At 36.6% G+C, this 576,716-nt stretch overlaps 7 protein-coding genes and 4 long non-coding RNA genes across 30 annotated transcripts; 6 read left to right on the top strand and 5 right to left on the bottom strand.

The window, feature by feature from the left end:
• Positions 1-181,320: 181,320 nt before the first annotated feature.
• Ptp99A (Protein tyrosine phosphatase 99A) lies at positions 181,321-454,097 on the top strand. 8 transcript variants are annotated; one of them, XM_067762743.1, is made up of 14 exons: positions 181,345-182,023; positions 207,073-208,061; positions 307,491-307,694; positions 333,325-333,605; positions 337,978-338,094; positions 357,383-357,522; positions 445,592-445,878; positions 445,960-446,309; positions 446,364-446,530; positions 446,600-447,155; positions 447,285-447,553; positions 449,793-450,067; positions 450,269-450,673; positions 451,427-454,097. In XM_067762743.1, exons 2-14 carry the CDS (start codon positions 207,446-207,448, stop codon positions 451,465-451,467), a joined length of 3,708 nt encoding a protein of 1,235 aa, XP_067618844.1. In that variant the 5' UTR covers positions 181,345-182,023; positions 207,073-207,445; the 3' UTR covers positions 451,468-454,097. The 8 variants fall into 8 exon arrangements, with proteins under 8 accessions (XP_067618838.1, XP_067618844.1, XP_067618843.1 ...); XM_067762742.1 differs by having other exon boundaries at positions 451,424-454,097; XM_067762737.1 differs by having other exon boundaries at positions 181,321-181,437; positions 450,269-454,096.
• On the top strand, positions 394,620-397,482 carry LOC137238118 (uncharacterized). The gene is made up of 2 exons (XR_010949113.1): positions 394,620-394,679; positions 397,252-397,482. It is a non-coding gene; the product is annotated as an uncharacterized lncRNA (long non-coding RNA).
• On the bottom strand, positions 403,270-403,833 carry LOC137238117 (uncharacterized). Its single transcript, XR_010949112.1, has 2 exons — positions 403,540-403,833; positions 403,270-403,485 (listed from the first exon to the last, which is right to left on the bottom strand). It is a non-coding gene; the product is annotated as an uncharacterized lncRNA (long non-coding RNA).
• Positions 420,714-479,406, bottom strand: LOC137238116 (protein transport protein Sec24D-like). Of its 8 annotated transcripts, XM_067762745.1 has the most exons (10): positions 478,631-479,406; positions 478,157-478,569; positions 477,866-478,092; positions 477,576-477,805; positions 477,179-477,518; positions 476,629-477,125; positions 476,421-476,571; positions 423,088-423,502; positions 421,089-421,236; positions 420,714-421,022 (listed from the first exon to the last, which is right to left on the bottom strand). In XM_067762745.1, exons 3-4 carry the CDS (start codon positions 478,009-478,011, stop codon positions 477,634-477,636), a joined length of 318 nt encoding a protein of 105 aa, XP_067618846.1. In that variant the 5' UTR covers positions 478,012-478,092; positions 478,157-478,569; positions 478,631-479,406; the 3' UTR covers positions 420,714-421,022; positions 421,089-421,236; positions 423,088-423,502; positions 476,421-476,571; positions 476,629-477,125; positions 477,179-477,518; positions 477,576-477,633. The 8 variants fall into 8 exon arrangements, 2 of the variants coding, with proteins under 2 accessions (XP_067618846.1, XP_067618845.1); XR_010949106.1 differs by lacking the exons at positions 420,714-421,022; positions 421,089-421,236; positions 423,088-423,502 and adding an exon at positions 453,845-453,912 and having other exon boundaries at positions 478,631-479,402; XM_067762744.1 differs by lacking the exons at positions 420,714-421,022; positions 421,089-421,236; positions 423,088-423,502 and adding an exon at positions 453,845-454,167.
• Positions 479,407-485,120: 5,714 nt separating this feature from the next.
• Positions 485,121-489,303, bottom strand: LOC137238113 (uncharacterized). Of its 3 annotated transcripts, XR_010949103.1 has the most exons (5): positions 489,195-489,253; positions 487,658-489,090; positions 486,164-486,186; positions 485,945-486,102; positions 485,121-485,885 (listed from the first exon to the last, which is right to left on the bottom strand). It is a non-coding gene; the product is annotated as an uncharacterized lncRNA (long non-coding RNA). The 3 variants fall into 3 exon arrangements; XR_010949104.1 differs by having other exon boundaries at positions 486,164-486,623; positions 487,288-489,303; XR_010949102.1 differs by having other exon boundaries at positions 487,658-489,279.
• Positions 489,304-492,985: 3,682 nt separating this feature from the next.
• On the top strand, positions 492,986-502,313 carry LOC137238112 (uncharacterized). 2 transcript variants are annotated; one of them, XR_010949101.1, is made up of 4 exons: positions 492,986-493,154; positions 494,597-494,619; positions 494,681-494,838; positions 502,102-502,313. It is a non-coding gene; the product is annotated as an uncharacterized lncRNA (long non-coding RNA). The 2 variants fall into 2 exon arrangements; XR_010949100.1 differs by lacking the exon at positions 502,102-502,313 and adding an exon at positions 494,898-495,705 and having other exon boundaries at positions 492,991-493,154.
• On the bottom strand, positions 502,052-505,868 carry LOC137238108 (uncharacterized). 2 transcript variants are annotated; one of them, XM_067762733.1, is made up of 6 exons: positions 505,168-505,868; positions 504,332-505,113; positions 503,448-504,248; positions 502,518-502,679; positions 502,291-502,452; positions 502,052-502,219 (listed from the first exon to the last, which is right to left on the bottom strand). In XM_067762733.1, the coding sequence occupies exons 1-6, from the start codon at positions 505,313-505,315 to the stop codon at positions 502,067-502,069; spliced, it is 2,208 nt and encodes a 735-aa protein (XP_067618834.1). In that variant the 5' UTR covers positions 505,316-505,868; the 3' UTR covers positions 502,052-502,066. The 2 variants fall into 2 exon arrangements, with proteins under 2 accessions (XP_067618834.1, XP_067618833.1); XM_067762732.1 differs by having other exon boundaries at positions 504,332-505,866.
• A 16,061-nt stretch (positions 505,869-521,929) lies between these two features.
• On the top strand, positions 521,930-523,137 carry LOC137238111 (uncharacterized). The gene is made up of 2 exons (XM_067762735.1): positions 521,930-522,338; positions 522,396-523,137. The coding sequence occupies exons 1-2, from the start codon at positions 522,270-522,272 to the stop codon at positions 522,858-522,860; spliced, it is 534 nt and encodes a 177-aa protein (XP_067618836.1). The 5' UTR covers positions 521,930-522,269; the 3' UTR covers positions 522,861-523,137.
• On the bottom strand, positions 522,353-540,314 carry GatA (glutamyl-tRNA(Gln) amidotransferase subunit A, mitochondrial). 2 transcript variants are annotated; one of them, XR_010949099.1, is made up of 5 exons: positions 540,156-540,314; positions 539,854-540,101; positions 539,548-539,790; positions 523,427-524,788; positions 522,353-523,369 (listed from the first exon to the last, which is right to left on the bottom strand). XR_010949099.1 is itself a non-coding variant. In XM_067762734.1 (4 exons), the coding sequence occupies exons 1-4, from the start codon at positions 540,237-540,239 to the stop codon at positions 523,780-523,782; spliced, it is 1,584 nt and encodes a 527-aa protein (XP_067618835.1). In that variant the 5' UTR covers positions 540,240-540,314; the 3' UTR covers positions 522,353-523,779. The 2 variants fall into 2 exon arrangements, 1 of the variants encoding a protein (XP_067618835.1); XM_067762734.1 differs by having other exon boundaries at positions 522,353-524,788.
• Positions 536,931-537,595, top strand: NP15.6 (NADH dehydrogenase [ubiquinone] 1 beta subcomplex subunit NP15.6). Its single transcript, XM_067774301.1, has one exon. It carries the CDS (start codon positions 537,034-537,036, stop codon positions 537,469-537,471), a length of 438 nt encoding a protein of 145 aa, XP_067630402.1. The 5' UTR covers positions 536,931-537,033; the 3' UTR covers positions 537,472-537,595.
• A 2,818-nt stretch (positions 540,315-543,132) lies between the features above and the next one.
• On the top strand, positions 543,133-575,026 carry Rnb (R and B). Its single transcript, XM_067762731.1, has 9 exons — positions 543,133-543,527; positions 543,595-544,203; positions 544,273-544,614; positions 545,757-545,963; positions 546,032-546,170; positions 546,232-546,492; positions 546,563-546,767; positions 548,606-548,681; positions 566,986-575,026. The coding sequence occupies exons 1-9, from the start codon at positions 543,279-543,281 to the stop codon at positions 567,958-567,960; spliced, it is 3,063 nt and encodes a 1,020-aa protein (XP_067618832.1). The 5' UTR covers positions 543,133-543,278; the 3' UTR covers positions 567,961-575,026.
• The last annotated feature ends 1,690 nt before the right edge of the window (positions 575,027-576,716 follow it).

Genomic DNA, 576,716 nt, shown 5'->3' with positions numbered 1-576,716 from the left:
GATGAGTTTTCACTGAGAGCTTTTCTTGGCAGAAATACACTCGGAGTGCTGCCCCCAGCGGGTTGGGGGGTTATAATATAGATAAAGAAAATAGATTAAAAGGGTTGTGTAGCGCAACCTTATCAGGTTGCCAGCATAATATATAGCTTCTCCAAACCCAATTGTCAATCTCACATATCCGTGACGAATCCGAGGCTTTGGCGACTCCGAACTCCTCACGGATGTGATGGGTTGGAGGGCGGGATGGCCTAGAGGGTCCCATGTGGTCATAACAAATCGTTCCCTAGATAGTCGAGCTTGGTATCAAAACCTACCGGATCTGCATCCGGCAAAGGACCATCAACTCGAGAATAATCCCCAAGGCCTTCGCGGAGTGTCCTTATCGCTACAACAACAACAACAACAACTCGGAGTGCTTGAAAAACACTGCCGGGGGCGATCCCGCTTATCAACACAGAAATTAACGTGAACGAATATCTTCAAAAATATCTTCTGCTATTTCTACTTCGTCAGAATGATCCAACTATATTTTTGTCGAGCTTGGCTCCAGGAATTCACGCATCTTTTACCAAAAAAAGTTTCGAATATAACAATGTGGAAAATGTTTGCAAACACTTGACCCACCTATAGGGCCTAGGCTGTAGTCAATTGAGCGATATTGGGCTCTGATGAAATAAAAACTTTTACACATAAGGAAACCAGAAAAAATTCCAATTACAGAAGTAAAAATATAGTAGCAAAAAATATCGCTAAAAGTGGACAAAACTTGATATGGGGTATCTGCCGAAAAGTTCAATAATAAGTACAGCGACGAATAAATATAAAATTTTTCTACCTGTCATTTATATAAATATGTTTTCTATACAAATATGAAGAAAAGTGAAAAATGTAACAATAAGCACTTTACTGAAATTTGAGTAAAATGTTAGGGGCACGTTCAACCAAAAAACTGTATCAAAGCCCAGACTAGTGTTGCAAAAAACTACGTCCTCTAGGCAATTGCTGGAAGCATTCTACGACCTAAGCCGCTTGCTGCTTCTAGATCTGATAGTTGTGTCACTCCTAATAGTTGGAATCTTAGCCTTCCGAACGTAGGGCACGAGCGCAAAATATGCTCAATAGTTCCTCCTGAAATTCGAACTTTCTACATCTTTAATCACTGATAAGGCCTTATTTAAAAGCAAGTCCCGTCAGAAAGCCGTGTCCAGCCAGGAAACCCATCTTGAGTCTACATTCCTCTTTTCTTAGTGATAGTTATATTCTTTTTAGTCTAAGGTCGTAAGGACCGCACATGAAATTTGATTGTTAGCAACTCTGTGCCCGTTTCTACGCGAGAGTGACTGTAAATTTCCTAGCTCAAATGCCAGTATCAGCAAAAGCTTCATGAGATCTGGACATTCAAAGTCATTTTATTGTAACTTATGCCATTTGTAGTTTTGTCACATTTCTCTAATACTAATAAAAATTTGCTTTAATATCACACATTTCCTTTGGCATTCATTAAAAATCATAGAAATTGATTCCATTTTGTTTTTCACAGAAATATAAACTATCTAATTAACAAACAAATATGGCCCTATTAATAGCAACTTTTTATAGTAAGTTAGCTTACTACAAAACTTATTGTGAATTCTAGTTAAATTTACAAAACTTCTTCAAAATTTAATAAACGGTAGCAAAATGCTAAAGCAGCCATTATTTGGAAATTTCTAACATTTCAATTAATTCTGTAATATATATGTATGTCTGTATAAATGCATGTATTTACAGGCCCGACGAAGGGGGGGCTGAGGGTCATTACCCCGGGCCCTGGTTTCGGAGGGGCCCGGGAATCTCAAAATGCTATCCAAGCTTTTTGCTTACAGAAAATAAACAAACCACACCCTTAATCACATTTCGTAGATAGCAATCATTTTAAATTTCAACAAATTTTATAAAGTTGAATTAGTTTTCTGTTGCAGCAGAAAAATTCGGTATGATGCAAATTCTTATACAGTCATATATATGTATGTATGTATGTAAACAGCGATTTAAAGAAATTTATTTCATACAATTAATGCAATATTTAAATAAAACTCTATAAGTAACTAGCTTTACCAGGCCCACGTTGTAACGCCCGAGATCGAATGGATGTTGCGTTATTTTTTCTGTTTTGTTTGTTGATAATTTAATTCATTGTTCTGTAAATTGAATTGAATTTTGTACGCACATTTGGTGAAATTTTCTGTTAAAACATTTTATTCTTGTATCTTATTGTATCTTATTTTATATTATTGTAGTGCTTTTACCGCTGATGATTGTTGCTTTGATTACGTTCCGAAGAAGCATGACTGGTGAGCCAATTTTCCAAGTTGATATATGCGCAGGCATTCCTTTTGGTTCTAAGGAGTATAGAAATTCATTTGGATAATTCACAATTTTATCTTCATCTGTAACTGTGTCGATCGATTTATATTTCGTCACTTCACCAGGAAATTTATTTTGAAAGCGATCATTGATTTTGTTAACATGATCATTTTTGGGAGCTAAGATAGTTTTTTCGCATAGCCAAAAAACAAAAATATTTAAATTTAAAATTCTTAATTCTGAAATATGAAAAACTTTCGTCTTGATCGAAGGAACCTCGAGCCAAAATTAGGTGATGATCGACGTATAGCAAACACGTTTTCATAGGGAACACACACACAGAATTTGATTTTTATAGAATATGTATGTAGACAGCGGCAGATTACTAAACGTCCAAAAGGCATAACAGCTAAACCCAACAACGCAGTCAAACTTCAGGTTTTTAAATAACTTAAGTTTGTATGGCAGCCATAGATTTCCCCATTCCATATTTTACTGGAGGTTTTAGGACTTAACGTCACATAGCTCCTTACCAATTTTAATTATCCTACCATTACGATATCCAGATATATGCAGTGTAATATATTCCATTTGTATGGGAGGTGCCACGCCCTCTTTTTCCCAATTCCATATTTTCTTGGTGGTGTTAAGGGTTGACCTCAAATAACTCCTTACTGAATTTCAATGTTCTGGCATGTATACCTTCAAAGTTATGCAGTACCAAAGATTCCATTTGAATGGGAAGTTCCACGCCCCCTTTTTCCCAATTCCGCCTTTTCTTTGTGGTGTTAGGGATTGACCTCATATAACTCCTTACTGAATTTCAATGTTCTGTATACCTTCAAAGTTATGCAGTACCAATGAATGAGAGGTTCCACGCCCCCTTTTTCCCAACTCCGCCTTCCCTTGGTGGTGTTAGGGATTGACCTCATATAACTCCTTACTGAATTTCAATTTTCTGGTATGTATACCTTCAAAGTTATGCAATACTAAAGATTCCATTTGTATGTGAGGTGCCACGCCCCCTTTCTCCAAATTCCGCATTTTCTTGGTGGTGTTAGGGATTGACCTCATATAACTCCTCATTGAATTTCAATGTTATGGCATGTATACCTTCAAAGGTATGCAGTACCAAAGATTCCATTTGTATGGGAGGTGCCACGCCCCTTTTATATATCGAAATTATTTTTAGCCTAAAACCTTCCCGTTGATCGAAGGAACCCATAACCAAAATTTGGTGATGATTGATGTGTGGGAAATACGTTTCCATAGCGAACACACACACACACAGAATTTGATTTATATATATATATGGCTAAACCGATTTGGAATTTCAAAATCAACTAACCATCACCTCTCCTTCCTGTATCTTTCCTAAAAATTTCATGGCAATCTGTCGAGCCGTTCTCGAGTTATGGAGTGACAATCAAAATGTACACTTCTTTTTAAACGGTTTTATTTAGCTTGAGTTGTGAACGAATCTTGTAATTGAAATTTAAGTAACTTACCGATAAGCTACAGGCATGAAACTTGGAACATAGTTCAGAACCCGATGACAATGCAATAATAAGAAAAAAATCGCCGCTAGGTGGCGCATGAATCGAGATATTCGCAAAAATCGTATTTGTGGACCGATTTGGCTCATATTTGGAACACTTAATACATACAAGAATTGAAAGCGACCTATCAAAAAAAAAATGCCGCTAGGTGGCGGAAGGATCAAGGTATTCACAAAAATCATATTTGTGGTCCGATTTTGCCCATATTTGGAACACATAATACATAGATACATGAATAGAAAGCGACCTATGATGCCCGATTTGGCTCATATTTGGAACAAATATTGCATACAGTCCGGTAGAAGTGACATCAAAATATTTTTATTTATTACTCGCAGAGTCGAGTAAAGTCTTTGGAAGGATTATGTATTGAGGACTTAGGTTGTAACAAATTGTCAGGAAAGAGTCCTTGTAATAATGAGTCACTAAATGAACTAAATAGGATAAGAAATAATAGGCAACTAAATAAAGACTAAAAACTTGAAAATAAAATAATTTAAAAAAAATTTTTAAGTTAAACAGTTTTATTGAAAAAAATACTTCCATGAAATAGTAATAATACGAAAAGCTAGAAAATAATTAGATAGGTCCTAGGTACTAGTCATCACACTCCTTATCAATCTAGGGCGTTGATCAGACAATTAAAGAAAAGCGTAGGACGCATCATATTTCTACTGATAATCATAAGTAAAACTAACTGAACCTTAATCAGTCACATTTTTAGAAATTTCACGCGCCCAACGCTTTTACTTAATTGTCTGATCAACGCCCTAGATTGATAAGGAGTGTGATGACTAGTACCTAGGAACTACCTAATTATTTTCTAGCTTTTCGTATTATTATTACTTCATGTAAGTATTGTTTTCAATAAAGCGGTTTAACTTAAAAAATGTTTTTTAATTATTTTATTATATATATAGATAAAATGTACTTATTTTTTCATTAGTTTTCACACCTCACCAATTTTTAAAGTGTAATATTTCTCGCAATCAATATAATAATTTATAAAAAAATAAAAATAAATGTAAGGCGCGATAACCTCCGAAGAGATCTAAGGCCGAGCTTCTCTTCCAATTTGCGTCGTGCTCATCTTGCTTTTCCCTACAAATTGGCCGGACGGGACCTACATGTTTCATGCCGACTCCGAACGGCATCTGCACGGCAGATGAGTTTTCACTGAGAGCTTTTCATGACAGAAATACACCCGGAGCGCTTGCCAAACACTACCGAGGGGCGACCCCGCTTAGAAAATTTTTCTTCTAATTGAAAAACCTTATTTCTAAAATTTTGTTGTTGCTTTGCCCGGGGCGTGAACCCAGGGCATACGGTGTGGTAGGCGGAGCACGCTACCATAACAACACGGTGGCCGCCAATTATATTCTACAAATATATTATTATTTTATGAAGAATATGTATATTTCTATGTAAAGATATTTACTCATATGTTGTTCTGTATGAATGTGTAGATAAGAGAAGAAGAGGTAAAGTTCGTAACTATATATTCATTGAACATAATATACATGTATATACAACTGCATATAAATATGTAAAAGATTGTAATTTTGATTTTGAGAATATGTTCATTTTAGTATGGGGGCCCGTATTTTATTTGCCCCGGGCCCGAATTTTCTCTCGGCGTCCCTGTGTATTTACGAGTGTTATTTACTAAAAACATTGATGTTGACGAATTAACAAAAACAAATTTATTCAAGGGAATTTATTTATGTATTCAACTCAACTTTTTGTAGTTTATTTGATTTTCACAGTCAATGAACTTTACTAAAATTATTAAAATATTAACATTTGAAAAAACTTGTGCAAACCCAGCCGTGAAATAATTTAATAACAGTCAAAAAGTCTGGATTAGAATTAGGACTACAAAAAAAGAGCCAGATCATCCAGAACTATGGATACTACATTAGATAAAAATTGAGAATCCTGTATTTATAAATTCAATATTCGTGATAAATATATTTACTGCGGAAAGATGTCATTCTTGGAACTAAAAATACTAAAACTATTTCATAGGCGAATGAAACAAATCTGGGTTATTTCTTGTAGCATTTTTCGTTTCGAATATGGAATTCTAAGACGAAAGCGTCAGGTTTGTAGCCAAATCATTCCCGGAACTACTTTAAGTATCCTTTAATGATTGCAACGTATTCATAGTTCCACGGATATATACATAAGTATATACAAATGTATGTATGTCGCTTCATTTTATTACAAATTCAAATTCTAAAATTATTTTTTTTTCGGTTTTCTCTTCCAAATGTCGGATTGACAGCCAATGCAAAGAAGACGGGTATGGTCTTCTTTACTAAGAGGTACAAGGTTCCAGGCCTAGGTTAGGAGAAGTGACCCTGCAGGAGAAACCTTGCGCACAATATCTAGGAGTCATACCAGACAGTAAGTTGTCGTGGAAGCTCAAGGTAGAGGAGAGAGGGAAGAAGGCCTCGACGCCACTTTACGCATGTAAAAGAATGCCGGGATGTATTTGGCGTTTATCGCCTCTAACTCTTGTTGGGTGCTTAAAGCGATTAAAGCACGCGAGAATGGCGTGGACCCAAGAGCGGGGCTGCAAATTGTCGAAGATCATGAGTAGGTCTTACAACCTTAGACTTACAAAGTTACTCCTATCGTTAACAAGAGAGGACTGTAGAAACGCGATGGGTATTCTGACTGCGCACTTGTGTCACATGCCTTTAAATCAGGCTTAGCAAGTGATAACAGTTGCAGGAAGTGCAGGTTGGAGGAGCAAATGATCGAGCACATTTTGTGCTCGTGCTCTGCACTTGCAGGCTATGATATCAGCTATTATGAGTGATACAGTTGTCAGATCTCGAATAAGAAAGTGGCATAGGTCCTAAGGTCCCGGAGTTATAGGGTTTCCCAGTTTGGTCTTTAAACAAACTTCTGGTAACTCTACGGACTAATTATGTCTATGTGAGGTCTTCTTGGACCTGCTAGTTCAACCTTACCTAACCTTCCAACATGCTGTATTGATGGACATACGATTTGAAGAAAAACTAGCTATTCTATTATTTTCATAGCTTGTTTTTGTTAAAGAACTTTTTTTTCTCTTAACAGGACCTTAGTCAATGAAGATACTATTAAATCCAGGTTTCCAAGTTTACGAAAAATTAAGTTTTCAAACGCCGGTAGCGGACTTTAAATCTAAATTAATCTTAGGGCAAGGCTTTTACTTGATTCTATTTGACTTTAACTTATACTCATTTATTTCAATTTATTTACTTTTATTTGTATTGCTTTCCTAAGCTCTATTTTTTGCTTGGCATCCTTGCTTATTGCATAGTTCCCCAATTTATATTTGGTGACAAGTTTCAATTATTCCTTGCCTTCAATTATCGTCTCCTCTCACTGAGTTGTAAAATAAACTAAAATATTCGGTTTATTAAAATTTTCCTTTTTCACAGTAACAATTTTTGTAGAACTTGACAATTAAATGCATTCGCGTACTTCACTCAAAACGAGCTTAAATCAAACTGATTAGCAATATTTTAGGTATATGTGCCGCCTTAAATAACCCTCACTGTCGGGAAACTCTTCACTAATCGTTCGCTACAAGCTTCGAGGCGATCGGATAAATTCCTGATCCCAACGCTTTTAAATTTCCAAACGAACTAATTTCAGTTTATTTTGTGGTTTTCAAATTGTCCAATTTTGTATGGATGACTCCAGTTTCACAAACTTTTCACAAACAAACACTTTCGTGGTAGGCTGTGTAACATCACTAAATCTCTGTTTTTCATATTTCTTGAAGCACAACCGATTCCAGATTCTTTGTCAGAACAGAATGTTACTTCATTGGTACATCATGCCTATATAGTTTCCTCTTTTTGGTTCTTGCCCATAGTTCCGGGATTTGAGTCCTTTTGCAATGTTTTCGTAATTCCGAGATGACCCCAAATTGTACCGTTGCGTAACCTCATAAATAATATATCTTGGAACAATTATCGATTGTCGCATGTACTGACCATTCCAATCTTTCATGCACGATACAAGCTACCGGATATCTGTTGTAAACTATTCCGCTGTATTCAATATGACTTGGCGGTATCTCCTCTCAAGTTGGACGATCGGTTTGTTCGTGCATTTGCGTTACATATGCCAGATCTGCCTCTTCTTGATGACCATTCCCCCATATCCCAGTCACCCGCATACGTTATTGTCATCACCCGGACATCATTCCTGTCTTGCTGTGCTTTAGAGAATAATGTATGCATTTCAAATCACATGGTATTTGTGACACTACATCTGCGTTGCCATAGGTGCCAACTTTGCGAGGATCTATTTAAAGCTGTTTGTGTATGCCTGACTTAATTAATTTTCCATAGACTCAAAAGTTCCTCTCTGGTTTTCCAACTAACTGGCTGCAGTAGGCAACTATCTTCTCCTGTCGCATCTGTATCCAGAATAACATTTGCTCCAGGAATTGGATATGCCGACATTGGACAGTGCACAAATGCTCCTTTAATATTATATTATATGATAAATCAAAATAATTTTAAAAAAGTACAGAGCTGCATAAAAAAGCTTTGTACGTCACATTGCCGCTTTTTGTCATTCATTTTTTATTTTTGTTGTTGTCGTTGATCTTTGCTTTTGTTATTGCTTTTCATACGAAATAGTAAGATTGCGATTTTTCTTGAATCGCCTCTCAAATTTAAGTTTATCTTTTTATTATTATTTTTTTTTTTTCCTCATATGAGCATGGATCTTCTCTCTTTCTCGCTATTCAAATATTAGATTTAAATTCGCTGCATTCTGCATTATTGTTGTGGCATTAACGTACGTGAGAAATTCAACAACGAGTATTGGAAAAAAGACTCAAAACAAAATACCATCACAAGAGAAATATATAATCGCTTTTAAAAAAAATTATCGGAGTTCTTTCCCCAAGTCGCAATGTCCAACAAGCATGTCAAGAGACAATTTCCAGTGAAAATTACATATGCCAGAAATATACAGACCCTATTAGGGAAGGTACCGATAAATGGTTAATGAGTCAACAAGCAAGGATCTCTAAAATATTGGTCAGGAATGTCGAACCAAACCGAGCGTAAAACAAAGCGAAGGACGAAGAAGAGGTGTTGCAATTGTGGGGAGTAACAGACTTCGCACAGAGTTACGTCGTTGTCAGTGCAAGGCGGACGAAAAGGGTCTTTGGATAAACATATGAATGCCATTGAAACCCCCTCGGCCACCGTTAAAGAAAGAAAATCTTAAGCCTACTATTATTGAAATAAGAACAGAATAGGCAGAATATATTTCACAAAAGCTTAAAATGTTCCTATTAAATTTGAATAGTAAAGATTTAAAAACTTAAGAAAAATGTAATACTCTATAACTTTTTCGATTACAAATTGAAAACTTTGCCAAAACAACTCTATAATTTTTTGATTACAAATAGAGAGCTTTTTACTTACAAATCAACGGGTTTTATAGGTGAGGTTAGGTTGAACTGGCCGGTCAATAAAGGCCTCACATAGTATGAATGTGTCCATAACGTTTCCAGAAATTGTTTGACGACCATACGGAAAACACCACTTTGTTACAAGGACTTATGTTATTCAATAACTCCGTCGTCCTATCGAATACTAATTTTCCTAGGACCTAACTTAGAAACTAATATCGTAAATTTTGTACCCTATTAGCTGATGCCTTAATCTCGAGAGCGGAGTACACTAACACAGAACGTGCTTAACCATTTCTTTTGGACCCCGCACTTCCTAAATCTTCTGTTATTGACGGAGTTCAGCTTATAAGCATGAAACGCCAAGAGGCGTATTCCAGTTAGTATTCAAATTGTGAGCTTTAACTCTTGCCTTTTTAGATATATAAGCAACTTTGTGAGTGTAACGTCGTAGGATTTGCACATGATCCTCCAAACATCGCTAGCTCCACATATCTGTTCACACTTTTCCTGCTTGATGCGTCAAATACAACTCCCGTCACATTTTAATTTCTCGCAAATGGATTGGATCGTCTACCATCGAGTGCTGCACCCTTCTTTGGTCTCTTTGTTACCCTCAATCCTTTTATGACAGGCTTCAGCAAAGTCTCTGCAGTTATTCTCTGCATTCCAGGAATCTTCTTGATGATGTACAGTGTGAGACTATTATTTAAATTGCCTCCTGACTATCAACATTGATATATGTTGATGCAACTACAACTTAAGCACGTTTCCTTCACTTAAGCGTAACTCTTCACGGCAATAATATCAGCCTGAAAGGCACTACAGTCTTTTGACAGCCTATAGGATTTACTTTTTTCTGGATCGGAACAGTAAACGCCAGACCAGACCCCTAACATATATATACATATATACTCGTACTACACATGTTTTATCAATTGTGTACCGTTGAACCAATCCTAATGCTCTATTGTTGCCCAAATCTCAATCGAAGCTTAGGCATGGAACCATGTAGTCCGTCCAACCTATATTAGATGGTGCTGCATTGCTATGACTATAAGGCCTGCATTTAAATTTCCCCGGGATATTCGACTTGTTGCAGTTGCTATCGTTATATTTTTGACACTTAAGCCCCCATTACTGATACTTAGCATAGACTTGACTTGACTTGGCGTAAACTTGGCAACTTAGCCACGATTATACTCCACTTGGCACATACAATCTGGCATCATAATCAGCGTTGAAATTTATTTTTAAATAAATGTCAATTTATATGACAAAATGTCAAAATGAAATGGGAGCAAACAAATGGCATCTCAAAATGTAAACGTCACTTAGAACTTACATAGAAAATCAAAATTCAACAGACTTCTAAGTCAAGTTAAGTGTTCCTCAGTTTTGAGTAATCAGTAACATGCAATGTTCATTTAACAGAACTGTAAGTGACAGTTCTCAAGCCAATTCAAGTCTATGCTAAGTATCAGTAATGGGCCCTTTAGGCTTGCAGATGGAATATGCAGAATGACATGCTACACTGCTGTCGGAATAGTCGATACATTTTCGAAAATAATCGATGAGCTTATGACAATAATCGAAAACTTTTGGATACAAAAACCGACAACTTTTTATTAGAATCTCTGTAACTCATTGATGACGGCCACCGTGGTGTGATGGTAGTGTGCTCCGCCTACCACACCGTATGCCCTGTGTTCGCACCCCGGGCAAAGTAACATCAAAATTTTAGAAATAAGGTTTTTAAATTAGAAGAAAATTTTTCTAAGCGGGGTCGCCCCTCGGCAGTGTTTGGCAAGCGCTCCGGGTGTATTTCTGCCATGAAAAGCTCTCAGTGAAAACTCATTTGCCTTGCAGATGCCGTTCGGAGTCGGCATAAAACATGTAGGTCCCGTCCGGCCAATTTGTAGGGAAAATCAAGATGAGCACGACGCAAATTTGAAGAGAAGCTCGGCCTTAGATCTCTTCGGAGGTTATCGCGCCTTACATTTATTTATTTTTTAACTTATTGATGATCTTTTTATCGATATAAAATGTTTCTTTTCTTCATTTTTGTTCTTTTTCTGTAAATTCGTTTTTCATTTAACCACTTTAAATGATTAAAATTTATAAAAAAGGTGGTTTAATTTAATCCTTTCAAAGGAAAAAAATCCAATCCCACCCTCCTCGTGTTCTCCCTCAAAAGCTCTCACAATCTACAATTTCCCATTCAACTTGATTTGATAACCTCCTTCTTCTTAAAAAATATGCAAACAATTCTTAGAAGCGTTAAATTTCTGTATTTCCTTATAAGTGGAAAATGTGGTAAAAATATCATCGTAAAGCAGACCAATTGTTACATTTGAGAATCCTGCGCACATGCGTGATAAGCGTGTCGCCTACAGTTATGCTACGCTTTTATTTATTTTATTGCAACATAATAGCGTTTCGTATTTCCTGCAGCTTACTTTAATATTGTTTTTATACTCAGCGTGCTTTGCATACAGAGTATATTAACTTTGATTAGATAACGGTTGGTTGTATAGGTATAAAGGAATCGAAATAGATATAGACTTCCATATATCAAAATCATCAGTATCGAAAAAAAATTTGATTGAGCCATGTCCGTCCGTCCGTCCATCCGTTAGCACGATAACTTGATTAAATATTGAGATAACTTCACCGAATTCGGTACACTAGCTTATCTGGACGCAGAATAGATTGGTATTGAAAATGAGTGAAATCGGATGATAACCACGGCCACCTTTTATATATATAAAATTTTGTAAAACACAAAAAACCTGATAATTTAGTACATAATACACCTAGAACGCTGAAATTTGACATTGGACTGATATTGAGCCTCTTGAAAAAAATTTGGAAAAATTTTTTTAAATGGGCGTGTCTCCACCCACTTGTGATAAAATCAATTTTACAAATATGATTAATCATAAATCAAAAATTGTTAAACCTATCATAAAACAAGTAAGGAAGGCTAAGTTCGGGTGTAACCGAACATTACTTACTCAGTTGAGAGCTATGGAGACAAAATAAGGAAAATCACCATGTAGGAAAATGAACCTAGGGTAACCCTGGAATGTGGTTGTATGACATGTTTATCAAATGGAAGTTATTAAAGAGTATTTTAAGAGAGAGTAGGCCATAGTTCTATGGATTGACGCCATTTAGGGATATCGCCATAAAGGTGGACCAGGGCTGACTCTAGAATTTGTTTGTACGATATGGGTATCAAATGAAAGGTGTTAATGAGTATTTTAAAAGGGAGTGGGCCTTAGTTCTATAGGTGGACGGCTTTTCGAGATATCGCCATAAAGGTGGACCAGGGGTGACTCTAGAATGTTTGCACGATATGGGTTTCAAACGAAAGGTGTTACTGAGCATTTTAAGAGGGAGTGGGCATTAGGTCTTTAGGTGGACACCTTTTCGAGATATCGCCATTAGGGTGAGCCAGGGTGACTCTAGAATGTGTTTGTACGATATGGGTATCAAACGAAAGGTGTTACTGAGCATTTTGAGAGGGAGTGGGCATTAGGTCTTTAGGTGGACACCTTTTCGAGATATCGCCATTAGGGTGAGCCAGGGTGATTCTAGAATGTGTTTGTACGATATGGGTATCAAACGAAAGGTGTTACTGAGCATTTTAAGAGGGAGTGGACATTAGGTCTATAGGTGGACGCCTTTTCGAGATATCGCCATTAGAGTGGGTCAGGGTTGACTCTAGAATGTGTTTGTACGATATGGATATAAAATGAAAGGTGGTAATGACTATTTTAAAAGGGTGTAATCCTTAGTTCTATAGGTGGACGCCTTTTCTTGATATCGCCATAAAGGTGGACCAGGGGTGAATCTAGAATGTTTGCACGATATGGGTTTCAAACGAAAGGTGTTACTGAGCATTTTAAGAGGGAGTGGGTCTATAGGTGGACGCCTTTTCGAGATATCGCCATTAGGGTGGGCCGGGGTGACTCTAGAATGTGTTTGTACGATATGGGTATCAAATGAAAGGTATTAATGAGGGTTTTAAAAGCGAGTGGCCCTTAGATGTATATGTGAAGGCGTTTTCGCGATATCGACCAAATGTGGACCAGGGTGATCCAGAAAATCATCTGTTGTGTACTGCTAATTTATTTATATATGCAATACCACGGACAGTATTCCTGCCAAGATTCCAAGGGATGTTGTTTTCGCCTTGTAGAACTTTTTCATTTTCTTCTACTTAATATGTTAGGTGTCACACTCATTTTACAAAGTTTTTTCTAAAGTTATATTTTGCGTCAATAAACCAATCCAATTACCATGTTTCATCCCTTTTTTCGTATTTGGTATAGAATTATGGCATTTTTTTCATTTTTCGTAATTTTCGATATCGATAAAGTGAGCGTGGTTATAGTCGGATTTCGGGCATTTTTTATACCAAGATAAAATGAGTTCAGGTAAGTACGTGGACTAAGTTTAATAAAGATATAACGGTTTTTGCTCAAGTTATTGTGTTAACGGCCGAGCGGAAGGACAGACGGTGGACTGTGTATAAAAACTGGTCGTGGGTTCCACCGATTTCGTCCATTTTCACAGAAAATAGTTATCATCATAGAATCTATGCCCCTACCAAATTTAAGAAGTATTGAGAAATTTTTGTTCGACTTATGGCATTAAAAGTATTCTAGACAAACTAAATGAAAATGGGCGAAGCCAAGCCCATTTTGAAATTTTCTTTTATTTTTGTATTTTGTTGCATCATATCATTACTGGAGTTGAATTTTGACTTAATTTAATTATATACAGAAAAGATATTAAATTTTTTGTTAAAATTTGACTTTAAAAAAATTTTTTTTTGTAAAAAGTGGGCGTGTTCTTCATCCGATTTTGCTAATTTTTATTTATCACATATACAGTAATAGTAGTAACGTTCCTGCCAAATTTCATCATGATAACTTCAACGACTGCCAAATTACAGCTTGCAAAACTTTTAAATTACCTTCTTGTAAAAGTGGGCGGTGCCACGCGCATTGTCCAAAATCTTACTAATTTTCTATTCTGCGTAATAACGTCAACCCATCTACCAAGTTTCATCGCTTTATCCGTCTTTCGCAATGAATTATCGCATTTTTTCGGTTTTTCGAAATTTTCGATATCGAAAAAGTGGGCGTGGTTATAGTCCGATATCGTTCATTTTAAATAGCGATCTGATACGAGTGCCCAGGAATCTTCATGCCAAATTTCATAAAGATACCTCAAAATTTACTCAAGTTATCGTGTTAACGGACAGACGGACGGACGGACATGGCGCAATCAAATTTTTTTTCGATCCTGATGATTTTGATGTATGGAAGTCTATATCTATCTCGATTCCTTTATACCTGTACAACCAACCGTTATCCAATCAAAGTTAATATACCCTGTGAGCTCTGCTCAACTGAGTATAAAAATTCTGCAGAGAGGTTGCCTTTACTATAAGGCATGCTTTGAAGAGAAATTAACGAAATCGGTTAAGGACCACGCCCACTTTTATATTAAGGATTTTTAAAAGCGTCGTGGACGAATAAAATAAGCTATATCTTTGCAAAAAGGAGCTTTATACCAATGGTATTTCATTTCTCAAGTGAATTTATAACAATAAATAGGAAAATTTTCAAATTAAAAAAGAATGGGCGTGGCACCGCCCCTTTTATGGCTAAGCAATTTTCTTTGATTCGGGAGCCATAACTCGAAGAAAAATTAACGTATCGTAATGAAATTGTGTACAAATATTTTCCTTGTAGCAGAAAATATTTCTAGTAGAAATGGACGGGATCGGTTAAAGACCACGCCCACTTTTATATAAAATATGTTTAAAAGGGTCGTAGACTGTAATAATAAGCTATAACTTAGCAAAAAATAGTTTTGAATCAATGATATTTCACTTATCCAGTTTTATTGTAAGAGGAAATAGGGAAACATTTTTTTTTAAACGTACGGTGCCATGTGTTATGTAGAAAAGTAATTTATCTGAAATGAAATGTACAATTGAAGCTCACGCTGAGTATATAATGTTCAGTTACATACGAACTTAGCCTTCCTTACTTGTTATTATTGTTGTTGTAGCTGTTTAGATTTTCTCTTGCGCTGACAATTGGATTGAAATTTGAATATATGCGGGCGTACTTTCGTTGCCATGGCACAATGTTTTCATGCTCCTGCTGAATGTTGGTAGAACGGGTGAACAACATGAATGAATGATGGAAATACTTATGTATGCGCGTGTGTGCTTTGCACTGAAGATTTTGTGAAACGTGTGGTGTGTGGGTGTGCTTGTTTGCGGTTACCAGCTGACAAGGTGACATACAAATTTTTATTTTGTCGTGATATTTATTCGTTTATCTACCTGAAAATTTGGTTACTGATTATAAGACACTTTTATTTTATTTTATTTGATTTTATTTTATTTTTATTATTTTTTTCCATTAGACGTGATTTATATATCTAATGTTTTCGTTATTGAGACTACAGATGAGCGACATTTTTGTTTTGGCAACAGTATAATAAATTAAAATGATGGCAATTATGTATGAAGTACTGAGAATTTTTGTGTTCCTGCTTCCAATTTCTTTTGTTAGCTAATTTATTTGATTCATTAATAAGGTCTAAATCTCCGTGACTACCAAGCCTAAGTCACTGCTTGAATTTAATTGACAGGATGAAAGTGCTTTCTGTGTCATTTTTCAACTGCCAATGAGGTTTATTTGATTTGGCAGTTGTTAGAAAATGTGTATTAGAGGTTTACGCCGATCACTTTATCGGCGGCGGCGGCGTAGGCGCTATTATATACCGCCGGCGGCGGCGTAGGCCGGTGTTCTTACTTTAAAAGCTTGATTTTTCTATTTAAAAAAATAATATTTAGGAAAGGTTTTGTTTATATGTATTTAAGGAAATCAACGTGTTGGCCATTTCGGAAAGATCCGGGGTTTTTGCATCAAAATCTCGCAGACCGTTCCAAAATTTTCAGGACTAGCTCCTTGCGAAGGGATTGTCCCTCGTTCGCATGCTCCAGAGAGGCTTCGAACCTAACCCCGGTCTTTGGAATTGGTACTGCTGCGCCTGCTGAAAAGAAATAGATATACATAAAATAGTCACACTTTTGCCTGTATATCTCGTGCAAAGCGTAGTTTCACCTAGGGTTAACTCCTAATAATCGTCGCGAACACAATTTCTTTAAATCATTTGTCGCTCCTTGTCGGTCACGCATAAAGGCGACTTAGGGTTGCTATGAATGGTCTATTTATACTCATGACTATCGTGGCACAGGGCGCCTCTAGTTTTTTCGGCTGTTTTTAGAGCTAAAATTTCCGATGTGCGAACAGTAGGAATCCCTACCACCAGTCGCTACCACGCCTCCTGAGCCTCACACCATATGCCAGTACAGAAGCTATAGGACTGCGACTTCGAACTCATACCTTCGTCGGCGTCACTTTCCTAGAAGCTCTAGGTGTAGCTCCAAAGACTTTCCAACGGATGCTTTTGTCGCGCTATACTGCCGAGCTACACTTTGAAACGTTAGGGAGTGACTATTCGGCCAAAGATGCCGCCCTCGAAATCATAAGCAGTCTAAGTGGATGTCATTTCGTCATGGGTGAAAATCCATATAATCCTCGGCGCATCTACATAATTAAAATTTTACAAGGACCCTGGGTAAAATTTTTAAAATGTAGACCAAAGATTGTAGACGTTTGTGTTCACAACATTGATTTCAATAGTCTTCTTTAAATCAAAACGATATTTTAGAATGAAAGTCGACCGATTTTAAGTTGAAAGGTGTTAACTGCTGTTTTCCGGCCCTATGGCATTAGAGCTCATTATGGATGACCGCGTAGCTTCAGACAAGTTCGACTGTCCATTACATTAGGGTAGTAGCATACATAGTCATTAGTTCGACTGTCTTGGGAAGAATTTTACTTCACCACTTTGAGTGTTCTTGCGAAGGACAAAAGCTCACGTGGTAAATATATGTGCCTCGTATTCACATTTGTAAAAGGGGCCGTAACGTGCAGGTGATATTTAAACTTGGTTGATAGGCTATAATCAACGTGATTCACACCAAGGGACTAGTTTTGGATAGGGCCGCCAACTTTAGGAAAAGTCAAACCGGGAGACTTGGGTGTTGAAGGATGAAGTGTGAAAATCAAAATTAACATTTCAGATGCTTTGTATAGTTTCGCAAATAAACAACAGATGTTTGAGTGTAAGCCCAAGTGATTTTTCAAACCCTTCTCATAAGTACATATATCCTCAACTTAAGTATGAGGTAAAAATAATTTCAAAGGAGTGTTCATACCCCTAGAACCTACTAAAGGATTTTGCATCACTGATTTCGCTTATTCTTGAGGAAAGTTTAAAAACATGTTCGCCTTGGGTCATTTTATTTGAATTAATTGTTCATTACTAATTTTTTCAAAAATGCAAAGTGAGCATATAAATTTGTTATATAACTTTTCTTTTAGTATTTTGTTTTAATAACTTGGTGAATTGGGTGATGAAAAGTCCGTGTTTAGCTGACATCGAAAGCGCCTGTTATTTTAAATAACTTCGCAATTAGTTTCTTATAACTGGCGATGATGTGCATCCGTTGATACCACTTTCGACCATATCCGAACAATTTTCGACATGAACAATAAATGGTCTAAACAGTCTTAAACGAGTAGAAAATATAGTAACGCGCCGGACGCCGCGCCGATATTTTTGACATTCGGCGGCGGCGTGCGAAAAACGATCAAAATCGGCGGCGGCGGCGGCGTTTATCGGCGGCGTATATCCCTAATGTGTATGCTCATGTGTGACTTTGTGTGTTCATGAACCGCTTATCACTATATATTAAGAACAATTAATATTGTCTTTTACGGAAGGAAATTGCAGTCGACCATTCATAATATTCTTGATTTATAAGGTTAAGAGATCTTACTGAATGTTTCTTTATGGAAAAGAATTTAATTTCGGTTCCCATACTTTAAATTGCATCCATTATAAGTTAGGTTAGGTTGAAGTAGCTGCCCGAGCGTACACTTAGAACAGTGATATGAGTCCCGTTGATAGCATAAAAATGCACTATCCTCATCGAACCATTTTACCACAATCTGGCTCAGATTATCTAGAAATGGCCCTCCAAGAAAGCGTTGCCTTGCACCACCTAGCTCTGGGCATTTGTAGATAGGTTAAGCCACCGTTTCCTCTTCTTCGTCATCTTTACAACTCCTGCAGCAACAACGAAATGGCACTTCTAACCTCTCTGCATGCCTATCTGTATGGCAGTGCCCAGTTAGTCGTCCTACAAGTGTGAATATTGTATCGCCAGTCAGGTTGTAAACGTAACGCGATCTTTTATGAACCCATTTTGTCCAGGTTTCCTTCGATGTCCAACACCCCGGTGTTTGTAACCATCTTTCGTGGGCTTGCAGTGGATGTGCCCTTTAAGCATTAACTTGCATGTGGCGAGTGACATACCTAAGCATTCTTGGTCAGGACAAATCTGCTTGGTCGTACCTTGCCTAGCAAGTTAGTCTCCAATTCAGTTTTCCTCGAAGTCCCTGTGCCCTCGGTACTATGTGAGGTGTACTCGGTTCTGTTGGCCATCTCCTGAAGTGATAGGCGACAAATTAGTGTGTGTTCAGAATTGAAAAATTAAGAGAAAAAATTGACAATGAAATTAGCGATTTCTTTACCAATATTATATTTCCCGCTCCTAACTTCTGGAAAACGCTACAGTGATTGGGTAGTCTGAAGGAGAGTTGGAGGTCTAGGTCGCTTAAATAAACCCAACCTTCAACTCTGCCGTTTTGTTTAAAATGATCGGCGTATATGGAAATGTTGCCGTCAACGATAATGCGCCTATTTGAATCCGCTCAATCATCTTTACTGCATAAAAATTTTTTCCGCAACTGTTGCGGTCGCACAGCGATCCGTGCTATGAAGGGAGGCGATCTCACAGTCACTTATTTATCACTAATTTATTTCGACCTCGTTTGATCTACCATAGTTCATAGCGAAGAACGGTGTGAACATAGGCCATATCCAAGAACCTTAGATTGTAAGAGATAGAGTTTACGGACTGGAGCTGGACATCTACCGTATATAAATAACACAAGAGGGTGAAATCAGCACAAGTATTGCACCGAAAAAATTATTTACACAGCACTGCCATACTAATGACTGAATGCCTGAAAGTCATACGGTATGGCACCAGTGATTGGTTGACATCCACAGAAGAGGTGGTTAGATGGGGATTTGACAAAAATGACAGGCCGCTAGATCGGTTAACAAAGATATTCATTAACACGTTCGAACTTGGCAGTCCACTAACTAGGCCACTTATTTAGCCAGAATCAATGTGGTGAAACAATGAGTTCAGGTAACTTAAATCAGCGACAAAAAAACTGTTCAACAAAGCTAAACAAAGCTGACTCACTGCTGGAATATTTTTAGATGGAGCTTTAAGAAATACAAAACTGCATTAGGAACCCAAAAAGGAATTCACTGGAGGGATTTATGGACCTGTATATAAAAGAAACACACAAACTTCTACAACATGGACGCAGATCAACATGCACGACTAGAGGGCAAAGCGGTTGAAAAGGCCTTTTGCGAGGTTGTTGTTGCTCTAGCAGTGATTCGTTCAATCCAATAGGTTGGATCACTAACAAATGGTCATCAATTTACTCTTATGGTAGTCAAAGAAACTTGCAGTTTGCACAGAATTGGAAAAAAGAGACATGGGTGTTGATGACGTTGGTACCACATTCCAAGCTGGTTGGTGCCTTGCGTGGAATAATTACATACGGGACATATATTGCACATGTCGAGGTGGGTTCTGGACAAGTAATTGGTTAACCAATACCAGTATGTAGATTGAAGATGTGCCAGAGTGACGCATATCTCCCTGTAAGAATTGCTTTCCTCGACCGCGAGTTTCGGAGTGTGACATTGAAAACGAGGTTATTCGGGCATTTATTGGCATAGAACTTTGCCGAAACTTTATGGATTGCTTTGTGGCCCTTTTATGTTCTTTTGTTAAAACGGCTGAGCTTTTTTTGCCGGATTGTTTTGTTGTGTTTTTAGTGTTTCTTTTTCAAAACATTTTGTCATAATATTGCAAGTTTAATGTTATACGAATATTTTTGGTATAGAGCTATCACGTCTCAGTGGGTAGAGCGCAGGATTATGAACTAAAGCACTTCTGCAGGAAACCTGTGGACGGTTTGCACAAGTTTACTTGTTTCTGCCTTTTATAAAAATGAAACGGTATATTCAGTTTGCCCCGAATCTCAAAATTGTAAGTCTTTAAAGTAGAAGAGAATGACCCACCAGTAAGTATACTAAAATGATCAGGAGGACAAGCTGGGTTGAATCAGCCATATCCGTCTGTCTGTTTGAACGCAAACTTGTCCCTCAGTGTTTGAAATATCTTTACTAAATTTGTTTAGAGGACTTATTTAAGTGTCTGATTAGACATACTTCGCAACCGGCAGGACTGGCCCACTGCAGAATATATGGCAGATATATACATTCGAATATTAGCATCATTATGCTGTTAGTAAATAATCACAACAACAAAAACAGCAAGCAGAACTCTTATGTACATGTACAAATTAAGGCAAGCAACACTTACGTACATAGAAGGCGACGAAGAATAACTCACATACACATATGTAGTCATCAGTTAAGAGAAGAAGTAGTTACTCACACATAAACACGCATATAGCTAAATTACCAAGCAGGATATACAACAGCTCTAGAAGGTGAAACGTTTAGAACTTAGGACAAATATGCGGACGAGGCAACAGAGAGTATAAAAGCAGCGCAAGTTGAGGAATTACTAATCAGTTTTGATTTAAACACGCTTTTGTGAAGTACGTTTTATTGAAGTATAATTGCACTACCCCCAAAGTAGGCCAAATAAAGACCATTTTGCAATACTGAATATTGGAGTTATTTATTTGACAGTTCAGCGATTACAAAGTTGGCAGAAGGCATAATAATCAGAAATCCCCAAATCCCTATTTTCGTCAGAATTTAGAAAAGATTTTTTTAATAAGAAAAAAGTTTCTAATCGGGGTCGCCCCTCGATGTGATTTGGCAAATATTCCGCGCGCTTTTCCGTCATGAAAAGCTTTTCAGTGAAAACCTATCTGTCTGGAGTCAGTATTAAACATGTAAGTCCTGTCCCGCCATTTTGTAGGGAAAACTGAAAGGAGATAAATTGCGCCAAGTATTTAATTATTTATTTTTTATCTCAGATATGCATTATCTGCGCTACTATAATCACTGGTTTCATTTGATTTCAGTAAACGAGATTTCGAAAGAACTGTTAAAAGTGCGTTCCCAGCTTATAGCTTATGTGCGCTGAAAACCTTTCAATTATCTATAAACATGAAACTTAAACCCACACATACACATTTTACCTGCATTACATTTTCTTCAAATGTTTTACAATCATTTTTCTTTGCATTGCTTTGGCATCCATCAAATTACTTTTGATAATTACACAACGTAATACCTTAAAGGGAACACCTGTTGCATCGAGAAGCAGATGAAGTTGAAAGTGCTCTGATACTTGAAATAATTATTGGGGTATGTTTGTTGGTATTTCATACTAGTGGAAAGCAAATAAATGCAATGGAATTAATCTTACGCTTTGGATTATACCAACCAACCATTGAATGAAAACCACAAAATTAGCCAATAAAATCAAAGCTATTGCAGTTTTCGAAAAGATTGCACACTAAGCCAAAGACAAATAAATAACGAAACAAACGAACGAATACTTTAGAATCTATACATCAAAACGGTAACAAGAAACGTTACTAAGGCAAGCAGCATAAAATAATAAACAACAACAATGAGTAATCATTATCATTAGGATGTCGGTAGGAAATAAACATTGGAGTCAAGCGTAGCATACTCTAACTATAGATAGTAGAGTCAGAACACGCCAAGTGTGCCCAAAAGTTTCACACAATAACTGTTTTTTAAAATGAGTGAGTTTTCAAGAGAAGATACTTAGATAATACCTTATGATGTGAAAATAGCAGTTACATGATGTTATTTATGTTGAGAGTAAACGAAATTTTATGCAGAATGAAATTAGAAAATTAATTTTTATGAAACGGCTACATTTTAATTGAAGACTTCTTGTATATGTTTTCGCTATCTTAATAATTTGAGTAAAACGAAAATTTTTTGAAACAATCGTGGTCAAAGTCGTCTAGCGGGAGTCCAAAGAAACTTACTGCTTCAGCAGGTTTGAACCAAAGGTATGTTACTGTTAGATGCGTAGGTTCTACACAATTAAAGAGATGGCTGATGGTGACGTGTGACTACATATCGTATGTAGGGCACACATTATATATGTCACAGTTGATTGTGGGCAATTATGACTTTAACCTGTGCAGTATCATGTATGCCGTGACAGTCTGCTTCTTCTTCTTTTGCAGGGTTGGATAGTGATTATCTGTAGTTGCTCAAGCAGGGGCTGGACCACATAACAGTGTTTAAGGAGATGTTTCCTTAAACATCTTGGAAGTGGGGCCAGATCAAGCAGTTGTTTGTTGTGGTGTTCAAGTTTATGACAATTTAGCAGTTCGTTTAGCGTTTCGATATACTCTTTTAAGTTGAGCTCTTTTTCTTCATTTTGTAGATGTGAAATGGTCAGATATCTCGTGGCAGTTCTGATCGCAGCAATTCGGAAGGCCGGCAATATTTTTCATTGTATGTTTTTAGACCAGACGACTATAATTACGAACGGTATCATATAAGCGGTCCGCCAATAGCTTTGAAAGTTGTTAGCAGCATTTGGCTAACTTTTCCCCAGGTGATGCTGGCAAGCGACTTGAAGATTTTGTGGCAGATTTATACTTTAGTTAGAAATTTGGAGGCATATGCCTTGCAAGTAAGGGTGTCATCGAACGCTACACTTAAGATCGTTGGCTGATTGACGCCCAAAAATTAAGTCATCTGTTCCTTCCAAGTCGTAAAGAGAGTGGCTGTGGAAATGGTCGGTTATAGCACGAGGTCGCGAAAGGTGAAGAAAACAGAAAGGCCGGTGAGATATGGTTAGAGGGCATACCGCAGGTATACCTGTCGATAAAGGAGACTAAAATACCCAACTGATTCAAGGAGTTATGTAGCACAACCCTTTCAAGTGATCGCCAGCGAAATTCATAGCTTCTATAACCCAATTGTCCAACGCCTCTATCCGTGGCGAATTCTCGGTTTTTTGAAGGCGGGGCTCCAGTGACCCCAAGTTCTCAAGGAAGTAGAAGATGGAGGGAGGTGGATGGCCTAGACAGTTCAATGTGGTCATATGAAATCGTTCTCGAGATGGACAAGCTTATACCTTAGTGGTACTTGTTACTCTAACATACCGCATCTGTGTCCGGAAAAGGACCATCAACATCGATAAGACGCCTCAAGACCTTCGGGCAGTATCTTTAATGCTACAACAATAACAACCTTTGGGTTATTACTATTTATTTTAGAAACTAACTCCATATCCAGTTGCCATTATGGTTAACTCTTCGGCATGATAATAAATGATAGTAACTCCTTCTGGTGGGGTAGACAGCTGTGATATATAGAAATTAAACAGAAGTGCGGATAGAACACTACCTTGTGGCGCGCCCTTTTTAATTGTCTACGGTTTTGCGGTCTCATTCCTTAATTGAACCGACGCTTGCCGAAAAATTGGTGAACCTTCTTGTCCTGGAGTAGTGGGCGGTGGTTAAATATGTCAAAAGCTTTTAACAGATCTAGTGCTACAAGCACCTTCCTATGATGGGGATTTTGTTGGTTAGTCTGTAATTTATCTGAGTATTTATCGCCTTTTCGTGGTGCTATGAATTTTACGAAAGCCAAAATTAATAAGCAGGACGATTTCCAACGTCCTTTCCACTAGCGTAGGTAGTGATGACCAACAAGTTTACTGGGCGGTTGATCCTCCAATCCCAAAAACAACACCCATAGGAGGCTTATAGTTTGATCACAATTTAGTATTAAAGTTACCAAAAGAAAAAACGCAAGAAAATGCAGTGAATAAAGCAAATATGATGCTACCAGACATCAAAATATGTATAAATAAAAAACGGCTCAATGCATTTTAATCGGGCGATTTTTTATTCCAAATTTCAAATTTTTCATTCACAATTTTCTCTTTTTAAACGGTTTTATTTAGGTTGAGTTGACAGGCAGGCCGCACGGCCGTTGTGAACGAATCTTGTAATTGAAATTTAAGCAACTTCCCGATAAGCTACAAGCTTGAAACTTGGAATATAGTTCAGAACCCGATGACAATGCAATAATAAGACAAAAAATCGCCGCTAGGTGGCGCATGGATCGAGATATTAGCAAAATTCGCATTTGTGGTCCGATTTGTCTCATATTTGGAACACATAATACATGCAAGAATAGAAATCGACCTGTAAAAAAATCGCCGCTAGGTGGCGGATGGATCGAAATATTCACAAAAATCGTATTTGTGGTCCGATTTGGCTCATATTTGGAACACATAATACATGCAAGAATAGAAAGCGACCTATCAAAAAAATCGCCGCTAGGTGGCACAAGGATCGAGATATTCACAAAAATCGTATTTGTGGTCCGATTTGATTTGGTCCATATTTGGAACACATAATACATACATGAATAGAAAGCGACCTATGATGCCCGATTTGGCTCATATTTGGAACAAATATTGCATACAGTCCAGTAGAAGTGGCATTAAAATATTTTGGAGTTGGAGGAGGGACAAGCATACGTGGCGCAGAGTCGAGTAAAGTCTTTGGAAGGATTATGTATTGAGGACTTTGGTTGTAAAAAATTGTCAGGAAAGAGTCCTTGTAATAATGAGTCACTAAATGAACTAAATAGAATGAGAAATAATAGGCAATTAAATAAAGCCCAAAAACTTGAAAATAAAATAATTAAAAAGAAAATTTTAAGTTAAACGGTTTTATTGACGCGTCCAACGCTTTTATTTAATTGTCTGATCAACGCCCTAGATTGATAAGGAATGTGATGACTAGTACCTAGGACCTACCTAATTATTTTCTAGCTTTTCGTATTATTATTATTTCACGTAAGTATTGTTTTCAATAAAACCGTTTAACTTAAAATTTTTTTTTTTAATTATTTTATTTCGTGAAATAAATATACGGAGTATAATGTAAAACGTTAGTTTTCCTCGCTGGTACTATTTAAAACATTTTTCATTCGTTGGTGCTATTTAAAACATCTGGTAGCACCGAGCAAGCAGTGAATTAGATAAAAGACTGCATGCTTGTGTTCGCAGAAGGTAAACAAATAAATTATTAAATTTTACAATAATACGTCAATTTAAACAAATGAAAATAGTTGTTTGTGGTTTTATAAACATTATAGAGTGTACTTATGTATAAAATTCGTGTGAAAGTGTTCGTATGTAGATAAAAAGTGATAGTTGTACTTTCGTAGCTTTAACAACAAATTACTATGTAGTAAATTGTTAAGAACAATTAAAAATTACTCACTGTTTCTCGATGGTTCTCCCTGGGAACCTATATGCAAAATGTCAAAGGTCAAAACCTTTTGATTTACGAATAAAACCAAATAGTCCCTTAATGTCAACTCCAAAAGGTTTATAAAAATGGAACTCTCTAAACCCTTTATGTATCGTAACGTTAAAAATGTATTTAGTGCCACTTCATGGTCGCAATACAATGTTTCAAAAACGTATTGTGCATTTTTTGTATTTAATATGCTTTATGTTTGTTCCCTTTGTGTGCCACTGTACACATATATTTGCACTACAAATCTTCTATTTCCTGAAATAAATTCCAATTTTGTACGACAAGATGCATTGTTGCAATGCACCGTTACAAGAGAAATGAGAAACTGCAGAAATAGCAACAGTAAAGGACGTATTGTTCAAAAGAGGGCAGCAGTGGAGGGCTTTAGTTATTATGGCAACACTAAAATCACACCGAAAAGTGAGACCGTCGTTCAACGCTCTGTTGCTAGATTGACAATATTTGTCCGGTTACGATGCATCAGATGCATTTGGTTTTTCATTTGATCATAAAGAATTACATTCGTCCACCCACATTGTTGACTCACAAAAAACAAAAGTTTCGCTACTAAGCATTAACTCGTTTTTATTGCTCAAACTATTAAAGTAAAATGTTAGTGTGCAAATGCGTGTTGACTGAGAATTGATATTTAGCGAAAGTACATATAATACTCTTCTTTGTTCGTTAAAAAATGTTATGAAATTGACATTTGGGAGAAACGTAGCATTATATACAAAGATGCGCAGAAGCATGGGCAGAAGCATAGACCATGACAACAGCAGATGAAGCGGCTTTGTGGGTGTTCGAGAGAAAAGTTCTTCGAAAGATTTATGGACCTCTACGCTTTGGCGATGGCGAGTACCGATGAAGATTTAATGATGAGCTGTACGAGCTATACGCAGATATCCACATAGTCCAGCGAATTGAAATGCAGCGGCTGCGTTGGCTAGTCCATGTTATGCGAATGAAAGATGATGATCCGGCCAAGAAAGTTTTTCTATGGGAACCCGCCTATGGAAGCAGAGGTAGAGGGCGGCCACAGTCCGTTGGAAGGACCAGGTTGAAAATGATTTAAACTCCCTTGGTGTGACCAATTGGCGCCGATTGGCGGAGCGAAAGAGCGACTGGAGCGCCTTTTTGGACGGCCATAACCGTTTAGACGGTTAAGCGCCAATTAAGTAAGTAAGCATCTCACCAAAAAGGGTTGGAGAGGGAGTAAATAAATATGGAGAAGCGGAAAAGTTTTAATTGTCATATTCTCCATATGTACATAAGTTTCCTTTTCTACATCATACTCCATTTTATTGGTTGTTTTGTTAACTTTCATTGTTAGATCCAAATATGTAGACAAACTTTTTATCAATCTCTGCTCCATTGTGAATATGCTTTTTATGAAAACTATACGATCCCATGGCGGCCGTCGCGGCGTGTTGGTAGCGTGCTCCACCTATCATACCAAAAATTGTGTGTCAACTACCGGTCAAAGCAACATCGAAAATTTAGAAAAAGTGCTTAAAATTAGAACTGGAGGAATCGAATGACTTCCTACCAAATATGCTTATGAATGGGTATAAAAAGCTCGAACTCTGAGAAGATATAAAGGAAAAGAAAGTCCGTTTTTTGCAAGTATTTCGTTTTTTGAGGTTGTACAACGTTTTTCGCTTTTAATAAATTTATAGATCACGACGTTCTTCAAAAATTTGTCTGAAAATGTTTGCAGAGAGCCCATGGTTTGTGCAGCACAGCTCTGCAACCACAAACTCCAAAAAACGCTGATGCCAATCCCTTCTTTTCAATTACATAACAATTCAGAGCAGCTGTGAAAAGCAGATAGAGCAAGCTGGCGTGGCTCAAAGCAAACATTTTATGAGACACTTTTCAAGAGAAAAATTTTAAAACAAAAACAACCGATTTGTGGATAATTCCAATATTATACCGATTTCACACAGAAGCTTAATGAAATAATTAGGCAAGTTTTCTACATCAAAGCATTTATTTAATTTAATCTTTCATACAAAATACAAACTCCAAATTATCTCCTTATTGCTTTCTTGAGGGGCTAATGCAGTCAAAAATCTAAAAAAAATTTATTTTCGATGCAAGTGCCGTGTTCTGTGTGAAAAGGAAAACTTAATTATTTCATTAAACAAAATTGATTGGATTGAGTTTTTCTGTGAAATTGGTATTAGATTTGATTACTTTGTGAAGTATATATAATCCGCATGCTTAGTGCATCTGCGTATAAAGTGAGCTTTTTTCAAGCATGCATCAAAAAAACAAAAAAAAACACAAAAAAACGAAAAAATAATAAAAACCCCACAAAAGTACTCAAAGCTTGTGCATTGTGATATTAAAGCGAGCAATAAATCGGGTTAAATTAATTGTATAAAACTTGCATAATAAAAGCACACAACTCAAATATAATGCGTCCAAGCATCATGGTTTAATTGTACATGTTTTCTAACTTAACGCAAATTGTTTTTTTATTTAGGTGAAGTTAAAAGCTTTGGCAAGTTGGCAATAATTTTGCTTTTTTCATAATATCAAATTGAAAAAAATTTTATATTAAATTATACAAATTTATTATTATTGGACCTCACATAGACCAGAGCTGTAAAAAGATTGAATCAATTGAGTGTACATTCTCTCAGCATTCTTTTAAAAAATGTGATTTTATTGGTTGAATATTATAAATCTCCATTCTTGAATGGCTCAAAATACTTTAACTCAAAGCTGAAGTGTGCGTTTTATTGAATGGTAAAATATAATCCAATATAGAGTGGGAATGTAGGAACCATTCCCAATCTTTAATGAATGCAAACTTGAAATGAATGCACACTATTTTTCCATTCAGTACTAAATACTTTTCCCCAAGGTTATTTTTAGACTCAGTTGAGCAGAGCTCACAGAGTATATTAACATTGATTGGATAATCGTTCGGTGTACAGGTATAAAGGAATCGAGATAGATATAGACTTCCATATATCAAAATCATCAGTATCGAAAAAAAATTCGATTGGGCCATGTCCGTCCGTCCGTCTGCCCGTTAACACGATAACTTGAGTAAATTTTGAGGTATCTTGATGAAATTTGGTATGTAGGTTCCTGGGCACTCACCTCGGATCTCTATTTAAAATGAACGATATCCGACAATAACCACGCCCACTTTTTCGATATCGAAAATTTCGAAAAATCGAAAAAGTGCGATAATTCATTACCAAATACGCGATCAAACTCGGCAGGTGATTTGAACTTAAAACGCAGAATAGAAATCTAGTAAAATTTTGTAAAATGGGCGTGGCACCGCCCACTTTTAAAAGAAGGTAATTTAGAAGTTTTGCAAGCTGAAATTTGACAGTCGTTGAAGATATCATGATGAAATTTGGCAGGGACGTTACTCTTATTACTATATGTCTGCCTAATAAAAATTAGCAAAATCGGAGAACGACCACGACCACTTTTTAAAAAATTTTTTTTTTATATTCAAATTTAAAAGAAAAGTTAATATCTTAACAGTATATAAGTAAATTATATCAACATTCAAATCCATTAATGATATGGTGCAAAAAAACACAAAAATAAAAAAAAATTTCAAAATGGGCGTGGCTCCGACCTTTTTCATTAAATTTGTCTAGGATACTTTTAATGCCATAAGTCGAACAAAAATTTAACAATCCTTGTGAAATTTGGTAGAGGCTTAGAGTCTAGGACGATAACTGTTTTCTGTGAAAAAGGGCGAAATCGGCTGAATCCACGCCCAGTTTTTATACACAGTCGACCTTCTGTCCTTCCGCTCGGCCTTTAAAACCATAACTTGAGCAAAAATCGATATATCTTAACTAAACTTAGTTCACGTACTTATCTGAACTCACTTTGTATTGGCGTAAAAAATGGCCGAAATCCGACTATGACCACGCCCACTTTTTCGATATCGAAAATTACGAAAAATGAAAAAATGCCATAATTATATACCAAATACGAAAAAATGGATGAAACATAGTAGTAGTATTGGTCTATTGACGCAAAATATAACTTTAGAAAAAACTTGGTAAAACGGGTGTGACACCTACCATATTAAGTAGAAGAAAATGAAAAAGTTTTGCAGGGCGAAATCAAGAGCCCTTGGAATCTTGGAAGGAATACTGTTCGTGGTATTACATATATAAATAAATTAGCGGCACCCGACAGATGATGTTCTGGATCCCCCTGGTCCACATTTTGGTCGATATCGCGAAAACGCCTTCACATATACATCTATGGGCCACTCGTTTTTAAAACCCTCATTAATACCTTTAATTTGATATCCATATCGTACAAACTCATTCTAGAGTCACCCCTGGCCCACCCTAATGACGATATCTCGAAAAGGCGTCCACCTATAGAACTAAGGCCCACGCCCTTTTAAAATACTCATTAACACCTGTCATTTGATACCCATATCGTAAAAACACATTCCAGAGTCACCCCTGGTCCACGTTTATGGCGATATCTCGAAAAGGCATCCACCTATAGAAGTAAGGCCCACGCCCTTTTAAAATACTCATTAGCACCTTTCATTTTATACTCGTATCGTACAAACAAATTCTAGAGTCACCCCTGCTCCACGTTTATGGCGATATTCCGAAAAGGCGTCCACCCATAGAACTAAGGCCCACTCCCTTTTAGAACACTTATTAACACCTTTCGTTTGATACCCATATTGTACAAACACATGCTAGAGTCAACCCTGGTCCACTTTTATAACGATATTCCGAAAAGGCGTCCACCTATAGAACTAAGGCCCACTCCCTTTTAAAATATTCATTAACACCTTTCATTTGATACCCATATAGTACAAACAAATTCTAGAGTCACCCCTGGTCCATCTTTATGGCGATATCTCGAAAAGGCGTCCACATATAAAACTAAGGCCCACGCCCTCTTAAAATACTCATTAACACCTTTCATTTGATACCCATATCGTACAAACCAATTCTAGAGTCACCACTGGTCCATATTTATGGCGATATCTCGAAAAGGCGTCCACCTATAGAACTTAGGCCCACTTCCTCTTAAAATACTCTTTAATACCTTCCATTTGATACACATGTCATACAAACACATTCCAGGGTTACCCTAGGTTCTTTTTACAACATGGTGATTTTGCCTTACTTTGTCTCCACAGCTCTCAACTGAGTATGTAATGTTCGGTTTCACCCGAACTTAGCCTTCCTTACTTTTTTGGTATACTTACATTGCCACCAGATATGTTAAATCAATTTAGGAGTGCAAAAAAGGCGTAAAATGTATCAATAGAAACAATAGCCCCTTCTAATTATTCAAAAAGTTTAATATTTATATTGAGTTTAACACCGGCTTGTAATAATTGAATATTCAATCATTATTTTTGAAAAGAAAGAAACATTTACTGTCATACGGCGATTTTAACATTTCGAAAACCGCCACATAATCATCATCAATCAATTTCGAATGTTATTAAAGTTTTCATTGAGATTCGAACCGCGAAACACATGGTGAAACTGCAGTTGCCTTGAGTCATCGCAATATGCCTGTAAATGTTTATTTCTTTTCAGTTTCTCTTAAACTTCGCAAAGACAATCTATTGCTTTCTTTCTACATGTCAAAATGATTCTATATGTCCTACTTATTTTGCTATTGTAACAAAATGGATTTTGTAAATGAACACATTGTGCATTCACCAAATAGAGTAAATTGTGGATATTTTTTGTCGATAATATAACAAAAACAGATACTTGAGTTTAAGTCATTTAAATTTAAATACATCAAAGTACATAGCTTCCTAATTCCAAGAATTTCGATAAATATATGTCTAATTCCATGGTATCGTCCTACAGCGATTCAGGTTTTTTCTATTCACCTGAGTCACCTTCCCAGTTTTCCTTCATATGTGCCACAAAAAAAAAATGTTCATTGGGAGAAACTCTTCTGAGGTTATTAATTTTCCTTCCCACAAAGAGATTGACTGGTTCCATCGGATTACAGTTTTTACAGCTGATGTTTTGACAGTGTTTGACGGAACATAAATATAGGGCCCGAGTGATTGAGAAGGACCAGTCTCTCTGCCTCTTTGCATGGCATTTGTAGGTTGAATTCTATCTTACTTTAGCATATTTGTATTCAAAGTTAATTTTCTTTCTTTTCTAGATACAGTATTTGACCATAAACCGCTAGGAAGAATATATGAGGGAACTTAAGAGCTCTTATAATATATAACTTCAATTTTTTAATCAATAATTGAGGACGTTCAAATTTAGATTAGTACTTTTTCATGCAAGCCTTTTATATGCCACATTGGCAAAACTTATTTAGAACGATGACAATTTTCGGAACAGAGATGTTGAAATCTTTATCATTTGCTTTTTTTATTATTAAATTTTTAGGAAAATTTCAATAAGAATACTTTTCCAGTTAACTTCTTTGTGTTTTATTACTATTTAAATATCAAAAAAACTGGTCATTACGGACAATAATTAAATTTTTGTGTAGATAGTTTGAAGTGGCTTTAATTAAATGCAACCATGTGATGTTTGAGTGGGTTTTGTGCATGTACGACATTTTTCATAACTGATTGGTACTAGAAAAGTGTGTGCACACTCAGCAAATACTGCATTCATTTAAATGCTTATTCTGTGTTGAAAAATGTTTGTGTTTCATTAAATTACTTCATTCTTTCTTCGAATGAGTTCAGGAGTGCATTCTTTTTTTCCACTACTGCATGAAGAATGGGTTAACTTTGAGCAAGCATTCTCAAACCATTCATTTAAAATTTCAAATTATTGCACAGTTTTACAGCTCTGCTATAGACTAAATGGGTTCAGAGTGTTCCCAGAAGTAGGTTAACCAATCTAATTGAAAAGCGCTTTCAAAAACCAGGAACTATTTTACAAACAACTACGTCCACTTGGAAAATACCAGAACCTTTCTAAAGTGGTCAGACTTGCACATGGTCTATAACAACTTACAGCCCTGCGCTTGGTCGGTCAAGATCAACTCTCGCCAAAACTATGGCACGAAGGATCGAGTCCAGCCTACAATCGAAAGCTATGGAAACAATGCCAACTAAGTGTACTATGGACTATTTTGGTACAAATCTGTGCCAAAAAATTGAGAGATTTTTTATTCTTTATTTTCACCGTTTTATGATAAAAAAAAGTATAACTCGGCAATACCTATGTATTTGTTATGATATTTTGTTCCACATTTTCATTCAGATTAAAATCAGGGTGTCTAAATTCTGGCGTAAACGAAGATTATATACTCAGCGTGAGTTTCGCTTTTACAGTTCATTTCAGATAAATTACTTGTTCGAATTTTGTTACATGTAATCTATGTTTATTTTTTTCGGGACTCTTGAAATATTGTGTAGTGCTTGATCGGAATGGGAGCGTGTCACCGCCCATTAAAAAATGTCTGCCAAATTCCCCTTACTTGGAAAAATAAGTGAAATATCATTGATACTATACTATTTCTCCCTAAGATATAGCTATTATTCTAGGATACGACCCTTGTAGACATCCTTTACATATAAAAGTGGTCGCGGTCTTTAACCGATCCCGTACATTTTTACTAGAAATATTTACTGCTTTAAAGAAAATATGTGCACACAATCTCCATAAATTTTTCCTCGAGTTGTGGCTCCGGAAAATTCCCCAAACAAAATTGCTTGATCAAAAAAGAGGCGGTGCCACGCCCATTTTCAAAATATTGAATTTATGGCTTTTACTTGTTTTAACTTCACTTGGGAAAAAAAAATTTGTATATGTAAAGATCTTTTTTGCAAAGATATAGCTTATTTTGTTCGTCCACGACACGCTTAAAAATCTTTTATGTAAATGTGGGCGCGGTTCTTAGGTGATTTTGATTATCTTCACCCAGTCTATATAATTTGGCATGGAGTGTGTCTATATCTTTAAGGGCTTTTGATTTACGGGCTTGTTAAACTTCCAAATTTTCTTCTAAATATGGGTGGTGCCGCGCCCATACTCCAAAATTTTTTGGATTTTATGTTTTGCGTTATAAAACCAATCCACCTATTAAATTTCACTAGCTTATCGTTATTCATTTTTGAATTATCTAATTTTTTCCATTTTTCTAACTTTTCGATATCGAAAAAGTGGTTATCGTCCGATTTCGGTCATTTTCAATAACAATCTATTCTATGTACAGATAGCCTGTATACCGAATTTGGTGAAGATATCTCAATATTTGCTCAAGTTATCGTGCTAACGAAAGGACAGGTGGACGGACGGACATGGCTTAATCAATTTTTTTTTTTTGTTTTGAAACTGATAATTTTGATACATGGAAGTCTATCGCAATTTATGCGAAATCGAAATGGATTGGTGTACTGAATATCGATTCCGACCAGACTTGGTCGATTTGAAAAATTTTGCCTCTGAGCAGTCGGAATCGAAATTAATTAGCCTATTAAGCACAGATAATTACATTATTTTTCCCACAAATAAGTTTTATTAAATTATTCATTTTATTTTGGAAGATTTATAACAACTTTTTGCTGGACTATTTGTTTATTTAGTATAAGAAATCTTAATTTGAAATATTCTATCAAAAATTTTCCAAGCTAAACAAAGCGATTCTGGTCGAAAGGAAACCGACGTGTTCTCAATTTCGATCGACCGATTTTTGCGATTTTTATGCACAATTGTACGTCTTCTTGCCTCTGCATTTCCGAAAACCATTGGTGCTGACATTTTGTTCGAATTTTTGCACAATTATAATTTAACTAAAACCAAAATAAATAAAAACAGCTTTTTCGCTTGAGTATCGACTCGGAATGAAAACGATTCGAAATCGACTTCGAATCGCTTTGTTTCAATCGGAGTTGACACCAAAAAGAAATCGACTCGGAATCAGCCTCGTTTTACTTTTCAAAACGAGTCGGAATTCAGAACAGGCCTGTATATCTATCTCGATTGCTTTATACCTGTACAGCCAGCCGTTATCCAATCAAAGTTAATATACTCTGTGTAAACGGCATGCGCAATATAAAAAACTATATCAAAATTTGCATACAAATATATTCAACTAATTAAAATCAAAAATCGTGCGAAATTCTATTCCATTGTTTTATGAAAAAAAGTGATAACCTTTTATAAGTGGGATATTCACGTCCCCATGATTATGAGCGACTTGGGGTTATGCCACTTGGTGTAATGTCACGGAACCATCGTGAAAATATCAAGTATAAACGATTTGAGATCACCTGGTTCTTTCAACTAGAGCGACTAAAAAAACTGAGATAGAATATGTATTTGAAATAGAAATGAAATTACATTTCGATAGAGTATTTACATTCTCGATGTTAGCTGATAGCTCAACATATCGAAAACTAATCCGGCCATAATATTTCGGAAAATAAGAGTAGCATACTTATATAACTATTAGACTATACAATTCCATAACGATAAAAGTACTTTGCAATGCAACACCAGATAATATTTAAAGGTCTTTTAAAGGCTGAAGCAAAAATCTAAGCGGTTTACTTTACATTTTTTATTCTTTGTATTTTACCACTTCACCCTAAGCGCCACTTACCAACTTTCATTTTGCAGTACAATACGTTGGAGCACCCACGCAAATATTGTGGTAGATGATCGAATTGACGTTGCTATAAAAATGCAATGCTGACATAATCTGTGATTGGGGTATTATATATTGATATTTTCTTTATAATGAGAGCTATTAAATCTTTTATTTTTCTTTTTTTTTTGCTAACTTTCTGTGCTATTTATTAGGTTTCCTTGCTTCTGTTTGTTTACGTTGTTTTTGTAAAGCCCATTTTATTGCAACCCATTTGTAAGCTATTTCGCTGCATTGTTGCTATTTTTTATGTTTTATGTGCTGGTCAGTGCCGTACTAAATAATTTTCAAGTTAGTAATGAATATAACAGCAGCAATAGATTCTAGAGTAAAAGCTCCAGTTACTAGGGGCAGCACGGTTGGCAGTTCTTTAGGCAGCTATTTATCTAGGTTATACAAAGCTTATATTACTTGCCAAGAGGGCGGAGTTAATTTTTTTTTTTTACCTAATTTGCGTTTCTTCATTCATCACACAAGTTCTGGTTATCAAACAAAGTCTGATACACTTGGACACATTCAGTATAACTCAGATTTTTATTGACGTTCCAGTTCAAGGTCAAGGTAAACCACGAAGCTTAAAATATAGTGGGTATATCACAAAATAAAAATAATTTTTGTTTTAATGGTGTGTTCAATTTATACTTATTATTAAGAATTCATGAGCTTAAAACCGGCTTATAATAATTGAATATTCAATTATTATGTTTTTCTAAGAGAAACTGAAAAGAAAGAAAGAAACATTTACTGGAATATTGCGATGGTACCATTTCGAAAACCGAAATCACACAAAGCAACTGCAGTTTCGTCGTTATTCAACATATTCAATTATTATAAGCCGGTGATAAGCTCATGAATTCTTAATAATAAAAATAATTTTTGTTCCAACTCGAGCGAGCCATTTTCGGGATAGTGAGGTTAATTCTTTAAACATTGCCCCTTTTAAAGGGTTTGTAATATAAGGAGAACAGTAGTTTGCTTTTTTGCAAACCAAGCCCCCAGTCCTCCTATGTAAAATTTCGAATATTCGTACGTTCCTGTTAGATGCGGATACTCATGCCTACATATTTATGGGTGTTACGTTTGCTTTTACTTCACAGAGTTGCATACTGATATTCTACTTATTAATCCTGCAACGAAATAGGAGGCAAGCACATAAAGCATCAGTTTCGCACTACAGGTTTGAAGACTGCCTCTGTACTTGTGCTAATCGGATGAAGACTGGCACAGTTAGTAAGAACACTTATACATACATCGATAAAGTGGTTTCATAGGCCAGACAATGTTAAAAACGTCAGTTGAAGTGTGATCGTCTTTCAATGAGATAGTTTGGAACTAGTACGATTCGCTGCAGAGAGGAGATAGATCAAATATGTTCTTTTTTTTTTTTTGTAAATCAGGGAAATGTTCTAGAACTTTGGAAATATGTCGCTAGAGGTAGCAGATTATTGGAATAAGGCCCAAACCCGGCCATGGAAGCTGGCGGTGCAAACACAGAATCACATACATATGTTTGTATGTATTTCACCGAATGCAGGCATTACTGTTTTATTGATGTTACCATGACAGTAAAGCAATTGAAAATAAAATTAATTATCGCTTCCTAGGAAAGCTCGGTGAAGTCTGCGTTGTCCAATTCGCACAGTGGGGTATTTTATCAAATAAAAGCAATTATTATATGAGTAAAAAACATAAATTAAGAGAAAATGTATTCAGTATTAGCACTGCAGCGAATCGCACTGATCCTTAGGTGTTAGATTAATCAGGTCTGAGGCCGCACTGACAAGGTCCAATTAGTGGGCTTCAATCTTTCGGACAATACACTTGATAGGACATTGTGTGCTTTACTAATTAAACAAAAACTTTTATTAACATGTGTTAAGCTCATGAATTGTTTATAATTATACCACCACTCTTGCAAAGTCTAATCGCGCTAAATACTTTTGACAGCAGTTTATATTGACACATTGCACTGTGCGGTGGCTTCTTTGGTATTGGCAGCAGGGATTCTCTTAAAACATTTAACCAATTTAGTCGTTGAGAAAAGTTAGCCTTCAAAAGCTTTCGCTCATATCCGTTGTTATGACCCACACAATTCTCAGCTCCAAATTTTACTTCAATACGGATACTTTTTTTTTTTTTTTTTTTTTTTTTGAAGCACGCTTACAAAAATCAATTGTGTGCTTTCAGGCGAACCAAATAAGGCGTGCGCTGGCTCTTGTTGTTAGTCGCAATAAAGCGCTAATATTGATTGCAAGCTATTGTTCGATTTATAATAAAACATTCAATTTCTTCTTGGACTTAGTCCCTCCTTACGCAGCAGCAAAGCAGGTTTATATATGTAGTTTTAATGATTTTCTTGTGAAGTTGGCCATTTTTCTTCTTTTGAATTGTTTGCTTCAACGGGTTTTAGCACATCTCGTTATGAATTTTTTTTTTTTTTGTATCGGAAGTGTGAATTTTTTGGTGTTTTGTTAGCGCTAAAAGTTTTTAATATGTTCACAGCTGTCAAACAGAAGCAGAGTAAGGCGTTAGTAAAATTCCCAGCTAAAGTAATCAATAGGCGATAAAAAATTTATTTGGCATTTTGTTGCGCCGGGAAGTATGAAAGCATTACTATTTTTATAAAATATGAAATAAGAGCTTTTTTTATATAAAATTCCACTGAGTGTTAGAATATAAAATGCGCTTTTTTTGTTAATTCATTCACTTTACATAAACAGCATATTACTAGACATAGTCTTCGCGCAAATACTTTTTTAATTAAACGGTTTTATTTAGCTTGAGTTGACAGGCTGCACGGCCGTTGTGAACGAATATTGTAATTGAAATTTAAGTAACTTCCCGATAAGCTACAAGTTTGAAACTTGGAATATAGTTCAGAACCCGATGACATTACAATAATAAGAAAAAAAATCGCCGCTAGGTGATGCAAGGATCGAGATATTCGCAAAATTCGTATTTGTGGCCCGATTTGGCTCATATTTTGAACACATAATACATGTAAGAATAGAAATCGACCTGTGAAAAAAATCGCCGCTAGGTGGCGCATGGATCGAGATATTCACAAAAATCGTATTTGTGGTCCGATCTGGCTCATATTTGGAACAAATATTGCATACAGACCGGTAGAAGTGACATCAAATTATTTTGGAGTTGGAGGAGGGACAAGCATACGTGGCGAAGAGTCGAGTAAAGTCTTTGGAAGGATTATGTATTGAGGACTTAGATTGTAACAAATTGTCAGGAAAGAGTCCTTGTAATAATGAGTCACTAAATGAACTAAATAGAATGAGATATAATAGGCAATTAAATAAAGACTAAAAACTTGAAAATAAAATAATAAAAAAAAAATGTTTAAGTTAAACGATTTTATTGAAAACAATACTTACATGAAGTAATAATAATACGAAAAGCTAGAAAATAATTAGGTAGGCCCTAGGTACTAGTAATCACACTCCTTATCAATCTATGCCGTTGATTAGACAATTAAATAAAAGCATTGGCCGCGTCATACTTCTATTGATAGTCATAAGTAAAACCAACTGAACCTTAATCAGGTTATGCTACGCCTCACATTTTTAGAAATTTCACGCGCCCTACGCTTTTATTTAATTGTCTGATCAACGCCATAAATTGATAAAGTGTGTGATGACTAGTACCTAGGGCCTACCTAATTATTTTCTAGCTTTTCGTATTATTATTACTTCATGTAAGTATTGTTTTCAATAAAACCGTTTAACTTAAAACTTTTTTTTAATTATTTTATTTTTTTGAAGGCATTGGTACTGACCAAGTATTCGTGTAGCTCGATGTCTTAACAAAGAGGTGTACGTATAGGAAACTAATGTTTTCAAGTTAACGAGAGGTCGCCTATTGGCTGAAGTTAAACCACAACAGAGGTAAATTTACGAGAAACAAATAATTTATGAGAAGAGCTTCTTAGCGGTAACAAGCGGATACAGAAAAGTTAATTTTTTTACTATCGGTTTATTACTGAGAGCGAACTACTATCGTAGAGTTTTCGATATGCTATCAGCTTGCTATCGGTTTCTTATAAGCTTTGCATCGTCTTATTTTCGGTTTTTTATCGGCTTGTTGTCGAATTGTTTAACATTTGTAATCGATAACAGAAGTTTTATATATAATAAAAAAAATGTAAGGCGCGATAACCTCCGAAGAGATTTTAGGCCGAGCTTTTCTTCTATATTTGCTATATATGTAAAAACCGATAATTCATCGTAAACAAATTAATGATATGCCGATAACTAATTGGTAACACTCCTGCAAGAAATCGATAACTTCCCGTTAGAAAATCGATAAATTTTTGATAACGGAAACGATGACTTTTCGTTAACGAATTGGTAACACTTCGATACCAAATTTATATTCTTTTAATAACATATGGATAACTTTTCAGTACGTAATCGAAAACTTTTCGATAACACTCCGATAAGAAATTTGTGACAGTGCAATAACAAATCGACGTCTAATTGATAAAATATCAATAATTTTTCGATGCTATGTCCAAAACATTTCTATAACAAACGGCTAACTCGTCGATAAAAAATCGAGTAAATTTAATTTGATTTAATATAATTTAGTTTTATTTAACGCCACTTAGTTTTGTTTGATCAACTTAAATTTAATTTATTTTAGCAAGGTTTATTTAATGCCTTTTCATTACATTTAATTTTGTTTCATTCTATTTTACTTAATTTTATTTCATTTTGTTTTATTTTATTTTATTTTTATTTTTATTTTATTTTATTTTATTCTATTTTATTTTATTTGATTTGATTTTATTTTATTTTATTTTATTTTTTTTTTTTATTTTATAATATTTATACTCAGCTGAGCAGAGCTCACAAAGTATATCAATTTTGCTCACATAATGGTACCCCGTAACGGCTTAAACTAATCGAGATATGTATAGGCAACTCTATATCAAAATGATCTGAGCGAAAAAAGAAATTAATTTAGCCATGCCCGTTCGTCCGTCTGTTCGTCTGTCCGTAAACACTGTAACTTGAGTGAATTTTGAGGTATCTTAATGAAACTTGGTATGTAAATTCCTGTGTACTCATCTCAGATCGCTATTTAAAATGAACGAAATCGGACTATAACCACGCCCACTTTTTCGATATCGAAAATTTCGAAAAACCGAAAAAGTGCGATAATTAATTACCAAAGATAGATAAAGCGATGAAACTGTGTAGGTGGGTTGAACTTATGACGCAGAATAGAAAATTAGTAAAATTTTGGACAATGGGGGTGGCACCGCCCATTTCTAAAGAAGGTAATTTAAAAGTTTTGAAAGCTGTAATTTGGCAGCCTAGTAAGTAGTGTTCGGTTACACCCGAACTTAACCTTCCTGACTTAGTTATTTTATTTTTCTTCTTTCTAATACTTTATTTTATTTGATTCTATTTGATTTGTCTTTGTAAACACTTTATATAAATCAAAAGAGAAACACATACATCTCTTCGAGCACTTGCATGCATAAAAACTGTGTACAAATATGCTCAGAGAGTTTAACTTATATTTATGTGACGTATTTGCCTTCAGTTTCTATGCAACTTTGCTCAAATCAACTGTACTGCGTGCCGTGTTCACACATTATGCTCCAGTAGTGTGCAAACTTAAGCCCTCTTTCTCTATTACTCGGTAGAGCATATCACGCATTAAGGCTATAACATTACAATCTCTAGTATTCGCTACATATACCAGTTTTAAACATCAAGCCTTCATTTACACTGTACATTTATACAAGATACCACTTACAAAGACTATGATTACACTTACACCTTACCATCCAAATAGCAAAAAATTTTGTGGTTTACTAAATTGTTTAACAATGCCGGCCAATAATCAGGTTTAATTGCCAATGTGGTTAAAGCGTGTTTCCTTTGTGCAGATTATTTTCATATCTCTTCCGAGTTTGTTTTTAAAATCTAACAATAAAATAATTTGCGTAAGCAAATCCGTGTGTAAAAATTGAGATACATTTTTTCCTCTTCAAATTGATTATTTATACGCTCGTAAGAGCATCGTACAACATTGTTAAATCTAATCCTCTTTACCCAATTTACTAGCATAAATTCGACTTATCACTCATGTATTGAAAACCCTGAGGCGTTCTTTACATATAAGGGCCTTTAATACCGTGATGTAAAAACTCGGGATCCCGAAATAATTCACAATAAGGCCAATTGCAACCTATTTTCAATTACAATATTTCAATAGAAAAACATCCCGTCTCACAAAAATATCTTAGCACGTTTGGTTTATGCTGACTTTAAGGCTTTTATAATTAAATATGTGGCAATGAGAAAAAAGTATTGAAAACGGAAACCTTTTTCTATATTTAAAAATACTGCATATATGACCGATAGCAGCTTCCAGAAACAAAAGGCGAAACTTCTCTTATCTAAACAATGGTTATATATAGATTAATCACATATATCTATCATTTTAACACAACCGATCTTCATTTCTCTTTCAGCCAACAATGTTCTCTATATGTTTAAGCATCTAAAAAAATGTAACCGCGAAAATCAGAAAAATATGACGAAAAACCTTATATAATTCGCCTGCACTTTACTCTAGGGCAACTGGGAATTTAGTACTGCTGTGGAGTTAATAGCAACCTATGCCTCCTTAGTTTGCTGACCACAAGCTGGATCGACTTGGCTTCCAACCTGGTCTCACTCAGTGGATATCTTCCCATCTCTGCTGTAGAACGCAACAAGTAATTTTTAAAAATACTCTTTCAGATGTCAATAATGTTCATTCTGGCGTCCCACAGGGCAGTCATCTCGGTCCAATTCTGTTCTTGCTATTTATTAATGATATATGTACCATAATAAATAAAATAATAAAATATTCCAAAATTTTATTGTATGCTGATGATGTAAAACTTTTTAGGTCCTATGCGTCTATTGAAGAACGTACCTTGCTTCAAGCGGATTTAAACTGCTTAGTTGCTTGGTGCAACGCGAATTCAATGCCGGCGAACATCAATAAATGTAAGTCCATGTGCCTCTCTCGGAGATCTTTGCCAGCAGTCTCTTACGTAATTGATAATTTTTGTATTGTATCAGTAAATTATTTTGTTGACTTGGGAGTCACGATGGATGCTAAACTAAGTTTCAACCTTCATATTATGACTGCTGCCAATAAGGCTAGAGGTGAGCTATCATTCGTGAAGGCATGGTCTAAAGAATTTAGTGACCCTTATGTAACCAAAGCCCTTTTTACCACATTAGTTAGACTGATACTAGAATACAGATCAATAGTCTGGAATCCGCGATACCAAGTTCATGCAGATAGGCTTGAGTCAATACAGAAACAATTTTTACTTTTTTCTTGAAGGAATTTTCATTGGAACTCTGCATAGATTCACTTTTTACTATAAGGAAAACTGCCCTATCCTATCTTAACTCGTAACAAAATAAAAATAAAAAAATAAAAAAATAAAAATCTTTATATGCTAAAAGCGTTAACTTATTTAACAATTTGCTAAAATAAAAATAAAAGCAACATCAATTTGCTATATGTATAATTTTCAACTGTATTGAGCTGATAATTTGTATTCTGTAGCTGAGCAGTTTTAGATCTTGATGCTTAACAAACAAACCTCCGCCTATCAACAACTCGGCAAAAACAAAAACAAATCCGTGTGTCATGCGGATGCGCCCCTCGTGTCGGTTGGGCGGGCTTTGGAGGGTATTAATCCCTTGCAGTAGGAATACCTTCCTTTCTTATTTTAGTAGAGAAAGAAGTAAGACTTACTACAATATGACTTAAAAATATCTCCGAGCTAGAAAGCGGAAACATCATAGGGTACACCTAAGTAATAGAAAAAATGCATAGAAAATCCAATATTGCAGGGTTTTTAAGTGTTTCATTTGGGATAATGAGGTTCATATAGATACCTACCCTGACTCAGAGGTCTTGTTCAGAGATGGATACAAATTTGATGATGGAAAGACATCTTAGGGCATAGAAAATCATAGAAGCGGGATACCATCCCATAAGTTTATAGGCCGAAATCCGTGTGCGGTAGAGAATATCTATGAAGAGGCTTATCATCTAGAAGTATCCTCATTATATCAAATAGCCAGGTAGTTTCACGTGCCTTGTAGTTTTACAAAATTTCTTTAAAGGCAGTAAATGAATGCATTTGAGTCCATTGAATCCTCTGGGAGCTAAAAATCAAGTTTTGACAAACGGGTTCCTAGCCATCAAAAACATAAGGGCAATGATCAGGCATACTAACTGGTCAAGCAAGTTACCTTAGCAGTATTCTTTGGTCCAGAGCCCTTCTGTGAACTAAAAAGGGCATACACTAGTGAAACCATAAGTAAGTGGGAAGCAGAGTAGTTGAGAAGACACTGGATTAAATGCCCAAAGGCAGACCCCAGCAACGAGGGTCTGGTCAAACTCATTAATCTAAGCAAAGAAGACCTACGAACTTTCACTGGGTAATTTATGAGACACAGGAATCTATAATTTCACCTAAGTAAGTTAAATTCATCCGATATACAAATATTTCGTTTTTCTGAGCTGGAAGATGAAACGCCGATTCCCATTCTCTGCTAAAGCGTAGCTCTGGCAAAGCAAGGACTAGATGGTGATACTCCTAATTCCTTCAGGGTATGGAGTAAAATGTCTGAAGAGGTACATATAATAATAATAATACCAATATTCTAGACAACCAATTGTCTGGGATATACATTATATTATGACCGATCATGAAAGTTTTTGGTCAAAATTGGGCACATGGATTTAAGCTGAATTGATTTTTAATTTAAATATTCATTTTTATTGAACAATTTTCGACATAAAACAAGGTACAAAAAATTAAGAAACAAGACTTAATTTTAAAAAAACACTCAACTGAGTGAAACATTAACTGATTTTCGCCTTCTTAGCAAGTAATAATAATGAACATAAATTATTTATTAATAGAAAAAGTAGAACGGTAACTCATTCCAAGTTAGTACAATCTTTGCAGATATTACACATATATTTTTTACACATATATTTTTGGCAAACATCACATTTAGTTTTAACTTGTATGTCCTTTGAACGGGCACACAAAGAACACCTCATCCGTTTTTGATTGTTTTCGGAATCTGAGTTAGTATGAGACGTGTAAGCATCTAATAAACTTTTCAAATTTTTGCGTAAAGATGGCATTTCCAATCTCGACTATTGAACACTTTTTTACGCGGTTACTCGCGGGGTGCAACAGACACCCCACCCGAAATTGAGACGCTCCGTTTATCTAAACGGTAAAACTGAAACTAACCAACATGAACCTACTAATAAAGTGTATAAATATATTCAGCTATTAGAAAAATTGCGACCCTGGTACTACCAGAAAATATTTTATGACATTAATTAATAGTGTTGGGGTGTAATTTATAACCCGCGCGGGTAACGGCGGGTTAACAGTATCGAAAAATGCATACGATTTATCACGTACCAATCATGGAGGGCTCCAGGTTAATGATCCATTTTCATTCATTAAAATAAAGTAAAGTACATACGCTATGTGACAAATTTTTTTTCATTATCCTTTTTATACTCAGTTAATCAGAGCTCACAGAGTATATTAACTTTGATTGGATAACGGTTGGTTGTACAGGTATAAAGGAATCGAGATAGATATAGACTTCCATATATCAGAATTATCAGTATCGAAAAAAACTTTGATTGAGCCATGTCCGTCTGTCCGTTAACACGATAACTTGAGTAAATTTTGAGGAATTTTGATGAAATTTGATACGTAGGTTCCTGGGCACTCATCTCAGATCGCTACTTAAAATGAACGATATCGGACTATAACCACGCCCACTTTTCAGTATCGAAAATTTCGAAAAATTGAAAATGTTCGATAATTCATTACCAAAGACGGATAAAGCGATGAAACTTGGTAGGTGAGTTGAACGTATGACGCAGAATAGAAAATTTGTAAAATTTTGGAAAATGGGCGTGGCACCGCCCACTTTTAAAAGAAGGTAATTTAAAAGTTTTGCAAGCTGTAATTTGGCAGTCGTTGAAGATATCATAATGAAATTTGGCAGGTACTTTACTGCTATTTCTATATGTATGCTTAATAAAAATTAGTAAAATCGGAGAACGACCACGCCCACTTAAAAAAAAATTTTTTTTAAGTCAAATTTAAGAAAAAAGTTAACATCTTTACAGTATATAAGTAAATTATGTCAAAATTCAACTCCAGTAATGATATGGAGCAACAAAATACAAAAATAAAAGAAATTCTCAAAATAGGTGTGCCTCCGCCCTTTTTCATTTAATTTGTCTAGGATACTTTTAATGGCATAAGTCGAACAAAAATTTACCAATCCTTGTGAAATTTGTTAGGAGCTAAGATTCTAGGACGATAACGGTTTTCTGTGAAAAAGGGCGAAATCGGTTGAAGCCACGCCCAGTTTTTATGCACAGTCGTCCGTCTGTCCTTCCGCTCGGCCCTTAACACGATAACTTGAGCAAAAATCGATATATCTTTACTAAACTCAGTCCACGTAATTATCTGAACTCACTTTGTATTGGTATAAAAAATTGCCGAAATCCGACTATGACCACGCCCACTTTTTCGATATCGGAAATTACGAAAAATGAAAAAAAAATGCTATAATTCTATACCAAATACGAAAAGAGGGATAAAACATGGTAATTGGATTGGTTTATTGACGCAAAATATAACTTAAGAAAAAAACTTTGTAAAATGGGTGTGGCACCTTCCGTATTAAGTAAAATAAAATGAAAAAATTATGCAGGGCGAGATCAAAAGCCCTTGGAATCTTGGCAGGAATACTGTTCGTGGTATTACATATATAAATAAATTATCGGTACCCGACAGATGATGGTCTTGGTCACCCTGGTCCACATTTTGTTCGATATCTCGAAAACGCCTTCACATATACATCTACCACTACTCCCTTTTAAAAGTCCCATTAACACCTTTCATTTGTACAAACGCATACTAGTGTCACCCGTGGTCCACCTTTATGGCGATATCTCGAAAAGGCGTCCACCTATAGAACTAAGGCCCACTCCCTTTTAAAATACTCATTAACACCTTTCATTTGATACCCATATCGTACAAACAAATTCTAGAGTCAGCCCTGGTCCACGTTTATGGCGATATCCCTAAATGGCGTCCACCCATAGAACTATGGCCTACTCCCTCTTAAAATACTCTTTAATACCATCCATTTGATACACATGTCATACAAACACATTCCGGGGTTACCCTAGGTTAATTTTCCTACATGGTGATTTTCCCTTACTTTTTCTCCATAGCTCTCAACTGATGTAATGTTCGGTTACACACGAACTTAGCCTTCCTTACTTGTTTCTTCTTTCTTTTCCATATATACGTCAGACGCAAGTTTTTAACTCCGTTTTGGGATAACCGTTTGGCAGATTTGGCTGAATGGACTTCTTCAGTGCATTGAGGTAGTCGGTATATAGGATGGTGGCGTCCACTTACATAGACCATGAAATGAAAAATGAAATAACAACTAGTTGAGGAATTTTAAGAGAGGGTACAATTTTGATTTACATAAGTATATCTCTTGTGCCGATTTATTCATATTACTGAACTTATGAATATCGTTAATGTGAAAGTTTTAACGAAAAATAGCGTACATTAGAAGGAGGGGTGTGGCACCTCCCATGTAAATTCAAAAGCTATAGTTGACGTCAATGAGATCATTGATGATCTGAAACAATATCATAAAGCTGCTGATGTGCATCAGGGAGGTTTAAGAAACGAAAGCTCGCAGTTGACGGTATACGGTCTCAGGATTTAGCATTTATCCATGTCAACCAGGCGTTAGGGAAAGCTCATTGAGCAGTAAAAAGTGGCTGGTGTAAAAATATAAAGCGTCAGAGGTTTTACAACAACGATGTTTCAACAAATCAGAGATTGAAGCTTTACACGATGACAAAAAAAACTTTTGTTTATCAGAACTTTATTTTCAGCAGCTCTGGCTAACCCTGAGAATTTTTAGGCAAGCAGCCGTATGGTCAAACACGACCGACATGGTTCTGACTTTATATATCTTTTCACCTGCCTAACCCTCTTCCTCTCTTAATTCCTCTCCCTCTACATTTTCTAGTTTACCTTAGTCAACTCATTTGATTTCTTTATCTCTTTCGCTCTTCCATAAATCCTCACGCCTTTTCTCTTACTCTTCCTTCTTTTGCTCTTAACTAAGTCTGACTCTCACTATTTTTATTAATCTTATCTTTATTCAAAACCTTCCTGTTAACCTCTTTTTACTACTTTGTCTGAAACCATTACCCTTATTCTTACTTTTACTCTCACTCCCCATCATTCTTTTGTTATTTTTAGCACTCAAGTTCTGTCTTTTGAGCTACGTCAACTATAGCACGCTTTGGGAAATTACTGAATTTGGTCTTATTCGAATCCAAATATTTTGTGAAAGAAACACACAAACTCACGAAAGAGCAGAGAAGAACCCAGAAGTTGGCATATTGAATTGGTCGAACTTCGACCTCGGGTGTTTACTAGTAAATATAAAAAGCCAAAAATTTCAGGATTAAGTTTCTCGAGTCTCCAATTTCTAAACAATATCCTGTAATTAAATTCACTAATACTCAAATACACACAACATAGCCTGTGTACATATGAATATACATTTGATTAACTAAATTTTATTGAACAAAGTTAGTTGGAAAACATATAATCGTGGGAATATATGTACACACATAGGTACTTTCAAGTACATATATTTTTCTTTATGTACGTAAGTAATAAATGTTTCAAATTCTTTTATATGAACACATACTCAACTATTGTGAATATTTGTACTTGCCGAAGATAATTTTTGGCTTGTTTTCTGATATTTCAAAGATTATTTGATTGAAAAGTTTGGCTTGAGTACTTTGAGTGCTTTTCGTCAATTGAATTGTGAACTTACCAACTGTGTTGAATAAATACATATGTATTGAGCTTTTGGAAACGTCGAATAAAAAATAACAAAAAAAAAAAAATGTAAGCAGGCCGTAACTGACAAAAATTCTTAAGTGATAAAGGCAAGATTTTGAAATAAACGAATTTTTATTCTTGAGATAAATTTTAAAACGTATATAAAACTTTCGCTTAGTTTACTAATAACAACAAAATGCTCCAAAATTGCTTTCAAATATTCGAAAATTTCGTCGATTAAGCCTTTTTTATGGTCATCGTAAGGGATATGTGGATTTGTTCTTAACAAAAGAAGATATGTGAGCTTAAGTGTCATGCAAGTTTTAGTTATTGATTTTTCCTTTACACAATACAGGAAACGGACACTGAAATTCCCTTTTGCCTTAACGACTCTTTTGTGGCTAAGTACAAAATTTGTTACTTCGTATATGAGACTTCCGCGAATTTCTCTTAAGCTGGTGATATTGTTGAATTGGCATAAGCAAATCTGCTCAGTCAGCATAAATTGTTAAGACGTTTCAACTATGTTATCCTACAGAATTGTAGGCTAGTGAAAGCGTATGATGATAGGTTTATTATTTGGGTATATGCTTGTTTAATAAAATTTAAAATCGAACTTGATGCAGCTGTTGTTGTTGCTGTAGCAAAAAGCACATTCCCCAAGTGATATTGATGGTCCTTTGCGGAACGTTTCGATAAGAAGCACCATTAAGATATAAGCCCGACCATACCAAGAATATTTTTATATGTCCACAGTGAACATTCTAGGCCATCCCGCACCCACCACTAAGTTCCATGAGAAATTTGGGGCGCCATAGCTTTGGCTGCTCTAGAAAAGGCATTTGCCATGGGTAGGCGAGGTTGACAATTGGGTTTGAGAAGCTATAAACCCCTTGAAAGGGTTGACCTAGACAATCATTTGCGTATTTTAGTCGTCTTCAACGACAGGCGTGTCTGGCACATTATTAGAAAATTTACAATTTTTGGAAACATACATATTTTTGGTCTTTGGTTTTCAAAATGATGTGGGAATTAGTTCTGTTCCAATGTTTTATACTTGACCTTCCTATTATGAGAAGCACGCTCGTAATCGACCGAAATCTGATTAGTGACAATCGGCTGATATGAGAGCTTTGACCTCCGATTTTTCGAGAAAGTTGTATTAACTTGCGTGTGCGGAGTGCGTCGAGAAAGCATCTAAATTCAATTTTAGATCACTTTGTACACGTAAAAATTGTTTGTCGCCACAAATCTCTGCCTTAAGCGCTTCATGAAAGATATTGTTGAAACTTTATAAGTTTACTTATTATGTAATACTAACTTTTTTAAAAAATAGCTAATTTCATATTGTATGACGCATTCATAATAGTATTTAATATAACGTGTTTAAAACATACAAAGTCATAGCTTCAAAAGTGATAGCAATGATCTGGCTGTTAGATATATTAGGATATATTTCGTGATCCTTCCAGGGCCAAACCTTCATCGCTTCGGGATCACTTCGGTGTAATTCGCGATTTTATTGAAGACAATTTTGGGGTTTTACGGGAAATGAACCAAGAGATCACCCCCATAGACCAAGAATAATCCCCAAATTATTTTCGAGTGATCTTGAAAGGAACGCGGAAGTACTCCGAAACAGTCCAATCGACACGTGCTCTACTCAAAAACTAAATTTCGTGCGATTTTTGAAAATGGGCGTTGTACCGTCCACATTAAGAAGAAGTTAACAAGTAAGTAAAGTTAACAAGTAAGGAAGGCTAAGTTCGGATGTAACCGAAAAATTAAATTTGCAAAACTTTTAAATTACCTTCTTTTAAAAGTGGGCGGTGCCACGCCCATTGTCTAAAATTGTACTAATTTTCTATTCTGCGTCATAAGGTCAACTCACCTACCAAGTTTCATAGTTTTATCCAACTTTGGTAATGAAATATCGCACTTTTTCGGTTTTTCGAAATTTTCGATATCGAAAAAGTTGGTGTGGCTTTAGTCAGATTTCGTTCATTTAAAATAGTTATCTGAGACAAGTGCCCAGGAACTAACGTATTCAAATTTCATTAAGATACCTCAAAATTTGCACAAGTTATCGTGTTTACGGACAGATGGACGATCGGATGGACATGGCTGAATGAATTTCTTTTTTCGCCCAGATCATTTTGATATATAAAACTCTATATCTATCTCGATTAGTTTATGCCGTTACGGGGTACCGTTATGCGAACAAAACTAATACACTCTGTGAGCAATGCTCAGCTGAGTATAAAAATATCATGTTCAAATACGGGCGCAGAGGTACACTAAAGAAATTATCAAAAACCGGTGACGGCTATTGCCAATTAAAAAACTAAATCTTTTTAAGTCTAAAATTAACAAGAATTCAATATCTTTACTGAATTGACATATCTTTGTCATATTAAATACACGAACTTACCTGAACTCAAAATTTATTGCCATTGAAACTGTTCTAAATTGAAATATAACCATGCCCACTTATTCGATATCGAAAATTTTGCAAAATGGTAAAACTGAATGAAAATTTTCAAAAAATGTATGCTAAAGAATTCGGCATAAACTTCAAACAATTGAGTAGATCAAAAGTAAAACAAATAAAAATAAATGTAAGGCGAGATAAACTCCGAAGAGATCTAAGACCGAGCTTCTCTTCCAATGTGCGTCGTGCTCCTATTTCTTTTTTCTACAAATTGGCGGGATGGGACCTGCTTGTTTTATGCCGACTCCGAGTGGCATCTGCAAGGCAGATGAGTTTTCACTGAAAGCTTTTCATGGTAGAAATACACTCCGAGTGCTTGCCAAACACTTCCGAGGGGCGACCCAGCTTAGAAAAAGTTTCTTCTAATTGAAAAAACTTATTTCTAAAGTTTTTGATGGTGCTTTTCCCGGGTCGTGTACCCAGGATCTTCCATGTGGTAGGCGGAGCACGCTACCATCACACCACGGCGGTCGCCAAAAGTACTCAGAAGTAAGTTCAAAATGTAACCACTCAACGGTTGATCAACAGTTGTGTTCGCTGAAGGCCGCCATTATTTTCATAGATAGACAGCGAGATAGATGGTTTCGTATAAAAAATTTGCAAAAACACACAAAAGCGTTATCTATACATATAAAATAGGATGTATGTATGTATGTATGTATGTTTGTATGAGGCTTATGGACTCCGAAACTACCACGCCGATTTTATTCAAATTTTCAGGATAACTTAGTAGGTACCCGTAGAGTGTTTGTGAAATGTTTTTTTTTCGGGAAGTGGACCAGGGACCGATTTATTCTAAACTATCGTATATATGGCCCGATTTGCCTGAAATTTGGTATGTAGGTAGCGTTGTATCCAGAATAAAATGTCGGATCATTTTTCTTCCGGGAAGTGGACCAGGATACATATTGGTGACTAGGGTCTCGCGATATAGGCCAAAAAGTGGACCCGGGTACCCCTAGAATGTGTTTATGCAATATGGATATCAAACGAAGACTGTTGATGGGTGCTTTACTACAGGGCAGTTTTCATACATACTGGTGACTAGGGTCTCGAGATATAGGCCAAAACATGGACCCGTATACCCCTAGAATGTGTTTATGCAATAGGGATATCAAACGAAAACTGTTGATGGGTGCTTTACTACAGGGTAGTTTTCATACCTATTGGTGACTAGGGTCTCGAGATAGAGGCCAAAACGTGGACCCGGGCACCCCTAGAATGTGTTTATACAATATGGATACCAAATGAAAGCTGTTGATGAGTGCTTTAGTACAGGGTAGTTTTCATACCTATTGGTGACTAGGGTCTCGAGATATAGGCCAAAACGTGACCCGGGCACCCCTAGAATGTGTTTATGCAATATGGATATCAAACGAAAACTGTTGATGGGTGACTAGGGTCTCGAGATAGAGGCCAAAACGTGGACCCTGGCACCCCTAGAATGTGTTTATACAATATGGATATCAAATGAAAACTGTTGATGAGTGCTTTAGTATAGGGTAGTTTTCATACCTATTGGTGATTAGGGTCTCGAGATATAGGCCAAAACGTGGACCCGGGCACCCCTGTAATGTGTTTACACTATATGGATATCAAACGAAAACTGTTGATGGGTGCTTTACTACAGGGTAGTTTTCATACCTATTGGTGACTAGGGTCTCGAGATAGAGGCCAAAACGTGGACCCTGGCACCCCTAGAATGTGTTTATACAATATGGATACCAAATGAAAGCTGTTGATGAGTGCTTTAGTAGAGGGTAGTTTTCATGCCTATTGGTGATTAGGGTCTCGAGATATAGGCCAAAACATGGACGCGGATACCCCTAGTATGTGTGTGTATTATGGATATCAATTGAAAGCTGTTGCTGAGAGCTTTAAAGTAATTTTCGTTGTGATTTTCGATTTAGTCGCATCAACATGGCGAAACTGATAAATATGCATGCGAAGCCGAAATAATGACATGAATTAATAATACCCACATACCTGCTTACATACGTCCTATTCGATTTGCCTGAAATTTGGTATATAAATTTGTTTATATTAGTATTTACGATGCTTTTTTTCCGGGAAGTAGACCAGAGACAGACTGGGACTGGGATTAGGACTGGGACTGAGACTCGGAATGGGACTGGAACAAAGTAAATACCACCCTCTGGGACTGGCAATAAGATATGAGGAAGAATGAGAAAAACTTGAGAGAAGAGAAATGAGAGAAGGAGAAGGAGACTAAGAAAGGGATAGAATGAGACGAAAATGGAGATAGATGAAGCGAAAAATACGGAGGGAGGAGGAGTGAATACAAAAATTAGGAAAAAGTGTAGAGGGGCGAGGGCAGAGTTAGACGGAAAAAGCTTATTAAAATGTATGTAGAAATACCAAATTTAGGGCAGAACAACGTCTGCCGGGTCTGCTAGTTGCATATGAAATGAAGGCTATAATTTCCCTTTGCGTATTTGCCGCAGGACGTGAAAGTGCAACTTTTGATTTGAATTATGTTTCCGTTTTGCAGAAAATCAAATATTTCGAACTTTTAAGTGAATTTAAAAACTTTAAGCTGTCTACAGCAATAAACCAACCAAACGCAGACATAAAATGCTAATTTCAAACTGCATAAATAACGCTAATACTCTGTGAACCGAGCAGCTGTTGGTTGCATATGAATCTGTCATTCTTATGTATTGGCTAACTATTCTTTAAGTCAGTAAGGAATCGATTAAAAAAAATGAATTGAAATTAAAAGAAATTGTGGCAAATTGGAAACTTTTACCTTACTACGAATTGTTTTCAAGTCAAACTTTTTGCTGTATATTTCAAAAGTTTGCAGGCTTATCAAAAAGCCGCAAAAGCAAAAGAAAGTTTCCTTGGAAGTAAATATGTTTAGCAACAGCTGCAGGAGCATGGGTGAAGAATTAAAACACTCAAGAGAATTGGCGAATAAATTCCATTTCATAATTTAGTGGTGCAAAATAGAAAATTAATCTTAGCAACATGCAATGTGACAAACTGTTAGTGTTCTCACAGTTTTGTTGTTTTTGTTGAAAAATAAATCCACACTTTTACTCACACCTTGCAAATGTTTAGGTTGCAATCAATAATATGTTAAAAGCCCCGCATTCCGAATCGAGGGAAATTTTGGCCGTGATTCGATAAATTTATTTCTTTCATATCTCATCTAATTGTATTCACACTATATTTTTTTTGATGATACAACAATTATTTCTACGAGAGTACAAGATGAGTCGCACATACTGACTGTGGACGAGAAAAAAACAGGTTTCGCTTTACGGACATCATTTGGGATTGGGAGGTTAGAAGTTAATGAAAATGCAAAACTCAGACATAATGAATTCGGCTGAACGCTCCAATGAGAGGTGTATGGGTAAGTAGTCAGATGTTTATGGTAGCATCGTCAGTCAATTTACGCAACTTATAAGTTCTCCATCTACGACGGATATAACTAGCAAGTTATGAAAATATCCTACCACACATATGGAGGCATCTCCGTTTATTGTGCAGAAAGTCTTGTTATCTCTTCGACATACCAACATCTCACATCTGCTGTCTGCTTGCAGATCGGAATACCGCAGATGTTGTTGCTGTTATATTAACGATAGAGCAGCTTCCCGAAGGTTTTGGGGAGTGTTATCGATTTTGATGGTCCTTTGCCGGATATAGACCAGGTACTAGCTCGACCATATCGGAAACGAATAACATAACCACAGTAAACCTTCTAGACTATGCAGCCCCCACCCCCACTTCTATAAGAAGCTTGCGGTCGCCAGGTCCTAGCTTTTCAAATATGTTTATGGAACATGCATATTTTTAACAGGATTCCTCTCGCGTAGGTGAGGTTAAAAATTTGGTTCAGGAAGGTCTGAAGCTATAACGATTTGTATTGCACTTAGCAACCCCTTGAGTCCCACATATCGTGATGACCATTGAAATCGCTTAGAATAATGCGACTGTTTCTAGTGAGAAGAGCACTTATATCAGAACGATATACGCTGGGGCAGCATTTAACAGGGGATGTTGAATGTTTATGAGGTCACTGTCCCTGCGGCTGATGTCAAGCTCAAATATTTTAAATTGCATAGGGGGATGGAATGGGAACGCGAGTCCGCTTCCATGTCCTCTCGTGTGTTCTTTCCTAAGGCCGTTATAGCCGGAGCAAATTTACATAGCAGATTTTTCAGTAAGGTTCGTCTCTTGTATCACAGCCATGCCAAAGTTGCGCCGCTTCATGAAGTCAACTCTCTCCGATATCTTTCCAGCTAAAAAATACAGTTTAATTGCGTCATTCAGAACAGCGCGACGACGAAGAAGTAAGTACTTTGGCGGTTAGGGAGAGGTGGCTTTCGTGCGCTGTTGTGTCCCTGGATAGGATGCGCCAGGTTGAGTGTCGGAGTGCCCGTTTTGCGACAAAATAACCTTCGAGGGACTACCGTTGCTGAACTGTGAACATCAAAGGAAGTGGCATCGACAAACACAAGAATGACATAGGGAAGACGTCGCAAACGTACATTTTCTGTACTGGCTCATGGTACACAACGGGCTGGAAGTCTATTTCTCTAACATACAATTGTGCTGTTGCCGGATAGAAGAGATAAAGTCGTGGGCAGACGCTTAGTAGATAGAAGAGCTTACGATTTCTCGAACTTGTTCGAGAAGAGATTTCTCGCAAGTCCCGCTTATTTGCGAGATTCTCGAATCTCGAATTACTCGTAATACTCGCGAGATTCTCGAAAAAAAAAATATATCGTGAACAAAATTATATGTATAATAAATACGTTTTGAGTTAAATGTCATTGGAAAGCGATATTATCAAAAAAAATTCACAGGTAAAAAAAAAAAAAAAACAAGTGTATAAATACTGTCCATACAGCAATTAAATTTATGTATACGGATGGTTCCAAATTAATAGAATTGGTCGGGTCTGCTGGTTACTGCGTCGATCCAGAAATAAGTATATCACACAGGATGCCAGAAGGTAACGAAAAAGCCGATCAGTTGGCAAAGGAGGGTGCAACACTCTCTGAAACGATAATACGTTTGGGAGAAATTCCAAGAAGATGGTAGCTGCATAAAATCCATCAAGCAAAAAGGGCGTGGACAAAAGCGCAGGGCTTCAAACTTTCTAAGCTTATGTCCAAAGCCTACGATATTAAACTCACAAAGTGGCTCATATCTCTGAAGAGAGAAGACTTAAAGCTCATGATGGACATGTCAACTGGACACTGCCTTTAATAATCACATGCTTATAAGTTAGGAATCATAAGTAAGAGCACGTGTAGAAATTGCGAGTGCAAAAAGAAATCGTTGAACGCGTTATGTGTTCATGTCCTACGCTCGCCAAATCAAGGTTCCAGTTATTAGGAACGGTGGTTATTAGGAGCTTAGAAAACTTATAGTACTTGCCAAAAGGGCGTAGTTTTTCTATAACTTAAGTCCTGGTACCTGATTGGAGTTCTTCCGTTTGGTTGTCAAACAAACTCTGGTAACACTATGTATACATCCAGTCTATATGAGGTTTTTATTAACAACTAACCTAACCTGGAAGACCAGAAAGAACGCATCTTTGCAAGTCCCACCAAAACTAGTGGATTGCCGGTCCAGGCATCGAACATATATTGAGCTAAAATTCATCAAATATCACCAATTTATATTTACCTTTTCATGAAAACTCGAAGCTTTATGTCACAAGACAAGATTAAATTAAGAAATTCCAGGTGGCTCTCTTTTATGTCACAGTGACAATGGGATACTTCAATTTATTTTGAATTTTTGGGATTACCGCTTAAGATTTATGCATTGAATTAACGGTTAAAATTATCAAGCCATATATAAAAGTTGCCCACCAATTAAAATATAAAAATTTTTATCTACCGGTTGCTAAGCCGTTTTTTTTTTAGAACTTCAGATAAACGCGCATTACATCAAAAGTTATAGCATTTGACATGTATACAAAATGTATAACTAAATTTTTAAATTTTCGCAAGTTCTACTTATTTTTGGCACTCACTTTTCTTCGATTTGTATTTTGCCATTGTTTGCTTTTAGTTTCGATTTCTTCATTTTATATTTCCACCTACATAGCGCCTCGGTACTCCTTACTCAACATTTTTATCAGCCTCGCATGCACTTAATAGCTGCTTTTGCCTACTCAAAACTTGGCACTGTTGCTGCTGCAATTCTTAGCTCTTTTATTTTGTTTGCTTTAGTTTTCTTTATTTTTCTCACCAGTGTCCGCTTAAGTTGTTCAAATATTTACTATGCCATTGATTTGCCACTTAAATGTCGGCTCAACTTTTCGCCTGTGCTTCCTCGCTTTTTATACCTTTCATAAAAATGAAATGCTATATTAACTTTGGCACGAATTTCAAAGTTGTAAGTCCTTAAAGGAAAATAGATAGACCCACCATTAAATATACAGAAATAATCAGGATGCAGACCTGAGTTGATTTAGCCATGTCCGTCTGTCCGTATGTCTGTTTGTATGCAAACTAGTCCCTCAATTTGTGAGATATCTTGATAAAATTTGGTGAGCGGGTGTATTTATGTGTCCGATTAGACATTTGTCGGAATCGGCCGGATGGGTTCACAATAGCATATATCCTCCATACAACCTATTTTTCATAAAAAGAGGATTTACCAGATTGAAGCTTCAAACATCACCATATACTTTCAAAAATTTCACATATTGTTGTAAAAAAAAATGGATGAGATCGGTCGTATATATAGTGTATATCCCCACAACCGATTGTTCAGATAAGAAACTTTTCGTAATTACTGCCCTATTTTAAGAGCTAGAGGCTTCACATTTCAACGAATGCTTACGTATATAGCATATATTGTTGTCTGAAAAAATCATAGAGATCGTTGGTATATATATTATATACCCCATATAAACTGTCATGTTTGCCCCTTTTTTACGGCTAGAAGATTCAAATTTCAACAAATTTCATGAAATACTTACGTTTACATCTTATATTGTTGAAATACGTGATTTATAGTAATAGCTTTAACATGCAGACCACAAAAAACCTGAAACTTTGAATCCTTACACAAAGTACCTACCTATTTTTTATTTAATATTAGAAGACCTGGCAGATGTTGTCCTGCCCTAAATTTGCCCAATATGCATACATTTTAATAAGCTTTTTCCGTCTGACTCTGTCCTCCCCCCCCCCCCCCCCCCATCCTCACTTTTCCTAATCCTTTTATTCACTCTTCCGTCCGTTTTTTTCGCTTCATCTATCTCCATCTTCGTCTCATTTTATCTCTTTCTCAACCTCCTCCTCTCTTTTCTCTTATCTCAATTTCTTCTCATTCTTCTGCATCCCTTGTTGCCTGTCCCAGAAGGTGGTATGTACTTTATTCCAGTCCCAGTCCCAGTCCCACTCCGAGTCTCAGTCCCAGTCCTAGTCCTAATCTCAGTCCCAGTCCGTCTCTGGATAATATATTACTCTGTACTAAAGCACTCATCAACAGCTTTCATTTGATATACATATTCTATAAACACACTCTAGGGGTACCCGGGTCCACCTTTTGGCCTATATCTCCAGACCAGAGTCGCCCAGGGGTATGAAAATTATCCTCTACTAAAGCACTCATCAACAGCTTTCATTTGATATACATATTCTATAAACACACTCTAGGGGTACCCGGGTCCACCTTTTGGCCTATATCTCCAGACCAGAGTCGCCCAGGGGTATGAAAATTAGCCTCTACTAAAGCACTCATCAACAGCTTTCATTTGATATACATATTCTATAAACACACTCTAGGGGTACCCGGGTCCACCTTTTGGCCTATATCTCCAGACCAGAGTCGCCCAGGGGTATGAAAATTATCCTCTACTAAAGCACTCATCAACAGCTTCCATCTGATATCCATATTATATAAACACACTCTAGGGGTACCCGGGTCCACATTTTGGCCTATATCTGGAGACCCTAGTCACCCAGGTTTATGAAAATTACCCTCTACTGAAGCACTCATCAACAGCTTTCATTTTATATCCATATTCTATAAACATACTCTAGGGGTACCCGGGTCCACTTTTTGGCCTATATCTCGAGACTATAGTCACCCAGTCATCTATCCTATATTTCAAGTTAGATCAAACTACACACGGGGTGCAAAACAAATTCAAAATCGGTTCAGTAGTTTAGGAGTCCATTGGCCTCAATTGTGTGGCACGTGTTTTTATATATTAAGATTTATCTTAAAAATCGTTTAGGTATGTACATTTTTTCACTATTTATTTCTTATCTTATACATCCGATTATTTGAAGATTACGAACGGGATAAGATTATTGTTCAGCACCATTCATAAAAGGTATGAAGACTTCGTCACAGCCGAAGACAGTCCCGTCCTTACTTGTTTTTTCATTCAATTCAGTCAACATTTTTTGAATTTTTTATATATACCTTTCAAATTCTTTTTCACAAGCCTTTTTACTTTGCTTTCATTACTTTTGAGATTGTTCAAGCACTCTACCATACACTCACACGCACGCAAACATGCATGTAAGCAGTCTCATAAAGAGTGAAATAAATTGGAAAATATCGCATTTCAAACATAAATTCTAAGGCTTTTCAATGAGGTGCACACATATATTCATAAATATATACGATGGGGAAACAACTTTCCACACCAGTAAGTGTATGCGCATATATGTAGGTACATAAATTTGTATGTATTGTAACAAATTTATTTACAAGTCCCCTTATTTGCAACCTTCTGCTAAGTTCGGATCACTAAACTGTTGAATAAATAACTCCAATATTTATTAATGCAAAATGGCCTTTATTAAAGTACTTCACAATAAATAACTCTACTATTTCCCGACAGATTGCGTGCTTAATCAAAACTGAATTATTGCGTCTCGACTGTTGCTGCCTTTTATACTCTCTGATTTCCTCGTTCGCATCTTCTAGGCGCTTCCATTTACAGAATCTACTAATTGGCCATCAGCTATCAAATTTCTCACTGTAACTACAATTGCATGATTTTATAGCTTCTCTCATTGCATACTTTCGGGAGTATCTCAGATATATGCATGTGGTCGTGCGTTGCTTCTCAGCTGCGTTTACGTACATATGCGTAGACATAATGATTTATTCGTTTATGTAGATACAAGTGACTGTCTGCTTTATTGTTGTTGTGACTTCATTTACTTAGCATCAGACTAGGGATGTGAGTATCACTTAGTGTCACTCATACTCGTCACAGTATGTTCAAACAAGCAGCCCATATTTTTTCTATACACATACATTTTGTTAGAAATTCCTAAAAAGATTTGACCGTTTGAAAAATATGGTTTTCCTAATTTTTCATCAAAATGTCCTAAAAGGTTCGTATTTGCGTAAGAATGCAACTTTTCTTTCTTTCTACCCTGCAGTGAACTCCACTAATTTTAAACTGGCGCTTAGCCGTCGAATTTAAGAGACAATATTTTTTTTCAATCTGTTTCGTCGAAATATTTTCAACTGAAACTTTAAACATTGTGGTGTCATAGGAAATGGCAATTGCCCCTCTTTGTGGGAATTTTATATATATATGTGAAAAGGAGCAGGCAATAAATCCAAAAACAACGTTGAAATATTGGAATATGCATGGCAAAAATTTATCAATAAACGTGAATCAGTCTAATGCACAAGCACAAGGACATTTGTGTTATCAAGGCCTTCATATTGTATCGAAACGTCATACAATTTCAATAAGAGAAAAGCTTCTCCTCCTTTTGCTTTATGTATGCATTAAAATTGATTATTAATAAACTTTGAAAATAGGCTAAATAAATAAATAAGTAAAGTTGAGAGTAATTGTCTGGGATCGCTAGATAGATAATTAATTGAGGATCGCACGGCGACCATTGGTCTCTTTTGCCCTCAGCTGCTTCACATTACCTCATTCAACCCGACCCTAGCAGTTCACCTGGCTTGATGGATTAGATGTGAGAATGCTCTGGCCATTGTGAGCCCATAAACTTAGCCCTACGTTTTAAATTGCGTCACACTCCAGGATGATGTGGTCCGTCGTCTCTGCTGATCACAATATCGGCATGTGTTGTTCGATATTATACCCAGCTTTTTTATGTGACTGTTCAGTTTACAGTGTCCTGTAAGAGTAGCTGCTAGGATTCTTAGGTAATCTTTCGAGAGGCCTATTAATGCTCTATATCGAGTTGTGCTATAACCCCCTAATAGTAACCTAGATTGTCTCAGGCCTGGCATATTTCGCCAGTGTTCTTCTCTCTTTTCCCTTTCTTCTACTAATAGATACCCCCTAATTCCTGCGGGCTTACTGGCAGGAACGACTCGGGACTTATAGGTCGTGTCGTTGCTGTCACTCTGGCCAGGCTGTCCGCCTGCTCATTACCCTGGGGTCGCTATGGTTCTACTCTAGATGAGTAGATGAGACACACACGCCCATACAATTATACCTTAAAACCGTTTGGCATTTTTCGAGTATCAAATGTATGGTATATACGTTCCACATCTCAAGTAATTTCGGAGTTGAGGGTGTGGAAGAAGGAGTGAATAGGGCAATGAGAATTAAACTGTGAGTGGGAATGGGAGTGAGAGAACGGGTAAGTAGTGGATAAAAAAGAAATAAAGGACGGACGATTATAAGCAAGAAAATTTGAAGAAAAAATAGCAAAGTTGTAAGATATTTGATGCAGGGATGGGCATTATCAACAACTTTGAATAAGGATTGACGAAAAAATTTAAAATAATGTTTTATTCATTATTCAAAAAAAGTTTGGTGTTGAATAACAAGTATTATTTTATTCAAGCATTTCTTGAATACTGAATAGCATTTTAGCGTTATTCAAAATATTCTGATTGATGATCACCGTTCATTCTTATTTTTGAAAATTTTTAGCAAAAGGTTAAGTTATTGCTCTTTTTTTAATATGGAATAAGAATTAAATTTCAATTGCAATTCAATTATTCAAAAATATAAAAGTACACTCTCGAGATGCTTTAAAAATATACCCATATGAAGCTCTGAGGCTTCCAAGAGTAATATTAAGAGGACTTTGAGGAATATTTTGGGGACTACCTGGGATCGTTCGGGGAGCCTCCGGGGTCGTTTCGAGGACTCCCAATGTCCTCTCTGGGTCATTCTAGGATAACTTCAAGGTCATTTTGGGGATCCCCCCGTGGTCATTTGGGGGTCATTCCGTGATAGTTTTGAGAACTCCCTCGGGCTACAGCCGGAGTCATATGAGGAATATTTCAGATTGATTTTTGGGGGACTCCCGTGGATCCTCCCGGGATCATTTCGGGTTCACCTCGGGGTCATTTGGAAGTAATAACGGGATGATTTTTGAGCCGCCAAATCATATCAATTTTGTCTAAGAATTATGAGTTAATCGGGGATTGCCCGTATTGCTTTAAATGTATGAAAACATTTATGTGAAGCAACTTTTAATTTTATAATTATTTAATAATTTGGGTAAATTTAAACACCGTGACATCAGGACCGACAAGGCGACAGCTGTTTCGATTATATCTTGTAAATCTCTTAAAAATCTTTTCTCCCGGGAGTGGGATTTGAACCCGCACTCCTACGAGGGTTGAAGTGTTACAAACGCAAGGTTCACAAGGTATAATCGAAACAGCTGTCACCTTGTCCGTCTGATGTCACGTTGTTTAAATTTTTCCCAAATTATTAAATGTCTAAGAAGATTTATAATTACACCATAACTGTTTGCGCATATAAGTATATTTTCATAGCATCTCGAAGGAACCATTTTATATTATGAATAATTGAATATAAATTGAAATTTTATTGTTATTCATTTTATAGATTTAGATTTAAGTTAGGATAGACATATTTACACTGTTTTATGTTTAATAACCTAGTTGTCGTACTTCTAAAAGACTGTATCTGATCTTACCCTGTTCTACGTTGGTAAATAAATAAATAAATATAAATAAATAAATATATAATGAACTAGCCCCTTCCCCAAAACTTACAAAAATAGGAACCACCTGTTATCATTTATCAGAATATTTTGAATAATGATAAAATTTTATTCATTATAAAAAGAAATGTTTGCATAAAAATAACCTTTTATTCATCACTCAGAAATTTTAAAATGATACAAATTTTTATATTTTATTTCGATTTGTTTCTGTTCAAAATGACTCAACCTGATTGGATGTTATAGAAAATCTCAATTCGGATAACCATATCAGTGCATTTTCGATTTAAAAAATTGAATCGTTCACGGAGCGTACAACACGTTACGGGCGCAAGAATACGTCGGCCGAGTAAATTAGTTTTCTACAATATAATTAAAATAGTACGAAATACCCATCATAGATATTTAAGTTAATTGTTTACCTCTTATACAATTATAAACTTATTAATATAATGTATGTCTTTTCTTTGCAGGTAAGTTACTTCGTCATTAATTAACTCGATAATGCTAATGTACTTCACAGCAGAGTGTGCTTGACGTGTAGGTAACATTTTTTCTATACTATAAGTTGTTTATTTAGAGCCCTTATTTGCGTATAATTAGACTTGCGGATAGTCTATTTGCACAAAATTAAATACGAAACCATCAATATTCCACCGAAATAATACATTTAATGAAAATATACGGGTGATGCCACTGTAGTAGTTATCATGAGTACTAATTATGTGTTGAATTTCTATTGGTAATTTAACCATCCATTGATTGTTATTAATTTTAATACAAACATCAGCCCTATTAATTACTTTCTATATGACTTAACAGTAACATAATTTTCTAACTCTAATTAAAACAGTTAGTTTGTTTTATTTACTTTATTATGAATGCATACATGTGTGTATGTACAATGATTTAATAAAAAGCTCAAAATATTATGTACGCATACAAACTTATTTACAATTCAAATATACACGTTTGTGTTTTAAAATCACACATGCATAAACAGGGTTGTTCAATACAAATGCAGCAGCTCAATGCACAGATATAAGCGTTTTTTTTTTTTTTACACTGTGCTTGCTAAACTTTTCTAAGCCATTTGATTCTGTCAATCATGAACTACTGTGTTCAAAGCTAGTAAGATACTTTGTGTTTGGAGAATCTGCTGTGCGGCTAATGAAAAGTTATTTGGAAGACCGATACCAGCGTGTAAAAGTTGAAAAAACTGATTGATATATGACAACGATGAGATTTGCTGTTTATTTTTTCTTTATATAAATATTTATCATATAGTTAGTTAAATCTTTAATTACACACACATATATATATATATATATATATTTATCTCTTTCTAAGCGGGGTCACCCCTCGGCAGTGTTTGGCAACTGCTTCGGGCGTACTTCTGCCATGAAAAGCTCTCAGTGAAAACTCATCTGCCTTGCAGATACCGTTCGGTGAGTCGGCATAAAACATATATGTCCCGTCCGGCCAATTTGTAGGGAAAGTTAAGATGAGCACGACGCAAATTGGAAGAAAAGCTTGCCTTAGATCTCTTCGGAGGTTATCGCGCCTTACATTTTTTTAAATTTTTTTTTTTATATATAATCTCTGTTATTGTGTAGCAAATGTTAAATTTTTTACATTTTATTTCAATGTTTTACTATTACTATTAATATTTAGTTTTAAGCTTGTTCATGAGTAACTTATATATTTTTTGTATATTGAACTGTTGTGCTAGAAAAGATCATTTATCGATCTCATTGCACTAATACATTGTTTTAAATAATTGAAATTGAAATATACGTCTACGTTTTGCGCGTTAAAAAACGCTTATCCTCACTTAGATAATACTTTGGAGACCCATCTAGCAGCAACTAGCTACAAAACATGTTGTACCGAAAAGCGGAGACACAAACCTCTGTTGGTCATAGTGTATAAGCTATAGCTGAATCGGTGCGGTGAATAGTGGGCATACACCATTTATAGAGGTAATACATAGAGGTGAAACATATACACAATTTTCAGTTGCATCTGAGTATAATGCGTATTGAATTTTAGGAGTACTAATTTTCTTAGCTGCAATTTCAGAAGAGTATATAAAATTTAACGCAGTCCATTAAAAATTAGGCGAAAACGTATAAAAAAATGTAAGGCGCGACAACCTACGAAGAGATTTTTAGGCCGAGCTTCTCTTCCAATTTACGTCGTGCTCCTCTTGGTTTTTCCTACAAATTGGCCGGACGGGACCTACATGTTTAATGCCGACTCCAAACAGTAAGGCAGATGAGTTTTCACTGAGAGCTTTTCATGACAGAAATACACTCGGAGCACTTGTCAAACACTGTCGCGGGGCGACCCCGCTTAGAAAACTTTCTTCTAATTGAAAAACCTTATTTCTAAAATTTTGATGTTGCTCTGCCCGGCGTGTGAACCCAGGGCATTCGGTGGGGTAGGCGGAGCACGCTACCTTCACACCACGATGGCCGCCAAGCGAAAAAGTATAGAGATTTAAAAAAACACAGCTATAGTTTGCTATAAAAGTTATCAGGTAGAACAAAATAACGTGCAGTTTGTTGCTTTTATTTGGCAAGTCACTGTACATATGCATATAAATACTTTATTTTGTGGTTTTAATTACTAATTTGTGAAAAATGTTTACAGATCAATATTTACTTGCACACACACACACAGCACAAAAATGGCGCGCAAAAAAAATTTAATTTAATTTGTGACAAAGCCGTGTTGACACAAATGTGAATATGATAATTATATGATATACGCAGTGAGAGCGCCCGAAACGCAGCATGCAGCAAATTATTTGTATTTTATTTGAAAGGCTTAATAGTTACTCATACGCCATGGCGCACGTTCGTATAAAACCAACCACAATAAACATTTAATTAGTTATTGGAATTGAAGAGAGTTTGGAAAAAATTTGTAAATTATAATATAAATGTAAAATATGTATTGTTAAATTACCGCGTAGTAATATAGGCTTGATAAAAAAATATGAATAAAAAATGTACGCCTATGATAATTGCAATAAATATTAGCAAACAAACATGCGCACTTGAATTGAGGTTTTGAGTGGCTGATCAAATGTTACACCACAAATACCAACGAAATAACACTTCTATCAAAATATAAAGTGTAAATTTTAAGTTTTTTGGAAAAAAAAGCCGGCATAACTGAATAATTAGTATTTTAAAGGCAGTTCAGTATGTTTAAGCAGGGGAATAATAAGGGAGTCCAGAATTTTTTGCAAATGGCCTAACATCATTGAATTGCAAACTTCCGTAGCTTATTTTCACAGTACAAAATACACGGCCATGCATTTGCTACGTCATTGAAAAAAGCCAAAAACCGTAGCTTATATTTTCAATATAGAATATCAAATAATCAACTGTTGAAAGAAAGAAGTGCAAAGAAAAAAGTTACTCACGATCCGTAGCTTATAGTTGCTTTCTAAAGCAACGTTCTCAACGTCAAATCCACAAAACTCTGAACACCCTTAACAGTTATAAGTTTTATCGCATAAACATTGCTTCATACTAATTTTTAAATGAAAAGTCAAAGTTTTTTTTCCAATAAAAATTTTTTGTCAACGTTTAGTTTTAATTTTTCCTCCAATAATTATTTGTCAACGTAATATAATTTTAATAGAACTTTGCGTAGATAATTTTTTTATTTTTTAGTGCTATAGGTTCTAGTTATCTATCTAGCTATCTCTTCCTAGAAATAGCAGATACTTTTAGAATGGCACGAAAACCAAAGTGTTAATATCCCGTTTATGCCGATGCACTGGAGGCTTCCACCAGAGTGTACCAATGTGACGTATCTAGCAACGCCTTCAAACTCTCGTGCATAATTTAAGGTGAACCGGTTTATAAAAAGCTCGTTTTCGGGCTTTTACAAGTTGTTTTACAAAGATTGTACATGCTCTCAAAGATTTCGAGTATTATAAAAATGTGGCCGAATGAGTTCATTTACGGTTGTGTTTACAATTTTCAATGAAATACGCTATCTGAGATAAGGCTTACGTTATGTAAAATCATTATGCGAAGATTGATTGATATCTGACCTTAATAGCCACGTTAATGTTGCCAGACATAATTTCGATATGTTAAACGACTTTATCTGGGAACTGTGAAATGTTCGAATTAATAAGAGGAATATTTGAGTTTGAATGTCTGACAATAATTGATTTGATTGAAGAAATTCTGTCTCTTTTATACGTAATTTCTTAACAAGAAATTAATTTCTTAACCTATACATAAATAATTATGCTAACACTAACAAACTAAAAATATGTACATTTGTAATACTGGTATGCAAAGTCAGCAGATTACTTCATTGATCTATTTATGGAAACAATGTAAAATAGTTGTGTGTGAATTTTTTGGTGATTCACATTGACAAAATAACACTGACAATTAGAAATTCTGATCGGCACGTGCATTGATCGGCGTAACTAACTGAGCGAAACTGTGAAGGTGTGAAATGACATGGGTTTCGTATTCGGTATTCAATTGATGTTGACTTCTCGCTGTTTCGGGTCAATATAATTTATGTAGAACAATATTGTAATATTACTGCACTATGACTGCGTGTGGCAAGTTCATAAAAAATGCATTGGCATAGAAGTTCATAATGCATAATGCCGCAAATGTATTGCATAGGTGGGCATAACGAATAATGCTACAACTGGAATATGTGGGCAATTGAAAAATAAAGTATCTTCTCCACGATCAAAAACCAAGCTCTACAAGTCACTGTCAATATAAGATGAGAGGATCTTGTGGCATTCGGGAGAACAGTTCCATGAAAGATTAATGGAACTCTACGAATTGGCAACGATCTGTTTTCGTCCAGCTTAGGCCAGATTTGCCTCGATACAGTTGGTTACATAGCCCATCTCGGGTTAGCTTGTTTTATGAACTAGAGATCGCAGCCAATGTTTGCAGGTATTTAGAGAAGCATTTACCGAGCCAGCAGAGGTAATTTTTTGCAAGCTGGTGCCTTCTCTTGTTAGCTCATCAGTAGCTTGAAACACACATTGCAGTGGTGTGATAAACGTAGGTTCTTATATACATATATTAAGTTTCGTGAGGACATTCCACTGCTAACTCTGTTGTTCAGTTTAGTGCCGTCCATGAAGACAGATAATCTTGCTTCTCGGTTCCATGCAATTTATCCACTCGCTCCTCTTTGGGATCTTTGTTGTCCCTGCAAAGTGATAATAATATGTGGACCATTTAAAGAACCTTTGTACTAAAGATTTTTAAGAGAATGAAAGAAAAAAATGTATATCGCGGATTTCTATTCCGAATGTGCCATCGTACCAAGAAATACAAAAAAAAACTATGATTGAAAATTCTATCAGAATAAGAAGCTAACTACAAACTCATTAAGAGTCGGAAGGAAATAAGTCATATGTGGTTATTTTTGCATTACTACTCAGCCAACTACTTGTTAGTCAATTTCCATCTTAAAATAAGTTGTGATTGATAAACATTTGTTATAATAATTGCCTTTTTTGCAAACGAACTTGAAAAATCGCTTTAACTAGCTAAACAGTTTTATCAGCTAATAGGTACTTTATTTCTGCTTTGACATTATTATTTCTAGCTCAGAACGTTTTTGACGTTCATCTGGAGAATAACAGAAACAAGATATTTGGAATGCGTGTGTTTGTGTGTATGTATGTCACCCTGCCGCCACACTATAATTTTCGTTTGTCTACACTTTCGCATGTACATATCGTTCACAATAGTGTCCTTTTTTCGGTCGACTGTTGCTTAAGCGATTTCACCTTAACTCGGTTGCCAACTAGCTGACCTTGTATTGTTGCTTTGTATGCAATTCCTTAATCCACCTCGCGTTTTATTTCCGCAAGCTTGTTTTGCCACTACCCAAGACATTTTCCAAAGTTTCGGGATCCATGATTCGAATCAGAATTGAGGCATCGTAACGAAAATTGGTAACATAATTTTCTTAATATATTTCTGTTAAACATATACTATCGGTTCATAAGAAAATCATTTTGTAAGGTAAGGCAGCAATATCTCTCTACCTTAATTAACTGTTCGCGTCACATTTTTATAAAGCACTAATCAGGATAAGCGTTATGTAAAGTTAAAAACAAAATAACTGTAAGTAGGCGTGTTATCACTGGGGTTGTTTAAGACTTTTACCAATGAGGGTTTGCTAAGTTTTACAGCTGAGTATAAAATTTTCTGCCACACACGAATAAAGACTTCATCATTTATCTTATTTTTATTGTATTGATGCTTATTCGATCTGGTTAGCTATTTATGTAGCAACATATACTTACACAAACGCCATAAATAAAAATTTAATACAAATTAATTTTAATGACATAAAAGTTAATATTCTTTCAAACAAAAAGTGCACAATTATTGTTATTTATTTATTTTATTGAATGATTTTTTTTTTTTTTATTACATATGGAAATAAGTTGATTAATTTTGATAAAAAATATTCAAATATTATACCCCAAGATGATTAAAAACGTTCAAATTTAAAAGCATTTTCTGTTCGAAAATTAACGTATCGTCGGGAAAAAAATGTACCATAATTGTGATTATTCTTGAATAATCATTTATGATTCATATTTCAAAACACTTTATATTCAGCTTTTTATCATACTTAATATTACTGGAAGATTGTACTTTACTTCTTTTGGAATACAATTTGATTACTTTTCACAGTCATTTTTTGATCACATTTAAGAACAATTTTCAATCATATTATATGATGGTTTAGAATCATTTGTGAATAAGATTGTGATTCATTTTTCCATCATATTTAATACATAACTAAATACTATATAAAGATCATATTTCATCAGGGGGTGAAAGCATCTGGAAGCCCGGAAGTGAGCTTTTTGAACCACAGGTAGTAATTAACTTGACCGTTGTACACACACACGTCTACAACATCCAACATCATCTATTATCATCATCTTAGATCATGGTAATGATGTCACTTTAAAAATCACGATTTTACTATGTCTCATATCATTCTTTAAATATAACTAGATGTTTTCGACAATCATAGCTCATGGAGGATGTTGAAGCCGGTTTACCAGCGGTTAAACAGTTTACAACTTCCGTACATCGGTTCCATCCAGTATGTGTTTTCTGGGAAGCCGCATCTAGAGAAATGCTAGAAGACATCTTAGGTTAGCAGCAGCACTTTTATTACTTTTAGTCTTGAATATGTGTTGTATATTTGTAATTTTTTTGGATTTTATGATTGAAAAATTGTGTGCTAATGAAGAAAAATCAAATTTTCAATGAGAAGTATAGTTTTAACAAGTAAAAAATGCATCATTTATTCAAGAAAGGTAGTCTGCAAATATTAAGAAAGTTGATTGAAAAATGATTTTAAATTTTTGATCACCGAAGTTAAAGCAATTAAATTCAAAAATGATTCCAAATTGTGATTGAAAAATTGTTCTCAGTTATTGAACATCAAAAGCAAACAAGTTTTATTATTCTCTATGTTCATTTTTATAAAATCTTAAAATTTATTTATCAAAGTTATTCGAAAATTATTTCAAAAGGGGATAGAAAAATGAGTTTCAGTTTTTGATCATTAAAAGTAATCTTATTTTATTATTTATTTTGTTCAACTGTATGAAAACTCAGTATTTATTCGCAAGGAGTAGTCAAATTGTATTGATATGAAGGAAAGTTCAAAAATGTATCATCTAAATGCTGTGTGGGTAGTTTTTTTTTTTTTGTTTGCTTGTATTTTGGTTAGCTTTTTAATATATTTATTAGAAAACAATGAATCGTCAGCGTTTTTTAACAATCGTGCAAATTTAATCCTATATTAATACATCAGTGAGGATGAAGGTGAAGAAACATCGGTTTCTGCTAAACGAAGGAAAATTGGTAAAGTTGTTTCGAAAAAAATAACTTCTGTTGTTTACACTGACAGGGCACTGTGCCATAGGTATCCATGCGGTACGTCTCAATATACTGGAAACTGCATCCTGTTGCAGCTGTATGGAGGATGATGAGTGGAATCACCAAATCACTTTATGCTTGATTGCCCAGCTTTTGCCAGAACTCGGCGAAAGTACTTCGGTCGCGACTCACTTGGATCTCCCGAGGATTTATCTAATGTTGAGATCAGTATCATTCGACGATTCTCTAAGTAGCTAGATCTAAGTCACCGTTAATTTTGGTGTATGTGGTATCACAATGGACCTTCGTGTTGTCCAAGTGAGCTATCCTTATCACGGCAGCTACCACCCAACCTAACCTTACCTAACCTTACATTCCACCAGCAAATGTTGATACAGTGAGTGATGAAGATTGAGTTTAGTTGTATGACGGATGTATGTGGAGAGCTAGAAGTCGAGGTCGAATCAGATGTGGAAGATTTTGGGTCACAGCCACCATATTTATCTGAAACACCTGACGACGGACCATCCTGTTCTGGATAAAACATCACGCATACTTCAGAAAAAGATTTCGGTGCACCCAAATGGAAGAAAACCAAACGTATTGAATTTAATTTCGGATGGTACCATATGACAAGAAAGTAGGTTTTGGAGCATCTGTCGTGCTATCATTGCTGGAAAATGTTACAAATCCAGATCATCATGCTATTAATTTTGATAATTTCTTTTCGTCATATAATTTGTTTTGTTTATTGAACGAAAAACGTTTTAGAGCGACTGGAACTGTCCCCAAACCTCAAACCTCATGAAACATGAATTTTACTACTGTTCCGAAATAAATGAAGAGATTTTGTAGCTCGATGGCAAGATAATGCTGAAGTAACAGTAATCTCTAACTTCAGAACTGTTGATCCTATAACAGAATCACACCGTTGGTCTAAAACTGAGAAAAAAATTTTACTGTTTAAAAACATGGACTTATAATGACTATAATCAATATATGAGAGAAGTAGATCTCTATGATAATGCAGTAGCTAACTACCGTGTTGGCATTCGTGGAAAAAATGATGGTGGCCCCTATGAACCAATTCAGTGAACAGTACAACTGTAATACATGGTTAGTAAATCAGAAGGAACTCGTCCTATGTCTCAAATTGCTTTTAAAATGAAAATAGCATTATCTCTGCTTTTATATTGCGAAGAAGAAGTTTATCGAGAAAGTAGCGATCCATCAGAAGAAGCACAGAGACCACTTCATCTTGACATTACACCCAAAATGATGTGATGAATATCTTAGAAAATTGGACAGTAAGAAAAAGGTATATTAATTATAATAAGGTTAATTATTACAAAATACAAATATTTTTAACTTAATAAAATAAACTACTTCAACTAAAAACATTTTCAAAATCATTATTGACTAGACTTCCGAATTTTTTTGTTTATTTAAGTGCATCACATTTTACAGCGTTTCTCCCAACGTTGCGTTTTCGCAACAGTCTCTCCTGTAGCATCCAGGAGACCTATCAGCCTGAAAATTTGTAATAGCGTTCAGTAGTCCTATAATAGCAACCACACAAAATTTCATGCGATTTCCTTCACGGAATCTAGTATCGGGAGAAAATGGGTTAAACAACCGAATCCTTCGCATTTTTCGTAGATTTATTTTTCCTATTGAAATAAGGAAATTCTCCAAAGATTTTAAAGAAAAATCACCATTAAAGTCTAGCTTAACTATCTCGAAAAAGATTTGGCATAACCACGTTGAACTTTCTAGATTGTTCAATTCGTGAGGAACTTGGCTCGAAAGAGCTTCGCTGGCTCTTTAAATAAACAGCATTAATAACGGGTGAGTGAGAAAGGCAGTTGAGAAGTAAGAGATCTTAACTGCGCTGGAAACTCTTCGAAAGTATCTTGCAACTGATAATGTTCAAATTCGCCATAGAATCTGTTTGTAGTATCAAAAGATTTACGGAACTCCACGCGTTGGCGACGGCGAGTACTGACGAAGATTTAATACTGAGTTGTAGTAGCTTTATATACATCAACATAGTCCACCGAATTAGAACACAGCGACTACGCTTGCTAGTTTATGTTATGCGAACGAAAGATGATGCTGTAGCTAAGAATGTATCTTATCGTAACGCGCCCATTGAAGCAAAGAAAGAGAGCGCCTCCGCTGGACAGACCTGGTGCAAAACGTTTAAAATACCTTGGTGTCGCACTTTGCGCCAGCAAGCAGAGCGCATAAGCGTTTGGGCGCCTTATTGGCCAACCATAGTCGTTCAAACGGTTAAGTGTAAATTAAGTACGCTAATAATATATTCGAGTAGGAGCTCGGCCTACTGAAATTATATGCGGCGTATATTACTATTGTATGTTTCAATGATACACTTGACTTCCTGCAACTACCTTCAATTTTTCTGACGTTCAGTCCTAATAACACTAAAAACAACTATCACTCCCTTCCTTCTTATGCCCATAGCCTAGACTTCCTCTACTGCTTTCGCTGATAAAATTGGTAGTGAGTATCGATCGGTGTGTACCAATTTTATTGTTCTTGCACTTGTAAGGATATGACTTATAAAAAGAATACGGGCAGAACTATAATAGTATAATTTGTGCCTGATCTTTCTATTTATCTATATATATAAAGTTCAAATTATGCATGTATGTATGTATGTATAGATCGAATTGCGTCCTAAACGGATCGACCGATCACAACCAAATTTGCACAACCCACTAGAAACATTCCAAGGATGGTAATAGGCTATAAATAATATCGATATATAAAAGGGGCGTGGCACCTCCCATGCAAAATTAATATTTGGTACTACATAACTCTGAAGGTATTCGTGCTAGAACATTAAAATTCAGTAAGGAGTTATATGAGGTCAATCTTGAACACCCTCAAGAAAATGTGGGGTAGAGGAGAAGGGGGTGTGGCATCTCCCATATAATTGAAACTTTTCATTCTGCATATCTCTGGATGTAATGATAGGATAATGAAAATTGGTAAGGAGCTATATGAGGTTAAGTCCTAACACCTCCAGTAAAATGTGGAATTAGGAGAAGGGGGGTGGCACCTTCCCTACAATTGGGATTTTTTAGAACTATGGCTGCCGTACAAACTTAGGTTATTATAACAGCTAAAGTTTGATTATAGAGTTGTTTGGCTGTTATTCCTTTTGGATATTTACTAATCATCCGCCGTTAAAATTTTTTGTTAACTTCAGTCTATCCGCATCTTCCATCTATATATATATAAAGCTAAAATTATGAATGTTTGTATGTAGGTATAAATCGGGTTGCGTCCTAAACGGATCGGCCGATCACAACTAAATTTGAATCACCCACTAGAAACCTTCCAAAGATGGGCATATGCTAAAAATAACTTCAATATAAAAAAAGAGGGTGGCACCTACCATACAAACGGAATTTTTGATACAGCATAACTCTGGAAGTATTCATGCAAGAACATTGAAATCCATTAAAGAGTTAAATTGAATCAACCCCTAACACCACTAAGAAAATAAGGGTTGGTATTATTTTATATTATCTTTAGGGTTGATATTTTTGGATACGCATGGAGGAACCGGAAAAAAATATTACTGTTTAATTTTATATTAATTGATGTAATTTTAAGGTGTACTGATAATCCCAAAGGTGGTGCTTTCCTGTTACTTGCTAAAACAGCCGCAGTTGAAGTAAATGCGTGCTTTTTCATCTGTAGACGGTTTCACGTACAAAAATTTACTCTCTTTAGAAGTATGAGAAGGCATTTTGGCGGAAACACTTCAGCAGCAGCTTTTGCTAAACAACTTCTTGAAATAAATTATGGCAAAATTCCTATTTCTTTACTAACAGATTTGATTTCTTTTCCTGCAAGTTTTTGAGAAATTATTACTTCATCTGAAGCTTTAATATCTAATGTTTCTTCCAAATATTGAATCTATCTTTAAAAACTATAAATTGCTTTGAGAAAAGGCATTTTAGGCAACTTAAAATGAAGATGTTAATATCATTAGAATCAAGAAAACTTATCACTCTATTAACACAATCGTCGAAGAGTGCAAAGCTGTGCATATCCGATTGAGTTTATTAGATCTTTTGAGCCATCAGAAATTTCTCCTCATCGATTGATCCTTAAAAAAGGACCCGTAATATCATAATATTTATGCTTCGTTATTTCGATTCTTCACGCTTATGTAGTGGGACAAGGCTTTTCATCACAAAACTTTTACGGATATCATTGAAGCAAATTCATTTTATCGGAAAATTTTGAAAACAAAAAAGTTTAAAACCAAGGATTCCATTGATACCGATATACTTGTCTTTTCAATTTTAAATGCCTCATATTTTCAATGCCTATCAATGAAGTTCAAGGACGATCATTAGATGCGAATCAAGGGATTTATTGATGAGTGCAATACAAACCTTTATAGCTTCAGAGCTTCTGCAACTCTATTGTCAACCTCAACTACGCGAGGGGAATCCTGTTACAAATATGATTATATCATGCAACAACAGTCATTAGCTGTAGCAGAAGTCAGCCTTACCAACTCATGTTTTACCCATGGCCAGTTACGCGTATCTTGCATATTTTTATAGAAACGTGGGGTAAAACCCACGCGCATAAGCTAGTACAAAATAAAGTTCAAATTTTTACTTTTACTTTTGATACGCAAACTTTACGCCTACATAAATAACTTATCTTCGAAAAAAATGCGGCCACTCACATTCTCTATTAGGACGGCAGTAATATATTCAACTTTTATGGCCAGCTGATTTTCTGAGTGGATGCAATAATTTAGGGCTTCATTCTGTATTACGAACGATAGCTCAGACGAACGATTCGCCTCCAAATTATTTCCTCTAGCAATGGTATTCTTTATCTTTTTCGTTCGGCCTTTACGTTCATTACTTTATGTCAAACAGGAAGGCGAAATCAATAGTCAAATGATATGTTACCATCGTTTAACATAGTGCAATTACACTATCGATTCGTCTCTGAGGCGACACGAATTTTCGTTTCGTAATAGAGGATGAGGCCCTTAATTCATGGTTTTACCCCAACTGGATTCGTCTCTCATTCATATTTCAAACTTGAATTTGTTTTCACCAAATTTACAGCAACTCGTTTCATTTCATCAAAATTGCTTTGAAAAAACTTTTAATTTTATTAAAATGTATTAATTGTGTTTTATATTTAAAATTTATGTACATATAAAAAGAGAAACAGTAATCGACGTACGATATTAAGTAACCTTTTATGCATTAAATTTTTGTTTTAATATTCTAAAATATTTAAAGTTTTAATGAATTCGCCCTCATTTAATTAAAACAAAAACCCAATTATGTTTGTTGTTGTCTTGTTAATGCAAAAAATTAACTAAACAAATTTGAGTATGCATTTTTAAGTACAGCTACGCACACACATACACACAAAACAAGCGCACACGACATGGGATGGTCGATGAAGGACATCATGTCATACCTCACTAAAATTTGTTTCCGAAAGGAGGGAGAAAAATTCCACCACGTATATATGTATTTGTGAATTGGAGAAGGAGATACAAGTAGATTATAGACAAAAGGGGTATGAGATTGAAAAATGGTTTCAGTGAATGATTACAAAAATGTATGGAAGCTATCAATATAAATATATATGTATGTATGTGCATTAGGGTGTATGCAAATTATTATCAACCATTTATTTAAAAATCGTCAGAGTATCACTAAAAAATGGAGCTGTTAATATAATGACTTATACTTTAAATATTTGAAGGTAGTGATTTTTAATTTCTTTGTTCCACAAAAATTGTATGGTTTTATTTCCTTTAAGTTTAATATCTCATAACGTACCTATGAGTTACTTGATAAACAAAATCAAGATCAAGGTGTAATAAGATATGGGCTGCTTTACGAAAAGAGAAATTTTTATATTTTATAAGTCAAGCAGCTCCAAACATAATTTAGCGAATTTTAAGAGTTCTGGATTTTTGAGCATTTTTTGCTATCGTTCGAATCACTGAACTGTCGAATAAACTCAGCTGTTTGGTATATAAAATGCTCTTTAGTTACAGCACTACTATGATAGTAGATCTTCACAAATTATTCGCGTACTTCACTTATATCGTGTTAAAATCAAATTGATTGGTTAATCCCAAGCCTGCACTTTTTATATACTCTCAGTTGCTTCGTTCGCCTATTATCAGACTTTTCGCAAGCAGCCTTCTCGAATAGCTGTCTTATTTCTCATGTCTGTATCTTCTATTGGACTTGGCTGTATATGGTTTATATAATTTCATATCTATATATAACTGTGTACATGTATGTGAAATGTTATCAGCGCTCTTTGTTACTGTGTGCATGTGTGCGTAATGTCGTTGACGCTCTTAGCTGCAATTTACATGTATATGTGGTTGTTTTCTGTTTCATCAAAGAAAGACCTTTGCTGTTTAAATTGCTAATATTGGTCACAATATCAAGCCTCAAACCAAATATTGTCAACCTCAACTTCCATTACAGAATATAAATCAAAGTCTTGGAGGGGTAATCCCGAACACTTCTTGACGTATTGGGCTGCAACTTTATTTTAAAAGGTTCTTGCTCTGCTCTGCAAAGAAATATACTAACTCTTTTATTTAAACAAATGAAAGAGGCTATAAAGTTTTTAAAATGATATTTCCATGCAATTTTTGAATTATAAGAGCTATATGAAAACAATTTTTTTGGAGAACGGAAAATTATTTTTTATTATTAATTCAGGAGGGGTTAATACTTAGTTAAAAAGTTAACTCGGCGTTTTATAATGGGCCGAAGAAAGTTACAACAAAAACTACCTCATCAATTTCTGAAATTTAAGAAGGAAGTTTTAAGATTGTTTAAACTTCGCACAGCATTTGTATGAACGAACGCAAATTCAGTGCTGCAGCGGCAGGAAGTGTGATTGTGTGAGTCGTAACTCAACTGCCCCTTGTTTATTCGGCTTACGAATCGGTTGTTCATGTGAAAAACAAAGGTCAAGTTGGGGTTATCTCACATATATATGGTGAAGTTTTTAAACGTTAACCATGCAAAAACAAGCTGGTGAAATTAATATCGAGTCAGTAATTCACTTTTGTACTATGACACACTCCGCTAGATGTTTTTTTGACAGTTCTTTGGAAAAAACATTGCAGGAGATATTGTGGGAATGAAATACGTACGTGTTGTCTTTTAAAGTGAATTTTGATAGTGTTTTTCAATGTACCTGACTTTCATCCGAACATCGTGAGTATTATAAAGCAGTTCATATAGCCGTGCAGCAATTTAACAGACAAGACATTGGATTCAGGGTCGTGATGGCAGTTTGTGTAGAGTAACTATCTGAAACTCGCAGTTTTTATTACTCTTTACAACACCACTTAATGTAGAATAGAGGTGAAGATGGATATGCGATAAATATTTCAGAAGTCTATCCTTTCACCAGAGGATAAACGTTCTCACCCCTGAACAATTTTGCGTATCGTATAATGGTAAGAACACTACAGTCGGGCCTCGATTATCCGTGATCCGGTTAACCGGTAACCCCGATTAACCGTGATGGCCAAAGATCAGTCTATGGTTTTTTCTTTGCAGTGTTTTCAAATTGTTTGCTTCGATTAACCGTGATTACCTCTATTATCCTTGATGGCAGCGAAAATTGTATTTGTGTTAATAGCACGTCACTGTAGGTGAATATGTACATATGTATGTATAATAAACATGAAAACGGGGAATTCTCTTATTTGACGATGAGCCAGAAGCATTTACAAGTTATTATTGTATGCTCACTTGTTAAATAATAAAAATATTTAAAAAAAAAAAATATTATTCCATTAACCGTGAAAATCGATTATCCGTAATGCTTTTGGTCCCGACCATCACGGATAATCGAGTCGACTGTAATTTAATAGGAAGCTGAGATATTGAGATGCTTCGTAATCTTTATTTGTTTCAGGTATGAGTTTTTTAGTGGTTTTTATACACTCTTATATACATACATATACACCTATTTCAAGTTTCAATAGATATAACTTTAGGAAACCAAATCAAAGCAAAATAGCACAAGCTACTTATTTAGTCAACTCAACAATACATCTTTGTACTCAGCAAATTTGAGCTCAATTGGAAATAAACTAATATCCCTTTGTATCTTAGAAGCTGGCCCAGTGACATAGAAAGTTTAGCGTAATGCTACTTAAGTATTCATGGGAGCATGCTCGTAATTTTTCTGAGTGCGTAGCAGATTTTGGCTTACATGTTCCTGCATTCTAAGGTACATTCATATTGATAATGAACCAGCAAGCACCCATGGTTTATTTCAAAAGTGCCAAAGCCTAGAGTTAATTGGAATGAGTTGAAATATCTGAACTTAAGAGAGTGTCAGCATGAAAAGCAAGGTCCCAATATGTTAGTTGTAATGCCCTATAAGGTATCACTTTAATATTGGTTTGAGCTAAAATTGAAATATCTGCATAAAAATCTTGGCGAAAGTTGCCAAATAGCTTTTATTTACAGGCGAGTAAGAACATTTCAGTACACTTTTTTTTCTTACTCAACACATATGGAAGTTTTATCTATAGCAAAGATATAGTTATAACAAGTATGTATATATGTAAGTATATCTATATGTCTAATGAATGAGCCAGTTAAAGTCAGTTACGATGCAACTTAAACAGTATATCCCTATGTAAGTATAATCAATTATACAAGTAGTTACATATGTACATATATGTAAAAACGGTTGAGTAAATAACAGCAAAATTTTCTAACAGCAATCAATGCTGTCAACGCTAAAATTTGACTAAACTTACAAGAATTTGGCAGCTGGGCTGGAGCAGGAGCAATTATATTGTTGACAGGAACAATGACAGTTAGCAAGAAACGTTTGAAGCAACAAGAAGACGAATCTAAGTGACAGTACAAAACTAATAGGCTAAGATGGCAAAAACTATGTAACATATCTACATGTGTGTTTAGGTTGATACTAAGATTAGTTTAGGCAAGTTTTAATGGACTGGAAATTAGTCGGTCATTTTTATCCGGCTAAAGATATAAAATCGGGCATTATTTAGAAGGTCTGGTAGGCACATACTCAACACAATTTGATACTATGCATTGCTTTTTTAAATTTGTTGGCTTCGTAATAAAATAAATGCGTTAATCGGAGTTCAGTGTGCTTTATGTTTAGGATGCTAAGAGCCAATCAATTATGATAAATTCACTGAACTTATAATTGTCTTGTTATCACTTTCTTGTTTTAAACGACAAATGATTTCCTCCAGTGTTGTTATTGCAAGATATTTATACTTGCTTGAAGATTGGTAACACCAAAATCGCACAGAGGTCCTTAATGTAGTCATAATTTTTTCATTAAATAATAAATGTTTCCTTTAAATTAGAAAGATTTACCAATTATTTCTTAAACTACGCATCTGTGTGAAATTGTTTAGAAATTTTAAAATTTTATCTGAAAAAATTATTCATAATTATTAAGGCTACGACTTTTATTTATGTATACTGTACTAATATCCATTGTAATAGTAAATACAAATACACAAATATTTTTCTTGGTGAAATACTACAGGATTACTTTGCGTTGCTCACTTTCCTTAAAACGTTCTTCATTTCCCTATTTGGAAATTTTTAAATAAGACCGTCAATAAGGTTATATGCCAATTCTTCCGCGATATGAGAAAGTTCCCAAGCAGTTTTTAGAACAAATTTGAAATTATTTCGTGATAATTTTCGGAAAATATCTTTTGAGTTCGTAATTGCAATTATTAAATAATGTACTTAGTATGCAAAGGGTTAATGCGCAAGCATACCTAGCATAGGTTTGACATTTGCATTGTTTTCTTTGTTTCTTTATACTTACTTCATTCGCTTCTTATGGTGTGCATATACCGCCCGCGAAAATTAATGTTCCGTGAATAATTCATATAATAAATATATTTAATCTAAATTAAAATCGTTTGTACGCGTTACTATTTAATATTGGCATCTTTACTTGGGTAAGCTGACCATCAACAAGTTAACCAGATAGAACCGCATCAAATACAGTCCACCGCAACAAGGAAACCAGTAGCAGTCACCAAAGGGGTAAACCACAGCAACAATATCTAGACTATCCAGAAATGCTTTCAAAATCATTTAGCGATTGTGTTTGGATTCGTTTCGCTTGCGCAATAATATCGTTATTATCTTCGAAAAATTTCAACATTTTCCTCAGATTGCTTCATTTTTATACTCAGCTGAGAAGAGCGCACAGAGTATATTAATTTTGTTCGCATAACGGTACCCCGTAATGGCATAAACTAATCGAAATAAGTATAGACTTCTATATATCAAAATGATCTTGGCGAAAAAAGAAATTCATTTAGCCATGTCTGTCCGTTTGTCCGTAAACACGATAACTTGGGTAAATTTTGAGGCATCTTAATGAAATTTGGTATGTAAGTTCCTGGGCACTCATCTCAGATCGCTGTTTAAAATGACTATACCCACACCCACTTTTTCGATATCGAAAATTTCGAAAAACCGAAAAAGTGCGATAATTCATTACCAAAGACGGATAAAGCGAAGAAACTTGGTATGTGGGTTGACCTTACGACGCAGAGTAGAAAATTAGTAAAATTTTGGACAATAGGTGTGGCACCGCCCACTTTTAGAAGAAGGTAATTTAAAAGTTTTGCAAGCTGTAATTTGGCAGTCGTTGAAGATATCTTGATGAAATTTGGCTGGGACGTTACTCCTAATACTATATGTTTTCTAAATAAAAATTAGCAAAATTGGATAACGAGGAGGCCTACTTTTAAAAAAAAATGTTTAAATCAAAGTTTTACAAAAATTGCATATCAACATTCAACTCCAGTAATGATATGGTGTAACAAAATACAAAAATGAAGGAAAATTTCAAAATAGGCGTGACTCCAACCTTTTTCATTTAATTTGTCTAGAATACTTTTAATGCCGTAAGTCGAACAAAAATTTACCAGTCTTTGTGAAATTTGGTAAGGGCATAGCTTCTATGAAGAAAACTGTTTTTTGTGAAAATGGGCGAAGTCAGGCCCAGTTTTTATATACAGTCGACCGTCTGTCCTTCCGCTTGCCCATTAGCACGATAACCTGAGCAAAAATGGATATATCTTTACTAAACTTAGTTCACGTACTTATCTGAACTCACTTTGTCTTGGTATTAAAAACGGCCGAAATGTGGTGATTGGATTGGTTCTTTGACGCAAAATATAACTTTAGAAAAACCTTGTAAAATGGGTGTGACACCTACCATATTAAGTAGAAGAAAATCAAAAAGTTCTGCAGGGCGAAATCAAAAGCCCTTAAAATCATGGCAAGAATACTGTTCGTGGTATTACATATATAAATAAATTAGAGCTACCCGACAGATGATGTTCAGAGTCACCCTGGTCTCGAAAACGCCGTCACATATACAACTAAGGGTCACTCCCATTTAAAACCCTCATTAATACATTTAATTGGATACACATATCGTACAAACATATCATAGAATCACCCCTGGTCCACCTTTACGGCGATATCTCGAAAGGGCGTCCACCTATAGAACTAAGGCCCACTCCCTTTTAAAATACTCATTAGCACGTTTCATTTGATACTCATGTCATACAAACACATTCCAGTGTTACCCTATGTTCATTTTCCTACATGGTGATTTTCCTTTATTTGACAAAGGATGAAGGAAATTCGTCCCAAAAAAGGTCACCCTTGGTCTACAATTTTGAAGATATTTTCCAAACGTATGTGATATGGAATTAAAAACCACTTATAAACCATCTACGAAACCCTGCTAAACCAACGCAGCTTTTATTATACTCGGATGAGCAGAACTCACAGAATATATTAATTTGGTTAGCATTACGGTATTCCGTAACGGTATAAACTAATCGAGATAAACTCAGACTTCCATATATCAAAATTAAAAATACATTCTTGGCATACGGCTCCTAATTTCCACCTTATAGTAGTCATATATGAGTGTTTTATGATTATAGGTTTAGATTTTCTCGAGGCACATATATCTCACATATTTCGGACTCTTATCGGACTCATAATGAAGAGCATTTCGAAAATATTTCAGGGGTGATTTAGAAAAAATTATAAAAAAAATTCTTTCAAATTTAACCAAATTTTCATATTTAAAACAAATATTCAAATAAAAAGAATTGATAGCTGAGGAAATATAGCAAAGGCAAGTTATTCCACTTTTTAGTATTACCATTTGTATGTATCCTGTGAAAAAGACAATTATGTCTCCAAAGCACTCAGCTGAGTATATAATGTTCGGTTACACCCGAACTTAAATTTCCTTATATTACAAAATTAACCTAAAAATTCTTACCTGAAAATTAACTTATTAATAAAAGTAATTTCCTTTCTACCAAAAATAATGATTAAAAGCAATTTGTGTTAAAAATTTACCTTATCGATAAACCTGATCACATATATTACAGTTTAATATATGGGGTATTCCATCCCATTTCGACCAATTTTGAACCCGACACCTTTAGAATTGGCTGAAAGTATTTCTTCTTTTTCTAGCTTACGAAGAACATTTTTCAGAATTTTTTCAAATTTTTTCATCCAACTCAAAAAAAAGTTATGAATTTTTAAAAAAGCACCGTTTTTGTTTTCAAAATTCTATAACTTTTTCAAAAATTTACCGTTTGGGATCTTTTTTTTTAATTTATTTTTAAATATACTTTTCGGAAAAAATACAAAAAAAATGTTTAAAGTTTTTTTTTTAATTTTTCAGTTTTTCGAGATTTTTCGAATTTTGCCATTTTTTTTTTTTTTTTTTTTTCTCACAAAAAACTTCAATCAATTCTGCAATCATCCCCACTAATCCCGGAGTGGGGCGATTTTTTTTATATTTTTTTTTTTTATTTAATTAAAAACAAAATTTCAAAAATAAAATTTTCAAAAATAACATTTTTTTTTATCAATTTTATTTATATGACAAAAAAATGTAAGAAAATGATTTTTAAGTAAATAAGTTCATAATTTGTTACATTATTTTTAGAAAACTTACATGTTTACTGTGTCAGTCATTAATCCTGGTTATTTTAATCGTAGATTACCATAATATATAAAGAAAAGAATACTTAAAAATTATTTTCTTACATTTTTTTGTTATATAAATAAAACTGATAAAAAAAAATTTATTTTTGAAATTTTTATTTTTGAAAAAATTTTTATTTTTGAAATTTTTCTTTCAATTAAATTAAAACAAATATAAAAAAAAAATCGGCCCACTCCGGGATTAGTGGGGATGATTGCAGAATTTATTGAAGTTTTTTATGAGAAAAAAAAATGGCAAAATTCAAAAAATCTCGAAAAACTGAAAAATAAAAAAAAAAAAATTTAAATTTGTTTGTATTTTTTTCCGAAAAGTACATTTAAAAAAAAATTTAAAAAAAAAAAAGATCCCAAGCGGTCAATTTTTGAAAAAGTTATAGCATTTTGAAAACAAAAACGGCGTTTTTTTTTTTAATTCATAACTTTTTTTGAGTTGCATGAAAAAATTTGAAAAAATTCTGAAAAACGTCTTTCGTAAGCTAGAAAAAGAAGAAAAACTGTCAGCCAATTCTAAAGGGGTCGGGTTCAAAATTGGTCGAAATGGAATGGAATACCCCATATACATTATTTATTTATTCATACAAATTTGTATTTATATAATTAACAAACCACACAAATTCTATCATCAGACATGAAAATTGTACACCTTTTTACCCATAAATTACAAGACATAATGACACCTTTTTGCTATAAATAAATACATACTACCAGTAAAGAAAAAGTGATTGACAATTGCTGAGTTGCCTTAGTTCGCATTCATTATTACCTTCTAAAATAATATGCTTGTACGAGTATATGTATGTATGTATCATTTGGTCATTTAATGGTTTTGTTCATTGATTAGATAGTTTGTGTGGTTTGTTGGACAATTGTTTGAACACATACATACATGCATGAAATTGCAGACTTGAATATATATGCAATAAATTATATATATCAACAAACATGAGTTCGTATAAATTTTTGAATATAGCTCACAAATAAGATTTTGTAATAGTCGTCCATATATGTATATTGGCGTTTCCTAGAACAACAGTAAACATATTCATGAAGCCATTTCATCAACAACAAACTACAATTATTGCAATCGTAATTAAGTGGCCTACTCAGGATGTTTGTAACTGCAAATAGGCCAATCTATAATAGTTAATTGCTAAATACCATGTTTTATTAAAGCAATAAGTATTAATGCTAATTGAGATATTTGTCTGCATAAAGGAAGTTTATAATATCTGGTGTGTATGTAGTTAATGTAAACTAAAAGGAAATTAAAATTCAAAGGCTCAGATGTAATATCGTAAGCTATTACTAGTGGTCGTTGCAGATATTTTATTAGGTTCAGTAGGGTCGGGAAATCCCAGTGGACTTACTCGCAAGCGAAATGGCCGATTTGTATAACACTAAAATAAAGCGACCATCTGAAGATGCCAAAAAGGAAGGAAGGGCACTAACAATAGCTAAGTGGCAAGAATGGTGGGAGGCCTCGAGTAAAGGGCGATGGAACTTCACGTTAGATTGGGACGTAGCTCAATGGAATGAGCGGAAGCACGGCGGACTGAATGGACATGACTGTTTCAAAGAGTATTTATGGAAGCATAGGAAGGTCCTCTTTGCTTAAGGTGTACCAGGGAGTTAGCACAATGCCCCCGTTTTGACGAGGAAAGACTCACCTTGCATAGAATTTTTGGTGAGGAACCTACCACGAGAAATTTAGTATCATAAATGTGCAACAGGAAGGAAGGCTTGACTGCAGTGAGCAAAATAGCATTTATAATCATGACACGCCTGATGGACGCTGAGAGGGAGCGCAGAGAAATACAGAGGCAAAGCAGTAGCGATTAAATTGACACCCAGAGCAAATAGCTGGAACCTGGACGAAAGGAAAACAGTATACGGTTTGACAACTGGGGCTGTTTTTTAGTCTACGGGCACACGGATGCAGCAATTATGGTACATTAGGCATTTTTCCACCCTCCCGCAAAAAAAGGACTTTAGATGTTCAGTCCACATACTAGCAAAATTTGACCTATATATAAAAGACGAATTTAAGGAAAAACACTTAAAAAATAGGCGCTGTTGTGTTGACAGTGCATTTAAATGGGTGCCACCGCTCACAAATTGTCATTAAAGCCCTCTAACGGAGTCCAAGGAAACTAGCAATTTCAACAGTGGTGAACCATAGTGAATTTGGTATTATAATCGTAAGTTCCACATTACAGTTGAAAAGATTGTTAGTGTCATGTGGAGACACATCACATGCAGGACATACATTACGTGTATTGGGGTTCATTCTGGACAAATAAGAGTTTAACCAGTTACAGTATCCAGTACGAAGTTGGGCCAAGGTGACTCGTGTCTCACATAGTAGAGTGCTTTTTTTCTGCAATATTAGGATAGTGTATATTGTTAACGGGATTCAGCGGGCGCATCCTGGCAAGGATATTAACCGATTATGTGTAGATTTCACCCAGGATCTACTTAAGCTCGTCTGAATCAAACGGCTGTGTTGTCAGGTGCAGGATCTCATGCTCATAATGCTTGCGGAAATATTCCCTCAACCCTCTTTGCGGCGGAGCTAGATCAAGCCGTTATTAGCCAGGGTGTCCTGATTTGTGAGAGTCAGTTTGTTGATGCGTCATAAGGAGACATCACGCGGCAGCTACCTTTCCAGCATCTTTTTTTTTTTAAGTTCAGGCAACTAAACTGGTAACGCGTAGCACATGAGCGGGCTGCTAACTGCTTTACACGTGGTTAGCAACGTTTCTTTGTTTCCCCAAATGCTCCCGGCAAGCGACTTGCGGATTTTGTTGCGGCTTTGTACTTTATATAAAACTTCGGTGATATGCGCCTTGAAGTTGAGAATATTATTGAACGTTAATCCTAATATCTTTGGTAGCGTAACACCATAGACGCAAACGTCCAATATTTTCATAATCTGTTCCTTTCACATCGTAGACAGAGTGGTCTTGGATTTGGTCGGTGATAATGCCAAGTGGCACGAAGTGGAGAAACCTGAAAAACTGGGAAGTTAGCTATTTATTCTAGAAAATATTCCTCTATTGGAGATAGGAAGCCACTCCAAGGGGTACCTGTTAACTTCTCCCACGCTTTGAGGTTTCGTTGCTAGATTGAAGCATTCCCAAATTATTAAATAAATCAGCAATTAATGCAATCCCAGTAAATTCATACGAACCGAAGCATGCTGACCATTCAGATACTTTGCGGTCCATTTTTTAGACAAGGGGAAAGGAGTGACCCTCCTATGTTTTGGAGTGGCGTGCCGTGGTTGACTGTGTCAAAAACATTTGACGATTCGAGTCCCACGAGCAACGTCCTGTAATGGGTTTTTCCTGATTCAGTTCGTAAATCATCTGAGTGTTTACGGCGTTAACGTAGTGATAGTGCTATGCATTTTGCGGAAGCTATGCTGGCGGGTGGCTTGGCGAAGATTCGCAGTGAAATGAGGGGGCAGGAGGGTTTCCAGTGGCTTCGCTACTGTCGAAAGGAGTGATACCGGTCGATATGACTCGCCTTCTGGTTAGCTGGTTTCTCAGACTATAGTTGTGAAATTATCCTTGCACTTTTTCTTTGTTCGGAAATGACAAAGGACCTCAACGAAAGGCTGAAACGTGCATTAGGTAGTTTATTCCCTCAGCGCCAATGTGTTTTAGCATTGGCATGGCTATTTCGTCTGAGCCTATTGATTTAGAGGCCTCTAAAGGGTTGTGCCTTTTTAATAGCTTCTTTAACCTCTGTGGTGGTGAAGGTAACGGGTGACACGTCGTGGTTGTGTTTATGTACCAGTCTGTTTGAGGACGCATCGCGATGTCCGGCCTTGTTTAATGAGGATGCATCACAAATTTACAGAAAAAAACCGTTGGTGCTTTTCTTGGAGTCCGAAAAATTTATTCGTTGAAGGCGATGAATTTTATATCATTGTGTTTCGTCGGGTTAGAGTATAAAGCCGAATGATGGGGGAATTTGTTTCAGTCGAAAATATTCTTAGGAAAACGTCTGTTAGGAATAGTATAAAAAAGTAAATTAATTAATTAATTTTTATATCAAACAAAAGATATTTCACCAAATTTCAAATTTTCAAGAAATATTATTGCTTACATTTGTCTTATAACATTAATTTTTTATTTGTATAACTATACTTATTAGTTTATTTCTGTTGAGCTACAACTCCAAAAATGTATAGTTCAAAAAATTGTTTCGTCCCTGTGAATTCAAAAAATGTAGTGCGCGATAACCTCCGAAGAGGTTTTAAGCCGAGTTTCTGTTCCAATTTGCGTCGTGCTCCTTTTGATTTTCCCTACAAATTGGCCGGACGGGACCTATTTGTTTTACGCCGACCCCGAACGGCATCTGCAAGGCAGATGAGTTTTCACTGAGAGATTTTCATAGCAGAAATACACTCGGAGCGCTTGCCAAACACTGCCAAGGGCCGACCCCGCTTAGAAAAATTTTCTTCTAATTGAAAAACTTTATTTCTAAAATTTTAATGTTGCTTTGCCCGGGATGTGAGCCCAGGGTATACGGTGTGGTAGGCAGAGCAAGCTATCATCACACCACGGTGGCCATGTGAATTCATTGAAATAATAATTCATGCACTTTCTATGATGCTTTCTATAACTATCAAATTTTTGTTTGGTTTATAATACAGTTTTTTTAAAATACTTCGATTCTTCATATTTTTCAAAATAAATAATTCTGTATACTTAATATGTACATGGTCCTCATTAATTCCATAAACGATATTTTTCAGTCCCTACCGTTGGAACAGTAAATATATCAAATATAAATTTTGGTCCCGACTGCAGGCGCTTAAGAGGTGTCGCACAAGATATCTCTATGGATACTTGAAAAACTTAAAAGCGAATTTTTTGATTTCTTATACCAAAATAAATAACCCTAAAAATATTGATCTCGAGTGGTTAAAGTTCCGATTTTAGTATATTGGGTCCGTTGGGGTCATTTGAGATAGAATCGCTATATAACATGCCTTAACCATCATCAATGTTGTTGTTGTTGTAGCGATAATCGAATACTTTGGGGAGTGTTATCGATGTGATGGTCCTTTGCCGGATACAGATCCGATACGCTCCGGTAACACAGCACCAATAAGGTGCTAGCCCGACCATCTCGGGAACGATTTATATGGCCACACTAAACCTTCAGACCATCCCTCCCTCCCCACCCCCAAGTTCCATGAGGAGCTTGGGGTTGCCAGAGCCTCGTCTGTTAGTGAAACAGTATTCGCCGCGGATAGGTGAGGTTGACAATTATGTTTGGAGAAGCTATATATTGCGCTGGCAAGCCGAAGGGTTGCACTACCCAGCGCCCTGAATCTGATATTTTAGTCGCCTCTTACGACAGGCATACCTACTGAGGGTATATTCTGACCCCCTAACCCGCTGGGGGACCCATCATCAATCGGGACCAATATTTATAGGTACTATCGCCAGCAATGTTGATATTGATTTAGGTATTAGAAACCAAAAAATCAATTTTGGATAAGTGAAAACCATACCTGGTCGGAAACTATAGTCCTTTAAATCCCTTTATTACAAACATGTTCAAAAAGTATGACTTTCCAGTTGGTGTAAAGCGTTTGCGAATATTCGACTGAGACTAGGTCTTAAAAGCGAACAAAGCACTCAACCGCTGTTGAAAAAATTTGCACAGCGTGTTCCCGTGGGAGAGGTCGAGGTAGAAAAAATAGGGGAGGTAGTGGTAGTCGTAGGGGTAGTGGAAGTGGCAATGGAAATGGAAATGGTAATGGTAGTGGTGGTGGTTGGAAAAGTGAGAGGACTTTTCAAATGAAGGCAAACTAAATTTCGACAATATCTGCTGGATATGCCAGGATATCTCAACCAAAGCATGTCAGAAACATCTGATATTCTCAACTCTTTAAATTTCCCATTAGTTATGAAACAAACAGTAACGAGAAAACCCATCGAAGGGGATTGATTAACCCAGCGGGTCAGGGGGTTAGAATATACCCGCGGTAGGTATGCCTGTCGTAAGAGGCGACTAAAATACCGGATTGGCCTGAAGGTTTAATGTGGCCATATAAATCGTTCCCGAGATGGTCGGGCCAGCACCTTAATGATGCTGTGTTACCGGAGCGTACCGGATCTGTTAACGGCAAAGGACCATCACATCGATCACTCCCTAAACCTTCGGGGAGCAACCGTATCGCTACAACAACAACAACAACAAGGGGATTGATTCTCGGCCAAATCAAAACCTTCCATATGGAAATGAATTTCCATGCCCATCAGGACATTGGCCGTGCAATGAAAGCCTGCCCAAGCTCGTAGGTTTTTCAACGCATTACAATGGTTTCGGGGTCTTATTCTCAAGCTAAATAGAGCTTATTCGAGTGTATGCCGGGCTGTATAGTCTCGATACGTCCAAGATCTGTCCAAAGGGCTCTTTTGTACGTAGAAGCATACTATTCTCGTAATGACGATGGTAGGTGATTATCGCATTTTTCCATGTCATGTATACAGCCACCAATTTTTCAAATGCTGACCACCAGGATCAGGACCATAGGGTCTTTCTATGACTATATTAGGTGCCTCCGGTTTAATCCATAGTCTTGTAGATATAGGACATACAATGAATTTCACTTCAGAAAAAGTTGGCTAAAACCATACAGGATTTGCAAGAGGTTTAAATTTGTGTATTTTATATTTTCACTGGAAACTCGAAATCTTGGTTAGCCATAACCCCTATCTGGAAACCAGTATACTGCAGTTTTAGAACTAAGTTACAGAGTAAAAGAAATGACCTCTCTTCATAAGGCGCATATCTAAAATTAAGACAAAAAATTGAATTTAATATCTGTCTGCAATAGACACTCGATAAGTGTTACTGGATTGAGATCGGTACATAAATATATGACACATCTAAGTCAAGGAATGCTTTTAAAGTGAGCTATCTAATGACGATCCACTTCCCCCTTTTCTAATAAGAAGTATTTAGTTTCGCATTACAATGTCCACAAAATAATTCATATTGTGTAATAAAATAAGTAAGAGTATGCAAGCGTACTAATTTCAAGTTAGGCTACACGTAATTTGCTTAGCTGCAGGGTTGCTTCCTGAACTCCTACCCAGGCATATATATACCTATTGGTGCACAAACTATGTATCAAAATCACCAAAAGCTTTCGAAAAGCAATGGACAAATTTCTGAACTTAAATGATGCATTTCAGTCAAATCGTTAGTTTATGCAAAGAAAGCCGAGTATATGATTTGCTCTCCCTAGCACTTCAAATAGTACATACTAGTAAAACTTTATTTGGGTATGTGAGTGTGAATGATTTTACGATTTCAATGCACTTTCCTTATACTACTTACACGTAAGTCAAAAGTGCTGAAAAGAGACAAATGGTATTTTTGACGAGACTTCTATAGCCAGTTGTATATTAACGCCCGGATTTTCAGTGCGAGTTTAAGTTACACTTAAAGTTTAATAGAGTTTAACTTTGCCACTTTGTTCGGTAATATAAAATTTTGCTGTTCTTCTCCACCTAAGTGGCCGAAATGACAGTGTTGAACACTAGCCGACTTTAACTGTAGTTTAAGCTCGCACTGAAAAACCGGACGTAAAAGGTACAAAATAACCCCGCCAGAATTCATGTATCGAAGAAAATTTCTTTGTGACCAATCCAAACTACGAAAGAAACCGCCACACCCATAATTTTTAAATTGAATTTTACACCTTATCAGCTAGCATATCACGCGCTACCCACCATCGCATTTCGGCCTCACGCTTCTTCCTTTTCGTCTCTTTCCATATTAGCTTTACAATAAAGCTCACACCCCACTCGTTGCGCATTCATATGCAATTTTTTTTTAACATTCCACTTTTCTCGAGTGGAGCACCATTTCTCAGTGCACCTCTTTTTACGACCTGACTGGAATTCTAGTGTCCGTAACGCGGCACTGTATATTAAGACATGGAAGATTTGTTTCAAAGCAAGTGCGAGAAATTGGGGTCTCCTTACGTTGCTATGCAAACTTTCTTCACTGCTCCAAGAAGATTGTCCGACTAGATATTTGGAGTATCTGTAAAGCGCACATAAGTGTGATTTTGATATGTTATAAAACCAAGATCACATGTAGGTGTATTCGAAATGCGCGTTCACAAACAAAAACGAAGACAATTGACAACACAGTCTCTTTTTCATTAAGAATCCAATGCCATGGCCTTGTTTTTGTCTTGCTTCTCTTTGCATAAAGTTTTCGATAGAAAATTTCACGCAAAGTTCGAGAGGTTAAATGACTTCTTCCACCTACAGTTTCCTTAGTTTACCTTTGCTTTAGCGAAATCAACCAGCCAAGCCGAGCTATGTTTCGGTATAAGGATTGGGATTTTCCAGTTCAATACATTTTCATGTTAGCTTCATCCACCAAAATTAGATTTTTTTAAATTTTTTGGATCAAGGATTCGGAAGTGGAAAAACGGGGTTCCTTCTAAAATAACAAACACATTATGAAAATTAAGCCGTTTGCTTTTTTCTACCCTATACTTAGTCGGTTGAATAATTTGATAAAAAAGGAGTGACTACCAATTACTCGTAAAATAAGACGCAGAAATGCAGCTGTCCTCCTAGAAAACTAAATTTTTAATTTCTCTGGAGCTCGCACAGGCGTAATAGGTTAACAAAAGCGGAGGTAACTTTGCCAGACACAAAAGATTTCGGGCAACTCGAGATGAGCATCGTCGCCTTTTTACCGATAACAACGGATCTCGGCCAGTAGTTGTTTTATTATAGGCTTATCATCTAAGCTTATTATCGAAATTATCGTAGAGCTATTGATTTGTTATAGCCAATTCATGGGTTTCTTCCTGCTTTCTTATGACCTAGGTATCGACTGTTTATCATGATGAGTCATCGGGTTTACTCATAGTGAAGTTTTATTGGTATCTGTTTCATAAAAACCGAAAAAAAAATAAAATAAAATCTGTAATAATTTATAATATAACAATAACTTTTTGTTAGTGGATCGATCAAAAATGTATAAATTTTCGAAAAAAGTTCGATAATTTATCGATAACAAGCCAATATTAAATTGATAACGGTTAGTAAACAAATCGGAAATGTTTCGATAAAAGGCGATAACGTTTGATATAATATAACTTTTATATAAAAAATAGACAAATTTTTTATAATACACCAATACATTTTCGATAACAAACCGATAACTCGTCGATACATTGACATTGACTCGTCGATAAACAATTCATAGATCGACGAGTTTTATATGGTTCCGGAATTTACTTCTTTTCTTTCCTTTTTCTTTTTTCTTTTCACAATTTTTTTCACATCCGTGACTATAATCAATAGAATTGTTATTGTTGTCCACCTCATTATTGACGGCGTTTTATACTGCTCTAGTCCCTCCTCATCTTATTCTGTTTAGTTTTCTTTACGTCTACATATTTTCCTTTTTCATATCACCAACTTGGTTTTCTGCCTTTGTTAATTTCCACTAACTGATTTGCTGTCTGTGCTTCCAATTGGCACCAATTATGGAGAAACAGAGATAGCTGGCGTGAGTTGTTACGAAACGGCCAAAATCACTTAAGCAGCTAAGTGCCAATTTATGATCATGATGATATTTGCTGTGGAATTTTACTACAGTACTGTGACGAAAGTTGCTCTTATATTCTTTTTTCACCTTCAAGGCAAGAACACTTCATCGAAATTAGCAATAGAATGCACACAGATCCTAAACGAACTTGCATCGTGGTACGAGACAGCTGTTGTATGGGTCCCAGGTCACAGCCGTGTACCCGGGAACTGTGCTGCCGATGAAGTAGCAAAGAAGGCTACTGAACAGACAGAGCTAAGCCAGCTATCATCATTTTTTACCTAGAAGGCAAATTCCAGATGGACGCTGGAACCCACATGAGAGGTGTCCAAACAAACCTGGCCTAGCATAAATGAGAATCGAACTAGGTTCCTCATTAACCTCAGCCGTCTCTTCTTAGGTCCACTGTTCGGGATACTAACGGGCTCCTTCCTGCTGAGAGTACACGGCGAACGCATGGGAATTCCAACCAACGATTTCTGTCAGAGCTGCAGCGATGAAGAGGAGATAGAAAGCGTGGAGCACTTTCTCTGTAGATTCTCTGCTCTGGCTAGTATACATATGGAATATCTGAAGATGTATTTCATCGACTGTTTAACAGAACTTAGGTCAGGTTGAACTGGCCGGTCCATGAGGACCTCACATAGACTGAATTAGTCCTTAGTGTTACCAGAAGTTTGTTTTAATGACCAAATTTAAAAACCCTATCAAAAACCAGGACCTATGTTATAAAATAACTCTGTCCTCTTGGTGCTTCTAGATCTGACAGCTGTATCACTCCTAATAGCTGGAGTCTCAGCCTGGCAAGCGCAGGGCAAGAGCACAGAACGTGCTCGATCGCTTCCTCCTCCAGCCCGCACTTCCTACATCTGCTATCACTAACCAAGCCTAATTTAAAGGCATGTGACGCCAGAAGGCAGTGTCCAGTCAGAATACCCGTTATGAGTCTACAGTCCTCTGTTTTTAATGATAGAAGCAACTTTTTTAGTCTAAGGTTGTAAGAAGTTTACAGCCTCGCGCTTGAAACCACGCTTTTACTGCTTGGTTGATCATGTGCACCTCTCGCCTTCGCTTAATTTCGCCCAGTCTAATTGGGACGTCTACGGAGCAAGCTTCAAGGGATGCGCCCTTTTTAGTTAATTCATCCGCTTTTTCATTCCCATCTATTCCCATATGCCCTGGGACCCAATACAGATGTATGCTTCTCCCTGTCCCGATTCTCTCCAGGGACCGCTTACACTCTAACACGCAGTTAGATGCTGTGGTATGGGAGATTTTTGCCTTAATTGCTGCTTGACTGTCAATATAAAAGTTAACACTATTGCAGCTTGGGCTCTTTTCTTCCAGGGTTTCTACTGCTTTGGTTACGGCTACTATTTGCGCTTGGAAAGCACTACAGTAATCCGGCAGCCTGTAGGATCTGTTTATATTCGGATCAGCACAGTATACCGCAGACCCTACTCCTTCCACTACTTTGGAACCATCTGTGTACACATGTATCTTCCGCCATTTGAGCACCCTTGAGTCAACCGTCCACCTCTATTGTGGCCTTAAGATCGCCCTCGAAGTGCAGATAGGGATTCAGGTAGTCTGTTCGTCTTGTGATTGATGATGTTATACTACTATGGCCGTATTGTCGGCGTTCAAGCTGGCCCGATGCACCGAGCCTGGTTGCAGTTGTTAACGCTATGTTCTTTGCTACCAGGTCTACAGGTGGAATGTGCAGAAATCGAAAATATTCTACGCTATATCAGAAGTAAAAATTGATTCAAATTCTTATACATTTAAAGGAAGAAGGACTATAGCCCACACAGTGGTATTACAAGGGGCCAACCGGCCTAAGTGTGTCACATTGCTGAGGGGCAGCCACTTTAACTTAACCCAAACTAACCTTCTGTTTTCCCCATACAACATACCAATCAGACACACTACGCATACACTTACATTCTATATTGCCGCATATAGCAAACTACTTCAAAACACTTAGCTTAAGTTCTGGCTTCCCGCATAAGGCCACAAAAAGGACCTACTTCTAAGTTTAAACAGTTTTTTTTTTTTTGTCAAATTGCGTATTATGAAAATTGTAAACTGAGCAACATAAGCACAACTCATTTCCCAGCTTACAACAGGGTATATTAATCCATAATCATAAAAGCAAACCAATGATTAGATGTCGTTAGCAAGAGGTGCATAAAAGTCAGGCAAGAAAGTATGCATGATGGATCTTTGTAAATTTCGTAAAATGTTTCACAACTTGCCAGAATCCACAACAACAACACAAACGCAAACAGCTAAAATAACAAATATTGCTACCGTATTTTCAAAACTACACTTACATACATGCACTCTTGTACAAACTAAATCCTTCAGTCATAACCGTAAGACTCATATATCTACATATATATATCGGTTACATAGTTATCATCCCGGTTGTGGTAAAGTTGGTTAGATGCCGAATCTATTTTGCTGCTATCGTTTTCGTAGAATATTGAAAATTTTGTAAGTATATTTTCAAAGTTATATTCTCTGAAAGCAGTTCTTAATACTCGAACTGTACACTTTAGTTGATTCACACATACACACACGCATGCATATGCACACCATATTCGCATCATGCCAGCCATCGAATTTTCTATTCAAAACTTTCAGCATCAGCAGCATGTTAGTTCTTATGAGCACTTCGAATAGCACGAATGCAAATACTTTTGAAAAGTGTATGCCAAAAAAAACGTACTCAACTTTCGCAAAAAAACAGCAACTTCATGGCCGTCATGGTTTCCACGAAATAAAAAAAAATGTTTGGGATAAAAAAAAACAAATAAAATAGCGAAATTTGGTTGATATATATATTCTGTTTTTTTAGTTTTGTGGTGGGAGGGAACGCTTAAAGCACTGGCCGCGATATCTAAGCCTCACTGAGAGACTCTCACTATTTTGTAATGAAGGGCTACCAACCAAAACCAAAAGTCGCAGGGCTGGCGCAATTCCCCGTACCTGCGTTTAGCATTCCTTTGAGTACGGGTGCACGCTATGGAGCTCACGTAGGCAAGCCTACCCTTACGCTATCTATCTTCTCGTTCGATGAGAAGGATATGCCGCGCATATGTGCTGACTTTATTCCATCCATCGCTGCGGCAAGTCATGATATTGATGAAACTGCCCGGGAATAGGGCGCTAAGTAGCTCTTCTACCCTCCTTCGCTATTCTGCGAAGTGCTGGGATTGAAAGATTATTTTCCACAGTACAGGCAGTTGAGAGCTTCACTTATGCCCATTCTGTGGAGATTTCTGCGGAAACATCTGTCTCCGATTAAAATTTGAGTCAGGTAAAAGTTGACCTCTTCAAGTGTTCGTCTCAACCCAAAGTGCAGTTGTGGAATCAGTTTCCTGGTAAACCTTCTGTAGGATTCACTGGTTTTGCCAGCGTTGAAGCGATTCTTCTCACGCCTGTATGACAACAGCAGCTCTACTCGCCTCCAACCAATGAGAAAACATATCGTTATGGTTCCAGAAACAACCAGGATATCTTAAGCAGGGTCCACGGGATAAACCGGAGCTATTCGCAGAGCCCATGTGCTATCGGCAGTGATGAGGACGATTGGGATCTACCAGATTTTAATTGCGTCCGCGCAGGTTTCTGCACCGTATAAGAGTATAGAGTCTGAGGCTGATGTAAGCGGCTTCCTTGTACATTGCTTTTGGACATCTGTTTTTGCCATTATCCTACTCAAGCTCGTTTTTATGTGCGCGGCCGTTTTACAGGCTCCTCGTTTGTGTATCGCGCTTTCTTTCATTCCCCGGATTTTTTCGTTCAAGAAAATTTTATACTTACTGTTTCCCAATCGTCATCTTAATTATAGTAGGGAGACGCCTCTTCATATGGATGACGATCTCCATTTTTCCTACCAACTAGGAATGTAATTTTTGGCATGAACAGCCGAAGAAAACTATTTAAGTAGTTTTTCAAAAATCGGGTCTGCTACCAATCCCTGGCCTGCTCCACCTGATATCTTACTCTTTCTTTGACCGTTGGTGGTTTCGAACATTATTTGTTCTTGTTGTAGCGACAGGGACACTGCCGGATGCAGATCCGGTACGTTCCGGTAACAAGCACAGTTAAGGTACTACCCCGAACATCTTGGAAACGATTTAGTATGACCCCCCTAGATCCATTAGGAACTTGGGGTCGCCAAAGCCACGGCTGTTAAAGAAAGAGGATTCGCCACGAGTAGGTGAGGTTGACAATTGGGTTGAAGAAGCTATAAATTTCGCTGACAACCCCTTGAAATAGTTGTGCTACACAAACCCTTGAATCAACTCGGTAGTTTAGTCGCCTCTTACGACATGTATACCTGTCGCGGATATATTCTAAGCCCCCTAACCCGCTGGGGGGTAACGTTACGTCTCCTGGCTGAGCTAAAAGCATTATTGAAGCCTAGCGTAGCCAGCAAGGCTATCGGTCTGCGCTTGGTGGTACGCAGTTTCGGCTTTTTTGACTGCGTTTATCACTTCTGCGATGGTGTCCATTGTAGAGTGACCTCTCCAGAATTAATGCTGTCGTTGAGGACCAACTTCTATTGCTTTCTTTATCAATTTTCTTACGATGTCCAGCGTACAGAGCCTCACAAAAGCAACAGAAGTTGGTCCTCAACGACAGCATGGATAAGGCACAAATTCGAACAGAAAAATGGCAGTGAAAATGTTTAGTAATTTTCGACATAACATAAATAAACAAAACAACCAAATATATACAAAGTAGACCAGCTAACCACATACGAAGAATGTACCAATGTTTTACAAAATAAACCAAAGTGGCAACCCTGCATCCATTGATACTTTGGCAAGTACAAACATTCACACAACTGCATTGCAATTCTTACATAAGCACTCAAGCACATTTTCGTAAAGACTTCTGCATGCAAATGTATTTTTAAATGTGTTTCCAATTCAATTTCTTGTCCAAGTTCATTCAGTGTGGGGTGTTTATTTGGCATTAAAGACTTGGTTTATTAGCTGAAGAATTGGCATACGATTTAACTCCAATTTTCAATATGAGCTACAAAAACTTTAAGAAACGCATTTCTTTCAAATAACGATTTGGTACATGCAATAAACTAACGGTATGTGGTAAGAGCTCACGTACTAGATTCTCGTATGCCTGAAATTGAAGGCAATTTAAGTAAACATGCCTAAATTTGCAAGAAGTTTACTCAGCGCAAGGCCATAAAAATGCTGCAGATAAAAATTTGCATTTGCTAAAAAAGCTTACTTATAATTGACTATTTCAAGGTATTTTAGAAGGTATCTGACTTCAAGTCCTTCAAGGTTGACATGATAACCACTGCAATTGTGAACTTCTAAAACAGAAAAATTGTAGAAAATTTTTGTCTTCTCACGTCTTTCAGTTTACTTTTTTTGGTTTTTAAAAATTCCAAATAAATGTTTCGTCTTCTTTTCCTGTTCCCGTATTGTTTCCGCGATCAAAATCAATTTTTTAAGTCGCTATAGATCTAATATGGCTAATCGGATCTGAGAAATACCCTCAATAGCTCCAATAATTATTATTATTTTCGCGAATATTTTGACAGAGTCATATTTATTGTTTTAGTGAAATTCCTTTCCGATATGTGATCCGGTTCTTTGGAAATCGTAACCATTGAATCTAGCGTAGGTATTCTTAGACCTATTGAATTAAAACCTAAACATATGCTTTATTATCAAGATGTAAGTGGAATGCGTACGAAATCATCGCAATTATATAGTAATATCATTTCACATGAATATGATAGTACCAGGGCGACCAAGCTTTTCTCGGCAATCTTCGAGCATGCCGCATAACTTACTTTGTTCTACATGTCATCATTAATCAAACTATACTCTTTTTATATGCACACATATTATATATTTTTACTTACCAATATTTGATTTCCTTAAAATAGATTTCAAAAACATATCAAACACTAACCGCAAAATGAACTGGAATGAAAAATACTAGGTTCAAACACACACCAAATTGGCAATTTATACTATTTGGGCAATTTATTACGCAATTTGTTATATAATAAATTGTAATAATAAATTGCCAATTTAAAAAAAATTGCGAAATAAATTGTTTCGAACTGCAAATGCAACATTGTAAAGTATGTTTATTGAGTATACTTAAACGTCAGTTACGCATGGCTGAACTATATGGTTGGCTCATCTCATCAGCTGATTTTATGTCTTTCATTTCACTGGAGTAGGGATTTTCAAAAGAAGATGGCAAAAGCAAAATACAACCAAAACATTGAACATATTTTCATACAACACACAAAAATTTCAAAGTTTTATGTTTTCATTCCATTTCATTCGCCTAATAATGTGCGTGTTCATTTTGACAGTCTGAACAAAGGTATGTTCTTGCTGTAGCGATGAACCAACCAGCTTTCAAATTACTATTGTGTAAGCTAAATCGAGTTGTATGAACAGCACTCAATTCAAATCGAAATTTCCTCAATTCATTTTTCTGTTTGAACATATTATAAGGGATTGTTATGACAATTAGTGAAATCGATAACTAAGTTATTTAGGTCGAGTATCTTCATGCGCCGAATTATTAATTTCAAACATTTTTTAGTTATACACTATGAAAATCTCACAATTTTTTTAACATTCCAAAAACTTGTAAATTTCATGAATGACAACTATCAGTTGTGACAACTATCAGTTAGTTTAATTAAATGTCAACTTACTTCCCTAAGCGGCATCTGTTGGTAAGTAGTTAAATGATTAGATGTCGTTTTCAAATTGAACGTATACCTCTAGTGTTTAACGGTAGAAATCTACCGTGAGAAATCTTTCTAATAGTAATCTGTGAGAAATTGTAATTATTCATTTCATACTTGCCAAAAATATGCATTTAAATATATTTTGCTAGAATTTGCCACGGTGCCTTGATATTGCATTTCAATTTTATTAGAGTGTATGAAATTCAGAAAATTAAGTCGAATCATGTGTAAGATATTTTAGGAAGATTTTTAACTTTAATGTTCTCCTTTAAAGCTTTAATAGAATATGAGTTAGTAGAGTATTACCACAACCCCAAATGGTAACCCTACTCAAAAATATCCCTATTGTAATGCGGAGTGAAATACCTTTCGTTTGATACCCATATCGGCATATCTCACGCAATTTTTTTTTTAATTTCGAATAGGTGAGTACCTTGTGAAACATTCTGAGTGGCAGCACCTAGGTAGAAAGTCTTAGAAGGTGATACATTATCCCTGTGCTAAATTTCATTTAAATCGGTTGAGCCGTTCCCGAGATCGTTCGGCTATACAAACAAAGCTTTGACGGAAACGTGGTTGACTGAAAATTTTTCGTAATGATCGTTGCTCTAACGCCACCGGGCTTGAAAGGGGTGGAGGTGTCCTAATTGCGGTTAGATCTGATCTATGTAGTTGACAAATTAATATTGATTATAATAGCGGTGACGTGGAACAAATTTTTATATGCGTTACGTTTACTAGTAAAAAAAAAAATAATTTTTCTTTTGTCCTATAGTCCACCAAGTAGTGACATTGCTATGTTTTAGAAGCATATAGATAATTTAATACTATGTTCAAACAGAAAAATAAATTGAGGCAATTTCGATTTAAATTGGGTGGTGCTCATATAACTGCATTTAGCTTACACAATAGTAATTTGATAGCTGGTTGGCTCATCTCTACAGCAACAACATTCCTTTGTTCAGACTGTAAAATGTGCGTGTTGGTTTTAGGCAAATTGAATGGAATGAATGTGAGTTGCAAGAAAATGTATTCAATTTTTTGGTTTCATTTTGAGTTTGCCATCCTCTTTTGGCAATTCATACTCCAGTGAAATGAAAAAAATAATATCAGCTGATGAGATTAGCCAACCATATAATTTGAGCCATGCGTAACTGACGTTTAAATCTACTCAATAAACACACTTTAAAAGGTTGCATTTGCAGTTTGAATTGGCAATTTATTATTACAATTCATTATATGATAAATTGCGTAATACATTGCCTATATGGTATAAGTTGTCAATTTGGTGTGTTTGTACATAGTATAAGTCAAGTTGTCAATAATGCTAATCGTCTGATGAAATTATATATTTAGGCGATTTCAATTTAAGTAATATATCTTGGTCGAATTATTGTAATATTTTACCCTGAAACATTAAGTCCGACATCGATATGCTAGTTGTAAGCACCTTATTTGCATACGGTCTAAAACAATATAACTCTCAACCAAATAAGAATGGATGTTCCTAGACCTAGTTTTTGGGTCTGCTGATTTAAAAATATCATGCCTTGAGCATCCATTTCCGATTTTGGAAAATAGTTTTCACCATAATGCTTTGGCTATAAATTTCGATTTTTATGATGTTATAAAAAACTATCCTAATCAACGTTGGAATATAACTATTTCAAGGCCGATCGTATAGCGCTAAATGAGTTCTTCTCAGCTACTGATTGGAATTTTCTTAACTGCTCCGGAAATCCGGAGGCCTCTTACGAAATTTTGAGGAGGAAGCTTTCACTAGCCATTTCCAGTTTCGTATTTCTTAAACGTAAGGCCTTAAAGAATAGGCCACCCTGGTTTAATCTAAAACTAAATAGTCTTAAAAATAGAAAAAATAATGCTTTTAAAAACATAAGAAAAGCTGTAAAGAAATTGATCGACTTAACTTTATAAAACTTAAAAAGCTATTCGATTGCCTAAATAAGTCTCTATTTGAGCAACATATGCTTAAACTGGAATGAAAATTAAAGTCAAATCCGTCCAGTTTCTGGTCGGTTATTTACTCGAACAGAAAAATCAGTCGCTTTCCAACGAACATGGAGTATGATGGCGAAGTGTCCAGTAATCCACAGGATACCTGCAACCTGTTCGCGAAATCTTTCCAAAAAGTATACTCAAAGTTTAACTCTTCACCAAATGCTATATTTCACACTGGATGCCAATGCTAAATTTGTAATTTCGTTGCTACCGCAGATGACGTTCTTGTATCAATCTCTAAATTGACAAGTGGTACAAAATCAGATACTGAGGGGTTTTCTCAGATATTTTTCAAAATGTGCGCAAACTATATTTCGGAACCCTTAGCCTTTCTATTTCAAAATTGCTTGAACAGCGGAATTTTTTTGGACTCGTGGAAATTATGCTCCATAAATCCCATATTTATGTCTGGTAACCGTAATGATATTTGCAACTACAGACCTATTGTTAAACAGAGTATTCTGGAAAAAATATTCGACCACGTACTTCAACGTAAATTGTTCGATTACGTAGGCAAGGCTATAGTCGAGCGCTAGCATGGATTTTTCCAAGGTAGGTCTACCTCCACAAATTTAGCTTTAGCTACTAATCAAATAGTGGGTGCTTTAGAGAAATCTGAGCAACTGGACGTCATATACACTGACTTCTCGAAAGCATTTCAGAAGGTTGATCATATTATTCAAGTACGCAAGTTAGCCAAGTATGGAGTCAATGGAAACCTTTTGAAATTCTTCACGAGTTTTTTATCGAACAGAAAGCTCTATGCTGCAATTGGAGACGAGAAGTCATCTCTACATATTAACGCCTGGTCAGGTATTCCGCAGGGTACCCATTGGGCCCTCTGCTATTCTTAATTTTCATAAATGGTTTTCCCCAGCAATTCAAATTCGCAAAATGTTTGATGTTTGCAGACGATGTCAAACTATTTCTAACGACCCGTAATAACTCTGATCGCACTAACTTGCAATCTGATTTGGACTCTTTCCGGTTGTTGCGCAGACAATAATTTATTTTTAAATACAAACAAATGCTGCGTCGTGTCTTATTCCAAAACGATAACTGCGACATATTTTAACTACAAACTAAATGCTAAATCTCTTAATCGTTGTCAAGAGATTAAAGATTTGGGTATCATTTTTGACTCCAAACTTTCTTTTTCCAGTCATATTGACTTCATTGTTGCAAAGTCCTTTGCAATGGTTGGGTTCATTTGACGAAACACCAGTGACTTTAAGGACCCTATAAGGTTGAAGGCACTTTATATCTCTTTGGTCAGAAGTCGCCTTGAATATTGTTCTATAATATGGAATCCTTTCTATGAATCTAACTTCTATAAAATTCAGAGAGTTCAAAAATTTTTTATGAAAATTGCTTTACGTATGCTTCACTGGCCAGGTGGCCTCCCATCGTAGACCAGCAGGCGCAAATTGCTTGGTCTTCAGGCTTTACACGACAGAAGAACTTGTATCTCACTCATGCTTGCCTATAATGTAATAAACTTGAGCATAAATTGCTCCGATTTATCTAATTTGTTCATTCCATATATTCCACTGCGTGATCTTCGGCATACCAGATTATTTATCGAAATAACTAATAAAACTAGGACTATACATCTAGCAAACCGATTCAGTAGTGTTCTTAATTTTAATAACAGCTTATATAAGTTTAAGCTTGAATTTTTTTCTATTTTTAACTAGTCTGTAAGAACGCATATACTTTTAGACTGAATGAATTAAATAAATAAATAAAAAAATTATATATAATTAAATTTGACCTTGTTCTTCTTGTTGTAGCGATAATGACTCTCCCCGAAAGTCTGAGGGAGGGTTATCTATGTAGATGATCCATTTCCGGAAGCAGATACGGTACGTTCCGGTACCAAGCACCATTAAGGAAGGTACTAGCCCGACTATCTCGGGAACGATTTGGTATGACCATAAGCAATCTTCTAGGCCATACCACCCTCCCACCGCCTAGGTCCATCAGGAGTTCGGGGACGCCAGAGCCTCGGCTGTTAATGAAACAGAATTCGTCACGGGTAGGTGAAGTTGGAAATAAGGTCTTGCGCTGATAACCCCCCGAGTGCGGTGCACTACAAAACCCCTTGAATCAATTTGGTATTTAAGTCGCATCTTACCTACCGCGGGCATATTCTAAGCCCCCTATCCCGCTGGGGCTTCGTCTTCTTCTTTGATATAACATAAGAAATGTTAAGGTTGCACGAAAGTTACAAAGAATACCATTGATAGACGAGATCCCTAAGAGATGATTCGAGCGTCTGAGTAATCGTTGGTAATAGAAAATAATTCCCTAACTTCGCTTACTCTACAGACTGCTAAAAACCCCCTTTAAGAAATATCCAAGAAAGTATTCGAGACTTTACATTTTCAACTTATTTAACTGATACGCTCTACTGTTCATGTTAAATTGCATGGATGGAAGAATGACAAAGTACTGTCGAAATGTTTCTCATAGTCGTAGTCGTATTCCTATTACTTAGCTGAGGTAGCTGGAATATTATCACTATGGTGGTCATGTATGGTAACGCGTGAAATCAGACAGTATGTAATTTTTCTTCTTCTAGAGGCAAGGAGACTTCTTTCCGCTTTTGGGAAGTTTTGTCGATGTTGATGGTTATTTGCCGAATACTGATTTATCACATACCATTAAGATAAAACATAAAATCTTCTTAATCATCGAACCGCCTCCTTCCTATGGAAAATTGAGTCACCAGCGCCTCGCTAAAGAAACAGAATTCGCCATGGCAAGTTGGGGTTAATAACTGGGTCGAGGAAGCAAAAAACTGCACTGGCAACTCCTTGAAAAGGTTGCAATAAACAATCCCTTGAATCCCAGTATGCTCCTAACCTTTTCAGTCGTCACTTCAATTGGCAAACTTTTCCTTCTAAATCCAAAAAGTTTTGCTGACTCGAACTTTGAAAAGAGTGGGATATCTTTACCAGGCGTAGAATCTAGCTACGATCATAGAATATTTACTAAAATTTTTTGGTATTCGGTTTAACTACCCTAAATTCTTTTGATTATAAAGAGCACATATGTGCTTTTCCCTACACATCTAACAGCAGCGCCAAGGCAGCGGTCACAGAAAATACGCCGTCGCAACCTCATCAAAACAAGAAGGGGTAAAGAGACGAAACTTCCTTTTAGTTCACAACAAAGATGTGCAGTATAGTAGTCAATCTGTGGCCACTTTGACATGAGCATTATGTTAATTTTCCTACAGGATAAACGCTGTCTATCTCTATGCTCTTAGAAAACTAAGAACGTTTACGCTCCTTCTACATACATAAAGTGTGATTAAGGTGATTTTCTAAATTCCATATTTCACTTAGCTGTTATTGGTGCTTCCTGTATATGCTGTTTTTTTTTTTGTTCTCACGCTTATTGCTATTCTGACATAATCTCAATTGAATTTCAATAATCTCTAGGGTATCTGTATGAATAATGTATACACCTAGAGTAGTGGGTGGTTGCAAAAGCAGCAACACCTGTATACACATACATATATGGGGCATTCCATGGTTGGTACGGGACCAATCGTACGTAGTTTTTCTGTTTTCGTCGGCTCGTCAATCGTAGCGCAGTCGTAAAAAATGGCATTCCATTGTTGGTACGGGACCATTCATACGTAGTTTTCATGTCGGCTCCTCAATCATAGCGTGCGCTGACTCGCGATAATGCTTTTACTACCATTTGACCACTTACCAATACTAAGCTCGATTGATCGTTCAGCCGTATTCATAACACCAGAACACCAAAAATTTATCAGCTTAATAAAACCTGAGTATCAAGCCTCAGAGAATTATCAAAGCGCGCTCTGAATTCTGACTGACCTATCCCCGACAAATCCTGAAAAATTCAATGACAACAAATATATCTCTTCTTGCTATAAATTTAAGTCGGATCGGAAAGGGTGTACAATATCTTCGTGCCTACAATTTGTGATATGTTTTTCACAAGACAAGGTCAGACGACGAGTAGTCAAGCAAGCGCACACACATAAAAAACAATATTGCACCCATTACCACTAAAACCACAGATATTTCCGAAGCCGTCCGAAAGGTCAAAGCCACTAAACCCATGGGCCCCGATGGCAAGCTACCAATGTAAAATGACATTGGCAATGAGGTACTCTGTAAGCTCGCGTAAATTTTATACTAGTGTTTTTAGCACTCCTGAAAATGGAAACAGACTAGACTGTTCCGCTACTAAGCCTAGGAAACCATCCATCATACCTCCTTTAGCCAGTGAAGAAAAAACCTTCAACCGTCGAACTTTTGTTAAATTCCTACGAAACTCCGTCCTAAATTAATAACCCTAAAATCTTCGGTTTGGCGTTGGATATTAATTGAAGATTTCATTCGCATACTAATGCAACTGCTCCTAAATCCGACAGCCCCAACAAATAGCTTGTTGGAAGCATTTGCAAAGTAGGGAATAAAACATTGCTTCCTATTGGCTAGTCTGTCAAGTGTTATGCGGCACCAGTTTGGTAGATTTGTACGATATTCATTGAAGAAAGCCTTAGGCCCTTAGGACTTATTGCTATAATTTCTGTGCTCATTGACACAGTGACCAGAAATTTGTAAATGTTGAATAACGTAATGAAAGGCTGAATGTCACAAAGTGAGATAATCCAGACGACAGACCGTTAAGCTCAACATGGTAAATAAGGAAAAATCTGCAATGACGAGATCTTGTAAAATATAAGTCAAGAACATAGGTAGAACCGCAATCACTTTCAAACAGAGTCGGTAGATTTCTTTATCAGAACTCAATTATCCGAACTCAGTTTCCAACTATTGCAAAAGCGGAAGGTAAACTTACCTAGGAGAAGAGTGTAGATGGTGTTTCTATGTACGTTAAACAGGTTATAAATACGACTACCAAGGACATAACAGTGACCTACATAATATTTGTTCTGCATGTAAAGTGTCTCCACATGACACGAGCCATCTTTTCACTTGCATTGTGATTGCATTACACCTTCTTATAGACGGCCCAATATTTCTTTTTTCTATTTCGAAAAAAAAAAACATTCATCAACACAACTTCTTCATCCCTCTAAGTTTTGATAACTCGTACTTCGACGGTCGCTAGACGCATTTTTTGTGGATCTGCAAGCCCATAGCCATTATCGCTAAATAAAACATCCGTGATGAAATTATGAGCCGAGTCGCCTGCGGAGGGGCTAAGCCGACGAAAGTTCTTTTCTATTTACTTTGAAGTATGTAATACTGATATATTAATAAGGAGTGGGATTAAAAAATCGGCCCAAATTTTGCGATTTTTAATGGAATGCTCAATACAGAGTTTCAGTTAGCTCTTAACATATTGGCATGCATGAGACAAAACAAAATTATCGCAAAGCCTCTAACGTACTGCCTGGAGTGAAATTTGTCTTGCCCAAAAAGATGGAAGTTTTCTGGATATGCTTGCCTACCAGTTAGACTTTTTCGTGTATTCAAACAATTACTGGCAAATATTCCTGTCCAGTTTAATATGTACATAAGTACATGCACGCTCTTTAAATGATTCTTAACATCAGTTGTCTCATGTTATTACTCAAATATCTCTCTTCATTTTACCCTCAACTATGTCTGCTGTACGAGGTATACTCTACCTATATTCTTTTGCCATCGAGTTGCTAAATTTAAATAAGGAAGTCTAAGTTCGGACATATTCCAGCATTATATATCCAATGAATTTGTTTGATAACCAAACGAAAAAAACTCCAAGACTCATATTATAGAATAACACCATCCTCTTGGTAAATTCTAAAATTTTTCTACGACTTAACTTAATTGCTGTCTTAAGATCTGGCAACTCTGCCGCACCTAGTAGCTGGAAGCTTGACTACTGTTAGTAAATAATTGCAACAACAAAACACAGCAAGCAGCGACACTTATGCACAAGGCAACGAAAAGATATCTAAAACATACAGTCATCAGCCTAAGTAGTTACTCACACATACACAAGCATATGGCTAGTAGAAAAGCATAAGCTACAAATATACAAGCACATAGCTGGTAACCAAGCATGAGATACAAATGTTGTCACATTTTCGCGAAATTACTAGACCCTAGGCGAAAAGGGTGAACGAGAAAACTGAGAGTATAAAAGCAGCGCAAGCTGAGGAATCGGGAATTAGTTTGATTTAAACACGCCACTAGTTGAGAAGTGAAGTATAATTGTGAATTACCCCAAAGAATCTGAATAAAGACCAGTTTGCAATACTGAATATTGGAGTTATTTATGCGAGAATAAGTGATTCCAACGTTAGCAAAAGGTGCATATTAACCAGGATTTCCCTAAATTCGTTGCAATATATATGGGTATAGAATATTTTACCAACCCTCCGACTCAAATGTGGCCCCAGTATCTCTTTCGAAGCTAAGGCACGTGGCAATTAAGTCCGTTCGCCCTATATTAAATGCACTGAAATTTCACCGATGCCTGAAGTCTTGTTGCAGTTGCCAACAGTATATTTTAGGCCATTAGGTCTGCAGGTGGATTGTGCAGAATAATGCTGCTGTCTGGGTAGTTTTTAGGGACAAGGATTTATCTTAATTTTTGAATCAATGTGATTATTCTACGCTTTGTAACTTTAAGCGGTCAATGTTTCTGGCTTGAAAGCATTTATAAGTATCCTACAAAATAATTTTTTTATCACGATAGCAAAAGATTGCTGCCAACATATGAAAATTTGCAACTATGTACACTTATGTTTGTATGTACATAATTTAGAACATTGCTTTGCTTGGCCAATATTAAATTGTTTCAAAATTTCAATGCTTCTGCTTATTATTGTTGCTGATTTTGGAAGAGCCTCTAACTCCTTGACTGATATCATTGGTTTGTGGTTGCTTTGTTTGGGGTGATGTCGGTGAGTCTGGTGTGTACGTCGACATGTAAATTGGTTAACCGTAAATATACACATTCATAGCCACCTGCTGGTGAAATGGCCTGAAATATAAAGGAAACATCGATTGGCAACATGCATTTATTTCTATGACATCAGTTTTTTGTATATGAGTAGTGGTTCAATTTGATGAGGAGTGTCGTTTTAGGAAGAATTGGTCTGCACGTAAAGCACTCAAATAGACAGAATATGCTCAGATTGTTAGAGACATTTTACTTTGGTAAAAAGGTTGAAAATTGATATGCAAATATTGTGCATATATGTAAATGAAACGCTTTACATTTATGTCGGACTTTTGAATGCCCTCATTTACAGCAAACAAAATTTTTGGAAAAATTAATTTATTAGACAATGTCTTCTTTTTGACAAATATTCAGCAATGTGTAAAATTTTAGTACCCTGGCGCTTATACTTGCATACATGGTAGATGCTGAATTTTTTTACAAAAAAAAAAAAAAGAACTAATAATAATGATGAGGTGTGTAGTAAGGCCTCATCCGAAAATAAAGTGCACACCCCAGTTTCACGATCGATGAGTTAACAATTTTTTCCTTTAATTTTCTTCTAAAGAAAGCAATTTTATTTAAACTATTTTCTCATTCAAAGAAGGAAGCAAAAATATGAATATGCTATTTTTGGCAAAAAATTCTTACTATTTTCAATATACATTATTGACAAACTCTTATTTTAAACAACATCTGACTAGGGAACTGATTTCCAGTTCTTAAGCAAACTGCTGCGTGGTAAGGTAAGGCAATGAATAAGGCGCTCATTGATCTTAAAAATTTCCTCCAGATGGTCGAATACGTCCCGAAATAACCAATTTTACCTAGTCGTCCTCCATACAGCTGGAACTAACCAGTATATTAAAGCGCACCGCCGCGAACTTCCATAGGTTTGCTTTGAGTCATCAACGCTCCATAAACACTTCAACACATGGTAAGAGGTGGTGTCAGTTGAACGCTTGCTTAGCTAAGTCATGGTCAACCTGTTCAAAAGCAGAGTGCCCAGACAAGTCCCAAAGTCACTCTATTCTCACAATCTTTATCACAATCCTCACTAACGACAGCTATTTTAACATAGAAACATAGAGTATGAAAATAGCCCATCGAGTTGGATAATACATCAAGCTTTCATGGAGTAGACATTAACATAGTCCAGTAGAATAAAACGCAGCGGCTACGTTTGCTGGGCCATATTATGCAAATGACTAAAAAAGTATTTTTATCGTAACCCGCCTATAGAAGCAGAGAAAGCGGGTGGCCCCCACTCTGCTGGAAAATTCAGGTGGAAAAGGAAGGTTAAAACGATTTAGCCTCGCTTAGCGTGGCAGATTGGCGCCAGTTAACTCACCGAAGAAGCAACTGGCGCCCCTTTTCGGAAAGCCATAATCGTTAAAACGGTTAAGAGCCCAGTTAACTAAGTTAAGTAAGAAGTAACCCCTCATGTTTTTTTAAGCCAAGTGATCGCTCTTCACATTCCCAAGGAATTTCATATGACCTGGCACTATGGCTGTCACTGAAAAATCGTTAAGTTGATCGCCATTTTATTCTTTGAATAATTCTGTCGAACTTGAACCGCATTTAGTTTTGATGCTGTGAGCTTAATTCTGGCAAGTCTTTGGGGTATTTTGAATTTAGATTCAATGAAGTGCACTAAAATCCATACTCTTTCATTGCAATTCTTAAATTCATTTAAAGTGCTTGAAGTTTTCAAAACTTTCTGTTCAACGCTAGACTTCAAAACCTTTTTCCTGCAAGGAATATCCCCAGAGGTGAAAGGCACTTTTTATGAACAATTAGAACGCACATACGAGCACTGCCCCCCTCATGATATAAAAGTCGTGCTTGGCGACTTTAACGCCAGGGTGGGCAAAGAAGGTGTTTTTGGCCCTACAGTCGGAAAGTTCAGCCTACACAATGAAACTTCTCCTAACGGACTGAGGCTGATTGACTTTGCCGGTGCTCGAAACCTGGTCATATCAAGCACGAGGTTCATGCATAAAAAGATACATCAAGCTACATGGCTGTCTCCTGATCGAAATACTCGCAATCAGATCGATCACGTTGTGATAGACGGACGGCATGCCTCCAGTGTTTTAGATGTGCGCACGATCCGAGGACCTAACATCGATTCGGACCATTATCTCGTTGCAGCCAAAATACGCACCCGCCTCAACGCGGCTAAAAACAAGGAACAAAAAACACAAGGAAAGCTAGACGTCGAAAAGCTTCAATCACAGCAGACTGCCAATGATTTCGCAAATCGACTCTCACACCTGCTCTCTGAGGGCATAACTCATCCTGAAGGAATACAGGAGCAGTGGGAGCATATCTCCAAAGCACTTCGTACTGCCGCCGAGGAAAAAATTGGTTACCGGTGGCCACGAAAAAACAACTGGTACGATGAAGAATGCCGCGTTGCAACCGAAAGAAAAGACGCTGCCTACAGGGCTACGTTAAAAGCGAGCGCGACAAGAGGAGTGTGTGAACGCTATCGTGAGTTGAAAAGGGAAGCGAGACGCCTTTTCAGGAAGAAAAAAGCAGAAGCAGAAAGGCGTGAGTGCGAGGAGCTTGAGCTGCTAGCCACCAGGAATAACGCCCGAAAATTCTACCAAAAAATACGGCAACAGACGGAAGGTTTTAAGACCGGGGCAAACTCCTGTAGGAATGAAAACGGCGACCTTGTAACTGATGTCCAGAGAGTGCTTAGATTATGGAGGGAACACTTCTCTGCTCTCCTAAATGGAGGCAGCAATTCACCGCGCAGAGATGAAGAAGCCGATCCCGCAATGGATGATGATGGAATATATGTCCCCCCGCCCGATTATGACGAAGTTAGAATAGCAATAACCAGATTGAAAAACAACAAGGCCGTGGGCGCTGATGGATTGCCTGCGGAGCTATTCAAGTTCGGCGGCGAGGAGTTGGTAAGGCGCATGCAGCAGCTTCTTAGCAAAATATGGGCGGACGAAAGCATGCCCGACGGTTCGAATCTAAGTGTTCTTTGCCCAGTCCACAAGAAGGGGGATACTGCAAAATGCACCAACTATCGTGGAATCAGCCTTCTTAATATCGCATATAAGGTCCTTTCAAGTGTATTGTGCGAAAGATTGAAGCCCACCGTGAACCGGCTGATTGGACCTTATCAGTGCGGCTTCAGACCTGGTAAATCTACCATCGACCAGATTTTCACAATGCGCCAAATCTTGGAAAAAACCCGTGAAAAGAGAATCGACACACATCACCTCTTCGTCGACTTTAAAGCCGCCTTCGACAGCACGAAAAGGAGCTGCCTATATGCCGCTATGTCTGAATTTGGTTTCCCCGCAAAACTTATACGGCTGTGCAAAATGACGTTGAGCAACACCATCATCTCAGTCAGAATTGGGAAGGACCTCTCCGAGCCGTTCGAAACTAAACGAGGTTTCAGACAGGGTGACCCCCTATCGTGCGATTTCTTTAATTTGATGCTGGAGAAAATTATACTAGCTGCAGAACTTAACCGCATTGGAACAATATACTATAAAAGCGTGCAATTACTGGCATATGCTGATGACATTGATATCATCGGTCTAAACACCCGCGCTGTTAGTTCTGCTTACTCCAAGCTGGAAAAAGAAGCGGTAAAGATGGGTTTGATGGTGAATGAGGACAAAACGAAGTAGCTGCTGTCATCGAGCAAAGAGTCAGCGCATATGCGCCTTGGCAACCACGCTACTATTGGCAGCCATAATTTCGAAATAGTAAAAGACTTCGTTTATTTGGGAACCAGCATCCACACTAGCAACAACATCAGCACTGAAATCCAGCGAAGAATCAATCTTGCCAATAAATGCTACTTTGGACTAGGTAGGCAATTGAAAAGTAAAGTCCTCTCTCGGCGAACGAAAATCATACTCTACAAGTCACTTATCGTACCCGTCCTGCTATATGGGGCAGAAGCATGGACCATGACAACAGCAGATGAAGCGGCTTTGGGAGTGTTCGAGAGAAAAGTTCTTCGAAAGATTTATGGACCTCTACGCGTTGGCGATGGCGAGTACCGAAGAAGATTTAATGATGAGCTGTACGAGCTATACGCAGACATCAACATAGTCCAGCGAATTTAAACGCAGCGGCTGCGCTGGCTAGGCCATGTTATGCGAATGAAAGATGATGCTCCGGCCAAGAAAGTGTTTCTATCGGAACCCGCCTATGGAAGCAGAGGTAGAGGGCGGCCCCAACTCCGTTGGAAGGACAAGGTGGAAAACGATTTAAACTCCCTTGGTGTGACCAATTGGCGCCGGTTGGCGGAGCGAAGGAGCGACTGGCGCGCCTTGTTGGACGGCCATAACCGTTTAGACGGTTAAGCGCCAATTAAGTAAGTAAGTAGTAATATCCCCAGATATTTAATTTCGTATTGGATTCGAACTTTAAATACGCCGATATTCACTCTACAACAAACTAAGACAAACAGTTGCTTTATCAAAGATTTCAGGCCCCTTAAAGGATGTCAGAAGTGAATCGGTAAGCAAACTCCAGAGCAAAAGATAATATTCACCTAGCTGGTGAAAATTTAAGCACGATTTTCGTCGTTCGGTTATGATCCAAACTTGATGGTCGTGAGCTAAAGTGGTGACAAAGTTGACGGCTTTGTGCCTGTAGGTGCGGTTTTTCTGGATCTATTAAAAACTCTGCTTGTGCTAATTTATTTGCTCAGGCGCGAACTCTTAAAAATATTTTTAAAAACCTTTCTGTTATCCAGTGCTATGTTTCGCCCCTCTCAATGGGCTTCATGTTGAACATTTGGAAGGAAACACCAGAAATTTTATTCACAAAAGAAAAACTTGTTTGTATTTCCAATTCAGCCACACATACATATGTATCAACATACATACATATATACAAGCCTAGTTTATTGCTCTTTAGTCATTCATTTTACAAGAAAATTAGCAAACACAGTTCGTTGAACATTAAGTTCCATTCTGTGCAGCATCTTCATTTACATCGTCGTCACTGTGTTGCATGAAGTTGGTGTGAAGATGACGCACACAATTTGCTGTTTATGTGAAGAACTCTGCATACATACACATATGGCTAATGTGAATACAAGCTGTGCATCAACACTTCCTCGTATTGACCATTATGCTAAACGCAGTTAGTTACATTCATACATACAAACAAGCACAGCGGTGCCACTTTTGGTTAACAGCAACGTTATAAAACTGTCATTAAAAGCATGTCATAGGTGGTGCCACAGTCAGTTTACGTGATGTGTGCTGGGATGATACAGATATGCTTGCGTATGTATGCATGTGGTCTAAGATATGCTTGCGTATGTATGTGTGGTTGGCATAACTTACGCACGTTACTTAATTGCTTAAAGAACGTTTTGTCTTCATTTGTAAATATATGCACTTTCATGTGTATATGTGTGCGTGAATGTTTGGAGGTTACGCTAAAAATTAACAAATTCTTAAATCTAATTATAAAATTCTTGTGTCACGGTGCTAGAGGCTTAACTCCTCCGAAACGGCTGAACCAACTCCCATGAAATTTTGTGAGCATATTGGGTAGGTCTGAAAATGGGCCAAAAGGTAGACGTTTTTTTCGCTACGTGCCTAGGGTCTTGAGATCAAAACGTGGACCCGGGTACCCCTAGAATGTGTTTATACAATATGGATACCAAATGAAAGCTGTTGATGAGTGCTTTAGTACAGGGTAGTTTTCATACCTATTGGTGACTAGGGTCTCGAGATATAGGCCAAAACGTGGATCAGGGTAACACTAGGATGTGTTTTTACATTATGGGTATCAAATTGAAGCTGTTGATGTGTGCTTTAGTAGAGAGTAAGTTTATGCCGCTGGGTGACTAGGGTCTCGAGATATAGCCCAAAACGTGGACCCAGATACCCCTAGATTGTGTGTGGATTATGGATATCAAATGAAAGCTGTTGCTGAGAGCTCTAAAGTTCATTGTGGTATTCGATTTAGTCCCATCAACCTGGCAAAACTGATAAATATGCATGCGAAGCCGAAATAAAGACAAGAATTAATAATACCCACATTCCTATTTACATACGTCCTATTCGATTTGCCTGAAATTTCGTATATAAATTTGCCTATATTAGTATTTACGATGATTTTTTCCGAGTATACCAGAGACGGACTGGGACTGGGATTAGGACTAGGACTGGGACTGAGACTGAGACTCGGAGTGGGACTGGGACTGAGACTCGGAATGGGACTGGAACAAAATAGATACCACCCTTTGGGGCTGGCAATAAGAGATGAAGAAGAATGAGAAAAAATTGAGAGAAGAGAAAAGAGAGAAGGAGACTGAGAAAGAGATAGAATGAGACGAAGATGGAGATAGATGAAGCGAAAAAGACGGAGGGAGGAGTGGATAAAAAGATTAGGAAAAGGTGTAGAGGGGTAGTTAGACGGAAAAAGCTTATTAAATGTATGCAGATAGACCGAATTTAGGGCAGAACAATGTCTTCCGGGTCTGCTAGTTTGAACATACAAATCTTTAACTGAACCGTAAAATTTGTGAGCAGAACAAAATAATATTCGAAGTTCCTAGAAGTTGGCATCGACTGATTTTTTTGTTTTTATAAATTTTACTTATTTCAGTCATTAGGACTAGGATTAGTACTAGGACTGGGACTGAGACTGAGACTCGGAGTGGGACTGGGTCTGAGACTCGGAATGGGACTGGAACAAAATTCTGGCAATAAGTGATGAAGAAGAATGAGAAAAAATTGAGAGAAGAGAAAAGAGAGAAGGAGACTAGGAAAGAGATAGAATGAGACGAAGATGGAGATGGAAGCGAAAAAGACGGAGGGAGGAGTGGATAAAAAGATTAGGAAAAGGTAGAGGCAGAGTTAGACGGAAAAAGTTTATTAAAATGTATGCAGATAGGCCAAATTTAGGGCAGAATAACGTCTGCCGGGACTGCTAGTTTGAACATACAAATCTTTAATTGAACCGTAAAATTTGTGAGTAGAAAAAAATAATATTCGAAGTTCCTAAAAGCTGGCATCGACTGATTTTTTTGTTTTTGTAAATTTTATTTATTTCAGTCAAAAGAAACGTTGCAAAGGGATTTTGGCAACGAGGCAACAACAGCAACCACTATATTAGATGATTAATTAACTTCTAGCGTTTCTTCGTTAGAGATTTGGCAAGTGCAAGCGAGGTACCAGTCCTTGATAATATATAAAATTTAGGCACTCCGGTGCTTGATACGTATAAAGATGCGACTTAAATTCAGAGCGCAAAGGTTTGTGGGTAAAAATAAACTGGTTCCGATACAGTCGGGCTAGTACCAAAAGGTGTCAGTACCGGAGCATACCGGACTCAATTTTGCACTAGCACTATCTAGGCCTCCACGGAGTATTTTTAGTGTTAAAACAACTAATAACTTCCTGAAACTTCAATTGGGTAAGTAAATTTTGATAGGCTGCAAACTGCGTAATGAAATGATACTATAAGGATATAAAAATACTACAGTACCTGGCAAAACTTTATTCTGTCCGAAAATTGGTACGCCTACATTTCAAAAGCAAGCCTAGTTGCTCCTCCTCACTCTCTTTCCCATTTTGTATTACTTTATCTTCCATATTTCTTCTTTTTTTTGTCTATTTTTCTTATTCACTACCACACCCACTCCCACTCCGACTAACACTCCCATTCCTACTCTCACTTCCACTCTTGATCCCACTCCTTTCAAAACTATATGAAACTAACGCAGGTGCAATTTTGAAAACCGCTTTCATCTTTACACATAGGAAATAAATAGATAATTCAGGCGTTTTCCTGCCCGATATTATTCCTCTTTTGATGTATCTACTTTCTCAGTAAATATACACGTTTGTCATATTGCTGCTTCTGCAAAAAAATATAGTTATATTTTCATGCCCCCGCCTCCATCTTCCTGTTTCTATCCATCTTTGATCCTTGTTTCTCAAATGCACCTCTTTTATTTTATCGATTTTTCCCTTTTCTACTCCCACGGAATTCCTCTCCCTCAACCCGCCTCTCATATTCCCTCATCTTATTCCCTCTTCTAGGTTAATCTACTTCCTTGCATTCCCTCGTACTTTTTCCATTTATATCTCCGTTTCCTAGTTCCACTTTCTTTTCGCTCCCTCACTTTCTCTCTACATTTTCTTTCTCTCACTCTTCTCTTTTCCATTGTCTACCATCTTGTATTTTCTGTTTCTCTTTTTCAGCCAATGGTATTTCTCTCCTCCTCACTCTCCTTTTTCTTTATTTCCACATCCTATTTGATACCTATATTATGAAAACCAATTCTGCTATCACTCTGGTCCACATTATGGTCTATATTTCAAAAACAGTTCCATATATGGAAATAAATTGGAATTAAAAACCATTCGTAAATCTTTACAAAACCAAAGCAGCTAAGAGTTTTACCACTGGTTCATCCGATCTCGAGTTATGAAGTAATCATGAGAGTTTGTATTAACTTTTGTATATAAAATTTACCTATTCGAAAGGGTGCATGAATAAACAAGTAAGGAAGGCTAAGTTCGGGTTTAACCGAACATTACATACTCAGCTGCCAAAAAACAGGTTGCAAAACTTTTAAATTACCTATTACCTATACCTTTATTCAAAATTTTACTAGTTTTCACTTCTGCGTCATAAGGTCAACCCACCTACCAAGTTTCATCGCTTTATCTGCCTTTGGTAATGAACTATCGCACTTTTTCGGTTCTTAAAAATTTTCGATATCGAAAACGTGGGCGTGGTTATAGTCCGATTTCGTTCATTTTAAATAGCGATCTAAGGTCAGATCCCAGGAACTGACGTACCAAATTTTATTAAGATACCTTGCCATTTACTCAAGTTATCCTGTTCACATACAAAAGGACGGAGAGGCGAATGGGCGGACATGGCTAATCGAATTTCTTTTTTTACCCAGATCGCTTTGATATATAGAAGCCTATATCTAACTCTATTAATTTATGCCGTTACGGGGTACCTTTATGCGAACAAAATTAATATACTCTGTAAGCTCTGCTCAGCTGAGTATAAACATTTCAAATATATAGCTTCATTTTGGTTCACTTCCCAGAAAGGAAAGCTTTTCAAATATTAGCTTGGTCAAAGACGTACCCCTTACCGAATTTCAGGCAAATTGCAGCACAGATAATATATTTTTAATGGCTCTTTCATTGGTCTACTTTTAGGAGAGCAAAGTTTCCCAAAATAAGCCGGTGAAGCAAATCATATCATTAATGCGCTTTTAGTATAGGGCGGCCCTAGTTCACTTTCCAGCAAGATAAGAAAGAAAACCACCTGCGTTGTGAAACGAAAGCATCCTTAAATCCCCTTGAACACTAACAGAAAAATTCATCAAAATAGGTCCAGTCGTTTAAGAGCGTTTCAGTTAAAAACACACGTTCAGAAAAAAAATATATACATTAAGATAGCTAACAAGAAGTTTTTTTTACCAGATGAAGAGAATCAAGTTTGTTTGTATATTTACTTTTCGCAAATCATATTTGTTTGCAGATTCGAAACCGGAATTTTTTTTTAAAATCGGTTTCATTCCTTCTTAAAAACTAACCAGACTTTGTCGTTAATAATTCTTAAATTTTTTTATTTTTAAACTTTATGCTAATTTTGCACTATTGTGAAACCCTTTAGCGTCAAAATAAAGTCATTATAAAGTCATAAGCACCCAAAAGTTTTACAGAACATCCGTAACTTTTGATTTATTTTTGGTCGGTATGGTATAATAACCGAGCTGTTAAATTAAAAGTTTTCAATTGGCCCTAGCCTCCTCTAGCCGTGCGCCACAATTTATGCGTCAGCTAATTACTTTTAGCATAATTCATTAGTTTAAATATATGTATGTCTACACCAATATTTTCCCAAACCCCTCAACTCAGTATATACATATGCGCATTAGGATGTCTACTAGAGTTCTCAATTTTGAGGTTTTGTATTAAAAACATATAAATATTTTGTTATTTCAAAACTTTTACTTGTTATTTTGATGGAAGTTTTGAAAAATATTAATTATAAACAAGTAAAGGTGTCTAAGTTCGGGTGTAACGGAACATTATATACTCAGCGTGAGCTTCAATTGCACATTTCATTTCAGATAAATTACATTTCTACATAACTTCGTGGCATCGCCCGTTGAAAAAAAATGTCTCCTAATTTCCTCTTACAATAAAACTTGATAAGTGAAATAGCATTGACTCAAAACAATTTTTTGCTAAGTTATAGCTTATTATTCTTGTCTACGACCCTTTTATACTTGTTTTCAAGGGCCGAAACTGTTATTCCTTTTATAATATGATTCCTCGCAAAACTATTAATTTTGGACTTTTAATATATTTGGATCAGGATAAAAATTATTTTCGGATTTTTATTTTTTGAGTCCGATAGATGTAGTTAAACTCGGACTTTTAAATATAAAAGTCCGGAAATAAAAGTTAAAGACTTTCATTTCTTAAGGCCAAAATAATAGTCGCGCTTGATAACAAAGAAACGACTAATCGGAAACAAACATTTTTTTTAATTCGGATAAGCCGTTTCTTTGTTATCAAGCCGGACTTTTATTTTGGCCTTAAAAAATTAAAGTCCGGATTTAACTTTTATTTCCGCACTTTATATTTAAAAGTCCGAGTTTAGCTAGTTCTATCGGACTAAAAAAATAAAAATTCAGACTTTACTTTTATATGTGGACTTTTATGGAAAGTTATGGAAGTTCGAAGAATAAAAAGGATGCCTGATTCGACATGATATTGCTATAGGGATATCTAGGAACTCAAACGTTTTCACCTAGGACAATTTTTTGAGCAGGACTTTTTCGACTCCGAAAAAAAATAATTATTATTTTCCGTCCCTGCTTGTTTTATATCTAAGTTGCCGTGGTCTTTAACCGATCCCATCCATTTTTACTGTAAATATTTTCTACTATAGGGAAAATTTGTGTACCCAATTTTATTACGATCCGTTAATTTTTATTCGAGTTATGGCACCCGAAACATAGAAAATTGCCTAGTCATAAAGTGGGCGGTGCCACGCCCATTTTTTTAAATTTGAAGTTTTTCCTATTTTTTGTTACAAATCCACTTGGAAAATGAAATACCATTGATATAAATCTTTTTTTTTGCAAAGATATAGCTTACCTCATTCTTCCGCGACCCTTTTAAGAATCTTTTATATAAAAGCGGCTTAGGTCCTCATGGACCGGCCAGTTCAACCTATATAAAAGCGGGCGTGGTCCTCAACTGATTTTGTTAATTTTTCTTCAAAGCATTGCTTATGGTAAAGGCAACCCCTCTGCCGAATTTTGCTACGATAGGTTAAACTATTTATGATTAATAATATTTGTAAAATTGATTTAATCACAAGTGGGCGGTGCCACGCCCATTTTAAATAATTTTTTCAAATTTTTTTCAAGAGTCTCAATATCAGTCCACACGTCAATTTTCAACATTCTGGGTGTATTACTTACTAAATAATCAGTTTTTTGTGTTTTCGAAAATGTTATATATATAAAAAGTCGGCGTGGTTATTATCCGATTTTGCTCATTTTCAATACCAATCTATTCTGGGTCGAGATAACCTCGTGCAGCAAATTTGGTGAAGATATCTCAATATTTACTCAAGTTAAGTAACGGACAGACGGACGGACGGACTGACGGCATGGTTCAATCAAATTTTTTTTCGATCTGATATATGGAAGTCTATATCTATCTCGATTCCTTTATACACGTGCAACCAACCATTGTCCAATAAAAGTTAATATACTCTGTGTGCAAAGGAAAAAATAACTTGTATCTTGGAACGTTCTTTTCTTCTTATTTTGTGCATAATTTTAATAACTTATCTATTACTTGGAGGCATTTACCTCCAAGAAGCTTTAGGCCGAGCTTCTCCTCTGATAATTTCTACATGCTTTGAAGAATCTTCCCTTGAGCTTTGTAATAAAAAAAGTTACAGTCCATTATAGCACGCTGTTTTTCTACATTAAACTTATGCCCGAAACTTTTAAATTGATTATCTCAAAATATGGTTTATAAGGTGTAATACACGTTTTCTCAAATCCGATCGCTTTGAAATTTTGACATAGTAACATAATAACAAAGCTACGATGAAAACTTAAATAAGACTTAAGTGCATATTTTTTAGAAGAGAAAACATATATTTTTACAACGCAATTCAATGTGTATAAACGAGTTTTCGTATGACGGCCATAGCTCTGTCAGTGTTCATAAAAATCGAGTGAATTTGAAAAATGGGTGGGATTTAACTCCTCTTTATAAAACCTTTGTTATAATTTTTTTGTGAAAATTTAGCCATTCTGGAATATTCCAAGAAAAAGTTTCATAGCAAAAAAAAATAATTTCAAAAAATTTTTTCATTTTTGAGTTGAAATTTTCGTTATGTTTATTTGAATGAAAATAAGTTTTAGAGTACTAGTATACTCCTAAGGTCGATTTTAGAAGTATTTTAGCAGTATTCAAAGGGTATCCGATAAAAAAACTATCCAATTTGCATTGCAATGTCCAGGGCCAAGATCACTTACGGGCGAGAACTTTCCAAAACAATCCTAAAAAAGGTCCCGGCTGAAATATCATGTTGAACACCCTCCAGATAATGCGAAAAAATTACCTTATTTCGGCTGGATCACATTTGGAGTATGAATCCTAAACTGATTGCAAGTGTAGCCGCGACTAATTCATTTCGTTTTTTCATCATTTTCTTATATATCATCGAACCATTTCTTATATATCATTGAAGCAAAAAGGCAAATAGGTTTATCTATGAGAGTGGAGTGAGAAATTGCTTTACGTGTAAAGACACCGATATTTACATATATATAAAGACACTCCATTAATTTATTTTCTGCAAATTTAATATGAGTATGTATACTTCATGTTTGGTACCTTTAATCAAGAAGCAACGACGTACACATTTTAATAACCTTCATATTTCCTAATCGCTTTTCCTTTAACTTATAACACTTCCTATGTATGTAAGCGTTTGTTTGCCTGAGGTGACCAAGCGTTGATGTTATAACTGAGAAAATGTGCTCTTCATTGCATGCATTGTACTGCATGCACGAAACACACCCAATCATTTTCCGAAACAGACAAAAGCCGGTGTGTTTAACCCTTTGCTTATGTAAAATGCATAAATGCCTTTAACATTTTCACATGGGTATATATGCTTATGTGGGTATGTATAAATACAATGAAGAAATTCAGCAACGCTTCTTACCCTAGTTTCTGTATAAACAGCGTTTAAAGGTAACATAACTCTTTCAACAAAATGCACCATTAAATGTTCTTAAATATCAACAGTATCCTCTAGCATTACCTTGTTTTGGAGAAAAAGCTAGGTCTACTCAACCACTTACCCCCAGCGGGTTAGGGGGTTAAAATATACCCGCAGTAGGTATGCGTGTCGTAAGAGGCGACTAAAAGGGGTTGTGTAGCGTAACCCTTTCAAGGGGTTTCCAGCGCAAATGTATAGCTTTTCCAAACCCAATTGTCAACCTCGCCTATACGTGGCGAATCCTGTTTCATTAACAGCCGAGACACTGGCGAGCGCGAACTCCGTATGGATCTAGGGGGTGGGAGGGCGGTATGACCTGAAAGGTCGCATGTGGTCATACCAAATCGTTCCCGATATGTTCGGGTTTGGCACCCGAACGTACCCGATCTGCATCAGGCAAAGGACCATCAACATCGATAACACTCCCTTCGGGGACTGGCCTTATCGCTACAACAAAAACAACAACATATAATCTCCTATTCTAGGGTCTATATCCGCTTTTGGATATCACCTCAACGAGTGGCAGCTTTTCTTTAACTTCGAGTAAGCTCAATTGAATAAGTTACTTTAGCTAATATTTTCAAAACCATCTCGATATTTACGAATGGTTAGCTACTAGTTCTTTGGTGACGGGCCCCGTCATATTACCACAAAGTGTAACCTTCACTTTAAAAGGCATTGAGACTGTTATTAAAATTGTTTTTTGAAAGATGTATAAAAGTAAAGGCATGGTAAATATTCAGTCAACGGAAAATAAGGAGATAGGAGGTGATGCGCAGCAGACCACTAGGGTGTAGCCAAAGTTTGATAAACAGAGGCGTCGCTTTTTGGTTTGGGTTATATGCCAGCTTTGTATAGCGCCTTTTCATTCCATACTGTGGTGAATATTAGCATTCCGATTCATCACTATGCTGCTATTAGGTATAACAACAAAAAAGCAACCAGCCACACATATGTACACATAATCATTAAAGCAAGCAGCCACACATACATGTAAACAGCGAAGCGAACAGCAAGGATAATACCTGTAGGCAGCAGCTAAGAGCAGAATTTATCACTCACACATGCCCACGCTTATAACTATTAGACAAGACAGTAATATCAGATACATGCAGGAGAAATAAATATGCAGCTGTTCACAAAAGCAGAAATATGCGAACGAGGCAACTGAGAGTACAAAGCAACGCAAGCTGAGGAATAATCGATCAGTTTGAATTTAACAAGCTGTTAGTGAATTACGCGAGTATTGTAATTGAGAGGTATTACTGCTACATACAGTAGAGTTGTATATAAAGAAGATATTTCTATACTGAATATTTTGGTTATTTATTCGACAGTTCAGCGATTGGAATGACAGCAGAAGATGCAACATAATCAGAATTTCCCAAAATTTGTCTTTGCAAACTTATAGATGTTTTTTTTTAGCATACATGCGATAGTATTGAGTATCTATCAAATATAACATTAGTATTTCACTTCGTGTTTCAACTTAAATATTTTTGGTGTGATTGCCACCTAGGATTATCATTTTTTAATCTTATTATATTCAATCCGCTATACATTCGCCAGCACATCGGAAATGGCTTCACCTATTTGAATGAACTTCTTATTGGTTATATACAACATTATTTACTATCACACTAGGACACTGCTATTTTGGAGGTTTGACATAGATGAGTCAAACTAAATGTTTTACGTCATATATTAATAGGAATTTTTCTTAAAGGGATTACAGCCTAGGGTCTCCGCGTTACCCATTTATACTTGCTCAATTATATGTCTACTAAACACTCTAGAAACGAATTCTTCAAATGTATGATATCCCTCTCACCAACATAGGTGTTGTCGTTTCCTATGTTTTACAAGGTGGCCATATATTTGAGACTATTTAATTGAGTATTTGAACTCATTTATTAAAATCTTCACAAAAACTAGTTCACGTAGATTTTTAATAAAGATGGTTTTGGGTTAGGTTGCCACTGTGCCTCAATTATATGATTGTTTGGCCTTGCATATAGAGGTTCTGTGAATCAAACGCGCTTAGTTCGGTCACCTAGGTATTTAAAAATTTATTTGGTTTCAATTTATTATATCAAATGAAATGAATTGGGGCGCAATCCTACCATGGTGATTCCTACTCTGTCTCATACCATCGCCCAGCTGTTACCTGGGTTGTTTTTGTTGGTGTTGTAGCGATATGGTTGCTCCACGAAGGCTTTGGGGAGTGTTATCGATGTGATGGTCTTTTGCCGGATACAGATGCTGTCCGCTCTGACACCACAGCACCATTAAGGTGCTAGGCCGACCATCTCGGGAACGATTTATGTGGCCACATTAAACCTTCAGACCATCCCCTCCCTCCCCACCCCCAAGTACCATGAGGAGCTTGGCGTCGCCAGAGCCTCGTCTGTTAGTAAATTAGGATACGCCGCGGATAGGTGAGGTTGACAATTGGGTTTGGAGAAGCTATATATTGGGCTGGCAACCTGAAGGGTTGCGTTACACAGCCCCTTTAATATGGTATTTTAGTCGCCTCTTACGACAGGCATGCCTACCGCGGGTAAATTCTGACCCCCTAAGCCGATGGGGGACTGCAATCTAAATTGCTTCTAAATTGCTACTGTTACCTGGGTCGACTCCATCACTTCCTACCAATATTCCATTTAGAAGGGGGCGCCGGCACTATCCGCTCACAACTGCTTTGCCGTGTCACATACCGGTGCTAAGCCCTTCGTGTGTCACATATTTCACAGATCACACCGCTCTCGTGAAGTAGCCATTAGCAGTATCTCAAAATGAAAGTAAAACAAAAAGTGCAGATTTCCAATAACTCTGGATTTTCTGAAAAGAAAGAAAACAGTTCTGCAAAATGATGCCAAACATTCGCAGTGTTTTGAAAAGTTGAGATATTTTAAAGTGGAAAAAAAAATATTGTTCTGGTAAGCTTTTAAAAAGGCCTAAAGCTCCTTAAAAGGGGAAACAAGTTCTACGAAGTTGAAGCCAAATATTAATTTTCTCCAAACGTCAAAAAGCTTCTGAAAAGGGTAAAGAAAATTTTGCAAAATTAACGCAAATATTCACATTTCACTAAAAAATAAAGTTGTTCTGATCTTCTTCCTTGAAACGAAGAAAAAAGTTTCGGGAATTTAAGCCAAATACTCACATCTTTTTGCGAGAGTTAAAATAATTAAAAATTTGAAAAGCAGTTCGAGTAGATTTTCAATGGCTTTAAAGTTCCTGAAAAAAGAGAATAAATTTTGCAAGCTTACGCCAAATTTACAAATTTCTACAAATCAATATATTTAAAAATAAAAAAAATGTTCTGATAAGATTTTTTGTTTTTCTAGAATTTTTTAAAAATTAAAAAATTTGTCTGCAAAATTACGCATAATATTCACATTTTCCAAATATTCAAACTTCTACCTGGATTGATTGGCAGCCTTCTACAAAACCCAAATGACAAAAGAAAGACGAATTTAAGATACCCTCAAATGAATGCGTTTCTGCTGTCGTCGACTTTGCATCTCACCACCGTGTATTGGCATTAATAGCCTAATCAATCGACGCAAAATACCAAATCTTTGAGGAAACTTCGTTTAAATTTCCAAACGAATAGGGACAGCATGTAAAAATATAACTCCGCAAAAAAACTATATTGAAAACTTTGCTGAGAGTATTCAATGATGTGCAATGTTTTATGAAAATGTAATGCATTGTTAATCACATAATTCTTAAATCCATTGCGGAGGCAGGAGACCCAATTGTCTACCCCTCTACACCTATGGCAGCCACAAGAAACTTAAACAAAGCATAAACGAAGGATATTCGAACTAAATGTTATTGAAATTCCTATATAATATACCCCAGAATGCGTGCCAAAGTGAGGAGGAAAAATGAGAGAGAGAGAACGGAAGGAAAGGCGCTTGCAGGTGCATAACGGCAACGCATTCACGTATGCTGCTAGTGTGTAAGTGTATGACTCATCTGTACTACACAAATTCGCCATCAACATGCTGAGCACGGATTACACATGCATGTGCATTAGGGCGGGTCGATTTAAAAATCGCTCATTGCTCTGTGAAAATCGTATTCTAGGGATCAAAATAAGAAACTTTGCCGAAGGAACCATACCCCTAAAATGAATTCTGATGTCCCCCAATTTGGGTCTAACTTTTGGGTAGGGCCGAATTTTGAAAAATCCCACTTTGACCCATTTCGAGTGCTCCAATCGAGTCAAAATGTATGACCGACCCCCACTAACTTTGGAGGCCCGACCCACCGATGCCAGTGGCACATCCCCTGGAACCCCCCTGGGGGTTCACCATACAAACATTTCAAAAATTCGCCGGTTTTGCATTTTACATGAAAAAATCAGCGAAATGCCTATGTTTTTTCTTTTTGGAGTTTATTTTTCTCTTTAGAAATAAATTAGGCAGAACATAAGTAAATGAAAAAATTATTTTAAGTGAGTTATAGAAAAGAAACGAAAAAAAAAATTATTGTTTGAAGTCTTTTTTACTTTCAAGTCTGGGCAATTTCGCACGGCTCTCTAATGTCGTCGCCATAACAGCCTCTACGTTTTCCGGTATGGTTTGGATCATTAAACGATAGATCATCTTGATTTAAATATTCTTTCAATGTATCGTACGGAATGCTTCGCGTGAACAGTGGTTCAAATACGGTATTTATATCATTCAAATTGATCATTTCCGTATAACTTGTGCAATTAAAGTTTATATCTGGTTTTTTATAAACTCTAAGTTCCATTGGCTCGTTAACATCGATTCGATATCGTAGAATTTTCTTTATGGCACAGTCGCGCTTTTCTTTGCTATCATCAAACAACATTGATAACAAGATATTTTCCGAATGCGCATAATATGAATTATCTTTAATTACATGATTGACAATTTTGCTTAAACGAGGTTCTAGAAATCGTGGCCAACCAATTAACTTGAAAAATAATACACTGCCGTACACGACAGAGCTGTAATACTTGATATTGAAGTAGATTGGCACATAACATTTAATTATAAATTCAACCAGAATTCTTAAATTTGCATCTGGATTTTCCGTTATCACATATAATCGCAATAACCTAGCGGCCTTAGTGAGCCAGCGAGAATATACAATTTTCCCTGGTTTGATGTTAGCCAGATCCACCGGAACCACGCTGCTAGAAATTGCATGGGCCATGTCGTATAAGTACTTCGAATCGGTGGAAAATTCAATTTTTTCTGGAGCAGGGGGCATATTTTGCAACTCAATTTTCTGGAAGCCGCCCACCACCTGAAAATATAAAATAATTAAAAATGGTTGACAATTATAATAAATGAGTGATAACAATAACTTACCGGAAGAGTTTCACACGTTTCGATTTGACGGCTCAGTTTTCTGGTTGCCGATCTTGGTCCAGTGCTGGTTGATTTATCCAAAGCTTCAAACAAATGCCGAAACGGAAGTTCGTTGAAGTGTAGAAGGCAAACGAACCAATTCAATGGTCTTTTTAACAGCAATTCGAATCTTCGTATAATTCCACCGTGTGGGCCAGTGTTTGTTGGCCCACCGTCAGTGCATATTCAAATTAATGCATCCAGTTGTTTTGTATTCAGCGGTTTCATGTTCCAGTCTTACGTAACCAATCAATTCACAATTGGGTTCTCTCAAAATAACAAGATGAGGTTCTTTTACCATCCTAGTATGATACTTCTCATCAATTTTATCTATCGTTAAAGTATCATCTTTTCTGCCATCAAATGAAAACGCTAACAAATTGGTATCATCTAACTGTTTGCGAAGCACTTCTTGTCTGCATTTATCTTTTTCTCTGCGAACTTTCGATTTATCCATGATGAGAAGTTTCCCATACTTATCTTTAATTTTAAAATCTTGCAAAAGAGTGGTTCCCAATGCTGATGCTACTCTGTCAGGCACACCAAATCTGTCACATACCAAGGCAAAGTTAAAACAATCGTATCTCTCTGTGTATTGTGCTTCTATCCATATCTTCTTGAATCGGTGGCGATGCGTATGTTGAATCATCGGGATCTTGGTATGTTGGCATTGATGACATAGACGTTGCTCCTTGCTCTTCAGTTTCCATCATAAATGCATCCATTGTTAGTCCCCTCTGATTATGTTGATCGTGCATGAACTCTTTGAGGCGTTCGGGAACCCAGCCGCATGAGAGATTTTACATACTCTGTAAATTGTTGGGTGTTGTTTCTTCTCTTGATTTGCTCTTGATACTTGTCATGCAATTTATACAATTTATTAAATACACTTTTTTCAGCATTATTTCCATACCAAGTTTTTCCCAAATTCCAATCAGCTTATCTTGTACTTGAATAGTGAATGATTTATGGGAAAACTTTTTTTGTTCTGTTTTAGCACGTTCGCTTAAGTAAAAATAATATCTCAAGATATCCAGATGGGTTGGTAAATTAAGATCAGTTAAATCAGTAGACACACGAAAAACAGTAACATTATGCTTGGGTATATGACTCATTGGGTTTTCGATAGTTGTTGATGTAGTTGCTTCATCTTGCGGTGTAGAGGATGGTGGATTCATTGTAATATTTTTGATTTGGAATGGTCACTTTACTTATTTTTTTTTTTTTGAAATATTTTTTATCTGAAATTAGCACTTCCACTTTGACTTCTTCACAACGACTTAATGCATTCACAAAAACTGTTGCGTTATACATGGTCTACGAGATGAAATAATAAGAATGAAATGGTAATTTCAATTCTACCTGCTGTGTCTTGTGGTGGCTTAAAAAAAAAACAACACAAGCAATTTTACGATCTGCAATTGTGTCACCTTCATTTTTTAAAACGGTTGAATAAAAACCCCACACAACTATGTTTACGACATGCAAATGCATCACAGTGATGCCTTGGTTTTAAAACGGTTGGAAAAACGCAAATTTCTAACATTTTTTTTTTTATTTCTTTTCTATTACTAAGTTAAATTCATTTTTTGATTTACATATGTTCTGACTAAATAAATTTCTAAAGAGAAAAATAAACTCCAAAAAGAAAAAACATAGGCACTTCGCTGATTTTTTTCATGTAAAGTGCAAAACCGGCGATTTTTTTAAAATTTTTGTATGGTGAACCCCCAGGGGGTTCCAGGGGGTATGCAACTGGCATCGGTGGGTCGGGCCTTCAAAGTTAGTTTGGGTCGGTCATACATTTGGACTCGATTGGAGCACTCTAAATGGGTCAAAGTGGGATTTTTCAAAATTTGGCCCTACCCTAAAGTTCGATCCAAATTGAGGGACATCAGAATTCGTTTTAGAGGTATGATTCCTTCGGCAAAGTTTCTTATTTTGATCCCTAGAATATGATGTTCATACAGCAATGGGCGATTTTTTTGCCTCTCCACAAATCGACCCGGCCTAATGTGCATGTATGTAGTAATTTGAATATACAAGTATTTCCTTGAATGTGCTTATAAGTACTTACTTATTTAAACTGTTGTTATTATCATTGTTATTATTTTCTTAAAAAAGCGAGACAAACACTTCTCATACATACACACATACTACTTTGCGCGTCAATTTCAAGTCGATCCTTGCTCTAGTTTACACCCCTCGGCAAACCAAAACGGATATCCGCCTTCCGGCAACGTCTGCCTCTTCTCCGTTTAACTGTGGTCAACGCAGTAGGGGCCGTGTTTTGTAAATGAAAATGTGCAATTATGTGGGTACGTAAATGTGTTTGCGTTAGAGCTCTACAAACCGCTTAGAAAGCTGAAACCAAGGCAGAGTAATAGAAAATTTAAATGAATTAAATTTAATGTAGTAAAAAGTAAGCAAGAGCAAACTTAAGAAAATGTGAAGTGTGTTGGCAAGCAGTGCTAAAACGATTAAGAAAATGTTTAGAAAAAAATAGCAGTAGGTATATAGAAAAGTAAGATAAAACAAGTAAGGAAGGCTAAGTTCGGGTGTAACCGAACATTACACACTCAGTTGAGAGCTATGGTGACAACATAAGGGAAAATAACCATGTAGAAAAATGAACCGAGGGAAACCCTGGACTGTGTTTGTATGACATGCGTATCAAATGAAAGGCATTAAAGAGTATTTTATGAGGGAGTCGGCCATAGTTCTATAGGTGGACGCCATTTAGGGATATAGCCATAAAGGTGGATCAGGGTTGACTCTAGAATGCGTTTGTACGATATGGGTATCAAATGAAAGGTATTAATGAGTATTTTAAAAGGGCGTGGACCTAAGTTCTATAGATGGACGCCTTTTCGAGATATCGCCGTAAAGATGGACCAGGGGTGACTCTAGAATGCGTTTATACGATATGGGTATCAAATGAAAGGTGTGAATGAGCATTTTAAAAGGGAGTAATCCTTAGTTCTATAGGTGGACGCCGTTTCGAGATATCGCCATAAAGGTGGACCAGGGGTGACCCTAGAATTTGTTTGCACAATATGGGCATCAAACGAAAGGTATTAATGAGTATTTTAAAAGTGAGTGGGCCTTAGTTCTATAGGTGGACGCCGTTTCGAGATATCGCCATAAAGGTGGACCAGGGGTGACCCTAGAATTTGTTTGCACAATATGGGCATCAAACGAAAGGTATTAATGAGTATTTTAAAAGGGAGTGGGCCTTAGTTCTATAGGTGGACGCCGTTTCGAGATATCGCCATAAAGGTGGGCCAGGGGTGACTCTAGAATGTTTGTACGATATGGGTATCAAACGAAAGGTGTTACTGAGCATTTTAAGAGGGAGTGGGCATTAGGTCTATAGGTGGACGCCTTTTCGAGATATCGCTATTAGGGTGGGCCAGGGGTGACTCTTGAATGTGTTTGTACGATATGGATATCAAATTAAAGGTATTAATGAAGGTTTAAAAAGCGAGTGCCCCTTAGATGTATATGTGAAGGCGTTCTCGCGATATCGACCAAAATGTGGACCAGGTGATCCAGAAAATCATCTGTCGGGTACTGCTTATTTATTTATATATGCAATACCACTAACAGTATTCCTGCCAAGAATCCAAGGGCTGTTGATTTCGCCTTGTAGAACTTTTTCATTTTCTTCTACTTAATATGGTAGGTGTGACACCAATTTTACAAAGTTTTTTCCAAAGTTATATTTTGCGTCAATAAACCAATCCAGTTACCATGTTTCATCCCTTTTTTCGTATATGGTATAGAATTATGGCATTTTTTTCATTTTTTGTAATTTTCGATATCGATAAAGTGGGCGTGGTTATGGTCGGATTTCGGCCATTTTTTATACCAAGATAAAGTGAGTTCAGGTAAGTACGTGGGCTAAGTTTAGTAAAGATATATCGGTTTTTGCTCAAGTTATTGTGTTAACGGCCGAGCGGAAGGACAGACGGTGGACTGTGTATAAAAACTGGGCATGGCTTCCACCGATTTCGCCCATTTTCACAGAGAACAGTTACCGTCATAGAATCTATGCCCCTACCAAATTTGAGAAGGATTGGTAAATTTTTGTTCGACTTATGGCATTAAAAGTATTCTAGACAAACTAAATGAAAATGGGCGGAGCCACGCCCATTTTGAAATTTTCTTTTATTTTTGTATTTTGTTGCTACATATCATTACTGGAGTTGAATTTTGACTTAATTTACTTATATACAGTAAAGATATTAAATTTTTGTTAAAATTTGAAATTTAAAAATTTTTTTTTAAAAAGTGGGCGTGTTCTTCATCCAATTTCGCTAATTTTTATTTAGCACATATATAGTAATAGTAGTAACGTTCCTGCCAAATTTCATCATGATATCTTCAACGACTGCCAAATTACAGCTTGCAAAACTTTTAAATTACCTTCTTGTAAAAGTGGGCGGTGCCACGCCCATTGTCCAAAATCTTACTAATTTTCTATTCTGCGTCATAACGTCAACCCATTTACCAAGTTTCATCGCTTTAACCGCCTTTTGCAATGAACTATCGCATTTTTTCGGTTTTTCGAAATTTTCGATATCGAAAAAGTGGGCGTGGTTATAGTCCAATGAAAGATTTTTAAATAGCGATCTGAGATGAGTGCCCAGTAATCTACATACCAAATTTCATCAAGATACCTCAAAATTTACTCAAGTTATCGTGTTAACGGACAGACGGACGGACGGACGGACGGACATGGCTCAATCAAATTTTTTTTCTATCCTGATGATTTTGATATATGGAAGTCTATATCTATCTCGATTCCTTTATACCTGTACAACCAACCGTTATCCAATCAAAGTTAACATACTCTGTGAGCCCTGCTCAACTGAGTATAAAAAAATAGCAAACAAGAAAAAATGTCAAGGATTAACAAAGAAAGAGCAATCAAAGAAATTAGGGCAAATATAATCATTGTCGTGTCTCAGTTTGGTTTTACCGTTGCTCACACAAAAGTCACTTAGAAACGTCATTGTTCGTGTTGTTTCTTTTGGTGTGCATGATGCCGTTAAAGGTTATGCAAATTTTCAATATCTGCCTATCCCGGGACGTGGTGGTGTTGTGATGGCTTAATGTGCTCAAAAGTGCATCAGGCCTGAATTGGCATTAGCACACGTTTAGCGAGGTCAGCTCAGCTAAATATTACAGTATCAGAGAAAAATGTACGTAATGCGCAACGAAATGGAATATCAAACAATACTCGACTGTGTATTTAATAATCAAAATAAATATTACTAGTAACCTTCTTTACTTTTTTCGGTTTCACGACCGTAACGCAAGATTTTGTTTAAAACCAATATATTTCAGTTACTCAACCGTTACCGTCTTCAGGGCGAAATTTATTTACACTTCTGCATTGTGTAACGTTGAGCTCCATACTGCGACCCGAAATATATTGATTTAAAACAAAACCTCGCGTTGTAGTAAAGGTCACCAAAACTATAATTGTAATAGTAATAATAATATTCCGTCTTAGTATATATTCAAGTAGACTTAAGCCGGGGTTCTCTTAAAATCTCTGGTTCACTGCTTTTTTACTTTTCCTAAAATTTGGGGGCCTACATCTTTTATGCTTTCTCTTAACGGCACCTCCTATGGCAGATCAACTTCATTGAGAAACTTTTCATAGCAGAAATGAATTCGAAAGGCCTATCAAATCTCTGGAGAGAAGCAGCCCTGTTTTAGGGAATCAATTAGCGCCCTTGCATTTGTACAATAATGTAACTCAAAACTAAATGTTTACATATATATTTGTTGCGTGTTTTTGCCATATGTGAACAATTTTATTTATGGTTGGATTTGTTTGAAATTCAGTACCTCTCTAACTAGCCAGTTATATGATAAGGAGGATCAGAGATCGACTTATTCTTAAAATTGAGTTTATGGTGTGATTTGCTTGAAACCTGGTGCAAGGGAAGTGGGACAGACTTATTCTAAAAAGTTTTCTTTTGGTTGCGATATGCTCGAAATTCAGTACGGAAATCGTGCGGATTTCTCTTTCTATGCGTCTCTTTCTCCCTCTCCCTGTTTTCCCTCACTTCTTTTCCGCTCTATCCATCCCTATCTCTCTTTCTTCGCCTCAATCTATCTCTTTCTCAGTCTCTTTATCCTTCCCTCTTTTCAATTATCGCTTATTCTTCTTATCCTTTTTCATCATTTATTCGCAGTTCCACTCTCCGTTACAGTCCCACCCCACGTCCAAGTCCCAGTCACCACTCAATCTAATCCAAAATGTATATGTGTATGTAACGATTTCCAATTCAAAGTAAGTTTGCTCGCACAGTTCATAGCGAACAAACCCACTGATTTTTTTGGAAAAGAATTCCGCTTTTGTTTTAACAAAACATCTTACTCTGCCCCACCCCCCCCCCCAGTCTACCCCTTTGTCCTAATCCTCTTATTCACTCCTCCCTCTTCATTTTATTTCTATGCATATCTTTCTCCCTCCCCGTATTTTCCCTCACTTCTTTTCCGCTACATCTATCCCTATCTCTATGTCTTTGTCTCACTCTCTCTCTTTCTCTGTATATTTATCCTTGCCTATTTTCTATTCTCTCTAGTTCTTCTTATTTTTCTTGGTCCTTTATTCCCAGTCCCAGTTCCACTTCCAGTTGCATTCCAAGTCCCAGTCCCAGTCATCATTCGATATAATTCCACATGTATGTATGTATGTGACGCTGTCTCACTCAAAGCAGGTTTGCTCGAACAGTTCACAGCGAACAAACACACACATTACGTTTTTTGGAAAAAGGCTACTTTTTTTAAATTTTGCTCTCATATCAGAAAGGAATCAAGAGTTTTTTTTTCTTTTTTAATGCAGAACGAAGGTAAATGTTTCAAAGTTTTAGTGCAAAGAAAATACCTCAATTTTTATAGCTGTGTAAGCAAAAATTTTATGATTTTTTACTATACTTTGGCAATTTGGCACGTCCCTATAACATATACCTTCAAACTTTATTAAAAATATACATCTCAAGTGGCTAATCTATAAAATGCAAAAAACCGTTTTACAATCGGAGCATTCTGTGTGAAGTTATAGGCGCACAACGATATTGAGTGGCTTTATTTTATAAGATTTATAGATTGTAGATTTTTCCAGAGCGGTTAGTATAATTTAATCCAAATTCTAATTAAAGAAATCCCACGATAGGGGTCACCCTGTCTGAAACCTCATTTAGTTTTAAAGGGCTCTGAGAAGTCCTGCCCAATTCTGACTGAGCTTATGGTGCTGCTCTACATCATTTTGCGCAGCTGTATAAGTTTTGCGGGGAAATCAATGGTAATTAATTATTGCATTTCAATTCTCCACATCGAAATAGTGTGCACGTGCACTTCGTCCATTTCCAATATCAACCTTTTATGGAACCATGTAAGCCAGTTTACAAAATTTACCAAAATGTTTGCTTAAGTTATCGTTTAACGGATGAACGGACATGGTTCAATCAAAATATTTTTCGGTTCTGAATATTTTGTTATAAGCAAGTCCATATCAATGCCGATCCCTTTATAACTTTACAAACACACCGATATCAGTACATGCTGGAAGTAATAACACAAAGCAACACGCATAATATTCGCAGTGTCTGTACGCGGTACGCTTTCCTTTTCTTCGCCTTCTTAAGCTGCTTTGTATATCACCGTTTTCTAGCAAATACAACTGCATGCAAATTTTATTGCTTAAGCTGTCTTCACTTTCATCCTTGTGCTCCTTAAAGTTGAGGTTAATGTGATTTTCACGACGTTGGTCAAATGTTTGCATATTTATAAAATAATGCAAAAATGCAGAAATGTGTTCTCGTCTTTTAGAAGTCTGCCTTTTTGCATCACTCTTTTTACGTACAAAAAGTTTAGGGTGCTAGCTTAATTTGTTTTCATTATATTGTTTGGATTATTAAGGAGAACAGTTTTGTTTCCATCTGGATTTCTGACTTAAGCCAAGCGTTTCCAAATTTTCCTCTTATCAGTCCGCTTACAGGTTATTAAAAATTCCGACGCTCTTCCGCATTACTTCATGGTGTTGTTCCATATATCTCGTTTGTTAAGAGCCTTCTGTAGTTTCTGCGATCAGTTAGGTACCTCCTTTTTCATCTAACTATTGTCTCTACGCAGTTGCTGATTTGTTGCCACTCTTCTGGGCCACTCAGCATTTTTTTTTGTAATATTACTGATAGTGATTTGGTCAACTCTATGTTCGATCATTGATTGGTTCTCCATTGCGAGATTTCAAAGAAGGTGTGTTCACAATCGTCCTCGTATGCATTGTCGTAAATGCGATTAGCATCCTCGAACTTTTTTACGTCCTGGTAACAACTACCATTAAGGTAAAAGCCTAACTCGGGAACGATTTAATATGACCACATTGAACATTCTAGGCCATCCCGCCCACATCCCCTAGCTTACTGAGAATCTTGGGTTCGGTGGCGATTATTCCGGTAATCACTTGTGCAGCTAGTCAGAATGCAGTGATATAAGCGGATGCTACTCTCATAGCTGAAGTTCAATCTACAGATATTAGAAGCTTACAACGGTTCTTCTTTCGAAGTGTGTATACCCAGATAGGTTGACTTCCATTAGCAGCTTCCTTTTTTTTCTGCAGGTCTTCCATTCCCTGCTTTCGAAATGCTTTTCGGGCCGGAGATTTGTCTGGAGTGGTGTTGATCTAACAGCAATGAGCGTATGCAAATACGTCTATCGAGACCTGTGACAAAAGTAGGAGAACGTTGTCCTTACATTGCCAGGTTCAAAAATATCGAGCTCAGTTGATAATTTGAGTGGATTTTTGAGAAACAGGATCTGTTACTTACAAGTTCCTCAAGTTTTGGGGATAACGTACTTGAACAGTCGTACGTCCTTGTAATGCCTCCACATATATGTAGGTAAAAGAAAAATCCTAGACCTGAAGGAGATATGGATCAAGGATGAATCCTTACATCTTAGTAGATGTTCTGTTGTTCTTCAAAATTGGGGGCGGCAGGCAAAGAGATTGGGCCACACCAACACTGCAAGTTACTAGCGCAGATCAAAAGGCTGTCAGTAGAGCCTCGTTATTTCCTAAACTCGCAAACAATGGAATATATCCTAAAAGGGATACACTGCCATAGTCAGTAAGCTTCAGTATCTAGACTAGACTCCGACTAAATTCTCAAATACTCACCACCTTCCTACCTTACTCGTTTTCATCTTTAAACTAACTCTCCACAAGAGCAGCAAATACAAATCTTACTTAACCAAATGAGCGGTAAACAACCATCTGGAATTTATTTAATTAGTTGAAGATCATATGTATAAGAATTGCATTTCGCGGCTGACTTAACGAACTTGCTACACACCTACGAGTATAAAGGCTTTAAAATAAGTTATTACAACTTGAGAATCTCATAAAAGCGTAACAAGGGTTTTATTGTGTACCTAAAGGTATTTTAAAGCGTAAGCATGTGCAGAGCAACACAGTTTTCACAGCCCACAAAGAGAATCCATATCCTCACTTATGAGCCATATTTACTTACTTACTTACTTACTTACTTAATTGGCGCTTAACCGTCTAAACGGTTATGGCCGTCCAACAAGGCGCGCCAGTCGCTCCTTCGCTCCGCCAACCGGCGCCAATTGGTCACACCAAGGGAGTTTAAATCGTTTTCCACCTGGTCCTTCCAACGGAGTGGGGGCCGCCCTCTACCTCTGCTTCCATAGGCGGGTTCCGATAGAAACACTTTCTTGGCCGGAGCATCATCTTTCATTCGCATAACATGGCCTAGCCAGCGCAGCCGCTGCGTTTGAATTCGCTGGACTATGTTGATGTCTGCGTATAGCTCGTATAGCTCATCATTAAATCTTCTTCGGTACTCGCCATCGCCAACGCGTAGAGGTCCATAAATCTTTCGAAGAACTTTTCTCTCGAACACTCCCAAAGCCGCTTCATCTGCTGTTGTCATGGTCCATGCTTCTGCCCCATATAGCAGGACGGGTACGATAAGTGACTTGTAGAGTATGATTTTCGTTCGCCGAGAGAGGACTTTACTTTTCAATTGCCTACCTAGTCCAAAGTAGCATTTATTGGCAAGATTGATTCTTCGCTGGATTTCAGTGCTGATGTTGTTGCTAATGTTGATGCTGGTTCCCAAATAAACGAAGTCTTTTACTATTTCGAAATTATGGCTGCCAACAGTAGCGTGGTTGCCAAGGCGCATATGCGCTGACTCTTTGCTCGATGACAGCAGGTACTTCGTTTTGTCCTCATTCACCATCAAACCCATCTTTACCGCTTCTTTTTCCTTTTTCTTTACTTACATGCATACATATCTATGTGCGTATGTTTATGCATAACGCAAGGTATGAATATACATAAATTTATGTGTTAATATCTTTTTTTTTTGTTAATTTAGTTACACATCGGTTCTAACGCGCATTGTTACATTAGGGTGTGCCTTATTGCAGCTTGCAGCTATTTATCAGTACTTAAAAATACTTGGCAGGGTATAAAAACATGCTCAGCGCATGAAAAAAATAACCTTTTTCAATTATGAACTAAAACCGCATAATTGATGAAAAGATGTTAAAATATAGCACAGAGAAAAAGGAGCATGGAAAAAGGGGTCTTGAGAACTTTATATTTGCAGTTGTTTGCAAGCAGATATTAATTATGTCGAATTATAATCGCACTTAAGCCAGATCCTCCACAACCACACAATTTTTCTAAAACACATACATTCATTTCTGGGCCAGCTTACTGTATCCATATTCGTATAACTTCGACCGCATATACTTGAGTGCCTCTTTGTTTGGTGTACTACACGTTTAATTTGTATTTACCTGGCATTGCACCACTAAGCCATGAACCATAAATTTCAAAATGAAAATTAAACCGGCAGAGCATTTTCCGTTGTATGTGAATCTTAGTGCATCATGCATGAAGCGGAGTAATGAAGTATAGGCACGAGGCACAGCGTACAATTTTCTATTGTCGAGGAACAAAAAAATAAATAAATTTGTAAATGATTTTTCTGTTCTTTTGATGTGAGTGGGAAGTGCTCTCACAAAAATGATTCCTGGACTAATAGTCATCTTAATTGTAAAAACGCTCAAACACGACTTTTGTGCGATCGAGCCGATCAGTTCAAAACCTAAGGTAAAAAACAAACAGGATTTGGTCACCGTTGACATTAAAATATTTGGCTCAATATCCCCAGTCGTTGCCTGAATTATGTACAACATAATACTCGTAATACTTAACAAGTAAGGAAGGCTAAGTTCGGGTGTAACCGAACATTTCATACTCAGCTTCCAAATTACAGCTAGAAAAACTTCTAAATTACCCTCTTCTAAAAGTAGGCGGTGCCACGCCCATTGTCCACAGATTTACTAATTTTCTATTCTATGTTATAAGATCAACCCACCTACCAAGTTTCATCGCTTTATCCATCTTTGGTAATGAATTATCGCACTTTTTCAGTTTTCCGAAATATTCGATATAGACAAATTGGATGTGGTTATAATCCGATTTCGTTCATTTTAAATAGCGATCTGGGATGAGTTCCCAGGAACTTACGTACCAAATTTCATTAGGATACCTCAAAGTTTACTCAAGCTATCGTGTTTACGGACAGACGGATGGACGGACGGACATGGCTAAATGAATTTCTTTTTCCGCCCAGATAATTTTGATATATATAAGCCTATAACTATCTCGATTATTTTATGCCATTACAGGGTACCGTTATGCGAACAAGATTAATATACTCTGTGAGCTCTGCTCAGCTGTGTATAAATAAAAAAAAATTTTAAAAATTTTAAGCACTTCCTTTATATAAATGGACAAAAATCAGCAAAAATTTCCTCCTTATATAAAGAAATATTCTTGCTAAACTTTGATTTTTAAATTTTGACATAGAAATTGCAAAAAAAATGTATGAGAAGTAAAAATATAAAAGTGGAGCACACATTTCTTGGCTTGGAAAGTTGGTAGGGAAGGAGATATTATTAGTCAATGAATTGCGCTCCACCTTTATATTTTTACTTCTCATAAATATTTTTTCCATTTCTATGTCAAAATTTAAAATATATAGTTTAGCAAGAATATGTCTTTATATAAGGAGACATTTTCCGCTGTTTTTTGTAGATTTATATAAAGGAATTCTTAAAATTTTTTAATTTTATTTTTTTCTCCTTTTCTTACATTTTCTCGGTGTCTTAACCTATCTGTTAAGTTTGACGCTTGTAGCTAAATGAGAACTTACATAAAAATCAATCCCAAAATTCCTTCCGTTCCGTTTGATTTTTCTAAATACTTTAGTCCGTGCGCCCCCTAGCGAAACTTTTTGTATTGTGTCATCGGCTGTCATCGACCTCTGAATTAAGCTCTAAATTTTTAGCCTCTAGCTCATCGACAAATTACTTAAAACGCGGTTTCAAATTTCCAAATTATTATCTAATTTTTTCAGTCCGTGCGCCACTTAACGAAATTCTTTTCTCCCTTTGTTCCTTTGTCACGGTGTGCCTGTTTCTGAGGTTTCATGTTTGTAGCTCAATGACAAGTTACTTTAAAATCGATCTCAAAACACCAAATTTCCAAACTCTTATCTAAATATATCGATCCGTACACTTTTTTATACTCATCGTGCTTTCCACACAGAGTATATTAACTTTGATTGGATAACGGTTGATTGTACAGCATAAAGGAATCGAGATAGATCCATATATCAAAATCATCAGTATCGAAAAAAAATTTTATTGAGCCATGTCCGTCCGTCCGCCTGTACGTCTGTCCGTCTGACCGTTAACACGATAACTTGAGTAAATATTCAGATATCTTCACCAAATTTAGTACACGAGCTTATCTGGACCCAGAATATATTGGTATTGAAAATGAGCGAAATCGGATGATAACCACACCCACATTTTATATATATAATATTTTGGAAAACACAAAAAACCTGATTATTTAGTAAATAGTACACCTAGAATGTTGGAATTTGACGTGTGGACTGATATTGAGACTCTTGATAAAAATATGAAAAAAATGGGCTTGGCGCCGCCCACTTGTGATAAAATCAATTTTACAAATACTATTAATCATAAATCGAACGTCGTTAAATCTGTCGTAACAAAATTCGGCAGAGAGGTTTCCCTTACTATAAGGAATTACTTACTTACTTACTTACTTACTTACTTACTTACTTACTTACTTAATTGGCGCTTAACCGTCTAAACGGTTATGGCCGTCCAACAAGGCGCGCCAGTCGCTCCTTCGCTCCGCCAACCGGCGCCAATTGGTCACACCAAGGGAGTTTAAATCGTTTTCCACCTGGTCCTTCCAACGGAGTGGGGGCCGCCCTCTACCTCTGCTTCCATAGGCGGGTTCTGATAGAAACACTTTCTTGGCCGGAGCATCATCTTTCATTCGCATAACATGGCCTAGACAGCGCAGCCGCTGCATTTTAATTCGCTGGACTATGTTGATGTCCGCGTATAGCTCGTACAGCTCATCATTAAATCTTCTTCGGTACTCGCAATCGCCACCGCGTAGAGGTCCATAAATCTTTCGAAGAACTTTTCTCTCGAACACTCCCAAAGCCGCTTCATCTGCTGTTGTCATGGTCCATGCTTCTGCCCCATATAACAGGACGGGTACGATAAGTGACTTGTAGAGTATGATTTTCGTTCGCCGAGAGAGGACTTTACTTTTCAATTCCCTACCTAGTCCAAAGTAGCATTTGTTGGCAAGATTGGTTCTTCGCTGGCTTTCAGTGCTGATGTTGTGCTAGTGTTGATGCTGGTTCCCAAATAAACGAAGTGTTTTACTATTTCGGAATTATGGCTGCCAACAGTAGCGTGGTTGCCAAGGCGCATATGCGCTGACTCTTTGCTCGATGACAGCAGGTACTTCGTTTTGTCCTCATTCACCATCAAACCCATCTTTACCGCTTCTTTTTCCAGTTTGGAGTAAGCAGAACTAACATCGCGGGTGTTTAGGCCGATGATATCAATGTCATCAGCATATGCCAGTAATTGCATGTATATTGTTCCAGTGCCGTTAAGTTCTGCAGCTAGTATAATTTTCTCCAGCATCAAATTAAAGAAATCGCACGATAGGGCGTCACCCTGTCTGAAACTTCGTTTAGTTTCAAACGGCTCGGAGAGGTCCTTCCCAATTCTGACTGAGCTGATAGTGTTGCTTAACGTCATTTTGCACAGCCGTATAAGTTTTGCGGGGAAACAAAATTCAGAAATAGCGGCATATAGGCAGCTCCTTTTCGTGCTGTCGAAGGCGGCTTTAAAGTCGACGAAGAGGTGATGTGTGTCGATTCTCTTTTCACGGGATTTTTCCAAGATTTGGCGCATTGTGAAAATCTGGTCGATGGTAGATTTACCAGGTCTGAAGCCGCACTGATAAGGTCCAATCAGCCGATTCACGGTGGGCTTCAATCTTTCGCACAATACACTTGAAAGGACTTTATATGCGATATTAACAGGGCTGATTCCAAGATAGTTGGTGCATTTTGCAGTATCCCCCTTCTTGTGGACTGGGCAAAAAACACTTAGATTCCAACCGTCGGGCATGCACTCGTCCGCCCATATTTTTCTAAGAAGCTGCTGCATGCGCCTTACCAACTCCTCGCCTCCGTACTTGAGTAGCTCCGCAGGAAATCCATCAGCACCCACGGCCTTGTTGTTTTTCAATATGGTTATTGCTATTCTAACTTCGTCATAATCGGGAGGGGTGACATATATTCCATCATGATCGATTGCGGGATATGGTTCTTCATCTCTGCGCGGTGAATTGCTGCCTCCATTTAGGAGAGCAGAGAAGTATTCCCTCCATAATCTAAGCACTCTCTGTACGTCAGTTACAAGGTCTACGTTTTCATTCCTACAGGAGTTTGCCCCGGTCTTAAAACCTTCCGGTTGTCGCAGTATTTTTTGGTAGAATTTCCGGGTGTTATTCCTGGTGGCTAGCAGCTCAAGCTCCTTGCACTCACGCCTTTCTGCTTCTGCTTTTTTCTTCCTGAAAAGGCGTCTCGCTTCCCTTTTCAACTCACGATAGCGTTCACACATTTTCTTGTCGCGCTCGCTTTTAACGTAGCCCTGTAGGCAGTGTCTTTTCTTTCGGTTGCAACGCGGCATTCTTCATCGTACCAGTTGTTTTTTCGTGGCCGCCGGTAACCAATTTTTTCCTCGGCGGCAGTACGAAGTGCTTTGGAGATATGCTCCCACTGCTCCTGTATTCCTTCAGGATGAGTTGTGCTCTCAGAGAGCAGGTGTGAGAGTCGAGTTGCAAAATCATTGGCAGTCTGATGTGATTGAAGCTTTTCGACGTCTAGCTTTCCTTGTGGTTTTTGTTCCTTGGTTTTAGCCGCGTTGAGGCGGGTGCGTATTTTGGCTGCAGCGAGATAATGGTCCGAGTCGATGTTAGGTCCTCGGATCGTGCGCACATCTAAAACACTGGAGGCATGCCGTCCGCCTATCACAACGTGATCGATCTGATTGCGAGTATTTCGATCAGGAGACAGCCACGTAGCTTGATGTATCTTTTTATGCATGAACCTCGTGCTAGATATGATCATGTTTCGAGCACCGGCAAAGTCAATCAGCCTTATTCCGTTAGGAGAAGTTTCATTGTGTAGGCTGAACTTTCCGACTGTAGGGCCAAAAACACCTTCTTTGCCCACCTTGGCGTTAAATTCGCCAAGCACGACTTTTATATCATGAGAGGGGCAGCGCTCGTATATGCGTTCTAATTGTTCATAAAAAGTGTCTTTCACCTCATCGTCTTTCTCCTCTGTCGGCGCATGGGCGCAGATGAATGATATATTAAAAAATTTTGCTTTTATTCGGATAGCGGCAAGACGCTCGTCCACAGGCGTGAACGCCAGCACTTGGCGTCAAAGTCTCTCTCCCACCACGAATCCGACGCCGAAACTGCGCTTATTCGTATGGCCACTCCAATAGATGTCACAATTTTTGATCTTCTTTCTTCCTTGCTTCGTCCAACGCATTTCTTGGATGGCGGTGATGTCAGATTTTGCTTTGACGAGGACATCAACCAGCCGGGAATCTGCACCAATCCCATTCAGGGAGCGGACGTTCCCGGTGCATGCCCTCAATTCATTGTCCTTCAAACGTTTGCCATGGTAGTCATCAAAAGAGCGTGTATTTATCCGAGGCTTGTTGTTATATTTCATTGGAGTATGGTTTTACGTGGCGGGTCCCAAGCCGAGCGAACAACCCGCTCAGTGGGTGTGAAAATATTACTTGCACGTTTATATAGCGATCCTCCAAGACAGACGCCCGCTTGCAGCCTCACCTAGAGGTGTACAGACGCTGCCGATGAGATCTCCCCCGGCTAGCCCTTAAACCGATTATGTCAGAGTGGTCTAGCCAGGTTGTCGCCTTCTCACATTAGCTCACCGCTAAACGGTTGTTTAGCGGCTACCCAGAGGATACTTGGTCGCAAGCTACCGGCAGTAATGAGCTGCTTGAACCGCATGCAAAAGAATCGCTCTGGCCATTCCCAGGTGAATGGCGGTCAGAAGCTTTCCCCACTTTCGTGGACTTCTACACACCGCTCCACCCTCCCTCCTATAAGGAATGTTTTGAAGAAAAAATAACGAAATAGGTTAAGGACCATGCCCACTTTTATATAAAAGACGGATAATGGACGAATAAAATAAGCTATATTTTTGCAAAAAGAGCTTTATATCAATGGTATTTCATTTCCCAAGTGGATTTATAACAATAAATAGGAAAACCTTCAAATTTTAAAAAATGGGCGTGGCACCGCCCTTTTTATGACTAAGCAATTTTCTATGTTTCGGGAGCCATAACTCGAAGAAAAATTAACGGATCGTAATAAAATTGGGTACACAAATTTTCCCTATAGCAGGAAATATTTCTAGAAAAAGGGGACAAGATCCCTTAAAACCCACGCCCACTTTTATATAAAAGATTTTTAAAATGTTCATAGACGAAAATAGTAAGCTATAGCTTAGCGAAAAAGAGCTTTGTATTAATTTAATTTTACCTTCTAAATTGAATTGTAATACTAAATAGGAAAATACTAAAATATTTGAAAATGGGTGTGGCACCGCCCCTTTTATGACTAAGCAATTTTCTATGGCGGCCACCGTGGTGTGATGGTAGCGTATGCCCTGGGTTCACACCCCCGGGCAAAGCAACATCAAAATTTTAGAAATAAGGTTTTTCAATTAGAAGAAAATTTTTCTAAGCGGGGTCGCCCCTCGTCAGTGTTTGGCAAGCGCTCCGGGTGTATTTCTTCATGAAAATCTCTCAGTGAAAACTCATCTGCCTTGCAGATGCCGTTCGAAGTCGACATAAAACATGTAGATCCCGTCCGGCCAGGGAAAAGCAAGAGGAGCACGACGCAAATTGGAAGAGAAGCTCGGCCTTAGATCTCTTCGGAGGTTATCGCGCCTTACGTTTATTTTTTTTATTTTAATTTTCTATGTTTCGGGAGCCATAACTCGAAGAAAAATTAACATATCGTAATGAAATTGTGTACACAAATTTTCCCTATAGCAGAAAATATTTCTAGTAATAATGGGCGGGATCGGTTTAAGACCACGGCAACTTAGATATAAAACAAGTTTAAAGGTTTAAAAGGGTCGTAGACTAGGATAATGAGCTATAACTAAGCAAAAAAGTAGTTTTGAATAAAAGATATTTTACTTATCAAGTTTTATTGTATGAGGAAATGTGGAGACATTTTTTATAAATGGGCGATGCCACGTATTATTTAGAAAAGTAATTTATCTGAAATGAAATGTACAATTGAGCTCACGCTGGGTATATAATGTTCGGTTACACCTGAACTTAGACACCTTTACTTGTTTCTCCTTTTCTTAAATTTTCTCAGAGTCTTATCCTATCTGTGCCCTCACCAGGGTAGGCACCTTGTCGTTGGTGTGAGGGCTTAGCCGAACTCCATAGCGCCCGACTATGAGGCGGAGCTGGTTAGGACTGACATCTACGCCGTTTCGCCTCATACGAGGGCGGCGGGATGTCGGTGACCAAGAACTGCCAACCCCCTAATCCAGGGTGTTATGCGGACCGTGCCTATTGGACGATTTGCAGCCAGGGGATAAATTCGGCTGTACTCGAACGGAGCCTTCCCGATACCGGGCCACCTCGGAAAATATTAATGGCCTTACCACAGCAAGGGGCGCTGCTGTGGCGGACTGTTCTGGACCGCTGAGCCCGCCTTGTCGGGCAGGTGGTCGTACGACCAAGATGAACGACTCATTAACTGACTGTAATAAGGACGATGTAAAGAGGAGGACTGAGTCGCAATACAAGGACGACAAATACGAATTAAGCGATGCGTCGGACTCGGGGAGCGAGAGTAGTGCTGATTCAATGAGCTCCGTGTTGGAGAAGCACACAAATGAAAACGGTGTAGAAGAGTGGAGAAGGGTACGGAGCAGAGGAAGTAAAAGAGCTCTCTCGCAGTACCGTGTAGCACTAAGAATTGTTCAACGCTTGGGAGCAGTGGTCGACCCAACAGAAGTGGAGATCGAGCGCTTGGAATGGGCCCATGAAACGGTAGAAGTAGGTCGAAGGTAGTTCAAAAGGTTTGCTGCGAGAAACCCTCGGTTCTGCAATCGGTGCGAGGAGGAAGAAGCGTCGAATGGCAGAATGAAGAGGCAGCGTTCGGCGAAAGGCGATAAGCCTGCTTTCAAGAGGCAGAAAGGACCCAGTCCTAGAGCCGCGAGGCAGGGCAGTCGCATAGACAAGACAAGTAGGCCCAAAGCTGTAAGACAGATGGGCTCCAATAGCGAGGTAGCAACTACCTCGAAAGCTGCGAGTCAGAGGGAAGTTCCAATTAAGGAAGTAGGAGATAAGCCAAAGGGAGATAACGCTAAGACTCCGGCTTTCTCGGAGGCGCTAAAGGGAGTTAACGCTAAGACTCCGGCTTTCTCGGAGGTGCCAAAGGGAGATAACACTAAGACTCCTGCTTTTCCCGAGAAGATGAGTGATGTGGCAAAGCAGTCACTGACTGTGGCGCTGGTTGATCGTAGCAGTCCTTTCGGACAAATGACTACTGAAAGGTGGAGATCTGTGGAAAGGGAGCTTATTATCTTAATGCTTAAGATGATGCGGGAACAACCAAGTAAGCCCCTTCCAAAATTTGATTCGGGGGGATGGTATAACGGTGTGAAGATGATAGCGTGCGACAACATCGCGAGCTTGCAGTGCCTGGAGGAAGTGGTTCCAAACCTCCAAAGGCAAGGCACGAACGCGCGGTTTGAGGTGGTGGATAAAGCGCAAATCCCCACGGTACCAAAATTTAAGGTATGGATACCATGCGTGATGAAGTCGGAGGATACACTGCGAATTCTGCAGAATCAGAATCCGAACATACCGACACAGGATTGGAAGATACTTACTGTATCTCGGCCTACCGAGGATGGTCAGTTCTACATCTTCCAAATAAACAAGCAGGCGGAGGATATTTTGTACACGCAGCTTGGTAAAATGTCCTTTGGCACTGGCAAAATTTACATGCGACTCAGGAAAGGAAGTCCCGAGGATAAAAACCCTAACACGCTAGAGGTGGGCGAAGTCGAAAGGACCTCAAAAGCCTAAGGGAAAAAAGACAGATGGAGGTCCCCGATGTCACCACGAATGTGCTAGAAGAGGACCAACCGCTAAATGGTGCTGTGACTCGCACAGAGGAACACCCTGCACAACAGTCACGAGAGGCTGAAGGGGGCCTCGAATACTCTAAATCAAAAGGGCAAGGGGAGGACGACGACGTCAAGACAAAGGTGCTGGAGGGGGACAAACAGCCCAATGGTGCTGCGAGTCCTACAGATAAACCTCCAACACAGTAAAGTGGCGTCGAGCGAACTCCTCCTAACCCTTGAGGAGGGTTCGTTTGACGTGGGGCTGATCCAGGAGCCGTGGCTCTCATCGGGAGGAATGGTTTCTGGACTTAGCGCGCGCGGGTTTGGCGTTTACTACGCGCAAACGGAAGGACGAGTGCGAGCTGTAGTAATGGTAAGGAAACAGCTGCATTCATATTTGCTGCCTAATTACACCACTGAGGATCTCGTAGCTGTGGCCGTTGAGCAAAAGAATAAGCAGGCATTTATCCTGGCGTCCTGCTACATGGCCCATGCTGCGGAGGTCCCACCGATGGAGTGCAAAAGGCTAGTACAGGAGGAAGGGCGCAAAGGGCGGTTGGTCATAGGCGCAGATGCAAATGCGTACCACAATGCGTGGGGAAGAGCAGATACGAACGAGAGAGGCGAATCTCTGTTTTGTTACATCCTGCAAACCAATTTGCAGATAGCCAACAGGGGAAGTGTCCATACATACATTGGTCCAACATCCAGCAATGTTCTGGATATTACATTGAGCTCCGAGCGTGATATATCAAGGTATGATTGGATGGTTCTTGATAGACCATCCTTCTCCGACCATGCGTATATCAGCTTCAACATCCCCCTAAAGAGGGTAGAGAAGGGAGGAACCTTTAGAAACCCTAGGTCAACGAACTGGACTAAATTCCAGAAACATGTAGAAACAAAACTGGGACAACCCAAAGAGGTTGCTAATGTAGAGGAACTGGAAGAGTCGAATGAATTCCTAACAAGAACGCTTATGACTGCGTATAACAAAGCTTGCCCTCTAAGAAGATTCAGAGGAAAAGCAAAGCCGCCATGGTGGAGCAATGAGCTGAGTCTTCTAAGAAGACAGGTTAAAGAAATGTTTAAGCTCGCAAAGACCGCGGAAAGCGAAGCGTGTCGGGACGAGTACAGGGATCTACTGAGGATCTACAAGCGTGAAATTACCAGGGCGAAGAGAAACTCATGGAAAAGTTTATGTACGGACATAGAGTGCTCCAGCGAAACAGCACGGTTGAAAAAAGTCCTAGCAAAGGGAAACATAGTCCAGGGACTAATAAAGAAAGGGAACGGGGAATGGTCACGTAATAGTGAGCAATCCCTTGAGGTGCTTCTCGATACACATTTCCCATCGGTAGACGGTTTAGAGGAGCCAGCAGACATCACTCGCACTCCGATCACGGAGCTAGTAGTGCCGGGCTTGGTGACCGATACCAAGATCGAGTGGGCAGTGAAGAAGTTTTCTAAGTTTAAATCGCCGGGCCCAGATAGTATATTCCCGGCCATGCTACAAGTCTCAAGTAGGGCGGTCGTGGAATGGCTTAAAATAATATTCGATGGGTGCATACGACTGAATCATGTACCGCACTCTTGGAGAACTGCTCGTGTAGCTTTTCTACCAAAGGCGGGGAAGATCGGTCACATGTATTCCAAGGACTATAGACCCATTAGCTTAACATCATTTCTGCTCAAAACCTTTGAGAGGGTGATAGATGTGTACATAAAGTCCAACGTGGATGAAAAGCTGCTCTCCACAACACAGCATGCGTACACCAAAGGCAAGTCGGTAGACACCGCATTGCATAGGGTGGTAATAAGCATAGAGAAATCCCTTGAATATAAGGAGTATGCTCTAGGAGTATTCTTGGACATTGCCGGGGCTTTCAATAATGTTGCAAAATGGGCGATTATGGATGATCTTAATTACATTAAAGTACATCCTGCCTTAATCAGATGGATCGGCTGCATGTTAAATTGCAGAAAGATTACATCACAATGGGGATTGTACGAGGCCACGAAATCAGTGGACAGGGGCACGCCGCAGGGAGGGGTGCTATCACCTCTGCTGTGGACGCTGGCCATCAACCAACTGCTCAGGCAATTCGATGAGGGACCCGTAAAACTTACGGCTTACGCAGATGACGTTGCTATTGTCATAAGTGGAAAGTGCCTTCCAACGATTAGTTCTTTGATGGATCGGGCGCTTCGCGATATTCATACCTGGGCATCTAATGTCGGGTTGAAAGTCAATGCGGAGAAGACGGATATGGTCTTGTTTACAAAGAGGTACAAGGTCCCAAATTGGACCAGGCCTAAGTTAGGAGGGGTGACCTTAGAGGAGAAACCTTGCACAAAATATTTAGGAATCAGCCTAGAGCTGTCATGGAAGCTCAACGTGGAGGAGAGGGTCAAGAAGGCCTCAACGGCACTCTACGCATGTAAAAGAATGCTGGGGTTTACGTGGGGCCTATCGCCCCCTCTTTCTCATTGGGTTTTTACAGCGATTGTAAGCCCTATTCTATACTATGGAGTTCTTGTTTGGTGGAAAGCCACACAAAAAACAACATACCTCAAAAATTAGAGGGGGTATGCAGACTATCGATGCTTAGCATTATGGGAGCCCTGAAAATAACCCTGACGGCTGCACTGTATGCCATTTTGCACATCCCACCTGTAGACCTGGTAGCAAAGAACAAAGCGTTAACGACCGGAACCAGGCTCGGTGCTTCGGGCAGCTTGAGCGCCGACCATATGGCCATAGTAGTATAGCGTCATCAATCACAAGACGAACAGACTACATGATTCCCTATCTGCGCTTCGAGGGAGATCTTAAGGCCACAATAGAGGTGGGCGGTTGGCGCAAGGGTGCGCAAATGGCGGACGAGGCGATACATGTGTACACCGAAGGTTCCAAAGTAGTGGAAGGAGTAGGGTCTGCGGTATACTGCGCTGATCCGGAAATAAGCAGATCCTACAGGCTGCCGGATTACTGTAGCGTTTTCCAAGCGGAAATATTAGCCGTAACCAAAGCAGTAGAAACCCTGGAAGAGAATAGCTTAAGCTGCAACCGTGTTAACTTTTATATTGACAGTCAAGCAGCAATTAAGGCAATAATCTCGCATAGCACAACATCTAAATGCGTGTTAGAGTGTAAGCAGTCTCTGGAGAGAATCGGGACAGGGAGAAGAATACATCTATATTGGGTCCCAGGGCATATGGGAATAGATGGGAATGAAAAAGCGGATGAACTAGCTAAAAAGGGCGCATCCCTTGAAGCTTGCTCCGCAGATATCCCAATTAGATTGGGCGAGATTAAGCGAAGGCGAGAGGTGCACATGATCGACCAAGCGGGAAAGGCGTGGGTTCAAGCGCGGGGCTGTAAAGTGTCGAAGATTATGTGTAGGTCTTACATCCTTAGACTAACACAGTTGCTCCTATCATTAAAAAGAGAAGACTGTAGACTCATGACGGGTATTCTGACTGGACACTGCCTTCTGGCGTCACATGCCTTTAAACTAGGCTTGGTTAGTGATAGCAGATGTAGGAAGTGCGGGTTGGAGGAGGAAACGATCGAGCACGTTCTGTGCTCGTGCCCTGCACTTGCCAGGCTAAGACTCCAGCTATTAGGAGTGATACAGCTGTCAGATCTAGAAGCAGCAAGTGGCTTAAGTCCTAGGAAGCTTCTAGTATTTGCTAAGAGGACGGGGTTATTTTATAACATATGTCCTGATTTTTGATAGGGTTTTTCAGTTTGGTCGTTAAAACAAACTTCTGGTAACACTACGGACTCAATCAGTCTATGTGAGGTCCTCATGGACCGGCCAGTTCAACCTACCTACCTATCCTATCTGTGAAGTTTTACGCTTGTAGCTCAATGAGAACTTACATAAAAATCAATCCCAAAAGTCCCTCCGTTTCGTATGATTTTTCTAAATATCTCATCCCGTGCGCCTCTAGCGAATCTTTTTGTATCGTGTCATCGACCTCTGAATTAAGTTTGAAATTTCAAGTGTCTAGCTCATCGAGAAGTTACTTAAAAGCTGTTTTGAAAATTTTCAAATTCTTATCTAATTATTTCGATCCGTGCGCCACCTAACGAATTTTTTCCTTTTGTTGCATTGTCACGGTGTTCTAACCTATGTGTAAATTTTCACGTTTGTAGATCAGTGAGAAGTTACTTAAAAATCGACCGGGCTTGACTTAGCTGAGGTATTTACTGGTTCTGCGTGGATTTTCTTAGGGTCTCCTTATGTTTATCTGTGTCAAAAGGCTGCGTAAACAGGTGCCGAATCTCTTCATAGTGCCTGCGGAGATGTTTTATTATCCCTCTTGGAAACGGGGCTAGATCAAGGAGTTGTTTTCTATGGTGTCCAAGTAAGGCAAGTCTAATAGTAAGCTGTATAAGCTTTAGGCATATATGAAGATTGTAAACGAATGGAAGCCAGCCGTATTTTAACGCAGGTGGAGACGTCCACTGAGTTGGGACAGGCAGGTTAGAGATGACATGGTCTCCCTTTTTACTCCCAATTGGCGTCAGTTATTACACAACAGAGATAGTTGGCGTGACATCCTAAATGTTCCAGGCAGTTAAGCGTCAATTAATGATAACGATGAGCGTGGTCGCCGGCTGGTTTTTTTCAGATATACATATAATATCAAGAGCCATACCACCGCTTTTAAATAACGGCTTGCAAAACTTAAAAATTTTCTTCTGCAAATTGTAGACAGTGACACGCCCATTTTCCAAAGTTAAAAAAGAACTTAATTTTGCAAATTTAGGTTATTCCACTCACCATATTTCACTATGTCATCAGTAATTGATGATACATTATCGCACTTTTGCGATTTTAATAACTTTTCGATATCGAAAAAGTGGGCGTAATGATAGTTTAAGTTCAATACTGATATACCGTGACCCAATATAAGCTCGCGTACTAAGTTTGTAAGAGATTTTTGCCCAAGTTATTGTTACGGACGGAAGGACAGACGTACCGTTGAGGATAAAAAGTAGGCGCGGCTTCCTATAGATTTTGCCCATGTTTATCAGCAAACAGTTACTGTCATAAATTGTCTTACCAAAGCTCATAAGAATTGGCATGTACCGGTATTCTAGAAGTCAAAACGCAGTGACGTGTTAGGGAACTTATAATATAAACGGTAAGGCACGACTGTCTTGGGAGGCGACTAAAATTCACAAGCTTAAAGTTTTCATAAACAATATTGTCCCTAAGGAGTGTTTGGCGAACACACAAAGTGTATTTCTGCAACGAAAGCATTCTTCGAATATTGCGTGAACTTTTGCGAGTTTTCCACCACGATCTTTTATACACATTGACGTTATTCTGCGAACTTTAGCATTGGTGTAGGAACTTCTCAGAAGGAGAAGGAGATCCCCACTGTATAATGAACATCAAGTAGGCAGTCGCCTAGCTTACCTTGTAGTTAGCAGTTGGAATGACCGGCTGACTTGATGTTTAAGACATAGTAAACATCGTTCAATGTCTCCACCAAAACAACCCACTGTGCGCAGGCCCAACGTTACGTTTTCCCAGTGGTAGTAAAGAACACCCGTAATACCAACAAACGCACGAACTTCTTTAAGGGGAAACCCAAAGTAGAATGGAGCAACATATCCTGCAGAAGTTTTCAAATGCATATACAATTATGTATGTATCTGCGTGCATGAACAGATACATATGTAAACTAGAGCTTAGCTTCAAGCAAAAGCCAACTGCGGATCGGAAAACACCCGCTGAAGCACTCTACTTTTGAGCAACAACAATGAAATATTTGTAGAGGTAACAGTGTATTTATGTGTGTTTGTGTCTATGTGTGTGTATTAAGCTGGGTCGATTTATTAACCTATATTGCGCCATCGATTTTTCGATAGGTTTGGGGCTCAGGAAAAAAAGTTCCACTAAGCATACCCAAAAAAATAATTTTGGAGCCTGCAAAATTTAAGTTTTTTTACTTTTTATACTCAGTTGAGCAGAGCTCACAGAGTATATTAACTTTGATTGGATAACGGTTGGTTGTACAGGTATAAAGGAATCGAGATAGATATAGACTTCCATATATCAAAATCATCAGTATCGAAAAAAATTCGATTGAGCCATGTCCGTCCGTCCGTCCGTCCGTCTGTCCGTTTACACGATAACTTAAGTAAATTTTGAGGTATCTTGATGAAATTTGGTATGTAGGTTCCTGGGCACTCATCTCAGATCGCTATTTAAAATGAACGATATCGGACAATAACCACGCCCACTTTTTCGATATCGAAAATTTCGAAAAATCGAAAAAGTGCGATAATTCATTATCAAATACGGATTAAGCGATAAAATTTGGAAGGTGAGTTGAACTTATGATGCAGAATATAAAACTAGTAAAATTTTGGACAACGGGCATGGCACCGCCCACTTTTAAAAGAAGGTAATTTAGAAGTTTTGCAAGCTGTCATTTGGCAGTCGTTGAAGATATCATGATGAGATTTGGTATGAACGTTACTCTTATTATTATATGTCTGCTTAATAAAAATTAGCAAAATCGGAGAACAACCACGCCCACTTTTTAAAAAAAAATTTTTTTAATTCAAATTTTAAAAGAAAAGTTAATATCTTTACCGTATATAAGTCAATTATGTCAACATTCAACTCCAGTAATGATATGGTGCAACAAAATACAAACACAAAAGGAAATTTCAAAATGGGCGTGGCTCCGCCCTTTTTCATTTAATTTGTCTAGGACTTTTTTAATGCCATAAGTCAAACAAAAATTTACCAATCCTTGTGAAATTTGGTAGAGGCTTAGATTCTAGGACGATAACTGTTTTCTGCGAAAAAGGGCGAAATCGGTTGAAGCCACGCCCAGTTTTTATACACAGTCGACCGCCCGTCCTTCCGCCCGGCCGTTAACACGAAAACTTGAGCAAAAATCGATATATCTTTACTAAACTCAGTTCACATACTTATATGAACTCACTTTGTATTGGTGTAAAAAATGGCCGAAATCCGACTATGACCACGCCCACTTTTTCGATATCGAAAATTACGAAAAATGAAAAAAATGTCATAATTATATACCAGCTACGAAAAAAGGGATGAAACATGGTAATTGTATTGGTCTATTGACGCAAAATATAACTTCAGAAAAAAACTTTGTAAAATGGGTGTGACACCTGCCATATTAAGTAGAAGAAAATGAAAAAGTTTTGCAGGGCGAAATCAAAAGCCCTTGGAATCTTGGAAGAAATACTGTTCGTGTCGGTGCCCGACAGATGATTTTCTGGATCACCCTGGTCCACATTTTGGTCGATATCTCGAAAACGCCTTCACATATACAACCAAGGGACACTCCCTCTTAAAACCCTCATTAATACTTTTAATTTGATATCCATATCATACAAACACATTCTAGAGTTACCCCTGGTCCACGTTTATGGCGATATCTCGAAAAGGCGTCAACATATAGAACTAAGGCCCACTCCCTTTTAAAATACTCATTAACACCTTTCATTTGATACCCATATCGTACAAACAAATTCTAGGATCACCCCTGGTCCACCTTTATGGCGATATCTCGAAACGGCGTCCACCTATGGAACTAAGGATTACTCCCTTTTAAAATACTCATTAACAACTTTCATTTGATACCCATATCGTACAAACAAATTCTAGAGTCAACCCTGATCCACCTTTATGGCGATATCCCTAAATGGCGTCCACCTACAGAACTATGGCCCACTCCCTCATAAAATACTCTTTAATACCTTCCATTTGACACACATGTCATACAAACACATTCCAGGATTACCCTCGGTTCATTTTCCTACATGGTTATTTTCCTTTATGTTGTCACCATAGCTCTGAACTGAGTATGTAATGTTCGGTTACACCCGAACTTAACCTTCCTTACTTGTTTTCTTTGATTTTTAAGGTTTTTTTCATGACCTACTTAAAAAAGTTTCATTTGATTTTCAAATTTTCATGTATACCCTGTCCGACTCAAAATTGTCCGCTAAAAACTTTGGCGATAACAGTTTTTTTGAAAAAAAAAAATATTTTTTGGGTTTTGAGGAGTGTTTTGGTGAAAAAATTTATTTTTTCGCCATTTTTTTAAGGATTTCTTCAGAAACGTGCAAAAGTGTTGCCGAAGAAAACGAATTTCTCTCATAGTTCCTATCCCACTTAAAATTATGCGATAAAAACGTTGGCATTAACTGAAAAAATCGTCTAAATCGGACTAAAAATCGATTTCGACAAAAAAGGTGAAAATCCTCTTACCTGAAATCTTGCTTACCAAATTTCATCAAGATGTCTCAAAAATTGAGGGACTAGTTTTCGTTCAAACAAACGGACAAACGGACATGGCTAAATCAACTCAGCTCGTCCCCTGATCATTTTGGTATAATTATTATTATGAAAAAAATCGATTTCCACCAAAACAAGTCCCAAAAACCAAAAAAATATATTTTTTTTTAAAACTGTTAATGCCAACGTTTTTATCGCATAATATTAAATGGGATAGGTACTATGAGAGAAATTCGTTTTCTTCGGCAACACTTTTGCACGTTTCTGAACAAACCCTTAAAAAAAAATGGCGAAAAAATAAATTTTTTCACCAAAACACTCTTCAAAACCCAAAAAATATATATATATATTTTTTTTTTTTTTTTTTCAAAAAAATGTTATCGCCAAAGTTTTTAGCGGACAATTTTGAGACGGACAGGGTATACATGAAAATTTTAAAATCAAATGAAACTTTTTTAAGTAGGTCATGAAAAAAACCTTAAAAATCAAAGAAAAAAAGTCAAAAAACTCAAATTTTGCAGGCTCGAAAATTATTTTTTTGGGTATGCTTGGTGGAACTTTTTTTCCTGAGCCCAAAGCCTATCCAAAAATCGATGCAAATCATTCATGCACAAATCCAGCTTAGTGTGTATGCATACGAGCATCCTTTTACATTGTTACTAATGTTCCCATTGCATTTAGAAAATGTGTATGTAATTTGCAGCATTCGGTCGATGCGAAGGTATGTGTTACTTGCAATAGCACCCGTTAGTCAGAGGTAATAATACCCTATGTAACATACTCGTACCTGTAACTTTAATTGTTTTTGTAACTCTAGTAGTGGTAGGTATGCACCAAGTTTTTGTGCGGTCACAAAGCAATGCCACAAAAACATAGACCACAAAGCTTGTGGGGAGCAAGTATGTGTTGCATGAATTCGCAGTACATATTTGCAACTTAGCGCATGGTTTACAGTTGAAACGAATGGTGTGCTGCGCTAAGAATAGCCAAAGCTGCGCATAGTACTGAAACGCGGCACGGGTTATATTCTGTTGGATTAATGACAAAACGTAAATCAAAAGTCAGTTTGGAACCAAACTTTCTACCGTATTTATACATACACACACTGTGTTACAAAAATGTCCATCAGCGTTAACTCCCTTTAGTGTTTTAGTGTGCGCGAGTTTTTACTGTTTGCTGGCGTTTTTATGCTTTTTTCTAGTTCGGTTCGAAAAAGACTCCTCATGGCGCAATGGCGCTGCACTTACTATTTAAGAGAACATACAACACAACCCTTCTTAGAGCCAGTATTTATAACGTTGTTGGCAACAGACATATGCTGTGATCAGTGTTGCCACAAGTTAAGTCTGATAAATTGGCAAAGGTAGTGCAACACTCGCTGAAATAAGTTTGGGAAAATACAAAGGAGACAGAGTTTGCATATGATCTATCAAGCTGGAAGGACGTTGAAAAAAGCGCGGTGTTGCAAAATTTCTAAGATCGTGTGCAAAGCCTACTACGTTAGACAAGGTGGCTCATATCTCATATCTCTGGCTCACGATGGGCATTCTAACTGGACACTGCCTTCTGGCGGCACATGCTTCTAAGTAAGGCCTCCTCAGTACCAGCAGGTGTAGGAAGTGCGAGGTGTTGGAAGAAATGGTTGAGCACATTCTGTGTTCGGGTCCTGCGCTCACCAGGTCAATGCTCCAAATATTAGGGGCGGCAGAGTTGCAAGATCACGACAAATTAGCAAGGCCCGAGAATACATCTAGTATTTGCAAAGAGGATGGATTTATTCTACAGCAAAAGTCCTGGTACCTGATTTGGGATCCTCCGTTTGGGCGTCAAACAAATTCTGGTAGCAAGCACTATATACATAATCAGTATATGTGAGGATTTTATTAACCGAACATTATTCAGCCTAACCTGGATATAAAGTACCAGGAACTAAAGAAAAAATAAAGCAGAGAGGCACAAATTCACCACCTAGAACATTGCCATGCTAAATTATCCAGTTGAAAGAATGTAAAGGAGATTTAAAGCGAACTAGGTATGGTCCCGCGTGCACTTCATATGCACCAGTTCAGCACCAGATATTTTACCAACAGGGCTGCTAGACACATATGTGAAATCTGGACAAGCACTTCATCGACTGTATAGCGGAGGTTGGCACACCTGCAATCGAAGGAGTCCTGCTGTTAAAAAACGGAGAGCTCGTGAGATAACATCACAGCGTTAAAATATATTCCCCATGGCAATGCCCCAGACCGGCAGAAACTGGAAAGGACTGTCCCATGCTGCAAAAAGCTCTTTTACATTACACTCTGATGAGTTTCTGGTCACGTAGTGAGGGCTATAAATAAACATTAATGATTTACCTATGAGAGAGGCAGAGTGCCTTATCACCCAATACGCTTCAAACTTGGGGCAGCTATAGACTGCAGGCAAGATAACCCATAAATAGTGAGTTCATGGAACGAACTAAACGGTATAAACTTTGCCACCTTCACCTATCCGTGGCGAATCCTATTTCATTAACAGCCAAGGCTCTGGCGACCCCGAAATCCTCATGGATTTAGGGGGTGGGAGGGCGGTATGGCCTAGAAGGTCACATCGTTTCTGAGATGGTCCGGCTTGGTACCGGAACGTACCGGATCTGCATCCGGCAAAGAGCCATCAATATCGATACCACTCCCCTGGGCCTTCGGGGAGTCTCCTTATCGCTACAACAACAACAACATGGGTCTAAGGCAAAAAGCATCGAAATATTAATTCATAATTCAGATAGAACAGTTGAGATTCTAAGGCCTACTTGCAGAATGGTAAGTTATTTTAAAAAAAAAAAAAAAATGAATGTAAAGCGCGGTAACCTCCAAAGAGATCTAAGGCCGAGCTTCTCTTCCAATTTGCGTCGTGCTCCTCTTGATTTTCCCTACAAATTGGCCGGACGGGACCTACATGTTTTATGCCGACTCCGAACGGCATCTGCAAGGCAGATGAGTTTTCACTGAGAGCTTTTCATGGCAGAAATACACCCGGAGCGCTTGCCAAACACTGCCGAGGGGCGACCCCGCTTAGAAAAATTTTCTTCTAATTGAAAAACCTTATTTCTAAAATCTTGATGTTGCTTTGTCCGGGGTGTGAACCCAGGGCATACGGTGTGGTAGGCGGAGCACGCTACCATCACACCACGGTGGCCGCCGCTCAGGGTTAATTTGAAAAAATGTGTCAAACATGTATGAGTTTAGATACCCATGTCAGGTTTACTTTGATTTACTTGCCGTTCCGCAGGGCCTCACAGAACTTCGATGTAAGTTTTTTCAATTACTTTCTCCTGATTTAAGGGACAAGACAAAAAGTAATATTACCCAATATCAATGGGCGATGAATATTTTAATTTTATATCTTTTTTCTGAGCCGCCACCATAAAAGTGATTTTGCATTTGTTATTAAATAGCCAAACTTCAAATGTGACAGCCCTTTAATTTGACCCAAATACTCCAGCCACTATATTTTTGCGGTCACCCGAGATTACACCCAATAAGAAAGTAATAAAAATTGTAAATATAATAGCACTGACTGTGCTGACATTGGCACATTACGCAAACCGATTGCTTTATTTGCTCACACAGATAGACCAGTCGCTGTAGCTGGAGGTGAAAATTTCGTTTTATGTTCTATAAGATTTTTATGTATTCACTTTTATTTTAACGTTTTACACTGCATCCAAATAAACATAAAAATTTTGGTGGAACCTATAAAGGCACACATTGACAATATGTTTTAGCGTAGACATACATACATGTACTTAGAGATTCGAATCCTCTCGACCTTTGCGTTTGCGGGATTTCGTACATATATGGAACAAGTAGGGAAGGCGAAGTTTGGATGTAACCGAATATTACATACTCAGCTGATAGCTTTGGAGACAAAATAAGGAAAAATCACCACGTAGGAAAATGAATTTAGGGTAAACCTGGAATGTGTTTGTATGACATGGGTAACAAATGGAAGGTATTACAGAGTATTTTAAAAGGGAGTGGGTCATAGTTCTATGGGTGGATGCCATTTAAAAGGTAGTGATCCTTAGTTCTGTAGGTGGACGCCTTTTCGAGATACCGCCATAAAGGTGGACCAGGGGTGACTCTATAATGTGTTTGTGCGATATGGGTATCAAATTAATCGTATTAATGAGGGTTTTAAAAGGGAGTGGTGGTAGTTGTATATGTGAAAGCGTTTTCGAGATATCGACCAAAATGTGGACCAGGGTGACCCAGAACATCATCTGTAGGGTACCGATAATTATGTATATATATAATACCAAGAACAGTATTCCTGCCAAGATTCCAAGGGCGTTTGATTTCGCCCTGCAGAACTTTTGTCATTTTCTTCTACTTAATATGGTAGGTGTCACATCCAATTTAGAAAGTTTTTTCTAAGGTATATTTTGCGTCAATAAACCAATCCAATTACCATGTTTTAACCCTTTTTCGTATTCGGTAAAGAATTATGGCATTTTTTTAATTTTTCGTAATTTTCAATATCGAAAAAGTGGGCTTGGTTATAGTCGGATTTCGGCCATTTTTTACGCCAAGATAAAGTGAGTTCAGATAAGTATGTGAACTAAGTTTAGTAAAGATATATCGATTTTTGCTCAGGTTATCATGTTAACGGCCAAGCGGAAGGACAGACGGTCGATTGAGTATAAAAACGGGGCGTGGCTTCAACCGATTTCGCCCATTTTCACAGAAAACAGTTATCATCATAGAATCTATGCCCCTACAAAATTTCACAAGGATTGGTAAATTTTTGTTCGACTTATGGCATTAAAAGTGTTCTAGAAATATTAAATGAAAAAGGGCGGAGCCACGCTCATTTTGAAATTTCCTTTTGTGTTTGTATTTTGTTGCACCATATCATTACTGGAATTGATTATTGACATAATTTACTTATATACTCTAAAATTATTCAATTTTTTGTTAAAATTTGACTTTTAAATAATTTTTTTTAAAGAGCTCGTGTTCTTCATCCGTTTTTGCTAATTTTTATTTAGCACATATATAGTAATAGTGGTAACTTTCCCGCCAAATTTCATCTTGATATCTTCAACCACTGCCAAATGACAGCTTGTAAAGCTTTTAAATTGCTTTCTTTTAAAAGTGTGCGGTGCCACGCTCATTGTCCAAAATTTTACTAATTTCCTATTCTGTGTCATAAGGTCAACCCACCTATCAAGTTTCATCGCTTTATCCGTCTTTGGTAATGAATTATCGCATTTTTTCGGTTTTTCGAATTTTCGATATCGAAAAAGTGGGCGTGGTTATAGTCCGATATCGTTCATTTTAAACAGCGATCTGAGATGAGTGCCCAGGAACCTACAGGCCAAATTTCATCAAGATACTTCAAAATTTACTCAAGTTATCGTGTTAACGGACGGACGGACGGACGGACATGGCTCAATCAAATTTTTTTTCGATACTGATGATTTTGATATACGGAAGTCTATATCTATCTCGATTCTTTTATACCTGTACAACGAACCGTTATCCAATCAAAGTTAATATACTCTATGTGCAAAGCACGCTGAGTATAAAAACACAGTGTAAGAGCGAGATCCTTACAGGATTGGCATCGCTGGTATGTGCATATGAAACTTTGCTTTCATTTGGCCATAAAAAAAGTGCATATTCCATATTTGTGCGCGATAAAATTTTGGTGCCACGTATTGAATACGCCGTTATTCAATAAATGGGTCGTTAAGTGCACGAGGAGGGTTATGCTGGAGTAATCGAAAACGAAATGTGTGCACTAAATATGATAAAATTATTCACGTTAATATCATATTTCGAAAGAGTTCTCATTCATTTTGTTTTTTTGCTGCATTTATATGTGTGCGTTGTTTCGTGATGAATATGTACATATGTACATATATGACTCGTGCGTGCAAGATTTTATGAACAATGAAGTTGGTTTCATTAAGGAAAATATTAGTAACGACATATTATTAATGTCTGTTATTTTATTATTATTGGCAGTGGACTTTTACGAAAAAAAAATAATAATTTTTTGTGATAGTCGGATAATCAGCCTTGAAAATGTCAAGGACTTTTTTGAAAGGCTAAATTTAACAAAGATTATCCTGCATTTTAGCTATATGAAGTCAGAAGGAACAATGTTAGCGGTAAAATGAAACTATATATTTTAAAGCAGCGAGAAATTTTTTTTCTTACTGCTAAGTAGCGGGACATTCGCTGTAAGTAATACCTCTTTATAAGTCTAGTCCCGTATTGAAAATATCAAAAAATGTGTCTAAATGTGTCTTTCGTTCATATTTGATTGCATTTTAGTAAATGAAAATATGTTTAAAGACTCTCGGTACAGCAAAGCTTGTATTAAGATTATAACGAGGTTGCCAGATTAACTGAATTTTTTTAACTTATTTCTAAAACCTCAAGTCTAGGAAATATAATAATAAACGAGAATTATATGACCGCACAGCCACAGCCTTCTTGGAATTTTAATGGCGAGTTAAAACAGAGTTGACGTAACTGTCCTGCAACCTAATCAATTTCTGAAGTCCTTTGAGATTTTGTACCCCGCTTTTGGGCTATAAGGTATAAGGTATCGATGGAAGATAAACGAGGTAATGGAAGTGTAAGTAGTAGACATGGCTAAATAAATTTCTTTTTTCGCCCAGATCATTTTGATATATGGAAGTCTATATCTCTTTTAGTTTATGTCGTTACGGGGTACCGTTATGGGAGCAAAATTAATATGCTCTGTTAGCTTTGCTTAGCTGAGTATAAAAACATTTAGAAGGTGAAACCGTTCTCTCTCCTGGTTGAGCTTGAACTCAAATCTCTTCAGAGTTTATCACGCCTTACATTTATTTACATTTATGCATGTTAAATTTTTAACTAAATCGAATGAGTGGTTGTGGAGTCCGTGGGCGCGATGGACATACATATGTGTATATAGAAGACAAATAGATAGATAGAAATATATGTACATGCCTTCTTAATCCGTTTTGTTGCATCATCTCCTGGCTAGACGCGTGTATGAAATGAAAATAAAACAGACTTGCTTGCGTTTTCCTTAAATTGCAATAATTGCTCTTATTCAACATGACTGTTATGTTGAGAAGTGCTCTCGCCGAACGCTTGCTTAAACGTTTGGTTCGCAGCAAACACACACACTTAAACTAAAAAGATGCGTTCGAATGCGTGACGATAACCGTAGATACATCATTCAGTATGTGTGAGATCTTTATAGGCTGACCAGCTTAACTTTAACCTAATCCGCTTTACGTGTCTTGATTTAACAACACATACACCGCAAAGAAGCATGTTCGAAGCAATTATGGTGTTCTTAAATCTCCTGATTCTTGTACTTATCTCTATTTCGATTTTATGATGATATCCCGGCATCAACTCCTGCGTGCGCACCTCATCTCAGCTGTGGTTTATCCACATTTCTATTTCTTAATTAAATTTAATTATATTTAAATAATTTAGATCTGTTGCGTTAGGCGTTTTGTTTGTTCGTGTGGCTGTTGTGGTTTTGATGTTCAGTTATTTTTATTAGTTACTTATTTTTGTCATTGCATGTTTTGTCAAATTTTTTTTTTAATATCTGCATGCATTTTAAATTCATTAGGCAACTTGACTTTTTTCAATTATGGTTTAATGTATGGCGATTGTTTTTTCTTGTTTGGAAGGTATCGAATACTTTTGAGTCTCGAATATCTTCTTCTTCACAGGATCTTAATAGGTTAAATCAGTGTGGCTGCTTACGAGAATTTACAGAGCACAGTTTCAAGAACTACCATACATATTGCTGTGCAGTATCGTCTCTTAAACCTGACGGGGGCATTCAAACTTGACTTAAAAGTGATACATAGACATTTCCGAACAAATTGATAAAATGCTAAACTACGACGCCTCAATTGGCTTAGTATATCATTCCTTATTATCGCATTACATCTTCTTTCGATGGAAAGGGGAGTGAGTTCAATATATCAGAATGTCGAACGTCCGTCATATTAGATGAAACTTTTGCAATATCTTAAAGTTTTTGACGACCTTTGTTGTATATAATTTGCTGTTGTTCTGCTGCCTCGAAGTCTTAATAAATCGCAATTGTTTTTTATACCAATATATTTCGGTATAAAAAACATTTGCGTTTTATTAAGACCTCGAGCCAGCAGGACAACAGCAAATTTTGCAATATTATCATAACTGCTGTGACTCTTATTTTTAAGAACAAGATTAACATTCGAAACTTGTCTATACATTAACATAGACGCCGCAACTTTACAAATGTTATGCGGTGAGAAATCTCAGAATACTATATGCGACCTCTGTATCAGATTCCTCTATACTATAATTTAAATATTGGCAGACTAACACACAAGGAACGAATAGGACGAAGATTTGAAGGCCTGCAACTTCTATTGAGGTGTGATCAAAGGTGAATGTTCTGTTCAAGCATACTAAATAGCAACGAAAAGATGTCCATGGTAATCAACAAATCAAAAGAGAACTATACGGCCCAGATCTCTCCTGAAGTAGCACTTAAGACTGACCACGCAAAAATCTATAGGAATTATAACATTGTCATTAGATCAGAATGAGATGCTCTTATATAAACCATGTTTGTTGTTGTTGTGATAACAGTGCCTAATGCCATACAACAGGTCATCGAAGTCCCTAAGGAAACTAGCAGTTCCAACAGAGTTTGACCATGGGGATATTACTATTAGAGACAAAGGTTCCACATTAATATTGAAAAGATGGCTGATGATGGTAGAACCACATCGCATTCAAGATATACATAACTTATGTCTTGGTTGATTCTGGACAAGTACAGTTGGGCCATAGTGACGCTTGGATCCCCTAACAGTACATTTTCTTCTTTTCTAAGGGTTGGATAGTGTATTTTGATAACGGGGTTCAGCGGGAGCGACCTAGTAAAAATGTTCACCGATTCTGTAAGGATTGGGCCTCCTTAAGATTTTTTACATCCAGTGGCTTCATGAGAAGGTGCCGAATTCCATCGGATTGCTTTGGGATATGTTTCCTTAGCGCCCTCTGCTGCAAGGCAAGATCGAGCAGTTGTTTGCTGGGGTGTACAAGTATGTGACAATTAATAAAATCATGGTCCAAGAAAAAAGTAATCGGCGAATTCGCATCTTCGCAGCCACACAACTGTTGTGGATATACATACATTCGAGGCGAAGTATTTCATCTGTTTGGGAGGAAAAACAAAATAAGCCTAGAAATCAAACGGAAAAGCTCTTGCTAGCAAGTTCTGTTTTGGGCAGAGTAGGAAATTTAAAAGTAAAGTCCCCTCTCGACGAACCGAAGTCTCGCCATACAAGTCGATCATCTTACCTGTCCTGATGTTCTCCGAAAGATTTATGGTCCTGTCTGCAATGCCGATTGTGAGTATCGAACGAGGCATAATTATGAGCTGCATGAGCTTACGCAGATATGACGATAGTGCAGCTAATAAAAACCCAAAGCTTCAATGGCTAGGTCATGTTATGGAATGGACGAAGGCGCTCCGTCCAAGAAAGTATTTTATTACCACAGCGCAGCTTAAAAAAATAGGAGAGGAATGATCTCCGCTGAGTTGAGAGAGGCAGGTGGAGGAAGACTTGACCTCCACTCGCCAAACAGAGTGACTGGAGTGACTTGTAACGAATCTGGCAAAATCGCTTAAACCAACTAATCACCAGGGCACTTGGGACTCTTAAAGGAGCTTCCTTTGGGACTTGTGGGAAATAATCTAATTGAAGGACAAAAGCATGAAAAGTAACACTGGCCTACAAATTTTGAAGAAAGTCCAAAGTCATGTGGTCATAATATATCATTCCCGAAATGGCTGGGCTGGTACCTTAATGGTGCTTGTTACCTGAACGTACCGGATCTGCATCCGGCAAAGAACCACCAACATCCATAACACTCCCTACAACCTTCGAGGAGTGTCCTCATCGCTACAATAACAACAACAATAGGAAATACTTACGATTTTAAATTTTAGGTCTTACGACGCTGCAAACAAAAGCTATATTTGTAGCATACTTTGAAGCAGTAGTCAATATAAGTCGCTTCAACTAAGATGTATCTTGTTTATTGTTATTCAATTTTATTTCAAATATGCATTGTTTTTTGAGCCCAACTATATCCATGCTAATCTTAAGAGGCTAAGTGCTTTAAATTAGAACTCAAACAAAACAATTAAAGGTGTCTAAGGTCGGGTGTAACCGAACATTATATACTCAGCGTGAGCTTCAATTGTACATTTCCTTTCAGATAACTTACTTTTCTACATAACACGTGCCCATTTAAAAAAAATTTCTCCCCATTTCCTCTTACAATAAAACTTGATAAGTTAAATATCATTGATTCAAAACTATTTTTTGCTAAGTTATAGCTTATTTTTCTAGTCTACGACCCTTCTAAACCTTTTAAACTTGTTTTATATCTAAGTTTCCGTAGTCTTTAACCGATCCCGCCCATTTTTACTAGAAATATTTGCTGCTATAAGGAAAATATGTCTATACAATTTCATTACGACATGTCAGTTTTTCTTCGAGTTATGGCTCTCGAGACATAGAAAATTGTTTAGTCATAAAAGAGGCGGTGCCACACCCATTTTCAAGAATTTTAGTGTTTTCCACTTTAATGTTATAATGCAATTTAGAAAGTAAAATTCTATTGATACAAAGCTCTTTTTCGCTAAGATATAGCTTATTATTTTCGCCTACGACCCTTTTAAAAATCTTTAATATAAAAGTGGGCGTGGTCTTCAACCGACCTCGACCATTTTTTCTAGAAATATTTCCTGCTATAGGGAAAATTTTTGTACCCAAACTTATTACGATCCGTTAATTTTTCTTCGAGTTATGGCTCCTGAAACATAGTAAATTGCTTAGTCATAAATGGGGCGGTGCCACGCCCATTTTTTAAAATTTGAAGTCTTCAATATTTATTCTTATAAATCCACAAGGGAAATGAAATACCATTGATATAAAGCTCTATTTGGCAAAGATATAGCTTATTTTATTCGTCCACGACCCTTTTAGAAATCTTTTATATAAAAGTGGGCGTGGTCCTTAACCGATTTCGTTAATTTTCGTTCACAGCATTCTTATAGTAAAATCAACCTCTTTGCCGAATTCTGTTATGATAGGCTTAACGATTTTTGATTAATAACATTTGCAAAATTGATTTTATCACAAATGGACGGTGCCACGCACATTTTCAAAACTTTTTTCAAATTTTTATCAAGAGTCTCAATATCAGTCCACGTGTCCAGTTTCAACATTCTAGGTGTATTATTTACTAAATAATCAGGGTTTTTGTGTTTTCCAAAATGTTATATATGTATATAAAAAGTGGGCGTGGTTATCATCCGATTTCGCTCATTTTCAATACCAATCTATTCTGGGTCCAGGTAAGCTCGTGTACAAAATTTGGTGAAGATATCTCAGTATTTATTCAAGTTATCGTGATAACGGACGGACGGACGGACAGACATGGCTCAATCAAATTTTTTTCGATACTGATGAGTTTGATATATGGAAGCCTATATCTATATCGATTCCTTTATACCTGTACAATTAAACATTATCCAATCAAAGTTAATATACTCTGTGTGCAAAACACGCTGAGTATAAAAAATATGTTGGATACAGCAAACCTAACACAGTTATCTCAAGTCGCAAAAGTTTTGTTATATTTAAAAAGAAGTTTTCGTGACGCAAAAGTGCAGGAAATATAGCCCAAAAACGTGCGTTCAGCGCTTTTAGGCAGGGACGGAAAATAATGATAATTTTTTCTTTTTCGGAGTCGAAAAAGTTCTAATCAAAAAATTGACCTAGGTTAAACTGTTTGGGTTCCCAGGTATCCCTATAGCAATATCATGTCGAATAATGCATCCTTTTTACTTTTCGAACTTTTTCCATAAAATTCCACATATCGAAGTAAAATCTGTATTTTTATTTTTTGAGTCCGATGGAACTACTTAAACTCGGGCGTTTAAAAATAAAAGTCGGGAAATAAAAGTTAAATCAGGCCTTTTATATTTTAAGGCCAAAATAAAAGTCCGGCTTGATAACAAAGAAATGACTTATAAGAATTAAAAAAATGTTTTAAAAGTCCGAGCTTAACTAGTTCTATCGGACTCAGGTAATAAAAATCTGAAAATAATTTTTATCTTGATCCAAATATATTAAACGTCCAAAATTAATAGTTTTGCAAGGAATTATATTATAAAAGGAATAACAGTTTCCGCCCCTGCTTCTCGAAAACCAGAACCAATTAAAAAATGTTGACGCCGGATTCAAATTTAATGTACTAAAGCCCTAGAGAAAAGTATTGGCTAATTTTCGTGTTGTGAGCTTCAATAAAAACTACTCATCACCCCAATTTTAAGGCGTTGAGATAACATTACGAAAATACGAGATTCAGTTCGTAACGATTAATAGCCCTACAAAAATCGTGCCGTTAATACCTGAAGAGATTGATCTCCGATTGATCCCTTTTGTCTAAATTTGGGCATAATTGATCCACTTTAGTACCTTTTGGGTACATTTGGGTTAGTTTGAAATCTATGTAGCCCATCATAAGAAATATTAAAAAAACACGGCAACGAAATTAGTAAAATAAAAAGATTACAGGTGATTGAATCGAATTATTTAAGAAAAATGCGGAGCCCTATATCGAACTTAATTGCTAGGATTTAACGACTGAATTTTTTAGCTTGCTTACTTCAATATAAACCGGAAATGAAACTAAAACAATTTTATTTATTGTTTTATTTTAAAATGGATTACATCAGTGAGCATCATTCTACTACCATTGGGGTCAAAAATACGACTGGCCCCTATTTGAGCCCTTATTGGATGGAAAAAGGACTATCCGTCATATGTTCCCATATGAGTACAAAAGGGACTGGTCCTATCGGTCCCTTTCGGGTATAAATATGTACAATTAGTCTTTTCATAGGACATTCTCAAACAAAAGGGAACAGTTCAACTCATACAAAGATATCAAAACTGGTATTGGTCGCATACTCCTGTGCGACTCATCCCGGATTAATCCTATACTAATCGCATTCGCGACCGCCGTGGTGTGATGATAGCGTGCTCCACCTACCACACCTAAGATCCTGAGTTCACAACCCGAGCAAAGCGATATCAATATTTTAGAAACAAGTTTTTTAAATTATAAGAAAATTTTTCTAAGCGTGGTCGCCCCTCGGCAGAGTTTGAAATTCTAGGCATACGACTCTCGCACCGGCAATGAGAGCAAATATCAGAATTTAGTTTCTTCATTAAACTTTGTAAGTAAATTCAATATTAAACTTTTCCAATTTTTATAATTAAACACAAATTTAGCTAATATGTACCGTTTTAGTTGGCAGGACAAAGGCCATTCAACGTTCATTTTCAAGTTAATTATAGGTATGTCGGTACCTACATATGCAAGCCCCAATAAAAAAGACACTTGTTAAACTTCGTCATGTTAAGTTGCAATTATCTCTGCATATCGGCAACTGTTCGCTATCCCATCATTAGAAACTAATAAATGTGACACAGCGACTATTTCGAGCAATTTGTTCGGTTAATATATTTATGTAGGTATCGTACATATGTATATAGGAAACAAGTAAGGACGGGACTGTCTTCGGCTGTGCCGAAGACTTCATACCTTTCATGAATGGGGCTGAACAATAATCTTATGCCGTTCGTAATCTCCAATAATCGGATGTATAAGAAAAGAAATATATAATGAACAGATCTACATACCTAAACGATTTTTAAGATAAATATAAAATAAAAAATAGGTAGGTACTTTGTGTGAGGATGCAAAGTTTTAGGTTTTTTGTGGTCTGCGTGTAAAAACTATGACTACGAATCACGTATTTCAACAATATATGACGTAAACGTAACTATTTGATGAAACTTGATGAATTTTGCAGCTTCTAGCCGTAAAAAAGGGGCAAAAAAATACAGTTTATATGGGGTATATAATATATATACCACCGATCTCTATGATTTTTTCAGATAACAATATATGCTATATACGTAAGCAATCGGTGAAATTTGAAACTTATAGCTGTTAAAATGGGGTAGAAATTGCGAAAAGTTTCTTATCTGAACAATCGGTTGTATGAGATATATACTATATATACAACCGATCTCTATGATTTTTTCAGACAACAATATATGCTATATACGTAAGTATTCGGTAAAATTTGAAGCTTCTAGCTGTTAAAATGGGGCTAAAATTTGCGAAAAAAAATATATATATATACTATATATATATACTATATATACCACCATATATATACTATATATACCACCGATCTTTATGATTTTTTCAGACAACAATATATGCTATATACGTAAGCATTCGTTGAAATTTGAAGCCTCTAGCTCTTAAAATAGGGCAGTAATTACGAAAAGTTCCTTATCTGAACAATCGGTTGTGGGGGATATATACTATATATACGACCGAACTCATCAATTTTTTCAGGCAACAATATGTGCAATATACGAAAGTATATGGTGAAGTTTGAAGCTTCAATCTGTTAAATTGGGTAAGATATTACAAAAATCCTCTTTTTCTGAAAAATCGGTTGTATGGAGGATATATGCTATAGTGGTCCGATCTGGTTGGTTCCGACAAATGTCTAATCGGACACCCAAATACACCCGCTCACCAAATTTTATCAAGATATCTCAAAAATTGAGGGACTAGTTTGAATACAAACAGACAGACGGACAGACGGACATGGCTAAATCAACTCAGCTCTTCAACCTGATTATTTCGGTATACTTAATGGTGGGTCTATCTATTTTCCTTTAAGGACTTACAATTTTCTGTTTCGTGACGGAATTAATATACCATTTCATTTTCATGAAAGGTATAACTATTTAAACATATTTATGTTTGCATCTCGTGTAAATATCCAATATAACGTTAAACGTTTTTGCACGCATTTAGGTACCTACAAGTACATGTGAGCAATGTGTGTATTCTGAGCCACACTCTATCGTCATATCGCCCTTTGATCCATGACCGGGCTGCATTAGACAAAATGACTAATGAATTTTCTAAGTAATTTTTTTTTTAATAATCACCAACGGGTAGCCAACATCACTTCATTTATGATAGCAATCAATAATCCAGCAAAAGCTCCAAATACATATGAATATATGTCCATATTTCTAAGTTATGAGCAGGAAAGTGCGCGCAGCTCTGATATCATGTCCACACGGCACTTTTTATTCATAGTTCATTGCCTCTTTCGTTTTTCGGTCTAGAATTGCGTGCTAAACCACGTCAAATTCTCTACAAAATTTCGAAAGGGATCCCTCGAACTGATTATTTACTTAATGTTTATCGGAAATTTTTTAAAGTCTGATAAATATTAAAAAAAAAAAAGAAAGGAAGCGAACATTACGGAGTTCGGCCTAGGTTCTAAGTGGATATCATTGCCTAACTCATAGGCCTTGGTGCATCTACATACATAATTTAAACTTTACAAGGACCGTAGAAAAAATTTTAAAATGTAGACCAAAATTTCCAGACGTTTGTCTTTTAAACATTGAATTCAACAGTCTTCGTTTCGAAAGAACAGGTCGCGTGAACTATCTCGTGCCTCAATAAGGTGCCGTGTGAACATTATATAACGCCAATATCAAAAATACAATACCATTTGGATATATTTCCTTCTATACTCAGTTGAGCAGAGCTCACAGAGTATATTAACTTTGATTGGATAACGGTTGGTTGTACAGGTATAAAGGAATCAAGATAGATATTGACTTCCTTATATCAAAATCATCAGGATCGAAAAAAAAATTGATTGAGCCACGTCCGTCCGTCCGTCCGTCTGCCCGTTAACACGATAACTTGAGTAAATTTTGAGGTATCTTGATGAAAGTTGGTATGTAGGTTCCTGAGCACGCATCTCAGATCGCTATTTAAAATGAATGAATGAATGAAATGAAATCGGATTACAACCACACCCACTTTTTCGATATCGAAAATTTCGAAAAACAGAAAAAGTGCGATAATTCCTTACCACGGAAGGATAAAGCGATGAAACTTGGTAGGTGGATTCATCTTATGGCGCAAAATAGAAAATTAGTGAAATTTTGGACAATGGGCGTGGCACCGCCCACTTTTAAAAGAAGGTAATTTAAAAGTTTTGGAAGCTGTAATTTGGCAGTCGTTGAAGATATCTTGATGAAATTTGGTAGGAACGTTACTCCTATTACTATATGTGAGGCAAATAAAAATTAGCAAAATCGGATCACGAACACGCCCACTTTTTAAAAAAAAAATTTTTAAAGTCAAATTCTAACAAAAAATGTTTAATCTTTACAGTATATAAGTAAATTATGTCAAAATTTAACTCCAGTAATGACGCGGTGCAACAAAATACAAAAATAAAAGAAAATTTCAAAACGGGTGTGGCTCCGCCCTTTTTCATTTAATTTGTCTAGAATACTTTTAATGCCATAAGTCGAACAAAAATTTACCAATCTTTGTAGGGACATAGATTCTATGACGATAACTATTTTCTGTGAAAATGGGCGAAATCGGTTGAAGCCACGCCCAGTTTTTATACACAGTCGGCTGTCTGTCCTTCCGCTAGGCCGTTAACACGATAACTTGAGCAAAAATCGATATATCTTTACTAAACTTAATTCACGTACTTATCTAGACTCACTTTATCTTGGTATAAAAAATGGCCGAAATCCGACTATGACCAAGCCTACTTTTTCGATATCGAAAATTACGAAAAATTTAAAAAAATGCCATAATACTATACCAAATATGAAAATAGGGATGAAGCATGGTAATTGGATTGGTTTATTAACGCAAAATATAACTTTAGAAAAAACTTTGTAAAATGGGTGTGACACCAAAACGAAATTAAAAGCCCTTGGGATCTTGGCAGAAATACTGTTCGTGGTATTAGGTACATATATAAATAAATTAGCGGTACCCGACAGATGATGTTTTGGGTCACCATGGTCCACATTTTGATAGATATCTCGAAAACGCCTTCAAATATACAACTAAGTGCCACTCCCTCTTAAAACCCTCATTAATACCTTTAATTTGATACCCATGTCATACAAGCACATTCCAGGGTTACCCTAGGTTAATTTTCCTACATGGTGATTTTCCCTTATTTTGTCTCCAAAGCTCTCAGCTAAGTATGTAATGTTCGGTTACACCCGAACTTAGTCTTCCTTACTTGTTATTATATGACAATGTCAAAATATTATATAGCAAGCAAATTTATCTGGAAAAATACCCAACATGAATGGACACGCATACATATATACAATCAAACATTTAATATCGATACTGCTATGGCGATATGGAATTAATTGTTACAGCACAAAGGGCAATATGATAAGAAATTAATTACGCAATATAGTAAAGTGGTTCGATATAGATTCATAGAGTAGGACTTATTGTGATCAATGCATACACGGTAAAAAGTTACAGTCTAAATCAGAAACTTTTTTGCTACATATCGCACACCTAGATCAAGACAGCGACGAGCTAAAAAAATGTCAATGTTCAGAAAATACGAGAAATTGACTGCTTTTCCCATATGCGCCATTGCAATTTTACATTTTTACAGAGTCTTTTATCGCTGATCAGTAAGTCCAGATAAGTCCAGTATACAGTGCGATAAATATTGAACTGGGAAGTTTGGGGATACTCATCGCTTCGAAATTTCAGATTGATCTAGGTGTGCGATAATTTATTATTCGTTTCCCCTTTTACGTGACAATTATTATTATGCTGAAATATTTAACCTTCCCGTGTTTAGTTCTCTGCATTTTAGAGATTTTGCGGGAATGGGAAAAGTTAAAAAAATCCACTCAAACTACTTTTTTTTTTCAAAAAAAGGAATGATTTTTTGTCATAAGTATTTTTCTCTAAAAGCAGCGAAATATCTCTTAGAGTCATGTAAACTTTTTTTATTATTAAAAAATTAAATTTGTAAATTAAGTTGAGGAAGAAATTTCTACGGTGAAAAATTTAGCTCATTTCCCATTTACTGAGTTTTTTTTTTTTTTTTTTTTTGAGTAAAGCTTTCCACATTTCAATTCCAACACACAAGAAGGGCGATTAAGTATTCATACACCTGAAACTTTCAGCAGAATCACCATCCTTCCTTCGCTCCCGAATTCGGCACTCGATAGGAAATCTTTCGGAGCGGCAGTATTTATATCTGCATACAGCACTTATACTTACCTTTTTTTCAAGGCCATATGAGGTAAACCATTCGCCGCATTTGTAAAGACAAATGATTTTAATATTATCACCATTCGCAATCTATAATTTTATAATAAATTGTACCATTGCGATTAAAATTTACTGCTATTATAATAAACGCGTGGCATACTCCTCTTCGCTACCGTGTTTGAATACTTCTGAGGACGATTCATAGTGCCCGGTTATGGTCATGGATTGCAGCTTGTGTAACAAGTCAGCCCACGTATCTATTTTACTCATACATGTCACCAATTTGTAGCACGAGGGGAGATCAAGTATGCTTCAACTTCTCTCTCAACCTAGTGGAGGCACTCCCCTTTCTCTGCTTACAAATGTGGCTATCCACAGAAATGCTTTCTAAGCCGGAGCGTCTTCGTCTTTTCACATAATTTCAGCTAGCAGGCACGTTGCGCTATTTCGTATGCACGCAAAACGCACACAGCCCATTAACCTATCTCGTTATTCATCATCGTTATCTCGTTTAGAACCATAAATCATTTGGAGAACTTTTCATCCAAACACATCCCATAATCTCACAACACAGTCCTTGTTTCTGAGCTATATATCTGGACTAATACGATGAAAGACTTATAAAGGGTCAATGTTGTTCATATAGAGAACACTTAACTTTTTCACGGCCCGTTCAGTTCGAAGTAACCAGTGCCAACAATATCTGTTCTCTATTAGATGACTTTAAAAAGAACAGGTAAGGAAGGTTATTGGCCGTTGTCCAAAATTTTACTCATTTTCTATTCTGCGTCATAAGGCAAACCCACCTACCAAGTCTCATTGCTTTATCCGTCTTTGGATATCGAAAAAGTAGGCGTGGTTACAGTACGCTTTCGCTTATTTTAAATAGCGATCTGAGATGAGTGCCCAGGAATTTACATACCAAATTTCAATAAGATACCTTAAAATTTATTCAAGCGATCGTGTTTGCGGACAGACGAAAGGACGGGCGGACGTGGCTAAATTAATTTCTTTTTTCGCCCAGATCATTTTGATATATAGAAGTCGATATCTATCTTCATTAATTTATGCCGTTACGGGGTACCGTTATGTGAACAAAATTAATATCTGTGAGCTCTGCTCAGCTGAGTACAAAAATACTTGGCTGACCAACTTGCGATACATTTGGGTTCAAGAACACGGATTAGCCGAAAGCTAGACAAACGTCTATTAATGGAAAACTGTCTTTGAGGAGAGCGCATAGAAATGTGTTGTATTCTTTTACAAAGACGATTCCTGCATGATTAGAAATTTGAGCGTAAATTTAAAACTATGCACCGGCTTAACAATTTTTAAAACTTGTTTCACCTAAATTAAAACTCTTGAATTTACTTATCTGTTTCATATGTTTATTTGGCTTTAATTTTAATTTTTATTGAGCAATACGTTCATATTTCAGAAACATCTAAAACAAAACCAAAAAGTTTCAAAAATTGGAAACTGCTTACATACCTCGTTTTATTACAAAATCCAAGAGTCTTAAGGAGAAAAGTAGAGAAGTGGGTCTTAAGGAGAAAAGTACTTGCTGTCATGCAAGAAAGAATCGGCGCATTAGCGCCTTGGCAGCCACGTCACTGTTGCCGGATATAAATTCGAAACTGTGAAGGATCTCGTCTCCTTGAGAACCAGCACTAACAGCAAAAACAATTTCAACTTGGAAACCCAAGGGATAGAAACTCTTGCCAACAAGTGCTACTCTGGACTGAGTAGGCAATTAAAAGTAAAGTCTTCTATTGACGAACAAAAATTACGCTGTACGAGTCGCTCATCTTTCCCGTCATACATCAGGCTAGGAATCATGGATTGCGTCAAGATAAGATGAAATGGTTCTTGGAGTGTTCGTTAGAAAAGTTCTCCATAAGATTTGTTATCATGTACGTGATGCCGACAGTGAGTATCGAAGAATAGTGTTGAGCTGTATAAGCTGTAAGCAGATATGACGATAGTGCAGCGAATAAAAACCTTCGCTGGCTAGGACATGCTATGTGAATGGACGAACAAGCTCCGCCCAAGAAAGTATTGTAGTCGACACCAAAGTTTGGAAGCAGAGGAAGGGAGAGACTTCCACTATGTTGGGAGAGGTGGGTGGAGGAAGAATTGACTTGCTGTTGTTGTAACAGTGATTCTTCACTTTCCTTGTTGCTCTCAATCAGCGCTATATATATATCTCTAAATAGGAATAAACAGCGTGATTTGTTCCGAAAAGGCCAAAATCGTTTAGGCGGTCAAACGCCAATTAATGATGATGACGAAATTCTGCGATTTCAAGCAAACAACTATGATCTAAATTTTAAACAAATTTTGGTGAAGTCGTATATGTAGGTAGTTTAAAAAAGTTTCAAATTCATCAAACCTTTAATGTTGGAAATAACCGGTTTTTCGGTTTACCTGTGGTACTGGTTGGCGGCATAATAAAGGTACTTGTTTACATAAATAATAATTATTTTAAACAAACTTTTAAAAATAATTATTTAATTTTTTTTTTTTTAAATAATTGTAGTTATAGAACATAGCATTATTATTTATATTTGAGTACACACAAGTTTGTATAACAAATTTAAGGTAATAAAATCAAGAATTCAAATAAAAGAATACAATTTCAATCCGAATAAAAAATGTTTCCGTTTTAGACCCGGTTTATCAGAGCAAGTTCAACTCAATTTGTATTTTAAACTAGCAGACCCGGCAGACGTTGCTCTGCCCTAAATTTGGTATATCTGCATAAATTTTAATAAGCTTTTTCCGTCTAACTCTGCCCTCCCCCTCTACACTTTTTCCTAATCTTTGTACTCACTCCTCCCTCCGTATTTTTCGCTTCATCTATCTCCAACTTCGTCTCATTCTATCCTTTTTTCAGTCTCCTTCTCTCCTTTCTCTTCTCTAAAGTTTTCCTCATTCTTCTTCATATCTTATTGCCAGTCCAGAGGGTGGTATGTATTTTGTTACAGTCCCATTCCGAGCCTCAGTCTCTGTCCCAGTCCCAGTCCGTCTCTGGTCTACTTCCCGGAAAAAAGCATCGTAAATACTAATATAGGCAAATTTATATACCAAATTTCAGGCAAATCGAATAGGACGTATGTAAATAGGTATGTGGGTATTATTAATTCATGTCATTATTTCGGCTTCGCATTCATATTTATCAGTTTTGCCAGGTTGATGCGACTAAATCGAAAATCACAACGAAAATTACTTTAAAGCTCTCAGCAGCAGCTTTCATTTGATATCCATCTTGTAAAAACACATTCTAGGGGTGCCCGGGTCCACGTTTTGGCCTATATCTCGAGACCCTAGTCACCAATATGTATCCTGGTCCACTTCCCGGAAGAAAAATTATCCGACATTTTATTTTAGATATATCGCTACCTACATACATGGCAAATCGAGCCACATATACGATAGTTTAGAATAAATCGAGCCCTGGTCCACTTCCCGGAAAAAACCACACAAACACTCTCCGGGTTCCTACTAAGTTATTCTGAAAATTTGAATAAGATCAGCGTGGTAGTTTCGGAGTCCATAAGCCTCATACAAACATACAAACATACATACATCCTATTTTATATATGTATATAGACTACACTTAGGTCCGGGTTTTCAGTACAAGTACAACTTATCAGTTAAACTACGTTTAAACTTATTCTGCAGTTCTTCAGTCTACTTCAGCAGAAGTTTAAGCTAAGCTTGTTAAACTCTAATTAACCTATCGGTGATTTGCTTTCGTTGGAAATGGCGTCGAATATACCCAACAAGCATTTGGGCTTGAGTACCATTACAGCTCATGTTGATAACTAGCATACCTCTAAAATCTCAAGAGTTTTTAAGAAACATTGGCTCAACTTGAGAATCATAGTGTACTCAGCAAAAGAGGGAATTTTTTATAAAGCGAAAAATTCTATTACTTAAGTTGAAAAATTATAGTTCCCAACTTGTGGTTCTTTGACTGGACTCAAGTGTGAATTTCTATAACTGCAGCATTTTCACGAAAATAAAATATATATAACTAGCTTAACCAGGCGTACGTTGTAACGCCCGAGATAGAATGAATGTTGCGTTATTTTTTCTGTTTTGTTTTCTGATGATTTAATTTATTGTTCTGTAAATTGAATTGAATTTTGTACGCATATTTGGTGAAATTTTCGTTTAAAACATTTTATTATTGTATCTTATTGTAATGCACAATAGTAAGCGATTGTCCTTGTGCTTGCAAAAGCAAGGCGTACAGGAAACTGTAAGCGCTTAAAATTGAATGGCAAATCTGTAGGAATGATTGGGATCCGTGGTATGATCACACCTTCACCTTTGCTTTTACCGCTGATAATTGTTGCTTCGGTTAAATTCGGTATTAATTTCTAAACGCAAAGTCCATTTGTACAATTTTGGTCGGTTTAAATTCCGAAGCATGATTGGTGAGCCAATTTTCAAAGTTGATATATGCGCAGGCATTCCAGGTGGTTCTAAAGAGTTTAGAAATTCAATTGGATAATTCACAATTTTATATTCATCTGTAACTGTGTCGATCGATTTATATTTCGTCGCATCACCAGGAAATTGGTTTTGAATGCGATCATTGATTTTGTTAACATGATCATTTTTTGGAGCGAAGATAGTTCGTTCGCATAGCCAAAAAACAAAAACATTTAAATTTAAAATTCTTAATTCTGAAATATGAAAAACTTTCGTCTTGATCGAAGGAACCTACAGCCAAAATTTTGTGATGATTGATGTATGGGAAACACGTTTTCATAGGGAACACACACACAGAATTTGATTTTTATATATATAGATAGATGTAGATAGACTGAAGCTAACAAATTTGTTTAACGGCGGCAGATTACTAAACGTCCAAAAGGCATAACAGCCAAACTCAACAATGCAGTCAAACTTTAGGTGTTAAAATAACTTAAGTTTGTACGGCAGCCATAGTTCTGAAAAACCCCATTTGTAGGGAAGGTGCCACGCCCCTTTTTCCCAATTTCACATTTTGCTGGAGGTGTTAGGACTTAACGTCATATAGCTCCTTACCACTTTTCATTATCCTACCATTACTACATCAAGAGATATGCAGTATGATATATTCCATTTGTATGGGAGGTGCCACGCCCCGTTTTCCCAATCCCACATTTTATTGGAGGTGTTAGGGATTGACCTCATATAAATCCTTACTGAATTTCAATGTTCTGGCATGTATACCTTCAAAGTTATGCAGTACCAAAGATACCATTTGTTTGGGAGGTGCCATGCCCCTTTTATATATCGAAATTATTTTTAGCCTAAAACCTTCCCGTTGATCGAAAGAACCTATAACCAAAATTTGGTGATGATTGAAGTGTGGGAAATACGTTTTCATAACGAACATACACACATACACAGAATTTGATTTTTATATTCTTATGGCTAAACCTATTTGGGATTTCAAAATCAACTAACCATCATCTCTCCTTCCTGTATCTATCCTAAAAATTTCGTGGCAATAGCCGTGTTTTTTAACACGCGTATATCCGTTTACGCTTAAACTTTATATTGACTGCTAAGAGACAAACTATAAATACACCTCTGAAATTGCTGCGCATAAATTTTGTCCTACTAAATTTCAATACGCATTATACTCAGATGTAACTGAAATATGTGTCTTTGTTTCACCCTGTACACTAATTCTATGTATTATATGTGTGTCCACAATTCATCGCAACTGATTCAGCTATATGTTATACCCTATGGCCATCAGAGCGTTGCGTCTCCGCTTTTCGGTACACCCTGTTGCTGTAGCTAGTTGTTTTACCACAGCCGCTAGATGGGTCTCCTAAGCATTATCTAAGCGAAGATAGGCGTTTTTTAACACGCGCAAACGAAACGTATACGCGCGTGTTAAAAAACACGGCTAATATTTCTATCAGTTCTCGAGTTATGGAGTGACAATCAAAATGTACCCTTCTTTTTATATATATAGATTTATTTTTGATAAATTACGCTTCATTACTGCTATCAATCAGGTGTTTACTTCTCACAACAAATAGCTGTTGGCTTTGGGTGTACCACCTGTGAGATTTATTTTTTCAACTACACCGCAACGCGATATCCAAGGTAGGATATCAACTGGAGAAACGTGTTGAATATTCATTTGAGAGCTGTACAAAATCTCCAAAAGGTTGAATAATAATTTGAAAATGCTAATGACGTTGAAGATCAACTCGAAAACTATAAATTTTACAAAATTTCTCAAAGGTTGGATAGTCGTTGGGGAATGAAGTTGATTATATCAACTTGAGAACTATCTGGTTTAAGAATAATGAGATAATGATGTTGGCTATCACCTCCGGAACTATATATATTTCGCTGAAGAAATATCTTTTAAATGTTTGTTGGGTAAGCAAGAGCCAGCTGTTGTGGTATCTACAAAATATCTAGATAATAAAAAACCAACGTTGCCGTACAAACAAACCTACACCTTCCTTAAACTGTGACTGAAAAGCTGCTCAGTAGTTTAACTGGAGTCTGAATTTGACTAGAGTTTAGGCAAACTTAGTTCAGGCTTAGCTTAACCAACTACTGAATAATCGGGCCTTACTAAAATAATCATTCAGGTTTTTATGAAACACAGCTTTGACAGCCCAAGTAACTTCGCCTTGTTTCGTTAAGTTTGTAAATAAATTTATACGACGAATATGTTGTTATCAATTCAACAATCAACAGACGGGAGAGTATACGGCGAGAGCGAACCTGATAGGCGGCAAGAAATCAACAGTTTTTGTTTTAGCGCATTATTCGTAGCTCTCTAACATAACACACAAGTCAAAGAGTACAAGCAAACAAAGCCGACAACAAAAGACAAACAAGCATTTCATCAAAACACAGCGAATTAATCTCTCAGTTTAATTCGCCGCATATGTACATAAGTATTACCTGCCACCACCGCTCAACAGTATACGAGCTACGTTCGCCGCTGAGTATCTTATTTTATTAGCGGCTAACTTGTACTGCGCAGACGGCGCATTGTATATGTAGAATAATGAAATGAAGAAGCAGAGAGAAGCATACAATTTGATGTATTTGATGTTGTATGAAAATGTAAAATTTGTGGAGGATTGGATTGAGTGTGCCAAGTATAGATTTAGTGGATGATTTCTACCCAAAAATAAACGAATTTTGCATAGTGCACAAAATTGGAAATTAATAAGTAGATACATGTGAGAAAAATTGCTAATTTGTGCAAAGAAAAGCAAAATTAATTCTAATGTTAGTTTAAAGAAAAATGTGTATAAAAAGTTGAAGTGAAAAAGTGTATACAGAAGTGTATTGTGAAGAAAACAACAAATTGTATGTGGTTGTTGCTGGATTATAGACCCCGAGACAGCAGGAGGTGCAGTCGACTTTTTTCAGGAGGCTGAAGTGCACACACAAACAAACACATACATATGCACATAAACACTCATCCTCCCCAGTGCAACACCAACGCTTATGCTGTTTATTGTGCTTGTATGTGTGAGCTTATAAATGACAATTCGAAGTTTTAAAGCGTACACATTGCAAGAAGACAAAAGTGAAAAAGATTTTTTTACAAAAGTTCTAAAAATTATAAATTGTATATAAATTGAAAAAAGTTAGCTGCAAAAGAGTGAAATAGTCAATTCAATTTTGTAAAGGGTAAAAATCTTAACTGCTTTACATGAGCTGCTGCTCTTGATGCTGTCTATTCTCGAATTCAATCAAAAATTTTGTGTACAAAATATGTCTAAAAGAACCTTAAAAAAAACTTATAAAATAAATAAAAGAATTCCTTATGAAAATTCCTAACTAGTAACTAAAACGTCGTATGTATAAAACACGCTATGTGGAATATTTGTGTTTTCATTTGTTTTTGTGCCGACAACTAAATACGCCCAGATGGCGCTTGGTAACCAGAATTATTCTGTTTATCTCAACTCTGGGCTTGTGTGCATTTTGGGCTTAACAACTGGAAAGCGATTTTTTTTTGGTGTTGGTGTATTGTAATAAAACCTGGTTCCCTGCCTGCCTGCCTTTCTTTTTTTTCGGCATATATTTGTATATATGTATGTATGCCATATGTATTTCGATTGCTTTTTTTTTGTGTACCTTTGTATAAATCAATAAAAAGAACTGTCAACTCCCGTGCGAAAGTACCAGTTTGGCACCAAAGCATACTGCAAACAAAAAATACTTCACTACTTTTTCATATCATAATTAAAGTTCGCATTGTTAGCTTGCTCTAGCGTTTATTTCAGCTGTGCCAGGCGTTTTGCACGTGTTATACTGTTATCTCTCTCTTTGTTGCTCTATTCGGACGCTCGCATAGAGTTATTAAATTCATTCTCCATGCGAGGTAACCAAGTTGTTGGTACAGCGGTGTGCGTTGAAATGGAAACGGAATAATAGATTTGTTGTTATTTGGTGTAACAAATAACAGAAACAACATTATATCAACCACGTTAAAGTGTGTAGTCAGGAAAAAGATCTGCATCATCAATAGTTGAAGTTAAACCGCCTCAACGATTTTAGCCGCCTCGTAGAAAGTCACGATAACTCCAATTCAGAGCAGCAAGGGAGATCAAGCCTTCCTCTACCTTACTCTCCAATATCAGTGGAGCGGAATACGTCCTTTGCTCCCAAATACGGGTGTCGATTGAAATACTTCCTTTTCCATTCGCACAAAGTGAGCTAGCCTGCGAAGCATGTGGCCTTTATTTGCTTCATTTGTTCACCTTTCCCTCGTCATACCATGTAAAGTATTATAAATCTTACGGAGAGCCTCATGAACAATCCAAGGGATGGCTCTTCCTAATCAGGAAAGCTATGTAACTTGTAGAGTGGGATTTTTGCTCGGCGAGTAGGAATAAAGTAAAAAGTATTTGTTACGTGGCTTCCGAAGCGCTAATGCTAACATGAGTTAGATCTTCTTCTAGAATTATCTTCAGCAGTAGCAGATTAAAGAAGCGCGAAGGGATAAAGCATCGTTTGGTTTCGAATGTCTTAAAGAGGGGCTTCTCAAACCCTACGGAGCTTGTGAAGTTGTAAAGTCATTAGGAAAGGCTTAATAAACTTAAACTGGAAGATATATATTGACATACACGGCATACGATCAATTATTTTTTCGCGCTGGTAAAATTTGTTTTGAAGTCTAAAAACAGATGGTAACTGCCGATTTTCTTTTCGTGATTAATAGCGAGTTTTGGGCGAATTGTGAAGATCTGGTCGATAGTAGACTTACCATGTCTATCCTGTCCAATCAGTACGTTCACACTGGGCTCGAGTCTTTCGCACAATATGGTAGATAGCATCTTATATGCGAAATTAAGCAGGCTGATTACGCAGTAATAAGAGCGATTGCGGGATCATGTTCTTGTGGGGCTCGGCAGAGCACACCTAATCTATAATCGGGAATCATATTTTCCATAGCAGTGGCTGCATGCTCTTAATCAGCTAGGCTAGTAGATACTCATTACCCAACGCTTAAATATTCATAAGACATTGGGTGTCGGTTTCGTAGCCACTATCTTACAATGAAGAGAAGTGATTATTAAACCAAAAAATTTATTTCAGGGTTGTTTTTAAGGAACACTGCAAAGAAGCGTTAATTAAATTGAAATTTCTCGTGTTAATTTTTAGGTAGGATTTTACTTTGCGTACATTCGAAATGTTGTGGAGCTTAAACTTCTCTCTAATAGATATCCACTACTGACCTTAGAACTACATAGTCAAGCATTATGTCACAGTATATGAAAACTTTATGTGAACATACTCCATATGTAATGATTATTGTGTACCAAAATGTAAGCGAGAGAGTAAACTCTTACTTTGACAACGGCCCAAAAATGTCGTCAAAATCTGTATCGTAGAAACTATGCTGACTTAGGGTTCTCTCTGCATAATAAATCTGCATTCTCCTCTGCACATTAAATATGCATTCTCATAAATTAAAAAAAAAACCTCAAAATGTGGATGGAATGTTCAAAACCTCTTTCCAAAAACACCCCTGCAGATTTATTATGCAGAGAGAACCCTAAGTCAGCATAGTTTCTGTGACACAGAGTGCGCTTCAATGGAGGACATAAAAACACATATAAGTTAAACCATGAATAACTGGTAAACTAAACTTTTTAGGATGACATACTTGAACAAAGATACGCTAACTTCTTATAATAAATAAAATAAATGCAATAACCTCCTTATAATAAATAAAACAACATCCGAAGATATTTTATAATAAGCTTTTCGTCCAATTTGCGTCGAGCTCCTTTTAATTTTTCCTACAAATTGGCGGAGTGGGACCTACGTGTTTTACTCACACTCCGAAGGGTATCTGCAATGCAGATGAGTTTTCACTGAACACATTTTCGTGCAGAAATATACTCGCAGTATTTGCCAAATCACTGATAAGGACCGACCCCTCTTATAAGAACTTTTTTATAATTGAAAAAACTTACTTCAAAATTTTTGATGTTGCTTTGCTAGGCGGAGCACGCTACCACCACACCACGGCGGCCGCTTTTGTATTAGAATCAAAAATGGTAACAACCAAACTCGTTAACTTCGGCATATAGGGGCAACAACTTCCCACGTGTTTTAAAGTGTGTGTGCCGTTCAATATAATTTCTTCGGATTTTATAAAGTAGTTGCAATCAAATGACTTCCAGCTTTCCAAATACTGTGCTTTATTGCCTTCCGAGATGTTGGCGAAACAGTAACTATTAACTAGTCTGCCACAAATAATCTTAAATTTATTCTCATAAGCATGAAATTGATAAATAAGGAAAATGTTGACAATCGTACAATTTATCGTATATTTTTCATTGCTTTCTCGAAAATAAATTAAAAAATGTAGCCTTTGTCTAAACTTTGAAAAGGATCCCAAAGTCCAGATTTTTGTATTCCAATTTAATTTTATGTTGGTTTTGAATTTACTAAAAAGTTCATATATTCGTAGCTTGCATATCTTTGTCATGCATAAGTTGCACGTATTGTCTCTATTTAATTGCACACCACTGTACATACAATTGATTGCTCTGTACTTTTGTTTACAATTGCTTCGTCTTAAAAATATATTCGCTTGATTTTAATTTTAGAGTTTCTTTTCCGCTTCTGCTTCTTCTTGTGTACTGTATCTACCCAGTTTTCTTTGTTATTTCTTTCGCTTTCTTCTTTTTATTGTTTACTTCATTGTTCCTCTATTGAATTTTCTGATTGGCAATTCATTCTTGTTGGTGTATTGTTATTGTTTTCAGCTGTCTTTAACTGAAGAAAATCGGTTATTAGCATTAATCGCGTATAAAAAAACGGAATGTAAATACATAATTAAGCTCAACTCAGACGTTCAAAAAAAGCAAAACTTCATTCAAAGTAGAGTATGTCAATTATGTGACATAAATTATGAGTAGATGGTCAGTGAATGTTAATATAAAGCAAAATGCAATAAAATAGCTGTTGTAAAAATAATTAATAAACTACAATATAAATTTATGATTTTTGAAATTCCGACACATATATATGTTTGTATGTACATTAGGGTGTATGTTGTAAGAAAATATATGAAAAGGTTTTCTGCGTTGAGATGGTACCGAAAGATTCATGTTTTGTATCCGTCTAGTATAAGCTTACAGCCCGAGTTAAAGTTGACACAGTCATACGCATATTTTTACTTATCCATATCAAATTGGCATCAGTCATTGGTGCCTTAACCTAAAAATCTTGAAAATTTCATAAAAATGAAGAAAACGCAAAAAAATTACCAACATATACTGCAAAAAATGAGTCTCTTAGACAAAACGTATCCAAAACAATAAATAAAATCTACAAAAAGTTAATAAATTCTCCAACTCAAATATTTTTAGGTTATGGATATGGCGAAAAACCAAAAACCAATTGGTTGGCTATGATATGGGTATGGCTTTATGGGATGGCACCATTAATCGATTACATTGATTTCCATAATGTTGGTTCGATCAGCTGTTTTATCTGGTTATGGTTAAGTCGCCATTAACTGGCCCTCAAGTTGTGTTTTATTGAGATGTGGTTTTGCGACATTCGATTGTTTTAATTGTTTTTTGATTTGTTTTTCTTTTCGATAAGATAGTGGTAAACTGTCACTGAAGTTGGCACAACACTGAAACAGAGATTTAGCTGAAAAGATTTGACAAGGAATGGTGCTTGATTGATGCCATAAATATTTGCAAAAACCTGTAAAGACGTGACATTTGGACAGACAAGGCTACAACTGTTTCGAATATAATTTTTAAATTCCTTCAGAGCCCTTTCTGATGTCATTTGAAGCACTGCAGAGCTCTTTTTTTTATATTTTGCCCTCAACATTAAGGCGCTATAACACTGTTGGTAGTCAAAACCATGTGAAGCGAATTCAGAGCTCAAAACGCTATTAGAAGGAAATGTAGAGATTCGCAGGATCAAAATAATGACTTATCAATTTCAGAACTTGGTTGTCAAATACCAAAGTTAGAAAATACTAAATTTAGACTATTTTTAAAAGAAGAAAATATATATTAAAATTCCGAAACCCTCTCAACCAATCTTCCAATTCAGCTGCGGTGTTTGGTAAAACATGTTTTCGGTACAGTCTATTGAACAGATTCGTTATGTATGTATATCTATCATTTGCTTCAATAGTGTCATAACTCAAAAAACATAATTTTCCAGGAGAGCCATTCAAAGATTTTAACTGCCATATGTTGCCCATATAAAGGCATATTTTCATTTGAATAGCACGTGGTAAATTTGTAACGGATCAAAAGGATTTTTTTATACAACATAGATCATGTTATTGGGTACGTTTATATGTTATTACCTCAAAGTCATGTTTTTTGAGTTGTGACACTATTGAAGTAAATGTGCGATATGGATTTCAAAAAAATAAAATTCACCTTGATTTCTTACAACAATATATCATTAATACAAAATAATAGCGAATAAAAAAAATATTGGCAAAAAACCACGCCTTAGTTTGAAATACTTGATAACAGAATGCTCAAACCCATGGAGAACATTTTCATTTATTTATATGCTACCCCCTAATGTATGTATGGTTTAGTATTAACTTCAAAGAATAGCAGATGCATTTGAAAGCGAATAATTATGCAAATACACACATACATAAAAGTCTTTTTCATGTATGTATATTCAATATATTTTTGTATGCACACAGGTAGCTATTTTTGTCAGCAAGCAAAAGGGCAAACGCCTTAATTTTTGACATTTCAGTTAGTCATTGATTGCATGCTCTGTTCGCCGTGCATCTCTTTTGCTTTCTCTCGGAATATGAGCGAAACTCTCTTTATGTTCACTCACTTTCGAATTTCGTATCCTTGTTATGTATCCTTTGTGTCATCGCTTCATTCTGCCCACACTTATTACAGTATGTTACCCATTTGATTGTGTTTTCCGCATTGCTATAGAGGGAACTTGCATGCGAATCCAAACCATCTCACTTAGCAACTAAAGGACTGCAGACATATGTACCTACATACATTATACATAGACATAATGCATGCATAAGTTAGTATGCGCACAATAGCTACTCAAGAGTTGCATGACCTTTGACATATTTTCCGGCTATGACGACCTTTCCAGCAGACACAATAATACCCGTGGCAGCTTATACTTATGCGATTTGTCTCGAGCATTATTATAAACTACTTGCATTGGAAATAAGTATAGTTAATATCATCATAGACCTTATTTTGGAAACATTCGTCCTAAAACACTTTTAACTTATCGCGAAAAGGAAAGTAATTAGAAAGGAATCCAGTAAACGTTGGAAAGGCGGTCCTAAATGCTAATATGCTAAAGCAAATGAACGCTCAGAATCTTACGAGATCTCGCTAGAGCCCAATTCTGAATCTAGAGCATAGGTATCCGTTTGCTTGCCTGGAGTGGAGGAGGCGACCGTCAACAACAATCAAGTATTAACACTGAACAGATGTACACTTTTTATTACTGCGGGTAAGGTTAGGTTAGAGTTGCCACCGGTGCGAGCACCAGTGCACTTAGTCCCACAAAGGTCCCATTGTTATACCACGTGGATCAATCCCCTACTCAAACCAACAAGTCGATTCAGCAAATTTCAGCAATTTCTTAGGTTCCAACTTAGCCAGATACCAAAAATTGTCAAAAAAGGGAGATCCCAGAGATTTCTTCCTCTTCGGCCAAAGCGCAGGACAATCGCACAGAAAATACTTGACCGTTTCTATCTCCTCTTCGTCTTTGCAGCTCCTGCAATAATCATTATAGGGAGCACCCAGCCGTTGTGCATGCTTCCCGAATTCTATGTGACCGGGTTTAAGTCCAACCACCAGAGATATGTCTCCCCTTCCAAGAAGAAGGAGACTTCTTGTGCGTCTCGTGTCCCATCCAGGCCACACGAGCTTATTGTGGTAGCATGATTCGAGATTGCTCCATCTAACACCCAGACGTTGTGCATGCTTCCCGATTGCTATGTGGCCGGTTATTAGTCCAACCACCAGAGTTATGTCTCCCCTTCAAAGAAGAAGGATACTTTTTGTGCGTCTCGCGTCCCATTCAGGGCACATGAGCTTAGTGTGGTAGCAGGATTCGAGATTGCTCCATCTCACACCCGTTTCCCTAAGAAAAATTCCTTTCAAAGTGAGCTTACAGTGAGCGAGCGACATGCTCAATCCCTTCTGCAATGACGAAAGCAGAACGGATGTGCCCCTCTTGCAAGTTCGTCAGCCATATCATTGCCATATCATGTGACCGATATAAACGCTTTTAGTGCAGCCTGGCTGTCAGAGTAAATAAAAGTTTTATTAAAGCCGCATTTCTCTGGTGATCAACGGCCTCATTTATAGTAGCCACCTCCACCTGAAAGACGCTGCAATGATAGGCTAGGCTAAAGGACAGATTCCACCCTAGTTGAGGTGCAAAGACCCCGCTATCCACCCTTTTATCCAGTTTGGAGCTGTGAATATATACTCCGGGTTAGCGAGCTTAGAATAAGCACGCCGTATGCCTGTTGTAAAAGAAGACATAAATATAAATCACATACCTGGATTATGTGCGGGCCTATTTCGGCCGGTAGATGTCAAAGAAGGTGAAATCCGACATCACCGCCATTCAGGAAGGGCAATAGAGGGAGCAAGACAGAATTACAATAAAGCCAACGTCTACTACAGTGACGACATGTGCAGTGGCCACAAGAACACTACATAGAAGCATAATAAAGACCCAAGGGTTAGGGCTTCTTCTATTTGAAACTGGAAAAGACACAAGACTTCTGCCCCCATCCTGTTTCAAAAATCATACTTAACATTGATCTTACACAAGGTAAATTTTGCTGACATAATATAACATCTCTCAATGGGTTTAGGCTGAGCGACCACGCCGCGGAATGAATCGTCATCCGTGATAACATGTTTCAGCATTAAAAGAAACACTTAACTATGGACTATCTTCTAATCTAAGATCTCGAAACAAAATCGATAACCTCGTTATCGACACAAAGAAAATATCCAGTGTCCTAGGGGTAATCGCCCTTCAAAATCCAAATATCAACTTGCGGCAATTGCACGCAGTAACACAAGAAAATGTGGACATCGGCCAGCAACTCAGCTCATGAAACAAACATCATAAATACTAAACTCAGCTCCTCCACCTGTTCGCAGACAGCAAAGTTTGCCTGTATAGCCTAGCAGTGGGGCCTCAAGGCCTTAGCAGATGCCTGTAAGAATGTTAATGGCTACCTGGTGACTGATGAACAGAGTGTGATTAGGTTGTGGTTGAGCACGTCTTCTTATTGCTAGATAGAGATGGCAACGAGAACCCGATACTTTAATCGCTGTTGGCGGTATATGCGTTCCGCAACAAGACGACGACGGAGTGGCATGGCACTAAGCTAGCTAGGGAATAAAAAGGCAACGAGTTACGATGAAGTAACCGCTGGGTTGTTCAAATACGGAAGCGAAAAGTTGGTAAAGAGCATCCACAATTTCCTATGCAAAATATGGCTGGACTAGCGCATGCCTCCAGGTTTGAATATAAGTGTGTTCTACCCAATCCACAAGAAAAGCGCTAGCTGCTGGGGAATCAGCTTGCTCAATAACGTATGTTGGTTACTTTTGCAGCGAAAGACTTAAACCCAACCTCAGATTAGCTATTGAGGATTTATTGTAGACGAGCCGGTCTCGTGCGCATCTTGCGCAACAAATAAAAAAGTATCATTTCAAATGTATATCAATCAAATATTTATAAACTTACATGCGCTTGCGCGGCCATTTGACGTATGTTAGCAACTGCCCGTAATGCAGTGTTAGTTCTAATCAAATATTCACAATGGTGCCATAGTACAAATATATTTCTCTGTGTGCTCAGAATCGTTTATTTTTAACAAATTATTTTGATTGATTTATTTTTAACAAATTATTTATATTGCTAAACAAAAGCACTACGACTAATAATGCCCAAAGCTCGCTAATAGCACGAATCCCCATCTTTACAACCAAAACCACATTTATAGATTTGGATTCCAAATAAGAGCGAAAAGGGGACCTGTACATAAAAACAGATATTAGAAATAATATATAAGATTAGTGCATGTGTAAACGTGGTCTAAGTTATTATCTTCGTACAAGATTTGCAATTTAGTTGCTTTGAGTTAGTTTTGGGTAAAATTTCAATATTTGGCGCATATTCAGTACCAATTTATTCTGAGAACCAATGGAAATCTACAACTTTTTCGATACGTTCAAGTCACGTTAGTCTATCAAAGTGTTAATTCAATTTGTGACAAGCGCTAATTGGTATAACAAACAAAAGTGTTAATAACAAAAGTAGCTAAACAAATAAATAGCACAACAAAATTGGTTGTTGTTTATGCACACTTTTCGTAAATAACTATGTATATATAACTATACACAAAAAAAAAAACGATGAAATGTCTATAGTGTCAATGAAATTAAGTTATAAGCTAGCGCAATAAAAAAATAACTCATATCGACAATAATAGGGCAAATATTTTCATTAAAACGTAAAAACAAATAAAATTACTATTGACTTTTGAACTTTTCTACATATCTCTAGAGCAAGTATTACGATTGCAGCGAAATATTTTTATTAATTTGCATTTTGTTTTATGCAATGTTAAGCAATAAGTTGGAGAGCGAGTAGTTAAACGATTGATGTAAAATTTAATTTTTATACTCAGCTGAGCAGAGCTCACTAATCGAGATAGATATAGACTTCTATATATCAAAATAATTTGAGCGAAAAAAGAAATTCATTTAGCCATGTCCGTCTGTCCGCCTGTCTGTAAACACGATACAATTTTGAGTTATCTTAATGAAATTAGGTATATAAGTTCCTGGGCACTTATCTCAGATCGCTACTTAAAACGAGCGAAATCGGACTATAACCACGTACACTTTTTGATATCGAAAATTTCGAAAAACCGAAAAAGTGCGATAATTCATTACCAAAGATTTGGTAGGTGGGTTGACTTTATGACGCAGAATAGAAAATTAGTAAAATTTTGGACAATGGGCGAGGCACCACCCACTTTTAAAAGAAGTAAAATTTTAACAAAAAATTTAATACCTTTACAGTATATATGAAAATTATTTCAACATTCAACTCCAGTAATCATATGGTGCAACAAAATACAAATATAACGAAAAATTTCAAAATGGCCGTGGCTCCGCCCTTTTTCATATAATTTGTTTAGAATACTTTTAATCCCATAAGTCGAACAAAACTTCAAAAACTTCCAATCCTTGTGAAATTTGGTAAGGGCATAGATTCTATGACGATAACTGTCTATCTATGAAAATGGGCGAAACCGGTTTAAGCCAGCCCAGTTTTTATACACAGACGACCGTCTGTCCTTCCGCTCGGCCATTAACACGATAACTTGAGCAAAAATTGATATATCTTTACTAAACTTAGTTCACGTACTTATCTGAACTCACTGTATCTTGGTATTAAAAATGAGCGAAATCCGACTATGACATATGATGAAATATGACTATGATGAAAAGGAATGAAAAATGGTGATTGGTATGGTTTTCTGACGGAAAATGTAAATAACTTAAAAAACTTTGTAAAATGGGTGTGACATCTACCGTATTAAGTAGAAGAAAATGAAAAATTTATGCAGGGCCCTTCGAGTCATGGCAGGAATACAGTTCGTGGTATTACATATATAAATAAATTAGCGGTATCCGACAGATGATGTTCGGGGTCAGCCTGGTCCACATTTTGGTCGATATCCCGAAAACGGCTTCACATATACAACTAAGGGCCACTCCCTTTTTAAACCCTCATTAATACCTTCAATTTGATACACATTATAGAGTCACCCTTGGTCCACCTTTATGGCGACATTTCGCAAAGGCGAACTAAGGCCCACTCCCTTTTAAAATACTCATTACCACCTTCCATTTGATACCCATGACATACAAATACATTCCAGGGTTACCCTCGCTTAATTTTCCTACATTATGATTTTCCCTTATTTTGTCTCCAAAGCTTTCAGCTAAGTATGGAAAGTTCGGTTACACCCGAACTTAGCCTTCCTTACTTGTTTTAAATATTGTTGTTAAACTTTGAGCTGGCTGACACTGATGACATCTCAAAATATATACACTGGAATAAATGAAGCTAGTGAAATCAGCAAATCCGGTTTGTTGTTCCTCAATTAACAGTAATTCAGTAAATTGAGCGCATTATGGCTAATTCAATGAAGATTTTTTATGAGGAAAAACTTGTACTGTCATTTCAATAGAAGAGAAACTGTTGGTGTCAACTTAACAATAACAATTAATCTAACAGATTTTTCTGTTAAAAGAACTGGTTTCATTGGTAATATTAACAAAAACGAACTGTTAATATATTAAGCAAATGTATCAGCTAATTTTTAAGAGAAATTTGAAAGTTTTGGGTAGTATTATTGATGTCCATATTCATTTGCCAACCGCTACGTTTCGATAACAATCACCATTTAGGAACAAGCCCGACCATCACGGAAACTATTTATTATGACCACATTGAAGCTTCTAGGCTATCCCTCTCACCACCCCTTATTTCAATGGAACGCCGCCAGAGGCTCAGTATTCGCCACAGGTAGGCTTGATTGACAAGTTGGTTGGAGAAGCTATAAATTGCGCTGGAAACTTTATAGTTTTTTCAGTATGAAAGGCAAAACGCGAAATAAAATTATAATTGATACAGTGTAAGTTTACATATTAGGTTTAATAAATTTTAACAGTTAAAGCTTTAAATGGAGATATGTATATGTATTATTAGGGTAATACAAATAACTGTAAGTTAACACACCAGCGCTAGGCGGCCAACGTGTTGTGATGGTAGTATAATCTGTGATCGTGGCGTTGACTGTTTAAACGATTAAGTCAGCATCAACAATTTGTGCCAAGTTGATTCAACCGCTACTTTGCGATGGGTAAAATTTGACAGAAATATCGGTTGAATTGGCGGGGTCGCCACTGTGTAGTGTATGGAAAGCACTCCGAATGTATATCTGTCATGAAAAGCTTCTCAATAAAAACTCGTCTGCCTTACAGATGCCGTTCGGGGTAAGCGTAAAGCAATTGGGACCTGCATTTTGTAGTAAAAATTAAAATGAGCATGACACAAATTTTAAAAGAAGCGTGGCTTAAAATCTCTAAGGAGGTTAACGCGCCTTGCATTTTTTTTATTATATTTTTTTTTTTTTTTTGAATTTGCCCGTAATAAGAGTTTCCCGATAAGAGTAACTTTTCGTAGTCGATGACCTGGTACAAGTACGTATCGTAATGCTCTCATCGTTAGTAGATGTACCAGGTCTGAAGCCACACTGATAGAGACTTAACAAGTTCTGTGACTTGGCGTTTCAGTATTTCTCTTAAAGCAGTGCTATCTAAAAAAAATTATAGATTTTGAAAGTATTGTGCGCCGCTCATAATCTAGCTGACACACAAAAAATCTAAGTCCATTTAAATTAGTTACACCGTCAAACAAAAACAAAGTAGTCTGTTCATTTAACAAGACTCACATATTTAAACTAAAAGTAGAAAACTGCTGCACAAGTTTATGCGGCGTCCTAAATATGGACCAATTTTTTTTGCTCAGGTATTCAAAAACGCGTAAATAAGCCAATGCACATAAACTTTTATTTGCGAGGCTTTGATAAAAAACTCACTAAATTTTGATGTATATTGGAACGATTTTCCGTCATCCCTTGTCAAACTTGGATTTGAGACAAACCGGTTTCGGCGTTGTGCCATCATCAGTGTCGATTTTCGTTCTCAAATTTGGCAAGGGATGGCGGAAAATCGTTCCAATATACATCATTTATGCACCCTGTCGGAAAATCAAAAAAACAAAATAAGTCACTAAATTTCATTAGTCGTACTCATTAACGATACGAGTAAGTAGCGAGTACTTTCGCTCTATACCTATTTTGGTATAGATTATTGTTCTTCGTTCTTTTATATGAGTACCAACACGTATCAAGTACAAGGTAGTATCGGAACAACGGTACCCGGAATTCAGTTGATTTTACCAGTTTTCTTTTTTCAGTGTATTTGTAACTATGTAAAAAACCAAAAATATATAAATAGATTTGATTTTATTTTAAGCAATTCATTTGCATATTCTGGTTGCATATTTTTGCACTCATATACATACATACATATACATATACATAAATCAATGAAGCTGAATATTCAAAATTAATTTGAATAGTCAATCATTCTCGTTATTTCTTTTAATTTAATTGTCAACCATAGTAATTTCGTTTAGCAAAACACAATCATTTAAATTGCATTTGAAAAACATAAATTGTTATTTTTTTTAATCTCTCTTTTTTACATAAATAAACCGCAAGCGTGCAATAAACAAACGCATATATTTATTGAAATAATTCATCAATTTCACTGTCGTTTACAATAAGGCAATTTTGGCTAACGTGGAAATTTAATTTATCCAATTTGGTTTTTTAAGCAAATAATTGCCAATATTGATAGACGTTGCCGAGTGCACATACACACATACTATAAATATATATATATGTATGTAACTCTTCAGTGTCAAATTCATGCATCATGCAAATTGCAAATCATTTTATATAAATCTGTCAGCCACTCTAAATATTCATGTCAATCAGTTAATAAATGCTAATCGTCCAATACTCAACACTTTAATTTTTATTGCTTATATTTCAAATTTAACTGTCAAACTACAGAACTACCTATTTCGTTTAGCATTTACTTATATAGATACTTATACACATATCATTCAATGTTGTCCCTTACGATTAAAGCCTGTCCACACTGCAGGGCTCGAAATATATAATTCACCACAATGTTTTGCGAAGTGCTCTGATTACACACGCTTCTTAATTCATCCGCCATTCGTTAGCGTTATTCACGATGAAGCGCTGAGGTGACTAAAATCCAAAGCGACGTAAAAACTCCCGCCAATAAAAAACTAACTACCGAAGATCCGGGCAAACACCATCAAAAGTGTAAAAAAAACTATTTCGGGCCGCGGCAGTCATTTGCCAAATACTCCGAGTGTACTTCTGCCATGAGGAGCATGTCAGTGAAAACGTATCTGTCTTGCAGCTGTCATTCGGGTCAGCATAAAACATAGAGGGGACCTGCCTCATCAATTTATATGAAAAAGAAGATGAAGCACGACGTAAATTGAAATATACGCTCGGCCTAAGTTTCCTCGGCAGTAAATCGCGCCAAGTATTTCTTTTTAACAACAAGCCTCTGCTGATATCTCCTCTTTCTGATAAACACCTCGGTCCTTGTTAGAACACGCATATAGTTGGTCGGTTGATGCTTTCGAGAAGGCAAAGGCTGTTATCACCTTCTATTACGAAGCACGATAGAAAGTCAAGGCTTAACGACTATAGGGCTTTGCTACATATTTCGCTGGAGCCACGATAAATGAGCGCCTTTTCACGATGCGGAGCAAGATGCTATTTTTCAATCTAAAATTTATTTTCGCCTAGATACCAATAGATGATGATTTGTAAAAATTAGAAAACACATACCATGACTGCCCCCGCCATGATACCAAAATCATTCTTGGTAGCTTTAACGCTAGGGTGGCAAGGAAAGCGTTTTTGACCCTATAGCCGAAATATTTTCTCCACGGGTAGAGGTTGATTGACTTCGCTGCGGGCAAAATATGGTAATCCCCAGTACCATCTTGCAGAATAAAAATATACACCAGGCTGGTTTGCTGTTTCTTGATCATGGAGTGATTTGTTAGTCAACGGCCAAAATCGCCTATATAATTCCGACAATGCGTTGCAAAGGACGCCAGTCATTCCTACTTAGTGATAACTGACGCCACTTGGGGATTGAATGGAGCTTATATCACCTGTTTTTCTTAACACAATGAAATTCTTCTTAATACCCTGCTCCCGAATTCGAATTCGGTAGGAATTCTTGTTCTAAACAAATTCTGGTAACACTATAGACACACTCGGTCTATGTGAGGTCTTTATTGACTGGCCAGCTCAACTTTACAAGCTAACTTATTTTAAGCCCCATTTAAAATCGACTGGCTCAAAGAACTCTTTCCGATTCTTACGTAGCTCTGTTACTTTGTCGTGTCGTATTGTCTATAAGATATTCACTTTGCAGAGACTGGGAGCGTTTGTTCCCAATCCAGGTAACGTTGCTGGTCTAACAAAATCGTTTGTGTTTACAAAAACTGACTTACCAAATGTAAAGATTCTCTTTTCACGCGTCTTGTCCAAGTCAAGGCGTAGTGATAAAACTTATTTATAAAAATTAAAAAATTAAAATGACTAAAATCTGGAGTCTTCCCAAACCACATTTTTGATTTTACGTAATTTTTGGAAATTCAATTGGCTGAGGAAAAGAATGTACTTTTAAAGCAATGAACTTGCAACGGATTACTCAGATTATTGCGATGATGCCAATTTTGTATAGGGTATTGACGAGCTTCCTTCACAAACTAACTTCTATGCAGTGGTAGTACTTCAAGGAGCCTTCGCAGGATATTGGGCTCTTTCGCTTGCCGTAATTACCATGGTTAGGAATCGGTTCCCCACTTTCGCTACTTTTTTTCCAGGAAAATTACCGATATTTCTAAACACACGTTTTTCAGTTGTATAGCGAAGGTGAGGGGCGTAGACCGTTGCACCAAGTTAAGTACTTCTGGGAAAGTAAATTGATTGGTAGAGATTGAGGGAATGGATTAGCAAATATCTGGTTGGCCGAATATGTCCTTCGTTTAACTAACCCTCAGCACGTGCAAAATTTACAAAAATATCCCGGAATAAAAGTTTTCTTAATCTGACCCCAAATAATAACGGCGACCACCGTGGTATGGTGGTAGCGTGCTCCGCCTACCACACCGTATGCCTTGGGTACACACCCCGAGCAAAGCAACATCAAAATTTTAGAAATAACGTTTTTCAATTAGAAGAAAATTTTTCTAAGCGGGGTCGCCCCTCGGCAGTGTTTGGCAAGCGCTTCGGGTGTATTTCTGCGATGAAAAGCTCGCAGTGAAAACTCATCTGCCTTGCAGATGCCGTTCGAAGTCGACATAAAACATGTAGGTCCCGTCCGGCCAATTTGTAGGGAAAATCAAGAGGAGCACGACGAAAATTTGGAAGAAAAGCTCGGCCTTAAATCTTTTCGGAGGTTGTCGCGCCTTATATTTATTTTTTTTTTTTAATAACAAAAACTTTAGAAGCTAATTATATATTTTGTTTAATCAATTCTTTAATATGCAATAAAAACATTTCCCTACTTACCTGTCTCTACTTACTGAGCCATATTACAGCCACTGTGACAGCATCTGCATATTAGCTCATCTGGTTTTGGCGCATGCGCCACTTAGATACTTATATAATCATATAGAGATATAAATATAGTCAACAAACAATTATTGCAAAGTTACAACTAGTTTGCCTTACATGTGTCTATTTTATAAATATCTCAATTTCAAAGACGTTTTAAATACTAACTTATAGCCTTGATATACAAAACGTTAATACGAAATTAGTTTACTTAATCGGGTTCGGCGTATATAGTTCACAAGACTTAATGTTTTAAAGAGAATTTTTGATGACAATACAAATGCTGAGCACTGGGAAGTACCTCAGAGACTCGAAATCTTATCAACTCGGAGCCGAAGCGGGTAAATGACCTGAGGCCTCCAAAAAATAGATGTTTTGGGGGAACATATGGCAAACTTTCGTTACCCTGTTTGGATGTCTTTAGTCTGCACTAGGTCCAGATCCTTGCTTGATTAAGTCTTAAATCATTTCTTAGGTGTCGTTTGTGGATTCTCCATAATCTGCCGTTCTTTAGTTCTTCATTCATTCATTCACCACCGCCTTGAGTGGAACCTTCTCGTCACTGTGACTGAAGCTGTCAGCAACCAGTGGCAGAGATGGTTAAGTTTTAGGCCATAGTGTGACGTTACCAAATTTTAAATTGTTTCAGCTCACATCGGATCAAGCTATTATTACTTCCACTACCATTAAATTCTGGCTATGGATTTAACCAATCCTTAGTCCTTGAGGGCCATTCATCATTTTTGGAATACCCCACCGGAATGAAACGACGTTCTATATCCACATCTGAGTCAACCTTCAGTCTAGCATACACTCACGAAGTCAGCATTTGGGGCGATATCATTTGTCCCCTTCGGTAGTAGCAATTCTATAGCGTCCTTATCAATAGCTCCTATCCAAAACAACCTTGTTGGAATTAAGTCGTTAGTTAGTTTGGATTACGTCGCGCTATGTGTCAACGCCTTTACAAACCTTCTGGCAAAAACGCTACTAGTTAGCAGTGAGTTACTATCAACACATACACAAGTCTCCAGAGTGCATAACAGGTTTTGCTGTGATGCGCTTGTTCTGTAATTCTCTAAAAAATGAGAATAGGCGAAAGCGTTGTAGTTCGAGCAAGCAAATTTTTATTGCTGATATCGTTAGCTTAATGTGAAAATGGTCTAAGTCACTTTTTTTGAATAATTGTATTTTAATGCAGTTTTAAAACTGAATTCAAAATACATCGATCACAAAAAAAAATATTTAAGTTTTTTATTTTTACGTGCTGTGCGCAATGATGTGTAAATGTGCTAAGTCGTCAGCTGTTAAAAAAATGTGCTAATTCAACCTGTCAATAGTAGCAATCTGAATTACTAGTAATTTCTTTGTGCGCGCATTTTATTTATTTATTTAATTCATTCAGTCTAAAAGTACATGCTTTGTTGTTGTTGTTGTATTAACGATAAAGACACTTCCCGAAGGCTTTGGGGAGTGTTACCGATGTTGATGATCCTTTGCCGGATACAGATCCGGTACGTTCCGGTAACAAAGCACTATTAAGGTGATACTAGCTCGACCATTTCGGGAACGATTTAGATGACCACATTAAACCTTCTAGGCCGTTCCGCACTCCAACAGGACTCGCCACGGTTAGGTGAGTTGACAATTGAGTTGGAGAAGCTATACATTGTGCTGGCGACCCCTTGAGGGGGTTGCGAACACAACCCCTTGAAATTGGCTTTACCCAATTAATACATGCCCTTGGTGTATGATAAATGCTTTGCGCTGACCATAATCTACTTCAATTCTTACATGTCGATAACTACATGCTTTCTTACAGACTAGTTAAAAATAGAAAATAATTCAAGCTTAAACTTATATAAGCTGTTATTAAAATTAATCACTACTGAATCGATGTGCTAGATGTATAGTCCTAGTTATAGGTTCATTCATAGCATAATTCGTTTTATAACTTATTTCGATAAATAATCTATTATGCCGAAGATCACGCAGTGGAATATATGGAATGAACAAATTAGATAAATCAGAGCAATTGGTGCTAAAGTTTATTACATTATAGGCAAGCATGAGTGAGATACAAGTTCTTCTGTAATGCAAAGCCTGAAGACCAAGCAATTTGTAACTGCTGGTATATGATGGGAGGTCGTCTGGCCTGCTTCACCGGCCACGTAAAGCAATTTTGTAAAAAATGTTGGAACTTTCTCAATTTCATAGGAGTTAGATTCATAGAAAGGATTCCATATTATTAAGCAATATTCAATACCCCTTCTGACCAAGGATATATAAAGTGCCTTCAACCTCATAGGGTCCTTAAAGTCACTGGTGTTACGTCTACTGAACCCAACCATTGCAACAAATTTTGAAACAACGAAATCAATGTGACTAGAAAAAGAGAGTTTGGAATCAAAAATTACACCCAAGTCTTTACTCTCTTGACAACGATTAAGAGATTTATTTTATGATAAAGTATGTGGCAGTTGTCTTTATGGTATAAGACACAACACAGCATTTCTTTGAATTTAAAAATAAGTTATTGTCTGCGCACCATCCGGCTAAAGAGTCCAGATCATAACCGTTAGAAATAAAATAAATAAATAAATGTAAGGCGCGATAACCTTCGAAGAGATTTTAGGTCCAGCTTCTCTTCCAATTTACGTCGTGCTCCTTTTTTTTAATTTTTCCTACAAATTGGCGGGGAGGTAGGCCCCCTACTTGTTTTATGCCTACTCCGAACGGCATCTGCGAGGTAGATGAGTTTTCACTGAAAGCTTTTCATGGCAGAAATACATACGGAGTGCTTGCCAAACACTGCCGAGGGCGACCCCGCTTAGAAACATTTTCTTCTAATTGAAAAACCTTATTTCTAAAATTTTGATGTTGTTTTGCCCGGGGTGTGAACTCAGGGCATTCGGTGTGGTAGGCGGAGCACGCTACCATCACACCACGGTGGCCTCCAATAGTTAGAAATAGTTTGACAAATAAATAGTATTTTTGTGAAATATATAGTTTTAGTGTTATATCTCAATCATTAAAGGGGAGGAGTGATGGGGAAACATATTGAGTAAAAAGTGCTAAGTAAGGAGAAAAAATTTGTTTTTATAAGACTCGTTGATTGAGGAAATTGTGCTAAGTCATAAGAAAGCTGCGGGGTTAGCATACATGATTTTTATTTATCTTTTTCAAAGCTTCTACACTCAAAAGTATTGCAACTAAGGTATCCTCATTCACAGTTTTGAAAAAAAAGGTTATTTCAAAAATTATTCAGTTTTTTTCGTATCCTGTAAAATTCGTAAAAAGTGACTTAGCACATTTTCACATTAAGCTAACGATATTCACTATGAGATCAAAATACTTATAGAGCAGCATTTCTTTTATTATCCAACAACATATTTACAACAAAGTACTGGACCTCACACAAATGAAATCTCTAATTGCCCGTTATGCGTAATAGGCTGTTTACAAGTAATTTAGTACGCCTTTTATTTACGGTAATTTTTCATAACTCTGTAACGAATTGCCAAAAAATTAGTAGAGCTGCTAGCAAATCATTAACAATTAATTAGGTTATAGTTAAAGTAAAAGCGAAATAATTACATATATTTAATTATAGCAAAAAAAAAATAATAATAATAATATTTAGCGACCAACCTTGACAGGCAGTTCATGAGCATTTATTATGTGATGTGTAAACAAAATAAATATTGCATTTTGTTAGGCTGACAACAGAGTGTTTGCATAAGCTAAGCAAGGCGCGAAGCAGCGTAAAGCTGTAGGCATTAGTGCCGTTTGTCGTATGCCTAACGTAATCAGCTGTTTACCGTTACGACGGTAAACCAAAAACCAATTGGTTGGCTACGATACGATTACGACTTTAGCGGCAACAATAATCGATTGCATTGGTTCTGATAAGATTGGTCGAATCAGCTGTTATAAGGTTACCGATACGGTTACCGATAAAGCACCAATGTCTGCAGCTTAAACCTTAAGAAATAGCGCAACTAACAGCTGATCGCTCAAAATTAACACCTACACACAAACATTACTTCCGTGCATGTTACGTAAATATTTAAGAAAATTCAAGTTAAATTTTTAAACAGACATAAACTAAGACAATTTTGGAATATATAGTATTTCGGATACCTTATTTTCAGTAACTAAGAGAAACTGTTTTTTATATCAAGTATGCAGATATTTTCTCTATATTTATCTGTAATATTGATATATTGATGCGATGCAATTCTGCTTTCCTGCTGTTCCCCATTCAAATATTTTCTTTTCCGGCCTTCCACTCAGTTCGCTTCATAACCTCAATTTGAGCTGCCAAAATATATAGTAAACAATGGCGAGAAGCAATTTTTTATTTTCATATGTTTTTGCAAATTTCAAACGTTTCTCGCACTTTGACATCTCTTACAATTTTCCATAAAAAAAATTTCATAACTATTTATATTTATATTATAGCAATCTGTCGTAAGCCTTATTTGTTGCGGGAGAAATTTGTTTTCATTTTTTATAGTTATATCTTTGCCTTTAAATCTGCATTCTCCTTTTTTATTTTTATTCAAATATTTGCTGAATTTCAATAAGAAAAAAGGAAAAAAATGTTTGATAAGGGATCCCGAATGCAACTTGTCCCGCTCTTTTACAGCAATCCGATTTATTGTTTACTCTTCCCTTCATGACACCATTGACAAAACATGTAAAAGTACTGAAGATCTGAGCTGCCGCTAGATGGACGGAAAATTACTAAATATAGCATCGAACAAAGAAATGTCGCGCGACGAGTGCTTTCCAACCTACCATTTGCATTACTCCTGAAAAATATATCTTCGGAGCGAAAACTGCGGTGTATTCTGATCCTCTTCTAAAATATTGCTATAATTATTATACATTATGAGTTCCTTCCAATTTTCCAAAGATATTGATTTATCCTTTTCGAGCTGCCAGTTAATGCGTTATTCGTAATTGATTCTATTCAGGCCGTATGTATAATAAAAGCAAGGTAGTACGGGGAACACATTATTTTCGAGCTCCCAATAAGTTGACTTCTCTGTAGATTTGAGTATAAAACCTTTTCTTGGTTGATTACATTGTATGGAAAATTTTTATAAATTGGCAGTTTTATTCACATACTTTAACCCATTTTTCAGTCCGTTTACTCATTTTTTTTGTAAATCAATGAGGCGGTGAGAGTTGGGGCTAGCACATATTGGCGGTGCCAGGCTAACGGCGTGGATCAGCAACGCTAATATAAATTCCAAAGTTTCTGAAACTGAATTCACGGCAAAGAAAAAGGCGGCGCAGTCCAAGGTGAGATGTTCATTCCTGGGATATCTAAAGCGTTGCTAATCTTTTTTGGCCTTGAGAGTAGAGTCGATGATCTGGGATCGGTCGCGTGGCTTGTGTATTACGCTAGTGAAACATGTACTAGGGTCAGCAGAATCATCAAAAACAAAATAATATATAAAAAACGGCAAACATTTTTATTTTCAGCTGAACAAAGTTCCCAGAGTATAGTAGACTTCTTTATATCAAAATGAGCAGGGTTAAAAATAAGTTCATTCATGGGTTTGTTGGACTCATCTGCCACCGCTTTCTAAAACAAGCGACATCTGACGATAACCATGCCTACTTTTTATATATATTTATTAAACTATCGAAAACACCTGGTACAACTTACTGAAATTTTCAAACTAAGTTTGTCAAATATTGGTCATAAAAAATATTGTCTCCTTTTAATTTCTCCCAAACGCATTAGGATATATATCGTCGTTTGTCGGCCTTTTCGTTACCTTCTCTCCCTTTACGACCAGGAAACTAGTATAGATGTATGGGCCGGCCAAGCGAAGTTTTCCAATGCTTCTTTGCATTCCAGAACACTTCTTGATAAAGCACTGTGTAAGATTATTGCCCTTCGCGCCGCCTGACTATCAATATAGTTATATATTGATGTGACTGCAGCTTAAGCACGCTTCCTCCAGAATTTCTGCTGCTTTCTTCACGGCTATAAATTTCGCCTGAAAGACGCTTCAGTAATCTGGCAGCTTGTAGGATCTACTTATTTCTGGATCGCATTTTTCGATAGCCCTGTCGTGAACGCCGTGTTTACATCCATTTCGAAAGTTTTCCTGGGAATCCCATCAGCATATTCCCATCCGTCTGGAAAACACCTCATATGTTTCGAATAAGGCCTATCGCACAAGGCCCAGTACTCTCTAGACCCTCCGCCCATTCCTTACTTGAACAATACCTTGGATTCTTTACCCGAAAATTAACCACTACTCTCACATAGTCCTTATCGGATGTTAATTTAATTTTGCTACACCTCTTTCCAGGGCATCCAATATCGTTGCTTGTAAAGGATCTGCTATGTGCTGACCACGATGTAATTTTTACCGCTAATTTCAGACTTTCGACGTTCCTTTCTACCTGCACGGCATTTTGTGTTATATGGTTATTTGTAAGACTGGTAGCACAGTTGAACTATTTAGTCTCCTCCCCATTGCCCCAGCGCTATGGGATTTTGCTGCTGTTTCAGGTTCTCGAGGTCTCTTTCTAACTCTTCTGCGTTTACCGCATTGTGATTTATGTCTTTAAAACTTCTCTTTCTAAGGCTCATCCTCTGGCAGTGCCCAGAACTTTCTCACAAGCTCTGAATCTAACACATCCTCCAATTCCTTGTTTATTTAGAGGATGTAGTGGTGGGCAGCCTCCGTGTTAGCACTTTTGTGTTCTGTAGCTACAACATGCTGGGCGCGTCCTCTAGCTTCTCCACACTTTGAAACCGCTTTGGAACCATCGCGAGCAGTGTTTTTTCCAACGCCTTAAGTCGTGTATATTCTGGCCTGAAGAAGTCTATAGCAAATCACTTTGTTCTAGGGCAGCAATTTATTTGGTTCATCATACATCATGTCGATCATGATAATTATCACCTCTTTTTCTACAGATGTCTACCTTTCAGTGTACATCTGCCCAGTGAGGCTGCTGAAATCTATAAGTTCCAAAGTTACTTACTGCTTCGCAACTCCGTTGGTCTTTACTCTGGGTGCAACCCGGAGTCGCAACGCTAGCCCTCTCTATTATCTACGAGTAACATTACTGACCTTCTCTTCCTTCTACATTATTTTCCGATACTAAGAATATCTATGCACTCTGCTTTGCAGATCTAAACGTATGTCTCCCGTCATTGCGGCTTGCATGCCCGTGGTTCTGGGCTGGGGCGTCCGTCCTTTCCTGCCGCCCCAAAAGGTAAGCCTGTCGCCTTCAGCCGATCTTCCTTCTGTCTCGTTTTCGAACTCGGTACTTTTTCCTCCTCAGTACGGTTGCAGAAGCGAGATTGCGCTCACGTTTGCTTTCGGTTTGTCCACTACCAGCCGTGAAATGCTTCATTTGCGAATATCGAAATTTTCGATACTTAGGCCCACTTGCAGAATGGCAAGTTAAATTTTTAAATCAGAGTTAAACTGGGATGAGGGTTTAAACTCATACATTTTTGACAAATTTTTTTAATTAAAGGATCCATTACTGATACTTAGCATAGACTTGACTTGGCTTGCGAACTGTCACTTACAGTTCTGTTAAATTAACATTGCATGTTACTGATTACTCAAAACTTAACTTGACTTAGAAATCTGTTGAATTTTGATTTTCTATGTAAGTTCTAAGTGACGTTTACATTTTGAGATGCCATTTGTTTGTTTCCATTTCATTTTGACATTTTGTCATACAAATTGACATTTATTTAAAAATAAATTTCAACGCTGATTATGATGCCAGATTTTATGCGCCAAGTGGAGTATAATCGTGGCTAAGTTGCCAAGTTTACGCCAAGTCAAGTCAAGTCTATGCTAAGTATCAGTAATGGGGGCTTAACTCTGAGTTAAAAAAAATAGCCTGCCATTCTGCTTCTGCAGGTGGGCCTTAGGCTGTATAAGAAACATATGTTTTGTCACGATACGTGGCACACGGCCATCGAAGAAGTATACATCTGGAGCACATGTGTGCCAAATTTAGCGTAAATCATTATGGGTACTCATAAATAGTTGTGTATTTTCAAGAGCTTTGAAATGTAACAGATGACACGCATCATTGGCCAATGTCGATGATCGACAGTGCCATTGAACTTAACAAATTCTAAGGCGAAATTTATAAAAGTAATACAAATTTTATCTCGAAGCCAAAGTAAATAAAAATAATATTCTCACAAATAAAGGCAAAGTATTTATGTATAAATAAAACCTTAAAATAAACGCGGCAATACCAGACAGCATCAAGAGTTTCATGAAGCCCGACCGTCCGCCGCAGATAAAGAGCATAAAACGCAAAAATGATACGAACATAAATATGAATATAATAATGTTGAAAAAAGTATAAAGCAATTGATGTTACTTAATGCGACCGCGCCAGAATACTCGTAAAAACGGCAATTAAGCAAGTGAGTCACGCGCACTGGGTACGCAGCGAACAGCAGCCGCGCTTCGTCCGCCGCAACGCGCGACGGTGTGGCAAGTGTGCGCTCACGTTTGCCATCGTAAGCACGATTAACCAATACCAATGGAAAATGTGCCTATGTATGCCGAAGAGTGAGTGCTGTACAATAAACGATGCGGTTATTGAGCTTCAGTCACTGACGCGCTGAGACGCCGGGCACGCGAATGTAAAAAGTGTATGTCGAATTGTGTAAAAAAAAGTGTCACGGATACGCGGTTTTTCGTTTTTCGCTATTTTGCTTCTTTCTTGTTTGTTTGTTTTATCGTATTAAAAACTAACAAAAGCTTCCGGTTGACGTCTCTTATTTGTTTTTATTTGCTTTATGAAAATTATCATGAGCGTGATATTTATTTATTTGTGTTTACCCAAATTACAGTTGCATTTTGATATAATCATAAACACCAAGTTAAGAAATAAAAGCATACAAGTGAATTGATAAAAATAATTCTTAGAAATAACAGTATAACTTTAGAAAATAACTCAAGTGCAAAATGATACGTTATTAAAATTTTAAATTACTTGCAAGCAAGCGAGCGCTAATAACGAGCAGTGTTTTTGCGCGCACACTGCAGCGTTAAACACGCACACATTTACCCATACGCAAGCGCACACCTCCTTAACAAGCAACGAACGCACAAAATTCAGACGAATTCTCCCCCAAAAGGGCATCCAATAAGTCAAACAATATCTTCTTCAAGCTCCCACACATACACACACAAATTACCAAAAATAAATTTAAGCTGTCCAATATGCCACGCCTACGCTTTGTTATGCACTTGCGCCTACTACTAAATTTGCTGCTTTTCGCCGCTATCATCGGCGAACATCGCGGCGCTACTGCCGATATTTTCATCGACCCTGAACTCTCATCACCTTCACCATTTACCATCGCATCAACGGCAGCTACATCAACCACACCAACTGCCATAGGCGCCGAAAAAGCTGACGACGTGAGCAATAATGATTTTATTGGCATTAGTAGCAGCGCGCCACCTATGGGCAGCAATGCGTTAGATGTGAATGCATACGAAATAAATGGTGTAAGCGTGAATAATAAAAGTATTGTTGACAGCACTGCCTCGTCCGACGCTTCCGGCGCTTCCACTGATGGCAAACCCATTCAAACTGATTATCAACTTCCAGTCGTTGCACCTACGGCTCCCGCTTCGGTAGAACAGCAAGATCAACCGCTAGTACCACCTACTACACTTTCGTTTGCAAATATTGCACCGGCTGGCGGTAGGGGTGGCGACTCATTTAACGGCGGCAGTATGGGTGGTTATGAAATGAGCGAAGCGGTTGGAGGGACTGCAACAACCGCTGATGATGGCACTCCACCATATGCAGCTGTGGATGATAAATATGGTAAATATATTTATAAATGAACGTAGTAATTTTTCAATTTAGTTAATATTTACATAAGTATGTACGTACATATCTAGTAAGTGTAATTAATTGAAACCCTGTAGGCAATACCAGTGCATATAAATTAGTTATAAGCTCAGAATTTCCACCTAGTCACACTTTAGACTGAAGACAAACATTAGTCTGCTTTAAACTATCTACAAAAGTGATGCTCCAAAATTGACATTTCGTAAGCTAATTCATATTTTTCTTTAATCACAATCTAATTTGCCTTTGATAGCAATTAAACAAGTGAGTCGCGCGCATATTTCTCAAACATGACCGGAACAAAACGAAATTGAAACCAATTACACCCAGAACCGGAATTTGCTGATTTCTTAATACTGTTTTCACACAGACGGCTTATTGAATAATAAAGGCAGTTTTCTACATTAAGACGCTTATTGAGCTCAATCTTCCCTACAAATTTCGAATCTATAATTATTTCATTAGTAGCTAATCGAATACCTAATGAAGTCAAAAGCACAATGCAACTCTGTTGGCAGCGCTCCGCTTCTTAGTTTTTGTGTGTTCAGTACTTAAAAATGGCATTTGTCAAAGTAAATGTCATTGTCTGCATGGCGGAACGATACGTGGTGGCCGCCGCCATTATAACCTTTTTTTTATTTGATTTGATACATCAACTTCCGTCGCAGTACGATTTTGACATTTGTCCATCGAATTTACAAAAACAAAGTACATGGAATTATTATCTATGTATGTAGGTATTTCACCATGCTGCCACCTTGTATCGTTCCGCCATGATTGTCTGTCATATAGCATTGTCATTTTATTCACTTGACATTTCATCATTCATACTAATCGAGCAGTTACTTCTGTGTGAAAGCAAACAATTTACGATTTCATTAGAAGGTGAAATGAGATCATTAAGTTTCTGTGTGAAAACAGTATAAGGCCCAAACACATTCGACTTTTGCGTCATTTTGGCGCTCGTGTCTCTTTAAAATTATGCCTGCCACAATGAAGGCAAGAAAACTCAAATTTTGATTTATTTTCATTGATTACTTTTTAAAAATACCAATTTTTTCAATGAATATGGAACAACTTTTCAAAATACAGTTTAGGGGTTTGAAATAAGGGATTGACAGCGCATGAAAAAAATGCAAGTTTTTGAACCCTTTTGCTGTTGCTTTGACGTTCCCGTTGCATTGCCTGTGGGTTGAGAACATAGAAATAAAGACAAGTACGAGTAAGTTCAAAGTCAGCTGTTGGCGCAACGTAAACGGCAAAACGACGGAAATGTCGAACGTGTTTGAGCCTTCACACATTTTTTTATGGTACTGCACTCATCAAGCCTATAAAACAAGCTATCCATATTTCATCATGAGGCAATAACAGCAGACAAGTGGTATCAACTGTATAACAACAAAAAAAATTAAGGCCCACATAATCCGGTCATGATTTTGAAAGTAAGTAGTAGGAAGGGAATATGCTTGGTACTGTTTTGCTACCTTAACAATTTAATATGCGAAAAATAATAAAAGTCTATACATCTTCACACTGGCAACGGGAACATGAAAGAAAAAAGAAGAGTAAACGGAGGAAATGGGAAGAAAAAGTAGAAGAAGTAAAGCATCTACTTTCACTCAGTTCAATAATTATACTCAGCTGAGTAGAGCTCACAGAGTATATTAACTTTGTTCGCATAACGGTACCCCGTAACGGCATAAACTAATCGAGATAGATATAGACTTCTATATATCAAAATGATCTGGGCGAAAAAAGGAATTCATTTAGCAATGTCCGTCCGCCCGTCCGTCCGTCTTTCCGTAAACACAATAACTTGAGTAAATTTTGAGGTATCTTAATGAAATTTGGTATGCAGGTTCATGGGCACTCATCTCAAATCGCTATTTAAAATGAACGAAATCGGACTATAACCACGCCCACTTTTTCGATATCGAATTTTTCGAAAAACCGAAGGTGAGATAATTTTTTTTTTTTTTTTTTTTTTTTTTTTTTTGAATTTTGAATTGAATATTTATTGAATACAACATATATATAAGATCGACAAGTTTTTAAATATAACCCGCGAAGCTACAGTGCTTGTCTGCAGGTTTATATTATAGATTTTATGATTAAAACTAGCAATTGCATAATATACAATGTGCACAAATGACATAACAAAATTACAAAAACATTTTTATTTTATGTATTTTTACAATAAGTTCAATTATGGATAGCGTTACACTCTGATTTACTAAAAAAGCAACTGAATTAAAATAAGGTACGGTTTACAGTAATTGTGCAAGTTTTGCGGTTTGAGAATTCATTTACAATAAACTTTTAATATGATTTTTGATTAAATTTTTTCTTTTGACTGTGTTCGGTAGATTTGTAAGCTCTTTTGGTAGTTCATTGAAAAATGATGGAAGCAGTACAGATAGGGTGTTTTTACCATAATTATTTGAAAACTTAGGCACTACGAGGCGATTTTCTAACCGCCTTCGCGTTCCATGATCGTGGGAGATAGGAATTTTGAATGTGCATTCATCGTAAAACTCGTTGAGTATCGTTAATTTAAAAATGGGCTTTACGTCTAGTAATTTTAAGGCTGTATTTAATTCAAGATTTAGGGTATATATATTTTTCTTCTTGGCAAGTATTTTCAAATTATAATATTGACTTTGTTGAAGTATCCTACAATATGTTGACGATCCCCAAGCGGCGATTCCGTGTCTTAAGTAAGACTCCGACAGGGCTAAATATGCCTGGAGCAACACGTCGTAACTTGTACAGAAACTTAGATGGCTTAAGACGTACGACGTCGACCTTAGTTTTCTTTGGAGATGGGAAATGTGTGCATTCCACTTAAAATTTTCATCGAGAATAACACCGAGGTATTTGTATGATGGAACGGTTTCTATATTCTCGTTGCAGTTACAGGATGTCTGATTTTTATGTAAGCAATCATGGTTATGGAATATTAGCCGAATTGTTGATTGGGAAATATGCGGGGGTCTTATGTGCATTAGTTTGGTTTTCGTTACGTTTATTGCCAGACCACTATCGTGCGCCCATTTGGTTACTACATCTAACTTTCTCTGCAGGATGCTTATTGCAGTACAGAGATCCCTGTGTGGCACTACTATAGCTGTGTCATCTGCGTATGCAAAGGCTTCGCAGTTGTTGAGTGCTCTAAGCCTGCTATTGCGTATATTATATACAGAATCGGCCCTAGTTTTGAACCCTGCGGGACTCCGCACGACAAACTTATTTGGTTACTGTATTCATTTTGTATTTTAACACTGTAACTTCGCAATTCTAGGTAGCTTGAAAACCATTTAAGACAACCCCCCCTTATCCCGGCGTTATATAGCGCCTCGAGCAATTTTTCATGTGATAAGGTGTCAAATGCTTTGCTGAAATCTATAAATAGGGCAAGGACGTGATGATTTTTTCCCAAGTTTTCATTGATTTTGGACGAGAGTTTACCCAGCAGCTGGTTTATGTTTTTGTTTTTTTGGAAACCGTACTGTCTGGAGTCGATAACTTTATATTTTTCTATAAACTCTATCAACCTATTGACAATAACTTCTTCCATTATTTTCTCAATAACCGGTAATATATCAGATTTCACTCCGGCTTTATATATAGGTTTTACCACAGATATCTTTAGAGCTACGGGTACTTCGCATTGGGTTATGCTAAGGTTAATTAGTTTCACTATTATCGGGACCAGAATATGTGATAATTTTTTTATATCTTTTGGTCGAATACCGTCATATCCTGGGCCCTTCCTTTCATCGAGTGTTTTTACAATTGCCAATATCTCGGTATCAGTAATTTCTTTTATAAATATGGAGTTGGGTATGGGACATTGTGGCGCGTTCAAAGACCTGATATCACAGTGATGAATTACCCTTTTTACGCCCTCAGAAAATGTTGTTGCAAAATTATCACAGATAGTTTTTGTGCTCATTACCAAAGACGGATAAAGCGATGAAACTTGGTAGGTGGGTTGACCTTATCACGCAGAATAGAAAATTGGTAAAATTTTGGACAACGGGCGTGGCACCGCCCACTTTTACAAGAAGGTGATTTAAAAGTTTTCCAAGATTTAATTTGGCACTCGTGGAAGATATCGTGATGAAGTTTGGCAGACACGTTACTCATATTACTATAGGTGTGCTACAGAGAAATGAGCAAAATCGAATGACGAACACGCCCACTTTTTAATAAAAGAATTTTTTAAGTTAAATTTTAACAAAAAAATTTAATATCTTTACATTATATAAGTAAATTATGTCAACATTCAACTCCGGTAATGGGTAATGATATGATGCAACAAAATACAAAAATAAAAGAAAATTGCAAAATGGGCGTGGCACCGCCCTTTTTCATTTAATTTGTCTAGAACACTTTCAATGCCATAAGTCGCACAAAAATTTACCACATCTTGTGAAATTTACTAAGGGCATAGCTTCTATGACGATAACTGTTTTCTGTGGAAATGGGCGAAATCGGTTGAAGCCACGCCCAGTTTTTATACACAGTCGAAAGTCTGTCCTTCCGCTTGGCCGTTAACACGATAACTTCAGCAAAATTCGATATATCTTTATTAAACTTAGTTCGCGTACTTATCTGAACTCACTTTATCTTGGTAATAAGAATGGGCAAAATCCGACTATGACCACGCCCACTTTTTCCATATCGAAAATTTCGAAAAAGGAAAAAAATGCCATAATTCTATACCAAATACGAAACAAGTAAGGAAGGCCAAGTTCGGGTGTACCCGAACATTACATACTCAGTTGAGAGCTGTGGAGACAAAGTAAGGGAAAATCACCATGTTGTAAAAAGAACCTAGGATAACCCTGTAGGTGGACGCCTTTTCGAGATATCGCCATAAAGATGGACCAGGGGTGACTCTAGGATTTATTTTGTACGATATGGGTATCAAATGAAAGGTGTTAATGAGTATTTTGAAAGCTAGTGGGCCTTAGTTCTATAGGTGGACGCCTTTTCGGAATATCGTTATAAAAGTGGACCAGGGTTGACTCTAGAATGCGTTTGTACAATATGGGTATCAAATGAAAGGTGTTAATGAGTGTTTTGAAAGGGAGTGGGCCTTAGTTCTATAGGTGGATGCCTTTTCGAGATATCGCCATAAACGTGGACCAGGGGTGACTCTAGAATTTGTTTGTACGACATGAGTACAAAATGAAAGGTGTTAATGAGTATTTTGAAAGGGCGTGGGCCTTAGTTCTATAGGTGGACGCCTTTTCGAAATATCGCCATAGAGGTGGACCAGGGGTGACTCTAGAATTTGTTTGTACTATATGGGTATCAAATGAAAGGTGTTAATGAGTATTTTAAAAGGGTCTGGGCCTTAGTTCTATAGGTGGACGCCTTTTCGAGATATCGCCATAAACGTGGACCAGGGGTGACTCTAGAATTTGTTTGTACCATATGGGTATAAAATGAAAGGTGTTAATGAGTATTTTTAAAAGGGTGTGGGCCTTAGTTCTATAGGTGGACGCCTTTTCGAAATATCGCCATAGAGGTGGACCAGGGGTGACTCTAGAATTTTTTTGAACGATATGGGTATCAAATGAAAGGTGTTAATGAGTATTTTAAAAGGGTCTGGGCCTTAGTTCTATAGGTGGACGCCTTTTTGAGATATCGCCATAAACGTGGACCAGGGGTAACTCTAGAATGTGTTTGTATGATATGGGTATCAAATTAAAAGTATTAATGAGGGTTTTAAGAGGGAATGTCCCTTGGTTGTATATGTGAAGGCGTTTTCGAGATATCGACCAAAATGTGGACCAGGGTGATCCAGAACATCATCTGTCGGGCACCGACACGAACAGTATTCCTTCCAAGATTCCAAGGGCTTTTGATTTCGCCCTGCAAAACTTTTTCATTTTCTTCTACTTAATATTGTTGGTGTCACACCCATTTTACAAAGTTTTTTTCTAAAGTTATATTTTGCGACAATAGACCAATACAATTACCATGTTTCATCCCTTTTTTCGTATTTGGTATATAATTATGACATTTTTTTCATTTTTCGTAATTTTCGATATCGAAAAAGTGGGAGTGGTCATAGTCAGATTTCGGCCATTTTTTACACCAATACAAAGTGAGTTCAGATAAGTACGTGAACTGAGTTTAGTAAAGATACATCGATTTTTGCTCAAGTTATCGTGTTAACGGCCGAGCGGAAGGACAGACGGTCGACTGGGTATAAAAACTGGGCGTGGCTTCAACCGATTTCGCCCTTTTTCACAGAGAAAAGTCATCGTCCTAGAATCTAAGCCTCTACCAAATTTCACAAGGATTGGTAAATTTTTGTTCGACTTATGGCATTAAAAGTATCCTAGACAAATTAAATGAAAAAGGGCGGAGCCACGCCCATTTTGAAATTTTCTTTAATTTTTGTATTTTGTTGCACCATATCATTACTAGAGTTGAATGTTGACTTAATTTACTTATATACTGTAAAGATATTAACTTTTCTTTTAAAATTTGAATTAAAAAAAAAATTTTTTTTAAAAAGTGGGCGTGGTCGTTCTCCGATTTTGCTAATTTTTATTAAGCAGACATATAGTAATAAGGGTAACGTTCCTGCCAAATTTCATCATGATATCTTCAACGACTGCCAAATTACAACTTGCAAAACTTCTAAATTACCTTCTTTTAAAAGTGGACGGTGCCATGCCCCTTGTCCAAAATTTTACTAGTTTTCTATTCTGCGTCATAAGTTCAACCCACATGCCAAGTTTCATCACTTAATCCACATTTGGTAATGAATTATCGCACTTTTTCAATTTTTCGAAATTTTCGATATCGAAAAAGTGGGCGTAGTTATTGTCCGATATCGTTCATTTTAAATAGCGATCTGAGATTAGCGCCCAGGAACCTACATACCAAATTTCATCAATATACCTCAAAATTTACTCAAGTTATCGTGTGAACGGACAGACGGACGGACGGACGGACATGGCTCAATCGAATTTTTTTTCGATACTTATGATTTTGATATATGGAAGTCTATATCTATCTCGATCCCTTTATACCTGTACAACCAACCGTTATACAATCAAAGTTAATATACTCTGTGAGCTCTGCTCAACTGAGTATAAAAACGGATGAAAAATGGTGATTGGAATAGTTTTTTGACGCAAAATGTACATAACTTTAGAAAAAACTTTGTAAAATGGGTGTGACACCTACCATATTAAGGAGAAGCAAATGAAAAAGTTCTGCAGGACGAAATCAAAAGCCATGGAATCATGGCAGGAATACTGTTCGTGGTATTACATATATAAATAAATTAGCAGTACCCGACAGATGATGTTCTGGGTCACCCTGTGGTCCACATTTTGGTCGATATCTCGAAAACGCCTTCACATATAAAACTTAGGCCTACTCCCTTTTAAAACACTCATTAACACCTCTCATTTGATACCCACATCGTACAAACACATTATAGAGTCACCCCTGGTCCACCTTTATGGCGATATTTCGAAAAGGCGTCCACCAATAGAACGATGGCTCACTGCCTTTTAAATGCTCTTTAATACCTCCCATTTTATACCCATGTCATATAAACACATTCCAGGGTTACCCTAGGTTCATTTTCCTACATGGTGATTTTGTCTCCAAAGCTTTCAGCTGAGTATATAATATTCGGTTACACCCGAACTTAGCCTTCCTTACTTGTTGAATTTAAGTCCGGAATACTTATAATGACTTGATATGAATCACCAAGGGGCTTGAAATATACTTAATATTGAAACACATTTTTGTGGCAAAGCTCATTTAAACCATTTAGTGATTCGTATACCGATTAATGCGATAAGCAACTCAAAGCAATAAAATTAATGAACTTACAAAATGTGTTCTATTCATTACGACAAATCTTAATGTTAATCTATCCTTTTAATTTCGTATGAACATACATATTTAGAGTAATTTGTATATACTTACATTCATGCAGATATACAAAAGTAGAAAATGTGATTTCATTTACTAATTTCATTTGATTTGCGTGCGTGCTTAGAGTAATCTCTCGATTGCTGGTACAAATCGTTTAGACCTTAAGTGAGCAATATCAATTGTGTTTTTTGAAAACATATCGCCACAGTGCGTAAAAATACAGATACGCTTTAATGTAATTAGAAAAATATATAAAGCAATTTAACTTAATTATATGCATACATACTAAAAGTTTCTTATTGGGTGTTATGATTCGACCAGCTAAGTAGAAAACAATCTAGATACGTCATATCCCAACATTATTTCTGCTAGCCTTACTTTACTTTCTTCCCACAAAATGTAGTTTTTCAGCCGAGTCTAAACGATATCTGCGAAATCGAATGAGTTGTTACGGAGAACGATTTCGCGGCAAAAATTGAAGGGTAAACTTAACCACTACCAAGGTGTGACAATATTTTGAAGAAGCTTCCACTACTACATTTTGCTTTTTAATTCCCAATTAATTGAAACTTTGGACACCCGCATATTAGGCAAGCACACTTCCCTCATTCCACGGCTGCCTCAGGAACAACTTTAACTTATTTAAGTTATTGGATTGGTAATATTTTTTTATTGCTGATAGGAACTTTCAATTAAATGCTGAAAGTCTCCATATGCAATCATGTCCCATGGAAGAGTAGAACGTTTCATTATCTACTTAGGAAACTAGCACGATCAATAAAACTAAACTATGCTTGACTTAGCCGAAAATGCAAGATTAGTTTTCTACTCGAATATTGAAAAGTGTAAGAGTGCATTCATATTAGAGCTACGATACTGACATAGAGCTGTAATTCAAGGTGTTAATTAAGCGAAGGACGATGTGTGGTGTTCTATACTCTTTCTCCCTGCAAGATACTCGTAGCTTGTAAATATCGCAGATCCAATGTGAACGCACCCTTAGGCTTAAATGGGAATTCGAAAAGTGCTAGTTTTCGTTAAAAACGGGGAAATGGTAACTCTGACTAATCGTCAAAATGAGCTAATTTTTATACTCAGTTGAGCAGAGCTCACAGAGTATATTAACTTTGATTGGATAGCGGTTGGTTGTACAGGTATAAAGGAATCGAGATAGATATAGATTTCCATATATCAAGTTCATCCGTATAGAAAAAAAATTTGATTGGGCTATGTCCGTCCGTCTGTCCGTTAACACGATAACTTGAGTAAATTTTGAGGTATATTGATGAAATTTGGTGTGTAAGTTCCTGGGGACTCACCTCAGATCGCTATTTAAAATGAAAGATATCGGACTATAACCACGCCCACTTTTTCGATATCGAAAATTTCGAAAAACAGAAAAAGTGCGATAATTCATTACCAAAGTCGGATAATGCGATGAAACTTGGTAGGTGAGTTGAACTTATGACGAAGGATACAAACTTAGTAAAATTTTGGACAATGGACGTGGCACCGCCCACTTTTAAAAGAAGGTAATTTAAAAGTTTTGAAAGCTGTAATTTGGCAGTCATTGAAGATATCATGATGAAATTTGGCAGGAACGTTACTCCTATTACTATATATATGCTGAATAAAAATGAGCAAAATCGGATGATGAGCACGCCCACTTTAAAAAAAAAATTTTTTTTAATCAAAAATTCTAACAAAAAATTTAATATCTTTACAGTATATAAGTAAACTATGTCAAAATTTGAATCCAGGAATGATATGGTGCAATAAAATACAAAAATAAAAGAAAATTTCAAAATGGGCGTGGCTCCGCCCTTTTTCATTTAATTTGTCTGGTATACTTTTAATGCCATAAGTCGAACAAGAATTTACCAATCCTTGTGAAACTTGGTAGGGCCTTAGATTCTAGGACGATAACTGTTTTCTGTGAAAATGGTCGAAATCGGTTGAAGCCACGCCCAGTTTTTATACACAGTCGACCGTCTGTCCTTCCGCTCGGCCGTTAACACGATAACTTGAGCAAAAATCGACATATCTTTACTAAACTTAGTTCACGTACTATTGGTTTAAAAAATGGCGGAATCCGACTATGACCACGCCCACTTTCTCGATATCGAAAGTTACGAAAAATTAAAAAAATGCCATAATTCTATACCAAATACGAAAAAAGGGATGAAACTTGGTAATTGGATTGGTTTATTGACGCAAAATATAACTTTAGAAAAAAACTTTGCAAAATGGGTGTGACACCTACCATATTAAGCAGAAGAAAATGAAAAAGTTCTGCATGGCGAAATCAAAAGCCCTTGGAATCTTGGCAGGAATACTGTTCGTGGTATTACATATATAAATAAATTAGCGGTACTCGACAGATGATGTTGTGGGTCACCCTCGTCCACATTTTGTCAATACCTCGAAAACGCCTTCACATATACAACCAAGCGCCACTCCCTTTTAAAACCCACGTTTATAACTTTAATTTGATACCCATATCATACAAACACATTTTAGAGTCACCCCTGGTCCACCTTTATTGCGATATCTCGAAAAGGCGTCCACCCGTAGAACTAAGGCCCACTCCCTTTTAAAATACTCATTAACACCTTTCATTTGATACCCATTCGTACAAACAAATTCTAGAGTCACCCCTGGTCCACCTTTATGGCGATATTACGAAAAGGCGTCCACCTATAGAACTAAGGCCCACTCCCTTTTAAAAAACTCACTAACACTTTTCATTTGATACCCATATCGTACAAACAAATTCTAGAGTCACCCATATAGAAAACGCGGCCACCTATAAAACTAAGCCCACGCACTTTTAAAATACTCATTAACACCTTTCATTTCATAGCAATATCGTACAAACAAATTCTCCCACCTTTATGGCGATATCCCTAAATGGTGTCCACCCATAGAACTATGGCCTGCTCCCTCTTAAAATACTCTTTAATACCTTCCATTTGACACCCATGTCATACAAACACAATCCAGGGTTACCCTAGGTTCATTTCCCTACATTTTTCCTTATTTTGTCTCCGTAGGTCTCAGCTGAGTATGTAATGTTCGGTTACACCCAAACTTAGCCTTCCTTAATTGTTTCTTTTTCTTTAAAGATGAGCTATACGAGCTCTACGCAGACATCAATTTAGTCCAGCGAATTAAAATGCAGCGGCTGCGCTGGCTTGGCCATGTTATGCGAATGAAAGAAGAGGCTCCAGCCACGAAATTGTTTCTATCGGAACCCGACTATGTAAACAGAGGTAGGGGCGGCCCCCACTCCACTGGAATCACCAGGTGGAAAACGATTATACTCCCTTTGTGTGACCAATTGGCGCCGGTTGGAGGAGAAAAGAAGCGAATGACGCATCTTTTTGGACGGCCATAACCGTCTAAATTGTTAAGCGCCAATTAAGTAAAAAGGTTATAATTCAAATAAACGATGTTTCCGTATCACTCTTTGAGATGGTTGCGACACAAAAACTAAAATAAATGTTTTCATTATTAATACCCAAAATCAATAATATTATAGTAAGTTGACGATATGTCACATAAATTTTGGTCCCGATTGGAAACTCAAATTACCCTATGAAGAATAAGTATAGTGAAATCTGAATTTTAACCGCGATGCGACACCCCTTGACCGTTTCCAGCCAAAACTAATATGTGCTATCGCCAACTACAATGTTATCGATTTTGGGTACTAAAGATCAAAAAATTCAATTTTAACTTTTTGAAGCTCCATAGAGTAATCTTAAGTTTGAACGCTGTGATACACCCCTTAACCATCTGAAATCGTGATCGGAATTTTATGTGATATTTTTCACCTCGACTTTGGGGAGTGGGACTGGAAAAATCATTTACTTTGTTTATAAAAGCCACCCTAATGTACATACACACTATACGATAGGGCACTCAATAACGTAATAAATTACTAAAGCCCGACTACGTAAGGTAGCGTTGAACCACAGATCACTTATTGTAATAAAAACCCTTTGCATAACAACATCGATTCCCTTCCTAATTTCGAAGTTACACAGTTTCTGCTTCTGTATGAATTATATTTTCAAAGCTTTAGATTTTTACTTTACTTACTATAACCGTGGGGGCTCAAGCGTGATTGAGCAAAATATGCTCCTAATATATTTAAATGGGTTTGCCTACATATAAAAAATGGTCCTCCCTTTCCGCTATCCACGATCCTATAATAATAAGAGTACATATGCTAAAATATCAATAGTTTGAGTCAAAAAAAGTGGGACTATCGAGAAAATTAAATTTAAATTGCTCCGGGGCATGTCGCTGCTCAATTTTTCCGAAATAGATATAGAAATACCGAGTGACCGTAAGAAACTGCTTTAAAAATTTCGTCTAGCATGGTTGAGAACTTTCGAATCCCTTCCGATACGCACTCACACATCACAAGACTCCGCCTATTTTGAAAGAGTTTTCCTGATTTCTCGATACGTGCGCTACAAAGAATTTTTTCCCTCAAATATTGCATTGTCATCGTGTTTTGTAGTATCGTCTGATTTTAAAGTTTTTAGCTTGAATGAAATTTCTTTCAAAATCTCATTTTATAATTGTTTCATTCCATGTGTATATTTTTTCTTTCAAACATATTTCATTTGAACACTTTTCGAATTCCGAAATAGAGGTATTTTAAAATCTTTCGAAATTGAATGCGCTAATTAATAGTTTTAACACATTTAGTTCAGCCGTACACACATACGAGTACAGCGTAAGAATTGAAGCAAGTAGAATCAACAAATCAGATTTGTCGGTCTTAAATTAACAGATATTGACTCAAATTGATCGCATTATGGTTAATTTAGCCGAGTTTTTTATATCAAGAATACAATTTTTAGTTACTTCAAGAGAAGAAAAACGTTGACCTTAATTCTTTGTTGATCAATATTCTGCAAAAATGTAGGATTCTCAATCAATCTTAACGATTTTTCTGTTAAAATAACTGATTTCAGTAGTCATTTCAACAGCGAACAACTGACAATGTTATAGAAATGTACCACTTAGTTTAAAAGAGAAACTTACGCTCATGGCGCTCACTTCTTTGTTCTTTTGACCATAGTGCCACAGAAATCCCTGTCATATCAACAACTTCAGCCATTATTATAGTAATATTTTTAATGGCTTTCTTAGGACTGTTTTCTCATGTGAACTTTACAATTTGTCTGCCTTATAAAAACAAATTTTGCTCACAGAAAATATTTTTATTGGAGACCTTAGAGTTTACTAGAGAAGACGGCCCCTAGTATTAATGTTACTGTTAGTTAAGAGAGCAGAGTAAGACGGTCACCGTAGTGTGATAATTGAGAAACTACGTATTTAGGTTCAAGGTCGCTTTCTCCTTTTTTTATTGTAAATATATCTAAGTCATAGCTTTGAAGAAAACAATAAAGAAGAACTAATCATGACACCATGTAGATTATGACCTTCGTTCATTTAATTGTTTCTGTGTTTTAATATCTCACATTATAAGAGATGTCGCAATTGTGAATGCGAATTCTAGTGACTATGTCAAGTAATTTTCAAAATTAACAGTTTAGGCCCTCTTTATTTTTTTCTTCAGCTTTAACAATGAACAAATAATATATATGTACTTATTCAGTCTTTTTAATGTCTTTATGGGTCGGTCAACCTAAACAACTATAAAAACCTGCCCTATATATCTTCTTATATATCCAAAATTTCTTATCACATCACGAGTCGAACATTAAAAGTAACGAGATAGCATCACGTTTGCATATATTCGCAACATCCGTAATAAACAAGTGTTAGAACAGTCTAGGAATTTATCTATGCACTTACCTCAACTATCTGTTCTTCGTCGTCTTTGATCTGTTACGTGCACTTGCCTGACAGTTGCAGTTTTTGTATAAGTAAATTGTTCTATAATTCATTTATTGGTTGTTTGTTGTTTAATGCATTTACAATTTGCATAAATATACCCATATTTGTAAGCCTTGTACATCCGCCGCTCTTTGAATCATTTGCTATTTCCATAGCATGTGTGGGGATCAACAAAAGTGCGAAAAAAATTAGTTATTTCAATTAAACAGTCGATTACTTGCCTAATCTATCTGGGGGCAGGTAACATCAATAAAACATATTTGCCGTGAAAAGCCGTCCACCCAAAGTTGTTTATCTGTCGGTGCTCGGAGCCAGCATTCAACGCTTAGGCCCACCAAATTGTGGTTAAAATTTAAGGGTGCCACAAAGCGAATTGGAGAAGAAATATATCACTGCAGAAGTACACCGCACAAGTTATTACAACAGTTATTACTTTAAACATTCATGTCACAAATCTGATTAATTGACATTTGCGCTAGCATACAGTTTTAATATGATAGATAGATTAATTTTTCCCTTATTTTCATGCTGTGAAGAAATGTGAAGTTTTTACCTGTTAACCCACTCTTTGTATATTATTGTAACACGTGTTCTAACTGGTTAAGGTGCAAGAGCTCCAAGTTTATACAAAGTGTATTAAATGTATCGCAAAGGTAGAACAAAGACGCTCTGTAAATTCATGGTCTACGAAATGGTTGTAACCTCACCAGTTCCTTATTCAGCGGTCATTAATCCGCTAAGATCTGTTTAATCCGCTACGTTGCATTTATATGCGTGAATATAGAACACTTCAATATCACCACTTTTAGAATTCCGACAAGACAAAAGCCCGACAATTGTCAGAAATGCCGACCAAACACAATCCTGGCAAAATATGGCATATAAAAATCCAGATAGTACAACACCTCGATATAAAAAATTCCTAGTACTACAATTCCCGAAAATAGAGGCATGGCTGACTTATTTAGAGCAAACAAACTTTTCCTGTTGGTAGAGATTTTTACCGTAATGTTGTGTTCAGCCTTTGTCTTTTGCCAAAAAAGAAACATACGCCACTAAATCAATACCTTAGTCATTCGATACAAATTTTTCTTCTACCTACATGTGTCAAGATGTTTTAAGGCCAAAAGCCTAGAAAAGCCTTGGTACATAATCGACTTGGCGGAAGACAATACTCTGAAGGCCAATTTACCTTATGACCTTTTTAAAAATTGGGTTTGTGGACATTTATCAAAATTTTGTTTGACCATTTGTTTGAATCCGCTTTTCCACTGTAATAAAATCAATTTTTTTTTTTCAATCTACCTATACATGCATTATTGCTTTGTTCAATCAATTCAGCAAACATGTGACGAAATAAATTAAAGTATTATGACAAAATGTCGGTGCTGGTGATATTATAGCCCATGATGAAATGAATATTCAGGTTCTCTCATCCCGTTGACGTTTTCCTTTATTCAGACAAGCTCGGCATGCATATTTTAGAGGGTTGTCTATCATACAGAACTGCCTTGAGTTCTGCTATGATCGGAGTAGATTATACTATACGTTTAGAACTATTATAACTATCTATTATCTACTTATTATTTCAAACTTAAGTCATTGATATCTTTGCATGGCTTGCCCACGCCGCATGAAGCGATGAAGTCGACAGCGAATTTTTAGAGCATGTGCCTTTTGATCTATGTTTACATTTAGTTCTCATTTTCCTGGCCATTCGAGCTCTGGCAAGCTTCGAAGTTGAAAAGTCCGTAACAAACTTTAACAGGTTAACATCGAACGAAAACGGAGAAATTACTTTTTACTTATGGCTTGATATTTCCTAAGAATTTGGCTTCGTCGAATACACCCACGGATGCTGTAGCGTGTTTTTTTATCAATTCCAAAATGTACTTCTTCATTGGATTTTTTCAAAATGCCATAAGATATTAAAACCCTGCCGAACATTTTTTAGTCTTTCTACAATAACTTTATCAAGTGACGCACAATTTTCTCAAGTGCTTTCAATTACACTCGCGTTTGTATTCTGCATAAATGTATCCACTTATAAGATCTGTAAAAATATATAGCTAAGGGAACTGCTGCTTATGCATACGAGATGTGTTCAAGAAGTATCGCGAATTTGTGTTTTTCAAAACTTATTTATTTATTCATGAATATCTATTTTGTCCCCTTCAAAATAGTCCCCATGAGATATTATACACTTGTGCCAACGGGTTTTTTAATCTTCGAAGCACTTCAAACAATCATTTTTTTTTTAACTTGTTCAGTTCTTCCTTCAATGTCGTCTTTATCTCGTAAACCGTAGCGTTTCGTCGTGCTTTCATGGGCCTCCTCAGTTTAGGGAACAAAAAAAGTCACAGGGAGCCAGATCTGGGGAATACGGTGGCTGCGGTATCAGTAGAGTGTTGTTTTTGGCCAAAAAGTCGCGTCGAAATTGAGCAATTTGCTATAAATTTCGCGGTGACCCGTCTCATGCCCAAATCATTTATAAAAATCGAGCCAATCGATATGTCTAGGTCCTCAGCAACTTCTCTAACGGTGATTCCACGATCGGCCAATACCATTTTCTTCACGTCATCAATTTTTTCGTCTGTTGTTGAGTGCTTGGGCGTCGGGCACGCTCTTCATCGTTCACATCTTCTCGGCTTTCTGAGAACATTTTGTACCACCAATAAACGTTGCTTCTCCGTATGCCACAGTCAACATTCGGAATGCATCCGTGCACTTAATTTCGTTTTTCACACAAAATTTGATAGAGGTTCTTTGATCCATTTTTTTTTTATTTTTTTTTTTTTTATAATAAGTAAAAATCGACGATAAGCCCAAACACGTGCAAGCAAAGCAGCTGCCAACAATTAAGTGAACATTCAAAATAGCTGAGCTTGTCGGCATAAGTGAGAGACATGAGTACCAACATAAAGACATAAAAAAATCGAAATTCGAATATATGTAACCCGAGAAAATTCAAAATTCGCGATGCTTTTTGAACACACCTCGTATTTACACACGACGTTACGTACACATGTATGCAAATAAGGCTATATTAATATTTTTGTTTTGCATATTTTTAGCACTTTCAATAGTAAATAATTTTGTTTAACTATTTATTGCAAGATTATTCGTTACTCTAATCGTTAATACTTAAATGTCTAAAAAATATTTTATCTGTTTTGTTTGTTTTTGTTTTCTTTTTATTCATTTCACATCTTAACTAATTTGCATAATATTTTTGCGCATTTTTGCTTTTTTTTTTCGTTCCGCACTCTTTATGCATACTTCATAAAGGCGTGCCTACCTCATTATCTGCGTACTCTGCGCCCATTATTGTATTCCGACACCGGCAATTTCTTTATTTGTTTACACTGAGTTTTTGTTTGTCTTTTATAGTTAAGTTTGCTTATAAGGAATTGCTTCCGTTTTAAAGTTATGTTTATCGTTTCATAAGATTTGTTTTTGTTGTTCTTTTACATTTTTTGTTTTGATTGCAACTGCCTAACTTGGATTTTATATGATGTTTGGGTATAACCTCCGAGTTGTGTTTTTTTTTTATACTCAGCGTGCTTTGCACTACTTACTTACTTAATTGGCGCTTAACCGTCTAAACGGTTATGGCTGTCCAACAAGGCGCGCCAGTCGCACCTTCGCTCCGCCAACCAGCGCCAATTGGTCACACCAAGGGAGTTTAAATCGGTTTACACCTGGTCCTTCCAACAGAGTGGGGGCCGGCCTCTACCTCTGCTTCCATACGCGGGTTCCGATAGAAACACTTTCTTGGCCGGAGCATCATCTTTCATTCGCATAACATGGCCTAGCCAGCACAGCCGCTGCGTTTTAATTCGCTGGAATAAATTGATGTCCTCGTATAGCTCGTAAAGCTCATCATTAAATCATCTTCGGTACTCGCGCTTTGCACACAGAGTATATTAACTTTGATTGGATAACGGTTGGTTGTACAGGTATAAAGGAATCGAGATAGATATAGACTTTCATATATCAAAATCAGTCCGTCCGTCTGTCGGTCTATCTGTTAACACGATAACTTGAGTAAATTTTGAGGTATCTTGATGAAATTTGGTATGTAGGCACTATTTAAAATGAACGATATCGGACTATAACCACGCCCATTCTTTCGATATCGAAAATTTCGAAAAACCGATAAAATGCGATAATTCATTGCCAAAGACATATAAAGCGATGAAATTTGGTAGGTTGGTTGACCTTATGACTCATAATCGAAAATTAGTAAAATTTTGGACAATGGGCATAGCACCGCCCACTTTTAAAAGAAAGTAATTTAAAAGTTTTGCAAGCTGTAATTTGGCAGTCGTTGAAGATATCGTGATGAAATTTGGCAGGAACGTTACTACTATTACTATATATATGCTAATAAAAGTTGGCAAAATCGGATGAAGAACAGGCCCACTTTAAAAAAAAACTTTTTTAAGTCAAATTTTAACAAAAAATTTAATATCTTTACTGTATATAAGTAAATTATGTCAACATTCAACTCCAGTAATGATATGGTGGAACAAAATACAAAAATAAAAGAAAATTTCAAAATGGCCGTGGCTCCGCCCTTTTTCATTTAATTTGTCTAGGATACTTTTAATCCCACAAGTCGAACAAAAATTTACCAATCCCTCTGAAATTTGGTAATGGCATAGATTCTATGACGATAACTGTTTTCTGTGAAAATGGGCAAAATCGGTTGAAGCCACGCCCAGTTTTTATACACAGTCGACCGTCTGTCCTTCCGCTCGGCCGTTAACACGTTAACTTAAGCAAACCCCTATATATCTTTACTAAACTTAGCGCACATACTTATATGAAGCCACTTTATCTTGGTATAAAAAATGGCCGAAATCCGACTATAACCACGCGCACTTTTTCGAAATCGAAAATTACGAAAAATGAAAAAATGCCTTAATTATATACCAAATACGAAAAAAGGGATGAAACATGGTAATTTGGTTGGTTTATTGACGCAAAATATAACTTTAGAAAAAACTTTGTAAAATGGGCGTGACCCCTAACATATTAAGCAGAAGAAAATGAAAAAGTTCTGCAGGGCAAAAATTAAAAGCCCTTGGAATCTTGGCAGGAATACTGTTCCTGGTATTGCTTATATAAACAAAATAGCGGTACCCAACAGATGATGTTCTGGGTCACCCTGGTCCACATTTTGATCGATATTTCGAAAACGCCTTAACATATACAACTAAGGGCCACTCCCTTTTAAAATCCACATTAATACCTTTAATTTGATACCCGTGTCATACAAACACATTATAAAGTCACCCCTGGTCCACCTTTATGGCGTTATCTCGAAAAGGCGTCTATAGAACTAAGGCTCGCCCCTTTTTAAAATACTCATTAACACCTTTCATTTGATTCCCATATCGTACAACCACATTCTAGAGTCTAAGGCCTACTCCCTTTTAAAATACTCATTAACACCTTTCATTTGATACCCATATCGTACAAACACATTCTAGAGTCACCCCTGGCCCACCTTTATGGCGATGCCTCGAAAAAGCGTCCACCTATAGACCTAAGGCCCAATCCCTTTTAAAATGCTTACTACCTTTGATTTGACACCCATATCGTACTAACACATTCCAGGGTTACCCTAGGTTTATTTTCCTACATGGTGATTTTCCCTTATTTTGATTCCAAAGCTCTCAGCTGAGTATGTAATGTTCGGTTGCCTCCGAACTTAGCCTTCCTTACTTGTTAATTTTTGAGCTTATCTTTTTATTTGAAGTGCTTTGCTTTTCTTTTTCCAAAAGCATTCAATCACAACTTTTGAATAACCTAGATTCATATTCGCCTAAGAAAGATTTCTACGTCACTCCTTAAATGGTTCGAGCCTTTACTTTGTTCAAAGTGCGTCACAGATTTACCTATCACATCGACTTACATAGTGGAGCTAAAATATCAGTTCTCATCACAAAATAAATAAATGTTAAGATCATCACCCTTCTCTGAAACAGTATATTTAGTTTAAGCCCCGTCACATAAGCAGTTTTCCATATAGACGCGTTTAACTCAATCTTATGCAATATGAGTATATTGCACGTATTTTTATGCAGAGCGGTATATTGAGCGACACAGGCGCCATCTGATATGAAAAAGTAGCCAACTTGCAACTTTTGTGCTTGCACACTTTACAATTGAAATTATTTTTTCCACGCGTTGGTAACTTTTCTAACATTTTTCTCAATTAAAAACTACAATATAAGAAATGAATGCAACACAAAATATGTTGGCAAGTATTTTTGTTGTATAGGGAGAATGTTTATAACAGTGCTTCGCAAAATTTTGTATGTGAATGGGCAAGGCGAAATAAACTTTAATTGCCAAGTCTGAAGTTCCTTCATATTTACAAACGCAACATCTTAGTTGATTGTGGCGAAACATAAGCTTGTATTAAACGCATCTTAATGAAAAATTTCATTGTGCCGCGGGCTTTTGTCACAAATCTCAAAATTGTAAGTTCTCAAATTAGAAGAGATAGACCCACCAATAAGTATACCGAAATGATAACGGATGACGATCTGAGTTGATTAGGCCATGCCCCTCTGTCTGTGAAATGCAATTTTTTCGATATTTTGATGAAATTTAGTCAGCCAATATAATTTCGTGTCGATTAGACATTTAACGGAGACGGCCGGATCGGCCCACTATAGCATACATATGTATATCCCCCATAAAACTGGTTTCTCAGAAAACATATTTGTTTGCCATATATTCCTCAGTTTATCATATTAAATCTTCAAATCTCACACAATTCAAACAAAAAATTCGTTAAGATCGGTCGTATATACAGCAAATATCCAACACAACCGATTGTTGAGATATAAGCTTTTCATAATTTCTATCTAACAGATGCTTAAACTTTCACCAAATACTATATATATGGCACATATTACTGTCTAAAAAAATTGTAGAGATCGGTCAGAGCCGTCCTCACAGAAGTCCCATCCTAACTCGTTTCCTTTTATCTTTGATATTTGATTTCTATTGTGGCTTAGCCAAAAATTTGCAATAATACTATTTCTCTCCCGTTGCGACTCCTCCTTTTCGAATAATTTTGGGGGACCTGAAGGAAGCTATCACGTACTTCTATGGCGTATTTACAACTCCCATATCAACGGCGATGGGGCACCCCTAGCTTTCCTGCATGCCCCATTACTTCATCCCTATTTAGGAATTAAACGTAGCGGGATCTTGAATGTTTTTCCCTACTTTGAATGTTTTTGCATGAAGTTTCTGTTCACAACTGTTGCCATCGCTCGGTGGTGTGTGCTGGGAAGAAGAAAATTCTGACCATTTAGTCTGCTAGAGCGTACTGTAATTCTTGTAGCGCAACACCTTAAAAGCTTGGCTTGGCGTTGTTCAAAGAACATCACTTATGATAATCAGACTAAATCAAACAGCATTTCCTTACAAATTTAGGTTTGACGCCATTTAGTTATATAGAGAGAAAAATTGCGGTTGCATACAGGTTAAGGCGAATTCCAGTTAGTTACGGTCCGTCTATTTAACAAGAGAAGATCCGCTTTATCCGAATTTATGCTGATATCGTGAGGCCGACAACAAAATTTCTCGCAGTGCTAGTTTGAGGGAATTTTACTCCATAAACAATAGCTAGGTGATCAGCATATGCCACAAACTCTCCTACCCCTTCCATCACATTGTATCTACCAACAGCGTTTTTACGGCTAGGTTCCACAGGAGCGGCGAGAGAGCACCAACTTGAGGTGTGACAGCTATGTCAGACTTCTCCAACGATGAATGGTTTTGCCTTTCCGCTAAAAGTGAATAAATCACACATGGGACTTATTTCTACCCGGATCCGTTAGAAGGTCCATGAAAATAACCCTTTTGGACCAAGAATGTCTTTATAGTACAAAAGAGGCTGCGAAGAGGTGTTGCCGTAAATTTACCTTAGGTGAGCTTAGTAAGTTACATCATACATCAAGAGGATTTAATGCTAACCCAAACAAGACAAAACTGAAACTTTTCAGTAAAAAAACCAAAATAATTAAATTTTGACGGATCCATAAATGGCGTGATGGAGAGGTGGCCGCCGTGTTGTGGCTGTAGCGTGCAACACCTACCACGCCCAAGGTCCTGGGATCAAGACCCCGGAAAAACAACAAAAAATTATTTCTACTTGAAAAAAAAACTCTTCAAGAGGTGTCACCCCACGACAATGGTTTGGCAAAGACTCCGATTGCATTTTTGCCATGAAAAGCTTCACACCGAAATTTCATTTGCTTTCAGTTGCCGTTTGGAGTCGTAATAAAACAATTAGGTCCGCAAATTGGAAAAGGAGATTAGCTGAATTCTCCTCGGAGGTGAGTCGAGCCGAGTTAATATTATTACTTTTATAGTGAGGTTGAACCTCTCTTCCAAATTAAACTTCCCACTTTCAATTTTAAAATGTACTGTCATAAAACGTTGCGTTTGCCAAATTTCTGTACGGATTGCTAGGTTTTTATTGAATTGGTAGCATTAATAGTTTTATAGAAGGATGAACAAAAAAGAGGCGGCAGATGTACTGTTTTCCGTTATACGATAAACCTTTTTTTTTTTGTCCATAATGAAGTCATAATCCAGCCAGTTTAACATTTTACTCTAATTATAATTAATTTCACAGCAAATATTTTGGCGCATTTTATATGCAAGCCGACTTTTTTGATAAAAATAGTGTACATGAAAACATTAGGAAACTTTTTGTGTAAACTTTCCTGAGTCGCGTTTCAAATTTACACCAAGCAAACAAAAAATGTTCACGAATCAAGCAGAAAGTTTCGACAAACCAGAAACTAACCAAACGTGCAACTCTGAAAACTAAACAATTATTATGCTTTAGTTAAATTCATACAAAAAATACATAAATCCCACAAATAAGCCACAAACTTAGAGGTAAACAAACAAGCAGCCATGCACAGAAAAACAGAGGTACCTACATACATATGTGTGTGTAAGAAAATCTGAAAATAGCGGCATAAGCTAATGAAAAACAAAAAACAAAATTTTGTAAAATAAACAAACGTAAATGGTACTACGTTTGCTTATGCAACATTTACACATAGTTAAACAAACTATAACATAATTTTAGGCTTGTTAACAACTTTTCGTAAAATTTTGTTTTGTGTGTGTGTGTGGGTGTTGGCAAGTGTGCGTGTTCATGTTGGCAACGCCTCTATATTGTTGATTTTCCGCTATAAAGTTTTTGTTTGTTCTAAATATAATGTATGTTATATCGCAATTACCTTGTACAGGTACGCATACATATGCATACAAGATTTAGCGAGAACAAGCATATACATATGTGACCCAGCCTATGAAAAGGTGGCTTATGACTCAAAAAAAAAAAGGAAACTGAAAAAATACATTGTTTATCTTTAACAGCTGCTTCTCGCAATTTCTGTTTTGAGTCATAAGCCACCTTTTCATAGGCCGTGTCACATATATACATACATTCACACATCCCAGTTAACCTAATGCGTCATATACATACACCACGCATCGAAAACATACTCATACATATTTGTGAGTCCAGACTTTTTACCTATGATGAATTCCTTAGAAGCAATCAAAAGCATTACAGGTAAAAACACACTTTGGCCTTCTTTAACAGATATACCTTGTAACCCTTTAACCCTCAAAGACGTTTTAAATACAACTGAGATATGATTCGCATATCATTCCATGCGAAAAAAATTTTTTTAAAACACTTTCAAAGATCTTAAAAAAAATTGCCAAAAATCAATTTACTGTTTTCAATTTAATCAAGAGTGCTATAAACTGCAACTAGAAATATTTTACGAGCATTCCTCTGATGGTATGGGACAAATCGTATTCCTTTTTACAGTGTTCATCGCTAACTAAACACAATCCATACATTTATAAGTTAAAGGATTAAGTGTATTGATGAGTTAGAACAAAAGCTAAAACCATAAATAAATAAATGTAAGGCGCGATAAACTCCGCAAATATTTTAGGCCGAAATTCTCCTCCAATTTGCGTCGTGCTCCTTTTTTAATTTTTCCTACAAATTGGCGGGACGGGACCTATTTGTTTTATGCCGACTCCGAACGGCAGATGAGTTTTCACTGAGAGCTTTTCATGGTAGAAATACACTCGGAGTGCTTGCCAAACACTGCCGAGAGGCGACCTTACAAAAAATTTCTTCTAATTGAAAAACCTTATTTCTAAAATTTTTATGTTGCTTTGTCCGTGGTGTGAATCCAGGGCATTCGGTGTGGTAGGCGGAGCATGCTACCATCACACCACGATGGCCGCCGCTGAAACCTGCTTTTGAAATATTTGTGAAAAATACAAAATAAGCATGAGTTTTTACGAGACAACAAAAATTCACCGAAGTTTCCAATATATAATTTTTATTAAAATTGCAATTAACATCACTTTTATAACTTTTCGATAACAAATCGATAGCCTTTTAACAGCAGTTCGATAAATTTTTTTAAACTCATGTATATTTTTTTCTGTATTTAATTAGCGAGCTTTGCTCATATTGCTTTATACAATGGTTTTTGTAATTGATATTAGAGAAAAATTGTAAGTTTAAAAACGGCGATGGTTACTAGGACATGTTCCTGAATTTCACTTCTTCATCAGCTAGCTTTTCGGGAGCTGAGCGTTGAACTCGAATCTCCAACATTCATATCAGTCAGTGCAAGCCTTTAGCTGCTAAGCCATATGAATGTCCCGTTGTTCGCTGTACAATTGGTCTCTAAGAGTTGCCTTTTTTTTATATTCCTTTTGATCACCATGTAGGCACAAACACTCTGTATGTAGTTTATTCCTAATGGTGTGGATATGATTTTTAGGCGCGCTTTTTATTTTTTTTTTTGATAACAAAGCGATAAGGATTCAATATCCAAACAATAACTTTTGATAACATATCGTTTAAAAGTCGATACGTGTTCGTTAACAAAACGTATATTCAATAACATATCGAAGAATTTTCGATAACAGCTGATAACTTTTCGATAATAAATCGATAATAAACCGATAACTAGTCGATAAAGAATCGGTAGCTCATAAACCACCTATGTTAACACTTCGATAACAAATACTCGTCTATCACATCGATAACAAAAACATCTATCGTTTATACGGTGACGATTACACACAGATAATAAATCGATAACACGTCGTTAAGTAATGGATACCACGCCTATTGCCTAAAAGCAACCGCTGACACATCTAGAGCAAACCCTTAACACCCTGATAACAAATTGATAACAGGCTGTCAGGTTTTGGTTCCGGCCTCGGTTTCGATTTTAATCTTTTCTTTTTTTATTTTCCTTTCCGTTGCTTTACTTTGAAGTTTGTATGAGCCATAAGTACGCATAAAATAAAAATAACATTCTCCAAATAAAATTTTACTGCCAAATTCCTATAGGTCAATGAAATTCTGCATGGTTTGCGTGAAAACTTTTTATTTTTGTGTAAACTTCACCGCGAAAAAACGTTGTAAACGCCAGTTGCCATTTGCAAAATATTTTCATGCATACCAAATCACATATAAATTGTGTTTCATTCATCAAACAGACGGATGCAAGTAATTGTTTACTCGAATCCCCTTTATCCCTTAAAGCAACTTTTTTGCAATACCGAGAGCTGCTTACAAGCTTCAAACAGATGTACATTCGCTGTTTTCTAGAATAGTTGGAGATACCGAATATATGTAGGTTACTTTTCTCTAATTTTAATTTGACTTAACCTCTTATTTGGTTAGCTAGGATATGCTTATATATTTACGCAAACTTAGGTGAAGTGCAAATACCTCTCAGCCAACCACAACTCGAAATCAGTACACCAATACCACAACTGTTGTTGTGCACTGACTTGAAATCAGGAACAGAACATACTCCTCACCACGTCACCTCGCTCACGAATCACTTACATAATTAGCTATTTCGTATGACAAGAGGTTTACCAATTAACTACCACAAAAAGTTACATATAAATGTATGAATAATGCTTTTGGTGTACTTGTAAAACATGCATTAAACATATTTCCATGAATGATTTGACAATTTGCCTCATGCGCCACAAAGCAAAGAAGGGCAAACAAGGATTTTGTAGCATATTTGTAGGAGCAAAATATTTATAACACAAAAACATACCTCTTAACATGGCAAGCTTATCAAAATACAGAAAATTTGAAAGTTTGTAATTTGCATATAAAAAAATGTATTTACTAATGGTACTTCCTATCAACGGTATTAGGTGTCCAAGGCGCAATATTTGTTATGGCTGTCAACGGTAAAAACACCAATGTCATCATTGTATTTGTGTAATTTATTGCATAAAATTCGTTCTAGTATTTGCTTGTAATTTAAGCCTCTAATCCATGTTGACATTCATACAATGTAATTAAGAAAATGTCTAACTATTTTCATGTTTCCGAAACTGAACTGCATGTTCCTTGTTTGTAGGGAGTATATACATTAGAGTAGTTCGGTTTGTATGGACGAAAGCTAACCGATATCGCGACATCGACTTTACGATAGGCTTTGGGCTCAGGAAAAATGCGTAATTTAATTTTTTGACTTTTTTCAACTTTGATTTTTAGGGTTTTTTTCATGTACTACTAAAAAAATGTTCATATATATACCCTGTCCGGCCCAAACATTTTACAATCAAATGAAAATTTTTTAGTAGTTCATGAAAAAAACCTTAAAAATCAAAGTCGAAAAACAGCAAGAAAATGAAATTTCGCAAGCTCGAAAATAATTTTTTTGGGTATGGGTAGTGGAACTTTTTTTCCTGAGCCCAAATCCTATCAAAAAGTCGATGTCGCGATATCGGTTAATAAATCGACCCAGTCTAATATACATATACTCGTATTGTTAAAGTAGCAATTATTTTTAATAGCTTATTCACGTGCACAATTTGGAAGTATTGGAAAAAGTTGTAATTGGAGCTTAGATATAAACGCTTATTTATACAGAAAATAAAAAGTGTATTATTAGCTTGGTATTTCCAGGTGATATGAACAAAATGAAAATTAGATTTGATAATGATAGCGACCTTGGTTAACATTGACCTTTTTTACTTGGAATTACCTCCTATACTTAAATTTAGAATATTTTTAGCATATTAATATCACCTAGAGTGTATCTGAACAGACATTGACCGATCGATATTTTTCTTCAGCTAAAACCTATCATAGATCGCGATTGCTTAAGGACATGGCTTCAATAACATAGCTACCAATGCTACGTAGTTCTGTAAGTGCTACATACCTACAAGCGTACAAGACTTCGTTCCCGCGTTATTTTTATAATATGGAATGAGTACCAAGTACTTTTGAAAATTAATGTGTAAACTAACAAACAAAAAAAAAACATCTAGAAAACAAATGTTTTCAAGTTAACTAGAGCTAACACAAGGCTTGAAGTTAAATCTTACCAGAGGTAACTTTATCAGAAATCAATAATTTCGGAATTTTTGAGAATAGCTTCGCAGGATTCTTGCTCAACCGGTACCGAAAAGTTTTTGTTTTAGTATCGGCTAATTATCGCTAACGTATTATCCCGGTCGAATTATCAACTTGTTATCGCCTGTTCATCGGCTTTTTAATTTTATCAGTATATTTTTTCATAGTAAACCATCGAGTCGGCGATCATAACTTGTTGACACGCTGCTAAACAATGTGGTAATATTCCGATAAGAAATCGATAACTTTAATCGAAATTTTTTTTAATAATTGTTTTTTTTTTTTTCATCGGCCTTTTGATAAATGACTCAAGGTTCGATTCGAGCTCAAGGCCAGAACAATACATTTTTGTCTAATGATAATTATTGTTATTTTTTAATTTTTCTATAATTGAAAAATCTGCGCAGCTATAACAGGTTGTCTGAAAATTTTTCTACTTACAAGGTGGCAGCATGGTGACATACCTACAAACATAAATAAAAATTCCATGTACTTTGTTTTTGTAAATTCGATGGACAAATGTCAAAATCGTACTGCGCCAGAACTTGATGCATCAAATGAAATAAAAAAAGTTTATATTCAGCTGTCCCATGCAGCCACCTTGTATCGCCGTTCTATTCCGAAAACAAAATACAATTTTTCAATTATAAAAAAATTAAAAAATAACAATAATTATCAATAGAAAAAAAATTATTGTTCTGGCCTTGAGCTCGAATCGAACCTTGAATTCTTTTAAATAAATAAAAAGTTGATCAATAACATGCCGATAACAAATTGATAACTTTTTGATAGCATATCGATCATTGTTCGATAAATAATCTAGAACTTTTTGATAAGAAGTCGATAAATTTTCGATAACTTTTTTGTTACGATAACCTTTCAACAGCATATCGATAATTACTCATAAATTTTATATAAATAAAAAAAATAAAAATTGTAAATACTTCTTCGGTAATAAATCGATAACTTTTTGATAGCAAAGCGGTTTCAACCGCAAAAAAACCTTACGCTTGAACTCCGGCTTCCTACATACCGTGAAAAAAGATGTTAACACGTTAAAAAAAATACATAAAAAACTTTATTTAAAAGTGGTCGTAAAAAACCTGATTTAAACATATTTTAACAAAGTTCCAAAAGGTTATCTGTTCCTTCTGATCATAACTTTAACTTGAAAATTGTGCACGTTCTCAGTACTTAACTATTTACAAGTATAGCACAACATCCATGCAATGTTACATACTTATTTGATACAAATCTAATGAAATATACAACTCTTGTGTGTAATTTAGATAAAAAAAGTAAGAGCGAGACTGTCCTGCCATGAGTAAAGCTGAACAATAATGTGTTGAAATTTCTAAAATTGAAGATTTTTTCAAACAAAAACGAATTACATACATATATATAAGCATATTGTGAGATTTCAAACTTCTAGTTGTTAAAATCAGGTAATAATTGGCGGAAACCCTCTTTTTCAAAAAATCGATAGCATTCGTGACAAATGCTATAGTAGTCCGATAAAGTCGGTCCCGACAAATGATCAATCGGACACCAAAAATATTCTCGCTTACAAATTCGCATCAAGATAACTGAAAAATTTAGCGACTAATTCGTGTTCAAACGAACAGAGAGACGGACAGACGGACATGGTTAAATCAACTCAGCTCGTCCTCCTGACCATTATTGATGGGTCTATCTCTTTTCTTTTAAGTACTTACAATTTTGGGAATCGTGACAAACTTAATATACCATTTAATTGTTATGAAAGTTATAAAAATTACCACTCTCGTTCGTGAGCTCAAGCTCGTTATAGTTTACGACGAACCCATTTTGGTTGTGAATATGCAGCAGCCGGGCACAGAGTATTGTTGCCAGATAGTAGTCACTGCCGCACTTTGGAACTGCTTTGCTAAAGTAGGGTTAATCACACTAAGACCTGTATAAATCTCAGATGCTACCATCTGAAAACCCTGACATGTTGATGAAACTTTTTGTCTGTCAGGTACCTCTCGACGGTGCTGAAAAGTATGCGTCCTCATAAAGAGAATCGTTCTTCTCAAAGCTCAGCGTTTTCGACAAATATTTTCCGGATTGAGGAAAGGTTGCATCCACGGGCGGCAAGTTGGGCTGTACATTAGAACATGATCTCCACGACTGCGTTTTTCCCACGAGCTGGTATTTTGTTTGTTTCCAGAGGAAGTCGAAGCTTCTTTCACTTAACTAGCTTTTAGAAAAGCTTGAAACTTTGAAACTAAATATTTGTCCATTTTAAATTTGTTTAAATTACTTAATCCACAAACTTACGAATTTTTACGGTATGTGCTTAAATTTTAAGAAATTTCATGCTTTCCAAGGCAGCCGGTTCTATGTACCGGAGCGGCTCGGGATTTTCGCTGTTGAAACAGCAAGTTTCCTTGGACTCCCGTTAGAGGACAATGATGACAATTTGTGATTGCTCGCACCTATTGGATGGGGCGAAACATTACTACAACAACAACAACAACAACAGTGACGGGTAGGACTTCGAAATCATCCGCTATGTACATAAGTGGATGTTTCAATTTCAAATTTCCGACAAACTATAAAGATCTTTTCAAAATTTGCTGTACGATATATTTTAAAGCAAGGCTAAATTTCAATTTGTATAATTTACAAAGAAACAAATAGTAGCTGATTTAACTTCATACAACTGCATTTCCTAACATCAACAAGCACAAAATCCCCATATCCATATGCTTTGCGCTTATATAATCTTTTTGACATGACGTTAGATAAATTTTCCGACTATTTTTTCACAAACTGTTTTTGAGTGTGGCCAATTTCTTTTGCTTTGCGCATATTTTATGCTATTCACTTTTTTCTAGAAAAAATATCGATAAATACGTATACATACATACTTCAGTTTTGAAGGAGAGGAAGTGACCGCGAATAGTACAAGTATACATATAGATATATTTACGTGTATACTTCGGCAGAGTATTCTCCAAAAAAGAAGTAAATAGTTGCCGAATTCTCATTGTCGTTACTTTCTCGAGCCCTCAGTATGAATTTGACGTTTATGACACTTCAATATTGACAGCTTTTCGGTCGTTTTGGTACTTCACCACTTGAATTATTGTTTTCTTTCTGTAGCTTTGTCTTTTTTTTTTAAGTACTTGAAAAGTTACATGTTGCCGTTGCAGTTGACAGCAACATATTTGAGAAGAATACATTGGACAACTAGCGATTTGCTTGGCATTTCATGAAGTGCCTTAACGCTTGTGTCATCACGTTGCAAATGCAAAGTAAATAAATGGGTGATTTCAGCTTATCTGTTTTTAAAGTGATTAGAAAAGTATAAAATGCAATGTACAAGTGAAATGAAGATTAAGTTTACAAGTGTCACGTTAAGTAAGAAAACTTCAAATACATACGCTTGAGTAACATAAAAAAATTTGTGGGAAAAATAATTAAATATAAACATATAAATTTGCGCATTATTTTCCACTAAAATGGTGAAATCTATATATATACTAGAAGACCCGGCAGACGTTGTCCTGCCCTAAATTTGGCCTATCTGCATACATTTTAACAAGCTTTTTCCCTCTGACTCTGCCCTCCGCCCTCTTCCTATTTTCCTAATCCTTTTATTCACTCCTGCGTCCGTCTTTTTCGCTGCATCCATGTCCATCTTCGTCTCATTCTATCTCTTTCTCAATCTCCTTCTCTCTTTTCTCTTCTCTCAATTCCTTCTCATTCTTCTGCATCCCTTATTGCCTGTCCCAGAGGGTGGTATGTATTTTATTCCAGTCCCAGTCCCAGTCCCACTCCGAGTCATTTTAATATATTTAGATTTTTATTTCTCACACTTCACTATAATATTAAAACGTAATGCAGATATTCGTTGCTTTTGAAATTCAGCTTAAAAATTGCACACAGAACAACTAAAGACTCTCCTGAATTTAAAAAAATGTCTTAGTACCTCAAATCGCGGGTCCCCTCAAAACCCCGGGCCCCCTCTCACCGTACCCTGGTGATGTGCTATATATATATATATATATATATACCCTGGTGATGTGCTATATATATATATATATATATATATATATATGTCTATTATATGTATGTAAAGTTAAATAAGCACGTGCACAAATATATCCATACCAACTGAAAAGATGTGCACCACTTCGTATACGTCACATTTTATTATTATGTATAAGTAAATAAAAAAATTTGCAATTAAATAATATTGCGACTACAAACTGAGATATAGCCTATCCTATGTCTCAAGTTAGATCAAACTACACGCGGGGTGTAAAACAAATTCAAAATCGGTTCAGTAGCTTAGGAGTCCATCGCGGCCGAAAATGTTGTGACACGTGTTTTTTATATATTAAGATAGAAATAAAATGCTGTGTGTGTGTGTGCTCCCTATGGAAACGTATTTCCCACACTTCAATCATCACCAAATTTTGGCTATAGGTTCCTTCGATCAAGACGACGGGTTTTCATATTTTAAAATTAATAATTTTAAATAAAATTTTAGTTTTTCCAATTTCACGTGCGCCACTGGGTGATGCGTGAAATTTTCAATGTCAGCAAAAGTCACTAATACGCCATATACGTACTTAAGTGCAGAACTTTTGTTTGGTCATAGCATTGAATTCACAAAAAGTTAAAGCGATTGCATATATACATATATACGGATTGCTTGATATTGAGTAACGGGAAGGAATGCGTTGAAATACACCTTATTTAGATTAGTATCTGCCCAACCAAAATCAGTTTTTTAATGTTTGAACATCTTTGCACTCGGTAAGGGTAATTCAGAGTGTAAGAGTAAGCAAGGAAAGGCAAGGAAAGGAAAGGAGGGTACAGGAAAGGAAAGATCAGGAGTCAAAAGCGCAGCCATAGCCAAAGCCGAAACCGACGGTGGACGACGTGTTATCAATTTTTTATCGAAGTCTTAACGGGTTGTTATCGATGATTTGTCAGTTTCTTTTCGACGGATTATGGGCGTGTTATCTGTTTCTGATCGACGAGTTATCGGTTTGTTAAAGATGTAATAGCGATGAAGTATAGCTGAGTTATCCATTTGTGTTATAAATTTGGCATTGATAGCAAAGTTTATCCCTGACTCGTCGATTTTTTATCGCCGATTTATCGAAAAGTTATTCGTTTACTTTGAAAAACTTATCAATAATTTTTCGAAAATGTACCGTTATGTTATCAAAAATTTGCTATCGGAGTGTTATCGATTTATTTTCGAAAACTTTTCGATTTTTTGTCGAAAAATTAACGATATGCTATCGGAAATTGAAAAAAATCGATATGCTATCAAAACGTTATCGATTTTTCATTAAAAAGTTATCAAATTATGATGGGAGCGTTAAAATGCGTGAAACCCGATGACTTATCTGTAACCCGCCGATTACAAACCGACAAGAAACCAATAAAAATCCGTTGATTCGGCTATCACAAGGCGATAACAAGTAGATAGCTCGGCGATAATAATTTGTGGTCGATAATAAGACGTCAATAGAACAATATCATGTTGGTATTGGTTGTTACCGATAAAAAGCCGACGAAGCTCTTCTGGCCTGAAATTATTTGTTTATGGTAAGGTCACCTCTGTTGTGGTTTAACTGTAACGCCTGCGCGAACTCTACCCACGCCTTTTGTTAATATAAAATATTTTCGCCTTTATAAATAGCTTTCAACTTATATTAGCTATTTAAAATCGATGTCTAAATAGAAAATCACACCATCTCGGTTACCACTTCGAAAACGCCCTATCTCAGAATTTATTTGAAGAAAACACTTTGGCAGACTTTGAAATTATAAGCAGCTTCCTGTTCATCAATCAAACAGTTTTGAACAACAAACAAACTTTTATCATGAAAAGTAAAAAGCAAAAATTTATTACAAATCTTAAGTTTCGCTCAATGCCAAAAAAATATGTGCAAATTTTATGCTTAAAAAAAACAAAAAAACAAAACTTGCTGAAACTTATGCTTAATTAAAAAAATCTAAATCGGAACAAACGGCTGTTGGTAAAAGTAAAAAATGAACTACTTGAAATTCCAAGTTTCCGCTGCGGAAACTTAGAAAATTTGGCTTCTTTTAATTCGCTAGCAGTTAGTTAGCTAAAGTATGAACATGAGTGATATGTGTGAGTGTTGGTGTTTTGTGATTGCTTTTTTGAGCTTAAGACAGACAAACAAGTGGAACTTCTTAAGTCCAGTAGCCATTCTACTTAACGGTGTAAGCGCTCACATAGATATGCCAACTTTTATTTTATATATCATTCGTGACAAATTGTTGTACGTGTTAAAGTTGAATTTGTTGCAAGATGCAATAAATAGCATGCGGCAGTTGCACTTGGCATTTTGCATAACATTCATATATTTGCAAAAAGTGCACAGTGAAAGAGATGTACAAGTTTTTTTTTTTTTGCTGAAGCAGGGCACAGTGGGTTAGTGGTGAAATAAGAAAATAAAGAACTGCGTTAAGAGTCTCTGAAGTAGCCGTAGCTTAATTTTTGCCTTATAAATGTGTTCCTAAACTTCCTCACCTATCATATTCAAAGTCTAGGATTCAAGACCGCGGAAAAGCAACAACGAAATTCTTCAGAAAAAGTATTTCTAAGCGGAGTCGAGCTCGGCAGTGATTTACTACTCCAAATGTATTTGTACAATGAAAAGGTTCTCATCGAAAAGTATTTGACACCATATTTTAATAGAAATATCTTTGGTCAGGGTTGCCAGCTTACCCTTATAAATGTGTCTACGCATTTTAATGCTTTTTTACATTGATGGTATCCGTATTTAAAGCCCTTCTTCCTTCTGTTTTAAAAAGGCAGTCACCAATTTCAAAAGGTTCTCAAATTATAGATATTTCTGCCCTCACTAGGGTGGACACCTTGTCGGTAATGGAAAGCTTATCCAAACTTCATAGCGGCCGACTATGTGTCTGATCCACTAAGCAGCTTTTCCGTTCCGTATCGTAAGAAGGGCGGGATATCGATGGGCATGAGCTTGTCAACCACGCTAATCGAAGTCGTGTGGTTACAAATTGCTGAGGAATCAGGAGCAGGACTTACAACCTTAGACTAACAAAGTTATTCTTATCATTGAAAAGTGTACAGTGTAGGCTCGTGAATTGTATTCTGAGTTGACACAGGCTTCAGGCATTACATGCTTTAAAATTAGGCATTTTCGGTGATAGCAGATGTAGAAAATGTGGGTTCGAAAAGATCAAGTACGTTGTGTGCTCGTGCCATGCGCTCACCATGCTAAGGCTCCAGTTATTGGGAGTAGCACAGCTATCATGTCTGGAAGCAGCAAGTAGCATAGGGCATAGAACCTGTCTAGTATTTATCAAGAGGACGAAGTTATTTTAAAACATACGTCCTGATTTCTGATTGGTAACACTAAGAACTCATACAGTCTTTATGAGGTCTTCACAGACCGGTCAGCTCAGCTTAATCTAGCCAATACAATTATTAGTTTTAAAGTTATTTATTGTACACATATAAAAATAATGTACCACATCCTAAAGAGTCTCACTTAGGGTTACTACTAAGTGAATTCTTACAAGGTTATCATCTTTTTAAATTGAGAAAAAATTGTATGTAGGGTTTGTAGGCTTATATATCGTGATCATGTTTCCTCAAGGCAGGTTGGATTGTGATATATCCCGATCACAGCGGTGTATTTATATATGAAGCCACCTATTCTTAACACCAAAAGTTGCTCAATGAGATCAAATACCTCGCCATGCCTTCTCATACTTAGCCCACCTTCGGTGCTTCCTCGTTACGAATTATTCTCAAACTTTGTAGCCGTGGTTATACTTGCAGCCTTTTCAAAGTAAGTACAGTCAAGTACAGTTTTAAAATCTTTATAGTCGAATATATTTCTGCTCCTGTCTCTATTCTACACCACGTGTTACATAGCCTTGAGGCTTGCGAAAACCTTAACAAGGAACGCTGAATCATACTCCCCACGAGAAGGGTGAATTTTGCATACATAGTCGTCAGCAAACATCCTTTCGCATGAGCTAAAGTCTATTCTAGAGCCATCAGAATTGGAAGTAAGCCAACAGTGAGCCTTAACGTTAAAAAATCTCTGTGGCAAAGAATCCAGTGGCACTGAAAAAAATGGGTATCTATATTACAGTCCACAGCAATATCAATCTCGCCTCCATCTTTGTTGTACCAGCATCGGTTCGTTTTTATCCTGCAAGTGGTTATAAAGGCCTCCTCAGGTATAAAAGGCGAAAGACAGGATATTACCACAGGTCTGACCACGAAGGTGTAGATCAATAGGATTGCTCTAGAGGACAGACCTCATGTTACCCACTTATAGTCTGAAAGTACTTAGCTTCGGGAGACATGTGATTTGGTGTTCCCTTGGGCGTAGATAGGAGAACTCTTCCAACTTTCTGGTGCCCTATCAAGAAAACAACACTTATTGTGGCAGGGTAAACTGATAGCCCGTTCTCACTGCTGCAAAGAAAGAGTAGGCTTGAGCATGGATATCAAACCCTTAAGGATTATCAGATTTGTGTTAGTCACCTAACATCAAAGTAATGGAGAAAGTACAATGCTGGCGCAGCCCTTATTGAAAGCGGAGGTTGTTTTTTTTTTTTACCTCCCTCTGTCTGGAGTTCTGGAAGATAGTTATTTGTGAAACTTATGAAACTGGTGGGAACGTCAACTAAAGAAAAGATCAAAATTTCGGTGCTTTTAGTAAGTAGTCTAAGGTTATTTTTTACTTTTAAGAAACACAAATTGGCTTTTACTCATGCAAAGAATACAAACTCGATTTCCGCAAAAATTACAACAAAGCTCCATGATTTTCATTAATTTACACAAAATTCTTGCATATGTCTTGCAAATTTGTTACTTAAACATAAAGTGTTAAGCAAAATGTTACCGCATTTTTTTGTTTTCTGCGTATCACTGTACCTAAGCACAAGAAATCTGCTACCTTCATATAAAGGGCCAAAGCAACTGATAAACGGTAGTATGTCCTAAGCCAATTCATGCTGTCTCAAAGTTATGAAAAAGTTATGAATCGACTAGCCAACTTCTTAAATGTATCTCATTTTCATGCGCATCACTTCACACGTACATGCTGGCGCACACACAAAAGAACATACGGGTATACCCGGCAACTAAGTCGAAGCTACTTGGCAACTAATACGGTAATACAGTCCAACGAATCCGCCTTCTTATGTTTTTCTTTACTAAGAAACGGTATGTCTAACGTAGCAATAAACGAGATTATGACACTAGCACTACTTTATACCCGAGTAGTCTCATACTAGTAGCTCAAATTGACAAAAAAAAGCTAATTGTTCTCTGTAATACTGCTGTACAACACCTAGTACCCAGCTAGTAAACCAATATTTTTTAAGAGATGGAGCCATAAGCAAGACGGATTTTTTTTGTTCTTCGAAGTATCGTTCTAAGCACAGTTATGGGCTTTCTAATTTCTAACCCATTCATCACCTCTATATATAAACAAATTATGTGTGTGCCTGTTCCCTATGGAAACGTATTTCCCACACTTCAATCATCACCAACTTTTGGCTATAGGTTCATTCGATCAAAGCGAATGTTTTTCATATTTCAGAACTAAGAATTAGAAATTAAAATTTTTTTCACTTTCACGTGCGCCACTGAGTGGTGCGAAAATTTTTGTATGTCAGCAAGTGTTACTCATACGCCATGTACGTAATTAAGTGCAGAACTTTTGTTTGGTCGTAGCATCGATTTCACCAAAATTTAAAGCGTTTGCATTGAGTAATTTAAAAGTGTTTATTAAATTTAAGCAATCCATTGTAAAAATAGCTGTCTATATGAGACAATAGACAAAATTTGGCCAGCTAAAATATTTTGATTAAGTTATGAGATTTTGAGTACGAATTGTGTCTGACAAAATAAAATTTGAAAAATAAAGCAAAAGATGATAAATTAGAGGAATGAGGGATCCAATAAAAAAGAAAGGGAGAGGTAGAGGGTGTAAAAAAAGAAGAGGGAAAGATAAGGAAATTATAGAGGGTAAGAATGAGAAAAATTGGTAGATACATTTTGAAGAAGATCAATAAAATTTTATATAGTGATTGCTTGACTTTGAGTAACGGTAAGGAATGCGTTAAAATACACCTTATTTAGATTAGTATCTGCCCAACCCGAGCAACGCTGCGTACCCTGCTAGTCTGTTATATAAACCCGCAAACTTATTCGTTCCATTGGAAAGAACGGGTACCAGTGCGTATACGGTAACATTTTTAACGTTTTTTGCTGTAATATACTAATTAAAATAAAATTATGATAGACTAAATTTTCACAATCGGAAATGTAATGGTTTGGCAAGAGAAAACAGCTTGTTCAGTCTCTGAACGCACCATTGTTCTACGACAGCTGGAAATATGACTGACACGTTCGTCCTCTCTGTAACTAGTTTAGATATAGTTTTATTGAAAAGACAGTTAAAGTAGTGTACTAAGCAGTTTGTCGTTTCATAGCAGCATAGTTGTATGCATACACTTCCGACTAGTATGTATGTATGAATATATGAGCTCAAGCATTTGGTCAGCCGCTGCGCTTTTTGCTGACTTTAACAAAACATTTTGCCTTTTCTTTTAGCCTCTTAGCCACGTCATCGTTTCCTCATTTATTTCACTGTCACTTGCAGCCTTTGCTAAATCTCAAGTTTATATGCTGTTCATTATTTTAGAAGGAGACGAAACGTAAACGCAATACAAAACACAAAACACATACATACATGCGCACATATAAATTTTAAAACTTCTACAACATTTGTACCTACATTTCATCTCCTTGCCTAATCTATAAAACCAAAGTCTGCTTGTGGTTTTGGAATAAACTCAAAAACATGTCTTATCTTCACACCACAAATTTATTGGAAATTTAATTTTTGCTTAATAATGGATGACAAATGATAATGAAAAAACAGTTTTCTCGAAAAGGAAATTAACTAATTTTTTCCCAAAAACAAGGAAAAATAGAGGGCAACGGGTAATCAAGAAGGCAACGAACTATGATTTCTATCAAAATATGGATGTTGTGACTTAAAATTGTATAGATAAAAGCATCAACCAACACCACTGTTTCAATGCTTTCACGACCGATGTTGCTCAATACGACAGCTTTTTTTTACAGCCCTAGCTTATCTACATATATAAATTCATAAGTACAGCAGGGAACATGAAAAAAGCAATGCCAGCACTTTCAATCAATCAATTATCTACAATGGAATTTTGTTTAATTGTTTAAGTTTTTATTGGCCTAGGAGGTTGTCGATTCTTGTCCTATAACAATAATTCTTGTGTTAATATTATTTTTTTTTTCTTGACGATGAAGACTTAGTAACTTCGAAACGGATCTATCTGCGCAGCTATGGCAGGTGTCTGAAAATTTCTTTCTTTAAAAAAAAAAAAAAAAAAAAAAACAATTATTATCGCGAGAACGACTGCTATAGGCCTTGTGCTCGAGTTCAAATCAATACACTTTTTTTATTTACGATAATTTAAAAAAAAATTCACCAATCTTAGTGTTTTCAAAAAAAACGAAAACTCGAGAAAATTTAACGAAAATTTCTATTTTTGATTTAGAAAATTTTCATAATTTCAGCAACAAGACTCATGGAATCTTAAATTATCGAAAAAAAGAATTTAATTGGCGAAGTTTTATTAGAGCTGCCGCTTCTATTTTCGTGCTCACTGCAGTATATATGTTCATACTTGAGTGAATTGTATGGGCAAATCCTTTATTTTTTTGGATACTCGGGTTTTACACACGGGCAAAAAACTTAAGGTCAGAAAAAAGTACAAGGACATTAATTTTGACCTTTTAGCTATTCGATCTGATGATTTTAAAAATCAAGAAAGTTGATAGTAAATTTTTGCAGAACTTCGAAACGTAAAAACATCGATTTTTGCACTTTTTCAATCGACACCCTTGATTTTTTTTTTTTTTTTTAATTTTTTCGATAAAATTTTGAGGCATCGCTGAAACGCTATGACGTTAAAAAAATATATTTTTTCTACACTTTTTGACGATTGCCAATTTTTGTTTGAAATTTCGTATATTTGCCCCATGTACAAATATCAATAACTTTCCTTGCGCCGATATTCCAAGATGAGGCAATTGATGGTATACTACTGTGGTATAGAGAAAAAATTAACAAACGGGTATGAAATATTTGACGGTTACCCGGTTTCATATTTTTGCCGATATCTCTAAAACTGGGTTTAGGGTTCAACAAAATTTTACCTAAATATATACCACGTAGATATGTACATCGTGATAAAATTTCAACATAATCGGTTAAGAAGTGTTTAAATAAGTAAAAAAAAATTTAAGGTTTTCCGGGTTTATATTTTTATCAATATCTCCAAAACCGGATCTCGGGTATTAAAACTTGTTTACCTAAACATATTTCGTTCACATATCTATATCGTTTTTTTATAAAGTTTCAAAAGAATCGAAGAAAGGTATTAAAATTAATGTGTTGCAAACTTTGCAGCAAAAAATATTTGGCAGTTATTCGGTTTTATATTTTTACCGATATCTGCAAAACCGGGTCTCGTATATCAAAAAAATGTTACATAGCTAACAGCTGCATATATCTCCATATTTTGTTAAAATTTCGATATAATCGGTACAGAAGTGTTGAAATAAATATTTAACATTGCGACCTCAATTTATATATATTTTGCTCGATCTTTTGACTATATCTTTTTGAGGCATTATGTAAGACGAGTAACGGCGATGCACTATAGCTCCAATTTACCCCTCAATGTTCCTAACAAAAAGATAGTTGCTTGATACTATCTTTCAAAAAAAAAAATTTTTCTCCAAAAAAAACCAAAGTTTGGCGAATTTTCCCACATATGTATGTATGTGTCTTTTCGCATCTGCATTTCCTGTTTAGATCTACAAAAGCAGGGCATTTAATTTTTCTTTATTGTGGTTTTGGCTGCTGTTGATTTTCAATTTCATTTTTCGCGGTTTACATGATTTACATTTGAGTGTCATTAAATCATTTTTAACGAAAAAGAAACTTCACAAAAACAAATCTACACAACACGCAAATTAATTGAGCCAGAATGTCTCCATCGTGTTGTTAGTGTAGAAATGAGAAAAACTGAAATAAGCATGAAAACAAATACCAGCACGATAGCCTAGTGGTTAAGGCAACTGCAGTTTCACCGTGTGATTCGCGGTTCGAATCGCGGTGAAACCTTTGATAACATTACGAAAATGCCTGATAATGATTACGTTGGCGGTTTTCGAAATGGATCCATCGCAATATGCCAGTAAATGTTTCTTTCCTTCTTTTCAGTTTCTCTTAGAAAAGATAATAATTGAATATCCAATTATTATAAGCCGGTGTTAAGCTCATGAATTCTTAATAATTAAATGAGGTTCGATGGCTGCTATGGCGTATGAGTGACATTATTTATGTTGTATAATATACTAATTGATAAAGGGCGTCAGTTCATAAAATTCCAAATTATCTCTGACCCAAAAGCGTTTCGAATATAACAACAAAACTGCTAATCCTCAATAATGCTAAAAGCATAGATAATTTACAGTAGGCAATCTTCATAGCGGCCGCCGTGGTATAGAGGAAGGTTCATGGCGTAGCGTGCCCGATTAGTCACGGGCAACATCAAAATATTATAAAAAAAATTTCTAAAACGGCATCCCCCTCGGCACAACTCTATTTCTTCCTAGAAAATTTGCTTTTCAAAATTTCATTTGCCTTATCAAATGCTTTCGGGCTACAAAACTAAAAAAAGAAAAAACAAATTGAAAGAGAAGCACGGCCTTAACAACTTCCCTGTCCAATGAGTCACATGTGACTCACACGAGCGTATTGAAATAAGTTCACGAGTCACATGTGACTCATTTCTTTATACAACTTAAAGACGCTTTCTTGGTATGAACGTGTTGTTATATATTTGTAAATTCTATTTGAGCGTATATCAACAGACCTAAACTTTAGGAAAATGAAAGAAAATTTCGAAATTTTTTTTCTGATACCTTTTTCACATTTTCTTAAATTTTTGTATATACTTCTAACTTCAAATAAACAAAAAAGCACGCCAATGCACGCTTTTGACAATTATATATCAATTTACCGTTATTGTGATTCGAAAACTTAAATTATTTCTTATGGTGCTATATGTTCACATGTGGCTCATTGAACGTGGTAAACAAAATTGTTCTTGCTACGTTCAGGAGTCACATTTGACTCACAAAATAAAATAGCCAAAATAAAGTAAATATATGTCAAATTATTTATAAAAATAATATTTTATAATATATATTCATATTATTCAATTAAGCAATACAAAAAAATAATGGGCGTGGGGCATTCTCAAAGCGCTTTGTATGGGTACAGGGAAGTTGTTAATATGCTTGATTGTATATCGTGCTAAATTATTTGTGTGATTATTTAGTCTACCTAGTTAATTTACAAGACTTCATAGGAGCAGGTGAAGTTTTGAAGTCAATACTATATATAATGACATTCAAGGGGTCCTCTAACTTGCTAAAACAGAAATTCCCGATATATTTTGCTCAAACTTTTTTTATAAAGCATTCCAATTTTGATGTTGTTGTTATTTCAAGCGCCAAATACCGCCCTGGACCTAGGCAGAATATTACAGATTTAAACAATCCTTTGCCTGACATTGATCCGGTGCTAGAACTTTCTGTTTGACCCCAACAGCTGAACTCACTTTGATTGTCTGTTTGCCAAATCTTTTTCGAGCTAATAATGTCGCCTGACTTATATGAGAGCAGGTTATTGTAAGGCAGCATTGGAAGGTGTTATATCAGCAGACATCCAAATTATTAACCTACTTCAAATCAGGTGGAAGGATTTATGTTATAAAATATCTCAGATGTTAGAAGTTTTCTAGGACCTAGCTTAATTGATGCCTCTAGATGCTTCCCTAGTAGCTGGAGACTTGACCTGGCGAGCGCAGAACGGTATCAACCTGCAGCTCGCACTTCCTACATCCACTGTTACTGACGCGACCTAACTTATAAGCATGTGACACCAGAAGGCAGTATCCGGTTAGCATGCCCATCGTAAGTCTTAAGCCTTCACTCTTCAGAGATAAAAGCGATTTTGGGAGTCTAATATCGTAGAATTTGCACGTGATCTTAGAAATTGTGCAACTTCGCGCTTCTGTCCACGTAACTCCTGCTTCGTGGATTGTATGCAACTCCTGTCTCCTTTTGATATCGCCGAAACGGATAGGGAATTCTACCATCTATTTAACGAGCGCTGCACCCTCCTTTGCCAACTCATCGAACTTTTCGTTAGCTTCGTTCCCCTTGTGACCGGGAGTACAGATGTATGGTCCGCCCTGAGCGAAGGTTTTCCAAAATTTCTTTGCATTTCAGAACACTTCTTGATGAAGTATTGTGTGATAATGTCGCCTTAATCGCCGTCTGACTATCAATACATATATAGACGCGACTTCAGCTTCCTTTACGGCTATAATTTCCGCCCGAAAGACGCTGCAGTAATTTGGCAGCCTGCCAGGAATGCTCTTTAGTGATTAAATATCTTTTATTATATTTTAATTTCTGACCTGTATTCTATAGATTATTAACAAAGTTCCAAAATGCAGCAAGCTTTTTACACTCAGCTGAGTAGAGCTCACATAGTATATTAATTTAGTTCGCATAAGGGTACCCCGTAATGGCTTAAACTAATCGATATATATATACTTCTATATATCAAAATGATTTGGGCGAAAAAAGAAATTCATTTAGCCATGTCCGTCCGTCCGTCCGTCTGTCCGGGAACACGATAACTTGATTAAATTTTGAGGCATCTTAATGAAATTTGGTATGTAAGTTCCTGGGTACTCGTCTCAGATCGTTAATTAAAATGAAAGAATTCAGACTATAACCACACCCACTTTTTCGATATCGAAAATTTCGAAAAACCGAAAAAGTGCAATAAATAATTACCAAAGACGGATAAAGCGATGAAACGTGGTAAGTGGGTTGACCTTACGACGCAGAATAGAAAATTAGTAAAATTTTGCACTATGGGCGTGGCACCGCCCACTTTTAAAGAAGGTAATTAAAAAGTTTTGTAAGCCATAATTTAGCATCTGAGTATGTAATGTTTGGTTACACCCGAACGTAGCCTTCCTTAATTGTTGTGTGTAAACAACTTTCCTCAGGGCATGGCATAATCCATATTGTAATCGTTAGATTAGTGTGAGCATAAGCGTAGTCTTTGAATGTGGTATTTTATATGGGGGAACATTAAATTTAGACGTAGTGCATGGCAGTGTTATGCTGTATATAACGTACTTAAACGATGTACGTTAATGTGACCGAAATTTTTGAGCCACCGACTTCTTTTCACCGAGTTATCGGTTTTCTATCTAAACGATATCGATTGACTATCGAAGTGTTATGTTATCAAAAATTTATAGATTTTTTATCGATATGATATTGAAAACTTGACGATTTATTATCAAAAAGTTATAAATTTATTATCGAAGTTACCGACTGAGTGTCGAAAAATTATCGACGTGTTATCGATTTTCTTTCGAAAATGTATCGCTTTAAATTTTATTGGGATTTTGTCTCTTCTTCTGCTGCTAAAATAATGTATCCATAGGATCAACATCTGGTCCACAGTATCTCAGTCAAAGCGCATAAGTGCCCTAGCTGGCACGCTCGCTTCATTCTTCAGCTCAGCATTCGATTTCCTTTACCTCGAATGCCATACGGGTCATTCCAAGCTTTTTTTGCGTCCATTCAAAATAAATGCAAGGCCTTTAGCAAAGCTGAGGACAGATTCTTCCTTATTTGTTTCTTCTAGAATTATAGTCACCTTTCAACAACAACCAAGAAATTAGTCATGATAATAGCACAAGATTAACGAACTCACATGCTGACTTATACAAACTGTTCCTTTAAATAAATGAATATGCATTTATGTATGTATTCGAAGACCAATGCCTGTTGTCACTGTTGTTGCTGATGCTCATGTTGTGATGATGAAAAACAACACCCACATCGTCAACACTTTATACACGCCCAGCATTTGCGTGACATATCCATTACACAAAGAAACAATCTGTGACTTTTGAAAACAAATAACTTCCGCTCGAATGCCAGGACACCTAGCCACCGACCACACACACATCCATACATTTACACTTATGTATGACTATGCATATAATTTTACAAAGTAAAGGTCTGACGCACTTGTGATGCTCTAACTGAAATGTAACCATCAAAACAAACGATAGAAACAAAACTAAAGTAAACCAACAACAAAAATATGACGCGCTGAAGGCAGCAACAATAAAAGGCGCTGCTACAGAATAAAGCAAATACCATAAAAAGGGACATCAACCTCAGTTGAATGATGCGACCGGCAGCTAGCAAATATCAAATATGCGCTAGCCAAGCACAACTCGAGACTAAACAGACACCCTTTTACCACGTGTTTTACAGACTTTTGTTTTGTTGCCGCTTTTTGCATCAACGCACAAGCATAAACACCGCAAGTACACCATAGTCGAGTGTAACATAGGTGTATGTGTGTGTTTGTGTGTGTATGAAAACAAATTTGTCAATCTACTCGACATGTCGCAGTCGGCTTTTGCTGCTGTTAGAACATATTCTGTAGTAAGTGTTCTTTTTAGTAGAAATTTGTATGCTTTTTCCTTTAGAACAATTACTTCCGAGTGCGTATGTATATGTATGAGGATGTATTTATGCATTATGTAGTGCAATGTACGTGACATTGATGCAATTTAATGCTTTCAGAGATATTCATCGCATGTTCTTTACAAATACATATGCAAATGTATCTTCAAAAACAAATAAAACATATACAGCTAAGCGTCCTTGTAAGTTCACATATCATATGCTGCATTAAGTTATATATACATTAGGGCGGGTCGATTTAGAAATCGCTCATTGCTCTGTGAAAATCATTTCTAGGGATCAAAATAAGAAAATTTGCCGAAGGAACCATACCCCTAAAACGAATTCTGATGTCCCCCCTTTGGGTCTAACTTTTGGGTAGGGACAATTTCAATTCTACCTGCTGTGTCTTGTGGTGGCTTAAAAAAAACAACACAAGCAATCTTACGATCTGCAATTGTCACAGTGGTACATTCATTTTTTAAAACGGTTGAATAAAAAACCCACACAACTATGTTTACGACATTCAAATGCATTACAGTGATGCCTTGGTTTTAAAAAGGGGTTGTAAAAACGCTAATTTCTAATATTTTTTTTTTTATTTCTTTTCTATTACTAAGTTAAATTTATTTTTTCATTTACATATGTTCTGACTTAATAAATTTCTAAAGAGAAAAATAAAATCCAAAAAGAAACAAGTAAGGAAGGCTAAGTTCGGGTGTAACCGAACATAACATACTCAGTTGAGAGCTATGGAGACAAAATAAGGAAAATCAATCTGGGGTAACCCTGGAATGTGGTTGTATAACATGTGTATCAAATGAAAGGTATTAAAGAGTATTTTAAGAGAGAATAGGCCATAGTTCTATGGATGAACGCCATTTAGGGATATCGCCATAAAGGTAGACCAGGGCTGACTCTAGAATTTGTTTGTACGATATGGGTATCAAATGAAAGGTGTTACTGAGCATTTTAAGAGGCAGTAGGCCTTAGGTCTATCGGTGGACGCCTTTTCGAGATGTCCCCATTAAGGTGGACCAGGGGTGATTCTATAATGTGTTTGTACGATATGGGTATCAAATGAAAGCTGTTAATGAGTATTTTGAAAAGGAGTGATCCTTAGTTCCATAGGTGGACGCCGTTTCGAGATATCGCCATAAAGGTGGACCAGGGGTGTCTCTAGAATGTGTTTGTACGATATGGGAATCAAATGAAAGGTGTTACTGAGTATTTTAAGAGGGAGTGGGCATTAGGTCTATAGGTTGACGCCTTTTCGAGATATCGCCATTAGGGTGGGCCAGGGGTGACTCTAGAATGTTTGTACGGTATGGGTATCAAACGAAAGGTGTTACTGAGCATTTTAAGAGGGAGTGGGCATTAGGTCTATAGGTGGGCGCCTTTTCGAGATATCGCCATTAGGGTGGGCCAGGGGTGACTCTAGAATGTGTTTGTACGATATGTGCATCAAACGAAAGGTGTTACTGAGCATTTTAAGAGGGAGTGGGCATTAGGTCTATAGGTGGACGCCCTTTCAAGATATCGCCATTAGGGTGGGCCAGGGGTGACTCTAGAATGTTTGTACGATATGGGTATCAAACGAAAGGTGTTACTGAGCATTTTAAGAGGGAGTGGGCATTAGGTCTATAGGTGGACGCCTTTTCGAGATATCGCCATTAGGGTGGGCCAGGGGTGACTCTAGAATGTGTTTGTACGATATGGGTATCAAATGAAAGGTGGTAAGGAGTATTTTAAAAGGGAGTAATCCTTAGTTCTATAGGTGGACGCCTTTTTGAGATATCGCCATAAAGGTGGACCAAGGGTGACTCTAGAATGTTTGTACGATATGGGTATCAAACGAAAGGTGTTACTGAGCATTTTAAGAGGGAGTGGGCATTAGGTCTATAGGTGGACGCCTTTTCGAGATATCGCCATTAGGGTGGGCCAGGGTGACTCTAGAATGTGTTTGCACGATATGGGTATCAAATGAAAGGTGGTAATGAGTATTATAAAAGGGAGTAATCCTTAGTTCTATAGGTGGACGCCTTTTCGAGATATCGCCATAAAGCTGGACCAAGGGTGACTCTAGAATGTTTGTACGGTATGGGTATCAAACGAAAGGTGTTACTGAGCATTTTAAGAGGGAGTGGGCATTAGGTCTATAGGTGGACGCCTTTTCGAGATATCGCCATTAGGGTGGGCCAGGGTGACTCTAGAATGTGTTTGTAATATATGGGTATCAAATGAAAGGTGGTAATGAGTATTTTAAAAGGGAGTAATCCTTAGTTCTATAGGTGGACGCCTTTTCGAGATATCGCCATTAGGGTGGGCCAGGTGTGACTCTAGAATGTTTGTACGATATGGGTATCAAACGAAAGGTGTTACTGAGCATTTTAAGAGGGAGTGGGCATTAGGTCTATAGGTGGACGCCTTTTCGAGATATCGCCATTAGGGTGGGACAGGGGTGACTCTAGAATGTTTGTATGATATGGGTATCAAACGAAAGGTGTTACTGAGCATTTTAAGAGGGAGTGTACATTAGGTCTATAGGTGGACGCCTTTTCGAGATATCGCTATTAGGGTGGGCCAGGGGTGACTCTAGAATGTTTGTACGATATGGGTATCAAACGAAAGGTGTTACTGAGCATTTTAAGAGGGAGTGGACATTAGGTCTATAGGTGGACGCCTTTTCGAGATATCGCCATTAGGGTGGGCCAGGGTGACTCTAGAATGTGTTTGTACGATATGGGTATCAAATGAAAGGTGGTAATGAGTATTTTAAAAGGGAGTAATCCTTAGTTCTATAGGTGGACGCCTTTTCGAAATATCGCCATTAGGGTGGGCCAGGTGTGACTCTAGAATGTTTGTACGATATGGGTATCAAACGAAAGCTGTTACTGAGCATTTTAAGAGGGAGTGGGCATTAGGTCTATAGGTGGACGCCTTTTCGAGATATTGCCATTAGGGTGGGCCAGGGGTGACTCTAGAATGTTTGTACGATATGGGTATCAAACGAAAGGTGTTACTGAGCATTTTAAGAGGGAGTGGACACTAGGTCTATAGGTGGACGCCTTTTCGAGATATCGCCATTAGGGTGGGCCAGGGGTTACTCTAGAATGTTTGTACGATATGGGTATCAAACGAAAGGTGTTACTGAGCATTTTAAGAGAGAGGGGGCATTAGTTCTATAGGTGGACGCCTTTTCGAGATATCGCCATTAGGGTGGGACAGGGGTGACTCTGGTATGTTTTTGTACGATATGGATATCAAATTAAAGGTATTAATGAGGGTTTTAAAAGCGAGTGGCCCTTAGATGTATATGTGAAGGCGTTCTCGTGATATCCACCAAAATGTGGACCAGGTGATCCAGAAAATCATCTGTCGGGTACTGCTAATTTATTTATATATGCAATACCACTAACAGTATTCCTGCCAAGATTCCAAGGGCTGTTGATTTCGCCTTGTAGAACTTTTTCATTTTCTTCTACTTAATATGGTAGGTATCACACCCATTTTACAAAGATTTTTCCAAAGTTATATTTTGCGTCAACAAACCAATCCAGTTACCATGTTTCATCCCTTTTTTCGTATTTGGTATAGAATTATGGCATTTTTTTCATTTTTCGTCATTTTCGATATCGATAAAGTGGGCGTGGTTATGGTCAGATTTCGCCCATTTTTTATACCAAGAAAAAGTGAGCTCAGGTAAGTACGTGGGCTAAGTTTAGTAAAGATATATCGGATTTTGCTCAAGTTATTGTGTTAATGGCCGAGCGGAAGGACAGACGGTGGACTGTGTATAAAAACTGGGCGTGGCTTCCACCGATTTCGCTCATTTTCACAGAGAACAGTTACCGTCATAGAATCTATGCTCCTACCAAATTTGAGAAGGATTGGTAAATTTTTGTTCGACTTATGGCAATAAAAGTATTCTAGACAAACTAAATGAAAATGGGCGGAGCCACGCCCATTTTGAAATTTTCTTTTATTTTTGTATTTTGTTGCATCATATCATTACTGGAGTTGAATTTTGACTTAATTTACTTATATACAGTAAAGATATTAAATTTTTTGTTAAAATTTGAATTTAAAAAAATTTTTTTTTAAAAAGTGGGCGTGTTCTTAATCCAATTTTGCTAATTTTTATTTAGCACATATAGAGTAATAGTAGTAACGTTCCTGCCAAATTTCATCATGATATCTTCAACGACTGCCAAATTACAGCTTGCAAAACTTTTAAATTACCTTCTTGTAAAAGTGGGCGGGGCCAGGCCCATTGTCCAAACTCTTACTAATTTTCTATTCTGCGTCATAACATCAACCCATCTACCAAGTTTCGTCGCTTTATCTGTCTTTTGTAATGAGTTATCGCACTTTTTCGGTTTTTCGAAATTTTCGATATCGAAAAAGTGGGCGTGGTTATAGTCCGATATCGTTCATTTTAAATAGCGATCTGAGATGAGTGCTCAGGAACCTACATACCAAATTTCATCAAGATAACTCAAAATTTACTCAAGTTATCGTGTTAACGGACGGACGGACGGACGGACGGACGGACGGACATGGCTCAATCAAATTTTTTTTCGATCCTGATTATTTTGATATATGGAAGTCTATATCTATCTCGATTCCTTTATATATGTACAACCAACCGTTATCCAATCAAACTTAATATACTCTGTGAGCTCTGCTCAACTGAGTATAAAAACATAGGCATTTCAAAGTGGGATTTTTCAAAATTTGCCCCTGCGACCCAAAGGGGGGGGGGGGCATCAGAATTCGTTCTAGAGGTATGGTTCCTTCGGCAAAGTTTCTTATTTTGATCCCTAGAATATGATTTTCACAGAGCAATGGGCGATTTTTTTGCCTCCCCACAAATCGACCCCCCCTAATATACATATATTTATGTAGTAAACTTCTGTATGCAGATATCTACATATATCATTGTCTTCCGTATTTCCTTATACATTTATCTGCCCTTTTAGTGAACTTTTTATTTTGTCTTTGCCACCTAATGGAACATTTAATTTTTCAAACACCCTCCTTATTTCTTTATCCTTACACAATGTCTCCTAAAGTGCTCAACCTAAGCTGGATCTCAAACTTTGTATTTAAGTTTACTAAGATGTATTTTTTTATGTAAATGCATAGCTTAAGTGAGCGCATCTGGCCAAATTTGCAAATAAATCATGACATTTTGTACTGTGTACACAAATTTGTTGAGAGGACTTCCAACTTTAAAGAAAATCTTAGAAGTTCACAAAACGTCACAAAAACAAGTAAGGAAGGATAAGTTCGGTTGTAACCGAATATTACATACTCAGCTGAGAGCTTTGGAGATAAAATAAGGGAAAATCACCATGTAGGAAAATGAAGCTAGGGTGACCCTGGAATGTGTTTGCATCACATAGGTATCAAATGGAAGGTATTAAAGAGTATTTTAGAAGGGAGTAGTCCATAGTTCTATAGGTGGACGCCTTTTCGAGATATCGCCATGAAGGTGGACCAGGGGTGACTCTAGAATGTGTTTGTATGATATGGCTATCAAATGAAAGATGTCAATGAGTGTTTTAAAAGGAAGTGGCCCTTAGTTGTATATGCGAAGGCGTTACAGACGGCCGACTGTGTATAAAAACTGGGCGTGGCTTCAACCGATTTCGCCCATTTTCACAGAAAACAGTTACAGAGATAGAAGCTATGCCCTACAAAATTTCACAAGGATTGGTAAATTTTTGTTCGACTTATGGCATTAAAAGTATTCTAGACAAATTAAATTAAGAAGGGCGGAGCCACGCCCATTTTGAATTTCTTTTTTCGCCCAGATCATCTCGATTAGTTTATGCCGTTACGGATTACCGTTATGCGAACAAAATTAATATACTCTGTGAGCTCTGCTCAGCTGAGTATAAAAAAAAAAAACAAATGTAACCAAATACCAAAGCATATACGCAAAAGAATGCATGGTCCGTTGTGGGCAGAAAGTCAGGCGTGGATACTAGGCTAATATTTGTTCACATTTGAAGGCGGAGAAAGTCTGAAAAAAAGATATGGGACATTCCATAGTAGTAATTTCTCTTTAACTTATTTACTTAATTGCCGTTTAACCGTTCAAACGGTTATGACCGTCCAGCAAGGTATGTCATACGATTCTTCGTTAGGTTAAATGACGCCAATTGGTCACACCAAATAAATCGTTTTCCACCTGGTTCTTCCAGCAGGGTGGGTGCCGCCTTCTTCCTCTATTCCATAGACAGGTTCCAAGAAAAATACTTTCTTAGCCGGAGCATCATCTTTACTTCACGCAACATTGCCCAGACAGCGTAGTCCCTGTAGTTTAATTTGCAAGGCTATGTTGATGTCTGTGTAAAGCTCGTACAGCTCATACTTAAATCTTCTGTGGTACTCGCCATCGCCAACGCATAGAGGTATATACATTTTTCAAAGCATTTTTCTCTCCCGCAACCGCCTCATCTGATGTTGTCATGGTCCATGCCTCTGCAACATATAGTAGGATGGGTACGGTAAATGAATTGTACCTAGTCTAAAGTAGCATTTATTAGCAACAGTGATTCCTTGGTGCTATTCATATTTTACTATTTCGAAATTATGGCTGTCAACAGTGGCGTGGTTGCTAGGGCGGAAATGCACTGAATATTTGCCTGATGACAGCAGGTCCTTCTTTTTGTCCTCATTCACCATCAAATCAATTTTTCCCGCTTCTTTTTCCAGTTCGGAATAAGTAGAACTTACGGCACGGGTATTCAAGTCGACTATTTCAATGTAATTCAGTAACTTCACGCTTTTACAGAATATTGTCCCAGAGCGGTTATACTTCGCAGCTTTTCTGTCAGCACAACCGACTGAAAGGGCATTAATTCCATTATAATCGATTGCGGTATGAGGTTCGTCATCCCTCGGCGATACATCACTATCTCGATTTTCTGAATTTAAGAAAGTAGAGAGGTATTAACCCTATAATTAAAGTACTCTCTGGATATGGATTAAGGTTGCCTTTTAGATCTTGTAGGAATTTGTCCCGCACCTTCTGTGCGTTGCCCAATTTTTTGGGAAAACTTGTGGACGTTATTCCTTTGGCTAGCAGCTCAAACTTCCCGTATCTACTCCCATCTGCCTCTGCTTTTTTTCTTCCTGTAAAGGCATCTCGCATTTTGCACCTCCTGCTCACTCTGCTACCTCTCGTACCCATAGTATACGTGCTATGAACAGAAGCAAGGTCACAGGGATAAAGGATTTTGCAATGAGTCACAAAATCTGCCTCGAGAGAGAGTGATATATCAGGAGAATATATATAAAGGCAGCAAACAGAAACAACAACGATAATGGTTGCTGAAACCAACCAAACGGCTTAACGTCTAGAAGCAGTAGCTCCAAACGGTAAAACCTTTCAGTATTTAAATCAATTTGGCATTGAGAAAATTAGGCACCATACTAATAAATATCCTTTTAAGCTAGAAGCCGTTCGGCTTCCTTATTTCAACTAAAAACTTTCTTTAATAAAAACGTTGGCATGCGTTTAATGCTTCAGACACTCAAAAAAAGTGAGAGCTCAATCGAGAAAAGTCCCGTCACAGCACACTACTCCTGGCGCTGGACCTTTTAAAATGTTTTCACGCCGTCAACCATATCGCTCCACACCGAGACATAAAGAGCCATTTCCTCCCCACAAGACAACCACACATGGGTTGCTCTATTAATAGGGCATGCTTGAGAATAAAGCGTTATTGTTCTGAGATTTTCAGTTCCTTCACATCTCTTTATTTATTTATTTTTTTTTTTCATCTGATAAGTTTATGGCCATCCTATTCGCTACGTGGACGATAAGCGATAAAAAAAAATTGGACATCCACGTCGAGAGCGGCATACTGCCGGCTTTTGGCTACCCAAAACATTGAGTTGTGTTCGATAAGAGTCTCAGTTACCACGAACATACAACATATCATTGTTTATTTAATCATGCAAAATTCTCAGCATACAGGAGCATAATGGCATAAAGACAGCTTCTGCTGACTTGCCGCGAACTTGTAAACAAAATGCTACATCCCTGCTTTTCCGGCAAATAAGGATAAATCTCTGTTAACACTATGAAGAGGACGGAGTTATTTGGCCGTTAAACGAACTTCTCGTTACACTTTTAATACAATGTGAGGTCCTCACCGACCCTTCCAGTTCAACCTAAGCTAGCACTGCCTTATGCGCACATCGTCGGTAAATTCATTTCACAAGTCACTATCCATAAATCGCGATCTTAAAGCCCAACACTCAGCTTTGGGGAATTGTTTGGGCTATTTTTGTGCAGACTAAATTTAAAATAAATAAACCTTTGAGTGGGAAAGTATTCATTAATTTAAGGCACGTTTCTCAAGAGCTTTATTAATTTGAATATGAACTGACATGGAGTGAACATCAAAGTGGGACAGAAAGAAATCAAAACGGTCGTCAAATAACTGTGCTTGAAAAAAAGATGCACATACCAGCCTAATAAAAACATTTGGAAACTTTTCGGCTCTCCATCCCACAGTTGCACGCTTGGTCAAGCAGCTTAATTTGACAGAGCGCGAATACCCCATCTACGTTCCTAACTAAAATTAACGTGATGGGGAACTCATATGGCAATATTCAAAGATCTCTTAAGAATTAATTGCATATGAGAATGGGCGCCCCACGCTGGGTGCCGAAATTGTAAACTCATAATGAATTTTGCATTTCAGGGGGAAATATCGAAAAGCTCAAAGCAGACCAAGAGAATTGTATGACAAGTTTTTTTAATCATAGACAAGACCTGGATCCAGCACCTTGATCCCGATTTTGACGGCGATAGCTACGACAAGAAAATTTTTTTGAGGCTCAAAATCAAGATTTGTATTCTGATAAAATTCTTAGTTTAGAAAAGAGATGGATTAAATGTATCGACTTGTATTAAGACTGTGTATAAACTTTTATTTTTATTATATTCATTGGGCTTATTATTGACTTAAATTACTTTTGGACCCTTACTCCAAAGTAAACATATTGTAATTTTATTTTATCTCTCTGAGTAGTGAACAAACTACAAATATTCAACTTAATGTCAATGCAAAACTTTACAGTTAGAAATAAGAACAACATAATGTTAGTTATGTTAAAGAAATAATATGATTTTTAAGTTTTGCCAATTACAAAAGTAAAGATTATAATTACAATGACAAGCAATAAGTAAACATTTAAAAGAGATCGTAGCAGCACGAAAAGTGTTTGCTTTTATTGCAGCAGATATGAGTAAGTTAAGAAATTTCGGTACTAAAATAAAATTACATATTATTACTGAAGAACTTATTCACTTCAAATTAATGGTCGTCTGAAAAGTATGTAACATTTAAGCAAGCAATTATCTTGAAAAAGGATTTTTATTGTTAGTAATTCTCAAAGAATGAGCTTGACGTTTTTGACTCATATGTGTTGTTCTAATTTGCAGTGATCGTCTGGTACAACAACAATACATTTCTTCTTCAGAACACATAGAAATGTATATCATGGGTCGGTTTCCAAAACATAGTAGTGATTACATGCTCGTATATGTAATGATAGCATAATTATGCTATGGAGTTGAGACGCCTACTTTATATTATATTCAAGTTTTTCTCGAGTAAACTAAGCCATTGAAATAATCAAACATGCCCTCAAATTTCAAACGTAAAAGCCACTTTCCCCTATAAAAATTTGTAAGTTTTCAATATTCTTCGAAGGCTTACAAAGGAGTCATATTCGAGTTTTATTTTAATGACGAAAATTATCTGTTTAAAGCAGGGACCCAAAATTGTCTTATTTTGTTTTGTTGATATTCCGACAAGGTGGATAAATGATGTATATTGGAATGATTTTCCGTTATCCCTTGTCGAATTTGGTTTTGAAACAAACCGGTTTCGGCGTTGTGCCATCAGTGTCGATTTTCGTTCTGATCTGTTGTTGCCATTTGTCCTGTATTTATAGTTCGTATGTACATGAGCATGTATTGTCAAAATTGATGCTTATGTATATTTGGTTATGTGTATGTGCTGTGTGTTCATTCAGAACCTATAGTGGTTTACTAATCGATTTGTATGGCTGACTGGGGTAGGTAAAAATCCATAGTTTTAGTCGTTTGACCTTCTTTGTGGGTTTGTTGTTTTGGTGTGTTAATTGGTTTGTGTTTATTTTTTGTTGTGTGTTTGTCTGTTGTACCTGTGTGATTACTTTGTTTCTTGTAAACTAGTTTTAAAGGCTCGAGTATTGTGTCAGAAATTATGTTTATCTGTTCATTTATTATTCTACCGTCGAATGTTTTCTGTTTGTAGATTTCCATCTTTTCGAGTACGTTAAGATGTCGGCCTTTTGCTCGTATGTGAAGAACCCTAACTGTTTTATTGATGTTTGTTGGGAAACATTCATTCTCGACCATGTGATTCGCGATGTTAAACTCGGGTATAATGTTTGGATTCCGTATTTTTTGTTGTAATCTCTAATATGTTCTCTGAACCTCGTTCTTATTTGCCGTGCTGTTTGTCTTGTGTAACTATGCTGGCATCCGCAGGTAAGCTTGTATACACCGTGGCTGCTAAACGGATCCTCTGACTTAGTATTAGCTCTTAGTTTTCACCCTAGATTGTTCGATATTTTGAATGCTGTGTTATTGTTGTATTTTTTAAAGAAGTTTGCCAATTTATATGTTGCTTTTCCAGTATATGTCATAGTCGTCCAGCTATTAATTTCCTTTTCATTATTTCTTTTTGATTCTCCATTTGGCCTTCTGAGCTTATCTCCTAGTGCCCAAAATTGTCCTAGTTGGATGGTAATAGGATCGTGGATATGCTTATAGCAATTTCATGATTTGAAGATGTTATGATATGAAGATTTGAAACCTCGATGTTCATTTGAAACTTTTTGTTGGTAATACCCGAAATTTATTATCGAAAAACTAAAACTAACTCTCATAGTACTATACCTTTGATCCAATGGAGGTATTGCATTGAAATTTGATATACCGCTTTCTGGTGAAATAAGAAGGATTCTGTATGAAAAAATTCGTTTCATTTAGATGGGCTATTCCATGTTTATAGGGCTGGACTGTTATTTTGTCCTCAAGAGGTCCGTATTTAACATTTATTACGGGACTTATAAAATTTCGGATTTCGTAATATCTTTCGAACTAAAAAATTATAAGTCTGAAAATAATTTTTTCTAAAAGACTTTTATTATAAAAGAAATAACGGTTAGGTCCCTGGTGTAAAGTCTTCTTCCAGTAGTCTTTATAATCAATTTGTGTCCGTTTTACAGTACTTAATTTTATTTTCAACAAGTCTCAAAGCGTACGAGCGAATCATTTTCGATTTTAATTGCGGAAATTAAACGTCACTACAAAGGTATGACTTTAGGTTAGGCTAAGTTGAACAGGTCGGTCTTGTAGAACCTCACATATACTGAAAGAGTCTATAGTATTACCGGAAGTTTTTGAAAATTCGTATCCAAAACCAAGCCTATCTTATAAAATAACTCCCTCCTCTTGGCAAATACTAGAAGCTTTCTGGAAACTATGCCACTTGCTGTTTCTAGATCTTATAGGGGCATCACTCCTTATAGCTGGAGTCTTAGACTAGCAAGCGAAGGGCACGAGCACAAAACTTGCTTGATCGTTTCCTCCTCTCGCCGCACTTCATACATCTGCTATCACTGATTAAGCTTAATTTAAAAGCCTGTGACGGCAGAAGGCAGTCTTCAGTCAGAATATCTGGCATGGGCGTAAAGTCCTATTTCTTTAATGATAAGATTAACATGGTTGGCTTAAGCTGTAAGGCCTACACATGATCTTGGATAATTTACCCCCGCACTTGGGTTCACAATTTTCCTGCTTGTTCGATCACGCGTAACTCCCCTCTCCTCTTAATATTGAAAAATCTAATTAGGACGTCTGCGGAGCAAGCTTCGGGGTCTCCGCCCTTTTGAGCTAGCTCATCTGCTTTTCATTCCTATCTATTCCCATATTTCATGGGACTAAATACGGATGTATGCTTCTGCCAAACCCGATTCTTTTTAGGGATTGCTTACACTCAAACACACTTTTAGATGTTGTGCTATGCAAGACTGGTATGGACTATTACGGTTGGCTACTACACTTTAGTGATCTGGCAACTTGTATGATCTGTTTATTAGTACAGTTTACTTTGGAACCATCGGTGTATACGGGTATTGGCTCGCCTGCCATTTGAGCACCCTTTTGCCACCCATTCACTTCTATTGTTGCTCTAAGAGCCCCTTCAAAGCACAGGTGTGGAGTTTGGTAGTCTGTTGGTTCAGTAATTAATTACTCTATACTACTATGGCCTTATGGTCTGCGCTCAACCTGGACCGAAGCACTTAGTCTCGTTGCAGTTGTTAACGCTATGTTCTTTGCCACCATGTGGGATGTGGATAACGGTTCACAGTGCTGCCTTCGAGGTTGCTTTCAGGGCTATTGACAATCTGAATACCCCCTCAAAGCTGTTAATATCTAATGACAGAAGGAAAGGGTGAGAGATCCCATGTACAACCCAGCAGTCTTTTATTTGCATAAAGTGCCGTCGAGGCCTTCTTCAACCTCTCCTCCACGTTGAGCAACCACGACAACTTACTGTTCAGAATAATTCCTAGATATTTTTCGCAAGGTTTCTTTTGCAGGGTCGCCATTCCTAGCTTAGTCCTGGTCCAATTTGGTGCCTTCTGCCTCCCAGTGAACAAGATCAAATTCTTCAATTTATATCATATCCCAGATATGTATATTCCGAAGCGCCCGACCCATGAAAGTGCCAATTTAGTGTCACTAATCAATCCCTACAATTTGGATAAAAACATAGTGTGTAAAAAAAAAACGCAATACTTAGAGACAAATTAAAAGCTTGCAGCGGAGAGTTCATATGACTGAGTGAATAGAGGCATCTGCCTTAACACCGCTATGAATGTAGGTGTTTTCGAGTTCGAAAAACTCATCACCCGAAAAGCTAGGTGATGAAGAAGTTGAACTCAGAAACATGTTTTAAAAACCATCGCAGTGTGCAAATTTCGTAATTTTTGTCTAATATCAATAACAAAGAAGAATTATATAAATCAGTATGAGCCTGTCTCGCTAACTAAATATAATACATTTTTTTGTATTTACATTTACTGTTCTTCTTAACTGCACCAGCGATTTTCCAAACATTCCTCTTTTCTTTATTCAGGTGAAATATAATGAACGTTATAAGTGCCCTCAATTATATAGGATTTTCAATTAACTTGTACTCATTTTAATATTCCTTTGCATAATTTTATATAAATTTAAATTATAGGTTGATTGTTTAGCAAAAAATGCATCAAATTAAGCAGAAGTGCGTGAAAATTGTTGTGTAACCAACTGGGAAAAGCGTCCAACTCCGGGAAGTGGGATTCATACATACATACATATTTCACTTAAGTGACAATCAAAATAAAAGCAAAAGATACTTGTACAAGCACTAAAATAACATAATAAAAACAACAACAACTAATGGTTAGTGTTACAAGCACTTCTGTAATAAGAAAAGTTGAATGCGTTGGCTTTCAGCAGATAACAAAAATACAAGCCACGTACAAAGCGGAAATGCTAAGCTTAAGCAAACAACACTCGTGTTCAAGAAAAATGCAAATCTAATTAATTTCAGGGACAAGTGGCCTTTAACGAGATTTCACCAAACTGTCGTAATGTTTATTTTTCTCTTCAAGTATGTGTAGTATCTTCTACCGTATTTCAAATTATAGCTCTAAGCACATATAAACAAGCAAAATAATACAAGTTTGACGATAACAAAATTGTTAAAATATTTTGAGGGAATAAATAGTAATTATTTTATCTCGCTTGAAGCCAGTAAGGCCAATCAGGTTTAATGAGGGTAAAAACGTTCCTTTAAGACCAGGACCCGTTTTCAGCTACAGGCAATAGAAATATTCAAGCGAAACAAGTTGGAGGAACACCGCTATGCTTATTTTAAGGATCTTTTCTACCATATGTGTTAATCTCAATATGTACGAGTCTAAGCTCACTTAGACACTTTCGTTTGTTAAACAAACATGAGAAATAAAATTTTATTTAAACGTATATGTCACAAGATTAGACTTAAAGCTCAACTCTAACTAATTCGCATTAACAAACCGGGCCGTACATTTTACGTAAATGATTGTATAAAAAAACTGAAGTCGTTTAATAAATAAATCTGTTTATTTGCATTTAAAAAACGTAGGATTAGGCACCGTTTTTATAACGTCCAATTAACTTTTCCTATCAGTCAGAGAAAATCAAGATTCCTGCAGGTTTAAACGGACATTTTCGTTCCAATCCTATTGTCATTAGTTAGAATTCGGTTTGCGCTCTAATGATAATATAACATAACAACATGACACGACATGCCACAACATAACATAAATTAACATAGCATGACGCAGTATACGTCAAATGATAAAAAAGTGTATTAGATTGCATTTTGAGATAACATAATGGAATATAATACACACAACATATCATAAGTTATGATATACTACTGAAATCCAGCGAAGAATCAATCTTGCCAATAAATGCTACTTTCGACTAGGTAGGTAGGCAATTGAAAAGTAAAGTCCTCTCTCGGCGAACGAAAATCATACTCTACAAGTCACTTATCGTACCCGTCCTGCTATATGGGGTAGAAGCATGGATCATGACAACAGCAGATGAAGCGGCTTTGGGAGTGTTCGAGAGATAAGTTCTTCGAAAGATTTATGGACCTCTACGCGTTGGCGATGGCGAGTACCGACGAATATTTAATGCTGTACGAGATATATGCAGACATCTACATAGTCCAGCGAATTTAAACGCAGCGGCTGCGTTAGCTAGTCCATATTATGCGAATGAAAGGTGATGCTCCGGCCAAGAAAGTGTTTCTATCGGAACCCGCCTATGGAAGCAGAGGTAGAGGGCGGCCCCCACTCCATTGGAAGGACCAGGAGGAAAACGATTTAAACTCCCCTGGTGTGACCAATTGGCGCCGGTTGGCGGAGCGAAGGAGCGACTGGCGCGCCTTGTTGGACGGCCATAACCGTTTAGACGGTTAAGCGCCAATTAAGTAAGTAAGTAAGATATACTAGCTGGCCTTGGCAAACTTCGTTTTGTCCAAAATTTTGGTTAGAAATTTGTGATTGCTAATAACTTAGGTTACAGATTTATACAAAAGAATAAAGTAAGGCTGCGAAACTATTTGCGGTGTTGAGTTATTGAGTTGATACCGAGCCTGCAGTAAAGCATGCAATATTTAGTACCATGTGGTCGATAGCAAATACCACCAAAGTAATAGAAGTTAAGCTGTTATCGCTAATGACTACATGGTACTAAATATTGCATATATTTCTACGCACTTGATTTTCTTTTAGAGATTTTTAGCGATGGAATTTTAGCTTAGCGAAACTTGGAATTTGGGAGCTGGTGTCACTGAAGTTAACACACTGTTTCGTTATACCGTGGCGCAAGACGCCACTACAGACTCATCTTCGACATAACATCAATACTCAACACTTCAACGCCAGTAACGCCAATAACTCTCCTGTGCTAATTTACTTAGTACTTAGTACTGGTATTGTGATCAGGCAACATTTGTAATTCGGTAATCGGAAGTTGCTGTTAGTCAAAACTTCACCCCAATGCCGCTAATAACATTGCAGTAACACCACCTATGACTGGTAAAAATAGCGTTATGAGCGCGCGACATCTGTCATTCGGTAGTCGAAAGTTCTTGCTAGTCATTTAATGCCACCTACGAATATTATAGCATGGGCGGGCGACATCTGTAATCGAGAGTTGAATAGTACACTGGGCGTAGTACGCGAGCATGGGAGTCACCACGTGGAAAGAAATTTTTCTCATATAAAATAGCATGGATAATCCCATACCCGCGAAGTAATGGCATGAAATATTGCTTGATAGCATGTTTTGAACCTTCTTATTTCTTCTAATCACCCAGCGGTATAAAAAATACTCTTTACGTATGCCCTTATCAACAGCTTTCTTTTGATATCTATATTGTATAAACACATTCTAGTTGTACCCCGGTCCACGTTTTCGTCTCAATACCCTAGCCACCCAGCGGTATGAAATATAGCCTATAGCCTGTTCGGGTACCTAGATAATATACCTACAAAATTTTATAAAAGTCGGTCCAGTAGTTTTCAAGTTTTAAGCATCTGAACATACACTCGCCACGATTCATTTATATATAGTACATACATATATAGATTATCTTCCATTATGTTATCTTAAAACTCATATTACATAACATAACATGACATAACACAATATATCAAAACACAACAAAACAAAACATAACAAAACATAACATAAGGAAACAAAATATAAGAAAACATAACATAAAACAATAAAATATAAGAAAACATAACACAGCAAAACAATATAAGATAACGTGACATAAAAAACTTAGCTAACTAACTTAAAACGACATCACATAACAAACAAAATTAATTTGCTTTCATAAATGTCATTCGGAGGCAGCGAACAAACTTGAGGTACCACATATTTGTAAGAAAACACTAAAAAAAAGGAGCATGCGGAGAATTGGTGGAGAATCTCGGCCTTTAAAAGTAGCATACAGAAAATTGGGGTAAAATCTCGGCATCGGATATTTTGGCGTGAAGTTACTGTAATAATTATAACAAGTTTTCTTTAAGTTTCAACATATGATGAGTAGTTTCATCGCTCTTCATCTCCCTTTTCCTGAACTTCCTCTCTCTATCCTTTCATTGACTCTTCTCTCCTTTTCCTTTCTCTCTCACCGTCCCTCTCGCTTTTCCATTCCTTTTTCGTCTTTTCTCTCTTCTCCCCTCGATCCATAGCATATTTCTCTCCTTCTTCTATATCTCTCTGCTAACTTACCTCTAATTATGCCTTTTACTGCACCACCTCTCTCCATCCTTTCCCTGAATTTGGCTTCGTATTTATCTTTTGTATTACCTCTATTTCCATGTTTCTAGCTTTTTTCCTCTCTCTGCCTCCGTACGGCACCCATTGCCATTTCTTTTTCCTCTTTTATTTCCATTCCCTTGAAGCCATATCATACTTCTCTGCCTTTTCCCTATCCCTCTGCTGCCCAACCTTTTACTATTCATTTGTCTATCTTTTTCCCCGTCTATTATCTTTCCCCTTTTTTCTATGTACTTCTGTCTGTCTTCGCCCCGCTCCCTTAAAAAATCTGTCTTTCTGTTTTTTTCCTCTCCACTGATATTTGACCTGCCCTTACTTGGGCCTACTTTTTTCTCTTTCTCTCCTTCCCCCTCGTACCATCCAATTGCTCTCTCACTTCTCTTTCTCCCAACATTTTCTTCGAGTTCTCTTTTTCGCTTTCTCTAATTTTATCATCATCCCAATCCATTTCACAAATTTTCCTTCTTCTCCATCTTTCCTCCCATTTTCCTCATCACTCCTTATTTCTTTCCACTGTATTGCCCCGCCCTGTTACTCTTCTCCTCTCGCTCTCTCTTCTAACCAAAAATATGTCATTAACCCACACTACAAACATTTTTTTTTTTTTTCGAAATGGGAATGATTTTGCGTCATAGAAATTTCTTCCTCAAAACAAACAACTTTTTTTAAAACAGGAAAACTTGCCCTCAAAATTTTGAAAAACACAAATAAGTCTTTGAAATTCGCTTAACGCATTGAGTTCTATAGACACTGTGCGAAAAGGACGCTTAAATTAGAAGTGCCTTATCACCTCCACTTGCTCCGCATTTGTGTATATCCCTTTCAAGTATCCTCTTTTCTAATGAAAGCAGGACGTGAATTTCATCCATAAAACAAAAAACAAAAATATTTCGAAGTATGTTTTAAATACATTTTGCCATTTCGAAGCTCGTCATTGTAGGTTTATTTATTTGCTGTTCTTTTGTAAAGTCATAACTTCTGTCATTTGTGACAGCTTACAAAATCGTCTTTTTCTCTGCAAAAACTTTAGACACAGTTAAATTCTTACAAATATATATATTTGGATCGTACAAATGACAATTTAATAAGCCTTTAAGGTGTAACTGTCACTTCTATTACTCGTACATCAGCTGCTGACGCTCTAGGATCTTTTAGAAACTTTGTACTATCTTTCAGATTCGTTTTAACTTTATCTGTACTGCTATTTTGATCCTTACGGGCATAGTAATATATACATACATATGTACATATGTATGTAAATAAATGGCAATGTGTCACAACAGTCGTGTTTAGTCAGTGGAAAATCTGAAGATGTCACTTGCATTCATTGCAGGCAATGAACAAAGTTAACATATACATATACATACAAATATGTATGTGAATACAGTGATGACCAATAAAATAGACATACATGCATCGTCATCATCATTAATTGCTACCTATCGGCTTGGGCGGTTTTTGGTCTAAGTACAACTATAGTATTCCTCCACTTGTCACTCCAAACTTAGTGGGGGGTATTCCTTTTCTTCCGAACCGGTGTTTCGATACAAACAGTTTGCTAAGCGGGAACCGAAAACTCGAGGTTTTTACAAAAAAAGCAGAAAAGTTAGAAGAAGATGAAAGGTAAAAGGTTGTCAAAACCGATTTAGATGCAATTTGAAAACGGGTAATGCCTTACAAAATGTCAATATGGCTATGGAATCACTAATCGTTTCCGTCGTATTTAAAAAAATAATATTTGCAAGTGGTTGCGCCGCCTACCACACCCAAGATCCTGGGTTAACGCCCTGGGCAAAGCAATATCAAAAATTTTAGAAACAAGTTTTGTTCGATTAGAAGAAATATTTTCTAAGCGGGGTCGCCCCTCGGCAGTGTTTGACAAGCACTCCGAGTGTACTTCTGCCATATAAAGCTCTCAGTGAAAACTCATCTGCCTTGCAGTTGCCGGTCGGTGTCGGCATAAAACAAGTAGGTCCCGTCCCGCCAATTTGTAGGAAAAAATAATAGGAGTACCACGAAAATTGGAAGAGAAGCTCTCCCTGAATCTCTTCGGAGATTATCGCGCCTTACATTTAGAGTTTCAATAGAGATATAGGGGTGTTATAGGCGTTGGCTCCTCATATCAACTAGAAAAATGGTTGGTATCGTGGGGGGATACACTACAAGCGGGCACATATTGGCCGGCTTGATTATGGACAAGCAGGAGTTTAAACTATTACAATATCCAGATCGAAGTCTGCTTTCCACAACTGTGAGTTTAGAGTATTTTTCTTTCAGAGCGGGGTTCAAGGGGTAACGCCTGACACAGTGGTCCGACACTTTTTATTTATTTTTCTGAGGCTCATGCGCCTTTTTTTCATACTTCTGAGTTCCCAAGTGCCGAATTTCCTCATAGTACTTGCGAAGAAGAATTCTTAAGTTCCTGCGAGACGAGGTTCCTTCAATCAGATGTCTGTTAGGATGCCCAGGTTTCTGGATATTCAGCAAAAATTGTTTATTCAACATTTCGTATGTCTTAGTTTAGAAGATATTGCGTAGCATTTCTTAGTGCAGTCTTTTGATAGCCCTGAGGCTCCCTCCAGTGCATTTTTTGTAGGCTCGGCGACTTGGAGGCGCGTAGCATACAAGCGACCGGCCAATTGCTTTGCAGGATGCAATTAAGAGCGTTTCTTTATCTTTATCTAAAGCGCTACCGTCAACATACTTGAGGATTTTGTTGCGGTTCTGGACCTTGGGTACAATTTCGGCTGCATGCTCGCCAAAGTGTAGATCCTGATCGAACGTCACACCCAATATTTTTGGATGTAAGTCGGTAGCGGAATGCCATCGACGAGGATGGTCAATATGGCAATTTTATGCCATTCTACACATCCCGCTTGCAGACCTAACGGCCAAAAACATCGCGTTAGCAACTGCAACACGGCTTAAGGCCTCGTGGCAGCTTGAGTGCAGGCCTTGTGTCCACAACAGTATCTGATATCGGTCAAAAGGAATATATTCCTGAGCTTCGCAAACAATCTTGGGGCCACAATTGAGTCGGAGGGTAAGTGCCTGGGTGCAGAAATGGAAGAACATAATATACATGTGTATTCGGATGGTTTCAAATAAATGGAAGGAGTTGGGTCTGCTGTTTACTGTAGATCCTAGGGAGGCTGTCAGATTACTGCAGCGTTTTTCAGGCGAAAATTATAACAGTGAAGAAAACAGCAGAAATTCTGGAGGGAGCGCGCTTAACTTTCAGTCGCGTCAATATATATATTGATAGTCAAGCTGCGATTAAGGCAATAATCTCGCACAGTACTTCAACAAAAAGTGTTCTGGAATGCAAAGAAGCATTGGATAAACTTCGCTCAGGCTGGACCATACATTTTTTCTGTGTTCCCGGTCATAAAGGAATAAAAAGCAACGAAAAAGTCGATGAGTTGGCAAAGGTGGGTGCAACATTCGCTGAGTCGACAATAGACGTCCTAATCCATTTGGGAGAAATCAAAAAGAGACAGGAGTTGCATATGATCCATCAAGCAAGAAAGGCGTGGACAAAAGCGCAGGGCTGCAAAATTTATAAAATCATGTGCAAAGCCTACGATATGAGACTCACAAAGTGGCTTATATCTCTGAAGAGAGAAGACTTAAGGCTCACGATGGGCATACTGACCGGTCACTGCCTTCTGGCGTCACATGCTTGATAAGTTAGGCGTCGTCAGTAACAGCAAGTGCAGGAAGTGTGAACTGCAGGAAGAGTCGGTGGAGCACTTTCTATGTTGGTGTACTGCGCTCGCGAGGTCAAGGCTCCAGCTATTTGGGCAATGTTGCCAGACTTGATGTAGCAATTAAGCTGGGTCCTAGAAAACTGTTAGTATTTGCTAGAGGATGGAGTTATTCTACAACATATGTCTGGTACCTGATTGGGCTTCTTCCGTTTGGCCGTCAAACAAATTCTGGTAACACTATAGACACATACAGTCGATGTGAGGTCTTTATTGGCCGGCCAGGTCAACCCAACCTAGTTTAATTTTAACTAGAGACTAAGGGGTCAAGGCTCCAGCTATTAGGTCAAAGTTGCCAGATTTCGAGGCAGCAATTAAGCTGGGTCCTAGAAAACTAAGGGAACGGAGTTATTCTACAACATTTGTCCTGGCATCTGATTGGGCTTCTTCCCTTTGGTCGTCAAACGAATTCTGGTAACACTATGGGCATATACAGTATATGCGAAGTCTTTATTGACCGGCCAGTTACACCTAACCTAACCTAGTTTAACTTTAACTAGACATTAAACTCGCACTGAAAAACCGGGCCTCATGTATGCAAGTACCTGCTTCAGTTCGTTATATACATATAAATGTATGTTTACCTTAACTTGCTTCCTAAATAATTTTCATACATTTTTTCATTACTTAATTTGAATTCTTTTCAAATCAAAGCTTTTGCTCATTTGTCGCCTATTAAAATATTCCTACAGCTCTTTACGCTTTTATATGCCAAAGGGATTTCTGCTCATCTCTTTCGCTTCGCTGCTAATTTAATTTGTATGTATGTATGTATGTATTTATGTTGCCCTTTCTTTACAGTTCAATCTTTTTCCTACTTAAATTTATGTGATTACGATCATTCCGCTTTGCTTTTCAGACACTGTGACATTAATACTGGGGAAACACTTTAAAAACATCATCTAAAATATTATGCGTCAAGTTAACGCAAACAAAAAGAACGAATAAAATGAATAAAAAAAAGTCCTGAAAAAATTATTATGTTTATGTAAGAAGAAGCAGTTCGCTCAAAATAAAAGCCAACTTAAGCTGAGTGTGAGCTATTGAAGTGTCAGTCTTGTTGTTAGCTTGTTATCTTTGCATTTGATTATTATTTTGACGGCTTATTTTGTTTCTTATTGTTATGTAAATTGCTCTTCAACGTGTCCTAGCTAAAATTGCCCGTTCTCCGAGAGCATTGGGCATAAATAATATAATTTTGTTTAATGCATAAAAAATTGTATTTATGAGAATTCAATTTGTTATAATCAGCGTGCTTTGCACAGGGGCCCGCGATTTAGAGGTACTATGACATTTTTTTAAATTCAGGAGAGTCTTTAGTTGTTCCATGTGCAATTTTTAAACCGAATTTCAAAAGCAGCGAAAATCTGCATTTCGTTTTAGTATTATAGTGAAGTGTGAAAAATAAAAATCTATATATGGGGTATTCCATCCCATTTCCACCAATTTTGGACCCGACCCCTTTAGAACTGGCTGAAAGTTTTTCTTCTTTTTCTAGCTTACGAAAGACGTTTTTCAGAAGTTTTTCAAATTTTTTCATCCAACTCAAAAAAAGTTATGAATTTTAAAAAAAACACCGTTTTTGTTTTCAAAATGCTATAACTTTTTCAAAAATTGACGGTTTGGGATCTTTTTTTTTAAATATGTTTTTAGATGTACTTTTCGGAAAAAATTCAAAAAAATTTTTAAAGTTTTTTTTTTTTTTTTTGTAATTTTTCGAATTTCGCCCTTTTTTATACTCAGTTGAGCAGAGCTCACAGAGTATATTAACTTTGATTGGATAACGATTGGTTGTACAGGTATAAAGGAATCAAGATAGATATAGACTTCCATATATCAAAATCATCAGTATCGAAAAAAAATTCGATTGAGCCATGTCCGTCCGTCCGTCCGTCCGTTAACACGGTAACTTGAGTAAATTTTGAGGTATCTTGATGAAATTTGGTATGTAGGTTCCTGGGTACTCATCTCAGATCGCTATTTAAAATGAACGATATCGGACAATAACCACGCCCACTTTTTCGATATAAATCGAAAAAGTGCGATAATTCATTACCAAATACGGATTAAGCGATGAAACTTGGTAGGTGAGTTGAACTTATGACGCATAATAGAAAACTTGTAAAATTTTGGACAATGGGCGTGGCACCGCCCACTTTTAAAAGAAGGTAATTTAGAAGTTTTGCAAGCTGAAATTTGGCAGTTGTTGAAGATATCATGATGAGATTTGGCACGAACGTTACTCTTATTACTATATGTCTGCTTAATAAAAATTAGCAAAATCGGAGAACGACCACGCCCACTTTTTAAAAATTTTTTTTTTAATTTTAAAAGAAAAGTTAATATCTTCACAGTATAAGTCAATTATTTTAACATTCAACTCCAGTAATAATATGGTGCAACAAAATACAAAAATAAAAGAACATTTCAAAATGGGCGTGGCTCCGCCCTTTTTCATTTAATTTGTCTAGGATACTTTTAATGCCATAAGTCGAACAAAAATTTACCAATCCTTGTGAAATTTGGTAGAGGCTTAGATTCTAGGACGATAACTGTTTTCTGTGAAAAATGGCGAAATCGGTTGAAGCCACGCCCAGTTTTTATACACAGTCGACCGTCTGTCCTTCCGCTCGGCCGTTAACACGATAACTTGAGCAAAAATAGATATATCTTTACTAAACTCAGTTCACGTACTTATCTGAACTCAATTTGTATTGGTGTAAAAAATGGCCGAAATCCGACTATGACCACGCCCACTTTTTCGATATCGAAAATTACGAAAAATGAAAAAAATGCCATAATTATATACCAAATACGCAAAAAGGGATGAAACATGGTAATTGTATTGGTTTATTGACGCAAAATAAAACTTAAGAAAAAACTGTGTAAAATGGGTGTGACACCTACCATATTAAGTAGAAGAAAATTAAAAAGTTTTGCAGGGCGAAATCAAAAGCCTTTGGAATCTTGGAAGGAATACTGTTCGTGGTATTACATATATAAATAAATTAGCAGTACCCGACAGGTGATGTTTTGGATCACCCTGGTCCACATTTTGCTCGATATCTCGAAAACGCCTTCACATATACAACTAAGGGCCACTCCCTTTTAACCCCCTCATTAATACCTTTAATTTGATATCCATATCGTACAAACACATTCTAGAGTCACCCCTGGTCCACCTTTATGGCGATATCCCGAAATGGCGTCCACCTATAGAACTATGGCCCACTCCCTTTTAAAATAATCTTTAATACCATCCATAATAGCGGAAATTAACAGAAAATTGCTTTAAATCAATCAAACGATTTTTCGTACTTTTCATGGTCACTTGAAATAAATCCAGTGTAATAAACTTCAGATTACAATAGTTCGCCTTAAAAAGTGTATCGCACTCATTTCCCTGATTAAAGAAAGATATTTGAATTAAATTTCTATATAAAATAGGCGCGAGTTTATTGGATAATTTCATCTGACCCGATTTTCTTGAGAAGGAACTCTGACAGTTATTTGCTTTTGTTAAGAGAAGTAATGTCAGTGACATTAATTCCCCTATGATTTCTCGCATTAACTTTTATTTTTTTATTGGACGTTGGGGTAGCACACTACCCTCAAGCGGCCCAATGAAACCAGGTGAATCCTTTTCATGTGTTCGCACCTCGTGGCACCGCCATTAGACATAACGTCACGGAGGGAAAGGCGATTTAGTAGCCACTACTTCGTATACGCATTTTTCTGCGCTCCCTTTTAGCATGAATCAATCATCAATTGTGCCATAACTATAAAGGCCATCTTGCTCACAGCAGTCCAACAATCTATTTGTCCGCACATTCGGGGAAATTCCTAATGTAAGGCTCTAATGAATAGTTTTAGAGCAATAGGAGGATTTATAAAACAGGTAAAGAAAAGGAAAGAGATAGGTGATTAGTTGGATGCGGATAGAGCTATAGTAAATAGCTACTGCCGCATAGACTGAGGAAAAACTGATGGGAGATGCATGGAGGGAGTTTTAATATAAAATAATATAGGGGGAGGATACCAGGAGAAAATAAAGAAGATATAGAAGTCATGGAAGAGAGATAGGAAAATGAAAGAATATAGTAGGCGGGCGAGGGCTAATTATATCCCGTAATTCTGGAAGTATTAAAATGCCCAACTCAACACACATTTCCACATAATCACACTTTCATGTCCCTTATAAATGTTTTTGATGGAAATGCTTGCTAACTTTCAGGGTGATAATTTTCCGGACCTTTTGTCTGCAAAGTTTAGTAGGTTGAGAAAATCGTTTCCATCGTGTCAGCAGCGTATGGCAGATCATCATTTCCGATGCAATGTTAGAAGGTCGTCTGATTTAAATTGAAGTAGGGATTATTCCCTGCTATAGCTATTACGGTCTCATAAGTAGGTTCATAGTGCGGTAACAAAAAAGTAATTGAAGTGGGAGAAATAATGGGAAGGTGATAAAGCAAATATGAAAATGGTGTAAATAAAAACAATTTCTTCAACAAAGTTCCCATCACACTAAGGTTACAATTAGGTGACAAGACATCGATCGACCATATTTTGTGTCAGATTTGCTGCATACTTTTTACCTAGCCGCTGTCTCTTCCCTTTTAACAAGCTTTCACATTACATTACTTTGATGTCGGTATATTCCGAAATTTTTCAGTTATATTTAATCAACTTCTCTGCAAGCGAAAAATTTAAGACTTATGCATTAACCTGAGTCAATTTGTATGGACGAAAGTTAACCTATATCGCGCCATCGATTTTTGATAGGATTTGGGCTCAGGAAAAAAAGTTCCACTACGCATACCCAAAAAAATAATTTTCGAGCCTGCAAAAAAATGACAAAAGGGTAAATTTTTCGACCAAAACACTCCCCAAAACCCAAAAAATATTTTTTTTTTCTTCAAAAAACTGTTGTAAAAACGTTGGCGATAAAAGTTTTTTGAAAAAACTATTTTTGGGTTTTGGGGAGTGTTTTGGTCGAACAATTTACCTTTTTGTCATTTTTTTCCTGAGCCCAAATCGAAAAATCAATGTCGCGATATCGGTTAATAAATCGACACAGTCTTGTATACATAGTTCAAGACCTGAGGGTAATGTAATATCAAATGAAAACAAGTAAGGAAGGCTAAGTTCGAATGTAATCGAACATTACATACTCAGCTGAGAGCTTTGGAGACAAAATAAGGGCAAATCACCATTTAGCAAAATGAACCTAGGGTAACCCTGGAATGTGTTTGTATGCCATGGGTATTAAGGAGTATTTTAAAAGGGAGTGGGCCTTAGTTCTATAGGTGGACGCCATTTCGGGATATCGCCATAAAGGAGGACCAGAAGTCACTCTAGAATGTGTTTGTACGTTATGGGTATCGAATTAAAGGTTTTAATTAGGGTTTAAAAAGCTAGTGGCCCTTAGTTTTATATGTGAAGGCGTTTTCGAGATATCGACCAAATGTAGACCAGGGTGACCCAGAACATCTTCTGTCGGGTACCGCTAATTTATTTATATATGTAATACCACGAACAGTATTCCTGCCAAGATTCCAAGGGATTTTGATTTCGCCCTGCAAAACTTTTTCATTTTCTTCTACTTAATATGGTAAGTGTCACACCCATTTTACAAAGTTTTTTCTAAGGTTATATTTTGCGTCAAGAAACCAATCCAATTACCATGTTTCATCTCTTTTTCATATTTGGTACAAAATTATGGCATTTTTTTCATTTTTTGTAATTTTCGATATCGGAAAAGTGGGCGTGGTCATAGTCGGATTTCGGCCATATTTTATACCAAGATAGAATGACTTCAGATAAGTACGTGAACTAAGTTTACTTAAGATATATCGTTTTTTGCGCAAGTTATCGTGTTAACGGCCGAGCGGAAGGACAGACGGTCGACTGTATATAAAAACTGGGCGTGGCTTCAACCGATTTCGCCCATTTTCACAGAAAATAGTTATTGTCATAGAATATATGTCCCTACTAAATTTCACAAGGATTGGTAAATTTTTGTTTGACTTATGCCATTAAAAGTATTCTAGACGAATTAAATGAAAAAGGGCGGAGCTACGCCCATTTTGAAATTTTCTTTTATCTTTGTATTTTGTTGCACCATATCATTACTGGAGTCGAATGTTGACATAATTTACTTTTATACTGTAAAGATATTAAATTTTTTGTTAAAATTTGACTTAAAAATAAAATTTTTTTTAAAAGTGGGCTTGTTCGTCACTCGATTTCGCTAATTTTTATTTAGCACACATACAGTAATAGGAGTAACGTGCCTACCAAATTTCATCATGATATCTTAAATGACTGCCAAATTACAGCTTGCAAAACTTTTAAATTACCTTTTTTTAAAAGTGGGCGGTGCCACGCCCATTGTCCAAAATTTTTCTAATTTTCTATTTTGCGTCATAAGTTCAACGCACCTACCAAGTTTCATCGCTTTATCCGTAATGAATTATCGCACTTTTTCGGTTTATCGAAATTTTCGATATCGAAAAAGTGGGCGTGGTTGTAGTACGATTTCGTTCATTTTAAAAAGCGATCTGAGATGAGCGTCCAGGAACTTACGTACCAAATTTCATCAGATATCTCAAAATTTAGTCAAGTTATTGTGTTTACGGACGGACGGACGGACGGACATGGCTAAATGAATTCTCTTTCTGTGAGCTGTGCTCAGCTGAGTATAAAAATAATTTTTAAAAAAGCTTTTATCTAAGAGTAAAGCATAAGCACGTTTTATTAAAAAGCAATCACTTACACGCAAACATATACGTACCACATGAAAAGGGAGTGCGACGCACAGTGGAATTTTTTTGAATGCAGTTTTATTTTAAATGTCCACAGTATATAACAATAATTATCATTTCTTATAATTATTGTCTTTCATTGAATAAGTTTCTGTCAAACTGTGAGTGTTCAAACGTTTTTTGGTTGTTTATTTTTTACGAAATTATGAGTTTTTAATGCGTATTATTTTTTTGCTGAAAATAAATAAAACCGTGAAAAGAAAAGCCTGCCAAAATTTTGAAACACGTTGCACAACAATAATTTTTGAATTTCTACAATAACTTAATATTATTGCATATAACTCAAATCATTCTTCATCCCCGTAGGTCCCCCTATTGACATAATGACGATCACAAAGAGAGAGTTGTATGAGGTGTGGGTTGCAGAACGTGGCCAAAAGCAAAATGATAAAGCCGTTTTAGACCACGCGTGTATTGTTTTATGGAGGGAGTAAATAGAGACGAGGGATTGTATGATCAATGCTGCAGTAAAGTTCGAATTTTTATCAAACTTCATACCAAAGTTAATTTTCTTGGAAAGTTTGCTTCATGGTTCGAAGAAGATAAGAAATTTAAATATAGGTATATTTAATTGTAAACAAAAGAACAAGATGGGCTATAAGAAAGTTTTTGTTTGCGGTAAATTCAAAATTTTTGCCGAGGGTAGGGGTCCACACTGAAGGGGGGTAAGGCATACAAACATATATACTTGGTTTGAATGAAATATATTCATTTTTCAGTGAGTTATTAATTTTTCGCGTGCAAATCATGCAAAAATGCCACTGTGCGACGGGGCGTATACGTAACATTTTTAATTTATTGTGACGAATATTAGTGACACTAAGCGATACTCACATCACTAGTCTGATGCTAAGTAAATGAAGCCACAACAACAATAAAGCAGGTAGCCACTTGTATCTACATAAACGAATCAATCATTATGTCTACACATATGTACGTACACGCAGCGGAGAGATACGCGCAAACACATAAATATATCTTATCTGAGATACTCCCAAAAGTAGGCAATTATCTGTGGAAGTATCACTCACATATACACGCGCATATGAGAAGCTATAACGTGCATCTGTAGTTATGTTATAGCTGGTAGCAAATTCTAGAAATAGAAACGCCTAGAAATATGTCAACGAGAAAACCAAAAAGTATGAAAGCAGCAGCAGCTGAAGCACGACGAATCAGTTTGATTTTAGCACGCTATCTGCCGAAAAGTAGAATTGTTATTGTGAAGTACTTTAGTAAAGGCCATTTTGCATTATTGAATAGTGGAGTTATTTATTCAACAGTTTAGTGATTCCAGCGTTAGTAGAAGGTTGCAAATAAGAGGAATTGCACAAAATTCGATACATTATTATAATATTTGGTATGGCAGGACTTTGTACATACAAACATTCAAATGAAGCTATTACTATTCTTATCGTAGAATCACAATAGAAAGAGAAAACCGTTATCACTCTTAAATAGTGACTGCTGCTCTTAATTGTGACTATTTTTCACTTACTGTGTGATATATGCAATTTTTATAAATGAAAATCTTTTTTTTTTTTTTATTGCGCTCATCAAAAATATGTGTTAAAAGTTATATAAAATATAAAATTTTGTTTCATGCACTTCCATCTCAGATAAGCTGACAGTCAAATTCACGTGAGCAAGAGTTCATTAAATTTATTTTTCATTAAATGATAAAATCTTTTAGAAGGATATAAATGAAGTTGTCATTGACAATACCAATAATGGTTGATTTGAAGCGATAGAACGTGTATGTATACATATTGCAACGAATTTACTGCAAATCATCTTATTTGCAACCTTCTGCTAAGTTCGAATCACTAAACTGTTGAATAAATAAGTCTACAATTTATTAATGCAAAATGGCCTTTATTAAAGTTCTTCACAATAACACTGCTATTGCTCGCCAGATAGCGTCTTAAATGAAACTGATTGTAGGGCCTCTACGGTTACTGTTTTTATACTCTGTGATTTCCTCGTTGCATTTTCTAGGCGCTTCCAGAATTTACTTAGTTACTGCTCTAAAATATAACTACAGATGCACGTGTATAGCTTCTCATATGCGCTTGTATTTGTGAGCGACACTCACAATTATAGTTGCATACTTTTGGGAGCATCTCAGATAAGATATCTGCATATGTTTGTGCGTCTCTTCTCGGCTGCATGTACGTACATATGTGTAGACATAATGATTGATCTATTGATGTACATACAAGTCACTGCTTAGCATCGCTTAAACGTGTATATATGTAACAATAATTAACAATTTTTGTTGTTATATCGACCTACTGATTTGTAAGATTGCGAGTTTGACTCGAGCTCAAGGCCTAACAATAATTATTTATCATTATTATTGTTATAATATATTTTTTCTTAATTGAAAAAATTTTAAATTAGAATAGAAGAAAGAAAAAATTTAGACAACTGCCAAAGCTCGTTGTATAGATCCATTTCGGGAACTGCTAAATTCCTTCATCGGCAACGTTTAGGCGCCGCTGCTATAACCATTCAGCCATCACAGAGGTTTTTTGTTTGTCTTCATTATTCCTACTTCAATTCTGGTTCTTGCCAATTGATTGGTTCTTGAGAATTGAAGTAGGAATAATGAAGACAAACAAAAAACCTCTGTGATGGCTGAATGGTTATAGCAGCGGCGCCTAAACGTTGCCGATGAAGGAATTTAGCAGTTCCCGAAATGGATCTATACAACGAGCTTTGGCAGTTGTCTAAATTTTTTCTTTCTTCTATTCTAATTTAAAATTGTTTCAATTAAGAAAAAATATATTATAACAATAATAATGATAAATAATTATTGTTAGGCCTTGAGCTCGATTAAAACTCGCGATGTAACAATAATTTTAAAATAAGAAAAATACCCAGCATAAAATGTGAACCTTTTATTAGGCTATTCCATATGGCCAAAAGGTTTAAGGTATCAGGCGTTAATTCTATAAGGGATATTACTTTTATGGGGTGCTCCTTATGATACAACTTATTTTTCGGTATGTATGTAATCAGGGATATGTATTGTATGAAAGAAAACGTCATGTATAAAGCGTATACCCTATATAAAATAAAGCTTACATAAGGAACTTTTATAAGCCTTTAGGAAGAATATAATAATCATGGATCAAATCAAATAGGACTTATTATAAAGTAATGCTTGCTGTATTGGGACCTTCTTTATAAGGTTTATAACCCACTAAAAATCAGTCTCACATAAAGCGTTACAACAAGATAACACGTCGATTACAATAACTTGATTATAAGGTTTATGAACCATGTAGCATAAGGAATAAAGTATGTCAAAAGAAAAATAAAACAAAAATCCAGTTTTCTTAAAAACATTTTAAAACTTTATCGACTTGAGCTTGAATATGGGATAAGGCTTATTTGTACCGTAAATATGCCTAAAATAAGGCGTTTGATCTACGCTTTTTACCTTTTTTCTGGCATTTTTATCTATCAGGAGTGGAACCGGCATTCGATACAACCGCTTATGCTAGCTTTCTCTAGGTTTATTTATTCTGTAGATTATTGATACGAATTATATAGTACGCTAGGAGTTATTTCGTTCACACAAAACTATTGGTGCCATAAAGTAACGAAAGAGCATAGCTCACATACATACAGTGAGTGCTTCAAAAAAAGCAGCATTTAACATATCTTTTTTTGCATAACCACGACGATTACCAAAGATGCGCATATACATTGAGTTAAAAAAAAAAACACTATTATCCTCTTACTGTACACAGCCATAAAGCTACCACACATGCACATACATACAAATAAATTACATCAATGCAATACAAGGAATATACATGTCCACATACAACTATATACATATGAGGTCACTCCAACTGCAATTGAATGGCTGAATGGCCAGAAAGTAATCGTTAGCATTGCATTCGATTGGTTCTAGCATGTGGAGCAATTGAAATTAAGTTGCTCGTATATATGTTTTTAACAAAAGCTTTTTATTAAATTTTTTTATGCTCCACTTTTTATTAATAGCACTATGCTCGCTTCATTTGTCAAAGAGAAAGAAGTTGCAGGGTAGTAACTGCAGTAGTGCAAAAGGAGTTTAAAGAAAGCAAAAAACAGAAGCAAAATTTGCAAGTGCACAGGTGAGAGGAGCGCGTTGAAAAGAGAGCAAAAAGTTAAACAAATTTATGCAGCATTTGTAGCATTCAAATGTGCTTCATTTATTACTTAATTGATAATAATTTTATTTCCTTTTTTTTTACTTTTTATGTTTTACCTATGTCTTTCGATAGCTATCGTTAGTAGCAATGCCAATATTTACTAGACCATTTCACTATAAAAACTCTACAACATACATGCATACTTACATACTCCTACATACCGTTGAGTATAAAGTACACATCGTTACGATTGCTTATCGTCGCATTCATATATTTCTGCCAAGGATGTCGTTGAGTAGCTACTCGCTGACTTTCACACCAACAACAGTCGATCTAACTAATGGTAGCGCAGCGGTACTGGGCATGCTGCACACACACATACACACACACACACACACACACACAATCAAATGCAAAGAGCGACTTTACTGCAACACTTGTGCACAAACGACGCCTTTGATTCAATACCATTTCCTGTTGCTGTAATAAATTTGCACATCCGTTTCCGTGTACCATTCAAACGCAAGCGAATGAAAGAAAAATCTACATACCCAAAAACATATTCACATTCTATGTATACATGAAGTACTTCCATATGTAGTACAAAGGGTCTTGCAGAAGTTGGTTTGATTAACAAGAAAAACATGTGTTTCTGTTCATACTTAATCGTCGTCCTTTTTCATTATCTCACATGATTTTCATTGATTGCAATCTATTAATTTGACTCTGGACCGGTTTTACCAACTGAGCTTGATTCATTTAAATAAATTTGTTTAAAGAAATCACCACGGATTGAGTGATCTTTAGATACTACCCTATCCAGAGACATTCAAAGAAAAACTGTTTTTTTTCGAAATTGGAGTGATTTTCGCCTTTTCTTCCTCGAAGCAATGAAAGTTTTTAAAGACATGAAAACCTATCTTTTATACATGAGCACTTCCTTCATTAATAAATAAATTGAGGAAAAAGTGTTCATGGCGAAATATAAGACCAATTTTCCATGTACTGAAGAAACTTTGTTTTCTAGAAGTACTTTTAAATAACATCAGGTTAAAAACTTCTATACTTCTACGGTTGTGACTACCCTGGCTATTAAGATGGGACTCTCTATACATGAACTCAATAAAAAAATCTGTTGCTTAATTCGTTTGCTCACATCAACCCATAACCGCCAACCGTACTACATCGACAACATTTTAGAGTTTGCCGTAGGACTCGTTATCTTATCCTCACATTCATTAGATAGTTTATCTTTAATAAACCTCTGACAACTTATAGCTAAAGTAATTCGGTATAGATAAGGTTGAACCTGCCGGAGACCTCCCATAGACTGAGTGTGTCCATAATCTTCCCAGAATTTTTTGACTGTCAAATGGAAAAACCACAATTAGGTACCAGCACTTATGTTATAGAATAATGCCGTCCTCTTGGCAAATACTAAAAGTTTTCTCGGACCTAGCTTCATTGCTGGCACTCTACCGCCCTTTGTAGCGGCAGCGAGCGTAACACACGAACACAGAACTTGCTCAATCTGTTTTCTGCAGCTTGCTTCCTACATCTGCTGTTTCTGTCTAAGCCTAACTTATAAGCATGTGATACAAGAAAGCACTGTCCAGTAAGTATGCTCATCGTGAACCTTAAGTATCGTTTCTTTGGAGATATAAGCAATATTTTGATTAAACGCCGCACATGATCATAGAAATTTTACAGCCCTGCGCTTTTGTTCTACTTTTCTGCGTGATGACTCATATGAAACTCCTTTCCCCTTTTGACTTCTCCCAAGCTGGCTGTTATATCTACCATCGATTCATCGTGCTGTATCCTTCTAAGCCAACTCGACGGTCTTTTCATTACCTATAATCCATTTATGATCGAGAATCCAGTAAAACTGTCTAGTCCGGCCTGAGTGAAGTCTCTTCAATGCTTCTTTGTATTCCAGTACACTTCTTGATGATATAATATTTCAGATTGTTGCTTCGACCGCCGCCTATCAATATATATATTGAGGCGGCTGAAGCTTAAGCAGGCTTCCTCCAGAATTTCAGCTGTCCCTTCACCTACAATTTTCTCCTTAAAGACACTGCAGTGATATGGCAGCGTCTAGGATCTACTTATTTCTAGATCGACACAGTAAACAGCAAACCCAGCCTTCTCCCAAAGGGCCATTTGGTCTGCAGTTTGAATGTGCAAAATGCCATGCAATGCTGCTACCGGGGGTCGTTTTCAGGGCTCCAGTTATGCCAATCACTGATAATCTGCATACTTTATTTTGTGGCTGTCCACCAAACTAGAAAGTATGGACTTGGCATTCGCCCTAAGTGCCCAATGAAAGAGCTTGTGCGATAAAGAAAGCATGCTCCTGCATGCATACAGTGCCACGGATGCTTTTTTCGCTCTCTCTTCCACTTAGATTACGACGACAGCTTACTTTCTAGTATAATTCTTAGATATTTTGTCCTGTATATTTCATGTAGGGCTGCCCTCAAAACTTAGGCTTAGTCTTCATTATGAATAGTTTTGTCATGTGGCTGTTTTTATTTTGACATCTAACAAAACACTCCCCGTGGACTTTTCTCAGTTGAGTGAGATCGAAAATCCATTGCTGAAGCTGCATTTGGTATGCACGGATAGCAGCATCTTGTGGCACCAGCGCCACTGTTATGCGAATGATTTCATATGGCCACGTTGAACAATTTAAATCATCTCACTCCCATCCCTACTTTCAACTTTTCCTAAATATATATCTATGTTACTATCTGTTTCTAAATAAAAAACTTAATTTTCTATTTGCACCACAGAGGGTGATAATTTTTAATTTCAGTCAAATGCACGGGGTCGTCGGTGTAGAAGTACATTCAATTTATATATTCAGCGATATTTTACACAAGCAACGGATATGCTTTGACAGCTTTACAACGTTTTGGAATTTCACTTTATACAAAAATTTAGATCTATTGTTTTAGCACACCAACAAGCGGCGAGTTTTTTAAATCAATGGTCGGCAGACGTAAATAGCTACTGAATGTATAGAGTAGATGCATCCTGCAATCAGCCAGAGAAAAATTTGAGATCTGTATTTACATTTGCCAAAAGAGAAGTTCTGTAAGCCGTTAGATGTGTTATAGATGGAGCAAGATTTTTACACTGGTAATGCTCAGCAGAGTTTCTGATAATTTTGCCATTGCAGCTTCTGCAGTGGTCTTAATAGAAATTATTATTTTCTGCATGCACACATATAGCCTCACGATCGGGGAAACCTATTAGACCGAAGTATTCTAGTAATACTTACGTTTGACAAAAAGGCTTAACAGGAGTTATTTTAAAATTACTTTCTTGCATCTGACTTTAATTTGAAAATTTCAAACTTTTTAACACGGTCATATTTGCTTTACTTGTATGTATGTAACTCTCCTTATGTATAAGAGCTAGTACAGTACAAGTATATCCGACCACCTTAAATGTGTTTGTTGGCCGAGTCGCATACCCGCGGTTCTAAAAAGTTCTCGGTTTTTAAAAAGTAACCGGTTTCAAGAAAGAACCAGATTCTCAAGAAGTACCTGGTTTCGAAAAAGGACCACGATCCAAAAAAGTACCCATCTCTAAAAAGGATATCCGGATCCGAAAAAGTACCCGGTTCTGAAAAAGTACCCGGTTCTAAAAAAAAATAAAATGTCAAACCAAACCATGTTCAAATGCCCTTGAACATACAGTGCCCACGATAGGAAAAAAACAGATAACTAAAGGTTGGTAGAGGAAGCCAAGCTCCTTAAAGAGTTAAATGAAACTTTGCTTACCTTGAAACTAAAATGGTGAATACATAATTAGAACCATAATGGACTTAGAATCGCTTTGCCTGCATAAGGGAGATCTAAAATTGCGTTCATTTTAATTAATCTAATTTATACATAACAAAATTTTATTTCTCCACGCACAGGTGGGTGAAGTTTTCTCCAATATAAACAAATATGTCCCTGTTCACTCCAGCTGCTTGACTTAATAAAAAAAATGTATCCATTTCGTATCTATGGGCTTTCGGCTATTTATCGTGGTGTTATCATTTCGTTAACAGCAGATTATCGATTTGTGTTCAATTTGTTTTCAGAAAATGGATGAAACTGCAGCCGCGATAAACTTTTATACTAACAGCCTAGCACCAATTAACTGAATTCTCGCATTGCACAGCATCTAAAAGTGTGTATCCCCCAGCGTGTTAGGGGGTCAGAATATACCCGCGGTAGGTATGCCTGTCGTAAGAGGCGACTAAAATACCAGATTCAAGGTGTTGTGTAGCGCAACCCCTTCAGGTTGCCAACGCCATATATAGCTTCTCCAAACCCAAGTGTCAACCTCACCTATACGCGGCGAATATTGTTTCATTATCAGCCGGGGCTATGGCGACCACGTACTCCTCATGGATCTAGGGGGTGGGAGGGCGGTATGGCCAAGAAGGTCGCATGTGGTCATAACAAATCGTTCCCGAGATGGTCGGGCTTGGCATCGGAACGTACCGCATCTACATCCGGCAAAGGACCATCAACATCGATAACACTCCCCAAGGCCTTCGGGGAGTGTCCTTATCGGTACAACAACAACAACAGCAACAACAACATAAAATACTGTAAAAGTGTAGGTAACCCCTTAAAAGAAAGCGAGAATTGCTCGTTAGCGACCAAACGGGAAAGGCATGGACCCAAGCGCTGTAAAGTGTCAAAGATCATGTGTAGGTGTTACAATTCTAGGCTAACAAAGTTAATCCTATCATTAAAAAGAAAGGACTGTCGACGTAGGGCGGGTATTCACATTGGACACTGCCTTCTGGTGTCACATGCATTTTGACTAATAGCGTTTTCTTTTCTGGCAAAGGTGTTACGCTTTTTGTACGCCGCGCAAGGGTTGTGAATATATTTTGTTTTTGTTCTGCTCTGTTTACGGGGTATTTCGTTCTTTTATGAAAATTGTTGCCTGCTCGCAACACAAAAGCGTTACACTTTTACCCTGCATAAAATGGCGGTGTGGCAGTACAACTCTGATAAACTAGCTGATCGTGACAATTTATTTTCGTAATTGCACACATTTTTATGCGAAGAAAATTGAAATTAAGGAAACAATTGCTAATGCATTTTTATTATCACGGGGTAGCTATTTATGTTCTTTGCATACACTATAAATGTTCAAAATCTTCTGGGCTAGGAGTAACTCTATTAAGGCTTTATCATTTACTTAGGCAACAATTTATTTCAGAAAAGAAATTGCTATAAGCTTTCACATCCATTACAGATGTAAAGCAGATGTTGGAAGTGCGGGTTTGAAGAGCAAATAATCGAGCACGTTTTTTGGTCGTGCCCTGCGCTTGCTAGAATAAGACTACAGCTATTAGGAGCGTTAAGACTGTTAGATCTAGTAGCAGCAAGCGGCATAGGTCCTGGAAAGCTTATAGTATTTACAAAGAGGAGGGAGTTATTTTATAACATAGGTCCTGGTTTTGGATAGGGCTTTTTCAGTTTAGTCGTTAAAAAACTTCTGGTAACACTACGGACTCATTCAGTCTATGGAGGTCCTCACGGACCGGCCAGTTCAACCTTACCAAATCTGCTTCTGTTTAAATTCAACCCCTGGGTGAGGTCTGGTTTATTTAAAAGTTTTCTAGATGTACATCGGTATGGTTATGCATCGAACTTCACGAGTACTTGATACTCGCGTCATTTTTTATTTGTTTAAGAATTTACATATGCTATTAACTTTCTACTCTACATTATACACATTAGATTGGGTTGGTCCCCATACAGAAAAAAAAAAGTTGCTAATGTCCGCCCCTAAATTTGAAGATTATGTTGAGAGGGTTTCGGAAAATTTTTTTAATTTTTTTTGATCCTTCGAAATACAGCCCAAAAGGATTTTTCGTTGTAACTTGGTTATTTGACGTCCGATTTTTAAAATTGATATGACATTATTTTGGCCTTGGGAAGCTTCACATTTCCGTTTAATGTCCTTTTAATTTATTAAGTCGTTTTCACATAATTAGGTCAGCTAACAAAATGTTACCCCCTAATGTATGTTTTTTTCCTTACCAAACGAAAGTACTTAAAAATTCAAGTAAATGTTGCTTTGAAACCATATTACTAAAATAATAAACGAAGAAGTTATAGCACTTTCAATATTTATTGCAACTGTTATTTTACCTGATCCGTATTATACTTAGACCTGAAACTCTTGATATTTTTGGAGGAAAAATTGCGGGGTTTGCTTTAAAAAGTTAATAAAGATATGCCAAATATCATGAATAGGGGAAGTCAAAGTTAATAAGTGAGTCAAACCTGTTGTTTCGAATTTATAATAACAACATTTTTTTTCTGTGTATTGGACAAACCCACTTTTTCGTAGAGATTGAGGCTTAAGTTAACAAAGTACTATCTCCGTTTTTCGAACTAAGCCTCCAAAAAATAGATATCGGCTTAGGAGGTTTGAAGTTCGAAGTTCAAAATTTCGAAATTTTATTTTATTTTTTTGTTAACGCGTTCAGCAAATTGAACAAGTAAAAATGTGGGCGTGGTCCGCCTTTTTCCCTTATTATAAGGGCTGGATTCTTTTTTTTGAGATATTTAGTATAACAGCTGTTATACTAAATTTCTCAAAAAAAAGAATCCAGCCCTTATAATAAGGGAAAAAGGCGGACCACGCCCACATTTTTACTTGTTCAATTTGCTGAACGCGTTAACAAAAAAATAAAATAAAATTTCGAAATGTAGAATTTCGAACTTCAAACTTCGTAAGCCAATATCTATTTTTTGGAGGCTAAGTTCGAAAAACGGAGATAGTACTTTGTTAACTTAGGCCTCAATCTCTACGAAAAAGTGGGTTTGTCCAATACACAGAAAAAAAGTGTTATTATTATAAATACGAAACAACAGGTTTGACTCACTTATTAACTTTGACTTCCCCTATTCATGATATTTGGCATATCTTTATTAACTTTTTAAAGCAAACCCCGCAATTTTTCCTCCAAAAATATCAAGAGTTTCAGGTCTAAGTATAATACGGATCAGGTAAAATAAAAGTTGCAATAAATATTGAAAGTGCTATAACTTCTTTTTTTATTATTTTAGTAATATGGTTTCAAAGCAACATTTACTTGAATTTTTAAGTACTTTCGTTTGGTAAGGAAAAAAACATACATTAGGGGGTAAAATTTTGTTAGCTGACCTAATTATGTGAAAACGACTTCATAGCTTAAAAGGACATTAAACAGAAATGTGAAGCTTCCCAAGGCCAAAATAATGACACACCATTTTAAAAAATCGGACGTCAAATAACCAAGTTATAACTAAAAAATCCTTTTGGCTGTATTTAGAAGGATCAAAAAAAATAAAAAAAAATTGTCCGAAACCCTCTCAACATAATCTTCAAATTTAGGGGCGGACATTAGCAACTTTTTTTTTCGACCCAGTCTAATACACATACACTCAATAAACGTGGATGCTTACAATTTGGTATATATTAAAATTACATATGAATCTTACTATTCGTTTATATTCGCTATTCTTCTGTCAGCTCTTATCAATAGCAATCTTTAAGTTTGCTTTTTCACTTTGAATGTGTACATTCTTTATATGTCACTTCCGTTCAATATGTAGAAGTGAATTTTTATCCTTTACGATATTGTCCACTGATGGGCACTCTAAATACGTTTGCATGGATATGCAAGCGTCCTTTAGGTTGGCTATTGCACTAAAATATGCCAGGAATTTGGAGTACCTTGCTTGAATACTCATACGTACATATGTATATGGACATACCTACATGTATATGTATATGTACACTTATCTCGTTTCTCAAGCGTACAATAACATATTGATTAAAATTGTTTTTTGCTTTTTATTTAAGCAATACATATTTTTTTATTTGATTTAACTTCTTTGCTTGGCAGCCTTTCTTGCTTCCGCCACGTTTCTTGTTATTTGATTATTTAAGCTCGTTTGATCCTTACACAAAGAGAGTTTAATTGGCCATTTCCATATTGACTATTGCTTATATATGTATATCTATGTGTACCTATTTATTCAACGTTCTACATACGTTAACACTCTTCGTCAGCTGATGAAGTAATCCTCTTTAAATACATACCCACCAAAAAATTTCAGCTTTAATTGAATCTTTTGTAGGTGCCATTGAACATTCGGATAGCACAAATTTGGAGGAAAAGATTGCGTTAAATATGTCCAACAAGCATTTGAGATTGATTGCTGTTAGAGCTGGTGTTATAACTGGCATACTTCTAAAATTTGCTCGAAACAGTGGTTAAGTTGAAAAATAGTTCCCAACTTGTACTCAAGTGTGGTTCTCTAATTAGGCTCATATGAAAAATTCCAATTCAACAGTATTTTCACGAAAACAAAACTAACATGTATAATTATTATTTCTCACAATAAACCGCTGTTGGCGAACACTTTTTTGCAACTCTACCTTATACTTTGTTCAAACAGAAAAATAAATTGAAGCAATTTCGATTTAAATTGAGCGGTGTTCGTACAACTCAATTTAGCTTACACAATAATAATTTGATAACTGATAGGCTCATCTCTACAGCAACAGCATACCTTTGTTCAGACTGTCAAAATGTGGGTGTTGGTATTATGCGAATGGAATGGAATGAAAACATAAAACTTCGAAATTTTTGTGTGTTGTAAGAAAATGTGTTCAATGTTTTGGTTTGATTTTGAGTTTGCAATCCCTGCTCCAGTGAAATGAAAAAAATAAAATCAACTGATGAGACGAGCAAACCACGTAATTGAGCCATGCGTAACTGACGTTTAAATCTACTCAGCAAACACACTTTACATGGTTGCATTTGCAGTTCGAAACAATATATTACGCATTTTTTTTTTAAATTGGCAATTTATTATTACAATTTATTATATGTTAAATTGCATAATAAATAACCCAAATGGTATAAATTGCCAATTTGATGTGTGTTTGTACATAATATTAAATCAATATCCAATAAACTGGAGAAATATGCTGTAAACTCATTTGAGAGCTATTATCTACATAATAAAAAAATAATGTTGCCATACAAAAAAGGCGACCTGACTGAAAAACTGCTCTGTAGTTTAACTGGAGTTCGAATTATAAGTCGAGTTTAAGAAAACTTAGTTTAAGCTTAGCTTAATCAACTATTGAAAAAGCTGGTCTTAAACTGAAATTCAAACTCGGAGACTTCCGATTGATTTTTGTTATTGTACTTTTTTTTTTTTATTTAAAGAGCGAGCCATTTAACGTTTCTTTGGTCACGATATGGAGGAATGTGGACGTTAGCGTATTGTAGGCGTATGCTCAGCCTTTACTATGTAGTGTTATGCAGTATGGGGGAATACAGAATGTAACCGTAGGGTGTAGCGTAGCTAATGCGGGAACAATATACGTAGTAAAGTTGATATGAGCGAAGTTAGACGAAGACAGAGAGCAAAAAAAAAAAAAATTTACATAATAAAAATGTAGATAATGATGTGTTGATAATGACGATGCTTCTGGTTACTGCAACGTTGACGAATCCAAGGCTAGCTAAGATAACGAAAGGAAAAAGAAAAGGAGAAAAGAGGAGAGAAAAGGAAAGATTAGTAAGCAAAGCCGAAGCCAAAACCTGAAAAAGTGTTGTCAAATTGTTATTAAAGTGTCAAAGGTTCGTTTTTAGGGAGTTATCGGTTTGCTCATGGTGTTTTATCGATGAGGTATATAACAGTTATCAATTTGTCCATCGAGATGTAACAAATCTGCCGCCGATAGCAAAGGTTATCAACTAATAACTACCTTGATATCGGTTGCGGTAGCGTGTTCCGCCTACCACACCGAAGATCTGGGTTCAAGTCCCGGCAAAAAAGCATCAAAAAATTATATTAAAGTCTTTTCAAGCCGGGTCGCCCCTCACACTGATTTGGCAAACACTCCGAGTGTATTTCTGCTACTAAAAGATTCTCAATGAAAACAAATCTGCCTTGCAGATGCATTTCCAGTCGTACGTAATACGTAAAACATGTAGGTCCCGCCCTGCTAGGCTGTAGGAAAAATTGATAAGAGCATAATGGAAATTAGTAGAGAAGCTCGGCCTTGATTGTTTTTTGTTTTTAGTATGAGCCGTTATCCTAAAGCTATCGATAAATCAAAATATTATAGATAAGTTATGGATTTGTTAGCAATAAGGTATAGAAATGCAGTCTTTATCGAAAAATTGTCGACTAATAATCGTTAAGTTATCCAACAGCTATCAATTTGATATCGAAAAGATATTGATTTTTTATCGGAGTGTCACCAGTTTACATCAGCATGCTACCTACTATCACTATAAAATCGATAACATATCTGAACCAAGCCAATTACAAACCGATAACCTGACGATAAATTCGTTGCCAATATTACGTCGATAATTAAATACTCGTAACACGTTATCGGTATCGGTTGTAATAAATAAGCTCTTTTCAAAAAAACGAAATTTTTTGTTGATTATGATGATTTTAAATGTTAAGCTATCGACAGCTTTTCCCATACACATTTTTTATAAAAAAAAATAAAAGAAATGTGTGTGATTTTCACTGAATTGGGTATCTCAGTAATTTCTACTTGCATACGAACATACGTTCATGTGTATAGCGCTCAACGTCTTTTCGTGTACGCCTTTGTACTCAATAGAATTGAATAGAATTTAATTTGAAAAGTGCTTCTTTCCAGAAAAAAAAACATACACATAAGCTCAAGTTATTAAATATTTTTTATCCTCTTAACTGTGCCTACTCGTTGTTTTGTTGATAACAAAAATCATATAAAATTTTGTTCTTGTTATATTAAGTTGTATGTGCAAACCATCGGATTTCTTTAAATATACAAAAGCCTGGTTGTATTTTGATGTCTATTGGCTTTACTTTCTTTTGTCTGTTACATGGGCAATTTCATCGGATCAAACATTTATAGCTGTAGGGCAAAGCGCCTAAAAATATGCAAAGACGCTCAGTAATATTTTATTATTCCAATCACTCATCGATTGAACTCATGGACACGTAGAGAGTACATAATGTGCATGGGTATTTAAGTACTTACATATAAGCATACAATGATTCTCACATGTACATATGTTGTTACGTAAGTAAATACAGTTTTTACCTAATTTATAAAGCTTTCTTTACTGATACTTTTATGAGCTTACTTCAAAAAGTACTACGCATCGGTAAAAACTACACACTTTGTACTAAAGTTCAACACAAAACAAGTAAAGGTGCCTGAGTTCGGGTGTAACCGAAAATTATATACTCAGCGTGAGCTTCAATTGTACATTTCATTTCAGATAAATTACTTTTCTACATAACACGTGGCACCGCCCGTTTAAAAAAATTCTCCCCATTTCCTCTTACAATAAAACTTGATAAGTGAAATATCATTGGTTCAAAACAATTTTTTGCAAAGATATAACTTATTTTATTCGTCCACGACCATTTTAAAAATCTTTTATATAAAAGTGCGCGTTGTCCTTAACAGATTTCGTTAATTTTTCTTCAAAGCATTCCTTATTCTCTGCCGAATTTTGTTACGATAAGTTTAACGGTTTTTGATTTATGATTAATATTATCTTTAACATTTATTTTATCAGAAGTGGGCGGTGCTACGCCCATTTTAAAGATTTTTTCAATTTTTATCAAGAGTCTCAATATCAGCCCACATGTCAAATTTCAACATTCTAGGTGTAATATTTACTAAATTATCAGGTTTTTGTGTTTTCCAAAATTTTACATATATAAAAAGTGGGGTGGTTATCATCCGATATCGCTCATTTTCAACACCAATATATTCTGGGTCCAGATAAGCTAGTGTACCAAATTTGGTGAAGATATCTCAATATTTACTCAAGTTGTCGTGTTAACGGACGGACGGACGGACTAATCAAATTTTTTTTCGATACTGATGATTTTGATATATGGAAGTCTATATCTATCTCGATTCTTTTATACCTGTACAACCAACCGTTATCCAATCAAAGGTAATATAATCTGTGTGCAAAGCACGCTGAGTATAAAAAAAAAACAGTTTTATTTAAACCTCAAAAAGGAAAAAGTTCAATTGTTCATTTTCATTTATATGCAAAAACAGCGCCTAAAACTATGTCATGATAATTTAAAACAACGGTAGTATCGGCAAAGAGGATAAATATAATAAGAGCCACCAGTCTGCTACGAGTGGCGAGTAACTCGCTAGAAATTAAAAAAATGTATACCTAATGTTTACTATGAGGGGCATTTTTAATTGTCTCGCATTTATCCATGTCGTGTAGACACCTTATGCAAGTGTGATTTTTGGAAAGAGAATTAATTAGTTAATTAAATACAGTCGGAAAAATAAACACAAATACCCCACAAAAATGTATAAAGACACTTATGCGTATCTCGCCCAAAAAAACCTGCGATTACCCTAACCAAAACATTGTGCAAAGTAACGAGTGACGTCTCTTATTATATATATCCTCTTTGGTATCGGAAATATGTGTTTTATTTTCTTAGTTCGAAAACTTATTAAGAAGTAGCAGTCTTGTTATACTCAGCGTGCTTTGCACACAGAGTATATTAACTTTGATTGGATAACGGTTGGTTGTAAAGGTATAAAAGAATCGAGATAGGTATTGACTTCCATATATCAAAATCATCAGTATCGAAAAAAAATTTGATTAGTCCATCCGTCCGTCCGTTAACACGACAACTTGAGTAAATATTGAGATATCTTCACCAAATTTTGTACACCAGCTTACCTGGACCCAGAATAGATTGGTGTTGAAAATGAGCGATATCGGATGATAACCACCCCACTTTTTATATATGTAAAATTTTGGAAAACACAAAAAACCTGATAATTTAGTAAATAATACACCTAGAATGTTGAAATTTGACATGTGGGCTGATATTGAGACTTTTGATAAAATTTTAAAAAAAATTTTTTAAATGGGCGTGGTACCGCCCACTTGTGATAAAATCAATTTTACAAATATTATTAATCATAAATCAAAAATCGTTAAACCTATCGTAACAAGATTCGGCAGATAGGTTGCCTTTGCTATAAGGGATGCTTTGAAGAAAAATTAACGAAACCGGTTAAGGACCACGCCTACTTTTATAAAAAAGATTTATAAAAGAGTCACGGACGAATAAAATAAGCTATATCTTTGCAAAAAAGAGATTTGTGTCAATAGAACTTTACTTTCTAAATTTAATTATAGCATTAAATTGGAAAACACTAAAATTTTTGAAAATGGGTGTGGCACCGCCCCTTTTATGACTAAACAATTTTCTATGTTTCGGGAGCCATAACTCGAAGAAAAATTAACGGATCGTAATAAAATTGGGTACACAAATTTTCCTTATAGGAGAAAATATTTCTACTAAAAATGGACGGGATCGGTTAAGGACCACGGCAACTTAGATATGGAACGAGTTTAAAAGGGTCGTAGACTAGAATAATAAGCTATAACTAAGCAAAAAATAGTTTTGAATCAATGATATATCACTTATCAAGTTTTATTGTAAGATTAAATTGGGAGACATTTTTTTAAACGGGCGGTGCCACGTGTTATGTAGAAAAGTAATTTAGCTGAAATAAAATGCACAATTGAAGCTCACGCTGAGTATACAATGTTCGGTTACACCCGAACTTAGACACCTTTACTTGTTTTATAATGAAACTGCTTGCATGAGCTCTTGATTCGTGCGCATTTTTGCTTACCCTTTTCTTCGTCTCTTTAGCGTTATAATGGCGATGGGAGTTGCTCCGTTTATAATACATATATATGGCTGGTTCTGATACTGTGCGGTAAGCGGAGGCTACTTTCAAAGCTGTTGTTCGCTGTGTAAAATTTAGAAGATTATTGCAGTTCCTCGTCTTAAGTATGCTTGCCCGCTGTTCAGAGCCATAAAGTAGCGTGGATGTCAATATCTCTCTCTCTGTTTTGCCTTCACTATCCTCCCTTCGTGAATAGGGGAGAATGCGTTTACTATGTAGCACAATACGGCTTTATCTAAATCCAAAGTCTGCAAATCTGTTTTAGTACTATTTTTTTAACTCAGGCCCGAAAAGTCCCTGCCGACAGCTTCTCAAAGCTCTACCCAGTACGAATTTTTGGTACACGCGAGAATAAGAACGATATAAAAACGGCGACTAAGAACGCTATTGACACTGTTTTTCACAGCACCTTTGATAAATAAGCACAGCTGTATTTTTTTTTTTTTTAGTTTTACGTCTCTGACTACTGCTTGATATAAATTTGCCCAGTCGAGGTACCAGAGATATACATATTATACGTAGATGTAAACTCATATGAACATATTCGGAATAGGCAAGACTTTGACCATAATATGCCTGCTACAGTCGCTCCAAAGTTTATGTAAGGAGTTTATTCCCAAATAAGAATATCCACATAAAATATTAAACTGTTGAGACCATTAAATAGAAAGCATGATTTTTTTCTTGTCACTTCTAATCAAGAAAAAAATTTAAGTAGAGAAGTTTTCAAATTCTACGTTCCCATTTCGCATGAAAGTAACTGTAAGTATCACATACATATATATTTATTGACCTTGTCCCTTGGTGCCTCTTCAAAATCATCCACTTTTCTTTTCTTACCACGCCACTTTCATTCCACCACAACTTTGTTATTATTCTCTATTTGCAAATGCCTTTTTCATCTGAATTCAATGATTTTACGTTAATTTTCTACAAAAAGCAAAATTTCCAATGGGCGTGTCCCATTTAACCAGCATCACAATCATAGTAGAACAATGAGGTAAATATCAAATTGAAAACAATAGACAAAAATACTTACTACAAGTAAAGGGAATTGTTAAAATTCACTGAAAAGTTGCTGGTTCTCCAAATACGAACAAAAATTTTTAGTCACTTTACTTTTGCGCTTTGTTATCTTTGGCGCTTTATTCGTTTGCTTAAGGCTTATGGCTATTGAAAATGACTCAGCTCTGTGTGAGTGTTTGTTTGTGTGTATATCTATATGTTTGTGTATTTTTATATGAGCATTTGGTTGCCTTCTTTAGCCTTTTAACTTAATAGTCAAGTGCATTCTTATAATGTTTACAATGCCCTACAAACTCAACAACAACAAGACTCTGACCTTAAGGCGATAGCTATTGACTTTTATTGCAATGTACCATCTTACTTTTGAAGATCTTCCCCAATTTGAACAAAATACTATGGCATATACGTGGTCTTAGTTGCGTAAGAAGGGGTATGTGTTCTTTTATAATCCTTGACGTTTTGTATATCACTTGTTTAACTTATTATACTATATTTTATTGCATTTTTGGTTATCACTATTGTTGTCACTGAAAAGCTATAAAAGTTACAAAGGATTCAAAATCTGTTGACATGTTCGAGGATAGAATTCTTAGTGTTGTTAACAAGATGCGTTTTATTATATCGTCGGTTTGATTTGGGTTCAAAATTGACACGATTTTACGACCTTAAGTTATCAAAGGAAAGGAATCAAATTTATAGGAAATGTTTGCATTCTAGTTTTTACGCGTTAATTGTTTTAAATATCTCCTGCATTGTCATCATTCAGTAATAGACGCTTAACTTGCTAGGCTTTTCAACAACCAATTGGAATCGTGAAAGGGTTTCAAGTGATCCTGCACTCAATAACGCCCTGTCTTTTAAACTTCTATCATGGGGCCTGGGAATATCTTTTGAGTCTGAGCGTCTTTAATAAATTGCAATTTTACTATACTGGAAATGAAAACGGGAATAGGAATGAGAGTAGTATGGGAGTTTTAGTGGGAATGGGAGTGGGTATACGATTGGGAGTGGAAGCAGGAATGACAGTGATAATGGAAGTGAGTTCGGAAGCGATAGATAGGGAGCAAGAAGAGAACAGGAATAGACAGGATAAATGGAAAACAAAGCAGAAGAGGACTAGAATGGTAAGTGATAAGATAGGGAGAAAAGACCAATTTTCAAATGTAGGCAATCTATTCCTTGAAGACGGATTGTACCCCTTTTATGTATATGATACATATATTATGATGTCTTAGTTGTCAGAGTTCTGATTGTGTAACGTACAATAAAATAATTCAAAAAATATTTCTTTTTTCTTACCGAATATAAATCCCATCATATGGCACCCGAGTGTCATACGAACGTTTTTATTTGAACTTCGAAATTTCTAGGTTGTCTTATCTTGCTAAATTGGGCCACATAACATCTAATATATATTATAAATGGGGAAGTTTGGATGTTAAGATGTTTGGATGTTTGGATGTTTAGATGTTTGGATGTTTGGATGTTTGGATGTTTGGATGTTTGGATGTTTGTCCAGACGTTTGTCTTTGTGACTCAATAACGCAAGAACGGCTGGACCGATTTGGATGAAATTTTGCACACATATAGCCAATAGTCTAGAAGGATCTACTAGCTATATATTTTTCACAAGGGGCGTGGTCCCCGCCCCCTAGGAACAGTTATAATTTAATTATTATATTTTTTCGTCTTTGCGACTGAATCACGCCAGAATGGCTACACGGATTTTGATAAAATTTGGGACACAGAGAGTAGTCTACTAGCGAAATTTTTTTCGAACATAGAAAGAGGGGTGGGGGTCCCACGACCCTTCGAGAAATTATTTTTCATAATTTTTACACATTATAACTTTACGTATACTGGCCTTATCACAGACTCAAGGGGTCAAATAAGTCGAGGGCTTACAAATTAAGCAGTGACACCCTCCGCCCGCCCCCCTTTATCCCCCCTCTGGTGTAAAATCCATAAATTGTTATAACTCAATCTAAATTTTCTCCTAAATCAATAGTTTTTGGTATCTGGTACATACAGAACGAGATCTAGACAATTTTGGAGGAACGATCAGTGGTCCTCTCCTCTACTCCCGCCATCCGCCCTCCATCAATTGTTTTTATTAGCACGCTTTTATTAGCTTTACCTGTATGTTTCTATCTAACTTTTTATTCGCTCCAATGCGCCTGCTGCCTTATTAACATGGTTTTATAATTAGCTTCACTTTATTTGTAATCCCGTAAGGGTCATATCGAGACCCTTCCGGGATCATTTCTGGATGGTTTTCGGGATCGGTCCGGGATTACGCCGGGGTAATTTCGGGACTTTTTCGGGACTATTTCGGGATCATTTTGGGACCCTTCCGGGATCATTTCTGTATAGTTTACGGGATCCGTCCGGGATCCCGTCGGGGTTATTTTGGAAAATTTTCGGGACTATTCCGGAATCATTTCGGGACTATTTCGCGATCATTTGGGGACCCTTCAGGCATCATTTCTGGATGGTTTTCGGGATCCGTGCGGAATCTCGTCGGGGTCATATGGGGACTTTTTCGGGATCATTTGAGGGCTCTTCCGGCATCATTTCTGGATGGTTTTCGGGATCCGTCCGGGATATCGTCGGGGTCATTTGGGGACTTTTTCGGGATCATTTGGGGGCTCTTCCGGCATCATTTCTGGATGGTTTTCGGGATCCGTCCGGGATCTCGTCGGGGTCATTTGGGGACTTTTTCGAGATCATTTTGGGGCTCATCCGGCATCATTTCTGGATGGTTTTCGGGATCCATCCGGGATCCCGTCGGGGTCATTTCGGGACTTTTTCGCGACTAATACGGGATCATTTGGGAACCCTTTCGGCATCATTTCTGGATGGTTTTCGGGATCCGTCCGGGATCCCGTCGGGGTCATTTCGGGACTTTTTCGCGAGTAATACGGGATCATTTGGGAACCCTTTCGGCATCATTTCTGGATGGTTTTCGGGATCCGTCCGGGATCCCATTAGGGTAATTTCGGGACTATTAGGGGATCATTTGGGAACCTTTCCGGCATCATTTCTGGATAATTTTCGGGATCCATCCGGGATGCCGACGAGGTCATTTCGGGACTATTTCGGGATCATTTGGGATACCTACCGGTATCATTTGTGGATAGTTTTTGGGATTCGTCCGGGATCCCGTCGTGGTCCTTTCGGGACTTTTTTTCGACTAATACGGGATCATTTGCGGACCCTTTCGGCATCATTTCTGGATAGTTGTCGGGATCCCGTCACGGTCATTTCAGGACTATTAGGGGATCATTTGAGGACCTTTCCGATATCATTTCTGTATTGTTTTCGGAATCCTTTCGGGATCCCGTCAGGGTCATTTTGGGACTTTTTTGGGGCTAATACGGGATCATTTGGGGTTCCTCTAGGGGTCGTTTCGTGACTTTTTCTGTTTTATTTCGGGATCATTTGGGGACCCTTCCGGCATAATTTCTTGATGGTTTGCCGGATCCATCAGGGTCATTTCGGGACCATTTTGGGATCATTTGGGGACCCTTCCGAGATCATTTCTGGATCCGTCCGGGATGCCGTAGGAGCCATTTCGGGATTTTTTGTTACTTTTCCGGGATAGTTTTTGGACCCTTCCGGGATCATTTCTGGATATGTGCGGGATCCCATCTGGGTCATTTCCGGACTATTTCGGGATCATTTTGGGATCCTTCCGGAATCATTTCTGTATGGTTTTCGCGATCCGTCGTTGATTCCCTCGGAGCCATTTCGGAACCTTTTCTGGAGTATGTCGGGGTCATTTGGGGACTTTTTCGGGATCATTTGGGGCTCTTCCGGCATCATTTCTGGAAGGTTTTCGGGATCCGTGCGGGATCTCGTCGGGGTCATTTGGGGACTTTTTCGGGATCATTTGGGGGCTCTTCCGGCATCATTTCTGGATGGTTTTCGATATCCGTCCGGGATATCGTCGGGGTCATTTGGGGACTTTTTCGGGATCATTTGGGGGCTCTTCCGGCATCATTTCTTGATGGTTTTCGGGATCCGTCCGGGATCCCATCAGGGTAATTTCGGGACTATTAGGTGATCATTTGTGGACCTTTCCGGCATCATTACTGGATAATTTTCGGTATCCGTCCGGGATGCCGACGAGGTCATTTCGGGATTATTTCGGGATCATTTGGGATACCTACCGGCATCATTTCTGGATGGTTTTTGGGATTCGTCCGGGATCCCGTCGGGGTCATTTCGGGACTTTTTCTCGACTAATACGGGATCATTTGCGGACCCTTTCGGCATAATTTCTAGATAGTTGTCGGGATCCGTTCGGGATCCCGTCACGGTCATTTCGGAACTATTAGGGGATCATTTGAGGACCTTTCCGGCATCATTTCTGGATAGTTTTTGGAATCCTTTCGGGATCCCGTCAGGGTCATTTCGGGGCTTTTTCGGGATCATTTAAGGATGGCTTTCAGGATTCGTCCGGGAACCCGTCAGGGTAATTTCTGGACTTTTCCGAGACTATTTCGGGATCATTTTGGGACCTTCCCAAGATCATTTCTGGATGGATTTCGGGATTTGTCCGGGATGCCCTCAGGGTCATTTTGGGACTATTAGGTGAGCATTTGAGGACCGTTCCGGCATCACTTCTGGATGGTTTTCGGTATCCGTTCAGATTCCCGTCGGAATAATTGCGGGACCTTTTCGGGATCATTGGGGTCCCTTCCAAAATCATTTCTGGATGGTTTTTGGGATTCGTCCGGCACCCCGTCGGGGTCATTTCGGGACTTTTTCTCGACTAATACGGGATCATTTGCGGGCCCTTTCGGTATCATTTCTGGATAGTTGTCGGGATCCATTCGGGATCCCGTCAGGGTCTTTTCGGAACTATTGGGAGATCATTTGAGGACCTTTCCGGCATCATTTCTGATTAGCTTTCGGGATCCTTTCCGGGTCCCATCAGGGTCATTTCGGGACTTTTTCGGCATCATTTAAGATTGGTTTTCAGGATTCGTCCGGTATCCGTCAGGGTAATTTCTGGACTTTTCCCAGACTATTTCGGGATAATTTTGGGACCCTCCCAAGATCATTTCTGGATGGATTTCGGGATCTGTCCGGGATGCCGTCAGGTTCATTTTGGGACTATTAGGTGATCATTTGAGGACCTTTTCGGCATCACTTCTGGATGGTTTTCGGTATCCGCTCAGGATCCCGTCGGAATTATTGCGGGACTTTTTCGGGATCATTTGGTGTCCCTTCCGGCAGCATTTCTGGCTGGTTTTTGGGATTCGTTCGGCATCCCGTCGGGTTCATTTCGGGACTTTTTCTCGACTAATACGGGATCATTTGCGGGCCCTTTCGGCATCATTTCTAGATAGTTGTCGGGATCCGTTCGGGATCCCGTCAGGGTCTTTTCGGAACTATTAGGTGATCATTTGAGGACATTTCCGGCATCATTTCTGGATAGTTTTCGGGATCCTTTCGGGGTCCAGTCAGGGTCATTTCGGGACTTTTTCGGGATCATTTAGAGATGGCTTTCAGGATTCGTCCGGGAACCCGTCAGGGTAATTTCTGAACTTTTCCGAGACTATTTCGGGATAATTTTGGGACCTTCCCAAAATCATTTCTGGATGGATTTTGGGATAAGTCCGGGATGCCGTCAGGGTCATTTTGGTATTAGGTGATCATTTGAGGACTTTTCCGGCATCACTTCTGGATGGTTATCGGTATCCGATCAGGATCCCCTCGGAATCATTGCGGGACTTTTTCGGGATCATTTGGGGTCCCTCCCAAGATCATTTCTTGATGGATTTCGGGATCTGTCCGGGATCCCGTCAGGGTCATTTGGGGGTGCGTTCGAGATCCCGTCAGGGTCATTTCGGGACTTCTTCGGGAATATATCGGGATCATTTCTGGATGGTTTATGGGATCCGTCCATTACCCCTTAAGGGTCATTTCGGGACTATTAGGTGATCATTTGAGGACCTTTCCGGCATCACTTCTGGATGATTTTCGGTATCCGTTCGGGATCCCGTCGGAATCAATGCGGGACTTTTACGGAATCATTTGGGATTCCTTCCGGCATCATTTCTGGATAGTTTTCGGGATTTGTCCGGGATCCCGTCGGGGTTATTTCGGGACCTTTTCGGGGCTAATACGGGATCATTTGGGGATCCTCTAGGGGTCGTTTCGTGACTTTTTCTGTATTATTTCGGGATCATTTTGGGACCCTTTCGGCATAATTTCTTGATGGTTTGCCGGATCCATCAGGGTCATTTCGGGACCATTTTGGGATCATTTGGGGACCCTTCCGAGATCATTTCTGGATCCGTCCGGGATGCCGTAGGAGCCATTTCGGGATTTTTTGTTACTTTTCCGGGATAGTTTTTGCACCCTTCCGGGATCATTTCTGGATCTGTGCGGGATCCCATCTGGGTCAATTCCGGACTATTTCGGGATTATTTTGGAATCCTTCCGGAATCATTTCTGTATGGTTTTCGCGATCCATCGTGGATCCCCTCGGAGCCATTTCGGAACTTTTTCTGGAGTTAGTCGGGATAATTTAGGGACCCTTCCTGGATATTTTCTGGATGGTTTCTGAGATCCGTCCGGGAGCCCGTCAGGGTAATTTCGGAACTTTTTCGGGACTATTTCGGGATCAATTTGGTACCCTTCAGGCATCATTTCTGTGTGGTTATCTGGATAAGTCTAGAATCGTGTCGTTGTCATTTCGGGTTTTTTTGGGACTACTTCGGGAACTTTTGGAAACACTTCCGGGGCGTTTCTGGATGGTTTTCGGGATCCGTCCGCGATAGCGTCGGGGTCATTTCGTGGCTTTTTCTGGATAATTTCGTTATCATTTTGGGATCCTATCAGGTTATCAGCTCATAAAGTTCTTTTTTTTACTCAATTACAAAAATAAAATGCATTAGACAGAAAAAAATTTTAAACAGATAACTTTATAAGCAGGCTAAGGTGAATAGCCCACATATTTCATTTTCTCCTTGCGGACGGCGCCGCGGGTAAAGGCTAGTAAAGAAATATTTTGTAAAAATTGCATGTCACGAATGTCTCAGTTTGTAAAATATCATGAAGCACGTATTCAAGATAGAATTTAAGCAAAATGAAGAGAAAAGTCTAAACTCATAGAGGCGACTTTATCCTTCAGTGTTAATTGATCCACCATCAAAAAAGGCGCCATTTGTAGGTATATCAATGGATTCGGCCTAATTATTTTACTTTAGTTATTTTTAATAAATAGGTTTCTCAAGCTTTCAAGCAGATTAGTGGTAACAAATAGTCAAATATATAAAAATATATTTATAGGATTTTTTATATAATTACTAGCAGAACCGGCACGACGTTGCTCTGCCCTTGTTTTGGTCTTTCTGCAGAAAAATATTTTACCGCTTACTCTCGTTTTCTGCCCCTTTTCTTTAACCGTTTATTCAACCCTCCCCTATGACTTTTGCTTTTTCTGTGTATCTTTCTCCTTTTCCGTCTTTTCCCTCAGTTCTTTTCTCTCTACATCCCTCTCCTTCTCCCTCCCCCGCTCCATCTATCCCTATCTCTATATCTTAATCTTACTCTTTCTCCTTCCCTCATTTTACTTCTCACCAATTCTTTTTACATCTCGCAGTTCCAAAAAATTGTGTCTAAAAAAAAATTAGGGGTATGAAAAAAAGTTGTTGGCCGATTCTCAGACCTACTCAATATTCTCGCAAAATTGCATGAGAATCGGCCGACATGAAAATTGTATATATTGTACCAACTTTTAATTATTGTTAAACCTACAAAAATTGTACTTATATGCTGTGTATATGAAGATCATAACTATTTTTGAATTTCATATCTTTTTCTTTGCAGTTCCAAGCAAACCATTGAATTTAACCGTTTTGAATGTAACATCGACTAGCATCACAATGTCATGGTATCCACCGAAAAACCAAAATGGCGCAATTGCCGGCTATCACGTCTTTCATATACATGAGAATCAAACAGGTGTAGAAATTATGAAAAACTCACGCAACTCACAGGATAGCATCATCATTTTTGAATTACCAAATTTAAGTGAGTAAAAACAATTTTCGTGCACCCACCTCCATAAAACTTACTTTCAGACAATTTTCAGAATTTGCAAAAGACACAATTCTGACATAACAAAATCATGACAAGACCGCATTCAAACTAAGCAAAATCGCAACCACTCTTAATACCAAAAAGACAAAATCTTTTAGAATGTTCTCTTAAAATAAAAATTCAACCAACGTTCAAAGAGCTCTTAGTTAATTAATATTTTTGTTCCCACTTCAGAATGTTAAAATTTTGCTCATAACATTGGAATAGCCTCTCGAGACGCCTTAAATCATGTCTCAATAAACTTTTGCTGACAATTACAGTTAATTGACTTTAACTTTCAATTCCTCTTACCCGCAATTCATCGAACTGATAAATATTTTATGAATTCCTAATGACAGCAAAATGCCTAGGACCAATACTAAAAGCAGGAGTTTGCAAAGAATTGAGGAAACCTCTAGCAACGCTAAGTTCCCACCGCCATTCATATGAACGATTGCCAGCCCGTACATGACAGTTTGTTTGTTTCCAATTATGCTGATTATAATTTTACACAGCGTTTTCACCATTCCATGAAAGAATGTTTTGGTTCATTAGAATTTGGTTAGAGATAAATAAGACGCTTTGCACAAATATTCTTTTTAACGAGGGATAATATTTTTAAACGAAACCATAACTAATTGTCTGTTGTAAAGAAGCCATCAGTGGCTAGATTGTTTTATATTGGACTCATCTACATACTGAACTGGGGCCTACAGTGGGACGTTTAGACAAACTTGCATTCATGCATTAAAAAGACCTATAACTTAGCCGTCAAAACAATTTACGATATGACGCTATTAAATTTGTTTTATTCTGGATCATGGAACAACTGTAATGTATGTAAGACGCGATAACCTCCGACGAGATTTTAGGCTGAGTTTCTCTTCCAATTTTCGTCGTCCTTCATTTTTTCCTACAAATTGGCGGGACGGCGCCTACTTGTTTTATACCGACTCCGAACGGCATCAGTCAGATGATGACCCGTAGTGCTTGCCAGGGGCGACCCTGCTAAGAAAAATTAACTTCTAATTGAAAAAACTTGTTTCTAAAGTTTTGATGTTGCTTTGCTCGGGACGTGAACCCAGGACATTCGGTGTGGTAGGCGGGGCGAGTCTTAGGTTTTACTCCCGGAAAAACATCGTTAGAGGGTATTTATGCTTTTCATCAAAAATTCATATGATTTTCAGATGCCGTTCGGAGTCGGCATAAAACGTCCCGTTCTGCCAACTCACTGGAAAATTAAAAATTTGCACTGCCCAAATTGGAAAAAAGTCTCGGCCTAAATTTCATCGGAGGTAAATTGCGCTTTGTGTGTATTTTTTTAAGGGGTGACACCAAATAGGAAACCTCTGTTTTAGCTTAAAACCTTTTAGGAATGTAACTGCAGTATATTCAGATAAGAGGTAAACAGTCGTATGTACATATAACTACATTTTGAGAAATGAGCAAAACAAATAAATTATTTACCTAAATGACGAATGGGTATACACATTCTCAAATGTAAAAGTTAAGCAACAGACAATATCTAAGTAACGATAGCTTGCAAGAAGGTCAAGAAAACCTAATACCTTAACTTATAAAGATATTAACTCTATTTGAGCAAGAAAGGGAGTTACGATTGCTTATCTCTTAGCTACAGATATAATCTGACTGTATTTTTAAGTAGAAAGGTATTCAGAGAACGTAAATCGTCTTTTATTGAAAATTTATTGTATCTGAACAGTCAGCTTAATATATGGACAAACATACACTCAAACAAAATTCTTAAACATTTCTGAAAGCAAACAAAACTGATTTGATTTTGCGCCGCGTACACGCTTTCATTTATCTGTACAAAATATTTTCTCAAAAACTAAGATATTTTTTTGCTTGGTTATAGGAACATTTTCTATCAAGTACTCTTGATTTAAAAAAAATTAAGGGCCTCATTATCTGTTACGAAACGAACGTTCGTTTTGCCTCAGAGACGAATTGCTGGTGTATTTGCACTATGTTAAATGATGGCTTTCGCCTGCCTGTTGGACATATAGTAAGAAACGTAAAGGCCGAACGAAAATGATAGAGGAAACCATTGCTAGACGAAATCGTTTGAAAGCGAATAGTTCGTCTGAACTTTCGTTGTTGTTGTAGCGATAAGGACACTCCCCGAAGGCATCTGAGTTCGACTTGTAGCTCTTCAAAGGTTCTATTTTACGTAGGATTTTGTTTATGTCAACGCTCCACCTTCTTCAGTACATAGTAAATAAGAGGGAAATTTAAATGATGAATGAGTCAATGTAAGAGAGTCGTGGTAGAAACTAGAACTTTACAGCGTAAGATGGTCAACTCATTTAAATATATCTAACATTCGTGTAACTACTTACAAAAGTATCTCGATTTTTCACTTCTTCATCATCTAGCGTTTGGAAAACTATGACATGAGCGTAGATACACATTTGCGTAGATACCAGCGCCTCCTCTATACAGACACCTGACTGTTCCGTTGTGGTTTGTGTGATTTTTCTCCAATTATCATTGTTGATGGGGGATTCATGAAATCTTTGGTTAATATATTTATATGCAAAAGTATTGGGAATAACTTTATGGGCTACCTATTTAACTGTAATTTTCGTTCTCTTCTCCATCAGATTTATAATTTTTGCCTTTAATTGAAAAACTCACATTTATCTCCATATTTTAGATATATGTTACTTAGTTTCTGTCTTTTAATACTTTTTCAAATCAATTACAAATGCAACAGAAAGGAAAACTTGCATACGCCTGAAATCCCAGTCACTCACCTTCGCGCTATCGGCTTTCCCTTCTCGTTGTCTTCACGGCATTTGCCTACTCGCATGCAGCTCAAAGACAACAAAATGGCGTCTTACAACACCAGCCACCATCAGGCTTCAGCAACCATTTTAATTTACTTGCATGCGAAAGAAAAATAAAATTAATTTGCAACTGACAAATTTGCATATCCTCCTACCGCTCCCTTTACATACACACGCATACAATTTTCAGTATGTTGTTGGCCGCTTGTCAAAGCATATTTGGAGTAAAAGTGATGTTACACATCCTTTCAGGGTTCTTACATGCAGACGCTAGTAATTAATTTGCCTTGTAAGAAGATGCAAAATAAATTAAAATAAAACTACATAAAAAGATCTTGCGAAAAAAGTCACTTTGCATAGACTATTCTTACTTGGTAAACGTATGAGATAAGAACGGTCCCCACATTAGAGTGTGCGAATGCGTGTAAGTTTTGCATGCTTACTGACTGACAAAAAAGTATGCTAGGGAATGCGAGAGAAGGCAGGAGAGACAAAAAAAAATCGAACGAAATTTACGCCAAAGTAGAGAAGCGGGAACATGAAGCAGAAACGAAAGAAAGGGAAATTAATTTTAGGATGCAGCCTCCTGTGAAGGTGGCGAAGTGCAGCTATTGTCAAAAGAAAATCTTTTATGCAGTTTTTATGTAATTAAACGCAAAAAAATAGATAAATACAAATGTATGCGAATATGTGTGTACATTAAGCGCGCTGTTAATCAGTTTAGAGTTTAAACTTTATTCAGCAAGAAGGACAAAACCATTGAATTGCTATACAAGGAAACTAAAAGGTTTAATTTCGTTACCAAAAAGTTTAATTTCGCTACAAAAAAATTCAAAAATTAAATTTTAGGCCCTTCTGGTTTTAAATCAAAACTAATAAGTTTTTCCTTGCTGCTTTTAATAATAATGAGATGATGATATGTAATTAGCATGGGTAATCTATATATAAAAAGAAGTGTACATTTTGATTGTCACTCCATAACTCGAGAACGGCTCGACAGATTGCCATGAAATTTTTAGGAAAGATACAGGAAGGAGAGGTGATGGTTAGGTGATTTTGAAATCCCAAATCGGTTTAGCCATATATATATAAAAATCAAATTCTGTGTGTGTGTGTTCGCTATGGAAACGTATATCCCACACATCAATCATCACCAAATTTTGGTTATGGATTCCTTCGATCAACGGGAAGGTTTTAGGCTAAAAATAATTTCGATATATAAAAGGGGCGTGGCACCTCCCATACAAATGGAATTTTTGGTACTGCATATCTTTGAAGGTATACATGCCAGAACATTGATATTCAGTAAGGAGTTATTTGAGGTCAATCCTTATCACCACCAAGAAAATATGGAATTGGGAAAAAGGGGGCGTGGCACCTCCCATACAAATGGAATATATTATACTGCATATATCTGGATGTCGTAATGGTAGGATAATTAAAATTGTTAAGGAGCTATGTGACGTTAAGTCCTAAAACCTCCAGTAAAATGTGGAATGCGGAAAAACTATGGCTGCCGTACAAACTTAAGTTATTTTAACACCTAAAGTTTGACTGCATTGTTGAGTTTAGCTGTTATGCCTTTTGGACGTTTAGTAATCTGCTGCTGTTAAAAAAATTGTTTAGTTTCAGTCTACCTACATCTTCTATAAAAATCAAATTTTGGCTCGAGGTTCCTTCGATCAAGACGAAAGTTTTTCGTATTTCAGAATTAAGAATTTTAAATTTAAATGTTTTTTTTTTTTTTTGGCTATGGGAAAGAACTATCTTAGCTCCCAAAAATGATCATGTTAACAAAATCAATGATCGCTTTCAAAATCAATTTCCTGGTGAAGTGACGAAATAAAAGAGAAGAAATTTTTTTTTTTTATATATCCAAATGTATTTCTATACTCCTTAGAACCAAGCATATATCAACGTTGAAAATTGGCTCACCAGTCATGCTTCTTCGGAACGTAATCAAAGCAACAATCATCGGCGGTAAAAGCAATACAATAGTATAAAATAAGATACAATAAAATACAAGAATAAAATGTTTTAACATAAAATTTCACCAAATAGCGTACAAAATTCAATTCAATTTACAGAACAATAAATTAAATTATCAACAAACAAAACAGAAAAAATAACGCAACATCCATTCGATCTCGGGCGTTACAACGTGCGCTTGGTAAAGCTTGTACTTCAAGATATGTTATGCTCGCGCACTAACACTAGCGCCACGTTGTTGTTGTTGTTGTTGAAGCGAAAAGGACACTCACCGAACGCCTTGGGTAATGTTATCGATGTTGATTGTGCTTTGCCGGATGCAGATCCGATAACAAGCACTATTAAAGTACCAGCCCGACCATCTCGGGAACGATTTACTATGACCACATGAAGCCTTCTAGGCCATACCGCCCTCCCACCTACACATGAGAAACTTGCGGTCGCCAGAGCCTCGGCTGGATTCGTCACGGGTAGGTGAGGTTAACAATTGGGTTCGAGAAGCTCTATATTGCGCTTGAATCAATTTGGTATTTTAGTCGCCTCTTAAACTAGGCATACCTGCGGTGGGTATATTCTAAGCCCCCTAACCCGCCATCTGTGGTATCAGCGCCAAACTGGAGCACAATTTACCGCTAACATTTCATCGCCTTATAAAAGCTCACAGTCAGACATAATTTAGAGCAACCGAGGTCGTAGTTTCTTATACGGTTGAGAGTGGGATAAAAAAAAGATTGAATTGCACATGATCAATACGGCAAAAAATGCGTGGAATACCTGCGTTAAATTAATAAACTAATGGAAGAAGACATGGCATCATATGCTTATAAATAAGCAAAGCAACAGTTTCGCAGGTTCGCGATTCGCTGCAAGGAAGTGCTAGTTGTGGGAAAAAATGTTAAAGTACGCTTTATCCTTGAGTCCTGGGCTCGCGACATAAGTTCGTTCTTGGAACATATCTTCTGTTACTTAATAAGAATGTTCCAATAAACGTAACCTACTCGAGCAAAAATTCAAATATTTTCACGCTCTGGAGTTGATGAATAGAAATTATCTTAATCCTGCTAGTCTTATTTTGCATTCACTCAAGCAGAGTTTTGTACGCCCTCTTCCTATGCTACCATAGACGGATTCTGATAAAAACATGTGTACTTTTTTAGCCGGAGCATTATCCTTTATTCGCATACCATGGCCTAGCTAAAGTATCCGCTGTGTTTTAATTCGCTGGTCTATGTTGATGAAGCTCATACAGCTCATTATCGTCGCCTGATTATGAATATGTGTATTTACGCAACTGCGGCTTAAGCGCGCTTCCTCCAGAATTTCTGCCGCTTTCTGGCTGGAAGCCTGCAGGATCTACTAATTTCTGGGTCGATGAAGTAAACATCAGATGCGACCCACGTTTCTTTTAACATTTTCTTCGCAGTGCAGGTTTCGATGACCGCCGTTGGCAGTCTTGCTTTGTATGATGAAGTTGTAAAATAAAACGCAGTCTAATGAATATTTGGTGCCTCACGGTAGGGAGTTTGTTTACTAATCCACCGTAGCCAAGATCTTAAGTTCAATTTACGTAAAGGTAACATAAAAAATTAAAATTGTCTAAATAAAGTTGCCTCATACGCCAAGTACGTAAGCTGGTAGATTGGTTATAACCTAAAGTCTTTTGCTGCTTTAAATCTTCTCTAAACATAGTTAAAGAAAATAGAGGCCTCTTTAATTTTTAGTAAAAAGTCGAAGTATTACACCACAAAAAAGAAGAAAAGTTCGGCCTTAATCTCTTCAGAGGTATATCACACCAAATTACTATATAATTATTTTAAATGTATGTATGTATGAGTGTGTATAAGACAATATGTAAATATGTAGGTTTATGTTGGTACCAGCAGAATAAGCAAACGCTCACGCAGTTGCAATTTTGTTTAATTAATCTCTAACGAGATGTTTGTATAGGCGTCCAGACGACGCTGATTAAAAATATCTACATATCGTTAGCTTAATGTGAAAATCTCCTAAGTCACTTTTTCTGAAAAATTGGATTTCAATGTAGTTTTAAAACTGAATTCAAAATACAAAAAAACACAAAAAAAAATATTTAAATTTTTCATTTTTACGTGCTGTGGGCAATGACTTGTAAATGTACTAAGTCGTCAGCTGTTAAAAAAATGTGATAAGTCAACCTGTCAATAATATCAATCTGAATTACTAGCCATTTCTTTGTGCGCGCATTTTATTTATTTATTTAATTCATTCATCTAAAAGTACATGCTTTGTAGTTGTTGTTGTATTAACGACAAAGACACTCCCCGAAGGCTTTGGGGAGTGTTACCGCTGTTGATGGCCCTTTGCTGGATATAGATCCGGTACGTTCTGTTAACATAGCCTACTAAGGTACTAGGCTGACTATATCGGGAACGATTTATATGACCACACTAAACCTTCTAGGCCATCCTGCCCTCCCCACCCCCTAGTTCCATGAGGAACTTGGGGTCGCCAGAGCCTCGGCTGTCAAGGAAACAGTATTCGCCACGGTTAGGTGAGTTGACAATTGGGTTGGAGAAGCCATATATTGTGCTAGGAAAACCTTGAGGGGGTTGCGAACACAACCCCTTGAAATTGGCTTTACCCCCACATTATAGGCAAGCATGAGTGAGGTAAAAGTTCTTCTGTCATGCCTGAAGACCAAGCAATTGGTGCCAGTGAAGCATACGTAAAACAATTTTGTAAAAATTTTTGGAACTTTCTCAATTTTATAGGAGTTAGATTCACAGAAAAGATTCCATATTATTGAGCAATATTCAAGACGACTTCTGACCAAGGATATATAAAGTGCCTTCAACGTCATAGGCTCCTTAAAGTCACTGGTGTTACGTCTACTGAACCCAACCATTGCAACAAATTTTGAAACAACGAAATCAATGTGACTAGAAAAAGAGAATTTAGAGCCAAAAATTACACTCAAGTCTTTACTCTCTTGACAACGATTAAGAGATTTAGTTTGTAGATAAAGTATGTGGCAATTGTCTTTATCGAATAAGACACAACACAGCATTTGTTTGAATTTAAAACTAAGTTATTGTCTGCGCACCATCCGGCAAAAGAGTCCAGATCAGAACCGTTACAAGTTATATAAATAAATAAATATACCGCGCGATAACCTCCGAAGAGATTTTAGGCCGAGCTTCTCTTCCAATTTACGTCGTGCTCCTTTTTTTAATTTTTCCTACAAATTGGCGGGACGCGACCTACTTGTTTTATGCCGACTCCGAACGGCATCTGCGTGGCAGATGAGTTTTCATTGAGAGCTTTTCATGGCAGAAATACACTCGGAGTGCTTGCCAAAAAATTTTCTTCTAATTGAAAAACCTTATTTCTAAAAGTTTGATGTTGCTTTGTCCGGGGTGTAAAGCCAGGGCATTCGGAGTGGTTGGCGGAGCACGCTACCATCACACCATGGTGGCCGCCAATAGTTAGAAATAGTTTGACAAATAAATAGTATTTCTTGTGAAATATATAGCTTTTGTATTATATTTCAATCATTAAAGGGGAGGAGTGATGGGAAAACATACTGAGTAAAAAGTGTAAGTCAGGAGAAACAAGTAAGGACGGGGTTGTCTTCGGCTGGGCCGAAGGCTTCATACCTTTCATGAATGGGACTGAGCAATAATCTTATCCCGTTCGTAATATCCGAATAATCGGATGTATAAGATAAGAAATATATAGTGAACAGATCTACATACCTAAACGATTTTTAAGATAAATATAAAATAAAAAATAGGTAGGTACTTTGTGTGAGGAAACAAATTTTCAGGTTTTTTGTGGTCTGCCTGTAAAAAATATGACTACGAATCACGTATTTCAACAATATATGACGTAAACGAAATTATTTGATGAAATTTTATGAATTTTGAAGCTTCTATAAAAGGGGCAAAAATGACAGTTTATATGAAGTATATAATATATATACCACCGATCTCAATGATTTTTTCAGACATCAATGCAGGCTATACACGTAAGCATTTGGTGAAATTTGAAGCTTGTAACTGTTAAAATGGGGCCAAAATCGCAAAAAAAATATATTTATACTATATATTCCATCATATATATATTATATATATCACCGATCTCTATGATTTTTTGACACAACAACATATACTATAAACGTAAGCATTCGTTGAAATTTGAAGCCTCTAGCTCTTAAAATAGGGCAGTAATTACGAAAAGTTTCTTATCTGAACAATCGGTTGTGGGGGATATATACTATATATACGACCGATCTCATCAATTTTTTCAGGCAACAATATGTGCAATATTCGAAAGTATATGGTGAAGTTTGAAGCTTCAATCTGTTAAATTGAGTAAGATATTACAAAAATCCTCTTTTTCTGAAAAATCGGTTGTATGGATGATATATGCTATAGTGGTTCGATCCGGCCGGTTCCGACAAATGTCTAATCAGACACCCAAATACACCCGCTCACCAAATTTTATCAAGATATCTCAAAAATTGAGGGACTAGTTTGCATACAAACAGACAGACGGACATGGGTAAATCAACTCAGCTCTTCAACCTAATTATATCGTGACGAAATTAATATACCATTTCATTTTCATGAAAGGTATAAAAATTTGTTTTGAGTGAGGAAATTGTGCTAAGTCATAAAATAGCTGCGGGGTTAGCACACATTATTTTTATATATCTTTTTCAAAGCTTCTACACTCAAAAGTATTGCAACTAAGGTATCCTCATTAACAGTTTTAAAGAAAAATTTACTTCAAAAATTATTCAGTTTTTTCGTCTCCTGTAAAATTCGTAAAAAGTGACTTAGCACATTTTCACATTAAGCTAACGATATGTAACTGCATTCAAATATATATATGCATTATTATTGCTCGTTTAGCATAACATGTATGTATGTCGAAATGCAATGTAACTTTTTAATTTCATATTTTTTTTATTAAGAAAAATTCCCACATTTTTTGTTCTTTACGTAGTCAGCTTTTCAGCGTTGCCAAACTTAATTAAACTATTTTACGTATGAATGTGTGTATGCATGTTCATATGTACCAAAAATTTCATATATACTTATGTATGAATGTATATCTACGCTATCAATATGAAAATATCTTTTGCGGAAGCATTTCACAGACACTTTTTAATTATGAATTTTATGCTACAATTTTTAAATTAAAATTCTTGAAGTTATACTTTCCCATCCAATCGAATGGATTCCTATTTTGTGTTTTAATAAAATATAATTGAAAATATAGCATTTAAATTGGAATGGCATATTGCAGATTTTTAAAAAAGAAAATTACTTTTAGCTGAAACATTAACAGTGGCTTAGATCAAAGTCAACTCGTAATTGAAGCACACTAAAGAAATTTTAATTCGTCAAATATAACGTTTTTGATAATAAATCATAAATTGGCGCTTAACCGTGTCGGCGATTATTGCCTTTGCATAAAACGTTACGCCAGTTTTTCTATCTTCGCTATAACTGGCGCCAATTTGGTTCAACATCAAATTCTCCTCCACCCCTTTCTTCCAACTCATTGGAGATATCCCGCTTCTTTTACTATTGAGCTTATTTTGTAAATAATGAGTTTGCAAAATAGTCCCGACTTAAAAAATTCCGAAATACAAAATTCCAAAGAAGGTAGCCCCGAAACGAAATCCCGACAGTTTATAATCCCGACACTACCAAGTTCCGACTATTGATAATCCCAACAAGACCAAATCCCGACAATTAATAATCACGATTACGGTTAGGTCTAGGCACGAAGTCCCGTAAAAAACCTCGACAACATGCAAATTGGGAAACCCCACATAATGTCATAAAAAATACACATCTTCGATGTTGTTCTGTTATTTCAGACATCTGTGCCCAACAATACCTACCCGATCCAGCACCGGCTGCGCGATACGGCCTTTGACCGGGCCTAAAAAAATATCTCTTACTCGATCTAACGCCGGCTACACGATCCATAGTATTTTTGCACAGAACACCTTTCTGCGCAGGCGGCCTTTGGACGCGCTTCAAAACACACCCTTAGTCGAACCAACCCGGCTAGGCGATCCACTCTATTTCCACTTGGCCGCGTTTAAAAAAAACAATTCATAATAATAATGAAATTATAGTAAATTTATCTGGATTGAGTGTTGTCGCGATTTGGAAATGTAGACATTTCACCTCGTTGAAATATTATGATGTGGAGATATTATCCACTCGAATTATTGTCCAGTCGGTATTTCGTTATGTCGGGATTTTGTTATGTGCGGATTGTGTCTTATCGGGATTATGTATTTCCGGGGTTAAGAAAGTGTCTCCACCTACAATGGCGAAATTGGATGTTTGAATTTAAACTGCAAATTCTATTAGCAATTTTTATAAATATTTCAAAACGGGCGTAAATCCACCTACTTCTGGTAAAACCAATTTCACAAATATTAGCCTTCATAAGTAGAGTTGGGATTCTACCAGGTATTTACCATTTTTATGCGTAAATACCAGGAAAATACCCTTAATATTCCTTTTTTGTATCCTTTTTTGCGTATTTAAAAATCATTTGAATCGAGGCTGCTTGGAATTACAATTCAGCAATTAAATTTATACGTCATTTGAAATTAAAACAATTTCGTTTTGATTTTAAACAAACAACCCAGCAAACACTCGGAGTCAACAATTAGTCTGGATGGAGTCCAAATTTTGCACTCGTTATGAACTCATTTATGAGCCTGAAGCGAGTGCTATATGCTCATATTTTGCCCCTAACATAAGTCTTATACTGGCCTCCTTCCGATATCATATATATATATATGACCCTTAATGACTTCATATACTGCTAATTTTGAGTCTTTTAATGACACTACTTCAGGACTTTTAGGAAGAATTTTTGACATATATCCGAAGCGGAAAACATAGGGGAGAAAATTTTTGTGATAAAACTCCCTTGAGGATAAGATAGAAAGTATTAGTTGAATTAATTTTTTATTTAGAATAAATTGTCGCAGAAAAATTTCTGAGTTTTTATTCCGGAGCTGCCTAGTTTACTGATTTTAATATTTTTCGTTTGTTCATAATTTCATCAAATTGGAGTCATAAAAGGCTCGAAGGCGATAGCATTTTTGAAGCTGATATTTTTCGGGCCCATATTGAACTCCAGAACTGTAAGAAAATGTTTATAGGGTACACATATTTACCCAAACAAAGCTACCTCTCAAACATGCTCACGGCGCCCATAATTTAAGAATCCGAAATGAGTCCAAAATAAGTGGGCAATGTAGGAATCAGAAAAGCATCGAAACGCGTAGGAGGGTAAAAGAAAATTTAATTTTTGCATTTTATTTAACGGGCTACAAGCTCCTAACCTAGCATGCAAAAATTACCATTTATCAGCTATTTATGTTCGCCACAGCGAGTTTCGAACACATTTTGAAACTTTGTTTCGACAATTTTTCATTTTAATACAAAATGAATTATATTTGTACATTATTGTTACCCTTGCCATTCGTTTTTTCAACGTTTTTCCTCATGGATGCTTCTCGACATTTTTAATGTGACCGCAAAGCTGCCAATCTCTGTCCAGGTGTGTCGAACTATATATGACTCCAATAAGCGTTGACGATGCCTAATAAATAGGTCATATAAGTTTCAGATAAACAGCGTTTATTAGAGTAAAAATGACGCCGGATAGTTCCAGTAGAGTATAATATGAGCTGTTTAAACGCCTTTTAAGACTTATGTCGGACTCTTATTTAGGCCTAAATGATATAAGTTAATAGGCTCCTATAGAGCGACCATTGCGAGAAAGAAATACATTGGCTTCGGCCTCCCAAATGAGCACATACCGACTTTAAACGTTCCAATTTAGATATTTTTTCGACTCTTTTTCGACTTAAAATGTTTACTGGGTAAACTTAAATTTTTGCAACGGCATGCATTATAGGCTAAATATTTTTGAAAAACGCTTTATTACAGATTAAAACTAGTTCAACCGATAGCGTAATTGATAACTACCCACCAATATAGGACAAATTGGGTACAGTTTGGATTGAATTTGTGTGTTTGTTTCCCATATTTTCCAAAAGATTATTTTTACCCTTCTTTTGGGTAAATATTTGGGTATTTATCCATTTTTACCATATATACCCAATTTACCGGGTATTTACCATTTGGGTATTTACCCCTTTCCCATCTCTATTCATAAGTCAACTTGTTCAGGCTGTTCTAACAAAACCCAACTCACATACTATCATCATCATAATGAGTATGCCGGACAACACTATGCTAACTGGCGCAAACTAAACTGGTAACACCAAAGATATTGCAATCAGTTTCCACATATTCCTTCCAGCGAAGTGAAGGACGCTCACAGTGATGCCTTGGTTTTAAAAGGGGATTGTAAAAACGCTAATTTCTAATAATTTTTTTTAAATTTCTTTTCTATTACTAAGTTAAATTCATTTTTTCATTTACATATGTTCTGACTAAATAAATTTCTAAAGAGAAAAATAAACTCCAAAAAGAAAAAACATAGGCATTTCAAAGTGGGATTTTTCAAAATTTGCCCCCACGACCCAAAGGGGGGGACATCAGAATTCATTTTAGAGGTGTGGTTCCTTCGGCACAGTTTCTTATTTGGATCCCTAGAATATGATTTTCACAGAGCAATGTGCGATTTATTTGCCTCCCCACAAATCGACCCGGCCTACGGAGCATCTTTCATCATCTTTCATTAGCATAGCATGGCCTTGCCAGCGTAGCCGCTGCTTTTCATTTCGCTGGACTAAGTTGCTGTCTGCGTAAGGCTCGTACAGCTCATCATTAATTCTGCGATAAGTGACTTGTAGAGCATAACTTTCGTCTGCCAAGAGAGGATTATACTTTTCAAACGCCTGCAAAGTGAACATAGAATTTATTGGTAAGAGTAATTCTTCGCTGGATTTCAAAGCTGATGTTGTTTTTTTGTGTTAATGCTGGTTCCCAAGTACACGAAGTCTTTTCCTATTTCAAAATTATGGCTGCCAACAGGAGTTACCGACAGCAGGTGTTTTGTTTTGTCCTCATTCACCATCAAACCCATCTTTTCTGCCTCTTATTCAAGTTTGAGTAAGCAGAACTTACAGCGTGGGTGTTCAGGTCAATGATATCAATGTCGTCAGCATACGCCATTGATTGAACGCTCTTATAGGATAATTTTTCCATCATTTCAATCGCACGATATGGGGTCTCCCTGTATGAGAGCAATGATTCCATCATCATCAGTGGCGGGTTCGGGTTAATTACCTTCCCTGGGCGTTTCATCGCCCTCTCCATTTAGGAGCATAGAAAAGTCTCCCTGCATGATCTAAGCACCCTCTATAGATGTTGTTTTTGTTTTTGTTATTGATAAGGACATCCCCCGAAGGTATTGCGGAGTGTTGTAGATATCGATGGACCTGTTGTTGTTGTTGTTGTTGTAGCTGTGCTTCGCCCCATCCAATGGTCCTCTGCGGGATACATATCCGGTACGTTGCGGTTACAATCACCACTAAGGTACTAGCCCGACCATCTCGGTAACGATTAACTATGACCACATGAAACTTTCAATGTCTTCCCGCCCTCCAACCTCCTAGAGTCATGAGGAACTTGTGGTCACCAAAACTTCGGCTGTTAAAGAAACAGGGGTTGCCACGGTTAGGTGAGGTTGACAATGCGATTTCAGAAGCTATATATTGCGTTGGCAACCTCTTGAAAGGTTTGCGCCACACAACCCTTTGAATCAACTTGGTATTTTGGTCGCCTCTTACGTCAGGCATACATGCAGCGGGTATGCACTTAGCCCCCTAACCCGATAGGCTATCCCTCTGGACATCAGTTGCCAGGTCGCCCTTTTCGTTTTTACAGGAGTTTGCCCTAGACTCAAAACTGTCTGTAAGTCGCCGGATTTTTAGAAGAAATATGCGGGAGTTATTCCTTGTGGCCAGCAGATCAAAATCGTCTAGCTTCCCTTTTTAACTCGAGGTAGCGTTCACACACTCTAATTGTTAATTGTGAAACTTCTCAGCGAATATTCGTTCCCTTGCATAAAACATATAAGTCGTGTCCCAAGTTTGTAGAAAAACTTAGAAAGAAAGTAGCATGACCCAGGTATCTTCATTAGGACAGACTCTGATTGTAGATGGCTTGTTTTTGGAGCTTTAAGGTCGACCTTTGACGCAAATCACAGCTGTGTATATAATATTTGGTTACACTCGAACTTAGACTCCCCTGTTTGCTTCCCCTATTATTTCCAAAGCTTTATCATAACTATTATTTGGCTTAAGCTTTGTTGGCCTTTTCGTACCCATTAACGCCAATCATCCCTGTTTTCCGTTAATTGAAGCCGATTGAGCACTGCAAGAGGGTTCAAGTCGTCGTTAATCTGCCTTTTCCAACTCAGTGGAGCTCTCGTCCTTCCTTTGCTTTTACATCCAGGTGTCGATAGAAATACTTTCCTGGCCGTAACGTCTGCTGTACTCTATCTTCATATCTGCGTAGAGCTCAAATCTTCTTCGATACTCGCCGTCCCGCCGTGGACAGGACTATAAATTCTTCAGAGAATTTTTCTGACACTCCAATGGTCTTCTCACCTTTTCTTAACATCGTCGATGATTTCGTGCTATACAAGAGAACAGAAAGGATGAGCGAGTTCTAGAGCTTGAATTTGCCTACTCAGTTCAAAGTAGCTTTTGCTGGAAAGTATTCCAATATTTAGATATTAAACTGGTATTGCTGTCTTGCTCCTCTTCTTGCAGCTTACTTTGAAAGAACAACATATATGATCCGGTCTATGAAAAGGTGGCTTATGACAAACAAATGTTTCCACTTTTTTTCTGGTTTCGGTAGTTTTTGAGACGCTCTTTCACGTGGTGAAAACTAGAAAATTCTAACTTGCTTAGAAGTGTATTAAAAATGTACAGAAAGAAGAGCACAAATGAAAGGCGATGAAGCGTTTGGTTCTTTCGATGACATTTTGGTGGCTGGAGAAGCATCCTCAGATTTTTTGATAGCATTTTTTTCGGTGGCAATGGAGCCAAAATATCCGTGAGAAACTGGTTTGTGCTTTGCCTTTTGGGCATGACTGTTCATAATGCAAAAGAAAAACTACTAAGAAACTGAAGAAATGCATTGTTTATCTTTAACAGCTGTTTCCCGCACTTTCTTTTTTGAGCCATCAGCCACCTTTTCATAGGCCGGGTCACATATAGTGGATTTTTTATTTTCAAATTTAGGGGACATTATTTTTCTATTGAGTAAATTATTTAAATTAAATTTACTTTCCACTTGAAAAATAATGCAAATTTTGCATGGAATTATCCCAAAATAGGCAGAAGTTATGCCGAAAACAATATCTTAGGGATACCTATGGTAAACCGGAAGTGATCCCAAGTCAAATAGACTTCGAGCTATAGGATTTTTATATGAATAAGTCATAGCCGGAAAGGAAGAATGGAGGGAAAGCATGTCATGGCTCTTTTTACAAGTTTGTTTATAATCGACTTAAAACTTTCAAGGATGAAGGAGTTTCTATAATACAAGACATCATATAGGAGAGCAAAGAGAATACTTTGCGGATTTTTATTATTATTTAAAAGGAAAATTTGCATTCAAATGATATTGAATACGCATGAAAAGCTGTACAAAATTAAACTCCACATTACAAAGTACTAAGGGATTCGAGCGGTTGATAAGCGCAATAAAGCTTTATAGCTCTATAACTACCGCAACCCAATTGTCAACTTCATCTATGCGAGGGAAATCCTGTTACAAATATGAATGTATTATACACATTATTAGCAGGCAAAGTTCTGGCGATCTCAAGTTCCTTATGAAACTATGGGGGTGAGGGGAGCGGGATGGCCTTGAAGGTTTAATTTGGTTATATTGGTGATCGGGTTAGTACCTTAATGATGCTTGTTACCGTAACGTACAGGATCTATATCTGGCCAAGACCATCAACGTCGATAATACTCCCAAGAACCTTCGGGATATGTTTTTATCGTTAATGAAATAGCAACACTCACTTCGTGGTGAGGGAGGAAACAATTTAGAAATCCCCGTATATACTGGGGTATTTACTGATAATATTTTATAAATTCAAATTAACTTATTCATCTATAAGTGTAAGTCTGTTGCATATAATATTTGTCATAATAAGGAGCTAATGTATATACCTTGAAAGAGATTTGTGGTATGCTGCTATTTTCCTATAAACTAGCCAACCTATTTTATGAAACCACGAACGGCTACTTTAGCCTGAGACATTTGGTTTAGTTGGCCAGCACAGTAATTCTACACCATGGCGATGTTTTTCATATTGAAGGAGTATTACGCCACCAGGAATAAAGGTGATACGTGTCACTAAGGACGTGTAGCTTTCAGTGTAGCCCATAAACGAAAGTATCTTTAGTTGCATTTTTCGATTAATTTTAAATATTTTGCATACTTTTCGCATACCTCTCGAATATGAAAGGTGACAAACCACGTTCGCATATTTTAATTACATTAAGTTTGTGACCGTCGATTAGCGTTCAAACGTTGTAATACCATATTCACGTCAAATACAAACATGCATTCATATTTACACAAATATATACATACGTATGTACGTATATATGTATGTTAATAACTTTTTCACAGTTTCCATGCTCAAGCATTTCTGCAGCTGAGTTATTTGCGCTACAAAACATTTTATCCGCACTGACAACTGCTCATATAAGTAGTACATACTGCCATAATTAACAGAATTTATTTGCTTTATATGCACATAACAAAAAGTATGTAACGCTCTTTATAGTTTTTTTTTTTCGCTCTGAAAATTACTACACTTATTTAACTTGATTCCTTTGGCACTTTGCACTTTGTTCGTAATATGAACATCGTTTATGCTTTGTTATTTATTTTGCACTGATTGTCGGAATTTGGCATATCATTGAGCAATAATTGTAATATAAAAGTCTTTAAAACTGCGCACATGTTGCTACAAACACACATTCATAAACATTTAACAGCCATAAAGGTGCACAAACAAAAACAAGTAAGGAAGGCTAAGTTCGGGTGTAACCGAACATTACATACTCAGCTGAGAGCTTTGGAGACAAAATAAGGGAAATCCACCATGTAGGAAAATGAACCTAGGGTAACCCTGGAATGTGTTTGTCTGACATGTGTATCAAATGGAAGGTATTAAATAGTATTTTAAAAGGGAGTGGGCCATAGTTTTATAGGTGGACGCCTTTTCGAGATATCGCCATAAAGGCGGACCCGGGGTGACTCTAGAATATGTTTGTACGATATGGGTATAAAATGAATGGTGTTAATGAGTATTTTAAAAGGGAATGGTCCTTAGTTCCATAGCTGGACGCCGTTTCGATATATCGCCATAAAGGTGGACCAGGGGTGACTCTAGAATGTGTTTGTACGATATGGATATAAAATGAATGGTGTTAATGAGTATTTTAAAATGGAATGGGCCTTAGTTCTATATGTGGACGCCTTTTCCAGATATCGCCATAAAGGTGGACCAGGGGTGACTCTAGAATGCGTTTTTACGATATGGGTATCCAATTAAAGGTAATAATAAGGGTTTTAAAAGCGAGTGTTAGTTGTATATGTGAAGGCGTTTTCGAGATATCGACCAAAATGTGGACCAGTGTGACCCAGAACATCATCTGTCGGGTACTGCTAATTTATTTATATATGTAATACCACGAACAGTATTCCTACCAAGATACCAAGGGCTGTTGATTTCGCCCTGCATAACTTTTTCATTTTCTTCTACTTAATATGGTAGGTGTCAGACCCATTTTACAAAGTTTTTTGTAAAGTAATATTTTGCGTCAAAAAAAAACAATCCAACCACCATTGTTCATCCCTTTTTTCGTATTTGGTATAGAATTATAGTATTTTTTGTCATTTTTCGTAATATTCGATATCGGAAAAGTGGGCGTGGTTATAGTCGGATTTCGGCCATATTTTATACCAAGATAAAGTGACTTCAGATAAGTACGTGAACTAAGTTTAGTTAAGATATATCGTTTTTTGCGCAAGTCATCGTATTAACGGCCGAGCGGAAGGACAGACGGTCGACTGTGTATAAAAACTGGGCGTGGCTTCAACCGATTTCGCTGGTGAATTTTTGTTCGACTTATGGCATTAAAAGTATTCTAGACAAACTAAATGAAAAAGGGCAGAGCCACACCCATTTCGGAATTTTCTATTATTTTTGTATTTTGTTGCGCCATATCATTACTGGAGTTGAATGTTGGCATAATTTACTTATATACTGTAAAGATATTAAATTTTTTGTTAAAATTTTACTTTAAAAAAAATTCCTTTTAAAAGTGGGCAGTGTCGTTCTCCGATTTTGCTAATTTTTATTAAGCATATATATAGTAATAGGAGTAACGTTCCTGCCAAATTTCATCATGATATCTGCAACGACTGCCAAATTACAGCTTGCAAAATTTTAAATTACCTTCTTTTAAAAGTGGGCGACGCCACGCCCATTGTCCAAAATTTTACTAATTTTCTATTCTGCGTCATAAGTTCAACTCACCTACCAAATTTCATCGCTTTATCCGTCTTTGGTAATGAATTATCGCACTTTTTCTGTTTTTCGAAATTTTCGATATCAAAAAAGTGGGCGTGGTTATAGTCCGATATCGTTCATTTTAAATAGCGATCTGAGATGAGTACTCAGGAACCTACGTACCAAATTTCATCAAGATACCTAAAAATTTACTAAAGTTATCGTGTTTACAGACGGTCGGACAGACGGACGGACGGACATGGCTAAATGAATTTCTTTTTTCCCCCAGATCATTTTGATACATAGAAGTCTATATCTATCTCGATTAGTTTATGCCGTTACGGATTACCGTTATGAGACCAAAGTTAATATACTCTGTGAGCTCTGCTCAGCTGAGTATAAAAACATACAAACGTAAATCTGGCATGCACACAAATATATTTCACAAAAAGTTAATCATACGCCATGTCATCCGCTGCCAGCACTGTAGGCAGTCGTAGTGTTCAACTGACTGTATGCTTATCACGCTATTTCGTTGCATCTCGCTCTTTCGCTCGTCATATCCACTTCATCTCGCGATTACTTGTTTGGCTACTTAAGATAAACACTTATTAAACGAGTGACATTTTTCAACATTAAATTAATTGCAACTTGTTATTAACGTTGGCATTTCCCTATTGTAGTAATTGTTGTTGTTCGAATGAGGCTAAAATGAATTATTCTGTGGAGTTAATTCTTATGGTATGGGATTATGTGTACATTTCATGATAAATTTTCGACCAACCTCATCAATTGTTATATTTTATTATTTACCAGTATGAAATGAAATAAAAAGCAAAGAAAGAACCTACAACCAACCATCCAACTACTAAAGCAATAACAGAAATTAACGTAATTCACAAGTTGACAGACAGTCACATGTGCGTTATTGTCTGAATTTATTGCTTTTTAATAATTTAATGCACTCGCCAATGTGTACAATTTCGCCACGGAGCGCTTTCAAGCTTTAACTACGAGTGCGTATAGCCATTTACATACATCCCTACTCACGTACATAAATATCGACTTATTCTAATTGAAAAGTCGTTCATTACTTAACAGTTTTGTTAATAAGGCTATATCTGAGCGAAGTCGTTAATAAGTCGTATCTCAGGAGATCGGTTAAAAGGTTCTAACTAAAAAAAATATTTTTTTGTCAAAAAAACTTCGCATTTGACTTAATTTATTTCCTAAAGCTAGATTCATGTGTCTTCTATAGCATGGTTAAGCATTTTAAGTTGTTAACGAATTGCTAAAAGAAATTAAACTAAATTTATTTTATAGCTCTTCTGTACAAAAATTTTTGTTTCTACTACAATCTTTCTAACCAGACCTGTTAAATTTGAATTAACATTAGTAATCAATTAATTAGATGCCTATTTTAATGGCCAATGATCATTTCAATTATTTTCCGAAAACAGCAATTACTAGTTGATTACCATAAGAAAAAAATAATAAAAAACCATGATTTTTTACGATTATTGAAAAAAATCAAAAATAATCAAAAGTAATCAAAAAAGGCTTTTTTTTATTAATTTTTCAACATGGTTGGATATTTTCCAAGAATATCTTTATATATAAAAATCACGTGTCACAATGTTTGTCCGCGATGGACTCCTAAACTACTGAACCGGTTTTGAATTTGTTTTGCACCTCGTGTGTAGCTTGATCTAACTTGAAATATAGGATAGGTTATAGTCGCAATATTATTTTATTGCAATTTTTTTTAGATGTTTATATGTATTAATAAAATGTTACGTATACGCACCGGCACTCATATTTTCAGGTGGTACTTCCGTGTAATTGGTTGGTGTTTAATTAAACAAAGTGCTTATCAATAAAAAATATTATAGCGAATGATATCAAGTATAGCACATCACCAGGCCCGGGGAAGGGAATGAGTGGATTACCCCGGGCCCGGGGTTTCTGAGGGGGCCCGCGGCTTAGAGGTACTAAGACATTTTTTTTAATTCAGGAGACTCTTTAGTTGTTCCATGTGCAATTTTTAAGCCGAATTTCAAAATCAACGAATATCTGCATTTCGTTTTAATATTATCGTGAAGTGTGAAAAATAAAAATGAAAATCTATAAATATAAAAAGAAAGGCTAAAATGTGTGTTAGTTGGTCGCCGGTGTTTGAAGAGATGCGTCGGTCGATTTTGGTCAAACTTTCACACAAGTTGCGTATACCTCACGCGGTGGTTATTACATAGCTTTGATTGTGATCGACGTACAGGGTCTAGAGATATAGGCCCAAAAATGGACCCGGTACCCCTAGAATGTGTGGGTAATATGGATATCAAATGAAAGCCGTTGCTGAGAGCTCTAAAGTAATTTTCATTGTGATATTCGATTTAGTCGCATCAACGTAGCAAAACTGATAAATATGCATTCGAATCCGAAGTAAGGACATGAATTAATAATACCCACAAACATTTACATACGTCCTATGGGATTAGCCTGAAATTTGGTATATAAATTTGCCTATATTAATATTTACGACCCTTTTTCCGGGAAGTAGACCGTAAACGAACTGGGACTGAGACTGGGAGTGGGACTGGTACTGGGACTAGAACAAAATACATACCACCCTCTGGGACAAGCAATGAGGGATGAAGAAGAATGAGAAGAACTTGAAAGAAGAGAAAAGTGAGAAGGAGGAGACTGAGAAAGAGATAGAAAGAGACGAAAATGGAGATAGATCAAGCGAAAAAGACGGAGGGAGGAGTGAATAAAAGGATTAGGAAAAAGTGTAGATGGGGGAGGGTAGAGTTAGACGGAAAAAGATTATTAAAATGTATGCATCTAGGCCAAATTTAGAGCAGAACAACGTCTGCCGGGTCTGCTAGTATATATATATATATATATATAAACCTTTTTTAAATATTTTTTTATTTTTCAATGGCTTTTTTTATTAATTTTTCAACAAGGTTGAATATTTTCCAAGAATATATATATATATATATATATATATATATATATATAAATTAATAAAAAAAGCCCTTGAGAAATAAAAAAAATATTTAAAAAAGGTTTATATATGGGGTATTCCATCCCATTTCGACCAATTTTGAACCCGACCCATTTAGAATTGGATGAAAGTTTTTCTTCTTTTTCTAGCTTGCGAAAGACGTTTTTCAGAAGTTTTTCAAATTTTTTCATCCAACTCAAAAAAAGTTATGAATTTTAAAAAAAACACCGTTTTTGTTTTCAAAATGCTTTATAACTTTTTCAAAAATTGACCGTTTGGGATCTTTTTTTTTTTAATTTGTTTTTAAATGTACTTTTCGGAAAAAATTCAAAAAAAATTTTTAAAGTTTTTTTTTTGTAATTTTTCAGTTTTTCGAGATTTTTCGAATTTCGCCCGTTTTTTTTCTCATAAAAAACTTCTATCAATTCTGCAATCATCCCCACTAATCCCGGAGTGGGCCGAGAATTTTTTTTTTTATTTAATTGAAAAAAAAACTTTAAAATTTTTTTTGTATTTTTTCCGAAAAGTACATTTAAAATCATATTTAAAAAAAAAAAAATATCCCAAACTGTCAATTTTTGAAAAGGTTATAGCATTTGGAAAAAACAACGTTTTTTTTTTTAAATTCATAACTTTTTTTGAGTTGGATGAAAAAATTTGAAAAAATTCTGAAAAACGTCTTTCGTAAACTAGAAAAAGAAGAAGAACTTTCAGCCAATTCTAAAGGGTTGGGTTCAAAATTGGTCGAAATGGGATGGAATACCCCATATATATACATATATTATATTGATTTTTGATTATTTTTAAAAACAATCGTAAAAAATCGTAATTTTTTTTTTTTTTTTGGATTTTTGTTTTAATCAATTAGAAAGTAATCATTAAAAATAGAAAATAATGGCGAGTAATCATTAAATGGCTTTTCAAGAAAATAATCAATTTAACGGGTTATCATTGCCATTAATAATTATTATTTAACAGATCTGGTTGAGATACATCCTTATTAACAGAATATCTGAGATACGTCCTTTTTACCACATCTTTTAAGTTACGACTTTTCTATTAGAATAGGTTGAGTCCTTGGGGGCGTGTATGCAGCAATGCTTTGTGTATGTATATTTTTAGTGTAGGTGGCATCATCGCATTCACTGTGAATTTCTACGTATGTATGTATGTATAAATTTACAATATTCGCGTACGAGAAGAGAGAAAGAATAACATTAAATAAAACGAACTAGAAGAACAAATAGAACCGAAATCGAAGATCTAGTTCACTTGTTCAGTTGAGAGACAAGGTCAATTGAACAAGTTAAGAACGAAACGACCCAACTCTACTAACACGGTTAGCAGCCGATATTTGTGCGCAAAAAAGAGCTTTCCCAGTGGAATATGTTTATTCATAATTTTTTTCGCTTTTTCACTTACGGCTCAGGCCTCGTATGAGATCTCTGTTTTTTTTTTAAAGACCAATAATTAAGATTTAAGGCATATACCTGAACCGTTCGAATTATTTCTGGGGCGTTTTCGCCTAGTACAATGAACGATTCAAGGCAAAAATCAATAAGATCTTGCCACGTGTACTGCAGTGTCCCTTACAATAGAACCATGTTCGGGGTGGAGATGTTGGTTTTGTGATGGAAAATATCATCTCGCCATAATCCGCGTTAAACAAGGTTTTCAATGCCTATACGCCAATATATTGTTCAGCTGACATGTATAAGGAATCTATTTAAAAGAAACTATAGCGAACATACTGTGACGAATATGAGTGACACTAAGTGATACTCACATCCCTAGTCTGATGCTAAGTAAATGAAGTCACAAGAACAATAAAGCAGGCAGTCACTTGTATCTACATAAACGAATAAAACATTTTGTCTACACATATGTACATACACGCAGCAGAGATGCATCAACACATGCAGATATCTTATCTGAGATGCTCCCAAAAGTATGCAATTGTTATTGTTGAAGTGTCGCTCACAAATACACGCATATGAGAAGCTATATACGTGCATCTGTAGTTATAATTATATGGCGGTAACTAAGTAAATTCTGGAAGCGCCTAGAAGATGCCACGAGGAAATCACAGAGTATAAAAGCACCAGCGGTAGAGGCGCTATAATCAGTTTTTGATTAAGCGCGCATTCTGTCGGGCAATAGTAGAGTTTCATTTAAGCTATCAGTCAGTTTAGTTATTAAGCAAGCTAGTTGAAAAGTATAAGTATTATTGTGAAGTACTTTAATAAAGGCCATTTTTCCATTATTCAATATTGGAGTTATTTATTCAACAGTTTAGCGATACGAACGTTAGCAGAAGATTGCAAATAAGAGGATTTGCCAGTAAATTCGTTACAATACGATGACTACGGCCACAATGACATCACAATTATTCTTAGAAAATTTAACGCCAGGGGGTTGAGGTTAATTACGTTCGCTGCTGCTAGAAACATGAGTGATTACAGTACTAGGTTATTTGGCTGTCTCTGATCGAAGAACACGAAATCAAAGCGATCACCTGGTGATTAATGACAGGCATATCATCAGTGCTACGGGTGTGCGCAGGCTATCAAATCTAAGGATGCAAGGAAAGTTTTCCATTAAATAGCTTCTACCGATACAAGCAGCTGATTATTACTTCACTTGATCTCACACTTACTAATCGAAATCCGCCTTCGAGCTGGCAATGTTTCCGCGTAGTACTGTGAACAACAAAGACACCAAGCGAACCCGGAAAAAGGCTATTAAAAGAATGGAAGCACCTTCAGATGCTCGCTGATGGGAATAATTGATGGGAATAATTCGCGCAAACGCTGCCTTAAAATCCGGCGGATGATGGTAGGTTTCAAGACCCGGGGCAATTTTCTGCAGAAATTATTATGGTGGCTTGGTAACTGACTAACAGCGTATGGTTAAGTTGTGGAGGAAATACGTCTTCGTATTGCTATGTAGCGAGTGAGAAGCCGTAACCAACAGCCCGCGTAGGCGAAGTAGGGATGCTGGTGTGACCAGCTTGAGCGCCAACTAATGATGATGATAATTTATTAATGAAATAATACATACTTGCATATGTAAATCTCTGTCCTTGCGTTCTACAGACCAAATTGAAAATCAATGAAAATATTTCAATATCCTTTTAATATTGACTTTTTTGTTTCTTGTTTGTATTCTCCTTTTATTGTAATTATTTAATTTAAAGTCTTTTTTTTTCGTTTATTTACAGAACCTTTTACTGACTATCGTGTCATCGTTCAAGCTTTTACCATGAAAAACGAAGGAAATCCCTCCGATCAAATTGTGCAACGTACCGATGTGGCCGGGCCCAGCTCCCCATATGTGGTCAACTTAACGTGTCATTCGCAGGACGCCATCGCATTACGCTGGCGGCGACCGCACGAGTTTTACAATACAATCGATTTTTATATAATTAAAACGCGTGTGGTGGGCCAAGATTCACATCGTGACATACGCATTAATGCATCGGCAAAGGAGTTGGAAACGGCGGTAAGTCAATAGAGCCGGATAGTTAAGTGCGGTTAATGAAAATAAGTGATGACAGTGTGGTTATGGTTTTGGAAAGTACTCTTTTTTCTTGTTTATTTTTTCAAAGAATAAGAGCTACAAATTTAAGTTAAATAGAAAGCTGATTAAATTGAAGTATTAAGTGAAAGTTAATTTTGTTTGTATTTTGTAGCCAAAACAATGTTCAAAGAACTTGTGTCTCATAAATGCTTGTATCTGGCATTCTGGCAAAAAATTCTTTTGACTTCTGCCTCTGAAATTTAAACAAATTCCAACTGATGTTGTTGTTGTTGTAGCGATAAGTACACTTCTCGCAGGTTTCGGGGAATGTTGTCGATGTTGATGTTCCTTCGCTGGATGCAGAGGCAATACGTTCCGGTAACAAGCACCATTAAGATAGATACTAGCCCGACCATCACGGGAGCAATTTAGTATGTCCACATGAAACTTTCGAGGTCATCTCACCCTCCCGCCCCTGTTTAATAAACAGGATTCGGCATAGGTAGGTGAGGTTGATAATTGGGTTGGAAAAGCTATACATTGCGTTGGCATTCTCTTGAAAGGGCTGCGCTACACAACCCCCTGCCGCGGATATATTCTAAGCCCCCCAACCCGCTGGCGTCTAATGAAAGTCAGCTATAATACATTCAATTATACATATATGCACTAGGTTGGGTTGAACTGGCCGGTGAGGTCACGACATAGACAGAATGTGTTCAAGGTGCTCCCACAAGTTTGTCTAACGTCCAAACCCCTATTAAAATCTAGGGCCTATGTTATTAGTAACTCTGTCGCCTTGGCAAATACTAGAAGCTATCTAAGACTTCTAGATATGATAGCTGTATCACTCCTAATAGCTGGAGTCTTCACCTGGCGAGCGCAGGGCAAAACATGATTAATCGTTTAGTCCTCCAAATTGCCCTTCCAACATCTGCTATAAGGGGCTAGGCCTAGTTTGAGAGCATATGAACCCAAAAGGCTATGTGCAGTCTGAATACCCGTCATTAGTCTTCATCCTCTGTTTTAATAATAAGAGCCACTTTGTTATGCTAAGATTGTAATACCTGATCTTCGATACAACTTCTGATCTTCGCAACTCTCGTCTTTTCTTAATCTTTACCAATCTGATTCGGACGTTTACGGCACAGGCTTCGAGTGATGCGCCTAAAACTGTGATGCGCAAACTTTCTTAAACAATTATTAAGCTAAGGCTTCTTATCTTGCAAAGTATCACAGAATAGGTGCATTATTGTTCTTTTTTTCAGTGTCTCCATTGTTGCTATATGCGACGGCATTCAATACACAGCTCTTCCACATTCCTTTCTTTAAAGTAGGGTCTCGTAAATTTGACGATAGCAGCGAAATGTATATTTTAAAAATATTTCTGATCATATTTTCCCTGTATTTGAATAGCTTTCCAACAAGCTGTGCTCCGCGCCATAACACTCTTATTTGATGAAATCCCCATTCATATCTTTGTGAAGCTAGTCGGACCTTCCTTTGCGAGCCCATCTGCTATGCAGCTTCCTTCTTTGTCTATGTGACAGCCATCTCCTGCAGAGATCGTCCTATGCTTACTACCAGTTTGAAATTTAACGAAACGAATAACTAAATTTTATTATCGCAACCTAAAGATGAAATACATTTTCCCCACAATTTCTTCCCCAATATACTACAAAGCTTTCTGATAGCAGAAATCTATCCCTGTAACACATTGCTCTGAAATGGTTATTTGAATGGTACATTCTTTGCTTAGGTCCTTTATGGAAAACCCACTGGTCGTTATTCTATGTCTCTTCAGTCAATCAGTCGAGATTTTTGTACTCCCCGAACGAACGTGCCTTCTTATCCTGTTTGGCTAGCCTTTTGAAAATCAATGACTAAATCTTAGAGCTGCAAGGGACCTGCTCTGCTTGCTGTTGACTTTCAACGGCTCGCCAAAGGCAATTACCACACTACCACACAAAAGCCCTCTTATAAAATTTTGGATGTCATTATTGCAAAATATATAAGGAAAGGATAGGTGCCGTCTACGGTAATACTTATTGCTATCCCGATGCAAGAAGGAAGTTTTAAGTTCGAGGAGTTCGAGAATCTTCATAACTGGAATAATATCTGAAAAGATTTATGAAAAGTCTGGTGCAAATAGAAACCCTGCATCGAATCGCATTAGTTCCGAACCGGCGTGGAATTATTGCGTTATGAAATTGTACTAATTCTAATTCTAAATCTCTCCCCTCACAGTGCTTTGAACTGATACTTATAACATTGTGCTGTGCTACCAATTGACAATTTTGTTGTTGTTATATTAACGAAAAGACAAAACAAAATTTCAATCGCCCTCTCTTGTTTTGGTTGTTCTGAAATAGTCGCAGCCTTTGATGAATTTATTAAAATTCAAAAAGCTGCCGCTTTGAGTTAGTGCCTCCCTTATTCGCTGTAAGAAAGCTTTCAAGTGAAATATTTAACATGCTGTTGTTGTTGTTGTAGCCATAAGGAAACTCCCCGAAGGCTTTGAAGCGTGTTATCGATGTTGATGGTCCTTTGCCGGATGCTGATACGGTACGTTCCGGTAACAAGCACTATAAAGGTACTAGCCCGACCATCCTGGGAACGACTTGGTATGACCACATGCAATTTTCTGGGCCATTCTGCCATCCCACACCCTAGATTCATCAGCAATTCGGTGTCGCCATATCCTCGGCTGTTAATGAAACAGGATTCGCTAGGTGAGGTTGACGATTGGGTTGGAGAAGCTATATATTGCGCTGGCAATCCCTTGAGAGGGTTGCTATATTTAACATTATCACTAATAACGAGGAAACACTGCTGCTTATTTCTTGATAAAATGTCGAATATCTTAGCGATCATAATCACAGTCAGAATACACCATACCACTGAAGTATTTCAGGGAAAATTTCTGTAGAACATCTTTTAATAAAATAAAGTAAAGATAAAATGTGCGGGTTTTCTACTGATTGGGACATGGAATAAAAGGCCAACGGGTTCGCAGACTAGGTCATGTCATGCGACTAAATGAGAAGGTTGCGGAATAAAAGTCATCCTTATGATCCGTAGGCACGCTTTATTACAAATTGCGAAAACCGCCAATTAAAAATGTGCCCAACATTTGCTCTGCGGCTCCTTCTTTTAAAATGGCTGCATTATGATATGTTGGATATTTCGAGTTATTAAGCTTTATGCTAATTGTTTTTTTTTTTTTTTTTTTGTTCACTGATATCAAATATTAAAGAAACTACTCCCAGAAGGATTAAAGCAGCTTTGATAAAGTTTTCTGCCGAGTATTAATCTGATCAATTCAAATGATGTGATGTGGTAGCGTACTCCGCCTAGCAAAACGCCTTGGGTTTAATTCCCGGGCAAAGCAACATCGAAAATTTAAAATAAAAAAAGCACACCGAATGTATTTCTCCCATTAAAAGCTTCCCAATGTAAGCTCATTCGCCTCACAGATGCTGTTCGGAGTGGGCATCAAAAAAGTATGACGTCTTCCATGAATTTAGAGGAAAACTTTAAGAGGAACACCCCACAGGAAAAAAGAAGCTAGAGACGAGTTAGCTATACTTTGGTGTCACCCAAGTCATATAAGCTACTGTGCAATATCATTTGATGGCCGCAATGAAGATAGAGTTGGTTACATCTGCCTTACATGACAATCGAAAAGTTGTAAGCGTTACTACTGGTTACTTCTTTGGCAAAGTTGCATGATTCGGCAACAACTTTGATAGCCCACTTTGTCCAGTTGATTAAAAGGAACTCTTGTGGGTGATCCAGCTAACTATTCAAATACTGGCGAGCTTTGTTTTAGCAATTCCTATTTATTTTCTGAAGGGACTTGGAAGAGAAGCTCGGCCTAATTTTCCTCGGAGATGAAACGTGCTAGGTAGCTCGGGTGCCATCACCTTCAGATAGAAAATAGTCTTACGAACGATTTCATATACCTTTGGAGAGTATCGCTCCTTGCATTTATTTATTTATGTCCAGTCCTCTGCTCTCTAAATCCTTCCTCATCAGAGCCATGTCTGTTAATTGTAGCTACATATAAATCACTTCAGTATTAAGGTTCATCTAGCATGGGTGAGGCTCTAACCACTTGACTAGCAGATGGTGGTCTTGAAATATATTAGATTTTATCATTGTAGTTGAAAATGTAAGCACATTTTTATTTTTACGCACGATGGTGCATTCTTATACATAGATTGTGCAAACATTCTGCCGCAGATAAAACAAAACCACACGCCAACAGTGACCTGCTCATTTAGTACCTCTTAAATTGCTTCCATTTTCACATATTTTCTGATTTTTAATCATAGCACTCTATCACTTTTTTCAGATGATTTTACAAAATCTAACGACACATACAGAATATGAAGTCAAAGTTGCAGCTGCCACCCTAAGCATAATAAATCCAAAAAAGATAGTGCTGGGAAAATTCTCGGAAACTAGAAAGGTAAGTTTTCAAAACAAAAATAAAAAGTAGAAAACGAAAATAATAGCAAATGATGAAAATACTTTGCATTCCGATAAATAACAAAGTTGGCAGTTCATCGTTTATTGTAGTAGATATATGTGTTAGTATTTACTTATTAGATCACTATCGAAAGTTCCATATCGCTTTCGGTTTCATAAATATTCGGTAATATTTGCATATTCATATAAGTTACGTTCCAATGATGCGTGAACCAGATACGCATAGAAATTTAACATTCAAATGCAACAACAACGTTGTGATCCTGATATCTATCTTGTTCAATTTCTGATACATATATCAGTTCTGTTTGTTTCGTATTCTTTAGTAGATTTTTTGACAGCTAACCACTTTTGAGTTAGTAGCACGCATGGCTCAACTAAATGGTTGACTCATCTCTACAGCAACAACATACCTTTATTCAGATTGTCAAAATCAGCGTGTTAGACGAATTCAATAGAATGAAAACATAAAACTTAGCAGCTTTTGTGTGTAGTAAGAAAATGTTGTTAATTTGTTGGTTTCATTTTGAGTTTGCCATCTCCTTCTGACAATCCCTACTCCAGTGAAATGAAAAAAATAAAATCAGCTGGTGAGATTAGCCAGCTATATAGTTGAGCCATGGTAACACTGAAAACAATGTGTGTACATACGTGTATACATAAAAGATTTCGCCATATTTAAAAGCATAAACACTGAAAGGGTAAACAATGCGAAGAAAATGTAAGGAAAATAAATAGTTTGTTTACGTGCGAAACTATTTAAATGTAAATATTCTATCAATATCTTCAATTTTTGGGTACAATTCTTATTTTCAACAATTTCCAGATCTTTCCAATGAGAATTGATCGTGAGCCAGACTAGATAAATAAATGGAACGCTCCTACAATGGTTGTATCGTGCTAACTGGGATCAATCGAAATTAAGCTCGAATATGTACATAAACGCATTTGTTGAGTTGCTTCGCTCTGACAGCGCCATAAACGGTCTTACTGAGCTGCCATAATCTGAGTTAATCGGGTACTAACATTGAACCTACATGGCGTCAATAACTTTTGACTGACTGAGTTTTAAATGGTCGACTTCGCAAAAAAGGTCAAAGTTTTCATGAAAGCTTTTTTAGGTTTGATTTTATATTATCTTGAACGCTTAAGCCCAATTTTTTATAGTATGTAGTAGAAAATTGTAGCTATGTTTTGGAATTTACCTGTATTTTAAATGCAAAATACTTAAAAAGCTTTAAAAATTGTAAAGTACTTAGGTGTTAGTACTGAAAGTTCGAATAAGAACCGTCCTCTGGGCTACACACTGCAAAACGTTCGGCGAAAGAATAAAACATTCGTACCGCCATAAGTCCGTACCTAAATACATATATTTTGATACTTGAAAAATAGCACTGTCAAACATTTTTAGGACATGCACAAACAAATGCACTTACATACTTACTACTATTACTCACACAACAATTTTCACTGGATATTTGTTAGTGCTGATGATACCCAGATAGTCGGATAACGCAACCGAGTTTTTTTTTTTACTCTACTCAGGTTCATAAGGATATAATTAGTGGCTCATATCGATATAATTGTATTCCTATCTTGTGTTTCGCTGTTTTTCGATTATTTACTGACATAATTGGCGCTTAACCGCTTAAAAGGTTATGACTATCCAACAAGGCGCGCAAGTCGCTTCTTCGCTCTGCCAACTGGCGCCAATTGGTCACACCAAGAGAGTTTAAATTGTTTTCCAGCTGATCCTTCAAGCCTCTGCTTCCATAGGCGTGTCCCAATAAATATAAATTCTTAGCCGGAGCGTCATCTTTCATTCGTATAACATGGCCAAGCCAGAGCAGGTTTAGCTCTAGCTTTCTTCCGACTTTCGTTGTTATTGTTGTTGCTGTTGTAGAGATAAGACACCCGTCGAAGGTTTTGGGGAGTATTATCAATGTCGATGGTATTTTGCGGATATAGATCCGGTACGTTCCTGTTAAAAGCATCATTAAGGTATAATATCGTCCATCTTGGAAGGATTTTATATGATCACATTGAAGCTTCTGGGCCATACCAACCCCACCATCTACTTCCATGAGGAAGGTGGGGTCGCGAGAACCTCGGCTGCTAAAGAAACAGGAATTTCTACGGGTGGGTGAGGTTGACAATGCTACAGCTGCAAGGCAGATGATCTTTCACTGAGAGATTTTCATGGCAGAATGCACTCAGGGTGAATTAATGCCGATACGGCACCACGCCTAGAAAAACTTTATTGAAATTGAAAGCGCACGTATCTGAATTTTTATTGTTTCTGTTACTCAGGACCTTCGGTGTGGAAGACGGAACATGATGCCACCATATTTTATACGACCGACCTCAGCTAGTGCTGTCACTAGGTTCTGTCTAGTGTATTTAAGTTGCCCCGACCAAAAAAGTCAAGCTAAGTATTCGCCATTTTGTTGGTGCAGTCTGCAAATGGGCCAAGCTATTGACATCTACAAAGCTGTTGAAAAAATGTTTCTGGGCCGCTCGCAATCACGCATGTTTAGCCAAGGCCTTGATAACTATTTAAGGACTACCTTCTTTGAATATACCAAAAAAGAAAACAAATCTCCCGTAAACCAAAAGACTTGAAAAGAAAGTGATGCTTTGGCATCGCAAAACAAAATCCGTTTACCAATAATCCGCCTAAACCACATGTTTTACCTAGTCAGCTTACATAGTTATGTGGCTAGCATCTGGAATGAAGTTAGAAGACTACATGTTGCACCTACACGGAACTTTGTATCTCAGCAACAGCTCGGAAAAATTGGAACCACCTTATAGATGTAGTTTTAAATCCAGGAAGCATATAGTAAAATCTAGAAAAGTAATAATTGGGTTCGCTTCTGCCAGGGAAAATCTGTAATAATCTAGAAAAAACTAAATAGGATTTTATATCCAGGCAGAGTGAGCAATAACCTTCGAAAAACTGAACAGTCCGCTTCCAGCAAATGCACAAAATTTCCTATTCGAACAAAACATAGAATATGCAGGATAGGCTCTTTAAAGAATATACGGGGCATTGCTCGTTACTAGGCAAATAAAAGTTTTCCATACTGGAGTTTTCACTGTGTATGTAAAAGTAAAGTTAAATTACGATTACTTTGCCCAGTACCCGAATAGCCCATTACCCAGCTCAAATCATCATCACAAATGCTTAGGATACACCCAGTGTGGCGAAAATAAAATTTTTTATCAGAATCTCTGTTAGCGTTGTGTGAACATCTATACAAAAGTTGCCAAAGTTCTTGGATTACACAAACAAACGGTAAATATACTTAATACCAACAAAAAAGAAGATGTAAGAAAAATTGCATATAAACTTAGTAAAAATATGGATAAAATGTCACGTCAACTACTAAACATCGGTTGACTCCATTCGCTTCAATTTTTTGTTTTTTTCTTTTTGTTTTTGTGAAAAGGATATCTCTGCTTAGATAAATATATGAGTTGAAATAGGAGTTGATGTAAAGAAACTAGAATTTTATATTAAGCACAAAAAAAAAAAAAACTTTTTTCAGCCAATAACACGAGTCAACATATTTGGGGCATTTGATATTCTTAAATCTTTGATAAACATTTCACTTTTCTTGTATGTAAACTTGACAAGGAATGAGTTTATACAGCTTGGTAGGTATATATAAGAAATTTGTTGTTAAACTTTAAGCATATGGACTCCACTCAAAACCGTCAGGATTGGAAAGAAAGAACTAACAACTACTTCAACAACTTCAAAGCTATGAGGGGCGTTGCGCTTCTTTGTACCATATTGGCAGATAGATATGTAAAGTCCTTATTTTTTCATTCAGATGAAATTACTTAGTCAGCGCACCAGCTTGACTATGATCGTCTCAGATTAAAACTCGTTTATTTCATTATTATATATTCTTCTTTGGCGTTTCGTTATAGATGTTCCCTATAAATTTTCTGAAGAAAACTCAAGATAGGTATGAATGAAGACTTAGAGAGCGTAATTCTTTTTCGTCGAATTAACGCGCTCTCACATCGCCACATCTTATTTTACATATTAAAACTCGCCCTTTAACAGTTGAACTTACCTATCAATCTAATACGTAGATGACTGCTCAATGGAGGCAATGGGCCCATTCAAACAACTATCCAATAGCTTCCTGATATCGTTTCGTCATCATACGCCACTCATGGCATGGCCATAGAATGTGGGCTTTACATTTAGTGGCATGTCTTGTATAATGCAACGAGATATTATATAAAAACATTCACTCATTTACGGGAGGACAGTAAACCCGAGTGTTTTTGTTATTTATTTACTTCGATGAACTATGAATTTAGCATACTATTACACTTGATTGTGGCTGTTATGATCAAAAAAAATTTCTCCCTACGTAGGGACTTGAGAAAGATTCTCTTAAAAATATTTATAAAGCTATCCCGAAAAAGTAAGGATGTGACCCCGATGTATTCGCAAATGATAATGCAAATAGTTCCGAAAGTGAATCTTTTTTAGAAATGATCCATAGATGACGCGAAATTATTGATCAAAACCGAATTAGTCCGAAGTTGCTACTATTTGGAAAAATATGTTCCCATTTAGAGAGGAGGCGAGCAGCGCCGACGCTGTTCAATTTTTCATAATAACTAAGAACTTTATCCAAATATGTGGCCAACAAACAAGAAATCATTAATCTAAAACAAATAAGTGTTTTAAAGAAAACTATTACCAAGGAGCAGAAGAAAAAGGGGTTCGACAGTGTTGACTTTTTCACAATTGTTTGGACCTCGATATAAGTGAACTAAATGGCACATATTATTGGTCTAAATATATAGCTCCAAAATTATTTTCGTAAAAGGAAATTGCTCCCAGGACGGAGGGCGTGGCCCTGGTCACGGCTGTATTGCTTTTAAAAAGGCTGATGAGGTCCCATGCCCCTTCGAAAGTAAGTTTTGATGTTTAGATAGATGTTTATGAAGTGCTGAAATAGCTCCAAAATTATGCAAAAAAATCCCAAAAAATAGTCCTTAAATCATTTTGAAAAAATCCAATCACTCTTGCATAATTGCTTTGATTTCGATCCAATTGGCCTAGATACCAAACAATTTTTCCAACATTTAGTCAAAGAATCTCCGTATTAAAGCAGTATAAAAAAGTTTTTAAAATTTCTCAGAACCGAACTCATACGAACTTCATATACTCAATATCGTTTATTTTAGCGATATCCTTTGAAATGTAACAATATATATTTAAAAAGTAACTAATCGCAGGGGGTTTAGGATTAATTTTCATTAAAAAAAAATTAACTTGTTGATCTTTCTAGACTATTATTATCTGTGCTCGTAATATCACATGGCTGATGAAAATGTGACGGGGTATAGAGTCCACCTTTAAAAAACACACCGGTACTCGTCAAGTTCGGTTAGTAAACATACGGGCGTACGTCTAGAAAAATAATGTTTTTAGTTAACTAGACGATACCCAGGGCTTGAAGTTAAACTACAACAGATATAACTTTACCAGAAAAAAATACTTTCAGCCTTTTTTAAAAGAGCTGCGTTGCCTTCTTATCGGTAACAACAGATACCGACAAGTTATTGCTACAGGGATTCAAGGGGTTGATAAACTCAATTCATACCTTCCCCTTCGGAGAGTGTCCTTATCACTACACCAGCAACAACAACAATTTATTGTTTTGTAATCCGCTTATCATCGATAGCGAATATCTTTCGTCTTGTTATCGGCTTGTTAGTTATCGACAGGCTACAGATGTGTCATCGATTCGCTGAGATCACTGCAACAAGGAATTGATACGTTTTCGATACCAAATCTATAACTTTTTGATATTAAATCGACAGCTTTTCGGTAAGAAATAACTAACCTGCCTATAACAAAACAGTAAAGGCTTGGTTTCCGATGCGATATAAAACTGTCGTTACATATCGGTAGTGTAAAATAGCGACGGACCAGTAAATAGTGCGGCCGGCATGACGGTACAAACTCGCTAATCAACGTTTTTTCCAACCGCTTTTTAGCCAGCATTTTGACAGGATGTTCAGTATGGCGACGAACACAGCGGGTGACAGAAGGAGATACAGGATGAGGTCACGGTAATCACTTTAAAAATTACGTGATCCATTCTGTTTGTAATTTTGAAATCTGTGCAGAAGATATCACACTTGTCTTATCCACAATTTTATATAGAAGCTACAAACAAAAAATGTAAAAATGCAAAATTAAATTTTGCGGATCGTCTGCCATAATTGTTCGTAGTTTCCAGCAAAGCGGTGTCGCTAAAAACGGTGAGTATATCAACCACTCTTTAGCGGTCGTAATATAGCGAAAAATCGATAAATTTTCGATTAAAATTCTATAACTTTTTCCTAACATACCGTTATTTTTTCAAATACATTCGATAATTTTTCAATAAATGGATAGCTTTTCGCTAAATTTTCGGTAATATTTGGATAATTTTTTGATAAAAAATTATATTTATTTTTGATAACACATCGATATTTTTTCGACAATAAATCGATAACAAACCGATAACTTGTCAACTCATTGATTACCTTTGTTACCGATAGCAAATGTTTAAATTTAAATCACTGCCGAGGGGCAACCCCGCATATAAAAACTTTTTTCTAATAAAAAAAGTTGTTTCTTAAATTTTGATGTTGCCCGGGGCCTAAACCCGTAGGTGGAGCACGCCACCACCACACTACGGCTGTCACCATGTCTAAAATGCATTACTGTAGATAGCAACACTTTCATGTTGACGCAGGTGAGTGACATCAAATAGAACCATTTCAAGGATGACATGTTATGTTCAAAAATAATAAGCTAAAAGAAGTTGCTTACAGAAAATTGTTTATGTCAACAATGTCAATAGTTACTCGATCATTCTGCTGTGAAATATATTAATATTTAAAAATATTTTCTGACGAGCACTAAAAGAATTGCATTTTAACCTGTGAAGAAGATGAAATAATTCTACGCACGCATACAAACTTACGAGCTAACATACATACATTTGTATATGTATGTATAAATGTATATAAAATTAGTAAAAGCGTATGTATTTAAAGTTTAGTGTGATAAAGTTGCAGATAATGTACGTACGTATACGACATACATACGTACGTTTTGATCGATGTTTTATGCTCACTCACCATTTTTTTCTACTTCTTGGTTTTTCACGAAATAGTTTATTTTTTCTTGTACAACACATCGCATCATTGCCACTGACATATAACAAGCAATATATTTTCAAGAGCAAATTTTTCATTTTTTTATTTCAACCCACCCAGTGCGGTGAGGAAACTATTTGTTTTTACTACTCCAACACACAAATGCACTCATTTAAATATATTCACAAAAGAAGACACATACATACATACATATGTACCTCTCCTTGATCCAGAGTTAAGTCCTATTAGCATCACTACTACATGAATTTTCCGCTTTATCGCTAGGAAAGCTGAGAGCATTTTTATAGTAATTTTATTTTATTCTTCAACTAAAAGTTCATCATAATCTTTCAGCATACCTGACACAACAGTCTGCTTTTAAAAATGTTTACAAATTTATATTATTTTGTTGCTGCTGTTGTTGGCTACCGTTAATATTGCCATAAAGTATAAGCTATGTGCTGATTATTTTTGTTGTGGTTACAATTTAAGTAGATCCCTTCCATTGTTTTTATCATTTTGCTTGGTTTTTTTTATTGCTTCTCTATCCCAACCCGTTTATTTTGGGTAAAGCACAGGTGGAGCCGTATACTCTGATTCTTGCTACTTATTTATTTAAATAGCTACAAAAACATAGAGCGGAAAGTGAGCTGATCGCTTGTGCATGAGGTTTTTGGTTCAAATATAAAGTCGTGTAATTGATTAGGGCTTCAGAATATACAAAGTTGAGGTTCTACCAAAACAGACAACAACTCTTTTTTGCTTTTATCAACTGAGTATAGAACCAAGTTCATACTTGCCCGTATACATAAATAAATAAAATAATTATAAGAATTACACACAAGCATATCTGTATCATCTGAAAAGACGGGTACCAATCAGTATAAGGAACTTTTTTTTTTTATAATAATTGTACGTTGTGGCAGTGCTCAAGTGGCCCAATGATACCAGCCAAATCCTGTTTATAATTTTTTTTATTTATAAATTGTATTACTTATATATTTTTTTTTTTTTTTTTTTGAAGTAATAATAATACTAAAAGCTAGAAAAAAATTAGGTAGGTCCTAGGTACTAGTCATCACACTCCTTATCAGTCTAGGGCGTTGATCAGACAATTAAATAAAAGCGTTGGGCCCGTGAAATGTCTAAAAATGTGAGGCGTAGGATAACCATATTGAGGTTCAGTTGGTCTTATATATGACTATCAGTAGGACCTACCTAATTATTTTATAGCTTTTAGTATTATTATTACTTCATGTAAGTATTGTTTTCAATAAAACCGTTTAACTTAAACATTTTTTTTTTTTAATTATTTTATTTTCAAGTTTTTAGTCTTTATTTAATTGCCTATTATTTCTCATTCTATTTAGTTCATTTAGTGACTCATTATTACAAGGACTCTTTCTGACAATCTGTTACAATCTAAGTCCTCAATACATAATCCTTCCAAAGACTTTACTCGACTCTGCGCCACGTATGCTTGTCCCTCCTCCAACTCCAAAATATTTTGAAGTCACTTCTACCGGACTGTATGTAATATTTGTTCCAAATATGAGCCAAATCGGACATCATAGGTCGCTTTCTATTCATGTGTGTATTATGTGTTCCAAATATGAGCCAAATCGGCCCAAAAATATGATTTTTGTGAATATCTCGATCCTTGCGCCACCTAGCGGAGTTTTTTTTCATAGATCGCTTTCTATTCTTGTATGTATTATGTGTTCCAATTATGAGCCAAATCGGACCACAAATACGATTTTTGGGAATATCTCGATCCTTGCGACACCTAGCGACGGTTTTTTTCTTAATATTGCATTGTCATCGTGTTTTGAACTATATTCCAAGTTTTAAGCTTGTAGCTAATCGTGAAGTTACATAAATTTCAATTACAAAAAAGTGCATTCCAACCAGCCTGTCAAGTCAGCCTAAATAAAATCGTTTAATAATAAAAAAAAACATATACATCATTAACGTTTAAGGGAGATAAGAACAGTCTTTTTTATAGAAAAAGGGAGTCCGACACATCAAGTTGAGTGAGAGTTATAATCTTGGCACAAACACCGGAAAGGTTCGTTAAGTTCGAAATTTGTTCTACATTGTTTCAAAATAAGAGGTTTGTAGTGTCTCGTAGTTCGACAGGGAACACTAAAGCTCACTTCGTTCAGAAGAAATGGGCTTGAAGTGGATCCATTCAGTAGTTTTGTCATATATATTACGCCAAGTATTTCCCTTCGACTTGCAGAAGTTGGAAAGTTGATAATTTTAATCGAAGAAGTGGAAGATTAAATAAAGAGTCCCATTGAAAATTCCTTAATCAAATAGTAAAAACAGTTTTTGTATTGATTCAAGCCTGTCAATATGGACTTGAAAACCCGGATTCCAGACTATTGAGTCATACTCGTAACGTAGGGGTCGCTAAACTCTTTTGACCACCTATTCACAAATACTAGAATACCTTTAACTTTTTTGACAGTGGCACTGATATGAGATTTGTTCTTAAGTTTGCATTTCAGTGTAATTCCCAAGTCCACAAAAAAATTAACACTTTCAAGGTTTTCGTTGTTAATTGTGTAAGAAGCTGGTTGTAAATTCTTTTCTTTTTATTATTTGGTATAAAACGTGAAGCTAATACCAGGGTCGCTATTTATATTTTGAGCCTAATAATGAAGAGACAGGAATTTATTATCGAAAATGGCTTTATTGTTTTTCGAAGTATTATACATGATAATTAATACACTTTTGCATGCGTCCAAACCAATTTTCGTAGCGCTTGTTCCACTCCGATTGAGGTATTGAGGATTGAGCTTTTGTCAAATTATACGGGATCCAACGCGAACAAATTTTTTGACAGCTAAATTTTCATCCAATATCTTATTGATGCTCGTCATACTAATTCCCAGGGATGCCTCAATCTCACGATGAGTCGTATGATGATCTTGCATTATAAGTTCGCGCACAGCGTCAATGTTTTGTTGCACAACAACTGATTTTGGACGACCTTCACGACTTTTGTCCTTGAGCGAACGGCGGCCACTATGGAATTCGTTATACCAGTGTTTCACAGTGACAAAGGATGGGCTTCATCACCAAAAGTGGAATTAAGTTGTTCAAAGCATTCCTATCTTGATAATCCACGTCGAAAGTCGTAAAAAATCATCGCACGAAAATTTTCACGAGTTAATTCCATTTTTTCGCTGAGATACCATTTTTAAGTTACTGTAAACAACACAAGTTGTGGTCGTATGTCAAAATTTTCTGCAGAAGGGTATGCTTAAAAACGTCAAACTTTCAATTGAAAACGTCAGATGGCGCCGGCAAACAATTAGTGTTGCCAAGGCTCAAAATGTAAATAGTAATCCTCGTATAAGCGCATGAAAAAATAAATATTTCTCACGATATACTCAAGAGGAGATTTAGGTCGAGCCTCTATTCCAATGTTAGTCGAGCGTTTTTATTTTTTCCACAGATTAGCGGAACGGGACCTACCTTTCATGCCGACTTGGAGTGGCATCTGCGCTGCAGAAAATTTTAACTGGGAATATTTTCTAATAACTGTGACAATACAGCAGAAGGATAATCGCCTAGGTGATGCACTGGTCAAGATAATTAGAAAACTCATACGAGATAAGGAGTCTTGGGATAACTTCACAATAAGCAAGAAGCAATATTAAGCATAAACAAGTAAGGACGGGACTGTCTTCTGCTGTGCCGAAGACTTCATACCTTTCATGAATGGGGCTGACAAGAATCTTATCCCGTTCGTAATCTCCAAATAATAGGATGTATAAGATAGGAAATATATAGTGAACAGATGTACATACCAAACGATTTTTAAGATAAATATAAAATAAAAAATGGCAAAAACCCCCTTATCTGAACGATCGGTTGTATGGGATATATATTATATATAGCTCCGATCTAGCTGATTTTTTCAGGATATCTTCTACGATATATTAGAATATATATCACCGGGTTTCACGTTTATACTTTCTAAATTGCGGCAGAAATGACCAAAATCGTCTTATCTGAACGATCGGTTGTATGGGAGATATATGTTATAGTGTCCGATCCTACCGGATCCGACAAATGTCTAATATAATACAAAAATGCATCGTTGTGCCAAATTTCATTGAGATGTCTCAAAATTTGAGGGACTAGTTGCGTTCAAACAGACGGACATGGCTATATCAACTCAGTTCGTCTCCTTGATCAATTCGGTATACTTAATGGTGAGTCTATCTTCTATATTTCTCAACGTTACAAACATCGGACCAAAGTTAATACACCATTTCATGTTCATGAAAGGTATAAAAAGTTTAGATGGAGAAAGCCCCGAGATATTCAAAGATTTTTAGAAATTTCAAAAAAATCATGTTGAATCTTTCGATTATTTTGAAGTTACTCCTCATTTAGCTAGAAATATGAGACCCTACACTTAAATCAGGCTACCGGAACAATACATTAAAATCATCATCATTAATTTTCGCTTAACCACCTAAGCGATTTTAGCCATTTTGTAACAAGTCACGCCAGCTTTACCTGTTTCGCGATACGCCAACTGGGAGCACACAGCGAAGTCAAATCTTCCACCACCGGTCTCCCCCAACTCGGTGGAGTTTTTCACCTTCCCCTGTTTCTAAACTACGGTGGCGACTGAGATACTTTCTTGACCGGTGCGTATTCATCCATTCGCATAACACTACCTAGTTAGCGAAGCATTTGGGTCTTTATTCGGTACACTATCGTCATATCTGCATCAAGCTCATACAGCTCATCGCTATACCTCCTTCTTTACTCGCCGTTGGCATCACGGACAGGACCATAAATTTCCGTAAAGATTTTTTCTCGAACACTCCCAGAGCAGTCTCATTTTCGTTCAACATGTTTCATGATTCCGAACCATACATCATTTCAGATATTTTGAGCGAAATGTAAAGCGTGAGCTTCGTTCATCGAGAGCAGACTTTCCTTTTCAATTGTCTATTCAGTCCAATGTAGACCTTGTCGGCAAAAGTTATTTTCCGTTGGATTCCCACGCCGACGTTGTTTTGCTGGTAATACTGGTTCCCAAATAAATCAAATCAATCTCAGTCTATAGTTTATATCCGCCAACATTGACGTGAATAGGAAGGCGCAAATGAGATGATTCTTACTTGGATGACAGCAAGTACTTCGTCTTGTCCTCTTCATCTACTGTAATGCAACAAAGAGGAAAAAAAACATTACTTGTAAGCTTGGGATCAGTAACTTTCCGAAAGTTTTGATGGGTTTCACATGGTATAAAGGAAAATCGTGCGGGCCGTATGGAATTTTGCATTCTATTTTTGCGAGACTCCCCAAAGAACTACAAACGTAGCACTTCATATGTAGATGAGAATCCGGAGCAAGATAATTGAAAATTTTGTACAAACGGGGGAACTTTGCATTTATGTTTTGAGGAACTTCCACTTGAGCTACCAACTCCAACCTCACACATAGCTCAGAGATCAAGACAATTTAACAGAAGGACATTGATTTTTTCGATGTTTATATAACTTTCTGGAAAACTCAGAAGCTTGAAATTTTAAATGCAATTTGGAGGGCAAAAGGTGCAATACCTGTCACCAAAACTTCCACTAGGAGACGCGTGGGCCGACAATTGCGCTACAAACTTGATTCGGTAAACAAGAGGTTTGAAATATTTAGAAAAATCGAACGGTAGGTGGTGCGAATAATTTTTAAAAGACTTGCATATGAGCTGCAAACTTATGGCTTCACAGTTCAGAATACCAAGACAATGAAACAAAAGGGAGAACAAAATGAACATATCGGATACAAAAATATGACGGTAAAACTGGTCAGATGACGGTGACTTTTGGTAGCATCTTTTCGTATTCATGGTATAATTCGTTTTGAAAGGATTCTGCACACTAAATACTTATTTAATCTAATTTACCAAATCTACTTTAAGGAATGTATTCGAACTCTTGGTAACCGGGTCTCGAGACGAGCTATAAATCCAAAATGGGTACATATTTGGAACAAAAATATGAGAAACTTGGCCCAATACTCTTCTGCAGAAAAACTAATGTTTTAATAATTATTAAAACATAAGTTTAACCTTTAAGTCGTAAGCACATACATACATACATACGCTTGATGCAGTTATGTACGTTTACTGCTTGATTACCTGCTACTTTTAGTTGTTTCATTGTTAGTCCGCTATTTGTTTGAGATCCATTCATCAACCAGAACTACTAAAAAAATTAAAAAAATACTTTAATGATGTTTATTTCCACACAGATGCGCTCTTTTCACTCGCCGCTAATAGTAAAATGCTTTTCATGTATTAAACTCGTTTTATTCTTATACTATTTTGGTGTTATGTACCGTTTTTCCTGCCAGTTACTCATAAATCTTTGCCATTTCCGTTTGTAGCAGCCATCCGCTGCGGTGTTGCTCTTCCGTTTTGCTTTTAACAAAAACTTTTGCCGCCACAAAAAAAAGGTAGCCACTGTACTTTACACACATACCACCAACGGCTTAGCATCTGCTCCTGGTCGCTTTAAGGTTATAAATATTTTTTAATAAGTTGTAGATTGTAGATTATTTTGGTTGTTGTGGCGGCAGTTTTCTATATAGAATTATATTTACATATGTACTCGTTTGTATTCATGGCTATTTTAGATAAATTTTGTTGACATTGGAGCTTTAGGTTTTCAGCTTCAAGACCTTTCACACACACACATGATAAATTTGAATTATAAATAAGGAGTCAAATATATACATATATGTGACCGGGAATCATGAAACGATCCCATTGTGCGAAAACAAGTTTTCGAGAAAAACGCGTTTTTTGTTTTTGTTTAGATTGACTCTGTGTAGCGGCTGGCCGTTGTGAACGAATTTTGCAATTAAAATTTAAGTAACTTCCCGATAAGCTACAAACTTGAAACTTGGAATATAGTTCAGAACCCGATGACAATGCAATAATAAGAAAAAAATCCGATAGATGGCGCATGGATCGAAATATTTCAAAAAATCGTATTTGTGGTCCGATTTGGCTTTAAATGCGATAAGAACCACTCAAAAAGTGAAGAACGGTATTTGCGCACAATAAGGTGGTTGCATGATTCCAGGTCACATATGAATATTTCTTGAAATATGCCGAACATGGTTGCCTCACAACTACAAATAAAAATGTGAGAATCAAATTCTTGAAATGTTTAATTTTTCAGCATATGCGAATGATCAGAGTCTAAAAATAATATTCTTAAGTAAGAAAAACTGAATTCAAATGTAAGGCTAAGTATACCGGTAAGCTCGCGGAATAGTGTTCTGAGTACGCTTAGCGTTTATCTTTATAAATATGGAAATAATTAGGGTGAAGTGGCAACCCTACTCGAAAATTATTTTAATAAATAATATTAACACTAGCATATTATTATTATTTTAATAAATAATATTAACGCTAGCACATTATTATTATTTTAATAAATAATATTAACACTAGCATATCTTAATAAGTTTACAAAAAGTTTCAAATAGGTTGAAGCTATGGATTCCAAATTTAGATCCTTAGATTTCTATGGAAGCAGGTATGTTTATTTGCAACAACCTAGCTTGGAAATGGGGATAAATAGACCCGGCAACGTTGTTCTGCCTATGTTAGGCTAGGTTGAACTGGCCGGTCCGTGAGGACCTCACATAGATATTGGAACGATTTTCCGTCATCCCTTGTCAAATTTGGTTTTGAGACAAACCGGTTTCGGTGTTGTACCATCATCAGTGTCGATTTTCGTTCTGACCTGTTGTCGCTTGTCCTGTATTTATAGTTCGTAGGTACATGAGCAGGTATTGTCAAAATTGATGCTTGTGTATATTTAGTTATGTGTATGTGCTGTGTGTTCATTCAGACCGAGGGTGGTTTACTAATCGATTTGTGTGGCTGATTGGGGTAGGTAAAAATCCGTAATTTTAGTAGTTTGACCTTCTTTGTGGGTTTGTTGTTTTGGTGCGTTAATTGTTTTGTGTTTATTTGTTGTTGTGTGTTTGTCTGTTGTACCTGTGTGATTACTTTGTTTCTTGTAAACAAGTTTCAAAGGCTCGAATATTGTGTCAGAAATTGTGTTTATCTGTTCGTTTATTATTCTACCGTCATAGACTTACTAAGTCTGTAGTGTTACAAGAAGTGCCTTTAAGGACGAAACTGACAATCTATCATAAATCCGCGCTTGTGACTCTTTATAGTTGGAGCGGCAGGTATGCCTGTCGAAAGAGGCATTCTTAAATAACAAATTGAATCAAGGGGTTGCCAGCGCAATTTATAGCTTCTCCAACCCAGTTGTCAACCTCACCTACCCGTGACAAATTTTGTTTCTTTAACAGCCGAGGCTCTGGCGACTCCATGCTCCTCGTGGATCTTGGAAGTGGGAGAGCGGGATGACCTAGAATGCTTCGTGTGGTCATACTAAATCGTTGCCGACATGGTTGGGCTAGTACCTTAATTGTTCTTGTTACCGGAACGTACCGGATCTGCGTCCGGTAAAGGACCATCAATATCGATAACAAATAAATCTTCGGAGAGTGTGCTTATCGCTATAAAAACAACAACAACAGAACAAACCGTACTTGATCTTTTCCCCCTCCAATCCGCACATCCTACATCTGCTATCACTGACCAAGCTTAATTTAAAGGCTTTCCCCTCATGTTAATGATATGCGTAATTTTGTTAGTCTAAGGTTATAAGACCTACACATGATATTCGGCACTTTACTGCCGCGCGCTTATCCCGCTTGGTCTATCATGTTCAACTCTCGCCGCCGCTTTTAATCTGGCCCAATCTAATTGGGACGTTTACGGGGTAGGCTTCGAAGGACGCACCCTTTTAGCTAGTTCATTCACTTTTTTATTCCCAGTTACCGCAGATCCTCCTATTTCCACTACTTTAGAACCGAACGGTGTACACATGTACCGCCTCGTCCCTCATTTGGGTATCCTTGTGTCAACCATCCACTTCTATTGTGATCCTAATAGCCCCTTCGAAGTGCAGTTACGTAATCAAGTAGTCTCTTCGTCCTGTAATTGATGACGTATTACTACTAAGGCTGTATGGTCTGCGCTCAAGCTGTCCCGAGGCACTGAGCCTCGTTGCTGTTGTTACTGTTATGTTCTTTGCCACCACGTCTTCATATGGAATTTGCAGAATGGCATACAGTGCAGGCGCGTTTGTTTTTAGGGCTCCCGTAAAGCTAAGCATTAATAGCCTACATAACTTTGGTGTATTTGTATGATTTCCCTCTCCATCCTTTGCTAACTTTTCTTCTTTTTCTATTTGCTATCTCTCCCTCTAAATCTCTCTGCTTTTCCCCCCGCTATCTCTTCATCTTCGTCTAAATCTATCTCTTTCACTTTCTCTCTCTTTCTCCTTCCGCCATTTTACTCCTCTTATGTTTGCTTGTTTCTTAGTTCCTAGCAGTGGGGGAAATATAATGCCTCCAGTACCTCATAATCTAGACGGGAAGCTACCAATGTACGCGGTCGCTTCCTTAATATTTTTTTCTTTTTAATTAGCCGAAACACCCTTTAGGTATCTGTGCAGTTATCTTGAAAAATGTGTAAACATTTTCTGAATAGAGTGCAGTTGGAGGATATAAACTAAATTTTATCTTTACAAATAATCATAAAAATTAACATATAATATCTTGGAGCATAGTTCATAAAAACATGCGAAAAGATGTAATATGTAGATAAGTGACGCTAGAATTAAAACGAACTGTAAATGCATACTTACATGCATAGGTAGATAGATATGCTAGTTCATGCTGGCATATCCTCGCGCTAAGCGCATGTTTGAGCGTTTGGTTCACAACGAACAAACACAGAAAAAATAAATTTCTTTTACTTTCTTTATACAATGTTCATTTTATGTTTTTTCTCAAATTTCAGTTCGTGTTGAACGTTTGGTTTACAGCTAACAAACACAGAAAAAAATCTATTATATTATGTTCTCTTCATGTCTTTGCGTAATGCTGAGCCATGAAACTTTTTGAAAATCTCGCTGAACGCAAATATGAATGTTTGGTTCACAGCGAAGAAACACACAAAATACGCGTCTGTTTTTTCTTCATATTACGTCCATTCTTTCCTCAAATTTCGGTTCAAAATTGGGAAATGTAGCAGTCGTCAGAGACTTGCAACTTAACGTATACTTCAGTACCCGAAGACAATGCAGGACAGAGGAATAAAACTGTCGCTAGAAAGTGCCGGGAATTTTTGCTGTAAAAACTCTTCCGAATGTGTGTAAGTCAAGTTTTTAGTAACTTCACGGTGAGCTAGAAACTTGAAAGCTTAGAGTTCTATTAAAAATATAAAAGCAAGGCACGATAACCTCCGAAGAGATTTTAGGCCGAGCTTCTCTGCCAATTTTCGTTGTGCTCCTTTTTAATTTTTCCTACAAATTGGCGGGGTGGAACATATATGTTTTATGCCGACACCAAACGGCATCTGCAAGGCATATGAATTTTCACTGAAAAGCTTTTGATGGCAGAAATACAATCGCAGTGTTTTTCCAAATCACTGCCGGGAGGTGACCGCGCTTAGAAAAGTTTTTTTCTAATTGAAAAAATATTTTTCTAAATTTTCGATGTTGCTTTGATCGGGAGTTGAACCCAAGATCTCCGGTGTGGTAGGTGGAGCGCGCTACAACCACATCACGGCGGCCGCCGTAATTGAATATTTAGAATAAGAAATTCTTATAGATGAAGCAGGGCATGTTCCAAGATCTAAAAAAAATCAATAAAGAGCATATGCAATTTTGAGATGATTTTTTAAGTAACTTTTCATTAACGATATAATTAGAAAATTGACATGAGTTTTAGAATTTCGAGGTAAGTTTGTAAATATCTTCCCCATGAGCTACGGACTTGAAACTTTAAATTCGGTGACTGTTCAACATATTGTAACGATTTACTTGCAACTCCTCTTATTTGCAATATTCTGCCAACGTTCGAATCGCTAAACTGTTGATTAAATAACTCCAGTATTGAATAATGGAAAAATGGCCATTATTAAAGTACTTCACAATAACACTTATACTTTGCAACGAATAGCTTGGTTAATAACCAGACCGATAGATAGCTCAAATGAGACTCACTCCTCGCCTTTACTGTCGCGCCTTTTATACTTTTTGATTTCTCATTGCATACTTCCAGGCTTTTCCACTCCAGAACTTACTAGTTAGTTTAAGCTACAAAATCGCCAGCCACAACTACGTTTATAACTTCTCATTTGAGTAATACTTGCACAAATTATTGCCCTCTCTTGTGAGCAATTCAGATAAGATATATGCATGTGTTTGTGCATTGCTTCTCCGCTGCTGGTATACGTACATATGTGTAGATGCAATTATTGATTCTTTTATGTAGATACATAATGATTGATCTATGGATGTGCATAATATCACTGTTTAGCATCGGCTTAGAGATGGCAGTACCCCTTAGTGTTGCTAATAATGTAACAATATATATAATGTGTCGCACAGATCTTTCCATTGAGCTACAAACTTAAAAACTCATTCGATGTTGCGAACCCTTGACCAACACAATAAAACAAAAGGGAACAGAGAAGATGTTACAGATCAATGGATCGAAATGCATTGGAAAATGTTTTCTTGAATATAGACGCAATGTGTGCGAATACATATCTATTTTGAAATTTCAACAAAAGCTATTGTAAACAGCTTAACAAAAAGGCTTTCAATCTTAAACAACTAAATCAGTCTACCTGAAATTTGGCACACAAACGCCAAGGAACCTAAAAAGTGGCCCAAATAAATTTTGTATGATCCGGTTTTGCTATGAACGATTTCGAAAACATTCGCCTCACCGAATTAACCCATTCTAATACATATATGTATAACAAGTAGATGAATGTTCGTTCATATGTATGTTAACATCCATATTTACGTAAATGCATTGTTCTTTACAGTAAAAATATAAATAATTTATTTAAACCAACAACAACAGAATTTTGGCTATACATATTTGTGCAGCGAATTAGAACTTGCATAATAAATAAATTTATTTTCATATTTCAACAGATTTCATTGCATCCAAATTGTGAGAAAATTCTACCGCTGCTTCGTCAATCGCACAATGACTACAATCTAGCCGTCTTGGTTGGCATTATATTCAGCTGCTTTGGCATTGTACTCATTGTTATGGCGTTTTTCTTATGGAGGTAAGTGGAGTTCCTATATATACTTTTAATATATGTACGCATGTACAAAAACGTTACTTTAAAAGTCCTGAATATTTTACTTGAACAAATTCCTTAAAGTAGAAATACAAATTTGATCCGCAATTCTTCATTCGCTTAACTTTTACCGTCCAAGTTTTCTCTTCTAAAACCAAAACCATTTCTCTTCTGCTGTTATCGTTCGTGCTTTTGCTCCATACACGTGAACAGGTGCTTCAAAACATGGATTTCGTAGATTTTGGTATAAAGTAGCTCTTATTTATTAGAGCTATTGAAAACTGTTTTGAAATGTAGAAAAATTGTATGCGCATTTAATTGAGGTTTGATGGTAGAACGAATACGAGCGCTGTTCCTTCCATAACTTAAGTATGAACTGAGCTCTGGTCTTACAGCGTCATTATCATTCCTGCAGAAATTTCACCAAATCTTAAACCCTACTCACAGATGCAGATGCCCTATTTTCTGGTAAGTTTTCGGGCAATACTCTTATCTTTTGCTCATTCCAATTGGACCTTTCGGATTTGCTATTCGTCTTTGACACTTGCGCCTTTAATCCGCCTTCGCCTCACGCACACACGTCAACCACGCATTGTAATAGACACACCTTTTCCTTCGGAGATGGTGCGATATATCTCTTTGCATCAGTTGTTCTTAATCGACTTGATTTTGCATTTTGTTATTAAGAAGCTACAGAGCAACATTTCGAACACCTTTTTGATTTTTTGCCCAGGGTTAGCGTTCTTCGCTAGTTTATCCTGAAGTATCGTCTATCTCATATATCGTAACCAATTCACAGATGCACGATCGTATCGGGACCGGGGAAGACTTAAACAACCAAACCGGCAACCAAGTGACACACATATCATTCTTAATTTTCATAAATTCCACATTGACAACGAACGCACGAACGCTAAGCCAAAAAAGTGTTTGCTTTGCTTTAACAAATAAAAGCTTGGCTAATATATTGTATATTCAGCAGAACATTCCTCTTCTTCAGATTGCTTAGTATCAGCATCTTCTTTGGGAGCTTCATTGCTGCCTTCGCCCAAGAGGATAGAGTGCTCTCTCTATAATGTAAGAATTCCCTAAACATGGCTTACCAGGACACCGTTTTCTGAGGGAATTCACGGCCAGGATTGCAACCATCCGTCTTTCGCCGAATTCGTTTGTAAAATCTCAAGCTCTTTCCACTGACATCTGGGTCTGCGTCAAATTTTTTTCTTTTAAACTAAACACAGCTAAACACAGTCATCTCGCTGCATTCGATCTCAACTCTTCCTTCTTTGGTATTCCTTACTGTAACAGATGCTTCAATGCCAATATTTTTTCGGCGTCTTCTCCAAGTTCTCTCACAGAGCTACGCCGATATAGTGAACCAGCTCTATGTAGGGACCTCCAACCGTAAGAGCATCTTAAACAGGGGTCTCTATTCCACAATACAATTGTGCTCTCATTGCGTACATGTGTGAAAGGCAATAACTTTAAATTTTGTGCGATTTTCGATCGGTTCGCAGCCATGTAGCTCGATGGATCTTTTTATGTTTATACTTGGAGGCGAGTAAGAGCATGTTTCGCGCACTGGCGAGTTCGATCAATCTGAATCCATTAATAAATGCCTGGTATTGCTGTTTTTATTTGTTTAGAAACGGCGCTTCTATGGATTCGCCCCTGGTCTGGAAGGCCCTTCGAAGTAAAATCTTAAAAGAGAGATGAAGAATGCAGGAACTCAAATATCATGTTGGTTAAGCGAAGTCGTTGTAAATTTGTTTTATTTGAAGATATACTAACTTTGAAGTGGATTTTTATATCTCACTCATTGCAGCACTGAACGTCCAAAATTCCTAAAGTTGTATTCAACTGTAAATTGCGTCGATAATAAAATCTTCAGACAATTACACTTTCCAATAACATGGGCGAAGAATTTTTAATAAACCAATAAAATACATACTTCAAAGGCTTAAATATCGAATTCAAGCGATAATAATAAATAACAACAACAAGTGAAGCTACGCGAAATTACAAAATACCAAATTGTCTAGCACATTATAAATATCCAAAAGCATAAAAATGCTTTAAATTGCAGTTTTGGGTAACACAGTTCGAACGAAGCAATGTACATAGATAGGGTACATTGCAACATTTATAAATTTCATTATACGTACCCTGTAGGAAAAATCTTCAGGTTTACAATGTGTTTATAGCTTACGAAACTACCACTAGATCATCATAAATAACTTAAGTATGCATTGGCATGAAAATCTCAGCATTTGTTAGAAGGATTGACTTGAAGTTTTATATATGCGGAGAGATTGCTTCGAATAAGAAGTAACTTTTGAACTAGTAATAATCTAGTTGCGCTCCAACTACTTCCACTTGGCAATGCTATTCAAATTCTGAATGAGAAAGTTTGTTTACAGGTTGTTAATTTTCCTGTAGGGTATATAACGTTATATAAGTGCATATGTTCCCAATAATTGTGCCTTTTCACAGCTGCTTGTTTGGTGTGAAGTTGCTGAGTACCAAATTTCCACTTGCCTTAATTTTCGAAGTGCAATGCAACATAGATTGTAAGCAATATTTATGGTTAAGTATGTATTTTTTTTTTTTTTTATTATTTATGTGAAGGGCTGAAATTGGGGCACATAAAATAAATGAATGTCCAAATTTAGGAAATTACAAAAATTAAATTAATTGCAACTTCGAAGCATTGATGCGACGAGGGAAACATTTGATTCACACATATTTGGGAAGAAAGAAGTAACTCCCTAAGAATAAGAACTCAATATTTTTAGTGTTTATAGAACTATAAAAAGAAAACACCTGAAATGTATAGCGAATATTTAAAAGCTGAAATGGACGAATGCAATCACAAAATATAAAAAAAAATTACAAACACAATAGGTTTAATTCAGATATGAATAAAAATGCAACGATTTTAGAATCGCTGATTGTATAAAAATTACAAAAAAATTATTTGGATTACATAATTACAATGATATTTTTGCTGGAATCATTTTTTTTTTTTTTGTAAGATTGCAATCATCACCATCATTAATTATCGCTTTACTGCCTAAGCTATTTTGCAATTAATCTACAAAAATAATAGTTTGCGTTATTCGTAAAATTCATTTTTAAGCAGTAGCAGCAAATTCATCTCAAATTGAGATTGAACAAAAATGTTTATAAGTACAAACGTTCGTTTAAAAATCTATTGGTAACGTCGTCAAAAGTTCAGTAAAGGGTCTGGAAAAGTTTACATAGTCTTGAGGCCATACTACCGTCATCAATTACAAGACGAACATACTACCTGATTCCTTATCTGCGCTTCCAGGGAGATATTAAGGCCACAATAGAGATGGATGGTTGACGCAAGGTGCGCAAATGGCGGATGAGGCGATACATGTGTACACAGATGGTTCCAAAGTAGTGGAAGGAGTAGGGTCTGCGGTATACTGTGCTGATCCGGAAATAAGCAGATCTTACAGGCTGCCGGATTACTGTAACGTTTTCCTAGCGGAAATAGTAGCCGTAACCAAAGCAGTAGAAACCCTGGAAGAAAATAGCCCAAGCTTCAATCGTGTTAACTTTTATATTTACAGTCAAGCAGGCAATAATCTCGCATAGCACAGCACCTAATTGCATGTAAGAGTGTATGTAGTCTCTGGAGAGAATCACGACAGGGAGAAGCATGCATCCATATTGGGTCCCAGTGCTTATGGGAAGATGGGAATGTAAAAGCGGACGAACTAGCTGAAAAGGCCACATCCCTTGAAGCTTGCTCCGTAGACGTCCCAATTAGACTGGGTGAGATTAAGTGAAGGCGAGGGGTGCATATGATCGAAAGTGGGAAATACTTGGGTTCAAGCGCGGGGCTGTAAAGTGTCGACGATTATGTGTAGGTCTTACAATCTTAGACTAACAAAGTTGCTTCTATCATTAAAAAGAGAGGACTGTAGACTCATGACGGATATTCTGACTGGATACTGCCTTCTGGCGTCACATGCCTTTAAATTAGGCTTGGTCAGTGATAGCAGATGTAGGAAGTGCGGGTTGGAGGAGGAAACGATCAAGCACGTTCTGTGCTCGTGCTCTGCACTTGCCAGGCTAAGACTCCAGCTATTAGGAGTGATACAACTGTCAGACCTAAAAGCAGCAAGTGGCTTAAGTCCTAGGAAACTTCTAGTATTTGCCAAGAGGACGGAGTTATTTTATAACATAGGTCCTGGTTTTTGATAGGGTTTTTCAATTTGTTCATTAAAACAAACTTCTGGTAACACTACGGACTTAATTAGTCTATGTGAAGTCCTCATGGACCGGCCAGTTCAACCTAACCTAAGGCCATACTCAAAACCATATTTTTACTTATTCTTATTGTAAAAAATTCTGAGGATTTCTGATAGTTATGCACCTTCTACTTACGTTCGAATCGCTGAACTGTCGAATAAATAACTCCAATATTCAGTATTGCAAAATGGTCTTTTTATTTAGACTACTTTGTGAGTAGTACAATTATACTTCAATATCACTTACTTCACAACTGCGTGTTTTAAACAGAATTGCTTATTAATTCCTCAGCTTGCCCTGCTTTTATCGTGTCGGTTTTCTTCTTCACCCATTTCTCCTAAGATCTAGTCATTTCGCGAAAATGTGTTCGGGAACAGTTGTATCTCATGCTTGGTTACCAGCTATATACTTACATGAATATTTGTAGTTTATGCTTTTCTACTAGCCATAGGCATGTATATGTGTGAGTATCAACTACTAGCTGATGACTACATGTGTGAATGTGTGATATCTCTTCTCTTCGGGCTGGTGGTTATGTGTGCATGTACATAAATTTGGCTGCTTGCTGTATTTGTCGTTGTGATTGTTTACTGACAGCGTAGTGATGCTAATATTTGCCACAGTATCAATTTTCACCAGTTATTGGTGCCTTAACCCATAAATCGTAAAATTTTCATAAAAATTAAGAAAACGCAAAAAAATACAAACATATACCACAAATAATAAGTCTCTTAGTCAAAACATATCCAAAAAAAATAAATAAAATCTACAAAAAATTAATAAATTCACCAACTCAAATATTTTTAGGTTATGGATATAGCGAAAAACCAAAAACCCATTGGTTGGCTATGGTATGGTTATGGCTACGGCGTTATGGTATGGCACCATTGACAAATTACATTGATTTCCATAAGGTTGGTTGGATCAGCTGTTTTATATCGAATGGATACGTCAATTTGCCAGGGCTTTAAATCCCTTTTAACACCATACAATTCTTGAATTCAAGTCTGTCGCGACATAGGCGAAGAGGTGAGAAGAGCGGGAAAGAGTAAAACAACATCCATACTGTTAAGTCGTTTCAATTTTTCTTGCTATCTCTTCTTCTCTCTGCTTGTATAGCATGTTTGGTTTCACACTTGATTTCGAAAAAAAATTTATCAAACTAAACACGAATAGAAAGCACAAAAGGAAAAACACCACGGCGGGTTAGGGGGCTTAGGATATATCCGTGGTAGCTATGCCTGTCGTAAGAGGCGACTCAAATACCAAAATGATTCAAGGGGTTGTGTAGCGCAAACCCTCTTAAGGGGTTTCCGGTACAATATATAGCTTCTCCAACCCAATTGTCAACCTCGCCTACCCGTGGCGAATCCTGTTTCATTAACAGCCAAGGCTCTGGCGACCCCCAACTCCTGATGGATCTAGAGAATGGGAGAGCTCTATGGCCTTGAAGGTTTCATGTGGTCATACCATATCATTCCCGAAATGGTCGGGCTAGTACATTTATGGTGCTTGTTACCGCAACGTACCGAATCTGCATCCGGCAATGGACCATCAACATCGATAATACTCCCAAGACCTTCGGGGAGAGTCTTTATCGCTACAACAACAACAAAAGGGAACGCCAACAGAGTTGAATTCAAGAAATGAATGCGGGAATAAGCACACAAAAGCAGACATTCTAAAGCAGCGAAAGACGGCAAAGGTGCATTATTTTTTTTAACTTTGTATAAAATTGAAGTTTCTGGAATCTTTATGGCAAAACATACAATCCACTGGGTCAATTTTTCTTATTGAAGTTTTAGAATATAATATGTTTGTTCCATGTAAGCATCAGAGACGGGAAGACGGACAGGAAAGTACAGAGGCAGAATTCGATGTAAGTGTGAGGGAAAATGTAGAGAGGAAAATACGGGACGAGGGAGATAGCAAGCTAAAGATTATACCGCTATCTAAAGGAAGTATAAAGGCAAGTTCTTACCAAACATAATAGCCTTTCTAAATAAAACCCAGATCCTAAATAATTCCATTTTTAGTGATTGCATTTCTATTTCTTGATTGCAGCTCTGAATTTATTGCAGCAATCTAAATCTACATGATTGCAAATTCTTACAACTCTGATTACAATTCGTCAAATTCTAAATTCTTTATACTACAGCCAATGAGGATGGGCTTTCTATATTAATTACTTAGTGCTAATGCGCTGTAATTTATTGTTCGGGAATTTAATGGCATCTGTATATCAAACAGTGAGTACTCGCTCATCAGCAATCGGTAGCTGTAATCGAGTACCGATTGCTGGCTTATTATTGTTGGATCCGGATCCGGTGGTCATCCGGTTATTCATTAAACCATTTAACGAGTTTTAAAGTTCGAAAGACTAACTTATTTCACATCAATATTGAGAAACTCTTTCATATTGAATTTAGGGCGCAGCACTTATTTCTATCTTTAAGTGAGTCGTTATGGCTTAGTCGATTGTGAACGTGTTCTACAGAGAGCGGCCGCCAATCAAGTCTGCCTTCTGAATTTGAGTATCCCGCAGCTTGTACAAAGTTTTACATAGTACTTTCCTTCTACAAAGCTAAAGCGTAAAGTAAAATCAGTTAAAAAGCAAACACACTTCAACTGTTGAAGTGCTATTTGTGTTTAGAAAAACTTTTAAAATTTTATGCACTATCACTTAATAATTATTTTTGATGCACTTAGGTAAATATAAACTTTTTTGCGTTAGTATTACTAAATTAAGTCAGTTTTTTAGCAAAAAGCAATTTTACTTAGTGAATTAATGTACTTAAAAATTATGGAAAATTTTAAATCATAAAAAGCCGTTTTACTTGGCCGTAGAAAAGAGGTTTTGTACGAAATTTCAATGCCACTTCATGTCAATTGCTGTGTAAATTGGTTAGAGCAAAAACAAAGCCTAAAGCAAAATCATCAACTAATTGCATTGCTTTTACTGATTATTTAAATACTTATGGCTTACGGCTACTACACTCAGAGAAAAAATCGTTCTAAATGGAACGAAACAAGTTCCAAATTAAGAACATTCGTTGACAAAAGTCTGTTAAATACGTTTTTTCCTAACTCGTGACCGATGGTCTTGTTTTAAGAACGAGTTTTCCAAGCACACCGTTCGTATTTTATGACCCGTTTGGTATTGATGTGTGAAACTTCTGTGCTCATTTCAAGCACTACTTAGGCTTGATTTAAGATTTTTCATTCTCACGCTTCGAGAACGATTTGGGGTCGATTTAATATTTTTCGGTCTCAATTCAAGAACGGTTCGTGCTTGATCTTTGGTGGGAGGGGAAAGTTTTTTTTTGATTAGGTATTAATTTATTTATTTATTAATAATAACTTTTTTGTCATAAATAAAAAATATTTATAATAAAAAAATTTTCATTAAATTCAAAAGTTTAAGAAAAAATGCATAATATGCATATTTTCATATATTTCTCCTATCGAGAAATTTTTCTTATTTGATGATGCAATCTGAATATATATTTAAAACATTTCCTAACAAGTTTGAGAATTACCTGTGCATATGTGAATGGAACTGAACGAAAAATAAGAGTTAAAAAAATAGAACATAAAAAAATTGTTTTAAAAAATTCAGAGTTTGACGGTGATCGAACTCGCGCTACAGGCGATCGCAACCGCAACATCATAGCCGCTGGGCCACTACAACTGCTCGGTAGCTCGTGCCAAATGTTGTACTTAACATTGTAATGCATACGAATTGTACCGTTTCTTTTTTCTTGAACTTAATTTAAGAACATTGTACTTAATTTAAGAATATTCGTTCTCATTAATAGAACATTTGTTCATAAATGAAGACCAGCGTTCTCTTTTCAAGAAAATGGTGTTAGTTCAAGAACAAGGTTGTTGTTTTAAGAACAGGTCGTTCGTTTTTCATGAACAAAAAAGTAAGAACATGAAGTGCTTGAATTGAGTCCGGTGGTGCTGGATTTTAGAACGGCGTTTTTCTCTGAGTGTATATGTATCTAAATTTAGGTATTTGCTTGTCAGAGTTCTAAAACAGAATTTAAGTGAATTTGGTATGAAAACAATTTATAAAGTCAGGCAGTCCCATTAGTAAATTAAGATTAAGCATCTTGTTAAAGATCAATTAGCAACAAAACAACATACTTAAAAAATTGTAAAACTTTCACAAAAAAATAAAAAAATTGTATACTATTTCTTAGATTTTTTAGGAATTTAGTTAAAACTTTAACTCAAATTGTTCGTATTATTCATTTATACATATTTTTATAAAAAAATTACGAAAGTAATTAAGCTGAAATAAAACTTGGCGAAATGACCCTGTTTCGATGAATTACCTCCCTAAATGAGGTTTACATATAAACAGGCGTCGGACCTTTATGCCGGGAATTGCCCGGTGAATCCAGTACTTAAAGAAAAGTATCCAAAACTCGCGGAAGAGGAACGCATACTCCCCAGGGAAACGCGTGTCACCCTTGCTCAACTTCGTTCTGGATACTGTTACAGGTTAAACTCTTACCTATCCAGAATCAACCCCGATATACAAAATGTATGCCCCGCTTGCAATGTGTCACCACATGACACCAACCATCTCTTTAACTGTAATGTGGAACCAACGCCTCTAACCCCCCTTTCCTTATGGTCCACCCCTGTTGAAACGGCAAGTTTCCTTGAACTTCCGTTAGAGGATATTGATGACAATTTGTGATCGGTCGCGGCTATTAGGTGGAGCGAGGATTGCTACAACAACAACAACAGCAACAGGTTTACATATTACCTCTCCGTCATATCTCTCCTACATAGAAAATCGTATACAAAGTTTTTCAAAATTCCAATAGTTATTTTCTGATCATAATCGATATCTGCTTCATTAGATCTTATGATGTGTATCTCCCAATTGTTAGAGAGTTATTCAAGAACTTTGCTTCGCTTTTACAGTGAGTGCAGTAAAAAAATAAAATAAGAAAATTAACCAAGTCTTTCAAGTGCATATCAAATAGACAGTGGTAACTTTGGTTAGCAAAGTTTTTAACAAAAGTCAAAGAAAGTCGCTTTGTAAAGCAAAATAATTTTAATTAAGTCCTCCAAAATATAATATAAAAAGAAAAGCATATTATTACAAATTTGTATTACTAAAATATACTGACTTTAAATGAAAGCTTTACCAAATGCCCCCGCATTTCTATTGAATGACAAATACCATGAATTACGCTTACGAATGAATTGTCAATAGAATTTTAGTGAAAGGACATCAAATGTAATAATAAACATTATAGTTACACAAGAGAAGCAACAGTTCTAAAATAGAAATAAATATATTTAATTAAAATCTACATAAATAACAAAAGATGTTCCACGTGCGGGTTATTAATTTGAGTACATTTTCGAAATAAAACTCAATATAAAAATTTAATATTATGTTAAATCTGCGGTGCTATTTCCTACAAAAAATATCTTTTAAGAAAGAAATAATATTTTAAATAAATTAAAAACTAAAAATTGCTTCAAATAAATATTTTCATACATTTATAAGCAATGCGGGCAATCCCCGCTTAATTCATAAAAGAAATAATATAATTTATTTATAATTTTATTAAACTTAATTTTTTTTATTTTATTTTATATAACTTTATTTTTTCTTATTTAATTTTGTTTTATTTTTTAAAGTTAAATTAAGTTTATTTTATTCTTTTTTGTTTTTGTATTTATTTTTATTTTTTTTTATTTTACTTTATTTAATTTAATTTTAGTGTTTTTATTTATTTAAAAAAAAAATTATGTAACTATATTTCATTTGATTTTTTTATTTGTTTTATTTTATTTGCTTTATTTAATTTAATTTTAATTTTTTATTTATTTTGTTTAATTCATTTTATGGTATTTTTTTTCAATTTTTATTTTACTTTCTTCAACTTAACAAAATTTAATTTTTATTTTTCATTTCATTTTTAGTCTATTTTATTTTGTTTTCATTTATTTAATTTGTTTTTAATATATTTCATTTTATTTTGTTTTATTTTTTTTTTAATGAATTTGACATCTTTTTATTTATTTTATATTTATTTTATTTAACATTATTTATTTTATTTTATTCATATATTTTTGTTTTTTTAACTATGTCTTTCCTTTTTATTTTGCTTTATTTAATTTAAATTTTTTATTTAATTTTATTATTTTTTTTAACTTTTTTAATTTCATTTTTTCTCTTATTTTATTTTGTTTTCTTCTATTTTATTTAATATTATAGAATAATATAGTAGTTTATTTCAGTTAAATTTTACCTAATTTTTTTATTTTACTTTATTTTATTTAATTTTTGTTAACTTAGTTTATTTAAATTATTTCTAACTTTATTTAATTAATTTTATCTTGATTTAAAAATTTTTACTTATTTTATTTTAATTTGTTTTTCTTTTTTTTCTTATTTTATTTTATTTAATATATATTTTTATATTTTAAATTATTATTTTTTATTTATTTTATTCGGTTTCGTTGATTTTATTTTATTATATTTCATATTATTTATTATTATTATTTTCTTGTATTTTAATTTACATATTTTTTTTAATTGATTTCTTTTTATTTTATATTATTTATTCTACGTTTTTTTTTTTATTCGTCATAGCCAGTGAAGTGTTTGGCCTTTTATTCTTTGACTATCTTCGTATCTGCCTAATGCTTATACAGCTAACAATTAAACCTTCTTCGATTCTCTCCGTTGTGTCACGGACAGAACCATAAGTATTTCTAAGAACTTTTTTCTTTTCATGATTCGGAACAGCTATTATGAGAGACTTATATCTCGTGTTTTTTCTTCACCGAGAGGGCATTTTAACTTTTCAACTGTCTACCCAATAAGTGAGAAGATTTTAAAATGATGTACTCCGATACTAGCCTCTTTTGGTAGTAGGCCAACTGCGGCGGAAACGATTTCTTTGACTTCACTTTACTTCAGAAAATTGGAAAGAGATTGTAGCCGCTAATTCGTATATATCTTTTTCTACTTGGATGTAACTTGTTAAATTTTCCGATGAATTGTAATATGTCATTCCATTTTTTGCGCGCCATATTTTCAAAAGTTTGAAAATTGATACCACCCAAGCTAATCATATTGAACCAATATTTTTTCTTGGCCCACATACTTTTCTAACACACAGATCAATGTGGCGCCTTAAGTTGGCCCTTTTCTTCGCTTAACTTATCTAGGTTCGTATACTTTTTTTTATTTTATCGGCAGATAGTTTTTCTTGTTATTTCTTAGAGGCTTATTCGAGCACGTGCAGTAAATATTGCAATCGGAAAAATTATTACCGCAAACTATTTCACGGTTACACAAAAAAGGATGTTGGAAGCAAGTGGTGTGTTTGATGTGTACACATACGGGTTTACGTCTCTAAAAAAATATTGTTTTTTTTTTTGTAATTAATAAAGACGCCCTTTTTAATAGTCAGATTACCACAGGTTTCATCCAGAGCTCTCGTTCGATTGAGAAATCGATTTGTTTGATCTTATTTAATCGATTTCAATTTTGATTTCATTTGCAGCATCAGTCTCTGCTTCAAATTCAATTATTTTTTCAGTCTCGGACCTTTTTGCGGCGTCGTTTTTTGGTTTAACTAACGGTATTGGTTATGTCGTATATTCTCCCGTCGATTCCGGTTTCGGTTCTTATTTTAGTACGATATTGATTTCGTGTCCATTATCGGTTCCAGATTCAGTTTACGTTCATGTTCAAAGTTCGTTTTGGGTTTCATGTCAAGTCTCGGTTCCAGCGTCAGTTACACTTTCAGCTCCTGCTTCGGTTAAGGCTTCGGTTGCAGTTGTTGTTTCGGCTACGGTCTCGATTTCGTGTACCGTTTTGGCATAGGCTTAAAACTTTCGTTGTAATAAAAATATTGTTACTAGTACGGAATAGGGACACAAGTGTAAGTTTACCTCAAAAGACACTTTCAACTTTATTTACTATACGTCAATGCACAAAAATGACTGCTGCCAACTATTCTTTTTTGTTTTGCATGCAGATGGTAAATATCTCAAGTTTTCTGCACAATTTCCTTTTTATCATTGGTTTTCGCGAAAGTTCATTTTTTCAGTTTATGCTTTGATATATCCGTTTTAAGTAACCGCCAAGAAAAGTTTCAGAAGTTATAGAGTCAAAATAAGAACCCATACGTAATAGATACCTACACATTTATAACATATGTATACTTGTTTGTAAACGTGTTAAAAAAAGTTAGAAAACTATGTTAAAATACGAGCATCAGCAAAACTATCTTTTGCCAAAAGAAAATGTTTATGAAAAAGCTTACACATGTGATTGACACTGACAACTTATGAAGAGAAAAAACAAAAGTGTGAATATGTATAAACAACAAACTTTAAAGAAGAATAATAAAAAAAATTATAAAGAAAAAGAAGAAAAAAATTTTTACATAAAAAAACGATAATTTTAAGCAGTGTTGATGGTTTGGTAATAACTTTCCACCACAATATTGGCCCACAAATCATGTGGAAAAATAAGAAAACGTTTGCCTATAAAAGGTAAATTCTTCTACTTCTACGTAGTTTTTTAAATATTTTAAATTATTAGACAAATTCTTATAAAAAGATAAATTCTCGGCATAAAATGCATCTCATCAATGTTTTACTGTATTAACCAGAGAAAATTTTCAGGCTTCGAGTTTTAAATTACAAAGATCAGCTGTTAGAAGTTATACCAATTTCAGACATAAACTTAATGGAATCAAAATGTCATTTAATGAAATAATTATTTTTCCTTTTCACACAGAGCCACTTGCTTCATTAACGAACGTCTGTCAGCATCCCCAAAAAAATATTTAGCTTTTTACAAAATATTGTTAAAATGGATAGCAGCTCCTTTCTCTTTAACTTTAAAAACAATCAATATAAAATGCACACATGCAATATTCATAGATGTAGCAGCTAACCGAGTATGTGCATTTTTTTTTTTTTAACCCAAATTATATTTTGCTGCAAATGCTGCGAAAATAATAATTTGCATTTCTCTGATGTTTTTCCACTTTTCGTGTGACTTTTCGTGTGTTATGTAAAATGATTTATTTTTGATTGTCATCTGTTACATTTACAATAAAATCCGAAACACCAAACATACCCGACTAGGCATTCAATAAAGCACAAATGAGATAATTAAGAATTTGTATTTTGTATGGGAGATTGAGTTCATTAAGGGCTTTAGTAAAGAAAAACTGACTAATTATTTCATTAAGCCTCTGGCTGAAATTGGCACAATGAAGAAAGCTTGATTAATGATTTCATTAAGACTCTGTTTGAAATTTGTATTAAATACAATTAACAAAGTTGAATAGCTTCCCAGCAGGAAAGCTGACTGCGAGCTACAAGTTAGTTCCTATTAGACAGATGTGCATTATTATCTGTTAATTTTCATTGAAGAAAGCTAGCTACTTTTATGTGGCAATAGCTACAAAATTCAGAGACGGTTATGTTTTGTCGAAATATAAATTAGGCTATTCCCGAATGTTATTAAAAATATAAATGCAAGGCGCGAGAACCTTACAAGAGATTCTGATCCAAGCTTCTCTACCAATTTGCGTCGTACTTCTTTTTAATTTTCCTACAAATTGGTGAGGTTGGACTTACATGTTTTATGTCGACTCCGAACGACATCTGCAAGGCAGATACATTTTTACTGAGAAGCTTTTCATTGGAAAAATACACTCCGAGTTTTTGCCAAATCACAGCCAAGAGGCGACCCCGCTTAAAAAAACTTTTCTAATTGAAAAAACTTGTTTTGTAAATTTTCAATATTACTTTGATCGAACCTAGGCTGCATGAAATCAGATCTAGGCGAAGGAGATTATATTCATATTTTCTTCGAAATTTTAATGAAAAGTAAAAAAAACGACATGTGAATGGATGAACAGAAACATTTTCTTAAGTTAACAATTTTTTGTTTGAGAAGTCGTTCTTTGACTTGATTTTTTTAATTTCCCAATTACAATGGTTGCCATGGCCACGCTGCAAAATTTTCCAATTAGATAAAAACTGGCTCTTTGTAGTTAACTAAAAGCGAGTTACTTTTTCGCATCCCGTAAATTGTAAGCTTTTTTAACAACTGATAATTGCTTTTTTTTGCAGGGTTGTATATATATAAATGTAACAACTTAAATATTTTATTACAATTTTTCCCAATATTAAATTTTAATTATTTACTTACAAATGTTGCCTATCCCAACAAACACTGAAGTTATATAAAAACAAGTAAGGAAGGCTAAGTTCGGGTGTAACCGAACATTACATATTACAGCTTGCAAAATTTTTAAATTACCTTCTTTTAAAAGGGGGCGGTGCCACACCCATTGTTGAAAAATGTTCCTAATTTTCTATTCTGCGTCATAAGGTCAACCCATGTACCAAGTTTCGTCGCTTTATCCGTCTTTGGTAGTGAATTATCGCACTTTTTCGGTTTTTCGAAATTTTTGATATCGAAAAAGTGGGCGTGGTTATAGTCCGATTTCGTTCATTTTAAATAACGATCTGAGATAAGTGCCCAGGAACTTACACACCAAATTTCGTTAAAATACCTCAAAACTTACTCAATTTATCGTGTTCACGGACAGACGGTCGGACGGACGGACATAGCTAAATGAATTTGTTTTTTCGCCCAGATCATTTTGATATATAGAAGTCTATATCTATCTGGATTAGTTTATGCCGTTACGGGATACCGTTATGCGAACAAAATTAATATACTCTGTGAGCTCTGCTCAACTGAGTATAATTAGAGGGAGATAAGTTAAATACCTTTGTAAGCGAATATCTAATGTTAGAGGACTACTCGAGAAACCCTGGAGACCAAAGCGTTCTCAAATAAAATGGACCTAATTATCAAATCTAGAAAAATTAAGTTCTCCAATCGAACTTTAATGTATTTCTCTAATAGGATCCTATTGTGAATTGATTTTGCTATAGTTCTCTAATCATTCTCGTGTCGATTACTACTGTAGTTTTCTTACAATTTCTCGAGTCGAAATTATACTAGTTATATAACGTGTCTACATAAAAACAATTTTCAGGCAGTGGGGATTGCCCACTTTATATGAAACAACTGATTTAACAAGCTGACGGATTGATTGTATACAAAAAAAATTATACAAAAAATGCATTGACGTCATTCATAATATCAAAATCGTCTATTCACATACATAATTTATACATACAAATATGATTGCACTTAAATATGCATACTTACATACTTAAAAGTACTTTCATGAAAATAGTTTTCCCCTAAACACTTAACATGCAAACACTTTTCTGCATTATTAAATACGACCACAATGGAATAATGAGTGCTAGCATTCGCTGAGAGCAAAATGTGGTAAATATGTACAGTGGAGAGCAAAATTATTGATTCGTTCACATAAGAAATTATGAAAAATATTTTAAAAAAAAATTAATTATCATGCTCGTTTTTCAAATTCTAGAAAAGGTATCGATTTTAAATTGAAAACCTATTCTGTACTAGATTCCACTACTTTTAATGATAGGATTTGTTGAAAGCTTAACTATAGATTTTTAACTAGGGATGACGACTGTGGTAATCACCACTTCCGTTTGAATATCTCTAACGAATTGACACCTCATTATGTTTGGTATGCGAAAAGAATGGCATTAGAAATAATACTTTCAACAACATAAACATATTTTTCTATTAGCTATTTTTAAACGGGTAGTACACTACTTATGTGTGAAAACATTTTTTAAGTAATTTCTAGTTTTTTTAATACTTTAAGAAAAATTAAAAAAAAAACGCTCCATTGGGATACCGAGAGAAACTAGTTTGAAGAGATCAGCAAAGTATAATCGAAATAGCTGACGCCTTGTCAGTCCTGACGTCGAACTAATTGAATTTTTTACAAAGTATTCAAATTTTTTATACTCAGTTGAGCAGAGCTCACAGAGTATATTAAGTTTGATTGGATAACGGTTGGTTGTACATATATAAAGGAATCGAGATAGATATAGACTTCCATATATCAAAATAAACAGGATCGAAAAAAAATTTGATTGAGCCATGTCCGTCCGTCCGTCCGTCCGTCCGTCCGTCCGTTAACACGATAACTTGAGTAAATTTTGAGGTATCTTGATGAAATTTGGTATGTAGGTTCCTGAGCACTCATCTCAGATCGCTATTTAAAATGAACGATATCGGACTATAACCACGCCCACTTTTTCGATATCGAAAATTTCGAAAAACGGAAAAAGTGCGATAACTCATTACAAAAGACAGATAAAGCGACGAAACTTGGTAGATGGGTTGATGTTATGACGCAGAATAGAAAATTAGTAAGATTTTGGACAATGGGCGTGGCCCCGCCCACTTTTACAAGAAGGTAATTTAAAAGTTTTGCAAGCTGTAATTTGGCAGTCGTTGAAGATATCATGATGAAATTTGGCAGGAACGTTACTACTATTACTCTATATGTGCTAAATAAAAATTAGCAAAATTGGATTAAGAACACGCCCACTTTTAAAAAAAAAATTTTTTTAAATTCAAATTTTAACAAAAAATTTAATATCTTTACTGTATATAAGTAAATTAAGTCAAAATTCAACTCCAGTAATGATATGATGCAACAAAATACAAAAATAAAAGAAAATTTCAAAATGGGCGTGGCTCCGCCCATTTTCATTTAGTTTGTCTAGAATACTTTTATTGCCATAAGTCGAACAAAAATTTACCAATCCTTCTCAAATTTGGTAGGAGCATAGATTCTATGACGGTAACTGTTCTCTGTGAAAATGGGCGAAATCGGTGGAAGCCACGCCCAGTTTTTATACACAGTCCACCGTCTGTCCTTCCGCTCGGCCATTAACACAATAACTTGAGCAAAATCCGATATATCTTTACTAAACTTAGCCCACGTACTTACCTGAGCTCACTTTTTCTTGGTATAAAAAATGGGCGAAATCTGACCATAACCACGCCCACTTTATCGATATCGAAAATTACGAAAAATGAAAAAAATGCCATAATTCTATACCAAATACGAAAAAAGGGATGAAACATGGTAACTGGATTGGTTTGTTGACGCAAAATATAACTTTGGAAAAATCTTTGTAAAATGGGTGTGACACCTACCATATTAAGTAGAAGAAAATGAAAAAGTTCTACAAGGCGAAATCAACAGCCCTTGGAATCTTGGCAGGAATACTGTTAGTGGTATTGCATATATAAATAAATTAGCAGTACCCGACAGATGATTTTCTGGATCACCTGGTCCACATTTTGGTGGATATCACGAGAACGCCTTCACATATACATCTAAGGGCCACTCGCTTTTAAAACCCTCATTAATACCTTTAATTTGATATCCATATCGTACAAAAACATACCAGAGTCACCCCTGTCCCACCCTAATGGCGATATCTCGAAAAGGCGTCCACCTATAGAACTAATGCCCCCTCTCTCTTAAAATGCTCAGTAACACCTTTCGTTTGATACCCATATCGTACAAACATTCTAGAGTAACCCCTGGCCCACCCTAATGGCGATATCTCGAAAAGGCGTCCACCTATAGACCTAGTGTCCACTCCCTCTTAAAATGCTCAGTAACACCTTTCGTTTGATACCCATATCGTACAAACATTCCAGAGTCACGCCTGGCACACCCTAATGGCAATATCTCGTAAAGGCGTCCACCTATAGACCTAATGCCCACTCCCTCTTAAAATGCTCAGTAACAGCTTTCGTTTGATACCCATATCGTACAAACATTCTAGAGTCACACCTGGCCCACCCTAATGGCGATATTTCGAAAAGGCGTCCACCTATAGAACTAAGGATTACTCCCTTTTAAAATACTCATTACCACCTTTCATTTGATACCCATATCGTACAAACACATTCTAGAGTCACCCTGGCCCACCCTAATGGCGATATCTCGAAAAGGCGTCCACCTATAGACCTAATGTCCACTCCCTCTTAAAATGCTCAGTAACACCTTTCGTTTGATACCCATATCGTACAAACATTCTAGAGTCACCCCTGGCCCACCCTAATGGCGATATCTCGAAAAGGCGTCCACCTATAGACCTAATGTACACTCCCTCTTAAAATGCTCAGTAACACCTTTCGTTTGATACCCATATCATACAAACATTCTAGAGTCACCCCTGTCCCACCCTAATGGCGATATCTCGAAAAGGCGTCCACCTATAGACCTAATGCCCACTCCCTCTTAAAATGCTCAGTAACACCTTTCGTTTGATACCCATATCGTACAAACATTCTAGAGTCACACCTGGCCCACCCTAATGGCGATATCTCGAAAAGCCGTCCACCTATAGAACTAAGGATTACTCCCTTTTAAAATACTCATTACCACCTTTCATTTGATACCCATATCTTACAAACACATTCTAGAGTCACCCTGGCCCACCCTAATGGCGATATCTCGAAAAGGCGTCCACCTATAGACCTAATGCCCACTCCCTCTTAAAATGCTCAGTAACACCTTTCGTTTGATACCCATACCGTACAAACATTCTAGAGTCACCCTTGGTCCAGCTTTATGGCGATATCTCGAAAAGGCGTCCACCTATAGAACTAAGGATTACTCCCTTTTAAAATACTCATTACCACCTTTCATTTGATACCCATATCGTACCAACACATTCTAGAGTCACCCTGGCCCACCCTAATGGCGATATCTCGAAAAGGCGTCCACCTATAGACCTAATGCCCACTCCCTCTTAAAATGCTCAGTAACACCTTTCGTTTGATACCCATATCGTACAAACATTCTAGAGTCACCCCTGGCCCACCCTAATGGCGATATCTCGAAAGGGCGTCCACCTATAGACCTAATGCCCACTCCCTCTTAAAATGCTCAGTAACACCTTTCGTTTGATGCACATATCGTACAAACACATTCTAGAGTCACCCCTGGCCCACCCTAATGGCGATATCTCGAAAAGGCGCCCACCTATAGACCTAATGCCCACTCCCTCTTAAAATGCTCAGTAACACCTTTCGTTTGATACCCATACCGTACAAACATTCTAGAGTCACCCCTGGCCCACCCTAATGGCGATATCTCGAAAAGGCGTCCACCTATAGACCTAATGCCCACTCCCTCTTAAAATGCTCAGTAACACCTTTCATTTGATTCCCATATCGTACAAACACATTCTAGAATCACCCCTGGTCCACCTTAATGGGGACATCTCGAAAAGGCGTCCACCGATAGACCTAAGGCCCACTGCCTCTTAAAATGCTCAGTAACACCTTTCATTTGATACCCATATCGTACAAACAAATTCTAGAGTCAGCCCTGGTCTACCTTTATGGCGATATCCCTAAATGGCGTTCATCCATAGAACTATGGCCTATTCTCTCTTAAAATACTCTTTAATACCTTTCATTTGATACACATGTTATACAACCACATTCCAGGGTTACCCCAGATTGATTTTCCTTATTTTGTCTCCATAGCTCTCAACTGAGTATGTTATGTTCGGTTACACCCGAACTTAGCCTTCCTTACTTGTTAATTATGTAGAGGGAATTAATTGTTATCAATCACATAAAACTCTACGTTGAAAAAAAATGTAGCTTAACTGCTGGAAGCATTGTTTACTATATAGCTTGGTAGCTTAAATTGAGGTTATGTTGCGAATAGAGTGGAAGGCAGTGAAAGAAGGCAGTCGAATGAAGTGGAATGAAGAACCGCAGGAACAGCAGAGTTGCACTGCATCAATATACCTTCAATCTTTATATCAATATTTAAGATAAATGTAGAAAAAAGAATTAAATACTTGAATATAAGCAAGCATTTTCTTTTAATTACTGAAAATAAGGTGTACTAAATGCTACATATTCAAAATTATCACAGTTTATATCTGTCTAGAAATTTAACTTGAATTTCCTTCGAAATTTTCGTAATACGGCCATTAGTGATGTATTTTTGTGTGTGCTAATTTTAAGCGATCAGCTGTTAGTTGCGCTACTTGTTAAGTTTTACAAAAGCTGGAAGTTAAACGCATCGCAAACGAAAAACTCCAGAAAGTAATTAATTAGAATTTCAAATATTACTATGGTTATAGAAGAAAATCAAAATTTAGTTACTACTAATGGCTTAAACAGATACAATACTGCATTTTCCACAAATATCACGTTCATATGTGGAGTAGAGGCAGACACAACAACTGACATCAATCATTTTATTCAGCGATAGAAGTGTAGCTTTCATTATAAAAATAATATAAGCTTGTCAACTAACAACATTGCATTGCGTTGCTATAAATGGCTAAAATTAAGAATGCGACGTGGCTGAGAGATGTCAAATGTAGAAAATTTGCAAAGTAAGACCTTTGACGACTGATTCGTTGCTTATCTGTCATTTATAAAAATAAATAAATGCAAAAGGCGCTAACCTCCCAAGCGATTTTAGGCCGAGCGGGATGGTCTAGAAGGTTCAGTTTATCTTAAGTTATTGGAGGGAATACATCTCTTCATTTTGAGTAGACAGGTTTATGAAAAATCCGAGACCCAAATCCGTGCTAATTATATATTTGCTACGTTTATCACTTATCTAGGACGACGCGAAGAAATACTGCAAGCTAGACTTGTGGAGAATTTTCGACTTTAGACCTTAAAAGGCTCAAACGCGACTTGTTATAATTTTTAATTTCGCCCTTACAATGCCAAAATCTTAAAAAATTTCATGTGTGAACTTAAGTTGTTCTGATATCTGTCTACTCAAAACGAACAAAACATTTCACCATAACTGTCAAAGTAAAAGGAGCACACTAAACAGTAAAAAAGAATTCAAGGTTCGATTCGAGCGGCCGATAAAAACAAAAAGCAATTGTTAGTAAAAAAAAAAGTTTTAATAAAATGTGATTTGTTCAACATGTTTTGCTCGATAGTGTCCAATAGCCTATGTAAACTAAAATGAGAATGAAAATAAATTACCAACTAATTATGTACAAAACACTTTAGAACTAAGGTGAACTATTATTAGTACATGGGCGACCGAGCTTTGCTCGGCAACGTTTCTTTGTGCTGGCAACATTTCTTTTTTTAATTTCGAATAGGTGGCAACCTTAAATGGCAACCATACTCAAAAATGTCCCTATTGTAGTGCGTAGTGAAATACCTTTCGTTTGATACACATATCGGCATATCTAATGCAAATTTTTTTTAATTTCGAATAGGTGGCAACCCTACTAAAAAATATCCCTATTGTAATGCGGAGTGAAATACCTTTCGTTTGATACCCATATCGGCATATCCCGTGCAATTTTACTTTTAATTTTGAATAGGTGGCAACCCTAAATGGCAACCCTACTCAAAAATGTCCGTATTGTAATGCGGAGTGAAATACCTTTCGTTTGATACCCATATCGACATATCTAATGCAAATTTTTTTTTTCGAATAGGTGGCAACCCTAAATGGCAACCCTACTCCAAGATGTCCCTATTGTAATGCGGAGTGAAATACCTTTCGTTTGATACCCATATCATGCAATTTTTTTTTTAATTTCGAATAGGTGGCAACCTTGTGAAACATTCTGAGAGGCAGCACCTAGGTAGAAAGTCTTAGAAGGTGATACATTATCTCTGTGCCACATTTAATTTAAATCGGTTGAGCCGTTCCCGAAATCGTTCGGCTATACAAACAAACAAGAATTGCTAGTAGGGGGACTCATGATAGCATATAAACTTATAAGGTGTAAAATTTTATCCATTTACACACGCTGTTATATGAACGCACCTAGTAATACTCTTGATAAACTTGATTGTTTATCAGCTGTATTATTGCCGAACAACATTTTTTGATTGTTATACAAATTAAAAAATGCCAAGACTAAGTGAAAAATCAAAACTAAAACGCCTTTACTTGCTGATGTTGGAAATTTTTGATGAAAATGCCTGCTGTAATGTCTGCAAGGTTGCATTCCTTTGAGTTTACCGCGTTTACACAATGAAATGTGCGCGTAAATTTATACAAATTGTGTAAATGATTTTTCATACAAAATTTGACAGCTCGTGCGTAAACTAGGTAAATTTATACGTTTACACACTTTATAAGGCATTTATACGGTTACATGAGTCCCCCTAGTATAAGTTATAAGATACATTTTACATATATATGTACTTATATAAATACATATATGTACCACTTACATACATACAGACGTACTGTAAACGAAAGAGAGCCTATATAATATACTTGGTACTTTGTTGTCGCCCTGTAGTATTCCTCCCACCCTCGCACTAACACATTTTCTCTACAATCTTTTTAATAACTTGGGAGCACATACTGAGCAGAGTATTTTCCTTAGATAAGTTTCAATTAATTTACTCTCTCCTCACATATTTTGAGACCATTATTAGCACCCAGTGTATCGAGCTATGATCAGTTCTAAAATCCATGTGGAGCGTGTTAGATTAAATTTTAAATTTGCGCCGCGCGTGATATTATTACGACGACTTAGTGCTAACTTTATACAATTTACCTGTATACATGTACATATGTATTCAATATAGTCAGTGCACACGAAAATCACCGCACGCGCCCCACAGTGTTTGATAATCATTTAGCGTCCTCTATAGTTAGTTGGTGTCAGATAAATTGGCGTCAAAAGCCAAATTTTGTTGTTGAAAAAGGTTTTTGTATTTATGCACTATGCCAGCTTATTATTATTTATTCTTTTTGTTGTTGTTATGTTGCGTGCGTTTCCATTTTTGCGTAGTTTGTTTATATACTAAATTTTATTTTGTTTTGTTTTTCTCATGACATCGGGGTGTGCTTTTATTATGCCTGCGACCGGTCGCTACCTGAAAATATTTGTAGTTTATATTGACACATGTGTGTATATTAGGGTGGTTACAAGGTATATGGTGAATTTTAATTTTTGTTCTATCTTTCGGGGCACCCTCCTAAAATATGCCAATAGATCAGAAAATGATTATTGCAAAGTTACAGGCCAATCCGATAATGTTAACATGTGCCTCATTGAGGTCAAAGCTAGGAAAAACAGTAATTTTTCAGAACAAATTTTTGTGTTTCGTCAGTAAAAGCGAAACCATTTATGCCTGGAACTTCACTCGTATATCATTTGATAGGTAATTTTATTTGTATTAATTTCGATCATCTTAATCTTAATGCGACTACCCTTAGTTAGTGGTAGTTAAGTGTTTAACTGCAGACTATCGCTGGTACTATCCATAGATTTATTTTTGAGGAAACATCGATTCTTTTTGAGGCAATAGTCGATTTACTAAGGTATACATATACTTCTGCCAAATTAACGTGGAAAAGCTCGCGAGCTTTTTTAAGTACATATTTCAAGATTTGAGAATATCGAGAGAAACCGAGTTTTCGATTTCTCGAATCTCGAAAATCTCGCTTGTGTCCGAGAAAATAAAATAAAAATGACATTTGAAAAATTTAATTTATGCCTATAACTTTTGATTGGATTATCGGGCCCGTACTAAAATTTGATAGCACATTGACTTATTGTATTGTTATATGTATTAAGTCTAATTTAACGTCATAATAATGCATATAATATTCACATTGAAGTAAGTTAAAATTTGCAATATGATGGCATCAGAACTATGGATAGCATTTTTTAAACTATCGAAAATATCGAATGACGCCACTATCGATAGTTTTGCACCCCCAGTTAAGGGTCTTTTAAGGCGCATCTTCACGTCAGTAGGCAATTCTGGAATAATTGTTAGATACCTAAACAAAAATTATTGAGTGTTGCATACATCGCAACTGTTTAACATCTTTTCTTCTCGTAACCCCAGAACGATTAATATATGTACATAAAGTCAATTATGTACGATGCAATCTTCCCAAGTCAATGAAGATTGTATTGCATTGGTCGTCATAAACATAGAGAAAAGCCTGCGAATAGCAGTAATATGCTCCAAGTGTCGTTTTTGACATTGCCGTGGCTTACAATAAGGCATCGAAATTGGTAGTCAAGCACACTCTCAACTCGACTGAAGTACATCCAGCCTTAACAACTGGGATCCGCGCCAATACATTGGCTGCTGGTCATCAACCAATTGCGGAACGAGCCCAGTAAAACTCATGGCATGTATATATGTACATATATTTTTCGTCATCCACGTCATGCAAAGTGATGAATGTCACCCAACAATTGGCTCCCTAATGCATCAGGCTCTTCGGAATGTACATTGCTAGCTATCCGACGTTAGGTGAACTACCAACGGGATACATAGTAAGAAAACCGCCCAAACCAGAAGTGTCCTGTTTGGCGAACCAAATGTGTGAGATTATTCTCTCGGCAAGGAATGTACATCTTTATAAAATTCCCGGTCGTAAGGCGATAAAAGGTAATGAAAAGGCCGATGAGTTGGCAAAGGAGGCGACTTACTAGATGCATATACGGTAAACGTCCTGATCCAATAAAACCGGAAAGGCGTGCTTTGCAGTGGGAGGATTTAAAATCTTTAGCATCATGTACAAGTCTTACGATATAAATCTTACAAAGTTGATCATATCTTTGAAGAGGGAATACTTAAGCCTCATGGTGGGTGTACTAACAGGGCATAGCTTTCGAAAGTCCCATGCTTATAGTTTTAAGCTCATCTCTTATGTTCTAGCGAGATGTGACGATGTTGGTGGTTATTTTACCGGTTATCTATCTTGTGTGTTCCGGAAATTAGCATCATAAGGTTGTTATTCTGACAATGTCAGGTACGGTTAGATATGTCCACGATAAACTTTCTAAGTCATCCAACCCCTCCTTTTGTGAGGTTGACACTTGAGATTAAGATACTATAATTTGCTCTGCTCAACTCCTTGAATCCCATAAATTCGAGCTCGTTAGTGGTAGAAAGTGTGGAGGTGCAGGCTACCAGATGAAACAGCTGAGCAAGTTCCTTCTTCGTGTTCTGCAGCTGAGTTATCCGATCTCGGCACAGCAGTTAAGCTGGTTCTTATTCTTCATATCTTGAAATTATTTATAGACCACGTGATTTATTGACCCACCCTAGTATATATATTATATATATATATATTAGGGCGGGTCAAATTTTATGGGAGAAAATGAGGAAAAAACTTCTGGTGCACAACAAGTGTCTGAATCTATGGGTCATACTGAGTAATATTGTCCATGGGACCATAGGTCTGCAATGAATTTCGAGCCTCCCTAATTTTGTTAGAAAATTTTATATCCCAATCCGAATCGGAATTTCACATTTATTTTCATGTATTTTATTTGTGAGAGCCGCTATTCGGATTGGGATATAAAATTTTCCAGCAAAATTAGGGAGGCTCGAAATTCATTTCAGACCTGTGGTCCCATGGACAATATTACTCAGTATCACCCATAGATTCAGAAACTGGATGTGCCTTTTCAACAATAAATTTTACCCACCCTAATATATATGTATATATATATTTTATATGGTTGTGTACATGTATGTAAAGAGTTGTAAATAAATGTGACTTTTTGATTTTTCTCGCCAAATAACTGGTAACATTTGGAAATGCGAACGCGTCGTGTAAACTTTAGTGTTTATTTATTCTTCTACGAGTTGCCTAGGTTTTCCCGTTTGCTTTGTGTTTCTATGTTGGGCGTGCGGTGATGCAATGTTTTCCTGTAAAAATATACAACTTTTCGCGCGGATTCATCAGAGTACCTACATACATAACTTCTAATTAGTGCGTGAATTTAGAATATATACAGTGCAAATTAAAAATTTACAAATAGTCCTAGTGTGTTAAATTTAGTGATGAAAAGCTCATTTAACAAGTTGGAAAATATTGAAGAGTGCTTATTTTAGAAAATTATTAAGCTTTGACATTATTACACATGTACTTATTAAAAAAGAAACTTGAATACACTCAAAAATTCCTTCGTTCAACACTTTCGTCAAAATGACAGAAAAGCGGGCGTCACTTTTAGATGATACGCAATATAAAAAGAAGAAGCGCGGAAATTGGTTCACGTAAGTTTGTTGTCGTTTTTTAGGGCGCATGAACATAACATTAGGGTGATACAGAAAAAATAGAGAGCCAAATTGTAGTACTTACGCCCATGTTGATATACATATATTATAACAAGCAAGGAAATTTATGTATACTCGGGTGTAACTGAATATTACCTTGCAGAAGAAATGGAAGCCGTCACAACTAGTGCGATTCGCTGCAGGGTTTCTATTAAGTTGCTTCCACTGTGAAAGTTTTTACAAGATTGTCACCTGTATTATTTTTTATGTGTAGGCGCCTTTGCTCACGGTATGTGGAAATCCAGAATGTAATAAGCGGAAGCGTAGTGCACACGTAGTCTTAGGAAATGATATGCTATATGTTAGAATATAGAATGTAAGTGTAGGTGTAGTCACTACACTGTAGTAAAATATGGGAACAATGTGTTCGGTAGAGTTAATTTGAGCGAAACCGATGAGCAAATCAACAAATTGAAATTAACGAAGACAGAAAACCAAATCGATGATATATATTTAAAGGAGAAAGGTGACAAGCAATGTGAAAGAAGTGAATGGAAAGATGATGAAACAGAAGAGGAGAAAGAAAATAAGAATTTAATAATGATGTCGAAGATAATAGCGGTGCTTATGATTATCGTCAAAAGCTAAAGCCAACCAAGGAAAGAAGAGGAGAAGTGAAAAGAAAGAGAGGGGAGAGAAAATTACAGATTAAAAGTCAAATCCCAAGATAAAAGAGAAGGTAGAACTCAAACCGAAGGTTATGTTTCCTATTTGTTATCGAAGTATTAATGGGTTATTATAGATAAGTTTTCGGTTTGTTATAGATCGATAACGCGACGAGATATAGGCAAGATCAATATGTTAAGCAGTTTTAATAAGCATTTTTATACTCAGCGGAGCAGAGCTCACAGAGTATATTAACTTTGTTCGCGTAACGGTAATCCGTAACGGCATAAATTAATCGAGATAGATATAGACTACTATATATCAAAATGAACTGGGTGAAAAAAGAAATTCATTTAGCCATGTCCGTCCGTCTGTCCGTCCGTCCGCAAACACGATAACTTGAGTAAATTTTGATGTATATTGATGAAATTTGGTATGTAGGTTTCTGGGTGCTCATCTCTGATCGCTATTTAACATGAACGAAATCGGACTACGCCCACTTTTTCGATATCGAAAATTTCGAAAAATGGAAAAAGTGCGATAATTCATTACCAAAGACGGATAAGGCGATGAAACTTGGTAGATGCATTGACCTTATGACGCAAAATAGAAAATTAGTAAAATTTTGGACAATGGGCGTGGCACTGCCTACTTTTAAAAGAAGGTAATTTAAAAGTTTTGCAAGCTGTAGTTTGTCAGTCGTTGAAGATATCAACATGAAATTCGGCAGGAACGTTAGTTCTATTAATATATGTGTGATAAGTAAAAATTAGCCAAATCGGATGACGAACACGCCCACTTTAAAAAAAAAATGTTTTTTAAGTCAAATTTTAACAAAAAATTTAATATGTTTACAGTATATAAGTAAATTATGTCCAAATTCAACTCCAGTAATGATATGGTGCAACGAAATACAAAAATAAAAGAAAATTTCAAAATGGGCGTGGCTCCGCCCTTTCTCATTTAATTCGTCTAGAATACTTTTAATGCCATAAGTCGAACAAAAATTATCAATCCTTGTGAAATTTGGTAGGGGCATAGATTCTATGACGATAACTGTTTTTGTGAAAATGGGCGAAATCGATTGAAGCAATGCCCAGTTTTTATACACAGTTGACGGTCTGTCCTTCCGCTCGGCAGTTAACACGTTAACTTGAGCAAAAATCGATATATCTTTACTAAACTTAGTTCACGTACTTAGCTGAACTCACTTTATCTTGGTATAAAAATGGCCGAAATCCTTCTATGACCACGCCCACTTTTTCGATATCGAAAATTACGAAAAATGAAAAAAAATCCATAATTCTATACCAAATATGAAAAAAGAGATGAAACATGGTAATTAGATAGGTTTATTTACGCAAAATATAACTTTATATAAAACTTTGTAAAATGGGTGTGACACCTACCATATTAAGTAGAAGAAAATGAAATGGTTCTGCAGGGCGAAATCAAAAGCCTTTGGTATCTTGGCAGGAATACTGTTCGTGGTATTACATATATAAATAAATTAGCGGTACCCGTAGATGATGTTCTGGGTCACCCTGGTCCACATTTTGGACGATATCTCGAAAACGCCTTCACATATACATCTAAGGGCCACTCCCTTTTAAAACCCTTATTAATACTTTTAATTTCATATCCATATCGTACAAACACACTCTGGAGTCACACCTGGTCCATCTTTATGGCGATATCTCGAAAAGACGTCCACCTATAGAACTAAGGCCCACTCTCTTTTAAAATACTCATTACCACCTTTCATTTGATACCCATATCGTACAAACACATTCTAGGTGGACCGGGGGTGACCACCTTTATTTCGACATCTCGAAAAGGTGTCCATCTAGAGAACTATGGCCCACTACCTTCTAAAATACTCTTTACTACCTTCCATTTGACACCCATGTCATACAAACACATTCCAGGGTTACCCTAGGTTCATTTTGCTAAATGGTGATTTTCCCTTATTTTGTCTCCAAACCCCGACTTAGCCCTCCTTATTTGTTTCACATAACAAAGACTATCAATGAGTTACTCATATTTTATCAACAGTTATCGGTTTGTTATAGAAAAATTATCAATTTACTATCGCTTAGGTAAGTTATTAACTTGTCAGCAAACAGTTGTCCAAATGTTATCGATTTGTTAGCAAAGAATTATCGAAAATTTATCGATATGTTATCAAATAGTTTCGGAGTGTTACTACTTTGTAGTCGGCATTTTATCAACATGTTATCCATCAAAAATTTGTCGATTTATAATTTTTCTTTAGCATTTTTTATGTGAGCTTTTCATTTTTATTATCAATAAAGCTATTTGACACCGTATGTTGGCTGTCAATGACGGCTTATCCCGTTTGAATGAAGATCTTTATATGGGTAATAATTCACATTCATTTTCGTAGGCGTTTTTGCCTGAGAGTGTTTACAATGTTGACACCTATTTTTATAATACTAAAATAAGATATGCTAGAACTAATATCAGTCGAAAGTTATTTCACGTAGTGTTTCTATAGCAATATTTTAAGTGTGGTTTCCACCTAGGGTTTCCACCAAACTTTATTATATTTATTTCCCTATATATCCCTTGCTTTCTCGAAAATGGATAAGGTAATGCTCAACATTCTGAGCCATCCTTTGAAACTGCCACTTAAGATAATTTTAACTTTGGGCACTTTTTTCACTTATTCCTTTTTCAAATTTCGGATCACCCTAAAGCTTTGCATAAGTGCGTTAATGTATGCATGTATATTTGTAATGCTAATTTTTATATCAAGAATAGCCGGTCTATTGTTCATGGGAAAAAAATATGATAATCGGAGCATAAAACTTTAATGCTGAATCATTCATTCTAGCATAGAAATTTTAATAAATTTAAAATATGACTGGTTATGAATTTTTATCTTGGTCTCTTACTCCAAAACCATAAATATTTTCGAATTTTTTGTTTAACCTATTCGCTGGGTTAGCATTTTAATATTTTAAATTCCAAAAATTAAACACAAAATGATATCACAAACTATGTTACGCGAATGAATCACAGTGCTCCATAAACTCATAGGGCCGTTATTACCACATCCAGTTAAAAATAACTGCAATTTCAATTGAAAGAACGATTTCTGTCAAGTGAAAAGGCCAGTAAGCAGAAGCCCAAGATAGCGAAAATGGCCTTAAAATATTTAATTTTATTTTCCGAACTTTTTTACGCGCGTCCTCGTTTCTAACATGGACCCAACGATACGTAGTACTTGCATAAATTTAAATAAGATATACTAAAGTTAAAATATACTAAAATTAAGAATTTATTATCCTTATTCATCTTCGGTGCCCTTATATGATATCGTCAAAAGCATGAATCAACCATACAATGTTTCACATTTCGCCTGAAACTTAGATTATAATGTTTTGATGAAATTCTTCTGATTTTATTATGCAAACTGTAATAATAAAAGCAATGCGTTCTAAATTTTTGAGAGCAAGAAACACAGCTTCAAACAAGCTTAACCGCTCAGACGATTAGGTCAATCATTCTTCGTCTTGGCCTCGTACACGATGAGTTCTTAGTGAATGGACGTAGTGATAGAACGATACGAGTACTGAGCGAGTAGTATCGATACTACTCGAGTATTTCGTACTCGAAGCATTTTTTTCCAAGTACTGTGTAAAGTATCGATACTTTACCGCGATACGTTTTCCCGATACTTTACTAAGTGCCGTTGATCTACATTTTTAAGATCAACAAAGTTCAGTCCATTAACACTATAACTGGAGCATAAACTGCGATCGTCAACGATGCTATAAAAGATCGGTACTTAGCTTAAACCGATTTTATGATGATGTCCTTGATATTATATACATATTGTAACGAATTTCGGGAAATTCTGCTTATTTGCCCCTTATGCTAACGTTCGAATCGCTAAACTGTTGAATAAATCACTCCAATATTCTGTATTGCAAAATGGTCTTTATTAGACTACGTTGGGAGTAGTTCAATTATACTTCACAATTAAACTTCACTTCGCAACTGATAGCGTGTTTAAATTGAACTGATAACTGACTACTCAGCTTTCGCTCCTTTTATACTATCTGTTCCGTCCACCCATTTCTCCTAAGGTCTAGTAACTTGGCGAACTTCATGCTTGGTTACCAGCCATATATGTACATTTATATTTGTAGTTTATAATCTCTCGCATAGCCATATGCGTGTGTATATGTGATTACTACTTCTGCTGATGATTACATGTGTTTATGAGTATAGCTTAGTTGCCTTGTATGTATGTGTGTAGATGATGATTGATTTGTTTACGTACATACTGCTTAGTATCGGCTTAGTGATGGTAGTATCGCTTAGTGATACTAATATTCGTCACAATATAGATCCGATCAAAAGCGGGTATGGACCACGCCTACTTCAAATTTAAACAAAATAATATTTTATTATTTTGAGGACATAAAATATTTTCCATAATATTTCCACGAAGCTATAAAGACACTTAAACATGCTTATCAAATATTTATTTATATATCAACGAACTTACTACATATGTAAATATATGTTAGGCATATAAAAATATAAAAAAAATACAATGTTTTGTTCCAAGAAACAATTTTGTGTTGACATTCTTACGATTATTAGCACAAATGATACGCATTTTCTTAAATATACCCACTTATTTCATACCTACAGCAGTCAACAGAAAAATAGCAATGGCAGTTTTTATCAAATTTCGTCAATAAAGTGCCTAATTTTCTTTTGTATTTTCGACATTTTAAGAAAAAACTTCTATGAATTTTGTACCTGAAACCAATGCGAATTCAGTACAAGTTGGTGTTATCCCATCAGCTGACTGCTTGTTCTTGTGATTTTCCTCGCAAAATCTGGTAAAGCAAAATGTCAGTAAAACGGAATGAAATTTTCTAGTTATGCAGGTTTGTATCGCAATTAAATTTAGTCTAACTAAATCCAAGTAAGGTATCTCTCAAAATGCGTATTAATTATTTTTGGAAATGTTTTAGATTTTCCTCCACACGAATTGTAAAAGCATTTTTTTTCTAACTTAAGAAAATCATAAGCACCCTTAGAAAAAAATGTCCAAAATTAATGCGAATTTTGTGAGAAACCTGACTTGTATTTTGTTAACCTAAAATTGATTAGAGTACAAAACTGCATAAACAACTGCGAATAAAATGCTCAAAATTTTCGTTAAACTTTCTCGAATACTTTCGAAAACTTATTAGAGGTTAGTTAGCATAGTTTCAGTTACAAAATGCATAGATGTTTTTTCTTAAAATATGGAAATACAAAAGATTTGTTTGAAAAAATTTGCCTCTACTACTTTTCTGTTCGCTGCTGTACTTCTATAAAAGAGGGTAAGTCAATAAGTAACTTTCGCAACTTTCAGTATTTTGTATACTGAAGCAGCCGCTGTGTTGTGGTAGTAGCTTGCTCACATCTCATATCAAAGTCCTGGGTCAATGGCACGGGAAAAGCAACAACAAATGACTTTAGCAGATGTTTTTCTAAGTGGTGCAGTCCCTCGACAGTGGTTTGGCAAGCAATCCGAGAGTATTCTTCCATGAAAAACTTCTCAGCGAAAATGTATATGGCTCGCGGTCCCGTCTCGCCAGCTTGTAGGAAACATAGAAAGTATTACGAGGCAAATTGGAACAGAAGCTATGTAGGCCACATTTCTTCTGTGGGTATATCGCGCCAAGTTACTATTATTATGTCTGCATATGAAGTATTCTATTTACCTTATAATAATGTTTATGGTTTGTCGGTTTCCATTTATTTTATGCCATTTTTTGCTGGGTATGTATATTTTTATTGCGTTTAGAAAAATAAGACAAGTATTTAAGCGCAATTTTTAATTTTCATCCCTTTACCTTCCTAGGCATTTTGGCGCTCTGATAAGAGCCTAATAATTGATAAGCGTTACGGGACTAGCTCAGCAGTGCACTCAAGAACTTCCAAGAGCTACGCAAAACCTTTGTATTTTTTGTAAAGATCCCATGTAAGGATTGCACTAACTAGTGGTACCAATTTCTGGTTCTTAACTAGGCCTAAAGTATCAAATAGGTACTCTTTTGATAGTAACTAGATTTTCCCTAGTTCAATATATCGACAGCGTTGGGTGTGATATTTCATAGTTAACATATATTTGGTAAATATGCCACTTCAAAAACAAACGGCAACTAGCTTTAAGGAGCTTCGCCTAAGAGCATGCCTTCCTTCTCTACACTTTAAAGATCTTCCCTTACAGGTGCCGCGAAGGCAATTTTTTTGCCATATATTCAATAGAGTACATTTAGGCAGTGATAAGCAATTTTTGTTTGAGCTAATTCGTATTAAACATGTCTAAGTCTTACCCAGGGCAATTTTGGGGAATCCGAAAAACTTATTGCCTGTACACAGACGCACAATGCTTAAAAGGGTTTCTACGCGGAAATACTTTGTATCGCGTAGTTGTGTTAGATTGATCCAGGGCTATTCTTTAAAAAAAGCGATCAAAGGTCGGAAAATCAGAAAGGTACCAGCTACAACTTTTCGAGTTTTCACCTGCATCAGAACTATCTTAAAAAGTTGATATTTCCAACGTAGATATTTATGGTATTTGGAACTATCGAAAAAGCGGATAAAATCGTATTAGAAGTAGCATGTAGAATACGGGAGGTCTCGACACCAACGAAAAAAAAAATAAATGTAAGGCGCGATAACCTCAGAAGAGATCTAAGGCCGAGCTTCTCTTCCATTTTGCGTCGTGATCCTCTTGATTTCCCCTACAAATTGGCCGGACGGGACCCACTTGTTTTATGTCGACTCCAAACGGCATCTGCAAGGCAGATGAGTTTCCACTGAGAGCTTTTCATGGCAGAAATATACTCGGAGCGCTTGCCAAACACTGCCGAGGAGCGACCTCGCTTAGAAAAATTTTCTTCTAATTGAAAAACCTTATTTCTAAAGTTTTGATGTTGCTTTGCCCGGGGTGCGAACCCAAGGCATACGGTGTGGTAGGCGGAGCACGCTACCATCATACCACGGTGGCCGCGAAGTAAGGTTCCGCATACGCTAAAAGCGGACTAGTTTTGAACTAGAGATTTTCTCTACAGAGCAGCTGTTAACAGGTCTAAATTAAATTTTTTATCGTGCTTTATTCTGAAATAGTAATGAACTGTCTGCTTATTACATAAAATTTGTCAGAATCATTTGCACATCATTGATTTCAATAAACTCGATATGATACCCGCCGTAAGTTGTAATGAACTTAACTAGCTATCTTATACAGCAAAAAGTGTGCTGTAACTTTATTGCACCTACCAACTGCCAAAACATGTCTCAATTTATAAATCACCCTCATATAGTATCCCTGCAACTTTTGCTACTCACGATATACCCGTATGTACAGGGCGGAATTAACCCTCAACGGGGCCCTAGGCAACCATCAATTTGAGAGCCCTTTTTTCACGTCCGTTCCCTTCTTTTTTGATTAAAAAATACAAACATATCTTTCATAAAAATTTTATTGTCACAATGTAATAATATCAATAAAATCACTATCTACATTTTAAACATGTCGCTTTCTACATTCGTCGCTGCGGTAACGAAAACAGTTATGTGTTTTTCTTCAAATTTTTTTTATTGCATATTTTATTATCACTATATAGAGCCCACATTTCTGCATATGCCGTTTTTTTATATCTCTTTTGGTTTAGAAGTATCTCTTTTGGTCTTGCCAGTGTGTCACGTGCAAGGGATGGTTGCATCGGACAGGATGCAGCTCCTGCCTTGGACGATGCCACTTTCCTAGATGTTCTGGTCTCAGCGACGACAACCCCCCGACGGGTTTCATTGCGCCAACTACACCGGGTACCCAAATGCTTACCCAGGGACGTCCAGTACCAGGGCCACAACAGCAATTGCGTCGTGGCCTCACTCAACTCAGATGTAGTCACCTATCACTTACCCCCACGTCTCTCCCGTTGCACTGCAGAATTCTGCAGTTAAACTGCTATGGGTTAACTGGGAAGATCACGGAGATGGTTGATTTCATAAAGCGGCATAACATCCGCATTGCAGCGATCCAAGATACTAAACACACAGCAAGATCCGCTCTGCAGACCAGCTCTTTAGATAACGTCCACATAAAAGATCGCGAAAGTGGTCACCCACCACACAGTGCAATATAGTCTATTTGATCCCGACATCGGCATTACGCTACCGACTGTCTTACACCCTAAAATCTTGGGTGTTACGTTCGATCAGGATCTACATTTTGTATTTTACCGAAAATCCAGAGCCGTAATAAAATCCTCAAACCTCTTTCCGGCAGTATTTGGGGTAAAGACAAAGAAACGCTCATTACTACTTACGAAGCAATTGGCCGGCCGATTGCATGCTACGCGTCGCCGATATGGTCGTCAAGCCTAAAGATTACGCACTGGAAGAAAATACAAGCCTGCCAAAATACTGCCCTCAGAACCGCTCTGGGTGGGCTATCTTCTTATGTCCCCAGAACACCACAAACACAATGCGAGAGTACTCCCCATTAGGGAGAGAAATAAAATGCTAAACAAACAGTCTCTGTTGAATACCCAGAAACCTGGGTATCCCAACAAACATCTGATTTTTGAAGCTACACCTCCCAGGGGCTTAAGGGAAATAACGGCAAAAATTGCATGCATGTCCCTACCGCCAAAAGAAAATTTGAATCATGTTTGAAAACAGCTATGAGCTATAAAACGGCGCAAATATTTATCACGTCGTAATGGGTTGAAAAACATGATTTTTTCCTTCACACATCAATAACGTACTTTCCATAAAATATTTTAAAAATACGACATTTGCAAAATTTTGCAAATGGACATCAGAAATAAGTTTTTTTGATCTCCTGAAAATTTACTGAAAAACACATAACTGTTTTTGTGAGCACAGCGACGATTTGCTTTCGGCAAATTCATCAAAGTAGGCTAAATAAAGGCCATATTACAATATTGAATATTGGAGTTTTTTATTCGACAGTTCAGCGAAGGTGCAAAATATCAGGAAATCCCCAACCTCGTTATTCATTTAATTGTCATCCATCATTATTCATTCACTCATTCATCATTCTAGTTAAAATTTCCGCTTGAAGGCTTCTACATTTGTCAAGTGAGTCGGAAATGTACTTTTTAGGAACCTTGTCTAGTTCGTCGGTCGTCGCCTTTTGAATGCGGTAAATTGAGTTTGATATATTTTAGTAAAATTTATTTTCAGTTCTGGGCCCGTATTACGTGCTACGATCAGTGACTGAAAACCATTTTCACTCAAGCTATAACTATGCAACTGTCAAACTTTTTCTAAAAATTATAATACGTTATGGATCTAAGGAGTACTACTTGTCGCTAGTTTAAATATGCCTTTAATCCGGTCCACCATTTCAGAGATATTGTAATTTAAAAAGTGAGTTTCGATCACTGATTGTAACACGTAATACGGGCCTTGATTATATTTTTCTTTCACTCTCTAAAATTTTATGTTTGTAAGTAAATTTTAGAAGTCTTTTTCATATTTCGGGGTCCCCTAAAATGGTGGGCCCCAGGCAACTGCCTATTCTGTCTGCTTGTTAATCCGGCCCTGCGTATGTACATACGTATGTAAGTACGTAACCAGCTGCTGTTATCTTTTTCATAATTCTTCTCTAAATATTTATGTAAAAACTTTATTACTTAAAGAAACTTTAAGCCAAATGGTGCAGAGTAAAAGTTTCATTTCATTGTTCAAAAGCTTACCCGTTATTAGTTTATCAATTGTTGAGCTTAAAAGATTAATTATAAGCCCGCATCTTTATGCTTTGAGTGAGGAGCATGGAAAAGTGGTAAAAGTAACTAAGATGTTAAGCCAAATACTACTTGATAAGTTATCTTTTTGCTTCATGGAACGTATATAAGATTTTTATTTTGTGATTAAAGTCAGTAATAGATTGGCATAGAATAAAGCTAAAAGCTTCTTCGGCTGGTAGAATAATACTAATTGCAAAGGTTTAGTTAACAAATTAGTTGGTCAGTGTTATTTATAAAATTTGCATAATTTTTTTTTTTTTTTTTTTTCAATAAATAGCGAAATAATCTTTTAGCACTCAAAGTTTCTTTCCAAGCTGTAGTAATAATTTTATTTTGAAATATTGATAAAACAGGCTTAGGTAATAATTTCTATTTCATCATTCTCATTCATATGTAGTTAACCTTTGTTGTGAACTTAAGGGCCCATTACTCATACTTAGCATAGACTTGACTTGACTTGGGAACTGTCACTTGCAGTTCTGTGAAATGAACATTGCATGTTACTGATTACTCAAAACTTAGCAACACTTAACTTGACTTAGAAGTCTGTTGAATTTTGATTTTTTATGTAAGTTCTAAGTGACGCTTTCATTTTGAGATGCCATTTGTTTGTTTGCATTTCATTTTGACATTTTGTCATACAAATTGACATTTATTATTATTTTATTTATTAATTTTTACACTCATAAATTAATTGTAGTACTCAAAATTAATTTTGTTTAAAAAGCACCACTTTTTATAGCAAATATTTCACAATAAAATGACAACTGGAAAACAGCTGCTTATGATGCCAGATTGTATGCGCTAAGTGGAGTATAATCGTGGCTAAGTTGTCAACTTTACGCCAAGTCAAGTCAAGTTTATGCTAAGTATCAGTAATGGGCCCTTTAGGCTGTGTGCGAGTTTGCCTAAATTGCTACCTAAATACACAAAAAACCTAAATCATTGGAAACTGTCGTCAAGGCAGTGCAAAAGAAAAAATTTAGAATTTTTTGAGCATACTTTTCAACCTAAATTGAAACGTCAAACTTGAACAAAAAAATAGAAATTGACTTTAATTTTTATTTATTTTTGTCGATATGCGCTTGTGCATGTACCATGGCATGTACCGTATTGTTCAGTGGACGATGGCTGGTGCTTTAGTTGGTGTGGCGACTGGGCTTCAAATATAGTGTGGTGCTGTTGGCGGTGTCTCCAAATAGTTTCTGGTGGATGCTGGATTTAGAAGGCTGCAAAAGGAGGATCAAGCGCGCATCACAATCTTCTCACAATGACCAGCCATATGGACCTAGACTCTAGGTCCTAGAGTGTTAGTGAGATATAGTTCACATGCCGAGTGATAATGCTTACAACGTTCCTCTCCACCAGCTGATAAAAATGTGGCCAACTTCCCCGTAACCGCTGAACCTTCTTGTTTTCTATCTAGAGGTTATTTACCTGTCATGGATCGTAGTGCTCCCTCCTCTGTGAATGCATAAATATTGCAAACGGGAAAAATGTAAAATTTTCCTATCATTTCCTAACATAAAAAATAATTTAGGTTGTCAATTTAACTCGCTGACAGCTTTTTGCCTAAATTATTGCAGTGCTGGAAAGTTCCAGCAGAATATTAGTTTAGTTACCTAAAATTTATGCGAACTCGCACCCAGCCTTTAGTATGTCACAAATAAAAACTCGTATTTCTATACACTTTCGTATTTATAATTTGCTTATAATTTTATCATTTGCAAAGATTACAAAAGCAACTATGCTGACTTTTTGTTGTAATAGCATATATCAATATATAACAACAAAATGCGTTAATTACACACACATGTACATATATTAGAGTGCCCGCAATATCTCAGGATTTTTTAACGCAAGTATAAGCAATATGTTTTGGGCCGCAACAATTTTTTTTTTTTTTTTGTTTAAGTAATCCAAGCACACGCAAAGTTTTAAGTATCTTCGGAAATAATTAAGGCTCCGAAAATTTGCTACGACTTGGGGTTTTGAGTTTTCACTACTTGAAAAAGATGGCAACCGATATGAAATGATTTTTTTTATAACAAATAAATGCAAGGCGCGATAACCACGAAAGCGATTTGGGCCGAGCTTATCTTTCCAACAAATTGGCAGGATGGGACCGACATTTTTTATGCCGACTCCGAACGGCATCTGCAAGGCAGATGAATTTTTACTGATAAGCCTTTCATGGCAGAAATACACTGGGAGTGTTGCCAAATAACTGCCGAAGGGCAATCCGCTTATAAAAACTGTTTTCTTATTGAAATTTTTTTTATCTAAATTTGTAACTTTGTCACCACCACACCACGGTGATCGAAAGACTTTTTTAACACTTTTTTATTAGCTTTTTTAAGACTTGTATGTATGTATATATACCAAATAATAAAACAGTATGTTATGTATATGCACCGGTGCACAGTGGCATTTTTGCTTGGTTTAGACCCGAAAAAGTACAAATGTTCATGTAATTTTTTTTTGTTTTTTGAAATTTGAATGCAGTTTGTTTTTAAAATATCCACAGTATACAATGGTATTTATCATTTCTTATAATTATTGTTGTTCAATAATCTGCTGTCAAACTGTGAGTTGTTGACGACGCGCTAAATAGTACAATTTATAGAAGTGAAATAACGCGTGGATTAAAATTAAATAAAAATTTTTGGTGAAACAAAAGCTAAAATATTTTTTGGTTATTTAAAATCTACACGTAATTATATTATTTTGCCAGTACTCAAAAGTTTTGGGAGTGTTTTTTACGAAATTATGAGTTTTTTTATGCGTATTTTTTTTTTTGTGCTGAAAATATATAAAACCGTGAAAAGAACCTGCCAAAATTTTGAATGACGCTGTACAACAATAATTTTTGAATTTCTACAATAATTCAATATTATTGCATATAACTCAAATAATTCTTCATCTCCGTAGGTCCCCCTTTTAATATAATGGCGATCACAAAGAGGGAGTTGTATGAGGTGTGGGTTGCAGAACGTGGCCAAAAACAAAAGGATAAAGCCGTTTTAGACCACGTGTGTACTGTTTTAGAGAAGTAGTAAATAGAGACGAGGAATTGTATGATCAATGCTGCAGTAAAGTTCGAATTTTTTTATTAAACTTTGTATGAGATGAATTCAAGTGAATTACACCAAAGTTAATTTTCTTGGAAAGTTTTCTTCATGGTTCGAATAAGATAAGAAATTTAAATATAAGTATGTTCAATTGTGAGCAAAAGAACAAGATAAGGATATAAGAAAGTTGTCGTTTGTGGTAAAAAATATTTTTGTAGGGTTTGTCCAACCTCCAACCCCCTACCCCCACCCCCACCCCCTTCGCGTATCCTCACTAAAGGAGATAAGGCATACAAACATATACACTTTGATTGAATGAAATATATTCATATTTCAGTGAGCTATTAATTTTTCGCGTCTAAATCATGCAAAAATGCCACTGTGCGTTGCCCGTGTTGTCAGGTGGTAGAAATTTAGAAGGTAAATGATAGCAAAACATGTGGAAATAATTTAAAAGTTACTGACTGTGACCATTGCCGGGTTACATTCTCTCACTTGTATTTCGTGTTATTTATAAATTCATGTTTTTGTTTTTATATCTTAGAAGTGTGGGGAATAGTTTTGGTAATGTGTAACCTTCATCTACAACTTAGTGATAGAACTTTTAGAAAAAGTATCGATACCGGTACTCATATAAAGTACTCGGATAAAAGTATCGATGCTAGTACTCATACTCAGTAAAAGGTATCGAGTATACTCGATCGAAGTGAGTACTTCGGAGTGTTTACCAAAAGTGAAGGAACTTTTGTTTTTTAATTTATCATATGTTTTGAATATAGTAAGGGTAGAGTTTTTCTATTGTTAACGGGGTCGCCCCTCGGCAGTGGTTTCGCGAGCACTCCGAGTGTATTTCTCCCAGGCCTTTTAACCTCAAATTGTGAGAATAATCGGAAGAGAAGCTCAGTCTAAATCTCCTCGTAGGTAAATCGTATCAAGAATTTTTGGTATGACATTAAACGTTTTGTGGGGAAATTAACTAAAAAGAAAGCGATTAGAACGACTTTCTTTTTTTTAAACTTTTGTATTTTGCACTACCATATCTCTAATCTCTCTAGTAATATTGTTACGTAGAATATATATGTATATTGGAAATTTTGTTAAGACTTCAAGATTTTTTTAAGTAAATATGCGCGGTCCTTATCCGCTTTGATTAGATATATATATAATACCAAGGGCCATATTTTCGCCAAATTGAACAATTTTTTTCTAATTTTCTTGTGCTCAATGTGGGCGACGCCATGCCCATTTTACAAAATTTTTATCCATTCGTCACGTTTCATCATATTATCAGTGTTTGTTAAAGCATGGTTCTTTTTTCCCATTTTCAAAAGTGGGCTTGGATATAATCTGATTTCGAATACAACGAAAAAGCTCTATTGCGTGACAAGCTAAAATAAATTGAAATTTTATGGAGCTAGCAGCTTTTCATAATTTGGTTGGAATTAGCGATTCTGGACAATAAACACATAACTACTTTCCTTTTACCACCATATGCAGAAATATTCTCCCATACCATAATTATAAAAAAGTTGGTTTAAGTTTAACCTATGGTGTTAAAGGACTGAACTTTTTTGATCTTAAACATGTGGACCATCTGTACTCGGTAAAGTATCAGTACTCAGTACTTGGGAAAAGCATCGAGTGTGAGATACTCGAGTATTTTTTGGAAAAATATAGCTACGACCCTCTCAGTACCTTGTATCGTTCTATCACTACTACAACTGCTTTAAAAACTTATAGGGCGACGTTTTCCCATTTTTTTTTTTTCAATTAATCAGTGCTCTAAAATCGATTAAATTGTGTTAAAGCTCTTTTTGACAAGATGAGTTGTGGTATCTTACTTCGCAAACTATGGGGATGTCATGTTTCAGTCTCAGCATTACATTGTTACACTCTGTTGAGATATGATTTATTTAAGTTACTACCTACTGCCTACCCGGCAGACGTTTTAAAACGTCACTTATCTCTTCAACAGCCCAGCCCACTCTGACTCCAACTTCCACTCCCTCTCCACTCCCTCCTAACTCTCTAATATATTCAATTTTGGATAAAGTGAAACTCAAACTTTTCTTCCACTTCTCCCTCATCTTCTCATTGTTCTGATTCGTCCTACTCCCAAATCCATTCCGTCTACCACTACCACTCTCACTTCGACTCTTCGAATAATAAGTAAATTTTGTTGTTGTTGTAGCGATAAGGACACTCCCGGAAGGCCTTGGTGAGTGTTATCGATGTTGATGGTCCTTTGTCGGATGCGGATCCGGTAACAAGCACCGTTAAGGTAATAGTCCGACCATCTCGGGAACCATTTGGTATGACCACATGAAGCCTTCTGGCCATATCGCCCTCCCACCCCCTATATCCATAAAGAACTTGGGGTCCCAGTGCCTCCGGTTTTAAATAAACAGGATGCGCCACGTGTAGATGAGGTTGACAATTGGGTTGAAAAAGCTACATATATATTGCGCTGGCAACCCCTTGAAAGTGTTGCGCTGCACAACCCCTTGAATCTATTTGGTATTTTAGTCGCCTCTTACGACAGGCATACCAGCCGCGGGTATATTCTAAGCCACCTAACCCGCTGGGGTAAATCGTTATGATTTGTAATAGGAGGGCCTCAGGCTCTTAAATCCAATCGATATGTTACTATTTTGGTTTTAAGAAGCTCTACTTGTAGTGATTCTTCTCATATCCTTTTGAAATCTGCAGGCATTTTCATACAGTTTGGACAACCAAAAGAGTTGTAGCGCATTAAGTATGGTTTTTGTTTCACCAATCTTAAAAACACGACTAATGATCTGAAACTGATTTCAAAATGCACAAAAATATAGAGCTTCTTAAGGCGAAAATAATGACATATCAATTATAAAATTCGGAACCAAGTTTGTCTAAGTTTTGCTGGTTCGGCGAGCGAATACTTTTTTTTTTATAATTATATTATTTGTTATTTTAGGGGATTGTATGTTAGTTTATATTTTTATACTCAGCGTGCTTTGCACACAGAGCATATTAACTTTGATTGGATAACGGTTGGTTGTACAGGTATAAAGGAATCGAGACAGATATATAGACTTCCATATATCAAAATCATCAGTATCGAAAAAAAATTGATTGAGCCATGTTCGTCCGTCCGTCTGTCCGTTAACACGATAACTTGAGTAAATATTAAAATATCTTCACCAAATTTGGTACACGAGCTTATCAGAATAGATTGCTATTGAAAATGAGCGATATCGGATGATAACCACGCCCACTTTTTATATATATAACATTTTGGAAAACATAAAAAACATGATTATTTAGTAAATAATACACCTAGAATGTTGAAATTTGACGTGTGGACTGATTTGAGACTCTTGATAAAAATTAAAAAAAAAATGTTTTAAATGGGCGTGGCACCGCCTACTTGTGATAAAATCCAATTTAAAAATATTATTAATCATAAATCAAAAATCGTTAAACCTATCGTAACAAGATTCGGCAGATAGGTTGCCTTTGCTATAAGGGATGCTTTGAAGAAAAATTAACGAAACCGGTTAAGGACCACGCCCACTTTTATATAAAAGATTTTGAAAAGGGTCGCGGACGAATCAAATAAGCTATATCTTTGCAAAAATGGTATTTCATTTCCCAAGTGCATTTATAACAATAAATAGGAAAAACTTAATATTTACAAAATGGGCGTGGCGCCGCCCCTTTTATGACTAAGCAATTTTCTATGTTTCGGGAGCCATAGCTCGAAGAAAAATTAACGGGTGGGTACACAGATTTTCCCTATAGTAGAAAATATTTCTAGTAAAAATGGGCGGGATCGGTTAAAGACCACGGCAACTTAGATATAAAACAAGTTTAAAAGGGTCGTAGACTAGAATAATAAGCTATAACTTAGCAAAAATAGTTTCGAATCAATGATATTTCACTTATCAAGTTTTATTGTAAGAGGAAATGGGGAGGCCTTTTTTTTTAAACGGGCGGCGCCACGTGTTATGTAGAAAAGTAATTTATCTGAAATGAAATGTGCAATTGAAGCTCACGCTGAGTATATAATGTTCGGTTACACCCGAACTTATAGCGTTTTCTTTTCTGGCTATAGTGTTACACTTTTTGTACGCCGCGCAATGGTTGTTGTTCTATTCTAAAAAACAGGCAAGGCCTTTACGGTGTAAATCGTTCTTTTGTGAAAATTGTTGCCTGCTCGCAACGCAAAGGCGTTACACTTTTACCCTGTATAAAATGGTGGTGTGGCAGTGCAACTCTGTGAAACTCTCAATTCGCTCTTGAGTTCCACATATACTCTGTTAATATGAGTGCATAGATCACCTACCAGATTGCGCATTCACGCGTTCAAAATTGCTTCGTTCTGCGCATCTACGTCACAGTTGACTGTTTGAGCGAATGACAGAAAAAACAAGAGCTAAGAGGAAAATTACGTAAGAATTGCCCATAAAAAAGAGATGATCTAATGTTTACATGCGCAATGCGCAATCTTCTTGTGTGATTTGTGATATGAGTGAATATAGTGAGATGAAATGTTCTTTGTATGCACTATAAATGTTGACAATTTTCTGGGATAGGAGTAACACTATTAAGGCTTTACCATTTACTTAGGCAACAATTTACTTCAGAAAAGGAAACGCTATTAGACACCTTTACTTGTTATTTTATTTGTTTCTTCTTGTAGAAGCACAGAGGTCGCTATTCACCTGTTACACCTTTGTATGTATTCATTGGGGCCCTAAGTTATTGTTCAGAAAATCTCCCCTTATAAATAAAAAATGTAAAATATGTCTTTAGAATATTTCACTAACAAGTTGTGAATTACAAGCACACTCAATGGCTAATGAAACAAACGAAAGGAAAATATTCGTAGTTTAAGTCACTTCAAAGGAGATAAAAAAAAAACTATAAAAATATTGAACCAAAACCCTTTCAACACAAGCTTCAAATTTAGAGGCGGAGTAATATGTTTAAGTCTTATTCCATATAAAGACCGATGCAGTCTAATGTTTAACGTAAAGATAGTATAGTTAGTCTAAAATAACTTTACCTTACAAATATCTGGCTATGTGCTCATATGCACATGTGTTCATAAATATTCTATAAGCACACAATAATGGGAAAAATTAATATGCATACATAAATAGTTATGAATAAAAGGTATATTCCGTGAAATTGGAAACATATAAAAAAACAAACAAGTGTTAACATTAGGACAGCTCTTCAATATGGCGGGATACCTGCAAATAAAATTCAATGATATGAAACACAATTTTTTCTGACCATCATTTTTTGACCACAATAAATGCATGTAAATTTTACCAACATATGTAGGTCTAGTTTTGGATAACTTGAAAATTTTATTAAAATTTGAAACGTTGGCAAAATCAAAATTTTCTGTAAAGTCACAACTTTCAAAGGAGCCTGTTACCCTTAGACAGTGAGTATTTCGAAATGCTACTTTCTTAATAGCTCTCAAAAGAACATCCCTAGTTTGCCAGGTACATTTTTTGGTGTACACACTTGTCTGCATACTTAGATGATATAATGTGCAGTTTTGGGCGGTGGAGGAGATGGGATATAAATGAAAGCGATTTTCATGCTAAATTACAACTTTGCAAACTGATGTGCAGATCAGTGTGTGTGGAAATGAATTTTTACGCTCATTTGTGTGCATTCGTTCAAATACAACGGGGCATATCCAAAAATATTCAGCCCTATTCTGCATTTCGACTTGGATTGGAATTTTTTCGATTTGGCAATTTTGGTATTCTGTGTTCCAATCTCTTTCGATCCAACTTCGAATCGTTCGATTTTTTGTATTCTGCATTTCGATCGTAGTTCCGTTTTTCTAAGTTGCAAATTAGTTGGCGGAAAAATATTTTATTTTTATTTTTTTATTAATTTATAACAGAATTTTAACAAAAATGTAAGTAAAACTTGTTAAGAAACGTAGAAGGCTTGATGATGATTGTTTTTTATGTTTCCAGGTCAAAAACAACATGTCGATGTCGAAGTCCTTGGACGTATTTGCCCCGCAAAAGTATCTAACACATACTTCAAAGCATCCTTGTTAAGTCGAAAGTTTTTTTTGAACCTAAATAAGAAAATAAGTCCTTAAACTTTACCACTTTTAAGTTCAATTTCTTACAATTCGTCACTCATCTCAAATGGATTACACAAATCTCGCAATATTTGCCTTTCCATTCTCGCCTGGCAATTTTCGTATGTGTTACTTTCCAACTCCATAAATAAAGCCGTGGCTATTGATTCCATTGTAATAGACAGCTATAATTTGTGTCTGTTCGGGGGGTCCAATTATATGCCAAAGCAAGCTGCCGGCGTAGAGGAAGGTGAAGCGAAAACGTAAACAATCCTTGCGGAAAGAATAAATAAACCTTTATAAAGTATTTTAGGGCAGTGCAATGAAATTAGCATCATTAAAATTCAGAAAATGTCAACTGTATTCGTGCAGGAATCCGTTTTAACAAAACTTGGTGGCCACGGCAGGGAATTGGCCAAAAGAACGACAAAAACACACTTATAATTATGAAAACAATTCACTCAAAAAAATATAACACTGCGGCAAAGTATTCTATTGCTTTTTTTTATACAAAATGGCTTGGATAATTATATATAAACGTTTTTCAGTGTTTTTTACAAATTTTCTTTAATTTATTTTGTTCCAATGTTCACACATTCCGTACCAACAGCTGATTTCGAAAAATCATTTGCTCTTCCTCTTCTCTTTACGATTCCGTCGTAATGCAGAATACCAAACTTCGATTAAAGCGGAGCGTAGAACGGGAACGTAATCGAAATGCAGAATAGGGGTGATTCATAACTTCAAATGCATACATAATATGATCTATATACATATATATGAACATCCTTTTTTTACAACCAAGGCTAACGCAACTGAAATTCTAATATTTTTAACCTTTTTGGCATTTGGAGCCTAAGAATAAAAATTTGAGAAATTATTAAAAAAAAATAAATGTAAGGCGTGATAACCTCCGAAGAGATCTAAGGCCGAGCTTCTCTTCCAATTTGCGTCGTGCTCCTCTTGATTTTCCTTACAAATTGGCCGAACAGCACCTATATGTTTTATGCCGACTTCGAACGGCATCTGCAACGCAGATGAGTTTTCACTGAGAGCTTTTCATGGCATAAATACACTCGGAGCGCTTGCCAAACACTGCCCAGGGGCGACCCCGCTTAGAAAAATGTTCTTCTAATTGAATAACCTAATTTCTAAAATTTTGATGTTGCTTTGCCCGGGGTGTGAACCCAGGGCATACAGTGTGGTAGGCGGAGCACGCTACCATCACACCACGGTGGCCGTGGAGAAATTATTTATATTTTCTATTTCCAAATATGAAAGCCTGGGTAGATTTCCAATCTATCTCAGCCACCAAGCAGTGATACCAGATAGTCTCGGTTAAATAACCCACAGAAATGCGAAAAACTGCCTCAATTTCTCACATCATAAATCAAAAAATAGTTCTTTGGAAATCCCAAAAAATTTTAAATTATCTCTTAGCAACATACAAATTTATGTATCTGGTTGTGACACCCCTCATCTGAAAAGGTTGGCACATCCCTTAAAACGGGTTGTATTGAGAGCCTTAAATTATGAAGCATTTAGTTGATGGGTATCCACAAATTTTAAGTGATTGCTCTCTCGCATACGCAATGAGAGATACACTATGCCTTAGTTAAGTTGGAAGAAATAAATTAAGAGAAAAATAAACCACCCAAATTAGTCACGTTTGAACCGTTTTGTATATTATGTCTTAATTTCAGTATTTATCTCCTAGCTCTTAACGCTTTTGTAAAAAGCTAAAATGAGTTTGAAACTGGACAAACTTTTATTTTGAATTTTGTTTCAAAAAGTTTTCAAACACTTTTTTCAAAATTTAAGTCAAAAAACCGAGAATTCTTAAGTGATATGAGAAAAATTTGGTACGAAATTTAAAAGCTTCATAGTGCTTTGAAATGAGATTATAATGGGAGAAATATGGAAACTAAATCGAAGTTAGATAAAAAGTTAAACATTCCATTTCTGAATGGGTTCCATATGAACAGTCAAGAATAGAAATTCAGAAACTTATAAACATAGCCGTAAAAGTGTGGTAAAAGAAGGCATTAAAATCCGGGCTTATGGTTTTTTTTTTAATTTTTCTTCATTCATACAATAAAACGGGAACTCATCGTTTTTTCCATAAGAAAACGGCATACCAAATCATTCATTTAAGGATGGACACATCGTGACATTCATTGCATTCTTTGTTGACCAAACGAAAAAACTGAGATTGGCGATTACGAACACATTTTTGGGCCATACAGCGGCTATTTCGGGTATGTTTTGAGCAGGGATGCACTTTAACGTTAAGCTAATCGTTTATCAAAAAATTTCCGCCGTTTCCGTTGAAACACTTCGAAATATTATCGATAAAGAAATTATCAAGATAAATTGTATCTCGTTTTTAACCGAAACGAAAAGCTTTCGTTAACGTTAAACACGTTAACGAAAACGTGATACTTTATGTTTGAATTGTGCTGGCAATGCTATAGCCATGGTGAAGCCGTAAGGTGGCAACAACGAGCGCACATACACACACAAACTCTATGTAATTTGTTTGTGTAATTCGTTGGTGGTAATGTCAAAAATACTCTGAGAAATGTTCGTACTGTCAAAATTCATGAGAAAAGTTGCAATCAGCTTGGATAATGCTTTCACCTTTAATGACTCCGCCATCAATCAGCTTTGCCAGCATAGTTTGAAATTAATAATCAACATAAACGATTTGATTTCGTTTTGATATGGCAGAAAACGAAACGAAATCATTTCGTTAATTTGACGATCTTAACGTTAATAAACGAAACGAAATGACTTCGTTTCGTTTATTAACGTTGATTATCGTAACGAAATGATATCGTTTCGTTGGTTAAGCATGCCTGGTTTTGAGGATCATTTCGAAACTCTTTCGGTGCAATTTCGGAGCAGTGTCAGAATCACTTCTGCATTATTTTCGAAATCATTTCGAGACTACCCCAGGACCAACTCGGAACGATTTCATATTCGATTAGGGACTATTTTAGGTGTAATTTTGGTACAACTTCAGTATTATTCCGAGACCACTTGTTGTGTGAATCGATATGTCGAATTTTTTTCTGTCTTTTTTTCGTTTACCGCACTTTAATTTATATGTTTACATAAAAAGCGCTTTTACTCACGCTTAATATAAATCTTCTTTTTACTACCGACCGTTCATAAATAAAAACGGATTGAAATTCTTTCGAAATTTTTAATGGAACCCTATGTAGTATGCCCTTACCAAATTTCATAGAGATATATTAAAAATTCAGAAGCTATTTTACATAGAAACAGACAGAAGATATCTTTTCTCAACCTTATCGAACGAACGAAGAGATCAGGACTGGATAATTCGCAATATGGAGGCCTTAATCTGTCTTTCTCTCTGTTTACCAATAAAAGTCGCATTTGCGTTAATAAAGACATTTTTTTAGTTTTTCATGCAGTTATCGAACATTTTTTATTCCCACATTTGTGGTTATTGTCTTGTACCAGTTTTGTTGAAGACATCGCAATTTTTGCTCAAGTTATGGTATTAATGGACTGTAAATTGTTGAAACTAAACTTGTAGAAAATCGACAGTTAGTAAAGTATTGAGGTAAAGTATCAATACTTTACTCAGTATTTGGTAGAAACCGTCAAGTACAAAATACTCCAATTTTTTTTTAGAAAAGTATCGATACTACTCGCTCAGTACTGTTGTTGTTGTTGTTGTAGCGATAAGGTTGCTTCCCGAAGGCTTTGGGGAGTGTTATCGTATGGTTCAATCACTACCCATAACTGATGTTGGTAGAAAGGGTACTCATATGCTCTGGTGCACTATTAAGCTTTCAGAATGTACGGGATTGGAACAATTATAAAATTTTGTGGATTATGCATTTTTTTTATAGCTTCGGCATAGAAAACAAGTTCTTACAAAAAATCTGGACATATTCAGTGTTAAATCCATACACTTTTCGGTGTAGGTAACATTTTATCGATTTTATTACATAATTATTTTCAAAATTTCTAATATATCTAATAGAAAAAATTTAAAGAACAAAGAAGTGTAATATTTTATAACGCCTTTCCAGATAGCTCTATGATTGTTAAAATGGTTGTAAAAGTAGTAAGTTAAAGTTTGAAAAATTCTTAATTAAAATTTTAAGACCGAGTCAGTTTGAAGCTGATTTGATGAGAACAATCAATAATAAGAAGTGAATTAAAAATTTGGATTTTTATTTTTAATTCCACAAATTTGAAACTGGTTTGTTTATAAACTCTAAAGAAATTTAATAACTTTCATATCTGCTTAAGGTTTTCTCCTTTTAAAAGTTTGATACAACAACTTTGGGCAAAGATATTGGGTTTTGAACAAAAAGGAGATCATTTAGTTTTCATAGCTGAGTAATAAATATTTGTGTTATCAATTTTAAACAGAACTATTTTTTTGATAAGAACGAATGAAACTGAAGTACATTCTCCAAAAAAAAAAATTCAGACACACCTTTTGTGCCTAGATTGCTAAAAATATTTTTTAACATTTGCAAAAAAAAAAAACAATGAATTGCTTCATTTTCGGGCTTTTGTTAGAGTAAATTTTATACTTTGCAACGATGAGCAGATTTTTGATGCAAAAATGTTAACTTGTAAATATTATGCAGATTATGTATGCAATAAAACCCAATAGCAAAAGCGGTAGGGTTTTGAACGAGTTCAATGGGAAGACGTTGTCAAAATTCTAAAAATGGAAAAAATAGGGTTGGCTTTCCAATGGAGAACCACTTTTGTTTTAATGCAAAATAATAAATAGTAAACGATTCTTTATTTACACTGCTTTGGTAGCAGTACTTCACAATTAAACTACTCGCTAACTTCACTTATAGCGTATTAAAATCAACTTGATGGACTATTCCCCAGCTTGCGCTGCTTTTATGCTTTCAGCTGCCTCACTCGTCTATTTCTAATAGCGTCTAGACTTTTCGCGAACAGCCGTCTCGAATAGTTGCTCATTTATATCTCGTGCCTGCATCTCAAATTGAATTTGGCATATACATGTGTATGTATGAGTAATGTCATGTGTGACTCTCTCTATTTCTTCTTCGCTCTTAGCTGCTGACTACATGTATTTATGTGAAATCTTCTCTTCGCTCTTAGCTTTGCTGTTTATATGTATGTATGGCTGCTTGCTTTGCTGTTCTTGAGCATTTATTTACTAGCGGTATAGTGATGTTTCGAAATTGCTAATATTTGCCACAGTATTGTGACTGTACGACCTCTGTGTAGATCTATTGCGCATGACCTTTCAGCATATTACTATATGAGGAGGCTTTTAGAGATTTAATCACAAAAAAACGAAGAGTCACGCCGCCCAGATGGGAGGGTCTCTGTCTTGTCTACGCGATGCATTTGCAGAGTAAGTGAACCGGAGTTTCATTCTCCAGCCCACAAAAGCGAAAGATTTGTGTGTGGGATAGGTTTATCTTACTCACATAGTATCGTAGACTACAGTGTCCCGTAAAGTACGCAGTGAGAACTCATAGATCATCTCTGCTCAGATTAGTAAGATTGTGGGATACTCTCGTTGCTGGGAGTATAAACAATTTGGCCTTTCTTTGCCCTGGGCACTCAATTCAGTGCTGTCTGAACTGCTTTGTTTACCAGTTACTTATGATTTCCCTAGTGTGCGCTTTGGTGAGTTTTGGAACCTAGAATGTTGCTAGCGAGGGCGCTTACTTTGAATAAAATATTCGTTACCATTCTCTTGAAATAAATGTGTTTTTTTTTAACAAAAATACCGGTTTCATATGCATATACCTGACAACTACTCACTTTTTATACTCAGATGAGCAGAGCTCACAGAGTATATTAACTTTGATTGGATAAGGGTTGGTTGCACAGGTATAAAGGAATCGAGATAGATATAGAATTCCATATATCAAAATCATCAGTATCGAAAAAAAATTTGATTGAGCCATGTCCGTCCGTCCGTCCGTCTGTCCGTTAACACGATAACTTGAGTAAATTTTGAGGTATCTTCATGAAATTTGGTATATAGGTTCCTGGGCACTCATCTCAGATCGCTATTTAAAATGAACGATATCGGACTATAACCACGCCCACTTTTTCGATATCGAAAATTTCTAAAAACCGAAAAAATTCGATAATTCATTGTCAAAGACAGATAAAGCGATGAAACTTGGTAGGTGGGTTAACCTTATGACGCAGAATAGAAAGTTAGTAAAATTTTGGACAAGGGCGTGGCACCGCCCACTTTTAAAAGAAGGTAATTTAAAAGTTTTGCAAGCTGTAGTTTGGCAGTCATTGAAGATATCATGATGAAATTTGGCAGGAACGTTACGGTGGCGTGGTTCCACCCTTTTTCATTTAGTTTGTCTAGAATACTTTTAATGCCATAAGTCGAACAAAAATTTACCAATCATTCTGAAATTTGGTAGAGGCATAGACTCTATGACGTTAACTGTTTTCTGTGAAAATGGACGAAATCAGTTGAAGCCACGCCCAGTTTTTTTACACAGTCGAACGTCTGTCCTTCCGCTCGGCCGTTAAAACGATAACTTGAGCAAAAATCGATATATCTTTACTAAACTTAGGTCGCGTACTTATCTGAACTGACTTTATCTTGGTACAAAAAATGGCCGAAATCCGACTATAACCGCGCCCACTTTTTCGAAATCGAAAATTACGAAAAATGAAAAAAATGCCATAATTCTATACCAAATATGAAGAAAGGGATGAAACATGGTAATTTGATTGGTTTATTGACGCAAAAAATAACTTTAGAAAAAACTGTGTAAAATGGGTGTGACACCTACCATATTAAGTAGAAAAAAATGAAAAAGTTCTGCAGGGCGCAATCAAAAGCCCTTGGAATCTTTGCAGTAATACTGTTCTTGGTATGATATATATAAATAAATTAGCGGTACCCGACAGATGATGTTCTGGGTCACCCTGGTCCACATTTGGTCGATATCTCGAAAACGCGTTCACATACACAACTAAGGGCCACTTCCTTTTAAAACCCTCATTAATACCTTTAATTTTATACCCATATCGTAAAAACACATTATGGAGTCACCCCTGGTCCACCTATATGGCGATATCTGGAAAAAGCGTCCACATATAGAACTAAGGCCCACTCCCTTTTAAAATACTCATTAACACCATTCATTTCATACCCATATCGTACAAACACATTCTAGAGTCACCCCTGGTCCACCTTTAGAACTATGGCCGACTCCCTTTTGAAATACTCTTTAATACCTTCCATTTGACACCCATGTCATACAAACACATTCTAGGGTTACCCTAGGTTCATTTTCCTACATGGTGATTTTCCCTTATTTTGTCTCCAAAGCTCTCAGCTGAGTATGTAATGTTCGGTTACACCTGAACTCAGCCTTCCTTACTTGTTATTATTAAAATTTAAGAGGGTACAATGGTTACAATCGATATAAACTTCGTTTGTCTTCCATAAATCCTCACTTCTCTGGAAAATACGTCAAAGACTAAAACATCTGAAATATGCTGGTCATTTACGCAAATGACGTACTACGCTAGTTTTCCTTGGGAACGTTTCGATTCGATAATAGTCGTTGGGGGCGCTGGAGTCGCAAGGCGTGTAGTAAAAAACTAGTTTCATATATCTTCTCTGACAAAATTTTGTTTGCTGCCGGATATGAATTGTTTTTTTTTTTTTTTTGAAAATATTTAAATAATGCATAGCTTGAGCCTGACTTTCTGTGTTCAACGTTTCAACAATTAGTATAACAAAATTTACATTCAAATCGTTTTGTTTAAATGCATGTATGTATGTATATTAGGCCGGGTCGATTTGTGCAAAAAAATCGCCCATTGCTCTAAGAAAATCATATTCTAGGGATCATAATAAGAAACTTTGCCGAAGGAACCATACCCCTAAAACGAATTCTGGTGTCCCCTAATTTGGCTCGAACTTTTGGGTAGGGGCAAATTTTGAAAAATCCCACTTTGACCCATTTAGAGTGCTCCAATCGAGTCCAAATGTATGACCGACCCCCACTAACTTTGGAGGCCCGACCCACCGATACCAGTGGCACACCCCCTGGAACCCCCCTGGACAAACATTATGGATGGAACCACCCCCCCCCCCCCCTACCAACCATTTCAAAAAATCACCGGTTTTGCACTTTACATGAAAAAATCAGCACAAACATATCCATACCAACTGAAAAGAGGTGCACCACTGCGTATACGTAACATTTTATTATTACGTGTAACCAAATAAAAAAATTTGCAATAAAATAATTTGAAATGTTTGTATGGTGAACCCCCAGGGGGTTCCAGGGCGTGTGCCACTGGCTTCGGTGGATCGGGCCTCCAAAGTTAGTGGGGGTCGGTCATACATTTGGACTCGATTGGAGCACTCTAAATGGGTCAAAGTGGGATTTTTCAAAATTTGACCCTACCCAAAAGTTCGACCCAAATTGGGGGACACCAGAATTCGTTTTAGAAGTATGGTTTCTTCGGCAAATTTTCTTATTTTGATCCCTAGAATACGATTTTCACAGAGCAATGAGCGATTTTTAAATCGACCCGCCCTAATGTATATACTTGCGGACATAAATACACCGAAAAATGAAAGGATAATATGCATACAAATTGTAGCAGAGCTTCGCCCCATTCAATAGGTGTGACCAATCACATATTGTTATCAATGTCCTCTAACGGGAGTCTGGCGTTTGCTCCACAATACAATTAAAGAGGTGGTTGGTGTCATATGGGGACACATTGCAAGCAGGACATACATTTTGTATGTTGGGGTTGATTCTGGATAGGTAAGAGTTTAACCTTTTACAGTACCCAGATCGAAGTTGGGCTAGAGTGACGCGCGTTTCCCTAGGGAGTGTGCGTTCCTCCTCTGCTAGTTCTGGGTATTTTTCGTTGAGTATCGGATTTGCGGGCAATTCCTAACATAGAGGTCCGACGCCTGTTTGTGGATATTACTGACAACCTGCTTGTGCTTTTTTGCTTCATACGGCTGTGTTCTCAGGTGCAATATTTCCTCACAATGCTTACAGAGATTACCCCTTAAGCCCGTACCGGTTCTGAGGGCAGTATTTTGACAGGCTTGTGTTTTCTTCCAGTGAGTAACCTTTAGGCTTGGCGACCAAATCGGGGACGCGTAGCATGCAATCGGTCAGCCAATTGCTTTGTAAGTGGTGATGACTGTTTCTTTATCTTTACCCCAAGTGCTGCCGGCAAAAGTTTTGAGGATTTTATTACGGCTCTGGATTTTCGGTACAATTGCATGCTCTCCAAAATGTAGATCCTGATCGAACGTCACACTCAAATGTTTAGGGTGTAAGACAGTCGGTAGTGTGGTGCCATCGCCGTGAATGTTCAATGTGATCGGCATTTAGCGCGTCCATGTTGTAAATAAAGTCGCCGATAATTTGGTCGGTGACAATATCAGGTTTCGCGAGGCGAAGAAACTGGAGAGATCAGGGAGATAGCTCATCGATCGAGCGCCAAGATGCGCTGTAGCCCTATAGGCCATTATTCAATTATATAAATGAGTTGTTATTATTGCTCAATTGTCATATACGGCTTTTAATTCGGTCACAAAAAAATTTAAGCTAGGTCACACATGCTAACTGTTCAAAGCAGATGCAGAACTTTACAATGCAATTGTTTCAATTCATTTGTTTACGTTACAAAAGCGCTTAAAAACTCACAACAATGTAAAATTATGAAAACAAGGAATTTCAGGGATTTGCAAATCTTAAAAGTTTCATATAAAACCCTTTAATTTAAACTAAATTATTATTCACAGCCCAAGCTTCTACAACTCAATATCAACTCACAAACTACTTCGGCTAAATTTTTTAAATCCTTCAACATGAAATTCGTTGCCCTCTTTTTCATCGTGGTTGTATGCTTCTTCCTGGATCAGGCACAAGCTCAATGTCCAAATACACCAAGTAAGTAACTACTAATCGATCCTCATGAAACTCGTTATATATATATTTTTTTAATATCTTCTTCCAGGACGTCCTAATTGCCAAAGCCCCATTGTTAGGGGTAATAGCGGTAGAGGCTGCCAAGCTGGCGCAAGGTGGGGTTTCAATGGACGACAGTGCGTGCGTTATCAATATCGTGGTTGTGCTGGCAATTCGAATCGTTTCTGCAACTTAGCAGCCTGTAGACAAACCTGTCAGCGAAGTGGGTAGAGTAACAGCAATCGATATCTTCAAAATCAGGGGAACTCAACAGGATATGTGACCACGGAAATTTTAATTACAAATATATATGTAAACACATGAGTACTTTTTTTAATAAATATTAATCGATTTGCAAGCAATTATAAAATGCCTCCTTTATTTGGCTTTTAGTTATAATAAGCTCTTTAGCTTTGGGAATCAACTTGGTTAGGATACTCACCCCCCAGTTGTAAATGTTTGCATAAAACATCGATAGTTGAGTCATGAATTGGACCTATGTATGCGTGCCAGTATCATTGCACGTTTATTTCTTATTAACACGTGTAGTTTCTCAAAGAGCATGCATACTCTAATACTCTCTTTACACTAATTCTGTATGCATATTTGGTCGGGTCGATTTGTATGGACGAAAGTTAACCGATATCGCGCCAAAAATGTTTTTTTTTTTTGTCAAAACGTTGGCGATAACAGTGGAACTTTTTTTCCTGAGTGCAAATCCTATCGAAAAATCGATGGCGCTATATCGGTTAATGGATCGACCCAGTCTAATACATATGGTTGTATTAATGCCGAATGCATACAAAAGCACTTAAGAAACATGGCAATAGAAATTTTTTGTACATATGTATGTATAAAATAACAAAAACAATAACATTGATGTGATGGAAGATGGGGCAACTTGAAGCCATTTACTTGGATTATATGAACCCCAACTATTCATTTAAAACCCCACTGTTCTGAAAATTGGCTTCACAGCAGTTCAACGGCGGTAAAGCATTCTGAGCCAAACGATGGGCAGTCGTAATTAGTACTCCATATATGTCAAGTTTATTGCTCCAAGTTGCCCAACCTCCAATCAGTTATTAATGTCCAGGAGTTCTTTACGAAAAAAAATTTTTTTTCAAGTACATATGTACATACATTTTGTAAACACAAATAAATTTTTAAAGACAATAAAGAAAAATCAAAGAGTCCGCAAATTATATACGGGCAGACAAAATTAAGAAAAGTGTATTTTTACAAACCTATGATCATTGATACAGCATGCATATTTCATGCATGCATAAAACTTTCTTCACTCGGGTAGCAATAAATTGTTCATACTCTTTCACTAGTACAGCGCGCATACTTTTTGTATAAATAAATATGTTTAGAACTCAAAAACATGAATCTTACGTACTTTTTCATGCATTTAGCATGCATTCATCCTGTATGCATACAATTTATTTCAACTGGTCAGTTTTCTGTGCTTTATGTGAATATAAGAGAAAGGGGATCTAAATCCTTTGAATTTGCCCCCAACCTACAAGTAGTAAGCAAGACTTTTAGCTTAGGCAATAGGGTAAGATATATAAGAGTTATGCTAAGCATGGCGAGTTATGCTAAGCATGGCGATCTTATGGAGAACTACTTGTAACCGTTAATAGTTACCATTAATATTAGTACACCGACTTCTTTCAAACGAATAATTTTCGCGGCAGCTTTAGTCAGCAGAAATTCTCTAGACATTGAAAGGATTAGCTAGAGTCCCTGCAACTGATTTCTCTGATTGGAATTGTTTGAATTCTTTTCACAATATCTTCTCTAGCGTTGAATGCGTAATATATTAACACTTGGTATTATGTTTAGAACTCAATAGAATCCGCATATTGACTGATCAATCTAGAGATCTCACAGTGAAGGTGTTCAAGATTTACCCAGTATATTAAGCAATAATTCAATTTGAATTCAACAATATTTAAATGGATAGAGCGCATATGACTGGCGTCGCTCTTAATTGTCTTGAACTATTTTGGTGTCCCTGGCCAAAAGAGAAAGATGCTGCAAATCAAATTGAAGATGGAGTAGCATGAAAGTCGAAATTTCGCTGGCTACTTGCGGTATGGTGATGCATAACGCGAGACTATTTACTCAGTGGGAGTCCTGAAGAGTGCCTGAACATTATTTCTTCTGCAACTCTGGGGAGATGCACAGTTAGAATGAGATTCAAGGGATTAATGAACATAACATATACGTAAGTTCAATCTATCGTTTCACAACTTTTACAACACAATTGTCGCCCTCATCTAGTCGGGAAGCATCCTGTTACAAGAATTTGTTATATTTCCCAGTCTACTCTCTGGCGAGGTGCGCACGCTACCATACTTGAAGTCGTGGATTCCATCACTGGAAAAAATAACATAAAACACTCCAAGTGTACTTCTGAAACGAAAAGCTTCTTAGCGAAAAATTGATTGGCCTTACAGGTACCGTTTTGGGGTTAACAGAAACTAGGTAAGCTGATTGGTAGAGAATGCGGTCTTAATTTACCACGGAAACACAACGCGCTTTCTCTTCTTACTTTTAACCTTCTTACGTATCTTTCGCCCTCCTACCACAAGGAACTTGTGCTCGACAGAGAGTAGACTGATAAATATAACAAATTCTTATAACAGGATGCTTCCCGACTAGATGAGGGCGACAATTGTATTATAAAAGTTGTGAAACGATAGATTGAACTTACATATATGTTATGTTCATTAATCCCTTGAATCTCATTCTAACTGTGGATCCCCCCAGAGTTGCATAAGAAATAATGTTCAGGCACTCTTCAGGACTCCCACTGAGCAAATCGTCTTGAAACGCAAATGATCAGCAATGAAAGAGATCTAGCTTGGAATTGGTCACAACAGTCTACCGCCAGAAGGTTTGAAGTGGTTTCACCAAATGGCACACCAGATAGATAAACTACGAACTTAAGTGGGTAGGTAGGGAGCGTAGCATGTATACATATATGCTCCAATTTACTATCATCACCAACAACAGTCTCCAAAACCTTCGGAAGTGTCTTTATCGCTACTAAAACATTAAAGAGTACGAACTTCTGATCAATATACCGTTAGTGATTCAACTTTCACAAGGTCAAGAAAAAAATATCTTAGATCGCTGTCTAATTTATTTAAGGTTTATATCAGACTTGTCCTGAACATTTCGTTTCAATATCGCTACAGTTTTCTTAGTGAGAGTCCTTGTGTTGTAGCCCTACAAAAATTTAATAAACTTTTGTTAGGTGAACTTGCATGACCCTAAAATCTATATTCCCTCACGATCTTGTGGCTCAAAGCTCGGACATAAAGGTTAGACTTTATGAGCCAGAATCTTGTTGATAAGCTAATGAAAAATTGATTTCGTAATACGTAAGTGCAATCTATCACATACTAGCAGCTACCGGATTGACGGTCTTTCTTGACGCTGAGTATCAACGAAATTGTTGTGGACTAGTGCTGGAGTTCCTTAGATATTTGCTGACGGGAAACTTTTTTTCTGTTCTTGATACACCTTTCGCCTTCCCAAAGAAGAACTCATTTGTCTAATACTACTGTTCGCAGAACATAAGTTAGTAGCCTATTTATGCAGTTTAACATCCTCTGACTGGTTGTGTAAATCTAAATGCCTAGATATTTGAATGATTGTGGTTATGTTTTGGGGGAAGTCGGCTTCGACTTAATGCCTTCTCCTGTGTCCTTTTCACTTAGGTTATAGGAAACATAAAAAAGAAAGAACAAAGTTGTACGCATTCGTTACGCAAAGTGCTTCTCGCCAAATTTAAGTACCTACTTGGGTTATGTTCATTGATTACTGCCCCCCTCCCCCCCCCTCCACTAATTTCACGAGGAACTTGGGGTTGTCAAAGCCTCGCCTGCTCAATATGTGTTTTATATATTCATATCTGTAGCAGGATTCCCCTCGCGTAGGTGAGTTTGCAAATTGGGTTGGGGAAGCTGTTAATCTATAAAGCTTTGTGCTGCGTTTATCAACCCCTTGAATCCCCTTTCACCTTCAACGTTCGACTTTGTGACCATTGACTTGTGTTGTCATGTTGGAGAACTAAATACAATATCTCTCCTTGTACAATTGACGATTAATATCCAATTTTAAATGCAGTAGGCGAGACTTGTGTTTCCTACTTCACCTGGTTCCAAGGACTAAGATGTAAAAAATGATGTTCGGCAGATCGAATAGAAACGGGTAGCCAATGAAGAAGAGTACTCTCTTCGAACTGTAACACAGATTTTAAAACTTTATTTTTAATATATGTGACCTGGAATCATAAAACGACCCTATTGTGCGAAAATACCGTTATTCACTTTTTGAGTGATTATTATAGGGAATCTAACGCTCTTTCCAATGGATTAAACAGCAGTTTTCTATCTTTGTTAGTTTTTCACAAATCGCATTTGAAGCCAAATCGGACAACAAATACGATTTTTTAGTCAACTGTCGGCAAGTGGATTGAAATGTCAGAGGTTGCGGTCCCTGTGCAGCGTACTGAAATTTAGACGTTCATCTCACTGGCAACAGGTGGCACAAGCATTATAAATGTGAATGCGATACTACCTTTATTCCTCTCCCACGATCTTCTCCATCATACGTTGTAGCCATCGAAGGTTCGGAAAATCTATCTTTAAGTTAATCTCTAAGTTATGGGAAAAATTACAGCAAGCCCCTCCAGCGTATTTTTGTGGGAACGATTTAACATCCCTCAAATTAGCGCCAGGTAAGAAAAAACCAGAAAAGGCGAGCTTGATTTGTTATACGACAGAAACTGTCATTCCTTTGGAACCAGGAACGATTAAATGTTTAAATGGTTAACGGTTAATTAAGTCATTAATCCAGATAAGACTAACCTTGACTTTGGATAAATCTATTGGAGATTCAACGACGTTCTGTCCAAAGTCCTTTTTGTATCAAATATGGGGTCAGACATTTCTAGTTCAATGTTTTAACTGAATCTTCGCAACCAGAGTACGGATTTACCACTCTCATCATGGCATGAGATACTTTGCGGGGCAGAACTTTTTTCTGTATGGGTCGGAGTCTATGGTAGTATAAATGCTGGAGTTCCAACAATGCGCAAGTTTCAATTCCGTGCGCTGTATACTATATTCAGAACTTAAGCTTCATCTACTTTGTCTACTATCTTAACAGGGAGTAGTTTAGTGGAAAGGGCTCTATAGATACAGTGTCACTTCAAATCAGAACCCCGCTGAAAAATGTTGATATAGGTTCTACATAATCAGTGTGCTGCTCTTGGTCTTCTTCTTCTTGTAGCTATAATGAAACTCTGCAATGATAACCCCTTTAAAGAGCCTACGGCAGATCTTTAAACCAGCGGCACTTGCGCAAACAGAAAGTCCTAACAAAGTTCTCTGCAAAGCCATTGTTGACACCAATGTATGAAATAAGGAAACAGTCCTATGGGCAATTCAATTATTTTTTTTTTTTTTTTTTTTTTTTTTTCAATTTCAATAAGTTTCAATGTATATATAATTTTGTATATGTATTGTGATATGCACTTCAACAAACAAATTTTTGAACATCTCTGGGGTTTTAATACAACTAAATAAATATGAAAGATTTTAGATTTTAGTTATGTATAATGGTCCATATTTTCACTATCGATTTTTAATGCTTTTTGTGTATATTGGACGTGTATATTTGAGATTTGAAGCGCTTTATACAACCTTTTGATGACATGCTTTTAAACATAGGCTGTTATGACTTGCGATCACAGATTTAAATACTGTAACGAATTAATTTGCAAATCCTCTTATTTGCAATCTTCTGCCAACGTTCGAATCACTAAACTGTTAAATAAATAACTCCAATATTGAATAATGGAAAAATGGCCTTTATTAAAGTACTTCACAATAACACTGAAACTGATTTTCAAAATAATACTGCTATTGCTCGCTAGATAGCGTCTTAATCGAAACTGCTTGATAGCTCAAATAAAACTGAACTTTTGCGCCTCTACTGTCGCGCCTTTTATACTTTTTGATTTCTCGTTGCATACTTCTAGGCTTTTCCATTCCAGAACTTACTAGTTAGTTATCAGCTACAAAATCACCAGCCACAACTACGTTTATAACTTCTGCGCGCGAGTAATACTTGCACATAATGATTGAATTATTGATGTGCACACAAATCATTGTTTAGCATCGGCTTAGAGATGGCAATACCCCTTAGTGTTGCTAATATTCGTAACAATACGAAAAACATACAAATCACCAGGCGTTTTTATGAAAATGCTCGAATGCAACCGAGATATTAAGAACATCGCAATAGATTTAGACGAATTCAGAAAAACTGAAAAAGGTCGTATACATAAGAGCTGTGAATCTACGCAAAGGCGACATATCATCACAAAATCCAATACGTGACAACGTTTTTCTAAATTGAAAACATTTGAGATAACTTTGTAAGTTAATACTCGTCCCAAAAATTGCGTACACTCAAAAAAAACATTTACCTCAAATGGTTTCTTATAGAAAGACCTCTTTAAATTGAAGAATGTTTCAATATTATGAGTAAGATTTTCTTATTTTTGTGTACAACGAGTTAGCGCAGAGAATAAAAGAATCCATTTTTAGGAAAATTATTTCTAAAACCCAGGAAATAAGGTCTCAGTTTTTGAGACGATAACTTGCCTATATAAAGGCAAGCGTTTCTGTGGCGCAGAAATAGTCCCATTTTTTCTTCGTTTTCAGGATTTTTTTTTTGTGTAACAGATAGCACTCCGCTGGAAGGACCAGGTGGAAATCGATTTAAACTCCCTTGGTGTGACCAATTGGCGCCGATTGGCAGAGAGAACAAGCGATTTGGGTGCGCCTTGTTGGACGGTCATAACCGTTTAAACGGTTAAACGCTAATTAAGTAAGTAAATAAGCCTTTAAACATTTAAAATGTATGTATTCGAAACAAAATTTTGTATGCATTCGGCATTAATACAACCATATGCATACAGAATTAGTATAAAGGGAGTAATAGAGTATGCATGCTCTCTGAGAAACTACACGTGTTAATAAGAAATAAACGTGCAATGATACTGGCACGCATACATAGGTCCAATTCATGCCTCAACTATCGATGTTTTATGCATACATTTACAACTGGGGGGTGAGTATCCTAACCAAGTTGATTCCCAAAGCTAAAAAGCTTATTATAACTAAAAGCCAAATAAAGGAGACATTTTATAATTGCTTGCAAATCGATTAATATTTATTAAATAAAGTACTCATGTCTTTACATATATATTTGTAATTAAAATTTCCGTGGTCACATATCCCATTAAGTTCGCCTGATTTTGAAGGTATCGATTGCTGTTACTCTACCCACTTCGTTCACAGGTTCGTCTACAGGCTGCTAAGTTGCAGAAACGATTCGAATTGCCAGCACAGCCACGATATTGATAACTAATGCAACGTCGTCCATCGAATCCCCACCTGACGCCAGCTTGGCAGCCTCTACCGCTATTACCCCTAACAATGGGGTTTTGGCAATTAGGACGTCCTGGGAGAATATATTTAAAAAAAAATGTATAACGAGTTTCATGAGGATCGATTAGTAGTTACTTACTTGGTGTATTTGGACACTGAGCTTGTGCCTGATCTAGGAAGAGGCATACAACCACCATGAAGAAAAGGACAACGAGTTTCATGTTGATAGCGTCAATAAATTTAGCTTCAGTATTTTGTAAGTTGATATTGAGTTGTAGAAGCTTGAGCTGTGAATAATTTTCAAGTGCTAATCAAGGGGTTTTATGTGCAAAATTTTTAAAGTAAATTTAATGATTTGTGTTTTTGTGGATTTGCAAATTTTTAATATTCATTGTTGCCCAAGTTTACATTGTTGAGATTTTTTAAACGCTGTCGCAACAAAATCGACTGCATTGAATTTATTCAATTGATAAAAAAAATTAAAAAACCTTATAAGTTTTGATTTTATTATTACAGTGAAACCTCTTTTGGATGGACATTCACCTTTGGTCATTTCCGTCCAAGAGAGGAGACCGCTTAAGCAAGAGAGGTGTCAACATAACACAACAACATAGAGAGCAAATAAACACATGGAAGAATTTGAGACAAGGGGAAGCTTACAAACGCTATAGCGCCGCCGTCATGTACAAAAAGATGGTAAAAAAGTGGATGAATTGCGAAAGGAGATAATATCTGCATGTGATCAACCAAAAAGGAAAAGTATGAAACCAAGCGTGTGTTTGCAAGATGGCATCGCGGATGAGATGGTTCCGACTTAGACATAAGTGAGGTGGACAGCTCCGTCCGACCGCCTCTGAGTTGTCTCTTAGGGAGATTCGACGAATATGAGAACAGTGCAACGGACTTGCTATGGACCAATAGGATTGACTGCGAGGTCTCAAGGTCCTTATGGGCATGCTAGGATAGGAAGGTCACCAGCTTCCTTCTCAAACTGAACAAATCTGCGGTGAGGGTACTTACTTGTGTCATCACAGGTCATTATGCTATCGCACCAATGCTCCGACGGTGGCGAATACCAACAAGCTCCCTCTGCAGAAGTTGTCAGGTTGTGGAGGAAGAGGATGCCGATGCCACTTGAAAGTATAAGGCTCAGATTTCTGGCCTCACGCTTTTTCGACCGCCTGGCAGAGGTTGGGAAGGTAGACGTCTCGCTTCTTCTTGGGTTCATCAGGGAAAGCAAGTGGTGCGTTGAGGACCGCTAGGAGGTAATGGGTCTAAACGAATTTGCCGCCACCCTGTACTTACTGAGGGCACTCACAATGCACAAAAATGTCTCCGAGTGGAAGTGTGTGTATCACTCACGCACGCCCTCTTAACCTAACCTAACCTTGCAAAGTGGCAAAAATAATTTCAAATCAAATTTTGAGGTTTAGAAAAACCTAGTGGCATAGGCCCTAGAAAACGTCTAGTATTTTCCAACAGGACGTGCATAGTTATTTCATAGGTTATGGTTCTTGAGGGGGTTATAATTTGGTCGTCGAATAAACTTCTGTTTGTATGAGGTCCTTACGGGCCGGCCAGTTCAACTTAACTTCAGGCAATCCGGCAATCCTTGGTTTTTATTTATATCAAAGTGATACTTAGTGGTTCGCTTTTTAAACTTGGAAATTTTACTAATGCAAATTTCATTGTATGCGCACAACACTATGACACTACTTAAACTAAATTTTTTTTCGAACATAAAATCCATTTTATTCGGAGTTCCCCCTTTTTCATTTGGAAAATATTTACATATGTATGCAACCACATATATGATCACACTTTGTTCGCGTACGAGGAGTTTGCGTCCATCCAAGGGAGGTTTTCGATTGATTTGTTATGAAAACAGTTCTCAATATCTGCCAATAATAGGTTCGCATCCGCTTAGTGGAGTTTTTTCATCCCATTTTATAGCAAATAACGGTCCGCGTCCCGCCTAGTAGACGATGACCGTCTAACGAAGGGCAATTTGTTCTGAAAATTGTACCTAAAACTTGGCGCATGAAAAATGCCCGTCCAAGAAAGGTGTCCGCCTAATAGAGCTTTACGTTAGGCAAAGCTTCTCTGTACTTGTTTACTATTGAATAAATTTTACTTACCTTTTCCTTTATTATGCTTTCTTTAATCGTCGCGTTCAAGAACAGCTTTAACAGCTTTTCGAAAGGAATAATGTTTTATGAAATGAAGCACTTGAATAAATATGTATTTATATTTTACTATACAGTTTTTGTTTAATTATTTAAGACGAGTGCGTGACCTTATTTAACGGCTTCTAGTGACCTGAATATGCACGATCGAATAATCACGATCGAAAAACCAATCAGTGCGAAATAGTCACATCCCTCTCTCTTTTGATACAAATGAGAAATAGTGTTTTTAAATAGAAACCTCAGACAAGGCGTCCTTTCCGAGATAAGACGTGCTGTGGTCGCTGGCATGAAATATTTTATAAATAGTTTCGGATGCGTGAGCGGTCACGTGCCTTCTTCAGGGAAAAATCGAAAATCGGTATACCTGCGAAAGAATATATAGAGATTTTAAATTCGACAGAGACGTATTGGATCAGGGGAAGAAGGGGAAATAGGAATGAATATGAAAATAAAAATAATAACAATATAAACAGCAGGAATATGAGAGGGAAAGGGAAAAGGTGATCGAATAAACAGAGGAAGGAATTAATAATAGTAACCAAAATAAGGAGAGTAGGAGGATGATGAAACGGAAGACTAAGATGAAAGTTAAAAAGAAAAGGTAAAGGAGGAAAAACTAAAGATTAGAAGTTGAGAGAGAAATATAGGAAGAAGTGAGTGGCAAAAGAGGAGGGAGATGAAGGCAAAGAAGTATCTTGAGTGAGAGAGGAGGTGAGATGGAGAACTGTCGAGCTAGGCAGGCAACAATGTTGGATATTCCCGAACAAGCTTCATACCCTTAGTTGGAACGCATATGTCTTTTACCCGCGAGTGTAGTACTTCCCCCGCAGAAAACAGAGACCTGTTTCTTTAGCAGCCGAGGCTCTGGTGACCCTACGTTCCTCATAAAACTAGGGCGGAATGGCCTAGAATGTATAATATGGTCATATTAAATATTTTCTGTTGTAAATAAGGTCGCCGGTGATTTGGTCGGTGACAATGTCAGATATCGCGAGGCGAAAAAACTGGAGAAACCATGGAGATAGGTGTTTATTTTATTATAAAGGTCATCGATGTGTGGGCCTGGGTCTGTGGTCGTTATTGTGCAGTCATTGGCGTAGGAAACGAAAGTGACTCCTTCTGGTGGTGAAGGTAGCTTCGATATGTACAAATTAAACAGAAGTGGGGATAGGACACCACCCTGTGGTACCCTCTATTTAATTCTTCTAGGTTTAAATGTTATGTTCCTGAATTGCGCCGAGGCTTGCCGACCATACAGATAATTTGCAGTCCACTTTTTGAGACTTGGAGGAAGGGAGGACCCTTCCAGGTCTTGCAGTAACGTGCCGTGGTTGACCGTATCAAAAGCTTTTGACCGGTCTAACACAACGAGTACTGTCCTATGGTGGGGGTTTTCATTTATTCCGCAATTTATTTGCATTTAGCACGGTGGTAGTGCTATGTAGTTTTCGAAAGCCATGCTGATGATTGGCAAGACGCAAATTTGCAGTGAAATAGTGAAACAGAATGGCTTCAAGTGTCTCGGCTACTGGCGATAGGAGAGATATCGAACAATAAGAATCTCCTATGTTAGCTGGTTTCTCAGACTTTAATAGCGGAACCACCATGGCCATTTTCCATTTTTCGGGGATGACAAGGTGGACAGGGACAGGTTAAAGACATGCGCTAGATAATGAAATCCCTCTTTGCCTAGTTTTTTAAGCACCGGCATGGCTATACAGCCTGGGCCTACTGCGTTAGATGGTTTAGCTTGATGTACTTATGCTTGTTTGCGCGTCTGTTGGCTCGCCGTCTGACTTTGTCAACCGTAGAATGCATTACATATTGTCGGCAAAAAGCGTTCGCGCATTTTTTCATATCCGACAGCACTTTATCGCCAAAGACGATGGAGATTTTGTTATTGTGCTTAGTCTGGTTCGATAGGGACTTCACTGTGGACGATAGCTTACCTACACCAGCAGAGAGGTTACAACTCTTTAAGTGCTCCTCCCATTTGGCCCGGTTGTGTTGATCCACTAGCAATCTAATGCGTTGGTTTATATCCCTTATTTGGGGGTCGCCGGGATCGTGGTGTCTTATAAGGTCACGTTCTCTCGCTAGGGTCGCGGGGGGAGCACACTCCCCTTGACGGGCATCTGTAGGGCTAGGGAGGGCAGCAAAAAGATTGTCAGTATAAGTTTTATAATCTTCACACTTTCTTTTAATAAAGTTGATGAAAGTACGTTTCTCAATGGTGATGAAGTCGGCAGATCGCTCGATCGAAAGGAGTATGGGTAGGTGGCCGGATGTCAATGTTACCATCGGCTGCCAGTTGACGCAGTTTACTAGTACTGCGCTCACGATTGATATAGCTGAGGAACTGTGACACCTTCCTATCATACGGGTGCGTTTATCGCGCAAAACGTCGTTTCTTCTATTTGGTCTGCCATGCTGTCCAACTGTAAGTTAAATCATGGTGGGCATTGAAATCGCCTAAGATAACGCGATTATTGCCAGTGAGTAGTGCGCTGATGTGACGGCAGTATCCACAGGGGCAACAAGTGGCAGGAGGGATGTAGATGTTGATGATTTCTAAATTTACATCGCCTAACCGGACAGATATGCCTTGATGTTCCAGTACAATGTTCTTGCAGCCGATGTCGGGATCAAATAAATTATATTGCACTAAGTCATGGATGATAAACGCGAGACCTCCTCCATTTCCGCTCTCGCGATTTTTTCTGTGCACGTTGTACCCAAAGCAGATCTGCAAAGCAGATCTGCAAAGCAGATCTTACTGTGAGTTTAGTCTCTTGGATCGCAGCAATGCGGAAGTTATGCCGCTTCATAAAATCAACTATCTCCGTGACCTTCCCAGTTAACCCATTACAGTTTAACTGCAGTATTCAGAAGTGCAACGGGCAAGACGTCGTCACTCTGGGGGTAACTGACGGGTGACTACGCCTGAGTTGAGGGAGGCCAGGACGCAATTGCTGTTATGGCCCTGGGACTGGACATCCCTAGGTAAGTATTGGAGTACCCGGTGAAGCCCGTCGGGGGGTTGCCGTCACTGAGACCAGAACATCTAGGAAAGTACCACCGTACAAAGCAGGAGCTGCATTGGGCAGATATCGCAACATATATATATTCAGTGCTGGAAAACGGTGCAGAAAGTGGTATAGACTAAGAGTATGTTTCCCTGACCTACTCGAATGCTAGTGTCGGAAAGAGGGGGAGGAGAAGACGGGGACTGGGGCTGATGCTCGGCATTGCTACCCACTCTACTATGAAGATTGTAGTTATGAGTGGGAGCGGTCGTATGAGCTGGTGGCGTCGTGGGGCGCGAGCAACAGCGCGTACTTGTTGTGGCTTGTTGAGCAGCGGAACTGCTAGAGGGTAGTAGGGGGGAGGCGCTAAAGCGTAGGCTATGGCACGCCCTTGGGCGTGAACAGCAAGGAGGTACAAAAGATTTGTAAATGTGACGAGGACGTAGGGTTTAGCCAAGAACAACCCGTCCGATGCAACCATACCTTACAAGTGACACACTGACAAGAGTGTGGCCGTTCTGAAAAGATCCTTTTCCGGCAAACGCAGCAAAGCCATTTCTCATTTCAGGAGAATGCGTAGTTCCGCTGCAAGTATTTTGTTTTAAATAGTGGCACAGCTTTCCGAGGGTTTTCCAAAAAGGTCGATCAGTGCGACATCCAGCGACAGCTATTGCCAAAGTAAACTCCTTTTTTGGTAAAATATCGACTCTTTAAAGGCTCTGGAAAATTTGCCATATTCATAACGCCCAATTCGTAACCATATTTTCATTTAATCATAGATAAATGTATATTGTTAATGTTAATTTAAGAAATGTCATAACTGAATAAAATAGAAAATACGAAACATTTCCAAAAGAAAAATAAAATCCCCAAAATGTGATTAAATTCGTAAACGCAAAAATTTATAGATTATGGATATGGCGGAAAACCAAAACCTAATTGGTTGGCTATGATATCGTTATGACTAAGGTTTCAATAACCGATAAGATTGACTTCCATAGAATTCGTTGGATCAGCTGTTTTACATGGAGTTTGCCAGGGCTTTAAAGCAGTCATTATGCAATTTTGTTTTTATCTCATGGGAACCTCATACACGAGGGAACTTTAAACTTGTGATCAAAGTTTGGTCTCACAACTTAATTCATTTACATGCATCACACTTTCATTGCATACAATAAAAAATATCTATTTACTCATAATTATTACAATTTATTTCTACATGATATATGAAAAAAAATATCATCACTTTGACTGCTGAGCGGAATATCACCATATCTCAACTGCTGTTTCGAAAACGCCCTATCTGAAAATGTTTCGAAATTAGGCGCTCAGCCGTGTTAGGTTGATATTCCAATCAACAGTCAATTTATAATAACACAATTCAGTTACATATTGTCTGTTATAAATTTTTGAACACGGTGATTTGTTACATCTATGTATGTACGCGGACATTTGGCTTTTCTACACGTTTGTTCTGCCACCGCACAAATTCGTCCATTCTTAACACCTGCAGTTCCAGATTCTCCAAACCACTTATTACTTTTATTAGAAATTACTAGTTTTCGTGAGTTTGAATCATACGAGTACCACCAGTCTTTTATTAGCACGGACTTAGTTTTGAGAGGAGAAGCACGAGATCTTCTGTGTTCAGGTACCGAAACCCATCCACTAATTTGCAGCGTTGAGCGCCGGTCTAATTTATCATTACAAAGTTCTATTTTTTGTACTGTTGCATTATTCAGGTCAAAGGGTATATCCACTTTAACCACAGCTAAATCAAAAGGACTTACTTTTGAAAATGGTTCAACATTATAACGTACTACTTTCACTTTGCGTCGTTGCCCTTTTTCTTTGTTTATATTGGTTGCACCAGCTACAATGTCGAATTCGCTTTCAGGTGTATGATATACGCAATGAGCAACTGTAACAACCGAATCAGCACTGACTATGGAACCAACACATACATAGTCTCCATCTTTAAGTATTGCAACTGTATGTGGGCTGTACGTTATATTTATATATTTGCCATCTATAATATGAAATTGCGCAGGACAGCTAAGCAGCACAAACAGCAGTGCCAATTGATTTCGTAGAGTCATTGGATTCAAAACCTTTTCTACCACTTTTAAAGTATAAAGTATACCGACATAAATTTTGTCGGCGCTATTTATACCTAATTGAGTTATGTAAATAAAAAATAAGATCTCAGGAATTTGAAATAACAAAAATACACCTAAATTTAAGTTAAAACTACACAAGTTCAATCTTGTTATACTCAGCGTTTTGCACTTAGATTGTATTAATTTTGGTAACATAACGGGCATAAACGAATCGAGATAAATATAGACTTCTATTTATCAAAATGCTGAGGATGAAAAAAGGAATTGATTTAGCCATGTCCAGCTATCCGTCCATTTGCACATGATAACTTGAGTAAATATGGAGAATAAAGTATTGCAATTTGGTATATGGGTTCCTTGGCGCTCATCTCCCATCGCTATTAAAAATGAAGGAAATCGGATGGTAAACACGCCCCTCCTTTACATATACAACATTTTGGAAAACACATAAAACCTGATTATTTAGTAAATAATTCATCTAAAATGTTAAAATTTGATGTGTGGACTTATATTAAGATTTTAGATTTTTTTTTAATGGGCGTGGCACCGCCCACATGTGATAAAATCAATTTTATAAATATTATTAATCATAAATCAAAAGTCGTTCAACCTATCATAACAAAATTCGACAGAGAGGTTGCATTTACTATAAAGAATGCTTCGACGAAAAATTAGCGAAATCGGTGAAGGACCACGCCCATTTTTATATGAAAGATTTTTTAAAGGGTCGTGGACGAATAAAATAAGCTCTATCTTTGTTTTATATCAATGGCGTTTCATTTTCCAAGTGAAATTATAACAAGAAATGAAAAAAATTTTAATTTCTGAAAATGGCCCCATTGTGTCCAAACAATGTTCTATGTTTCGGGAGCCATAACTCGAAGAAAAATTAAAGGATCGTAATAAGATTGGGTACACATATTTTCCTTATCGTAGGAAATATTTCTAGGAAATATGGATGGGATCCGTTAAAGACCACGCCCACTTTTGTATACAAGATGTTTAAAAGGGTCGTAGACTAGAATAATAAGCTATATCTTAGCGAAGAATAGTTTTGTATCAATGATATTTCACTAAACAAGTTTTATTGTAAGAGGAGATTGGGGGCATTTTTTTAATGGACGTTTTAGTGGTCGATGCCACGCCTCTATTCCGATCAAGCATTACAAAATATTTCCAGAGCCTAACAAATCAAACTCACTCTGAGTATATAATATTCGGTTACTCTGAAACTTATGCACCCATACTTGTTTTTTGTTTGTTCTAATTAGCTGATCAAACAGATTTTGCTCTACCAAAATAACAAACAAAATGTATTTATTGATATTCTAGTGAAATGAAATTACGCCTTTTGCTATACTTTTTCAAGACAAAATTTGTTTGCAATTGTTTTGTTTATTTATATGTGGGCGATTCCCAAATAAGTTCCATCACAAACCGGAAATCAAAAGTGGTCAGACTAGCAAAATATAACGTCCTTTTGCTTTTAATAAAATTTTGTCTAGTCTTTTATTTAGCATTAATAAACTTTGGAAAACGGAGGTTTTATAAATTGATCCTGCCCTTATGCTTATTATTTTCCTAGTACTTAAAATGAAAAAAGCTGTCAGATGTCAAATAAGTCTGGGGGGTATTTCAGTAAGGTTGAATTTTAAGATGTACACTTTTTCTTCATATAATTTGTCTGAAAGAAAAATGTACATTTCAAAACAGACACTTACTGAATACAGCCTCTGTTTACCAAAATTTTTCCGGAAAGTTCGGGTAACATTTTTTATTGGTGTCTAAAATCTGTCAAGTCCGTTATCTCTCTTCCATTAGTTGATCCACATATTTAGGCCTATAACTGTATGTCTGTTAAGCCAAGGAACAAAACTAATATGTTCTCAGAAATGGGGCATTTTGTGCCTTCAGCAGTGCATAAACTGTTGATTCCTTGATTGATGTTATAGAATACTTACAAAATATGACGAAAATTTAAATTGTTGTATCTCTTTTTTAATATATATATACAGAGGATTATCTGAGAAAAATCTTAAATCAGTTCTGATTTCAAAAATATATGAATTTTTAAGTTTAATATAGGTTTTATTGGTTACTGGTGTATTCAACAATTTCATATGAAGACACAAAAACAGCATACAAACTAGCTTGCACTTTTCTTGTGAATATATTTGAACGACTAGAAATGGTTAAATCGGAAAATCTTATTCAAATTTCAATGGATTTATTACGGCCTCTTTAAATTTTGATTTATTTTGTACTTTTGTTCTATTTCCTCCATAAAACTAACATTTGTACATCGTTAGAAGCACAAGAACGTACTCTCTTTAAATTTTGATTTATTTTGTACTTTTGTTCTATTTCCTCCATAAAACTAACATTTGTACATCGTTAGAAGCACAAGAACGTACTCTATTGAATGACCTAAAAATTTATCGAAGAATAAACACAGGGAAAGTTATATACCAGTATACGTCTCCGCTTATGAAAAGGTGGTTTTGGGCCCTTAGCCCGGACTAAGGGCGTATTCGAAATTCCAGGTATGCAGATTTTGTTTGCCTAGGCCTAAAACTTGATGCCTCGCAAGGAATATATTTTCAAAGTCATATAGTGTAATTCATTGCGAAAAATTTGTCGCGTCCGTAACCGTACTTAAGCTTACATCCAGCATTTTAAAAAGATATGTATTTCAGTTTTCGAAAAATTACGGACATTGGGCGTTTATTTCACCTTTTGTTCTTCCCTTCGTTTCTTCAAGTTTTGCATACTTTCACACAAGCATTAAAAAAATTACTTCTATTTCTTGCCGCGTCCGAACCTCATCATATATGGTCATATATATGTACATTAGGGTGGGCCGATTTGTATGGACGAAAGTTAACCGATATCGCGCCATCGATTTTTCGATAGAATTTGGGTTTAGAAAAAGAGATCCACTACGCATACCCAAAAAAATAGTTTTAGAGCCTGCGAAATTTCATTTTTTTTTACTTTTTTTCGACTTTGATTTTTAAATCGAAAAATCGATGGCGCGATTTCGGGTAATAAATGGACCCAGTCTAATGTACATACTTATAGTTGCGCTTTAAATATTGTAGTATCCGCTCAGTCCACTGTTCATATCATCTTTTGTGCAGGTTGAAATGCGTGCGAATGTCGTGGCCGTTTCCAAAGACTTGCCCATATGTATTTGCAAAGTGTGTTATTAAGTTGACATGTGTACAATGAATGTTTTTTAATGAAAAGTACAATGGGTACGCTTTATTAGTTTTATCTGTTTTGAGACGTGTAAATAAAAAATAAGATTTCAAGAATTTGAAAAAACAAAAGTACCTCTAAATTTAAGTTAAAGCTACACAAGTACAACCTTGTTTATACTCAGCGTGATTTGCACACAGACTGTATTAACTTTGGTAACATAACGGGCGTAAACGAATCCAGATAAATATTGACTTCCATATATCAAAATGCTGAGGATGAAAAATGGAATTGATTTGGCCATATCCGTCCATCTGTCCGTCCATTTGCAAAAGATGACTTGAGTAAATATAGAGAATAAAGTATTGCAATTTGGTATATGGGTTCCTTGGTGCTCATCTCCCATCGCTATTAAAAATTAAGGAAATCGGATGGTAACCACGCCCACTTTTTCATATATGTAGTGCTGGACGTGGTTTGACGTAAGAATAATAGTAACGCAGACTGGATAATACGTGTGTATCCTTACCTTTACACTTAACGAATACAAATGACAAAACACAACGAATAACAGGCGTCGACAATTTCAAATGAGAGACGAACGGACAGTATGACTCGGACTTCAAATAAGATAAGATCGCTCTAAAAGGTGTAAACTAAGTTCATATCTATATGTACAAAAATTAACCTAAACCTAAAATTATCTACTTATTACTATCAATTAAATACATTAAAACTAAAAGAAGAGTGTTTAATTAACTGTGGAAAAGTAAAGGTGAGAATTCCTACAAAATTAGGGACTCAACCAAAATTGTTACTTATTGAGCCAAATGAATAAGCAACGCTGGCAGTGAAAAGAAAAAGTTGCATATCGTCCAAGACAAAGAAAAGGCAGCAGAAGTGCAAAAGAATATTCGAGTGACTTGAAAGCAAAAAAAAAAATTAAGAAAATTGGGTGCAATTAGTTAAAATACACCCAAGTTTGGATTGCATAAAAGAAGTTAGTACTTCGTTTCCGCGAAATTGAAATAGACGCCAAAAAGCAGCGCAGTCAACGCCTTAGAGCAGAGAAATCCGAGAAAAGGTCAAGTCAGCGATTCAAACTTGGAAACAGCTTCAAAGCAAAGTACCAAGCCGAAAAGCATAGTGCAAGCTAACAAGCAGAACGTAATACAGAGCATTACCGAGTTGTAGCAGCAGAAGCAGACAACTTTTGATTTGAATACCAACCGACCGTTCGCATCGGCAATATACGAAAGCAAGCGTCGGTAAAAAAGGCGAGACCAGAAAGAAAGAATCCGAAGAGAACAAGAAGTGAGAGGGCGAGGAAAATAGTTCGTGTGCTAAGAAGAGAGGCAAGAAGTGTTTAATAAGGTGTCGAAAGAAATTGAGAGTGAAGTTGTTTAGAAAAAAGAAGAAGGTTTAAAGAAGTTTAATAAAGTTGTATGAAATAAAGAAGGAAGTTGTTTAACACAGAAAATTTTAAGAAGTGTACTACTTAAACAAAGGTTTAGTAGGAAATGGAAAATATGTTGTAAATCAAAAATAAAAGAAGTTATAGCTTTTGCATTGGCAATATAAGTTGTTACAAGAAATATCTAATACACAAAACCACAATTTATGTGTATGTAAGAAGAAAGATGTAAGAAAGTGAAATAAGAAGAAGCAATAATTACAGAGCGCCGAAGTACAGTGAAAAATAATAGAATAGAGATTAAGAAGGAAAAGATATCAAAGTGTCTGTTAAAATATGAAATTAAAATATATTGATGGTTGTTAAATTTCAAAACCAAAAGGAATGAAGTAAGTAAATTAAAAATACAAGAAGGTAAAATAAATAAAATGTCAAATGTGCAACAAATATGTATGCATGTTTGTGAGCAAAAAGAAGTAAAAGGTATTGTAAAGTACAAGAATTAGAGAAAAACTATGTATTAATTTGAGAAAGCTGCAAGAATTTGAGAGAATTATAAGAATAAAAGAAAAAACTGCAAGAATTTGAGAGAATTACAGGAATTAAAGAGAAATAAAGAGTTTTTGAATATTATAAGAATTTGAGGAAAATACAGAATGTCAGAAGAAGAAATAAGATGAATACAAAAATATTAGATTTCAATACAAATAAAGAGTTCCAATGATAATAATTTTATATTGTAAGAGAAATCTAATTAGAAAATATTTATAAGAATCTAAGAGGTAACATTTAATACGTATATATGCATAGAACTTAAACCAGAAAAACAAACAGTATCTCTGATGAAAAGTAAATTTATAAATAAGTTGACAACAACTAAAAGTCTAGTAATATACTGTCGTGAACAAGTGCATATTAAATATTTTAAAATGAACGTTGACGAAGTAGTTTCCTTGACAGTTAACGGCTTAAAAGATAAGTTACGGACTTTGGGACTACAGACTACAGGACAAAAGAAAGAGCTCCAGGATAGATTACTCCAGCACTACGGTTTGTCGCGCAACGTGTCCAGTGACAACGAGTCGGTGTATGGCGATGTTGAAAACAACAATATGCTTCCCCGGTCCTTCGTAGTAAACCAACAACAATTCACTTTAAAAGACTTAGGCGATTGTATAGCTCCCTTCTCCGGAGAGCGGACAGTAGACATTCGATTTTGGATAAATGAGTTTGAAATGAACTCGGATATCGTTAAATGGAATGAGTTACAAAAATTTGTGTATGGCAAGCAACTTCTGCGTGGGGCTGCTAAGTTATTTTTTAGGAGTCAGACCGATATAAAAAATTGGGAAGATGTAAAAAGGGCCTTGATCAGTGAATTTGGTCAAACCCTATCGTCATCTGAAGTCCATAATATGCTTAAAAATCGGCGTAAATATACCAGTGAAACACTTCGTGAATACCTGTATAATCTGATGGAAATTGGTAAACAAATTCACTTAGACGAAGCTAGTATTATATATTATTTTATCGAAGGCATCCCAGATTCGAAATTTAATAAAAGTGTGTTATATCATGCACGTAACATTGCCAGTTTAAAAGAACAGATTAAGGTTTACGAAAAGATAAGCAAACCTAACACGAATTATGGTAGAGCTCTGACAAATAATGCAGCGAAAGATAACAAATCGGGTGACGGTAAATCCAAAGAAGAGATAGGTAAAAGATGCTTCAAATGTGGCGATAAAGCTCATTTAGCTGCACAATGTACAAAAAAGGAGTTTAAATGCTTCAAGTGCAATGAATCAGGCCACCGTTCGTTTGAGTGTAAGGGTAAGGGATCCAAACCGATCAAGAAAGAGCCTAGTTCAGTCAATACACTAGGTGACGAGATTTTTCAGCCCTTCGTGAGTAGTGTTAGGGACGATTTGCATTTCAAAACCATACAAGTGGATGAATTTAAATTTGAAGCATTGATTGATTCTGGGTGTTCGCTTAATTTGATGCGCTACGATACCTGAGTGGATGCAAAACAAAGTTGAACAATGACAAGAGAAGGCTTTACACTGCCTGTGCTAATGTAATAGAGACAATTGGTAGCTTTGATACATTTATTAAAGTAGACGATTTAGTGATTGATGTCACGTTTCACGTAGTAAGAGAGCAAGATATTCAGTTCGCAGGCATGACCCATTTTAAAAGGGGTAGACATTGTCTTAACTGAAAATGAAGTGGTCTTTAAAAACAAGGATACGGCCGGTAAGCCGGTACCGGAGGAAAAGCAGGGAGAAAGAAGGGAGGGTAGAATCCGACATCAATGACACATCAAATAAATGGATCAAAGAGTTTGATGTCATGAAGTTGACAGAAATAAAAAGAACACGCACGTTGGATTTGGAACATTTAAACAAGAGTATGGCAGGAAAAGTAGAGAGTTTAGTTAGTGATTATAACCCAGTAGGGAAATGCATAGCACCTGTTAAAATGGATATTATCCTTTCAGACGAAATACCAGTATATCAACGACCTCGTCGCTTGACTTTCGAAGATAGAGCGTTCGTTGAGAAGCAAGTCGAAGATTGGTTGCGCGAAGGAATTATTCAACCAAGCAATTCCAACTATGCTTCACCAGTCGTAGTAGTTCCCAAAAAAGACGGTAAAAACGGCTATGCTGTGATTACCGAAAATTAAACCAAAAGATTGTTAGGGATAATTTTCCCATGGTGTTAATGGATGACGTACTTGATAGACTTCAAGTAGGTAAAGTTTTCACTACCTTAGATCTCTCCAATGGATTCTTCCATGTTCCAGTGGACCCGCAGTCCAGGAAGTTTACTGCATTTGTAACCAGCAACGGGCAATATGAGTTCTGTTTCGTACCATTCGGTATCTCGAACTCGCCTGCAGTATTTTGCAGATATGTAAATGCTATCTTTCGAACATTAATTCAAAAGGGCACAGTTATAACATATATGGACGATTTGATAATACCGGCGAAAGATGAAAACGAGGGCTTAGAGAAGCTAAAAGAAGTTTTAAAGAAGTGTTTTGAATACGGACTAAAAATCAAGTGGTCTAAATGTCAATTCCTTAAGAAAAAGGTGGAGTTCTTAGGCTATATAATTGAGAATGGGACCATGAAAATATCAGAAGAAAAAACTTCTGCAGTACAGAACTTCCCCTTACCTTCAGATAGGAAAGGCGTACAGAGATTTCTAGGGCTGACGTCCTATTTCAGATGCTTTATTGCTAATTTTGCATTAATAGCCAGACCTTTGTCGAATTTATTGCGGAAAGACGTCGTTTTTAAGTTAGGTGAGGAACAGTTAGCAGCTTTTATGCAGTTGAAGGCGCAATTACAAAAAGCGTCTGTATTGCGTCTATTTTCACAAAACGCAGTTACAGAGATCCATACCGATGCCAGCAAGTACGGCTATGGGGCCATGTTATTGCAAAAGGACCCAGACGACCAACAACTACACCCAGTTCAATATATGAGCCGTAAAACAAAACCAGCTGAAGAAAACTACCCATCATATGAGCTGGAAGTTTTAGCCATAATCGAGGCTTTGAAAAAATGGAGAGGCATTAAATTTAAAATTGTGACGGACTGCAATGCCTTTACGATGACACTTAAGAGAGATGATGTCCCACCCAAGATTGCTAATCCCGCATTGGGCCAATTTTTTTTGTTTTTTTTTTTTTTTTGCAAAATTCTATAACTTTTTCAAAAATAGACTCTTTGGGATCTTTCTTTTTTAATTTGTTTTTAAATTTACTTTTCGGAAAAAATACAAAAAAATGTTTAAAGTTTTTTTTTTCAATTAAATAAAAAAAAAATCGGCCCACTCCAGGATTAGTGGGGATGATTGCAGAATTAATTGAAAAATGGCGAAATTCGAAAAATCTCGAAAAACTGAAAAATTACACAAAAAAAACTTTAAAATTTTTTTTGTATTTCTTCCGAAAAGTACATTTAAAAACAAATTTAAAAAAAAAAGATCCCAAACGGTCAATTTTTGAAAAAGTTATAGCATTTTGAAAACAAAAACGGTGTTTTTTTAAAAATTCATAACTATATTTGTCGACTGGAAATGGTTAAATGGGGAAATTTTATCCAAATTTCAATGGATTCATTATGGGCTCTTTAAATTTTGATTTATTTTGTACTTTTGTTCTATTTCCTCCATAAAACTGACATTTGTACATCGTTAGAAGCACAAGAACGTACTCTATTGAAAGACCTAAAAATGTATCGAAGAATAAACACAGGGAAAGTTATATACCAGTATACGTCTTCGCTTATGAAAATGTGGTTTTGTGCCCTTTGCCCGGAGTAAGAGCGTACTCGAAATTCCAGGTATGCAGATTTTGTTTGCCTAGGCCTAAAACTTGATGTCTCGCAAGGAATATATTATCAATGTCATATAGTATAATTCATTGCGACAAAATTGTCGCGTCCGTAACCGTACTTAAGCTTACATATATCCAGCATTTTAAAAAGATATTTCAGTTTTCGAAAAATTACGGGCATTGGGTCCTTATTTCACCTTCTGTTCTTCCCTTCGTTTCTTTAAATTTTGCATACTTTCACAAGCATTAAAAAAATTACTTCTATTTCTTGCCGCGTCCGAACCTCATCATATATATACATTACATTATCATATATATGTGCATTATGGTCCGATTTGTATGCACGAAAGTTAACCGATATCGCGCCATCGATTTTTCGATAGAATTTGGGTTTAGAAAAAAAAGTTCCACTACGCATACCCAAAAAAATAATTTTCGAGCCCGCGAAATTTCATTTTTTTTTTACTTTTTTTCGTCTTTGATTTTGAAATCGAAAAATCGATGGCGCGATTTCGGTTAATAAATCGACCCAGTCTAACGTACATACTTATAGTTGCGCTTTAAATATTTTTATATCCGCTCAGTCCACTGTTCATATCATCTTTTATGCAGGTTGAAATGCGTGCGAATATCGTGGCCGTTTCCAAAGACTTGCCCATATGTATTTGCAAAGTGTGTTATTAAGTTGACATGTGTACAATGAATGTTTTTAATGAAAAGTACAATGGGTACGCTTTATTAGTTTTATCTGTTTTGAGACGTGTAAATAAAAACTAAGATTTCAAGAATTGGAAATAACAAAAGTACCTCTAAATTTAAGTTAAAGCTACACAAGTACAACCTTGTTTATACTCAGCGTGATTTGCACACAGAGTGTATTAACTTTGGTAACATAACGGGCTTAAACGAATCGAGATAAATATATACTTCCATATATCAAAACACCGAGGATGAAGAAAGGAATTGATTTAGCCATGTCCGTCCATCTGTCCGTCCATTTGCACAAGATAACTTGAGTAAATATGGAGAATAAAATATTGCAATTTGGTATATGGGTTCCTTGGTGCTCATCTCCCATCGCTATTAAAAATTAAGGAAATCGGATGGTAACCACGCCCACTTTTTACATATATAACATTTTGGAAAACACATAAAACCTGATTATTTAGTAAATAATTCATCTAGAATGTTAAAATTTTATGTGTGCACTGATATTAAGATTATAAATTTTTTTTTTGAAATGGGCGCGGCACCGCCCACTTGTGGTAATATCAATTTAACAAATATTATTAATCATAAATCAAAAACAGTTCAACCTATTATAACAAAATTCGACAGAGAGGTTGCTTTTACTATAAAGAATGCTTCGAACAAAAATTAACGAAATCAATGAAGGACCACGCCCATTTTTATATAAAAGATTTTTAAAAGAGTAGTGGACGAATAAAATAAGCTTTATCTTTGCTTTATATCAATGGTGTTTCATTTTCCAAGTGAAATTATAACAAGAAACGAAAAAAATTATAATTTCTGAAAATGGCCCCTTTGTGACCAAACAATGTTCTATGTTTCGGGAGCCATAACTCGAAGAAAAATTAAAGGATCGTAATAAGATTGGGTACACATATTTTCCTTATAGCAGCAAATATTTCTAGGAAAAATGGATGGGATCCGTTAAAGACCACGCCCACTTTTGTATACAAGATGTTTAAAAGGGTCGTAGACTAGAATAATAAGCTTAGTGAATTCTTAGCGAAGAATAGTTTTGTATCAATGATATTTCACTAAACAAGTTTCATTGTAAGAGGAGATTGGGGGAATTTTTTTAATGGACGTTTTAGTGGTCGGTGCCACGCCTCTATTCCGATCAAGCATTACAAAATATTTCCAGAGCCTAACAAATCAAACTCACTCTGAGTATATAATATTTGGTTACTCCGAAACTTATACACCCATACTTGTTTTTTGTTTGTTCTAATTAGCTGATCAAACAGATTTTGCTCTACCAAAATAACAAACAAAATGTATTTATTGATATTCTAGCGAAATGAAATTACGCATTTTGCTATACTTTTTCAACACAAAATTTGTTTGCAATTGTTTGTTTATTTATATGTGGGCGATTCCCAAATAAGTTCCATCACAAACCGGAAATCAAAAGTGGTTCAGACTAACAAAATATAACGTCCTTTTGCTTCTAATAAAATTTTGTGTAGTCTTTTATTTAGCATTAAAAAAACTTTGGAAAATGGAGGTTTTATAAATTGATCCTGCAATTATGCTTATTATTTTCCTAGTACTTGAAATTAAAAAAGCTTTCAGATGTTAAATAAGTGGGGGGTTGATTCAGTATGTGTGAATTTTAAGATGTACACTTTTTCTTCATATAATTTGTCTGAAAGAAAAATGTACATTTCAAAACACACACTTACAGCCTCTGTTTACAAAAATTTTTCCGGAAAGTTCGGGTAACATTTTTTATTGGTGTCTAAAATCTGCTAAGTCTGTTACCTCTCTTCCATTAGATGATACATATATATGTCTGTTAAGCCAAGGAACAAAACTTATATGTTCCCAGAAAGAGGGCATTTTGTGCTTTCAGCAGTGCATAAACTGTTAATTGATTCCTTGACTGATGTTATACAAATCTTACAAACTATGACGAAAATTTAAATTGTGATATCCCATTTTTAATATATATGGGGTATTCCATCCCATTTCGACCAATTTTGAACCCGACCCCTTTAGAATTGGCTAAAAGTTTTTCTACTTTTTCTAGCTTACGAAAGACGTTTTTCAGAATGTTTTCAAATTTTTTCATCCAACTCAAAAAAAGTTATGAATTTTTAAAGAAACACCGTTTTCGTTTTCAAAATGCTATAACTTTTTCAAAAATTGAGCGTTTGGGATCTATTTTTTTTTAATTTGTTTTTAAATGTACTTTTCGGAAAAAATACAAAATACAAAAAAAATTTTTTAAGTTTTTTTTTTGTAATTTTTCAGTTTTTTCAGTTTTTTTTTGCAAAATTCTATAACTTTTTCAAAAATTGACCGTTTGGGATCTTTTTTTTTTTAATTTGTTTTTAAATGCACTTTTCGGAAAAAATAAAAAAAAATTTTTAAAGTTTTTTTTTTCAATTAAATAAAAAAAAAATCGGCCCACTCCGGGATTAGTGGGGATGATTGCAGAATTAATTGAAGTTTTTTATGAGAAAAAAAAAATGGCGAAATTCGAAAAATCTCGAAAAACTGAAAAATTACAAAAAAAAAAAAACTTTAAAAATTTTTTTTGTATTTCTTCCGAAAAGTACATTTAAAAACAAATGAAAAAAAAAAGATCCCAAATGGTCAATTTTTGAAAAAGTTATAGCATTTTGAAAACAAAAACGGTGTTTTTTTTTTAAATTCATAACTTTTCTTGAGTTGGATGAAAAAATTTGAAAAAATTCTGGAAAACGTCTTTCGTAAGCTAGAAAAAGAAGAAAAACTTTCAGCCAATTCTAAAGGGGTCGGGTTCAAAATTGGTCGAAATGGGATGGAATACCCCATATATACAGAGGATTATCTGAGGAAAATTTTAAATCAGTTCTGATTTCAAAAATATATGAATTTTAAAGTTTAATATAGGTTTTTTGGTTATTGGTGTATTCACCAATTTCATATAAAGACACAAAAGAAAGCGGTACAAACTAGCTTGCATTTTTCTTGTGAATATATTTGTCGACTGGAAATGGTTAAATGGGGAAATTTTATCCAAATTTCAATGGATTTATTACGGCCTCTTTAAATTTTGATTTATTTTGTACTTTTGTTCTATTTCCTCCATAAAACTAACATTTGTACATCGTTAGAAGCACAAGAACGTACTCTATTGAATGACCTAAAAATTTATCGAAGAATAAACACAGGGAAAGTTATATACCAGTATACGTCTCCGCTTATGAAAAGGTGGTTTTGGGCCCTTAGCCCGGACTAAGGGCGTATTCGAAATTCCAGGTATGCAGATTTTGTTTGCCTAGGCCTAAAACTTGATGTCTCGCAAATAATGTATTTTCAATGTCATATAGTGTAATTCATTGCGAAAAAATTGTTGCGTTCGTAACTGTACTTAAGCTTATATCCAGCATTTTAAAAAGATATTTCTGTTTTCGAAAAATTACGGGCATTGGATCCTTATTTCACCTTCTGTTCTTCCCTTCGTTTCTTTAAGTTTTGCATACTTTCACAAGCATTAAAAAAATGACTTCTTTTTCTTGCCGCGTCCGAATCTCATCATATATGGTCATATATATGTACATTAGGGTGGGCCGATTTGTATGGACGAAAGTTAACCGATATCGCGCCATTGATTTTTCGATAGAATTTGGGTTCAGGAAAAAAGTTCCACTACGCATACCCAAAAAATAATTTTCGAGCATGCGAAATTTAATTCTTTTTTTTACTTTTTTTCGACTTTGATTTTGAATTCGAAAAATCGATGGCGAGATTTCGGTTAATAAATTGACCCAGTCTAACGTACATACATACTTATAGTTGCGCTTTAAATATTGTAATATCCGCTCAGTCCACAGTTCATATCATCTTTTATGCAGGTTGAAATGCGTGCGAATATCGTGGCCGTTTCCAAAGACTTGCCCATATATATTTGCAAAGTGTGTTATTAAGTTGACATGTGTACAATGAATGTTTTTTAATGAAAAGTACAATGGGTACGCTTTATTAGTTTTATCTGTTTTGAGACGTGTAAATCAAAAATAAGATTTCAAGAATTTGAAATAACAAAAGTACCTCTAAATTTAAGTTAAAGCTACACAAGTACAACCTTGTTTATACTCAGCGTGATTTGCACACAGAGTGTATTAACTTTGGTAACATAACGGGCGTAAACGAATCCAGATAAATATTGACTTCCATATATCAAAATGCTGAGGATGAAAAAAGGAATTGATTTGGCCATATCCGTCCATTTGTCCGTCCATTTGCACAAGATGACTTGAGTAAATATAGAGAATAAAATATTGCAATTTGGTATATGGGTTCCTTGGTGCTCATCTCACAACGCTATTAAAAATGAAGGAAATCGGATTGTAACCACGCCCACCTTTTTTCCATTTTGGAAAACATATAAAACCTGATTATTTAGTAAATAATTCATCTGGAATGTTAAAATTTGATGTGTGCACTGATATTAAGATTATAAATTTTTTTTTTTTTTTTGAAAATGGGTGCGGCACAGCCCACTTGTGGTAATATCAATTTAATAAATATTATTAACCATAAATCAAAAACCGTTAAACCGTTAAACCTATCATAACAAAATTCGTGAGAGGTGTCCTTTACTATAAAGAATGCTTCGAAGAAAAATTAACGAAATCAATGAAGAACCGCGCCCATTTTTATATAAAAGAATAAAATAAGCTATATCTTTGGAAAAAAAATAGCTTTATATCAATGGTGTTTCATTTTCCAAGTGAAATTATAACAGGGAAAATATTAGTATTTGTAAATGGGCGTGGCACCGCCCCTTTTATGACCATACAATTTTCTATATTTCGGGAGCATAACTCGTAGAAAACTTAAAGGATCGTAATTAGATTAGGTATATATATGTATTTCTAGGAAAAGTGGACGGGGTCGGTTAAAAATCACGCCCACTTTTATATAATAGGTGTTTAAAAGGGTCATAGAATAGAATAAAAACCTACATCTTAGCAAAATTAGTTTTGTATCAATGATATTTCGCTGATCAAGTTTTATTTTAAGGGGAAATTAGAAGAAATTTTTTTAATGAGTGGTACCACACCCCTATTCGGATCAAGCATTACAAAACTTTTCTAGAGCCTCAACAAAAAAAAAATACCTCGTAACGAAATTCGAAAAAGTTATTTATCTGAATTGAACTGTACTATTCAAACTCACGCTGAGTATATAATAATCGGTTACACCCAAACTTAGGCACCCTTGCTTGGTTTTGTTTATTTTAGTTAGCTGAACAAACAAGCTCTTTAATTGGCTGAAATAACACATAAAATGTATTTGTTGATATTCTAGCGAAATGAAATTACGCATTTTGCTATAATTTTTCAAAACAAAATTTCTTTGCAACTGTTTGTTTATTTATAAGTATGTGGACGAATCCCAAATAAGGTCCATCACAAACCGGGAAATCAAAAGTGGTCAGATTTTATTTCTATCACAAGTGAGTATTTCGGAACCTTTACCATAAGTTCGGAAACTTTTTATTTATTTTGTTTTAAATGAGATGGTATGTTTTAAATTGAATAGAAAACAAGTAAGAAAGTTTAAGTTAGTGTCAAGTGTTCCAACACGAATAATTTTAGTTCTCCGAAATCCACCAAAGTTCGCGAAAATGTTGTCATTGTAGAATACATTAACTGCTCAAACAGAGTGGACCAAATATGCACGGGTTGCGACGATACATATGGTTTGCTCATCTCATCAGCTGATTTTATTTTTGTCATTGCATGGTCGATGGGATTGTCAAAAGGAGATGGCAAACTCAAAAAAAAACTAACACATTGGAAACATTTTCTTACAACATAAAAAAACTGCTAAGTTTTATGTTTTCATTCCATTCCATTCGCATAACACCAACAAGCATATTCTGACAACCTGAACTAACATATTTTGTTTTTGTACAGATGAGCCAACCATATAGTTGAACCATGCCACGATACAGTGTCGAAAATTACCTTATTTTTCCTTGCGCTTTTTCAATAAATATTAAGGCCATCAAATTTCAATGTACAAAACAATTTGATGATTCCTGTGGCATTTTTTCAGAACTTCAAAAAACAAAATATAAAAAAAAATTGGTAAATTTTTGAACAAGGTTTTTGCCACTTTTTCAAAATTTTTTTACCTAAATTTACTTCCACTAAATGTGAGCGGTACCACGCCCATTTCGCAAAATTATACTCAATTTCCATTCTACGGCAACAAGGCTATTGTCCTTTCGATATTTCCAGTTAGTTAGAAGCTGTTTATTTACAATACTATTTAGCATGTCTCGAATAAGTTTTTTTGGTAATTTACGGGAATTTTTATGTAGTAAGTAAAATAGGTATTAGATTACCCAGGTTGCTAGCTACACTGCATATGATACAACATTTATGTATAATATATAATCTACTAAAGAAACTACTTAATTAGTGGTATGTATTACACAAAACATACATCCTTTTTCAAAGCAATTAATTTACTTGCTCAATAAATGCATAGGTCACCCTTATAATTAACTAACTTTAACTAAAAGGCTATTACACTTTTAGTCCTTTGAACTCCTTTTGTAAACATAAAATGGTATACTGCGTTCGGATGGATCGATTTTTCTTTGACCCCATGTCTGCTTGTATGCAAACTATGTAGTCTTTCTACTCTGATTAAATCTGGACTTTTCGTAAAAAGCAGGATCGTACCATGTGTCTAGGAAAGGGATATACAGGGTCACATCCATAATTGCAGGACACTGGCAGTTCCGCCAACTTTCGGAAACAAAAAGAATTCCCTTCAAGGACAGGTATGGTAGCTGGGGTGAGGACGGTTGTAAGAAGACAGTCACCAATTTCCTATGCGAGCTGTTAGCAAAAGTAAACATTAGGTCTCGAATTTTAGGCAAATTTGTGCTGCTTGGTCTAGGGACGGTGTCAAAATGGTCAATAAAAGACATCAGCGGGTATATTGATCTAATCAAATGGTTTGATTAGACAAACAAAGGTATATTATAATTGGTTGCAGGAGAATGTGTGTCAAAACTGTGTCGAACAACCATACGGCCTGGCTACAACATTTTTATATAATAATATTTGTGATCTCTAAATATTAATACGAACACCATTGAGAATTCGGACCAATTGACGCATATCAGTTAAGTAATCTAATTTTGTTAAAAAAGAAAACTGGGACCCGAATATTGATGCTTCCCTGCAAAAAATCGTGCTATTGATTCCTATTCCAACCTCTATTCATATTCCTATTCCTATTCCTGTTCGTGTTCATATCTCCTTTAATATTTCTGTTTTTGCTCTTTCCTCTCTATCGCTAAACCACTCTTTCTCTTTCATATACATTTAAAAATCTACAGATTCATACATTCAAAAATGATTTATCTAATTGAAGTAGATTGTGGATTAGGAAAAATTCATAATTTCTATTTTATCGGGAGTTGCCCGCTTTTCCAAAATTATGTGAAAATATCATAAAGATTGGTTTAGGACTTTTGATTACGTAAAGATAACTCACACACACACGCATTCTTAATTCATATAAACGAAATCCCTGCCAAAATATTTAACAATTTCAATTTTTCTTTCTTTCAGCAGGAAATGCTTTCATGCCGCCTATTACTATTTGGATGATCCACCACATCATCCCAATTTGCCACAAGTCGATTGGGAAGCACCAGTCGAAGTTGCTGGAGAAATTCGTGCTGCCGTACCAGTGAATGAGTTTGCTAAGCATGTTGCCTCTTTGCACGCTGATGGCGATATTGGCTTCAGTCGCGAATATGAGGCTATACAAAATGAATCAATCGATGATTTACCCTGCGAACAATCCCAACATCCGGAAAATAAGCGTAAAAATCGTTATCTCAATATAACAGCATGTAAGTAAATTGAGGTTTGGGCGCTTTCGAATTTTATTTATGACTTACATGAACAAAATTTTGAAATTTCTTGCCGCACAGATGATCACAGCCGTGTACACCTGCATCCGACGCCTGGACAAAAGAAAAATCTTGATTATATTAACGCTAATTTTATTGATGGTTATCAAAAATCGCGTGCCTTCATTGGTACGCAAGGTCCACTGCCAGACACCTTCGATTGTTTTTGGCGTATGATTTGGGAGCAACGTGTTGCGATTATTGTGATGATTACCAATTTGGTGGAACGTGGACGACGAAAATGTGACATGTATTGGCCGAAAGATGGCGTTGAAACGTACGGTGTTATACAAGTGAAAATGGTTGACGAGGAAGTGATGTCTACCTATACAGTGCGTACGCTACAAATCAAGCACTTGAAGGTAAAAGAGGTATGCGAATGAATGAAAACAGTGGTAAATATAATTTTTATATACATTTTCCAGTTAAAGAAGAAAAAACAATGCAATACAGAGAAAATTGTGTATCAATATCATTATACCAATTGGCCCGATCATGGAACACCCGATCATCCATTGCCTGTATTGGACTTTGTTAAAAAGTCATCCGCAGCGAATCCCGATGATGCGGGTCCTATTGTGGTGCATTGCAGGTAAAGTTAACTTTTTCACTTTGCGAACTTTATAGCACCTAAAAAACTGTTTTTTTTTTACCCCCACAGCGCTGGTGTCGGTCGTACAGGCACTTACATCGTCTTAGATGCCATGCTCAAACAAATCCAACAAAAATTAGTAGTTAATGTATTCGGTTTCCTACGTCACATACGTATTCAACGTAATTTCTTGGTACAAACTGAGGAACAATATATATTCATACATGATGCTTTGGTCGAAGCGATCGCTTCGGGTGAAACGAATTTGCGTACTGAGCAAATTGAAGAACTTCAAAATTGCACACCATATTTGGAGCAACAATATAAAAATATAATACAATTTCAAACAAAAGACATTCACATTGCATCGGCGATGAAGCAAGTGAATTCGGTAAAGAATCGTGGTGCCATATTCCCGATAGAAAGTAGTCGCGTACACTTGACACCCAAACCCGGTGAGGAGGGTAGCGATTATATAAATGCTTCATGGCTGCATGGCTTTCGTCGGTTGCGTGACTTTATTGTCACACAACATCCGATGTCGCACACTTTAAAAGACTTTTGGCAAATGGTTTGGGATCATAATGCGCAAACCATTGTGCTGCTGTCGTCGCTGGACGATATTGTAAGTGATATTTTTAGGATAACATTTCATGTATGTATTAACACCTGCAACTATTAATTCCTAAACTAACCACTTTTCTAATGTTCCTTACCTCGAAAAATTCTAACATAAGACTTTTCTATTTTGCAGAATTTCGCACAATTTTGGCCCGACGATGCGACACCCATTGAAAGCGATTACTATCGTGTAAAATTCCTACGAAAAACGAACAACAGCGATTATGTTAGTCGTGATTTTGTTATACAATCAATACAGGACGATTATGAATTAAGTGTAAAAATGTTACATTGTCCCAGTTGGCCAGAGATGTCAAATCCGAAGAGTATTTATGATTTTATTGTTGATGTTCACGAACGTTGCAGTGATTATCGCAATGGCCCAATTGTTGTTGTAGATAGGTAAGATCGATTTAGAAACTTTTTTGCAGAAAATATATACATTAGACTGGGTCGATTCATTAACCGATATCGCACCATCGATTTTTCGATAGGATTTGGGCTCAGGAAAAATCAATGGCGCGATATCGGTTAACTTTCGTCCATACAAATCGACCCACCCTATGTCATACATATGTAAGGTAATGGTATTCAATTGCAGAACGACAAATTATCTGTTAAACTTAGAGTTAGCTTCTTAAATTTTAACATTAACTCTGAGTTAAAAAGCCAGCAAGTGGCCCTTAATATTATAGATTTCGATTCAAAAATGTGACAATACTCGATTTATTTAGAACGGTGATTTCGATTGTTCTGAATCAAAGTTTAAACGACGATAGAGATTATCATATCATCATAGGAGCTAAGTAATCCCAAAGCTCAATTAATGTCAGACAAGTTCGTAGACATCTTAGCGGATTCATTTTCCGATCAAGGGGGGACAAAAACTTTTAATAAATCTGCTTAAATTTTGTATATATCTGTTCAAATGACTACGGAAAAATCCACTGACCAAAATGCATATAATGGATATTTAGATATTCAAGCTTCATCAGAAAAGTAATATAATAAAATATGAGTGAAAAGAATACTGATGGGCTTAGGAATATACGGCCCATAAATATAATACTCAATTCAATAACAGCTTTAACAATTACAACAACTCAATTATTTTATGTATCTTATAAGCTCCCGAAACAGTCCTGAAATAGCTCCGATATAAACATGAAATTTTTCCTAATCAAGAAAGGCTCTTAAAATATCCGAAATGTCATCCATAAGTTATTTTGAAATAGTGCCGAAGTGATCACCAAAACAATCCTGAAATGATCCCTAATATAATTCCGCAACTATTATGAGATACTCCCAATTTAAGCTGAAATCGCCCCAAAGTAGTCTCAATAAGATCCCATAAAATAAACCTCAAGTGATTCAAACATAACCCCAAGGTTATTCCCAAAACAGTTAATCCTTAACTCCGAAATTCTGAAAGAAATTAATAGAAGATAGTCCAGACATTCTCTCAAAACACTTTCGAAGATGTCCCGAAATTATTCCAAAATTCACCGGCAACTACAACGAAATACGTCACTAAATGGATCTGAAATAATCTCGAAATGGTAATGAAATGGTCCTAACAAAGTCGCGAAAGGTGTTTTAAAACAATACCAAATGATTTCAAGTCAGTCCCGAAATGGATCCAATATGTACTGAAAATATTCCGACTTATCCCGAAACTGCCTTTTAATAGACCCGAAATGATGTGAAATAATCCCGAAAACAATTCAGAAATTATCCTGAAATGCTAACAATAGAATACCGATCTCTAAATAGTTCCCATATGATGCCGAAAGTAATCCCGAATCTATATTCAAATGAACCCGAAAGAATTCAAAGTAAAAAGTAGTTTCCCCATTTTTTGAAATTAGTCTCAGAAATATTTACATTGTTTTTCGAAATTCGAGATTGAACCTATCATTGTACCTACATATATATATTTTGTTTATATTTGTTGTGATTAAACGTTTAAAAATGGTAAGAATGCAGTCGGCCGCTCCGTTGTGGTGGTAGCGTACTCCACCTACGACACAGAATCCTGGGCAAAATTAAAAATTTAGAAACAAATTTTATCAATTGGAAAAAAGTTTTTCTAAGCGGGGTCGCCTCTCGGCAATGAATTGGCAAAGACTCCGAGTGTATTTCTACCATAAAAAGTTTCTCAGTCAAAACTCATCTGCTTGGATATGCCGTTCGGAGCCGGCGTAAAACATGTAGCTCCCATCACGCCAATTTGTAGGAAAAAATCAAAAGAGCACGACGCGAATTGGAAGAGAAGCTCGGATTATAAATCCACCAACTTTTTTATATGGCGGTTCAATATACGTTTTCGATTTTTCGAAGATCTTTCTTCTGATTCTGATAATCTAGATAAGCAAAAAAGAAAGACCACACCTACATTTTTACTTTTTTAAATTGTTTAGGCGCAATAAATATACAAATAATATTAGGAGGGGCTCAGTATCGATCTTCGAAAGCAAATTGAATTTTTTTGGAGGTTAACTTCGAAAAACAGATAAATTGCTTTTTTGTTCGTCGCTAGATCTATTCAAAAAAAAACCTTTCGTCCAATACTCAAAATTTAATGCTCACAATTGTTATTACATGCCTCATCTATTTAATTTTTTCTTTCTATAACTTGCAGATATGGTGGCGCACAAGCGTGTACATTCTGCGCCATTTCATCATTGGCGATGGAAATGGAGCACTGCAACACAGCGAGTATCTATCAATATGCCAAATTATATCACAACAAACGGCCGGGCGTATGGACATCCAGCGAAGATATACGTCTTATATATAATATTTTATCGTTTTTGCCGCGTAATCTACAGCTACTCGAACGTACAGCGTTGCGTACGGAATTCGAAGATGTGACAACGGCCACGCCGGATCTCTACAGTAAAATCTGTACAAATGGTAATATAAATAATGTGCAACAACAAATTGCTAATAATTTATTTAATCATAATAATATAGTTAGTAGTAGCGTAAATAGTAATAGTATTAGTAAAACAAATATGGCAAATATGACAAATGTAAATATGGCCGATAACACTATGAATACAAATACAAATACAAATGATATAACAACAACAACTACTACTACTACCGATACAGCTAATATAACAACGACACCACCAACGATGACACCCAATTCGAGTGCAAATGATTTACAAAAAAATTGTCACACATCACTACAAGCATCACAATTGTCGCTACAACAGCAACAACAACAACAACAACAACAACAATATGCTCAGGAACAGCAACAGTATGCATCACAAATGCTAAACCTAGTCCAGTCGCCACCGCCTCCAACCCCACCACTACCACTGCAATATACAGACCCATCATCGATCACACAAAACTCACCACTATCAACAACAACAACATCGCCATCATCATCATTACCACCAACACCACCTACACCACCATCACCATTATCAGCCATACTCGCCACCTCATATCATCCAACAGGCGACTTGACAAACTTGACCAACAACAACACAAACAAATTAATTGGTAATAATTCTACTAAATATGATAATAATGATATTGAAAATTTCGCTAATACTAATACTACTACCTATGCTACCAACACTGCTATCCCAAATGCAAATACACCCTACAATCAAAATAATTCTATACCTTATTCCAACACCAATTCCGACACCACTAATATCATGCATACAACAACAAACTGTCCTATTTCTGCTAATATTTCTACTAATGGTGAACGGTTTTCTATAATTAATAAAAATTTGGAACATCAACAACAACAACAACACCTCCAATATCCACAAAATCTTACGCATCACTATCAACAAACGCAACTGTCGCCTTTAAACGACGCTGACGCCCCTATGCACTCTTTTGGTACTAACGGTAATACAACATCAACAACAAATTATATCAATGGTTATCAACCAACAATAATGCCATCACCTCAACACCATCAACTGGACGCTGATTGCGTGACGTCAATCTCCGCCGCTTGTTTGGATGATGCAATTGATGGCCTAACACCATTATTACCCCCACCTCCACCACTATTATACTCAACGCATTCTTATGCAAATAATACTTGCACTATGGGTGATGCAAATTCTACCACACCATTAACACAATCCAACTTAAATCATACAATGCCTTCTACAAACAACGTCGGCACTAACTGTAATGGAAATGATATCAATAATGAAAATGGTGATATTTCAAATAATGCTAATACCAATATGGAACAAACGACAAATAAAACAACAAATACTGAAGCAGCGACTGTTACAGATGCTCAAAGTTTAGATATTGTAGGTTAAATAAAAAATGTGAAATTAAATTTAAGAGATAAAATTATAAATATATAACAGTGCAGCAGCATTTTTGGACGCGGAATGATTTCAGCTCAGACTAAAGGACTAGGACCATAGGTTTAATCAAAACTATATTGAATTTTTCTTTGTCTCATTTTCCAGTTGTATAAAGTTTGCATTTTTTTCGTCTATTTATCTTTTTAAAAATTTATTATTTTGTAATTTTTTAACAATAGTTGTATACAAATCATTTTTATAAACAAATAACTCGACTAGTATTTTTTGAAATTTATTTTTAAAATTTATAGTATAAATCATGATGAAATGAATATTCAGGTGTTCTCATCCCGTTGACGTTTTCCCTTATTCTGACAAGTTCGGCATGCATAATTTAGAGGGTTTTCTATCATACATAACTGCCTTTGAATTCTACTACGATCGGAGTAGATTTTACTATAAAAATAAAAAAAAAAACTATACGTTTAGTAATATAATAACTATGTAAGCCGCTACCAGAATTTTTTAGACATAAACATAAACGTAACTTTGTATTCCCCAAAAGATTATAGACAAAATTTTGCAGAAAACTAATTTTTTTGAGCAAATTTCTGCGAAAAATTTAGCAATAAAAATTGAGTAGTTTTGTAGTACAAGTAAATACAGGCAAATAGAGCTGCCGAAAAAGTGAGGTTATGTTGTTGACATCACCTTTATTATTTCATCATGGTATAAATAATATTTGAAAAGTTATATTATGAATACTTTAGAAATCATTCAAACAAACTACATCTCTAACAATATCAACTAAATAAATGGCCCTTTTATTGGATTATTATTTATTTGAAGAACTTTGATATGACAGAGTGAATATGATTTGGTAGATTAATTTTATCAGAAAGTGTACTGAAGCAATTCATATTATATTAAGTTTTCGTAAATAAAAAATATTTGATTGAAAGCGGAATATATTGCCCCAGTAGAAGCGAAAGGGGTAAGCCACTAGACGGTGAAAAACGCTTAAGAGAATTATTATTTGACTAAACATAGGGACTTGTTGAACGGCTCATATAAAGATAATACTCCTGTTGTTTTGTTCTAGCGACTGATGTAAACGTTTTCTAGCCTCTCTAGGACTCCTACATTTATTTGAATCAAGGGGTTCACAGTGATATGTTCGGAACTATGGTTTCACGAAAAAAATAATGTGTTGATGATTAAGGGGCTTAGAATACTCCGGTGATAGACATGCCTGTCGTAAGGAGCGTCTAAAATACGCAGACCCAAAGTTGCAAAGCATAAAAAATCGTTCTCGAGGCACTCGGGCTGATACCGGAAAATGCCATGCAGCGTATCAGAAATGACGTTCGGAGTTGGCATAAAAGAAGTAGGTCCCATCCCGCCATTTTGTAGGAAAAATTAAAAGGAGCACGACGCAAACTCGAAGAGAAGATGCGCCTAAAATCTCTTCGGAGGTTAATTTATTTAACTAATGTGTTAAAGTATTTTATAAAAGTAAAGCTCGTCAAATTTTATAAATAATTATTAAAATAAAATACCAACTTTTCCAACATCCATGTCTTGTTTTTGAACTCGACATATTCTTTAAACGATCCTCCAAAAACTTTTTTAAATTTAAAATGATTAAAAGTATATAAAAATTCAAATTTACCTGAGTATTCAAAATAGTTTACAGGCTTTAATCCTTCAATCTGTGTTGAAATCATTCCTCCCCCAAACAATGAAACTGAAATGGCTGCACAGGGTAATAAGTATAATTTAGTAATTTAAATAGACTAACGAATTATTTTTTATGAAAAAACCATAGGAATAATTTATTTTTTCTTTTCAATGAAAATGTGTTAAAAAAAATTTTATTATAAACAATATTAATGGTATTGTAATAATGCAAAAAAACATAATGTGGCAGCATTTCATAAATATACATATTTATTAATAATTGTAAACTATATTTTAAGCGTACATACATACTGTGTTTATTTCTAAGAGATTTTGTATTATTACTTTAAAAAAAATAAATGTCGATACAACTATTTATTATATCTTATAATTATAACATCATACATATTTACTTTATACGCATATAATATTTATGGTGATGCAATAACAATCATTTTTGAAAAGTTTCCTTTTATGACACCAAATACAAACACGTTTCAAACAACAATAGATGTCGCAAACTTTTTTTAGTTTAAACATAATTTGCATAATTGGCAATTATATTTAACTACTACATATATATTAAGTATTACTTATAACTTTTTTCCAAGCATACATATAAGTTTTGAAATTAAATAAGTATATAATCCGTTAAAAAAAATTATTTATATAGAAGCATGGTATATACATACATATTTTACTTCCAACTTAGTAAGCTTTTTTTCAGAATTTTGTTTATAACTCCAAACGTAACTTTCTTCTATTTTTCGTACACTTTCAGTAGTCGTAATTATTTTCCAGCCATGTAAAAAATAGTAAAAAAAACTATTAATTAGCATACATCACAAATAGTTTATTATAAAAAATAGCAGTAATTAAATCAACTCATGTGTTAAATTAAGTAAAAAAAATACTAAGAAAAAAACATAAGTATCACACACAAAATAATTGCACTATTCTGATTTTTACTTGTACATACCAATCGTAAGTAATTTCAAATTATTTCCTACTCGTTCCTCATTGAAACAGCTTGTAATTATATAAAAGTAGAATAAATCAATACCAATATTTTTAATGAAAAAATTCATATATATGATCCCTTAAGTTTTCCCTTGCATTATATCTCATCACAGTGATTTTATTGTATGAGTAGTTAATCATCCTGGAACTCTGGCTTGGAGTTCTTCTGAAGGTTTTTTCGTTTTAGTTTCACTTTAATTTTGTCCGACATATATAATAGCTCGGATCTGTTTAATATTGTTGTTGTGCCGAAAATCTGTAGATATTACAGGCCTTCGCGGCATATGAATACGGGCTCGATAATTTCCGTATCATTTAACTCCACTACATAAACTTTCAAAATCATCTCATACTCCAAGATGATTCCGTAAACAAATTTTCGGATTATCTGAAATCTGGATACATAAATTACCTGTATGAGTTTCCTAGATGCTATTTCAACTCCTTTTAGGGTTAACCGGTTGAAATATTGAAAGTCACCCCACCCATTTTTAAACCTCGTTAATCTCTTTGTTGGCTACCCGTAGAACATATTCTGGTCGATGACGATTCCTTCTATCTTACTTTTTGATTTCAAAATTTGAAAATAACTATAAAAAACATTCCCTGCTTTTATGGTGTTTCCGCGTTTTACTAGCTGGATGACTTATAAGCGTGGAAAGCTAGCACAGTTCATTATTTGCGTCTAGGACTAACACATTTCGCTTGTCTTTCACGCAACAAACAAACTGTGCTGTTGCCCATGCAAATAACGAAAAGTTTTACTTTTCCACGAAAAATGTATAGTTGGTAATACGTCTTAAGGAATTGAAACGTGCGGGTTTTTGTTGGGAGCGATTATTTATTTTCTCCCTTCGGAAAGCATTCGTAGCTTCGAGAATGATAGCTAGATTTCTGTATATCTCCATCCTAGATGCATGCGTATATCATCGCAATTATTTGAAGCAGACTGCGGAGAACCTAGGCAGTCCAAAAAACAGTCCTTGATAGTTTTTAATAATACAAGCAAAAGGGCCTTTTTATCGCTGCCGACTATTTAGGCAAACCATTCGGTTGGCGGTCCCCGTGCTATGGTGGGAGCAATATCAAAAATTTAGAAACAACACTGAAAGAAAAAGTCTGGTAAAATCAACCGAAGTGCGGATCAATTCAACCGATATTTCTGTAAATTTTTATCCATCGCAACAAGATGTTGAATCAACTGCGCACAAATCGTTCATTCGTAATTGACCGTTTTAATAGTCAAATGAACAAAAAAAAGTTGTTGCGACAGCTTTGTACGAAAGTACCTATGTTGTCATATACATACATACGTAAATATGTGAATACATAAATACGCATGCTTGCTACGTATACATACATATGTACGCACTTACTAACCGAACTTCATTTGGGCGTACATCAAATATGCTGGCACACATTAAACATTATACACTTTATTATTTTGTTTTATTAAACGCGCTTTCACCATATTTTATATTTTATAATTTGTTTAATTTATAGTTTTGCAAATAGAAATGAAAATAGTAGTCACAAAACTGATTCTCAATTCTTTCAGTTGCAGCTCAGCTCATTCTCAATTTCTTCGCTCGCATGTTGAGTTGCCACACTTGATTGTTTCGAACAAAACTTGTAGTATAAATGTTTGACATAACATTTTAAATAGGGAACTTGTAAGTTATAGAAAAGTAAAGAATCGAATCGCTACAAGTTAATTCACCACTGGAGTAATTTTACATGTAATTCGGCAAGTTTAATTTTCGTAACACTTTAAGTTGAAACGATTCCAAAACAACTCAAACTTCTATGTTGTCGGAAACATCAACATTAAAAAATGATTTTTTAATAATCGGGGATTGCCCATATTGCTTTTTTTTTTTTAAATGTATGAAAACATTTATTTGAAGCAATTTTTTAATTTTATAATTTATTTAATAATTTGGGAAAAATTTAAACAACGTGACATCAGGACGGACAAGGCGACAGCTGTTTCGATTATACCTTGTAAATCTCTTCAAAGCCTTTTCTCCCGGGAGTGGGAGTCGAACTCGCACCCCTACGATAGTTGAAATGGTTGTAAACGCATTCAGCTACGTCATGCCTGTTGTGAAGTCTTTCCCAATTGCCTTCTTTATGCATATTTTAATCTTTTACACATTGCATACTTCGTATGCAATTATGTGTTAAAGCTATGCTTGGTACGGCGGTTTTCAAAGAAACTTTGGTTTTTGTTGCTGTTTTCGTTCTATTTATAGAACTACAACGAATTAACCAATTTTGTCTGTTTGTATGATTTTTTAATAATCGGGGATTGCCCATATTGCTTTTTTTTTTTTTAAATGTATGAAAACATTTATTTGAAGCAATTTTTTAATTTTATAATTTATTTAATAATTTGGGAAAAATTTAAACAACGTGACATCAGGACGGACAAGGCGACAGCTGTTTCGATTATACCTTGTAAATCTCTTCAAAGCCTTTTCTCCCGGGAGTGGGAGTCGAACTCGCACCCCTACGATAGTTGAAATGGTTGTAAACGCATTCAGCTACGTCATGCCTGTTGTGAAGTCTTTCCCAATTGCCTTCTTTATGCATATTTTAATCTTTTACACATTGCATACTTCGTATGCAATTATGTGTTAAAGCTATGCTTGGTACGGCGGTTTTCAAAGAAACTTTGGTTTTTGTTGCTGTTTTCGTTCTATTTATAGAACTACAACGAATTAACCAATTTTGTCTGTTTGTATGATTTTTTAATAATCGGGGATTGCCCATATTGCTTTTTTTTTTTTTTAAATGTATGAAAACATTTATTTGAAGCAATTTTTTAATTTTATAATTTATTTAATAATTTGGGAAAAATTTAAACAACGTGACATCAGGACGGACAAGGCGACAGCTGTTTCGATTATACCTTGTAAATCTCTTCAAAGCCTTTTCTCCCGGGAGTCGGAGTCGAACTCGCACCCCTACGATAGTTGAAATGGTTGTAAACGCATTCAGCTACGTCATGCCTGTTGTGAAGTCTTTCCCAATTGCCTTCTTTATGCATATTTTAATCTTTTACACATTGCATACTTCGTATGCAATTATGTGTTAAAGCTATGCTTGGTACGGCGGTTTTCAAAGAAACTTTGGTTTTTGTTGCTGTTTTCGTTCTATTTATAGAACTACAACGAATTAACCAATTTTGTCTGTTTGTATGATTTTTTAATAATCGGGGATTGCCCATATTGCTTTTTTTTTTTTTTAAATGTATGAAAACATTTATTTGAAGCAATTTTTTAATTTTATAATTTATTTAATAATTTGGGAAAAATTTAAACAACGTGACATCAGGACGGACAAGGCGACAGCTGTTTCGATTATACCTTGTAAATCTCTTCAAAGCCTTTTCTCCCGGGAGTCGGAGTCGAACTCGCACCCCTAAGATAGTTGAGAAATGGTTGTAAACGCATTCAGCTACGTCATGCCTGTTGTGAAGTCTTTCCCAATTGCCTTCTTTATGCATATTTTAATCTTTTACACATTGCATACTTCGTATGCAATTATGTGTTAAAGCTATGCTTGGTACGGCGGTTTTCAAAGAAACTTTGGTTTTTGTTGCTGTTTTCGTTCTATTTATAGAACTACAACGAATTAACCAATTTTGTCTGTTTGTATGATTTTTTAATAATCGGGGATTGCCCATATTGCTTTTTTTTTTTTAAATGTATGAAAACATTTATTTGAAGCAATTTTTTAATTTTATAATTTATTTAATAATTTGGGAAAAATTTAAACAACGTGACATCAGGACGGACAAGGCGACAGCTGTTTCGATTATACCTTGTAAATCTCTTCAAAGCCTTTTCTCCCGGGAGTGGGAGTCGAACTCGCACCCCTACGATAGTTGAAATGGTTGTAAACGCATTCAGCTACGTCATGCCTGTTGTGAAGTCTTTCCCAATTGCCTTCTTTATGCATATTTTAATCTTTTACACATTGCATACTTCGTATGCAATTATGTGTTAAAGCTATGCTTGGTACGGCGGTTTTCAAAGAAACTTTGGTTTTTGTTGCTGTTTTCGTTCTATTTATAGAACTACAACGAATTAACCAATTTTGTCTGTTTGTATGATTTTTTAATAATCGGGGATTGCCCATATTGCTTTTTTTTTTTTTAAATGTATGAAAACATTTATTTGAAGCAATTTTTTAATTTTATAATTTATTTAATAATTTGGGAAAAATTTAAACAACGTGACATCAGGACGGACAAGGCGACAGCTGTTTCGATTATACCTTGTAAATCTCTTCAAAGCCTTTTCTCCCGGGAGTGGGAGTCGAACTCGCACCCCTACGATAGTTGAAATGGTTGTAAACGCATTCAGCTACGTCATGCCTGTTGTGAAGTCTTTCCCAATTGCCTTCTTTATGCATATTTTAATCTTTTACACATTGCATACTTCGTATGCAATTATGTGTTAAAGCTATGCTTGGTACGGCGGTTTTCAAAGAAACTTTGGTTTTTGTTGCTGTTTTCGTTCTATTTATAGAACTACAACGAATTAACCAATTTTGTCTGTTTGTATGATTTTTTAATAATCGGGGATTGCCCATATTGCTTTTTTTTTTTTTTAAATGTATGAAAACATTTATTTGAAGCAATTTTTTAATTTTATAATTTATTTAATAATTTGGGAAAAATTTAAACAACGTGACATCAGGACGGACAAGGCGACAGCTGTTTCGATTATACCTTGTAAATCTCTTCAAAGCCTTTTCTCCCGGGAGTCGGAGTCGAACTCGCACCCCTACGATAGTTGAAATGGTTGTAAACGCATTCAGCTACGTCATGCCTGTTGTGAAGTCTTTCCCAATTGCCTTCTTTATGCATATTTTAATCTTTTACACATTGCATACTTCGTATGCAATTATGTGTTAAAGCTATGCTTGGTACGGCGGTTTTCAAAGAGCAAGCATAGCTTTAACACATAATTGCATACGAAGTATGCAATGTGTAAAAGATTAAAATATGCATAAAGAAGGCAATTGGGAAAGACTTCACAACAGGCATGACGTAGCTGAATGCGTTTACAACCATTTCAACTATCGTAGGGGTGCGAGTTCGACTCCCACTCCCGGGAGAAAAGGCTTTGAAGAGATTTACAAGGTATAATCGAAACAGCTGTCGCCTTGTCCGTCCTGATGTCACGTTGTTTAAATTTTTCCCAAATTATTAAATTAAAAAATGATGTTTTTCATTATCTTATTAATTTCGCGTGAGTGAAAATTCGTAAAAACTTGAACAAAATGTTACTAACTTTGGAAAAATCCTGTTCGTGCAAACAAAACTTTTGCAACAAGAGGGCGCAATTTTGCATTTCGCTTGGAGGAGAAGTTGCAAAATTGTACCCGTAAATAGGTGCCCCGGTATCTCATAATTTTTTGCACAGTAAACTCCAAAAAGGGTTTTTCGTTTTGTATTGATAACTGAAAAACTAGTTTTTTGTTGTTTTCCCATTTTGAGTGTTTTTTCGATTTTGTGGTTTTCTTATTTTGATATTTTTTTTAAACAAGTGGCATTATCGTCATAAGTACAAAGTAGAGAGCGCAGTGGGCGTAAATTTCTCTTTGAAATTTGCTCAAGTATTGACTGTTGATCGCTGTTGAAATGACCAGTGAGATCAGTTGTGTTAACAGAAATATCAGTTAGATTGATTAGGAATCAGTCAATTTTACAGAATTTTGTTAACTTAAGAGCGAAAATTTCTCTTCTGTTGAAATGACTAAACAAATATGTTCGCTTGACAAATAACTCTGTCGAATTAACCATAATTCGATCAATTTCACCGAATCTCCGTTAGGCCAAGAACAACAGAACCGATTTGTGGATTTTACTAGCACCATTTCTTTCAGTGAAGCTTTTTCTCAACTAGAAAGAATTTTTTGTAAACGGGGCCGCCCCTCGGCAGTGTTTTGGGAAAGATTTCTGCCGTGAAAAGGTTCTCAGTTAAAATACAACCACCTTGCAATTGCCTCCTCCAAGGTAAATCAAGACAAATATTTATTTTTTATTTATCATTTGGCTGGACGCTACTTTATGCATTACCCTGCAAAAATTGTTGGATTACATGTTCCATTTTCTTCATGTTGGAGTACTCTAACAATACTCCTTTGCAATGCGTTTGCGGACCACCATCAGCCGATCATTGCTCGTTTTTTAACGACCGTGATCACAACACGATGACGATCGAACAGAGTTGCCAAAAGTAAAATATTGAATACAAATAACTGATAATAAAATTTTACTTTGGCAACTCTGATAAAATGCAACAGCGCACTGGTTTTATGTATACATACTATAGTATAGAGAAATATTAGCTTCTTTATTCACGCAAATGCTAAATAACATAAGAATATTCGTAGTATAAAATATAAAAGTTGTATTGCCCCTCTTCATTTACTTTCATTTTAAATTAAATTCACTCCGATAATTCTTTCCGACACAATTCCTCTTTAATACTTTGGCACTTGATCCTCTGTGGGTGCTCCATGGAGTACTACAGTGAAAGTACTTTGGAAAGTACTCTCACGTATGTACTCTATGGAATACTCACAAACAAAGCGAGAGTGGGATCACCTACTCCTCTCCTAGGAAATCGCAATGTTAATTGGAGCACATTTTTTGTATGAATACAGATTAGTTTTGGAGCAGTCCTATACTCCCAGAGGTACTCCTTTACATTATTTATAGAGTACTCGCGTTTTTTGAAGGGTTGTTGTAACTAGAGCACGTATAACTATGGACTGACTCGACTTACCACACTTATCTGACGGATGAAGGCTAATTCAATCAAAACACAAACAACAAACAGCTAACACGAGCTTCAGTTTTTCTTGTCTATCGAAATTATTTTTAGTTTTTATTTTTTGAAGCAATGTATTTAATTATATCCTCGCCAAGTTAACAAAAACAAAACACATAAAGTATACTTACATAAATAAAAACTGCATACCACGGAACATTCATTACGTAAACTTTACTTAAATAAAAGTATGTATTGCATTAATCACTGACCTTACCTCGTTTCTAATTTTGATATATTTATCCGTCCTCGTACCTTTCCTTTTAACACTGATGCCAATATTTTTTACATAAAGAAATTTCATAAATTGAAAAATATAATACAAATTTCACACAGAGTGTTAATGAAATAATTAGTTCAGTTTTCTACGTTAAAGCGCTTATTGAACTAAATCTAAACTCCTACAAATTAATTATTTTATTATTCATTTATTGAATACCTAATGGAGTCAAAAGTCTGTTCAGGCTTATTTTCAATAACTTATATAAACAAAATATTTGTTAAGGCTGCTGTGCTATGTTCGTGTGTGAAGCAAGTGGCCCTGCGGGAAAAGGAAGCATTAATTGTTCAATTAAAAATAAAATTTTATTCCATTCATCTTCTGTGTGAATTTTGTAAAACAGTAAATAAAATATAATAAAATAAAAACTACAGATTTGTATATATGACTTAGGTGCACGAAGAAAACAAAAACGGTCAGGAAATACACTAAGAGCAAAAGTGTTTAGATATCAATTTATTTCGTTGTATTTCTATGAAAACCTGTTTGGTTAACTAATGGCCTTATTCTGAACTTTACCGGCTAATTTGTAACCGGAGTATTCTGTAAAAGAAAATCGTTACCAGGGCGTATATGTAACTACTATTCTGTTCCATATAAGCGAAAATGCGCAATTGAAAATAAAATGAAAATATGAATGAAATTTTTTGTAAACAAATTCCGATACAAAAGAATACACATTTACGGTCATATTCTGAGAGTAATGAATACAATTGCCTGCGGCAAGCTTGTCAAAAGTAAAAAAGTGCTAATATAGTTTCTATATCCTTCTAAACGAATATGCAAGCAATATTTATAACACTTTGCTATTTACAAAAATATTTACAAAAAGCATGCAATATTTACTGAATACGTGTTTGCAAGAAATTGTCGAATATATCGTAACCATTAGGGTGGGTGGTAACATCTTGTTGCTGCTACGTATTTAATAAGATAGTTTATGGATTCCTATTCATGGTACACATTTATAAGAATTTGCAAACTATACTTGCACTTTCTTAAAAAATTTGCTTTACATTTTTATTTTGTTTCAATTTCGAGGCTATCTTTTTGCATTGTTACCAGTTACGCTCAGAATAATGCCGTTAATATGTTTTTCCAACAAATAATTATAAAACACATGCCATTTTTCGTCGTTCTAAAACGCTACTATGCTCAAATTTGCTCGCATTTTATTTACCGATTATAAAAATATTCTTACCCCACCGGAATGAGGACGTAGGTTTCAGTTTTACAGGAATATAAAGGACACTTCAGTCGCTAAACATTAAATCTGATTGATCCTCTTAGTTTACTTGATAACAGGATCATAGGGGAAAATTAATTGCCAAGACAACAAGAGGAAAGGGTTAAGAGAAAGTGAAAATGCAATATAAGAAAAACACCAATGTTGGGAGTAAATGAACGCTTCAGAAAATGTTGTATGGAAAAATGTTTTAAAAGAGCAGGATCATTTTTATGATCAAATATAAGTTATGGCTGAAATATGAATCAATTTTTTGGTTTAACTATGGCATACGGCCGCCGTAGGGTGGTGGTAGCGTGCTCCGCCTACCATACTGAAGATCGGGTTCCAGTCCCGGGCAAAGCCACATCAAATATTTTCCAAAAGTTTAATTAGAAAATAGCTTTTTAGATAACATTCACGAATTTATCCAGAAAACAATCCATATGGTCCATAAAAGTGTCTCAAAGTGGATCTAAAATTATCATGCTACTAATCAATTTTCCACAATTGCAAAATAATTTAAAATTTACTATTCTCAGAGGGTGTGTGGACCCACTATTTTTCAAAAGAACAAGGCCAGACTCGTTAAAATCCGTCTAGTTTGAGTTACAAAGCTGATTTAAATGTAACATCAAAAATTTAAAAACACGTTTTTTCAATCAGAAGAAAAGTTTTCTAGGCGGGATCGCTCCTTGCAGTGGTTTAGCAAGCACTCCGAGTGTATTTCTGTCAAGAGAAGCTTCTCAGTGAAAACTCATCTGCCTTGCAGTTGCCGTTTTGAGTCAGCGTAAAGCATGTAGGTCCCGTCCCGCCAATTTGTAGGAAATATTAAAAAGAAGCACTACGCAAATTGGAAGAGAAGCTTGGCGTAAAATATCTTCGGACCTATCTATCTGCGACCCAATTTTCATTCAGAATCAGCGATGCCAGAAAAAAAATCTTAAACTTCTCACAGCTTAATCAAATACCCCATAAAAATTCCAAAAATTTAACGTAATTATTTCATGTTCCAATCATTCATATATTTCTTTTATTTTAGGTACTTTTCTCCTTATAATCTTATACAAGAACCTTAAGAATACACTTTTTCGACATTTTTGTGAAGTAAAAATAACTTTATGTTGTTATGCTGGCTCGAGATCAGGTTTTCACAATAAAACGAAAAAGTTGTTTTTGGATACAAATATATTTCGGTTACTCTACGGTAACCGTCTTCAGGGTTGAAATTTTTATTTCACGTCCTCCCTGTGTGGCGTGGAGTTTGATACTGCTGAGTTTGATCAAACTCCACACCACACAGGGAGGGCGTGAAATAAAATTTTCAACCCTGAAGACGATTACCGTAGAGTAACCGAAATATATTGGTATCCAAAAAACAACTTTTTCCTTTTATTGTGAAAACCTGACCTCGAGCCAGCATAACAACATAATAAAGTTAGAAATTTAAAGGTCGCTAAATAAATTCTTTCAAACATTTTTTTTTTAAATGAGTATACAAATTTTCGGTTTTTTCTTTTTTTTTTCTTTTTTGTTATTCTTTAGTTTGTTTCGCTTTTTTTTATATAACATCAGCTACAATTGGAACTGGGCCCGTATTCCGTGTTGCGATCCATGACTGAAAACCATTTTCAATGAAGCGATAACTATGCAACTGTCTAAATATTTCTAAAAATTATAATACGTTATGGAAATAACAAGCACTATTTGTCGCTGGTTCACATATGCAATTAATCCGATCCAACATTTCAGAGCTATTGTGATTTAAAAATGAGTTTCGATCACGGATCGTAACACGTAATACGGGCCCTGTATATGAATAGAGAAATAAACCTCAGACAGGGTAATTTAGCACAATCTGGCATCACTGTTTTGAACTTAGAATTACAAAATTTTCACTAATTATTGCAGACATTTTTTACATGTATTACATTTATATTTGCAAATATTGTAAAATAACATTTTGTAATCACTTTTACTCTTCAGTGTAGATATATGCACATGCAAATGTGTGTATGTATGTGTAAAATTGTAAATTTGATAATTGTAAATTGACTTCATACAATCATCCATTTGTTCATACCCTGCAGAACTGTACCGTAATTTTATTTTACAACAAACTAAATTACAGTATTATTTGCTTGATTTTTTTGGAAAAACTAATTTTGCTACGACTTTTAAAACAAGTAATAGCTGGTGTTTTTAGTTGAATGAAGTGAATTTGATTTGGAGGTACTTCGTGTTAAAAAATTTTACTTTTAGTTAGTTTTTGAACCATCGACACATATTTCCTGTAGGGTATTTACACACATACGCCTTCATACATAAACTTAAAATCAAACATATTTTACTAAATATATTTACTACTTAACTAACGGTAAGCAAAAGAAACATAGTGAAATCAAAAAATGAAATAAGTATATGTACTAAAAAAATTATTATAAATTAAATATGAATGCATTTTTGTAGTTTTGCACAAAAGAAATAAACAATCACCGCAAGTTGAATAAAGCAAAAAAACCAAAAAAAAAACAAAAACAATTGAAAATAAAATCGGAAAAGTCAAGATAATTATTGCACTGATAAAAATAGAAAAAATGAACATTGCAAAACAAAAGCACTGATCACCACTAATAAATTTAACCATTAAATAGATATTTATATGTATGTAAGCTGGTTGTAGTTGCACTAAAAATATTATATCAGTATGTAAGCTGAAACTGTAAATAAGTGCATAAAAATTTCACTAAATACATACAAAAAAACTACATATACATTAGAGCGGGTCAAATTGTATGGCGAAAAAAACTTTAGATGCACATCCAGTTTCTGAATCTATGGGTCATATTGAGTAATATTGTCCATGGGACCATGCTTGTGCACCTGAGGTTTTTTTTTCGCCATACAATTTGACCCGCTCTAATATACATATAGATATAATATATGTAGATGTTTACGTGTAAAACTAAAAAACTTGAAATGCGTGAATTTAATATTTAAAATTTGAAATTTGTATATAGTTAAAAATAAAAAAATACGAAAATTAAAAAGTATAATTAAAATACTTAAATTAAGTCGATAAATATGATTGTCCAAGTGCATAAGCAACAAAATGAAGAAATTTGTATTTAGCTAAGCTAAGTGCATGAATACTAAGAATTTGTAGATGGGAAAGTTTAAATATAAATTAAAAATATATACATTTAAAAGAAAAACAAAAAAAAAACCCATGCATAAGGTAGTGTACGTACGTGAAGTATGCAAGGTGTGTCCGCAGGATAGTTTCGATTACTTAAAAAAAAAATAGCATCAGTGTCAAGCTGGTGATAGTTTAGCCATCGATGGTTTGCTCACTTATTTGCCGCTTTAACGGTTCACTCTTCGTTTTTCTAACTGGCGTCATATTTGTGAAATTTCTTCCGCTGGTTGGCCATAATTTCCGTCGAATGTAGAACATGGTAAATTTTACCTTCATTTCGGTCGGCAAGAGTTCTCACGTATCACCTAAGGATGTCAGACCATCAATCTCTGTTCATTTATTTTAAAAACGTTGGATCGCCTTATTAATCAGTATATACGCGACATTATTCCTTCGGAGTTACTATTGGCTTCGCAACATGTCATCGTAAGGGCAAGGCAACGAAAACCGCATTCCACAATACAGCAGAAAGAATATACACTGGGTACCATTGTAGACATCGAATAGGCGATTACCAATACAACGGTACGGTCGCCAGAATGTGAATTATTTCTCCCTTTACCACTGTTTGTGCTCATAAACGATTTTCTGGTAGAGTTAGAAGCAAGTGGCAGCTGAGAGGTTGTCAACACAGATGACCTGCCAATCTTTGTCGGAGGTTAATTCCGGGACAGCTTCATGACGTGTGCTTTCTCATCTCAGGCATGACAGTATTGTTACCAACTTTGACTTAAAGCAGACCAACTAGTTGCCCCCCTATGCAAGTTTTCCCTTAGTTATTCCGTCGAGAGGATTGGGGGACGGTCTAAAACTGTAGATTGGTTAACCTGTTGAAGGATTAGTATACGTTGGACAGAGTGTTTTCTGTTAGCAGCGGGATGTAAGTCCGCAAGTTATATTTGCTGATCACTGTACCATTCGCCTGAGCACTACTGCGGTGTGATGGACAATTTTCTGGGAGTCTCCGATCTCGCTTCCGATTAAAATTAAGGCGCGATAACTTCCGAAACTATTTTAGACCGTGCTTCTCTTCGAATTATCATCCTGATTCTCTTTTAATTTTTGCTACAAATTGGGGAGACGGGACCTACATATTTTACGGCGACTCCGAACGGCATCTGCAAGCAGATGAGTTTTCATTGAGAAGCTTTTCTAGGTAGAAATACACTGGGAGTACTTGCCAAATCACTTTCGAGAGGCGAACCCGCTTAGAAATACTTTCTTCTCGTGTTAAAAACTTGTTTCTAAAATTGTGATGTTGCTTTGTCTGGGGCGTGCACCCATGATTTTAGGTGTGGTAGGCGGAGCACGCTACCAGCACACCACAGCGGCCGCCTCGCTTGCGGTTTGCGACAAACTATCTTTAAATTAAGATCATATAGGTCCCAGACCATAGCAGTATCCCGATCAACTGTTACGCAGATTAGTTGTTGCGCTTGCATACAACTGAACCTGATGTAGATGGCTGTGTGGTTTCGAAATTCTCCTGCCTACCTTTGTTTTGATTCTGTATAGATGGGCCGTAAGTCAAGTAAGTAAACGATGGGCGGACACTTTATCTTACATGGTAACGAGATCCTTCTGGCCGAAATTAGATAGCAAGCGTGCCGCCGCAATTGATGACTCAGCAAGGCTCACTGCCCAATGTTGGTCCTTGCGGGGTTATGGGGTAAAATCATCGAGTCACTATACCCTTGACTGTGCAGGTTCTGCTAGAACTAGTATTTCGGTATCGATGTTAATTACCCAAAACCTTCGAGGAGTATCTCTATAGCTACAAAAAGAAGAAGTAGAACTCTTCATATTTTTTGGGACTACTTTGTTTGCCGCATTCAGAACTCTACCGTCCTCTTCTTCCTAATTTAATTACTTTTTTATAAAAGCTTGCTACAGACAGGACACTTTGCGAAACGCATAAGATAGCTGTGGTCTCTTTGTGTTTTAATTTCTGAGAATATTTCGAGCCCCATAGAAGGCGATCGCTAAAGCATTGTCAAGGTTCTTGACGCATCGACCTTCTGTGTCATCGAAACATGAATTTCATTACTTCAACCTGCTTTCAGACGTACACATATATATAACTACATAAATACGTACATGAGCATTTAGATTAAGTCGGCATAAAATGACTAAACTGATAAAAAAATGCAACCCGGTATAAATGAAAAATACGGAATTAAGAATGCAACAAAAATAATATTTAGCTCTAACAGCAAAGAAAAAACTAAAAAGGGACACAAAATAGAATTATAAAATCGCTAACGAGTAAGCATAATTTATAAGAAGTATTTAGTTATAAATATATGTAGTATATTAAATAAAATAAAAACAAGTCAATAAAAATTTCATGAAAACAACATTTGGATAATTTATTTTTTCTTTTATAAATAAATCTAAATATACACAGTAAATATCAGTCAGTTTACCCTACAAGAACGCTCACTATCATTTAAGCCAACAGCTGTGTTTTTATACTCAGCGTGCTTTGCACAGAGTATATTAACTTTGATTGGATAACGGTTGGTTGTACAGATTTTAAAGGAATCGAGATAGATATAGACCTCCATATATCAAAATCATCACAAACGAAAAAAAATTTGGTTGAGTCATGTCCGTCCGTCCGTCCATCCGTCTGTCTGTTAACACGATAACTTGAGTAAATATTGAGATATCTTCACCAAATTTGGTACACTAGCTTATCTGGACCCTGAATAGGTTGGTATTGAAAATGAGCGAAATCGGATGATGACCACGCCCACTTTTATATATATAACATTTTGGAAAACACAAAAAACCTGATTTTTTAGTAAATAATACAGCAAGAATGTTGAAATTTGACGTGTGGACTAATATTGAGATTCTTGATACAAATTTGAAAAAAAAAATTTTAAAGGGGCGTGGCACCGCCCACTTTTGATAAAACCAATTTTTCAAATATTATTAATCATAAATCAAAAATTGTTAAACCTACTATAAGGAATGCTTTGAAGAAAAATTAACGAAATCGGTTAAGGACCACGCCCACTTTTATACAAAAGAACGTCGAATAAAATAAGCTATATCTTTGCAAAAAAAACTTTATATCAATGGTATTTCATTTCCCAAGTGGATTTATAATAATAAATAGCAAAAACTTCAAATTTAAAAAAATGGGCGTGGCACCACCCCTTTTATGACTAAGAAATTTTCTGTTTCGTGAGCCATAACTCGAAGAAAAATTAACATATCGTAATGAAATTGTGTACACATATTTTCCTTCTAGTAGCAAAAATATTTCTAGTAAAAATGGACGAGATCGGTTAAATACAGGGCAACTTAGATATAAAACAAGTTTAAAAGGGTCGTAGACTACAATAATAAGCTATAACTTAGCAAAAAATAGTTTTGAATCAATGATATTTCACTTATCAAGTTTTATTGTAAGAGGAAATTGGGCGATGCCACGTGTTATGTAGAAAAGTAATTTAGCTGAAATGCCGGCACGAATTTTGTAATTGAGATTTAAGTAACTTCCCGATAAGCTACAAGCATGAAACTTGGAATATAGTTCAGAACTCCATGACAATGCAATAATAAGAAAAATTAACTCCGATAGGTGCGCATGGATCGAAATATTTGAAAAAATCGTACATACATGAATAGAAACAACGTATGAAAAAAAATCGCCGCTAGGTAGCGCAAGGATTGAGATATTCAAAAAAATCGTATTTGTGGTCGGCTTTGGCTGATATTTGGGACACATAATACTGTGACGAATATTAGCAACACTAAGGGATAATATCATCTCTAAGCCGATGCTAAGCAGTGACTTGTATGCAGATAAACAAATCAATCATTATGTCTACACATATGTCCATATAAGCAGCGGGGAGAAACGCACAAACACATGCATATATCTGAGATACTCCCAAAAGTAGGCAATCATAAGTGGAAGTATCACTCACATATACACGCGCATATGGCTATGCGAGAAGCTATAATCATGCATCTGTAGTTAAAGCTGGTAAACAAGTAGTAAATTCTGGAAATAGAAACGCCTAGAAATATGCCAACGAGGAAACCTAAGAATATAAAAGCAGCTCCAGCTGAGGCACGACCAATCAGTTTGATTTAAGCACGCTATTGGTTGCGAAGTATAGGTGTTATTGTGAAGTACTCTAACAAAAACCATTTTGCATTATTGAATATTGGAGTTATTTATTCAACAGTTTAGCGATACGAACGTTAGTAGAAAGTTGCAAATAAGCGGAATTTCAGTAAATTCGCTACAATACATACATCAATAAAATGCGACCTATGATGTCGGATTTGTAACAAATATTATATACAGTCCGGTAGAAGTGACAGCAAAATATTTTGGAAATCGAGGAGGGACAAGCATACGTGGCGCAGAGTTGAGTAAAGTCTTTGGAAGGATTATGTATTGGGGACTTAGATTGTAACAAATTGTCAGGAAAGAGTCCTTGTAATAATGAGTCACTAAATGAACTAAATAGAATGAGAAATAATAGACAATTAAATAAATACTAAAAACTTGAAAATAAAATAATAAAAAAAAATTTTTAAGTTAAACTGTTTTATTGAAAACAATACTTACATGAAGTAATAATAATACTAAAGGCCAGAAAATAATTAGGTAGGTCCTATTGATAGTCATATATAAGATCAACTGAACCTGAATAAGGTTATGCTACGCCTCAAATTTTTAGAAATTTCACGCACCCAACGCTTTTATTTAATTGTCTGATCAACACCCTAGATTGATGAGGAGTGTGATGACTAGTACTTACCTAATTATTTTCTAGCTTTTAGTATTATTATTACTTCATGTAAGTATTGTTTTCAATAAAACCGTTTAACTTCAAATTTTTTTTTTAATAAATTTTTTTTCAAGTTTTTAGTCTTTATTTAATTGCCTATTATTTCTCATTCCATTTTTTATACATGTATATATGTACATAAGCACTTAAACTTTATATGGACCGCCAAGTGCATAAGCTTTATCTTATGAAATTGTTGCGCAAGGAAATTAGTACTGCTGAATTTCAGTATGCATTATACTCGGTTGCAACTGAAATGTGTCTCTCCGTTTTATGCCTAAAGTATTCTCCACTTCTATGACCGAAAAGTGTGTGTCCACGATTCATCGCAACCGAATGAGCTATATATTGCACACTATGTTAGACTCACCCAGGGTAATTTTTTATAAGTTTCGTAGCGCTCGGTTTTTCGTTAAAATTGTGACGAATATTCACATCACTAAGTGATACTAGCATCCCTAATTCGATACTAAGAAGCCACTTATATATACGTAACAAATCAATTATCATTTACACATGTAGATACAAGGCAGCAGAGAAATACTCACCATCAGCCGAAGTAGTACTCACATATACACACGCATATGGAAATATACATGTATATAGCTGCTAAACAAGCATGAAGTTCACGAAATTACTAGACCTTAGGAGAAATGGGTGAACGACGAAACCGAGAGTATAAAAGCAGCACAAGCTGAGGCATGACTAAGCAGTTTGTTTTAAACACGCAATTAGTTGTGAACTAAGAGCTTTGTGAAGTACTCTCAACGTAGTCTAATAAAGACCATTTTGCATTATTGCATATTGGAGTTATTTATTCAACAGTTTAGCGATTGGAACGTTAGTAGAAGGTTGCAAATAAGTGGAATCCCCTTAAATTCATTACAATATTTTTCAGACACAAAATTTTTGACTTCCGTTTTCGGATAAAAATAAGCTATCCAACTATTTAAAATAATAATAATATATTATGGATAGAGATGGGTTTGTACCGGGTATTTAACATTTTTATAGGTAAATATCCGGAATATTCCTTTCTTGTATCTTTTTTGGATATTTAAAAATCTTTCGCATCGAGGCTGCTCGGAAATAAAATTCAGCAAATAAATTTATACGTCATTTGAAATTAAACATTTTTTTTATTTTAAACGAGCAACCCAACAACCATTTGGAGTCAACAATTAGTCTGAAAGTAGTCCAAATTTTGATCGCTTGCACTCATGAAAGTTATAGCAAAAATGAGATAGATGTGAGTAAACTAATGCCCCAATAGTTCCTATCAAGCTGATTTCCTCAATATATTGGGTAATTAAAGAAGATATTCTTGAGACAATTATGAACTCATTTAGGAGCTCATTGGACTCCAGAATTGTTAGCGCTTCGAGAATGTTTATACACATATTCACGCAGACAAAGCTACCCCTCAAAAATGCTCATGGCGCTCATAATTTAACAATCCGAAATGAGTCCAAAATAAGTGGGAAATCTAGGAATAAGAAAAATTTTCATATATTTAATATTTATATTTGTCAAAGTAAGTTTGGAACAATAATGATATTTTTTTACAATATTTTTTCATTTTAATAAAAAATTAATTACATTTGTACATTATTGTTACGCTCGCTTTTCCTATTCTGTACTGGCATCGACGTTTTTCTGCTCATGGACACTTCTCCACAGTCATCTACATCTCAAAAATGTAAGTATTTTGAACAAACTTTAACCGACCGCAAAACTGTCGCGCTTTTTCCTGCTGTGTCGAGCCCGATATGCCTCCAATAAGCCCTGACGATGGCGGCCACCGTGGTGTGATGGTAGCGTGCCTACCACACCGATTGCTCTGGGTTCACACCCCGGGCAAAACAACATCACAGCAACCCATATCTGAAATTCCGCACCTTTTTTTGTTTCCCTGCGTCGCTTTCCACGACAGCAACACCGGTAATTTTGACACTTCGTTCAGTGTCAAACGCATGTTCCACGCAAGTTCCACTGAGTTCCACAATAGTTTGACACTGACCGAAGTGTCAAACTGCAGTGTGTTATAAAGAGAAAGAAATTGTTTCCTTCTCATACATATCATACTTGTAGATCTGTACTATGGTCAGCTCCATGATTCAATCACAAGAGGTTTGCTCAACAGACAAATTTTTTGACAATTGCAGCCATTTTGCTCCCAAATCGAATTAACATCCATTAACTGTGTTGTTTCAGATGCTACTTTGGACTAGGTAGGCAATTGAAAAGTAAAGTCCTCTCTCGGCGAACGAAAATCATACTCTACAAGTCACTTATCGTACCCGTCCTGCTATATGGGGCAGAAGCATGGACCATGACAACAGCAGATGAAGCGGCTTTGGGAGTGTTCGAGAGAAAAGTTCTTCGAAAGATTTATGGACCTCTACGCGTTGGCGATGGCGAGTACCGAAGAAGATTTAATGATGAGCTGTACGAGCTATACGCAGACATCAACATAGTCCAGCGAATTAAAACGCAGCGGCTGCGCTGGCTAGGCCATGTTATGCGAATGAAAGATGATGCTCCGGCCAAGAAAGTGTTTCTATCGGAACCCGCCTATGGAAGCAGAGGTAGAGGGCGGCCCCCACTCCGTTGGAAGGACCAGGTGGAAAACGATTTAAACTCCCTTGGTGTGACCAATTGGCGCCGGTTGGCGGAGCGAAGGAGCGACTGGCGCGCCTTGTTGGACGGCCATAACCGTTTAGACGGTTAAGCGCCAATTAAGTAAGTAAGTAAGTAACTGTGTTGTTTCTTTGCAATTTTTCGAAAAATATTAGTAGCAGAAATAGGAAGCAATCAGTTTACAAATACCCGATAAGTACTAAACTGCATAATTCCTTAGAACATTTACAGCCTCATTCTGTTTGGCGAACGATACGAACACACGAACGATAATCGTTTTGGAGACGATATCGTCAAACAGAATGAGGCAGTTATTTTAATTTTATGATGAATTTATTAACTATGCCATGATCTATTAGTGTGGCTGAACATAGGTTTTATGATAAGTACGGACGCCAAGGAATCGTGCACTTTCGTAAACCTATGAACATACGAACCCTAAACCACTTCAAAATTCATCGATCAACGTCAAAAACTCGACTAGTAAATTGATTCACGTCAAAATGTCTTTAGTAAATAATGGAGATGCCATAACGAAATATTGGTACATTGAGAATGTTAACTCATTCGTATGTTCGGAACATTCGTCTCCATTTAAGAATTTGGGGAATCGGTTTATATTTTGAATATTATGTATATTCGTACCTCGTGAGGTAGTATCAAACGAACGTGTTCCGAATATTATAAATTAACGTTTTATCCGGAACACTTCCATGAATACTTAACTTAAAGGAGCTTGCCGACATTTCAGAATAAAAATGTAAATACTCCCTGTGTAGCAGGACCGCATAAATGCTGAACTCTTCTGTCAAAGTCAAGACCGGAATATAAAGTTCTAAGACAATAAGCCATTTTCTTTTACTTTTTTTTTTTTTTTCTCAGACCATGTCGGCTGCGTTTTCAATATCGTCTTATCTCAAAATATTTTTCAAAAACTTCCCATTTCATGATTTGTCACAAAAACGCCCTATATTAGAATTAGATGGAAGAACGCCTCAGAATGCTTTTCATTAACTCCCTATTATGTCAAAATGCATTGAACTTATGCTCATATAGGGAGTTTTTGAAACAAATTTTGATATAATGTATTTTTGAATAAAATTCTAAACCAATATAGCTCTTTATCAATTCACGAAATATTTAGTAGAAACTGAATTATTTCCTCCAAAACCTGTTGGCATTTACAAATTTATTATCACTACTAATATACTACTAAAGGTACTTTTCTACTACAATGTTCGCTAAAGGGAATTCAATTATTACCCGTTTTCCTTACTTCGTAAAAGCAACCCGTCCAGATTTCTCAATTTGGGAGTGTCAAAGCTCTGCCGTCATTGAAGAACAAACCTCTAGTAATTGAATCATGGGTCAGCTCTGTTTAGCAGCATGGTTCAAGGAGATGGCAAACTCAAAATGAAACCAACACATTGGCATGGTTCAACTATATACAGGTTGGCTCATCTGTAAAGCAACAAAATATGTCTGTTCAAATTGTCAAAATCTGTGTATTGGTGTTGGTGCGAATGGTATGGAATGGAAACATAAAACTTAGCAGTTTTTGTATGTGTAAGTAAAATGTTGCCAATGTGTTGGTTTCATTTTGAGTTTGCCATCTCCTTTTGACAATCCCTTCGACCATGCAATGACATAAATAAAATCAGCTGATGAGATGAGCCAACCTGTACATAATTGAACCATGCACATTGGCAACATTTTACTTACACATACAAAAACTGCTAAATTTTATGTTTCCATTCCATACCATTCGCACCAACGCCAATACACAGATTTTGACGATTTGAACAGACATATTTTGTTGCTTTACAGATGAGCCAACCTGTATATAGTTGAACCATGGTTTAGCAGGGTGTTTTTCCAAACGAATAAAAGGAAAAATTTATGTGAGTGTATTATGATGTCAAAAATTTTGTTAATGTGTTGGAGTTTCAGTCAGCTCTGTCTAGCATGGTAGCCTTTTGTAGCAATATAGGACCCTGCAAAAACGCTCCACGTCATTTTACTAGTCATTTTACGGTCATTGTGACTTTCTGCAGCGGTTATATTCATAGTCACGTTTGCATGGGCGTGATGAACTTTTGTGACCAAATTTTCCGTTTCGTTCCTATTAATGTGATCGTGCATTCCGCTCCCACTTATAGGATGTGAGCATAGCACTGTGCTGCTCACACACGTCACAATGCTCGTCAAATGGCGGTTATTTTTCCGTCATTTCACTCTACATTTTCGAGTCATTTGACAATCAATTTTACTGCGGTTTTACCATTTATATAACCGCCATATAACGAGAATTTTACCTGCAGATTTACTTTACCTGGAGCAGCCATATGAATAAAATATGAACCAAAAAAATTTAATTTTCAATATTTATTATTTTCAATATTATTATATATGTACATGAACTTGGAACTTATATTAATCCAGTTCATATAAAACAGAAGAACTTTAATAATAAATAAACTCGCTTAATTGGTTTTTGTTTTCCAATTGAAATCTCTTCTAAGCGATCAAAAAATAATTTTAAGCTTCAGAAAAACTCCAATTATTTAAATAATCTACAACTTAAAGCTTAGTAGAAATTCAGATCAAGAATATTCAAAGGTGTCGTGGATCCGATTGCTGTCGTAATTGAAGAACTTAAAAATGTACGACTATCTCGGGAACGATTTATGTGGCCACATTAAACCTTCAGGCCATCCCTCCCTATCCACCCCCCCCCCCCCAGATCCTTGTCTGTTAGTGAAACAGGATTCGCCGCGGATAAGTGAGGTTGACAATTGGGTTTGGAGAAGCTATATATTGCGCTGGCAACCTGAAGGGTTGCGCTACACAGCCCCTTGAATCTGGTATTTTAGTCGCCTCTTACGACAGGCATACCTACCGCAGATAAATTCTGACCCCTAACCCGCTGGGGGTATTTGGACACAATCTTTTCATTATATTACTTAACAATTTAAAGGCTTCATTCTGTATTGCGAACGATAGCTCAGACGAACGATTCGCCTCCAAACGATATCGTCTAGCAATGGTATTCTCTATCATTTTCGTTCGGTCTTTACCTTTCTAACTAACAGGAAGGCAAAAGTAATTGTCAAGTGATAAGTTGCCATTGTTTAACATAGTGCAAATACACTAGCGATTCGTCTCTGATCCGCATCGAAAGTTCGTTTCGTAATAGAGAATGAGGCCCTAAGATTAGACATTTTTTTCAATTTGTATTTTGACTTACCAGCAACAACAGAATCATGTTTAATTTTACGCCGCACAAGCAATTTAGCATCATGTAACGAAGCTCAGTTTCTTCCAAAAATTGTTCAACACTGCCACGTAAAATCAATGTACTTGTTTTAGCATTAACGCAACCTTTAAATAATTATAAACTATAAAAATGAAATTAATGTCAAACCTTGGAAAATGTTGAAACGTTCACCACCAACCTGACGTTCTTCAAAGTAATCACATTGACCCAAAACACTTGAATTAGTATCATTAGCTGTAGTCATAACAGCACCACCACAAGCTTTCATTCTACGTTTCCAATCTTCTTCTGGTACATGAACAGCACAGAACATATCACGATCTGCAAAATACTGTGTATCAACATCACCAATTGGCAATTTAGAAAACACAACATTGGCGCCTTACTTAGCTAGTTTATTCTACAGAATACGCCATTCAGCATCAACAATTTTCTGATACTCTTGGACATTAGAGGACATTGCTGTGGCAGATCATTTTTCCAATAACACTTTGTTGCTCCTTTGATTGGCGCTTCGACATGTACAGCCATGTCATATTTTTGCATGCATAATTGTAATGCTTTACGTATAGCTTTAATGATGATACGTGCATGCACGCCTTCCTCAACATCTGGCTTAACTTGTTTTAAGATTTCACATGCTTAAAATACTACTGAAGTGGTGCCATCGCCGACCTGATAAGAGAAACATTTTTATTCTACACATTCTAATATAACAAAAAACTTACCTCAGCATTTTGAGATTTGGCGATGTCTACTAGAGTTTTACGGCTGGATTCACAATATCCAATGGTTTCATAATGGTTTCCCCATCATTTGAAATTGTGGCCTTACCACTGGAATCAACAATATGCTTGTCAATACTAAGTGAACCCAATGTAGTGCGTGCAGTGCCACAATTGAATGCGAGGCATTGATGTTGGATATGAGTAGAAGTTTACCATGGGAGCTATCGGTACCCAAGCATTTTTTACACAAATACTCATGTAACCAATACAAGTTCAAGACATTCATATTTATTGACACGCTGTCCGGTATGGCCCAAATGTTGGAAATATGTAGTTGGCACTGTTGAGAAAAAATATGGATCAATGAACACAAGTAAAAGTGAAAGATTTTTTTTACCATCTCTTGTTACTTTACACATTAGACATTGGAAACGACGACCAGCATCTACAAGTTGCTATTGAGCCTTGGAACGATTGCATCTAATTGCACCCAATTCACCAAAATTTACAATGGGTGGCTCATATTCACCCTCAACCGTGCGTGCCATTGGTGAGACGGTAATTGTAATGGACAAAGCTGTTGTTTTTAATAAATCAGCTGTTGCAGGTATGCAATACAAAGACGACCTGCAAAGAAGAAAGATCAAGGTAATTGCCAAGCAAAACATTAATTTCGATTATCGATACCTAACGTAACTTGGCGAGGAGTTACCCTGATCTTCTACCACATATTTTGTGGTCTCAAATGGTGGTAATAAACTCTGTTCATTAGTAATAAAAACACCACCAGCGCTATTTTGATTTTCAATGATAACGCTTATCGGATTTGGCATCTGATCGGGATCTAAACGGCGTTGGGCTTGATCATACTGTTGCGGCTGTTGATATTTACTAGTAACAGGTGCAGGTGGTTGCTAAAGAAAATAACACAAAAATAATCATCAGCAAATTTGTAAATTATTAGTTGTATTAACATACATTATAACCAGGACGTCCGGACGTGTCCGGGTATTGGAGGTTGACCGGGCTTGGGTGGTTGACTGAGCATTGGCGTCTGTCCAGGTTGTGTTGGTGGCATCATAAAAGCCATCAATAACAAGTGCCAAGAATATATCCGCGGCATACCTGCCGACCAAAATGATTCAGGGGGTTGTGATTGCCAACCTCACCTACCCGTGGCGAATCCTGTACCTAACAATTTGGTGTAATTTGGCAAAATGCAAAAGCTTTTCATCCTTCTCCCATGACCATTCTGTCTTCTTTATGCTAGGATCAAGCCATTCGTACCAGCGTGCCTTACATTGCTTGGCAGATTTGCGGTGCAGCAGTTATGCAATACGTGACCACTGGTTTTTGCCATATTTCATTACAGCTGCTTTGAGGATTTCATCCTGAAAGTTATCAATTTAGTTAATAAACGGCCAAGAGTAACCAGTCGCGTCAAATGCTTACCTCAGTGTTTCTCCACACACCATCTTTTATCATAATTCGCGGCATGGTGCTACATAATTGTGATGTCTTTCGATGAGCACAAAAATCAAATAAAAAATTGTTGTCGAAATAAACAGCAAAAATCATTGTATATTAAAGACTTTGGGAAAATTTTAGAATAGCACCCCCGAGTTCGGGGTAAAACTTGGTATCAAATGAAAGAGGGAGTTCTCCCGATCACAAATATATATATTTTAAAGTGCGCAAACTTATAATTTAAAAGTTATTTGTTGTTAAAGTTTGCAAATTTAACAAATTTCTATAGAACTTTAAATTACAATTTACACATCTTTCAAAACCTTAATCCACATACATATTTATATAAATTGGCAACGATAAACTTAAATTGCATTTTAGTATATTTCACATTTAATTTTTGCATTGTTTTCACTTATTATAAATGTTTTTATTAAATCAATCGCGCTTTTGCAGCAACATGCACATATATATATACATATATTTTATTGATGACATTACAAAGCTGTGCTGCCACATATATATACGTATACACATATAAAATTTGTATAGAAATTTGCAAACTTTAACACCAAATAACTTTTAAATTATAAGTTTGCGCACTTTAAAATATATATATATGTGATCTGGAGAACTCCCTCTTAATTTTAAATCTTTCCGGAGATATTCCATTTAAAACTCTCAAAATTGAAAAAATTTTCGACCACCAAATGTTTTGCTGTCTCTGCTGAATTAGAAATGGCGGATTTTTTTGCACGCAAAAATTACGTATTTTGCTATCCCTATAAAAATAATAGGTGCGAGAGAGCACGATACATTGTGGGAAAGCTAAATTTGTCAACATGCTATTTCATTTGGAGAATTTTTCATTCCAAATCGTCACCCCTGTCAAAATTTCGTGTGTCTGTGTGCGTTTTTGGTCACACGATTTTTGCAGGGGAGTATTACATATAGGTGAAATGTCACTGTTCTAGTACATTTTGTTGACTAACCAATTTTTTGTGGTGAGAAATAAAAAATGTGCGGCAAATTTTTGGGCAATATTGTGAATTTTTACCTGAGTGAAAAAGAAACAGAAGTACCAAAATTGTGGCAACTGCCTAAAAAGGACCACAATTGAAGAAAAGGGACCAGCGGACCAAATGGGGTTGGAAGGAACCATTGTTGGTCCAAATGGACGAAAGTAGCAACCGTGGACGTAATGATGAGTTCCCTGCTAGACAGAGCTGACGGAAACTCCAACACATTAACAGAATTGTTGACATACCTAATCCACTCGCATACATTTTTCCTTTTACCGCTTCTTGATTTGGGATTGGGTATACCTCTGGCCATTTCCTGAAATAATCCATAACCACCAGTACATATTTGTTTTCGCAGTTGCTAGTAGGAAATGGACCTGCGACATCCATAGCGATCCTTTCAAATGGCGCACCTGAGTTATATTTCTTCATCTGGCCATGACTTCGGGGTTTGGGCCCTTTCGCTCTGGTGCAAACCTCGCAGTTCGCAATCCACTCAGTGACCGACTGACGGCAACCAACCCAGTAGAATCTGTGTTTAATCTTCTCGAGCGTCTTCGTGATTCCAAGATGACCTCCGCTTGGACCATTATGCAGCTCGCTGAGCACGTCAGGAATCCTCTTTCTGGGAACAACTATCAGTTTCTTTTTTCTTTGACCATCCTCACTCTCCCATACTCGATGCAAGCAACCAGATATAAATTCTAAACTGTTCCACTGTGCCCAATAGGACTTCGCAATGGGACTCTCTGCTGACATCTCTCTGCTTGGTCTTTCGTTTCGTTCGAGCCCTTGCATAACATGTGACAGATCTGAATCAGCTGACACTTTCTTAGCTGTTCCTTGTCTCATTCATCCGTATACGTTATAGTCATTAGCCGGACATCTATAATGTCTTCTTTAGCCTCGGCCTGTGAACAGTGCTTGCATTCCAAACTACATGGTCTTCGTGACATTGCATCGGCATTTCCATGGGTACTACCTTTTCGATGCTCAATGGAAAAGTCATAGCTTTGTAGTCGCTCGATCCACCGTGCCAATTGTCCTTCCGGATTACAGAACAGCAGAGGCCATTTCAACGCTGCGTGATCTGTCCTGACGCGGAATCGCTGGCCGTAGAGATATTTGTGAAAATGTTTAATGCACTCTACCAATGCCAACAGCTCTCTCCGTGTAACGCAATAGTTCCTCTCTGGTTTTCCAATCGAACGGCTGTAATATGCAACTACCTTCTCCTGTCCATCGACCAGTTGTGATAAAACGCCTCCTATAGCATATCCACTCGCATCTGTATCTAGAATAAAGGTTGCTCCTGGAATCTGATATGCCAACATTGGGGCAGTGCACAAACGCTCTTTCAATGTTTGGAAAGCCACTTCTTGCTCCTTCTTCCATTCAAAAGCTTTATTTTTTCTTGTAAGCTCATGGAGGTTATGAGCTACGCTGGCAAAGTTTGGTACAAATCGCCGGAAATATGTGCACAGCCCAAGGAAACTTCTTAATTCATGCAAGTTCTGTGGTCTTGGCCAATCCTTTACTGTCTCCATCTTTTCATTTGCTTCCTTTTTAAACAGAGCACACTTTTTGGGACTTAGTTTCAGACCAGCGCCAGCTATTCTCTGGAAAACTTCCTCAAAGTTTTTAAGATGTTCATCGAAGTTCTTGCTTAATACGATGATGTCGTCCAGGTATACCAAGCATGTTTTCCAGTGCAGTCCTTTCAATACCTGATACATGAGTCTCTGAAAAGTAGTTGGTGCATTACAAACTCCAAAAGGCATTACTGTAAATTGCCAAAGACCATCTCCGACGCTAAATGCTGTTTTTTCTTTGTCTTCCTCCTTCACTTCCACTTGCCAGTAGCCACTTTTCAAGTCCAGTGTGGAAAACCATTTCATACCAGAGAGCGAGTCCAGAGTGTCGTCAATTCTTGGCAATGGGTAGCTATCCTTTTTCGTGACGTCGTTCAACTTGCGGTAGTCCACGCAAAACCTCATTTTCCCATCCTTCTTCTTCACAAGTACCACAGGTGAGCTCCATAGACTAGCTGTCGATGACGCCGCTGTCGCTCATTTCTTGTACGTTTTGACTAACAACTTCCCGTTTTGCCAGTGGAACACTACGAGGAGCTTGACGTATCGGCCTCGCGTCTCCAGTGTCAATTTGATGTTTCACAACAGTTAATAACTACTTCAGCCTCTTGGCATCTTCCCAAAATAGCTCCTTTGGTCATTTTGAGTGGTGACTTGAACTCATTGAGTACTCTTACCGGAATACGTCCATCTTGTTTTGTCATAGCCAGGGTTTTTCCTACAAGTATGTTAAGTGCTGATTTGTTTGCTGCTTCGACAACCCACAATCCCACAATCTCCATCAACCTTTGCCCAGATGACTGCTTCGGATTTTGGTAGTATTTTCTGACTCTCTTCCACCAGCACTCGTTTACTGCTGTAACCTCTCTCGTAGCCGAAATTAAGTGGCACATCTATGTTCTTATATCGCATCGTCTTGCTTTGCATATCGATCTTGATGCCTTGGTCGATTAAGAAGTCCACTCCAATTATGATTTCATCAACGGTCTCTGCCACTATAAAATTGTGTACTACCGTGACGTTCCCAATTGCGACTTCACATGCTACTTCACCTAGAACCGTGGTGTCTTCTCCAGTGGCTGTACGCAATCTTGCTCCATGCAATGGTCTTATCTTCTTGTTGACTAAATCCGCTCGAATGATGGAATGAGATGCACCCGCATCTACAGTCAGTAAACGTTCCTTTCCATCCACATGTCCTCCGGAAGTAAGATTGTTTGACCTTCTTCCAATTTGTGAGATAGAGATTATGGGGCATTCAATTGAGGGAGCCAGCTGTCGCCACTTGCGGCTGACTCGCTTTAGTTTAACGATTGAATGGACTTGGAGATTTGCTTATCACCTTCAGCTCTGCGTTTACGGCCACCCACATTGTTGGAAGTATTAGGACCGGTGTTGAAATGACGTGCAATATGACCTGGGTTGCCGCACTTGAAACATTTAATAACTCCGGCATTTTTCTGTTGTGATCCCTTCAGTGCTTCCAAAATTAGGTCTACCCAATCTGGTCTTTCCACTTCCACACGATGAGCTTTGTATGCTGGTTTACTCAATAGTGAGGCAGTTTCCTGCGTCAATGCATGTGATACCGTTTCTGCAAATGTTGGCTTTGAGTTTGCGTATGTGACTCGCTTCGTTTCGACGTCCCGTATGCCATTTATAAAGCTCTGAATTTTTATCCTTTCGGTGTATTCCACTGGTGCGTCGGCATTCGCCAAATGTGCAAGCCTTTCGACATCTGACGCAAACTCCTGCAAAGTCTCATTAGCTTTTTGGTAGCGGATTTGCAACTCTAGTATGTTTCGTAGTTGCTCCGCTCTCCCTCGGGAATAGTCTGTAGGATTTCAGCAGCAGATCCTTTCAATGCCACGAATAGTGCAGCAACTTTATCTTCAGCACTCCAGTTGTTCACTGCTGCGGTCTTCTCAAACTGAATCTTAAACACCTGGAAAGGAACAGAGCCGTCAAAAGATGGAGTTTTTATCTATGGATTACTCGCTGAAATTGTTGGGCGATTTATTTGCAACTCATGTATACGACCTCTCAAAGCTTCTATCTAGGCATCCATTTTGTCCTCGAGCTGTACAATTTTTGTATTCTGTGCTTCTAACTGCGAATACATTTGTGCCACCTGCATTGATAAGCGCTCCTCTTGTGCTTCCATCTTGGATGTAATCTGTGTCGACATTTCTGAAATACGCGTTTATTGTGCTTTCAACTGCTCAGCCAACTGAGATGTCATATATGTCTTCTGTTCTTCAAGTTGAGTTTCCATCTTGGATGTTATCTGCGTCGACATTTCTGAAATACATGTTTCTTGTGCTTCAATCTTCGATGTTACTGTCGACGTTTGTGCAGATATTGCAGCCAATATCACGTTCAAATCTGTGCTGGTAACTGTCTGCGATGTTTCATTTTGCTCTTAATTTTTGTTGTTTCCTCGCCGTCAAGAGGAAAGACATACTCTTCCACGTTAATTCCTTCTGCTTCCATTGCCTCTCGTGAAGTTCGAGCTTAATGCCGCTTGTATTCAATTCACGGCTCTCCAACTCCTTCTTCAGTTGATGGATCTTCAATTCACTGAACTTTGCCATGTCCAAGTTGTATTCAAAATCTTCGGAATTTATTCAACAATTCCTCTTCTGACACCAATTGTAACGAATTTACTGCAATTCCGCTTATTTCAAATCTTCTACTAAGGTTCGAATCACTAAACTGTTGAATAAATGTCTCCAATATTTAATAATGCAAAATGGCCTTTATTAGAGTACTTCACAATAAATAACTCTACTATTGCCCGACAGATTGCGTGCGTAATCAAAACTGATTATAGCGCCTCTATTGTTGAGGCCTTTTATACCCTTTGATTTCTTTGTTGCATCTTCTAGGCGCTTCTGTTCTAGAATCTACTAGTTGGTTATCTGTTATAATTATAACCACAGATGTACGTGTATAGCTCTCATATGCGCGTGTATTTGTGAGCGACACTTCCACAATTATAATTGCATATCTCAGATAAGATATCTGCATGTGTTTGTACGTTGCTTCTCTGCTGCGTGTACGTACATATGTGTAGGCATAACGATTGAAATATTGATGTGCATTCACGTCACTGCGTAGCATCGGCTTAGAAATGGCAGTACCCCTTAGTGTTGCTAATATTCGTTACAATAGGGTCTACTCACGTTGAGTCTGAGTCGAGAATTAGGTCTAGTGAAAATTTTTGATTTTGACAACGAGTCAACATGTACACTGGTGATTCCCGAGTCAGACGCGCCGTATGTTTTTCAAAAATCTCTACCCTGCTTGGCAGCTGTCAGTCATTTGAGGCATCAATTGACAGATATGGCTGATGGAAATTTACATCAGGGCGTAAAGCAAAGTTTCTATCAGATTCTTAGAGGCGACATGACAAACCTGATGTAAACATTCTGTATACCTGTATGCATACCCATCCATACCATGCCCTGCTAGACAGCTATCCGTCATTTGAGCCATCAATTGACAGGTATGGCTGATGGAAATTTACATCAGGCCGTAAAGCAAAGTTTCTATCAGGTTGTTAGAAGCGACATGACAAACCTGATGTAAACATTTGTATACGTGTATGGTTTTCCGTCTTCCTTTTGCACACGAGAATTGGCATATCGCTGTCCTTGTCTTGCCTACGAATTATATTCCATCATCCCTGATGTAGATATGTATAAGGTATGTATAAACAAATCAGCAAACACAGCTGATGTAGAAACCAATCAGACCTGTATAAATAAAACCAGCATACAGCGCTGATGTAGAAATTCGTCAAACCTGTATAAATAAAATCCGACCTGATGTAAAAACCTTCTACATTTCAAATTTATCATTTATTTTCATACAAAATTTTATCATATAATTACATTAGTAATATATTATTAAAATAGTAAATGTACAAACGTGGCATAGTTGATGAGCTGGAAGCTGCAAAGCAAAACACTATGTTTTCACTCTTAACTCATCTTTGGAATAATAAATATAAACAAAAATACAAATCCAAAAAATTTATAAATTATATTATAAATTAAATGTATAAGGATATACATATATACATATATGTAAACATATAAATAAGCTGTGTTTATATATAAACTTTTGTATGTGTATATGCTTATAGATTTTATTTATTTTGTAATTTAAACATTTTTGGTTTTTGTATTTATGTTAATGTTTATTAGCCTTAAGGAAGACTTCAGAGTGAAGTCGAAATTATGCAAAAGCAAACATTGTGTTTTACTCTATGGCCGCAAGCTAATCAAATATACCACAACAAATAAATAAGGGTTTTAGCAACAATTTAAGATTAATACAAATAATATAAAGCTCGTTAAACTGTATGACAAATGATGTGAAATTATGAACGTGAGAGTGGGGATGTGGGAGTAGATGGGCGAATATGAGGAGTTGAAGTGGAGGTAGGTATTGGACTGGGAGGGGTGCACAGTTTGGAGTAATAGTCAGTGTTGCGTGTGGGTGGAGCGAGTGTGGTGGTAGAATATGACTGATTCCCAGCTTCTATAAATATGCTGCAAATTACTACAAAATTCCTAACTGCTGTGCCATAATTCTTTGGTTATCTGCCAATCTCTTTTGCTTAATGGGAATAAAAGTTAATTAAAAAATGCAATGATAAATTAAATATCAATACATACATTTATTAAAACAATCTCCATCATTTCCAGCAGCTGGTCCATTTTCTTGGAGATGTCTGCCTCTCCGACATTGCTGGTTTTGCTGACTTCCTCTACTGAAGGTTGGGCGTGAGTATGAGCAGTCGCAGTGAAACCCTCGCTCATCTTAAGGGGTTTGGCTGAAAATGATAACCATATAATATTTTACTTAGTTTTATTTAAAAAATTAATTATAGTTACCGTTGTTTTGTGACGACATGTTGCTATTAATAGTTGTATTGAAAAGATGCATTTTTGATTTACGAATTTAATAAAAATAGTAATAAATTAAGTTTAACACAGTGAAAGTTATTATAGGCTCGGTGGAATGTGTGGTTTATTTAGAGAAGTCGTGAAATAGGTGGTGAAGTAGGAGAATGCAGAAGTATTTATAGACAATATCATCTTTTTTAAAATTCAGCACAGTTTCATATTTGCCAATCTTAATACCATTTGCTCTTAGCATTTTAGCTTCTGCTAGGAAATCTTTTACGTTCTCAGGTTTCGTGATACAAGAGTAAAATCCTATTATAAACGGACTGATATTCGGAAAATAGACAAGCGCTCCTAGAGTCGGCCATAAAACTCTATTAAAACTTTCGAACAGTTGCAGACCGTCGATACCTACGTCAATTAAAACCTCGGTGTGCTGCTCCAGAAACTGAAACATTTATGAAATAAAGTGCATTTGGATGCATAAGTAAAGAAACTCAGCATGCGGAAGGAACTGCACATTCCGTTATCTCTTCTTGTTTTAAGAAACAAAGGGGTACATTTTTGACACCACTTTTATAAAGTGTCTTTAGCAGACCACCGACCAAATTATGGGGAACTTTATAACCAATTGCCCAAAAGGTAATTCTTTACTTTAGCTCACAACTGCTAAAACTCTTCCAAAAATAACGGGAGAGGTGTCAAAAGACGAGCTTTGGACCCAGGATCACGAATTGAAAATTTTCATATGGTTGCTGTAATTTTGATGTTTTAGTTGTACCCACAAGAAAAGCTGTGGGTAAAAGTGATTTGTGCAGATATAGTTTTGGTCTCCAACCCGGTGTTGGACCCACCCAGGGCAATTCTTTATAAGCGCGTCCGAAGGCCGCCAATGCAAAAAGGTGTTCTGCGCAAAAATACTATAAATCCCGCTCCCGGTTTCGGAGCGCTCCGGGCCCATTTTTCGTTTTTTGGAAATATCTTTTGAGAGAAATAAAATTTTGAATTTCCGTTTTCAGATTCGTGGTTCTGGGATCAAAACGCGTCTTTTGACACCTCTCCCGACATTTTTGTTCGAATTTTAGCAGTTGTGAGGTAAAGTAAAAAATTACCGCTCAAAATCTTATTAACTCCCTCAAATTAACATGCTTGCTCGAGTCCATGCACTCCGCTTTGGTACTTTGGCCAAGCACATAATTCCCTCACTATAGCTGCATGCACCATCGTTCACCCCCGCACTATTCTCACTGCGCTAATACGCAACAATATTTTTATTTAATTGGCAAATGTTTTGATTTGCACCTCCATTTTGAGCCATAGGAACAATATTTTCACTATTGTCCTCATAAACCACACATTTCACATTTTCCGCGTCTAGCAATTTTTGAAATTTATTTACAAGGCCTTCAAAGAGCCCTTTTTCACTGCTGAGGCAGTTTTCTAAATGCCTCTTATTCATTTACTCGCGTTTTTAACACGTACCGCTTGTAATAAATAATTAAATCGGTACATTGTTTTTTTTTTTTTTTGGGTTAGGTTTAATGGCACGGACGTTTATCCATAAAGCCAGGTTAAATCTCAGTTGGTTATTTCTTATGATTGTTGTAAAACAAGTTTATGTGTAATGTTGGCTTCACTAATACACAATGGTAATACCAATTCGGCCAGAACCATGTGTAGCAGCTTGCTATTTGTATTTGACTATCCGTAATTTGTAAAATGGTATTTAGATGGCACCACGCCAGGTTATATTCAAAGTCTTCGTATTTAGTGTTATATATTTTTATTTATTTTATTTTTTTTTTTTGAGATGTAATTTCAAAGAGGCCAGAACCACGTGTAGCAGCTTGCAAATGGATGTCAATTATTGTAATTGTTCTCAAATTCTATTAAGATTGGCATTTCGATGGCACCACGCCAGGTTATATTCAATTAGTCAATTAATTAATTAATGATCACAGAAAGTGATTTTAAAATTTTTGCAATCAAAATTGCAATTTAATGTTCATAGATATGCACAGTATTGCATAGCTTTTAAAACGAGCTGCTTATTCAGCATAAAATTATAATCCGTAATTTGTTCCGTTATAATTCCTTAATTTCCAGTATATGGCCTGTTGCCATGTGCTAAACATTTTCCCGTTACGACAGTTATACGTAAATCGAGTTGGTATTATGTGGCCCACGCCAGGTTATCAATTAATTATTTAGTGATTCCACTTATATTTGTTGAAAAAGTTGATTTTGATTCGAAACACGCTCCACTCACGCACAAAGCTGTGAAATTCCTTGCGATCTGGATTTGTACTCAACCACATGTTATTAAGCCCAATTTTCCATATGGTTGAGCTGCAAGGAATTTCAGCGAACCGTTCACTACGAGATTGAAAACGCGAATGATCGGTAAATTTTAATAAATTATTTTCCGCAAACAAAATTTCACGACTAGATTGGTAAAATGACGCGTGTTCTTTGTCTTTCTGCTCGTTCTTCTCCTTCTTTCGGTAAGAAATGTCAAAAGAAAGAGAAACAAAAGAAAAATTTATGCGAGTGTGTTAGACGGCCCATACATGACACAAAAGGAATGCGCAAATATAAAACGACGGAATTTGTGCAAATGAAAATTTTGATATACACGGCTCAAAAACACTGCGCAATATTCATTTTTAGTGTAGCGCAACAAATGAAACATGTGTTTTAATTGTATAAAAAAGGCACTAATTGTATAAAAAAGCACTATTTATTTTCCACAGTGCTGGTAATTCACAGTATAAGTCGAAAAACTCGCACCAGAAGCGTTTATTTTCCATTTTATTTATAATATATATATTTTAGTTGCAAGACCAGCTCAACTCATTGCAGCACTGCGCAATATTCATTTTTCAACTAGCGCAACAAATGAAACATTGTTATAACTGTATAAAAAATTATTATGTATTATTGAATTTGTGTGAATTCCTGTTACAAGCTAGAGATGGTCCTTACGCCTTCGATATTAACATTTTTAAGCAACAATTACTGATTTTATATTATCATAAACCACAGGTAAACTGTGTCACAATCACCACACACGAAGAAAAAGCATGTGCAATATTTGCAGACATGCGTAAATATCAAAATCGTTTTGATTTTAGCACAGTTCCATTGTACAGGTTTACAAGTATGATATGTATGAGAGGGAAACAATTTCTTTCCCTTTCTAACACACGGCAGTTTGACACTTCGGTCAGTGTCAAACTAGCGTGGAACTCAGTGGAACCTGCGTGGAACATGAGTTTTGACGCGAAGTGTCAAGCGACACAGGGAAGCAAACAAGGGATCGGAATATTAGATATGGGTTGCTGTGATGGTAAATTTTTTGAACGAATTTAGTATGAAAATGTAGTGCGCCTATATGGGTCCTACAGAAAATTATACAAAAGTCTTGAATTGGGATATCTGAGGACGCGTAGTTATTCCAGTATTAAGAATACAAACACGGGTGCTAAGTTTTTCTACCCGTTTAAAAGTTCTCCGCGAAAAACAGTTTGAAACCGAGGTCGACTGCAATAACCCGTCCAAAAATGTGGAAAGAGAAATGAAAAGATGCGTTTTGTCCTGTTATCAATAGTCCAAAGGCGAAAAAGTATTCGAATTATTGGAAGCGAGGCAAAAACGCGTCTATTAGTACCTCCCCCGACGGTTTTGGTCGTGTTTTAGCAATCGTCCCCGTAATAAAGTATCACAATTTGTTAATTAAAATTGTCCAAAACATATGGATTTTAAAGAGGGATGTAATTAAGTGCTCGTTTGAAAGTAAATAAGGGAATTTCTTTCTAATTTTACGATAAAAATTTTACGCAGTTTTCGTTAGCAGGTACTACACTTTTCTTGGACCTAAGAAGTACAACAGTGCCAAATAGCATCCACAAAAAAACGAACAAGAACAAGCATTTTATCAGGTGAGCGTGGCTGTGTATGTGCGTGCTGCTACATATCCTACTTGTAGACCTGTACTATGGAGCTGACCATTGTTTACTATATAGTTTGGCAGCTTAAATAGAGGTTATGTTGCGAATAGAGTGGAAGGCAGTGGACTAGGCAGTCGAATGTCATATAATGAAGGAATTGATGTTCGGAGTTTTTTCAAAATTTGCCCGAAATCCTGAATCACAAAAGGGAGTGTAGTTAAGTACAAAAATGAAAAAATGTAGGTAGGTTTTGCTCCTTTTTTAGCAGGAGATTTTCATTTTAAAAATGTATCGTGCAAACCAATGTTCATTCTATTACTTTTTTAGCAGGAGATTTTCATTTTAAAAATGTAATATATAAACCAATGTTCCTTCTATTACTCATTTTATATATGGAGCTTCACATGCACTTTATAAAAACGTGCTTTTTATTCCTCATTGAAAATAAATTAAACACGTATTAATGTAAGCATTAATCATGTTTTTTACTTTTTAAATGTTCTTCTTAAATATTATAAATGTGTTAAAAGTAGCAGGACTAAAATAATATTGACAAATCTGATATGTCAAACTAATTTTATATAATAAAAATGATTTCATAAATTGCATGCATTTTATACCTATGCATTATATTTTAAATTTTCTCTAACTATTCGTTTTGTGCTGACTAAATTTTGCTTATGCATAACTTTCTTTGGCTATATAAGCTAACAATTCCAGGGCCGTATTCACCATCTTCGGTGAACGCTAACAAACACTTTATTTGAAAGAAATCGTTCAGTTATTCGTCAAATAAGGGTTACTTTAAAATAACGGACGGTAAAAGTTCCCATGTCACATGAGGAAAAATGAAATACAGCTATTTTTATAACATGAAGATAGATAGAAAATTTATTGTAAGTGCCAAAACGACGAAAAGTCACCTTATGCGTATTTGCTTTAGGTGTTATTTATCAATATTAATTAAAAATGTTAGATCTCCTAAAAAGTTGAATTTAGGCAAGATACACAAGAGGCGTAGCTTCGTAGACGCCTGCAAAATATGGCATGCAGCTAAGATCTCTCTTAACCTCAAGATTGCTTATGCTGTGCCTAATACGCGTCTATGAAGCTACGCCTCGTGTCCATCTTCTCTTAGATTATATTTCAAAGAAATTTTTTTAGCTTTAAACTTTGTTCATAATATTCATGTACATGTCTACTACTATGGCAGTCGCTTGCATACCACTATTTCATTATTTAAAAAAAAATTAAGTTCGGAAAAATGCAACCTAATTACGTGCATTCTCAAACACGGTTGCCACACCATGTTGTCATTTGGGACCAAAATTTATCGAAAAAGAGGACCAGACCTCAAAAAAAAGGACCAAATTTTAGTTTTATTTTATTGGTATACAAACAATTCGGCAAGTTACTAGAGTATCGTATTTGTTGTAAAAATCGAAAATTGTAGGATGTTTCAGCGGTGTCCTATATAAAATTTTAATAAAGGAGACAATTGGCTTTAGTTCAAACTGCACAAACAAAAATAAAGTGTACCTTTAGGTATCACATTATCAAATTTTTAGGATAAGACTATGCCTTTCACCAATCTAACGTTGTGAACCTAGTTTTGCTTGATTGCAATGAAATAAAATGTATAGCGCAGTTAGGTTTTAGTAAGGAACGGTTAAAAAATTTGGGTTGTGGCAAACTCAATAAATCGTAAATGAAACTAAGAAATTGTGTTAGTGCTATTTTTATAGATGCTTTCATTTTCATTCACAGTTTAAACTTCATTCCAGAGCCTAGATTCAGTAAGTGTGAGTTTTGAACTCAGACTAAAAATTAAGCGTTTTAAAAGTTTCAACTGTATAATAATTGAATACCGATCAAAATATCTAACCACTAAAACAAGCCTTTTTCTGATAAGTGCGTTGTTTCATTAAAACTAATGACAATGTGTTTGTCCGAACATTCAACACTTCATTTTTAATGCCTCGCAAATTATCTCCCAAGTGAAATGTCATTGTTCTGCTACATTTTATTGATAGAGCAATTTTCTTGGTAAGAATTCCATTGGAGTAAATTAAAAATTATATGTTGGTAATAGATTTGCGGCAATTTTTTTTAGCAGTGTTTTGAATTTCTGTTTCAGTGAAAAAGAAATAAAAGTACCAAAACTGTGCCGAAAAAGAACCAAAATTGAGAAAAAGGGACCTTTGAACCATATAGGGGTGGAAGGGAATGGACTGAAGTGAAACCGTGTTCTCAAATGCAAGCTTCCACATCAAATACATATACATATAAGTACTTCGACATTACGAAATACATTGTCGCGTTGTGAGGCTAAGTATTTTTGCATAAAAGCTTTTTGACCACCACAATTCCACAGATTAAGTATAAAATTTCACACAAATAATACATTTTTTCGAAAAATCACACAGAATATCCGCTGTCATTGTTTACGAATTTAGAAACAATGAGAATGGCAAATACGAACGTGTATGAAATGTAATGTCAAAACGTATATGCACATGGTTGTATTTATATGCACGAAAATGCTTTAAAATCGCATGAACTTGTTAAAATAAAGTTCAAAAATAAATTATAAAAACTTTAATATAAATAAAAAGATTCTTTTAATAACAACAAAAACCCCTTATATATTCTATATATATATCAATTGGTAAGGATTATCTCACTTTAAAACTTAAGCTAAATAATCTAAAGTTTTTTCTTTAAACTGAGTCGAGAACTGTGCGTGTGAATGTGTGAATTTCACCAATCAGCTGTTAGTTGCGCTACTTGGCAAAATTTACTACGGAGCTGACGGAAACTCCAACGCATTAACAGAATTTTTGGCATCACTAACACAATCGCATACATTTTTCTTTTGTTCCTCTTTCTTTTGACAATTCTTACCGAAAGAAGAAGAAGAACGAACAGAAAGACAAAGAACACGCGTCATTTTACAAATCTAGTCCTGAAATTTTGTTTGCGGAAAATAATTTATTAAAATTTACCGATTTAATTATTTATTACAAGCGGTACGTGTTAAAAAAAGCGAGTAAATGAATAAGGGGGTTTTAGAAAACTGCCTCAGCAGTGAAGAAAGGCTCTTTGAAGCCCCTATAAATACATTTCAAGGATTGCTAGACGCGGAAAATGTGAAATGTGTGGTTTATGAGGACAATAGTGAAAATATTGTTCCTATGGCTCAAAATGGAGGTGCAAATCAAAACGTTTGCCAATTAAATAAAAATGTTGTTGCGTATGAGCCCGGGGGTGAACGATGGTGCATGCAGCTATATTGAGGGAATTATGTGCTTGGCCAAAGTACCAATGCGGAGTGCATGGACTCCAGCAAGCATGTTAATTTGAGGGAGTTAATAAGATTTTGAGCGGTAATTTTTTACTTTACCTCACAACTGCTAAAATTCGAACAAAAATATCGGGAGAGGTGTCAAAAGACGCGTTTTGATCCCAGGACCACGAATCTGAAAACGGAAATTCAAAATTTTATTTCTTTCAAAAGATATTTCCAAAAAACGAAAAATGGGCCCGGAGCGCCCCGAAACCGGGATCTATAGTATTTTTGCGCAGAACACCTTTTTGCATTGGCGGCCTTCGGACGCGCTTATAAAGAATTGCCCTGGGTGGGTCCAACACCGGGTTGGAGACCAAAACTATATCTGCACAAATCACTTTTACCCACAGTTTTTGTTGTGGGTACGACAAAACCATCAAAATTACAGCAACCACATGAAAATTTTCATTTCGTGATCCTGGGTCCAAAGCTCGTCTTTTGACACCTCCCGATATTTTTGGAAGAGTTTTAGCAGTTGTGAGCTAAAGTAAAGAATTACCTTTTGGGCAATTGGTTATAAAGTTCCCCATAATTTGGTCCGTGGTCTGCTAAAGACACTTTATAAAGGTGGTGTCAAAAATATACCCCTTTGTTCTTAACACAAGAAGAGATAAATGAATGTTCAGGTCCTTCCGCATGGTGAGTTTCTTTACTTAAGCTTCCAAATGCACTTTATTTCAGAAATGTTTCAGTTTCTGGAGCAGCACACCGAGGTTTTAATTGACGTAGGTATCGACGGTCTGCAACTGTTCGAAAGTTTTAATAGAGTTTTATGGCCGATTCTTCGATTTTCCGAATGTCCGTTTATAATAGGATGTTACTCTGGTTCACAAAACCGTACGTAAATGATTTCCCAGCAGATTTTGCATCAGAAGCTGAAATGCTAAGGGCAAATGGTATTAAGATTGGAAAATATGAAACTGTGCTGAATTTTAAAAAAGATGATATTGTCTATAAATACTTCTGCATTCCCCTGCTTCACCACCTATTTCACGACTTCTCTAATTAAACCACACATTCCACCGAGCCTATAATAACTTTCACTGTGTTAAACTTAATTTATTACTATTTTTATAAAATTCATAAATCAAAAATGCATCTTTTCAATACAACTATTAATAGCAACATGTCGTCACAAAACAACGGTAACTATAATTAATTTTTTAAATAAAACTAAGTAAAATATTATATGGTTATCATTTTCAGCCAAACCCCTTAAGATGAGCGATGGTTTCACTGCGACTGCTCATGCTCACGCCCAACCTTCAGTAGAGGAAGTCAGCAAAACCAGCAATGTCGGAGAGACAGACATCTCCAAGAAAATGGACCAGCTGCTGGAAATGACGGAGATTGTTTTGATAAATGTATGTATTGATATTTAATTTATCATTGAATTTTTTAATTAATTTTTATTCCCATTAAGCAAAAGATATTCTCAAAGAACCAAAGAGTTATGGCACGGGAGTTAGGAATTTGGGAGTAAAATGCAGCCAATTTATAAAGCTGGGAATCAGTCATCTTCTACCACCGCACTCGCTCCACGTACACGCACACTGACTACTACTCCAAAGTGTACTCCCACTCCCAGTCCAATACCTACCTCCACTTCAACTCCTCATATTCACCCATCTACTCCCACATCCCCACTCTCACATTCATACTTTCACATCATTTGTCATACAGTTTAACGAGCTTTATATGATTTGTATTAATCTTAAATTGTTGCTACTACTCTTATTTGTTTTGGTATATTTGATGATCTTGCGGCCATAGAGTAAAACACAATGTTTGCTTTTGCATAATTTCGACTTCACTCTGAAGTTTTCCTCAGGGCTAATAAACATTAACATAAATACAAAAACCAAAAATGTTTAAATTACAAAATAAATAAAATGTATAAGCATATACACATACATAACTTTATTACGCATATTGTCACTTGCGAAGCGAATGAAAATTTTGTCGAATTTCGCGGTCTCGAATTGCGAGATGCGAATCGCTAGCGAATTCGCAAAAAAAAGTCGAATGAGTGACGGAAGATGAATTTGTCGAATTGCCACGAGCGAAAAAATCATATTCGCTTCGCCAAATCTGTCAAAATTTGTCGAATGCTTATTTTGTTCGCGCTTGAAAATAGAAAAGGACGCATTGGCATTTATTTGAATGTGTTCAATTGAAAAAAGTAAATAAATTGAATAAATAAATAAAAGTGAGTAATTCATTAAATTAAATTGAGTTATTTATTGGTTTGAATAAATGAAGTTTTCAGAATGAGAAGAACAACGCCGCAGCAATTCCAAAAGCTGGTCGAGCTGATGGAAAATAATCCAGACGTCGCCAGAGGCATGGGGAATTTTGGAGAGACCAGGAGGAGCATGGCAGAATTGTGGGACCATTTCGCCACGGATCTTAACTCCATATGTCCTCCAATACGTAATGGGCGCGAGTGGAACAAGGTAAGAAGAATATACCTGCACGAATAATACAAAAGTATACATCGCAGAATCGTGGCATCGTAGCATCGTACGGTTACTGACTGGAGTTACTTTTGATACTTAAGGCTGTTTTACACGAGTCGAATTATTGATGGTTTTTTTGACTCCCAACTCAATTCAACCATCATATACAAGTAGGCACTTTGTTTGAGAAAATTTACCAGGAAATCGACTCGAGTAAAGCAGCTTTACCTGCTAATGTATCTACTCGGGTATGTTACTGGCATTTTGAAGGGTGCAGAGATGGGCCCTAGGTTTGGTTAGATCCTAGCTCCGAGCCACCGCCTACTATTTTTCTGATAATACCCGATAAGATACTTAACCAGTTAGTTTCAAAAGTAACCGTACGATATCACGATGCAAGTTTCCAAAGTAACCGACAACGTGATAATTGTCAGAAGCGTTACTTAGTTATATACCCGAACCATCGTATCCGTGCAGGCCTCTAGTAGTAACTGAATTGTATTCTGCGTGTCAGTTCATACTTACCAACATATTTGCCCTAGGTTTGGTTAGATTATAAGTTGAAGCTTAAAAAAAGGTTACTACAAACCGCAGCGAGACCGTAGCCACTGGGGGAGGACCGTACGCCCATCGAAGTTTATCTGCGCTAGAGAGATCCGTGGATGAGCTACTGAACCTCCAAGAAGCCGCCAACCCGACAGGACAGTCCTTTGGAACCAATAATCCGGGTGATAACGGGCGTGGAACCAATATTCCGGGTAATAACGGAAAAAGGATCAACGTTATAAAACATTTTTAACTTTATTTATTACTATTTAATAAACTTGTTTTTTACATTTCTGTTTGTGCACAAATAAATAATAAAAACAGGTGACAGAAACGTCAAATTCGGATGAACTAATTAAATTTGTTTGAATGGCAATGACACATTGCAGTCGAATAAGTTCATTCGCCACTCACAATGCAAATTTGATGTGAATTCGCCAATACGTTCGACTCGCCAAATATATTCGCTTCGCAAGTGACAATATGCGTATATATATAAACACAGCTTTTTTATATGTTTACATATATGTATGTATATCCTTATACATTTAATTTATAATATAATTTATAAATTTTTTGGATTTGTATTTTTGTTTATATTTATTATTCCAAAGATGAGTTAAGAGTGAAAACATAGTGCTTTGCTTTGCAGCTTCAAGCTCATCAACTATGCCACGTTTGTACATATACTGTTTTAATAATATATTACTAATGTAATTATATTGTAACGGATTTACTGCAAATCCTCTTATTTGCAATCTTCTATTAAGTTCGAATCACTAAACTGTTGAATAAATAACTCCAATATTGAATAATGGAAAATGGCCTTTATTAAAGTAATTTACAATAAATAATACTGCTATTGCTCGCCAGCTAGCGTCTTAATCAAAACTGAATTATTGCGCCTTGACTGTTGTTGCCTTTTATACTCTCTGATTTCCTCGTTCGCATCTTCTAGGCGCATCCATTTCCAGAATCTTCTAGTTGGCTATCAGCTATGAAAATTCTCAGCTGTAACTACAATTGCACGATTTTATAGCTTCTCTCATTGCATACTTTGGGGAGTACCTCAGATATATGCATGTGGTTGTGCGTTGCTTCTCAGCTGCGTATACGTACATATGTGTAGACATAATGATTGATTCGTTTATGTAGATACATAATGATTGATTTATGGATGTGCATACAAGGCGCTGCTTAGCATCGGCTTAAAGATGGCAGTACCCCTTAGTGTTGCTAATATTCGTAACACTGCCCTCCACCTAAGTCTGATCGTCCCGATCAGACAAATCTCCCGATCTAAACGCTGCTAGCCTCTCCAAATGAACCACCCTTCTATTTCGTGGTTTCCCAATTATTTGTATACGGTAGATGACATCACTGATCCTCTTCACGACTCTGTACGGGCCTTCCCCACTGCACCGATATTTGGTTGGAACACCTTTCCGCCGGTGAGGGTTGTATAGCAGTACCAAATCTCCCTCCCGGAAACCTTCCGAATTATTTTCCTTGTCGTACCTGTGTTTCATCTTACTACTCATTATCCTGGATCGTTCCCTCGCACTCCGTTGTTTGGCCAATGAACTACTTCGTAGAGCTTGCGCTTGACGGATTGGCTTCGCATAATCAGTATCGTTCCCACGTTTCACAACAGTAGTGCGCCCCGGCTTGAAACTACCCTCGCATTCTTTCTGGGAAATTCGTTCCTTCGTTTTTGTGCGTCCATTAGGGTTTGTCAATGCCAGTGTTTCTCTCGCAGGTACTTTTGATTTCGCTTTATTTGGCCCATTCGATCCATCAACCTTTACCTTTGACTTTCGTGGTCTTTGTCGAGTCTTCTCCACCAGTACCCGATTACTGCTGAACCCTTTCTCCAAACTAAAATTAAGTGGTATATCCTGGTTCTTATAGCGCATAATCTTTCTCCGCATATCGATCCTGATGTCAGGGTCAACTAAGAAGTCCACTCCCAATATGACTTCATCAACAATCTCCGCCATAATGAATTTGTGTAGAACCATGACCTTTCCAATTAACACCTCACATACCACTTCTCCTTGGACTTGGTTATACTCGCCAGTGACCGTACGCAACCTTGCTCCAGGTAACGGTTTTACTCTCTTGTTGACGAAGTCAGATCGGATTAAGGAATGAGATGCGCCCGTATCTACAGTCAGTACACGCCCCTTGCCATCCAGCTTTCCTCTGACGGCAAGACTGCTCGATTTTCTTCCAATTTGAGACACAGATATCACAGGACATTCAATAGCTGGGGCAAGTTTTCGTTCTTTACATCTGACACGCTATTGCTCATCTCCTCCTGCTTTGCGTTTACGGGCACCCACATTGTTGGAACTATTAGGACCAAGATCGCAATGACGTGCAAGCTCGCTTTGTTTCGACGTCCCGTATGCCACTTATAAAGCTCTGAATTTTTACCCTTTCGGTGTATTCCCCGGGTACGTCGGCATTCGCCAAATGTGCAAGCCTTTCGACATCTGACGCAAACTCCTGCAAAGTCTCATTAGCCTTTTGGTAGCGGTTTTGCAACTATATTTGGTGTATCTGCTTCCTGTGTTTGCTTCCGTATCGCCCCTCTAGAGCGCTCATCAATGTGTCCTCTCCCTCTGGAATAGTCTGTAGGATTTCAGCAGCAGATCCTTTCAATGCCACGAATAGTGCAGCAACTTTATCTTCAGCACTCCAGTTATTCACTGCTGCGGTCTTCTGAAACTGAATTTAAACACCTGGAAAGGAACAGAACCGTCAAAGGATGGTGTTTTTACCTTTGGATTGCTGCTGAAACAGCTGGGCGATTTATTTGTGACTGCTCCATACGACCTCGTTAATTCATCGACTTCTGCCTGAAATTGAGCCATTTTTGCGTCCTGCGCTTCCAGTTTTGATGATACCTGTTCCAAAATTTCTGCCGACATTTCAGATATACGTGCCTCTTGCGCTTCCAATTGAGATGCCATATATGTCTTTTGGTCTTCCAGTTGAGATGACACTTGCGACGTCATTTCTGAAATACGTGCCTCCTGTGATTCCAGTTGGGATGTCATATATGTCTTCTGTTCTTCGAGCTGTGTTTCCATTTTGGATGTAATCTGTGTCGACATTTCTGATATTTGCGACGACATTGATGTTACTGTCGATGTTTTTGCAGATATTGCAGCCAAAATCATGTTCAATTCTGTGCTCGTAACTGTCTGCGATGTTTCGTTTTTCTCTTCAATTTTTGTTGTTGCCTCGTCCCCATCAAGATAAAAGACATACTCGTCTACATCGATTCCTTGCGACTCCATTACCTCTCGTAGCCGCGCTTGAAGTTCGATCTTATTGCCGGTTGTATTCAATCCACGGTTCTCCAACTCCTTTTTCAGTTGATGGATCCTCAATTCACTCAACTTTGTCATGTCCAAGTTGTATTCTTAATCTTCGGAATTTATTCAACAATTCCTATTCTGACACCAATTGTAACGGATTTACTGCAAATCCTCTTATTTGCAATCTTCTACTAAGTTCGAAACACTAAATTGAATAATGGAAAAATGTCCTTTATTAAAGTACTTCACAATAAATAATACTGCTATTGCTCGCCAGACAGCGTCTTAATCAAAACTGACTTATTGCGCCTTGACTGTTGTTGCCTTTTTTAGATAGCGTCTTAAATCCAGCTGCCTTTTGCACTCTCTGATTTCCTCGTTCGCCTCTTCTAGGCGCTTCCATTTCCAGAATCTACTAGTTGGCCATCAGCTATCAAATTTCTCAGCTGTAACTACAATTGCACGATTTTATAGCTTCTCTCATTGCATACTTTCGGGAGTATCTCAGATATATGCATGTGGTTGTGCGTTGCTTCTCAGCTGCGTATACGTACATATGTGTAGACATAATGATTGATTCGTTTATGTAGATACATAATGATTGATTTATGGATGTGCATACAAGGCGCTGCTTAGCATCGGCTTAGAGATGGCAGTACCCCTTAGTGTTGCTAATATTCGTAACAATATGATAAAATTTTGTATGAAAATAAATGATAAATTTGAAATGTGGAAGGTTTTTACATCAGGTCAGATTTTATTTATACAGGTTTGACTAATTTCTACATCAGCGCTGTATGCTGGTTTTATTTATACAGGTCTGATTGGTTTCTACATCAGCTGTGTCGCTTCTAACAACCTGATAGAAACTTTGCTTTACGGGCTGATGTAAATTTCCATCAGCCATACCTGTCAATTGATGCCTCAAATGACGGATAGCTGTCTAGCAGGGCATGGTATGGATGGGTATACATACAGGTATACAGAATGTTTACATCAGGTTTGTCAAGTCGCCTCTAACAACCTGATAGAAACTTTGCTTTACGCCCTGATGTAAATTTCCATTAGCCATATCTGTCAATTGACGCCTCAAATGACTGACAGCTGTCGAGCAGGGTAGGTACATTCCCAAACATCAGAGTGCCGATCAATGAGCTGCAATTATTCATGTTTTAAGGTTATTAGTGGACTAACCAAAAAATGTGTATTAGTGAGCACACAAACAAAGAATATCAAGCACTTATATCCACTAAAACACATTTACATAGTCATGCTTCATAAAATGAATAACCTCCTATAAGCCTCGAAGCAGTTCAGTACTCAATTTTCCTATTGAGCAAGAAAGTAAACTGTCCTATACGAAAACACTAATTTGAATCAGTATGACTAACAGTACAATAAAATGAATATAGTCATATCAGTCTTCTGACGCTAGCAACACAACGATGTACACGAAACTAAACTGAATACAGCGCTAAAGAAAAACCGATAATAAACGAAGTATACAGTGTATTACACACGATACCAACATGCTACTGAGTTAAAACTGCTATGATTTCAGTTTATACTCAACAATGTCATATATGTATGGAACATATGTGTTGCGGGGCACTCGTATGTATTTTCTATTTTATGTGCTAGTCACTCCGCGTCGTTATTAGTCTTGGTCTTTATTAGACTACTTTGAAAATACTTCACAATAACACTTATACTTCACAATAACACTTATACTTCGCAACTGATAGCGGGCTTAACTCAAACTGTGGTAAAAATTCGTCAAACTGATTGTTGTTTACTCAGCTTTCGCTCCTTTTATACTCTCTGCTGTCTCGTTCGCATACTTCTAGGCGTTTCTTCTTCTAGAATTTTCTTAGTTACCAGCTATAAACTTACCAGCTATAAATTACAGATGCACGTTTAGAGCCTCTCGCATAGCCATATGCGCGTGTATATGTGAGTAATACTTCCACCGATATTTGCATACTTTTGTATCTTTCCGCTGGTTGTATGTACATATGTGTATACATAATGATTGATTTGTTTATGTACATACAAGTGATATATTAGGTACGTTTATATGTTATTAATTCAAAAGTCATGTTTTTTGAGTTATGGCACTATTGAAGTATATGAGCGATATGTCATTGTGTATGAAGAGAAAGTTGACCCTTGATTTTAGAATAAGCATACCTACTGGAACTAAGTTAAGGATTCTTATAGCTTACTTTAAATCTATTCCACACAACACAGTCAATTATTCATTTTGTTTTCTGTTTTATTGTTTTTTCAATAGATATTTGAGTTTCTTGCGGACCTTGTACACCTATTGAAAATTCCAACTTCAATATACCATGATGACTTTTGGGAAATGCGTTTGGCAACCATTCCAGTTTGAAACTGCTTTTATGTTCCTATAAAGCAATAAATACATTGTTTAAGTAAATAATAAATAAAGATTTAAAGAGAAATAAAATAAACTTGCATTGACACCGCTTTCGAACCATATATGTGCTTTATACAGAGATAATTTAGGATAAACGCGCTTCAGTTTACTATTAGCAGCTGGTAGAGGAGGCTTGTGCAAATATGGCACAAATACCCCATCACTATTATACTCAAAAATTCGTTCGGTTTGTATTGATATCTTGAAGCGAGAAATATTTGAATAAATTAGAAATATTAAAAATTTATCTAATGATCATTACATACATTTTCTGTGGTAAAAATTCGTCGTACCGTTGATGCGGTTGTAAAGTACCAAACATACTTGTAGAGACCCGTATATTTCCCGGTTTTTACAACTGTTGTTGTATTTGGTATACGTAACTTGATGCCACTGCTAAAACTTTTACTGAAATGCGCAAATATTTCCTGTAATAAAAGACACAAACATTAGTTTTGCCAGCCATGTGGGTGAAATTAGTTATTTTTGGTATGGTTTCAGTTCTTTTACTATTAAGGAATCATATGGACAATAATATACTGTGAAAATTACGTTTTGAGATACTAGGGATTGAAACATTTATGGATTCCCCCAGCGGGTTAGGGGCTCAGAAGATACCCGCGGTAGGTATGTCTGTCGTACGGGGCGACTAAAATACCAGATTAAAGGGGCTGTGTAGCGCAACTTGCGAGCGCAATATACAGCTTCTCCAAACCCAATTGTCAACCTCACCTATTCGGGGCGAATCCTGTTTCACTAAAATACGAGGCTCTGGCGACCCCAAGCTCCTCATGGAACTTAGGGGTGGGGAGGGAGGGATGGCCTGAAGGTTTAATGTGGCCATATAAATCGTTCCCGAGATGGTCGGGCTAGCACCTCAATGGTCCTGTTACCGGAGCGTACCGGATCTGTATCCGGCAGAGGACCATCACATCGATAACACTCCCCAAAGACTTCGGGGAGCAACCTTATCGCTACTACTACTACTACTACAACAACAACAACAACAACAACAACAACAACAACAACAACAACAACAACAACAACAACAACAACAACAACAACAACAACAACAACAACAACAACAACAACAACAACAACAACAACAACAACAACAACAAACATTTATGGAACGTCTGATATCTCATCGATTTTTATCAAATGTGTCATGTTTTCATTATTAAAAATTTAAATACCTCATGTACATGAAAAGTGTGTTCCACATTTCGCTGCTCCACTATAGTAACACTTTCATTGATCACTTCAATAACATAATCCAACCAAGCTGAAAAGGCAAGCGACGGCTGTTCCCTTTGCAACTTTTCATCAATATTTTCATGGTGAGGTTGCATTGTTGTAGTTGGTTTATTAACAATAAGCGAACGTTTTGCTGGTAATGGTGGAAATTTCCGTGTATTTACTTCGTGCACTAACTCCTTTGCTTTAATAGGACATTTTTTTACCATGGCAATAGTTGGCAGTTCTATTGGCAGAGCTTCAACGACTTGATTCGCTTTCAGCAGGGAATTGTTATTGTAATAACTTGCATGGTCTGTTGGTGTTGTTGGTGCTTTTATAACTGGTGATACAGTGTTACAATTTATTGCTGATGCTGTACTAGTACTTAGTACTGGCGCCTCCAGTATGCTTATACTATTACCAAGCCACGTTGCATCCCCCTGAATAGTTATGTCGTCAGTTGACGATAAATCAATTTGATCGGTTGGTTCAAACTGATCCATTAGCTCGATTTTGCAATCACTTAGCTCAAGATGTGCAGTTGTCATATTAGTGCTGTTGTTTAAATGAGTTGGTACAGTTTTAATTTCATTTATTGAGGGCTCATCGAAAAGTTTTATATCTTCAACATCTTCTGCTGTGATGGCAAAACTTAAACCTAAGTTCGGATCACCAGGATGTAAAATATTATTAGTATGTGTTGTGATATTTGTTGACAGCGCATTATCCAGTATAATGTCTTCGAAATCAGGAATAGTCTGCGAACAAGTAAGGAATAAGTAAGAGGCAAGTTTTAAAATAATATTATATGGTAACATTTTATCAATATGAATTAGCTCACCCCATCAGACATAAAATCATTATTACAAATAAAAATATCATCCACATGTTCATTATGACTCCTTTCCATATCAAAATTACCACCAATATCTATGCTTAAGCCGAAGAGCGCATCCTCTTGAGTAGAATCAACTATTGGCGTCTCAATACTTGTCGGCATCCAGTATGATTTTAATGCGCTCGTAAAATTGCAATACGCTGTTTTGCCTTTGCGATTACTTAAGACAGCCGCCAAAACTAGCAATATATGATCACACATTTCTTCTTGCATAACAACCGAATTGTCCGGCTCAACTATTATTTTCAATTTCTTACAAGAGCATGAATATATACCTTTCTTCGTAGAATTTCCATTTCTTAATGCTGTGACATGCAAGCGTCCAGCTGGAAAAACCTTTGACACATCACATCTAACTACAAACAATGCATTTGATATACGTTGCACCGCAGGAATATTGTTCTCCTCTTGCTGATATATGCCCCAAAGGCGTTGCTTATGTTCTTCATCTAAGCCATTCAAGTTCCACAGCACATCACGAGAAATTTCAAATGTTTCTGCTTGCGATAATGCGTTGGCATTCCTTGCATTGCATGCGTTAATGTGCTTGCAAAGTGTTGGAACAGCAGACCTTGCATTATCACAGCTGTAGCAAATATAGGTTATGACGCCATTTCCATCAGTAAGTGCGGAAAGCACAAAGTTCCTTGGATTTGCATTTTGTTCTTTAGTTCGTATTGAGTAGAGTATTTTCGAGCTATCTAAGCTTTCTAAGCGTATAGGATCTAATGGTATTTGCAGACTTAGCGCATTTTTTCGTAATTTGCAATTTTCGTTACCACAAACACTGCTTCGAACACCATTCAACCAACGACAACCTGGACATCGCTTTAAACCACGTAAAGAACCGCGTGAAATTGGTTTCGATAGAAATTCTAATTTTTTTGGTAAATTTATAAAATCCGCCCTTGATGATGCACCAGTCATATTTCAAGAATGAAATGTTTCGGGTATTCCCCTGTTTTGCTATGATTATTTTATTTACAAAGGAAATAAGCATAACAAATATTTCGGTGTTGAAAAGCATTGCGAAAACTTCAGCACAGTGGGTCAAGGCAGTGTGTGTGATTTGTGGGATATATGTACATAGAACGCCGTGGCGTTGCTTCCCTTTGACGCGCCAATGTCTCAACGTGTTTCGATCGGTTGTGTGATATTTGACATATCGGACGCTTTATTGTTTTGGATACGATTTGACTAAGAGCCTCTGTTTTTGGAATATTTTTGTAATTTTTTGCATTTTCCTCATTTTTATGAAAATGTCAGCTGTTTAAGGTTATGGCACCATTAATCGATCACAATGGAGATGGTTATGGATATGGGTATGGTTACGCCTATGGCGTTAGGACGTTTAAGGGCTAATTAAACTTCTTTAACGCTAAAGGGCTAATTAATGGTGACGTATAACCATAAAACCATAACCAGATAAAACAGGTGATCGAACCAACCTTATGGAAATCAATGTAATCGATTATCGGTGCCAGATCATACCACAACCAATTGGTTTTTGGTTTTTCACCATATCCATAACCTAAAAATATTTGAGTTGGTGAATTTCTTAACGTTTTGTATATTTTATTTAATATTATACGTTTTGACTAAAGCAAATATGACACTTCTTTATATTTGCTTGGATTCCAAGCAAAAAAACTGACGAACTTCAAAACTCAAAATAATTTCTATCATGAAAAAGCGAGACCACTATTCCCCCAAAATTAGTGAGCTTGACATGTTTTTGTTTATGTTTTACATTTTATTTTTACATTAACACTTTTAGCAATAAAAACACTGCAAATAACACGCGAAAATTACTTCGGTCTCTAATGGTTCACTTTTTTCACAAGAAAGTTGATTTTAATTGTGTTTTTATGCGCCAAGTTTTCAAACTAAAAACAAAATTATCATGCGTCAGAAAAAAACAAAGAAAAAACGGCCGAATGTCAAAAAAACCTATCGAAATACAAACTGGCTCGTTTTTAATGTACTGGATTGTATTTTCTTTGTATCTCGTTAGTTTTTTTCAAATAAAGTTTACACACTTACAGCAGTACTGAAGCCGTATTAGGAGGGAGTGCGACAAAAAATTGAAGATAAAATACAAGAAAAAATACACGAAAATAAAGTAGTATCATACAGGTATAAGATACTTATTTTTTGTGGAATATTTTTGTAATTTTTTGCGTTTTCCTCATTTTTATGAAAATGTTGTTTAATGTTATGGCACCATTAATCGATCACAATAGAGATAGTTATGAATACGGGTATGGTTACGACTATGGCGTTAGGGTTAAAAGCCAAATTAAACTTCCTTAACCCTAACGCCATAGTCGTAACCATACCCATATCCATAACCATCTCAATGTGATCGATTAATGGTGCCTTGACCTAAAAATCGTGAAAATTTCATAAAAATGATGAAAACGCAAAAAATTACAAACATATTCCACAAAAAAGAAGTATCTTAGTCATAACGTATCCAAAAGAATGATGAAAATCTAAAAAAAGTTATTAAATTCACCAACTATAATATTTTTAAGTTATGGATATGGCGAGAAACCAAAAACCAATTAATTGGCTATGGCGTTAGCGTTATGGTATGGCACCATTAATCGATTACATTCCTTTCCATAAGGTAGGTTCGATCAGCTGATTTATCTGGTTATGGCTTTATGGTTATAAGTCACCATTAATTTGCCCTTAAAGCTGGAGTCATTGGTGCCGTATGTCGTATCGCTGTATCCGTATCCCTAACGTAATCAGCTGTTTATCGTTACGACGGTAAACCAAAACCCAATTGGTTGGCTACGATACGGTTACGACCTTAGCGGCACCAATAATCGATTGCATTAATTCTCATAAGTTTGGTCGAATCAGCTGTTAAAAGGTTACCGATACGGTTACTGCTAAAGCACCAATGTCTCCAGCTTAAAGGGAGAATTAAACTTCCTTAAGGGCCCATTACTGATACTTAGCATAGACTTGACTTGGCTTGAGAACTGTCGCTTACAGTTCTGTTAAATGAACATTGCATGTTACTGATTACTCAAAACTTAGCAACAATTAACTTGACTTAGAAGTCTGTTGAATTTTGATTTTCTATGTAAGTTCTAAGTGACGTTTACATTTTGAGATGCCATTTGTTTGTTTTCATTTCATTTTGACATTTTGTCATACAAATTGACATTTATTTAAAAATAAATTTCAACACTGATTATGATGCCAGGTTGTATGCGCCAAGTGGAGTATAATCGTGGCTAAGTTGCCAAGTTTACGCCAAGTCAAGTCAAGTCTATGCTAAGTATCAGTAATGAGAGCTTTAACCCTAACGCCATAGCCCTAACCATACCAATATCCATATCCATCTCCAAAGTGATCGATTAATGGTGCCTTAACCTAAAAATCATGAAAACTTCATAAAAATGAAGAAAGCGCAAAATATTTGAAACATATTCCACAAGAAATAAGTCTCTTAGTCATAACATATCCAAAACAATGAATAAAATCTACAAAAAGTTATTAAATTCACCAACTCAAATATTTTTACGTTAGGGATATGGCGAGAAACCAATAACCAATTCGTTGGCTATGGTATGCTTATGGCGTTAACTGTTTTTTAAATTTTGTTTGATAAATTGAATATCACAATTTTTTTTTTAAATTTTCAGTAGTTCAAAATTTTGTTTAGACTAAATTGAAACGAAATATAAAATATTGGTATGAATTTAGTTGCCGTGTGTAAATGTAATACGCAACACCAACAGAGAAGTTGGCGATAATCAGCAACAATCGTCTACAAATGTTGAATTCGAACCCAAAATCGGACATATTTTCGAAAGGTTTACATGAACCACTCATTAAATAAATTTTCGATAGATTGTTAAAATATTGTGACGACTATGAGTGACACTAAGTGATACCCACATCCCTAGTCTGATGCTAAGTAAATAAAGTCACAACAACAATAAAGCAGACAGTCACTTGTATCTACATAAACGAATCAATCATTATGTCTACACATATGTAGGTACACGCAGCTGAGAAGCAAGACACAACCATATGCAGACATCCTCTTTGAGATGCTCCTAAATGTAGGCGATTATAATTGTGGAAGTGTCGCACACATACAAGCATGGGGTATGAGAGAAGCTATAAAATCGTGCAATTTTAGCTATAGCTGAGAAGTTTGAGAGCTCATGGATAATGCTAGTAGATTCTAGAACAGGGCTATTCAAAACTGAAAGTGCACCTGTATTAGTGAGAGCGCAATCGTCGCGATGATCGTGCGGGTGAATTGATTTTTCATTTAGTCGCTTACTAGCATTGTTTACTATCTTACTAGCAAGCAACGAGCTAACAACAAGCATATGTATCGCGCATAATTTTTCATACATATTTTGATACCGATCAGCCGATACCTACCACTGATGTTGCTACGCCAAGTGCCAAGCACTGATGACATGATACGAAACTTTTATTCTCTCTCAATTCGTTTCCAGGAATGGGTCTTGAAGTTCATACGATTGTAAACAAAAGTTCGTTCGTTTCCAAGAATGGGTCTTGAACATCAGATGGCTATAGAGTTGCCTAAACTACCCAAAAAAAAAAAAAAACTCCAAGAAATCCATTCGGTTTCATTATTTTCAAAAAATCAGCAAGTAAGGTGATAAAAACTTATTAAAATTTATAAAAAGGCAAAGTTTTGTAGAAATATTTTGTGGTAGATAAGTGAAAAAATATGAAATAATATATTTCGATTGCGTTGCTTTGCTTTGTTGCCCTGGCACCGCCATAAGATAACAATGAACGGCTAGCCCCTTTTTCACTTTGATGCGACCAAAATGTTTATTTACATACATATGTATATCTACATACAATAAAAAACGCAAAAAATTTATAAGAAATTACGAAATTAGATCACTTGGTGAAGTATCTGCGTTGTCGTCCGCAAAAGGCTGTTAATTATACATGTTGCGTTAACCTATACGTATACCTACAATTTATCTCAGCTGTCAAAAGTGGAATGTTGCAACGCTCCACAAAAACCTGGCCTTTATGCATCCATTTACATCAATGCGAAGACCAAGAAGCTGACTTTTTCTCCAATCGAAAGCTGCTATCAAAACCCGTTTCGTGTGCAGCCCTTCGATGAAAGGTGTTGTCACTGATAAATTTTCCACGTGTGAAAAATAGTTATTTTTTCTTCGGATTTGTAATCATGACAAAAATTCGAGTTTTTTCATATCACATTTGACAATCTTGAGTAATTTTTCAGTGAAAATTATAAATTAAACCTTTACCATGTAAAATACCCCAAAGTTATTCTGAAATGCCCAAATTTGATTTTGAGCATGATGGTATCTATGGCCAATATTATAAAAAATGCACATTTTCACGCGCTCTCAGAGAGCGAGAAGTTTCATATCATGTCATCTGTGGTGCCAAGCGACGACTAACTCAATTAACGAAGACAGCGAATCATATGCGTGTGAATTGAGAGGGCACAATTGTGCTATGAAATGAATAGCCCTGTTCCAGAAGATGCGAACGAGGAAATCAGAAAAAGGCCGCAGATGTAGAGGCGCTGAAATTCAGTTTGATTTGAGTTGTCAAGCAGTTTCGATTAAGACGATATCTAGCGAGCAATAGCAGTATTATTTTGAAAGTCAGTTTCATTTAAGCTATCAGTTTGGTTATTAAGCCAGCTAATTGCAAAGTATAAGTGTTACTGTGAAGTACTTTAATAAAGGCCATTTTTCCATTATTCAATATTGGAGTTATTTATTCAACAGTTTAGTGATACGAACTTAGCAAAAAGGCAAATGAGAGGATTTGCAAGCAAAATTCGTTACAATTGGTGTCAGAAGAGGAATTGTTGAATAAATTCCAGAGGACAACAAGGACATGGCAAAGTTTAGTGAATTGAAGATCCCGCAACTGAAGAAGGAGTTGGAGAACCGTGGATTGAATACAACCGGCATTAAACTCGAACTTCAGGCACGACTACGAGAGGCAATGGAATTAGAAGGAATTGATGTGGAAGAGTATGTCTTTTATCTTGTTGGCGAGGAGACTACAAAAATTGAAGAGAAAAACGAAACATTCGCAGACAGTTACGAGCACAGACTTGAACATGATTTTGGCTACAATATCTGCGCAAACATCAACGGTGGCATCCCAACAGGAATCGCAGGAGAACCGAATAACATCAAAGATCGAAGCAAAAGAAACGCGTATTTCAGAAATGTCGTCACAAATGTCATCTCAACTGGAATCGCAAAAGACAGATATAACATCTCAACTGGCATCCAAGATGGAAGAACAGAAGACACGTATTGCAGAAATGTCGTCAGAAATAACATCGAAGATTGAAGCACAAGAAACGGTTATTTCAGAAATGTCGACACAGATTACATCCAAGATGGAAGCACAAGAGGAGCGCTTATCATTGCAGGTGGCACAAATGTCTTCGCAGTTAGAAGCACAGAATACAAAAATTGTACAGCTCGAGGACAAAATGGATGCCGAGATAGAAGCTTTGAAAGGTCGTATACAGGAGTTGCAAATAAACCGCCCAACAGTTTCAGCGAGTAATACGAAGGTAAAGCTCCATCTTTTGACGGTTCTGTTCCTTTCCACGTCTTCAAGCTACAGTTTGAGAAGACCGCAGCAGTGAACAACTGGAATGCGGAAGATAAAGTTGCTACACTGTTCGTGGCATTGAAGGGGCCAGCAGCGGAAATCCTACAGACGATTCCCGAAGGAGAGCGGAACAATTATGAAGTATTGATGGCTGCTGTAGAACGACGTTATGGAAGCGAGCATAGAAAACAGATATTCCAAATTGAGTTGCAAAAACCGCTACCAAAAAGCAAATGAGACATTGCAGGAGTTTGCTTCAGATATTGAAAGATTGGCTCATCTTGCAAATGCGGAGGCACCCGTGGAATACACTGAAAGGGTAAAAATCCAGAGTTTCATAAATGGCATACGAGATGTGGAAACGAAGCGGGCTACATTTGCGAATCCAAAACTAACATTTGCTGAAACGGCATCGCATGCACTGACTCAGGAAACAGCCTCGCTTTTGAGTAAGCCAGCGTACAAAGCTCATCGCGTGGATGTGGAAATACCAGACTGGGTAGACGCAATTTTGGAAGCATTGAAGGGTACGCAGCAGAAGAATAATGATACAGTCAAATGCTTTAAGTGTGGGAAGCCAGGGCATATTGCGCGTTATTGCAACACCAACCCTAACAGTTTCAACAATGTGGGTGGCCGTAAACGCAAAGCTGGAGGAGATGAGCAAGAGCGAGTAAGAGGTAGAGATCGAGAGCTAGATCCAGCTATTGAATGCCCTGTGATATCTGTGTCGCAAATTGGTAGAAAATCGAGTAGTCTTAACGTCAGAGGGAATGTGGATGGCAAAGAACGTGTACTGACTGTAGATACGGGCGCATCTCATTCCCTGATCCGATCTGACTTGGTCAACAGGAGAGTAAAATCGTTACCTGGAGCAAGGTTGCGCACGGTCACTGGCGAGTATAACCAAGTTCAGGGAGAAGTGATATGTGAAGTCTTGATTGGAAAGTTACGATTCTACACAAATTCGTTGTGGCAAAGGTCGTTGATGAAATCATATTGGGAGTGGACTTCTTGGTTGACCATGACATCAAGATCGACATGCAGAAAAGGATTATTCGTTATAAGAACCAGGATGTGCCACTTAACTTCAGTTTGGAAAAAGGTTTCAGCAGTAATCGAGTACTAGTGGAGAAAAGGCGACAAAGGCAACGAAAGTCAAAGGTAAAGGTTGGTGGATCGAATGGGCCAAATAAAGCGAAATTAAAAGTAACTGCGAGAAAAAGACCGGCATTGACAAAACCTAATGGACGCACAACACCGAAGCAACGAATTTCCCAAGGCAGTTTCAAGCCAGAGTATGCGAAACCAATCCGTCAAGCGCAAGCTCTACGAAGTAGTTCATTGGCTCAGCAGCAGAGTGCGAGGGAACGATCCGGGATAATGAGTAGTAAGATGAAACACAGGTACGACAAGGAAAATAATTCAGAAGGTTTCCGAGAGGGAGATTTGGTACTGCTATACAACCACCACCGACGGAAAGGTGTTCCATCCATATTTCCGTGCAGTTGGGAAGGCCCGTACAAAGTTGTGAAGAAGATCAGTAACACCATCTACCGCATAAAAAACCATTGGGAAACCTCGATGTAGAAGAGTGGTTCAATTGGAGATGCTAGCAGCGTTTAGATCGGGAGATTTGTCTGATCGGGACGATCAGACTTAGGTGGAGGGCAGTGTGACGACTATGAGTGACACTAAGTGATACTCACATCCCTAGTCTGATGCTAAGTAAATAAAGTCACAACAACAATAAAGCAGACAGTCACTTGTACCTACATAAACGAATCAATCATTATGTCTACACATATGTAGGTACACGCAGCTGAGAAGCAAGGCACAACCATATGCAGACATCTTATTTGAGATGCTCCTAAATGTAGGCAATTATAATTGTGGAAGTGTCGCTCACACATACAAGCATGGGGTATGAGAGAAGCTATAAAATCGTGCAATTTTAGCTATAGCTGAGAAGTTTGAGAGCTCATGGACAATGCTAGTAGATTCTAGAAGATGCGAACGAGGAAATCAGAGTGTATAAAAGGCCGCAGATGTAGAGGCGCTGAAATTGAGTTTGATTTGAGTTGTCAAGAAATTTCGATTAAGACGATATCTAGCGAGCAATAGCAGTATTATTTTGAAAGTCAGTTTCATTTAAGCTATCAGTTTGGTTATTAAGCCAGCTAATTGCAAAGTATAAGTGTTATTGTGAAGTACTTTGATAAAGGCCATTTTTCCATTATTCAATATTGGAGTTATTTATTCAACAGTTTAGTGATACGAACTTAGCAAAAAGGCAAATAAGAGGATTTGCAAGCAAAATTCGTTACAATATGTTATATATAATTATTTTAAGGTGGTACCCAACATTTGGTGTATTGATTATATATAAGAGGTGATTTAGGTGGGGGAGAGAGATTAAATCGAAGAGGGAGTGAGAGTGGGAATGGGAATGGGAGTGGAAGTCAGATTGGGGATGAGACTAAGAGAGGGAATGGACGTATCGAACTGCTAATACTCGCCACAATATGTAACACTTTCATTAAGGTGGGAAGACAAACTATATATTTTTGTCTAAAACCAAACAAATTTTTCATTTGTTTATAAAATTTTTTATTGAATTCTTTTTAAAACACTGGACCGAATAAATCTTTTAGTTTAACTACTCGTATGCATTTATATTACCTCATTATTTTTGAGTCAAAATTCAAAAATAACAGTCTCTGGATTATCCCGGAAAGTCCCGGGATCCCAGGGTTGTAATTTTTTAAAACGCATAATCAAGGAATTGCTGGAGGCTCGATGCTTTAGTATTTACGAACGTATATAATTTTTGGATTGGCTCATTGTGTTCAGTCTGTCGATATTTCATATAGTGACGCACTCTTGATTCGCTGTTGACTTTACCTCTACCATGAGAAGATCATTTGGATGCGCGCATTGAGATGCATTAAAATGAACATATACGCATCGCAATCTCTTCGAAGTAAACTGCTGAGTATCTGTAAAAGTTTGGACATATCCCCCGTTCACATTAGTTCTGGGTAGTAGTAAAAAGTTTTCTTTTGCGCCTGGGTTTTCAGTGCGAATTTAAACTACAGTTAAATTTGATTAGTTTAAGCTTGCCGCTTCGTTCGATAAGATAAAATTTTGCTGCTCATCTCAACTTAAGCGGCCAAAGTGGCAGGGTAAAAGTCTAGTCAGCTTTAATTGTAGTTTAAACTCGCACTGTAACACCAGGCATAAGAATATCATAAAGGTTTCCGCTGAAGGGTTTCGGGTAATTATATACGACAGTTACTGTTAATTTCCTCCCAAAAACATGTGGGTAGTGTCAAAACACACATTTGGGATCGAATTCAGGAATCCTGAAAGTTTTGCCTCAGTAAAGAGATACACAGAAAAAAATTAATGGGGGTATACAATTTATTCTCTTCAAAAATAGTAAAGAATCGGACCGGTTTTGGAGCTCTCCTGGGTAAATTCTCGTTTTTTAGGAGCAACTTTTGTCAGAAGCGCAATTTTTAATATCCGATTTCGGATTCGCTATAGTAGGTTCACAATCCCTCTTTTTTTCCTGTTTTGGGAATTGAATCTTTCAATTCCAATAAATGGCAAGAGGACCCTTAAATTGCCTCTTAAATCGCCAGGTTAACAAACGTATAAGGGTAATATACTTGCAACATATAGACGTGTTGTAACGAAGCTTTTTCCGTCCCGGCGCTTCTTCAATAAGTGCTAGGGCTATACTCGCCGTGTCCAAGGTTCGCTTCCAATAGATTTGTAAATTTGGGACACCGTGCAAATCGTTTTCATATAAATTCACTTTATTTCTCTAATTCTATATATGTATGTATACTATAATTAAAATGAAAAATTTTACGTAATCAAAAGAAGAAATATTTGTTGTTTTCGTTTCACTGTATGCTTGCTCTATACTGCGTGGTGGGCCAACGGTACTCGTGTCCCGTATGACGCCTCGATGGTCGTTGCTTGTGTGTGTGTAAATGTGTTTTGTGACGCCCTGCGTCGGCGTGCGTGTCCTGTTAGGAACGTCCCGTTAGGACGCCCGGCTGGTCGTTGCCTGAGTGCGTGTAAAACGTGTTTCGGTGACGCCTTGCGTTGGCGTGTATGTACGCAACCCTAGTGTGGTTGACGTCGTGTATTTGCGTGACTCTGCTGTGGTCACCGTAGTATGTGTGCGTAGTGCTGTTGTGGCCAGCCTGGTGCTGTGACCAACGCAATGTGCTTGCGTAGCGCTGTTGTGGCCCGCGTCGTATGTTGGCGCTTGCGGTCAGCATAGTGGGTTGGCGCAATGCTGTGGCCAACGTCGTATGTTTGCGGAGTGATGTGGTCCACGTAATATGTTAGCGTGGTGCGGTCGGGGTCAGCGTAGTGGCTGGCGTAATGCTGTGGCCGACGTAGTGTGTGTGCGATTGTGGCCGGGGTAGTGGATTGGCATAATGCTATGGCCAACGTAGTATGTTTGCGATTGTGACCAGCGTGGTAGTTTGGCTGGCGAATGTCACCTGCTCGCGGGGTGCGTCACTGTGGTGGTGCCGTTGCTCACGAGGTCTCAAGCGGTGTTTGGTGGTATAACCGACACATTCACCACTTGAGGCCACGACTTACTCCTGTGAAACGACCTGTCCGCATGGTAGAACCGACAACTTCTAGGGACGCTCCACAAGTAGCTCTGGTCACGGCCACAGCTCCGTGCTAACTACCTTCTGTCCTGCTGTGTTGCTCCTTTTATTGCTTTGTTTAGTATTGCTGGCTCAAATGGTTGCGTTGCCATGGTTGCTGTACGATGTTGCGAACGCCCGTTGTGTTGCTGAGACTTGTTGGTTGGTCAGCTGCTATAGCCTTTTGTGACTGGCTGTTGTGTCAATGCTGTATTGAACTTGTTGGTTGGTCTGTTGTTTTGTTACTGGCTGTTGCGTTAGTGTTGTATCGAATATGATGTATGCTGTATTGAACTTGTTGGTTGGTCTGTTGCTATAGCGTTTTGTGACTGGCTGTTGTGTTAGTGCTGTATCGAATATGATGTGGGGTCGCTTTGTGTGGGCCAAATTAATGGTGTTATATTTGGTCCTCACACTCCCCCCCCCCCCCCCCCCCACTTCGGAGAGTGAGCCCCCGGTATTCAGTAGTCGTATGCGCGCCTTGCTTTTCATTATGGTGACCCGGTATTTCTCTGTCACGAATCGCGTTCAGGAGTAGGTTCTGCCTTCGGCGATGCGTCGGAGTTTGTCCCGTACCTCCCCTGCTATCTCCGGGAATCGGTCCAGCATTGGTCCATCTGCGTCTTTAGCCTCGATGGTTATTACTTGGAGGTCTTCTGTTGTCGTGTGTGGCTTCGTTTTGGTGTCCGGTATTATGGGGTGGGTGTTGTCCTCGGTGCTTAGTTGTGGAGCTGCGTGAGAGTGGTATGTGGTGGTAGTGTTTTGTATGGTTTCCTTGGGCTTTCGGCCGTCGCGTAGGAACCGTACCAGCATTTCTGTGCACTTCTTGCTCGCCATTTCCTCCGTGAACGGCTGTTTACACAGTCCGGGCATTCCTTCTCCGCTCCTTGTGTATCGTAAAACCCTCTCCATATTCTCGGCTACGTAGACGCCACAGTCGTTGTTGTTGAGTTGTTGGGGCACCTCGAGTATTAGTTCCTGCGCTTTAAAACCGTCGTGTCCGTACCGCTGTATGTATTCCCACCGGAGGAAATCTGCCCAAACCTGGGTTGCGTGGGGGACTCTGGCCCTGTGCATTGAGTCTGCTACCCATATATATCGTTCCTACCAGCATTCCGTGTCGGTGACGTGGTGTGGTGACTGCTGCGTTTGCCAGACCGAGCAGGTACCAGTGGTTAGCTGTGTTGTGGGGTGCTAGGACCGCACTCTTGCCAAACAGGTCGACGTTCCGGACCCATCGGCGTATGCGTTGGTAGTCTTCCTCCGTGTTACTCTTCTGGGTCAGCTGCCAGATCACGAACGGGCTGAGAGTCGTATTTTGTTGCTCATGTTGCTCTTCCAGTCCCTTTGCCCAAGCGTCAATGACGGTGTCGGTCAACCATTTCGATTCTCTGAGAGTGTCGAGGTCAATCGTATAGAGGGGTATGCCGTCTGGTCCTGCCGGGAATATTATTTTAGGCGTGTCTCTCGGCGGTGGGGCTGTGTCCTCATCCGAGGAGAGCTCGATAATTTTCGGCGACTGTGGCTTTTCCGGTGGAGCTGTGTCCTCATTGGAGGTGAACTCGATGGCTGCCGGCAACTGCCCTGCCTTCACTTCTATCCTACCGAGTGTGAATGTTATCGGCGATGCTCCGGTCTTATTGTGGGCTTTGGCCGTGACTGGTTCGTGGTGTTGTCATTGGTGCCCGTGATGTGTGGTAGTTTAATGATGCGTGCGACGTCAGCGTACCTGTTTGCGCGTATAGTTGCACGCGTGTGGCTGACGTCGGCCCCAGTAGTGTTTAATGGTGTAATGATGTGTTCGACGTCAGCGTACCTGTTTGCGCGTATAGTTGCACGCGTGTGGCTGACGTCGGCGCCTGTAACTCCTTCCAGCAATACGGCCCTCGGGCGTTTTGCTTCCTCCTCCTCGTAGCGCTCGCGCATACGCTTGACGCTGTTGGTTAGTCTAGCGTTATAGCTCTGCATTGTAGATTATTGGTTTGTGAAAAAAATTCGTAGCAAAAGAAAACGATGTTGTCACCTCGGTGGTTTGCGTTGGAATGACCGGCGCTTGATTGTCCTTGATATTAATTAATAATATAAAAAATTGTTCTCCCTGAATTTGTTTGGTTTCACGCGATGATCTCTGCTGTATGATATGCTTTTAGTTCCGCGATGTTGACAGTTTTTTCCTTTCCTCCGTTGGGTTTTCGTATTTTGAGTATCACTGGGGATACATATCCTAGGATTTGGTAGGGCCCGTCATATTTGGGGGCCAACTTTGCCGCGAAATTTTCCGCGGCCTTGGAGAGATGGTGTTCCTTTGCGAGCACTAGTTCGCCGACTACGGGGGTCCATTTTCTCCGCCGTAGATTGTAATGCCGTGCTTGGTCTGCCGCTGCTCGTTCCATGTTCTGCCTCACTATTCTGAATGCCTATTGCATTCTGTCGGATTTTTCTTCTGTCGTGGTGGTGGCTGTGCCCGTCCCCAGGTTGACCTCGTCAAACAATGCCCCTGGTAATCGCGGTTCACGTCCTTGTACGAGGAAGGCTGGACTGTACCCTGTGGACGCGGTTACACTGGTGTTGATGGTCAGCTCGATCTCTGGGAGAAAGTCGTCCCATTTGTTGTGTTGTGATTTGGTGAGTTGCGCTATGATCCTCTTTACCGTTCTGTTCGCCCGTTCCGTCGGGTTTTCTTGCGGTGTGTAGGGCGCCGTGAATTGTTGTCGTATCCCCATTTCCTTGAGGTAACGCTGCCACATTGTGCTGGTGAACTGAACGCCGTTGTCCGATATCAGTATCTTGGGAGCACCAAATCTTGCTAGGATGCGTTGTCTGAACGCGCGGCGAAGGCCCTCTGCTGTCGCACGCCTCATGGGGGCCAATTCCACCCATTTGCTGAAGCGGTCGAAAAATACTAATAACATCGTGTTCCCGTGTGTGGATCGTGGGAGTGGTCCGACGAAATCGACGCATACCGTGGCGAATGGTTCTTGGGTCACCTGTGTGAGCATCTTTCCTGCTGGTTTTTGCTGTGCCTCCTTGTATTTCTGGCAAGACTCGCACTGCCGTACATATCGACTGATGTCCCGAAACATGCCGGGCCAGTAATACCGGTTGGCAATCCGTGCTACCGTCCGGCGGATGCCCATGTGTCCAGCGCTTGGGATGTTGTGGTTTTCTTCTAACACTCGTTGTCGCAGTGGTGTAGGTACACAAAATTTCCAAGGGACCGTTTCCTCATCGTGTGACCGGCAGGGAATATGGCGGTACAGTTGCCCATCTTGTATCATGTAGTCAGAAAATTTCTCGGGGTTAGTGCGTACTTCGCCGACGCGCTTGTGCCACCAATTTCATTGTGGCTCTGTTGTCGTTGCTAGGCGTAGGGTCTCCAGTGGCTGCCGTGATAGTGCGTCCGCTACCAGGTTCAGCTTCGCTTTCCTGTACTCGATGTCGAAAGTGTGTTGTTGAAGCTCCAAGGTCCATCGTGCTATACAGCCTGAAGGGCTTTCGATGGAGTTTAACCACTTTAGAGACATATGGTCCGTGATTACCTTGAATCGGTATCCTTCCAAGTATGGCCTCATCTTGCGTATTCCCCAGACTATCGCGAGGCACTCCTTCTCGGTGGGCGAGTAGTTGGTTTCCGCCTTGTTGAGTTTCCTGCTGGCGTAGGCGATCACGCGTTCTCCGCCTTCCTGGTCCTGTGTCAATACGGCACCCAGCCCGAAATTGCTGGCGTCCGTTTGTAAGGTGAAGGTCTTGGTGAAGTCCGGGCAGGCAAGTATCGGTGCTTCCGTGAGCTTTTGCTTTAAGACCTCGAAGGCCTCCTGTTGTTCGGCCCCCACCTCCAGTGTTTGCCCTTTTTCATCACACGCATATGGATACAAATTGCAAATATACGTTTATATAGCGGGTAAACAAGCATCAGGTTCACGAAATTACTAGACCTTAGGAGAAATGGGTGAACGAGGAAACCGAAGAGTACAAAAGCGGCACAGGCTAAGGCATCACGAATCAGTTTCATTAAAGCAAACTATTGGTTGTGAAATATAAGTGTTATTGTGAAGTACTTTAATAAAGGCCATTTTGCATTATTAAATATTGGAGTTATTTATTCAACAGTTTAGCGATACGAATGTTAGTAGAAGGTTGCAAATAAGAGGAATTGCAGTAAATTCATTACAATATGCTATGCTATCTACTTGGATGTTTTTGTATGGTTGTGTGCTAAATTTCTAAATGCACTACTCATTGATAGGTCGAGTATACCCAACAAGCAAAGTAAAGGTAATGTAAATTTATAAAAAGTTTTCTCAAACAAACACTAAGTTTACAAAACGTTGATTTTTTGTTTACAAATAAGCGTGAAATAATCGAAACGGCTCGTTGCTTTGAAGCTTATAAATGTAAACTTATACAAAATTTCTAAAAGAAAGCTTGTTATAAATTTTCCGAAAACTTTTTATAAATGACATTTTTTATTTCAATAATATTAACAAATACATATGTGTATGTACCTAAATATACATATGTAATAATTCTGAATGAAGAAAGGCTGCAATTCTAATGGGTTGAAGGAGAATCCAGGAAACGGTTTAAATGCAGCCATTCCCTCTCATGAATAAACGTTTATGAAAAGAATTTAAAATTTTCCAAGTTGAAAAATATTGATAAATAGTTTTCTCCTCTTTTTTTGTTAACATTTACAATTTTTTATTAACATTTGCTCTCAAAGCTTATAAAATGTTCTCTGAAAAAAATTTTAATATATTTAATACTGAAAACGGCAGCGATTTAGTTTAGTACCCCCGAGTTCGGGGTTTAACTAGGTATCAAATGAAAGAGGGAGTTCTCCTGATCACAAATATATATATCTTAAAGTGTGCAAACTTATAATTTAAAAGTTATTTGTTGTTAAAGTTTGCAAATTTCTATACAACTTTTATATGTGTATACGTATATATATTTTATGACATTACAAATCTGTGCTGCCACATCTAAAAAACGGAGCAAGTGCAGAATCGAAAAATAACTTATAAAAATACCTTTCATCTGATGTATATATATCTTTAACTTTTCTAGTCTTTATTTACCAAAAATTTGAAAAAGCTCTTTTGCATTCGTGAACGAGCTGATATTACCTTATAACTCTTATGTTTATTGTTATGTTAGCCGATCCAACACCGGCTGCGCCATGCACAGTAATTCTGCGTAGAACACATTTCTGCATAGGCGGCCTTCGGCCACACATCCGGACTTGGCATGGCGTAGCCCAGGGTTATTTTTTATAAGCGCGGCCGAAGGCCGCCTACGCGGAAAGGTGTTTCAACTTCTCAAAATGAGTAGAAAAAATATATATTTTCCTTTTTCTTTATTAACTGAAAGGTGGTAAGGTAATATTTATATTTGTTTTTTTTTTTTTGTTTATGTGGCAGCACAGCTTTATAATGTCATCAATAAAATATATATATATATATATATATATAAATGTGTATGTTGCTACAAAAGCGCGATTGATTTAATAAAAACATTTATAATAAGTGAAAACAATGCAAAAATGAAATGTGAAATATACAAAAATGCAACTTAAGTTTATCGTTGCCAATTTATATAGATATGTATGTGGATTAAGGTTTTGAAAGATATGTAAATTGTAATTTAAAGTGCTATAGAAATTTGCTAAATTTGCAAACTTTAACAACAAATAACTTTTAAATTATAAGTTTGCGCACTTTAAAATATATATATTTGTGCTCGGGAGAACTCCCTCTTTCATTTGATACCAAGTTTTACCCCGAACTCGGGGGGTGCTATTCTAAAATTTTCCCCTGAAAACGTTTATATAACACAAAGCAAGTTTACTTTAAGTTAATTTTTAAAAAATTTCCAGAAATGCCTGTTGAGTACCTATCTGGTATATCTTCCGCTATTTACCCGAAACCGTTCTCGTTAGGTTTTTGCCGCACTTTTTTTTTTTTTTTTTTTAGGGGTTTAAGTTACTCCCGCACCGTGGCTAGGGAGGTCGATTATAAATCGAATTATTTGGCCCATTCAATGAATTAAAGCGCCATCACCAATTACGAGAATTTTCTCTATTTTATTTCAATATGTGGCGTGTTGCCATGAGTTTTTTATTTCGTTATGTTCACTGTTCCGTTATTTTCACTGTTCCGTTAGTTTAATTATGTATATAATTTTTTCTTTAAGTGGCTCCACGCCAATTATTCTTTTACTGATTCCTGCTAGGAGTGCAATAACACCACCCTAACTCCAGGTTAGGGAGGAATTGCAACTCCTAACTCCGCCAAAACGCTCGAGGGAAGCACAGAAGCCAACCTTGAGGCCTAGTTTGATTTTCAACTCAACGCAAAAAAGTCCGAAAAATTGACGTTGAGTTGAGGATGACACTGCACGTCCACTCGGGCGAAAAGACAAGAACGGAAAGCCTGTTTTTGCCGCACTTGAAAAAATATAATTTGGCATCACCTGATAGATTTTCATAACAAAAACAGAGGTGACGGAAAGAGGCAGATTGCAAAATTTTAATTTATACATTTATACAGTTTTTAATAATGCTCCTGTTCATAACGATTGGTGCACTTTGCTTGCTGTTGACCATTGTGGGGGACCTGGTCAAACTGGTAAGATGAAGCGATATCCTTTGAACTATATATTTCTAAAAATTTTTTTTTTTACAGTTGCAACTATCTAAGTTATTTCGTTGCATCTCCGGCTCGGCATGTAGCGATGAACTGCAGCAACAACTTAAAGAAGCACGTGTGAAAGTTGAACGTGTTCGTCAATCTTCTAATGCAACAAGCCATTACACATACACAGTAAAGTTAATGCGCGCTGAAAATGAACTAAAAGCCATACAAACGAAATTGCGCAATGAAAGTAATATGCAAAATCTTAAAGGTGCATCTGTAGAATTAGTTGTTGGCTACCTTTTAAAAGGTGTGCTTTCATTAGTGTTGTTCATAATAACTTTGCGTAATCGATACACGCCGGTTTTTTTATTTAATGAAAATATAAACTTTGAACCCTTAGAAGGGCTTCTAAGTTTTCCCACAGGTGTACATAATGCAATATCAGTTCCGTTCTGGGCATTATCATGTAATAGCGCATTTCGGTTACTGTTCAATGCAATCAAGGGCAAGTGATCCTCTGACTTAACGGAGGAAAAAGTAGAAAAGAGTTGCTTATACGCTTGTAGACTTTGCCGAAAAGATTGATTTATTGGATTAGTTTCTTAGCGCATTCTGCAATTCGAACGAAGTGCTTTGTACTGCCATTAAGATTTTGCACTTTAAATATTTTCAATGATTTTAATTGTGCATGTAAGAGTTTTATAATTTATATTTTTTCAATTTTGTTAAATACGATTTTGATGAAAACTAATATTTAAAATAAAATTTTTTTATAGAAAAGTAAATACTACTAACTTGTGCTTATTGTTTCAGCGTCTCTTGTCATGGTTTAGTTAAAGAAATCGTCTTTTTACCCTGCTTGGTAAATCTACTAACTACATGCATCATCTTTTTGTCGAATGCGAAGCAGCTGTGACAGTGTGAAAAAGAAATTCTAGTATGCTGTTCGCCTGATTTAAGGCACCCAGCTATGCTTACAAGGCTTTGTCAAATGGCGTTGAGCAACACAACCAGAAGGACCTCTACAAAGCATTCGAGGCTTCAGACAAAGCGAAATTATAAAATATGCTTTCTTTTACCTGATTCTGGGCTAAATAATTGTTGCAGCTGCTCTAAACCGCTATAGTGTAGTCTATTATGAGATCGTACAATTGGAACAAAGTTTTTCTAAGCGTGGTCGTCTCTCGGCAGTGTTTTCGCAAACATTCGCAGTGTATTACCGCCATAAAAGGCTCATCTGTGAAAATCGATCTACCTTGAGGGCTCAAATTGCTTAAATAAAAAAACATCTTAAGATCGCGGTTTCAAAGCCGATAAAACAACAACAAAATTGCTAAAAAACATTTGTTAAGTTCAATAACATTTTCAACTAAAAGAACTAAATCCACCGCTTTAAGTACGAGCTTACGTGTTCTAAAGTTACAAGAGCTGCTCAACTACGAGCTGCATAAATTTGTTCATTAGCTAAACAGTCGAATTCAACTTGGGATTCTATCCAACTAGCCACGCGCAATAGTATTTCTTCATTTAGTGAACGACTCATTAACTGCAGGCCAATGGGTAATCCAGTCCTTGATAGGCGAATCGGTATTGATATAGCTGGAATGCCTGCCATATTTGCTGGTTGCGTACAAAAATCTTGTCGTGCACATTGATCACGATTACTTAACGACACGAAATCGCTGAATAATGGCGCATCTGTCAACGTGGTTGGCGTTAACAATACATCTACTATATTCTTCATACTGTGTTTGGGCGCTTCGAATACATTACGAAAATCCTGTGCTATTAGTCTGCGCACACTCAAAGCTTTCTCGAAATATTTTTGATAATTTTTTCGTAGTAAAAAGTAATTACCAGTGAGTATACGTGTCTTTACCACCGTATTGAAACCTTCAGCTCTTGTCATTGCATATAACTCCTCGGTGCTATTATCATTATTAGCCCGATGACCATATTCGATACCATCGTAACGCGCCATATTACTTGCTACTTCACATTGATTTAATATAGAATAAACGAAGATACTCGCAGCTGTATTTGGTAATGATACTTGCTTTACATTAGCTCCGCCTTCTTCAAGCATATCAGCAACTTTCATCCACGTGTCTAAAACATCCTGCGAAAGTCCCTCGCAGTGGTATTCTTTTGGAATGCCAACTTTTAAATTACGAAGATCGATATCTTCGTAGTGTGGCAATTCGATATTTGTATATGGTCGCCTGATTGTTGTCGAATCTTTGTTATCTGGACCAGCAATGGCGTTAAGTACGTCAACACAATCGCTTATATTGCGAGTGAAAATACCAGGTACGTCCATGGAGTTTACCAATGGTATAAGACCATGTCGCGATAATAGACCATATGTAGGTTTTAAGCCAACAACACCACAGTATGCAGCAGGATTACGTGTAGACCCACCAGTGTCGGAGCCGATAGCCCTAAAAAAATTGCCAAGATATGTATGTAGAGTACTATTAAAATTATATGCATACATGTAGTAGTATATTATATTATTCCTTAACTTAAGTGTGAGTTGAGGTTTCTCAAAAACCGCGTACTACAAAAAGTGGATCCGCCATGATGACGGAGGGACTGGTGGTTCCGATTAGAAAGAAATAAAGTTCGAAATCCACTGTTGCTCCAAATTTAAGGGGATCAAATGACCCTCTGGGCTGAAAAGGGTTTCTTAGAAGCTTTGTGGGAACATAAACTCAGACATATGTAGCCGTATCTGATCGATGATATATTTACCAGGTCTAAAGTTACAGTAGTGATTTGGCAAACACTCCGAATGTATTTCTGCTATGAAAAACTTCTCAGTCGAAACTTATCTGCTTTGGCATCAAACATGTACGTCCCATCCCGCATCCAAAGCTTTGTCGCTTCAATACACCACCCGTTGCAGTACCGGGCACGCTGGTACCTGGAGGCTCTACTAAATAGAGAGAAATGTGCTTCAACTGCTGTTGTAGCAGTGCAAATGGGGATACACTGAAATGACAGCCCTGGGTCGGGAAAAATCCCGAGTCGGTCCGGTACATAGAACAGGCTGCCTTGGGAAGCGACCGGCTGCCTTGGCTGCCTTCAACTGCTCGGCTACATCGTCAGGTCAAATATTGCTTTCAGTGGATAAAATGCACGTGTTTCGAATATTCCAAATTAAGGGTTTATAATTATACTATCCGCTGAACTTAGCCGCTCTGGAACAATATTCTATGCACTTTCTCGCCGCTGCCTTCTGGCTCGCATTCGCAGTGTACGGTTCCCCCTCTAAACACTCCTCTAGAAGGTTCACAGCTACATATAGCTGATAATGCATCGGCTATGCTCACACCTACACCCCTCTCTGTGCCTATCCCACCTTCGTTTTCATCAATTGTTTTGTCACCGTCCGCTGCCTGCAGTGACGCCAGGCTGTCTACTGTTGAAAATTCTGGCGCCGCGAATTCAAACAATTTCACCGCCGCCGATAAAGTACATACTGTCGTCCCACATACTAATAATGATGCCGTCGACATCTCAAGTACCTCTTATGCCGTAAATACCAATGATAAGCCTTCGACTGCTAATAACATTTCTGTTAACCTTAATGATAAAGACATTACCAATAAAACTGCAAAAACTGCAAATGCCCACGCTGCTGCTGAACACATAGCCGCTGATAAAGTAAACACGAATGCTAAACCTACACCCTTGGCTCAAGTTCAAATTACTGCTGTTAATGATATAACAACCATTAATAATGACAATGCTGCTTCCAGCTCCACCAACACAGGTGGTGATTCTACCTCCGCCGCTGTGCGTTTGCCAAATGTTGACAATGCACAACCGAGGCAGGTGACTGCCTTGCCGCCTCGTCTTCATTCTTCGCTTATGGAAAATGATATTATTAAGTATATAGAAGATAAGCTAGACCTTTCACAACCTATAAAAATAACCTATTAAAATAAGCGTTGATAGGGATATTTCATCAATTAAAATATCAGTGCCAGACGCTTATTTTAATAGAGTTCTTGAACATACATTCTGGCCGAAACATTCAGTTGTGCATTTGTTTACAAAAAAACCTAACGCCGCAGGAACTTCAAAAAACTCAAAAATCCCTGCGGAAACAGTGAAAAAATAACCATCACGTACCAAAATGTTCGTGGCCTAAGATCGAAATTAAGTACCTTTTATCTGAATAGTTTTATTTTTACTTCTCAAGTTATAGCTTTTACTGAAACCTGGTTAAAAGCTGATAATTTTAACTCTGAACTCTTTTCACGTAAATATGTAGTTTATCGGCGTGATCGTGAATCTAGAGCAGGTGGTGTCCTTATTGCTGTTGACTCGACGCTTCCATCTGAGTTGCTGCTATTGGACACCACAAATGACATTGAATTTATAGCAGTAAAGCTTGCCTTGCACAATTTTAGTTTGTTTATCTGCTGCTCGTATATACTGCCACGATCGGATATACACGTTTATACATGTCATAGCACTGTTATTTGTAGTTTATACTCGCAATTGCGAGACAAAGACCGCCTAGTAGTTCTTGGTGATTTCAATTTATCATCAGTAAATTGGATCAATACCATCGGCTCAAATTTTATGACTCCCACTACTCAGCACGAGTTTTTAAATAGCCTGCTAGATACATCTCTTCTCCAAATTAATAATGTTTTAAATTCCAAAAGGAAAATCTTAGCCTTAGTTTTTACAGATGACTCTGCGGGTATTACTCTAACCCGAACTCCCCCATTATCCCTTCCTGAAGACCCTCTTCATCCTACGCTTGAGATAGTACTGGATGTTGTTCAACCTGTGATGCTCGATGTTTCTAAGCCCAATTCCCGACCCCGGTCGAGATGTTTTTCAAAGACGAATTTTAGTGAGCTCAATAATTTGATTTCTGCCCATGACTGGTCGAGTCTTTATGCGTGTACAGACGTTGAAACAGCGACTTCCTTGTTTTATAGTTCTCTTGATGCTTTGTTTGAAAGCTGTGTCCCCCTTCGTTATTCCAGTACCACCACGGGTAAACCACCTTGGTTCTCAAAGCAACTATTAAGACTTGATAATATTAAATCTAGACTCTATAAGCGTTTCAAAAGATCTGGTAAAGCTATTGATTTATCTAAATATTTAGTGGCGCGCTCCAATTTTCATCGTCTTAACCATCAGTGTTATAAAGGTTACTTATCATGTTGCAAATTCCAATTTACTAATAATCCGAAACGTTTCTACAGATTGTTAATTCCAAAAGGAAAACTTCCTGGTTTCCCATCTAATTTTATTTATGGGTGCAAAAACGCAAATTCTGATCACGAAATCGCAGATTTATTTGCTGAATTCTTTAAATCAACCTATTCATCCCAATGTGTCCAGTCTAATCTTTATCCATATTGCTTGGAAAGTTCTAATAATATTTTAAACCCATTTATTGATAAAGATACTGTTCTTAATAAACTTCTTGCATTGAAACCGATATCTTCGCCGGGTCCAGATGGTGTTCCTAGTTGTGTACTTAAGTACTGTGCTGTCAGCTTATCAGAGCCTATCTTTAAATTATTTAAACTGTCTCTGGAATCCGCATCATTCCCATCTATTTGGAAACAATCGTTTATTATACCTCTGCATAAAAAAGGTAGTAGGTCTAATATTGAGAACTACAGAGGCATAGCTAAGCTCTCAGCTATCCCTAAAACTTTTGAGCAGATAATTACATACCAGCTTCAATACTTGTGTAGCTCTTTAATATCGCCTTGTCAACATGGTTTTGTTCATCGGAGATAAACTACTACCAACTTGCTTGAATTTACGTCTTTTGTTATGAATGGTTTTTTAGTTTGCAAACAAACAGATGTAATTTACACCGACTTTAGTAAAGCATTTGACTCTGTTAATCACGAGCTCTTAGTTACCAAACTTGATCTTCTGGGTTTTCCAGCGCCTTTATTAAGTTGGATTTCAAGTGAAAATAGGACTCAGCGAGTCTTCTTTAACAACAATCTTTCAAAGTCGTTTGATGTAACTTCTGGCGTGCCCCAGGGTAGCCATTTGGGTCCATTACTCTTTAACCTGTTCATTAACGACTTACCAAAGGTTATATTACATTCTAGAGTTTTTATGTATGCAGATGATGTAAAACTTTGTTACACATATCTGCCTTCGAACTTGTTCTGTTTTAATCAGCTTCAGGCCGATCTTGACTCATTTCAAAGCTGGTGTACTGCAAATTTACTTTTTTTGAATTACTCTAAATGTAAGCAAATGACTTTTCACCGTGTGAAGCCGGTCCTATCATCTTATACACTTAACGGCGACCCCTTGGAGCGGATATCTATTGTAACTTATCTAGGAGTTATTTTTGATCCGAAATTAAGTTTTACCACACATATTTCAACCGCTATAAACAAAGCAACTGGTGTATTAGGTTTTATCAAACGTTGGGCTAAAGAGTTTGATGACCCTTATTTCACAAAGATCCTTTATACCTCGCTGGTACGTCCTATTCTCGAGTACTGTTCATGTGTCTGGTCTCCGATCTATCAAATCCATGTTGATCGGATTGAGTCGGTCCAGAGACGGTTTTTAATTTTTGCATTACGAGGTCTCAACTGGGAATCAAGTACTCATCTTCCACCATACAGGAATATACTTCTTCTAATTAATTTGCCATCTTTAGAGAATCGTAGAGTATTACTTGGCGTTATGTTCATTCACAAGCTCATCATTGGTGTGATTGACTCCCCTGACCTAATCAGTCAACTAAATTTTGCGGTTCCTGCTAGGGCGTCCAGACATTTTGTGCCTTTTCATTTACCTCTATGCCGGCAAAATTTTGCTAGAAACAGTCCCCTGCGCCATTGGTGCTCGCGGTACAATGATTTGTATAACTGCATTGGCTTTGAATGTTCGTTTGCTGCTTTACATACTGCTATACTCTTATGTTTAGCCTGATATTTTAATTTTATTTTTTCTTATACAATGCGATGTCAAATGTTTATAACATACAAATTTTCTATGTACCTTTTTTGAATTTTTTAATATTAAGAATGGCTCTGTATTGTACATATATATCTGTCTATTACAATAATTAGTCGACCGCTTTGTTTTTGCGTCGACTTTAAATAAATAAATAAATAAATAAATAAATAAATAAATAAAAGCGTGCAATTGCGTTTATATCAGAATATACCCGCGGTAGGTATGCTTGTCGTAAGAGGCGAATAAAATTCCAGATTCAAGGGGTTGTGTAGCGCAACCCTTTCAGGTTGCCAGCGCAATATATAGCTTATGCAAACCCAATTGTCAACCTCACCTATCCGTGGCGAATCCTGTTTCATTAAGTAGAAGTACCTGCTGTCATCCAGCAGAGTCAGCGCATATGCGCCTTGGCAACCACGCTACTGTTAGCAGCCATACTTTCGAAATAGTAAGACATCGTTTATTGGGGATCCAGCATAAACATTAACAACAACATTAGCTCTGAAATCCAGCGGAGAATCACTCTTGCGAGTAAATGCTATTTAGGAATAGGTAGGCAATTGAAAAGTCCTCTCTCGGCAAACGAAAATCATGCTCTACGAGTCGCTTAACGTACGCGTTGGCGATGGCGAGTACCGAAGAAGTTTTAATGATAAGCTGTACGAACTTTATGCAGACATCAACACAGTCCAGCGAATTAAAACGCAGCGGCTACGCTGGCTAGACCCTGTTATGCGAATGAAAGATATCGCTCCGGCTAGGAAAGAATTGGCGCCATTTGGCAGAACGAAGAAGTAACTGGCGCGCCTTGCTGAATTATGGTCCTACAAACGGTTAAGTGCCAATTAAGTAAGTATGTAACGGTTTACTCAGAACGATTCCACGAATGCTCAAAGAGGAAAGAGCTTTACATGTGTTGCAAAGCACTCCTCCGTGTAAGTCAAACCCTGAACTTAAAGTGCTTAGAAAATCAGCCTTTTTTCTTCAGGTCATGTCGGCTTAAATAGAGTATCACGATATCTCCATAACGCCCTATCTCAAAATACTGTTATGAATATTAGCAACACTAAGGAGTACTGTCATCTCTAAGCCGATGCTAAGCAGTGACTTGTATGCACATAACCAAATTAATCATTATGTCTACACATTTCTACGTACACGCAGCGGAGAAGCAACGCACAATAACATGCATATATCTGAGATACTCCTGAAAATATGCAATAATTGTGCAAGTATTACTCACAAACACACGCGCATGATCTGTGAGAGAAGCTATAAAAATTGTACATCTGTCGTTATAGCTGAGAAATTTATAGCAGATAACCAACTAGTAGATTCTGGAAATGGAAGCGCCTAGAAGATGCGAACGAGAAATCATAGAGTAACAAGGCAGCAACAGTAGGGGCGCGACAATCAGTTTGCTTTAAGAAGCCACCTGGCGAGCAATAGTAGTGTTATTGTGAAGTACTTTAATAAAGTCCATTTTGCATTATTGAAAAGTGGAGTTATTTATTCAACAGTTTAGCGATATGAACGTTAGCAGAGAATTTGAAATAAGATGAATTGCAGTAAATTCGTTACAATACTTTTCAAAAATGGGTAACGTTTTACAAGATGGTGCACCACCTAATTTTTATCGAAAATTATCAAAGGTGGTATCAAAAGAAGCGTCTCGACCTCCGTTTTTAGAATTTAAATCTTTATTTCTGTCAAAAGATATAAGCAAAAAATCGGTTGCAATTTTTATGTGGTTGTTTTTTGTCAGATTTGTTCTACAGCCACACACACTAATGCAGAAAGGTGTTCTGCGCGTATTTAGTTTTGATCCTCAAACCGGTGTCGGACCCACCCAGGGTAATTTTATATAAGCGCAGCCGAAGGCCGCCAACGCAGAAAGGTGTTCTATGCAAAAATACTATGGATCGGGCCCCATATTTCGAACCCTCTCGTGGTCTTTTTACGGTTTTTTGGGAATAACTTTCGACAGAAATAAATTTTTGACTTCTGCTTTCGGATTCTTAAAACGGAGGTCGAGACGCGTTTGGTACGCGCTACACAACCCCTTGAATCCCCAACAACGCGTTTGGCACCACCTTTGATAATTTTGGATAAAAATTAGGTGGTGCACCGCATTGTAAAACGTTACCCAAAATGCCCCATGTGCGTAGAATTTGGGCTCAGATAGTAGTTCTGAAATAATTAAAAAGCGATATAACCCCTCATTTCATAGAGTTAATGGCGAGTCCGATTCCCTACTCCTACAAAATGACCTAAATAATCTTATCGAATGGTGTAATGCCAATAATCTGTTCCTCAATGTGAACAAATGTTTTCACATGTATTTTACTAAATCATCTAACTTACATTCCACCCTCTACGATATCTCAGGTGCTCGACTGGTTTCGGTTCATGAATTTATTTACTTAGGTGTTGTTTTTGATTCCTCTTTCTCTTTTGTCAATCATATCTCTTATATGCTTCCCAAGGCTTACAGAAACCTTGCCTCTCTTCGCAGATATGCAAAAGACTTTAAGGATCCTTATACAAGGAATGGTAGAGCATCTGCTAATGTTCGTCTATGATCTAATAGTTGGCTCTCTTGATTGCCCAGCTCTTTAGCGAAGGTGTCATTTAATGTACCTAATCGGAGTCTTCGAACATTTTTTTTCCATTTTACACGCGTGCTTGCAGGGCTTGCTTTATTTCTGCTTTATGCTGATGATCTCAAGATCTATTCTGAGATCAGTTGTTATAATGATGTCGTTGTTCTTCAATCTGAGATTAATAAGCTTTATATCTGGTGTGGTAAGAACCGTCTTTTCCTTAATATAAGCAAATGCCACACTGTGACGTATGGTAAACTGCTGAGGCCACTTCATACCTCCTATCATATTGCAGAAACCTTTCTTCGTACGACTCTTGAAGTTAATAGTTACGTTCCATTGAGTCTTGAGCGAGATACGGATAAAAATTTAACATGCAAATGCAACAACAACGTGGTGATCCTGATATTTATCTGGTTCAATTTCTGATCCGTATAGCAGTTCTGTTCGTTTCGTTTTCTGTAGTAGATTTTTTGACAGCTAACCACTTTTGAGTAGGTGGCACTCATGGCTCAACTATATGGTTGGCTCATCTCTACAGCAATAACATACCTTTGTTCACATTGCCAAAATTAGCGTGTTGGTGTTAGACGAACGGAATGGAATGAAAACATAAAACTTAGCAGCATTTGTAAGTAGTAAGAAAATGTTGTAAATTCGTTGGTTCCTTTTTAAGTTTGCCATCTCCTTCTGACAATCCCTACTCCAGTGAAATAAAAAAAATAAAATCAGCTGGTGAGATGAGCCAACCATATAGTTGAGCCATTGTAGCACTGAACTAAATACGTGTACATTTGTGTATACATAAAAGATCTCGCCATATTTAAAAGCACTGAAAGAGTAAACAACTTGAAGATGATGTAAGGAAAATAAATAGTTTGCTTACGTGCGAAACTATTTAAATGTTAATAATTCTATCAGTATCTTAAAATTTTGTGTACGTTTCTTCTTATTTTCTACAAAACAGATGTTTTATATTAGTACTGCCAGCTCTCATAAAGTTGATCCAGATCGTTCCAATGAGATTTGAGCCAGAGCCAGAGCTCGATAAACCAATGGAACGGCCCAAAAGACTTGGGGCTATACTTCGACTCAAAGTTTAATTTTAACACTCACTTCAGCTTCACAATTTCTAAGGCGCTTTCAATGCTTGCTTTTGTCAGACGCCATTCCGCAAACTTCTCTGACCCCTACACACTCAAAGTTTTATATACGTCCTTTGTGCGGTCCAAACTTGAGTATGAGGCTTTCATTTGGCGGCCCTACCACGCAGTTCACATCAACCGCTTGGAGCGGGTTCAAAAAATCTTTATGCGCTTCGCGCTTATTTCATTACGTTTCTCTGAACCGATCCCGTATTATGAGTCTCAATGCCAACTAATATCCTTACTATCCCTAAACAGTCGCAGAATTCTTTTGGCCTTGTTGTTCATTTTCGATATTTTCACGGGCAAAATTGACTGCGCGCTGCTTCTTGAAAGACTATGCTTAAATCAGAAACGATATAATATAGAGACATTGCATAGACGAAAAATCGTGTGAGGCAAGCTTCACAAAATTCTAGTAGGTCACATTCACCACTTACCACTGTCTGTATTTGTTATTTAATAATTATTTGTACTGGGGCAAACTCCTGTAGGAATGAAAACGGCGACCTTGTAACTGATGTCCAGAGAGTGCTTAGATTATGGAGGGAGCACTTCTCTGCTCTCCTAAATGGAGGCAGCAATTCACCGCGCAGAGATGAAGAACTCGATCCCGCAATCGATGATGATGGAATATATGTCCCCCCGCCCGATTATGACGAAGTTAGAATAGCAATAACCAGATTGAAAAACAACAAGGCCGTGGGCGCTGATGGATTGCCTGCGGAGCTATTCAAGTTCGGCGGCGAGGAGTTGGTAAGGCGCATGCAGCATTTTCTTAGCAAAATATGGGCGGACGAAAGCATGCCCGACGGCTGGAATCTAAGTGTTCTTTGCCCAGTCCACAAGAAGGGGGATACTGCAAAATGCACCAACTATCGTGGAATCAGCCTTCTTAATATCGCATATAAGGTCCTTTCAAGTGTATTGTGCGAAAGATTGAAGCCCACCGTGAACCGGCTGATTGGACCTTATCAGTGCGGCTTCAGACCTGGTAAATCTAACATCGACCAGATTTTCACAATGCGCCAAATCTTGGAAAAAACCCGTGAAAAGAGAATCGACACACATCACCTTTTCGTCGACTTTAAAGCCGCCTTCGAAAGCACGAAAAGGAGCTGCCTATATGCCGCTATGTCTGAATTTGGTTTCCCCGCAAAACTTATACGGGTGTGCAAAATGACGTTGAGCAACACCATCAGCTCAGTCAGAATTGGGAAGGACCTCTCCGAGCCGTTCGAAACTAAACGAGGTTTCAGACAGGGTGACCCCCTATCGTGCGATTTCTTTAATTTGATGCTGGAGAAAATTATACTAGCTGCAGAACTTAACCGCACTGGAACAATATACTATAAAAGCGTGCAATTACTGGCATATGCTGATGACATTGATATCATCGGCCTAAACACCCGCGCTGTTAATTCTGCTTACTCAAAGCTGGAAAAAGAAGCGGTAAAGATGGGTTTGATGGTGAATGAGGACAAAACGAAGTACCTGCTGTCATCGAGCAAAGAGTCAGCGCATATGCGCCTTGGAAACCACGCTACTGTTGGCAGCCATAATTTCGAAATAGTAAAAGACTTCGTTTATTTGGGAACCAGCATCAACACTAGCAACAACATCAGCACTGAAATCCAGCGAAGAATCAATCTTGCCAATAAATGCTACTTTGGACTAGGTAGGCAATTGAAAAGTAAAGTCCTCTCTCGGCGAACGAAAATCATACTCTACAAGTCACTTATCGTACCCGTCCTGCTATATGGGGCAGAAGCATGGACCATGACAACAGCAGATGAAGCGGCTTTGGGAGTGTTCGAGAGAAAAGTTCTTCGAAAGATTTATGGACCTCTACGCGTTGGCGATGGCGAGTACCGAAGAAGATTTAATGATGAGCTGTACGAGCTATACGCAGACATCAACATAGTCCAGCGAATTAAAACGCAGCGGCTGCGCTGGCTAGGCCATGTTATGCGAATGAAAGATGATGCTCCGGCCAAGAAAGTGTTTCTATCGGAACCCGCCTATGGAAGCAGAGGTAGAGGGCGGCCCCCACTCCGTTGGAAGGACCAGGTGGAAAACGATTTAAACTCCCTTGGTGTGACCAATTGGCGCCGGTTGGCGGAGCGAAGGAGCGACTGGCGCGCCTTGTTGGACGGCCATAACCGTTTAGACGGTTAAGCGCCAATTAAGTAAGTAAGTAAGTAATTATTTGTACACTTTTTATTCAGCTAATGTGTTCAGAATTTTAACTTTTACTCACTAAAACTCCAATCAGTGTATTTCTGTGCTTAAATTATGCTAAAAATTGTGTTAAAGTTTTTGGTGTGGTGAAAGTGACCTACTAGAAGTTTGTTACGCTCCGCTGCTTTCCACCGAAGTTCGCGCATGCAATATCTTTATATTCAAAATTTTTTGCTTAAATACTCCCTGTAGAAACCTCCGCCACTTTGAAATCTTTTTCATAGGGCTGAGTAGAACTGTTTATAACTCAAAAGCGCCTATTAACAGAGCCCTATCAGAAATTAATTGCTTCTCAAGTGTTTTGGATATTGATTTCTCCGACTCAAAATACGCTATTCAACTTAAACTAAAAAATTACTTAATATGTAATAATATAAATTCTTTTTGCTAGTGTTCTCCATAGCTTAATATAAGCTGGTCTCTGTAATTTAGTCATAAGTGTCTGTAATAAACATTTGTTACTAGACTAAATAAATAAATAATTATTGTAGTTTTGACCCAATTTTTCGGGCATTAACTGAATTTAATAGACTCTCGGGGAGGTTTTTTATTGATTTTTCTTTGTCGAGAAACATCTTCATGTCAACTCTGCAAGAGTACCTCTAATCTTAACTTGCAATATCTTTTTGTCTTTTGTTTTCGCTAGTCATGTTACTTACGTTTTTCGTTGTGGTTTTCAGTTGATTATTTGTTTTAAGTTTTTAATTTACTTTTGTATTCTAGTCTGTAAGATTATTTTAATCATATACTGAATAAATTAAACATAAACAATCACTATGGACACATTCAGTCTGTGTGAGGTCTTTATTGACCGGCCAGTTCAATCTAACCTAACCTAACATCAAGATTCAAGTTAACTTCAAAATTTAAGTTAAAGTTAGAAAAATCTGGTTCTTATTTATTTATCGAATACCGAGGATCTTTTGCAATCCTGGGACTAGGGGGTTTGATAACTGTCCCGGGGGATTCAAGGGGTTGTGTAGCGCAATATATAGCTTCTCCAACCCAATTGTCAACCTCACCTTCGAGCGGCGAATCCCGTTTCACTAACAGACGAGGCTCTGGCGACCCCAAGCTCCTCATGGAACTTGGGGGTGGGGAGGGAGGGATGGCCTGAAGGTTCAATGTGGCCATATAAATCGTTCCCGAGATGGTCGGGCCAGCACCTTAATGGTGCTGTGTTACCGGAGCGTATGGGATCTGTATCCGACAAAGGACCATCACATCGATAACACTCCCCAAAGCCTTCGGGGAGTAACCTAATCGCTACAACAACAACAACAACATAACTGTCCCGGCACCCCGGGATTTTTCGTGATTATCCGGAGACTGTTACCTTTGAGATGTGGTTCAAAAATAAATATGTGTGGTACATATGAAGAGTTTGGCAAAAAACATTTATCAGAGTTCAATGAATTTAATACAAATATAGGTCTTACAAAAATAAAAAGCAGGACCACCATTTATCTTTTAAAGGTTTTTAAATTTAAAAATCCCGAACACCCGCGATTTATTTTTTTTTTTGTGCATTCCCTGGACTCGACCTACTCTTAGCATTGGGAAAGTCGTTGGCAACGCATAAACCCATTTGACAATTAACAATGTCAAAAATTGTGCTGCGGCTGTCACATGAAAACGTAGGAAAATAAGCAAAACAGACAAAAATTACAGAGGAAAATTTTGTTCGGTGGCCTTTTAACGTAATTTTATTTTTTAATCGATATGTCTGCACTTTTCCGCCTGGCTAATCGTCAAATAATACAGCGAAGCTTAGCGTTGAATCTTTCACGCTCGATTAAAACTTCACAAAAAAAGGATGAGACCGCCATCGTCACTCCAAGTACGACAGAAGATTTTGCCAAACCTAACCCGAAGAACTGGGTGAGTTATGGTTTCGAATACGAAAGCAAAGAAAAGGATCGTAGTGTTACCAATTGGACATTCTTCGCCTCCGTAACTCTATGCTTAGTGTGGGGTACTTTCATATGGTCATATGCGCCTGATCCAATGATGCGTGATTGGGCGCAACGTGAGGCCTATCTAGAATTGCGTCGCCGTGAACAAGCTGGAGTGGACTTAATTAATCCCAATTATGTGGACCCTGATACAATGAATTTACCATCAGATGAGGAGCTTGGCGACACAGAAATAATCATTTAAGTTAATAATAATAAACAATCCTCGGTTTAAGTGAAATGCCACTTTTGTATAATGTTATGTAATTGATTGGAGTGAGTTCGACATTGAAGCAGGAATAAATGAACTTCATAAGCTTTTTGTCCAATTAATTTGTTTTGTTTCATGCAAATACACCAGGTAAATGTCTTCCTGCGTCCCAAACAGAACAAAAACTAATTTAAGTACCGCTTAGCATTTTGAGGTTGTGTTTCTATAACATAAAGAGCGAAACAAAAGCCCTATCCAAAAAATTTTTGATGTTGTTTCAGTAACATTTAATGGGCCTAGCCGCGGATAATACAGGTCACCTAAGAGCATGTCTAGTAGAGCATCACATAGTAGCGTATCTTTCAAAACTATAAAAGTGAATCCGTAACGATCCCAGAATAAATAAAATAATAAAATTGAACATTTTTGTCTCATAGCTCTAATTTTCTGTTGACCTTTGATTTCAAAAAGTGATACTCCGTTGCAAAGATATTCACCCAAGGCAAACTTTTCAGTGTAAGGTAAACTTCCGTTTCCGTGCAAGTTTTTCTGAAACCGATATTCTTTTCGAGCCACATTTAAAAAAATAAATTAAGTATGCATAAGTTAATATACATAGATTTAGATATATAACAGATATCATTCATGTGCTATTTTCTGGTAAATAAACGTCTGTCCTTAAATTATTTGCCATAGTGTAAGAATGATAATCGAAGATTAAATAAAGAAGTCAGGGTAAGTGTTCAAAAAGAAGGCAGCATGTTTAATATTTTGTGTTTCTCTATGCAGTGTGAAAATTCTAATCCTCATATGCTGCTGAAGTTACATCAAAAATACTTGCCAAACATTTAGGGGAGCGATATCGCCCCAGGCAGTCCTATCACCGCTATGAATAAGGTGTGGTCCGGTACTTGTACCTTCTGCATGGGAACGATCTGATCGGACAAGCCCATAATTGAGGTAAACTAAAGAATGGCTCGATGATGATTAAAATATGCGTTTCTTGAATGAAATGTGTTGAAAAATAATCTCGTATTGTACGGGGACTCTAAGCGATGAATTAGTAAGAAACCCGTTACACAGAGGGAATGTGACTAAACAATTTCTTGAAAGAAATGAGTTATTAATAAATAAGACCACGCGAAGGTAGCAACAGAGAGAAAGTTTAATTCAGTGTTTAAAAACGCTCTACGCAAAAGAACGCCCTTAGAAATGTTTTTAAACGCCCAATTTGACTTCAAATGAGATAGAGCAATTTTCAAACAAATTCTGAGATAAAGCATTTATCAATAATTCTAAGGTAGGGCGTTCTTCAAGCATATTCTAAAAAGGACGTTTGGAAAGTCCTTTTGACATTGGGTGACCTTAAACTCAGCAGTACTTATGAAGAGATGGATTGTATAATGCCAGAAGTTAAACAATCAGAGGATACACTGATTGCGTCAAAGTCCAAACTGGTTGAGTTGTTACTGTAACACCATTCAGAACAAAGTTTTGCCCAAGTTAAACGATGTTTGGAATTTTTCCTGTCAAAACTTCGTCGTTGTCAATACCGGTTGCTTTGGAGGATCTTATACATACATCTGCGGACACAGATGCATGTATGGGAGGTGCCTATTCTTCAAGTAGAAATCTGTTGGAGTGTCCGTAAACAGTTTATGGGAAGTATATTCAGCTTTGGTGGGAGAAAAAGGTGTGAAAACACCGCCAAAATATTTTGTCATAAAGTTTTAAGCTTTAGTTGCTTCTATGTTTCCATATAAAAGTTGATTGAAACATAGGACATAAAACGAACAGGAGATCTTATGTATTGACTATATTTCTTCTCCGTAGAACCCTAAATATATTTTGAATCAATTTACACCCAACTAATTTACGTACCATGAAAGAGCGGTTTTTTAACCATGGCTTTAGATTTTGGAGGTGTTTGGAAAATTTCTTAAACCCATTCGTGTTGTACTCGACAAAGACTTCAAGAACAATATCTAGCATTACTGCGCAGGTATTTTTCGATGTCACACAGTGTATATTAAGCTTAGGCCTAAAAAACACACGAGTCGTTACACTTACGCAAAGCAAATTCCTGCCGCTACAGCTGTTGCTGAGCCCCCAGAGCTTCCTCCGGCTATATGCCATTTGTCATCATTCAAGTTGGGACTCCAAACATTTTTTGTAGGACCATAAATAGAATCCACTGTTCCAGAACCCATAGCATACTGATCCATATTGGTTTTACCTATGAGCACAGCACCTGCGGAAGACAGTCGTGCACAAACAGTAGCATTGTAGGGAGGAACAAAGTTGGCCAGCATCCTGCGTAGCGTGAACAAATGTGTATATAAAGCAATTGCTCTTCAAATATGAACACGAACTTACCTAGACGCACAGGTCGTCGTTAGATCTTTGGTGCAAAAGTTGTCTTTTATGGCAATGGGAACACCATCAAGCACACTTAGCGGCTCTTTCTTGTCATAACGATGATCGGATTCTTTAGCTTGATGTAAAGACTTTTCTGGTGTTAAATTTATAAATGCATTCAATTGTTTCAATTTAACCGCGTCGTCCAGTGCATAATCCACAACAAGGCGGGGGGAAATGCTTCCATCGGCGTAACATGACGAAAGCTGTAAGTGTTGAATTGCAAAATACTAATAGAAATTTCTATACAAACTGTATACCTGTTTAATGTTTAACTGCAGATGCCGTTTCATAATCTTTCTATTTTCTGGTAGTGTAAGCAAAACAAACAAATATGTTGACATCAAAATCAAGTTAAGCTAGGCGAATCCATACCAGTTGGTGGCAAAGCGAATTCAACCAATTCGCCGTACACAAGAATGTCAAGTCAAATGAAAATTTTCATTGATTTCGATTAACTGACATGTGTAGTACAAGGCGTTGTCAAGGCGAATCTATACTAGGTGGTGGCAAAGCGAGTTCAACCAATTCGCTGTGTGGAAGAATGTGAAGTCAAAAAAAAAATTTCATTGAAAATTTCATTGCTTCTTTTTGATAATTTTTCATACTACGCCTCAAGGCGAATACATTACAGGTGGTGTTATCCCATCAGCTAATTGCTTGTTCTTGATAATTTTCCATACAGCGCCTTGTACTACAACATGTCAGTTAATCGAAATCAATGAAAATTTTCTTTTTTTAATTGACATTCTTCTGCACGTCGAATTGGTTGGATTCGCTTTGGCACCACCTAATATAGATTCGCTTTGGGCTTTGCATGTTAAATCTCTATCCGTATCTGGTTCACGTACCATTGGAACACGAGGATTATATTCAATACAGTGCCTTGTACATTATGGCGCATAATTATACCCTTCAAAAACGCGAGTACTCTGTAAATAATGTAAGGAATACTCCTTTGGGAGTATAGGACTGCTCCAAATCTAATCTGTATTCATACAAAAAATATGCTCCAATTAAAGCTGGAGACATTGGTGCTTTATCGGTAACCGTATCGGTAACCTTTTAACAGCTGATTCGACCAACCTTATGAGAATCAATGCAATCGATTATTGGTGCCGCTAAGGTCGTACCCGTATCGTAGCCAACCAATTGGGTTTTGGTTTATCGTCGTAACGATAAACAGCTGATTACGTTAGGGATACGGATACAGCGATACGACATACGGCACCAATGACTCCGGCTTAACATTGCGATGTCCTAGGAGAGGAGTAGGTGATCCCACTCTTGCTTTGTTTGTGAGTATTCCATAGAGTACATACGTGAGAGTACTTTCCAAAGTACTTTCACTGTAGTACTCCATGGAGCACCCACAGAGGATCATATGCCAAAGTACTAAAGAGGAATTGTGTCGGAAAAAATTATCGAAGTGAATTTAATTTAAAATGAAAGTAATTGAAGAGGGGCAATACAACTTTTATATTTTATACTACGAATATTCTTGTGTTATTTAGCATTTGCGTGAATAAAGAAAGCAATATAATACGCATACGCATACGTCAATAAAGAAAGTAATATAATATGTATACATAAAACCAGTGCGCTGTTGCATTTTATCAGAATTGCCAAAGTAAAATTTTATTATTAGGTATTTACATGCAATATTTTAATTTTGGCAACTCTCTTCGATCGTCATCGTGTCGTGTTCACTGTCGTTAAAAAACGAGCAATAATTGGCTGATGGTGGTCCGCAAACGCATTGCAAAGGAGTATTGTTAGAGTACTCCAACCTGAAGAAAATGGAACACGTAATCCAACAATTTTTGCAGGGTAGTCAAAATAAAATAAATAATTTAGTTACAGCTTTTTGACATAATTTTCTATGAGCAATCTGTCATAAAAGCTGCAACTAAATTTAGAACCTATTTTATTTCGACTATGAATATGCGCCTATGAATTCATACAAAACGCGAATGTTTGAAAAAACGATCACAATAGTAAACAGCCTGGAGCAAAGAGGATAAATTAAAACAAGACACGTCTGTCTGGTACTCATAGCCAAATGCTGTTGTTGTAGCGATAAGGACACTCCCGAAGCCATTGTTGATGGTCCTTTTCCGGACGCAGATCCTGTACGTTCCGGTACCAAGCCCGACAATCTCGAAAAAGATTTGATATGACATAATTTTTAACATCTATAGACGTTTACGCTTAAACTTTATATGGACTGATAAGCGTCAAACTTTAAATTCTCCTCTGAAATTGGTGCGCGTAAAATTGATACTACTAAATTTCAATACGTATTATACTCAGATGTAACTTAAATATCCCCTTAAAAAAACGCGAGTACTCCATAAATAGTGTAAGGAATACTCCTTTAGGAGTATAGGAGTGTTCCAAAACTAATCTGTATTCATACAAAAAATGTGCTCCAATTAACATTGCGATGTCCGAGGAGAGGAGTAGGTGATCCCACTCTCGCTTTGTTTGTGAGTATTCCATAGAGTACATACGTGAGAGTACATTCCAAAGTACTTTCACTGTAGTACTCCATGGAGCACCCACAGAGGATCATATGCCAAAGTACTAAAGAGGAATTGTGTTTGGAAAGAATTATCGGAGTGAATTTAATTTAAAATGAAAATAAATGAAGAGGGGCAAAACAACTTTTATATTTTATACTACGAATATTCCTATGTTATTTAGCATTTGCATAAATAAAGAAATTAATATTTCTCTTTACTATAGTATGTATACATAAGCTATCATCCGGTGGCAAAATCCTGAGCCAGATAAATAATTTTGCATGTAAATGCAACAACAACGATTTGAGCCAGATAAATCCAGATAGAAGTCTGTTTCAATTTGTGGCCAGATAATTTGTTAATTACTTCTTTTTAGGTTGGCAACGCGGCCTTTAATATACCTACTTTTTCAAAAATAGATGTCGCTGCTTAGCCTTTCGCCGTATGAGTTGAATGAAAAACGCCGGCGACATCTGCCTATCACATTTCACGTTTGCGAAAATTTCACGACATCTGCTTCTCAAGTCTCCCAATGACCCAGAGCATTCCCGTGAGAATTGAGCGTGAGCCGGAGCTGTAAAACTCACTGAAAGACGGCAATTATCTAAGCGAGGATATGCGGCTTACACAATGATCATGACACAACCTTCTATTGCATTCTGTTGGCCTACAGCTGATTTTCAATTCTTTTTTTGCGCTGGTTCTTGCAACTATTCTGCTTTCCTCCAATCGTATTGACAGCTTTGATTACAGACAAATTTTTTTTTCAATTCTTTGCAATATATATATAGTATTACAGAATGCACATTTAAAAAATATAATATTTATGTCAAGAGAAGTACCATTTCTTATATATAAATGAACCGGGAATTAGTTGAAAACATCTTGACCGTACTCAAAACTTCTACGGATAAGAGTGTGGTTATAAAAGGGCTTGTGAAGTTACGGACTGATGTGGTAAAAGACCATGAAGGCATTGTGCTGTTCCGTTTAGCCGGTGGTGTGCCGCCAATTGTACGCTTTCTCAATAAGCCACATGAACAAATTCTGGAAGTCGCATTGAGTATACTGGGCAACTGTTGTACAGATGAAGAAAGTTGCAAAGAGGTAAACATATGCATAAGGTGTACAAATATGAGCAAACAATTATTTAAAAAAATTTTAATTTTCGAAGGCTCTACACTCTAAGGTGGTATTTCCACTCACCACCATTTTACGATCAATACCTAATCCTGTTATACAATGCCGGGCATGTCGCTTATTGGGAAATCTTGCGAAAGGCTTTGCAAGTCAATTACTTTCTGCACATTGTCCTGCTATTGCTCAATCGCTTTGCCAAATCATAACAGAGACGAGCGATATAAACACACGTCTTATGGCATTTCGTGCTTGTCGTTTCCTTCTGCCAATTCAACAATTCGTACAACACTTTCTCGCTGCCAATGGATTTGTAATACTAATGCGCATTTTAACTGCAATCATGAAGACAGATGCAGCACCAGCTACTCAACCAACAGAAGGCTTAGTGGGCAATGGATGTGTTAGAACTCCTGCAATAGGATTGAAAAACAGTCAGCATCGTGAAAAATACTTTGAAGAGGTAGCCCGTAATTTGGAAGGCGTACGAAGCGATATATTTGATCACGAAATATTAAAGAACCAACCACGTATATTTGGCGACTATGCTATGCCTGAGGAAGCAGCCGCCATGGATTTAACCAGTGAAATATTTAAATGTTTGAATGTCTTGGCTGAATTGCCCATCGGTCCTACGGCTTGGAAGGTGAAATATTTAATAAGTCAACAAAATAGTATATATTTATGTTAATATTATAATTCTTATTTTATACAGATGCTAAGTTCCAGTGGTTGCACTTTTGCACCTATTACATTCTTCATTACTGAGGAAAACCAACAACGTGGTGTTGCTCTAAAAATCATTTCGAATTTTTCTAAGCAGTTCGATGCTTTTCATATGCTTAGCTCTGCAGACGCCGTTGTAGCCGCATGTGAACTGCTGGTTTTGGAAAATATGACAAAAGCTTTAACGGAAAGTGAGAAGCGTCATTGTATTCATATTATTTGTATGCTTTCGCCAGATGCTTGTAATCGTTCCAAAATTCGGCGTTCAGGTGCTTTGCGAAAGCTGATTGCAATGGTGCGTGATTCGCAGTCCAACACAGAAAAATCTCAGGTAATATGTGCTTAAGTTTTGATGATGGTGTAACTTCAAAATTACTCACCGAAAGGTGGGGCATCAGTCGTAGCAGAGCTTAGTCAAGCAAAGTCTCTTGACTTAAAACTTCTGAATATTGTACGTTGCTTTCCTTAAAGAACTTGGGAGTTATCAGAACCACCACTGTCAAATAGGTGTATGTATACATCATGTAACAGGCTTCGCCTCGCGTAGGTAAGGTTGACTCTTGGGTAGGAGAAGCTGTGGAGCTACATAGCGTTGTCTTAATTCACAAAGGCCTTAGCTAACATCCCATCAAAACACGGTCCCCAAAGTTAGAGAACTTTTATGTGACACATTAGATACCTAGTTTAAGCTCGACTCGAAAAAATGGTTAGAAAACTACAACAGTAATTGGCCTCTAACATTAGAGAACGGGTTAGTTATCTAATCTTCATCTAACTTCAGTGTTTGATGGGATATTAAAAATTTTACAGGAGAAGCAAAACACGTTTTATTTTTATTTTTACATATACGTAGTTCATTCAGGTAAAGCTTTTTTAAAGTGGAAAACCCCCTGCTTATTTGCTCAAACACTTTAAAATTTTAACTTAAGGTGTATTTTTTTTTTATCAAACCACAATCTTTGAAGAGTGAAATTTCACAAAATCCGTTGGTTAGGGTCTTTGTGCTTTAAGCTTACGATAGCTATACGTTGCACTGTATGCTAGGAATTCCTGAATATTACATTTGCCTGCGAACTATAAACTGCATTACTATTTTAAAATGTAACTTGAGAGGGTAGTCTTACCCTTTAATAGCAAAGGAGTTTTTATGGCAATAAATGTGATTATAAAGTTAAGACACAGTAGTTCCACGATGCATCAGGTTCACTATCTAGGCAGTCAAGCTAACGATTTTCCAAACACCTAGGTACTATGTTAAGTAGTAATTTAGCATATTTCTGAGGGTTTCAAAATATGCACCGTCGTACAACTATACAAATATTTGGAAGAGATTCTCCAACGCTTCCGAGGAAGAAATAAACCGCACTAAACCAATTGGGATGCTTGGTAAAATGTTAAATTGCCTCTCTCTTCAATGCAAATTACAATAAATTACATTATGATGAGCGTATTAAATTATAAGTTACATTCCAGATTTTATACTTGCTTAACAATTTTCAATACGATAATATGAGTATGGACTTGATGTTAAGAGAAGGTTTGGTGCCAGTTATTATAGGAGAAATCAATACGTTCCTAACCAGTGACGATGAATATCATAAGAGAAAGCGCGAAGAAAAGCAGCAGAGTTCCAAGAAACGCAAGCTACCCAAAGATGTCTGTATTGAGTCTAAAAACAAGGTTTGTGATAAAAACAAAAAAAAAAAGAATATAAAGCAAAAAACTATAATATAATTAAATTATAATAGCTCATAAAAGTGCAGGATAAAGCATTTCTAAATGATTGCGAATCGCCAAGTAGTTCACCACGTTCATCAAACACACCATCAAGCCCTTGCAGTTCGCGTAGTATGTCTCCAGTGGGCAATAATTTGTTTAAAATAGGAGGTGAAATGATTAAATAAAAATTAAAAAGTAAAACAATTATATTTTTTATTGAATTTCCCAGAGGACGCTTCTGATGATGAAACATATTCACCCGTTTGTAGTGATGATGAAGAGGACGATGATGATGAACCTAATGAAACTGAAACACATAACGATAATGCTATCGATGACGGTAGAAATAACGGTAGTAGCAGTAATATCAACAACAACATCTCTGCCGATAATTCGGAAATAATGAGACTTCTCGATATTGCCTGCCAAACAAATGATGTAAATGAAGAAAATATGTTGGATAGAGAGGAGGATGATGAACAAAGCCAAGGTATGATAAAACAACAATTTGGTGGTTTGAATCCTGAGTCTTTCCATAAAATTGTTCTTGTATTTTTTAGATGTTCCCTACCATAAACTACCACAGTTGGGCAATATGCCTCGTAGCACACTGGATCATTTAGAGAATTTACTCTTTCGTGTTACTTTGTTGGTAAACAAGCGCGGGGAATTGGGCAAATCTGAAACTATGAATACGCTTATTAAGGCTATAAATGTGTTTGGCGCAAATAATAATTTCGCGAACTCTTTAACAAATATTTTGCAGTAAGTTCTTTAATTGTTGCATAAATTTGCCATGAGTTTTTGTTTTGTTGTTGTTGTAGCAGTGGTTTTACACTGAAATGACAGTCCTCCTGTACATAGAACTGGCTGCCTTTTTCGGTAGTGGAATACGGGTAGGAGAAGAAAATAAGAATCGAAAATTCACTTTTTCATATGTGGAGACTGCTAACCCAAAAATGGTAATTTAAGTAATAAGGTCCTTTTGCTTAAAATGACAACTTTGCATTATTTACGAATTTTTCATTATAATTTTTCGCGTGTTCAGGAATCGTACATTTTTCTCAAAACTTAAATGTGCAGAAAGTAAGTAATTTAATGTGGCTCTTAAAAGCGGACGCTAGTGTAATAATAATAATAATTTAAAGCGATGTAAGGTCAAGCTTCCCATCCAGATTGTGGTGTACTAATTTAAATGTTTTCTTCGAATTGATTTGATTTAATTAATTTTTTTGAAATTCCACGGGCGGAGGTCATTGTGTTGAATGAAATTATTCAATGGGATATAGTTGGCGGAAATAGCTGTCGGTGAATCTTTATTTCGAAATATTCCTTATTGAAAGTTCTTCAATTTTTGAATTTAAAGTACATTACAGATCTCTATTCGAGTATAAAAAGTTTTCCTTTATAAAAAGTTTACCTTTGTATACTACACTAATGTATTCAGAAATACACCGTATGAATTTGCTATTAAAGTTGTATTTATCTAAACATTTTTTTTATGGGGAAGTGAATCAAGTATAGGTATTTGAATTTTAGCTGAGAATCTTTTTATCGAAGAAAAACAAACTCCTGTCGAGGAGCGCTGATAAAAAAATTAAATGTAGGGTCTTTGGAGTTTCGATCCCTGTTGCGGTACTCAGAAAAAACTCCTTTTTATACTCAGCGTGTTTTGCAAAATAATCAGTATCGAAAAAAATTTGATTGAGCCATGTCCGTCCGTCCGCCCGTCCGCACGTCCGCCCGTTAGCACGATAACTTGAGTAAATATTGAGATATCTTCACCAAATTTGGTACACTAGCTTATCTGGACCTAGAATAGAATGGTATTGAAAATGAGCCAAATCGGATGATAACCACGCCCACTCTTTATATATATAAAATTTTGGAAAACACGAAAAACCTGATAATTTAGTAAATGATACAAAAAAATTTAAAATGGGCGTGGCACCGCCCACTTGTGATAAAATCAATTTAACAAATATTATTAATCATAAATCAAAAATCGTTAAACCTATCGTAACAAAATTCGGCAGAGAGGTTGCCTTTACTATAAGGAATGCTTTGAAGAAAAATTAACGAAATCGGTTAAGGACCACGCCCACTTTTACTTTTAAAAGGGTCGTGGACGAATAAAATAAGCTATATCTTTGCAAAAAAGAGTTCTATATCAATGGTATTTCATTTCCCAAGTGGATTTATAACATTAAATAGGAATAATGGTGCCACTTGTTATGTAGACAAGTAATTTATCTGAAATGAAATGTACAATTGAAGCTTACTCTGAGTATATAATTTTCGGTTACACCCGAACTTAGACATCTTTACTTGTTTCGGCAGTGAATGATTGTGGGATAAGCTTTAGACCACTTCAGGTTACTTAACTTTAAGTTATGTTTTTATTTCTTATCATTATTTTTTATAAAGGCAAATCACAATATCTATTATTCGTCGTATATCCTATGTTTTAATCGAATTTTATATTGGAACCATGGTGATTCCTTAAAATTTTATAAATAATACGGCGCTCTTGTGAATTACCTAATAGAAACTTTTTTATGTACATATAAATCGTTCTGAAAACAAATTTTTCTCATCCATAGAGAAAGTCAATTCTTTGCACAAGTTGTACGCAGCGGCATAGCACATCAGCTTTATCAGTTAACGAAAAATGAAGAGGTAATTTTTCTGCTAAAAAAATATTTATATATATATATATATTACTGCCAAATATTATTAAACATTAAATCAAATACACATATCAGCGTACTTCCATATCTTTCTAGGAATAATGCACGTTAAAATAACAGTTAAAGGTTGTTCTTTTGTAATAAATTGTATTCCGCCAGTTTGTCGTTTTGTATTTTATGTTCGAACAAGTGAAAGAGTATAAATTAGGGCTCTTGGTATTCGGTTTGTCGATTAACCGAATTATTCGAATATGTCATTAGTCGACTACTAAAAGTGGGCTACCAGTATTCCAGTAGTCAAAACATTTAGACTATTCGGTTAACTAGGCGTTAGTCGGTTAATGTATATTTCGGTTACAAAGGCATCACGTATAAGTAGTATCTGTGGTATTTACCAATTAATTTGATTGGTTTCTTTTAAATATTCAATAAAATATATCAGGAGCTCAAAATTTTTTTTTTGTGCAATAAAGTAAGACCCAAAATTATAACGTATTAAATTTCGCCCATTTGATCAAAATTCGATTTATAGGAATTCCTTATGTTATTGAGCGTTAAACACGAGTCCATTTCTCTGGTCGAGTCTCTAACGTTCAGCCACCAATTGCCTTATAATTTTGGTTGAACGTCAAAATCGAATGACTCTTGCAAAAGAAACTTTAGAAATAATTTTATTTACCTGTACGGTGATAGTTTAAAAACAAGTATGAAAATAAAATGGATAAAATATCATTGACCTGTAACAATACTTCAAAAGGGAAATCTTCAACTCAAAGGTTGTTTTCGTCATAAATTTTGCAAAAATTTCTCTTTTCATTTCTCGTACTTTTTCTAACTTGTTTGAATATCTATCCTACTTTCTTTTCCAGTTCAGGGAAGAGACAAAATATACATATGCATGTATATCATACCTTCTTAATTTCATTTTCGTACAAAGCAGCATTCTTCTCCCTGTATTGTCGTCATACACGTTTCAATTGTAATTTGAAGAGCTGGGAATATTGTAAACGAGCTCACATACAATTACAAACGCGGCTTTTCTTGCTCTAGACCCTAAGGATTGCTTCGCGACATATTGTATATTAGTACAGATTTTATTACCTTAATTATTTTATAATAATCTTTTAAAACGTTATCTGTAGCAGCAGGAGCAAGGGGGTATAAAACTAAACCGCAGTAAAATAATCAACATACAAAAACAGAAACAAGTTGAACGTACATAGGTGCAAAGCATATATGGTTTTTTTACACAATGCTGTAGAATTCAAATGACACGAAAAAAAACCTTGTATTCAGGAAAATGTATTAGGAGCACAGAAATAAATGTAGGTAATTCTGTATATAAAAATATGAAATCAAATTTCAAATGTCTGACAAATATTGGTTTGTATGTGCATACATATGTAAGGGCGTTTTATGAATGGGGGGAGGAGGGTTGTGGCAGCTGGTGGCCCTTTCTGAATAGTGCGACATAGGTATATCTTAAAAAATTGCGCCTCATTTAAAGTTTAATAATCTATGCATAAATTTCCTTACATATAAAATCTAATTCAATTAATCTTAATATATAAAAAACACGTGTCACAACAATTTTGGCCGCGATGTACTCTAAACTACTGAACCGATTTTTAGAGACTTGAGAGATAGGATAGGTTATATCTCAGTTAATAGTCGCAATCTTATTTTATTGCAATTTTTTTGATATGTTTATACGTAATAATAAAATGTTACGTATACGCAGTGTCACTCATATTTTCAGGTGGTGCGGATATACTTCCGTCAAAGAGTATATATTTGTTAAGAGGCGTCACTCGATACTTTTGTTGTTGCCAAAGCAACCCTGTCATGTCGAATGTGATTCTGAAGGAAGGTTTGTTTAGTTTTCTTTAACTGCATCCTATATATTTATGCGGTGAAATGGCTTTGCATAATTTCGATTTTTGGAAAGAGAATTAATTATTTAAATAAACACAAATACCCCACGAAAATGTATAGAAGGCGTTTTTATAAATACATCTGACAAAAAAAAAAAACAACGACTACCTTGAGAAAAGATCGAGTAATTTGCTAAAGTATGCGTTCTGACGTCTCTTATTAGTATATACTCTTTGCTTCCGTGTAATTGATTGGTGTTTAATTAAACAATCTGCTTATCAACAAAAAATATTATAGCGAATGATATCAAGTATAGCACATCACCAGGTCCGCTTGTTGTTGTTGTTGTTGTTGTAGCGATTAGGTTACTCCCCGAAGGCTTTGGGGAGTGTTATCGATGTGATGGTCCTTTGTCGGATACAGATCCGATACGCTCCGGTAACACAGCACCATTAAGGTGCTGGCCCGACCATCTCGGGAACGATTTATATGGCCACATTGAACCTTCAGGCCATCCCTCCCTCCCCACTCCCAAGTTCCATGAGGAGTTCACCAGGTCCGGCGAGAGGGTGGGTGGGGGGGGGGGGGGTGTCTGATGGGGCCCGCGATAGAGGTACCATGACATTTTTTTTAATTCAGGAGAGTCTTTAGTGGTTCCATGTGCAATTTTTAAGCCGAATTTCAAAAGCAACGAAAATCTGCATTTCGTTTTAATATTATAGTGAAGTGTGAAAAATAAAAATCTATATATATAAAAAGAAAGGCTAAAATGTGTGTTAGTTGGTCGCCGGTGTTTGAAGAGATACGTCGGTCGATTTTGTTCAAACTTTCACACAAGTTGCGTAAACCTCACGCGGTGGTTTCTACATCGATCGACGTACAGGGTCTCGAGATGTAGGCCAAAACGTGGGCCAGTGAAAGCCCAGACAGTGTTTATACAATATGGAAAGCTGTTGATGAGTGCTTTAGTACAGAGTAATATATTATCCAGAGACGGACTGGGGCTGGGATTAGGACTAGGACTGAGACTGAGACTCGGAGTGGGACTGGGACTGAAACTCGGAGTGGGACTGGGACTGCGACTGGAATAAAATACATACCACCCTCTGGGACAGGCAATAAGGGTTGCAGAAGAATGAGAAGGAATTGATAGAAGAGAAAAGAGAGAAGGAGATTGGGAAAGAGATAGAATGAGACGAAGATGGAGATAGATGAAGCGAAAAAGACGGAGGGAGGAGTAAATAAAAGGATTAGGAAAAAGTGAAGAGGGGGGGAGGGTAGTGACAGGCGGAAAAAGCTTATTAAAATGTATGCGGATAGGACAAATTTAGGGCAGGACAACGTCTGCTGGGTCTTCTAGTATTCTATAAAATGATGTAATTACTGGTGTATGCTGATGGTATAGATATCATCGACCTGAACACCCACGCCGTAAGTTCTGCTTACCCCACTGGAAAAAGAAGCGGCAAATATGGGTTTCATGGTGAATGCGGACAAAACGAAGTACCTGCTTTCATCGAGCAAAGAGTCAGCGCATATGCGCCTTGGTAACCACGCTACTGTTGGCAGCCATAATTTCGAATTAGTAAAAGACTTGGTTTTTTTGGGAACCAAAATCCAGCGAAGAATCAGTCTTGCCATAAATGCTACTTTGGACTAGGTAGGCAATTGAAAAGTAAAGTCCTCTATCGGCGAATGAAAATCATACTCTACAAGTCACTTATCGTACCCGTCCTGCTATATGGGACAGAAGCATGGACCATGAAAACAGCAGATGAAGCGGCTTTGGGAGTGTTCGAGAGAAAAGTTCTTCGAAAGATTTATGGACCTCTACGCGTTGTCGATGGCGAGTACCGAAGAAGATTTAATGATGAGCTGTACGAGCCATACGCAGACCAGCGAATTAAAACGCAGCGGCTGCGCTGGCTAGGCCATGTTATGCGAATGTAGGATGAAGCTCCATCTAAGAAAGTATTTTTAATCGGAAGCCTCCCTTGAGCAAATGAAAAAAGAGCGAGAAAAAAAGATCTAAAGGATAATGGTCAATTCACTACTTACATACTTAACTGGCGCTTAACCGTCTAAATGGTTATGGCCGTCCATCTAAGAAAGTATTTTTAATCGGAAGCCTTCCTTGAGCATATGAAAAAAGAGCGAGAAAAAAGAGCTAAAGGATAATAGTCAATTCATTACTTACTTACTTAATTGGCGCTTAACCGTCTAAACGGTTATGGCCGTCCAACAAGCGCGCCAGTCGCTCCTTCGCTCCGCCAACCGTCGCCAATTGGTCACACCAAGGGAGTTTAAATAGTTTTCCACCTGGTCCTTCCAACGGAGTGGGGGCTGCCCTCTACCTCTGCTTCCATAGGCGGGTTCCGATAGAAACACTTTCTTGGCCGGAGCATCATCTTTCATTCGCATAACATGGCCTAGCAAGCGCAGCCGCTGCGTTTTAATTCGCTGGACTATGTTGATGTCTGCGTTTGGCTCGTACAGCTCATCATTAAATCTTCTTCGGTACTCGCCATCGCCAACGCGTAGATGTCCATAAATCTTTCGAAGAACTTTTCTCTCGAACACTCCCAAAGCCGCTTCATCTGCTGTTTTCATGGTCCATGCTTCTGCCCCATATAGCAGGACGGGTACGATAAGTGACTTGTAGAGTATGATTTTCATTCGCCGAGAGGACTTTACTTTTCAATTGCCTACCTAGTCCAAAGTAGCATTTATTGGCAAGATTGAGTCTTCGCTGGATTTCAGTGCTGATGTTGTTGCTAGTGTTGATGCTGGTTCCAAAATAAACGAAGTCTTTTACTATTTCGAAATTATGGCTGCCAAGTACAATTATGGATGCAGGTACTTCGATTTGTCCTCATTCACCATCAAACCCATCTTTACCGCTTCTTTTTCCAGTTTGTAGTAAGCAGAACTAACAGCGCGGGTGTTTAGACCGATGCTATCAATATCATCAGCATATGCCAGTAATTGCACGCTTTTGTAGAATATTGTTCCAGTGCGGTTAAGTTCTGCAGCTAGTATAATTTTCTCCAGCATCAAATTAAAGAAATCTCACGATAGGGGGTCACCCTGTCTGAAACCTCGTTTAGTTTCGAACGGCTCGGAGAGGTCCTTCCCAATTCTGACTGAGCTGATGGTGCTGCTTAACGTCATTTTGCACAGCCGTATAAGTTTTGCGTGGAAACCAAATTCAGACATAGCGGCATATAGGCAGCTCCTTTTCGTGCTGGTTAAGGCGGCTTTAAAGTCGACGAAGAGGTGATGTGTGTCGATTCTCTTTTGACGGGGTTTTTCCAAGATTTGGCGCGTTGTGAAAATCTGGTCGATGGTAGATTTAGCAGGTCTGAAGCTGCACTGATAAGGTCCAATCAGCCGGTTCACGGTGGGCTTCAATCTTTCGCACAATACACTTCAAAGGACCTTATATGCGATATTAAGAAGGCTGATTCCACGATAGTTGGTGCATTTTGCAGTATCCCCTTTCTTGTGGACTGGGCAAAGAACACTTAGATTCCAATCGTCGGGCATGCACTCGTCTGCCCATATTTTGCTAAGAAGCTGCTGCATGCGCCTTACCAACTCCTCGCCGCCGTACTTGAAAAGTTCCGCAGGCAATCCATCAGCGCACACGGCCTTGTTGTTTTTCAATCTGGTTATTGCTAATCTAACTTCGTGATAATCGGGCGGGGGACATATATTGCATCATCATCGATTGCGGGATCGGGTTCCTCATCTCTGCGCGGTGAATCATTGCCTCCATTTAGGAGAGCAGAGAAATGTTCCCTCCATAATCTAAGCACTTAAAAGGAATGTCCTCTTTCGTGCATTTATGCACCAATAGACACACATGTTTCATTTTAATTGAATAACACACATACACGTATTTGTAGTAAATGTTTATATTAATATTTTATTTAACCGTATTTTTAGTAAATGTTTATATTAATATTTTATTTAACAAAATAAAATATGTTTTAAAATTTGTTAGTTAATTTGCACATAAAATTTAAAATTTTTTTTTTTAGAAAACAAAAAAAAATATTCTTTTAAATGTGAAGGGTAGGTTAAGAACATATTCAAGTTTCTTTTAAATTTTTTCAAAGAGAATCGGTGCTATCCTTCATTACTTTACACTGAAAAAAAATTTTATTCAATCATATTATTTTTCAAAATTTTGAGAACATAAAATTTTTTTTATAAACTTCAATAATTTTAAAGACTTTTTGTAGTAAAAGATTTTTTCTAAAATTAATAGTTTAAAAGATATTTTAACTCAAAGAAAAGCTTTCAAAAATTTTCAACTACCAATATAATCCAAAATATTCAAAATTTAAAAAAAAAATATTTTCACACAATATTCTAGATGTCAAATACTACATGTCTTCGAATTTGAAGAAAATCGGAGAGGTCGACCTATCTTTTCATATGGAATGCCACTATATACACCTCATGTCTTTCAAAAATTTCCTTTCCAACGTACTTTGCCACTGATTGACACACGCACATACAGGCTTGAAATGCCTTTATGTTTCATATTTCTGGGCCACAGGAGCAAGCGTTAGAGTTCCTAAACCTTTATAACAGCTAACTTATACTAATAGACATATGTTTTGCCTTTTGCAAATGCTGACCCATGGCTTGTTCTGCTTGCTTTAATTATATATATTTAGTGGATAAAATCTATCAAAAAAGTATTTACATATGTTAAAACTTTCTTTCTGGTAATTATATTTTTGAAAAAATAAATTTTGGTTGAAGCAAAATCCAAATGTTGCCTACATAATATTTATTTAAAAGTTTTTTCATATCCACTTACAAGAAATTTTGTGCTCCTGATACCTATAAAAGAAGATTTAATATAAACAGGTAAATATCGTGACAAAAATATGGTTGAGCATCATCAACCATGCCAATATGGAAAATACAGTATGCTGCATATTGTTACCATGCAGAATATGTATGAGGAGCGCAAAATTTCTAGAAAGTGATTTTGAAAAAATTTCAAATGAAATATTCGGTTAATGGTAACCGATTATGTGCCAAAAGTCGACTAGTCGCAGCAAAGCGAGTAGTCGGTTAATCGCTGCTAGACGGTTAACTGAATATTTATATTCGGTTAAAAACCGTGCAAACGGTTACAACCGGTTAGTCGGTTGACCGACTAGTCGAATAAGTCGACTTTTTCCAAGAGCCCTAGTATACGCGGTATCTGAGAAAGCAACTGCCATAGTGATTTATCTTTTTGCTTTACATCAATTAATATCAAATTAAAAAGAAATGTTTTTTTCCGGTTCCTCCAGGCGTCTCCAAAAATACCAACCCTAAAGATAACATAAAAGAATACTAAAGGAAAAGCCAAACCCAACTCTGCAATCAAACTTTACGTGTAGAAATAGCCTAAGTTTTTAAGGCAGCTATAGTTCTGAAAGTCCCATTTGTCTTGTTTTTTTTTTTTCAATTCCACATATTACTGGCGCTCTTAGTACATAACGTCATATAGCTCCTTACCAATTTTCATTATTCCATTTGTATGGGAGGTGCCACGCCCCTTCTTACTCACCCCTAATTTTCTTAGTGGTGTTAGGGATTGATCCAATTTAACTCTTTACTGGATTTCAATGTTCTTGGAATATTTCCAGATTTATGCTGTATCAAACATTCCTTTTGTATGGTAGGTGCCACTCCATTTCTTTATATTGAAGTTATGTTAAGCCTATGACCATCTTTGGAAGGTTTCTAGTGGGTGATTCAAATTTAGTTGTGATCGGCCGATCCGTTTAGGGCGCAACCCGATTTATACCTACATACAAACATTCATAATTTTAACTTTATATATATACTAGCAGACCCGGCAGACGTTGTTCTGCCCTAAATTTGGCCTATCTGCATCCATTTTAATAAGCTTTTTCCGTCTAACTCTGCCCTACCCCTCTACACTTTTTCCTAATCCCTTTATTCACTCCTCCCTCCGTCTTTTTCGCTTCATCTCCATCTTCGTCTCATTCTATCTCTTTCTCAGTCTCAGTCTCCTTCTCTCTTTTCTCTTCTCTCAAGTTTCTCTCCTTCTTCTTCATCTCTTATTGCCAGTCCCAGAGGGTGGCATATATTTTGTTCCAGTCCCGCTCCGAGTCTCAGTCTCAGTCCCAGTCCTAATCCCAGTCCCAGTCCGTCTCTATTATACTTCCCGGAAAAAGCATCGTAAATACTAATATAGGCAAATTTATATACGAAATTTCAGGCAAATCGAATAGGACATATGCAAATAAGTATGTGGGTATTGTTAATTCATGTCTTTGTTTCGGCTTCGCATGCATATTTATCAGTTTTGCCAGGTTGATGCGACTAAATCGAATATCACAATGAACTTCAAAGCTCCCAGCAACAGCTTTCATTTGATATCCATAATACACACACATTCTAGCGGTATCCTGGTCCATGTTTTGGCCTATATTTCTTGACCGTAGTCACCCAGCGGTGTAAAACTTACTCTGTACTAAAGCATACATCAACCGCTTCAATTTAATACCCATAATGTAAAAAACACATTCTAGGTGTATCCGGGTCCACGTTTTGGGCTATATCTCGAGACCATATCCTCCCAGTTGTATGAAAATTATCCTGTACTATAGCACTCATCAACAGCTTTCATTTGATATCCATATTGTATAAACACATTCTAGGGGTACCCGGGTCCATGTTTTGGGCTATATCGCGAGACCCTAGCCTCCCAGTTGTATAAAAATTATCCTCCCAGTTGTATAAAAATTATCCTGTACTATAGCACTCATCAACAGCGCTCATTTGATATCCATATTGTATAAACACACTATAGGGGTACCCGGGTCCACGTTTTGGGCTATATCTCGAGACTCTAGCCTCCCAGTTGTATGAAAATTATCCTGTACTATAGCACTCATCAACAGCGCTCATTTGATATCCATATTGTATAAACACACTATAGGGGTACCCGGGTCCACGTTTTGGGATATACCTCGAGACCCTAACTTCCCAGTTGTATGAAAATTATCCTGTACTATAGCACTCATCAACAGTTTTCATTTGATATCCATATTGTATAAACACATTCTAGGGACCCGGCTCCACGTTTTGGGCTATATCTGGAGACTCTAGCCTCCCAGTTGTATGAAAATTATCCTGTACTATAGCACTCATCAACAGCTTTCATTTGATATCCATATTGTATAAACACATTCTAGGGGTAGCCGGGTCCACGTTTTGGGCTATATCTCGAGACCCTAGCCTCCCAGTTGTATGAAAATTATCCTGTACTATAGCACTCATCAACAGTTTTCATTTGATATCCATATTGTATAAACACATTCTAGGGGTACCCGGGCCAACGTTTTGGGCTATACCTCGAGACCCTAAACTCCCAGTTGTATGAAAATTATCCTGTACTATAGCACTCATCAACAGCTTTCATTTGATATCCATATTGTATAAACACATTCTAGGGACCCGGTTCCACGTTTGGGCTATATCTCGAGACCCTAGCCTCCCAGTTGTATGAAAACTATCCTGTACTGTAGCACTCATCAACAGCTTTCATTTGATATACATATTGTATAAGCACATTCTAGGGGTACCCGGGTCCACGTTTTGGGCTATATCTCGAGACCCTAGCCTCCCAGTTGTATGAAAACTATCCTGTACTGTAGCACTCATCAACAGCTTTCATTTGATATACATTTTGTATAAGCACATTCTAGGGGTACCCGGGTCCACGTTTTGGGCTATATCTCGAGACCCTAGCCTCCCAGTTGTATGAAAACTATCCTGTACTGTAGCACTCATCAACAGCTTTCATTTGATATACATATTGTATAAGCACATTCTAGGGGTACCCGGGTCCACGTTTTGGGCTATATCTCGAGACCCTAGCCTCCCAGATGTATGAAAATTATCCTGTACTATAGCACTCATCAACAGCTTTCATTTGATATCCATATTGTATAAAAACATTCTAGGGGTACCCGGGTCCACGTTCTGATCTGAAGACCCTAGACACGTAGCGAAAAAAAAGGTAGACGTTGGCCGATTCTCAGACCTAACCAATACGCTCACAAAATTGCATGATAATCGGTTCAGCCGTTTCGGAGGAGTTCAGCCTCTAAAACCGTGACAGAAGAATTTTATATATTAGATAGATAGGAGATGTGTATAGACTGATGTTAACAAAAAAATTTTAACGGCGGAAGATTACTAAACAACCAAAAGGAATAACAGCCAAACAACTCTGTAGTCAAACTTTAGCTGTTATAATAATCTAAGTTTGTAAGGCAACCATAGTTCATAAAAATCCCATTTGTAGGGAAGGTGCCACGCCCCCTTTTCCCCAATTCCACATTTTACTGGAGGTGTTAGGACTTAACCCCAAATAGCTAGAGATATGCAGCATGATAAATATTCATTTTGCATGGGAGGTGCCACGCCCCTTTTATATATCGATATTATTTTTAGCCTATGACCATCCTTGGAAGGTTTCTAGTGGGTTGTGCAAATTTGGTTGTGATCGGTCAATCCGTTTAGGACGCAACTCGATCTATGCCTACATACATACTAGACTGGGTCGAAAAAAAAGTTGCTAATGTCCGCCCCTAAATTTGAAGATTATGCCGAGGGTTTCGGAAAAATTTTTTTTAATTTTTTTTGATCCTTCGAAATAGAGCCAAAAAGGTTTTTTCGTTGTAACTTAGTTATTTGACGTCCGATTTTTAAAATTGATATGTCATTATTTTGGCCTTGAAAAGCTTCACATTTCCGTTTAATGTCCTTTTAAGCTATGAAGTCATTTTCACATGATTAGGTCAGCTAACAAAATTTTACAACAAGTTTGACTCACTTATTTACTTTTGACTTCCCCTATTCATGATATTTGGCATATCTTTATTAACTTTTCAATGCATAACCTGCAATTTTCCCTCCAAAAATATCATGAGTTTCAGGTCTAACTATAATAAGAATCAGGTAAAATAAAAATAAAAGTTGCAATAAATATTGAAAGTGCTATAACTTCTTTGTTTATTATTTTAGTAATATGGTTTCAAAGCAACATTTTCTTGAAGTACTTTCGTTTGGTAAGGAAATAAACATACATTAGGGGGGGGTAAAATTTTGTTAGCTGACCTAATCATGTGAAAACGACTTCATAGCTTAAAAGGACATTAAACGGAAATGTGAAGCTTCTCAAGGCCAAAATAATGACATATCAATTTTAAAAATCGGACGTCAAATAACCAAGTTACAACGAAAAAACCTTTTTGGCTCTATTTCGAAGGATCAAAAAAAATTAAAAAAAAATTTTCCAAAACCCTCTCAACATAATCTTCAAATTTAGGGGGGGGGGGGACATTAGCAACTTCTTTTTTGTATGGGGACCAACCCAGTCTAATACATACATAATTTTAATTTTATATATATATGTAGATATATAATAACGCATTTTCAATTGGCAGAGTACTCCATTTTCGAATCAGGATTTTTTAAATTTGAGCCAAAAATAAAAAAAATCGTTTTATAAATTTAAGAAGTAAGGACGTCTAAGTTCGGGCGATACCGATGATTATATACTCAACTGTATACTCTCACAAGTTGAAGAACAGGAATTTTAAAGAGAAATGTCTCCAGCATTACGAGCATCATTATGCATTCGGAACGACAGAAGAATAAGTCGCCTCTTAGTGATTTCGTCCAGCAATAGTATTCCCTATCATTTTCGTTTCACCTTTACGTTTCTTACGATATTTTGTTATCGTTTAACACGCTGCGGTGAAACGAACGTTCCGTTCCTTTGGCTCTGCAGTACATACAGTTACGGCATCTACCACAATGAGTATTGAGAATATTTCAAAAACAAAAAAACTAAAAAGTTTGACGTCTGCCACATTTATAAAAAACACGGCTTCTGTATGCAAATATCGTCTTACCGAAAAGACTATCGGGCCTGTTCTGGATTTCGATTCCGACCAGTTTATACGGAATCGAAATGGATTGGTGTTCTGAATATCGATCCCGACCAGATTTGGTCGATTTGAAAAGTGTTACCCCTGAGCAGTCGGAATCGAAAGTAATTAGCCTATTAAGCAGGGATGGAAAAAAATAATTTTTTTTTTCGGAGTCGAAAAAGTCCTGGTCAAAAAATTGTCCTAGGTGAAAATGTTTGAGTTCCCAGGTATCCCTATAGCAATATCATGTCGAATCATGCATCCTTTTTATTTTTCGAACTTTTTCCATAAAAGATTTAGATTTATTCATTCATTTTCCTTACAAAATTCACAAGTATGTATGAAACAAATAAGTATATTAACCTAACAGATAACATTATAATGCAAGAAAAAGTAAGGCATTCTTTAAAAACAATATTTTAGTATTGAATGCCATCTCAAAATTAAATTAATGAAATTACAAAAGTGTGTCACATATAAAAGTAAAATCTGTATTTTTTTTAGTCCGATAGAACTAGTTAAACTCGGACTTTTCAAAATAAAAGTCCGGAAATAAAAAAATCCGAAGTTTTATTTTTTAAGGCCAAAATAAAAGTCCGGCTTGATAACAAAGAAACGGCTTAAAAAAACTGTTCGTGTGATTTAACTTTTCTTTCCGGATTTTTATTTTTAAAAGTCCGAGTTTAACTAGTTCTATCGGACTCAAAAAATAAAAATCCGAAAATAATAAGTTTTGTTAAATTATTCATTTTATTTGAAAGATTTATAACAACATTTTGCTGGACTATTTCTTTATTTAGTATAACAAATCTTAATTCGAAAATTCCTATCAAAAATTTTCCAAGCTAAACAAAGCGATTCTGGTCGAAAGGAAACCGAAGTGTTCTCAATTTCGGTCGATTGATTTTTACGATTTTTATGCGCAATTGCACATTGTTGTTGTTGTAGCAATGCTCGCCCCACCTAATAGCCGCGACCGATCACAAATTGTCATCAATATCCTCTAACGGGAGTCCAAGGAAACTTGCCGTTTCAACAGGGGTGGACCATAAGGAAAGGGGTGTTAGAGGCGTTGGTTCCACATTACAAATGAAAAGATGGTTGGTGTCATGTGGGGACACATTGCAAGCGGGGCATACATTTTGTATGTCGGGGTTGATTCTGGATAGGTAAGAGTTTAACCTGTTACAGTATCCAGAACGAAGTTGAGCAAGAGTGACAGGCGTTTCCCTGGGGAGTATGCGTTCCTCTTCCGCGAGTTTTGGATAATTTTCGTTAAGTAATGGATTCACCGGGCAATTCCTGGCATAAAGGTCCGACGCCTGTTTATGGAGTTCACCAAGGACCTGCTTGTATTTTTTCGCTTCATACGGCTGGGTTCTCAGGTGCCGTATTTCCTCAAAATGCCTACGGAGATGACTCGTTAAGCCCCTAGGCGGTGCTGGTTCATCAATCAGATGTCTGTTGGGATGCCCAGGTTTCTGGGTATTCAACAGGAACTGTTTGGTCAGCATCTCATTTCTCTCCCTGATGGGGAGTATTCCCGTCTCATTATGCAGATGGTGTTCTGGGGACATAAGAAGACAGCCCGTGGCGATTCTGAGAGCAGTATTTTGGCAGGCCTGTAGTTTCTTCCAGTGGGTGATTTTTAGGCTTGGCGACCATATGGGTGACGCGTAGCACGTAATCGGCTGGCTAATTGCTTTGTATGTAGTCATGAGCGTTTCTTTATCTTTTCCCCAAGTACTGCCAGCGAGGGATTTGAAGATTTTGTTACGGCTCTGAATTCTCGGAACAATTGCGGCTGCGTGCTCACCAAAATGTAGATCCTGATCAAACGTCACACCCAAGATTTTGGGGTGTAGGACAGTCGGTAGCGTAGTGCCATCGACGTGGATGTTCAAAATGGTCGACATTTGGGACGTCCATGTTGTAAATAAGGTCGCGGAAGATTTAATCGGTGATAATGCCAGGTTTCGCGAGGCGAAAAAACTGGAGAGATCAGGGAGGTAGCCGTTTATTTTATTGCATAGCGCATCGATCTTTGGGCCTGGGCCTGTGGCCATTATTGTGCAGTCATCGGCGTAGGAAACGATTGTGACTCCTTCCGGTGGTGAAGGTAGCTTAGATATGTAGAAATTAAACAAAAGTGGGGATAGGACACCACCATGTGGCACCCCTTGTTTAATTCTCCTTGGTTTTGATGTTTCGTTTCTAAATTGCACCGATGCCTGCCGACCACCCAGATAATTTGCGGTCCACCTTTTAAGACATGGGGGAAGGGTAGACCCTTCCAGGTCTTGCAGTAACGAGCCATGGTTGACCGTATCAAAAGCTTTTGATAGGTCTAGCGCTACGAGTACTGTTCTATAGTGGGGGTATTGATTTAAACCGCAATTTATCTGGGTGCTAATGGCATTTAGCGCGGTGGTAGTGCTATGGAGTTTTCTGAAGCCATGCTGATGAGGGGCTAGCTGCAAATTTGCTTGGAAATAAGGGAGCAAAATGGCTTCAAGCGTCTTTGCCACTGGCGATAGGAGATATATCGGACGATACGACTCACCTATATTAGCTGGTTTCCCAGGCTTTAGTAGCGGGACCACCTTGGCCATTTTCCATTTCTCAGGTATGACAAAGGTGGAAAGAGACAGGTTGAAGACATGCGCTAAATATTTGAAACCCTCTTTCCCTAGGCTTTTAAGCATCGGCATGGCTATGCCGTCTGGGCCCACTGCTTTGGATGGTTTAGCACGACCAATGGCGTCCTCAACCTCTTTAGCGGTGATGGTGATTGGTGACGCGCTGAATTTGTGTTTATGTGCGTGTCTATTGGCTCTCCGTCTATCTTTGTCGACCGTAGGATGCATTATATATTGTCGGCAGAAAGCGCTCGCGCATTTTTTCGCGTCCGACAGCACTTTGTCGTCAAAGGCGATGGAAACTTTGTCTTTGTGCTTAGTCGGATTCGATAGGGATTTTACGGTGGACCAAAGTTTACCCACACCGGTAGAGAGGTTACAACCTCTTAGGTGCTCCTCCCATTTCGCCCGCTTGTGTTCATCCACAAGCAATCTGATGCGTTGGTTTATATCCCTTATTTGGGGGTCGCCTGGATCAAGTTGTCTTATAAGGTCACGTTCTCTCGCTAAGTTTGCGGCCTCCGCCGGGAAGTGGGGCCGGATTTCGGGAATTCTCCCGACGGGAATGAAATGTGCCGAGGCGGATTCAATAACCTTACGGAAGGCACGCTCCCCTTGGAGGGCATCAGTCGGGATAGGGAGGGCAGCAAAGCGGTTGTCTGTAAAGGATTTATATTCTTCCCACTTTCATTTTCTGAAGTTTATGAAAGTGCGTTTTTCAGTGACGATGAAGTCGGCGGTACGCTCAAGCGAAATAAGTATGGGCAGGTGGTCGGATGCCAATGTTACCATCGGCTGCCAGTTGACGCATTTTACGAGTTCTGCGCTCACGATTGAGATATCTGGCGAGCTGTGATAGCTTCCTACCATACGTGTGGGGGCGTCTCCGTTTATTGTGCAGAACGTCGTTTCTTCTATTTGATCCGCCAACATCTCACCCCTACTGTCCGCCCGCAAGTTTGAATGCCATAGATCATGATGGGCATTGAAATCGCCTAAGATAATGCGATTGTTGCCAGTGAGTAAGGCCCTGATATTAGGGCGGTATCCACTGGGGCAACAGGTGGCAGGAGGGATGTAGATGTTGATGATTTCTAGGTTTGCATCGCCTGACCGGACAGATAGGCCTTGACGTTCTAAGACATTGTCCCTGCGGTCGATGCCAGGATCAAATATATAATATTGCACAGAGTGGTGTATGATAAACGCGAGACCGCCTCCATTTCCGCTCTCGCGGTCTTTCCTGTGGACATTATACCCAGAGCAGGTCTGCAATGCAGAATCTCTTGAATCGCAGCAATGCGGATGTTGTGCCGCTTCATGAAATCGACTATCTCCGTAATCTTCCCAGTTAGTCCATTACAGTTTAACTGCAGAATTCTGAAGTGCATAAGGGGAGACGCCGCCACTCTGGGGGTAAGTGACGGGTGACTACGCCTGGGACTGGGCGTCCTTGGGCAAGCATTGGGGTACCCGGATGATTTGGGTTTGCGACCTGGCAACATGGCGCGATGAAACCCGTCGGGGGGTTTCCGTCGCGGGGACCAGAACATCAGGAAAGTGGCACCACCCAAGGCAGGAGCTGCATTGGGCGGATGTCGCAAACCTATATATTCTGTGCTGGCAGACGGTGCAAACGGAGGTAGGGACTAAGAGTCTGCTTCCCTGACCTGCACGATTGCTGCCGGAAAAGAGGGGGGGGAGAAGACGGGGGCAGGGGCTGATGCTCAGCATTGCTACCAACTCTACTACGAAGGTAGTAGTTATGAGCGGTATCAACTGTTTGAGTTGTTGGCGCCGTGGGGCGCGAACAGCAGCGGGTACTTGTTGTGGCTTGCTGAGCAGCGGGGCTGCTGGAAGGTAGTGGGGGGGCGCTTAGGCGTAGACTACGGGACGCCCTTGGGCGTGAACAGCAAGGAGCCACAAAAGATTTATAAAAGTTACGTGGACGTCGGGTTTTGGGATCAAACCCAGAACAACCTGTCCGATGCAACCATCCCTTGCACGAGACACACTGAACAGAGTATGACCGTCCTAAAAAGATTCTTTTCCGGCAGATGCAGCAAAACCATTTCTCAGGACCGGGGTCAGGAGACGGACCCGGATTGGATTCGATGCCTTCCCGAAGTAAGAGAATATGGAGCAGTCCTGCTTGCAAGGAGCTGCTGGGAGGATGACAATTTGTGGGAGGGACGAAACAAATTAGATGGGGTCACACTGAAATGACAGTCCTTGGTCGGGAAAAATCCCGAGTCACTCCGGTACATAGAACCGACTGCCTTGGGAAGCGCAATTGCACGTCTAATCCTTTGGGTGCCTTGCGGAGCTTGAATTTGCAAACACAAACGACAGCTTGCGTTTCATCAGACAAACGCGCTGGTTTAGCCTCACTGGGGTCTAAACATTCTTCTTCGGATGTAGGGAAATAGGTAATAGGGGCGCCCCGCGTGGTAGCACAACGGGCCACAACGGCCTACGTGAGTCTCCGTTTGGACAGCGGAGGCAGCCACTTCAACCTAACCTAACCTATCGTAACAAAATTCGCCAGAGTGGTTGCCTTAACTATAAGGAATGCTTTGAAGAAAAATTAACGAAACCGGTTAAGGACCACGCCCACTTTTATATAAAAGGTTTTAAAAAGGGTCATGGAGGACTAAAATAGGCTATATCAGGCACGTAGCCAGAAAAAAATTTCGGGGGGGGGATGGGTTTGGCCAAAGTGTCAGTAAATAATAATTACCTGTAAATATACACATATTTATTTTTTTACATATTACATATTTATACTTTTATTTATTTGAAATTTTTCTTCTTTCTACAAAACAATGTTTATTTTTCTTGTTTGTTTTGCCATTTTGTTTAGGATTTCTTCATGAGTTACTTCAATAGTAGAGTGGATGTTGAGTAGAGCCAGCCCAGACGTATATTTTTTAATTTTCGGAAATTTCGGGGGGAGGGTTGACCCCCCAGACCCGCTCCTCCCTGAATACGCGCCTGGGCTATATCTTTGTAAAAAAAAAGCTTTATATCTATGGTATTTCGGTTCGCAATTGGATTTATAACAATAAAGAGGAAAAACTTTAAATTTAAACAAATGGGCGTGGTACCGCCCCTTTTATGACTAAGCAATTTTCTATGTTTCGGGAGCCATAACTCGAAGAAGAATTAACAGATCGTAATAAAATTGGGTACACAAATTTTCCCTATAGCAGGAAATATTTCTAGAAAAAATGGACGAGACCGGTTAAAGACCACGCCCACATTTATATAAAAGATTTTTAAAAGGATCGTAGATGAAAATAATAATCTATATCGTAGCGAAAAAGAGCCTTGTTTCAATAGAATTTTACTCTCTAAATTAAATTATAACATTAAATTGAAAAACACCAAAATTTTTGAAAATGGGTGCGGTACCTCCCCTTTTATGACTAAGCAATTTTCTATGTTTCGGGAGCCATAACTCGAAGAAAAATTAACGGATTGTAATAAAATTGGGTACACAAATTTTCCTTGTAGTAGAAAATATTTATAGTAAAAATGGACGGGATCGATTAAAGACCACTACAATTATATTTCATTTATCAAGTTTTATTGTAAGATAATGAAATGTGCAATTGAAGCTCACGCTGAGTATATAATGTTCGGTTACACCCGAACTTAGACACCTTTACTTGTCATTATTAAATTTGATCAAATCATAGCACATACAATGAATAGGACAACTTGTGAATTAAATAATTATTTTTTATATACACCATTTTCTGAATCACCGTATTTAACAATACATTTTTTTTAGATGCACAAGGACGGTTTCGGTTTCCTACTTACCCTCACCTGTGTCGGCGAATCGAATTATGGCAAGGCAGAATTAGCACGGTTTCTACGCAGCGACGACTTAGAAGCGCAGAATCGCGCCGCCATAACAGTAGCTTATATTATAAAAAATCAACGCTTATTATATCAGTTCCTTAACGATGGGAATGCACTTACATTATTGCTGCAAATTATCTTAAAAGGCAAAAGTGATGAATTTACAGCAGAAGCCGTAGATGCACTTACATCAATGTCAAAATATACGCTAAACATACAAGTGCCGCGTATCAATGAAAATTTGAGGGGCAGTGATCGTTATGAAGAATTTGTTGATAACCAAGAAAAACGCTTACACGACCATTGTGATATGCGTTTTGTGGTGCATCATACAAAGACGACAGCGCCCCAACAAAAATCGGATGCACATATTCCAGCGAATGTTGAGGATATTGAAGAAATTGTTGAATTCAATAGGGAATTACTATGTAAAACAAGTGAAGTGTTCAATACTATGTTGAATAGTGATTTTCGAGAGCGTAACGAAGGTGAAATACATTTGCGTACATGCTCTGTGAGTGGTTTGCGTTACTTTCTTAATTTGATTGTGCGTCGCTCACAAAAAAAGAAATATAATATACCGCCACCAGGTTATTATCAAGCCATATTAGAAGCTTTTGAAATGGCACGGGTTTATATTATAAACGAAATGGAAGTATTCTTACAACAAATGTTAATTGGCCTTTTGGATGATAAAAATTGTTTGAACGTATTGGAATGGTCTCTGCGTAATTATCATGCCGAATTAACTGAAACTGTTATAAATTACTATTTGTGCTCTACGCTGACGACGGAAGATAAAGTGAAATTATTCCATACGGCTGATTATTGTGAATTTTCAACAGAGTGGTTTCAAATGCTTATCGATACGATATTAACGCGCTGTCGAAATGGTTTTTAAAAATATATTCATTTATTCACAATTGATATTATCATTCTATATTTTGACTGCTGAGTGAAAAATCACCCTTACTCAGCAAAACTTTGGGAAACGCACTTTTGCAGAATTTGTTTGAAGAACGTCCTTGTTCAAAAACGCTCAATCTCAGTTTTTTCGATAATGCCCTATATACATAAGTGTAGTACATGATGTGAGATATGCAAGAATTCTGAGGTAAACCTGAAATGGTTGTTTTTCAAAAACATCCCGAGATAGCGCGTTTTCCAACTGGCAGCCAACAGGGTGATTTGTGCAATGACACCTCTATAAGACGAGCATTGGAAAATGAGAAACTGATAATAACACTTTCGCCGAGTTCTTTAAAACATGCTTTTTTCAATAAAATTGTCTATACTAATATGCTGATTAGATATAACAAAAAAAAATTGAGCATAGAAAAATTGTTGTTGATTCGAAAATTCCTTATCTTAGCAATTGTTTGAATCAAATCTCTCTCATTAAACTCCTAAAACGAGTTAGAGCAAGACTTCACTCATACACTCATGGACAAAATAATATATGTACACAGCTTTGGTTCTATATCATTAAAAGATTTTGCGAATGAAAACAAATTTTGTATGGTAATATTAATAACTTTAGTTACTTATCCTAATTATATGAAAATTATTATAATTCATCCATTTCAAAGAAAACTGTATTATAATAAAAAAATGTCGTTGGCCAAAATAATATCTGTGTGAAACTTTTTTTAAAAATCAAAATACACCATTGCAATATAATTCCTTACTCCACTGTTTTCTTAATCACTGGGTTCTCCATGTTTTGTATAACTTTGCCTTTTCCATTGGTCACGAGTTTAATTAATTTTTGGCAGGTTTCCAATGAAGTGCTATCCCATCCCAATCCCTCGTCTTCTGCCAAAATAACTCGCTTCTTTTGAGATGAAAAGGACTTTAGTCTTCTTCTTAGGTCACTTCACAAGTTCTCAATAGGGTTGAGGTCAGGGGATTGACTTGGTCATTTCATACATGTGACAATTCCATTTCTGAACCACTCAGATATCAACCGGAAAGTATGTTTTGTGTCGTTATCTTGGTGATGACTCAATCTGAGTGGGGTGTTTTTCCCCGCATAAGGCAGCTTAACATTTCACAAGATATCCCTGTAGTCCTCAGTGGTCATTGCGGCCTTTATCCAAAATAAAGCACCCACACCTTACCAAGAGAAAGATCTCTCTACCATTACATATGTTTCCTCTTCCGTGCCTATTTGTTCTTTTGGAGTATCAAGACGAAAAACTCTGCCCTTTGGGCCATGTACTGTACTGTTGGAGACATATCCACACAAATTAATCTAGACTTCGACACTGAATAAAATATTTCGCCAGTTTTTTTATTCAATGGGACCGCACCAATGCTGATGTACAGGGGCAAAAGCTTGTCTCTTCTGTATGTGTACCGTGGAGTACAGGGATATTTTGCGAAATGTTAAGCTGCCATATGCGGAGGAAAACACCCCACTCAGATTGAGTTATCGCCAAGATAACGATAAAAAACATACTTTCCGGTTGGTATCTGAGTGGTTCAGAAATGGAATTGTCACATGTGTGCAATGGCCAGGTGAATCCGCTGACCTCAACCCGATTGAAAACTTGTGGAGCGGCCTTATGAAAAGATTGGCGTCCTTTTCATTTCAAAACAAGCGAAATATTTTGGCAGAAGACGAGAGATTGGGATGGGATAGCACTCCATTGGAAACCTGCCAAAAATTATTCAAAGCCATGTCCAATAGAATAGGCAAAGTTATACAAAACATGGAGGAGATACCGGTGAATAAGAAAACAGTGGTGTAAGGAATTATTGCCCCTATTACCGTTTACAACTCAACTCTGGTTGAGTTGAAATTTCGCAATTTGGTATTACAGATTAAAACTCAACCTGTCAAAAAAAATTTCGGTTGAGTTGTCTAGTCTTACAACTTTTTGTGGCATTGCCGTTTACAACCTTGTGTTGGTGTAGTTGTCAAAGACGTGAAAATCTTACAACTGCTTACTAACAGTTGTCTCATGAAATTTTGCAGTTGTTTTGAAAAAATGTTACGTTTTAGAAGACGGTTCACCACCTAATTTTTAACAAAGATTTTCAAAGTTGATATCAAAAGACACGTTTCGACCTCCGATTTCAGAATACGAAAACAAAAATTGTAATTCTTTGCGACAGCACGACACTGCTAATACGCGTCCAAAAATATCGAGACGCGTATTAATCTCGAGAACAATAATCCGAAGGCGGAAAAGAAACATTTTATCTCTTGTCCGGAGATATTTGTAGTTGAAGTTGGCGATTTTCATGTGGTTGTTGTAATGTTGTTGTCTTTTTTCGGTTTTTGTTTAATATCTTTTGAAGGAGTTAAAATTTTTATTTTCCGCCTTCGGATTATTAATACTGATGCCAAGACGCATCGTTTAATATCTCTCTCGATATTTTTGGACACGTATTAGCAGTGTCATGCTGTCGTAAAGAATTACCACAAAAATTAAAAATTTGATTTCTAATCAAATCTAATTTCATGTGGTTGTTGTATTTTGCCTGATTTTTTGTACACAGCTATGCAGAAAGGTGTTCGACCCAACCAGAGTTATTTTTACGAATCGCGGCCAAAGGCCGCCAACGCAGAAAGATGTTCTGTGTAAAAAAAACTGTTGAACGGGCCTCATATTTCGGACCCTCTCGGGCCATTTTGTGGGTCTTTGTAAATATCTTTCAAAAGAAATAAAATTTTTAATTTCCGCTCTCGAATCCTAAAAACGGAGATGGAAACCCGTCTTTTGATACCACCTTTGATAAGAGTTAGATGGTGCACGGGCTTATAAAACGTTACCAAAAAAAAAGCAAAACATTTAAAGCCGGTAGTTAAACCTTTTTTAATCAAACAATAATCAACAATTTTGTACACATTTCTAGAAAAAACAACGTTTAAACAATTACATTGAATAACTTTTTGACTTTAGTTGGACGAGGCTGGCCGCAGTTCGGATGCAGCCAAAATAGGTGAAATAATTATGCGAGTCCCATTGATACTTATCACTACTCCTGGGAATCCTATTTGAGTAAAATACAGTTTTTTCTGTTTGGGTTTTAATCTACTTCGCACAAATATTCTCCTCAATAATATCTAAAACCAGTCCAACACCAAAATCATTTCCACATCATATTTGATAGCTGCCGACAGCAACGAATCGGAGTATGGCGCATAATTTTAAAATACGAACGCGTATGCGGAAATGGTCCTTAATTTTGTTTAGTACTGAGTAAAATGCTTCCTTTCAAATCTGCAAAATAACTTCATATGAAACTCATTATTTGTTTGTCACTTAAACATTTTCATACTTGGTGCTTGGTAGTTCCAAGGGATTGGAATGATCACGCGAATGTTTTCCGTATTCGCGAAATGTCAATCACCAATATTTTTGTCATTATAAAATAGACTTCATATAATATTAATAAAAAAATCACATTTGAAAATGCTTAAATTTCTGCCACAAATTGATCAGCTGTTTATTTATCTGTCAAATTATCACTTTCTGAAGTTGGCAACTCAATTCAATTTCAACTGAAATAAGTTGTAATTCGTAATACCAAACAGGAGTTGAGTTGTCTTAAAGTTGAGTTGTTTTAATTACAACCCAACTAAGTTGAGTTGTAAACGGTAATAGCGTCATATATTGCAATGGTGTACTTTGATTTTTAAGAAATGTTTCATACACCTATTATTTTGATCAACGACAATTTTTTTATTATAATACAGTTTTCTTTGAAATGGTTGAATTATAATAATTTTCATATAATTAGGATAAGTAACTAAAGTTATTAATATTACCACACAAAATTTGTTTTCATTCGCAAAATCTTGTAATGATATAGAAACAAAGCTGTGTACACCTATAATTTTGTCCATGAGTGTAAGTGTGCTATTTATACTTCGCTCTATGCTCTACATTTGAATTCATCTGCCAAAGCGAACACTCAGCTGTCAAACCGTATGTTAACGTTACATCGAAGTCTCACAAATTTCATACAAATTAAATGTGAAAACAGAATGTAGTTTTTAATTTATCTACCTGTGTAGTGTTATTTCAGATACCCAGTTAAAATATTTTATTGTAATCTAGCTAAGTATGGGGCATATTCAAAGTCAAAATTAAGCACGCATATAAAGTAAGTTTTGATTAAATATACATAAGTACTTAATTTTAACTATGAATATGCTGCTATGTAATTTAATCATACGACATTTAACATACATACTTAGCACTAATGTTCTAAGTTTTAACTTGCGAAATATATGAGTTCTATGAGCAAATGTATGTAAATTAAAATATTCGTATTTAATATATTATGTCTGGTGTTAATTAAGAATTGTATACATTATGCATTTGTTGCTCTGTATTGGATGGAGCATATCGCACACTAACTACAAACGAGTCATAACTTAAAATTTAAAAAAATCGGTTTTTTTCGATAATCCAATTCACAGTACACATCTCTAACTGCCCCTTAAATTTCGTTGTCATTATATTCTTCTTTAACTGGAAAATTACCGTTATGCCAGTTTTGGTGTTGATTGCATCTCTTGCGCTGTATGAACTAATGAGTAATATTTTTAGTTGTGCCAATGTGCTTAAGAACAAGTGAATAGTTTTTTTTTTACACATAAAGCGTATTATTTTAAATTCTGGCTATATTGTTGCCAAAAAGTTGTAACTTTGTTGTGTGTTAATTAAAACTGTGTCTTTTTATACGTAAATAGTAAGTATATTTGCTTGTATTATTGTGAAATGTGCGTTTTTTTGATGAAATAATTGTCATATATAATTGTCATAAATAGTCGTTATTCAAAATTGCTATATATTTTGTCCGTAAATAAATAATTACAACAAATTTCGTCAATTCATTTTATAATGAAGATCTCCTTCTTTGTAAAACTGGATTTGAGTATAACATTACAGACGTTTTCACATAAACCGTTTTTCTTTTCTCCTGAACATTTACATTTTTCAAGTTGTGACTCTTTTGTAGTTAGTGTGCGATATGGTATAATTTTAAAAACACTCATGTTATATCTGATAAATTTCATATCAATATGCATTGAACCCGACCCCCTCAGATTTTGATGAAATTTTGCATACATTACCTATACAACCACAACCTCATTTTTAGAAATTGCATTTTTGAAAAATTGTGGACGTGGCAAAGTGTCAAAGTTGTGAAAGATGCGTGAAAAATGACGGTAATAGGTACTTTTGCGCTGTGATAACTACGGAATGGCTCAACCGATCAAAGATATTGGTACCATTGGAAAGGTAACGAATAGGCTTTCGAAAACGTATACTGTAAGAATTTTTATTTCGCTGAAAAACCATTTTTTTAAGTTTTTTAAAAACTAAACTTGAAAAAAAATTACAAAGATCAAGCATTTAAAAACAAACAAAAAATGCTTTTCAGTTTAATAAAAATTTTCTCAATGTACGATTTCGATAGCCGATTAGAATACCTTTCCAATGGTACCAAGATCTTGGAAATTGCTAGAGCCATTTCGCAGTTATCACAGCTCAAAATTACCATGATATGAAAATATAAAGAGATGCATTTAAAATAAAAAAAAAGGAAAGAAACGCCATTTTAATTTTTTGATATGTTATATATATTAAATAGACCTTTCTAATAAAAATATATTTTATTTTAAAAACTTGGCCTTTGAATTTCTTTCCAAGTTTAAAATTATATTTTTGAAACAAAAAATTTTTGAGTGTAATAAATTTTTTTTACAGTTTATATTTTCGCAATCCGATTCGAATACCTTTCCAATGGTATCAAGATCTTTGAAATCGCCGTTCCGTAGTTATCACAGCTCTAAAGTACCATAATATCAAAAATAAAGAGATGCATTTACTTAAAATTTAAAAAAGAAAAAATACGCCATTTTAGTTTTTGGATATGTTATATATATTAAATAGACCTTTCTAAAAAAATATATTTTATTTTAAAACGCTTGGCCTTTGAAGTTTTTTTCAAGATTAAAATTTTATTTTAGAAAAAAAAATTTTGAGTGTATTAATAAATTTTTACGGTGTATGTTTTCGAAAGCCGATCTGAATACCTTTCCAATGGTACCAAGATCTTTGAAATCGGTTGAGCCATTCCGTATTTGTCACAGCTCAAATGTACCTATTACCGTAATTTTTCACGCATTTTTCATAACTTTGACACCTAGCCACGACCACAATTTTTCAAAAATGAAATTTCTAAAAACAAGGTAGTGTTTGAATCAGGGGCTGAAACTGTTATTCCTTTTATAATATCAGTCCTTGCAAAACTGTTAATTTTGGACTTTAAATATATTTGGATCAAGATAAAAATTATTTTCGGATTTTTATTTTTTGAGTCCGATTGAACTAGATAAACTCGGACTTTTAAAAATAAAAGTCCCGAAATAAAAGTTAAATCAAGACTTTTATTTTTTAAGGCCGAAATAAAAGTCCCGCTTGATAACAAAGAAATAGCTTATCCGAATTAAAAAAAAAAAATTGGTACCAATCGATTCTCCCGGATTCCTAAAATTTAAAACCTTATGGACTTTTGAAAATCTCTGTTAATAATACTAGAAATTTATCATAAACAAACTAGATCGAAAATCTCGTAGTATAAATGGTGAACTTGCAGTGGATTTTTGCAATAAATTTCGTTCCAATAGAACTATTAGAGTGAAATTTGGTAAACCGCATTCTGCTATGATAGGAAAGCTTTCCAAAAAAAGAAATGGTCGTAATCGGTCAACTTGGCACGTAAATTACTGACATTGCATGTAGTTGATCCACATAATTTTTTTGGACAATGGGAGTGGCACCAACTACTCTCCAAATAAGATTTTTTGAACTTTCAAGTGCGATAACTCGCACATACTTTGAGAAATATTTTTGCAAATTGGTAAGCGAAATTCATATTTGTATTTGTATATGTCGACGGAAAAAGTTTTAAAATCGAATTAAAGTCACACCCACTTGTATATAAAAATATCAAAACTGGCTACTTGAATTCATTGCCAAGTACGTGAATATGTCGGAGTTATTTACTTTTATATACAGTATTTTTAAAATGTTCGTGGACGAATAAAATAAGCTATATCTTTGCAAAAAAGAGCTTTATATCAATGGTATTTTATTTCCCAAGTGCATTTATAACAACAAATAGGAAAACTTCAAATTATAAAAAATGGGCGTGGCACCGCCCCTTTTATGACTAAGCAATTTTCTATGTTTCGGGAGCCATAACTCGAAGAAAAATTAACGGATCGTAATAAATTTGGGTACACAAATTTTCCCTATAGCAGGAAATATTTCTAGAAAAAATGGACGAGATCGGTTAAAGCCCACGCCCACTTTTATATAAAAGATTTTTAAAAGGGTCGTAGACGAAAATAATAAGCTATAACTTAGCAAAAAATTGGTTTGAATCAATGATATTTCACTTATTAAGTTTCATTGTAAGAGAAAATGGGGAAACATTTTTTTTAAACGGGCGGTGCCACGTGCTATGTAGAAAAGTAATTTATCTGAAATGAAATGTGCAATTGAAGCTCACGCTAAGTATATAATGTTCGGTTACACCCGAACTTAGACAGCTTTACTTGTTTAACTTTTCATTAGAAAAATCATGTTATAAATAATTTCAAAAGCATAAATTTCCAACTTACGAATATGCAATTCGATCATTTGTTACTCGTTCTTCTTCGATATCGTATTGCTACAATATTAGCAACACTAAGGGGTACTGCCATCTCTAAGCCGATGCTAAACAGTGATATCATGCACATCCATAAATAAATCATTATGTATCTACATCAGGGCTATTCAAAACTGAAAGTGCACCTGTATTAGTGAGAGCGCAATCGTGCGGGTGAATTGATTTTTCATTTAGTCGCTTACTAGCAAGCAACGAGCTAACAACAAGCATATGTATCGCGCATAATTTTTCATACATATTTTGATACCGCTCAGCCGATACCCACCACCGATGTTGCTACGCCAAGTGCCAAGCGACGACTAACTCAATTAACGACGACAGAGCGAATCATATGATTGTGAATTGAGAGGGCACAATTGTGCTATGAAATGAATAGCCCTGATCTATATAAACGAATCAATAATTGCGTCTACACATATGTACGTATACGAGCAGCAGAGAAGCAATGCACAAACACATGTATATATCTTATCTGAGTTGTCACAAGAGAGGGCAATAATTTGTGCAAGTATTACTCAAATGAGAGTAATAAACGTAGTTGTAGCTGGCAATTTTGTAGCTGATAACTAACTAGTAAGTTCTGGAATGGAAAAGCCTAGCAGTATGCAATGAGAAATCATAAAGTATAAAAGGCGCGACAGTAGAGGCGAGAAATCAGTTTCATTTGAGCTATCAATCAGTTTGGTTATTAAGCAAGCTATTCGTTGCAAAGTATAAGTGTATTGTGAAGTACTTTAATAAAGGCCATTTTTCCATTATTCAATATTGGAGTTATTTATTCAACAGTTTAGTGATACGAGCGTTGTCAGAAGATTGCAAATAAGGGAATTGCAGTAAATTCGTTACAATTGGTGTCAGAAGAGGAATTGTTGAATAAATTCCAGAGGACAAGGACATGGCAAAGTTCAGTGAATTGAAGATCCAGCAACTGAAGAAGGAGTTGGAGAGCCGTGG

The sequence above is a fragment of the Eurosta solidaginis genome, chromosome 1 (assembly GCF_040869045.1).
Source record: "Eurosta solidaginis isolate ZX-2024a chromosome 1, ASM4086904v1, whole genome shotgun sequence".
Lineage (NCBI taxonomy): Eukaryota > Metazoa > Arthropoda > Insecta > Diptera > Tephritidae > Eurosta > Eurosta solidaginis.
The sequence above is the reverse complement of the archived record's forward strand: the minus strand, read 5'-3'. Positions and strand labels throughout refer to the sequence as shown.

What these genes read in the sequence shown, in the direction of transcription:
- Ptp99A (XM_067762737.1), top strand. Translation starts at nt 207,446, where the DNA reads ATGCCACGCCTACGCTTTGTTATGCACTTGCGCCTACTACTAAATTTG. An exon ending in AATTCTCGGAAACTAGAAAG is followed by an intron (nt 338,095 to 357,382) that starts GTAAGTTTTCAA and finishes ATATTTCAACAG; the next exon opens with ATTTCATTGCATCCAAATTG. An exon ending in ATGGCGTTTTTCTTATGGAG is followed by an intron (nt 357,523 to 445,591) that starts GTAAGTGGAGTT and finishes TCTTTCTTTCAG; the next exon opens with CAGGAAATGCTTTCATGCCG.
- LOC137238116 (XM_067762745.1), bottom strand. Translation starts at nt 478,011, where the DNA reads ATGCCAAATCCGATAAGCGTTATCATTGAAAATCAAAATAGCGCTGGT. An exon ending in TCCTCGCCAAGTTACGTTAG is followed by an intron (nt 477,806 to 477,865) that starts GTATCGATAATC and finishes TCTTCTTTGCAG; the next exon opens with GTCGTCTTTGTATTGCATAC.
- LOC137238108 (XM_067762732.1), bottom strand. Translation starts at nt 505,315, where the DNA reads ATGACTGGTGCATCATCAAGGGCGGATTTTATAAATTTACCAAAAAAA. An exon ending in ACACTTTTCATGTACATGAG is followed by an intron (nt 502,680 to 503,447) that starts GTATTTAAATTT and finishes CTTTTATTACAG; the next exon opens with GAAATATTTGCGCATTTCAG. An exon ending in GGTTCGAAAGCGGTGTCAAT is followed by an intron (nt 502,220 to 502,290) that starts GCAAGTTTATTT and finishes ATTGCTTTATAG; the next exon opens with GAACATAAAAGCAGTTTCAA.
- LOC137238111 (XM_067762735.1), top strand. Translation starts at nt 522,270, where the DNA reads ATGCTCCTGTTCATAACGATTGGTGCACTTTGCTTGCTGTTGACCATT. An exon ending in TGGGGGACCTGGTCAAACTG is followed by an intron (nt 522,339 to 522,395) that starts GTAAGATGAAGC and finishes TTTTTTTTACAG; the next exon opens with TTGCAACTATCTAAGTTATT.
- NP15.6 (XM_067774301.1), top strand. Translation starts at nt 537,034, where the DNA reads ATGTCTGCACTTTTCCGCCTGGCTAATCGTCAAATAATACAGCGAAGC.
- GatA (XM_067762734.1), bottom strand. Translation starts at nt 540,239, where the DNA reads ATGTCAACATATTTGTTTGTTTTGCTTACACTACCAGAAAATAGAAAG. An exon ending in TGCAGTTAAACATTAAACAG is followed by an intron (nt 540,102 to 540,155) that starts GTATACAGTTTG and finishes CAACACTTACAG; the next exon opens with CTTTCGTCATGTTACGCCGA. An exon ending in GCGGCAGGAATTTGCTTTGC is followed by an intron (nt 524,789 to 539,547) that starts GTAAGTGTAACG and finishes CAATTTTTTTAG; the next exon opens with GGCTATCGGCTCCGACACTG.
- Rnb (XM_067762731.1), top strand. Translation starts at nt 543,279, where the DNA reads ATGAACCGGGAATTAGTTGAAAACATCTTGACCGTACTCAAAACTTCT. An exon ending in ATGAAGAAAGTTGCAAAGAG is followed by an intron (nt 543,528 to 543,594) that starts GTAAACATATGC and finishes TAATTTTCGAAG; the next exon opens with GCTCTACACTCTAAGGTGGT. An exon ending in TCTTTAACAAATATTTTGCA is followed by an intron (nt 546,768 to 548,605) that starts GTAAGTTCTTTA and finishes TCTCATCCATAG; the next exon opens with AGAAAGTCAATTCTTTGCAC.